The 576,716-nt window shown below is 43.7% G+C and overlaps 1 protein-coding gene across 8 annotated transcripts; it reads left to right on the top strand.

Moving 5' to 3' along the window:
- Positions 1–103,985: 103,985 nt before the first annotated feature.
- Positions 103,986–571,477, top strand: PTPRT (protein tyrosine phosphatase receptor type T). Of its 8 annotated transcripts, none has more exons than XM_064674278.1 (35): positions 103,986–104,553; positions 233,471–233,596; positions 291,892–292,163; positions 298,007–298,088; positions 301,230–301,345; positions 304,111–304,285; positions 344,134–344,427; positions 415,462–415,758; positions 418,167–418,276; positions 451,267–451,468; positions 454,881–454,983; positions 473,056–473,329; positions 481,957–481,993; positions 486,551–486,604; positions 496,120–496,255; positions 501,349–501,378; positions 508,358–508,405; positions 510,604–510,752; positions 516,551–516,628; positions 516,829–516,864; positions 525,857–526,044; positions 531,972–532,059; positions 539,774–539,850; positions 540,716–540,752; positions 541,778–541,875; positions 543,525–543,641; positions 544,915–545,069; positions 547,309–547,444; positions 548,676–548,825; positions 552,431–552,604; positions 556,169–556,300; positions 559,946–560,071; positions 561,947–562,110; positions 562,931–563,066; positions 563,771–571,477. In XM_064674278.1, the coding sequence occupies exons 1-35, from the start codon at positions 104,481–104,483 to the stop codon at positions 563,822–563,824; spliced, it is 4,524 nt and encodes a 1,507-aa protein (XP_064530348.1). In that variant the 5' UTR covers positions 103,986–104,480; the 3' UTR covers positions 563,825–571,477. The 8 variants fall into 8 exon arrangements, with proteins under 8 accessions (XP_064530348.1, XP_064530347.1, XP_064530354.1 ...); XM_064674277.1 differs by having other exon boundaries at positions 486,548–486,604; XM_064674280.1 differs by lacking the exon at positions 486,551–486,604 and having other exon boundaries at positions 103,987–104,553.
- The last annotated feature ends 5,239 nt before the right edge of the window (positions 571,478–576,716 follow it).

Genomic DNA, 576,716 nt, shown 5'->3' with positions numbered 1-576,716 from the left:
CTAGAAAAGAGGAACACTCTCAGAAAGTCTCAACAACAAAGAAATGCTGAATTCTGAAGGTGTGTTTTTGAAGCTTTTTCCACTAATTTTTTTTTTATTATTATTTTACTCCTGGCTTTACGGTTGGAAATTCATTTCAAGAAGCTTTTGCATTTATATTAAGTTGCTTGTTTGCCTAATCTTTGACAAACAGCTCAGCAAACTTTCTTGTTTGGAAAGATACCTCCTAAAACACAGTTTTGAGGCTTAAAAGAGAGTGTGTCCACCATACACTTGGCCCCCATAATAAATTCCCCGTATTTGCAGAGTTTTTGTCATGTTTGCACAGTAAACATTTGTGAAATCGATTTAATGGTTTAATTTCTCCAGTACTTGCAAAGACAGGTACTTCAGAACATTGCTTAATACGCAGCCAAAACATAAAACCAGCCATTAAACAGTTTTATATAATTAAATTTCTACTTAATGGTGTTTATACTTCTGTTTTTAAGCCGGAAATGTGATATATGCCCACACTTCATACCAGGTGTGTTGTAGTGTTATTAGCAGGCAATGACGCTGATGCTTGGAGTTTCTCCCATTTTATTTGTGCATTATTAAAGAATCCTCTCCTCATTCTCACATAACAGACCCCAGAATTACCTTCACAGAGGTAAACACCACGATGCTGTGCCAGGAATAACTGCTGCCCTTTTGCATCAGCTCTGCCACAAAGCTCTTTGCCAGCCCCGGGTGCAGCAGCTCTCCAGCCTCACCCACAGCTCAGCCCGTGTTTAACAAGACCCAGGAGAGAACAGAGGAGGAGAAAAAGGGGTTCTGTGCTCATACCCATACCCAGGGTAAGCAAATAGCACAGCAACTTGCATTTCTCTGTCACTTTGCTGGAACAAAGGAAGGATTCACAGCTGAGGCTGAGGAAGAGTGTGGGTGAAGGGAGAGGAAGGCAGGAGCTTTAGTCCCTGTTAAAGTGAGGAGTTAATTGAAATTAGGAATACATTTCACTTGTTTACACTGGTTATTTTTTAATGTTAATACGTGGCACTCCAGAAATGAGATAAAGGGCTTACACTGAGCAGCCTCAAATATCAGATGTTGGCTTACACAGGTGCTGAGTCCTGGGGTCCTTGGAATCATAGAATCATCAAATAGTTTGGTGGGAAAAGCCCTCTAAGACCATTGAGTCCAACTGTTAACCCATAACTGCCAAGTTCACACCAAACCATGTCCTCAGGTGCCACATCTACACTTTTTTTGAACACTTCCTTGGCAGGCTCTTGTGTCTACACAGTCTCCTGAATGCTCATGGGCCTGTGTACATTAAAGTTTCCAAATGGAAAACAAAAATATGTGTCCTTCTATCACCGATGTTTATTTACAGTAAGCAGGGCTAATGGGAAATAGGATATTATTATGATGATTTAATGATGATTTAATGATATTATAATGATGATTTAAAAATGGATTTTATGGGAAACTGGAAAGATCTGGTAGCATTTGTGTCACGTGGTTAGAGAAGAAGATATTTATGTTGGAGTTGCTGTGAATGGGTTCGATGTACTCAACAAAAAAAGGTCCATATCATGATCTGTGCTATCCAGACATGAAAACAGAGCCAAAGTGAGCTACTTCTTTGGGGGTTAGACCATAAGCCAATGGCAAACACACAGCACAGTGTCAGGCCCATAGTGTGCCAGGTACATCATAGGTATGAATTTCTCATTAGGAAATACCTGGAAAGCAAAGAGAAACGAACCCCACTTTAATCAAATAAATGAGCTAAAAATACGGTAGTTATAAGATGCTGCTTTAATGTTATCTCATGGACAGAACTGCACTGTGCTGTAAAAAAAAATAATAATCGTTTCTCTCCAGTCTATTACACTTCTTTGTGTTCCTGCAGCAGAGCGGAGAAAGCAGGAGCTTTCAAAAATTTCCATCTGCAATGAGGTTTTAAATAGTCTCATACAAACATTTCTTGGGAGAATAACCAGCTGCACAGGCCTGGGCTCCATTATGAAGAGCATCACTAGTGTCAGACCAAGGGGAGTGGTGGGATGCTCCAGGACCAGCCCTACTGTGGGGCTAAAAAAAGGATTTAGATTGCTGAAAGCATCAGGAAAGCTATAAATCACTTCAGGAATCTCTTAAAGAGCTGGGTGGAGTGTATTTCAGGGAACAGCTTAGCTCAAGTAAGCATAAGGTGAAGCACAGTGAAAGGAAAAAGGAAACTATTTAAACTGCTCATCAGTGTTAAATTAAGTGTAGGTAGTCAGGAGAGGAACAAGACATCATTGCCAACAGGACATCTATTTAATGAGAAATAGTGGCCAGAAAAGCAAACAAAATGTTTGTTTGCATTAAGAAAAAGCTCCAGGAGAACACAGAATTATTATGTCTCTTTAATATGAAGTGACACCACACCACGGATACCCTGCTCAGCCTGGCTCTCAGTCTTACAGGAGGAGAGAGCAGAAATAAAAAGGTCTAGGGAAGGCAGTGAAAATGATTAAGGGAAGAGGAACCTGCAGTGTGTGGAGAGATTAAAAGATTAGAACTATATATCTTAGAGGAATAAGGGGTGATGATAGAGAGATATAAAGAAATAGCAAAGAGATGATAGAGAGATATAAAAAACCAGCAAAGTTTTTAAAGAAGGTAAGTCAAGAACTCCTATTCCTTGAGCAGGAGGCACATAAAATGAAATCAAAAAGTAACTAGTTTTGACCTTTTATATATACTTGGCAGCAGGGTAGCAATGCTCAGCAGAAGACTGGTACCTGTATAAGTGGTGTCCACGTGAACATCAGGAATAGTTGTAACCTGCAACAGGTTACTGAGCTCAGCCCAACCTCGAGTTCTTGAAGTCTGAATGATTATAAGGTGTCTTGGTTCATTAATGGATTTACTGCCTCTGCTCCTGAAGCAGCAGGAACAATGACTTTCAGAGAAAAACACAGTTTTATGTATCTCTGCACCGAGATAGAAATCGGGGGGGGGGGGGTGGTATTTTTTCCCCTCTTTATTTCTTTGGAATTAATGAAGTAGAAACTTCTCTGTGTGAAACCTACAGCGACAGGAATTATCCTCAGTGCGTGTGTCAGGAGATATCGGAGATAAGTTCAAGGCAGACACCACACCTTTGCCAGGAGACTGTTGTAAATGTTAAGAAGATGATGAAGAACAGCTTTCTAAAGCACTCCCAGACCTGGCCAGAGCAAAATCAAATGGTCCCTGAGCACCAGTTCACCCAGTGCTGGGAGGGGTGAGCTGTTGAGGGGAGTCAGGAGAAGGCTGGGCTTCACAGCACAGGGCAAGAAATCCTGTGCCCAGCCTCATCACCAGGGCCCTGGGCACCTCCTCGGACTTTTTTTCATGTCAAAAGAGAGATGGGAGACTGACAGGAGGCACTGCCATCAGCTCAGAGCTGAAATGTAAAGCTGGTCCTACCCTTTGGTGTTTATTAAAGTATAATTCACTGCCCTCTGGGATGGGCATTTCCAGGGAATTGTTACACTTCTCCAATAGTTACTCACTTGGCCTTTGGCCTCCTGCCTTCTAACTCTGTTTGACACGTCCTATAATCACTACTTGGAGAGTTTTATTGCTTAACTGTGCTACCAGCTTTGTGATTTCACATGCCATCAATCCCTCCCCACCAGCGCCCCCACATACCCCCTAAAACCTTCCCCTTTCAATCACACCTCCCTGCAAATTTCCACATAGCAAGGAACTGCCAAATCTGTGCTTTGATCAATAACTTGCAAAATTTTCTAACGTACAAAACCCTTGCCCCTTTTCTCTGCCTCTCCCACTCCTCCTCCTGAGGAGCCTTCCGAGCCCTTTGATTTCAGGCTGTGATAATCCGTGCAGTCACATTTACCAGTGCTGGCATAAAGCAGCCAAATCACCTCAATCCTTTTTACTGCACCTCCTAAAAACAAATTAAGGCTCCACCAGACAAGCTGTTGGCTCGTGTGAACATCTGCCCTGTGCTTCGTGGGCTGCTTGCAGAGCACTCCAACCCCCTGGACCGTGTCCTCCCACGGATTGATGGCCCAGCCCTTTCCACCCAGTGCACCTTTGCTCAAGCCATGAAACGTTCCAGCACACTTTAAGACCAGATTTACTGCTGTTGTGTCACTGGAGGAGGATGAGGAGAACAAGGCCATGCCATTTGGGAGAGTTTGGTTTTGGGGAAAAGGTCTCAGCCACCAACTGCTTACCCCGTGGTCCTTCCTTTAGGGGAGGTGTGAGGTTCTGCAGTGGTTCCTGAAGGCAAAAAAAAAAACACAGGGAAAAATAATTTTAAGCCAACTTGGTTGGCTTGGTCACCAATGCAAGGGTGCACTGATTTATGACAGCCTCCCAAAGCTGCCCACAGACTGTTTGACAGCCCAGACAGACACAGATTCTTAATAGTGTTCAGTGCAGCCCCGTCCCCTTCCACCTCCAACATCTCCCCTGCACCAGGACCAGAGCTCAACATAAATCTGCTGTGCCTGCGCCAGGGGAATTGTCTCCCAGCCTGCTGCAGCTTGTAAGGGCTGTTTCAGGAGATAGAATTAGTACCTTGATGCTCAGTATTGATCCCTGTTTGATTTATATTCCCTTGATCTGATTTTCTGCTCGGCGTCATGAGTATAAATCAAAAGTAATGCCCACAAGAGTCAGAAGTTACGTTGGGTTTAGAATTGTGTAAGTGAGATTGAGGTTCTTAACTCCAGGATTTTCTGGTGAAAAGGGAGAGCAGATTTTAAAGAGTTCAGCTGCCTGACTCAGGGGAGTACAAAATAGCCAGACATTGTAGGATGCAGCTTTCAGCCTTTGCCTTAAATTATTTCCTGAACCTGGATTTCAGGCGAATGAATTCCTGGATTCTCTCTCTCCTAGAGTTAGTTTTGAAACACCCTTGTCTGCAGTAGACAGCAATCCTCCCTTTTGGACCTCCACGTGGGGGCTGAATTAAATTTTCCTTGTGGGAAAGTTAGGAGGGACAAGAGAAGCACTTTTTACAGTGTGAGTTCCAGTGCATGACCATTCTGTGTTGAGTCACTTGGACAAAAGCCCACAAAGGCACCAAAACTCTGCAATCAGTTTTCATTTCCAAGACAGTCTTCGATGGCCATTCTTGGTCCTGTTCAAGGAATTGATACGGCCTGGAGATTCTCTTTACAAAATTTGGTGCATCTTTCTAAGACCTCTCTCCCCTTTCTCCTAAAATCTCCATTAATTTATCCCAAAACTCTCTCATGTGCTGAAGAGCTGCTGAGTAATGGAGAAAACAGAGGAAGGTGATCTGCAAGCACTGTAATTCTTCATCGTGGCAGATGCACTGAGGGTTGAGAAAGGTCTGGGGGGGATCAGGCTCCATCCTTACAAGAGTGAAAGTCCACTCCAGGCAACAGAACTGGTGTGAAAAATTTATAAAGGAGAAAGCTTCCAGGGGGTCCCCTGGCAGCAACCCGGAGGTTGTGATGTGACTGATGGAAAACATAAGTGTTTCTGAGCAAAGGCCACAGACCATGAAAGGCTTTGTAGGGGAAATGGACCCTCTTAATTAAGTTCTGTGGGTTTTTGCATTGCTGGGGGGGGAGAACTGCTGGACTGTCAGGAGAAGACATACAACCTGCTTCTCTTTATTCCTTCTTTGTGCCCAGGTGTACTTCAGCACCTCCCTGTCAGCACTCTCTGCCAAGGCACAGACTGAAATTTTAATAAAATCATTGCAAGATTTTTGAAATTTTATTTATTTTTAAATCAAACATTTTAAAAAGCAGGTACCTGTGGGCGTAGAGCCAATTATTCATATAGTATTAGTATTACCATAACTTGTTTAAATTTAATTTAAATATAAATGATCTGCATTTACAACACTTACTTGGGGAATAATTTCAGCCTTCTTTTAGTCCTTTACCTTTAAATTACTGACTGTCTGCTCAGCCCTCAAGTAAAGGAATAAGGCTGTTAAAGAAGTGCATTTGCATGCCAATGGTCTGAGACCACATCAAACCCAGCTCATTAGATTATTTCGAAGTTTTGTCTGATTTTATATTTGTTACACCAAGCTTTGAGGGAGCCCTGGGCTCCAGCATGTCCCGGAGGAAGACTCTCCACACTCCAAGACCGGCTTGGGGTCAGGTGGCAGCACGTGGAGGAGATCTTTGCAATATAATTCCTCAAAGTATCATCTCGTGGCCCTGGGGAAGGATGAGGGAATCAATGCGGGCAAAGCGGTGCCTTTTCAATCCCTTGTCAACACATTGTCAGCTCATTCTTGTGCTCGGTGTTTCCTGTTAATGACAAAGGGGAAGGGAGCTGGTGAGAGATTGGTTTCTCAGGTTTAAGCCTCGAGTGAGGTGAGTCACAGAAACGGGACCCTTCATTTCCACGATGCTTCATTTCTTAGGGTAAATAATCAGCACCGTTTGGTGAAATTCCAAAGAGGTCTCAGATTAGTTATAATCTCAGCTGGCAAACCAATTACTCTGAAGTCTGAATGCTCTTTCACATGGTGACACGTGCTAAATTGGGTTCAGAGAGCTCCGGGTGGACAAAGAGCCTCGTGGTTTTATTATTCTGTATCGGAGCGTTCGTGTGTGTGTCTCTGTGTGTGTGTGTGTGTGTGTGTGTGTTCAAACAAAGAGGGGAGGATAGAAAAAATACCCATTTCCCTCCAAACACCCTCCTCCACTTCCAAGTGACATCAGACGGCACAGAAAGAGATGCAGGGACAAGAAGAGATTTGAGATGAGTTCTGCTCATCGCTGCAGGGTACAGGATGGAAATCCGAACGGCTGCCTTTGATTAATGTATGCCCAAGGTCACCCGTGACTGTAACAGTCAATAGCAATCAGATTAGTGTAATGTATTATTCAGTGTTTATGATGGTGAATTTGTATAGTGCCCGTGAGGAAGCTTTGATCCCCTTGAAATGTTTCCTGAATGCCATTTGGGATTGCCAGGGAGCCCAGGCAGCTGTGCAGCATCCCCAGCTCACGTTCCTCCTGTCAGCAGTGCATAATTACCCACCTCTGCTGCTCCTGCCTGGACACACACTTGGATTTAATTGTTCTGCAATTGGTTACCAGCCTGGCTTTTCTTTCTTTTTTTTTTTTTTTTTTCTTTTTTTTTTTTTTTTTGCCCCCAGGTGTTGTAATGTGGAAAATAATAAAAAGTAATAGTTTTAATTGGAGGTCCTAAGTGCTTTACAAATACTGCTTCATTAGGCTTTGCTGTAAACTGGTGATAGCTTTATCTATATGCAGGCTTGGCCCAGGGATGAGCATGCAGTGCCCTGCAGGATGCAGGACATATCACACTCTGTGTGATAGGTAGATAACAGTGCATAATTTATACTTTATTTTACAATCTTGCTCTATAGAGCTTTAAAGTCATTTCCAGCTCCTTTCATAGTTTGAAAGGATTTTTCCAAACAATCTACAAATAATTCCTGGGTTGTTTTGTTCTGGTTTTTTTTCTCAGTTCTTTGCAGAAAGAGCAAGGGACTAAGGAGCATTTATTCACAGATAGGACAATTATTTGAAAATGAACAACACTACACAACAGAGAACTTTTGGACATAGTTCTGTACTGGAACTTTTAAATCTGGAAAAAAAAATCTTCTAAATGAGCATTTTGTTGGGGAGTGGGATGTAAGGTTCATTCTGTGTTTAGTTTCATTGCACACAGTCACATGACTGAACCAAATTCAGGTTAATGATCCCCAGTGGATAAGGGGGCCTGCACAAATCCCAGGGGACAGGAGGGATGTAAAAGGGAGAGTGGATGTTATTTCTTACTGAAAGGAACCTGCTGGGTGAGTTCCTTTATTAAATTTGGTGATGCAGACATGTCAAACTCCCCAAGTATTTGGTCACTTTGCACTACAGTAAATAATTTTATTGTGACTCACAAACCCTTACAGAAAACTATGTCACCCTAATTCCTTGGAGGCAAGTCATCCCCCATGGATTGAGCAGTATCTGGGAAGCTTTAGCTGTCCTCAGGGACTTCTATTCTGTCCAATCTGGCTCAGAATCACCATTAATGACCTGCAAAAGCAGGTAAAAATCACATTAATTAAATTCCCAGCTGATACCTAAACTGGAAGGCACAGCAAACAACAATGGGAAAACCATTCTGGAAAAAATATATATGGACCATGAGAGAGAAAAAATGAAGCAAGATACCAAGAGATGGAATCAAAGGATGGATGGGTTGGGAGGTGGTGTTGATTGGTGTTGGTAGGTGGGACACACCCAGCAGGGAGAGGCAACATGGAAAGACAGAAATACCTGATATTTTAGAATATATTTATGGCAGTGCAGCAGGGCTGCAAGTAAATAGTTAGATCTGAAAGAGCAGAGTCATAGGAGGGAGAAAGGATGTGAATATTGGCCATAAACCAGCAGCTGAGCACATGCAGAAAATTGCATTCAGTTATGACCACTTCAACACCAGGGAGAAGCTCACAAATGCAAAGCAATTAAGGAGTGGCAGAGAGTTATCTGATAAATAAAAGCTGTATTATGGCAGTTTTGCTGAGCTAAAATTTGAATGGAGGAGGGAGAACTATAGTGAGCATCAACAAGTATTTAAGATGTAGATAGAAGCATTAACATGTAGATAGAAAAAGAGGCAGGGATTCTTGGTGGCAGCAGGAAAGTGCTCACCAGGGAGGATGGGAAAATATTGGCTGAACATCAGCATCAGTTTCCTATTATCCGAGCAATTAGTCCTGTGGAATGAGCTCTCAAGAAAAGTGCTGAGTGGTTTTAAACTGGTGCAGGCTGAGAACTGGGAAACAAACCACACAGCAGAAAACCTCTCCTTCCACTGGCACGGGGATCCAAAAAATCCCTCTTTTCTGGAAGTTTTGTTTATAGCTCTTGACGGCCAAGTCATCCTGACATTCAATATTGTGACTGCTAGGAGGACTTTCTGTTTACCACTTCTATTTTTACACACAGGAGGCCAGCAGTTAATAAGGAAAAAGCCTCCCAGAGTGGATGAAGGACCTCTCTTATTTGTCCCTCGTAAAAAATGTGAGCAGAAGACGACTCCACCAACTTCCATCAAACTCTTTGAAGCTCTGAGCTGGGGGCAAACTTTCTGCAGCTCCCTGCTGTCCCTCTGCCCTCCTGTGTGGCTCAGGCACCCTTGTTTCTCGTGGAAAGCTGTAGGACAGAGCAAGACATATTTTCCCTGACTTTTGTTAGCCTTTGGTTGAAACGACATGAGAGTGGCACCTGCTTTCTATGCAGGGCAAAACTATGGCCTGAGATATTCCTTTGTGAACAGGGAGGAACCAGGCAAGTGGAGCCTTTGGGTTTCTCTCGCTCTCCTTTTTTTGTTCCTTCCCAGGAATTCTGAAGAACTGAGCACTTAAAGCAAACCCTGTGTGCCATTTCTGCAGGAGGAGACGTGGGGACTTCAAACAGTGATATATATTTGTGTGGAAAGAGTCAGCTATGAATGAATGCAACACCCACTTCTACAGCTGCAGGAGAGAAAAGGGTGGTTAGACATAGGAATGGCTTTCCTATAGTCTGGGACAGAACAGAGACAGATAATAAGCTCCTGAAGCTCATGCAAATTTTCTTCTATTTGAATTTAGGCTCCTTTGAAGCCAGCCCAGCTCTGAGCAGTGGGTTGGACCAGATAACCTCTAAAGGCTCTTCCAACCTGAATTATTCTGCTCCTGTGATCGTAATTCTGCACTTTTATTTTGCAAATACACGTGTGGTTGTCCAAGGAAGACCAGGACTGCTCCCAAACCATGTCCTGCTGACCGTCTGGTACTGAGGGAAAGGACCAAGCTGCTCCTGGGACTTCCAGACATTTTTAGGAAACTCATTATGCTGGATAAACCCACAGCATTTGGCTCTTGTCAGTGCAAACTGTTGGGGTTGGATCATAAGGAGTATTTGGCCTTCCAGAACTGCACCAAACTATGAGTTTTACTTGTGTTCTTCATGAGAGCATTGAAAAATGAGCGCTAAGGTCTGCCCTGCTGATGCAAGGACCAGACTTCCCAGCAGGAATCCTGACCCAACATGTGGATCAGGACGCTGAACCACAGCCTGGTGCCTTCAGCCACCCACAAACCACAGGACACAGGGAACTACCTTGCAGAGGGCAGGGTGTCCCACCAGCCTCTGCCCTTCCTCTCCTGCCCCACCATCCTCCACCCCACCTGCCACTCTGTGCCACGTTCTGTCACCATCCAGGGCTGCTCCCTCCCCCCTGGAGTGGACACACGGCCTCAGGCTGGTACTGGGCTCGGTGTCAGTGGGCAGGCAGGAGGTAGAAGTGCTCCTGCAATCATATTATTGCTTACACAATGATTGTACTGCACTGCAGGATAAAAAGGTTCTTTCATACACAGCACAGGAGCCAACCTCAATCCCTATTGTACCTTCTCGCTCACTTTATTAAGTTTACTTCATTTCTGCTCTGCCTCTGTACCTCTGTGCCCTCTGCTGTGTGTACCAAATCTTATTGACATTTTAATATTAAATTATTATGACAAGAAGATATTCCACTTGCTAAGTAATTTGTTTTATTCGGAGGAAAATTGGAAGCTGCAGAAAAACCATTATGAAAGATTAAGACAATGGAGTGGTACTGACTGATACAATATAAATTATTATTTTGTCGCAGCACACCCAAAACCTCCACTAAAATTTCAAGCAATAAAGCCAACAAGTTAGAAAATTAAATTTGGGGGATGAAAAGAATATTATGCACACAGGAAAAAAAAAATAACATCCGACAGACATTACAGAAAAACACATCCCAGAGAAATCTGCAGGAACCAAAGGGGAATCAGTAGATGAGCCCCTGGCCCCAACTGGGCTCGTTCAGGGCGGGTTTGATGACATTGTCATTGGCTTTGGGACACAATTAATTGTCATAAAAACTCGTTAATAAAGATGAAGAATTTCTTTGAGTGATTGTTGAGAGTTGTTTCCTTATTCTGCCATCTCATCTTCTCCTTCTGAAGGCCTGAGCATCAGCCCTCGTGGAGGAAGAGCAGTTCCTGTCCCTTACTTCCCTCTGCCATCTCCAAAAGCTCTTGGGATGTTCTGAGAGCTAAAACAAGCTTCTGCAACCTGCCTTGGGACAATGAAACCTCAAAACTGAAGAGGAGGTGACTTCAAAACTGGCCTGTCTGGGGAGTGCAGCACATGCCTTTGCTGTTCCTGTGGTCCCTCCTCAGCTGGCAGGGGTGATGCTCTGACTGGAAGCAAAGCTCCTGATTTTTGGAAATGCCTTCTTGCTTCTAGGGCAGACCCTGGGGAAAAAAAAGGAACTAATTTCCTATCTGGGAAACAAGGAGCCAGTGAACATGGCTGTTAAAGAGAGGATCATTCTCCTTGCAGCCTGTGGTTCTGGAGGGCCACAGCCAGTGTTGCAGCTGGGATGTCACTGAAGATGTGCCACCTCTTGGGTAAAGAGCAATTAGCCAAAATATTGCTCCCAACAGGCAATCAACCTAGGAAGCAGTAGAACCATCATTCAAAAAAATGTAACTCATTCTTTGGTATCACATTTTCAAGAGTGAGGTTGCTGTTGGCTCTCTGGACAGTGACAGGCATCAGTGTCACTCCTGATGTGAGGGCACTGTGGGTGCTCAGCTTCCTTTGTCCCAACAACCTCCATAACACACAGAAGGAACAGCTATTTAACACCACTGCATTAAAACAGTGTGCACTGCAGATGCACTCAGGAATGACATGCCAGGATTCTTCCCATCTGTCTGTGGTCTGAGTTGGATAAAACTAGAAAATGCCTCTGACTTTGCACAGAAGGCAAGGATCCACATCTTCCTGGTCCAACTCTGGTCAAGGAAGCTTAACTGCTGTAAGTTTTAAGTGGAGGAAGCTGGGGAGAGACAAACAATCCAGTCAGGCTTGTACTGGAAATCAGAATAAGCTGCAGAGCTCATCCCTGTGTGGATATCACTATCCCAGACAGGCTTGGGATGTTCACCTCCAGAGAAACCTGTGGGTTACCTGCACATACCTGCTCAAATAATGTCCTACAAAAAGCCTTCCCAGAAGGCACAAGTTAAGGCACATGCCTTTTTGTGAACCTAATAGCTCATGGGGAGCTCCAAATGCCCATGTGGATGCAGTCTGTTCAAGGAGGGTGGGTTGATGCAGGTGCCATGACCTGGCTCTTGACTGCAGGGGTTTATTTTTTGAGGTGGTTGCTGGAGGTATGTGACTACAGGTCAGGGTCTAAGCAGCTTTGTCCTCTCCTAACTGGAATTGTTCATAATCTCACTCTAGATTAGAAATGAGCCCTCAGGGCTAACACTCACTATCCACAGGGTTTGTTTATTTATTATTGTTTTATTTCCAGAACTTCTGGAAACACTCCCACTGCAAATCTAAGAAAGGTGGGGCTCTTCAGACTTTTTGGGAGCCTGGAATGTCACATTTCAGGGGTGAATAAGGATTTTACTTTTTGGGAAGGGAAGAATAACTGCTGTTAAGAAAGTAATCAAGTGTTTTGCTAGGAAACAGGAGCTGCTGCCAAACTGGGGTTGTGACCAGTGCCTTGTCCTTCCCAGTGAGGGTGGGGAGGTCCTGGCACAGGTTGCCCAGAGAAGCTGTGGCTGCCCCATCCCTGGAAGTGTCCAAGGCCAGGTTGGACGGGGCTTGGAGCAACCTGGGCCAGTGGAAGGTGTCCCTGCCCATGGCAGGGGGTGGAACAAGATGATTTTTAAGGCCCCTTTCAAAACATTCTATGATTTTATGATTCTTTAGGCAGCTCTTCACACTTTGTGGTGCAAGATTTTAACTTGAATTATGCTGAGAGCCCAAAAGGAGGCTGCAGAAGGAGGGCTCTCAATCCCTGGAGTGATCTCCATGCCTGAGAGCAGCAGTTGGTGTTGCCTTCCTCTGGGAAGAACTAGCCAACATCTGGAGTTGGCTCCTCTGCCTTTCAAGAACACCGTTGCACCAGGGTAACGTAACATTTTCACAATGAGTCAATTTATCATTTTGTCCTTCTTTTCTCTGGTCAGCCCAGCGTGTTCTCCCTCCCTTCACTCTTAAAGGCAGAAGGAGAAAAGGCAAATCTGTGATTTGTTGGGAAAAATAAATTACAGCAGCTGTAAAGCAGGGGAATAATCTGGTCCATGGGCACTTGCCTTTGCCTGTTGTGTGTGATCCCAGACACTGAGCATGTGAAGATTTGACTGACATTTAAAAAATATTCATTAACCAACAGGAAAGTTGCTATATTTCTTGAAGATCTTTACAAAATTCCTATTGTAAGGACATCTCTGCATTCTCCTGCGCTAGACAGGGATCCCAAGGCACTTAACAGATGGAATTAGATCACAGTCTCTTTTTAATCTCGGGATGATGACCTCAATTGCAAAGGTATTGCTTCTCATCTTGTCCTACCACTGATCTGGCTCCTCCCAGCACTTCACACTTGGTGCTCAACAGTACTGAATATAAGTTGAATAGAAAACAGACAATGAAAAGCCTTAGCTCCTTTTTTAAGGCTCCCAGGAACACCACCACTGCCTATAGGAGACAGCCAGGGAATTCTGGAGTCACTGTGTTCATAAAGCATTGTTATCATATTCAAGTTCTAACTTCAGTGGGTCTATGACGATCAAGTTTTGAAGATGAAAGATTGGCCTGTAGAATTTACATTATAGAACAGACATTAAATATTAATCTTTGGGTATCAGAGAGATTTCAGATTAAAATTTATGATCCAGAAGCATAATCCCCCCCCCTTCACATAAAAGCACCGATTTCCTCAGTAAATGCGACTGTGTTTGAGCAGAGGAAACAATCCAGGTGGAGAGGCAACAGCTTCGAGGGAAAACAGGGATTTTTAGGGAAGTATCAGAGCGAGTGTGGCCATGGCACGGCCACGGGAGGGCAGCAAGGAAACGCCATCATCATCATCATCATCTCCTGCTTGGCTCCTCACTGGGACTCCCGGCTCTCCAGACCCCCCGGTCCAGGGCTGGGACTGTCCCTGTGTGGGGACAGCAGGCTGGGGAGCAGGGAGGGACTCAGCGGAGCGGGCTCTGCTCTTTAGGTGCTCTGAGACGTTTAAAGGAGCAAAAAGGGCTGTATAAGCAGACGATTTCTTGGCTGAGTTTGCAAAGCGGAGCGGAATAATCATCTGGGGTGAAACTGTAATTAAAGGTGTGCTGATGTTCCCTGTGAATGAGAGTAGAGAAGAAAAAAAAAAAAACCACCACTTCGGGCTGAAAGATTAATTTAAGTGCCAAGTTTCCCTTCATATTTTGAAATAAAATTGAAATTAGTCTGGAGATTAAATGTCACTTTGAGTTCGCGTTAGAAAAGCGCTAAACTTGCCACTACTGGTGTCTAACCAAGCCAGCATTTTCAGACTGGTTTGCCTTCCAAATTCACGGAATGTTTCAAGGCATCTGTAAACTTTCCACGCATGAGGAGCACGGGAACACCCGTAAGCACCAACCAGCAGCCCAGCCCTTGCTGGGATCTCTCTCCAAGCCGTGCCCGGGTCAGTCCCTGCCCATGGCACGACTGTCCCCTGTCCCACGGGCTGTGGGTCCCCTCCTGCGGCAGACAACCCTATGGAAACCCTATTTCCATGTCCTGGGCAGTGTCAAACAGACTCCTCCAGTCAACGGCGCTGAGGAGAAATGGAACAGGATAAAAGGTTTCAAGAAGTGACGTGCTCTGGGCAGACAGCAATTAGGCACGAGGGCTGAGTGAGGAGCAGATGTTTCATAGGGCTCCAGTGTAACTGAAACCATGGGCTATATTAATCTTTTTTTTTCATTTTATATCGATCTCGAAAGCTTCCACCCAGCAAAAGAAAGAAAAAAAAAAATGACACTGCAGACCGAACAATACACTGAGCCTTATCTTAATTGAACATTAGGAGATGTTCCTGTGGCCAGCGCGGGGTTTTTGCTAGTTCAGCATTCAGGAGGGTATCTTCCAATTACTGCCATTAGCACTGTACTTAAGGGAAACGTTTTATCCTTTTCCAGGGAGCCCGAGCACCTGGAGGTGTCACTGTGGATGAGCCAGGGTGCAGACCTGCAATTTGCTACCTCCTCTCTTGTAAGTGCCGTTGTACCTGCTTTTAACCTCCCGTAAATGCGATGTAGCTCACCTTTTTTTTTTCATTTAATTGTTGAGAATGATGTCTGAAATCACTTCAGAGAAAAACACGGGATTAGAAATCCTTCCCTGAGAGGGTGGGGAGGCCCTGGCACAGGTTGCCCAGAGAAGCTGTGGCTGCCCCTGGATCCCTGGAAGTGTCCAAGGCCAGGTTGGACGGGGCTTGGAACAACCTGGAATAGTGGAAGGTGTCCCTGCCCATGGCAGGGGGTGGAACAGGATGAGCTTTAAGGTCCCTTCCAACCCAAATATTCTGTGATTCTGTGTGTGCAGGCAGACTCTTAAGTTACTACAGAGAAGACAGCAAGGGGTAAATTCATATCCTGGGGTAAATTCACATCCCATTGTAAACTGGAATAACTTCCCACCCCTAACCCTTCCCACCCCTCACCTCCAGTGCTGCAGACTGGGAGCTGCTGTGGTGACTGGACTACTGAGAACCAGCAGGCCCAGGAGTGATTTTTTTGTAGGCAATTTCTGCCTATTCACATGCAGGAGTTTTGCTGGTTTATTGATTTACCCATTTCTTCCAGCCAGATTTCATTCCAATACCAGAAATCCAGTTTGTCACATTATAATTTTCCCTTTGGAAATGATTTGAGACTGGAGCACTACAAAAGTATATATTGGCTGCTGTGTTATAAAATCATGGAATGATCTGGGTTTGAAGGGACCTTAAAGCTCATCTCCTTCCACCCCTTGCCATGGGCAGGGACACCTTCCACTAGACCAGGTTGCTCAATGCCTTGTTCAGCCTGGACTTGAACACTGCCATGGAAACCTCTATTTTAAAAGATGTGTTTTTTCACCATCCAAAGCTTAGGGAGATGATTTTTCATTCATCCACTCCCTTTCCTGCTGGGTGGAAGTGCTGTGATACTGGAGATATCTCACATTATGCGCAGACTTGAAGAAAGCAGATATTTTCCTGGTTAACTTCACTCCTTTTCAGGGTTTTGGGGATATTCCAGTGTATAGTAACTCTCCCCAGATTTGTTTTCAGAATGCAGGCTGCTCCAGATGAAGTTTGGAGCCTGCTGTATGGAATTCCTGCTGCCAGGTTACGCCTGCAGAGATTTTGTTTGTCGTGTGGTTCCTTTACCAAAATACCAAAGGCTGTGTTTTTCTCACTTCTCTCCTGAAGGCATCACAAAGTGAGAGATGATTGTCACTTTGCATAGCTGATTGCCATCCAGGGTGATTGCTCAAGCTTTCTGGAGAGCTTTGCCACTCATCACTGCCTGGGAAAAAGGGTGACACGTTTCGGATGAAGGTTGCACATGACAGGGGAGACGAGGCTCCCATGATCCTTCCAGGAAGGACAGGAGGATGTAGGAAGCAAAAATACTTTCTTTCTTTAGGTTTTGGGGGGAGGTTTTTGTAGGTTTCTACACCAAGCAGGAATGGGCAGTGCAGGCCTTGGCTGGCAGGAGAGATCACAGGGGAGGGAGCTCTTTTCTCTGTCAAATGTTCTAAGGACAGTTGCCAACCTGATGCTAATTATATAGTGTTCACCTACCACCAGGGCCAAAAGTGATCCAAGGAGACTTTTTATCCTGTTGTTCAGCTTTAATTGTCTGTGCCTGGCTGAAATTTGCTCTTGGAAGTCTCTCCATACTTCCAGTATCTTGGAAACGGAACCTTTTCAAGGGAGAAGCCTGATAATATATCTTTGTTTTCCCAGCCAGAACTTTGCTTAACAAACAGAAATTATTGAACTCCAAGTTCCAAGTAATTAAGATCAGTCAAGATGTGGAAGCTCTTCCAACACTAAGTTTTGTGTGTCTTTTTGCTTTTCTATAAATTCCCTCTGTTTTCTCTCCAGACTTAAAAAATTTAAACATTCAGGTTCCCTGTTTCCTCTTAATGCTCCATGTTTGACCCATCAATAAGTTTGAAGCAGGTTTTCCAAGGAAGTTTGTCCAAGAATATAAATATATATAATTTTATTAATTTAAAAAAAAATGGGCTGAGTTCTTTAAGGAAAAGGAATGGACACAACCAATCCTGTGTTTCCAACACAGTTTGACATGGCCCATGTTTATGGAGCATAAGTCAGGTCTTGAGTCCCTTTACAATATTTCTGGTTCTGCTTTTAGTTTTCTTTTACAGCTGAAAACACGTGGCAGGAAAAACCAGGAAACTCTTGCACTTGGAGTTTGCAAGGACCTGTTCCTGTCAGGAATGGATGTACTCTGCCTTCCCTTCCACTTACAGCATTCTTCACGCTTGCAAAGAGCTGCACAAATCCCTCCTAGTTCTCTTCCTTATTTTCAGATCATTTTCGCTCTGCTGGAACTTCTCTGCAGCTCCTGTTTTCCATCTGGGATGTTCTCTTTAATTTCTCCTCACACCTGGCAGTGTGCAGGATTCAATAACCTCTCAGGGTCCCAAACACTCCAAACTTACTGTCTGTATGCACTGTCACACTTGCAACTGCTTCTGTTTAAATGAGCATGAATTTCTTCCACGTCATGCTCCAAATCCCCATTTCTGAGAACCCTTTCTTAGTTACAGTTCCCAGTGCTGTAGTTATTGCCTCTAATAATTGTCTTTCTCCATTTTTATGCTGGTGAGCTCTTCTTAAGGGTCTCCTGGGGGAACAAAAAGCCATAAAATTCTTTAGTCTCAGGGTCATTTCAGCTCAGGTACAAATTTTGCAGGCACCAGCCTGGTGCCTTATCCCTCCATCCAGACAGGTTCACTGAGGCAATGGGAGCAGCTCAATCTATCCTGCATAAACCAGCTGAAGTGTGTGTGGCACTTCCAGGAGGAGCTGGGCAGAGGTTGTTGGCCATGGGGTGGCAAAGCTGCCGAAGCTCCCTTGCATTAATCCCCTTCTGGGCTGCCTTGGTGCAGGTGAGCTGCAGGTACAGCCTGAGCAGCTCCCCTGGGCTTGCTGTGATTCCCAGATGGCTGGAATACATAACAGGCAGTGGGAAGTGCTGGTCAACACCTGACTGCTCTGGATGAGGGCTCGGGGCACAGATCCTTTGTGACTTCTCCCTGCTGCAGCTTCCAGAGAGGAACAGCTTGGCTTTATTCCCTGCAGCCTCTCCCCAGAGCTGCATCACTCTGCAACAGCAAACACAGGGAACTGCTGGGAATGCAGCTGTGCCAGTCACAGGATCATGGAATGTGCTGAGTTGGGAGGGACACACAAGGATCGTTGAGGCCAAGCCTTAACCCTGCACAGGACCATCCCCAAGAGCCACCCTGAGAGCATCGTCCAAACCCTCCTGGAGCTCTGGCAGCCTTGGGGCTGTGCCCACTGCCCTGGGGAACCTGGTCAGTGCCAACCACCCTCTGGGGGAAGAACCTTTTCCTGAGATCCAACCTAAACCCTCCCTGACACAACTTCAGGCCGTTCCCTTGGGATCCTGTCACCACAGACAAGAGATCATTGATCAGATTTGAAATCCTGGGATGAAACCCAACTTACTCACACCACAACTTCCATAGCTGTGCACTGGGAGTGAGCAGCACACAGGGTTGGTGAATCCAGGCAGAGACCAGGAGGGAGCAGAGAGATTCACAGAATCACAGAATGGTTTGGGTTGGAAGGGACTTCAAAGATCATCTTGTTCCACCTCCTGCCATGGGCAGGGACACCTCCCACTAGCCCAGGTTGCTCCAAGCCCCGTCCAACCTGGCCTTGGACCCTTCCAGGGATGGAGACACACTGCTCATCCCATTCCAGCTGCCTTCTTTGTGCCTTAAAAAAGCTTCATCCCTGGCATTTGCTTCCTCCTCTGAATCCTCACAAAGCCCTGGTTCCACATGCTGTTTTATCCAGCAGAGCTGTAGAGCCAGACAGTTTCTTGCCTTGCTCTGCATGGGCTTGGGAGTAATAGAATGAGTCATCAGCCAGGAGCTTAAAATTACAATGTGTGCCACTGCTTCTGAAAACCTAAAGAGATTAATATTAAAAAAACACAGATCTAGTTGACTCGGTGGTGTAATGAAGAGGTATTACACACACCAGGCACCTGTGTGAAGGAATACCTGTAACAATCTATTACCATTTGAATGCAGGGAGATTAAATGCACACCAGAAACCAAGCACGGGGGAATTTATACCCTGTTTTCTTCAGGACTGCGCTGTGAGAGAAAAAAAGCAGCAAGGAGAAATGGTAAAAAAAAAAAAAACAAAAACAAAAATACTTAAAAGGATATTGCTGCCCTTAAAAGGATGTTTTGTGTCTCCTTGCTGCTCTCAACAATAGGTACTTTTGTAGAAAGACGAAATGCATATGCCAGTAGGACTTAAGTCCACTGTCTTCCTTGTATATGCAAGGACTGGTTCTAAAGAGTTTTAATGGAAATGCTCCCAAAAGAACTTCCAAAATCCTTATATGTGTCACTGACAGTCATGTTTTGTTAGAAGCAGCACTCAGAAGAGGGTATTTCTGTAATAAATGGCTGCCAAACTCCAAGAAACTAATATTTCACACGCAATGTCATCTTACCACACACTTTCAAGCAAGTACTTCCCTTGCATTTTCCAGGCCATCATTGCTGATAAATAAAATAACATTACTTTTATCTGGTGCCTCTGTGAAGTGCTGCACATGTTATTTGTGCAAGGAGAATGCCAATGACTCATTCTTTTTCCCTTTACTTACACAAGAATAAAGCCCAATTTCTCAGTAGAGGCAGCATCAGATCTCCAAAATCTACATGGGGAAAGCCAGATTATTTTTCTATATTTTTACTTGAAATCTAGCAGTGCTGAGTTCTGTAACACCAGAGCAACAAAGCTTTTGGAGTAAGGGATCACTGACCTAAAGAAGTGCTGCCAAGTCACCAGGTGCCCTGCAGATCCCACACAGTCCCAATACAACCTGATGTACTGATGGGTAACAAAACAGGTTTTATTGTTGGTCCTTGAGTGCTGTTTTTGTTGGTGACATGCCTGACCCAGCAGAAGGTTTTCCAAAGTAAGCTCTTGATATTTTCTTGTGTTTGGCCCATTTGATGCCCCTCTGAATGTCAAGTTTTGGATGGATGGTCTTTGGAGCAGAAAAACTAGATCATGTTGCCACATCCCTCTCTTTGCTTCTCTTAAAAACTATGGATGTCAATCCAAGCTGAACTCTGGCACTAGATGAGGCATAATCTTGGGATCAGAGCCATGTTCACATTTCTTTACCCCTTCTATACTTAGATTTTCTTTTATACCCCCTCTTGTCCTCAGTTCTCTCTGTACAGCAGAGTTTTATCAGGATATCCCCAAGCTATCCTGCAGAATTAGATTTGTTGCTTTATTTTCATTGAGAAAGATGGGTGGGTGAGGAGGGAGGATGTTGATTTTTTCTGCATTAAAGCCAGCAAAGAAGAGAAGAAAGGATCTGAAACCTAAGAAAATTGCACTACTAATCATATTTTCGTAAGCTGTCCTCTGTAGCATTACAGTCACAGAGTATATTTATAATTTGGTTTATATGAGCAACAGTTTAAGTTAAGGGAAATTGGTTTCCTTTTCAAAATGTCATGTTTCTCATTTCCTTGCAGAATCTTGAGCTGCTTCGAGCCCATATCAGACTTTAAATCATTCAAAACCACACTCCGTAATTAAAACGCTGTAAATCCTCATTAATCAATTTAGCGGGTTTGATTTGTTCTAAAACACATTAAAATAAAGCTGAAAGCTGACTGAAAATTCCAGGTGACACACGTGCAGGTGCAAAGCAAAGGGGAGATAAATCCACCCTGGGAAGGCTGCAGAGGGCTGGGCTGGGACTTGAGAAACACGATTTCTTCTGAGCGCAGAGTCCGTGGGTTTGGGCTCCCCAAACAGGAATGAGCCAACTTTCTGCTCAGGCACTTGTGCTCTGATGGCTTTTTAATTTGTTGCTGCTTTGTCTTTGGCTTCTGCTCCTGCAGCACAGTCATTTTTCTCCACTGAAGGCACAGTGGATCTATTTGCCTCCAGACCCTCCTTACCTGTGCCAGTGGAGTATCGGGGTCGTAAACTGTCCCCAGCTACTCACATTCTGCACTCACACAAAGGACATAAATTAGACATAAGTATCTCTGGGTTTCATATCTTGCTTCAGCAGCAGTTCCATTCCCTGGCTTGCATTTTTGTGTCCTCTGTCACTGACCAATCTGTGTCTTGGGCTAAAGGCTTCAATTTTCACCTCCGTGGGTTTTATTTTGCTTTGGAATTCACCTCCTCTTCCTGGAGTATTTAATGTTCTCTATAGCACCCACAGCATCCAAGCTCTCTCTTGGCTCCTCAAACTCCCCTCTGGACCATATTTTATCCCATATTCCAATCAAGATCTGTGTCTTTTTGGGTGAGGGCTCTAAGATGCCTTGTTGGGGTGGAAAGGGATTCAGTTCTGCCGCAGTTCACAGATGTGAAATAGATATTTGGGACATTTCTCACCACGAGGGTTAGAAACAAAATCACTGATTAACACAAGAACCTTGCACAGTCTTGTGGCATTTGGTCTGGGGTTTGGGCTTGTCCCGTTAGTAATTATAAGAATGTGATAAAACCACTGCATATGAAAAGACAGGGAGATAAAATCTGTTGATTCATGGATCAGAAATTCTGAGCTTCACAATGCAGTGTTGGTCAGCTGTGCCTTCCTTAAACCTGCTTTATGTAGCATGAAAATAGGTGGGTTTGTAGTGTTACAAAAGTCCATGATGGGGCTATATCCAGCTAGTGGTAATGGTATTTAGATTTATTCAACCTGAGTAGCTGCCTCCAGGTCCCCACAAGTCATAGAATAAGGGAAAAGAAATTAAAATTAAACCACAGAAAAATTACATTGAAAAGAACTGACCCCTGGGCCCCAAGAACACCTTTGCTCACTGCAATCCTGGTTGCAGAGGCAGGTACAGCAACAAACTGGTTGTACAAGAAACAGCAAATAAAGGTGCCAGCCTAGAGGAAACAACATTAATATTTCAAAAAGGATATCTCCAGAAAAAATTGTACAGGGCCTTTTTTTTTTTGTTCAGACTTTTCAAGCCTGTTGTTAGGTCAGGTAGAGCCAGAGCCAGTAATTACACCTTATGAAAAGATTTAATGGGTTTTTTTTTTAGAAATTTACCTTCAAGAAAACCTGGCAAGGGAAAAGCAGGCTGTTGAGGATAAGGACCATTAATGCAACACTTTATGAAAAAGAAAAATGGAGTTTCCTTGGAAAGGCAGGGAGATCAGGATCCTTATATGTTTCTATTAAATGGTGATAAAGCCCCGTTCTCCCAGGTTGTGGGACATTGGCAGACTCCCTGCATACAGATTTCTCTCTCCCTGCCAGCACCAGGCTGGATGAAAGCCCAGCAGTGCATTCCGTTAAGGAGCTTATTCATACAATTAAGTTTAATTGTCAGCAGTTTTGATACTTCAGACTAAAATGAAACCTGGCTCCGTTTCTGCAGCTTAGATTCACCTGCAGCCTGGGAGAATTCTGATGGCATTAAAATTAGAGCCTTGGATTGCTAAAATACCAGCCAGTTGCAAGGATAAATTCTGCATAAACAGGTTGTTTCCTCCCAGGTCTGGGGGACTGAGCAGCAGGTCCTCACTAGAGTCTATTTATTTTTCTCAAACAGTGGTTTCTGAAATGCTGGAGCAGTGATGCTCATGTTGGCTGTGAGGTCCTTGGTCCTTCCACAGCTCTGTGGGCTTCAGGACAGGTTTTTGAAAGAAAGATGTACCCACCATATTTCATATTTACATTAGGCTGAAGTATGTGGCATTTTGCAATTATCACCAGGCTCACACACGATGTGTTAATGAGTTTTAACCTTAGTGTTGCCCTCAGTGTTAGAACAGAAAATTTGGGGAGTACTCTACTTTTGCTGTTGCTTTCTCTTAACCTTCATGCTCTCTGACTTGAGAATTCCTGTGCTTTGCTTCTCTTTTATCCCTGGAAGTGTCCAAGGTCAGGCTGGACAGCCCTTGGAGCACCCTGGTCTAGTGGAAGGGGTCCCTGCCCATGGCAGGGGCTGGAACAAGATGATTTTTAAGGTCCCTTCCAACCTAAACCATTCTAGGATTTTGTGTTTCTGAGATTCACTTGAAATCAGGATCACAACAAATCAACATCTGCAGTCCTCCAATATCAGTTTTTGTTTTAGGAATCTTAGTGCACAATCTCAGCTGCCTGGAATGAGGATTTTACATGGTTAAGAACAGTCCTGGCTCCCACTCCACAAAAGGTGGGTCTGGAAACATCATCTGAGCTTTCCTTTTGTGCCAGCATCAGGGTGGGCACCTGGGAATTCATCATCTGTCTTGGTCTGTGTCTTATCATGAGGTTATGGCCGTGACTGGACTCTTTGGCCTGGAGGATAAGAGCTGAGAGAGATGTTCTTTGGATGAAAAGGACACAAATTCTTAATTTATTGTTTTGGCTGTGTACATGAGTGCCCAGCCCCGGGCTGGAGACATGGATGGCAAGAGGCACAGAACTGTGGCAGAAGGTTTGCCAGTCCCATGAGGTACTCTCATAAAAACCAGGAGTATTTTGGTCCAATTTCCACCCTGAGTCTGTGAAACAGAGGGTTTGAACGTGAATTTCCATAATATTGGATGAGCCCTTTAACACCTATTATATGAGACCAGAAGAGTTGCATCCTGTTTCCTCTACTGCCCTGTAAATGGTGGCAAAGTCCTTTTCTAGGTCCACCACTTCACTTTTTAAAGTACCCAAAATTGAAGCAACGTGTTTTGTTTGATTTAAACCACGGTTTCACATATTCATAGATTTTGCTTTCAATGCTGTTTCCAGGTGACCTTAATGGACTGTTCCTTTTTTTTTCCCCCAGCTCTCTCATTACAGTCACCTATCACATCACTTGTACTTCACTCAACTTCAACAGAAGTACTTTCAGGAGCAAGAGTTTATTGCACAGCCCAGCTCACGTTCCTGTGACATGAGCAGTGATTTGCAGAGCAGGACAGCCACAACTAATCACGTTTTGTAAATCATGGAAATTGTGACATTACCTAATCAGGGTGCTGCTGTAAACACCAAAACCTTTGTCCTCCTTTAGGAACCAAATTACATGAAAAGACAATTTACCTGTCCATTAAAGTATTGCTGCCTCATTAAGTAGAGTAATTAAACATCAAGCAGAAATAATTATTATAATTATAGGACATTTGAGATTTCATTTCCCTTCATGACATATGAGTTACATAAACTAATTCCTTTTGTAAGGTCCACTCATAATAGCAAGGAATGTCAAAACAGTTATGCTCTTTGCCTACTTATTCTGGCAGTTATTGGACCAGCCATTAAACACTCAAAAATTAGCAACTATTATGATACCAGGATATCCAAATAGCCTCTATGCAGTTAGAAAATAGGAAATTACCAGAGTAATAGTGTTTGTTCTTTCTGTTCCTGCTTCCAGAGTGAAAAGCTATGGGAATAGTTCAGTATTTTCTCCACCACGCTGATTACTATGGAACATGTGCAGCTCCTGATGGCAAAAGCCATTGCTTTTATTTTATATTGTATTTTATTATTTGTTCACAGCTAAATTTTGGTGCTGTGGTTCCTTCTTCAGGGTGCTGAGCTAATTCAGCATCCAAGTCCTGCAGCATCCTCTCCTCTGCCTCCCCAGGAGCCCTTTGCTTGGGTCTGTCCCCGAGCTGTGTTCACCTGGGGGTCTTTGCCAGCTCGACTGAGGCAATCCAAAGCCATCCAACACCAGCAGAATGCAGCACCACCGAAATATTTCACAGTGAATGTCATGGTTTGAGATAGTCCCGAAATCCAATTCCCTAGCTCCATTCCCCCCTCCCACATCTCAACCTAATGTGAGATGGGTTTTTCCAGACAAAACACACCAGACTCAAAGTGGGGGAAAGGGAATATATTACAATGACTGTACAAATAAATACCATATCACATTATACACACGATTGCAACTATCTCTACCATGACACATAGTATTTACAATGGACCAGGTCTCCTCTCCCCTCCAAATAAAAGTCCAGGAGGGAAAGAAGGACAGATCCCTTCCAGTCCTTAAGCAGCAGCTCCTCTTCTGTCCTCCATGCAGCAGTAACTGGGTTGTTGTAGCTGGATCTCTGTTCAACATACACAAGGGGGTCTCCAAGCCCCTCGGCTCTCCTTCGGTCCAAGCGAAGGCCTCACCTGTGGGCTGCCAGCAGGGACAAGACTCGCATCACCACAGGCATATCACGAAATGCAGGGGCATCTTCGTGAAAGTCCCTTCCTCAGGGGATTCAAATCCCCGTTTGCAGAGCTCCGTGCTCTGTCTCCAGGCAGCGGGGGGGGCGAAGCCCTCCTCCACATTCCTTTGGCTGTCCTGGTCCAGCTTCAGGACGCCTTTGAGCTTCTCAGCTCCTCTCTGTAAGTGCTGTAGCACTCCAAGGCTCTTCCAAGTAAGAGTCCATCATCTTCCTCCTTCCAGGAGGTCTCAAAGGAGTTTTGGGGGGTCTGGTACAGCTTTACCCCAAACTCTGTCTCTCTGCTGCTCTCTTCTTCTCCTCCCTTTCCAGGAGTCTTCTCTCCGGTGCTGCATGTTGTTTCTGCTGCTTCTTCAGTTCAGGTCTTATCTCCTGGCTCTCTGCCACCGTTTCTCTGGTCAGTGCCTGCTGCTGTTCTGTGCCCATGGAGAAAAAACATCTCCCGGCATAACTACAGGCACCTAGCCCAGCTTATGCTGTTCCAGGTCCCTGCAGCCCCCAGCCGGGGCTGGGAGGGGGCCAGAGGCCCCAAGAGGCACAGAGCCCCTACCTCGTGGCTCTACAACATGGCCACCTCTTCTCAACCATCAAAACTACAACTCATCTCTTCCGGTCTGGTTGTGATATGTTTACATTTCTGCAGGAGCGTCCATTGGGCAGAACTTCAAAACTTCCAAGGGTTCCACCCCTTGGGGTCTACCACTTCTCTTAGCCTCTGGGGGAAAACAAGATTCAAACCACGACAGTGAAATACCCTTTCCTCGTGAATTTGTTAAGAGAGGAGAGCTGTACCACCATGAAATGCAGAGCAGGTTCCCAAGGGACACTAACGAGCGTGTTCTTTTTCAGCTAATCGTGACACATGTATAGAAAAAATACAGATTTTGCTAAAAGAGTGCTTAGGTTTGGACACTCAGACTTATGCACCTTACTTGCCTCTATATTCACCTCCCAGAGCAGATGACAATGTGCTGTACAAAGTATCTCATTCACATTGCACCAGGAAGGCACTGCTCATGCAATGGCAAAGGGTGTGTGTAGTAAGAAAAAGGGAAAGAAATAATATGGATATCAAAACCATCATTATAATATTATCTTATAATTTAATTTCTCCAAACAAAGGAAGGTGTCAGGCTAGTGGGCACCCAAGGCAACACACAGGAAAGAAGTGAAACCAGAGAGATTGTACTTATATAAAAAAATAGTGGCTGTGGCTTGGCTATACAAAGGATGTAGATCTACGTTCAGAGCACCTGTAAATAGATATTGCTGCCATTGCTTTTAAGCAGCCCTGGATCATTTGTGATTGGAAAAATGCTTTACCTGCAGGGTACAGGGAGAAGGACACGGACTAGAAAATATGTCTGGAAGGTGCCACCAGCAACAGGGCAAAGTGACTTCATATGGTTTAATTTCTACAGAGACATCACAGGCAGCTGTCCCTAAACTCAGCAGGATTTGCTTCCTAATCCTGAAGCAGCAAAGCAGAGCTCCAGGGCAGTGGGAAAAGCTTTTCCCTGTGACTTGTGGTGAACTGGGCAGGGCTGGGTGGTGACAGCGGGCACAGCCCAGGAGAGAGGGGTTCTCTCTTCACCCTCCCTCCCGATTCCGGGGCCTGGATACCTGGAATGCACTTTTAGCTCGACGCAAACCCTCCTTCCTCTTTGCTTTCCGCCCTTTCAGGATCGCAGCTCAAATCAGCCACAAATCCACCCTACAGAGCAGCCCCAGCCCTGGTTTGCACCAGCTGCCCTTTCAAATGGAAATAAGCACAGACCGGCCCCTGAATAGGGACTTCTTGAAAGGTTTCCAGGATTACATTAAAGCGCCATTTGGGCACAGAAGATCAAAAAGAAAGTCACAGCCGAAGTTTACCCAGGTTTCCAGGGAGCAACCTAATAAAGGAGCGTGAATAAAACCCGACGAGAGGCTACGACTCCTATTAATTCGTTTGTTTACTCGGCTCGGGGAGAAGCTCCTGCCACATCATCCTGCAAAGGAGGCTCAGGTGGCTTTTTATTTGCTTATTTAAACGCCTTCCCCACCTTGTGCCGAGTCCCGGTGGGTTTTTGAATATGTCAGGCTGATTCTGCTACTGTTATTCCCTTGAATGCCTGAGTTTATTCAGTTCTCCACGGGGTTATCAGGCAAGGAGGACGATAACAAAGAGATCCATTGTCTACAGGTAGGAGAATAAACACATTTCAAATGAGTGCAGCATCTCCCCAAAATTATTTAGCTCTGGTTAAATGTATTCCTTCCCCCCACATAACGAAAGAGGAATTAGAAATAATAATTGAGAAACCAAATTAATGCAACAAGTCACTGTTAATGGGTGAGCTCAGCGACTTTATTTTAAAAAGTTTTCTCCTCTTCAATTTTAAATGTTCATAATTAATTATTGCATCTTAATCTCTGGTCTGGACCAGCACTTGATGGTGTCAAAGCTCATGTCAACCTAAGACATAAAAAAAATACGGGTTCTAGGCCTCTTTGGTATAGCTAGACAAGTAATTAGGCCATAATTGGAAAGAAATTGGTTGATATAAGTTATTAGCATCCCCATCGATTAAGTATAATCAAAATCAGTGTCTCCACGAGCTATTGATTGCCACTTGCTTTTGTAAGTGTAATTGTAGCATGAATTGTCTGTGCTCGGCTGGGCCTTTTATTGTTGTAAATATCCAACTGAAGCAAGAGATTAAATTCTGCACAAGCTCTGAAGTGCCTGGAATAAGTGTGAAGCCCTTGCTTTCGTTTATTGCCGTGAAGATTTAAACAGGCTATGAAGGAATATTTTTTGGTTCCCTCGACTGGATTACGGTCCTTGTCATATTTGTGTGAGGATAACAACCTCTGGGCTGTGAGGTAGCTTTAGAATTAGACCCAAATGGGGTGTGCAGTCCCTCAGGTGGTACCTGGCAGTGCCCACCAGCCTGCTCTGGCACAGAAGAAGCCAGTTCTGCAAGACAGATGGGCAACTGCACATGCACAATTTAACTTCTTGCATAAATTCTCTAACTTGACCACAGGATTTATCCAATACCTAACACGGTAGGGTTTCAGTCCTGGTTATTTTGGAAGTGCTCCAAGTGCAAAATCACTGTGTTTGATTGTTGCCTATGGCACGTTTTGGCAGCTGTGATCAGCAACTGAGCATTTTCAGTCACCTTACTTGAAAATCTGACTCTGTGTCTCATCTGGGGTATTTATGCCTTAAAAAAGAGAAAGACCTGATTGTGCTGATTCACCCTCTTCCAAGAATTACAATATAAACAGAAAAATACAGTAGGTGATCAGGATGGTTGATTAGAAAAGTTTCCTGATTACACTTCTGTTTTTAAACTTGTTATTCAAAATCTGCTTCTGCTTTGCACACAATGTGGGGCCTTGCTTTACTTTCCTTTTGCAAGCAGTGGGAAGAGGCAGGGCCTGGAAGCCTTGGGAGATCAGTATCAGACAATAATCTGGAGTTCTCACAGTGTTGCTGCAGTTGGACCAAAGTCTCCACAATTCCATGGCTGAGCCACTTCCCTTCATCCAACTGCTGAGTCACGTTCTGCAGTGGGAAAATTAGGACCAAATATCAGTACTCAAGACAGCTAATATCACCCCCAGGTGGCTTATTAGCCACACAAGAAGATAATTTTGGAGCCTTTTAGCTTCAATATTGTTTTTCAAACCACAGATGAAGCGCAGTGGGGAGGCAAGGAGAGGAAATCTGCCCAGCTCCTGTGGGTGCTGCCTGCTCTGCACATGGGACATGTCACTCTCCAGCTCCACCACTGCTCAATCCTTCTGCTTAGTTTCAACTAAACAAAATATTTATTTCCCTTGCTGATAGTGCTGTTACTCACAGCTAATATCAGAGATGCAATCAGTTAAGCTGGAATGGGGTGGACACTTGCTCTTCCCTTATTTAGGGCTCTGGATCCTGTCAGTCCCAGCTGGACTGAACTCCACATACAAAGAACAAATGTAGGTTGTCTGGGAAGGGTTTCCAAAGCTGTTTCTTCACCCTCATCAGCAAATTTAGAAAGAAATTTGAACCGAATGTGCTCAGCTCTGGGAGTTGCCATGGTTGCAACACAGACGATCTAAATGTGGGAGATTATATAATCAGACAGAATGACTATTTATACAAAGAGTTTAATTTAAACAAAAAAGGGAGAGAAAAGCAAATGTGCCACACAATACCTGACTTTGTCCCTTTCCACTCCTGCATGGCAGAGCTGCTGTAGCACTGATGGTTTTAAATCTCAGTGCTCACCCCCCCCTTTCTTTGTATGGTATTTAAAACGTGCACTAAATCTAAAATAAAAATAAAAAAGCATTAAGTAGAAAGTAGTGTAGATTATGAAGATCCATCCAGGCAAGAAAGAGGCTGTTTATTACACCTGGATCAGCAGCAGTATCTTCTTTAGGGAAGATACACCAGCTTTTCTATAATTTTTGTTGTTCTACAATCCTGTAGAATTTTAAAAGGCAGTAGTGTGGATCTCTTTCTTGGGAAGGATCATCCTGTGTAATACTATCACAGGAGCTAATTTGTCTTCCCCTGAAGTGATTAAACATAGGGGAGCAGATTCTGTGGCCCATAAGATGTTACCTATACATGGTAATTTCCTTCTTTCTGGTCCAGCAAAGCCAGCCAGCTCTAACTCTGCTCCCTCAAGGCTGGTTTCCCTGCATCCCCCCCTCCTGCTCATCCTGAGTCTATCCACAGCATGAGAGTCTGCTGGAGTGGGATTTCTCCCCTACAGATTTCCCCTCAAATAGGCAATGGGGGTCCATAAAAGTGCCAGAGCTCAGGAGGGATTTCCCCACAATGTGCTGGGTGGAAGGAGCAACGTGACAATAAACATTAACTTCAGGCACTGCAGGCAAACAGATGTGGCCCAGATGTGAGGAGGGCTGTTTTCCTGGAGCTTGGCCTCACCTTTGGTGGTTACAGGTTAGACAGGTGTGAACAGATTGCTTTCATATTTTAACACAATATGACCAGTGCTACCCAGAGAATCCCTAAATGCCCACAGATGGGAAGTTGGAAGGAGGGTGTATTTATTAACCAACTTTTTGGAGTGGGAGAACTTTCTGCCCAGTGGCAGCAAACACTGAAGCAAGCAGTGCTGCACCCTGGCATCAATCACCTGAGCCATTAGCTTGAACAGTGGGTGTTTCTCCTCCTTGCCTTTTGCTTTCTGTGATGACAAACTTTCCATGGAAGTATGGTTCTGCTCAAATGACAATGAGAAATGGGCTGGAGGCTGCAGGGAGCAAGGACAGAAGAAAATCTCTGTTGCAGACACAGAAATGTTAAGGTTGCACAGGTAAATCCAGTCAGAGGAGAAAGACACACAGCAGATCCCTCTGTCCATCAGACCATGGAGGAAAGTGTGTGCCTGGTTTCACCCTGTACTGATTCTCCAGGATTTTTAATTACCTCGTAGCACAGTGTGGACACATCAAGCTGTGGTGTGGGTACAAATGAGCTCTTTCTTTCAAGAGGAGCTTGGCCCAAGAGCTGGTGTTTGGCACCCCACCCCTGAGCCAGTGCTGGGGCTGCCCACGGTGGGGATGTGAGCCAGTGCTGAGCCCTGGTTTGCAAAGGGAGGGTTGAGCTCCCCAGGAGTGCAGGGAACACCAGACCTGCTGTCCCTGCAGGGCTGTCTGGGGATGTGGCTCTGAGGGGAACAGTCAAGGAAACACTGCAAGGAAAACAGTCACCATAAAGCAGTTTTCTCTCATGGCTTGGACTGTTGTGGAAGTCGGATCCTGTCTCACTGCTGAGAGAGAGATCCTGGATGGTTGCAGACTGCAGAACACACACAGTTCCTTTGGTAGGACACCCTGATTTTTTTTTTCTTCACTTCAAATCCTTTAACGTCTCTGACCAAGCCAGGGGTCACTTCCAGAGTGAAAAAAGACTTGCAAATGTTGTCTCTCCTCTGTGAAGTTCATTCTCATTTTAAGGGAGTACAGAGAGAAAGCTTATGTTTATAATTCAAGCAGGAAAGGCAGATTCTGCTCTGTGATTCAAAAGCAGAAGCACTGTGTGAGAGAGGCCTTGCAGCAGCCCAGAGCAGGTTCCTGCTCTGCCATAAATCTCAGCAAACAGGGAAGTGCAGCCACAGCTCTGGTTTTGCACAGACTGTTGTCACTAAAACATAAGAGGATTTTTTTAAAAGTGATTAATGTTGCTCTCCCACACCCAGAGCAGCCACACACTCGCTGCCTGCAGGGCTTGTTTCAAAGGAAGAGCAGGAGAAGGTCCCCAAGGCAGCAGGGCATGGAGCATCTTCCTGGGTCAGAGGGCTGGAGATGTGCAGAGCCTGTGTTTGAGTTAAATATCTCATGGTTTCTTCTCCTGCTGGGACTATCAGCTGAGAGCTTTTAATGCTGCTGCTGCTGCAGGAGCAGTGCTCTGTCTGCCCTTCTGCCACATCCTTCTGGGAAGGTAGTGATCAGTCCCAATAAATATGAGAAGTGATCCTTCAGAGAGGTTACTGGATGTGGGAAGTGTTTCCCACACACTTGTGGCCTGTTGGGCTTCCTTAACTGCCAGTCTGGACACACTCAAAGAAAATGGTCCTATCTGCACATGTCTCTCTAATCAAGTCTAAATGGAGCCAGTTTTCTGCTGTTACATCTGCTGCACATCCTGGAGCACATCTCAGACAGCCCCTGCTTCCTCCAAACCCTGTTCTACAGGAGGATGACTTGGGTTTGGCTCCTCTGTCCTCCCAGGCTCCTTTCAGCAACAGTTATGGATCTAGAAAGATGAAAACTAAAGTCCAGGTGAGACAGCTTTAAAACCCAGAGAGGCTTCTTAAATCTCTCCCACCTCATGTTCAGCCTCCCATGAACTAGTCCTTGGCAATAGTGGGATGGTCATTTGAGGAGGATTTAGTGGGACAGTCACTCTGAGCTTTAGAGGACCATGGTGGAGGCTGGACTGAGTGACCCTTGGCTCAGTAGAGGGGTGGCTGCTTTTGCTGGGTGATTCATTTCTCTGTTGTGTTAACAGAGTGAGAAACTCACCCTAAAAATACTTATTTATTTCCCTAGACTTTAAGGTCAGTCCCTGAAGTCAAGACATTTACTTGTAGGCAGAGTCCTAACCTTGGTAAACCAACAGATCCCTGAGTGTGCTCTCTTGAGTGTCAGAAATTTATGTGGTGAAATCACAGTTTCAGTTATTTGAAGGTGTTTTGGTGTGTTTTGCATTGAGCTCTGAGGCAGACTTTCCTTTTCATTGGGAATCTTCCCTACAAGCTGTCATGTTTATTTTACCATCCCCCAGATCCTATTCACTTATACATGCTTCCTTAATGGCATTTCTGGGATGACATGGGATTGTGCTGAGGTCCTTTTTCATCTAGCCTTTTATCTTTCTAAAGCTTCATGTTATCTGAGAAGTATTTCAAACTGAATCTCACTGTCCTCTCATGTCTTCTAAGTAAAAAGTATGAAATAAGCTTAGTCCAAATCTCTGGAGGAATTTTTCCTGATTGACAAGTCCTTGCAAATATGTCCTGGGACCCGTCTGTTCTGCCTAATAAATCATCATTAGCTCTCAGCAGATGAAGAGAGATTCTCTTCATCTGACAGGGTATCAATTCACTTGCCTTAATGTACATAAGGCTTTAGGTCTCTCCACCAGTGCTCTCCAAGAGAGGCTTTCTGTCAAGTGAAAAAATGGGATTCAGGCAGCAGAACTCAGCTGCCAGGTTTGCCAGTGATGGACGATGCAGGTGGGATTGCAGCTCCTTCCTCCTCTGCTTTATTGATCCTGTGGCTCTGACCAGTGTAGCAATGTTTCTATATCAGGAAAACCAAGTAGAAAGGAATAAGGGAGAGGCGATGGCTGAAATTCGGGGTCAAAGCCTGACTGCTCTCAGGGAGGGTTTTTGGGAGGTCAGCAGCCAGGACAGCTCTGACCTGGGGCAGTGCTTGTCCTCATAAGGCAGTTTAATAATAATAATAATAATAATAATAATAATAATAATAATAATAATAATAATAATAATAATAATTATTATTATTATTATTATTATTATTATTATTATTAATCATCATCATCATCATTATAATTATTATTATTGTTGTTATTATTTCATTATATTGTTATATTTATTATTCAATATTATAATGTTATTAGTACTATTACTACTACTACTAAACAACAATAACAACAACAATAATAGTAATAATAATTTGTTAGTAAGAAATTCTGGACGATGTTACTATTGTGGGGTTTATTGTTGTATAAGGTGCTTTATTTTAACAGCATATTTTTGGGATTACTTCCAATGTATTGGCATGTAGGAAAGTCTCCTTCAGAGTCATGGCCTACACAGAGGAGGACGATGTGGTGGGTTGGGGTTTTGTTTGTTCGTTTTTGAGACTTTGAGCTTTGCTTTGTTTTTGAGAAGTGAGGAATTCCAGGACAGAAGGACAGACAACACCAAGCACCAGAGCAAAGTTTGGCACCAACTCACCTATGGCCAACTAAGTGGGAGGTAGTTTTTAATTTTCTTCATCATAGTCTTATTTAGGCACACCAACAAAGAGCTCATCATAAGCAAATCAAGAAACCAATATATGACAGGCAAGCCACGGTTTCAGTGTTCACTGTTGGCCAGAACCAGCCCATGCTGGAAATGAGAGATTTGCTCTGGTGCTTCACGTCCTTCTGTTCTAGAGTTCTCACTTCTGTTGTCCAAAGTTTCAAAAAGAAACAAACCCCAAAGCCACCAATCGTCCTCCTCTGCCTAGGCCAGGTTTTAGAAGGAAACTTTCCCACGTGCCAATAAATTAGAAGTAATCCCCAAAATGTGCTGTTAAAATAAAGCACTTTATAAAATATTAAACCCCACAACAGTAACTAAGTTCACAAATTCTCACTAACATTAAATTTAATCCAGATATTTCACTAATGCTTTAGTTTTCATTTATGATCTTTCTCTTTCTTAAGCTTTCTAAAAATGTATCTGTAGATTAAAAAATACTGCTATGTGTAACTGCAATTTATATCCTTTTGCATTTTCCCCCCTAAACACCAAGACTAAAAAAAAAAAGGATTTAAGGATTTTTTTTTTTTAATTAATCCTTTCCCTGCAAGAGCTGAGCTATGAAGAAATGCACCAGAAGGAAGTGTTTTAATGCACTCACAGAAATGGCAACGCTGAAATCTCTGCAGTATTTTAGTCACTGAGTTCAAGTATCAGGATCCAGCTTAGAAAAACACATGAGTTGATAACCAAAGTAGTTTATTGTCTATTTGTTTGCTCAGTTGCCATGGCAGAGAGTTCAATGTGAGTGACTCTGTGGGGAGGCAAATGCCTCCTTATATTTGGAACTGGGCTGTAGGGGAACACAACAGAATTTGTGTCCAGCAGAGGAGATGTGCAGGGAACAGACTGAGAAAGTGTGGCCTCGGAAGAGTTATCTCCTTACAGCTGTACTGGAGATAAACCAGGTCCTTTTCAACGTGTCTACACAACTTGCTTTTCAGCCCTCCTTGAATGCTAACCCTGTTCCACAGGAAAGCTGAACTTTTGAGTCTGTTCTCCTTTGCAGCCTTGACTCGGTAAAAAAAAATAAAGATTATTTCTATTGTGTGATCCAATTCTTCAAGCTTTCGACAAGGCTTTTGAAAGAAGCTACTTGAAATCCGTGTTAACACAGAAAATAATAACAAAACACCTACATTTCTCAGGACTTTGCCCAGTACTTAGGCTGTGAGAGCATAACCATGCAGTCAGGATGTAAAGGTGGCATTCAGGGAACAAGGCTGTTGCTTGCAGTGCCTCTAGGGATTGAAGGAAAAGCAGGAGTTGGGGCATGGAGCAAAAGACCAAAGAGATGTGTAGAAGATGGTCACCAACCAGCAGAAGAAAAGATGAAGGAAGGAAAGAAAATTCAGCTACTCATGTGGTTGAGGGTGTGCTATAAACAGTCTTGGTGCCCAGATAAAGGTGCCAGCTACTGGAAAGGGAAAATAAGTAGTTAGATTAAGGTCATCAGCAAAGTATCAGTGTCAAGAGCCACCAAACAAACAGCAGAGTCCCCCCATTCTTTCTTATGTCTGGCAAATGAAGGAGCTGTTGGCTTATGACAAAAAGGAAATTTCCTGGAGTGCCTCTCAGCACTCAGCCCCAAACCACTCCATGCTGGCACTTCTGCAGAGGCTCTCATGTGGACAAACACTGAGTGAGACACCTCAAAACACTTCTGTGCCACAAGGTCAGTCACATCACCCTGAGCATCACCAACTAGGATGGACTCCGAGCTGCTGCAGTGCCAGGGGACTGGGGCTTACCCAATTTTTCAATCAGACAAAGCAGAAAGGAACAACCCTGTGGGATAGGAAGTCATGAGTTGAGCTCCTTTTTTATCGTGGACTGTGTCATAAATTCACAAAGGGTTCCCAACAGCACCGGTGCTGTCAGGCTGGTTACAGCATCACCACTTGTTTGTGGCTTGGGTAACTGCAACAGTCTGCCAAAGCTGAGTGGAATTCACAGCAGACACTAACATTAGTTACTTGGTAAATATCAGTTTATCATGACCACTGTTAGGCCTCTTTCTGTAGCTAAATATTAATATTTTGTAATTTTCAGCGTTCTGAAAGAGGTTAAACAAGTGTTGGTGTCACTATATGAGGGGGCTGTGTTTTCTCATGGCCTGTTACTGAAATGCTGCATCTGTTACCTTTCTGTTGATAGCAGCTTCAGAAATCCTGGCCAGCTTCCAGAGCAGCACCTTTTTTTCATCACTGTCAGCTTTTGTCAGTTCATCTCTCAGTCATAAAAATTTCAAAACAAAGTCTACTGTCTGTTGTCTAATATTCCTTCCATTAGCCATGCCCTGCACTTTCATTGCAGGCATCTGACATTAACTTCTGGCACAGATAGTGGTTTACAAATCTAAAATACCTCGCTGACACTAGCTGACCCTCCCTTCACACTTAGGAAATTGCCATAAGTACCTCTATTTTACAGAAAAGCTTGAGAGGAGGCTCAGGCAGAAGTGATATTCCAATTTTCATCCAAGGTTGGTAATTCAGGTGTCTTGTTAGTTGTGCTCTCAGCACTTCAGCCTGAATTTCACTGCTGTTAAATAATCAACTCTAACAGGATGTGTGTGTGTGCTTTATTCTCCTGGAAACCGGGCACTGGGAGCGGGATGCCCCAAAAGGATGTGCCAACAACAGCAATTTTAGCCCATTTCAAAACTGAAGCTTCTCTCTTGAACAATAGACAAGGAATTAAGGGGCTTTGCAGATGCTCTGGAGGAATTTCAATGTGCTTACAACTTTTTTATTATCTGGACTTCCTATTTTTATTTTTTTTTTTTTGCCCTTATCTGTGCTGTTTTCCTGCAGTAATTTCCCAATCTTCAGCTGAGATCTGCTGTGTCCCAGCTAGTGCAGGTCTTATTTTCCTTGGTATTGACTGTGGTATATTATTGGAAACCTGTGGTTCAGTTTATAACCCATCATATTTTCCCTGGCTCTCTCTAGAGGAATAGTGCTTCTGATTAATTTTATTAGTGGGTTTATTTCAGTTCAAAATGAGGCGTGGGTTTCCAAGTGACAGAAAATAGTCCTTTTCTTAGAGTATAACAATGTAGTTCAGAGATGTATTATCCAGAGAAAATGAGAAGATTTTAAAGGTTCTTTTTTTAAAGGAAGAAAATTTCAGGCTTGATTAAAAACAGAACTAAAGGGGGAAAAAAAAGGGTTCAGCAGTAATTCCAAAACAGGAGTTGCAAAGATTGCTTCCATGGGTGACTGCTGGAGTCTGTCCCCCTCACAGCAAAACAGTGTGAACACTGGGTGGTAAAGATTTCTTTATCCTAGGAGCTAGTGCACAGAATTTAGAAATTTCCAGAGAGAAGAGAGGGGAGGGACTGGGAACTGTCAGGAACTAAACCTTAGTACAAGAAGAAAAGGAAGGAACCACAAATTCTGTGCCAGCCTCTGGATCCAAGGGCACCGAATGGAGTGGTTTTCATCACCCTGCCTTGAGTAAAATTATTCCTCTTCATTTCTTCCCCTTGCCTTGAAAATATCTGATGTAATTGGATGTCTAGTAACCAGTACTGGAATCCTCTCTTGTTCTCCCAAAACAGGCAGTGTTCTTTCTACATGTTCCTTGTGAAACGTTGGCTCATTCTTATTCCAGCTTCCCACCTTTACAGCTGAGCTCCTTTCTCATCTGTGAATCATCTGGAATCATCTGCCTTGCCTCTTGATACCAGAAGTGATGTGACTACTATATTTTGCCTAAATTCACTGATCTTCTTTTCCAGCCCATCTCTTTTTAAAGCATTCATCAAGCAAATTACGGAGTCTCGAGAGTGTGAACTCTTCCTGTTCAGCCATTTGCAGCAGTTTGAAGTTGTGAAGACAGAGAGCAGAACTGAATGGAACTTTTGTCTCTGCCTTGGATCCAGAAGGGTCTTAAAACCGAGCATTCCCTCTCATCAAAAGCTTTCTCCAGGGCGGTGCTCCCTCGCTCAGAGCCCGTGTGCATCCATCTTCCTCAACCCCTCATTAATCACACAGGGGAGGTCTGTTGTGCAGGATCCTCGCTGAAATTCGGCCTGTTCTCTTCTTTGGTTTAAACTGGGAGCTAATGGTTTGGTTCCTTTGTAGAACAAGCCCCTTTGGAGCAGGGAGAGCTCTGGGAGTGCTGGAAGGACCGGGAGCTCAGCTCAGCTCTCGGCTGTTGACTCTACTCCCCCCTTCACCCTGGGACTCTCCATTTCAGTTTTGCAGTGTTATGAAGTTCAGCACTGCTTGATTCTAATATCCTTTCCTGTGCCCACAGAAGTGACTTACTTTTCCACAGCTGACATTTATGGTACTTCTCTAAATGAACGGTCACATTGTTTGGTTCCTGGTTATGCAGTTGTTGACAGCTACATGTATTTAACTTCACTTTCATGAGTTATTTACAAGGGCACAGTTAATTACAACTGTTTGCTACCTAGTTTGCATACAGGGTACACACACAGCTCTTCGGAAATATTTCAGATATCTGTGATTTTTTTTCTGAAGTTGCAAAGGCTGAACGACTGCAGAAAATTAAAACCAAACAAGTAACCCCTTCCCCCAAGAGCTCTAATTTAAAATAAGTTTCCAGCTCAACAGTTACAAATCAAATCAAGATTTATAGTGACAGTATTTTGCACTTCTAGGGGCCTATATATTCCTGGTATGCACATCTCCCACGTATAAGAAATTCAAATTGTCATCCTTTACATAAAGGCAATTTCATTTCACACCACTTGTGGCAGCACAGAGTAGATCCACACAGGTAGATTGTTTTTAGCGTGAGTGAAGTGCAGCTGAACTGCAAGACTGAGTTTATCTATCATCTGATAGCTTATCAAATTTAATTAAGTCTCCTCAGTTGATCATTGGTGAATCCAGTATCATAAAATCATGGAATGCTTTGGGTTGGAAGGGACCTTAAAGTCCATCTCATCCCACCCCCTGCCATGGGCAGGGACACCTTCCACTAGCCCAGGTTGCTCCAACCTGGCCTGGGACACTTCCAGGGATCCAGGGGCAGCCACAGCTTCTCTGGGCAACCTGTGCCAGGGCCTCCCCACCCTGACAAGGAAGAATTTCTTCCTAACATCTAATCTGAACCAACTTTCTTTCAGTTTGAAGCCATTCCCAACATATCAATGCATAACTTGAAAAAGCAGAACTCATTCTAGGAAGGAAAGGTCATGGAATTCCAGACATGGCACAAACACAGTCCTTGCTCCACCTTCCCCCACTACCCATGGAAAGGAATAATGTCAATTTTCAGTGTTGAAAAGTTACTTTGAATCAGACCCCAAATGAGCAGAAGTCTGATGGCATCATGAGACATTCTGTATTCTTATTTCTTCTTGATTTTAATTTTTTTAGGATTCAGCCATTTTGACACAGAAATTTTACTTGGTAACCTCAGCTTAAGTTTAACTGTGAGTCATCAGGAGTAGCTCAGTTATTTTCCTTGAAAACAGGGCTGAAATAAGGATATCAGAACAACCCTGCTAGTGTTGCACACTAACTACTTAAACAAACTGTTGAGAGTTGAATTAAGAGACTCCAGGCTGCTTAATCCCATGGCAACAATCAGCCTTAAAGATCTTTTTAACCTGTCATTAGAGATATAGGAAAAAGAAAAAAAAAATAGTTAAAGAATTGAAGATGTTAGGTATTAAGGAAGTGTTTCATTCTAACAATATCCCTTAATCCTTTTTCCTTTAGCTATTGAGAGAGGTTTTTCTAAGGACAGCTCAGGTTTGGACACTTTCAGGTGGTGCAGACAAAAAATATTTGGGAGAAAAGAGCAGTTAGTAGAGACAGTGGAGCTGATGCTAGTGCTGCTGCTATTGTTCCTGGTGAAATCTAATTCTGATGCCCGGGAGGGACGAAAAAGAAGAAAGAAAAAAAAAAACCAAGAAAAAATGGGAGGGTGAAGAGATTAGCAAAGAAAAGATGCATCCTCTGTCTTCTGCAGGACGGAGTTTTCCTGGCAGTCACACGGGTGGAGAAGCAGAGAGAGCCTGTGATCTGATCAGCACTGATGTGGGGAGACTGAAACTTTGCTTTTAGCTTCGCTTTCAGAAGCAAACACAGCAGAGCTGCAAAGAGATAGTGAAGTCTTGCCTGGCTGACCCTGTCTTTTTGGTTCTAATAGAAGAAGATAAAAGAAGAGAATAGGAAATACAGGTAGATCTGTGAGGAGTAAAAATTACTGAAGCCTCATTTTCTGGGGATGTGTGTCCAGTGTTTGACTGAATATCCTTCCTGAGAAGATTACAGTGCAGATTCTTGCATGTTTAAGACCCTTATCTTGGGACTCTCAGCAGCCTGGTCTAGTGGAAAGTATCCCTGCCTGTGGCAGGGGGGGTGGAACCAGATGGTCTTTAAGGTTCTTTCTAGCCCAAACTGTTCTGTGATCTTACAGCAGCTGCCTTGTGCCCAGTATCACTAACCCATATACCACCCTTCACCCCATGCTGGGCACTTACAGGGGGCATTAATGTGTTCCTACTCCTCCTTCCCCTTCTCCCAGCTGCCCATCCTCACACCACTGGTGAGGATCCAGTTGTCTTTCTGCTGTTCTGTCAAATTTGATCAAGACAGACCTCCAGGCTGAGGAGTTGTGTGTGAGGTGAAAGGATTGAGAAAGACAGTGGGATCACATGAGCTTTGTTTCCATAGTAAACGAGGCTGAGAAGGTGGAGGAAGAAGGAGGAGACATATGGCAAGTGGTGATAGCAGGAACCAGAGCTCTCTTCTGAGGGTGGCTTCAGGCTTGACTCATGTGTTGGAGCCAGAGAAGTAATTTCTCTGAATCAGCCAAGATGCTTTACAGGATCATATGAAGTTGCAAGAGCATCAGGGATCCAGGAAATTATAAGATTTGCTGTTATGGTACACACAGTTTTTCCTCTTCATATCTTTCTATCCAATGTCACAACACTTGATCACCTTCCCTTTAGTTTATTTATTTATTTTATTTTAAAAGATCCCCAAATGCTGACTGCTTCTATAGTTTCTTTGAGACAATTTTTCCTCCCCCTTTTTTTTTCTTTTCAACACACTAAATATCGACAAATGGTTTTTGACCTTTTCATGCAGTTGTATTGAAGTTGGTTCAGCTGGAGAAGAGGAGACTGTGAGGAGACCTCATAGCACTCCACATCTTCCTCAAGAGAGATAAAGGAAGGGCAGGCACCAATTTTTTGCTCTCTGTGAGCAGTGACAGAACCCAATGGAACGGCTGGAGCTGTGCCAGGGCAGGGTCAGGTTGGATCTCAGGGAAAGGTTCTTCCCCCAGAGGGTGGTTGGGCACTGCCCAGGCTCCCCAGGGCAGTGGGCACGGCCCCAAGGCTGCCAGAGCTCCAGGAGGGTTTGGACAATGCTCTGAGGGACAGGGTGGGATTGTTGGGGTGTCTGTGCAGGGCCAGGGGTTGGACTGGATGATCCTTGTGTGTCCCTCCCACCTCAGGATATTCCATGATTTTATGCAGAGTAAATAGCATTTATTGTCCCTAGATCATAGACCTTTTTTAAAGAATTGTGACCAAATATCAAGACTTCATGCTGTTAAGGGAATGTCCAGGGTGTTTGTGCCTGCAGTTCTTGTAGAAGAAACCTAATAGGTTTACTACTTGCTGTTTCCTACTAATAATCTCTTTTATAATGTGTTCTTAATTATCTTAATTAAAAAGAGCTCAGAAAAAAAAATCATGTTTACAGCAACAATGTATTTATTTCCAAAAAAACAAAGTGTTTTCCGTGCATGCTCAGGAGAAAACAGGTTTTGATACACAGCTAAATGATTTGGATCACACACTGGAAGCAGCTGGAAAGGGATAAATGCTGTAAAGAACACAGGAATTTTCAATCCTGCTAATGCAGAAGAGGCAACTGCTCATCTTGACACGCACAAGAGAAGGTGTGTGCAGTTAGAGAAGGGTTGTTTTAGTCACAGCCTCCTGTCAAGGTGACATCAACAATTTGATGCACCCTGGAGGGTTGGGTTTATCACAGAATCACAGAATGACCTGGGTTGGAAGGAACCTTAAAGCTCATCTCATTCCACCCCCTTCCAAACCTTCCCCTAGCCCAGGTTTCTTCCCCCCAGACTGGCAGGAGCCTCTGTTGGGGGGCTGAGCCCCCCAGTGCCTCTCCCAGACCCCCCCACATCTCTTGGAGGAGGCAGTTTTCATCTCATCTGTATTTCCTGACTCTACATCCAACCCCAGCATCAGGTCAGCATGTGGGGCACAGGCAGGTGGTGCCCAGCAATGGCACAGGAGGAACGGGCAGGAACTGATGCCCAGGAAGCTCCACCTGGACGTGAGGAAGAAACTCTTTGCTGGGCAGTGACTGAGCTCTGAACAGAGACCAGAGAGGGTGTGGGGTCTCCTCACTGGAGATATTCCAGAACTGTATGGACACAATCCTGTGCCATTTGCTTTGGGATAACCCTGTTGGAGCAGGGAGGTGGGACCAGATGCCCCAGTGTGGTCCCTTCCAACCTGACCCATTCTGTGATTCTGTGATTCTCTGACTACAGAACCACAGAATGTACTGAGTTGGAAAGGGCCCACAAAGATCATCAAGTCCAACCCTTAGCCCTGCACAGGACCATCCCCAAAAGTCACACCATGTGCTTGAGAGTTCTTGAGCTCTGTCAGCCTTGGTGCCGTGCCCACTGCCCTGGGGAGTCCTGGGGTGGAAGAATTAAAAGGCAGATGTCATACATCTTCCCCACATGCCTGGAAGAGGATCAGCTCAGGGGATGTGTTCTTGACAGGGCAGGCAACACCATCAGCAGTGATGAGGGTCCCTCAAAGCGGGTGCACGTGATCCTTGTGCCGGGAATGGTGCCACCGGATCTGGAGCGTTGATTGAACACAACTGGCTTGACTCTGCCTGTCTCCTCTCCTCGTGCTTTGAATGATTCATTGTCAGGGGAAAGATAAAAGAGAGCAGAGGATAAAGGTACCTTTATCTGCCAGCCCTGCTCTCGCTGGATCGTGGCACGGAGAGACCCAGCTCCGCGCTCCGGCCGCGCGTGGAGGGTGGGAATGCTGCCCTGGGCAGGGGCTGGGAACTGAGGGCACTCGTGCCCCTTGTGCCACCTCAGATCAAAGCTGACCTCGTCCCCAGGGCAGCGAGAGGGAGGGCGAGGCTGCCTTTTGCCGAGTGGCAAAAAGAGTGAATTAACACAGCGGGTAAAATTTCCCTGCTTTTAAGTGATTGTCAAACACAATGGCACTTACCTGCCTGTTTTCTTGGGGGATTTGTACTGAACAAGGGGAAGAGCTGCTAACAGGATCCCAGGGCTGAGGAGAGATTTGAGAGGAAGGATCAGAAGAATTAAATATGTGACATGTAGCGAGGCAAGATGATAATGAATGGGTATATCTGCCTGTGCTGCTCAGTGCCAGCCACTTGAATGAATTTATTTAGGGAACAGAAGCAAAATAGCTGAGCTGCCATGATCCTCCATCCAGAAAATTCCCTTTTTTTTTGTCAAAGATATCAGTTAGCTTAAGGGAAACCTTCTTTCCAGTCCCATGGGGCTGAATTGTTTCCATAGGCACACTTTTGGGATGATCTAATAGTCACTCAAATCAGTGGAAACACTTTCTTGGACCAAGATATTAAATCCAGCTCTTTGAGGAGGAAGGGATATGATAGAGCTCTGTATATTTTGGAGGCTGGAAATGTTAAGGTGAGAGGAAGGGGTTATTTCATGTAGTACAAAGAGATCTATTTAAGCACAGTTGCACTAAAATAGGAATTTTTATATGAGCCATAAGAGTGTCAGATGGCTCAGATAATAATAATATCACATAAAATAGAGTAATTGTATTGTATAAAGGTTGTCAGTTTATTTGCAACACATCTAGTCATAAAGCTGATCATTTTCTGTTAAATTAAAGTTGCACAACTTGCCTCTGAGCAAGAAATAAAGGGCCTGGTGCTTTTTGTTCTGTATTTGTAATTTGGCTTGCTCTGTTTATTGGATTTTTTAAGTCATTAAGTGAAAGACAAGAGGGCCAGACATCCACTCACTCAAAACCAGTCCGTTTCAAATGAAAAAGTGAAGTCAGCCTTAGAATATTGCTTTTAAAAGAAGCACTTGGGTGATGGGAGAGGGCCTCAAGGAAGGCAGAACGAGCAGCAGGACTCGTTGTGGTTGGACAAGGCAGCAGGAGAGTGCTGGGTTGAGAGCACTCAAGGGCCTGGGCTGGAACCTAATGGGGCTCTTAGGGAGCCTGGGAACCACTCGTAGCAGAGAACTCTCTGTTGCAGAAAAGAGCACAGGGTAGCAAAAATTAGGTTGGAAACTCTGATTTTCATGATGAGTGCCAAAGTGCTTCCAGTTCTGTATTCTCAGCAGCGAGCCTTGTACATCTTCCATCACAGGTCATCAGTTTGGTGGCCTGCATTAAGTGGCACAGCAAATAGGCACTCATATTTTATTTACTCCCTGGAATGGGACATATATATAATTGTCAAAACTCATCATAAAATACTTTTTTTCTTTTTTTTTTTTGTCCTTGATAAACGAGTTTAAGACTTCAACCCTTCAGATCAGTGAGTAAGTAAGATGAAGTAGTAAAGCAGAGAAGATACTTATTGCCAAATGGATTAGGAATTTGAGAACTCCCTCTATATAGGCTATAAGTCCCAAATCAGATTTGATAAATCAAGTGATATTAGAAGAGATCTGCAGGGCTCAGTAGACTTAAATATTGCAAGGAACTATTACTCTCATATCCATCTCCACACACAACAATGTGCTGTATATTAAATGGTCATGGATCAGTCTCCCTGAGCCTCCTACATATTTGAAAGACAATAGATAAGTAACTTAATAATAAAAAAGAAAAGCAGTCCAACTGGAACTGCATGGAGGGTGATTTTAGCTATTAATTTATGTGCACACTACTTCTGTGTACAAAATGTGCTTCCCCTCCGTGGGTGCAATGCAGCCACAGCTGGGTATCCCAGAACAGGGCTGAAACATGGTTTGGATCTCTGGGACCTGCATGCAACTTTCCAGATTTTATTTAAATTATTCCAGCTAGGAATGAAAGCAGGATTAGGGAGTGGTCTCCACCTGTGTTTGGACAGCACAGTCAGGGAATCTGCAGTAGACCTTTAATCCCTTCTGCTCCAAAACCACGGGCCGGTTCTGTAGAGTTACAGTGAACATCTTGCTGGAAGTCAAACTCTTTTGGTTTGTGGAAACTTGCTTCAGGTTCAGGTCAGTTCATGCAGTGGCACAGAGGATGGGTGAGGAACCTCTGTGTGTGTGACTAAAAGGACAAACCACGGGAAAAGGACTCAGTTAAGATGCAAAGCTGCAGCTTCGGCATCTCCGGCGTTTACAACACGCGGTGTCGGGAGTTTAACACGCTCCAGTAAAGCCTCTGGAGCAGCAGGGAAGGCATCTTTGTTCTTACCTGGGTTCTGTGTCTGGTACTTCATTAAAATAAAATAGGTGGCATAAATCTGCCGTGCTGTGTGTCAGCCTGTCACCTCCACCGCTGCGCGGGGATGGAGGCGGCGGCGCTCCAGCCTCAGGGAAACAAAATGTACCTCCCTCTGATGCCACCCCTGGGCACAACAAACATATCCGTGTCTTTGCATTTCTCCACGTGCCCCGATTCCCGGTGATCTGGAGGGTAAAGAGATGTCATTCAGCTGCTGGGTTAGAGAGCAGCTGCAGAGGTGTCGGGGACTGTGCAGGGAGAGCTGGGGCTGAGCACCTGCAACATGCAACAGGTTCCTCTTCCATGGAAGGACTTACAGAGGGTTGATGTTCCTTTCCAGTCACCAGATTCCTTCCCAGAAAACTTTAAACCAAATGCAAAAATTATTTCGACCGAGTGAGCTGGGTAATTTGGAGGGCATTCACGCCTCTTTGGGTTTCTAATGTAGCTACTCTGAACAGTTCTCTGCAGGTCTCTGTAGTTCTTGGCAGACAATTTTATCTTCTGGATGCAGGTGCTCTAAATTTCAACTTGGGTACCTGTAGTGCACTGAAGTAGAGGCCACTAACACTGTTCAAACTGGCTGTGCCTTCACAGCCAGTTCAGTTTTTACTTTAACAGGGGTCTGACAGCTCCAGTCCTGTTACCTCCTGTACAGATATCAAAATAACAGCACTTATCCCTGATAAACCAAGGGTTATTTCACATCCACTGTTGCTTTTTTTTTTCAACTTCCAGCCTCCCATGAAGTGTAAAAGTAGCTCTGCTCAGAAAAGAAAGGTAAAAGTACTTTCATCGACTTAGTCTATAACCTACCTTAAAAGGCTGGGTTGAATTCCACAGACAGAATATTTCTCCCTGGTAAGTATGATCCTTTTTCATTATATCACAACCAGGATCAGTTTAACTGAAGATATTCTCTTCAGTAATTTCTTTTTCTGCCATTTGCCAGTGCATGTGCATTGCCAGCACTTATTTCTGCGTGTCCAGGTTATGGAATGAAAAGCAGAGATTGGCCAGGTGCAAAGTATGTGTGTGTGCAAATAAGTGAATTACTCAGTTTTGGAAGTGAACCCCCTATAAAACCAGGGAAATGGTGATGTGGTGTCCAATATAATTGAGCAGCAGGTCTGAAAGGGCTTGTTAAAGGACTCCAATGAGGCTCCAGAGGAAGGGAATGCTGCCCAATTGGACAGGCACACTTGGCTCTGAAAATCAGGCCCTGGACACGGACAAATGTGTAGATATGATGAGCCTATTTAAAGGGAAACTAATTAGAAGTATAGACAATCCACCTTTCTTAAATGGAATTATTGCAGTCTCTGATCCATAAATCTGACATTTATGCATATTTATACGCTATTGCTTAATGAATATCTGATTAAGGAACACAGCTGCCAAGAGAATAAATTTGTTGTTAATCAAATGATACTATAAAGACAGATCATCAGACCTATTAGAACATATTCATTCAGCAGATAAATCTGCTCACTGCAGCCTGTTAGTGCAATGTGTAATGCAAATCAAATTATTCTTTAGAGCTAAACCTCCAGCTTTGCCAGAATAAAAAAGACTTTGCATGGAGGCAGATGAGATGAAATCCTACATTTTTTGCAGGGGGTGCATTATGTCTTATATTGAAAGTAAATTTCACCCTAATTGAACACTAAAGACAGGAATGCTTAAGTCTGTACACTGAAGATTTGACTGTGGTATGTAATTGCCTCTCTCTTTTGTTGCTGTATCTAATTCAGCACTATAAATTACCAGCTTAATTTTTTTCTTATTGTGCGATGCACTAATGCTATTATTTTGTACTACCAGGAATTAGCAAGTGGCATTTACATTCATAGATCCTTTCATCCAGGGAAAATCTAATAACAACATCGGTCTAAATATTACATTAAAGGGGGCTGGAGCATGTTGGAGATGAAAAGATAGCCTGAGGTAACTGTGAAATGGCCACAGTGTTTACAGGGATCTGTCAAAACACTACAGCGACTCTCATGAGCTTTGAAATGCTGGTGCATTTTTGAATGTAGATTTGAAGTGCTCTTTGCAGGATTGTATTTCATGCCAAGTGTATTTCGTGGAAAGAGTATTTATGCTTCAGATATTAATGAAGAGCAGACACAGGGCTTCTGACACGGCCTGTGATGAGAACAGCCCACCCCTCTCCATCAGGCACCGACTGTCCAGCACCAGCTTGAGGAGCTCAAGTTTGTAAATCCCCCTGCTGAAGAACCTGCCTGTGCCTTTCCTCCAGTCCCTTGCCAAGTCTGGGCAATATTTTAAAGGGAGATGCTGCATCTGCCCATAGCTGAAGTGTTCAGGGCACTTTTACACCCAGCACAACCTTTTTTTTTCTCTCATCATGTCCCACACATGCAAAACTCCTGGTTACTTTGCATAAAATATAAAATCAGGCAGATGGTCCGTGTTTCCACCTCCAGCCTACTTTTACTCCCCCACTCAATTTTGCTCCTCAGCCTACTTTTCACCTGATGAGTATTTGCTGATGGTAGTAAATATAATAATCCTGCTTTAGGTCATGTTCAGTTGAAATTATTCCTGCTGGGTTGATTAGTATCCACGAAGGAAAAAAAAGGACCTGAGGAAAAAGTCCAAGAAGGGGAAAGCTTTTGAGAGGTTCAGGTTTGGGACAACTTGCTCCAGACTGTGGATGGGAAGAACAGGTATTGTTTTGCTTTCTCTAGCTGTGGAGAACTTGGCTGGAAGGTGGAAAAGGCTTGGAGAAGAGCAGGAGTAGGCTGGATTATAGTTTCCTTTGGAGCCACTGCCAAGGGAGCTGGGCTGGGGTAAGAGGTGACAGTATGTCCAGGGAAAGGCTGTCCTAATCCTGGAGATGACTCCAGAGGCAAAGTAAAGGAAAGCATCACGAGTGCCCCTGGTTTGCTGGACTGCTCCTGGCACAGAAGAGCAGTTTCCCACTTTATCCACTGTCCAGGATTGAATGTCAAAATCTAATCTAGTGCTTTATTAATTGCATTTATCATGTACTTTGACCATCCCACATGAAATTTACCCGTTAATTTGTCTCTGATGGCCTGACTTGCTCTTAAGAAACCTTTGGAGCTGATTCAGAAAATGGTTTTCGAGCCAGACATTCTGGGTAATTTCTCCTTAAAAGCCAATTAAATCTTCTCAGTCTATTCCATGCATTGCCCATAGAACTGTGGGGCCAAGAGCATGGAATTCAGGTCAATGTGATTGTTAGTGCTGGGAATGTTCCCTTTGGCATTGACCATCCAGGGGCAAACAGCAGCACTCAGCAATTTAGTGCTTGAGACAAATAATCCAATAAACACAATGGAGAAAATTAATACTCAAATGGTTCAGGAACTTCTTTGTCTTCCAGTGACCCTTGGCATTCTTATCTGTGTGTGCAGATGTGTGCAGATGTGTGCAGGTGTGCAGGTGTGCAGGTGCACACACACTGCAGTGCTTTGAGATGGTCCTGGTGGTTTCCCAGTTTTGGGTGGGGAACAAGTTGCCCAGAGAAGCTGTGGCTGCCCCATCCCTGGAAGTGTCCAGGCCAGGTTGGATGGGGTTGGAGCCCCCTGGTCCAGTGGAAGGTGTCCCTGCCCATGGCAGGGGGTGGAACAAGATCATCTTTAAGGTCCCTTCCAACCCAAACCATTCCATGATTCCATGATCTGTTATTCTGCTCCCAAGCAAACTCCATATCCATAACCAAGCAGCTTTCCAGCACGATTAATGGGCTAGATGAAGGCTTTAGATATTCCCTTTTTCCCTAATATATAGTACATTATTCCTTCCTCTAGCCTGAGTTCAGAAAGGGCCTTGATAGTTTTTATTGCAGAATTTGCACAGAAGCTTTTCTTCACTGTGAGAAGTTTCAGCTGAGGTTCATTTTTGCACCCATCAGCATTTCTCAGGTTTGCCTTGAATAACTGAAATGTTGCTGAGAACAACAAATATTAGTTTTGACAGAGTCCTGGAAGTTTTGCACACAGTGGAGTCTACCCTGGCGTCTCAGTCGTGTCAAAAGGTCATTTATGATTTATTTTTTCTTTTATTGACAGAAACTGAGCAGCACTATTTTGCTTGAGAACACAGAGGCTCAGCTGTAAGAAATTTTCAAACCCATATTCAGAAGCATCAAATGTGTATAAACTTGGAAAAAAACAAGGATTCTCCCGAAAGCAGTGAGAGACAATGGGAGCAGAGGACAAGTGAGGTTTGTTTTTTTTTTCTTTTCTATTTTGGAAGTTGCATATCAAGAGGGTGAAATTAGCTAAAAATACTTATAAAATTCAGAACAGACAGAAGAGGGAGGATTAAGCAGTGATTATAAGCACGCTGTCTAAGAATCAGGTCGTGCATATGCTTCAGTTGTGCACAGCTCTGTGATCTCACGTCACTCCCATCCATCTCCCTTCCTGTTTGTTCCATTCCTTTGTGTCATCCACAGCTAAATGGCAGGAAATCTGTGAAAAGGCCTGTCTGCTGCTTTGCCTTTATATATGTCATCCAGTGCAGAGGGTTTCAATACCACCAGGAGTTTCTCAGTACTGCTGTAATACAAGTGCAACCCTCCTTTTCCATGTACCAGACTCAATATGCATATAGATTAGGGCTGAGTTTTGCACTAAAGGACAGGCAATTTGAGGGGTTTAATACTTTCAGTATTTCCATTTGGAGTTCCATTTCAGCCCTTCTCAGGGGTCCCACTGTGCTGAGTGGGCACGGATTTCTCACAGCTCTGGCACATCAGGGTGGAGCAGAGCAGGTGCCCTGTTCCACTCAGCTGAGATCCTCACCCCCATCAGTCCCACCTGAAGGTCACAGGGAATGTTCTCCCTTGCTGTGGAGAAAAAAGATGCTTGGAAAGGCCTAGGAAATGCACCAGTAGCAAGTTTGAGTAACTGATTGAATCCACAGTGATGATAATCATAGATGTGGCAAAGTGACTGGAATTAATGCACCATCTGAACAGTTCTGTGAGGTTTGCCTTGATGTTCCTCATTTAAAATGAGTCTCTCTAGACCTGAAGGCTGTTTGGAAACAGCTGATGGGGCCCATAATGAGGATTCCAATCTTCAAGTCTCCAAACTAAAATTAGACATATGTCCTGACATGTTGACATTAATTTGAGCTGTTAGAGCTGTAGTGGGTTTATTTGGCTGGCATTTTTAATGGAATTTCAAGGGAGACAGGCTTTGCTCCAGGAGTCAAGTTGGGGAAAGGCCGTGAGTGGCCGTAATTTCAAAGGTTAATTTAAAAACACTTTTCTCAACAGGACTTTTCTGAATTGCAAGGCTACTTGAAGATGTGGTATTATAATAGTTAATCCTAGAGCTGGAAAAAGCAAGCTGGGGAATAGTCAGTGGGATTTTCCAGGTTTCAGTAGGCAATTCTATCTTGACTCCAGGTAAAATGCAATAATAAATAAATGCAAAAAGTAAAAGTGATACATTCATTCTACTCCCTCTATACAATGCATAGACCAAAAGCCCAGCTCCAAACCAATTTTCTACTCCAGATTCCTACTAAAAAGACTTCTAAGCACTAACTAGAATGAACTGGCTGAGTGTTTTGACTCCACATAGGGTGGGTTCAGTGCCTGCTTTATGTGATTTTTAAACCCACTAAGTAGTTGGGTGGAGCTCTGAGCAACTTGCTCTGGTGGGAGGTGTCCCTGCCCATGGCAAAGGGTTGGAAATAGGTGATTTTTAAGGTCACTTCCAACCCAAACCAGCCTATGATTCTGTGATTCTTATGGAGGTGATTGGTGGTGGTGAGGCCGTGGGGAACCTTGTTGGTGGCTGAGTCAGTGCTGATGGTGGGGGGCAGCCAAGGGCACAGGGAAGGGCAGTGCTGTACCCCTGGGGTGGTCCTGCAGCCTCCTCAGCAACACAGCTCCATCACAAGCCCCTTCAGCTTCCCCAGGGCAATGACTTCCAGACCTCAGCTGTTTATGCCAAAACTGCAAATGAGAAGCAGAATCAGATGCGAGCGTGGCTGAGTTAAAATTCTCTGTTTGCATCGAGGTGAATTTGAATTTTCGGGACTGCAGTGCTCTGGGGCTGGCAGATAATTGGTCACTTGAGACATGGTGTTTTAGTAATTTACTGGGTAGCATCAGGGGAGTAAAAAAAGACCCTCAAGGGAGAGAGAGAGAGAACCCTTGTCCTGACAGTTTCCTTAGAGCAGAACCCAACCAGTTCCTCCAAAAAACCCTCTCCCACTCCAGGGACCACCCACAGTGATGGTGAGCCTGTCTGCTGCCCCACGCCCCATGGAATGTCCCCAAATGAGCCACAGTTAAGGCAGAACTATTTGGTTTATTATGTATCATTGAAATCCCACAGTCTTTCAAGGGACACTGTGAGGGGATGTCTGCCACCACTGGAAGAAACTCAATTTAGGAGAACGTTGGTTCTGAAGGGTAAAATGTCACTGATGGCAGATTTTTAACCCAGTGCAATTTAGCAGATATTCAATACTTTTATTTCCTTCTGCTGACTTTATACAGTGGAACAGGAGGCGATTTGCAGAGATTAAACAATATTCTGCCCACAAATTAAAATCAATAACTTATTTATAGGGCTGCTGATGCTCCCAGAACAAAACAGTCCTGCCAAGTAGCTGTAAAAGTCCTGAATCAAATGTCATGTATCTGCAGCCCATTTGGCTGTCTGTGACTGCAGATAGAACACAATCCATCCAGTCATTCTATCACTTGATAATCGCAGTACATAAATAAATATGATTCCTGAACCAAGCAGTGCTGGTGGCTGGTTTCAGATCTGTGCACTACCTGGTTGTTTCCCCCATATATCATTGTTAAACTTAATATTATTCAATGGGATTTTTCAGGAATCCATTTCTTTTCATGAAAGGGGGGTTGGCCAGATGCTACACTGTGTTTTAACCTTCTGTAGATGCTCAAAAGAGCAAATCACTCGGGGGCAGTGGGAGCAGGACAGAAGATCGAAGCCCTGTGATTATTTTATTCCTATTCCTTTTGACAAACCACATTCATGTGGCTAGAAAATCCCTTGGTTCACTTCTTTTGTGCATCCTTCTGGCCACCATTCCTCTTCCTTGGGGTGCTTTGGCTCAGAGTGACCTTTGCTGGGTCACTGGTGCCTCCTGGAGTCTTCGCTGCAAATCCTGGCTTGCAGCATTTCCACCTGGAGCTCTGGGTTCTGAAGACAAGCCATTACATCAGAATGGTTTGGAAAGTTTTGTCTCTGAGTTGTGAGATGAACATCTTGGATAAGGGAGATGCGTTTTCAGAGTAGCTGTTTAAAATAAGAATCATATATTAAGATGATGCTTTTGGTGACCTTGATGAGGTTTTTATACCTGGGGCTGCATTCACACGTATTTTCTAAAGACCACTCTGGGATTTGTCCTGAAGAACCAGTAAGTGCTTGAGTGTCCAGGCCATGGTGGTGGTGGGACAGAAAAGTCCCAGATTTTAGGCTCTCTCTATTTTTTCAGGCTGGGACCACTGTACCAACACTTTCCTTGAGTTGGAGCTGAAGCAGATACATCTTCAGCTTCTTGTGCATCAGGGTTTTGTCTTTCATTCCCTTTATCTCTGAATATATGTGATCTTTAGGTTTACATATCTGCTCGGAGACTGGGAAAACAGAATAACTTTCCCATCCTGTTTTCTTCAGAGCCCTCCAGCTTCCTGCCCTTTCCTTCTCTTCCCCCTGTGTGAGTGCACTGGGCAGCCTCAGCTCCTGCTTCAGCAGCAGCTCCCAGCAGCAGGGCAGGGATGGAGAAATCTCCCTATTCCTGCTGAGAAAACCAAGGGAATGGGAATGGGAGGAGAGATGAAAACAGATGCAACATGAATTGTCATTTTGCAAAATGACTTTTTACCCGAGCACCCCTCTGAATACACTGTGACACAGTACAGATGATTCTTGGCCTGTTAAATAACAGTTTTCCCCATATTTATTGCTCTCGAGCTGTGCCTGACAGCTTTATTGCATGCAGGCTGGCACATTATGAAAAGAAAAGTAAATAGGGCTGTGGAATCATGGCCACAGCATTCCTGTTTAAGGGGAAAACAACTCTTTGGTTTTACCACATGTTTGAAAAGAGGAGACAGTTCTCCCTCGGTGTTTTATGGCAGTTCCCCCTCCCACCTCCCCCTTCCACCTTAAACAGTCTGGATTTGTTTTGCTCGTATAATTAGGCAATAGCAGCTGATCAGATTGGAATCAGCAGCATTATATCATCCCAAAAGCTGCCTGGATTGATGGACAAGAGGCAACAGTCTGTTTATTTGCCAAAGCCACGAGCGGGCCTGCCTGTGCCATGCACTCAGAAAAGTACATTACCCTCAGTTTTTTATAATTCTTTGAGAGTAGATATACTGCTAAGGCACTTGAACTCTATTATGATGTCAAGCTTCTGCTATTTTCTATTATCCTTGGGAAGAAAGCAAAAGAAATCCCGTATATGGTTTCATGAAAGAGAATCTATTCTTTGAAAATAATTGTGCCCACAGCCCTTAATGCGCCGTCGAACCCACACAAATTAAAAGAACCATTATCAAAGCCAGAACGGTATTTATTTAGGCTCAAGCATCTCTTTGCTAAATAATTGCAATAATGGTGCACAGCAGCAGTGCTGAAAATGTGTTTTACTGACTTATTTCCTTCCTCAAAAATCCTGGAAGATACAGATATCTTCTTCTATCAGCCAAGATTTGGATTTAATGACTTGGCCTCTCTCCTCCCAGCCCTTTCTGTCTGAGAGAGAACTGCAACTGCTTTTTTTCCATATATACTACCCTGTTTTTGCCCTCAATTGCTCACTATTATCTCCTGCTGGGAACATCTTCTGCATAACATCCCCTGGTACAGCTGTGGGTGTGAGATACCCCAAGGATGGGGGTGTGTGAGGATGCTAAAATACCCAAGGAGGTGATATCCCACAAAGCCAGGAGTTTTTCCCTGATTTAATAGAGACTTAGAGACTTCCCTGGTTGGGTATAAAGCTGTGCTTTCTAGTTCAGCCACATCCCTTCCAGCAAAGTAGTTTAAATTGTCTGCAGGAACTCCTATGGAATTGGAGTTGAATTACTTCATGAGGGCTGATTTACTTCATGAGGGTTTAATTTAGATTAGAAATTAGGAAGGGATTCTTCCCTGTGAGGGTGGGGAGGCCCTGGCACAGGTTGCCCAGAGAAGCTGTGGCTGCCCCTGGATCCCTGGAAGTGTCCAAGGCCAGGTTGGACGGGGCTTGGAGCAACCTGGGCTAGGGGAAGGTGTCCCTGCCCATGGCAGGGGGTGGAATAAGATGAAGTATAAGGTCCTTTCCAACCCAAACCAGTCTGGGATTATATGACTCTGTGATATAGACATAGAGCTGATGTGTGCAGGGACCTGTTATTTGTTCACAACCTGATTAATTTACCATCTGAATTATTATCAGTACTTGAAAATATTTGTTTGGTTTTGCAGCTGAAAAGCAAAATGGGTTTTTCTTGGTGCCTAACCACTCACACAGGTGTTTCAGGGTCCCTTCAGTCTCCAGTCCCTGTGTGGACAAGTGGATTTATGAGCAGTGGAATGAAGGCAGCCTGACCTCCTGCCAGCTTTGGTGGCTCAGAAGGACAGGCTCAGACTCTCCTGGTTTGGATTTCTTGCTGCCTGATAGGAATTGAACTCAAGATGCTTCAGCCTCAGCATAGCTGCTGGTGGGATGCATTTCCTAACCCTGCCTCCCTATTTTAATGTATGATTTAGGAACTAATATCTTGGAAGCTTGTCACATTAGGTGAAATGGTCCAAGGTCTTGAAAGATTGGGTGTAGGGAAAGACTCAGTGTTGGACAAAAGGATCACAGGAGCTTGTTTGCTTAAGAAACACAGCTGAAAACAAGATTTTCTCCCTTTTATTCCCATCACTCTTCTATCTATAACACAGCTATAGTATCCTCAGAGCTAAAAGGAGTAGAAAGAATGAAAGAAAGACATTTTCTTCTAAAGAAAATTTCTGTAGCCACAGCAGTGCCAGGGGTCATCGTGGTTCTCTGCTGTCTCCACATCCCAGCTCCAGCTGCTGCTCTTTCCCTATTAAAAAGCAGTTTATTTGTCTCTCACAAGATACTTAAACATTGAATGAGGCAGCAGAGTGGGGAAGGGGCTGCAGGGCTTTGCTGGAGCAGGGACACCAGCAGAGAGAGATGTGCAGGAAGATTAAATTTCCCTGGGAGAAGCTGTGCCTGGCCTGGCTGGGGCTCTGGGGCTCATTTTCATAAATACCAGATTTACTGTGACATTACAGGGAGTATTTTTCTCTTGCCTGAGATGAGGGAGAACGAGCCAAACCTCAGCTTTCAACTAAACAGGTTCTTTCCATTCAGCTGTGTAAAAGGTACCTGATACACTTGTAAATATGAGAGAGAAAATGGTGTCATCAGCCTGTAATAAACTGTTCCAGCCTCAGATTGCCATCTGTCAATGATATTTTAGCTCATTTTCTTTCAGCAGAGAAAGTGAGCTTATTTTCTTTAATCTCCTGATAAATTACTCCAGTTATTTACAGCATTGGATTTTCTTTAAAAAAAAAAAAAAAATTGTGCTGTAGCCAAGGGAATTATTTGACCAAATAGGGCCTTTTTTTGCCTTTGTTTCACTGCATTAGCTTATTTTTAAAGAGGAAAAAAAAACTTAGCTGGTGCTTTGTGGAGGCTGCTACGAGGTTTTTTACTTGCCAGTTCTTCTGTCTCGGCAAAAAAAAAAAATCCCATGATACAGAATTATCAACCTCACACCCTTTAGAAGTTATAAAACCCAGACAACCCAAGTGACTTATAAAAAAGTTAATTTTTACACCGTATTTTCAGGCTTTTATTTGCTCCCTGTTTTGAGCCTCAGCTCATTGAAAATTCTCTATCATTTGGATGCTGTCAGGATAGAAACTTTCTGAGGGAAAGCAGGGCTTTGCTGTCACCTCCAAGAACAGAGGCTCCAAATAAAATGCCCCAAACCCCCGAGCTGGCAGCACTGAGGGGCACCAGGTACAGTCCTAGTTTTGGGGCAGATGCACAGCAGCAGAAATGGAGAAAGAAAAAGAGGTTGTGGCGAAGGACAGTGGCCCTGTTTGCCTTCTGCTGGTCGGGGATGTCTCCCCAAGTGACAAGAGGGGTGTGAGTAAATAAAACCACACAGCCTGGGCATATTCCCACACTCCCATTATTCCCAAATCCTTCTCCGGGAGTGTGTTCCTCACTGCACACACACAGCCTGCACTGAGCCAGCCCAGGCACGAGCAGGAATTCAGAATTTTAATGACACTCCAGGGACTCTGGTGAGATCAAATCCCATATCCTGATGGAAGCAGGCAGGGAATACACCTGGAGGCAGCCTCGTGCAGCTACTGATGTGCAGATCTGAAAACAGGGAAACATTTCCCAGCGGAATTACTCCTTCCTAAATATTGCAACTTCCACTTACTGAAGCGGCTGATGTTGGAAGGAATCTAAAGAATCAGCTCTAAAGCCCATTATTCTTTTCACTGCAAGCTAATGAATTTTCCCTCTGCCCTTCTACATTAGTTTTCTTTCGGCAAGAGAGTTTTTTTCATATTCCTTTCAGCTATCTGTGGTGTTGGGGCTTTGATATCTCGTTGGTACAATCTGTAAATACGGCTCTGCAGACACTGCTCAAGGGCAGGCTTTGACCCCGAGCGCTCCGGCAGCTCCTCCTTTGGAAATCACATCTACAAAGGGCTGCTCAAAGGCAGGGGCTTCAGCAAAGAGTTAATGTGAGGAGTGGAATGTGATGGTGGCCAAGCTTATCCCTGTCACACACGGTTGTTTTGGCTTTAAAATGCTCTATTATGACAAAGTGTTGCCAACTCTCACGGTTTTAACACGGTTCGCACGTTATATTTGTTTGGGCTTTTTCCCTTCCTGGAGTTCTGCCAGGGTGAGAAATTCAGCTTTTCCCCCCCCGCCCCTAGAAGTAAGTTTCTACTTCGTGGTTAAGAACAAAGGCTTGAAAAATACGATTTAAATTCGTTTTAAAGGCTCAGAAAAGCAGAAGATAAATAACTCCACACATTATTTTTCTGAACAATAATACCTCATGTTTTTGTGAGGGCTGACTCGTGACTTCGAAATGCTCGTGGTTGGCAGCAGTTGTTATAATTTGTGACTAAGCTTGATTTTTTTTTTTTGTTTTTGTTGTTGTTATCAGTCATATCTACATCTATATGTTATATACATTCCAAAATAAATGCCTGTAACTCACATTGAGGAACTGGTTCTGTTTACCTGAGTGGAGAGTTACGTAGACCATGGGGTCATTAAGATTGGAAAAGACCCCCAAGACCATCACATCCAGCCCTTGACTGAGTAGCACCATGTCCACTAAACCATATCCTAAATTGCCACATCTACTCATTTTTTGAACACTTGCAGGTGACTCCACCACTTCCCAGGGCAGCCTGTTCCAATGCCTGACCACTTTTTCAGTGAAGAAATTTTTCATAATATCCAATTTAAACCTCCCCTGATGCAACTTGAGGCCGTTTCCTCTTGTCCTGTTGCTTGTTACTTGAGAGCAGAGCCCAACTCCCACCTGGCTACAACTTCTAGGGAGTTGTAGAGAGCCAGAAGGTCTCCCCTGAGCCTCCTTTTCTCCAGGCTGAGCCCCCCCAGCTCCCTCAGCTGCTCCTCACAGGCCATATCATAGAATCACAGAATCACAGAATCAACCAGGTTGGAGAAGATCTCTGAGATCATCCAGTCCAACCCTTGATCCAACCCCGCCGTGGTTCCCAGCCCATGGCACTGATGCCTCATCCACTGTCACCTTCAACACCTTCAGGGATGGGGAATCCACCCCTCCCTGGGCAGCCCATTCCAATGGCTGAGCACTCCCTCTGGAAAAAACTTCTTCCTAAAATCCACCCTCCCTATGCTCCATAATACCCTGTACATACATATATACCCAGGTATCCAGTCCAGACACAGTGTTAGTTTAAGGAAAGGGGAGAAGCAGCAGGCCAGAATTACAGTTTAAATTTGAACATGGTATCTCTGGGTAGGTGTGTAAAAAAGATGGGGAACTTCGACCCAGCAAACATCTTCCTCCTCCCCACATACAGCTTATCTGTTTCAAGCTTGCTCAGGAGGACTTGTTGGCCTCTTCACACTGATTTAAATATTGCTTTACCTCGTTTGAAGCTGGAGATGTGCTGGTGCAGAGTGGATGCCATCTCAGGCAGGACATCAAGGGCAGCTCTGGAAAAAGCAGGCAGAGCTCCTCACTCCCAACATCTGCCCCCAGGACTGGGTGTTTTTACACTTTGTTTTAATGAGTTGACTTTGTAAAGGCTGGTTTTATGCTGAATGAAGTGCTAACCATCATAAAACATAAATCTTGACATCCTTCAAGGCCAGGTTGGATGGGGCTCTGACCAACCTGGTCTGGTGGAAGGTGTCCCTGCCTGTGGCAGGTGTTGGACCAAGATGGTCTTTAAGATCCCCTCCAACCCATTCTGTGATTCTGTGATTACAGGGCTCAAACTGCCTCAACTCACTCAACCCACTACCAGCCATTCCAGAGGGATGATGGTCCAGCAGTGGCTGATTTGGCAAACCCTCCCTGCTCGAGGGCTGGGGGAGTTGTCAGGTTCTGCTCCTGGTGCCATCCTGGCAAAAGGGCACCCAAAGGAAAGCGCTGGGAGAAGGGAAACAGGATTCAGTGTTTGCTTTCCTTTCCTTTTCACAGCTCCTCCTTCCTTCAGCTCCGGAAACTTCCGTCCTCCCCATAAAAAACCCAAACAAACCAGGACCACACATGTCACAAACACCTGTATTTATTGATGCTACTGAAAAGCAGAATATTTCAGTATAAGGCATATTTCAGAAAACTGCAGCACTCTGAGCAGGGTGTTTAACACAGAACCCCTTCCATGCTGAAAATGCAGGATTTCCAGCGTGAGGGAATCTCTCAGTACCACACCTAGTGAGGGGGTTTATAACAGCAAAGCTTTGGCAGTGCAGCAGTGAGCAAAATCTGTTCAGGAAGCACATGGAAATGTGCAGAAATAGTAACAAGGAACCAACAATCATAATCCCAAATAATCTGAACAATCAGGGCAAAGCAGCACTTACTCCACTGAGAACTTCTTGTGAGTGCCCACAGGGAGAATAAAATGGATCTGGAGATATGGAAAGTTCTGAGGCACAGCTCTGGCACTCACGTGGCCCAGGATATTCAGCTTTGCCCGGTGTCAGATGGGATGGGGCTGGGAAATGCCCTCAGAGCTTGTCTTGCTTTTGCAAGTGGCTTTTGCAATTAGCCACTTGTTTTATTTTCTAATCACACAGCTTACAGTCACATCTTCCAGTTTCAGGACTTTCTGAAGCCCAACTTCAATATTTGCCTGGCTTCCAAGTCTCCCAGGAGTCCCCTTTCTGATCCTTGTGGCACAAGATCCATCAGTTCTCCACGTGCTCCTTGAACCAGCAAACTGGTCCACTGCTAATAAACACTCTGCAAGAGCCAAGAGAGTCTGTCTGGAGCCTGCAGAAATAATATTGGAAATTTGATTTACAGTTTTCAGAGCCTCCTAAGGATTACATCTCAAAATTAAGAAGGGAGAACTTATTTTTAACAACTTGGAGGATGAATAGAAACCACTGAGTGTTTGCTTTTCTTGCTTAACTTACACCTTTGCTCCTCTCTGTCTAAACATGGTCTTGGTACTTCATTATTTCAGCCTGGAAAATTCCTGAAGGTTGACTAGCTGGAAAAAAAACAATTAGTTTAAGTTTTTAGACTGAAAATTATTAGAACTCATTTCATCCTACAAAATTAACCCACTTGTCACCAATGCTCTTGGTTTTGGTAAAATTCCACGAATTTAATCTGCCTGTCTGTAAAATTTTGGATCAATAAAGAACTATTTCAACTAAAAAATTTCTTCATTTTTCTGTGTTTTTTTCTTGAAGTAGGAAATTTTTTTCTAGTTTTCTACCAGTCTGGCAGCAGCACCTTTTCCAAATCATCCTGCACTAACAGAAGCAAGTCTGCCACCATGGTTTTGCAGGATTTCACAGCATCACAGAATCCCAAAACGGTTTGGGCTGGAAGGGACCTTAAAGATCATCCAGTTCCAACCCCCTGCCGTGGGCAGGGACACCTTCCACTAGCCCAGGGTGCTCAGACAGAAATATTATCTTGTGTTTTAGTCCCGAAGACCCCACTGCATGGACACACAATACCAAGAGTTGGTTCCCTACACATCAAACACCCAGCTGGCAACAAGGAGCTGGAAAATCAATGCACAGCCTGAATAATATAAATACTTGCACTTTAGGTGTTTTGTGTGTTTTCATAAAGAAATGTTAAAATTTTGAAGGACTGTTGGCCTCCAGATGTTGGTTATTCTGTAATAATCTAAAAACGAGACTCGGGCCTTTTATTTATCTGATAGGATTTCTAATACATGTGTGAATACTGAAGGTAAGTAACTGTGTCCAGCTCCATTTGGAGAGAAATTCACTGCTGCAGCAAAGGGTTTCCATCATATTGCTGTGATTTGATAATTTCAGTGCTGCTGCTCAGGGACTCTACAGCAAAAGCTCAGAGAGTTATCAGCTAATAGCTCCTGAAGGCCTGCAGCTGATATTAAAGTTGAACTTTTATGAAACCAGATTTTCTACTACAAAGCAGCAAAAAAAAAAAAAAAAAGCATATTGAATCTGTGCTAAACGAGAAAACAGTTTTCCTGTTTGCATGGGAAGCAGGTTATTCACTGCTTCAACACTTGCCCTGCCAGATCTTGGCTAGCAACTGGCAATATTTGGCCAGTCTTGTTTGCAGGGCTGGTGCTGCCACGGCTGGAAAAATGTCCTTGGCTTCTTGACTGCATGGATGCAACCAGAGAATCCCAGAATGGTTTGGGTTGGAAGGGACCTTAAAAACCATCCAGTTCCACCCCCTGCCATGGGCAGGGACACCTTCCACCAGCCCAGGTTGCTCCAAGCCCCATCCAACCTGGCCTTGGACACTCCCAGGAATGGGGAATCCACAGCTTCTCTTAGAGTTATGACAGGGCAACTGAATATAAAAGCTTCTGGAAAAAAAAGTGACAGCTACAAGTGGCGTGACCAAGAGTTGAAATAAGTAATGGTGTACCCACGATGGCTGAGGGGCCAAGAAATTCTTGCTACACAGAACCTTGGTTCAAGGTTTGTGGCTGTGAATGAGAGAGGCTTATCACTTCTTTCAGTAGGCTCGAGGGCAGAACTTGTAATAATGAACAATTTAATAAAGGAACCATAATTGGACAAGCCTGAAGAAATAAAAGGAAATAATCAAGAACTAAAAAGCTGATGGTTTATAACTTGCACTGCCATGTTCTTGCACTGGGCTCATGCACTGAGGAGGCAGTGGAGACAGAGTTAGATACTCCAGTCACTGTCTTGTTGGATACAGAGAATCCCAGAATGGTTGGGGGTGGAAGAGGACTTTAAAGACTCTTTCCAACCCCCTGCCATGGGCAGGGACACCTCCCACTAGCCCAGGTTGTTCCAAGCCCCGTCCAACCTGGCCTTGGACACTCCCAGGGATCCAGGGCAGCCACAGCTTCTCTGGGCAACCTGTGCCAGGGCCTCCCCACCCTCACAGGGAGGAATTTATTCTGCATATCTAACCTAAATTTCCCCTCTTTCAGCTTGAACCCCTTACTCGTTGTTCTGTCACTCCAGTTCCTGATGGAGTGTCCCTCCCTGTCTTCCCTGCAAGCCCCTTCACACACACTGGAAGGTGCTATGAGGTCTCCACACAACCTTTTCTTCTCCAGGCTTGATACTGAGACAAAGAAAAAGGTGACATTCTCACTGGCTGATAGACAAACAGGAAAATAATGCTGAATTTCTGCCTAAGAAACCCCCCAAAACCAGGTGAGAAAGGCCTTTGAGAGAAGATTGGATATTTTGACTGACCTTCTCTTTTAATATATCTGTGGTATATGGAAAGTTGCTTCATAAAAGCATCACACTGCAAAATCAATTCCTCCAGTGCCACAGTGTGTCCACTGGCATTTGTGAGCTGCTTTTGTGACTGGCATGAAGAGAATAAATCACACACCACACGATATTTTAATCACTCCCATTTTCTAGAAGAGCTCTCAGCAAGGTAAATGAAGCATGGTGAATAGCCTTTTAGCTAACTATTAATACCTAAATTCTCTGTCTGGGGGAAGTTGCTCAGTCTGCAGGGAGGTGTTTGAGCAAGAGAATTTTAGTGCAGCACCTGCATCTCACCTTGTCTCAGCAAGGGGAGACTCCAGGTCCTGGCAATGGGAAACGACCCTGAGCCTGCAGGTATCCTGATGGCTCCACGGAATAAATTTAGACTCCAAGGTATGGGGATTCTGGTGGCTATGATCATTCCCCTTTTTTATAAATGATAAAGTGTTTGTCCAGTCTGTTCACAATGCAATTAGAAGTACAGTCAGGGAAGCCCCACAGTGGCACAAAGATGAGCAGGGAGGCATCCGAGGACTGGGAGACACCCGGTTTGTCCAGAGCAGGGAAAGGAGAAGAAAACCTCAGAGTCTTGCCAGCTTCTGAAAGGTCTGTCTGCATTGCAGGGACAAGCTGAGAGTGAGGGCAAAGCTTTGTAGACAGAAGTAATGGCCTCTATTATCTATTTATTTACCAATTAATACAGTGTAAAAAATTAATAGTGTAAAAAAGCCTGGTGAGATGTTAATCAAGTACAGAGGGGTTTAGGGTGAGGTGTTGTTCCAGGGTGCAATTGGGAGAACACTTTCACAGGGTGTCCTTTATCCCATGAGCATTTTGAATGTTTCCTCTCAGTGTCAGAAGTCTGAGTTAACCAAAGCAGTTTGATGAAGGTCTGGCTGCAGCAATCTCGTGGTTTACATTTTATCTGCTGATTGCTCCCAGTCAGAGCAGAGAATTTCATTTGTGGTTATAAAAAAATCAGATCATACAAAGGACAAAATCTGCTCGTACTTTTTTAAAGTTTTTTTCTAAGTTCCTCTGATCACTGTGAAAAGTAAAATCTTCATCTTTCTTTCTTGCCCGTGTTGTTTAACACAGTGCCCAGGTGGGATATTGGAAGCAGCTGTGCAGGGTTGAGGGTGGCAGTTTGGAGGGTACAAAGGTGTCTTAGTTTAATGAGATTACAACTTGGAAATTGAGAAACTTCAGGTGGAAGCGTGGAAAAGGAAAAGAAACAGCTTTTTTTATTAACAAAAATCTGAATAAACAACAAATGGTGCAACCGAAAAACTTTCAGAAGAAACGAAACAAAAGTCCCAAATCCCCAGGTGGGGGGAAGGAACCTGAGGCAACCTGGAGTGGGAAGGGGGGGGGCAGAATTGAACCCAGGTGAGAGCAGGGGAGCCAGGTGTTTGTAATAATAGAAAGTATAAATTCCCAGTGACCTGGGGGAGTTGTGCTCACTCTGCTGTGGTGCAGGAGGACCCTGAGAGCTGGAGTTTTTGGAGGGGGACTCATCTGGACATCTAAAGGTAGGCTGGCAGAGAGATACTTAACATTTTTAAAGTTTCTGTTTCCTCTTTGGTGTTTTGTGCTTTTGCTACTGTAGAAAAATTAATTAGCCCAACTTCCATTCTGCTAAAATCCTACTCTTTCAGCTCAAAAACTGGTTTAGTCTTTTGTGGTGTCCTGCATTAAGGGAAAGGTTGAGGCAAGTTTGCCTTGAAGCCATGAGAATTCCTGATCCTGTGTAGCCCTTCCTACCTTTGATGCAGCTTATGGGCTGGTACCCAGTGGTATTTGCCCTTATGTGCATTTAATTTTTCAATAGGAGAAAGTGCTGAAAGGAAATTAAGTCTAAGTCTAACTTATTCCAGGTCAGCTTGCTTAATTAAAGAGAAAATCTAGCCTGCAGCAAAGTCCAGTAGGGTCTGAAGCACAAAGAACCAGTAAAGATAAAACTATATTTAAAATGAACATGCTTTTGATCATCAGAATTCCCATCCTTTAAGTAAAATCCCTCCAACACCCCAAACAAATCCTGCAAACCTGTGTGGGAGTTGGGGCATTTGAAGCCTCCTCTGAGTGCCTTGTTTTGGGGGGCTTGGAGGGAGGGTGCCTGTGGGTTGTTTTTAAGGAAGAGGAAAACTTTTGGATAAAGGGAGGTGATGTTTGCACAGGGAGGTGGCAGAGGAGGCTCCAGGCTGGGGGGACCAGGGCAAAGGGTGGCCCAAGGAATGTGGCTGCTGGAGGCTCAGAAAAGGTTTCCCCAAGAGATGTGGGGGCTGTGAAGATTTGGCTGCAACACAGAAATTTGTTAATTTGGATTTTCCCTGATTGTGGCAGTGGGGTTGGAAATGGAGGATCTTTAATGTCCCTTCCAACCCAAACCATCCTGAGATCCTCTGATAAAAACAAAGCTGAGAAGTCCTTGTGTGGGGGGAAACAGTGGCAGGAAAGAGGCTTCCTTCAAAAACCCCTCACAGTTCTGCTGTGTTTGTTTGCTCTTTTACAGCTGTATCCATTTAGTGTCTGTTCAAAGAAAAAGTGGTTGGTTTTTTTTTAATGTCAGTGTTCTCAGGAGATCTGGATGCATCTACCTGAAGGCTGTAGCTCACCATGAATCTTGTGTCTGTTTAGTTGGGAAGGTGATTCTGTGCCTTATTAGCCATGATAAAATGGAGAGTTAGTAAAAAAAAATAAATAAATAAAAATACAAAAACAGGGAACTTATTCTTTGAACTCATGTTTTGACTTGAGGGATTTCATCTTGCTTCTAAGCCTGCTTGGTGTTTTTTTTTCTTTTTTTCTGATGATCTTTCTAGTAATGAGAATACAAGTTGTTCAAAAGGGTTTATAAAGGTTGACAGTGAATTATTATTGGTCTATTGGGTGTTTAAATTGCAAATATTATACTCAAACTCATGCTTTAGAAGCAAGATCCTCTTGAAAGATTTATGGCTACAGTTACATAGACTGTAATAAATTTAACAGGGAATACAAAGCTGTATCAGTCATGGCTTTCCTTACTGGATTTACTCCTTGCATTGGTTGTGAGAGCTTCTACCTGTTCTTGAGTCTTCAGCAAGTGTGTGAATGCATGACACTGGCAGGACAAGCCTTTGGAAAACTCTGGAAATCACCACTTAACACACAAGGAGTGAAAAATGATGTGTTTGTGTTTGTCTGGGGCTCTGCTGGTGGCAGCAGGTCTGCTCTGTGCCCACACAAAGGGGAAGAAGAAGAGGGTCAGAAGTGAGTTCCAGCCTTTAGAATTAATAAAATCATTATGGCTGGAAAAGACAACCAAGATCATAAAGACCAACCTTCAAATTATGCCCTTTACACATAGTCTTCCAGATACAATTATGGTAGCAAAAACAGGGGCAGAACTAAAAACATTTCTAATGAAAGATCCACTATCAGCTGTGTGGGAGACAATTTACTTTTATTATAGGCTGGCTGTGCTTTTTGGGTGTTTCCTTTAGAAGTTGGTTGAATTAATATTCAGCACCTGGAGTTCCCCTGCTGGTTGCAGTTCTCCTGGAAGTGTGGTGGCAGTGGCTGATGAGCTGCAGCAGGAAGCACATCCCCATCCAAGTGATTCCCTGAACCACTGCATGAGCAGTGACCCTAAAATCCCATCCACTCTCAATGGAGTGGGGCTGGAAAGGGGCTCAGCATCTCTTTTTATTGTTAAATTTAAATAACTGTTCAGGAAGGAACAGAACTTGCATAGGGGAAATCTCATTTATCACTGGCACTGCTTCTAAACTTGGACTTCTAAGACAGATGTGAAGAGGATGAACAAGACTCCAGGGAGGTTGGAATGTATTTTCTTAGGGATAATGGCAAGACTTCCTAGAGAACTGTCTTGTTTCTGTAGTGTTGCTTGGTGGAGGTGTCTCCTGCCTTTCCATATTCACACATACCAAAAGTAATCAAAGTTGCCTTTCTGTTCATCTTGATTTGTGCATTTTGAGGTGTGACTTACAGCACATCTCGGGTGCTCTGCTCCATTCTGAAATAATTAGGAGATTATTTTGGTCAATAGGACTGAATGATGATTTAATGCTTTCCAATGGTGAGCTGTGTTGGTGACTCTTTAAGGATTAGAAGCTTAATGAAATGCACACATCAGGGTGGGGATTTAATCTTTTTCTCATAAAAAAAAATCTTCACAACAAGATAATAAACCATAGGAGTAAAAATCATTTTGACAAACCTGTCTAGCTTTCAGGCTGTGCAAAGTCTGAGTTAATTACCTGTGGGCCCTTTCTGTTATACAGGGGATTATTGAAAGGGCAACTTCCAGGAAGGGTGGAAAGTTCCCATGTAGGCAGTTGCAGTTTTAAGGCTGGGAATGAAGGGCAAGAAATATCCCTTCCTTGCATGCCAAGAGATGTATCCTCAAATGTAGCAATGTGTGTGTGTTTGCCAATAAGCAATTTTAAATTTTCTGGCATTTATGTTTAACAGAAATTCTCCAGTGTCATACTGGAAGGAATTACTCTGATGAATCAACTGGGTTTCAACCAGTTTTCAAAATTTAATAGCTACTCATTAGCAACTTGACTAGTCTGGCAACTTCTTGACTAGTCTGGCAGCTCCTTTGTCTTTTGAAATAGTGTTGTTTCATTCCTGTTCTCCTCGGATTATCAAGCCAAGCTTCTCCAAGGCTGACAGAGCAGTGGAAGGTTTAATTTGGCAGCTGTCCCATGGCCTGTGTGAAAAGTTTCTGGTGTCTCAGCCCAGTTTGCAGCAGACAGACAGGTTTTGTGTCCTGGGCACGTGTTGTGTTCTTCTTTATGCCTGTACTGGGAGCTCTTTCCCCCCCTGACTGGGGGACACAGGGAGCTGGTGGAGAACATCCCTCCTGTAACCAGTCCTTGTCTGATCAACCTGTTAAACCCATGGCACTTCTTGGCAGTAACTGAATTCTGAATGGAATAGAAACATAAGGTGGCTGAATTTGTTTTTCTCACTGAAGTGTTCTGGGCTTTTCATGTTGTCTCTTTTTTTTTCCTTTGAGAGCTTTCTGAGACTCAATGGAATTGCTTTGCAAATGGTTATAAAATAGAAATGTTCCCTTTAATGGTGGGGTTTTGCCAGAATTAATATGGACCAAGTATTTAGGCTAGCTTTTATAATTTAATATCTTTTGTCTGTCTCTTGTTCTGTTCCCCCCCCCACACATCTCTAAAACATTTGGAAAGCTGGGGCTGGAAGGGGGCTCAGCATCTTTTTTTTTTGTTAAATTTAAATAACTGTTCTGGGAGGAACAGAACTTGCATAGGGGAAATCTCATTTATTACTGGCACTGCTTCTAAACTTGGACTTCTAAGACAGATGTGAAGAGGATGAACAAGACTCCAGGGAGGTTGAAATGTATTTTCTTAGGGATAATGGCAAGACTTCCTAGAGAACTCTCTTGTTTCTGTAGACTGGATGCCCTTAAGCTGCTATCCTGACACCTCTTTCTGTATTTCTGCCCTCCTGGTAATCAAAGCTGAAATGATTCTCAGAATTACTACATTTAAATGAACTGCTTGCTGGTACTGTGATTCAGTGATGATTTTTTAAATAGTAATTTTGAGCTTGAAGTCTGTTCTGAGCTTGAGAGTAATACAGAGCAGTCTGCTGGTTATCCAAGTAAATTCTTGTTCATTATTTGAACATTTATTTGACTTTGTGGTACTGTGGTTAAAACTAAGATTATCAGGTTTTGAAATCTGATTTAGAAAAGGCAAATATTTTTTTTGTATCATTTGAAAGACAGGACATGAATAGATCCCTTTTATCAGGGATCTGTGCCAAAGCAAAAAAAAAAACCTCAGGAGCTGTTTTTTGCCTCTGCTGCCATAAAATGCAAATGCCACTGTTTGTTTAATCTTTCCTTACTAATGAACCCAAATGTTGTGACCTGGGTCTGTGAATGTGCTTGATTTACAGTCAACTTGGTCTGACAAGCTGGTACTGCTGCTACCCTTTTTTTGTTGCTTATTTTTGAAGGGATGTGGTGCTTGAAAATAGTTCTTTTCATCTCTGAGATACTCCCAGCCACTGCATGTGCTCTGCTAACAAGATTATGCAGCCACACTGCCCCTGCCTTTATGTTTGCTCACTGGCAGTCCTGCCAGTTTGATGTACAGAATAAAGCAGCGAATTCCAAGCAGTGTTTTGAGGCCAAACTCTTGGTTTGGGTGGGAATTAAAGGGTTGCACGGACAAGATCTGATGAATTGGCAGCATGGTACAGGATGCTGAAGTGATGCCACATGGTTTGGAAAGGGTAGGAGGAGAGGAAAGGGGAATGTCATCTTGGTCACCTTTGTAGTATAATAAACTGCTGGTAAGGAGGGAAAACACATCTGTGGGAAAATCAGGAGCTTGGTGTATCCACTGAGTGGGATGGTTGGCAGGAGCAGGTAACAAGCTGGTTCTCAAGTTCTTGAGAAGGAAATAAGGACAAACAGAAATCAATTTTTCTTCGGTGCGTCTGGCAACAAAAGCTCTTCCCTCTTCAGAAGTGTAACAACCCCAGAAATCAGGGGTTGAAAGTACAGACCTGTGAGGAATCTTGAGAGAGTCCCACCTGGCACAGACAGGCTGCACTGGGCTGGTTTCAAGTGTAGTTACAGGTGAGGAGGGGAGTTTATTTAAAGGGAGTAGCAGCACAAAGCTCCTCAGGGCGTGTGCTGCAGGATAAACCCGTCTGGGGCACTAATAATGAACATTCAGAGGGGATTGCTGGCAGAAAGCAACCTTGTGTGCTGCCAGAACTGTAGAAATTCATAGCAGCAGAAGCCAAAAAACTCGTGCAAGGCTCATGCATAGACATCAAGGAGAGGCTTAATGTTCCTAAGGGGGGTTTACAGTGTCATAAGGTTTTAATTTGCATCTTCCAGCCACCTGTTGAAGTTTTAAGTGGCCCAGTCCTATAAATACCTCAAAATTGGACACTTATAACAGCCAAAACTCTTTTCAGGCTCATGCAAATAACCTGGAAGTGAGAAGAAACAAGGCAATTTGCCTTGAAATAAGGTGGATGCCTGTGAAGCAAGGGGGAGAGTTAGTCATAAAGTGTTGGTAGCTGGACTTCCCCTGTTGAAATAAAGTAATACTTTCCAGGGCTGCAGAGCAGAACTAAACATCCTGGTGAATGTAGAGCTGGCTGTGTGTGCTAACAGAGGATAAGCCATGAGACAGTCCCTGTGGAGAGGATTTTGGAGTGACAAAAGAAACAAATTGCTGAGTCTAATGATCCCGAGCCAAAGACTTCAGAAACTAAAATTACATGCGAGGAAAACTTTTTACAAATGGGTTGTATCCAAATGCCAGAGCTCCAGGAAGCCTTGACTTCCAGCCAGACTTTTATAAACGGGGCTGGCTCTACTTAGCAACAACTTCATGGTTGAGATACAGATCCATGAGGAGGGTTCAAGCTAAAATACCACAAAGTAGAACTACTCTTGATCTTCAGAGACCAAGAAAATTGAACATGTCTGAAAAGGAGAGCAGTGTCTCAGCAGAGGCATTTTCTGAATGGATCAGCACAGATGATGGGTAGATATGACTTAACACGTCGAGATTGTAAAATGGTGAATGAATTCCTCATTTTAGGTGGCTCCTCAGTTCTGTACAGACAGGACTGGCTGTTTGTGCTGGGCAGCAGTGTCTGTGTGGCTGGAGGAAGGAGACTGAGATTTGGACAGGGGATAATCAAGGTTAAGTGCTACAAGTAAGGTGGCTTATCCCAGGGGAAGCCTGGAGTTTTCTGAGATGAGGAAAAACTTGTTTCCAGACACACTTTGGTGTGAGGATTGACAGGATTTCCCTGCTGAAGGAAAGGGACCTGAACATTTCAGTGTCAGTGTTGGAAAAGGAGCTTCAACGATGACAACAAACGTGTTTTTGCTCCCTCTTTTTCTGCTGGAGCTGGATGTGGAATGTCTGAGATGGGGAAGGATAGACTTGTAAGAGAGAATGGTGTTTAGCAGGTATGTTATCCTACAGGTTTGTTGGACAAAGCTGAGCTGTTATTGCAGCTTTCTGCTCCATTTTTAACATGTTCATCACCCTTTGCCTGCTGGGAGGGGCCATGTGTGTTGAACAAAGGGAGGATTTGCCCAAAGTCTGAAATTCTTGAGGTCCATGGAGCTGTTCTTGTTCTTTTTTTTTGGCATCAAAATGGTGCCAACCAAGATCTCAGGTGGAGCAGCTGCCTTTTTCTCCCAGAAAGTAAAAGTTGTCAGCAAACAGTCAACTTACTGCACATCCATTAAGGTTGGCACCTACAGAGGAACAAGGTTTCTCCTAGCTCTAAAAAAGAACTTTTTTGTTTCTTTTAATTTATATGTCAGTAATACTTGCCTAGAAAGCTTTTTATTATTCTGTCAGAAAATACTCAGGTAAAGAACAGCTTCAACAATTTTGTTTTTTGAAGGTTAAAATATGTGAAAAATAAAATTATTTTATTTTAAAAAAAACCCCCAAACACCACGATGGAAAAACCAAATGATCTGTGAAATTAAATAAATGAGATTACAACACCTAAGCAATGCAAAGGGTCTTGAAATTTTAAGACAGCAGCTGTAACTTTCCCAATGAGCACAAGGCTATCATTGGACCTGTAATGAGGACTTTCCAGCATGGCTTGAGTAATGGGAGAAAGTTTGGGAAGAGAAGGTGACTGGCCCAAGAGCATAACCATGGGTAGCACACCTCAATATTTTTAATGTGCTTGGTACAGTTCCCACAGAAGTGACTTGCACGAGGGGTCACTCAGGTCCTTCTGTCACTCCACTGCTTGAGATGAGGGGTGTTCTGGAAGTTGTGTTGGAGTTTTGAAGGGCATTAACCCTCCACACACTGCATTTGCTGTGTGCCCATTGTGGCACAACACTCAGCCTGATCCTGGGAAGGCTTTTTCCTGTGGTTTTTCCCTTCCTTCAGCGCAATGATTGAAAAAGCTTTGTGCGTTGATTGATGTCTCTGCTCTGAGCTATTGATTTGGTTTGTTGAAAATGGTCAAATAAAATAAAGTAGCTTTGGTTTGGTGCAAGCTTGGGAAAAAAAATCCCCATCTTTTCCAGGCTCTTGGTGATTAGATCACACTGGGCATTTTTCTTTGCACACCCTGCTCAGCCTGGCACTAAAAGCCCTTGTGATGACTTGGCTGCAGGATCACAGTAAATAACTCAGTTGTGCTCCTGAGGTTCTTTAAAACAAACAAAAAACATCTCCCTGTTCAACAACTAAGGACCATCCCACTCGTAAGAGGTGTGATTGTCTTTTTTTTTTTTTTTTTTTTTAGGCAAAAAACTTCCTCTCTTCCAGATGTTAATGGTTGTGAGCTTATTTTTTGCCTTCTACCAAAAAAACCCAAACCCAACCAACAACAAAAAAAATCCTCACACCCCTGAAACAAACAAAAAAACCTCCTAAAAACCAAAACAAACAAACTCAAACAAAACAAACACAAAACCAAAACCACCACAAAAAAACCCCAGACTCCTGACATTTTGCTTTTAGCTGTGAAACTCATTACTATGATGACTGGAGACTAGAACTTTATAATGAATTGCTGAGCAGTCAGATGAATGATATTAACACCATTCAATTTATTAAATTCAGTGTGGTAACTTGAAAGAACTCCCCAAAACCTGGAGAAGTTAAACTGAAACCCAAACTGTTCAGACTGAAAGAGGGGAAATTTAGGTTAGATATTAGGAAGAAATCCTTCCCTGGGAGGATGGGGAGGCCCTGGCACAGGTTGCCCAGAGAAGCTGTGGCTGCCCCTGGATCCCTGGAAGTGTCCAAGGCCAGGTTGGACGGGGCTTGGAGCAACCTGGGCTGGTGGAAGGTGTCCCTGCCCAGGGCAGGGGGTGGGACTGGAGCTTTAAGGTCCCTTCCAACCCAAACTATTTTGGAATTTTAAGTCTGTCTCTGATGGGTACAGGCATTTTAAACTCAGGCATGGCAAAATTGCTTCTTGCCCAGCCCAGTGAGCAGGACTATGAACACACAACCCCTCGTGACAAGGAGATATACAAAGAGTCAGCCTTTTTGCACCCAAATTCTGGGGTCTGTAACCCCGAAGAGAAGCTGGGCAGCACACACACACTGAGGGGAGAAGCAGCTCAGGGTGAGGCACTTGGGGTTTATTTGCAGAAAATCAAGCTAAGGTTGAAGCAGCACTTGGTTCCTAAAGGGAGGAGAAGTGAGGAATAATGTCTTTATCCTGTAGGGAGTTGCACAGGGGTCAGAGCTCTGTGAGGAACTGGAGCTCACACTGGGAGGATACTTTGACCCCTGAAGAGTGAGGAGTAGGTTCAAACAACTTTGTTGATAGCAGCACAGTATGAGCTGTGCCTTCTGTGCTGGTGGCACTTGCCCCCAGCAGAACATCCCTGAGCCCTTGAACCCTGGTCTTCAGCACTTAAAGGCTCTGGGTTGTGCATGATCCACCTTTATGTGGTAACACAGGAGCCTTCCACAGCAAATGCTCTTAACCTGGTGTCACCTGATAGTTGCAGGTGGTTCTCCTGCCACTACAATTCCATTTATTTCAAGCCTTTCTGTTTGGAGCAAGAAGTTACAGTCATTGTGTCAGACACAAATGGTTGTTCTCCTGCACTGTCAGTCTTGATCTGAGTTGCTTTCCTGCTTCAATGTACTGCTCTAGTACTAGAACACTTTTAGTGGATTAAAGATTTATCATAAAACCAGTTGATTTGGCTTTCACTGTAACATTAAATGCTCTTATTCTGTTTGCTGTGAAATAATTTGTTTCCTTTTGTTGTCTCTGCAAAAAGTATTTCAACAACTTAGCAGAAGAATAAACAGACACAGCTTTGAAATAAATAACTCAAAATAGCAAGATTTTTTTTTTAAAATGAAAAGAGGGAAAAAAGGGGGGGTGTTTATTATTTAGCACTTTACTGCGATGATAAATTACCTGGTTCCAATGTTTTTGTAGCTCCGTTAATGTGACATCAGTTTATTTTTTTTTTTAAGTCAGCAGATGAAATTAAAATCAGGGCTTCTTGCAACTCCTGTTGTAACCTCTGCTTCACATATTTTCTTAAAGGAACTTTGGTTAATGCATTAGCATAGGAAAAACTAATAGATTTAAAGCAAGGATATGTTTGATTTGGATGTTTCTGAACAGGCTGAGTACTTGCCTGTAAAACAGCTACTTCTCAGTTGTAAGCACAAATGTCAGTGCTCTGTTGTGTGGGTTTGCAGCACATCGTGCAGCCTCCACCCTGTTTTTCAGAACACAACCCCTTTATTCAGCAGCGTTGTGTGAATGCTCGAGCTCTGTGGGTAAGAGGTGGGGGGATGTCGATGTAACAAAGATCAAGAGCTTTTTTGTTAAGCACCGTTGTTTGGCTTTGTCCTGGTGACAGGAGAACTGGTGATGTCGCTGTCCTTGGTGCTTCCATCACTCTTAAGGTTCAAGAAGCTCGTGGAAAAAAGAGAAAAAGGAGTTATTACATCAGACAGAAAAATACATCAGAAAAACACTGAGGCTGGTGAGAAACCCCCAGTGAGCTGTTGGGCTGGATGGGATGGAAAAGAGTTGTGTGTTCCCCTCTTATGCTCCATCAAGGCACAAAGGAGCACGGGAATAACAGTGTTCAACTGGTTATTCCCCTCTCCCAGCTTCAGACATCCCCTTGTTGAAACGCTGATCTGAACACCTGTAAATGTTCCCTGGGTACTCAGCTGGGGGCTTGCTCCCTGCAGTCACCCTTTGATCTGCTCCTGGGTGAGATGTGGTGTGTTAGGAGGCATCTCCCAGTTCAGAGTTTTAAATGTTACAGTTCTGTGGTTTGGTGTTTTTTTTTTGTTGGTTTTTTTAAAGTCTGTGCCTGCAGGAGCAGGACGATGCTATTGTCGCAGCAGCTCGTGGCTGAACTAAATCCCATTTGCAGAGTGTGCTTAGGGTGACTTTTTTTCAACCTCATTATTTTTTTAGAAATTATTTATTAGCCCAGCTTTCATAAGACAGAATGCAAGGTGCATGAGGTACTTCCTGTGTGGGTTGAGGTACTTTGGGTGGCTTGGCTGGAACTCCTCCCTGTGTTTTGGCATCTGCTGCTTCTTTGCATTTCTGATGTGTGTTGGTGGTGCACAAGGAACTCCTGTGGCACATGCAGTTATGTGCTCTGGAGTGCCTTACGACTTTATACTATCAGATAATCCATTTTCTCCTGAGTCATTCGCTCCATTCCAGATTGTGCAACCAAATGGATTGGTGGGTGCCAACAGACTGATCTGCATGTGCTGTCTATACCTGTGCTAAAAAAAAAAAAAGGCAGAAAAGGAGTGTATCTTCTGAAAATTTAGGTGGGAGAGCACTAAACAAACAATTTGAGTGCTTGTGATAGCCAGGACCTTGAAAGGGATAAAACTGTACTTTGTGCAAGTGCCTTGTATTTTCTCCTTGTAGGGCTCTTCTAAGCACTGCTAAAGTGCTGCTCCTCTGCCATAAATTCCTAGAGTTAAAACCAGAGGAACAGGCAGAGCCACCTCTCTAAGAGACCTTGTAATTACATTTTTGACGACTCAAGGCTGGTGTTTGTCTTTTTGTTTGATGCTGGCAGGTAACTTGTAGCAAAAAAGGCTTTTGAAGTTAATGCCTAATTAAGATGGATGGGGAAGGTCACAGCCCTGGTGGTGCTGTTGGTTCAGGCTGCCTTCTGCCTCAGGAAGGCATTGGTGGGAAGATTTACAGGGAACTGTTCTGTGCATCCAGGATGGGAAATGTCATTTAAAAATCAATGGGTAAACAAAAGTCCTGAGTTCTGCACAGGGAGAGAGCCATTTGCCAGAGGTGAGAGCCAAGGTGTACTTAGGGTATTTTCTTATCAGAATATCCTTGTCTATGTTGTCTCCTCTCATTAAACACAATATGAGGGGTTTGATTCACACAGGGGAACTGGGAGGTTGCTGCTGCCTTCACAGGTGTGTCCTGTAAATGCACCCACAGTTTGATTATCAGGAGGTGATGCACCCAACTCCTCAGCTCTGTGATCTGTGCTACAACAGCTGGATTGCTGCTGGTCCCCATGGCAGTACAACACTGGATCTAAATGTAGGATGTGAACAGCAAGACAAGGATCAGGACATGTTCCTGAGCTGATGCTGGTCTTTTATTGTGTGCTGTGTGTGAGCATACATTGAAAAACTAAGTGAAACCCACAGAGAAAGGCAATCCCAGACCACAAGGCACAGGAGAAAGGGAAGCACAAAGCAAAGTTTTGGATGACACTAAACTAGTGAACACTTCAGAGCTCGTTGTGCAGTGTCAGTGACAGTGGAGACACTGAGGAAGATACTGAGAGGTCAAACAATCTTGAAGTACTTTTTGACTCCTCATAAAGTCTTTGAAATATATAGAAAGTGATATCTTCTCACTAGCAGAACCAGTATCATGGCTGGGCTTCGCGAACGAAGATTTGGGAAGGCTCTATCCACATTTGCTACAGGCGCGCTGGTGGCTTATGAGGCCAATCCGTGACAGACAAATCCGATTGCAAAAGGCACAGCAGAAAGACTCCTTAGATGGTGTATTCTGCAATACACGGTTCTTTCTGCGTTGCCTTTTTTCCTCGAGGGTGATCCTGCGTGCTTTCTCAAAGGCATCAGCTGCGTTATAGATGGTGTGTCTCCAGGCCTCCCGATTTGAGGCCAGAGTAGACCAGTTATGGTGATCAATATGGCCAAGGCTGAGATGTTGTTTCAGGGAGTCCTTGTATCTTTTCTTCGGGGCTCCTCTCATGCGGCAGCCAGTGGCAAGTTCACCGTAAAGCAAGATCTTAGGGAGGCGGTGGTCCTTCATCCTGGAGACATGACCTGCCCAACGCAGCTGTGTTCTCATCAGCATGGCCTCAATACTTGTGATAGCTGCTTGCTCTAGAACAGATGTGTTGGTGACATAGTCTGACCAGTGGATGTTTAGAATTGTACGGAGGCAGCGTTGATGGAAGCGTTCTAAGAGACGCAGGTGGTGGCGGTAGATGCACAGCTAGGGAAAAATCACAGCTTTAGCATAGCAGAGTTTCTACTGAAATTAGTGTTAGTATTGAAATTAGAAGTATATACCACCACCTTGGGGGGGGAAAAAAACCCCAAAACTTTAATGCTAACACTTTGACTTGCAGTAAACAAATTCAAACTAGTTATAGCATCAAGTGGACAAGACAGGCAGAAGATTTCTTAAAGGGATGATGTGTTTTGTGTGACTAAAGCAGGCATGGACTAATGAGCTGTCGGAATTCCCACTGCTGTTGGATTGGATGTAGAAAACCAAACTAAAATACATCACCTGCTTCAGTCTGCTGTGTGCACCTGTGAGTTTCTGGAGAGCAAAATCTAAGCAGTTGTCTTTCTGAAGAAAGTCCCTGCTTGGTTATGTTTGCAGCCTCGCTGCTCTTTGTTTGCTGCCTCTGCTGAAAGCTTCCCAAGCCTTTAAGATGAGGTGTTACTGCTAAACTACAGAAATCTGGCCTCGAGGTGGGGAGCCAGAGGAAGGTGATGCTGTAATTTAGTTCACTCACACAGGCACCAGCAAGTGTTTTGCATCACTTAAATTCAAGGTATCTAGTGAGGAAAACACTGCTGGGTAACGACAATACAAAACCTGGTTTCATCCTGGATAATTCCTCCCAGCTGGAAAGGAGGTCTTGGTGCTTTCTGAAGAATAAAAGCCCTTTTCTGAGGAGAACTGGTAACCCAGACCCAAGGCTCCTTTGCATGGGGATGGCTTGGTCATGCCAGAGGGATACAAGGCGTATCTAGGTCTGGTGGTGGGTAGGATGGTGTGTTAGATGAGAGAACCCCCCCAGCTTCCCCCCAGAGCTCCATTTGTGCAAAACTACAACCTTGTTTCTTGGTGTCAGTTTGTTATTGCTGCCTCCTACACGTTCCTTAGCACGTTGGCCCTGCCATGGTCCCTCCTGCTGCTTCAGAGCTAGAAAAATACACACTTGTGCCTGCAGGAAGAGTACATGGTTAAACAGGGAAACTTTGGAGGTGTATTAATGAAGCTGTGGAAAGACAGGATGGCTGGTTTAGCTGTTAGCTCTTGTGTGAAGGTGTTGTGGGTATTATAATTGGGTTTTATACTGGCTCAGCTAGTTCAGAATGGGTGTATTCTGTGGCTAATTTCCATTAAATTAAGTTCTTGTGCTGTCTGTGAAAACAGTTACTGCAGCAAAAAGCCAAAATTTGTTTATTATACATATTTCTCTTTAAAAGCTAGTCAAGACATCCTTCAGTACTGTTATAATAAAAAAGAAAAAAAAAACAGGAGAAAAGCAGTAATATAGGTTCAATAATGTTTTAAGTATGCTATTACTGATTTTGGAGGAATTTCAACTAGGATTAAATGAGTCCCTTTGTTTTACTTAGTCCAGCAGCACCTTGGATTAATTACAGGGAGAGAAATTGCAATTTTGCTCTGCCAGAAGAGACTGCTAAATATCTAGATCAGTAGACCACCAGAGCAGAGATAAAAGTGGGGAATTAAAATCTGTGCCTTTGGAAGTCCATTAGTTATGCACCTTTCTTCAGTTTTTTGAGGCTCTATCCAGCAATGGGAACTCAGCCCTGAAAAACATGGACAAAAAATTCTTGGTTTAAAGCCATATCAATGGTTTGGTCTAAAAGTGTGTGGCAGAGGGCAGTGGCACTTGGTAAGCAGACCTTGTAGGATATTTACAGTAGATCTGAGGATTTCCTCCTGTTTCCAGACCTGGGAAGGAGTGATGAGGGTTTGTGTGTGTGCATGACTGGTTTTTACTGAGCAGACCTTTGTTTGCATCAATATTGCAGCTGAGTGGGAGAGAGGATACATGTAGGGACTTTGTGGAGTGTATTTGCCCTGGGTGTTCAGAATGGGGAAGCTGCCAGGAGGATGGAGAGGGAGGAGGAGGACCTTTGGGATCATCACCCAGGGAATATGTTGGTTTTCTGATAGCTGTTTTGGGGGATGGATCATTGTTCCCTCCATCTGCTACACTGAATGCTCAGCTATTGCCCTATACTTTTTTTTTTTCCTTCCTTTACCCTGAGTGCTGCTGATTCATTTGAAAGAAGGGGGAGCACCAAATACAGGAGCATTTGGAAAAAGCAGGAGTGCTTGTGGTGAGACTTACATTGGACATTGAGCCTTCCAGGTGAAGCTGCTTGCAGAAGAGTGAGAGCATCTCCTCTGGCCTCCTTCCTGCTCCTCCTTTTCCATCCTTCACCTCTATATTCACCCAGTGCAGTTCTTAGGCCCCTGAATTAACTGCTCTGACCCTCCTGTGTTCATTCCTGCTGGAAATTAATCTCAGGAATGGTGGTTGTTGGAGGTGGATATTAAATATTTGGGATAAACCCTGGAGTAACTGCAGAGGAGTGATGTCTGCCAGGGTGTTGCTGCACTGGGGACTTTGCAGGATGTAAATGTGAGTGAATACTGAGGTGGGGAGATTTGTTTATTTATTCTGAGATGGGTCAGGCCACCAGAGGAATGTCTGGGAGTGACTGAAAATAGGTAGAGGTAAAATAGGCTGTGAAGAAGGAACTGAATAAAAGGAGCAGACTTTTAAGGGCTAAAGAACAGGAGAATTTGAGAGAAGACAGAATGGGAGTTTAAAAGTGTGTGAGGAAGAAGAGTGGAGAAAGTGGAAGAAGGTGTGTTTTGGAGGAAAAAATAAAGTCTAACATTGATAAAGAATTAAAATTTAGGTGGAATGACTAAAGGAGTTGCTATGAAACAAAGCAGTTGTGAGACTGAGGAAAGCAGTTACTACAGAGACAGGTAAGGAGGGCTTAGGATCTGGAAGCAAGACTTTTTATTTAGCAAGAATTTTCCTAAAATTTATCACGTGTGCAGTATTTCCCGTGGGAGTGATGAAATCTGTGTGTTCCCAGGCTGATGTGTCTCCTGGGGACTTAAAAAAGTTGCATTCCCTGGTGAGGGATAAGGCAAAGCTGTGCCACAGCTGCCAAGGGTCTCGCTCTGTCAGAGCTCCCCGGGGAAGCCCAGCTCTGGGGACCCTGGGTTTGGGGGCAGGAGGGGCCATATGGGTGAGACTGAGGTCTCTTCCTGCTGTCATGGACTTTGGGGTGGCTGCAGGAGAAGTCCTGAAGTTTCCAGACTGCTTTAAGAAAAAATGTGCTGTTTTTCAGCTGTTCCAGAGTAATTGTCCAATGGTCTTGTGCCAAGCAATGGGACAGAATGGGTTTGGATGGATCTGAAGACTAACCCTGGTCTTTAGATCTCTTCCTCTGGTTGTTCAATCCTGTTTTTAAACTGCTGTAAATAATCAGGTTATTCCTTGGGAGGAGATGATATTTGCCACCTCCGTGTAGTCTTTTGCTTTGCAGTTATTTTATGGTTTAAGCAAAAAATGTTGCTCCTGCAATTGGCCAGAGGATTCCACGTTGTCACAGCCTCTTTCTAACACCCCTGCAACCAGGCACAAACGAGATCTCCATTGCTAATATTTATCAGTGTGCTACACTACAAAGTACTTTATAGCCTCTCTGTCATGTGCTTCAAATGATTCTACTCCAGCCAAGCAAATTGTCCAGGCTTAATTTCCAAGACATCGTTGTCAAAATCGCTGGAGCAGTTTAATTCTAAAGCACATATTTATACTGAGCTGCACAAATCACAGGGCCAAGCGAGATTACAAATGGGAGAGAGAAGTTTAATCAGAAATGAGATTAAATTTGAAAACACGGTGTTAGTGATGGCTGCTGAGGCTCAGACAGGGTGTAAAGTCATAGATTTTTCTCAGCAGGGCTCAGAATAGCTCACTTGTGGAAGCTGAGGAGCACATATGCCCTCGTGCTGACAGCAGGAGAGTGTGGTGGTGGCCTGAAAACAGGGAGGCTGTTATTTGTAGCAGGTTTGCTGCAATGTCGTGTTGTGGAACGAAGTGAAAGCAGGAGGAAGAAAAGAATTCAAAAGGCTTGTCCGGGTGCCAAGTGGAGATGGGGGACAGGAAAGGAATGAATTGGTTGGAGCTGATGCTCTGGGGGTGACTCCAACACCCCTGAGGGGACTGATGAGGGTGATTTGGTTTGTCTGGAGGTTTTGGGCAACCTCTGTGTTTGAGTAGAGGGACTTGGTGTCATTTCTTCATGCAATGGAGACACTGCTCTTGTCTCTGCCACACTCTGGTAATCAAATAATGACACAGTGCTTACTGATACTGGAGATCAATTTTAAAGCTGCCCACCCACAGTCTGGTTCTAGAACAGCCTCTTTGTGTCATCCTTTGTGCCATCACAGTTGGATGGAGTGTCCTTGTTCTGAACTGTTAATAAACACTTGTATAAGTGTTATGTTTCTATCCACAGAGCTGGTGTCCTGCACATCCAAGCACCTGGTTACTCCCTAAGAAGGAGCACTGGTGGGATGCCTTGGAGGAGAGCAGCTTTCTGAATGTATTTTTTTTAAGCAAAATGTGCACTTGGCAGAACTTCACTCTTTCTGTATCACAGGATATGGCTGTTGATCACTTCACTTGTAGGAGGAATTGTGAACCTCAATATGGGATGTTTTGCCTTGGGGCGAAACTTTTAAAATCAAACACTTTTTGTTGTTTGTTTTTTGGGTTTTTTTTCCAAGTCATCTCTTGAACACTCCTAAACAGGAAAGAAGAATTGGCATAAACCTGCTGTCATTGCCAGGTTCCCTAAGCTTCACAATGCACTACAGAAAGCTGCAAAATATCCCCTAATTGAGAACTGAGCAGATCTCTGCCCCCAGCACTTACAAAGATTATGAGCTGGTTTATAATCACTACAGGGAGAAGCAAGACATAGCAGCAGCTTCTTTTATTACAGATGAGCCAGGATGTGCTCAGTAATGTCCCAGCCCTGTATTAAATCTGGGAGACCTGTCCTGGAACTGCAGGTTGATGAGCAGTGCAGAACTGTGTTACCATCAGTCTGTGTAACACAGGTCACAGCAGCTGCTTCTAAACTGCTCCTGTTGGCTGCACTCTGAAATGCACCTCTTCTGGCCACCAAGGGGGGCCTGATTGTCCTTATTTATTTTTTATTAACATCAGTGAGGTAATTTAAGTCTTGCACTTCCATGACCAGTTATTTCTCAGCTCTGTTGCTGCTACCTCCTGTTTTCTCTTGCAGCTCTCTGCTTTTGCCTTTCCTCCTAGAAGCTGTTCATCAGGGAGTTCTTTTTTTTTGCTGATGGGTATTTTCAGTGTGTAAATTAGAGGTGGTTTCTGGGTTTAAAAGGTCGTGACCCTCATTTAAGGGATCTCCCAAGTAGCACCAAGGCACTGCTGATTCCCTCTGTGGTACATTCTTGCTGTGAGGGGAGAGTGGAAAGATGGAGGGATCTATTCCTTGGTGGACAACATCCTCATGGAAAACTAGGACACAGAAATAGCATAATCCATAGAAGAGGCACTGCTCACTTACCTGGATTAACACATCTGGTGATGACAAATGCTGGGCATTAAATAACCCTGAATTAGGCAGTGATACTGAATAATCCAGTCTAAGAAGAACCACCCCCTACCTTGCTTAAATTTTGGCATTCAAAGTTGTGCTGCTTTTGAATGACCTGTAAATCTGACTGAAAATACACTGAATGAAGTTATTTGTCCTGGGAATGGGGTGGAATATCCTAGGAACTGGGAAAAGTGCTTTAGTCCCTTTTCATACCTGTGCTTGGTATCTTGTGGTACATGGTGTTCTTGGTAATGGTCCTGGATTTGTAGCTATAGGTGGGATTTCATGTTCAGTTACTGGGGCTGTGTTTAAAGAACTGGAAAACTGTGGAGCCTGGAAACCAGGCTCTCAGCAGGTCTGGCTGCTTGTCCTGCAGTGGTGCCTGTCAGAGTGCTTAATTGGTTAAGGAAAGTTCAGAACTGTGGTGGCACACCAGAAACTCAAATTTTGTGTACAGGTACCACTGGAATGTCTCTTTTATAAGTAGAGACTAAGCTGATATTCATAATTTCAAAAAAATGATGAAGCAAAAGGCCCACAAAACTTGTTGACATGCAAACACCTGACTGACCAACTCCATATTCTGATTTTATTTGAGTACAATGCCAGTAGCCACAAACTAGATTGTATAGCTGCTGTTAAGAGCAAGTATTGTTTTGTCCTTAAAACACTGGACAAGGTTTAGAAAACCTTTATTGACTTTCATTATAGTCGTGGTAAAGTCGTCCAAGGATTACATTGTCACTTCTACCTAATATAGAATTATTAAAGCACATAAAGAGAGGAGCAGAGCTGAAGGCCAATGCATCATGAGATAGACTTTGTGTCAGGCTGCTGAGGGAACGATGCTCATGGAGGGTAGGGCAGAAGAGTGAACAAATTGGACAGAGTGGCAGAAAACTGGGCAGGCACTAAAGAGTGGCCTCCAGTGAGGGCAGAGAAATGGGGATTCTGAAAAAAAGGGGAGTCTGGCAGCCACAGCACAGCACAAGCCATGGGAAGGGAGGACTGTGCTGATGAAATAAAAACTTAGTGCTGTGGAGAAATCCATAAGCATCCCAGAGGGACCCATTAGACAGTAAACACTGGATGTGGTCCTGCACTGGAATGGTTGTGGGAAGTGGGGGCTGGATAACACAGGGGGTATTAAGTTGCTTGATAGTATGCCCTTAAGTACAATGATTGCTGCAGTGCTAAAGTGCCACCCATAAAATAGGCTCTGATGTACCCAATATATTTTCTCTGTAGCTCTGAAGAGGTGGCTTTGTCTGTGTATAACAAGAAAACGAAAATGTCAGGAAAAATTTGAAGTGCTATTGCTTCTTAGGAAAATTATGAGCTTTGCATTGACTGAAAGGAGAGTTCCTCACCTGGGTGAGCTCAACCCTCTCCTTGGTGTTTATGTGATGGCTTCCAGAAGCTGCAGTGTAGGAAGGTACAAATTAGCCTGTAACCTGAATCTGAGCTCTTACACCAGCAGTGAGCCTGACTCGTGCTTGTGCAGTGCCAGTACAAACTGGATGGGTTTGAATGAGCTGGGTTAATAGAGATATTAAAACACGGCTTTTTGCTGTGCTGCAAGCTCCTATGAAGGATGCTTATTCAATTATTTTCTTTTCCCTTGCTCTCCATAGGAGCAGAGATACAAAAGGAGACAAAGACTGAAGAGTGAGACTGTAATTTTGTGGCATTACAAGGGCTCTTACTTTGTTCGGTTCTTTGCTTCTTTCTCCTCAGCATGGTTTCATGTTTACTTTTATTTCAAATCAGGGCTTTAGCTCCTTGCAGAGGACACCCCTGAACTGGTGATCTGTGTGAGCTGTTTGTAGTGTGAGATAAAGGTGGCAATCAGCACAGCAAATTATGTGCAAAGGAGATGGAAAAACTTTGGCTATGGACACCAAGTTTATGAAATGTCTTTACAAGAACAAAATAACACTTAAATCTGAAGAGACTTATCAGACACTGAAGAAATTTTCCTTATTCCATGTGTTGGGGAGCTGGTGGCAGAGACAACAGCAGTCTGACAGCTGTAGGGAAGGCTGTGTGTGACCCATCCAATCTAGTCCTGTAGGCAGGAAACCAAATATGGGGGGACTTATTCAAAGACCCCCAGAAGAACTCTGTTTAAAATTTTAGGCTATAAAGCAGTATGACAGCTATTCTGCCTTTAAATGAAATGGTACCAAGTAGATCCTGTGGAGTTTTGAACTCATAGCTCCACCAAGGCTGTTCTTTAAAAACGAGCCCACCTGACCCAGCAGCCAACCTGATGTGAGTTACCACCAGCACCCTGGGAAGGGATGTGTTTTTGGGATGGAAGAGTCTTACTGTCAGCCAGCCAGAAATGGGTTATTCTGGAGGAACAAGAGACCCTTTTGTCATCTGCAGAGCTGTTTTCCTCTGCTTGGCAGCCAGCACACGCTGTGCTGCTGTCCTGTCCCCCAGCTGGGGCTCCTCAGACAAATTAACAGCAGTGATGATGGAGGAAAAAGGTGGCAGCAGCACTAGAAGATGCTCCTCAGATTCACATTTGCTTAGTGAACCAGAAGACCCTGCAGAGTCTTGTGAGGATGGAAGTGGCAGTGCTTGGCTCTGCTGTGACATGAGATACATTCCCCCCCTTTTCTGTTATGACTAAAGTGGGAACTGGGCTGTGTTCCAGACCTGCAGCCTGTGGCATCAGGCTGAAGAGATAAGAATTCACAGAAATGTGGAGCACCACAAAGTGTACAAGAAAAATTGAAATGACAAAGTTCTTGCAGTAGAACTTCCATAATTGGAAGCATTTCAAACTGTTTTGTCCTTTCAGATAAATGCAGTCAGCTTTCATGCTCCTCTCTTATCTTCTCCTGCCATGTAGGCAATTATCAAAGATGTTTGTTTGAAAACTTCCCTTGCTTGGGTTTTCTGTTCTGCAAGAAATCCCTAGAGCCAAAATGAATGTACACATGGGTGCTGTCTCCCAGAGGTCTGAGCATCTTGCTGATGTCTTCTGTCTCCATATCTCAAAAACCTGAGATGTGTGGAGCCAAGACATGGTGTTTACAGGCACCCACAGTCCAGGTCATTGATGGTCCGTGTGTATGCACAAACCCCATATCTTACAGATACCTTGTAAACCAAGATACTGCTTGTTGCAAATGGCTGCTGCAGAACTGTGCAGATGTGAACTGTTTTGTAGGCACATGATGCTGCTAAAGAACAGCTTGGGTGCTGAAATACAGCTACTACTTCACTGCTGTGGTGTTCTGATATATGAGGGAAACTAAGGATGAGCTGGGAAAAGATCTTTAAATTTGTGATTCTCCCCCTGTGTTTGCTTTTCCTGATGTTCTACCTCGTAATAAGTTGACAGTTTTGGGAAGTGGCACTTGGCACAGAGCAGCCCTTAATCCTTCAGTAGAGCCTTTGTGACTTGAGCAGGGATGAAGATTTTGCTGCTCCTCAGTCTGAGAGAAGGGGGTGTTTTGCTGTCCCAGGTATGTAGTACTGTGGTACTCACAGTGGCCAAACCTGTAGACTTTTACTCTTTTAAACTCATTAGTTGCTTTCCTTTACCAACGGGTAAATTATTTGAATTTTTTCTTTTTTTTTGTGCCATTAAAAATAGTCTTAGTGTAACTTATCTTTGTTTCAAAGTGGCATTGCTAACAGGTCGTTCCCTCATAACAAACCTGGCCAAATAGCAGGAGGGAGGAGTAGGCAAAGCATGATCTTGGCCCCATCATGATGTATCATAATTCTTTTTCCTTTCCCCTTCTTAGAAAGTGGCATTGTTGTCCAAGATCAGAATTTGGGGATGCCTGAGTGGAACGTGCTCAAGTTTCTATTGGAATCCTTTCACTCTTGTTTTCCTTGCTCTTGATCCTGTGGTCTTGGGTGGGATCACTTGGAGAGGAGTTCAGGAATAAGAGTGTGCATGTATGGTCTCCATCCCTAGTGAGGTTCCTTTGCTGGCAGAAGAAAAGGATAATGTATGGATTTGCTAGACCAGGCTGATGTGATGAATGTCTTCAGGCTGACAGAGCTCTTTATGACAATTCAATAGCTGGAATAGATTCAGTAAATTTTCCAAGCCCTGTAACTCCAAATACATTCCACTCTCCCCTCTGGCTGGACTCAGGCATTGTATCCACTGACAGCTGTGTGAAGAGACCTGTGCAGCTCCAGTGTCACTCCATGGTGGTGTGATTTACATCACCAGGTGTAAGTGGTGCTATCTGTCAGAAATACAATGGGATTTTTTGCTTTCACACCATAACAGGAATGAGTCTAACCTGTTACACATGCCCTCTTTCATATAATATATGCATGCACGTGTGTGCTTTTCTGTTGCACTGCAGGATGCTGCAGGACTCTGCCTTACTTAAATCTCCAGCAGCAGAAAAATCACACAACCAGGTTTACTAGGCAAGGCCACATATTTTTTGGGGGGTGAGGGAGGGTAAAGAAGATGAGGAGCAATGGGATGGTGAACAACACTGACATTTAGGAGTGAATAGATGGTAATAACTGAATGTTGAACCAAGAGACACAGTGATGCTTTTCTCCCCTTAGTGACATTCAGTGATGCTTTGAAGACAGCAGGAAGATTTGCTTTGAATCCTGAGCATATCAAAATTAGATAATTTAAATTTATTTATTTTTTTGCCTCAAATATACCTTTTCCTCAAGCAGTTTTTATTAAGGATGCTAATTGCCCAGACCCTGACTAATGCAGGCTGCACTGTGCTGCTGGATTATTCTCCTTTACATCTTGTGAAGTCAGGCAAGGCAAAAAAAATTAAGACAGGAGATGTAAATACTCTTTTTAGTGCTTTAATATTGCAAATGCCATTGCAAGTGTAATTTAACCTGAAGCCATGGCACCAATGGACAGCTCTTGGAGCTGCATTCCCTGTTAGCACATCTGAATCAACAGTGTGCTGGACATCATTTCTTGCATATCAAGGAGCTGGCTACAAGTTTTTGTTCTATATGTTTAACATATGTGAACACTGAATTATGTAGATATATAGCTTGTGTGGCTGAATATCTGAATTGAGTCACAATTTTCGGGTATCACTTGATATATCAGCTTTCCTAATGATATAATTAAACTGTGCAGTATGACCACTCTGAATTTGTTGTCTGTGTATTCATGTCCTTCAAATGTGCACGGGATGATGTCTCCATCCACATCCCAGAGCCAGCAGCTGCTTGGCTGTGTTACTGAGTGTGTCTTGGATAAAAGGGACTCAAAAGCATAAGTGACAGCCTGCTGCATGCTTCCTTCTTTGTTGCTTTAAGGCAGCCTTCAGTTTTTCCTTTTAATTGTCCTGCATAAATCTAATGTCTTAAAATATCAACACTTTCTGTTTGTTTTTTTTCCTCAAACCAAGCCTTATTTCCCTATAACCTTTTAAAAAATCCTCACACTTCTCAGATTTATCTGTTTAAACTATTTTGGTGCCTCTTTCAGTAAATTGTTCGACTTTTTTTTTATATATTTCCTTCATTGGTGAGGAAAGAAACTATAGATTTTTTGGGAGCAAAAGTAGTCTGTAGGGCAGCACTGTTTATGCTGGATAAGAGCCTGGGAATCTTAACTGCTTTCTTCACAGACTGTAAGCACAACTAACTTAATGGCTCTTTATGGATTGCATTGAATTGTAGCTCTTCAGTGTTCCTGATGCTTATTTAGATGATTTTTTTTTTTAAGGATGCAGAATGATTCCATAGCATGCACTGTATATTTTCATTGTCCTTATAATTTATATTTCAATGTACTTTTGCTTTTATAAGCTCTGCCAGTTTAACTGGTGACTGATCTTGCTGCTTTTTATACGGAGAAAATAATTAAAGATCCAGCAGCAATCCAGTTGTGCAGCTGACAATACACAGCAGCTCTGGGCACCCACAGAGCCTTGCCTGGATTCCACAGGCAGTTTTCTCTCCCTGCTCCCTGGATTCTCTCCAGCATTGCCACTTTGCACCCCTCAAAGGCACAAATCTTGTGTTGCTGAATGTTTCTTTGTTGGCATTGGGTGACTTGGAGGTAGCAAATTGTGTGCAGTGCCCATCACTGGGTTTTCCAGAAGGGACAATTTGATCTGGAAGGGACCCTGTTTGCCCTCCTCAGTAGGACTGTGTGAATCCATCACTGCAGAGTCCATCAGATTAGTCCCACCTCAGGGAGATGTTCAGGAAGTCAGCAAAAGTGGCTGTGGTTTATCCAAGAAGAATTGCCTGTGTTACCCTTATCTAATTCAATAGTTTATAGAGCATTTTTCAAGCTTCAGGACAGGATGAGCTGTTTTAAAGAAGTGTCCCTCACTTTGCTGACCTGGGGTATAAGAAGGTTTGAAGTTGGTGCTTTCATTGGAGCAGCTTTGCCCTGGGTGCAGGGAGTGATGTGCCTTGAAATGCAAATTTTCAGAAGAACTGGGATCAGTCAAGTACCGACCAAGGTGTAGGTTTGCTTCCTGAAGCCATTGGAAATGTAAATTGGCTTTTCTAAGCCAATTACTGTTAATTTGGGTGGCTCAAATGGCTAATGGCAAGCAGCACTTGTACCCCTGGTGAGGTGAGCAGCTATTGAGAGAGTAGTACATTTTTATGGGGACCTAAAAAGAATTCAGAAATACTCTTTTTTTTTTGTTTGTTTTAGTTTCTTGACTGTCCACTGAAGTGTATCATATTCAAGTCTAAGTGGCTGAGCTGCCACAGGGACACTTCTCATATTTGTCACTAATTTGACATTTATTCCTGTAACCTCTTGCAGTAGCAGTGCCTGTGATAACAGCCATGTTAAATTGTGGCTTAGAGATGCTTTAGGAATACTCTCAGGATACAGGCAGCTCTACAAACCACCAGTTGGAAACCCCTGCATGCAACACCCTGTGGATTGTGCTCCTCACTGGCGGATTCCAGCTCCAATGAAAGCAGGAGCTACAGGCTCAGGTGGTTTTACTCTGTGCTTTGGGTGTCTTTAGGAATGAGAAGTCTTTGCAGGTCACTTCTGGCATGCTGGGAACTTTTTTTTTCAGCAATATAAGCAGCAGGATCTTACATCAACATGAATGATGGGATTATGCCCGGAACTTGGTTTGTGCAACATCCCAGTTGAAGGCTGAGATAGAGAGGAAGGAATGATTGGTCAAGATGGAATTCTGGGGGCAGAACCTTGTATTCTACCCAAATGTGTTCCTAAAATTGCAACCTCTCCCATCAGTCCTACTTGAAGTTCAGGGAATTTAGAGAATTTGGGAGGTACATGAATGTACATCTCTGGATGTGTTTATTCAATTTACCTTGAGCTTTTCAGGTGAAAGATGCTACAAGACAGTCAAAATAGCATATAAAGTACAACAAGACCTGCATGGAAGATATAAGAAGATAAACATCTGGTCTGTGTGCTTAGTTGAAACCTTCAGGACAGATCCTCAGCTCACAGAGAGCTGACTTGGCTGGAGCTTTAGGGCTCTGGGCAAGGGGGAAGCAGAGCTCTGCAGGAGCTGTGCAGTGAGTGTGGGTGAGTGTTGAGCAGTGAGCTTTTATGTTCTGATTGCTCTTTATTATTTGTCATTTCTGGTGAGTCTTCCCACTGGGTTGGTATTAGCTGTATAAAATATGTCTTCATGGAAGTGTAGAAATGTGTCATAGGCTCTTTTTTTGTTGTGCTTCTGAGAAAGCTGCATGCTGGGCAAAGGAAGACAAAGTAGTGTGTGTTTATAAACTGCAGCAGAGAACACAATAACAGGATCTTTTATTCTGTATATGGGCTTAGCTGCTTAAGAGAAGCTTATCTAGAAACCAGTTTTGTTCATCAAGATGATACCATGCTGTCACTTTTGTGGCAGTGTTTCAGCAGACCCAAGATTACAACAGAAACAGGTACCTATAAATTTAACAATATGCCATGTTTAAGAGTTAAGCCATGTGAGTTTGGCCTTCAGCTACTAACTCAGCGTCCCCAATGACCATTTCACACTGCTTCATGTGGTATAACTTTTTTATTAAGGACAGTGGTGGTAGAAATAATGTTGCTGAGGTTTTGTGGCCTTGCTTTGGTGGTTTTTTTTTTCTCATTGTGGTTGGGAAGAGGAAAAAACGTGCCAAGTTTTTAAACTTGCCTGATTTGGCCTTGCAGACAGAGCTTCTTGTTATGTTGTTCTCTATTACATTAAGAAGCTCTTTAGAAGCTGGTATCTTATCCCCAAGGACACACTTGTAGTCAAGTCCCTTTCAATCCTTTTGATAAAATAACCAGAATGATCTCACTCTCCATTGTGAGACACTTTCTGGCCTTAAAACAAATATTCTGATGCTTCCCACAGCATCTTGACTTCTTTTTATATTAGGGGTTGTTTTTTTTCCACACTGTCTGTGAATATGAACCTGGGTTTTAACCATTCCAGTAACACTGTTCTGTCTCATCCACTGGTGGGAATAACTGCAGTTCCTGTTTCATAGATCCTGGAAAGCTTTATTGCTTTAAAATTTCATAGGTAATTAGTGCTTTATTACTGTGTTTTTTACTGAGCAGTATGAACCATTAATCCCTCTTGACTTTTCTTTACCAGAATCTCCCATTCCATAGGTGTTCCCGCCCTTTCTAAAAACACCATTTAGCACAAAGCTGTACTAAAACATCTTTTGTGGGTGCTTGTGGAAGCCCTCCAGACTTCTGGATGTGACTGATATTCCTGATCAGCACTTACCAGTTCTCCAAACACTTGTAGTCACTGTGTTCATGTTTATCAATATCTGGGGTAACCATAATGTTATCTGATAAACTGAGCTGTTCCTTGCTGGAGAACTCCTGACAAAACAGCTCCTGACAACCACTGTGGAACAATCAACTCCCTATTGCTTCCTCTGTTAGCATTTCCTTACAGCTCATAGTATCTATTAGGGAATTAATGTGCATCATTAGCTCAAACAGCTTAAAACACTGAAAATATCCCCCATCCATCAAGGTCGACAAAGGGGAATCAACCCAACCCTCTATAAATTCCCATAATTCTCCCTCAGTTACTAGGGCCCATATTTTTTCCTTTTTGCCCAAGATTCAGCCCAGAGTGAAGCAGTTTTGGTGAAGCTGAGTCATTTCCCTTGCCTCACATGGATCTTGGGATGAAGTTATCAGTCTTCAGAGACGTATTAAAATTAGCACCAGCATGTCAACCATGTCCCAGGGTGCTTTCAGCGAGTTCCTGTTGTTATCCTTTGAGTTGCTCTTGATTGCAGCTGCAGTGTGAAGTACTTTGTCTTTCTCAAGTGATACAAGTGTATCTTCCTGTTTAGCTCAAAATGCGAATCAGAAATATTTATTGAACTTTTCTGTCATTATTAACAATTTTACCCTCTTTCTGCAGAAATGGGCCTATACCAATGATAAAAATCTCATTACACTTTAAAAGAGCAGCTCTTTATCATACTTAGCCCTTCTGCTGTTGATTTTCTCTCGTGTCTTTTGATTCTTCTGTCAGTTATTCTCTATTTTATAGTCTCATGTCTATTGACTGCCCTCTAATAGTTTGTAAATATTTGGTTTTATTCTGAACTGCTCTCTTTTTGGTTTTTAGCTGAAATGGGGTGGATTTTTAGTGTTTCCCATCTCTTGCTGTGGGGAATGTTGGTTCCACATTAACCATATCTGAGGTGATAATGATAAACGTGCTCAGGTGATAGACACCAACTGGGCACTGGTGCAAATTTGTGTTTGACCTATTGTGTGTGATAGCCACATGTGATCTAGACATTAAAATCTGATCCTTATTTTAAAGCAAATCAAGTTTTAAAAAACTTCTCTTTTAATGTCGCCTAAGGAAGTTAAAATTAACTTTCCTGGGATTTGTTAGAAGCTTAATGCTACCTTTGAGTCTCTTTAAACTCCCAGGCTAATTTCTTTCTTCTGAGTGTCATGAATATATGCTGAAGTGCTCTTGATTTTCTGTAAAAAACTGACTCTGGTATCACTTCAAAAAATGTAATAATCCAGTTCTGCAAATTGTTTTTGGGTGTTGAACAGCAATTTATATCTCCTAACCTGGAGCACACAATGTGTGCAAGACAGAACTGGATCATGCTCTAGGCTTCATGTTGTGTGCTTCTCGTTTTCAGGGGCACAGCTATTTAGGATTTGGGGGGAAGAGGAACTAGATATTGCAGATATTGCAGGTTGTACCAGCCTGTGATCATTGGGAGTGCTCAACCTGCTGTTATTGCTGAGTGAACTGGGTTTTTATAAACTTTGCTGTGGTTGTGCCCTCAAGTTCAGAGGAAATCTTGTCTTTCATCTGCAGAGGGAAGCAGAGCTGAAGACTTCTGCCCTATGTGAGCTGTTTTGTTGCTGTATAACATGGACAGTGAAATTTAATCTTTGGCTTGCTTAGCTTCAAGTAAAAAGTTCACCTGTCATGGAAGGGAAGCTTGAACAGCATTAACTAGTACTTGGGAAGGCTTGGAGATGATGTAATGAGGGGTGTCAAGTAGGTGCAGGTGGTGGATTAGATAACCTGCACTTTATTTTTTTCCCATTTCCCCATTGGCAGGTCTGTTTAGAGAACTAATGAAGGGGAAATCCATTTCTGCTGGGCTAAGCAGTAAGGGTGAGGTGAAACACTTCCTAACTGGAAGCCACTTGAACATGTGTTACAATTAGTAAAAGGTTCCCATGTAAGATTTCTCTGATTATATAGATTTGGGAAGTTGTGCTTTTACAATTTCACTTGTTAAGGTATTGCTTTCACTACAGGCTTAACAGGTTTATTTCTGGCTCCAGCAGAAAGCAATTACTGCAGCTACCAAAACTCTGAGTATTGAACTTGAGTGCTCAGCTTGAGAATTTCTGGACCAATTTTTTTTCTTCTGGTGAAGCAGAATTTGGTGGTGCTGTACCAAGGTGAATTTGATTTGTGGTAGTTGGTTTTAAAATAAAAAACGAGCATCCCCAAAATGCCCTAACCCTATAAAAATCCAAACCATGGTTTGAGGCTTAGTGCATATCAGGGTAGTTTTTGTTAGTTGAGAATGAGAGAAGTGGGGATTGTTCAGCCTGGAGAAGAGAAGGCTCCAGGGTGACCTAACTGAGGGCTTCCAGTACCTGAAGGAGTTGACAAGAAAGATGAGGACACACTATTTACAAGGTCCTGGAGTGACAGGACAAGGGGGAATGGCTCCACACTGACAGAGTAGGGTTAGATTGGATATTGGGAAGAAATCCTTCCCTGGGAGGGTGGGGAGGCCCTGGCACAGGTTGCCCAGAGAAGCTGTGGCTGCCCCTGGATCCCTGGAAGTGTCCAAAGCCAGGTTGGACAGGGCCTGGAGCAACCTGGGCTAGTGGAAGGTGTCCCTGCCCATGGCAGGGGGTGGAACAAGATCTTTAAGGTCCCTTCCAACCCAAACCAGTCTGGATTGTATGACTGATACTTGCACAAGAAGACATAGAGCTGATGTGTGCAGGGACCAAACCATTCCTGGATTCTGCAATTCCACACCAGATCCTTGGGGCTGAGGGGTCCATTCAGTGCTGGGGGCTGAGGAGCAGCTGCAGGGAAGCTCTGAACTGAGCTCTGTGGGTTTTAGCCCGAGGCAAAAGGCCATGAACTGCTGACCCTTTGCACAGCAGTGGGCACAGGGACCTGTGGCACAGCCAGGTGAGGGACACTTGGGGATGTGGCAGGATGAGGACTCAGGAGGAAAAGAGAGACTTGGGTGTGCTTAGACTGTGAGGGGATAACAGCCCAGGGTTTCCTCTGTTGGGTGCTCCTCCTTGGAGGCACCAGCTTGAGCTGTTCATGTCACTGTGCTGTGAATAAATTGCTTTATGGAACGAGACATCTGAGATTGTGCCAAGGGAAGCCTGGGGTCAAACCAGTAAGGAAACCTGGTCTGGCTGTGGATGAATGGGGGGGTGTGGAGTCAAGTGGGGTCTGGTTGTGTCACTGGAGCTGCTTCTGTGAAGGGACCTCAGTGCCAGCAGTGGGAGTGTGACTGTCAGTGCTCCTAAATGGTCAGACAGGGAAGCTTCCTTCACCTTGGAACAAGCTGCCCTTGGGAAGTGGTGGGACTGGTGCACGCACCCATCACTGTATCAAGTGAATCGAGCACGTGGGAAGTTGATCTGCAGCTGGTTTAAACAAATAGTCAAAACCTTTCCATGTATTTTTAATAAAAGCCAAGCTTTTGGAAGGAAGCTGTGATTACTCACTGTGTTTTCAGTCCATGGGTTTTGTTTGACTGCTGTGAGCCACAAGGATACTGATAACATGGTAATGCAGTTCCATGTTTTAATCCTAGTTCTGCTGTGTATCTCTTGTGTGTTGTGGGAGAACTTGACCTCTCTGTCTGTTTACTATCTGTAAAATGGAGATAATGAGGCTGCTCTGTTCAGCACAATTATAAGGGTTGGTGCTTGAACGTGTATTAGAAGATGTTAGCTGGAAAAGCAGGTTAAAAATTTAGATAGGCCTGCATGTCATGCACATAATCAGAAGAATTTGTGTTCATTGAAGAGTGGGACTGTGATAGTCACACGTTCTCGTGGCAGGAGGGCTGGAAATGAGGTTTGGTGCTTTTATAGAGGACTCTCTAAAATGCTCTTTTCTCTCAGGTGGTAAAGCTGATGGGTTTGGGTACAGAGATCCTCGCCAGGTTCCCGGTAGGGGACTGATTCTTCACACATCTCTTTGAGTGCACAGCCACTTAAGAACTTCCTAGGCTGAAATGTTTTCTCCCATCAAAAGCTTAGAGCTTTTGTGCTGCTGGTTATTTTGGGGGGGTTTTTTCCCCCTTTTTTTTTTTTTTTTAAGAGACACTGTGTAAGTGAGCTGGAAATATCACAGTAGCTGTGATTCAAGTGAAATTCCTGCTGCTAATTACACAGGCTTTTTGCTAAAGGTAGTAAATAGAAATCATTCATGGGTCCTCAGAGGCCTCAAAATCATTCAGTATTCAGGGTAAATATATCAGAGAGCTTCATAAGAGAATAATTTTAAAACAAAGCCTGGTCAGCTGTTTAATAATTTAGGGATAGTGATAGCAAGGAGAATATCTAATAACTAGCAAGATTGGCTTTCAAGTAGAAAATAAATTAGTGTTAGAGGAGTGTTTTTTCAAAGAATCATAATTACCATTAGAGAAACATTTGGTTATCATATCAGTTCTTGATTGCTTTACAAGCACTTACCAAGGCAAAGGCACTTTATTTGATTATTTAGGAAGCTGCAAAGACTGATTTATTCACAGGGCACTTACCTGAAATAGGGAGCTCTCAACAGTTTATGAAGTCCAGCCTTAAAATATTGCAACCAGTCCAATAAAAGATTTTTATATCTGATGACAGTCTGTGTTCACTGGTCTGCCACATGAAGGGATGCTCCTGGACTTCCAAAGATGATCCAAGGACTGGAACACCTCCTGTATGAGGACAGTCTGGGAGAGCTGGGGGTATCCAGCCTGGAGAAGAGAAGGCTCCAGGGAGATCTTAGAGCCCCTTCCAGTGCCTAAAGGGGCTCCAGGAGAGCTGGAGAGGGACTGGGGACAAGGGATGGAGTGACAGGACAAGGGGGAATGGCTTTAGGCTGGAAGAGACCAAGGTTAGGTGGGATACTGGGAAGGAATTCTTCCCTGTGAGGGTGGGGAGGCCCTGGCACAGGTTGCCCAGAGAAGCTGTGGCTGCCCCTGGATCCCTGGAAGTGCCCAAGGCCAGGTTGGACGGGGCTTGGAGCAACCTGGGCTAGTGGAAGGTGTCCCTGCCCATGGCAGGGGGTGGAATGAGATGATATTTAAGGTCCCCTCCAACCCAAACTATTGTGGGATTCCATGACTTTGGCCTGCTGTGTACAGCTATTGAGTTTTGTTCCTAAAAGCTCAATTTAGGATAACTACAGGAATTCATTGGAATCTACAGACTTGCAGGGGAAGGCAGGTCCTTGCTGTAGGGGATCTTGTGTCTGTTAATGGTTCTGACTATGGAAAACTCAGATTACAGCCTGCAGGAGAAGAGTAATGAGAAAAAATAAGGGAATATGGAAACAGGAACAGTCCTTTCCTGCACCCCTCAGGCCTTAGATCTGTTTTGGTCCAAGTGGCCACTTTGGTTCACTTGGTTTGTGATGAGTTTCAGGCTCTTGGATAGGGAAGATTAAGAACCATGATGTGGGAAATGTGGGGAGGTGGGGGCTTGCACCCTTGTGCTGGTCTTGAGGGTTCACCCACAATGGTTGGGTGTGTCCCTCTAAACATCCTTAGGTGCTTTTGCCACGGGGTGGGATCCTCAGACCACAAGGCAAAGTTGAATTAATTAGCGAAGGAAAGGGTGAGTGGGGTTTCAGAGTTTCCTACAGGTCCTTCCTCCCTGGCACCAGGTTGGCTTGAGGAAGAGATGGCTCCTTTGTTTCCCAAGCTGACAAAGCCCTGCTGTGTGACACTGTTCTGCCTCTTCTGCTAATGACACAGCACTGAGAGGAAAACAGGGCCTTAATGAGCCCTGATGAATACTTATCACTTAATTCCTTTTTAAGACATATTTTTTTGTTGGGGGGGGGGGCTAGGGGAATGTGAAGATACAGTAATTCTAATTACTTTTTTTTTTACGGTGCTCTATATTTTCCAAATACTTGATAAAGTTTATGCTTGGCTGTAATGCTGTAGTAAATTCCTAACAAAAAATATTTTCTATCATTACGTTGGCTTATAAATTTCTCTGTAGATTTTTATTAGATGAACTTCATGGGCAATCCATTAAAAATGGGAGGCCTAGAATTTGCAAGTCTTTCGTGTAGTTTACTGAAAACTTGTGTTCTCCTGAATGAGCGAATAATGGATGGGACTCTTTAGTCACAATTCATTGGCATATTGCTGGGGCTGGTGCTTTGCATGCTGTGCAGCAGGAAAGGTTTCCACCTCCTGCCAATGCTCAGCTGCTTTCTTTATGTGGGCACAAATCCCTCGGGTGCAACTCAGGAGAATAAGTGAACAATTTATGGTTAACTGGGAGCTAATGCACATTGTCGTAAATCTGAACGTAATTGGTTTACTTTGAAAATAATTTCTACATCTCCCTGATGTTCCTTCCAGGCCTCTCTCTCCTCCTTGAGAAATTCTAATCACAGAATCCCTAAGGTTGGAAAAGACTTTTAAATACCATAAAAAGTCCAACTCTCAACCCAGCACCATGTTCACCACTAAACCATGTCCTCAAGTGCCACATACACATGGGTTTTTTTTAAACACAGGGATGGTGATTCCACCACTTTCCTGGACAGCTCATTCCAAAGCCTGACAGCTTTTTCTGGGCAGAATTTTTCCCAAATTCTTCTTTACTTCTGGAATACATCCATGTAGGGACACAGATGTTGCTTTTACCTGCAAAAAGGAAGTGGAAAACTTACTGTAGGTTCATGTGTGTGAAGTGCTGAAGGTTTTTGGCTTTTCCTGACAAACAGCTTTCATAAGTTTGATAATTTGGTGTGGTTGAAAGAACTTTTTCACCTCCATTCTTTACTGATTGACTTAAATGGCCTTCATGATTTTTTTTTGTGTGTGTGTGTGTGTAATGTGCCTTATAGACTTTTAAGTTCCAAATTGGGATTCTGCAGTTTCTTAGAAAGAAGGCAGAGGGAGGCAGTGAAAGAAGTGGCTGTGATTTATCATACTGAGTTTGATGTACTGGGGAGAATATGGTAGTTAGAATTAAACTTGTCATAGTTGTTGATTCTTCTACTGCTAAAAACCAAGTGATTTCTAAAAATTTGTAGAATTTTTTTATTTATTCACTCATGCTACTGTTTTTCCCAGGAACTGGGCTTGGAGTAGTCTTTAACTGGAATGTAACTATTTGGCCTCCCTTCTTTATAGCTGACGGATTTGACAGTTGTTTCTGAATCCCAGTAGACTGAAAACTATAAAGATATCACTTTCAGATGTTCTTTCTGAGGCCTCCTATTGCAGTTGGAATCTGTGAGTGGTCTGAGGTAGATGGCAACAAATTTGTTCCCTCCCTACCTGGAGTTGTTCCCGTTTCTTGTGACTGACAAGGCACCTGCTTTCCTGTGTAATGGCAGCTTCCTCTGGGAAGCTGTGCAGAACACATGTTTGCAGAACACCTGCTTGATGATACATATTTAATCCATATCCCCATTTCATAGTGTTAATTCAAGATAATTTTATATGAAGCAAAACTTGCATGGAAGCTTCTCATGAGAACAAGTGAGCGGCGTCGAGTGCTACTGTCTGAAATGTATCATGGCACATAAAAGTGATGGAACCCAGGGAAAACATTAGTTTATACCTGCTCAGTGCTTTGGAAACAGCTGAAAATAATTAGTGGGGGAATATTTTATGCAGTGAAACCTGCTCGAGGTCCTCGTGAGTCAGAAGATGGCACTGCTGACACCAACACCCTTTGCCGTCGTGCTTTGCCCTGACAATAAGTTCCAGTGGCACCGTCAGAACTGCAGACTTTCTAAAACACTAAAAGCTCAGAGGGATCTGAAAAAATATTGAATACAAATAAAAGGTTGGCTAAGCAATCTCCCCGTGCCCACTCTGTTCCTCCAGAGTCAGCCTTGTCCTTTCATAGCTTCCTGCAAATGCTGCACCGCCTATTCTGGGAGCTTGGAAAAGCCTCTGTTCCCTCCGAGGCCTCCAAGTGTGTCTGCTCCTGCTCTGCTCTGCCTTCTCTGCAGCAGTGCTGCTGAGGTGGGCTCCCTCTTGGCTGGCACTGATTTTTCTGTCCCTGTCATCTCAACCTGCTTTCTCCACTGAGCACATTCAGATATTTTCCAAAGGGAACAACCCGTCTCCCAGGACAGGGCTCCATCCACCCTGAGTCAGCAGCCAGCACAAAGAGCCAGGTCCTCCCTCTTCTGCTGTTCAGCAACATAAAGTAGAGCCAGATAGACTAAATATTGTGCATTACAGCTGTCTCTGCAGTTTCATTAATTTTTATCTATAAGTTGAGCTGCAGCCATGAAAAATTGTGCCTTGTTTTAGAAAGACGCTCATCAGAGAACTCTGACCCTTATTCTATTATATATATTCTATTATATAGGAAGACAAACAGTTTAAGTTCAACATTTGCTGCTAATGGAGAAGGACTGTTGGGCTGTTTGACATTTCAGACTATTTGGATGTTGCCTCCTGGCTGTACCTTTCTACTTACTTGTGTCTGCCCGTGGTATTTAATACATTGCTTTTCCATGATCCAGCATTGCTGAGATAAAGTTAGACCCAGGCCTTTTTGGCATTTCCCAGAAGGTGTCATTGTGTTCGTGTCTAAAGGTGAACTTGTACTTCTGAATAATTGATGGCTGGTAGTTAATTCCTTTATCTTCAGAAAGGAAGAAACTTATTAATGAGGATAATGCATGAGGGATCAATGCCAATGTGTGTGACATCGATTAATGATTTCCATCTTGCAACCGGATTTAAAAAAGCAGCTGGTCTCTGTATTTGAGCACATAATTACCTGTAATTGTGCTGATAACTTGGTGGGAGTGGAAAAACAGCTAAGGTACCACTTAAAGGGTACAGGCAATGGGGCAGAGGTCTCCTTGATACTCCCTGAGCTGGGTTATTATCAACTCCTCAGTAGTGAAGGTGATGCACAGCTGTGGTATGGGTTTATTTTTTTTCTGTGGGAATGGCACGTTTATGTGCACATACATATTTATAAATATGGGTGAGTCCATACAGAGAAGAGAAGCTAATGCTGGAGAGACTGTTTTTATTTTTAATAATAAAAATTGTAATTGGGAAGGCAGATGGTGAAACTGCAAGTGATAGCAGGAGAATGGCACAAGGAGTGAAGTTTCCTTTCCTTAACACCCCCACCCACCCATGGCAACAAAAGCTCATCAGATCATGTTCTAGACCCAAACTTTCAGTGCACAATGTAAGGAAGTGGAAACTTTAATCTACCCTTTGAAATTTCCCTAAAACTTTTCCCTCATCAGTCCTGCTGCCTGGTTTTTAACAAGGATGCTGCATAATAGAGGCTCTGTAATGAAAGCTGCAAATTGGGTGTGTATTTACTTGTAAGTGTAATACTTACTGCTTGCCTTGGGGGAGAAAAACTAGTTTACCATATTGAACAGGCTGATCTCGATGTTGTACTGAACTTCTCAGAGCTGAGGTTCTCTTTAAGCACCTATTGGTGTGAGATGATGGAACCAAGTTTCTCCTGTATCTCTTGGAATCTGCCTATACCCAAAGAACTGAGTGATAGTCATGTTTTGGTGACTTTTGCACCACCAAAGAAGCCTTAAGAACTGCAAAAAGATGCTTTCCTATCCTTTAAGAGGGCCACATGGCTTGTGGAGTACTCATTTTTAGCAAGAGGAGCTGAGATGTCTGTAGTGAGCAGAGGCAGCCTGGTCTGTGAGTCAGCTTTCTGCTGGAGCTACGAGAGATGTCCACACTATAGGGGACTGCAGGAGTTCCTCCACCTTCCTTTCTAGCCTGGTTTGTATTTATGTTTATAAATATCTAGGTTTGGATATTTACAGACCAACTTGTTTGTTAAATACTTCAAAAAACACTGATTCAATTTCATGAGCTGATCTTGTTTAATACGTTTTCCTGATTAAAGGCATCTCGTGTCACAATGTGACAGTGCCTTCAGTTGTTTAGCACTTGGTTTTCCTCACCCACAAGTGGTACAGCTCGTCCCTGGAAAACAAAGAATTAAATCTCTTTCTCTCATCTGACACAGCGAGGGAACAGTTTTACGGAGTCAAGAGGCCTCGAGCGACAGGCTCAAGGAAACTTCAGAACTTATGTTAATGTTTTCTTTTTTTAAGCCACTCGAGAGTTATTAGTAACAGCAGAATAAGCTGTGATGTTCTACACCAGGATGCAATCAGCCTTCAGACTTTTTGCTCTTGCCATTTTTGGAAAATAATGTCGTATAGGACATATTAGCCCTGCAAGGCAGGGGGTCTAGCAAGGCTGTTCTGTAAGGATTTTAGTTCCCTGTGCAGGCTCAAAAACTACATATTCTTAGAGTCTCTATAATCATGTGTTATTGCTTGGTGAGCACCAGAGTTTTGGAGCACAGCTTGTCCCTGTCTGGCTTGATGGTTTATGTCTGAACCAACATTCTGGTCCTGTTTGAATTTCAGGAGTTCCCTTGGCTGTAGATGAGTTTTTATAGTGATTTTTTTTTTATCTGTTTATTTTCATATTACACATTCCTGATCTGCAGCATGTTGTTTCAGTGCCTTTCCTCAGTGATATAAAATTTTTTAATAGTTGGATTTCATCCCACTGCTGAACATCCAGTCCTCAAAGATGCTGTTGTTGTCTGGAAGATTATTTCAGTCCTCTTGAGTTACAAACACCCATTTGTTTGTTGTCAGTATATTCCATTATAAGCCAATCAGTGTATTAATGTAAAAAATTGAATTTTAACAAGGTGTTAAAGGTTACCTGACCATGAACTTCATGTCCCTGTGATCTCTGCTTGCAGCACAGTCTTGTTGCCTTTCTTTTAGGGCAGTTTCTTGCTATATATTTGTTCTCTGTAATGCCTTTTTCCTGTGTGCTGTTCAATTGGACATTCTGGTAAAACATTGATAAACATTACCTGATCTTATTTGTTTCATATATGAAATTACTTGTGTGTTACAGAGGCTTAATTTTGTTTGATTGTTGTTTGTTTTTTTAATTAAAGGGTTGGATCTGCCTAACTGACTATTTTGCATTTGAATATCCATGTTGTGTATTAAACTATTTTTTGTTTAGCTCTACAACCTTATTTTTTCCTGTTTTCTTCTACCAAAGGCCTTGTATGCTGTGAGGAGATCAGTGGCTCCAGGGTTGATACTGTTTGTTGTTCAGCAGTTAAATTACCATCAGCTTTGCATCATCAACTGAAATAATTTCAGACTTTGGGATTTTGGATTTATCCTGTCCTTCCTGCAGTCATCCTGAATCTTACTGTGTTCTTGATTTTCCTTTTTCACAAATCTTTGAGTTTGGACAGTCCTTTATAAGGTTTTAGCCTGATTTGAGTTCAGTTTGACTTTGCCCTATTTGATGTCTAAGACATAGTTGTCTCACGTCAGTCCTTTTCTCAGATTCTTGTAGATTATTTATTTCTAATCTTTCTGCTTGATCCAGCCAAGGAGAAGGATTTTTCCTCCCACTGTTTTTCACCTTGCTTATTATGCAATTTTCTCCTTGGGTTGACACTTCTCATTGGAAGAAGTATTAAACTTCTCTGCTTTCTACTACCTGAGCTCCTTGGACCCAATAAATCACATAGTTTATGAAACTTCTGTCATCTTGAACATGAATTCCACACTTGCTGTTGTTTCTTCCCTTTTACTTAGTTTATATGGAAACAACTGGTGATCTCTTGATTTACAGTTGGTTTTGTACAGCTTGTTCTTTGCTATTGTTCTACTCACTTCCTGCCAGCACCATCTCTGTGTTTCAAGATGTCCTGTTTTTATTGTCCAAGCAATTTGCACTGATACCAGAATTATTCCTGCAGTTTCTGACTGTGCCTACTGTGCTGGCTGGACCCTTTCTGCTGCCTGGCAGACTGACTGAGATTTTCTCCTTGTTCTGTTCTCTGCTTTCCCTTTATCTCCAGTTGTACTTGTTTGTGATTATCCTCCTGCTCAAAGAAAGATAGAGGCATGGCTTAATTTCTGAAGTGATGCTGGCCCCTGAAGAAAGGACCACAATTCATTGGTTGGAGGGTTTTTTAGCACCTGGGGGGGATTTGGTTTTGAATGAGATTTGGTTGCCCAGAGAAGCTGTTGCTGCCCCATTCCTGGAAGTGTCCAAGGCCAGGTTGGATGGGGCTTGGAGCAACCTGGGGCAGTGGAAGGTGTCCCTGGTGAGCTGGATGATCTGAAAGGTCCCTTCCTACTCAAACTATTCTGTGATGAAACACGTGGAGCTCTCAAACTCATCCCTGGGTATGGATCTTGAATACTGCTGAGGGGGGAGTATTGGCTGCAAATTGAGATTGTCTCCATTGAAAAGCAGGGTAGTGCTCTCACTTGACCAGACAAGGGTTGTAATGTGAAATTCTTTAGTAATGACTTCAGACTCGGAGTCATTTAGGTAGGAATGTAGCTTTCAAGATCATTGTGTCTTGTGCCAGCACTGCTAAACCCAACACTGAGCCATGTCCCCAGCTGCTGCATCCCCACGCCTTCTAAATCCCACCCAGGCAGCCTATTCCAGGGCTCGACAACCAGGCTGGGTCCTGAGGGCGCCCAGGACCCTAAGCCACTTCCATACTTCGGGAATTCTCAGTCTCCGGAGCACTTTAAGTGTTTAGCACGAAACGCAAAACGGGTCGTTTTAAACACAAACGGTGCGTTCGTGGCCCAAACCTTTCCCGGAGCAGCACAAAAGCGCGGCCGGGACCGACGGGGGTGCCCTGTACGGACCGATGGGTGCCGGTACGGACCGATGAGGTGCCGGCCGGGCCCGGGACCGACGGGGGTGCCCTGTACGGACCGATGGGTGCCGGTACAGACCGATGAGGTGCCGGCCGGGCCCCCCGCCCCTCCCGGAGCCGCTGCCGGTCCAACACCGACCCCTGCGGGCCGGAGCCGGGATCGGCCGGGGCGGGGAGGGGGGAGCGCGGATCGATCCCACCGGGAGCAGCGCTGGATTCGGTGAGGAAACTGCGTTCCGTGGCACCTAAAGCGCTGGGAGTACCGGCGTGCCCGGCCCCGCCGGGATCGCCGCTGGAATTGCGTGACTGCCCAAAGCCATCCCCGCCGCGCTGGTGGTCGCCCAAGTGCTCTGTCCCGGGGGTCGCAGCTCTCCTTTTCCTGTCCGACTTCCAGCTCAGATGGCTGATCCATACGGATCTGTTCCCTATTCAGTGCCTTTCCCCGTCATTCCCCCCCCCTTGTGAGGGTCATGCTTTTTGGGTCAGGAAGTTACCTCTGGAAAGCAGTTTTTTAGGGTAGCGCCCAGGATTGTCCCCCCGCCCGTGCCTAAGCCCGGCAGCGCCCAGTGCGCGGTGTGACTCGGTGTTTAGCACCGAACTCTCGAAAGTAAAGTGAACGATGATGGAAATGACTATTTTCGGCTGTAGGTGCCTGTGAGCTGTTCGTACCAGCCGCTCCATCAAAACCCCGCAGCGTCTCCCCCTTGGCTCCGGCAGAGGGTCGCTCCCTCCAACCCATCCCCAATCCCACCCCCAATCCCAGCCCTCCGCTTAACGCCATCCCCTGCACTGACTCTCCACCCGCGCTGGAAACAGGGCAAGGAAAACCTGCGGGCGATGCTGCGCTCCAGCCGCGCTGCCGCGACGCGTGTGCGCGCAGCGGGGCTCGAGTAAGGGCTCAAACCCCCCCCGAAGCTCTCCTCCCTCCCCCCAGCCGGGGGAGGGGACCGGGGCGGGGGTGCCCCGGCAGCGGGGCCGGCTCTGCGCGGGCGCGGCCGGCGCTGGGCTCGGGGGGCACCTCCCGCCCGCCCCCCGCCCCGCTCCGCTCCCCGCCCGCCGCCGCCACTCCGGCGGCTCCGCCGAGCAGCGCCCGCGGCTCCGGGGCCGCCGCGCTCGGCCACCAATGCGGGGCACAGCGGCGGGCAGGAGGCAGCGGCTCCGCGGCAGGTGAACTCTGGGGAAGGATGACCGGCGTGGCCGCGATCGTCTTTCTCCTGCAGCTCTTCTCGCCCAGGGCGGAGGGACAGGTCTTCCCAGGTGAGTGATGCCCGGGCTCGGCTCGGCTCGGCTCCCCCCCCGCCACCTCCACCGGGTTATCCCCCCGCTGCGGCTCCAACTCTTCGCTTCATCCCTTCCTCTCCGGCCTCGCGGGGAGCTCCCGGTGCGAGCCGGGGATGGAGGCGGCTCGGAAGGCTCTGGCCATGGAGCGAGAAGCCCTCGGTGGGAGAGAGAAGCCTCGGTGCCCGCGGGTGCCGGAGCCGCCGGGGGATGCGGGAGGCTCTGCCCTGTGCGGGGGGTCCCGGCGGGCTGAGGGCCGGGGCGGGCTCCTTCCTGCCAAAGTTGCGTGTGGCAAGAGGTGAAAGCATCGCTTTTATTCCGGGATTCACGATATTTGTTGAGGGGGGTTTTTTTTGGGCGGTAAGCAGCGTTTTACCACCAGTTGGCTCCTGCGGGATGAGCAGCGCGGAGGAGCCGATGCCTTTCCCACCCTTAGAGAAGGGGTCTGGGAAGTTCAGTGGCAGTTCTTTCTCCCCTTATATTTCACAGCTCCAGGAACTTTCTCGGGGGTTCAGCCACTCGCAGCGGCTCCTTCCCAGTTGTCACTGTTTCTGTCGCTCTGATGTTAAGGAGTACTTTGCTCCCTGGCATGTGTATAGTAATAGTAGCCGGCTATTTTCCCCCCTCCTACGAGTGCCTTTAGGCATAGTTTGAATTACTCGAGGAGGACAGGTGCTTACAGAGCTCGTTTCTTCCTCCTGTGGTATTTTCTAGGTAAACCAAAGATATACGGGTCTTGTTTTTCTCTTGGTAATACTACAGTTGTTTTCTCATTACAGTGTCTTTATGGTAAAGAAATAAACAATTATAACTTTCTTCTCTCCTGACTTCATTTTAAAATATTTTTTTTCTATCTGTATATTTAAGACAAGTAAAATTTCCCTGTGTAACTTTGCTTAGCATGGGGATAAATCTCGGTGCTTGTGACTTGGGCACGTTGGAGGTACAAAACTCAGCCGAGTTCATCTCAAATAGTGGAGGATCTGTGTTAGTTGAGAGCGAGAGCTCGAATTACTGTGTCTTGGTGCTTTGAGGCAGAACTGGCGGAGTGTCAGGGATGCCGAGGGCTGTGTGCACCTTCCACCGAGCCCCTGGACGGCTCAGAGACAAGGCTGGGTGTGAAGGGCCGGGCAGACCCTCGGTGGAGGAGATGTTGTCATCAATCCGGCTCACTTTGACACCACCGGGATCTTGTTTAGATTGCTAGGCAACTGCACAGAGTGAGATTTATTAGAGAGGCTGGGAAATCTAACCTAGTTAAATAGCTGCTGCCTTGACTAAGCAATATGTGGATGTTTTTCATCCCCCCCCCCCCCTTTTCTCTCTCTCTCTTCCAACTGTTTTTGTGTTCTCGACACTTGTCATCTCAATTGAGATTAGTTCCTGAGCTTTTGATGAATCATTTAGCCAGATGCTTGGAAAGAAGGGTGTTCTGTGAAAATAGCAAAGTTTTAAGGGGGCAGAAAACACTTTGTATTGGAGGGAGATAATGTAATATGAGCTAAACACATGCAAATTTAAGGATTAGCCAGATGTTTTCCATTATTTTTAGGAAAGCCATGAAATATTTCGTTTTAATTGTCAGTTCTGTGGAAATCGTGACTGTGGGGTTTTTTTTAATCATTAGTATCGCCTTCCTCCTTCTGTTTGAGTGCTTCTTACCGTTCAAAGTAAGAGGAGGTGATTTTAATAATAATGTTTTCTGAGCTGCTTTTAGTGCTGAAATTAAAAAAAAAAATTCTCCTCTCAAACTAAATATCTGGTGTGAAGTGTAGCAGTCTGGACTGTGTCCACAGAGCTGATATTTTTATGGTACAAAGCAGAGTTTTTCAGATGCGTTTGGTCTCTGAAATTTCAGTGAAGTTTGGAGCAGCTCCAGTTCGTGCCGTGGGTGCCTTTCCCCATCTTCCATCAGGTGGTGCTCTCTCCATAACTATTACGATGCAAATACCTCCCGTCTGATTATTTTTCAAAGCCTCTAATGCGTTTATTCAGAAGCCTTTTGTTAAACATCCCGAAAAATCACTGTGCAAGTTGTTGACTGGGCTTTATTTTTTTTTTTCCGGTTTATTTTTTTAAACGATCGCTGGGCTAAGAAGTGGGAAAGACAGAAATCAAGGCAAACGTATTCAGTTCCTACCCAATTTGCACAGCTGCTGCTGCTGCTTTGTATTATCCACAACGCAAAATTAGGAATAGTACAAGGAGACAGCAGAATGCTCGTGGCTTCTGGAATACCTCGTTTCATGTTGAGGGAGCTGGCTAACACTCCTTTATGTAATTTCTGTATTGCTCTCTATTTATAGCTCTTCTTCCCTGCACTTACTTCCAGTTCCTTGCAGCCCTTGTATTTATTTGTAACTCGGGGTATGCTTTTGAGGTTCTAAACTTCTCGTTAGCTTTAGGGTCAGCTGCTGATTTAAACCCTTTACTTTCCCGTGGGAGCGACAGAATTAAGACCAGATAATTCTAATAGTTCCCAATCCTTCCAGGATTTCAGAAATGAAGACACTTTGCTTACAGGGAAGTTTTTCCTCCTGAATCAAGCACGTGTGCAGTCTTTCTCCCGTCAGATATGTGGGGTATTCTTGCAGTTGCTGTGCACTTTGCTACTGTCTGCTCTGCGAGCATTTTTAGCACAACAGGGCGACAAAAAGAGAGATTCAAGTCATTTGCAGCTGTGAAAAAAAACATTTGGGGCAAAGCAGGACAGTGGGTTTACATTGGGGCTGTTGACCCGAACACCAGATTGTTTGACGCTTGTTTTAATTCTGATTTCAGTGTCTGCTTTAATTTTTTTTTGCCCCCCATACTTGTTGTCTCTCGGTGGCAGAGCTCCTGAACGCTGGGATGTGGAGCTGCTGTCAAAGGCTGCTACTACCCTGGAAAGTTATGGCAACTAAGAGTTCATTACAGCGGGTTCGTCCGGGGAGGACACATGATGGAAAGGGAGCAAAGAGGAAGGAAATTTGGGGGGGAAGCTTTAATTTAGTAGTAGTTCATTTACTGGGATTTTCCTGTCAGTAAATTGGCGATGAAAAACGGGTCTTTCTGAGCGAGCTGCTCTGTGTGGCAATTGTTAACAATGCAGCCATTTAACTCAATAATCACTTTTCTCTCCCTCTGGGGAGCTGTTAGCGCCACAATTCCACTTTATTTTTATCCCTCGCTGGCTCGATTTGTTTTCTAATACATAAACAATTAATACTAAGAAGGTGATGTTGTGGAACTGCCTGTTTCGACAGTGGCGACGAAAGGTCACTGTGTGTATAAAGGCGTTTGTGAATCTCTGAGGGATAATCCTTCTCTTTTACAGATGCAGAGCCCTTTTTTACCATCCACCCTCCTGGAAGTCCCTCAGCTCTGCTTTTCTTGTTTAATTGGACTTTTAAAGTCTGTTATGCTCTGTGTGCAGGCCCACGTGCTCTAGTTTTCATTAATATTATGGGGATGATTTGGGGCTCTTACTGTAGAATATTACAGTATGTTTTTTTAGAAGGCACCTTCGTTGTTACCATGGAAACCTGAATAGTGGTAAAGATGTAGGTCTGAGGCTCTGAACCTCGAAAGCCATGGACAAGGGTTGTTTCTTACAGGAACAATTACTTTTGTATATAAAATCCAGTTAAGTGGAGAGAAGAAAGGGAAATAAATTGATCTGTTCAGCATTGCACTGACAATCCTTTTGAATAACATTCAGCACAGAAGGATCAGTGTCTCTGATTCTCTCTCTGTATGTGTACAGTGGGGTTTTTTTAAGCTCCTTATTTATCATAATAGTTGTTTTATGCCACTGGTAATTTCCCTTGTAATTTTATAAGTGAGGTGAACGAATGTGTATTGGCAGGTATTGTTCTTTGCCTGAATGGGAAGAGCTGAATGTACAATGGAGAGGTGTGCAGTGGTAGCACTGGAGCTGAAATATTTTGGCAACGAGCAATTTTGAGACTGACTTTAATGTGGCCTTAATTACAAGAAAATAATAAAAATAGCAGATGTTGTCTGAAATCCACCTACTGAAATCTGATTGTAGATGTGGGTTTGTGCACGGATGTGAGCAATAATACTGTGTTTTGCCATAGCAGTCCTGCAGCCTGGCCAACATCCACACAAACTCTCATGGTGTTTGGGTGATGAGCAGCAGGATGTGTGTGTGCATTGCTATATAAAGCCCTGTGTCTTTTTAGAGAGATTCCTTAATTTTTTTATGGAGACTGCTTCAGTCTGTTTCCTCGGTGTCTTGTAATACACAAACTAAATATGTAACCAAGCCTCTAAAACATGCTTGTAGGTACATTAATAGATGAGGCTTTCCTTGCATGTGTTCTAAACAGCAGCATCCAGAGATCACCTGCTGCTCTAACAGACCCAAGTTGCAATCCAGGTTTCCCTTTGTGATGCAAGAAATCTGTGCCTGCCAGTGCCTCAGTGCCAGAGGGTCTCAATTCCACAAAGAATGGCTCATGGGTTGGTGTTTCTTGGCTCTGTGTTCATGTTCTTGATAAGAATATGGTATACTTGGCTCTTATGGTGTTCCTTGAGCATTTTCTGGAGCAGTATTACTTGGCTCATTGAAGCCAGTGTATTTGGCCTAGAGTCACTTTTTCTTGGTACTACTCACTTTTCCTAATTCTCTAATTTTTTTGTTTAGCTGATGCTCTCTGTGTCGGTGCTTGGATGTCATTTCATTTGGATGGTATCTGCTATTTTTTGAGAAATCCTTACCCACCTCTTAACCTACCACCTTCCTGGCCCTGTGTAGTCTCTTACTTTTGAATGCCACTTGCTTCCCACTGTCCTGCTCTTTCCAGGCAGGAAAAGAACACAAAGGTGGTGAGTGTTGTTGATGGCTTTGGTAAGGACTTCTTACAGCCTGGTCCTATCTTCTCCTGCACTTGTAATTACATAACAAGCAATCCCTTTTAGGGTTCGTTATTGCAGGCTCCAAAGATCATACATCTTCAGGGTAAAGGAGACAATTACTGTGTCTTAGTTGGACTATGCATCATTTAATCAGACCCTCTTGTTTTTTAATATCCAATAAATACATCCCATCTATCACTGTGGTTCAGAGGTGTCAGATACTTTCCAAACTGGATGACAGGGCACTGCACACTCCAGAAGAAAATGCTGAGAAGTCAGTTAAAGAAAACAAGGAAAAAGAAGACTAAGTGTTGTTTAATGCCACAGTTAAAGATGATGTAATTCTGGGCAGTGTATCCATGTGGTAAACAGGACAAGAAACCCCAGGAAGAAAAAACCTACTTAGTGCTTGGTCTCCTCTGGCTTTCTTGTTTTCTTTTAACTAGTGCTTGTAAATCAATTCAAGGCCAGCAGCTTGATTTTTTTTTTTTTTTTTCTTTTCTCCAGCAAGATCCCTCAGGGACTGTGGAATTGGGAATTCAGGCTCTCTTGGTGAATTCTGCTGCGGTTTGAAGCGGTGCAGCTCACGTAGTTAAAGAATGATTGAGCTGCTTATGAATTTGGGGAGGATGGGACCTGGCTCTTGTTCCTTGATATTTTTGAGTTCATCTCCCAGGAAGGCTGTGGGGTTTGACAGCTGATGATGTTGTGTGGGCACAGATGGGTGCTGCAGCCTGAGCAACCTGAGGTTCCCCAAACCTCTTTGTTCAGCCCCGCCGGCCCCTTTGTTCTGGGAGTGCTCTGCGCCCCATAGCTCGTGGTTTGCCTGCTGAAATGCCTTCAGATCTGACTTCAGAGAGGAAACAGAGTTTACCACGTTTTTTTTTTCACGTACATCCTTGTCAATCTCAGCTTCGTTCCTGCGTAGTGACTATGTGGAATCACTGGGAAGCAGCTCTTGGCTGTGAATTCAGCTGTATGTCAAGGAAAGTAGGGCTGCTCGCTCTTGTCCTCTGCAGTGCTGCAAAGAACAACAAAATCGAGAGTATTACAACTTAAGCCAGAATTGATCCATTTTTACACTGAGGATCAATCCTTCCCTCTTTGAATCTGAAAAAAAAATATCATTACCTGCATGAGTAGAAGTAGAGCTTCATGCTGTGCTGGGGATGTTATTGGAGTGTTATGCTTTTGACTTCAGTACTGCTGAATTTGTTGCTTTTACTGGAATTACCTTAATCTGCACATGTGTGGATCTTAATTCCTTTAGTACTGACTCAAAGGTCAGCCCTCAATAGTGTGGGGGGAAGGAATCCTAAATGGGCAAATACAATAACTTTGTGCAGTGGGCTTTCAGGTTTGGTGGGGTTTTTTTAATGTAAACTGTGGAGGCAGGATTGGTAATGGTGCCATGTGGGTTTATTTAAGAAGATGATGGTTTGAAGAAGTGTTGCTCTGTGGAGAGTGTGTGTGACTGTGACCACCTAGCAGAAGTAGGGCGTGAAGATGAGGCAGGGGAGGAAGGAGGGAATTAAAGCAGCCTGACTGCTGTATAGATGGGCCTGTCTTGCTTTAAAAATACTTACTGGAATTGCAGCAGCATTTGCTGGGTAAGCAGAAGAGCACGTTTGTCAGCAAGATGGGAAGCTGCTGTGCTTGATGGTTCATTTCTCCAGAATAGGGATTTGCTGTCAACGTGCACCCATTTGTGTGCAGGCAGCCCAAATCTTATTCTGCATTTCCAGGTGTGAATGCAGTGCTCTAATGGAAACAGTTGTTGCTGCAACCGTGGAGTGTAATGTATTTCTGCCACAGTCAGTTATTTCTCACGGAAATATTTCATGTTCTGATGCTTCTGCAGAGGTGTGTGTTTAAAAAAAAACCCAAACAGCGAAGCCAAGAGCCCTGTGTATGTGTAACTCCACATTTGGCTGCTTTGGGTTAATACCAGGAATTTTTACCACTTTGTTCTCTCTTTGTTCCTAAGAACAGAAAAACACTGAGGTAAAGATTAATGAGCTATTTCTTGTGTTTTCCATGCATGTCCACCTGTTTGCAAGAGGTGTATCTACCTGCATGTCTGTTCTAGCAGCTGGACCTGCTTTGTCTAGTCTTCAGCTTGGCTGAGCAGAAGTGCTTGTTACCTTCCTTCTCATCCTGGACTTGATAGGCAGTTCCCAGTTTGTAGTGGTACTAAGCCATCTCCTAATAAGCATCTTTATCAGAAAGTTCCTTTTTCCCTCTTTATTGTTTATCAGACTTAAAGAAATATACAATTTCATTGTATAATAACTTGGAAACATTTGAAGAGCCAACTGTGCTAAATGTTTCAGAGGCACAAAATTAGTCTTTTTTTTTTCTGTACCCTGAAGAATGTTCTCATCTTGCAGTTGTGCAAGAGAGAAAACAGCAGAAGAAATGGGAGCAGTGCCCCCAGAGGGTGGCAGCTGACAGGGTGCTGGTGTGTTTGGGTGGGTGTGATGACCCACCTTAAGGGGGAGGAAGCACCCAGAGAAGGAAAGGTTAATTATGGAGAAGGTGATGGCAAGGTCAGTGTGCTGAGATTGCAGCAGTAGGAAGGGACAGGTAGGAACAGAAATAGAAAAGGTAAGAGAAATCTGACAGAATAGAAACAGGGAGAAAGGAGACACGAAACAAAGCTCAGAAGTGAGCTGCTGTTGGATGCCTGCAGGCTGGGAGCATGTTTGGCACTGCCATCAGCTCCCTTTTTGTAAGCTAAATGTCCACCAGAGTTATTGTTGCTGCAGATTTTGGTCCTTAGGCCAAAAGCTGGGCTGAAGGGCCTAGTTCTTGTCCTTCCTTAATTTCTGTGATTGAGCAGCTCTTGACAAACCAAAGGGATATGAATATTTTGAATCTGCCATTCCAGGTTTGCTTAGAAAAGCATATATTTATCTATTATATTTGCCAGTTGCTAATATTTTAAGAGCCTTAAACATGCCAGAAGCAGTTCTCCCTGCTTTTTCGCCAGCTCAGCTGGTGTTTCCTAGCTCTGCTCATGTGTTCACACTACAGTTGCACACTGTTTATTTCAGTAATGAAGAAGAATGTGAAAGGAAGAGACTGATATATTTACCTTCTGAAAACCACTGCTCTCCCACTCTGTCTGTACCAGAGGAGCTCAGGAGCCAGAGCAGCTCTGTCTGGTACCTCAGTGTGTTGCTGGGCTTGGGTCTGAGCCTGTGCCAGGCAGCCCAGATGTGACTGTTTTGTGCAGCAGCCAAACCAAATTAAACATCCAGAATTCACTCAGCCCATCAGCCACCTGAAACAAGTTACTCCAGTTCTGTGCCCCTCAGTTTAGGAAGGATATTGAAGTGCTGGAACATGTCTAGAGAAGGGCAGCGAGGCTGGTGAAAAGTCTGGAGCACAAGTGCTGTGAGGGAGCTGGGAGTGTTGAGCCTGGAGAGGAGGAGGCTCGGGGGAGACCTCATCACTCTCTACAACTCCCTGACAGGAGGGGGCAGCCAGAGGGGGGTTGGTATCTTCTCCCAGGAACCAGCAGCAGGACAACCACAGCCTTGAGCTGTGCCAGGGGAGGTTTAGGTTGGACATTAGGAAAAATTTCTTTACAGAGTGCTCAGCCATTGGAATGGGCTGCCCAGAGAGGGGGTGGATTCCCCATCCCTGGAGGTGTTTAAGAACAGACTGGATGTGGCATCAGTGCCATGGGCTGGGTGACAAAGTGGTGTTGGGCCAAAGGTTGGACTGGATGATCTCAGAGGCCTTTTCCAGCCTGGCTCATTCTGTGATCTTTGCTCCTTCCCTTCGAAAACCTGGGTTTGAACTTCACTGTAGATTGAGGCAGAGAGCTTTTATTGCACTGTTGGCTCTGACTATCCAGCCCAGTAAACCTGATCAATCTGACTTTCAGGTGGGTGCCATCCAGCTCTCTGTGCCCCCGAGGTCTGGCTGCTTTTGCCAGGACTGACTCATTCCCTTTAGGGCCCGTGGCTCTCTCGGAGGTGCCCTGCAGTGCCCTGCTTGTGTCCTGCCTGGAAAGGCAGGTAAAGGGGCAGGGAGGGCTGCTCTGCTGCCAGCAATCCAGGGATTCTGAGCTACTCCTGGGTACAAACACATACATTTAGCTGTTGCCAGGGATGCCTCTGCCTGGTTTAATTGCACTCTCTGTTTAATTTTGGGATGCAGGAATTCCATTAAATCTAGGACCCAGCTGAGAAGTTTCCACAAATGATCTGAAAATTTGTAAGAAAAGAGCTGTTCTAAAACAAGCAGTTCCCTGCAGTTCTTGAGATGCAGATATTCCAGAATCAGGGAAAAGAAATCCATGTGATCTAGTGCAAAATAACACCTTTCAAAAAAACCCGTTGTGGTGTGGTTTTTAAAGGGATTTTTACTGTGCAAATGGTGGTCAAAACACTGCTTCAGCTTCCTGAATAAATTACTTCTGTTAGCGATGGGATTTCCTACACAAACAGTAAATATTTTTATGATCAAAACATGGGAGGTGGTTTATGTACTAACAGTTATCAGCACGTGGTAGGAATGATCAGAGAAGTGGAAAGCTTGGAAATAAACACACTGTCTCTGTTGGCACAGGGATAACCCTGGAGACTGCCAAGGCCAGAGCCTGCAAAAATAAGAAAGTATAATTAATTGTCCTTAAATGAACTTACCAAGCAAAAATAACCCTTTTCAAGTAAACACTCAACTTTGCATTTTTTATTTTTTTTTATTATAAAGCTCTTCTATGTGCTGAAGGTTTTAATGTTCTGTAATGTGCTTATTAATATTTCTGTGCATGTTTAGTGTAAATAAAAATTAACATAGTGTAGCTGCACTGGACATCTGTTTTACCCTGGCACTTCGTTGTTTTTTTTTTTCTAGTAATAATACAAAATTATTTCTCAAAATGGTTGGGAAGTAATAATTTAGAACATTACTTGGTGGTTTTTGAAGGTCAGTTGGCTGCTGTTTATATTATAATAAATCATTCCTGGTTTTGTTGGGTCTCCTTTAAAGAGGTTTTTCTTCCTTCCAGTGGTTCCTTGGCCTGTGTTGATGTGAAAGGCTTTCATGGCAAGAAAGCAGAGAAGTGTTGTTTCCCCAAAATCTCTGTGCTGATGAGCTGCTCTTGCCAACAAAATACTAAATAAATGTGTATTTCATTGAAAGAAATAGGAATTTTCCTTGTTTTCTCTAGTGTAATTCCCAGTGGTCACTGACTTCAGGGTGATCTGCAGCTATTTAAAACCTGAAGCAACAGCAGCATCATCAGTGCAAACACTCCAAACTTGTATTACCCTCCTTAGCAAGTGGAATTCATGTTAAAATTGCAGAAGGAAGTACAAAATGAGTGTTGGGATTATATAGTTGTATATAACAATTTATATTTATATATAACGTGTTTCCTCGTAATACAGGGGGTGGCGGGAATATCACTCATTGGATTCAGACTTCAGGTGCAATTCCCATTAAAGGTAAAGAAAAGTTAGAAGTAGTTCCTTTATAAGCTTTTCTTAGTGCTGATGAACTTTTTTTTGTTTTGTTTTTAAGAACTGAAAATTTCAAAAATACGATCAGAATTGAGAGTCTTGGGCAGAAATTGAGCCCAAATTTTGGGAAGTATTTCAATATGGATCAGAGTAAAGGTGTACAAAGTGATTTTGAGTGGATGAGAGAAATCTGGGAGTGATTAATGCTGAGATTTTTGAGAGGACTGACTGACAATTGATGGTGTATTTGCATAAAACCAAGTACACTGAGGGCAGAATGTGCCACCTGCTGTGTTTGTATCTTTAAAAAAAGTATGCCAGGGTGTTTTTTCTGTCTGGAATATTCCCCTCAACCCTGAACATCATCTTAGTTCTGAGAGTGACAAATTAACATACTGAGAATACCCACAAGTGGCAGCAGCTTCCCTTTTAAACAAAGATTTACAATATCTAAATATATTTAACTTCTGGACCTGTAACTGAGGATGGAGCTGGGAAGGGGAGAGCGCCTCAGAGGGAAAGAAGGGAGAATTATTTGATGTACACTGAAAGGAATAAAAAAAAGATTAAAACAAGAGAAGAATTATTTTTAGCATTAAGAAAATCTTAGAGTGGGTCCATGAGGCAGTGGAATTGTGTCCCAGAGGAAATGGTGGAAACTCTGTTGCCGGAGTCATTTTAATTTAGGACAAAATAATTGACTGTGTTTTGTAGAGAGGAAAAAAAATACTGTACTGGAATGGAATAATCCACTGCAAGTTTTTCTTTTGCCCGTGAGTTCCTAAGTTTCTTATAATGCTGCTGAAGAGGAAAAAGAGGAGGAGGTATAGCAATGAAAAAAAACCAGGGAAAAGGATGCTGTATTTAGCATATAATAAGTGTAAATAATAACACATACTAAAGCTTCTCCACTGTGTTTTAATTAATCTGATTATCTCTTGCATATCTGTTAAATACCAGCAGCTTTATGGTGAAGGCAAGATTGCCCCTCCAAATCCTTGTTCCTCCTCCTCATCCCCAAATCTGTGTTCAGACCCGATCTAACCCGGGGGCAAATAGAGAGTGTGGTACTAAAACAAAAAAACCAAACAACTCAGTGAAAAACACCCCACACAAACAAACTGCTGCAGTCTCAGACAAAAAAAAAAACAACAACAAAAAAGAACCAAACAGAAAAGCAGCCCAAACAAAACAACAAACCCCAATTATAAGTGCAATATGCGATTTGTAAGTGCTAAAAAAGCACATAATGTACCAGTCAGGGAGAGGGGGAGTGTGAAGCGTGTGATGTCTTATTTCTGCACGAGGTTCCTGGGTGGTTGTGGGTGAGCTGTTGAAGGGCTTGGGCAGGGGAACATCAGCTGTTAACCCAGTGGGGGCTGAGCTGGGGGCTGGATATAACACCCAAAAGGGCTTTATGTGTCTCATCTGCAGCTGAAGTCGGTGCTGCTGTTTCCTAAATGTAGGATTAATGCAGATTCCCGAGGGCTCTGAAAATCCCTGAGCTTCCAGTGGGGAATGTGGTGTTGACACGGGGCTCTTCCCTTAATCTCTGAGTCCCTCAAGTGAAAGGGTTGAACACGGAGCTGTGAGGTGGGTGGTGAGGGAACATTTCTGAAGGGCCAGAAATTCTATAGCTGTGGAGAAACCTGAGAGGAAATTAATAATTCTCTCTGTGGAGCTCAGTTTGCATAGTGTGCAGTAAATAATGCATGGGGCCACGGAGCTAACAATGAGAATAAACCAAAATACCCAAGAGCTGCTCCTTCAGTCAGGCCCATCCATCTTTTGCATAAACAACAAAGGGTCCTGTGGCAGAAAAGTGTGTGATCAGGAGATTTTATTTGTTTGTTTGCTTTTTTAAACTCAAATTTGCAAGAGGATTGACACAATTTTGTGGTCAGCCTTCTATTGGTGCAATTAGAGAGCTTGATTACTTATTGATGTTAATATTACTTTTTCCTTGAACTCCTTTTGTGAGAGGGAAGCCCATCACCAGAGCTGCTCAGTAATTTAGGGGCTTCTCTTTTTGACTGCATGAATGTTCTGTGGGGGCTTTTGCTGCTGCTTTGGAGTCATGAGCTGGTCTGGGTGTAACTCTGCAATACCCTGCCTTGTCTTTTTTTTTTATACAACATCACCCCAGAATTGATAAAGTAGGGATATGAGCAGAAGTTTGGCTATTTGGGCAGAGTAAAGTACTTTTCTAGCCTAAGTCATTCCATCATTCTATGTTGTGAAAGAAGCTTGTGACAGGTCACAAAAATTTGGGAGAAGTGTGGTGGAATTAATAGATTTGCTTTTTGCTGTCAAGAATTTAGATCCCATTGACATCTAATTCATGCAGCAAGGCAAGGCTGTCACCTCTGAGGTTCTCTCCATGCCAGAAAGGTGATTTAGTTCATTTTTCAGAACTAGATGGCACTTGGAATGTTTGTTTTATGGGAACTCAGGAGGAAACCAGAGCTCTGGAAACTTAAACTGTGGTTCATTGATAAGTGTCTGTAGAGCTGGACAGACAGCTTCTCCATAAGGTGATCATGGAGGGTTGCCAGGGACTGTATTTGTGGTTTAGACTTGACTTGCAAAGAGACAGACTGTAATTACTTAGGATCTGTGGTTTTATTATTGTTTACTACCTGAGGCTTTGTGGTACACTCCTTGTTTGACTCAAAATCAGCACCTTGTATGCAATTAAGATCACCATGTGCTTTGCTCACTTGAGCTGGAACAGTAGAAAGCTGGGTGGGGAAACCAGTGCTGTTGCAATTGTATTGAATAGTTTGAATCCCATTAAAGGAAAAAAGGAGGAGAGAAAATGCTGTTATTTATCAGTCAACTTGAGGGAATTCATGTCTTCTGAAAATTAGCTTCAATCTTATTCTTTTGCTATTGTTCTCAGCTTGTATATTATTGTAGATTTAAAGAGAACAAATTATAATGAGTTTCTTTAAATTTTTTTTTCCCCTCTTTCTTTATACCCTCAGGCTTCCAACCCTTTTTCCTTACTCTGCTCTTTGCTTTTGCAAGCCACATAGTGGCCACTCATTCCTGCTGTGTCCGTGTTCCTGCAGTGCCCATCAGTGTTTGGGGATGTTCTGGGAATTTATTGTGGCAGCAGGTGTGTGTGTCTGTGCTCACAACATGTGCCCAGTAAACCTGCAGATCCATTCCTGTTCTGAGGCTGTAAAGGTGCCTGGATTTATTTAGGAATCCTCTAAATCCCCCCTGTAGCAGCTCTGTTGAGAAGAGTTAAAAGGTTAAAAAAAAAACCCCAGTGATTAAAAACGTTTTAGCAGATCTTTTTCTAAGAGGATTTTTTTAGTCTTTGGTCTTAAAAGTTTAACTTCTTACATGTTTTCTGGAGGGAAGACAGAGCAGTGGTGGCTTTGCTGTTGGTACAAGGAGGAAGGTCTGTGTGGGGGGGATCATCCCATGTTGTTGGGCTGCCAGCAGCTCGTGGGCTTGGTTTTCCCAAGGCTGGTCCTTCAGCTCATCCCAACCAGCCACCAGTGCATCCCCACAGGCCTGCCAGGGGCTGCTGCTTGGTAAAGCATCTTCTGGTGAGAATGAACACCAGGGATCTTGAAATCTCTAAAATATCCAGCAGAGCAGGGCAGGGATTGTCCCCCTGTGCTGGGCACTGCTGAGGCCACATCTTGAATTATGAGTTCAGCTTTGGGCTCTTCCTGACAAGGAAGACACTGAGGGGCTGGAGTGTGTCCAGGGAAGGAAGGGGCTGAAGGACCAGGAGCAGCTGAGAGAGCTGGGGGGCTCAGCCTGGAGAAAAGGAGGCTCAGGGGGGACCCTCTGGCTCTGCAACTCCCTGACAGGAGGGGGGAGCTGGGGAGGGTCGGGCTCTGCTCCCAGGGAACAAGGGACAGGATGAGAGGGAACGGCCTCAAGCTGTGCTAGGGAAGGATTAGATTGGATATTGGGAAAATTTCTTCACTGAAAGGATTGTCCTGCACTGGCACAGCTGCTCAGGGCTGTGGTGGAGTCCCCATCCCTGGAGGGATTCAAAAGCTGTGTAGGTGTGGCCCTTGGGGACGTGGGTTAGAGGTGGCTTTGTCAGTGCTAGGTTAGTGGTGGGAGTCTGTCTCAGAGGTCTTTTCCAAACTAAGGGATTCTGTGATTTGATGTTGGGGAAGAAGCTTGTGACAAGTTGTAAAAATCTGGGAGAAGCATGGTGAGATGAATAAATTGGCTTTTTACTGTCATGGATTTAGATTCCACTGGCATCTTATTCACACAGGAAGACAAGGCTGTTGCTTTTTAGACTCCTGTCTGTGTTAGAATAGAAACTTAGTTCATTGTTCAGAATTAGATGGACCTTGGAATTTTTCTCTTATGAGAACTCTACAAAACAAGTCTGGAAACTTAAACTGCAGTTTACTGGTAGTACAAGTCTGTAAGATGTGGACAGTAATGAAATGGCACGAAGTAGTGGGAGCAGGAATCACATATTCAAGCTGAATATTTATGTATGAATTGACCTTGACTTTCTACTCCCTGACCTTTTAATGTTTTAAAAATAAACTAGATACCCATAAAATTATTTGTGGTACTGAATACTGTTCCCTTGGATACCTCTCTTCAGATAATAACTTTGATTCTGAAGATATTAAAGAGGAGGAGAATGTTTATGTTGCTGTTTTATAGCAAGGAGAATCAAGTACAGGAACACTGTAACATATGTAATTGCACAAGAAAATTATTTAAAGAAAATGTATTTGAAGATGAACATGGATCAAGGTCTTCCCCTCCCCCAGCCCTTTATAATACTTCACTGTTAATTAATTCCTTCAGAAGTAAGAATATTTCAGCCCTCTCTCTGCTGCTGGTTCTCCAGGACAGTCAAAGAGCTCTGACTCACCACACTTGCATTTTGTAGTCTCAGAGGTGAGAATGAAACCTCACCCTTTTTAGCAGCTTTAGCTTTCAGGTGACAAAGCAGCCTGTTGAATGTTTTGCTGAAACCCTGCAGGTTGTGAGAGCAGCTCCTTCCCTTCACAGCACTGCTCATGCTCACAGGGATTTCTGGATTGGGAGATACTCCATCAGGAGACAGATGAATCTTTGGTACTGTGCTTAGACTGGGGATTTTGGGGGCTCAGTCCTCTGTTGCAGGCTCTTATCCCCTCCCTGTTTCCCATGGGAAAAGTGAACTTTTCCCATGTCTCAGTTAAGTCTAATGTAACTGGCAGAGGTGTTTCTTTTCTATCTCACAGGAGCCTGGAAGAGCTTAATGAGCACTTGTGACATATTTCAAGATCTCTTGATGAAAGGTGATGAGTGCAGTGTGTTTTCAGGCTGACTCCCCTCTCCCAACAGCATCACGTGATACCTTCTCTAGAATTTTTGCTTAGACCTTGGCTGTCTCCCCTGAACATGTGTTGAATTACATCAGTAGAGCTGCTTATTTTTTACCTTCCAAGAGTTTCTTATCACTAAGCAGTGCCAGCTCTTTCTTGCAGGAAGAGATCCATAGAATCACAGAATGTTTGAGTTTAGAAGGGACCTTAAATATTTAATTCCACCCCCTGCCATGGGCAGGGACACCTTCCACTAGACCAGATTTTTCATAGCCTTGAGCACATCCAGGGATGGGGCAGCCACAGCTTCTCTGGGCAACCTGTGTCGGGGCCTCCCCACCCTCACAGGGAAGAATTTCTTCCCAATATCTAATTTAAACCTGCTCATGTGAAGCCATTCCCTCTTGTCCTGTCACTACATGCCCTTGTAAATACATTTTTTCTGGGCTCCTATCAGGTGTTACAAAGCTGCAGTGTGGTCACTCTGCTACCACTGCTCTACTAAGCAGCAGGAATGAGAGCTGGTGGTCCCACTGGTGGTGTCAGAACTTGTATACTGAGTCATCTTCCAGAACTTTAGAGTGTGAGAGCATTGTATCTTAAACTTGTGTGCCCTTGTTGCCTTTCCCAGCCAAAGCCTAGAGGTCAGGGTTAGAAATAAAACTGTGCTTTCATAGTGGAGACCTGTGTGTGAGACAGGCCAGATAAATAATGGTTTTACTGGGGGTTGCTGGGAGAAGGTGGTGTGATTCTTTGGGGAGCTCCTCTAGGCTGGGGCTGTGTGTAACCTTGTTAATAAAAGACATCAGAGAGCTTTACTGGAAGATGTGATGTGGGTGCCTTGCTCCCCAGAAATGAGTTTTGTGTTTCCTTGGGCAAAAGAAAACTTCCCTAAGCCCTTGACCCCAGTGCTTCTCTTCTTCCAGCTGGTTGGACTTGTGTTATAACCTGCCTTAATTATTAGACTGTGCCTGAATGAGCAGTGGAGCACATTTGTGTCATTTTAGCACAGTGGATGCCTGGGGATGTCTCCATCATAAATGGATTCTGGGACTTGCCTTTTTGGAAGGTGCTCTGTGTCAGGTGCCAGATGCATCAAGGCAGGGCAGCCAGTGATTTTTCACACAGCTGGCACATTTGCTTTTTAAGAAAGATGGTGTGAGAGCAGATATACAAATGCTGGCAAGAGCAAGAGGTTGGTGTTTTTGGTTTGTTGTTTGTTTTTTTTTTTTTCTTTTTCATTTTATGGATTGTGAAGAATTGATTTTTGAGGTGAAACCATCTTTTAATTTGTGATGGATTTATGTCTGTGGTGTGCTAGAGAAGAACTTTAATGCATTTCTTTTGCGCATTGAGGTCACTTTTATAATGGACCCAGGTCATTCTGGTTTGTCATACAGTGACAAGTTTGAGAGGTGAAGCACAAAGCTATTCAGGTGGGCTCTTGGTTTTCCTCCTGAGTGAAAACACAGCATTTAATGGGACTTCTGAACCTCTCTCCTCACCCTAAGTCAGCCAGAAGTTCCTATTATCTTTTTCAAGTGTGTCTGATATGAACAGTGAAAATGCCTGCAGTTTAAAATGGCCTAATGGTGCTTTTTACCTTCCTCATCTGTAGATGCTCAGGTACACGCAGAGAGCCGTGCAACTGTCACCTTAAATGGCATCATGGAATTGAACTGCAGAGTGGCTGAGGTGAGGCAGGACCTCTGGGGATGGTTTAGACCAACCCCCTGCCCTGTGCAGGGTCACCACCTCCAGTGGGTTGCTCAAAGCTGAGACCACGTGAGTTGGAATATATCTAAAGATGGAGACTCATGTTCCTTCTGGGCAACCTGTGCCATTGATGGACCCACCTTCACAGTGGAAAAGCTTTTAATTTTCATGTTTAAATGGAATTTACTGTGTTTCAATTCATTTGAAATGTTTTGCCTCCTGTCCTTTCACTGGATCCCAGTGAGAGGAGTCGGGTTCCATCTTTTTTCCTCCTTCCCATCAGGTGTTTATGGACACTGGTAAGACCACGTGACCCTTCCTGAGGCTGAGCTTTCCCAGCCTCTCCCTGTGTGTTGGGTGCTCCAGTCCCTTCATTGCCTCTTGCTGGATTTGCCCCAGGACATCCATGTCTGTCATGTCATATTTGTCTGTGCATGTGCACAAACACACGTTGCAATTCTCTCTGCACAGATCAACCCTGGTGCAAAACCCCTTTGTACTGTCACCTTTTTCTGTCTATCTTCAGACATAAATATATTCTAGGATTTTATTTGGAGATAGCTGATGCATAGGGCAGGATTTCCCAGGTGGCTCTTGCTTGATTAAATTTCAGTGTGTGCTTCATCAAATATTTGGCTTTGCTGAATAAATTGGTATATTATGTTCATCCTGATTTGCTGTCTCAGTCCTGTCCACTAAGTACAGAAAGATAATAATCAGCGTGTCAGGAGCTCTTATATTTTCATTTAAGGGAAAACATACTAATTCTTTCTTGAGAAAATGTAGAAGAGAATAGAGATATATATATTAATAAAACGCTGACTTATCTACAATGGCTTTCCTGTAATCTGAGACTTTTTTTTTTAAGATCTCTTGAATTACTTATTTGGCTCTTTTGGAGATCTGAAACTGCTTGTAGTACTTGGACCTCATTAAAGTCTGGAAGTATCCCTACTGTCTTTTTGGATATCAGGAGTAAACTTAGTTTAGAACTAAATTTAGAGTGTTTGAATTTTGTAAATGGAAAAATCAAATTCAGTGTTCTCTCTTATGGTTTGCTGAATGGGTTGGGGCTGTTTGTGGTGTAACTTAGTCGACCCTTTTATAGAGAGTGGTGCTACCATGTGCAGTGTTGTATATTTGACACCTCCAAAATCCTTTCTCTGCTAGCACTCTTTTAAAACTTATTTTTGCTTTTTTTTCACAGCTTAAAGTAGCAGTCTTTGTAGGAAAAGGAGAAGGGCTTTTTCAGTGGTGGAGCCAAACTTGGCTAGAGAAAGCTCCCAGTAGAAGTAGATTCCTGCCCCATGTTGAGGGTATGGGCTGTCTGCCCAAAGCATCTTGGTTTATTTATCCTGTATGTCTGTGTGTGGATCTGTTGGTGTCCCCAGTCCCCATTACAGATTTGACAGTGCTGCTGTTGCCCTGCTTGGCCCAATCTTGATAAATTTAACGATTTGCAGAATATTACTTTGCCTTCCTGCCTGCAGTGGTCTGCAGACTGCAAGAGCTGCAAGTAGAACTGGGAACAGGGAACATTTTAGATATGTGTGTTATACAGGGTAAGAGAGCTCCTCAGGGCAGGGCTGGACTCTGCTCTGAACTCCTGATGCTTTAATGAGGAAAGACATAACAATTTATCTGGACTTGGACGTGAGCTCAGTAGCATGACAAGTGTATCACAGAACCATAGAATCAGCTGGGTTGGAAAGGACCTCTGAGATCATCCAGTCCAACCCTTGGTGCAACCCCGCCGTGGTTCCCAGCCCATGGCACTGATGCCACATCCAGTCTCACCTTCAACGCCTCCAGGGACAGTGAATCCACCCCCTCCCTGGGCAGCCCATTCCAATGGCTGAGCACCCTCTCTGGAAAGAAATTCTTTCTGATCTCCAACCTAAACCTCCCCTGGTACAGCTTAAGACCCAGCCCTCTTGTCCTACTGCTGATTCCTGGGAGAAGAGCCCGACCCCCCCTGGCTCCCCCCTCCTGTCAGGGAGTTGCAGAGAGTGAGGAGGTCTCCCCTGAGCCTCCTCCTCTCCAGGCTGAGCCCCCCCAGGTCCCTCAGCCTCTCCTCACAGCACTTGTGCTCCAGTCCCTTCACCAGCCTCGCTGCTCTTCTCTGGACCTGCTCCAGCACCTCACCTTCCCTGAGTCTGAAGTCACTCCTGCTTCAGGATGATTCTGTTCTGGATCAGGTGATTCCTGAGGTTGTACAGGCTCCTCTCTGACTGTGGAGAGGCTTTGGTTCGTGTCAGTGTTCACAAGGGAACAGCCACAGCCAGATCAGGGTCAGCCTCAGTGTGTCAGTAACAGCCATGAGTCCTCTCGGATGGTGGGTGTTCCCCCATCATAGTGTCCCAACTCCTTTCTGAAGCTGGAGAACTTCACCTCACTAGAACCAACCCTGAGGACTTCCTACCACTCTGGGCAGAGAAGGGAAGAATTTCCCTGTGCCAGTGTAAGATGTGATTCTCCTCGTGCAAGAATCTGTCGGTGTCTGCATCTCATTCCTTCCTTATGGACTGGGGAGCAGGGAACCTGTTAGTGCAGGGCTGCTCATCAGGCACTGATGTCTTTGGGACCAGGGGCAGGACCTGAGGGAATGGCTGGAGCTGTGTCAGGTTGGATATTAGGAAAAGGTTCTTCCCCCAGAGGGTGGTTGGCACTGCCCAGGCTCCCCAAGGTTTGGTCACGGCCCCAAACCTGCCAGAGCTCCAGGAGGGTTTGGACAATGCTCTGAGGGACAGGGTGGGATTGTTGGGGTGTCTGTGCAGGGCCAGGAGTTGGACTGGATGATCCTGGTGTGAGTGCCTTCCAACTCAGAATATTCCATTACTCTGGTGTGGGCAGCAGGCTTTGTGCCTGATGCCTGGTTTGCTTTAGAGCTGAGATCTTTGCAGACCCACCCTGAGCCTGCCCGTGCCTGGAGCTGTGGGACAGGCTGGGCCACAGGACATCTGGCTGTGCTGCAGCACACTGAGCTCAGCACTGTCACAGCAGCTTCACGTTTGACTCGTGGGTGGAGCAAACTGTCTTTAGTTTGGGCTGTAGACTTGAATTTTTCTGTATAAGAACGCCTGCAAAAATGTGTGATCCTTGCATTAAATTAGCAATACTGGCCATTAGTCTTGTTTAGGAGTGATAAAAGGGAAGGAGAGTGGCAGAGAAGTTTTAAAGTGAAAGGGAACTTGAGGAGCTCAGAAGGAGGAAGGAGTGAGCAGTGAAAGAGAGCAGGCAGTGCTGAGTCAGGCATTGTACAAGTGGATGTAAAAATAGGTCATTTACCTCCTTTGCAGAGGTGGTGGAAAGCCAGGAAGAAAATGTGACAATTTTCACTATATTCTTGCAGCATTGCTTTCATATTTGGGGGGGAACTTTCAGGTTTTATATTACAGGATGTCGAAATTAAATTTTATTGTTGAGTAAATTCTTAATACTCAATAAACACCTGTTGAGGAGCTATCTTTAGCAGAAAGCACAGAGACTCGTCGTTTCAATTCAGAACAAAACATTACTTTGGACTGAACAATTAAAATCTATTGATTTTTAACTTGGAGGTATTAAAGTAAGGAAGCTTAATGTCAGCTGCTAAATTGCTTTCTGTTAGCACTGTTTTGTCATAGAGATAAAGCCTTGCATGTGGAGCCAACTGCTTTTTATTTTCCTAAGCACTTTTCTCCAGATCTCTTGCAATGTCTGTGCTGAGCTGTGGATTTCTGCAGGTGCAGAAATATTTCTGACTTGGATTGTTGGGGAAATGCTTTTGTGAAACCTCCCCTGGCTTTGGGAATCTGGAGAACTCGGAAAGAAGGTTTTGTCATGTTCTCCTGCTCCACGTGCATCCCATCCCTGCCCCGTGTATTTTGTACTGAGGGGAAAATATTGACTTGTGAATTTTATCCCAAATCAGAGGTTGAGTTGAATGATGCTCTCGAAGTTTCTCTTTGAATTCAAGGGTGTTAATTTGCAGAAAAACTCACCACATAAATTAATGATCCTGAGCAAAGCTGGGAATAACTCTCTGCTCCCACAAAGCCACGTGGCCTTCTGCAAATATTTTACCGCCTCAAAATAAGAAACTATATGAACAAATTTTGGGCCCTCCCTCCCCTATTTTAGGGTTTGTAACTTAAAATAATGTAGCTGCCTGTAATACCAGCAGTCTGCTCTGCACTCCTGTATTTTACTCTTCATGCTGCAGAGTTTTTGCATCTTTATTTTGCACCTACAAAGGTTCAAGAGTGTTTGTGTGTGTGTATAGATATAATCTAATGCAGAAGAGGGGACAGAGGCTTGGGGGGGGGTCTTGAAAAGAGTTTTGTTAATTCTAACAAAGCTGCAAAGTTGATTAGCAATCCCATAATTAAATGCTGTGACTTTTGATTTTGAGATCTCTGCTGTTAATCACTAAAGATAAATTGCTGTATTTAAAAAAAAGGTTTATGGAAAAATTATAGTTTGCATATGTGGGCCAGAGTCATTTCAGGTGTATGGTAATTTGCAGTAAAGCAAGAAGGATGCTTAAAAAAAAAGGCTTGAGGGGGTGATTAATTTTTAGATTGAAAAAAGAAAAAAAAAATCTGTTTTTCTGATGTATTTTGCTTTCATTGATGCTGCCCACAGATAAAACATAAGGAGCTGAAATTTGACTGTGGCTTCAGCTTCATGGAGGAGACACTAAGGTTCTTTGAATTGATTTATGTAGAGGTTTGTGCACTAACAGCTGAGCAGTTATGCTCAAGGGTTTGCTTCAAAGCCCACCAAAACATGTGGAAAAGCTCTGTTGGCTTGTTGGCTCTGACCCACAGCCATCCCCTGCTTGCAGCTTTGTTGAACCAGATGAGTCCCAGCAGTTTTTATCCACTTTTCTTCTCGTGATCTTCTCCCTTGAGCGTGGCATCTCTGTTTGCAGACCTTTGACAGGATTATTACCACCATTTCAGCTGCCAGACAGTTCACTTGGAGGGGGTGAAGGTGCTCAGCTCAAATCCCAGCAGGGACAGAGACCTTGTGCCACTTTGGTTGTGAATCCTCACACTCTGTCAATATTTGGTGGTTCCACTTCTCATCTGTTGGAATATTGCCCTTCTCAGAAGAGCAAACATTTGCTTTTCCCCTCGTTTCAGTATTGGGCTGGGGGAGAAAGGTGGTGATTACTCCTTCATACCAAGGGCCTTAAAGGCATCTGACTGCTTCTGGTTTGTTTTTCTTAAATGCCAACTTGTTTTTCTGCTTGGATTGCTGAAAATAGTGTGTGTGTGTGTGTAACTGCTCTGTAACATGTGCAGATGGAGGCCCTGACTAACTGTGAGGTTTTGGGAGTATCTTGGCCCTGAATTAAGAGGATTTTAATCGTATGTGGGAAGTTATGCCTGTGGTTCCACTTTTGCTAAATGTAAAGCTTCTCTGGCACCTCCAGTATCATATTTGGGCTGATGTCCAAAAATAAAAAATGGTCAATAACTATTGCCAGCTCCTCTGGCAAGGAACCAATTATTCCATTCTGTTTCCATCCCTCTGTGCACATGTCAATAAATAATCACTCACCCGTGATCCCCATCAACTCTCTGATTAAACATATGTGTCCTGAAAGCTTCTAAACTGTAACATCAAAATGCCTTTACTTGTTTGGATTTCTTTCCATCTGTTAAAATACCTATTGAGGCCTTAAACTGTTTGATTACATTTGAAGTTGACTATGGAAAATCAGTTACACATTGCATGGACCGATCCATATTGACACAAATACCCATGCACTGTATGAGCTGTGTAATAGCCCTGGGAAAGTGTCTCAGTGCTAAATAATGGGATTTCTGTCTGTTTTAGAGCTGTTCAACTTTGAAAGTTGTGCAAAGTGACTTTGTAGCTGTCCTTGTTTGTGAGATTTATAATAAGCTGCTCTGCGTGTCAATTATGCATCCTTGAGACTTTCTGATAAATCCAAGATTAAAATAATTATTTCATAAATATTCAATACAGATACAGAAGAGGTTGATAGAGATGATTTTGGAGACTGTTGTGGTTTTAGTGGTGGTTGTGTGCAGATAGCATGTTCCCAGCATTGCCTGTGGATTCTGCAGCCCAAAATAATGCTGACTTCAGCACTTTGGTCCATATGACTGCAGCAAAGAGCATCAAATTGGTTCCTGGGCTCTGGAAAAGAGATTCCTGGCTCTGTGACTTCCAGACAAAGGTGATATTTGTATCTCTCCAGGTCCATGCCCTGTAGTGCTGGAAAAAAGCAGTTGTAGGGAGAACTGTGGTGACAACAGTGTGGGTGTTTGCAGGGAGCCCTCGTTCACCCCCACTGCACATCCCATTGCAGGACATCAGGTATTGTGCTGTGCAGCTTGAATTTTGGTGACACATTGTCCTGTGAGCGTTGAGGAGCAGATGTCCTTTCAGTTGAGGAGTTCTCCTGTGGATGTTGGAGGAGCTGCTGGAGTAAGAGGCTGAGGTTTTGCGGGCAGAGCCTGAAGTTTGCCAGCAGCAGGGCTGAAGGCTCAGTGTAAATGCAGGGCTGCAGATGGCATCCTCGGGTTTCCAGCATGGCACTTCAAGCTGCTGCCGAGATGGGGTTGAATTATCTTCCAGCGTGGAAAAAAGCTGAAGCTGCACGAGTTGGACCTTGGGTTTGCCTTTGTTTGGAGGAGAACAGATTGCTCATTTTATGACTGACAGCATTTTGCGCTGCGAAAAGCCCAAGTTCTCACAAAGTTCCAGGTGCAGGGTGCCTGGGCTGCGACAGATTTGTCTTGTCTTACAGCTTTGTTTACCTGATTCCAACCTTGTTGTGTTTCATGCATCAGTAATCATTTAATTTGTAATGCTCTTGCACTTCCATGAACTTTCTGTGCTCGCTTTTCAACCAAACAGAATTTGCTTTTTAAAAGAAAGTTCTGCTTTCTATTGACTCTGTCAGAAGAAAGAAAGAAAAAAAAAAAAAAGAAATGCTAAACAGCAGCATCGTACCTGTTTGCATTTAGTTTTCTGTTGGGTGGTTGTTTTTTCTTTTTTTTTTTTTTTTTTTCAGTTCTTGTTCCAGATGGTTGCTGGGCAGCATTAGCTGCTGATTCCCCCTGACTTTTTAGTACAGTGTAACACCAGTAATTTTGTAAGCCTTTTATTGGGATGAATAAAAATGTTAAATATGAAATCTGTGACACTATAATTTAACAGTGTCATGAGTCTAATAACATTCTTTTTTGTTGCACCAGGAGCTTAGCTGGTGATGTTTATTTTGCTGTATGCTGGTGATGTTTATTTTGCTGTATTTCCTGGTGCTTATATAATCAAGGTAAGCTGATATCAATCAGTTTGAGATTCTGCAACGCAGAAGCTTCTGTGGCTTGAAAACAGTGGTGGCTTGGGGGGAAAAAAGGCTTTTATGGCAGACATTCCATCCTACCACCCTGGGATCTACATTGTGCTGCTATTTCAGATATCATTTCCTCCAATATATAGCTGTGCTTAGAGCCAGATCTCAGTTTTTAGGTGGTTTAGCTCTAAGTAAAATCAGCCTATTTGACTTGTGTAGGAGTGAGCGTGAAGATGGAAGTTCTGTGCTAAGAAAGTAACACTTACCAAATGGTTCACTCAGAGATCTTTGTGTGTACAGTGTTCCCTCTGATGCTCTGGTTTTGGGACTTAAGCAGTTTTTTCCTGCCTGTGGTAGAATTTGATGGTATTTAGGCATAATCCAGCTGTTTGCAGGGGCTCTGCAGACTGGTCTGACCAGCAGCTCTAACTGAGCTGCAAACCTTTTGATCATTTCTATATATTATATATGTCACAGCCCAGGTCATGACACACTTGCTCCCTCTTCTGTGAAGCTGCATAACATCAACTCTCATAGAACTTGCACTGCTGTGCTGAGGAGGTTTTGGAAGGGACCATATGCTGGATCTGTGTGAAGGAACCACATCCCAGCATCTTTGTGCAGCCAAGGCACAGCTGAATTCCAGCGAGGAAGAAGGAATGCATTTAAACTATATATTCCTCTAAAGAGTGATGCGTTTTCAGTGCCTGGAGCCTGAGAACTGATGTTCAAGTTAGACTTTGTCACAGTGCACAGTTGTTTCCCCTCTGGTAGGAGGGATGTGTAAGGGCACAGATGTCAGATGACAACTATTAATTCCTCAATGCACCAAGAACCCATTTAGTTACTGCTGTGTTGTTTCTTATAATAAAGAACTTCCATGTAACAGAACTTGAGAAAAAGAATTTGTAGGGATGATTTTCTTTTAATTGAAAAAGCTGGAGGGGCAGTTGGGTTTGTGGTTTTGTAGCTTAACTCCCTGAAAATAGTTCAGTAGTTCAACGGGAGTTATTTCGAAATTAAGGTTAAGCAAGGTGTGTAAATGGTTCTTAAAGCTTCATAAAAGCATAAAGCATCTTCATATATGGTCACTTGGATCCTGAATTTTGCAGTCCAGCTATTCTTTGGCTGCTGTGTTTGGGATTGGAGTTCACTGGCCATCCTGTGAGATTAGGGGAGTCTTCTCCACTTTAGCAATTGGCCCAGTTAGATGGCCCCCCACAAGTGATTTGTGTGTGTCCAGAGGGTTATGTACAAAATAGGCAAGAACTTAAACTTCTGTTACTTTGGGGCAAGTTAATTGCAGATGTCACTGCACTGAACATGGAAAATTGCATAATGTGAGCATACTTTGTGCCAAAGGAAACTTGATGGGGCTGTAGATGAGATGATCAATAGAAAACGAAATACGAGCAGATCGATAATTTCAGATGGCTCTTCTGATTCAGAGAGAGGCACAGCATTGATTTGCAAACTAAAAGTATGGATGCAGCAGTTAAAATACACTGTGTGTACATGCATTAGATAATAAAATAACGTGAAATGCCCTCAGCCTCAATCAAAGGCAGAGAGTAAATCATCAAACAGCAACACGTGTCCCTGTGAAGCCTGCAAATGAACAGCAGAGCCACGCTGAACAAACTGCCTGGGAGAGAGGGAAAATAACACCCAGAGAGGATGGTCATCAGTCAGGAAGGTGAGCAGTCCTTGCTCCACGTTGTGCTGTTGTCCTGCATGATGTGTGTGAATTCGAGGTGCTGGAGGATCACAGCCATGCAAAAAGCAGGGTCTGATGTGGTTTGCTGCTGTGGACATCCCAAAATCTTTAGCAGGAAAATTCATTCAGCTGTTTAGTGAATACTTCAATATATAAAATCAGAAAAATTCGACTTTTTTTCTGATGAATCCTATTTCTTGCCAACATAGATATACAGAGAGAAGAGCTGATTTTAACTGGATCTTGTTGATGCACCAGAATTTTTTTTTTATTAGCAAGTTCTTAGACTTGATTCTGTTTATGGCTTTAGTGGTGTGCCCTTTCCCAGCCTAAGGTCCCTAAATGGGTACCTGTGTTTTGGGGACAGGTGTTGCACATGAACTGCCTGTTAGGAGTGTATGAAGTAGGACAATCCAGCAAGGTTGCAGAAATAGGTAAGGTCCAAATGTCATGCCTTGAGGTGAAGAGCATCATGTTCCTTATCTGGATGGGAAAAAGATGTTGCCATTGACCAAAAGTTACTGTTAAAAGAGTTGTATTATTAAAAAAATGCACAATATGTTCTGTGGCACTTCAGTGCCCCTTGCTGACATCCTTTTACCACTGTGACTTTAACTCTTGCTGTGTTTCTAGATAAACAAACCACTTTTAACATGCCATAGGCTGTACTGCTTCAGGGCTGGGGATTGTTAAACTAAACTAGCTGGGGTTTGTGTGTGATGGGGTATGTGCAAAGGTGAGTTAAGAGCAGGATAAAGGTAGTTCATAACACGTGATATTGGATATCTGAGACCCATGGGATACAGCCCACCCTAAAATTGCTCAGAATTTGATATTGCAGTTTTCATTTCAGGCAGGCCGTTGCAATTAGTTATTAAGCACCATGCATGCAGTTGTGGTGTTTAATAATATCAAAGTTTCCTTCTTTCATTTCTGGAAATTGGGGGTTTGACATCCCAGATGCCCATCTGTGTGTTGAGCTGAGCGTGTTCTTCTCTTGACTTAGGGAGAACTTACTATGTTAGTGAGAATGAAAAGCTGCAGTTTGCTAGTTGTTGAATGCCTTTGCTGCAGTGGGGTGAGAGAATGGCTGTCCTTGAAGGATTTTGAAAATTCTTTATAGAAAGATAGAAAGCTTTTCTTTTCCAGCCATGTAAGACCAGCCCATATTCAGGCTTAGAAGTCACACAGTGTAAGTGCTGTCCTTATGGTTGTAACTAAATATAAGTGAGCAAGGAAAGCCCAACATGGGGCTGCTGAGTTGGGCTCCTTTGTGGAAGGCAGAGGTGACTTCCTAAGCCTTGGAAAAGGTGGCAAACAGCCTGTTGCTGGAGTCTTTGCAAGACAAATATTTGTGTGAAACATCTCTGAGACTTTCCCTGACGGAAACAGTCCTTGAGGCTTTGGAACCCTTTGGATGCCAATGTTGATATGACTGGGAAAGCCTAAAACAAAATAGCCCCTCCAAAACATCTTCCAAACAAGCAGTTGTAGTAATTCAGCCTTGCTGTGCTTCTAAATGATATGTTGTCGAAGACAATGTTGTAGAGAGATGTTGGAGTGTTATAAAAATGTTATTGAATTAAAATGCAAGCAAGATCCAGCCCAAGCCATTCTATAAATATCTTATTATGAAAGGCTCAGAGATGTTTCTCTTAGCAAATTTAAAATAATCATTAGAATCCTTCAGCAGATTGCTGTTAATTGGATTGAGAATTAAACAGCTTTGTATGAGTGCAAAGTTAATTAATAGCTCATTACTTTTTAATAAGGCAAATTCATTTGGAAATAAAAGAGATGCCATGGAGTTTACTGCAGATTCGAGAGGAGATTGGGAATATCAGCCATTCTCTTTGTGGGAGAAAAGATTTATAATTAAGTTGCCAAGGTTGGCTGGTGATGAGGGGAATGGAAAGGAGCAGAATTGATTTGTTTGAGAGCTGGAGGTCCCTCGGGGTGCCCTGTGCTGTGGTGGAGCAGCAGGTTCCATCTCCTGACACCTCACTGCTGGAGAGGTGAGACACTGGAGCCATAATGGGGATCTAAGATGCCCCAAAGCATTGTGGAGTTAAGTCAAATGTTTTTAAAAACTACCCTTTTTCAAAGGTGCCTCCTGCATATCAACGTTTGTGGCTTTTTCCCTTTCCTTGACAAATATTTACCTTTCCCAATCTCTTCACCAGAACTAGCCCTTGATTTTCTCTATTGCTCCCTCCTTTCTCACCTCCTCCATCCTCTGCCTGATTCCATCTGCAGACTGACTCTTCTTTCTCTCCCTTTTCCTGGTCCAGTAAATTCTCCACACACCTCACGACTCAAACGTGCTGGTTTAGCTTCCAGCAGCAAACTGGGGGATGAAGGAGCTGCACCTCAGCCTTTTGTCTCCAGCTCCTTCTGTTCATGCCTTGGAACCTGTACCAGGGGAATGCCTCGTGCTGGTGATCCAGGAGGAGGACTGGGAGCCATCAGGTGGCCCTGGTTGCTGAATTTTGGGGAGTGAGAGGATGTCTTCCCCGTGTAGGAGATGCCTTGTGGAAGTCTGAAGTGACTTTGTCAACACTCCCCTTACTGGTATTTCAGAAAGTTTTTGTGGAAGGTTTCCTGTTAGTCTGTCAAGGGCTAACAGTCAACATGGATTTATGGATGAATTGTATTAGTTCAATTCTTTATTAATTGATTTCTGTATCAGCCATTCAGTTGTTTTACCTGGGAGTGATGCCAAGCTGACAGCTCTGTAGTTGCTCAGGTCATCTGATTTGTCCTTTAAAAACATATAAATAAAAAACCTCCACTGACATCTCCTCTAAGCTAAATCATAGTGATTTCTTTTTTTTTTACTTAGTACAGAGAAGTAAATCACATAACTTCTTTAATTCTCTTTCTGCCCAAATGCACAAAAGATTTTGGAACTTCATATGTTCTGTTTCTCCCTTATTTCTCCATTTGTAGGGGTGGCAATACGTGGCAGGGATCTTCCCATGCAGGGAATGAATTTGAAAATGTCACTTTTCTGTGTGCATAAATCCAGAAATCCATTTCTTTTCACCTTCATTTTCTTCCTTGGTTACAATTAGGAAAGAGGTTTCCAGTCATGTTGAAATATGAGTAACATTTTGTATCACTTAATAAAACCTTCTTATTTTTAAAAATCAATTTTTTCCCTTTTTCTCTCCGAGGTGAAGTCAGGATATGATCATCTGCTCTCCTTCCTTCCACCTTTTACTCCCCTGTAAAATACAACTGATGTAAAAATTGGCCAAGGGAGAGTCTCTTATGTTGGCTATAAAGAAATTTTTATTGCTCCTTAATACCTTGGAGGGAAGGAGATGCTTTTGTGCACTCTGGGCTCCTGCTGAGCAGGATCTGGTCAGACCAAGCCCCTTGGTTAACAGGTTGCTTTTACAAGCAGTAACTGCAAAAGAATAAAGAGTGGAAGTTGATTATGGCTTCTTGAACTATGACTTGGGGGAAGAAGTAAGAGTTTTGACCTAGATTAAAAAACCAAAGATGGTATCGAGTCTGGGGTGGCCTCACCCAGAGTCTTTAGGGAGTGTTAAAGCTCCTGATAAAAGCTGAGCATTAACAGGAGATATTTTTAAGAATAAGAAAGTAAGGAAAGTAATTTAAATATTAAGAAGCAGTTTTGTTCCTGACTCAAATAAAGCTTCCCTAGAATCCCCCTGTGAGGTGGTGTGTCAGTTCAGGAGGTCTGCAAGCTGATAAATACCTGACTGTGTGTTTTTTGACTGCCTCCATCTTTTCAAATCCTCCGGATTTGCTGTGCCAAGGGGTGTCCCTGGCAGAGGGACCCATCTGTGCTCTGACCTCAGAGGTCTCCAAACAAGCAGTGGTTTGTCGTTTGAAACCTCTGCTTTAAAAAAACCAGGGAACACTTAAAGATACTCATCATCCCATTCCTCAGTTTACCTGTTAATCATATTTTGAGCAGCACTGTTGAAGTCACTGGGTTAGAAACGTAGCAGAGGATTTCCAGTATTACCTGGAGAGAAGGGAGGGGGGAAATACCCCAACTCCCTCTGGGCTCCTTTAGAGGTAATTAGGTCAGAACAAATGCCTGAACCACACAGCTGATTTTTCAACTGTTTCTAGGCTGTGTGGACTAATTTCCAGGCAGAGCACCCAGTTCCAAGGAGTTTTCTAAACTGATGTGGCGTGTACAAGTGAAAAAATAGTGTTGTATCAGTGGTCAAGTGTCCAAGGCCAGGTTGGATGGGGCTTGGGGCAACCTGGGCTAGTGGGAGGTGTCCCTGCCCATGGCAGGGGGTGGAAGTGGATGATTTTGAAGTTCCCTTCCAACCCAAACCATTCTGTGGCTGTGATCCCAGCCAAAACTTGGTGTTATTAAACGCTTTGAGTGGAGAACTTCCCCTGCTGGACCTGGATCCTTGTAGTCAGCCAAGCATCTTGACTTGGAAGGCAGCAGGACTGGGGGGTTTGCCTTAAATACTGGAATTTCACCAGTCTGTGCCTGATCTTAGTTTTAGAGTGAGAACAAGGGAAGTAATTTAAGGATTAAGAAGCAGTTTTGTTCCTGACTCAAAGAAAGCTTCACTAGAATCCCCCTGTGAACTGGTGTGTCAGTTAAGGACTCCTGCAAGCTGATAAATACCCGGCAAATGCCACATTCCTTTTCCATTTAGCACTTTCCATTCATCTTTGCCCACTTCCCAGCCGGGAGCAGTTACACAAAACCCCGAGGTGATAATCCACAGGTTGGCATTTGCCCTCTAAGGCAGTCACTTTTTTTTTGTTGTTGTTTTTTTGTTGTTTTGCTCCGGTGGGGGGAAGAGATGATAGTTCAAAGATCGAGGATGCACCTTCAGGTGTGATGGTCTAATTAGTGCACGAGAGAGTCCAGGAGTTGCATTTGGGGATTAAAGAAGCAAAAGCAACCCTGATTAGAGCTGCAGGCACTGAGAAGGTGCTTAATGCAGCTCTTACCACTTAATCAGGAAAAAAGACACTGTCTGGGCATCAGTCTCCCTTGTGAGCTCTCTGAGGTATCAAACCTGGGCTTTCTCTAAGCATTTTATTTTTCGATTTCAAGTTATTTTTAAAATAAGCTGAACTGCTGCTTTTGAATCAGGGGTTGCATTCCAAGCTTCAGTAAAAGAGTGGATTTAAAAGAGCTCGAAATAAGAATTGTGTTTATTCTTAGAGTATGGCAAAGAAAACCACTGGATCTCTAGGAGTACTGAAACGGGGGCTTTCAAGAGCCAGGAGATTTGCTAAATGGAAGAAAACTGTTTATTAAATAACAAACATGTTTTGAAATTAATAGTTTTCGTGGACTTTTTATTAGTTATTTCAGAGAAAAATCTTTTTTGAGTGCTAAGTCATTGCAGAGACACTTCCTTTGTGGTTTTGTGACTTGTGATGGACGTTAAAGTCATATAAAGTTGGGCTCACCTTTGTGCTTCTCAACCTCTGCACTGCAGTTCCTACAGATTATAGCAGGAACTTAATCCAGGCAAGCTCCCTGAGGAACTCCAATTGTAACTTTTATTGTAAATTAAAACATTGATCATCCTACAAGCAGACAAATGGAAATTGGAGTAACTGATTCTGGCAAGTCTTTGGAGGAAGATAAGCAAGAACCTTACTTTGATTTTGTTTTTTTAAAAGCTTCTGTATTTTTTGTTACATTTTTAATGCATGCACAATCCATGAGTTGGGCGTGCAAAATGTGTTTTGCATTGGTGTGCAGATAACAACACTGCTTTTATTAACTTAGGTTTTGGAAAATGCAACTCTTGAAATGTTTTTCCAGAAGAATCAGTGACAAATTTGTAACGTGTCTCTCTGCCCAAAGCAAGTGTCTTTTAAGGTGATGAATAGCTGGAAAGATGAACTTTGCCCCTTCTGCAGGCTGTTTTCTCTCACCTCCAGGCATGTATCAATCTTCCAATATTTTCCCATCCAGCACTGCTGTGAGATGACTCCAGTTTTTAGCTGGCATTTTCATTGTTTTCCAGGGATGTTGGAGAACCATTGTGTTTTATATTGGTGAATGTAGGCAGAAGATGGGCTTGGTCACTGCTTTCCTGCTCTGTATTTCTGATCTTTTCCATAAAATTCCAGGCATTTAAATCTGCATTTAGGAAAATCTGCTTTCATAGATCCATGGGTCACAAACTTCTGCCTTTATCATACATAGTCAGCCCTAAAGTGGTAATCCAGTTGCAAGACCCATTTATCTCTGGGGAGATGCAGGTGATGCTGGATGTCAGTTTGACTGTTCCATAGTTTTGGTGGGGTTTGTATCGTGCTTTTTTTTTTTCCTGCAGCTTTTTTTCCTTTTTCACCTTAAAGAAGGTAAAGAATAATCATTAGTAATGAGCAGTAATAGTAATAATTTGAAGTTTGGCACTTGATTAATTAGAAAATAGGAGGTCAGAGGCATAGGGATTGTGGAATATCTTACTTTGCAAGGTATAAGAGGCTTATCTGTGCTACAGGGGCCTGATGGTCAAAGGGAGCCCAAATCTGGGGACATAAAATGTTGTGTTCCCATTAGAGCTGAGAAGTGACCACAAATTCCATGGGATTGGCCTCCAGCTGAGAGACCCTCCTAAATCCACAAGGTGATGTGCAGGACAAGGCTGTGGAACAGTGCAGAGTCAGAAGTTAATACTTCAGGTCTGTCCTTACTTCCTGTCAAACCTCCTTTGCCAAGGAGGGAAATAAGATGAATGCCCCTTTCAGAGAGATGGATGGTCCTGGGGAAGAGATGTTTTGCCTCAAGGAGTTACATTTGAATAGGTGCTTGCTTAAACAACTGAATAACTTATTTTGAGAGTAAGGCATAATTTTGTGTGTTTCAAGGGTATAATTTTGCTCCTCTTCCTACTTACCTGAGTAGTCATATATTTGTGTTGTGTTGGTGTTTTTTTTTTTTTTTTTTTTTAAGGAATTAAAGGCAATGTTAAGTTTTTGTCTCTCAGGTAATGCAGTGCTAGCTGTCAAAAGGCTGAATTAATTTCTACTCTATATTTACTTCTACTCTGTATTTATTAGCTAAAATTGTTTTCACACATGGCCACTTAAGGAAGAAAACACAGCATATGTACCTCCATGCAGTATCAGGCTTCAATCCCTGATCTGACCATCTGGCCCAGCCAATGTGACCTTCCTGGCTGGAGTGGTGCTTTCTCCAGTCACATGTGTGCCCAAAAGTCTTCATGGAACTGTCCCCCAACAGCTGCCAGTAACTGCTGGGCTGCTTTTGTCTGCTTTTGAGGGGAAAAAACACTCTGTTTATGGCTGCTAATATTCTGACTGTAGCCTCAAAATTGCTTTTTTCTCCCCTGAGATACTTCTGTGTCAGTCACTTGTACCGTGTGAAATCTCGGTGAATTATTTTTGGAGGTTTTTTTAAGGATGTGATTTTAAATAAAATAATGGTTCTGTTGTATTTTCTTGTGTATTCTGAGTAGCAGAATGCAGGTCACTTGAAAGCTGCACCCAGAGTCAAGGAGAAGCAGAATCCAGACAAGTAGTCAGATTTAAAAATCACTGTTTCTTGAGATCTGGGATTTTGGGTCAGGCATGGTTGGTGCCTGTTAATTGCTTTTGTAGGACAGGGAAGATGTTTAAGTCCCAAGTTGAATACTTTGTGAACTAAATTTTGCACAGATAAGTGTCTTTTGTGCTGCTTGTAACTGCCAAGGGTGCATTTGAATTCCAGCAGGAAGAGAGACAGATTTGGGGGGACAGTTCTAGGTGTAAATGAACTTTACCTGTGTGCCTGTAGAGCTGCTCCTCTGCTGTGTATTCCCTTCTGGAATATTGAACCTTGCAGCAGCTGGGATACAGGGATGTTTCAGATCAAGCAGCTGTTATTTCTCTTTTTATTTTACTGGGAAAGGCAGATAATTGGCAATTCCTGGATCAGAAATGTTGCCCTAAAATTTTAAAGCAGAAATAACAGGAGTTGAGAGACTTAAGTTTTGCACCTTGATTTAATTGGGATGGTTTACAAGAGACTTGCATAACTAAGAAGTTAATTTTATAAAAGAAGGGTTTGAATTCAAAATGTCCAGGGACAAAGAAGGAACACTGTCCAAATTGTGAAGGAATGCCAGTCCCCTCCTGGCTGTGTTGCCCAAATATGTGCTGCCTGATTTCACAAATCCTTCCTTCTCTGTCTCACCCTCTACCTCTGTGTGGTGACTTTTTTTTTAAGATGCATTTGAGCATTCAAGGCTTAGAACAAAACAGCTGCTGAATTTATCCCATCTGGAAGGGGAGCTGCCTGCCTCCTCCTCCTCCCTGGCTGAGCTCCCCACAGTGCTGTCTCTGCCTCACTGAACATGTCCATTTATACCTATTTAGCACCACTGACGAGAGAGCCAACCTGCATTTGATGGATTTTTGGCACTCCCTGCTCCACAGCATCTTATTTCTTCTCCACTGAAGCCTTTGACTATTTAAAGGATTTCACCTACCCTTTCTTTCCATGCAGAGCAGCTTTATCTCAGCTCACTTCATGGGCACAGCTGATGCTCTCTGAGTTCTTGCAAGTGGGAACTCTGGTGCCAAATTAAACCAGGCAATGCAAGGCAGGGGTGACTGTGGTGGGTTGTGTTTGAGAGCAGCTTCTTGCAGAAACACTGGGCTGTAACAGCAGGTTTGAGCTCATGGCTCTTAAATGGGATGTCTGGGATGTTCTGCTGCTGGGAATCCTTTGTGTCAGCTTTGTGGCTGCTTTGGGGAGGGGAGGAGAATCCTGTAGTCCAGCACTGATCTTGCTCTGCAATCCCCTCAAATGCCTCGTGTGCTGTGTGCCAGAGCCCCCCAAGGGAAGAGCTGCTGGGCCCTTTCCAGTGGGTGAAGTGCAGGAGATGAGACCTGAGAGCTGAGCAGGACCCCCAGGAGGAGGGAGGAGAGCTCCCCCCAGGAGCTCTGCTGTTGGTGGGAGAACCAAAAGGATCAGCACAGACAGACTGAGCTGCTGCTTTCAGCTGCCTGGGGACAAGGATCCCCTTCCCCTCCAATCTTAGCCTGGAATTATTCCTGGGACCATAACAAAAACTGTGCCAAAAGAAACATCCCATCACCATTTGCTATGGATAATTCAGGAGGGGATACTCTGCTGAAAGGGCTTGTAATGTTCCTTCCCAAATGGCATTTACTGGTTTTGCTTGCACTTGGTTAAAAGAACCGTGAAAAGGTTTAACATAAGGCTTGCTGGTGTGTTTTGGGGGGAGTGGGGATTAAATTAATGATCCTGAATTTAAGGATGCTACTTATCTTTCTGCTTCTATTGCAGTCTTCAAATAAATGAAATTCATGAGGTTTATTGGCTCACAGTTATAAAGCATCAATAACGTTCCCCTTGGCAGGCTTTTATATGTGTGTGTGTGTGGTGAATAGAGAGAAATGTAATCTCCCAAGTTATCAAACTGTTTTACAGTGTTCTTCTGAACTGCAGAAACCCTTGGGAATATTTATGCCTCTCCTGGGTCTTATTACCACAAAAATTATATGTGTATTTTATGGGATAGGAAATACATTGTACTCCTTTCTGATAATAAACAAAACAGAAATATGAGCTCTTCCACAAAAAAAAAATGTTTTTGGGCTTGTTTTGGTTGTTACATCTCTCTGTGATGCTTTTCCCTTGGTTCTTGACACCCCTGGGATGGTTCCTGGGTTGATTTGCCTTTTTCCCCTTGGTTTGAGCTGGATGCTCCAGCTCCTCATCCCTCTCACAGCTGCTCCCCAGGCTGGGTGAGGACAGGCAGCTGCCCAGGACCCTCAAAGGAAACTCCTGTGTGAAGGGATAGACGAGACTCAATGCTGACTTTAAATTTTTTTCCCCAGCTAAATTGGTCCAGCCCCATGGGAGGAGGCTGCAGGTCCCCTGGACCTCCCTGGGCAGTGAACAGCTCACTGGAATGCAGGATCAAGCACTCCTGCCACGGAATTTTGCTCTCAAATTCCTGGAGTTGCATATATACTCTGCCTATGAAAGGATTGTTTAATAATGGGAGGTTGAACTGTGGACTGGGGTTCATGTGCCTCTTTTTCAGACTTGTTGCCTAATCTTGGATAACCAAGAGCTTAGAGCTGTTGGAAATGCCTCTGTGTTGAGGCACCTGCTTGTCTTGACAAATCTGAGCTGTGGCTCCTGTGATTTATATACAGGTGTACCCTCAGGATATAAGTTCTCTCGTGTCCAAGGATCCAGGCAAATTAATAAAAAGACTTGATGTGCCCAGATGCTGCAGTAATGGGTCTAAATAATTAATGTGGATGTACCATCCTGTTAATAAGTGGCTGTACCCCAGGGAATGTGTGTTTGCATCCCAGGCAGTATCCAGGCACAGAGGTGACTGAGGACTGGGGTTTGGGGGTTTCAGTGGTGCCATATCTTTGAATTTTACCCATGTGAGAGAGTTAAATCCAGTGTGAGGAGTAAGGGTGGTGTGGAAGAAACCTGCTCAAGTGGTTCCTCTTGATCTGCTAGAGGAATTAAGTGTGTGACCCTATGGAGCAATCCAATTGCTTCTTAAGTGACAAGTGTGAGCATGTGAAAGGAGCCTTCAAAAACAGTAGTCTTTTTTCCCCCCTGGTATTTGATCTAAAATCTGCCTATTCAGAAAGTTACAGAACTCTTTTCTGTTAGGATCATACTTATCACTTGCTTTCAAGACTGTCACACTCTCTTGAAGATTTGGAGGAAGAGGAAACATCCTCTGTTAGACTATTAATATTTGGGGGGACAGAGTTGGGAGTGTAGGAGATGTTCTGGCTGTAGGTGGGTGAGCATGACCTCTCTGGTTCTGCTTTTATGTGTAATGCCTGACTTATAGACTATAAAACTAAGAGCTCCATGTCCTTTGTTTAAAAATAAAAAGGTGCTGTGTTCCAGATCAGGGAATGGTGTGTTCATCTGCTGGATGTGCTGATGAGTAACTCTTACTGCTGCATCAAAGACTGTACTCACCTCCTTGGTGGTTTTTTTTTTATTCCAATTCTGTGTTTTTAAACTGTTTTTTATGACTACTGGAATCAAAAGGGGGGAAAAACCCATGCCAACAAAAAACAACAGCCCATGCTGTTATGTTTGCTGGAGTGATGCTGGTGAGGTTGGGACGAACCCTTGTAGGATGAGGGAAACTGACTTCAGATCTTTTATTATGGAGCTCACTTAGTTTTTGCTATAATACTGTGCCATGACCAGGCCTTAAAGGACTGTCAGGCAGTAAGGGCTGCTCTTTTTTTTTTTTTCCCCAGCTCAGTTTCTCTATAAATATTGCTCAAAGTCCTTTCTTCCCAAGAGATCCTAATTATTTTTAGAAATTGCTCAGTATTTTCTGTACTCCTTTTACTGTGGAAGTGCAGCTTCCCAGAGTGTGAAATACAGTTCTTGCTCTGTCAGTGTAGAGCTTCTCTGCTTCTGCACTTGTTCCCACTGGTTTTGGGCTCTCGAGCCAGCTCTGGGTTGTTCCTGATGCTGGAAGGTGCTGTGCCAGCAATCCTAATTAGGAGAGCCATGAACCACAGTTAAGAACAGCAGCTAACTAGGACAAACAAATGTGCCACAGTGTAATTGAAGTTGCAGGGGAGTGGAACAGGAATAGTTTGCAGATGTCAGTGAGAAATTCAGCAGGGGCACCAAGGGAAAGCTGTTACTCTCAGAATTTGCAGGAGGAGTTTTCTCAATCACCACAGGCAGGCAGGACCTGTGCTGAGCCTTCCATTCCTTCTTAATCAGCTGCTCCCTTCTGCTGGATCCTGCTGGATCCTGCCTCTTGCATCCTCTTCTCTCAGTCCTCATCTGTCCCAGCTGCTGTCCTGGCTGTCCTGCCCCTCTGCTGTCCCCAGATCCCCCCCTCTGCTCCTGCACAGTCCTGTGTGTGGTAGTTGATGCAGGTGAGCTGGATGCAAGTTTGGGAATTCAGTGCTAATTAAGTTCCTGGACATGAACTGCTTCACCAACTCCACTTAGAGGATTTGTCTAATTGACTGAGGAAATGGTTTGAAGTGGAAGAACATTTCTTTCCATTAATGTTCAAATGAACTGCAAATTGCAGGACTTTGAAGCTTCCATATTTCCTTAAGATAAAAGCTTTTTAAAAAACGGGAATTGAACTTTGTTTCAAATCAGAAACAGATGCATTTGTATGGGGAGGGGGGTGTTCTAAGTAATTTTCTGCATGAATAATTTGAAAGCTGCTGCTGACTAGAGAAGATGGGCTGTAACATTTCTCAGACTGGGGAATATATATGATTTTTTTACTTTTTATAGAATGAGGACTGATGAGAGAGAGCAAAGAAATTCCCTGGGCTTGGCAAATGTCTCAGCACCTGAGCTGGCTCTGGTGCAGTTATTCCCTTTATGTAGCTGCTGATATTAACTGGATATGAGATCTGCCTTGAGCAGAATTAAGGTGGGAATTGCAGAACATATCTGTGTTCTTTATGGGATGGAATACTGGAGATGGGGATATATGGAGGGGTGCTACTAAGCTCAAAAGGGGAAGGAAGGGGCTGCCAGGGAGTGTGTATTTCACATGAAAGAACAGAGGTGGGTGAGTGCTGTAGAATTAGTCATGGACTAATGCAAGAGGAGAACGGACTCACTTTGTGTTCCATGACCTTGTAGCATAGTGATGGGGTAACTCTTGAAGTCCCCAAAACTACTTTTTAATATATAATATAAATATGTAATACTATTCATATTCCCTTTTTCTTTTAATTCAGAATACACATGGAACATTTTAAAGGTGAACGTTGCTGTTCCGCCGTGAAGGATACTTGAGATGGATTCTGTGCAATCTTTAAATTTCCAGAATTTGCTCCCTCCCCTTGTGTAATTATGTAAAGAACAGAACTGTTCCACATAATATGGGTCTGTCCTAATAATATCCTTGTATTATTTCCCCCCATCTGTTCTGCAGCCATTATATTTCTGTGTGGTAGAGAGGGAACGGAGTCTTTTTACGTGCAGCTAATGTGGATACTCCCAGGGGATATAAATATCATGACACTTCCTCTGGAAAGGGGAACAGATGGCACCCAGCCACAGACACACTTGGATTTTCTGCAGGCTGTTTGGATGCTATCTCAGAGGGGAAGGAAAGAAAAAAAAAAATCTCTATTCAGCCATCCTTGCTCCTGTCAGCAGGCAGAAAGTTTGGGTGAGGTGACCCCTGGTGAGCAGTGTCAGTGTGGGGAGCAGAGGTGGTTTTGCACAGGCTTTTATCTTAGGGGAAGGAAGGAAGGTGCCCTCAGAGCTCTGGTCCTCGGGTGGAAAAGGCTGATGGGCTCTCACAACCACCTCAGCTCATCCCCGTCCTTAAAACAGAGATGAAAGGTGTTTCCCAGGGAGAACAATGATGCAATATTTACTCAGAAGATGGAGGAGCAGATAAAAGGAGCTGCTTTGTTCTTTCCCTACACTCTGTGATGCTGCTTTATCTTGGAGAATGTTAAAGGAAGCTGGCTGTTCAAAACAAAGCCTGGAGAAAAAAAAGATAACAGGGATTGACTTCCATGGGGTTCATTCAGCTTCACAGCTCTGCATCTCCTTTTATTATGGGGAAATAATCCCTGGTTTGTATTAAACTAATGTAGATGTGTACTTTGTTAGCTTAATTCTGATTTCTAGCACGTGTTTTATCCACCTTTCAAAGTGTTTCAGTCCTTGTGATGTTAGTTTAGGTTTATAACTTTTTAACCCTGGACCTGGCTGTGATCATCAATCTTTGACCCGGGAGTGTTGCTGGTGTGAGCTGTCACAGCTCCGGGGGAGTTGGGGCAGTGGAATAAATACCTGTGTGCCATCCCTCAGGGAGATTGTTGTGTTTCCAGAGCAATACAGGCTGGGAGGGTGCAGCAGAAACTGTATTGCACATATGGAAGAAATCCTGCACACACTAAAGAAATTCACTCTTTCAGAATATATTTGGAGTATTCTGAGCATCAGGTAATTCCAGGGAACTGCCATTAGTTAATTTTTTTTTTTCCAGTGTCCTTTTGACCATTTCCTACTACAGGCTCTGCCTTCGTGCTCAGCTTCTGTTCAGTTATGCAGCAGTTACAATTTTTGAAAGTCTTTGCTTGACTCTGTAATGAGAACCTGGGAGCTCAGAGCCAAGGGAGAAGACCATCATCACAACAGCACAGGCTTTATGTGGATATGGTGCTCAGCAGAGGTAGTTTTAGAGGCCTTCATCATTTGTCAAGGAAGAGTTAAGAAGAAAAACATCAAAATGAGTGGGTACTGTCAGAAATTTCTCTGGCTCTGTATAGTGAAGAGAATACATTCAGTATTTAAGCTTAACACTGTCTGGAATGTTTCTCCTCAGGCAAAAACAATCCCAGAATTATGTTGGGATCTGAGAGATGTGCTTGGCTGTGGTATGTGGGGGCTGAGCTGTGTAAGCATTTCCTTGTCAAACTGAGCTCCTGAACAGCCCCCAAATCTGGGATTTGTGGAGGGGATGCAGCAACTCTGGGCACTGGGGCAGGGCTTGAGTAGCTCCCTGTGCTCTGGCAGCTGAGCTGTGTGGGTCAGGTCAGTGTTTCCTGAATGCAAACCAGTCTCTAACTCTGCTGAAGGCTTTGAATTATGGTTTTTATTTAGGGTGTGGCTGAGGTGTTCTGCCAGTGCTGCTTCCCCAGTAAGAGAGTTACTGGGTGAAGAATGGGTGGACAAACTGGTGGGGTGAGCTGTGAATAAAAGCCATTGTATGGTGGGGTTTGCAGGGTCATCCCTGTGTGTCAGCAAGGGAGATGGGAAGGTCCAGGAGCCAGAACCAGCTTGAGGGGATCCTGCCTCTCTTCTCTGGGCTGGGGCAGAGCAGATGTACAGTGAGACCCTCAGAGGGTCAGACCTGGCCCTTGGCAGAGATGGAAAATATCCATTAACAGGGTGAGGTGTGGAAACTTCTCTTGAAAGCTTCTGGGCAGTTCCTGCAGCTCCAAAGGTTGCCCATCCAGCTGGAACATAATGTATAGGTAGCATCTTATAGAAAATTAGTTTTCTTCATGTCTAATGCCGTCAGTTCATTCAGCTGTTGAAAGGAAATGATTATAATAGCAGCTCTAAAGGCCTTTAAGAGAGTTTCTGTAGTTTCTGTGCAGTCACACACATCTCTCATTTTTCCCTCAAGGCTGCTAAGGAAAAGCCTAAATGATAAATCTGTGGAGACAACTAATGGGAAATTATATTGATTGTTCTTTCAGCGTAACTTTCTGTGCCAACTGTCTGTGTGTCAGCTGCTCATGTGCAGGTGGGGGGGGTTATTTTTTAAACAAGTTCTGCTGAGGGACCTTAGGGATGTTTTGCAGTGATGGCAGGTGGTGCAGGGAGTTGGTAGGAGATTGTTTTAATTGACTTTAAATGCTGTGTTTCTGCGGAACAACAGATGAGATGCAATTCCTGAGTGTCTCATTTCTGTCTATTAAGTATCCCCAGTGTAAGGGCTTTTTCCAGCCCTGTGAGGACACTCCTGATTTCAGCCTTTTTGTTGATGGAAGGAATGTCTTCTGAGGAACAGCTCCTGCACAGGCAGAGCTGTGATATCTGTCCAAACACTGCAACTGCAGTGTAGATTCTGTTGAAAAATGGCATCTTTTCTTCCTGTCACTGTGACTCTTGCATGACACTGACCACAGCAGGGTGGACCCAAGTCTCTCTGTGAAATTCAGCCTTTGTCAATAGGCCCCAGTCCTCGGTGTGCAGGCTTGGTTTCCAAAATACATGCAAAAGCTGGAAGTTGGGTTGTAACAACAGCAGATTTTTAGCTTGCATGTTTGCTAAGGAATGAAAATGAAAGCATATTATAACTTAATAAACCCACTTAAACTCTCCTTAGGATTTTCCAGCTGTCACAGCCAGTTTACATTGGCATCTCCAGCAACTCTCATGAGCTGTGGGGTGTGTTGCTGACGACAGCAAGCAGATGAGTTTGACCTCAAGCCTGGTTTGTGTTGGTATCAATAACTGCAGATGCAGTGCTCTTACATTGTCCTCACAGCTTCCCCTGGGTGTCTCTAAACCAGCTGAGTACTGCCTTCTCCTAACTTCATGTTCAGCAGCCTTGATCTACTTTGGATACAACCACAACATGAATAGTAAACGACCCTCTGCTGTATTTTTGTTGCTTCTGATGCACCAGAAAAATCCCTGATTTTCCTCAGCCCTTTATCAGAGAGTTTTCTAAACTGCTCAGGAAGCTAATTGTACAATAGCATAATGTTGTGAATACATATAGATCTTCTGGAATATAAATCCTACATCTACTTTCAGTGGAATAAAAATGATTAAGTTTGTTTGTCATGGGTTGCCCGATAAGAATAAATCTCTTACCAGGACTCCTGAGAAGAGATTGTGTAGCACTTTTTTGTCTCCTTGAAGTGTCATCTCTAAAAAATCCCATCCCATAACTCCAGATGATGTGTTGTGTAGCCACTAACACTGAAAAGTTGGTGCTTTTTGCAATCTCAGATGTTTATCTTGAGCATACGTTGTGAGAAAGGAAGAAAAGCCATTGCAGGCAAGAAACAGTCCAGGCTGTTTTGGGTGGGCTGAAAATGTCATCTTGGTTTCACATTTGAAAATGTCTGAAGCTTTGCCTGAGTGTGGGAGAAATCACAATATTTGGTACAGGGGTTTGAGGTGTTTGTTTTACCCTCCTTGAAATCTTTACTCTTCACAACGTGTCTTTGTGAAAGTGGCAACTGATGTTATTACACTTGGCATCCCCAGCCCTGAAGTCTCAAAAAAAAAGAGATTTGAAGTGTACATTTGTTTTCTCTTCAATAAAGCAGAGGTTTTGATGTTGTAAGATCTCCAGGGCAGGTTCAGCTGTGTTTGCACACTCTGCCTGGTACAGGCAGTACTGCAGCCTTTTCTCAGCCACCAGCAGAGTCTTTTGAAGGGGAGGGGGGGAACCCAAAAGAAAATCAGTCCAATCTCATGGCTTCTGATGCATTTGACCTCTGCAGCAGCAGTTTAATTCCTGATTTCACATTTTTCCTATGCTCTGAGATGTGGTCTCATTGAGAGTTTGTTCTGCCACACACAGCAGTCAGGGTGAGGGCTCAGGGTTTACATTCACAGCAGCCCTGGGGTTGTGGGCCCCTGTTCTCTTGGCTCCTGCAGGAGACATTCCCTTTGTGCTGGGTGTAGCACTTGGAGGAGGGAGTTGTGAGGGGTGGGAAAATGAAATGTGGTGAAGGGTGTGGAGGGGGGAAGCTTTGTGAGGAGCAGCTGAGGTGACTTGGTCTGTGCAGCTGGAGGAGACTGAGGTCAGACATGAGCAGGGTCTGCAGGTTCCTCCCAAGGAGAGCTCTGAGCTCTGCTCCCTGTGAGCAGGGACAGGACCCAGGGAAGGGCTGGAGCTGTGTCAGGGCAGGGTCAGGTTGGATCTCAGGGAAAGGTTCTTCCCCCAGAGGGTGGTTGGCACTGACCAGGCTCCCCAGGGCAGTGGGCACAGCCCCAAGGCTGCCAGAGCTCCAGGAGGGTTTGGATGATACTCTCAGGGACAGGATGGGATTGTTGTGTCTGTGCACGGCCAGCAGTTGGACTGGATGATCCTTGTGAGTCCCTTCTAGCTCAGGATATCCTGTGATTCCAGGATGCTGTAGATATCCATAACCTGTACAATTTATGTGTATCTGTCTCTGCTTGTTCACAGCGAAAGCTCCTCTGTAAAGGCAGAATAAGTTTCACAGTAACAGATGGGCGAATGTTGAACATTTAAAAGAAAAAAGGTAAATAAAAAAAAAAATTAAAAAATCTAATTGCCTTAAAAACCAGTGAACCCAGGAAATTAAAAGTGAAGGTGCCCTCAGAGAACTGCAGCAGGCAGATGTTGTAGTCTGCACTTGTCTGGCTCGGAGCTGGGTGTTGCATCCCTATGAAGTGGGATGTGAGGGAGCGTGAGAGCCCCAGTGTTCCTCCCTGCACTGCCTGGACAGGGGGGCTGTGTTTGCAGCTCCAGCCAGTGAATGCCAGGATTGTTGTGGAGGAGCAGTGGCAGTGGCAGAGATCCACGGGAATCCTTCCTGGGGCTGCCAGAGGCACTGGGGGGGCTCCTGTCAGCCCCCAGCTGGGGGTTACTGGGGGCTTCATGCTGTGCCCCGGGGGTCGTGTGTGCACTTTCCCTGTGCTGTTGTGTCTTTGGGATAAGTGTTCCCATCCTGATGAGATGCAGTGCTTGTATTACCAAGGTTTAACAGTACCTTGTGTTTGCTTTTGGCCGTTTGGCAGGGATTTGTTTCCTTTCCTCCCGCCTTGAAATCTCGTAACTTTGCTTTCTGTGTTATGCAGAATCAAAAGCTCTCATTTAAAACTATAAACATAATAAAGCAATTATAATCTGTTTTATCCCCTTATAGATTTGTGAGTGTTATGGTAATGGTGTAGAGTGTACTTTTAATCTCTTGCTTAAAGTTTGAGTTAATCTTTTATTTATATATGTGGAGTCTCAAAAACCCTAAGCTACTTCAACATCCCTCTCTCTGTAGCAAGCACTGTTGAATTTCTTTTTGTTTGCGGGGTGTGTAGCCACAGATCTGTGTGATCATCACTGCAAAGCAGCTAAATTACTTAAAGGAGATTTTCTACTTCAGAAACATGGGTTTACCTTGTGTGCTAACAAAGAGAGTGACTGCCAACCCCTTCAGTTTTTTATGCCTTGTTGTTGTGGATTAATCTCACCTAAAAACCAAACACAATGAGGATGCTCACTCGCCAGTGGGATGGGGAGAGAATCAGAAGGGTAAAAGTGAGAAAACTTGTGTGTTGAGGCAAAAATAGTTTAATGGTGAAAGCAAAAGCCACCAAGGAATTCATTCCCACTTGCCATGGTTGGGCAGGTGTTCAGCCATCCCCAGGAGAGCAGCACCCCAGCACACTCAGAGGTGACTTGGGAAGACAAACACCCATCATCCTGAATGTCCCCTCCTTTCTCCTTCTTCCTCCACTTTATACACTGAGCATGATGTCACTTGGGGTCACCTGTCCTGGCTGTGTCTCCTCACAGCCTCCCACACCCCCCCAGCTCTCCCCAGCGTGGCTGTACAGGGGGTGGAAAAGGCCTTGGCTCTGGGTAAACCCTGCCCAGCAATAACAGAAACATCTGTATTATCAACCCTGTGTCCAGCACAAACCCAAAACACAGCCCCATAGCAGCCACTGGGAGGAATCACAGAATATCCTGAGCTGGAAGGGACCCACAGAGATCGAGTCCAACTCTTAGTCTTGCACAGGAACATCCCCAAGAGTCACACCATGAGCTTAAGAGCATTATCCAAACCCTCCTGGAGCTCTGGCAGCTTTGGGGCTGTGCCCACTGCCCTGGGGAGCCTGGTCAGTGCCAACCACCCTCTGGGGGAAGAACCTTTCCCTGAGATCCAACCTGACCCTGCCCTGACACAGCTCCAGCCCTTCCCTGGGTTCCTGTCCCTGGTCCCCTCAGAGCAGAGCTCAGTAATAACTCTATCCCAGCCAAACCCAGCAGACCTCAGTATATAACTGTGGTCACTGAATGTGAGATGGTGTTGAACAGTGTAAAAATTTGTTCTTTAATTGGTGCTTCTCTGTCTGTAAAGACTGAGATGGTGTGAGCTGTGCCTCTGGGTGAGGGGAGCATTCAGTACTTTGGGCTCTGGGGTGCTGTTCTACCCCCTGCTTGTAGGATCACTGTGTCACTGCTCTTTAGTTGATTTGTAGTGGCAGCTGTGAGATGAGAATGGGAAAAGACACTGAGAATAGGCTGGGGAGAGGGAGAGACGAGGAGGGAAGCTTTGAAACCAAGGAGGGAAATGTCCAAAAGATTTTCTCTGTTGCCTTGGCAGTTAGAGGAATGTGCAGTTGTGCTGCTGTGTGTCTGCTGTGCTTCTCAGCCAGGCTGAAGAAGAATTAACAAGCAGGGAAGCTGCAGGTGATATTTTTTTTAGCTGGCTTGTGCAGTCACTGCTTTTATACCTGTGGAAATTTTGGAACCATGAGAGAGGAGTTCATAGCAGAGACTTGTAGCCCGTGAATGGTTAATCTCCTATCCCTTTAAACTTGAACTTTAAAATTGAAACAGACCATAATAATGCTGAGACTGGGCTCTGTGCTGGGTTTATAGCCAAAGTAAGTTAATGATGTTAGTCCTTTTCTGCCTCCTCATTCCCAGAACACTCCAAGTGCCTGTTTTGATTTTCTTTCAAAATCGAAGACATCCATACTGGGAGGCACTATGAAGTCTCCATAATAAACAACCACTAAGGGATGACATAAAGTCATTTTCTTTAGTAAGAAAAGTCAAGGTCTATAGTAACCTCGTGACAGAAGCAAATCTAGCATCAGCTATTCAATTTAGCATCAGCCAGCAAATTGGAAATGTGTAACAAAAAGGTGAGTGACTCTGCCAAGGAGGGTGGGAGCAGAGGAGTAAGTGGCAAATGTTAGGAGTTGCTGTATTGACAGGTAAGGGATGACCCTCATGTCCCTGGGGTTTGCTGGTGGCTTTGTCCTTGGGTTACTTTGGAAGTGATGTTTTCCCAGACTGTGGCCAGGATTCCTTCCTGGGGCATCACCAAGTTAGAGGAGGGAGGAGATGGGCATTCTGTAGTTACCCAACAGAGAGGACCACGAGGATCAAGTTTTCCCCCAGTTACACTGAGATACCTCCTGGTTGAAATGGTTGGAGGGGAAGTAAACATTTCTGAACAAGCAAATCTTGCTGTCTGAGGGGAATTTGTACCGAGCTTTCTGCGCTGTAATCGGGTTAATGTTCAGTGGATCCTGACACATCAAAGGCACTCGTGTGTCTGAACGCAGAGCAAAGCTATTCTGAGGGAAACTCAACGGGGAAGTTCTTCAAAAGGGGGAACATAAGCCCAGGTCAGCCTGTCACAAAGCAGGAGAGGGTGTTACAGCTTTGCCACTTGAGTCTTGGGCTCGGATTTTAAGACTCGCACTCCTGCTCTGGTTCAATCCCTGTCAGTGCTGTCACCAGAGGATAAGTCTGCAATATTAATGATCTCTCCTTAAAACGTGGTTGCTCTTTTGCCTTTCTATTTTCCCTTTCCCTTTACTGGAGTGATTGGGGTGGCCCGTGTGGGATTGTGCCAGGAGCTGGTGGGAGCTGAACTGGGTTGGTCTGGAGCCCACCTATTGCAGGGACTTCCAGAAGGTGTTTTGGAAGCCTTGGGTGGGAAACCTTCATGAGAAGGTCTAATTAGTCAAGGGTGGGCGGACAAATGATCTTTTTCCAGAAGCAGCTTCTTGGCCAGTTCCCTGGGAAACTCAGGAATTTGGGCCCCTGGGCCATCCTCTAGGGGGAATTGGTGGGAATGTCTCACTTTAAGAGGGGCTTTATGGTGTTAAGGATGGAAAAGCTTGGCCTTGTGTGCTGGAGTGGGTTTTTCACTTGTGTTTTATTAACAGATGCCATTTCAAGGAGAATGGTTAATTTAAGCTTTATTTTCAAAGCCAGAGAAATCTCATGTCTCTTGCAGAACAAGAGCAAGGAGGATGGACAGAAAGATTTGGAAAAGCTTTCACAGTATTAACGTCTGATACATCTATTTATTATGCTTATTACCCGATTTTTGTCAAATGGCAAAGACAGTAAAAGTTCTTTATCAGGCATTTCCAGCACACCATTAACTTCTTTAGACCTTGGGAGTGTTGTGCAGCACTTACAGCAGAGACACTCTGTAAATCAACATAAAAAGAATACCAGTTGTGGAGATGGATCATCATGATTATTTAAATAGGAAATGATTTTGGTCAAATAGCATGCTAACTTTTTTTCTTTTGAGAAATGCATTCTCTAGAGAATATTCTGTCTCCTGTATAAATTTAGCCCAGAAGATTATTGTTGAGTTGCCTCTGCTTCATACTCAAGTATGCAAAGCTGCTAAAGATTTTTTTTGCCTTATACAATCCTGGGCTTTTTTGTCCTAATTTATTCTGTACTTATAATTAAGCTGTAGTTGTCAAAAGAAAGGAAAAAGTTACATATTTTTCCTTTTTCTTTTTTTTTTTTCTTTTCTGAAAAATAAATTCATCTTTCAGTTGAATAAATCCCCAGTGGAAGCCTCCTGCAGCCTTTATTAAGACAAAATTACAACAGTTTTTCTGGAAGATCAACTCCAGAGTGAGAAATACAGGGTGGTCCCTGCAGAAGTCAAAAACAAACACTTGATGTAATTATTATAGGATTCTTCAGCTGAAAATTCAAATGTGGAACACTTAAGAAGGGTTTATATTGTAAGCAAATAGTCTGTTTAGGCTTTATTTAACATTTTGGGGGTAATTTCACTGCAGTTAAGCAGCAATGGATCCTGGTATGGAATCACTGCAACCCTTGGGGACAGGATGTAGGTTTTTCCTCTTGTCAGAAATGACCAAAGGACAATGCCCAGGAACTTTGAGGAGAGACTGAAGGGCTGTTTTTGGACAGAGGGACAGTACTGGCCCTCAGGTGTGAGGCAGCATTTCAAGATCTCAGTTAATTTGTTGGGTTTTCCCTCAACCTGCCATTTGTGTCACGACTGCGGGAGCTGAAAAATCACCTTTGAAATGTCTTTATTTCCCATCTCTAGGGCTGCAGTGGTGAATGCAGGAGTTAATTATGGATCCATCCAGCTGAGGAGAACCTTGTGTTGTTCAGGGTTGAGCTGCCTGGGATGTGGCAGAGGGGGAAGGCTTAAGCTGTGTTTAGTTTAAACTGAGTGGTTTTTCCAATACCAGGTTAATGGTGTGTTCATGTTCCCCTCCAGGTAAAGAGCTTTGTTGGTTCCCAGTTATGGGTATTTCCCAGAAACCTGTAGGTTTGGATACATAGCTAGGAATGGTGAAGCCAAGCAAATCTCTTGCAAGAAAGTAGGAAAATGGCTCTTTTTTTTTTAAGGCCAGTTGTGAGTTGGGTATGTGCTGCCTGGGGTGGGAGAAGGTGAGATTAAAAAACTCTTGGATTCCAGGACTGTGCCACAGGATGTTTCCTCAAGGTGGGACTTGCTCTGCTCTGTCCCAAGCCCTGTGTAGCCTTGGCACAAGGTGCATTTTTCTTGGTGTGAGCTCCCCTACGTGTGTGACTGCAGGGAGCACAGACACCAGAGCATTCCAAGGTAACCAGAATTTCCCTGGGATTACTGAGCACTCCAGTTTTTAGGCTCTCAGGCTGGGACTTTTGAGCCTTGTGGCTGCAGTGAGGATTTACATGGAATAAAGCCATTGGAAAACCTGTGCTGCAGCTTCAGGTGTCAACACTCAGGCTTTTTTTCCTGAAGCCTAATTCAGAGACATATAACAAAGACATTGAATTTCTGTGTTCATGCAACTCTTTAATGCTGTTTTAAGTGTGACAGTGGATATATTTTTTAAATATAGGTAGAAAACACCTTGTGATTCACTTGTTATCAAACATCTGTATGCAGAGGAAAATTAATTACTGCACACAGCCCTCCCAGGCGAAGGCAGGGCACTTTCTGGATAATTACAGTATCACTGCAGAGTAAATATATCGGTCTTCAGCTGACAATATAATTAATAACATCTATTGAGCAGTTTGAGAGCTGTACTTAGTTACTGTGAGCAGAACAATTTCCTCAGTGGTGCTGAGCAGCTGTAGATCCTCGTAGCTGGAACTCAGAGAGCCCCTGGAAATCACACCAGCAATACCTCCAGTTTGTGTGTTCTCTTTGATTGATGAGCTGTTGAATTATGAGAGTTGGGAATAAAGCAAATCTGCCCCTTTTTTTTTTTTTTCTTTCTGAATTTTTATTTTTAAAACCCCCTGTTGAACTGAGAGAGAAAAGAAAGAGAACTCCAGAAATAGAAATCCCCAGTGTGAACTTCTGGTGCCGGATTTTTTGACAGTTTAGTCGTGAAAGTCGTAGATTGGGACATTCTGGTAAAACCTCTGCTGAGGACACACAGTTTTAGCCTTTCTGTTCTGACAGCATGTACTGTGAGGATTAAATATTGAATGTGCAGCTGAAGGAACAAAATCTCTCTCTCTGTTTTGGACTTCCACTGTTTTCTGGCTGATGCAACGTCCAGTTTTGCAGCTCCTGAAGCTTTTACCCCTCTGTCCTGTGGTGATCATCTGCCTTTGGCCACCAAAGTGAAATCAAGAGGTGGGTTGGTGATTGCTTCTTTGATTGGAACACAAGAAAGGAGGGAGGCAGAAAAAGTTCCAAACAAATGGGACCTTACTGTTGCCTTTCCAGTGGCTCCTGTGTCTCTGGATTGATGCCTTCACTGACCAAAGCATGAGACAAAGTGCCACAGTTCATAATGATGATGCTTGGGGGAGTTACTTTGGTTTTAATTTAATTTTCTGCTTTTATAGCCTTCACTTTTCTGCTCCTGTTAGTCAGGGCCATTACTTACACAACAGAAATGACTCCAACCAACCAACGAACCAAAAAAATCCCCCACAAACCACACTTCACAGGCTTTGTTGGTCAGATCTGTGAAACTTTAAAGTCAGGGCCGTATTAATTAATGCCATTAAGATTATATTGTCTCATCATGTTTAATGTTAAGCCTCAGGTAATGGTTAATGGTGCTGCAAAGTGTATTAATAAAGTTACTTGTAGTAATTAAGGAAGAACTGAGGAGTATGAGAGGAGTTTGGAGTGTTAGGTGGGAAAGAAATGGGAACACTCAGCCCAAGGGGCTTCTGGCTGCTTGTCTCCAACCTCACAGTGTGCGTGGCTCATCCTGGGTGGACACTTGGCTTCTGGAGCTGTGTGAGAGCATCCTCCACCCCTCACTCCCTGTGACAGGGGACTGGAGTTCACACAGAGGCAGCTGAACGACGGATTGACCTGTGTGTGTTGAGTAAGAAGGGAGAGATTTAATTCTCTCTTCATTTACTCAGCAGAATTAGTCAGGGATCATTTGCAGTGTTTCTGCTGCTGCAGAGAAGCAATGTAAGGACCTGAAGATTGATTTTTCTCTGCTGCCTTGCAGGAAGCATCTCAAGTAGTTGTGTTGTCCAAGTCCCCTCCAGCTCTGGCCAGTGACTGAATTGTGTTATCCAGAGCTTGTGGCATCTCAAGTAACACGTGTCTGAACTGAGGCACGAGAGCAAATGAGACTTAGATTTTGAGCAAGGCTGGCTGTCACTGGTCTGTCTTTGTGTCCTTCTTTTTTCTGTGTGTGTAACTGGGTGCTGGTTTACAGCTAATCATGAAAATCACAGGAGTTCTCATGACCACTGAAAGATTGCCCACCTTGGCAGTCTGTTTGTCTGTTTTCTAGTAGGTTGGTTGTAATTTATTTGATCAGTGTGAATGAAGCTTGGGCTTTTGCCAAGTGGAGAGAGGTCAAAAGACACATCTATCCCACTCTGCTTCCTCTTGGTAAAGCCCAAAATGTTCATTCCCAGCCCCGTGATCATCTCTGTCCTTACAAACCTCCCTGCACCTGACCATCCTGCAGCTCACCTGCTTTAACTGATGTAAAGAAGAAAAGGTAATATCTGTATTGTGCTTTTCTTTCCCTGGCTTCAAACTGTGGCACTGCCCAGATTCCTTCAATTAACTGTTAATAGAAAAAGTAAAATATTGTCTTCAGATCTCTCTTTGGAGGAGAATTGAAGGGTAATTAATGGCTTGAGGTGCTGCGTGGCCTCTTTGCAATCCCGTGCTGTACATTGCACTGTGTTAAACACCAAAACCTCCCCAACTGCAGTGTTTTACATTCATTTTGGAAGCTTCCTCTCTGTATTTAAATGAATTCGATCTTTGCTCTTGATACAACAGGAACAGTGAATAAAAGCAGGTCTCCCAGACAGTACATTAATATCTGTGCTTGATGAATTTCCAAACTGTGGTTCTCTGTTCTGGCACTGCTTGTTGGTATTTGTAGCTGCCTCAGATGTTTTTGCTGGCTGCTTCAGAACAGACAGAAAAGACAAAAAAAAAAGGCAATTGGAAGATTAATGACAACTGGAATTAATTGCAGGGGATGCTTGTGGCCCATCAACCAGTACTCAGCCTTAAAGAAGTGTTGTGGGGGAAAAGAAGCTGCAATGAACAGCTCAAACATGAATTCATTTACAGCTTTAAATAGAAACTGTTTGGGGATTATTAATCATAATTATTTTATGGTAGAAAGTGTGCTATCTTCAAAGTCAGTTTGTCTGTGGAAGTGTTAAGCCGAGAGTCTTGAAGACAAGCAAACAACACTTCCCTCTTCCACTTGAAAGAAAACAGAGGATGCTTTTTTAGTGGTCCATAAAAAAATATTTGTACTTGGACTGAAGTGTCTGAACTGTGTTCCAGCATTTTCCTTCTGAATTGGAGAAATTGTAGCTTTATTTTGCTCTGAACTCCTCCCTGCCTTGGACTTGTGAAGCTGCTGAGAGCTCAGCTTAGAGATAAAAGCCTCGAGCTTTGTCTCCTGCAGTAACATTCCCGACTTCTGATGGATCCACAGAGCTGGAATGGGGCCTCCACAAAGAGCTGGTCCTGCCAGCCTTTAGGAGATGTGAGCTATGCTTACAGTGCAAAAAACATTGTTTAATATCAGGCTGACTTGAAGCTTTGAGAACTCATAGAAGTGATTCTGAAATATCAAAATGTGTCACTTTGATTATAAAGACTTATCAAAACAGTCTGACAAGTCCTATTTTAGAGGTTAAAAGCAATTCAACACTTTCCTCTGGTTTGAGATGCAGAGAAATATTTTCATGTTTGAATTTTTTTCTGACCGAGAAATTTTGAATTTAATTCACCTTCTGTTACAGCCTGGCAAAAACCTCCAGTGTCTGATTCTTCTGTTCACTACAGAGAAACGTTAAATTAAGATGAGAATGGTTTTTGGTTTGTCCAAATGAGAAATTCTTCATCAAATTTGGGTCTCAGAGCAAACGATCAGTGTGAGGGGGTTCCAGTGTCGATCCATTAACTCTTGGAAAATGCAGGAAGGCCAAAAACCATAATGCAGATTGTGTTGTCCCTCCACTGGCAGTAGCCTGAGAGTGTTGCTGTTTAGCAGAGAGAGGAGCAGCAGATGGAGAGGCTGGGGGCTGTGTGTTCAGTTGAGTCCTTGTCTGTCTCGTGGCTTTGGGGCAAATAATTCACTTCTGCTTTCTTCATTTACAAAGTGCAAGTAACAGTACTTAACTCTCCAGAGTGCCTGATCTCTCTGCAGACATTTGCATCTATCATAGGAACAAAAAAAGATTGTGATGTGCAAAGTCAGATTTCATCTTGTTTTCCTTGAGCTTGTCAGTTTAGGGTGGAATTTAAAAACTACTTGATGTGGTCTTAGTTTTTATCCCCCTATAGGAGCCTGCAGCAGTGCTTGTGCCAGCTTCCTCCCCACTGGAGCTGAACTTTGCTGCTTAGAAATCTCACACTCTTAATTTTCTTCAGTTACGTGAGGAAAAAGTAGTACTGAACAAGTGAAAAGCAGAAATTAATTTTTCTTTCAATATTTCTAGTAGTATTTTGTAATAATAGATTTTAAAAATAATTATTTCTCTGATTTTTGGGGCTGACTGGGAGAGTGACAGAGGAAGGTCTGTGTGTCAGGGTATTGCTGTGTGGGCATTTCAGCAGCTGATACAATATTCATGGCACTGGTAGCAACATTCATTGTACTTCCTGCAGTTAATGCAGTTAAAGCTGACCCAGGCAGAGCTTCCTTGGAGCCCCTGAATTAACAGGCATTTGTCTGAGATCAGCAGAGAGATGGAAAAATGACAGAGTGAATATGGGGATGCTCACTCGCTCTCTGCTCTGACACACCTTGTGATGCTGCTCTTGCTGGTAGAACAAAGTTTGGGAGGAGGCTTTTACTAGGAAGGGTAGAAAAGTGCTAATTCACCATGTCTTTCCAAAGTGACTGCTATGGATCATAAAGAATGGAAATGAAAAGCATTCTGCTCCTGTTCCTGCTGGCCCAGCTGCTCCACGTGCAGCAGCGCTCTGGATGGAGGAAGGGCTTTTGCTTTTAGAATTCCAGGTTGCTGTTTTGATCCTGGGTAACCTCTGAAAGGCCCTGCCATCTGACAGCTGTCTCGTTGGCCTGTGTGGAAATGATTTATTGGCTCCTATATTCTGATTTAAAAGCACACACACCTGTTTAGTGCAGTGCTGTTCTGGCCTGCGCTCAGTTCAGCACTGACCTGTGATTTTCACCTCTCTAGATGGGTTTTTTTTGCTACTTCAAGTACGTGTTCCACCTTAATTTCCTCTTGTTCCCGCTCCTACAGATGGATAGCTGTGCTCAGTCACAGGCACATTATGCTTTTGTAACCTCATGGAAGTCTGTGCCTGGGGGTTCCTGCAGTGCCTGCCACGCAGCAGGTGAAAGTCTATTAAAGCTCTGGCCAGGGAGTTGCAGATGAGTTTTTGTTGCTGCCTTTCCTTCAGGTGAAACAAAAGCCAGCTCAAGCAGTGAGAAAGGCATTTTTCCTTGTGCACAGGAGTCTAATGCAAGCAAGTGGCTGTGTTGTAACAGGGAGCAGGAATCATCAGTCTCGGGGAGGAGGGGGGGGCTGAGTGAACCCTGGAGCCTGAGCTGAGCTGGACGTGGAGCTTGGATGTGTGTGAGGTTGAAATATGTCTGCAGTGAACCACAGGAGCTTGCTGCAATTTTAATTTCGTAATTTTTTTTTTTTTATGGATTATTTGGAAAAGGTTGAGGTGACTCACTGCTCTCTGCAGCAACTTCTGAGCTCTGAGTTCCACTTGGGAAGGGAAGAGCCCAAAGCAGCCTTGTGCTTCCTTGGGAACACTTAATGTGCTGATTGGGAATTCATTCTGTTATGAAAATCAAAAGTTTCAGACACAGGACATCTCTACTCTCTATTCTACTTGCACTTCCAAGAACTTCCTTCTTTTAATGGCCAACTTGGGCATTATGAGATCCATATGCTTATGTAGACTGTCCAGAAGTTTTTAGAATTGTCAGGAGGCACTACTGAGCTAAATTTGGAGCCATTAAACCACAGGTCTTCTCCTGAGAGAAATTTTCCTCAAATAAAAACGGGATTTGATAAATATGTTCATGTTTGCATTGCAGCTTTCATTCTCTGGAGGGTTATTTCATTAACATGTGACATTCACTGTGGATTTGGGAAGGTGATACTGGAAGTGGAGGTAAAGGGAAGATGAAGTTGGGCAGATGATACACTCCTGTATTGAATGGGGAGGAACTGGGAATTAAAAGGGTGGGGTCCTAAAAGATGGAGAGGAGCTTGGGTTAGAGTGAGAGAAATTTGTGTTTGGAGCCTCCTGTACCTTGGAGGAATCTCGAGTCCTTTGGCCCCATTTTGAGAGATGGAGTTGGGAGGAGCTGGTTCCTGAGGGGTCCAGGGTCCTCCCAGCTCCTTCCCAGATGGCAGTGAATAACAGAATTGCTGAGGGAAGAAGGTGTCTGTAGAGATCCTGAATTCTTCCCTCCATCCTCAGAGCAGGGTCAGATGGAGCAGGTTGTTCTGGGCCTTGTCTTGTTTTAAACATCTCCAAAGATGGAAACTCTAAAGGTTTTATGGGCCATCTGTTTCAGTGTTTAATCACAGAATCTGCAGAGTTGGAAGGGACCCACAAAGATCATCAAGTTCAACTCCTGGCCCTGCACAGGCCCTTCCCATAGAGCCCCACCCTGTGTCCCAGAGGACCATCCAAACCCTCCTGGAGCTCTGGCAGCCTTGGTGCTGTGCCCACTGCCCTGGGGAACCTGTTCAGTGCCAACCACCCTCTGGGGGAAGAACCTTTGCCTGAGATCCAACCTGAGCCTGCCCTGACACAGCTCCAGCCCTTCCCTGGGTGCTGTCCCTGGTCCCCAGAGCAGAGCTCAGTCCCTGCCCCTCCTCTGCCCCTCCCCAGCAAGCTGTACCTGCAGTGAGGTCACCCCTCAGTCTCCTCCAGGCTGAACAGAACAAGTGACGAGGTTATGATAAAAAAAATAATGTTTAAAGAGGATTTAATGTATTTTACCTTGTTCCCCTCTTGTCCTTCACTGGACACCTGAGAGGAGAGTCTGCTTCCATCATCTTTGTTCCCTCCTGCACAAGAGTCAGCTGGAGCAGCTGGACCTGTAACACAGCCCTGCTGCTGCTGCTTCTCACAGCAGTCCCTTGAGCAGAACTTCACAGTGCCTCAATCCTTCTTGCTGTTTTGCCTAAATATGGCTTTTTTTCCTGCTTACCTGTTGTCATATTCACAGATCTCTGTCTTTCTCCCGCCACCAGCCCGTCTTTGATTTCTTTTACCCTGCTGTTGGCACAGGGCTGCAATGAGACTCCTTATCTCCATCATGTACATTTGCTTTGTTCCTTTGCTCTCAGCTGTCCAAAAACCCTCTGGGAGATGCAGGCCCTCTGATCCCTGTAAACTGCCCTGATCCCTTGTCCCTGGGTCAGTGCAGTCACCTCATACACTGAATTCTGCTGAGTCCTTGCAGCTCATTCCTAGTGAAGGCTCTCTTGCTCTTTGCCTCTGTTTTCTGTCTTGCAGAAGTGCTGTGTGGGCAGGAATTCTTGTCCAAATTGGTGGTCAAATCTGAAAACAGGTTTAAGTAAATCTGACACAGTTGGCATGCAAACAAATCAAAGTGTGGGTGGAGTCAGTCACACCTAGATGAAAATCTGGAGCCAATTTATGATGGGAGTCAAAGGCTATTTAAATGTTATAACAGCAACCAGAGTGATTATGATCCTAAAGCTCATCCTTCAGGGAGGTAGGAGAAAGTTCCCACAGAAGAATTTCTCCTTTATCTTCTTTACCCTTCCCCTAATAATGATTTCTTTATTAGCATCTATATAAACTTATATTTTAAATAATCAAAATTCAAATCTTTGCCTCCTTGAAAGGAACTGTTTAAATAAACCTGGGTATTTTGGAGCTGTGACATTACTTGAGAGCTTTGGGTACGTTATCTTGGTAACCTTTGTGAGCTGTTATTAGCAGAGCTGCAGAGATTCCCAAAGCAGCATTTGCAGTTCAGGAGGGGAGGGATGGGATGAGGACACGAAATCCAACCCACCTGAACAAATCACAGAGCTTCAACCCCCGAGTCAAAATAGGTGGAGATATTCAAAGAGGAACTGGTAAATAAAATAACTAATCAGAACACCCTTATTTTTACTACAAGGTACAAAATAAGTGTTTTCTTGCATGTCACAGCACATCCAAAGCATCTGAGAGTTACTAACCCTTGCTGTCCCTGGAAGGTCAGAAGGTTTAGGAGTGTTTTCTGCAGCTGCCAAAGGCAGGTTCACAGCCCTGACCTGCCAGATTGCACCTGAGAAAACATCCCCAAATGCCAGAAGTGCTGCATATCTGTACATCCCTTCCTGTGTTGTGCAGCTTCTTCCTTCAAAATCTGCCCCTGGTCTTCTGTCCTTCTCTAGGATAATAAGTTGGTGGTAGAGTAATTTTTTTTTGGCCAGATGTGCCCAAACAGCTGGAGCTGCTCACTGCTGCTCTCTCCATGTTTTTCCCAGTGATTTTTTGTTTTTTTTTCCTTTAATATTTCATTATGGTATATTTTAGCTTAATTAGTGTCAGTGCTAATCTGCCCTTTTTTTTTCATGTCTTGGCATTTGGAGGCTGCAGGACAGACACTGGCAGGTGATGGGTCTCTTACCAGCTACAGGACAGTTGGCAACACTGATTTAATCCAAAATCATGCCCTTTGCTTCTCAGGGCAGGCCTTTTCCCATTTCCCAAGTGTTGTCTCAGTTGTATGTAGCCAGTGCATTCTGGAGTCAGGAACAGCAAAGTCAGCAGAGTCTAGCTTTGCTAAAATAAACCTAAATCAAAGATTTCTATTTTCCATCATGATTTCTGGCAGTTATCTGTCATCTTTAGTGCCTTAATTTCTGGCTTCGTCCACACTTAACCCTTAAGAGAAAGGCAGTGCTTTTCCCAACAACAAGGTAACCCTGATAAAATAAATCCTGTCATGATCTTGCTTCCTCCAAGTGCAAATCTGAGTGTGACTCTCTATTTTCTTGTCTATATTCTATGAAAAAAAATTACATTTATTCCATCCTGCTTTGTCGCAGTGTTGGATGCAGCCAGTTATTTCAGCTGATGGATGCACTTAGTCTCTAGGAGCTGGAGCTCTTTGATATATCTAGTGAAAGTATTTGCCACTTGCAGTACTTTACATCTTCAAAGCACTGTATAAACACTTAATTTAATACAAACCCAACTGGGGATGGTAAATAAATGAAGAATGCACAAACTTCCACTTACAGGACTTAAAGGCCTTTCAGGGAGTTGATGGGAAGTTACTCTCCCTTTACACAGTGTTATTTATGTCAGTGCTGACTGGTACCTGTGTATTGCCTGCAAGGGTCATATTCCCTGGTCAGATGGGTGTAGATTAAAACTTCTTCCTCCCTCTCTCACCTTCTTTGCAACCATTCTTTTTATCCATGGAAAATACCAAACTTGTTCCCTTGTCAGAGTGGATGTTCTAGGAAGGATGTTTGTTGGTCCATAACCTTCCAGCTAAACCAAGCAAAGCAGTTGGATTTGATGTTTTTAAAGGCTTTTTCCAACCTAAATGATTTTATGATTCTATAAAAAGCCAGAGTTTCATGTTTTAAAGTTTCACTGCAGATCTCAAACCCTGTTTCAGTGTCCTGAGTGACTTTTACCTGATTTTTTTGCCAGTACCAAGGAGTGTGGTTCACAGTGTTTTGTTACTGTGCTGAATAAAAGGTCTTAAGGACCCCGTGACTTAATTCCAGTGGATTTCCAGGGTAGAACAAATACTTTTTCAGGGGCTCAGATGTGAGAGCAAGTCCAGGCCCCTGGAACAAGAGTTGCTTCTCTCCTGTGCCTGTTTGCCTCTCCTCTGCCTTCAGTGTCAGCCTTTCTCTGTCTCATCCACCCACAAAAGTGTGTTTATTTATTTAATTACCGTTACCAAATGAATTGCAAAGCGTAAAATGAAGGGTGATAAGTGAGTTCAATATGTTCCAATTAAAACTGCTGATTCCCAGCTGTTATGGGGATTCCAAGTGTTAAACTCACTTTGAGAAGTCATACCATTGACCAACTGGCAAAAAGTTTATCTTAATCCAGCCAGAAACATGATACACAGTATTATATACTTTTTGCTTTATGATGTTTGATGCTCAGAGGTGCTTCCATCCTCCTGCAAATGTTAGGTTTGATGTGATCTGGTCATTAATGCCCCAAGCAGCTGTTTTCCTTGCCTCGTGCTCTGAATTCCTCGTGGGCTTGTAGTAAAAAATCTAACACAAATTACCTTACTAATCTATCTTCTGTAAATTACCACTGCAAAAGCAAACTTCATATTCATGCATCCTTTCATTATTATGGTAATTAATTTCAATTTATAGCTGATTAATGCTGTTCTACGTCTCACCTGCCCCTGTTAGCAAGTGGGAATCAGTGAGTGTATGAATTGCAGATCTGGTCTGTGCAGTGACAGAAAAACCACCTGGCCCAGCCCCTTTGCAGGGACTGATCCTGCCAGGAGCTGCCCTCTTCCCTCCTGTCACACTTCCCACTGCTCCAAGCCATGGGCTGGGCTTCTGTCGCTGTGATGTGTGAGGGGCAAGGTGAGAAGTGGGAATGCCTTGTAATTAAAGTAATAATTTAGCTGACAGAGTGATCAGAAATACAAACCTGCCTGGTGGAGCAGAGGGAGGGGAGGAGGAGCTGGAGTGGTGCTGTGCACGGGCACTGTTTGATCTCAGCTGGGACTCGGAGCATCCCAGTCCTGCTGCAGGTGCCATTAGATAAGAGGGTGGATTCCCTGGGCAGATTTTGCTGGCACTCTGAAGCAATTAGCTTTTGCTTGTTTGTAAAGTGAACATAGCCAGGTACTTCCCCCTCTTCCCCCCCAGAAAAGTGTGGTTGAGACATCCCCGTCTCCAAATGGATTAATTATGGCTTCATCTCCCTCCTGGATCAATTACACAACTCTGTGCTACCGGGTTTGCTACAGGGGTTTCTTGTTCCCTTTCTCTGTTTTTTTTGCTTTCCTCCCCTGAAAGGTGCTCTTGTGCCAAAATTCCTCTTAGTGGGTGTAAAGCTTAAAGTTCAGAAGCCCTGGAACATTAAAGTGAGACCAGATAATTTTAGTTCAAGGGCCAGAAAGTTCCTCTCTGGCGTGTGTTGAGTGGGGTGAGATGCTGCAGGAGAGGGGACCTGCTCTTGTTCAGGGCAGAGATGCTGCACACCCTGCTCAGTGGTGCACCATTATTTTCCAGACTCTTTGTTATGGAATACAAATCTGAGTGGCTGCTTTTCTGCTTTGTCCTGACTGGGTGCTAAATGACCCCTGCAAGGAATAAGGCTGTGCATGAGGAGCTGCAGCTGGGCCCCCACGGCAGCAGGAGCAGGAGGCTGCTCTGGCTCTGGAGAGCAGGAGAGGCAGGTGTGACACTGCTCAGGAGGGTAAACCTACAACCCTGTGCTAAAGCCTCACCTTAGAAGGTATTTTCTTGCTTGTGGTCTGAAGGCTGGACTGAACACACAGCCTGGAGGCAGAGGAGAGCTGCCAGTCAGGAGGAGAGGGGTGCTTCCCTCTCAGGGATCAGCTCTTAGGGCTGGAGGCAGACTCCTGCTGCAGCTTATAAAATGCACATTTTAAATAAACCTCCTTTTTCTGTGAAGGAATCCGTAGGTAAAGAGATGCAATAGTCAGGCTGCTCTCTCACCTGGTCCCTATTTTGTTCATTTTTCAAGGCAGATCCAAGGACCCTTGTGTAGCATCCTAAGGAAGCATCGAGGCTGCATTTTGAGCCCTGGTTTACCGAAGTTCTTACCTCCAGCAATTAGTTTACCAAATCAGCTTTCTCAAGACCCTCAGCCATTTGCTGCCTCACAGAGTAATTATGTGTGACTGCTCCTCATTAGGCAGCAATATTTACCCCAGGGAACGGGGATTTCAGCCTGGGATGAATCAAACTTTGGCAAATGTCACTGCTTTAGTCAGGACTGAAATAAATGAGCTGGCTGTGAGCATGTGAGACTTTCAGCACCTGGGTATTGTGTCACTGGTGTTAGTGGGGGAGGCAGCAAAGCTTTGACAAAGCTGATGTTTGGAAACCCCATTCCTTTCCGGGGAGCAGGAACAGAGAACGTGAGCAACGCTGAGAGTGTTTTATTGTGCACAGTTGGGCTGCACTGGGGACCAATTGGCAGGGAAGCCTTATTCATATCAGCTCTGCACAGGCTGCCAAACTTGTTAGCAGTTGTGTTTTAGGATATGCACATCTGTGATCTTGACTTGGATCCAAACTATCAGCCTATTTGTGCAGGAAGGGCAAGAGGCCAATTCCAGCTTTAAGCCTGAAGGTCATGGTTCTCCTTAGGTTCACCTCTGCAGGGGAACGTGGGAACTCCCCGTTGTTTAGGGTTTTAAAGAAGGGGGGGTGGAAAGCCCTGCTTTGCTCACTTCATTATGTATTATTTTATCATTTTATTTATCTTTTGTTGCCTTTATACAAATCTGTTCCAGACAGTGGATTTTTATCTCCAGGGTCCAAGCACAAGAAGTTAATGAACCGTTTGAACTCCAGTAACCACTGATCTCTGTAAGCTGAATAACTCAGGCTGCAGCTGCCTGAGCTCCTGTGAGAGCTGCACAGGGATGGGGAGGGGCTGGGAGAGAGGAATAGGTGAGTTCACAGCAGCAAACTGGCCTGAGATGATTTTTTTCTACTTATTTTACCAGTAATTCATACTTTAGGGTTGCTGCCCTCCATTGAAGCAGGAAGAAGGAAAGGCAGAAGGACTCAGTGTCCTTTGCCCTTACAAATGTAATTTGTTTTCTGTGGGCTTGGGGGGCATTTAAAGATGTTAGAATATAGCTGAGGCTGCCTAGGGACCGCTTGAATTTTTCTCTGAACTCTGGATGTGCTTCATGGATGGGCAAAGGGATCTGAGTTCCCGTGCTCCCTGTACCTCAGGAGCTTGTGTGCTCCAAGGATGCCTGAGATGTGTGAGGCAAACAACCAGCATCTTCTAATGCCCTTCCTTTTTTCAGAGGTTAGTGCAATTCTGTGCTGTGTTACACTTATTGATATTAAACAGTAAATGGATGTTACCCTATGGACTGTAGATTTCCAAAAATGGAAAACAGCAGGCAGGTGTTTGCTGGGCTAGCCAGTGATTCAGCCTGTTCTCCTCAGTGGTGGTACTCAGGTCAATGAAAAACTTGCTCTGCTGTGGTTATGAACTAAAAAAACTAAACAAAACCCACCAAAAAAAGGCAAGAACCAAATGACAAACCAAAAAGCACTGAAAAGACTGTTTACAAGTGCATGGCTTCAATCTGATGAGTAGGTTTAGATTGGATATTAGGAGAAATTCTTCCCTGGGAGGGTGGGGAGGCCCTGGCACAGGTTGCCCAGAGAAGCTGTGGCTACCCCTGGATCCCTGGAAGTGTCCAAGGCCAGGTTGGATGGGGCTTGGAGCAACCTGGGCTGGTGGAAGGTGTCCCTGCCCATGGCAGGGGGTGGGATGAGATGAGCTTTAAGTCCTGTCTATCCCAAACCATTCTGCTTGGATGGCCAAACAAAGGGAGTGTAGTCATGGAAGGAAATGGCCTGTTCTGAGAATTGAGCTGGCACTCTCAAAATTTTGGCCCAATTTCAGTGGTTGGATGTGGTTTGTTGTGAACCATGAAGAGTGAGATCCATCTCACTGGGAGGTGTCTGTGTTGGGGGACACTGCACTGGAGAGAGTCCTCAGCTCCCTTCAGAGCTGCTGGAGAGGAAGAGCTGATTCTCCAGGGCAGTTCATCTCACCTGGACATCGCCATGAGGATGGGGTGACATTTGCAATAGAAGTACCAGTTTCTTTTCCCTGACTGTGGGGATGATATGGGTGTCTGTTAGAAATATCTGAGATGTGGATAAATCCCCCCTGACACGTTCTCTGTTCCTCACTGGAGTTGGTAGGATTTCAAAACATTCAGTTTGATGCAGGGGATGTTCAGTGTTCCCAAAATCAAGTCTGAACTGTCTGTGGAACAGATTTCACATCTCACACAATTGTCCTAAACTTCTGTGGATAATGAATGCATTGCTTTTACATGTCAGGTGGATAAATCATTGTTGTTGAGTATATGACAGTAAGGGAAAAAAAAGTGTTCTTTTGATCTCTGCAATAAAATGTAATGTGGAGATTTGGAATGAGCCACTGTCCAGTGACGTTTGAGCACAGCTCAGTGTATCAGCTTAAAAGCTGAATAGATCTAGATATTCAGAATTTCCCAAGATCTTACTTTGTTATGCTTATTTTAATGCTTTTCTAGGGCAGCAGAGTTCACTCTCTTCCTCGGTTTCACATGCAAAGCATCCAGTTTAAATACAAATTAGTCTGAAAACAATCCTCTTTTTACTTACAAGTTTTAAAGCTTGGATTTAGCTTTTAGGCTCATTAATATTCACAAACACTGCTTAGTTAAGCTTGCTTTAATTTCTCTGTGTGCTTTGTTAACAGGGATTATAGTGATGTTTGCATTTGCATGCGAGACTTTTAGTATTGTGCAAATTTTCATCGTTATTATGGAAAAAAAGAGATGGAAAAAATGTTGAAAATCTACCTCAGTCCCTCCTGTACTTTTCTGTAACTCTTGTGCTTCTTGATAGCTTTGTGAGAGCGTTCCTTTCCATATTTATTAGGTGGATTTTGCATCTCTCTTTGAAAGGTGTTGGAGAGCCTCAGAACCCCGGAGGAGAAGGCAGGCTTTGGTCTCCAGGTGTGCCTTTGGCACTTGGCATCAACGAGGGAACGTAGCCCTTCAAATTCAGAGAGCAAAGGCAGCCTGGGAAGAGTCCCCCAAGTGCAAAGTCTGTCACTCAGCCCAGGCAGTTGTCGGTGTTGGTTCCCAGCCTCCCCTGCCGGGGCCAAAGGAGCTGGAAGGCACAGCAGCGTTTTCCTGATGAGGATGCTGAGCCAGGGGCTGCTCCCAGCTGAACACCTGTATGAGCAGGCAGTGCCCGGCTGGGGAGGCTCTGCAGTGTTTGCAGAGGGATAATCCTTGGCTGCTTTTTTCCCTGCCTAATTCTAAACGCGTTCAGTGTTCTTGAAAAGGGGCAGAGTGATAATTCCAGAAGCTCCAGTGCTGTCCTGGGAGGGTGTTCAGCCTGAGCAGTGCTGTCTGATCCCGTGCCTGACCCAGCGCTGTATCCTGCTGAAAAGTCAGATTATTTAATTTGATTTCCTTATCTTTCTCTTTTTCCTGAGTCACAGCTTTAATGTAGAAACTGTAGGGGATTTTTTGTTTGTTTAAGTACATCAGCATTTCCAAACACTCATTCCAGTGCCACCCTAATGCTTATTTTTAAAGTTTGTTTCAGCTCCTTAAGCTGAGTCTTCCCTTTTGCTCGGTGCCACTGGCACCTTGATCCTTTACTCTTGATGGGAAACAGCTCGAAATGGCTGTTTTTTCATAGGGACTGGGTGACAGAAGAGTCTGCAACTCAGGCAGAACCTTGAAACTTCTCATTCACTGAGCACGTGTCACACCTGCCCAGGCTGCTGGATGTGACAGCCCCTTAACCTGGGAGAACTCACCACTTGGCTGTTAAAATTGTGTCCTTTAGCGTGTCAGTCAGTGAGAGAGAACAGATGTTACACAGAGTAATAAATAGATTTGATCTTAAAGGTATAAACCTGCTCTTCTGAATCTTACAGGGGTTTTTTTGGTGTCTGTTCTTGCATCGTAGCCCAGTTTATTTTCTCCCCCCTGTCCTGTCAGTCTGACTCACAGCAGGGCTGGAACGTGCCTTTCATGAGAACTTCCAGCCTGGATCTTGTCAAGAGGCAGTTTTTGGCAGCAGGTGTCCACAGAGACCTCTCCCTCATGTTTAATGACATAGACAGCTCCTTCAGGCTTTGGAGGACCTCAGCTATGGCTTTTTTGTCACGTGTTTGCTGGCAGGAATATCTGGGAGTGTGACTAACATTCCATGGGCTGCCTCTGTTTTAAGCCATAGAGGAGAATCAGGGCCTGTGCAGAGGCTGTGTTGGAGCACCAGGACAAAGCTTGAACTCTAGTAAATATTTACTTGAGTAAATATTCTCTGCCTCTCTCTGGGATTTTTATCTTGGATTTGGTGCACATGGCTTTTGGAAAGAGGGAAAGGGGAAAAAAGAGAGAATAAGTGGCTGTGTCATATGGGCAACCTCCCCTGATCAAGAGGAGCAGGATACAGATGCTTAGGGTGATCAAGGGGAGCAGTTCTTCAGTGTGTGTAATTTAGGATTAAGTTCCTGCTCCCTGCTGAGGCACACCAGGAGATAATTGTGCTTCAGAAGTTACTGATGCTTGTCTGAACCCCACGTTCAGGGCAGGGGCTCAGAGCGAATACTTCCTTTCTTCTCCTTCTCTCCCTCCCTGAAATCTCCCAACTCACAAATCAGCAGCCAAAGGAAATTTGTACATCTAGGAATTTGCCTTGCAAAGAGAGCTGCTCTATCCCTGTTTTGGATGCATCCCATATATTGCACCTTCCTTTGGCACCTCTGGCAGTGTGTTCCCTGTAGTGGGTAATTCCTGCATCCCTGTAATTTATCACTCACCCAGTTTTGGCTTGTGCAGCAGAATCTGTAAATCAGATAAAACATTCCTGTGCTTGCATAGTGAGTACCACCTATAGGTATTTCATGTTATGTCTTCAACAGCTCTTAGGTGTTTTTTGGGGAGGGGGAACATTAAAGGGAATAAAAACGCCGTGTAATTCTCAGGGAGACCTTTTGCATTTGGACTTGGCAGGAAATAACTCACTAAGAACCAACAATCTGCCCATTCCCACTTGTACTGGGAATGTCAATTGTGGGGAGCATCACAGGGGTGTGGGATAAACACCAGAGGCAAGTGCTGGTGGAACTCTTGGATATGTTGCCTTTCCCACTTCATCTGGAAAGGTGCAGAGAGTTAATGTACTTTAGGATTTGTTTATTTATTTATTTATTTGAGTTCAATCTGATTGATGACATCAATAATAGGAGTACCAGGGTAATTAAAAAAGATTTTAAGGCTCTGACCCGATCACTTCATGGGACAGGAGCACAGGTAGTAATTGGCTCAGTTCCTGTGCTAGCTGGGATGAATGAAGAGATAAATGAGGAGAGGTTTAGGAAAGCACAGCTTACCAATAGGTGGCTTAGAGGATGGTGCTATCGTCAAAATTTTGGGTTTTTTGATCATGGGGCAAACTCCATGTTGCCTAGTCTCGTCAAACCAGATGGGCTTCATCTATCTGGGAAGGGCAAAAGAACTGTAGCCCGTAAGTTGGCAGGGTTAGTTAGGAGGGCTTTAAACTAGGTTTGAAGGGGGAAGGGGCGGCAACTGGGCTCTCCAGAAAAAAGCCTAAGGGTGTAGAGCCCGAGTTGAGAATAAAATCAATGGCCCAGCTGAAGTGCATGTACACCAATGCACGCAGTATGGGAAACAAACAAGAGGAGCTGGAAGCCATAGTGCAGCAGCAAAACTATGACATAGTTGCTGTCACAGAAACGTGGTGGGATGACGCACACGACTGGAGTGCTGCTATGGGGGGCTACAAGCTCTTCAGAAAGGACAGGCAGGGAAGAAGAGGTGGAGGGGTGGCTTTATATGTTAGAGAATCTCTTGACTCTGTTGAAGTTGAGGTCAGCAGTGACAAGGTTGAGTGCCTGTGGACCAGAATCAGGGGGAAGGCCAACAAGGCTGACATCCTTGTGGGTGTCTGTTACAGACCGCCCAACCAGGATGATGAAGGAGATGAATTATTCTACAAGCAGCTGGCAGATGTCTCAAAAGCTCCAGCCCTTGTGCTTGTGGGTGACTTTAACCTGCCGGATATTTGCTGGGAGCTTCATACTGCAGAGAAGAGGCAGTCAAGGAGGTTCCTGGAGTGTATAGAGGATAATTTCCTTCATCAACTGGTAAATGAGCCTACCAGGGGTAAGGCCCCACTAGACCTACTGTTTACAAACAGAGAGGGGCTGGTGGATGATGTAGTGGTTGGAGGCCGCCTGGGGCATAGTGACCACAAAATAATTGAATTTTCAATCCTCAGGGATGTAAGGAGAGCCATCATTAAAACCTCTACTCTGGACTTCCGGAGGGCAGATTTTGGCCTATTCAAAAAACTAATTCAAGGCATACCCTGGGAAACAACCCTTAAAGGCAGGGGGGTCCAGGAGGGATGGACATGCTTCAAGCAGGCAATTTTGAGCACACAGGAACAGGCTATACCAGTGTGCCGAAAGGCCAGCCGGAGGGGAAGACGGCCGGCTTGGTTAAATAGGGAGGTTCTAAAAGAAATCAGGGATAAAAAGAAAGTTTACAGACTGTGGAAAAAAGGGCTGGTTACTTATGAAGAATTTACGAAGAGAGCCAGGTCATGCAGGAAAAAAATTAGGGAAAGAAAAGTGGAATTTGAAGTTAATTTGGCTAATTCAGTTAGGGATAACAAAAAGTCCTTTTATAAATACATTAATAGCAAAAGGAGAGGCAAGGAAAACCTCAGTTCTCTGTTGGACTTTGAGGGAAATATAGTTAACAAAGATGAGGAGAAGGCTGAGGTACTTAACACCTACTTTGCCTCAGTTTTTAGCAGTAAGACAGGTGGCCCTCAGGACAACTGGCCTCTAGAGCAGATAGACAGAGACAGAGACCTGAATAGCCCTCCTGTATTCCAGGAGGATGTAGTTAGTGACTTACTGAGCCAGCTGGATCCCAACAAGTCTATGGGACCAGACGGGATCCATCCCAGGGTGATGAGAGAGCTGGCAGAAGAGCTTGCCAAACCGCTCTCCATCATCTTCCAACAGTCCTGGCTCTCTGGGAAGGTCCCAAATGATTGGAGGTTGGCGAATGTCACTCCAATCCACAAAAAAGGCTGCAAGCAGGACCCTGGCAACTATAGGCCTGTCAGCCTGACCTCGGTGCCTGGCAGGGTTATGGAACAGATCATCCTGAGTGCAATCACACAGCACCTTCAGGATGGACAAGGGATTAGACCCAGCCAGCATGGGTTTAGGAGGGGCAGGTCCTGTCTGACCAACCTGATCTCTTTTTACGATCAGGTGACCCACCTGGTGGATGAGGGGAAGGCTGTAGATGTGGTCTATCTAGACTTCAGCAAGGCCTTTGACACTGTCTCCCATAATATACTCCTGGAAAAGCTGGTAGCCCATGGCTTGGACAAGTATACCCTCTCCTGGATTAGGAACTGGCTGGAGGGTCGGGCCCAGAGAGTGCTGGTGAATGGAGCTGCATCCAGCTGGCGGCCGGTCACCAGTGGTGTTCCCCAGGGATCAGTGTTGGGCCCAGTCCTGTTTAACATCTTTATTGATGACTTAGATGAGGGGATTGAGTGTATCATCAGCAAATTTGCTGATGACACTAAATTGGGAGGGAGTGTCGACCTGCTGGAAGGCAGGAGGGCTCTGCAGAGGGATCTGGATAGACTTGAGAGATGGGCTGACTCCAATGGGATGAAGTTCAATAAAGCCAAGTGCCGGGTCCTGCACTTTGGCCACAACAACCCCATGCAGTGCTACAGGCTGGGCAAAGAGTGGCTGAAGAGCAGCCAGGCAGAAAGGGACCTGGGGGTACTAATTGACAGGAAGCTCAACATGAGCCAACAGTGTGCCCAGGTGGCCAAGAAGGCCAATGGGATCTTGTCCTGTATCAAAAATAGCGTGGCCAGCAGGAGCAGGGAAGTGATCCTTCCCCTGTACTCTGCGTTGGTGAGGCCACACCTTGAGTATTGTGTTCAGCTCTGGGCCCCTCAGTTCAGAAAGGATATTGAGGTGCTGGAGCGGGTCCAGAGAAGAGCGACAAGGCTGGTGAAGGGACTGGAGCATAAGTCCTATGGGGAGAGGCTGAGGGAGCTGGGGTTGTTTAGCCTGGAGAAGAGGAGGCTCAGAGGTGACCTCATCACCGTCTATAACTACCTGAAGGGAAGTTCTAGCCAGGTGGGGGTTGGTCTCTTCTCTCAGGCACTCAGCAATAGGACAAGGGGGCACGGGCTTAAGCTCCGCCAGGGGAAATTTAAGTTGGATATCAGGAGAAAATTCTTTACAGAGAGAGTGATCAGGCATTGGAATGGGCTGCCCAGAGAGGTGGTGGATTCACCATCCCTGGAGATTTTTAAACGCAGATTGGACGTGGCACTGAGTGCCATGATCTAGTAAATGGACTGGATTTGGACCAAGGGTTGGACTCGATGATCTCGGAGGTCTTTTCCAACCCAATCGATTCTATGATTCTATGATTCTATGATTCTATTTAGGCTTCTCCATTATCCATGTCAGTGTCTAATCCTTTGTTGAATCAGGAGCAGGATGCAGTCTTTGTTTGCTCCAATTTAATAAATCATGAGAAAGGTTGGGAGGGGGGTGATAGTTTCTGGATCTTTTTGCATCACGAAGTGCTTCATCCAAAGCCTCATTAAACTAATCTGTCCTGCTCAGAGGTGAGAGCCTGAAGGTAAATGAAAAAAATCTAAGACGGAAAACAAACAATCCCTTTGTTTAATGCAAGTACCAATTAAAACTTAGGTGTGTGATAGTTCCCTTTGTAGTTTTGGGCATTTTTCTGCCTTTGTGAGGAGGTGGGTGTGTTTTTCTTGCTCTGTTTTATTCATTTGCATTATAAAGTCAAGTTGTGACATCACTCTGGAGAGCCTTGTTAATTTGTGTGATATCTATTTATTTAAGTGAAGGTTTTAAACTTGGGAGGTGTAGCTTGAAAGAAACATTATCAATTGTTCTCTGTTAAATTTCTTCCTGAGGTTTCACTTTTCTACTTTTATTCCATATTTGTCACTTTTTCACTGCAGTTCCTGGGCAGCCACAGCTTCTCTGGACACCCTGTGCCAGGGCCTCACCACCTGCACAGGGAAGAATTTCCTCCTCACACCTGATCTGAATTTTTCCTCTTTTAGTTTCAAGTCATTCCCCCTTATCCTGTCACTGTCTGTCCCTGTAAAAAGTCACTCTCCACCTTTTTTATAAGCTCCCTTTAAGTACTGCCAGGCCTCAGTGAGGTCTCCCTGGAGCCTTGTCTTCTCTGCCTGTGTCACACGGTGGATTTTGGATTGGGATTTGTGCATTCAAGTGAATAAACAGATGCAAAACTTGGTTTTCTTCTTGTAGTTCAAACTGTCAGAGCTTCTGGGGACAGTATTGCACAAAAAATCACTGTTGGCTTTGGTGTTGGAGTTTCTGCCTTTCGGGTGCTGATTCATTTTGGGGTTTTTGTTTAATTCTGTTGTTTGAGGAGCTCCAGCAGAGCAGTGGTTAGAGATCAGTGCTGTAAAATGCAAAACACTTTATCCTGTCAAACACACACGTGTGTTGCTTGAGTCCTGCTGATCCAGAGCAGAGTGCTTTATATTACAGAAAGGAACATCAATATAATTGAAAAGATTTGAATGAAAACGGGAAATCTGTCACTCCAGAGTAAAGTAAAACTGCCAGTAAATGACGATATTTTGAAATTTAGCTTTAAAGTTTAGGAAAATGAGGTTGTTGGGACTGACTGCAAAATCATACAGCACCACCAACATGGAAATAAGGGAAGAGGCAGAATCATTACATCTTCCTGCCTTGCTGGATCGAACTGAAATGAAGGATGTCCAAGGAAAGGGCTCCTGAGGCTATAAAAAGACCTTCCTCAGATGTGCTTCCTTCTCTTTTTGCTGTGCACTTATAAAAGATGTTCTTGTATCTTACCTAAATAGAAATTAATCATTAAACAACTGACAGAAATTCTAACTACCATTTATTTAAGACCAGCTAGTCTGTGTGTGCTTTTTGTTGTAGGATTATGGAGTGAAAAAAACACCTATATGGTCTCAATATAAGGAATTAATTACCTGCAACTTTGCTGCTACAAAGATTTTCTTTGTTTTGATTTAAGTTGTATCAAAGCTTCAAGGTGTATTATTTGCATCCAGAACATCTGAACACAGGAATGACTTTGAGCCTGAGGCTTAAGGGATGTTTGTGCTTCTCTGTGAAGCTTAATGTAGTATCAAGGTTTAAGAATTGTTGTGTATGTGACATGTTCATTTATTTTTGTGAAAGGAAAGAAGGAATGTAGGAAAAGGGGAATAAAGATGCTGAAAACATCCAGTTGCACAGATCTGTAAACTGTAAAGCTTAGCACTGGTAAAGATGGGATTATTGTTTCTGAAAACATGCTGCAGTAATGAACTCTGCTTTGGAGACCGTGATAAGTCCCTTCATACACTTCTCATTTTGAGATGAAAACTGCTAAGCAACAGAAGAGTTTAGCTGTGTACTACTGGCAAGATTTTTTTCTGATTATTTAGGAAGGCAATTGTAAAATCACTGTTGTTGTTTTTTTTAAGAAACAACAGTAAAACACGATTCCCAAGCAAAATCACCATTTTCTAGACTTGACAAAGTTCTGAAATATTTGTTGAAATAAACATGAAGTATTTGTTGAAATAAACATGAAGTATTTCCATCTAGCTGAATCTTTTCGTTTGTGTATTTTATATCTTCAAATTGAACTTATTGTAACTCAAGGAGGGGAGATTTGGATTGAATACTGGGAAGAAATCCTTCCCTGTGAGGGTGGGGAGGCCCTGGCACAGGTTGCCCAGAGAAGCTGTGGCTGCCCCATCCCTGGAAGTGTCCAAGGCCAGGTTGGATGGGGCTTGGAGCAACCTGGGGTAGTGGAAGGTGTCCCTGCCCATGGCAGGGGGTGGAATGAGATGATCTTTAATGTCCTTTTCCAACCCAAACCATTGTGTGTGTCAGCTTTGAGCTGGTTTTCCCAAGGCAGCTGGGAAAGCTGGCTGGGTTGGAAATATCCACCTTCAAGCCTGGCTGAACTGGAAATGAGACTCTTGTCTGGATGGTGGTGAAATCAGGAGTTGTGGGATTGAAATCTTTTTCCTCACCTTTCATTTGAGTGAAGTTCTTCCAGCTCAGGACACTTGAACTGTTGTAGAGGAGACAGAAAAGATTAACCTGTTTCTTGAACCCTCTTTGCTTTTACACTCAAGCCATAGCAGTTGCTCTTACTTGAAACAAAGCAATAGTTCAAACTCTGCATTATAACACTGTCATAAGAAAATGCTTGTTAAGAATGAAAGAATTATGTTATCTAAAATAAGACCATTTTCTGTGGCACTGCAGGATTGAAATCTCAAGTTATTGCTGTAAAATTCCCTCGTGTAAAATCCATAAGCTCACTGAAAAAAAAAAGGGTTCTTGTTTCAGTTCTCCCAGAAGTGGATGATCTGGTCCACTTCAGTGTGTCCCCATCCTAAGGGAAACCTTGTGAGGTGTATTATGGGATGTCACATCTCTGGGACCTCGCATTTCTAAGGGGAAGAATTTTTTGCAAAATTGTATGATAGAATAGTCCTTAAAACTCAGAGAATCACAGGAATTAAACACAGGAGGGGCCATCCTGTAGTGCTGCATCTTCTTGTAGTCTGCTGCTCATTTTCACTTCTTTTCTCTCACTCAGAGCCCAGAAATGCACTGCAGCTCTCACCAAATCTAACGTGTCTGTTGGAAACTTTTGCTCTCAAATATCAAGATATGGCAGCTCCACTCCTTCCCTTTGCAATTTGCACCAGTGGTTAATCACCCATGTACTGTAAAAAATGTGTCCCTTCCTTCTAATCTGAAATTGTCTGAGGCTCCACAGAACAGCAGCTGTGAATCTGACAGAGCAGTGTTTCATGAGCTTTCCCTGAAGTGATCTAATAATATTTAACATCTGTGGACCGCTCAGATTGCCAAGATTTTACAAGCCTGCAGCGAGAGAGTTTGCATTAGAAAGGACACCCCACTTTTAACTGCTTTCATACATGCAAATTTGATGATTTTTTAAGAAATCAGCTGACATCTGGGTGCGCAGGAAGGTGTACTGCAGATTTATTGTGCTCTGGAGTATTAGTGTAAATGTGCATTTGCTGTGTATCTTCACCTTCCACCCCTGGGTCCATCCTGACTCTGCATTTTTTGCGCTGTATCTTGGACAGAAATAATAACTAGGTTTGGACAAATGTTTCAAGTGTTTGACAGTCTTAGAAAACTAGAAATTAAAATCTGGAGTGTACACTGGGGTGTGCTTGAGTTAAAGACTGGTTTACAGAAACCCAAACAGATGAACATAAAATAGTGGCTTTTACTGTGATCGAAGATTTGCTTCAGCTGTGTTTGCTCTGCTTCGTTTTGCTTTTCACAAGTGAGAGTTTTGGTGGTACTGGAAATAAGAGCTGGTTGTTTACTGAGGAGCATGCATTTGGAGGCAGGGTGGAGGAGTTGTGCCTCAAGGTTACACGGTGTCTCTTGCTGGGTCTGTGAGATGCCCTGGAGAGCCTGGGAGGCAGGATGGTGCCAGGAGAGGGGCTGGGTGGCTTTGGGGTGAACAGCGAGATATGAGCAGTGTCTGAGCTCATCAGGATGAAAACCCTGGGAGCCCCAGAGGTCTGTCAGCCCTGTGACTGCTCAGAAAACAAACCTGGAGGAGAGAGCAGGGGGTGTGAGGGGGTGAGGGCTGGGTACCTGTGCCTGCTGCAGAGGCAGATGGAGCTGCTCATGTGCAGGATGAGTCAACCACTGTGGGGCTTAGTTCTGCTTTTGCAGAACTATTTGCTATTTTGTTAGATATCAAGGGGTTTGAGGGGTTTTTTTTGGGTCATATCACAGACTGCTCCAGAATACCTAAGAACTAAAAGGACAGTGGTGCAGTCACTGGAAGCTGCTTAGGGTGAGCACTGTGCTCTCCACTTGCCTGTTAAGCCTGTTCTCAGGTCCCAGGGGTGCTGTTGTGGTCACCTGGGTCTGTTGTACCAAGTGTAGGAACACACTGAGAAATGCAAATGAGAGAAGGGTCCTGATCCTGGTATTTTATTACTTGAGAAATACAGTACATTTGCTGCTCTTAGGATTCCTACCTTCAAATTAATTTCTCCTTAAGCTGACCTCCACAGGCTTAACTTCTCTAGAGCTTCTGGGTTGGCACCATAGTGGGCTTGGAACTGGGTGATCTTTTAAGGTCCCTTTCAACCCAAACCATCCTGTGATTTCATGAAGTGTACTGAGATACTATTTTTGTGCCAAGTTGTTGAGTGATCCTTGTCCAGCTGGATGTCAGTGCTCCAACTCATCTCTGACCTTCTCCAGGTGTGCTGGGAGAAGAACAACCAGCCTGGTGACAGGCAGAGAAGAGCCTGGCTGTTGTGTGTCTGGATTCAGCTCTTTGCTGTCCTCCAGAGGTTTTGGGCGAATTTGATAAAATTTTCCAAGTTGTTATGGCCACGGGAGGTATCGAGGAGCTTAATACCGGTTTTAAAAAGGTGTTTAGTGATTAGTTCCCACTGGTTTTCTGTAGGAGTTTTATGTCTGGCTGCTGCTTTAAACCCTGCCAATTACCCTCTTACAGCTTTAGGTACATTGCTGCACATCAAAGTGTGTCCTGAGGTGTTTATGTGACAGTTTTTCACTCATACAATGGGGACAATGTTTCTCCGTTTCACGATAATGAGGAGGGAGAGCATATGAAAAACTGTTAGGTTCCTGAATTCTGTGGAATCACTGGGCTAAACATTTAAACTACCTCTTTCAACAGCACTTGATCATTAGCAGTTCACTGCTCATAACCTCAGTGGCTTGGTTTTCTCAGCAACGACTGAAAGATTTTTGTCTTGCATTTGAAAACTGAATTTTGTATGAAAAAAAAAAAAAGCAAAGTTTTGTTTTTAATTTGCCTCTGGAGCAGCGGGCTATGAGCAGAAAACACCGGGGCAGAGGAATTTCAGAGAACTACAGTTGACACAGAGATACTGAGAGGGGAAGGGGTGCTCGAATTAATTCCATCTCGTTATGGAATACAGAACAGTCCCTGTTGTGCATTGCTGCAATCTCACTGGACTCCCAGTGGCTTTGGAAAGGATGGGATTAGAGGAACAGTGATTAAGATTATCCTTCCCTTTTAATGCCTGTGTTATGTCTGTATTGGAATAGTCACTGTGATTATCCCTGTACCCTGAGATTGGTTTCTTGTCCTCAGATGATGGAGCAGGAGTGTGGCTTTTATGCAAACATATTGTGAGTGTTGGACAAACTCAGTATTGGACCTGAGCTGAGAGGATCTTTCTTTAGGCAATGGTGGGAGATGCAATCTTGTATTTTCCTTTGACATGAAGGATCTGCCTCTGGCCTTCTAAGGAAGTATTTTGGTCCATTCCTGCTCTTGGTCTCCTGCAATGTTTGTTGAAGTGGAATTAGTTTTTTTCAGATTTGAAGAGTTCTTTTGTTGGATACCAGTCTGTAATGCGTTTAACTTTATATTATGTTATATTAAAGTTCAGTGAAGCTGAATCTCTGTTTTTATTTCTCTGCCAGTCAAATCAATATCCTTCATCTATTTGCCAATGGGAGGCAGAAAGAAAAAAAGAACAGTTTATGTGGGTGGCAGTGCCTTGATTGGCACCCGAGAGGAACAAACAAGAGCAGATAAATTGTTTTCTTTTTTTCACGTTCCTTTGTTTTCCAAGTTTTTCAGTGGGGTCTGAAGCAGTTATGGAAGTGCCACAGTTTCAGCTGCTGAGGAACACATGCTCTGTCAGTGTGTAATTTGTTGTCAGCTCCAACAGAAGGCTCTTCCCTGGTGGAATCATTTAGGACCAGTTGCTGCTGCAGGTGTCCGTCTTCATGTCGACACAGTCGATTTCCCTGAGACACCTGGATACACACTGGGAAGATAAGCCTGCTTGGAAAGTGAAGCACGGGTACAGCTAGCTGCTTAAACCTCCTCCTGCCAAGGAGAAATGCTAAGAAAGCCTCTCCAGTTCTTAAAATGATAGTTGTGGCATTTTACTCTCGCTCTTTTTTCAGTCAGCTAAAGCTGAGATGGCCCTTCAGCAGGCTGTGGAGCAGAGAGGAGGGGAGAGCTGGGACACAAGAGGTGGCTGCAGCCACAGCCCCCCGTGGGAGCATTAGCAGAGGTTAAGGACTTCAGGAATATGCTCACAGTGCCCTAATTCTGCCTCTGTCAAGGTCGCCGATGAAAGGCTCCCTGGCATCATTTAGAGCAAATGGGAGCTAATGAAGAACACTCTGACAACTCCACGCTGGGAGAGCTGGCCACGGGAAAGCTGCTGGCTGCTCTTTAACCCTGGCACCTCTGAAGTGCTCAGCCGGCTCTGGAGTGGCTTGATCTTTACATTTCAATTTAACATTTCGGTTCCTAATGATGGTTTGAACCTAGCAAGCAGGATGTAGTCTAGATTTCCTTTTCTACCTGGTTATTGTCCCGGGTAAGATTCTCAGTGGGTGATAAATCCATTTAAAGCTTAATGGAGGTTATATTCTTAGAGATGACTTTCTCAGTGCTGAGACTTCAGCGTAGCTATAAGCACTTACTTAAGGAGGTTTACAGGTTCATGTGGATAGGGATTCTTGGTTTTCAGTATGTTTCTGTGGGTGAATTGTTTTTATTTCCATTAGATTTGGTCGTTACTTTTGATTTGCATGTATTTGAATTGACATTGGGGGGAAATGGTGTTTTGAGGTAATTAGATACATAAAGTAGTTTAAACATGCTGTCTGCGGGAGGAGAAGATAAGTTTATAAGTTTTTTTATGTTAGAATTGATTTATTAAAGTAAGTTGGAAGATATAAAGTTGAAACAGATGTAATATGAGCCACGTAGAAACTTCCATTTACTTGCCTTGAGTGTGGCTTAGAAGAAAGGGGAGTGTTTGTGGCTCTGTGGTTTTGCAGTGTGAGTGGGAAGAGGTCAAGGCAGGATGAGCAGGGTCCTGAGGAGCCCTGTGCTGGTGACATTCCTGCCCTGCCTGTTGCAGGTCATTCCTCGGGATTCAGGAGCTCCAGGAGAGCTGTCTGAGATCAAGGGCTGTTTTCCTTTCAAATTCCTTCTGAAGTTAGTAAGCTTTTTCCCAGCAAACTGTAATACCTTGCTAGTCTTCTTGAAAGTGTTCTTTCGGATGAATCCACACTCCAGATTTTTACTTAATTCCCACGTTTTCACTCTGCCGGCCTCCTGATCACCGCAAATCCTCTTTATCCCGGTGAATTGTGAATATGGAAAACTTCTTTGAAATAATGCTCCGTAGGAGCACGAGATAATTATGTTTATCTATTTCGTGCAAACCCAGCTTTCACAGCACATTAAGTCTGGGAAGTCAAGCATTTAGAAAAAGCAGCATTACAGCTGAGCAGCAAATCTAGGGGCTCTTATCACCCTTCAGAAGGCTGCTCCTGCCAGCCCTCCCTCTTCCTTTGCTTCTCCCTGGGATCTTGGTCAGCTGAACTCCAAAGGGCTGGCCTGGAAGGCAATATTTCTTCTACTGTTTCTTCCACTTTTCCCATTTCCAGTGCTGGAGAGGGACTTTTTCAGTGGAGGCAGCAATGAAACCTCTGCAGTGGGTCATTGTGGAGCAAATGGAAACAGGCTGAGGGAGGGAGGGAGGATGGTTTCCACAGCTTGGAGTCTGCACTTGGGAAGGGTGGGATGAAAACTGGAGACCTGCTTGGCCAGCAGGAGAAAAATTGGCTTCTTTTACTACTTTTACCCTTCACATCAGTGTTTGGTTTGGGGCTTTTTAGGAACTGAGGATTGGGGCTTGCTACCACTTCACTTCCCAAGCCCATTACTTCTGTCTGACTTTGTGGAAGTTAGTTTTTCTCTCATGTTGGGTAAGTGTAGAGATTCATCAGGCTTTCAGATAAAACAAAAGATACCTATTTGTGGGTTTGGCTACTGCTGAGGAACAAAATTTGTGTGCTTTTTTTATTAACACACAGACTTAAGATTGCAGCTGCCATCCCATCAATTCTGAGTAAGGCTGCTGGAGTGGATTATGTTATACTCAGTGAAACAGCATAGAATGCAAGTGCTTAACAAGATTGGACCCTGTAGACACATCAGACAGCAGCTTTACAAAGCTGCTGTGCAGACACCAAAGCAAAAATTAACATGTGAAGGCCAGACATGCTTTTGAGACAGATAAAACCAGTATTGATTCACAACCAGGGCTACCTTCAAGTTTTGAGATGAGCACCTGGCATGGGTGTAGCTCTGCCTGAGGAAGAGCAGAGGAGTTTTGCCCTTCTGTTGATAAATATGTAGTGAATCACTTAGGCTCGTTTCTGCTCCAGAAATCAATCCTAAAGCTTTTATTCAGCCCTTTTGGTCACTTCCTACTCCTTAATGAGCGAGAGAGCCAGGATTATAACTCTGGATGAGCATCCCCCTGTAACAGTGGTTGGTTCCCACCTGCTCCACGTGGTGGTGATTCAGCAAAGTAAATTTTGCTGTGTGTAATAATAACAGAGGCAAGAGGATCTGTGCCCCTTAAGGTGAGAGCATGTGGATACAGATGATGTGCAGAAGGATATCACATGGAGATATCTGTGTTACCTGGGAGGGAGGAATGTGAGGGCACAGCCACTGTGTGGCCATCACAGGTCAAGTATCTCCTGTTGTCAGTGCAGATATAAAATCACTGCTTGAAAAAAAAATAAATGAAGACATCTAGATTTGTGCTGCTGTGACAAAGCAGGACGTTGTCCTCTGGGTATAGTTTCTGTGCACTGAAGAGATAGAGGCTCAAAACTTTTAAATATTGAAATTTCATTTTTTTTAAAAGGCACTCATTTGCCAAAAATTAACCAGGAAAACATGGGAGGTGGTCACTGCCTTTTCATGTGTCTCCAATGGGGGAGAATCCATCCTGGAGCAAGGAGAGCACTCAAGAGCATCACTGGAGATTTAGGAGCTCTAATGTCCCTTCCCAAGGACTGTGTCACCCAGCTGTGGGAAAAGACTTCCTCTGGACTGGCAGCATTTTTGTACCTCATGCTCTTGAAGTCCAGGGTCTGGGGACTGAGAGCTGTTGGTATTTCTGAAACGTGAAACCTTGCCTCGTGTTTTGGTTTGATCTGATGCACTTCTCTTGTCACATACATTTCATTATTAACAAGTAAAGCAGAGTTTGCATTGTGTTCTTTGTCTGCTGCTGGGTTTACTGGAATCCATAATCTAAATTGTGCATTAAAAATAATGGTAAATGTTGACACAGCACCTCCCTTTTTTAATTTCCTGCCTTTTCCCAGGACCTCAGCATCAAACAGTTCTCTTTTCAACCCCTGCCACAGCAGCCTTGACCTGAAGACCATTCCAAATGATGTTCCCTCTGTTCTGCCAAGTCAATATTTTCTGTCTGCTGTTCTGTACATACCTCACATTATTAAGTCCCTTTCCTTTATTACATCTCCCTGTGGCCTATCTCCTGTGATAGGACAAATATTTGCCTCCCTGGAAATGCAGTGAGACTCAAATACAAGAAGCACCTCCTAAATGATTTTTTTCTTTGTGCCTAATTAAGGTGGCTATTTTTAGGTGTTTTTTTAAAGCAGCCTAATTAGCCCTACCATCCTCCACAGCACCAGTCTGTCTCTGTTTGATGGTGTGGCTCATTCCTGAGCTGTTGTAAAGGTGTCCTGATTGTCAGGGTGTTCCTTCTGGGTCTGCTCAGTGATGAGCATTTCTTGGTCATGTCTGAGTATTTGAGATGTATGGCAGCTCTAGAGAGAGCACTTTGTCTCAGTTTTGTGATATTTCTGGGCTGTATTCATGTCTTAAAGATGCTCCTTTTGAGCATCAGCCCCATTCTAGGTGGTCTTTTATTTACTGGAAACAGGAGACACCAGGAGAACAGTGAAGATGTGGCTGGGCAGTCATAATGCAGTGAAATTATTCTCCCTGTGTCCCTGCTCTGCAGTCTCACCTCTGCTTCCCAACATAAAATAATTATTTTCCTTCTAATTATTTTATCTCTTTATGATTTTAATGCTACTGAAATCACATTTCTAAGGTGAGAGGAGACTTCAGTGAGAGGAGACTTAAAATGACTTCTATCATTTTAAGTGGTTTGTTACCAGGGGGCTGAGAACAAATTTCATCTTCTCGAGATGCTGTTAGCAAGTGATTGGATCAGACACATCTTTTATGATGTGACCTCCCTCATCATCTCAGAGATCATTCACAGTTAACCATTGTGTGTCCTGGGCATGTGAGAGATTTCTGTGCTACTCTCCCAAAATACAGGTGTCCTCTTGGAAATGTGTTACATGTTTGCCTTGATCACAGAGTCTTTTAATTAAGGAAGTCAGAGATGGTCATTGCCTTTCTCTGCCTTTCTTTAATTATTTTCTGTGTGTCTGTGTGTAAGAAATGAAAGGCCATTGTAATATGAAGTGATGGACTTGTCATTTTAGTCTTGATTTGTCACCTGTAACAAAGGGCCCTTTGTTGGGAAATGCAGGAGCTCAGAGTTTTGAGTAAAACCAAAGCCTCTCTGTGCTGCTGAGATACCTACTGGCTTTAAACTTTAGACATCAATTAAATCACTGTCCTGATTTGGGAAGGATGTGGAAAACTGTTTTATGGATGATGATGTCAGTTTAGTTTTCTACAATAGTTAGTCTGTAAATAATGTAAATTCATAGGGTGTGTGTTGTTCCAGGAAATGCAGGAGACTTTTATGCCTTTTTAAGAATTTGGAACATCAAATCTCTGTGAACCAACTTCATGGGATACAGTGTGTAGGATTTCAGTAAACTTCCTTCACTGGCTGCTGAACTATATTTGGAGGAAGATTACTGACTTCAGCCACTGTATTTGTTTGGGTTTTTTTTTCATTCTTTGCCCAACCAAAGAACTGAGATTTTTTTCAGTTTATTTTGCCTAAAGCAGGAAATCTACTAAATGATTCTGTTTGCAAATAGAAGCTTGAATAACAATATAAGCATTTAGAAGTACTTTAAAACTTTAACTGCTTTTGCAGCTCAGGATAAAATGGAAAAAATAAAATCTAATCTTTTTGTAATGGGAATTTTAATTATCTCTTTGTTTTTGGGGCAGTGCTGAGGTGATTTTCTTGCTGGGTCATCCATGAGAGTGTGGGGGGGGATTGTTTTGAGTGAATATTTCCTCCCCTTCAGTATTGCTCTACAAATCCATCTGAGAATTCTTTTAAGTGGACTGTCCTAGAGTGAAGTATTTGCACTACTCTGAACACCCTTCAGAAGGGACACTTCCACATTAATATCTAAATACCTCTCTTTTTTAATGTTGGCACTCTAATGACAGAACAAGCAAGGAAAAAACTTAATTTATGAACTTTGCAACAGACTTTGGCACAACATTTAAAGTTAAAGCTGCGATATTTGATGAGGAGGAGTAAATATTGAGTGGCACCTTCTTGCAGAGTAGATTTGCTGTTGAAGGTGTGTGTTGGGCAGTGAGTTGCTTGGCTCCCTGATTTCAGTGCACAGAGAAGGGTATTGAAGTTGAAAACGAACTTATGGCTATCCTTTAAAACTTGGTGTGTGTAAAATAGGTTCAAAAGGAATTATTAATGTCTGCGTGGAGTGGGAGGACTGATCTTTTTTCCTTTTTTTTTTTTTTTAAAAAACATAATTCCTATTACCCCTTTTGGAAACCTCAGTATAACTTGGAGAGGTCAAGCTCAAAACTGCAGCTGCAGAAAACTTCCAGTGCAGAAAAACAAAGTATTTCCTATGGGTAGGCACTAAAACTCTGCTGCTGGTGTTGGCTGGAGCTGCCAGCTGCTCAGAGTGGAGGAGGCTGCAGTCATTAAATAAATGCTTTATGTCATTTGATGTGTGGAGCATCAGCTGAGAGGTGTTTGTACCTGACTGAAGTTGTTATATTCCATGTGTAGCTTGGGAGTTTGCAGCTCTTGGGCTGTGTTTTTGATGGTGTTTCTCAGCCCACTTTTGTTTCTTGGTGAGTTTGGTTCAATTAAGTTTGTTTGCTTTGAAACACTTGGGGTTGCAAGTGTGAGAAGCAGAGTCTCCAGATAAAATAACTTTTCCAAATTAGAATTTGTTATATAGTAGAAGCAAAGCAGTGCTGGGTGGACAGACAGAATCTGGTTCCTAAATCTGCCACACTGATACAGTGCATGAGTCTGATATTTATTTCAAACATCTCATACATATTCATTATAGCACATGCATATACATTTTACATCACTGTTCCAGGTATTTGACATATGTTTATTCTCACAGCTGAGACTAATTTGTTATCTCCACGTCAAGTTATAAATTCATATGCTCTTTGATAAGAGGTGCCAACAAGCTTTTTGACCTGACCCAGTCTGGACATAATTCCTGGCTAGGAGGGCAGGGAAGGGTTGGTCTGTTTTATGTCTTTATGGGGGTGCAATTAAGTTTTACAATCTGTTTGTTTTCTTCTTCCCTGGGATGACATTAACCCATTTGACAGGAATTATCTCCTGTGTTTATCACACAAGTGTGAACCTTGTGGCAGGATCCTGCAGCTGATGTGTAATCAAAGCTAGAGAGGATTTCTCTGCGTGTGCTGACACAGAGCTGGGGTCCCACAATGGCTGAGAAAGAGAAAAATGAGTTTTCACTGCCTGTTAGCCCTTAAGGTTTCCTTTAGATGATTTTTTTTTCCAGACAGGGCACCCAGGACAAAACAGCTCCACTCAGGAGGTGCTGGAGAGGGGAGAGAGGCAGAGTGTGCTCCTGTGGCATTGGGTCAGTGCAGAGAGAAAAGAACTGCAGGGAGCTCTGCTGTGCCTTTGTGTTCCAGGAATGAGAGTCTGGCAGAGGGCAGGGGGATGTGGAGAAACATTAATGAGTAAAATGTCACCTGTGAAAGTCATCATTGTCTTCCTCCACTCCGTACCAAAGAGCTCACAGGAGTGTTGGGTGGATAGCAACTCTCCTGGTAAGTGGAGGAGGGGAATAGAGGGTTTGTCCTGGACTTTTAGTTACACACAGGACACAAAAAAGTTGTTTTATTACCACCAGCTAGAGAAGAACTTGCTTTTTTTTACCCTCCTTGTTCTTTCTCAAGTGAGATGGGACTTGTATGCTATTTTTCATACCTTTTGCATTTGACTTATGGTTCTCTCTTTCCTGGACCTGTTCTTGCAGGAACAATTCGTTACAAATTGCTTGAATTAGATATTTAGTGAGTTTAAAACTCAGAGGATGAGGTGGATTTCTCTGACATGGCCATCCTATCTACAGTCACCATCACTCTCACTGTTTTTCCCTTGCTGGGGTGGGGCTTTAGCTGCAGATTTAAACCCCAGCAGCAGCCCTTTTCCATCCTGAGCCACTGTGGAGGCTGTTCTTGGTCAGCTCCTCAATGCTGAATTTTAATGAACTCTAGCAGCAGGACTTTTTACTTTACTTCACTTTTACTGCTCTCACACTAAAACATATATTGTTCACCTTCTTTAGCTCTCTGGCTCTTTCCTGATACTTAGATAAAAGCAAAACCCGGTGCTGGGTCATCACACACTCCAAGAAGATGAAAAAACAAAGCTCAGGTGACAGATGTTACTCCTGACAGTTAATGCTCCTCTGAAAACACAACACTGAGAGCTGGGTGAGAGCCCACAACTGCTGATTGTCCTCTTTGCATTCAGGGTGTGCGAGGTAATTAATGCTCTGCTCTGATTTACACTGATGTTACCGAGCTAAAAAACATGCCCTTAATCAAATTTGAAGTCTGGCAAGCTGGAAACTTTTCTTCTCACAGATTGCAGCTGCAATGTTTAATCAAATCAGGAATCTCTCCTGCCCCTGCTGCTCTTACTGCCCTGTCCTTTCAGGTTTCCAAGGACCTGAGGGGGCCCCTTTCATCTCCTAATTGAGGTAAAGGGGGATACTTTTTCTGCTGAATTTTGGTTTTACTTGCTTGAAAGCTCTTCCTTCAGGCAGAAGTCTGAGCAACAATCCACTGGTGCCAGTTGGCAGGGCTTTTCCTCCCCCCTCACTTGGGAGAAATCACAGAAAAAAAGGAAATTAGCAACTTCTGGAAAACTCTGGAAGTGGATGATAACTTTTCCATTTTCATTAAAGCTCAGTATGCATGTAGGAATTTCAGAAAAGTTGGTGTTTCCTCTCTGAGTTAGAGTAGGAAACACAGGATAAAGTAGAAATTGAGTTAAACTAGGCTTTAAAATGTTAGTGGGGTGCAGTTCTGGCTTTGCTTTAAGTTCCTTTGCCAATCTTCCCTTTAACCTTTGGGATTTTCACAAAATGCACTTAATGGGTTCTTCTGGTTTCACTGTTTTCCTTTAAAATCCTTGATGTTCAGCGAAAGGATGTACTGTGAAATTTCTACATGTTTATATGAAATATGCTTTGTGTCTCAGTTTGTGACCCATGGCCATCAACAACTTGGGAAGAACTTCTCCAAAAACTCCTCCTGCACTTTTCAGGCAGATGGATCATCAAGTCTGAGCCTTGCAGTGTGTTGTCAGTCCGGGAAGAGCCAAGGACAGGGAATTCTGGAGCTGGCAGACATCCCATGGATGGATTGTGTTGTGCCCCCACATGTACATCCCCTCTCTGCTGCTGTGTCTCAGGGTGTCAGCAGAGAAACTAAGCAATTTCAGCTTTTCCCAGGAGATAACTCTGGTTTTGCTCTTAGCAGGCAAAATGCTTTGTTTTTCCTAAAAACCCTGGAGCGCTGCAGAGTTCAATTTGCAGAAACTAGTTTTCTAAATTAAAATTCGTTTAAATCCATGGGTTTTGTACAGGTTGGGCAAGTCATAATGCACAAATAAAACAACAGCTCTGAGTTGAAAGAGGTTGAATGGCAGGACCAGGGAGCAAGTTTTCTACAAAATTGTTTGGGGCTGGTCTTTGTTGAATGGAATAATTTAGCAGCACAGGGCACATTCACATTTCAAGTGCCTTGCACATATCCCAGGTAATTCCCTGACAGCCCCCTTTTTATTGCTTCAGAAAAATGTGGAGAAATCCTTCCAGTGATGGGGGAATGGGGTTGCAGAGTGATTTGTTTAAAGCTGTAAGAACAGATTTACAAGTGCTTGAAAATTTGAGTGTCTGAAAATTCGCTGAGCTTTGCTTAGATTTCCAGAAACCAGGTCCAGTCCAAAGGGATGTTGGGCATCCTGTCTTGAATTTTGTTGCAAGTGCTGTTGTTGAGGTCAATGACTTTTGCATCGGGTCCAAATGATTGTGTGATATAATACATTGAATTTTCATTGGTTTGGTTTTTTAAAATGTATTTCTGGGCATGCACAGGTGATTTGTGGCTGTCTAGAAAGGAATTTTTATGTGTAATATCTTCTTGGAAGTGATCTCAGGTAAGGTTTGTATTAGGAAACAGCTTGGCTTTGCAGTGTTGGGTTTTGAAAGCTCTCTGTGCATTTTCCAGCAATTTTAAGTGCCTTGAAAACCTATCAATCCTCTTTATAAAGGCACGGGAGACAGAAATGTTGTGTATGCCAAGTCTGAAGGGGTAATCAAAAAATGTAGCTCTGAAATGTCACTTTTCTGGGTTTGTGCTGTAACAGTGATTTGTAAATGTAAAGGAGTGCCCCTGTCTAATTTATAACCTTTTACTCTCTAATTAAAAGTAAACCCATTCATGCCAGGTGTATAATGGGAATGCTCTGCTGTTCTTTGTTGCAGTGGCACCATAGGGGGGACCACCCTGTTATTTTATGCTCAAAAAGAATGAATATATTGAAAATAAAAACAGTGGAGTGGTTTGCAAGTACAGAATTTCTGAAATCTCAGTATTTGTTTAATTCTGGCCAGACCATGAAGTTCTCTGCAGCAGCAGAGAAGGCCCTTGGGTTTTACAAGAAAGGGCACTTTGCCAAGGATGCTTCTTTTAGTCCCCCTCTGAATTCTTGCTGTCAGTGAGATACAGGAGCTTTATTTCTAGTTTTTGGGAATGTCTCCCTTTGTTGGTCTTTCACAGCTGAAGTTCTGGCCAGTCCTTAATTTTTTTACTTTTTTTTTCTGATAAACCTTAATCAAACCTGCCTCTTCATGTTTTACACATTAATTTTGAGACAACTTCATTGAAGAAGTGAACTTAACCCTGAGATAACGGTCTGCTATGTTGGATGTCTTTCCATTCCCTGTATATGTTATAATTTCCTGTAAAATGAGCACAGGGCAGGAGTGGGAGATGACTCCTCTTGTGATGTGCATGTTGTTTTTAATGATTTAGTAGCCAGGGATGTGCTTTTCTATTTTCTGGTTTCAGCTTAAGCAAATGAAAAGTATATAAACACAATTAAGAAACTTAAAAAGGGGGCAGGTCACTGACTGTGGCTGGGGTGGAAGAGCAGAAAGGTTGGGTCTGTGTGGAGATATTTGTCAGTAATTTGCACTGATCAGGCCTCGGACAGTCATTGTAACTTGGCTGTTTGCTGATCCCTAAATGTGAGCAAAAAAGCCAAGGATTTTTTTTTAATATATGATAGTGGGGTTTTTCAAACTCCTGACAATAACAATATCTTAGCAATAACAGCATCTCCTGACAATAACTCTGATCCCTTCTTGTAACAGTGGTGTCATAACCAAACTGGAGATTTCCACTCCTGTGCTGCAGACTCTTATATTTGTATTCATTTACCTTTACTGCTTGTTCATTATCTTTGGATCCTCTTCCTGGTCTCAGTATAGAACTTTTTCTGAGTGTCATTTTATGATCTGTAAGTGTCCTGCCCCATTCACTTCTCTTCCTTCACACTGGTCTCTCTGCCTCCCTCCCCAAGCATCCTCTCTGCCCTAGTTCCCCTTTCCAAGCTCATTTCTTCTGTGCTTTTTTCACTTATGCATTCCATTGATTAAATAATCCAGAACGAAAATAAAAGGCAGTAATGTTTAACTTTTGTGTCTTATAATGCACAAAAATCCATCAAAGGGAATGCAACATCTGTGCAGTTCTTCGTTAGCAGCCATTTGCTGCTCTTGTAATGTGGGAACAAAGGGGCAGCCAAGAAATTTGGAAGGCAATGTATTTAAAACTGAATTAAAAAAGAGCACACGTTTTGCTTGTGCCATTCTGTCTTGAGGCAATTCAGGAAAATAACTTTGCAGGCTTGGCAGAAGATTAGACATTTGCTCGAAAATCCACAGTTAAATTATGTAGGATGAAGTTCTAGAGGAGATACAAAGCTGCCTGCATTAAGACATCAGCCAACCACTCATTGCCCCAGGTCAGGCACTGCCTTTCCTCCCCAGGAGCCTTTTTATTCCATATAATGATCCTTTTGCTGGTTGCTCCCACCTTCCTCCTCAGCCAGATCCTGTCGGAGCCCGAGCACTGGACAAGCTGCTGTTTCAATCCAATCTGTTCCTCTTGCTTTGCTTTACCTAAGTACACCAATTAATTGCTCGTGAAGTTGCTCAGGCTTTCCACTGATAGGCAACAGGAGTGATTTCCAACCCTTGGGAATGATGTCCCAGGGATGGACTGAGGGGTTGGCTCTGACACCGCTGGAATAGCAAAGAGCTCAGTGCAGCCATTGGTATTCAAGGAGCCTCACCCAAAGGGAATTTAAACAAAATAATTGTGGTGGTTTATCCTTTTCTTCTCCTCTTCTTCCCTGAGCACTTTGCCTGCGTGGTGGTTTTGAGGGAGATGTGCCCTGCACGGGCTCCCTCCCCCTCTCCATGCACTTGGGCTGATTGTTCCAGCAGAGAAGGGAAGGGAGGCTGTTGCTGTGAAATGCTGGGAAAAGGAGGAAGCTTGCTGGATCAGAGCCCTCATAAATCCCACATGAAACCAGCAGGAAGGAATTTAGGTTGGGAGTAAATGACACAAAGCCCTGTGTTGGTTTTACACGTGCGAGGGGAGACCTAAACAATCAGTCTCTCTGTGCTGACAATTGAATATTTCTTCCCTTTGCTTTACTGTGGTATTCCTGTTTCTATGGCAACCAGGGGTTTTTTGGAGGCTGGCAAACTATCCCACAGCAAATCCAAGGAAATGGGTGTTGGCCAAGGCTTTTAGTTTTGCCAGGGATGCCTCAGCCATCATCTCCAGAGGAGGATCTGGCCCCAGGGCTGTGGGATGCTCCTTGCCAGGGATGCTCTGCCACTGCATCCCGCAGGTCAGTGCAGCCTGTGGTTGCTGTGTTGTCTGTTTTGAGGCTGAAAACTGAAATGGTGTTACCAGGACTCCAGTTTTAGGGTGTAAGATAAACATACAGAAGGGCTCAGAGCCTTCCAGCCTTCCCAGACCAACTTGTCCCCTGGCTTGACTCTGCTTTTAATGAGAGATTTGTAAGGTCCTCTACACTTACTTAGGAAAGTGCTTCCAGATGTTTTCAAAGCTTTCAGCATTGTGCCAGGCCACAGTTTGTTGTAAGTGTCTGATATTTCATTAGGAATTTCCAATTCATTGTTGGGGAATGACTGAATTTACAAAATCTTCAAAAAGGGGCATCTCCAAAATCAACAGGTTTCAGAAACAGGATGTAGATGGGACAGTGACAAAAGCCTCACTGGAGTTGAGTTATGTGTGTCTGCTGTTATTCCTTTATCCAACAGTCTGTTCATGGCTCATGGATGCTCTGCCACTGCATCCCTCGGGTCAGTACAGCCTGTGGTGGGTGTGTTGTCTGGTTTTAGGCTGAAAATTGAAATGATGTTATCAGTTTTACAGCATAAAGTAAACGTACAGGAGGGCTCAGAAAGCCACGACTTGTCTTTCATTCATAAAACCTTGTGGTGATGTGGTATTTTAAGAGGCTGTTGTTTCTCTTTCACATTAAATGTGATCACTGTGGTTGCAAGCACAGTTACCTGTCACCTTTTGGCCTCCAGATTGTTTCATTGATCCCCATTGTTTCTGAGAAGCTGCAGTTATACCCAGCACACATTATCTTTGGCTGCTAAGGAGGGTAAAAAGTTGCTTTAATAATTCAGAGCCAGGAACTGCCACTGGATAAACAGTCTGGGCAAGTAAAGTCAGAACTGTGCCATTCTCTTTTTATATGTTCTCTGTTAAGGAAGGAAAAGAAGTGCAAGGTTCTCTTAACTCTTTTTCTGTAGGCAGCCAGTGAGACATCTCTCTGATGGTTGTGGGAGAGGGAAAGCTTTCCATGGGCATGACTTTGTCAGCTCCTGGATGGGTCCCAGCAGCTCTGGGCTGGCACACTGGGTGCTCTCAGGTTAAATTGATGTTCTCAGCATTCACAGTCACGTCCTGACAGTTGCTTTTGCCATGATGCTGGACAAAAAGGAATGTGGTTTTTTCCAACTGTAAAAATCAGGCCTGTGAACTTGTATCCCAAAAGGACTTTGGGGTTTCTTTATCCCTGTGTTTAGAAGGGCTTCCACATTGCTGCAGCTCACTATTTGCATATCAGTAAGGAATTATATTACATTTATCCTAGGGTTATAGCATTCTACTCTCCACATAATTTCCCTACTGCTGGATGTGCTGCTGAATGAGGGGAACTGGGTGAAAAAGGGTTCTTTTACTTAGTGTGTCTCTGTTTTATTGGCAGCAAGAAACGAGGTGTTAAACAGTCACTAAAGAAGAAGTTGCTTTGGCACGAAACAATATACTCTGTTCTCTTACTGAGGGGAAAAAAGGCAGGATTAGAACAACTAGAGATTGAAAATGGTTTGTTTTCCTCCCAGCACAACATTCAGCAGCATGAAGGTGTGAGCTGTAAAGCATGAACATGTTTGTAATATTGAGGAAAAGCTGATTATTGAGGCAGCATGGACTTGCCTCTTCCCATGTGCTGCCCTGTGGAATGTGGTTTTGGAAGAGGCAGGTGAAATTAAGAAATATTGATTTTTTTCAGCAAAGTGCTTGAATTGTTGATGTTAATAAAATCTCTGCAGGCTTAGTCTGGAAGTGTCACTGGCTATCAGGCTGCTGTGGCAGGATTGAAAATGCTCTGAACAACCCTAATTGGTGAATTTGGATGTATCTATTTCTGCTCCTAGGTAGGTTCTGGAGGCAGAGGCCAAGATTTGTAGGAAACAAAAGAAAGAAATGGAAGCTTTAAGGTGCTTGGGAGCAGCTTCAATGTCAGTGCTCTGTGCTCATGTCTCTTGGAAAGAAGCAACCAAATCTTAGAGTCTCAAACTACCCAAATATAAATGTGCTTTAGAAGCAAATTTAATTGGGGTGTTTATTGAGCCTCTTGTTGAAAACTTTCATCTCTTGGCACAGCTGTAATTTTGAATAGTTTGTGTGTTCTGTGGGTCATCCTCAGGGATGACATCCCCAAGCTGTTCTGTTCTGTGGTGTCCAAGCAGGATTTATTTATTTCTGCTGGACCTGGGGGCTGCTCTGGGGGAGGTGGCAGGGTGGGGTCCACAGCGCTGGGAGCTGGGCTCTGTCAGGCAGAGGTGATTTGATGATGATCCTTCTGGAAATTCTCACTCTGAGACAAGGATGAGAGTGAGGGCTGGACGTGGTCTGAACCAAGCTTTCAGCTGAGTCTGGGTGCTGGGTGAGTGAGGCCTGTGATTTTTCTCTACTGAGTAGAGAAGAGATCGATGCAGGTTCTGTGCTGGCCACTTACACTCCCCTTGAAGTAAAAAACATCAAGAAATGTTCTTTTCTCCCTGTACCCTGCAGAGATTAGGGTCCAGAAATTAACCCTCTCTAAGCACTTAGAGCTGCAGGAGGATCCAGTGCTTGGTTTCGCTGACAAAACCTTGAACCAATGTAATTATGGAATTGTCAAGGCTGGAAAAAAAAGACCTCTGAGGTCATCGAGGCCAACCATTAGCTCAGCATGCCCAGCCCATCACTTATCTCATCTAGAATCTGCATGGGGACGTACTAGGGATGTTACTAACACTTACAAGGCATTTTGAAGTGATTTAGTGGAAAACTAAAGCTGGAAGTTCAGCCTGGCAATTACCTGTCCCTCTGGCAGAGAGGAGTCCAGTGCTGGAGATCCAGGAGCCTTCCAGCCTTCCCAGCCCTACTCGTCCCATGGCTTGACTCTGCTTTTAAATGAGAGATCTGTAAACATCTCTTCTCTGCTGTGTTGCTCCACACTTAGTTGGGAAAGTTGTTCCAGGTGATTCCAAAGCTTTCAGTGTTGTGCTAGGCCACAGTTTGTTGTAAGTGTCTGATATTTCATTAGGAATTTCTCATTAATTGTTGGGGAACGATTATTTACAAAATCTTTAAAAAAAGACGCATCTCCAAACTTGAACAAGTTTCAGAAGCAAGATTTAAAGTCTTATCAAAAACTTCACTGGAATCTAGATGTCTCACTTCTGTTATTCTTTTATCCAACAGTCTGTTCATGACTATAGAGAGATATTAGATTGATCCTTGACAATTTTGTTGGCTGCTACTCATTTCCTTCTCATCCAAATAGGTAGAAGTGCTTTGTCTACAAATATGTTCTATTGCTCTTAGGAGGAATTTTAAATTAAGCCAAACTGGTCTATAATTAGCTTCCTTTTTTTTTTTTTTTGACAGGTATGTTCAATTATTTTCCCCTGTTTTATGGGCTGTCCTAACAGTGCTTTCTTACTGGCTTCTGTGGTATTACCTCTTTACTGCACCAGGATTTTCTAGACAGCTTTTATAGCATTTTTTTTAGTTATTTCTCTGCCTCTGGCCTGACCTTCATCCTGCCCCTGCTTCGTTTTTGAGCTCACTAAAGGAATATGGTCCAGTTTCACCTTCTTTAGGTGGCACATGAAGCCAATGAAAAATTTGTGATTCAGTTCTTTCGGTCTCTCACTGCTGCCCATTCTCTGTGCCATCAAAGTTTGCTTTCAAGAACTGCAAGAATTCCTCGTCTTTCCATGGCTGTTAAAGTTGCCCAGAATGTGGAATATTTTTTGCTAAGCATCTGGATGAGGGTTGATGGATCATTAAGCAGTGAGTGTTGGGGGAACTTTGCTCCTGCAGGTGAAATCCTGTAGCCACAAATCTCCAAAAGCACTGGGATGTGGAGCTGGTTCTGATGGTGTGGTGTGTCCACCTGTGAGTTAAAATAGGAAGGTAATTTAGCTCTGAGGAGCTGTAGGAGAGGTTGGAATGACTGATGGGCTTTGCTCACTATTATCCAGAGTCAGATTTCCAAAATGGAACAAAGGGGACCAACAAGATACAAATGAGAGGTAATGCCTTGCAAATAGTGGGGGATTGGAAACATCTCTCCTGCTTCAGCACTAACACAGGTTTCATGAATAAACATTTCTCTCTTACTGATTGCAGCTTAATTTTCTTGGGTCCCTTCCAAAATGAGCTTGTGCCTTCTGATTCTGGCTCTCTCCACCTCATCCTCACAGGAGAGGGAGCACCTAATTAAATTTCATGTTCCAGCCTAGGAACAACCCCTGCTTTTGGCTGGCACTTCACAAAACCACAGCGAGAAGGTGAGGGGGAGATGAGAGGAAACAGGGATTCAGGCAGACCTTACAACTTCACAAAGAGGAGGGAAGAAATGGGAACGCTGCATCCTCCTCTAATTATTGCAGCAGTGCTTAATCTCTCCCTTTTCTGGGGGGCATACAGCAGGCTCTGGAGTGCTTGGGGCTTTGATTTCGGGTTAAAGATGAACATCCCTATTCTCAGGAGTGCAGAGCTCTCCCTGCCTTCTCAAGGCATAGAGGGGATGGATGCAGGAAATGTGGAGTTAAAGGTAGAACACTTCACATGCTCCTGGAGGAGATGGTGGGCATTCAGCTCTGCTTTCACCTTTTCCTTCAAATAATGTTCCTGGTGTGCTCTTTGATCCTCTGGCAGCTGGGAAGTGCAGCCACTGCTGCCTGTTAAAAGTGACATGTTGGTGGAATTACAGGAACTTCCTTTCAGTTCTTGGCTGAGAAATAACGAACAGAGAGTTCAGGGAAAACCTGAGTTAATAAGAGACCTTAAGCAATGTGGGTTTTTAAAGCTGTGTTATGTACCTTTAATCTTTCTGAAGATTATAGGGTGACAGAATTTTCTAGAAATGGGCAGGCTTGTTAAACCAGTGTGTGGAGATCAGCTGTGAAATGACTACTTTTATCATAACCCCTCAAAGAGATCTCTCTTCGTGCAGTCGGGAGATAAGCGTAGGTTGTACCTGGGAAGTTACAATAAATGCTAATTGTGTTTGAGAACTACTTCTAAAGCTGCTGCTTTTTCTATTTCACGGGAGGGAAGAAGGGGAAGAGGGGTAGGATGGTGACTCCTTTGAATGGTGACTGAGCTAATTGACAAATCATGTTATTAGACTCTGTGTGTAAAAATATTTTTCTGGTGCTTTGTAACAGATTCCTCTGGTTTACAGAAATGTGCTTTGTTTGGGAGCAGCTATGGTTACAGGAGGACTTGCTTCACCCACCCACGGGCTTGAAAACACAAATATATTAATAGTTCTTAATTTCTAGCTGCTTTCATAATATCTGCTGAGGCAGATGTTTTCTTTGCTTGCAGCAGATACCAAAAAACAAGTGTGTATCCTGGTGCCACCCACCATGCACAGATTTTCCTGGGTCTGTGGTGAGTGGCACTGCTCTGGCAGTGGGTTTGGATATTTCCTGACATCTGACAGCACAGATTTCTGGATTTCTCATGGTGGAATCTCATAATTTTCTTTTTAATCTGGGTCTTGGGAAACAAATGTGACTGCTCTGGCTGCTCAGTGGAGGTTTGGTGCCTGTGTAGGTTCATCCTCTCTGCAGGTGTGATGGATGGGATATGTAAGATATTCAGGCAGCCTTTTAGAAAAGGCACTATAAAGAATAAAAGGTTGGGTCACCTTGTGGCATAGGAGATCAGGGATTAAAAAAAGGGTTGTCCACTAGTTCTGCTGTAGGGTTTAGAGGACAGTAACCTGGCAGCCTGACCTAACTGAGCTGCTTTGTCTCAGCCTGATGTCTTGAACTAGACTTGCCTTGAACAATCCTTTGCTCTCCAGAGAAATGTTTGCACATCCTCATTCCCTAGAAGCAAGGCAGAGAGACAGTATTTTTTTGGAGTATTTTTCTTGGAGACACAGTATTTTTTTGCTGTCTTTTGCTTCCTTTACCTTGTAATTAATTCTGATGATGAGATACCCAGTTCTACAACAGCGTATTCAAAATGTAGATCAGCATTAAGCTGTTGGGAAACTGGTCCCCCTTCTCTCTGTTTTTTCCAGTTTGGATGGATGTGACTGCCAGGAACTCTGTGCAAACTCTTCCCTTTGGGTTGTGTGGCTGTCCCAGGAGCAGGTTTTGCTCCTGTCTGTGCTCTCCCATCCTGGGCAGAGGGAAGGGAACCGAAGCCTACTTTTGATGAAAGGAGCAGTGTCTACTACAGCTAAATGTTCCCTGGGCGCCTCTACAACTGTCAGGGAGAAAACAGTGTGTTTTCTCATGAAAATTCCACTTCAAGCATGTGCAGCATAAGCAGTGCTCCTGCTCCTGTCCCTCCCTTGTGCCACTGTGCCACCTGAGGAGCTTAATGAGCTCAAGTAAGCGGGAGGCTGAGCCGTGGCTGTTGGTGTCCCCACGGATTGGAGCAAGCTCTGCTGCCAGCATTGCCTATTTAATTATCTATTTGAGGTTTTGTAGGCACATACACTGGGATCAGTATTTTTTTTTAACAGTGCAAGTTGTCCATAACACCTTTATTAAACGCTGTGTAAGTGCTGTGATCCCTCTGTGGGTCTCAGTGTCTCCAGGAGCAGTGCTGCCTGCACAAGGTGAGAGCTGGTGCCTGCCTTTGACCTACTTGTGAAACTCCTGTTCAGAAATCCATCCCATAGTACTCATCCCCCTGGAGCAGACTGCGAGTAGAACGTCACTACACATAAAGCAGCTCCCAGGGAAGGGAGGAAATAGGGACTAGCTGATGTTAATGCATGATGCAAAGCGCCATGTGCCACAGAAATTAAAGTGTTCCGTGGGGGAGGATGGATTCTGAGCTTCCCCAGGCACAGCTGCAGCACCTGGAACTGGGCTTGGAGGAGCTGGGTTAATGTTTTAAGGAATAATACATGCCAGCCTAGGCTGGAAACTAAAATGAAAAACTGAGGTCACAGGCTCCTGCTAGTTTAGGAGAGCTTGAATTATGTTTTGTGGGAATGAAGCGGGAATTTCTCAACCTGACAACGCCACTGACTGAAAACCTGCAAGGGGGAAAAGTTGAAAGTGTTTGTCACTTTGGGAGGGGTGAGGTGTTCAGACTGTAGGCTGTCTTCAAATTGTACCTTCTGAACTTGTGTCAGACAACAGAGAGAGAGAGAAGCCAAAATCCTGCACCAATAAATGTGACTTTTTTGTTAGTTTGCGTGCAGGAATGTTGTTTGGGGTCCTTCTTCAGGCATTACACCTGCTGAATGTCAGCAGTGCCATCAGTTAATTGTTACAGTGCTATCACAAGCTTTTATACTTTAAAAGCCATGAAAATACTATTAAGCAGTGTCCCTTGTAACTTGCAAGTCCTTTGATACAGAAAGATTAACCCTTCATGATCGTTTTGGTGTTTCTATTTTCTATACTGAACTCTCTATGAAAAAGAAAAACAAACAAACAAACAGGAGAAAATTGCAGTTGAAACAACCACATTTAAATGTGTTTTCCAGTGCAAACAGCCAAAAGAAAAAAGAGGTGGTTTGCAAGGTGTAATAATAAACACTTTTTATTGATGCACTTGGCTTAGAGTTTGTTTGAGCTTTTTCATGTGAATACAGTAGAAATCCTGAGCAGCCAAGACTCTCCAAGAGGAACCTACTCATTACTTACAGGAATGTAGAAATATAGCAGGTAATTTCTCTCAGTTCTTGAGAGAGATGTAGAGTGGCTTGCAGGGATCGAGAGGGAAGTCCAGTTTTCCTGTTTTTCTCTCCTCCCTGATCACGTGAAGAAAATAACAGGGCAAAATTCTTCAGCTGTAATTGTAGGTGACGAGTCTGCTCTGCTGTAGAGGGGCCAGTGGCATCTCTGGGGACCAGAAACGTGGTGCTCTGAAGCTTAGAACCCCTCCAAGAGGAAAAGCAAATCCAACCCCTCTGCATGCTTGTGGTTTGGATGCAAGATGCAGAAATAATTTGCAATTCCACACTTCAAAATCCCATCCGTTTCAAATCTCAGGACAACAAGAACTATGCCTGTGTTTTGTGTTTATGCACTCTCACCTGTGTTTGCTGTGCCCACTCCCAGGCAGGACAGGCAGGGAGCCCTGCATTGCTCTGTGGTGCCTTTTCAGCTTTTAGAGAACTTAAAGCAGCTCCACAGACATTTTTAGCTGGTCAAATCAGTCATCTGTGACCTACTTCTGCTCAGGTAAGAGCAGGTTCTTATCTACCCAGGTAATAGCCTGTGATCTGCACTCAGGTTTGCAGTGCAGCAGCTGCTGAAGGAGAGCTGACAGTAATAACATGAAGCATTTTTAGCCTGAGATTGCTAAACTGCACTTCCATGGCAAGTTATCTGTTCTCTGCCCCTTTTCCCTGATCATTTTTGAAGCAAATAACCAACTTCAGCCAGATTCCAAATAGGACTTAGGTAAAATTGAGCAGGGGTGTGAGGGGTAAGTGGGTAGGGAGTAGCACCAAATTTTGGTGGTGGGTCCCAAATTAGTGGTGCTCAGCTGTGTTTGGTTCTGCTCTGTCTGGCTCAGGTCACTGAGCTGCTGTTGGAGGAGGAGGTAGGGAGGTGCTGCACTGAAGTTGTGGGAATGTGACGAGATTAAAAAACCAACACTTCAGAAAGTTTATTTCTGCTGAATGTCACACCACGGTTTGAGAGGCTGGTCGTTGCTGGGTTTGGCAGCTTTAAATGATGCCATTCAATCCTATTAATTAACCTTGCCTCACAAAACTTTATTATTTTATTATTTCTAACAGCCCTTTTACTGGGACCCTTTTTTGGAAGCAATTCTCTGATTCCCCAGCCATGGATGTGTGTTTTTCCTTTTCTGTTGCTGTCCATGTACCATGCTGAAGACTGGGATGGTATTTGGCCTGGCCTGGTTTGCAGTCTTACATGGCAAATGCTTTTTTTTGCCAAACTCCAAAAGTTTAAGTCTAGCTCTAAAACTTTTACATCTCCTTTCAAATGAGCTCTGTATTTAAGCACTAAGTTGTAGCACATGAAAAATTCAGATATTTGACTTCACCTGTGCAGAGGGTTGGAGCAGAGCACACTCACCCTCACAAGGGCTTCTGCACAACCTCATCAAAAGTTCACTTTGGCTCCACACTTGAGGCTGAAATGGCTGGTTGGGAGTGTGTGGAACCAGTAATTTCTAACTCAGGGGCTTTTGAATCTCGCCAGCCTGGAGACCTCCAGCTTGGCTCTGGCTTCCTGATGAAGTAATGCTTGTCTTGAGCTGTGATTCCTTATTTGAGGGCAGCAAAGCTGATGCTGTGCCCAAATCTTTCATAGCTGCTGTTTTTCTCTGAGGTGCACTTGACCCACCTCATTATTTGGCCTCAACCAAACAGAGGGAAGAAGGCAGGGAAGTCACTGGGGGTTTCTGCTCTGGATGATGCTGTGCTGGTCAACTCTCACCTTCAGCCTGCTGAGGTCTGTTTGAAGTTGGTATTTTTTCAATGGCTTCAGTGAACTATTGCAAAGGGCTTTTTATTTTCTCTCTCTCTTTCTCATCTGAGTGGAACGGGTTTTATCTGCTCTTTAAATATTTTTGTGTTTGTATCTCTTTGTTAGACTGCAGGACTGCTAATGCTGCTTTGATTCTGAGCTGTGGCTTGACGAGCCTCCTGTCTGTGTAAGCTTTTAATAACGTTTTATGTTTTAAAAAGCCAAAACACAAAAGAAATCAAACATCTTAGACTTTCCTCCTATCTCCTTTCCACAGAAGAACCCAAACAAAAAACCCCCGAACAAGACAGACAAACAAAACCAACCCCCAAACAAACAGAAACCTTAAAAAACCCAAAACCAAACACCAAAAAAAACCAACCTAAAAAAAAAAAAATCAACCTCAAAGCACTAGTTCCAGGTTGAGTTGAGTGTTGTTTGAGTATCATTAGGCTTTTACCCCTGTATTTTTGTGTGTGTGTGCTTAGAGACATCTAAAGAGGAGAGGAGAGCTCTGCTTTGACAGCCTCATGCTTTGGAAGAAAATCTACTTATTACTTTGACCTTTTTAGCTGCAGTTGTCTCTACAGTATTTTTGCTTCAGAATATATATATATATATGTGTGTGTGTGTGTTTCAAATCTTGTTCTTATTTGCAGCCCTAGATTTGTAAACAGCTGCTTTACTTCCTACCTGGATGAGAATCATCCCAGGCAGTATTACAGCTGCAGTTTTTATTGCAAGACAGCGTGCACCTGTAAGCATATTTTCAGGGAATATTTGTACACAGAGTTTAATGTTTTCTTTTTGCAGAGTGAGAGCCAGAAATTACTGTATTTAAGAATTATACTCCCGGTATTGGTGTGATTAGAAGTGAGACTTCTCCCCAGTTTTAGGAGTTTTTGCTGTTTGCTGATTTGTTGTCATGGTGGCATTAATTTAGTTTCTGTAAATTTAGACTGTGCCTTATTTGCTAAGGCTCCATCAGTAATAAATTGACTGCTTAGAGTAGAGGTTGGTTAAATTCTCATTGTTTAAACAGGAAAGTCCATAGAATTGTACACTGATAAATGTTCAAGTGGTTTACCAGAAAACTGCTAAAGCTTTATCCCCCAGACCCAGGAGTTTGAAGTTTTTGCTTTCAATTTGTATTATTTTCCTATTCAGTTGGTTTTTTTTTCTTCAGACAAGTGAGGGTGATGACTTAGGGTCCTGTCATCATCTGAAGAGAATCACCTGTCTGCGGTGTGTGTTCTTTTTTGGGCAAGCTGTAGGTGTTAAAGTAAGAAAGGAAATGTTCTCTCCATCCTTTCTGTCCTCGTGATTTCAGGAGCTGCATCATTTGACTGAAAGGGGGCCTGTACTTCATGGAGGTAAATCACCTTCTGGTTTGAGCTGTTACAGAGGAGGTGTTGGGGCAAAAGAGAAGTTTTGGGTGAGTTGAACAGTGTGGGATCTGAGCAGAGTGGAGCAAACCTGCCCTCTGAGGATGTGTTTAGCAACTGGATTAGAATTAAGAATTTTAAATGTGGTTTGAGGAATGGAGGAGTTTGGCTTTGGCTAAAAACTCCAAATGATCATTTCTGCATCATTTTTGGTGTGCTAATGACAGCAGGGCTTTGGCTCCCTTCAGTTAATCTGGAAATCAAGGTTACCTGGGTCAGTCAACTCCGTTCTCTGCAGCCCTGGAAGGATGTTTCTCCTGCCTCCTGGCTGTGCCTCAGGGTCAGCTCAGGTCTTCAGAGCTGGAGAGCTTGGCTTGATTTGGTGTTTGCAAAACAGATCAGAAAAACAGCTGATGACACTGATCTGTGGTTGTTGACTGACATGTTTGATGAGTCCCAGCCTCCTGTGGAGGATGTCTGAGAGCTGCAGTTCACATGAAAGAGAATAAATGTTCTTTGCTCAACTGCAGTTGTTCCTTCTCCTGTGTACCTTCCTCCATGTAGATAAACCTGAGGAGAAAATAAAAGGATGCAAAGTAACAGTTTAGGATTTTTTTGGCTGCCAGAAGTACCTGGTGCTTCCAGTAAGAACACTTTGCTAATGCCAAGGCTTGCAGCACCCATTTTATAAGTGGGAAAGGAAGGGGCAGAAACCCCAGATGTCCCAAGCATCCACATGCTCTTTGATTCCAGGAGTTAATCTTTGCCAGTACATGTGGTTTGCCTTGTGAATTAAGACAAACTTTAGGTTTCTCAAACTTCAGATTTCTCACTTGACTGTTATATTTTCATTGTTACTTCCTTTCAGCATCTAAACCAGCTGATCTTGATTCCCTCAGTTTGGTTTCCCAATAACTTGCAGCTGCAGGAGGTTTGAATGATGGTTTTTGTGAATATTGACAAATTCTGTAAGTGTTTTGGGGTAGAGAAACAATAGATTTCGTGACTCCTGGGTTTAACAAAGCTTTACTGGCTTAGAGGCTTTGGAAAAAATCATTAAGAACTGGGATTTGATCTGCACTTCCATTTGCAGGGTCACAGCTACGAGTACAAAATGGTCAAAGTTCAGTGTGTAAAAGGCTCAGAGCATCAGCAGTTATTTACTGATTGATGATTGTTTCTCTCTTGCACTGTTGCTGCTTCTGGTGTAGTAACATCATCTCAAGTTGTGCCAGGGGAGGTTTAGGAAAAGTTTCTTCCCAGAAGGGGTTGAGCCATGTGGTTGAGCAGCACCCAGGGCAGGGGTGGAGTCCCCATCCCTGGAGGGATTTAAGAGGTGTGTGGATGTGGCACTTGGGGACTTGGCAGTGCTGGGTTAATGGTTGGACTCAATGGTCTTAGAGGTCTTTTCCAACCTGAGTGATTCTGTGGTTTTTAGAGATGGGGCATAACTTGGCATTTCAAAACGACCCCACTTTGGTTTGTGGGAATCATTAGAAAAATGGAGAGTTTTTCCATTTCTGCACTACTTGTGGAACTTCTCTGTTCATCCCAGAAACCAGTGGCCACAGCAATCACTTGCTGTGATGTAAAGCAGGCACAAATTTAACTCAGCCTCAGGGGGCAACTGATGCTGTTTAATTTGAAAGACAGTTTAAAGTCACTTGTATTCCTCCAGAATAATCAAACACTCTCTGGGGAATTCTTGAATTACAAGATCACATCCTTACTTGAATGCACTGGGCATGAGGATATTCCTTGGGAAGCAAAAGCTACTTTATTCCTTTATTGTGTGAATGCAGAAGAATTCCTGGCTCTCCTAATTGCAGCTCAGAAAAGAGGGAAAGGTGATCCATGTTCCTGATGGCCACAGCTTTTCCATGCATGGAGTGACAGGGGGAATAGCTGTGGTTGTTTTCCCACATAGCTTTCTTTTCCAGAGGATGCTCAGAGCTGCAGGTGGTGGTGGCATGTGGGAAGCTGCTCTGGAAGCTGCAGCAAACCAAATGAATTTTGCTGTCATGCTGCTTCTCTTCCTTCCCAGTATCCTGTGCTGCTCTGTCTCCAGAGTGCTGCTTGTGAACAGCAGCTGCTGGCTGAAATTTTTTTATCAGGCCTTTGGTATTTTAAATACAAGAATCTTCAGTTATTTAAGATCTGTTTATTAAAAAAAAAAAAAAAAGAAGGAGTACCAGATGCTCAGTGCAGGGTGGGACATGGAAGAAAGAGCAGAGGAATTTTAAGTAAGCAAATGCTGTGTATTTAACAAAGAATCACACAAGGATTTGGTTTGGAAGGGACCTTAAAAATCATCTTGTTCTACCCCCTGCCGTGGGCAGGGACACCTTCCACCAGCCCAGGTTGCTCCAAGCCCCATCCAACCTGGCCTTGGACACTCCCAGGGATGGGGCAGCCACAGCTTCTCTGGGCAACCTGTGCCAGGGCCTCCCCACCCTCCCAGGGAAGAAATTCTTCCTAATATCTAATATATCATCTCCTCTGGAGACAGCAGTATGAGACATCTTCTGTAAATTAATGTTTCTGTATATTCTGATCCCCTGTAGCCCCAAAAGTTTCCAGTCAGTCTTATAATGCACAGCAGAGAGGCCTTTGTGCAGTAACTGTGTTCTGGTGGCAGCTTTGTATTTAAGTTACTCCTCAGCAGGGTCGGTGTAAACTTTGCTGGGCAGGTGCACAAGGAAAAGCTTTCCACTGTGTTCAGATTTTTTTGCACTTAATTCAAATGGCAGAACTCATTTGTGTTGGTGGCAGAGGGTGTTGCTGCTCCTCTGTGAGCTGGGATCCTGGCAGGGATGAAAACCCCGGCAGATTGTGTAACGCCGGCAGAACGGGAGGGAATCGAGTTTGGCACTTCTGGGTTCTCTTCCATGCAGCTGGCAGCTGCCTGATGGCTTACTTGGAATGCTGCAAAGCTCTTCCTACTTAGCAATCTTTTTTAAGGCAATTTACCAGGGGATTAAGTGACATTTCTGCTCGTGGAACTGCATTAAAGCCGGGCACTCGCAGGGGCTCTGGTGCAGTGCCACGACAGGTTCCAGTCCCTGCATCTCATCCACTCTGCTGCACAGCAGGAACTGGAACCAGGGGGCATTTTCTTACACAGACAGGAAAAAATGGCTCTTTATTTTGTTTTGGTTTCCCCTCCTCTATGTCTTTGCAATTTGTCAGGAAGATCAGAGTTTTGGCCTTGGAAGGAGAAGGGAAGGATCCACGTAAGAAAGAGCAGCATGTTAGATTTTGGATGCATGGACAAACCCACAGGAACACTTGACTGGATCAGCAGTGTTGGTGGGGAGGGGTGATAAAGCTTGTGAGAGCTCTGGGATGCTTTGATAAGAGTAGGTAGGAAGGGGAGGAAGAAGGGAAGCTCACACTGTAGTGTGTATTTTGCTTTTTAAATACCAGTTGTCCTTTCTGCAGCCCTAGAAGATTTATCAAATTAACTCTCCCTGCTCCTCATGCTTAATTTTAATTGTGGTCCACTTGTACCACAGAAAAAATGCAATTAAACTGCTTTTACTCAAGCATCTGTACAGTGAGAACATTTGTTCGTTCACAGCAGTGGCAAGGCCATGAGCTGCACACTTAGTCTGATTTTTCTCCATTCCTGATTCTGCAGTTGAGTTTTTAACTGAAATTTTCAACTCCATTAATTAAATATAAGCAGTGATTTTATTTTTTTTTCCCCACCTAGGACGATCAGTTAAAAGGGGAAGTGAGGGGGGAAAGCACAAACATGACTTTCTGCTCCTGTATCTTGATTTGAAATCTGTGTGAGGCTGTTAGTACCAGATAAAAACATGTAGAGGTGTGGAAAGGGAAACCTGGAGCTGTCCCTGCTGGTGGCAGGTGAAGGAGGGGAGGTGACACAGGTTGTGGTCAGTTTAGTGTAACAAAAGGGAAAGAAGAGACTATACAGTTGTTTCTGTGGCAGACAGTCCCTCCAAGCAGGGTTAATTCACCTCAGCATTTTAGAAAGCTGTATTATACTCTTCAGAAAATCCACTTGCAGAGGCCACTTCTGAAGCTACATCACATTTCCTAATACACTGAGCAGTTGACAAAGAAGGTCTTCAAAAAAATCTTGTTTCCATGTTTGTCCTGCTCCGAATGTTCTACTTTTATTGACTTGCCTAGCTAACTCTTCCTGGTGTGTAACATCAGGGAGGGCTGCAAACAACCCCAGATTAAAACTCTCAGTATTTAAGTATTTAAGTTCACTGTTATGTGAAAAGCACTGCTTTTATTGCAACATCATCTGAATGCCAGAAAAATCTAAAAAGGTGCATAAAGTAACACTTAAAGACTTTTTCACATAAACTGATGGCAAGTACTGACCAGAAGACATTGTCTTTCCATGAATACTGCTTGTTTGTGTGAGAGAAATATGATTATTTGTCCACACTTCTCCATGATAGAATTTGAAAGGGAGATGGCTGACTTGCTAATGGATAGATCTCATCCATTATTTTAATGGAGCCACCTAAGGATCCATTTGTATTGTCTGGTGCCATGTCTGTCCTGCAGTTCCACGCTATGAAAGTGTTTGCAGCATTGTTTGCCTTTCAGGGAATTGTAAACCTAAATTATATGTGAAAGCTTTACAGTCCCAGGCACTGAGGGTTTGCTCACTCGTGCCTGGGAACGTGGCAGGGGTGGTGTGTGTGTGGGAATTGCAGGCTGGGATCAGGAATGAGCTGCCACGTGCTGCTCCTGTTCCCTGGGTGTTCAGTGGGAGCAGGGCTGGGTGTTCTATGAACCAGGGGGGTGTTGTGTGTGGAGAAAGAGGAGCTGTGGAGGAATCCCTTCAGTGCAGCTTGCTCAGGCTGAGCTCTGGGTGGGAGCTCCAGGCAAGAAGCTGCTGAGCCTTTGTACAAGAAAGGGCACATGGACCTGTGTCACAGCCAGGGGAGAGACACTTGGGGACAGAAAAGGAGCTGAGGACCCCCACATTGGATGCCCTCAGACTGTGAGGGGATAAAACCCAGTTCTGGGCCCCTCAGCTCAGGAAGGATATTGAGGTCCTGAAGCAGGTCCAGAGAAGAGCAGCGAGGCTGGTGAAGGGACTGGAGCACAAGTGCTGTGAGGAGAGGCTGAGGGAGCTGGGGCTGTTGATTCTGGAGAAGAGGAGGCTCAGGGGAGACCTCCTCACTCTCTGCAACTCCCTGACAGGAGGGGGGAGCCGGGGAGGGTCGGGCTCTTCTCCCAGGAACCATCAGCAAGACAAGAGGGCTGGGTCTTCAGCTGTGCCAGGGGAGGGTTAGGTTGGATATCAGGAAGAATTTCTTTACAGAGAGGCTGGTCAGCCATTGGAATGGGCTGCCCAGGGAGGGGGTGGATTCTCCATCCCTGGAGGTGTTTAAGGACAGACTGGATGTGGCATCAGTGCCATGGGCTGGGAACCACGGCGGGGTTGGATCAAGGGTTGGACTGGATGATCTTGGAGGTCCCTTCCAACCCAGCTGATTCTATGATTTCTCTGTTTGGGGTCCCTGCTTGGAGGTACCAGCTCAAATATGTTGTTCTTGCATGATGGAGATGTCTGACACTCTGCTGTGGGAAACCTGGGGTTGAGCTGGTGAATAAACCTGGTCTGACTGTGTGATGGGGGTGCAGGGAGTTGAGCAGGAGCCTGCTGGGTCACTGGAGCTGCTGCTGTGAGGGGACATCAATCCCAGCTCAGGTGGGGTGGGTGTGGCTGCCAGAGCAGTCCTGGGTGGTCAGACCTGGATGGTGGGACAGGAAAGTTTCCTTTAACAGGAGCACCAAACAGGTTTGGAGTTGGGCTTTGATGACCCCAGTGGGTCTGTTCCAACTCAGAATATTCTGTGGTGCACCATATCCTGGGCTGCAGAACCAAAAACAAAAGCAGCAGGAGCAAAAGGGAGAGGGACAGGATCCTGCCCCTCTGCTCTGCTCTGGTGAGACCCCCCTGAAGAGCTGCTTCCAGCTCTGGGGTCCCCAGCACAGGAGGACCATGGACCCGTTGGAGCGAGTCCAGAGGAGACCACAAAGTTCATCACAGGGCTGGAACACCTCTCTTCTTGCAGACAGGCTGGAAGAGCTGGGGGTGTTCAGCCTGGAGAAGAGAAGGCTCCAGGGAGACCTTAGAGCCCCTTCCAGTGCTGGAGAGAGACTTTGGACGAGGGATGGAGGCACAGGACAGGGAGGAATGGCCTCAAACTGAAAAGAGAGTAGGTTTAGATTGGATATTAGGAAGAAATCCTTCCCTGTGAGGGTGGGGAGGCCCTGGCTCAGGTTGCCCAGAGAAGCTGTGGCTGCCCCATCCCTGGAAGTGTCCAAGGCCAGGTTGGACGGGGCTTGGAGCAACCTGGGCTGGTGGAAGGTGTCCCTGCCCATGGCAGGGGGTGGAACGAGGTGTTCTTCCAACCCAAGCCATTCCATGGTTCTGTGATAAGCTGCCAGGGAGCTTTGGAGTTTGCAAAAAGCCACAAGTGGACAGGGGAACACTCACAGACTGTGCTCCCTTTTCTAGTGCAAACAAACCTGTCTGAAATAAAAGTAAATGAGGGATACAGGATCAGAGCATTTGATTTATTTGAATGAAGTGTTTCATACCTTAGGGGGGGAAAAAAACAACACTAACACTTTCCTCAAAAAGCAGTATTTGTCTTAAAAAATCGTGTTTGCTGTTTATGTTGAAGATTTGAGGTCTCAGAGGAAGCTGGTGATCCATGCCTTTGTAGTTTTGCAGTAATAGCAGCACAGAGTAGGTCGCTCCCGCGGTTCTCGCGCGGCCGCGGGGTCGCTCCCGCGGTTCTCGCGCGGCCGCGGGGTCGCTCCCGCGGTTCTCGCGCGGCCGCGGGGTCGCTCCCGCGGTTCTCGCGCGGCCGCGGGGTCGCTCCCGCGGTTCTCGCGCGGCCGCGGGGTCGCTCCCGCGGTTCTCGCGCGGCCGCGGGGTCGCTCCCGCGGTTCTCGCGCGGCCGCGGGGTCGCTCCCGCGGTTCTCGCGCGGCCGCGGGGTCGCTCCCGCGGTTCTCGCGCGGCCGCGGGGTCGCTCCCGCGGTTCTCGCGCGGCCGCGGGGTCGCTCCCGCGGTTCTCGCGCGGCCGCGGGGTCGCTCCCGCGGTTCTCGCGCGGCCGCGGGGTCGCTCCCGCGGTTCTCGCGCGGCCGCGGGGTCGCTCCCGCGGTTCTCGCGCGGCCGCGGGGTCGCTCCCGCGGTTCTCGCGCGGCCGCGGGGTCGCTCCCGCGGTTCTCGCGCGGCCGCGGGGTCGCTCCCGCGGTTCTCGCGCGGCCGCGGGGTCGCTCCCGCGGTTCTCGCGCGGCCGCGGGGTCGCTCCCGCGGTTCTCGCGCGGCCGCGGGGTCGCTCCCGCGGTTCTCGCGCGGCCGCGGGGTCGCTCCCGCGGTTCTCGCGCGGCCGCGGGGTCGCTCCCGCGGTTCTCGCGCGGCCGCGGGGTCGCTCCCGCGGTTCTCGCGCGGCCGCGGGGTCGCTCCCGCGGTTCTCGCGCGGCCGCGGGGTCGCTCCCGCGGTTCTCGCGCGGCCGCGGGGTCGCTCCCGCGGTTCTCGCGCGGCCGCGGGGTCGCTCCCGCGGTTCTCGCGCGGCCGCGGGGTCGCTCCCGCGGTTCTCGCGCGGCCGCGGGGTCGCTCCCGCGGTTCTCGCGCGGCCGCGGGGCCGCCCCGGGGTCCCGCGCGGGGCCGCCCCGGGGTCCCGCGCGGGGCCGCCCCGGGGTCCCGCGCGGGGCCGCCCCGGGGTCCCGCGCGGGGCCGCCCCGGGGTCCCGCGCGGGGCCGCCCCGGGGTCCCGCGCGGGGCCGCCCCGGGGTCCCGCGCGGGGCCGCCCCGGGGTCCCGCGCGGGGCCGCCCCGGGGTCCCGCGCGGGGCCGCCCCGGGGTCCCGCGCGGGGCCGCCCCGGGGTCCCGCGCGGGGCCGCCCCGGGGTCCCGCGCGGGGCCGCCCCGGGGTCCCGCGCGGGGCCGCCCCGGGGTCCCGCGCGGGGCCGCACCCGGTCCCCTCCCCCCCCAGCGGGAAAGGAGAGAGGGAGCTTCGCCGGCGTGACCTTGTGCCCTCGTGCGAAAGGAGAGAAAGGAGAATTGAAGCCTCGGAATACACAGAGGTTTGCCGGTCTGGTTTGGGGAGGGGGGGGTAACAAGGAGGCTGTGGGGGTCCTCGGACTGGAGGGTGGTCAGGTAAGTAGTGCGTGGGAAGATATGAGGAAACACGGTGGGGGGAGGACAAGTTCAGAGTGGATAATAGTTTCCTCTGGGGCTTGGAGATCTTGGTCGGGCTGGGGCCTAGAGAGGGCCTCGAGCCCTAGATGGGTACGGTGGCCAGAACAGTTTCGCTCGTTTGTTTGTTTTTGGCTCACCCGTGGCTACTGCCCAGGTTTGGTATGTCCTGGATTTATCTGTTACATCCTGTAAGGTTGGTCAGGACAAAGGACTGATCCCGGGTGCTTCCCTGGGATTGAATATAGACAGATGGCAGAAAACTAGGTAGTGTAAGACTTGGCCTAATCGTTTTTAATAGTAAGAATGCAACCTGTATACCCCTATGTGGTTGCGAGCTACGCTGGCGATGGTACATGCCTTTGGTAGGGTCGCCCATGCCAGACAGGTCAAAACTATAGGGTCAGATACAATAAATCTGTGGGTAGGATGAGCTCATTAGCCTTCTGGCAGTCATCCTAGGAGAAGGACAACTCTAATCCCAAACCCGGGCAGATGGAGCTCGCTTAGCCCTGTAAGGCCATCCATCTAAGAGAAGGTCACTCTAATCAAACCTACATCCTGAGGACCTCACTGCCACCGTCCAAGCTCGCTCGGCCCTGGCAGATGAACCTCAGGACTAAAGGGTGGGTTCAGTTCCGCGCATACTGCATCTCACCTAAAAAATCCATTGCGCAGGCTTGAAGGCTTTACCCACATGCAAAAAGTCCTGTAGCGACGGGCGAGGGTCAAAACGGCAGGTGAAAGATGCACTGGGAGCCGCAGACTCAACCCTGCATGCAGGCGGTTCAGGATATTGGTCATTTGAGACTGACCGGAGATGACAGTCTCTTGAGGCAGCACCCTGAACGACCAAGCAGCCTTTCCAAGGACAGCACTGCTTGCTCCACTCGGAGAGGGGCCTAGAAAAGGTGGCCTAAACAAAGCTCATCTCCACTTTCACCCGGTTGGTTAACCGCAGACCAACGGGCATCTTCCTCCAATGCGGTCGCACAAAGAAAAGTCAAAGGCACGCACCTGCCTCCAAAGGTGTACCTAAATTAACTGTAGCATGTTGGAACATCAGAACCATGCTCGATTCTGCAGATAGCGGACGTCCTGAGCGTCGGTCTGCCCTAATTGCCCATGAGCTGGCTCGTCTCAACATCGACATTGCCGCTCTCAGTGAAGTTCGCCTTCATGAAGAAGGCAGCCTCAGAGAACATGGTGCCGGTTACACACTCTTTTGGTCAGGCAAGCCCAGAACCGAAAAACACCTCTCAGGAGTCGGCTTCATGATCAAAAACTCTATTGTTCCTAAACTCGAAAATCTGCCGACAGGTCACTCTGACCGCATTATCTCCCTACGCCTTCCACTAAACAACAAGCAACATGTTGTCATCTTTAGTATATACGCCCCAACTCTCCAAGCTGACCCTGCTGAAAAAGATAAATTTTACACTGACCTGCGCCTCCTTACCCAAAAGGTCCCTGCAGACGATAAGATCATTATCCTTGGTGATTTCAACGCCAGAGTAGGCAAGAATTTTGAAGCTTGGAAAGGTGTATTAGGCAAGCATGGTGTTGGAAACTGCAATGATAATGGTCGACTTCTGCTAGAATTCTGTGCAGAGCAACAACTCACCATCACTAATACTATCTTTCAGCAGAAAGATAGTCTGAAGACAACCTGGATGCACCCCCGTTCTAAGCACTGGCACCTCATCGATTATGTCCTGGTGCGACGGAGAGATGTCCGCGATGTCCACCATACCCGCGTGATGCCCAGCGCAGAATGCCAAACAGACCATCGGCTGGTGCGCTGTAAACTCAATTTCAAGATCAAAATCAAACCAAAAAGGGGCAGCATCCCAAGGAGAAAACTCCAAGTTAACAATCTCCAATCAGCCACAGTAAGAGACAGTTTCCAGGCAAACCTTCAAACTAAGCTCGATAACATTCCCAAAAATTCTGCAGATTCCTCTCCTGAAACAATCTGGCATCATATTAAAAACAGCATCCTGCAATCCTCCGAAGAATCCTTAGGGTTCTCCCTCAAGAAGAACAAGGATTGGTTTGACGAAAACAACCAAGAAATCCAAGACTTGTTGAGGAAGAAGAGAACCGCCCACCAAGCACACCTTGCACTGCCATCCTGTCACGCAAGAAAAGCAGCCTTTCGTCTCGCATGCAGCAAGCTCCAACAGAAACTCCGTGACATCCAGAACAAATGGTGGATTGACCTAGCTGAAAAAACTCAATTATGCGCAGATACAGGTGATCACAAAGGCTTCTATGAGGCCTTGAAAACAGCATACGGGCCTACATACCAGGTACAAAGCCCTCTACTCAGCGCTGATGGTCAAACACTTCTGACAGATAAAACCTCCATTCTGAATCGATGGTCTGAACACTTTCAGTCTCTTTTCAGTGCCAACCGCACAGTCCAAGACTCAGCAATTCAGTCCATCACACAACAACCAGTAAAGTATGAATTGGATACTGCCCCCACTTTAGGAGAAACCCTCAAGGCCATACAGCAGGTGAAAATTGGCAAGGCAGCTGGGATTGATGGAATTCCACCTGAAATCTGGAAACATGGGGGCCCTGCACTCCACACCAAATTCCATGAGTTCGTGGTGCGCTGTTGGGAACTCGGCGAACTACCATCTGACCTTCGTGATGCAGTCATCATCACCTTGTATAAGAAGAAAGGAATTAAATCTGACTGCTCAAACTATCGTGGTATTACTCTGCTCTCCATTGCTGGCAAAATCCTGGCAAGAATACTCTTGAACAGACTAATACCCACTATAGCAGAAGGTATCCTTCCTGAAAGTCAGTGTGGTTTCAGAGCCAACAGGAGCACCACAGACATGGTATTTGTCCTCAGACAACTGCAAGAGAAGTGTAGGGAACAGAACAAAGGTCTTTATGTAACCTTTGTCGACCTCACTAAGGCTTTTGACACTGTGAGCAGAAAAGGTCTGTGGCAGATTTTGGAACGTTTAGGTTGTCCCCCTAAATTCCTCAAAATGATCATCTCACTCCATGAGGATCAGCATGGCCAAGTCAGATATGGCAACACACTTTCTGAGCCCTTTTTAATTAAGAATGGTGTGAAACAAGGCTGCGTTCTCGCTCCTACCCTATTCACCGTCTTCTTTAGCATGATGCTCCAAAGGGCCACAGCAGACCTCAATGATCAGGACGGTATCTACATTCGATACCGTACTGATGGAAGTCTTTTCAATCTAAGGCGACTGAAGGCCCACACTAAGACCTTAAACCATCTTGTCCGGGAGCTGCTTTATGCTGATGACGCCGCCCTTGTTGCCCACACAGAAGCAGCTCTGCAGCGTTTAACATCCTGCTTTGCAGATGCTGCTGAGCTCTTTGGGCTGGAAGTCAGCTTAAAGAAGACAGAGGTCCTCCATCAGCCTGCACCTCAGGATGTCCCCCATCATCCCCACATCACCATTGGTCAATCAGAGCTCAAATCAGTCCAACAGTTTAATTACCTCGGTAGCCTCATCTCCTCAGACGGTAAGATTGACGGAGAGATAGACAACAGATTAGCAAAGGCATATAGTGCTTTTGGAAAACTCCATAAAAGAGTATGGCGTAATAAACACTTGAAGAAAAGCACCAAGATCAGTGTTTACAAAGCCATAGTGTTGTCTACTCTCTTATATGGATCTGAATCATGGGTCATCTACCGCCACCACCTGCGTCTCTTAGAACGCTTCCATCAACGCTGCCTCCGTACAATTCTAAACATCCACTGGTCAGACTATGTCACCAACACATCTGTTCTAGAGCAAGCAGCTATCACAAGTATTGAGGCCATGCTGATGAGAACACAGCTGCGTTGGGCAGGTCATGTCTCCAGGATGAAGGACCACCGCCTCCCTAAGATCTTGCTTTACGGTGAACTTGCCACTGGCTGCCGCATGAGAGGAGCCCCGAAGAAAAGATACAAGGACTCCCTGAAACAACATCTCAGCCTTGGCCATATTGATCACCATAACTGGTCTACTCTGGCCTCAAATCGGGAGGCCTGGAGACACACCATCTATAACGCAGCTGATGCCTTTGAGAACACACGCAGGATCACCCTCGAGGAAAAAAGGCAACGCAGAAAGAACCGTGTATTGCAGAATACACCATCTAAGGAGTCTTTCTGCTGTGCCTTTTGCAATCGGATTTGTCTGTCACGGATTGGCCTCATAAGCCACCAGCGCGCCTGTAGCAAATGTGGATAGAGCCTTCCCAAATCTTCGTTCGCGAAGCCCAGCCATGATGATGATGATGAGCACAGAGTAGAACATCACTCCTGTAACCTGTTCCTGTCTGTAGATGGCAGGGTGAAGGTGGTGGTGGTGGTTCAGACTTTGTCAGTCGAGTTTTTACTAAGGTTTTGAATCCTTCAGGCAGAGCAAGTGTTTAACTTGGGTGAGAACAACACCATGAGGAGTAATTAAAACACTTTATGACCTGAATTAGGTCAAGCCTAGTCCTCTGTGGGGAAAGGAGGTGGACCAGTCTTCAGACTTGAAATTACTTTTCCTTTTTCCTAATCTGGAGTTGTCAGTGCCCACAGTCTGCCTCCCTGTGCCATGAAATAATCAAGTCAGAAGGAATCAAAGCAAACAGTTTGGGCCTTTTATTTAAAAGACTGTGACACCTTCCTGAGTGAGACTGGGGGGCAGGCAAATCAAAGCTGGGTGAATCAATGGCAGCTGCTTTATTTGTCTAGAGAATAAGTGGGTATAAACTTGGTGGGTCAGAATTCTTCGAAGGTACCAGCTTTGCTGTTAGAAGGACAGGATACATCACCCTTCTGAGTGTGTTCCACCAGCCCAGGTACACACTGGGATTACACAGTGGGGTGTAACTGCAGAGATAATCCTCTGGCACCTGCACATAATGCCTGACTGGTTCCCAGAGGTCTCTTTTCCCTCGGCTGCTGCCTGGATCACCAGGACAGGATTTCCCTAAAAGGGCAATCACAATTGTTCAGGTGACTTGGGCATCGTTATTGGCCAGTGCAGCTGCTAAACCACGTTTTAGAAAACAAATTATAGCAAAAGCAAGATCTGTAATTCCTCAGATTTCCCCTCCAATGTGTCTCCTTCTCACAGGGATTTCTGTAAGTGCCCCCCTCTGCTCAGACACAGGAAAGCAAAGTTTTAACAGATAAATTAGTGTTATACAAGCAGAAATCTTACACCAGTGTTTGGACTCCTTGCATTAATCTTGGCTTCCCATCTCATCCATCCAGGGAATCCATTATTGAGTCTCACTGTGGACTTGATAGTGTAGAGTGTAATACAAATTCCAAAGAAATGAAGGGATTTAGCTCAATAAATGCATTTGTTCAGATTCTGGCCATCATTTAGGTCTCTGGGGTGCTATGATAATACAAGTAAATGGGAAGTTGCATATTCAGCTGGGTATATAGTTTTCATCTCTGGCATAAATAAAAAGGATGAATATCCATTCCAGGAGACATTTTTGGAAAAGATCTGTGATTGATATCTTAGCAAAAAGATTTAAGACTCTTAGGAAACACTTTATACTTGCCTAAAAATGCTGGTGCTGAATGGCAGCAATTTTAATAATTTAAAGATTAAAATAAGAATATTATAATTTAATGATGTCTATTTCCATGCCTGTGGTGCGTGGGATTTCAAGCAGATCATGCTTTTTAAAAAGTCACATAGAAAGGGAACATAATTTAAAAACTTAATAATAAAAAAAAAAAGATAAAAAAAAGGGTTGTTCAGTAAACTGTCTCATATATCTTCTGGCAACCTCTTCAATATATCCTATGTTAAACATTGTACAGAGTAACTTAGGAGTACACGAAGGCCACAGAGCTCATTAAAAACAGGCAAAGGCTTTTGGGGCTGTTCTAGAAAAACCACGTGTTAAGGAGGGAATTGTGACCTTTGTAGGAGTCTAGAAATTTTCTAAGCTCGCTGAGAAATCATAAAATATATTAAATAAACTAAATCCCTTGGTACACAGAGTTATCTGTCCAGAGAAGCTGTGGCTGCCCCATCCCTGGAAGTGTCCCAGGCCAGGTTGGACGGGGCTTGGAGCAACCTGGGCTGGTGGAAGGTGTCCCTGCCCATGGCAGGGGGGTGGAACAAGATGATTCTTAAGGTCCCTTCCAACCCAAACCATTCTGTGATTTCCCTGTGTGCAAATCTCTTCTTTTTGAGAGGATCATAAATGACTAATGGTAGTGCCAGATGACGTGGGGTTGGTGGTTTGTTTTTTTTTTTTTTGTCTGAGGAGTCTTACAGGAGGTTTTAGTTTGCATTCCCCCCGATATAAATGCACTGTGCACCAGCAGAGGGAAACAGGCGCCATGCAGGATTTATGCTCCTCTTGCCACATCACTGTTCAATTAGTAATAATTTTCTGATAGTGTGGTCCACTGGGATATGTAGCAAAATAACCTTAAAAAGGACTTGGGTGTTTTTTCTGTGCTTTACCAGTTCTGTCGTAGCACGTCCCAAAGATTTTATAGCACCACTTTATTCTGTAAAACCAGGGATATAACTAATGTTTTCACCAAATTTCCATGGTTTGCTTCCTAACTGAGCCTTACCTAGTGTCCTCAGTGAGTTACCTGTTGCATGGAAAACACAGCACTGACTGCTGTTTGTACAACGTTTTTTCACACTGTGAAGGAAAAGCAACAGCTGCTACCAGGTGTAATGTGGATCAACTCCCTGAATTTTACACTTAGAAGGAAGAGGATCTCTTTTTCTCGCTGTTTATATGAATATACTTATTTTTATATGTATATAAAAAAGTCAACTTGCAGAACCAGCAAGCTTTCTACAGAGTGTGCACCAGCAATATTATGAAATTATTCCAAGATTCAAAATCTAAGCTTACAGTAACTAGTAAAGGTACTTATGAGTTACTAACTCTGGATTATTGATGCTTCATGTCAAAACAGTAGCTTCAAGTTTGAGAAATTCAAATGGAAGCTTGTTAAATGAAGGGTTTTAAAGGGAGTGTGCTTGTTCTTCTGTTTCTCATCATTGCTTCCTTATCTGTGAAACACTCTCAGTTTGACAGGACTGAAAATCAGGTTCTATTTGATAATTGCCCAGTTTAATCAGTACCAGCATGTTGGTCCACTGACTTTATCTAAGATATTAAATCATACTGTCAACACTTTATAATATTAAAAGTGTGGAACTGGATAGAAGATTGATTCAATTTGGCATAATTTTTTTCATTTACTACTGAATCTTTTAATGTTGATTGCCAAAGCTAGACAGGTTTAATTTAAAGTCTAGTTTTTTGGAAATACAGATCCTAAAAGATGGACCTTACAAGGCAATCAGTGCATGGATATACTGTTGACCTGGATGCCACTGAAAACTTATTTATGTGTTTGAAATGCAGTGCCAAGGGATGGGTGACACAGTCTAGTGGAACGTTCCCTGCCCATGGCAGGTGGTTGGAACTGGATGATCCTTAAGGTCCTTCCAACCCAAACTATTCCATGATGCTGTGACTGATTTGGAAAAGCAAGTGTAGTAGATCTGACTCAAATTTTACAACATTACTACAGACAAATGAGTTAAATGTGTGAGTCTAATACTATAATGAGCATTATTAACTTTTTTTTTATGCCTTTCTTCTGTGCCAGACTAGAGGCTTGTAAAGTTAAAGGATAATTCTTGAAATCTAAGTTTATTTCACAACATAAAAACAAGGAATGTGCTAATATGGGTAGTCCCTCACACACAGTTGGAGGAGGATAAAATTATCAGACTGGAGGAATTAAGATTTTGAAATGTGATGAAATAATAAAAAAATAGGATGTAATTTAGCATTACAGAATGCAAGGTCATGCATCTCAGGGCTAATTAGTTTTTTTGGTTTAAGATTTGAAATCATTTGGAAGTGACAAGAAGCTGTTGGAGCATTTAATCCCAGGAGATTGAGATGAGGCTGAGATGTGCTTGTGAAAAGAGGAGGCAGGGTGGTGAAACAGGAGTGTATTATACAGATCAAAAGTTCTTTCCTCTGGACTATTGTGGACAGCACAGGCACTCCAGGAGAAAGATTAATCCAGCACATCACAGAGGCAAAGAAGGGCCATAAGGATTATTGGCAGAATTGAGAATATTCCCTGTGAGGAGTGTGTAGCTTTCTTAATCCAGCAAACAGAGGCCAGAAGGTGCTCTGTAAAAAATTACAGAGAGATAAATGAAGGAGAGCATGCTCCAGCCAGTCTAGGGTAGAAAAAGAAGGAATTGGCCAGTCCTCCACTGGCTCTGAAGATCCAGAAATGCCATCACAAAGTACTTCTGGTGTTCGAAGAACTGATAACAGAGAGGAGCTCAGGAAGGAGAGTCAGAGGTTTTCCTGTCTTGGCACTGTCCCCTGGCTGAGTCAATTCAGTGTTTTGCCTTTTGTCATTGTGTAGGTGTGTGAAACTTCATTCTTCATCCCCAGCTCTCACATTCAGCAGAAAAAAACCAGGTTTATGGGCACCATCCTCAAACTATCCTCGCTCTAGGATGGTCCAACTTTTGATGACGTGAAACTGTGGTTTCACAAACCCCTGGTGCACAGAACTAGTGCCCCAACTCCTCCAGAGTCGAATTATTTTCTTTTCCTAACCTGCAATAAACAGTGTTTCAGTTTTACTCTGTTCTGTCCTGGCTGTGGTGTCTTTCAGCTGTCCCAAGGAAGCTCTGGTGAGATGATATCTGGTGACACTGGCAAAGAAGATGGCACCATACCAAGGGATGCCATGTCCTTGGTCACAGTTCTCTGAAATACACCTATTTCCTTCATGATTTAATGTAGGTTGAAAACAAATCAGATCATTTAGCTGAGGATCTGCTAATAAATGCTGTAATTTGTACTTGAGGCATCCAACCCGTGCTGTCACCACGAGTACACTGCTCCCAGGGGCTGCTGCCAGCTCTGAGCAAGGAGGTCACTTTTTAATAGCTCATGTTTTTATTTTCTTGTTTTCAGAGCTGAGTGTAATCAAACCCCATGTCTGTGGTGGTTACTCTGTCACAGAAGTGTCGTGGCAATGAGCTCTGGGCAGGTGAGGGATCTCCCAGGGAAGGTGCCACTGAGCCCTGCTGGCTGTGTGAGCAGGGGGGCACAGGTGGAGCTGCTGGAAAAGGTAGTGGGGTAACAAAGTCAGGTCGAGAGTGTTCAGTCAGTCAGTGTTCACACTTGTCCTACACTGAATGCAGATGGTCTGTGGTTGTATAATCTGTGGGGGAAGGGGAAAGATGACATTAAAACAAAACCTGACGTGTGCAACTGTGGTATTTGTTATCTACCCACTTTGTAGCCCATTAGAGCATTTATGGCATCAGACCATCTTTTTTTACCTCAGAGTCCTTTCAAAGTCCCCTGACCACAGCCATTTACTTGGATTTTTTTCAGTCTTTATGCTAATAAAATTATAACTACTGGTTAAGTAATGCTTTTTTTTTTTTAAGTCCATATTAATTCTAGTCTCTGTCCTGGGAAATTCTATTAGTTTTCTCCACAGATGAGTGTTTTCAGATAAACAACATCTTCATTCCAGCTGGGACCTCGTCATCAAGTTTATATTAATTATCTAATCTTAAAATAGTCTTAAACTGCTAGAAATGCTACAATACAGTCAAGTATCACAATTATTTCCTCCCTGTGAGACAGTGTCTTAGAATTAAAAAAAAACCCAACCAAACGAACAACAATCCAAAGCAGATATTGATAGCCTGGTGAGAAATGTGTCTTGTCTGAAGTGCAGAATGTGGTGTAAGGCAGTTAATGGTTAATGCCTCCTGGGTGCAGCCTGCCAGGCACAGTCACTTCCATGGGAAAATATCCTGCAGTCCCTTTCTCATCCCTGGAGTGTGGGTCCAGCCCGTGGCAGATGCTCTCTCTGCAGACACAGTGCCACTGTCCCAGCGTGTGACATGGGGACAGAAACACCCGGCCCCTCTGTTTGCATCTGTCCCCAGGGAGGTGACAGCCAGAAGCTGTCAGGGGGTGGCAGAGGTGTCACCATCACTGGAGTTTGCAGATTGCAGAAGTGCACGTGGATTCTGAAAATGGCTGGGCAGAACAAAAAGCAGCTGGTATCAGAGAGGTTTGTTCACAGGATCAGGGAATGGAATCATTGATTATCTTGAGTTGGCAGGGACCCACAGGGACCATCCATCCAGCTCCTGGCCCTGCACAGACACCCCAACAATCCCACCCTGTCCCTGAGAGCGTTGTCCAAACCCTCCTGGAGCTCTGGCAGCCCTGGGGAGCCTGTTCAGTGCCCGACCACCTGGAAGGGTGTTTGAGACTGGGAATGTGTTTTGAGGAAGATTCAGGTTGTACCTGTCCTGCTCTTGAGTGTTCTGCAGTCACATCTCGCAGGCTCTGCCCTGCCCCAGCCACCCTGCTGGCTCTGTCAGCTGCTGAGATGCTCCCTTGTCTTTCCCTTTGCCAGTCACATATGCTGGATAGGGGACTGGGAGAGGACTCTGGGGTAAAAACTGATCATCTGATGCCATCATTGTTCTAACAGCCTGCAAAGTGCATAGGTAACAAATGGGAGGGCCTGATTAGCTAATTAGGGAAGTTTTTGCCTTACTTTATACAGTGTGCTAGGGCTTTAACTCTGAAGGGTTAAAGATTAAGACAGGGACTGTGGGGCAAACATGAAGTCATACAATCCCAAAGTGGGATTGGAAGGGACTTTTAAAGGTCACCTGGTTCCATCCCCCTGCCATGGGCAGGGACACCTTCCACCAGCCCAGGTTGCTCCAAGCCCTGTCCAACCTGGCCTTGGACACTTCCAGGGATGGGGCAGCCACAGCTTCTCTGGGCAACCTGTGCCAGGGCCTCTGACCATCTGAGTAAAGAACTTCCTCGTTAATTCTAATTTAAATCTCTCCTCTTTTAGTTTAAAAATGTGCTTTCAAATGTTCTTTCACTCAATCTCTCTTACACTGCAGTGACTAATGTGTCGTTAGCTCAAGTATCAGCATAATTGCAGTATGGTTCTAATTGGATAAGTATATTTAATACCAATTCAGTTGATCAGAAACTGAATCTAATTTCTGAATGACTTAATGTCACGATCATAATCTTTTGAAGCATCGTATATTTAATGAATCAGATTCTCACACAGGCATCTTAAAGTGAGAATGGCTGGTATAAAAACGGACAGTAAATTGATTTGAAGCTTTATACTTAGTTAAACTGCAGAGCTGAAGTCTTGAGGGGGACACTTTTTAAAAATCTTTGCTTCCAACTACCTATCTGCACTTTCACCTGGGGCTCTGGAAATGCATCACATTTTAATGGAGTTTCCTGTGCTCTTAAGTAGTGTATGCAGCTATACTCACAAATACTGTTTCATCTGCCAAAATCAAGGGAAGGGGTACTTTGTAAGGCATGAAGAGTATATGGATAAAGCAATATCCTGCAGAGTACTTGTCTGATTTATGAAGATATTGTCTTTCAATTTATAGTGCAAAGAGAAATCTTTTAAGCAAAGACAATTATCTCCTTAAACTGCTGGTAAGGCCTTATTTCCAGAAGTAAACATCCAGTAAATGTGGGTTTTTTTGCATCTGAATTGCACTTATAAGCTCAGACTATTTCAGCGTAAGAACAGCAATAAAAGTTTGTCTACATTGCTGTCAAAGTGTTGGGTTTTACATGTGTAGAAGGTGTTAACACAATCCTCCAAGATTACTAAAAGGCAATATCGATGTACTGTCAGTTAAACTGCACTGAAGTGTGTTACAGATTTAGGTTTTTAGAATCTTCCCTTCGCTGGCCCATTTCCACTGCATGTCCTTTTGAACTGCTGCACCAAGTGCAGCTGAGCTTGGAATAAAAAGCCCAGAGTATCTGGTTCAAACGTCTCGACTAACCCAGGATTAAATTGTGACTGAAACCATGGTTTGTATGACAGAAAGGGGCTTCTTAATACAGTCTGGTTATTGAGTATTCTGAAAAGTGATTGCCTTTACATTCCTTTGCCTTGTGCCTTTCAAGTCTTAGGAAGAAGTGCTTTCAGTATTTAATGCTTCCTGGCAGAGTTCAGGCTCGATGCTGCTTGAAAAGGATAAGAACTGGGGAGTTCAGAAAAGCTTTCTTGAAAAATATTATCTGTTGGATATATGATGTTCTGAGTGTCAGACTTAAACTGGAGGTTGTCTATCCCAGAGACAGGAAAAAGGCCATGGATGATGGATTAGGAACAGTTTTCCTTGTGTTTGTTACCCAGCAAGTTTTGTACGGGAAGTCTTGTACAACTGTTTCAAACTGAAGTGCAGAGTGAACACAACACGTTGAAAATTAGTCCATTTTACAGTTTGGAATTCCTCTAAAATCAAGAACCTCGGCAGATACTGAGCTGTTCACAAACTGTTTGTAGGAAATCATTCCCCCAGCAGTGGATGGAGACGCTCCTGGGAGTGCCTGTGGGGCTGCCTCACTGACACGTGGCTGATGGGCATTTTTGGAGCTTCCCTGTGACTTGTCACCGCCTGCAGGTGGCCAGGGATGTTCCAGGATAACACCCTGTGCTGTGGTGGCCTCTTCTTAACCAAACCTGAGCTGTCTGTGGTAATAACTCTGTTTGTGTTCAAGTTACTCTCAGTTTTCCCTCCGTTCCCGTGCTGTCTGTCGTTAATCCTGAGCTTAGAATGCTGCAGCTCTGCTTAAATGCATGTTCTGGGTCAGAGATGTAAGTGGAAGATTCATGGCTGTAATTAGAGAGGCACTTTGCACATATGCTTATGTACCGTGGTAGGAAATGTGGTTAAACAGGAAAGAGGCTCCATATATTTTCAGGAACTCACATTAGGCTGAGATCTGTTCATTCCTGGCACATATTTAATGCTGTGTTTTGCTCTTTAGGCAGAGAATTTACACAGAGGAGTCTGGAGGCTAAAAGCAAGCAGATCTTGCCCTTGTTGCCATGTTTACAATGTGCTGCAGAGGACAGGGGGAATTCCAGGGCTTGGTGTTCTCCCCTCTGCACTGGGATGCTGGACAGCACCCTGGATATTGAATGCAGGTCAGAGGAGAAAATGGGTGTTGAAAATGCAGAGATAGAATAAATGAACTGAAAAAAAAATTAAAAATCAGGTAACATTATTAAAATTCGGATCTGTGGGTGACTGTCAGTGCCTCAACCATCATTCCCCTGATCAGCCTTTACAAGAGCTTTTGCCTAGTCCAGTATTTTCCCTCCTGTTCCCAGTCTGACTGCAGGGCACCTGGGAGTAGAGCAGCTGGTGAGCCACTGTCATTTCTGGGGCTGACTTGCTCCTGACACATTGAATGAAGATCATGGTTTAACTGAAAACCATTTAAAATACGTGTCTCCAAATATCCTTGACACTGCACTTTACGTGTAATTTGGAACAGTAACTGTCAGTGACAAGTAAAAGGGTATTTGTAAGAGATAACCTCGACCTGAGAAATGTATGAACTTGGAGCTGTAAGAATTGTTAGACCTCAATAAAAGTTATTTATACAGCCACTCTTTGGGAGTAGCTTCCAATAGCCACTTTATTAAATTTAGCAGGATATACCAATTGCAACACTCATTGCAAGTTATTACCACTGTATCAGCCAATTAGATTCTCTTTGTTGGTGCTCAGTGACAGATGATAGCTATCCTTGTAGAGAAGTCTGATACTTAACCAGTGTGTAGTTGAGCTGGGACATATAAATTGTGACAGCTCAGATAGCAAGGAGTTTTTGGAGTCCTGCACAGTGCTGGGGCTTTAATTGCACGTGCTCAGCATCAATTAAATAAATATCAGTATTGTTCAGCAAGAATCAACCCTTCTTATTTGAGTCTTCTCCAAGAAAACATTTAAACCATTGGTTTTCTTTTTGGAACTGCTTGGAGTGGGGTGGGATGTGTGTGTGGATACACATGTACCTTTTTGATGCTTGTGCACAGTGTGGGTGGTTTCTGTGGGCCAAGGGAAGATGGAGTCATTAAATCACTCCGGGGTTTTTGGGGGGTGGCTTTGCTGATGTGGTGGTGGAGCCTCAGGGAATGCCAAGTGCAAACAGGCATTTCCAGAGTCAACAGGAACTTCCAAACAGAAAGGGACTTCCTAAAGTTGAGCATTGATTTAATTTACTTCCACTGGCATCATTAGGGACAACTGTTCAGTTAATGGAATGGTCACGAAAATGCCAACCCACTATTCCCTTGATTTCTTCTCTAAAAATGATGTCTGTGTTTAATTTTGTCCCGTGTTCAGTGGTGTGGCAAGAAAACAGACTTCATGCTGCCCTTATTTAAGCTGGTCTTTGTGTTCTCTGACCATGAACTTCCAAGGAAACAGCTGCACAGGAGATCTTCCTCCAGAACAGGGGTCTGAGCAGCAGTACAGGGAAAAGAGAAAGATTAGAAGACTTGTGGATGGTATTGGAATTCCTGAAATGTGCTGTCTGTTGAGACAATATTTTATTCATCAGCAAAGCTAACATGAGTCAGTCAGCAGCTGCTTCTTGCTTAAAGTTCAAACACATTAATTTGGAGTTTGTATAAAAGCCTATTGAGAAAGAGAGGCTTGCTAATGGAATATAAAATAAGTGAGAAACAGCTACATCCAGACAGGTTTTTTTCTGCCTTGGTGGATGGTAAAAGTAAAATAAGGATGTAATTTAAATGACTGTGCAGCTTCAGTAGGTATCTGTGTGACATTAAAATGCTGAAATGAAGTAAGTCAATAGAGAGCTGTGACTGATGGGGACTCCAGTGCACCAGCTGATGTGGAATTTGGGGAAAATGCACCGTAAATACAATGTTAGACAGCCCTGTTAAGATACTCTTTATAATTAAACCCAAGAATTTTCTTTGCTGGAAGGAAAGAAAAGCAATGATACCTTTTTTACAGGAAAAAATGAGTACCCACAAGGGGTTTTTACTGACAGATATAATTAATCACATCTTCTCTGAACATGGATAATCATTTAAGGTGGATATTTGGAATACAGGTCAGGATAATTTCCTATAACTTACGAAACAAACTGAAGCAAAGTAAGGCTTATTTTATATTTAGACTACAAACATAACAGCAAGTAAGGGCTACAAATTTGTGGGTTTTTTAAAAAAACCTTCATTCCATCATACTGTGAATAAAGCAGGACCTGCTTCAAGGGTGGAAAGTCACTGAAGTCATAAATTGAAAAGATTATTTGCTAGAATCATGAGAAAAGATGATGGAGAGTGTCTGTGTAAGAATATTTTATGATTTGGGTAACTTGTTTTAATTCTACAAGCTTTGTTATATTGGGATAGGCAAATGTGAAAACTCAACATTAATCTGGGTGTGTTGTAGCAGAATGGAACTGAACTGAACCTGCAAAGTTGGAGTTCTTTGAAAAGGTGCAGTGTATTAACTGACTCTGTACCCTAACTTGAAAAAATAACTCAGTGAGATTATAGATATGGATATACTTATGCTTAAATAAAGCAATAAAATGTTAATATTGAGCTATTGAAACAATGACAGCTCAGCTGTCAGTGGCAAAGAGATATTTCTGGTATTAAATAAAGGATGTCCATTCTGGGAAGGGAAGTGAGATGAGTCACCCTAGATTTGGGCATCTAAACTGAAACAAATGCCATTTAGTGTTAGTTTTACTCCTGGGATACTTCAAAGCCTTTTCACTGATCCCTGGTGGATTATGAGGTACAGAATTAGCAATGAACGTGTGAGCTGGTCTAGGGCTCAAATTATGAGACATGCAGGCAAGATTTTGCAAAGAGAACCTCATAATAATGAATTTAAGAGAGAAAACGCAGTTTAAACTGACAAGTTCTGGAAGTAGAGCTTAAATACTTGTTCCACATATGCAGGGATCCCAGGCACAGTGCTTGCTTTGCAGCTGAGTGCTTCCATGGGATTAGGAGGAGAACTGACAAATTCTGCCAGGCCCTGGTGCACATTTGGGACCAGTATTTTCTGCAGAGAAGTGCTGGAAGAAAAACTTGTTGTTCCTGGGAGGACACTGCAGGTGTTTCACCAGAATAAGCTGCACCCACTTGATCTGTCCCTTCCACAACATCAGATTATTGGTGATGTTCATGGTGGGGACCACAGGTGATCCCTCACTCAGGGGCAGCACCACTGTGATTATGACAAGGTTCCTGTGCAGGGAACATTGGTTGTACCTCTGCATTTGGACCATGTGTGCATGGAAACTGTGCTCATGAGCTGCTTCAAAGTATGTGGAAACAGATGTGGGACACCGAAACTGCGAAGAAAGCAGTGTGACAGGGCACAGAATTTGAAAAAGGCTTAAAAATATATATATACTGACAGTATGAGTGTCTTCCTTAACAGGTTGATAGCACTTGAAGTCACTGTGGTACAGAAAGTTCCAATGTTGAGCCCACTTTGGGACCATGAAGAGCTTTTCTAAGCTGCATTCAGTATTCTAAAGGATTACACTGATTTAGCTTTCTTGTTCAGCTTAACATTTTGGGTTGTCTGTATGTCTGATGTCTTCTGTCTTAACCTTTCTGGAGGGACTGCAAAGTGTGTAAAGCACTAATTACTCTTCCCAGGTGAGTGTTTGGACAACACTCTCAGGGACAGGGTGGGGTTGTTGGGATGTCTGGGCAGGGCCAGGAGCTGCACTGGATGGTCCTGGTGGGTCCCTTTCACTCAGAATACTCCACAATTCTCTGATAGAATAAGATTTTTCAGGAATTTGCAGTATGAACTCTACAGTCTGAAAAATAACTTGCAAATGGATTTTTCTGCAATAAATCCCACACTAGGAGTTGCCTTAATGAGCCAAATGCATCTCTCACAGCCCTTGTAAACAAGAATGTCTGGGGAAGGGATGAGAATGAGGGATCAGAAGCAGTGGGGGGTTAATTTGTGGAATTTTGTAGTTCATAAGTACTGCCTCATCCTAACAGCATTTGTTTCTTCCTTCACTTGCTTCATATTTTGTGGGGCTTAGCTCTAAATTGATGGACTAACTCTCAGCTCTCATGAAAGTTTCACAAGGGATGTTCACAGAAAAGTGCTGTGTGCTTTTTTTAATTTCTGCCCTTTTGGTTGTTGTTGGGTTTTGTCTCTTTTTTTTTTTTTTTTTTTAAATAAATAACAGAGAAAGCCAACTGCTTCTGTCCCCAAAAAAAAAACCTGGAGTGGGATAATGAGATTGATGTTCTCCTTGTGGCCATCCCCTCCTCACCTTGGGATTGCTGTAAATGCTTGATCAAATTATATCTGATTCTGTTTCCAGTGTGTGTTTAGAGCCACAGGATAATGATGAGGCTTCTCACAGCAGCACTTCTTTATCTTTTTATAGAAGTATTTTGGTTTTTATCTGGTGAGTCCGTGAGAGTTTGACATTGGATGACTTTATAAAACATTCAACTAATTGGATTTGTTAAAATAAATAAATCAGACACTAATTGGAATGTGCCCTGCCATTATTTTTGCTTACTGAATTAGATATTACGGCGTGAAGTTCTTTTTATCGTATTTGTGCACTTATTTAAACACCCCCCTGGCACACACTTCTGCAAATTCAATTAGATATTCAAAGGAGCCATTCAATTTATGCAAGGCTGGTTTACATTTAATCCAGGGGCAAGTCTCAGGAACTGATGATAGGTCTGCTCAAGATTAATTAGCATCACTCAGATGAGCAGTGGCATTGTTACCAGCCTGCAGTGGAAAGCAAGGGATGTTTTATCCTTCCTACACGAGCCATTATTTCCTTCAATATGACCCTTTTAAGCTTTTCATTTTGTGCAAAGGGGTCAGCACCACCCATGTTATCTAATGCCATCAAAGGCATCTCCATTTCCTTTTTGCCCCACTTTTGTCACTGTTTAATTTCCAGCCAAGCAGGGGAAAGGCTCCAAGATCCCAATTTGTTTTCCAAAAACCCCTTATTCCCGTTAACAATTTATGAAGACCCAGAATCCCATTTTGGTGGCTGTGTAAATGTTTCCATTTTCCTCAAGCAACTCTGTGATATGTGGCTGAGATGAAAACATGCAAACCCACCATCTAAATTCATGGAGTGGTATCTTTTTCCTTCAATTCGAGGGTTATTTTTTTTTTTTAATCTTAATGAATAGCCCTGTTCTGCCTCCAGACAGATTCCAGCAATGGATGATTTTCTGTTAGGATGGATCTGACCTTTTTTCCCATCTTTATGTTCCAGCATATTTAGGTGTAGCTTATAGTTAAGCATTAACAGAGATAAGGTGTCTTAGGAAATGTTGAATATTAAGCTCACGCTGACATCAGTGAAAGGAACACATCTGCTCCTTACTGTTCCTGCTTAAGTGAAATCTTAAAATCTCCTAGTTTTTTGAACCTGGCTGCCTTTAGGTGAAGATGTTATGTCACATCTCCCAAGTTCTGCAGAAAAGACAGAGCTAAGGCCACCTGTGATTAGGCAGAATATGAACACAGGTCACTGGGACCGAGTGGCTTTACCAGGGATTGGATATAGGGAAGAAATTTTTACAGTGAGAGTTGGGAGGCCCTGGCACAGGTTGCCCACAGAAGCTGTGGCTGCCCCTGGATCCCTGGAAGTGTCCAAGGCCAGGTTGGACGGGGCTTGGAGCAACCTGGGCTAGTGGGAGGTGTCCCTGCCCATGGCAGGGGGGTGGGAATGAGATGATCTTGAAGTCCCTTCCACCCCAAACCCTTCTGTGATCTCATTTCTATGAGAGTGACCCCAAAACCTGTGATATTCTGGATGTTGTGATGTTTTCCTTCCACTTTCTGAAGTTTCTTTCCTGTTCCACAACACAACACACACCTTAATAGTGGGAAGAGAGGAGTTGTTGACTTTTCAGCTCACAAGTCACCATGGCCCTGGGTCCCAGCTGAGTCTTTGCTTCCCTTTTAATCCTGCTCCCAGTTGACACACCAGAGCAAGAAGCAGATGGAAAGTGCCCCCCTCTTGGTCCCCAGGACCCACACAGCCAGCCTGCTTGTCTGAGCCCCTACAATTGACTCCAGCTTGTCCTCCTTGTCCTCATTGCCTGCAAATTCACCTCCAAATTCCAATTCTGCTGCTCCTAGTAAATGAATCCTCCTGCCTTATTGCTCTGTCACTCTGTGTTTGGAGGTTTCTCCACTAACCTTTCTTTTCTTTAAAATGTAGATATCTTGTTGCTACTTTTAAGGCTCTCCATGGTTTATCCTTCCCTTTTATTCAGCTGTAGTACAAGGTTAGCTTTGACTTTTACACAAGGCACTTTAAAGCTTCCTCAGGTGTTGTCTCTTATCAGTGGAAACTCCCAATTAATTTCCAGAAGTTCTGGCTGTATCCCTTTTTCAGCTCCTCTGACTTCACCTTCCTCAGCATGGATAAAACAACCTATTTAGCTGATTATGGCAAGACAATGACAATGACATTCCCTGTGAAATGAGGATTGCTACCCCACATTTTGCTGCTCTTGCTTGTTTTGTTTCAGGGACTCTGTAGCAGCTCCTGTGCAATTTTCTCTGTGTGCAGGAGACCACGTGTGCAAATGTTGGGCTCCATCAGAGAATTTGTTTACAAATCCTTCAAAGTAACAGCTCCCAGACATCCCTGATCCTGCGAGGGGGTGTGGGGATGGTTTGTGTCTGAAGTTGTGCCGACAAAGTGAGTCTCTCACAGTTAGAATGCCCCGTGTGGAGGCTGAGAGCAGAGTATTTGATATTGTCTCTCATAATAAAGGTGACTTTCAGATGCAGTGCTCACTCCCACACCAGCCAGAATTCCTGTGTTCTCTCTTAGATTTTTTTTTTTTTTTATGAGTGTGTTTGGTATTTTTATTTTGAACCTTTTCACTGAAATTAATTTTTTTTAAAAAAATTATGGGAAGCTGAAGCGTAATCCTGCTTGTTTTGACAGCTGGGGGAGCTTCACAAGTGCAGTAAATTTAAGGCAAGAACTATTAAAATATCGTAAAATCACGAAAGCTCGGAAATATTTGGTGAAACTCTAGTGAAACAGGCAAGCTGGCAAGGGTGATAAAATCAACTATAATCAGTTCTATTTATAATGAAAATATACAATATATAAAATTGTTATTTTTTTAGGATGAGCTTGACCTCTTTAAACTTCAGCAACAGAGTATTTTGGGGTGTCAGGTACTCTAGGCAACAAATCCCTCTAGTATATACTTACATAGAAATGCTTGGTTTTGTAGAAGCTTTGTAGAAGCACTTAGAAAACCAGTTGCATTTGGAGTGCACATAAAATCCTTTAACAGGCTAAGGAATTAATAAATATTGATATTTGTGTTTGTAATTTACGAGAGTTCCACGGGAGATGAGACAAGTTTGGGGTTTCTTGGGAACTAGAGCACATGGGTGCAAACTAAGGAAGGCTTTAATGTCCCCAGTGTTGGATAATCTTTATTGTGAAGGGGTCACAGGGTGTAGGAGCTGTTTGTTGTGTGTGCAGGCAGTGCAGCCTGTGGGAAGGAGTGAGGAGTCAGGAATATCTGTCCATGGAACTCTGATTGGTGTCAGGAGCAATTGGCAGCTTGGCTGGCAGAGCAAGTGCGTGTTTCCTTGAGCACTGCTCAGTCCTCCCAGCTCTGCAATGCTGGATGTGTCCAGTTGACTTTGGAGGACTCGTGTCTGCAGAGAAAAATGATCCTTGCTCCCCTGAGAGAAAACTAAAGCACTGCAGAGACACTCCTGCCATGATTCAGGTCTCTAAACTCATGGACCCAGCCTGCATTTATGGATCCAGCAGTGAAATGTGTTTGGCAGACTGGGTTGGATGGATGAGAAGAGGAATGAGCAGGAGGCAGTGTAAGGGACACCAGTGTAGGAATATCTTAGGCAATAAAGCAGCTTGATTTGACACAAGTTTCAAAGATCTGCATTGGAATACAAACTTCCATTCCACTGTCCCTGGATTTCCCTTGATTCACAAGTGTCCAGGCAGCTGCCAAAGTTATTTAAGAGAGTTAACTTCTTCCAAGTGTTTCAGGAATTGCAGTAAAGATCTCTTAGTCAGCAGTCTGGAAGGTGTGGATGCCGGTTACCATCTGCTGCTTCTTATTCTCTTGTCGTCGAGAAATTCTGTACTCAGAAATATTGACTGGGAAGGCCTTGAGGAAAACTGTGTGGTTTGTGGGTTTATGTTGTGTGTAAGAGATGGTTAAAGCCAGATTAAGATGATCAAGGCTTAAAGGCAAAAAGAAGTGAGGGGTCACCGCAGCAATAGTGATGCTGTGCTTGTTTGCCATTTGCATTCCTCCTTTTTCTTCCTTTTTTTTTTAAAATATCTTGGAGGTTTATGTAAATATTGCTGCCTATAGGTACCATGTACAGGTGTCCCTGAAAATAACAGTTTGAAATAAAGGGAGGGAGAAAAACAAGGGCTTCCAATGGATATGAAGTGTGGAAAGAAAAAAAAAATGTTTTCCGGACATCACCTTTGCTGCTGCCTGAAAAATGATGTTCAGGAAATTGGTTTTATTTATTTCTATTTCCTGTTTAAGCTTGGGTACAAAATAAGTAAATGACCTGCCATAAAGAGACAGAAATAATTAACTCAGTGATGTTTTTCTTGGTTTTAGGTGGTTGTTCATTTGATGAGCATTACAGTAACTGTGGTTATAGCGTCGCCTTGGGAACCAATGGATTTACCTGGGAGCAGATCAATACCTGGGAAAAGCCAACAATGGATCCTGCTGTCCCAACTGGTGAGTGAGATGTCCCAGCAGCAGCAGGGAGATGCAGTTCTTGGAGAGAATCAGCTGTTATTCCTTTATGGGTGTGTGCTGGGTCTGGGTACCCTCAACAGGGCAGCAGGATTTTATTCAGTGATGAAAAGATGGCTTTTGTGTTCAAAGTAATCCGACAGCTGAGATGACTTTTTACAATATTTGCTATTTGATATCATTCCTGAATTGTTTTCCATTCCTTATTCCTCTTTTATTTCTCATTTAACAGAGAGGAAATGTTTTGGATTTAATACTCCAAGGTTCCTTCAACTTTTTAGGTGTTTCAGGATCACTGAGCTGTTTTATGTGGGGAGGTGCATGTTGGAGAGGCCAGGAAAAGTGAAGCTTTGAAATGTCTGGAAGTATTGGACCTTCCAGTTACCATTTAGCTCTTAACTGATTGCTTTAAATTCTAATTCTGAGAAAGACAAGAAAATGTCTAGAGAATAAGTTGTTGTAGCTTGTGCTTCATTGGGCTGGGATTTCAGACAGGGGAATTTTCATATGCAAGAAAAGCATTTCCAGCAGAGAGTTATCAGAATTCATAATTTGCTAATATATATTAAGAATATCATGTCTTCCATGTGATATTTGAAATATTCTTTGAAGAGCTGATGATAATTTCCAGGTTTTGTTACTCATTGGGAGTTACCATTATGTTGTACATGGGAATGAATTCTCCAGCTTTAACAAAAGTGCTCTGGAACGCTTTGTTCACATTGAGAAAGAATTTGGTTTAAGAAAACACACTAAAGTTTTCTCAAAAGCTTAGTTTGTCTCTGTTGGTTGCCACCTAAAATAGCAGCCCAAGCCTTTTTGAGGCCCCCAGTGCCAAACAGACCTCACCAGCCAGTTAAGGCTTTGATTTCACTCCTAAAAAAGAAATATTTGTTCCGGTTGGTGCATTCCACAGCGAGAGCATGAGCTACATGGCAGAGCTGGAATATAATGTTGCTCCAGAGGTATTCTTATGCCTGTAATTATTGGGATAAGAGACTTGTAATTGCTGGCTGCCTGGCAAGGACACAGTGCTGAGCTGATGTGACAATAGCTCCCTGGAAGCACTGACAGACAGCCCAGTCTCCAGCCCTGGGTGCTGCTTGGCAGGAAAAAACAAGCACACAAGGGACACCGGCCGAGCTGGGCTTTCTCCAGCACTGAAAGGTTGTTTAAGTTCTGTGGTTTTTAAATTATTTTATTACTGGAACTTATCCAGAACAGGAGGCTTCAAAGTGTGTGACACCTGGTACCACTTGATCTGGCTGTGGCATTCCCAAAGGAGTTCATTAGGAAAGTTGCAGGTTTTAGTCTTGTCTGTGAGGATTTCTTTTGTGATTCTGGATGTTGTGTTTTTAAGGATGGCGGTTTTATCTCTGTGGTTCCTCAACTTCCACCCCGTTGTGTCCTGTTCCTTGTCCCTGCTAAAGACCAAACTACAGGTCTGGGAATTAACTGATTCCAGAGTGATCTGAAGGAATAGGAACATAGACAGTTTTGATGCAATTGGGAATCTGGAATAAATGGGAAGGTCTATATGGCTTGGTCTGGATGAGTTCAATATTTGGTCACTCTAAATGTTAAGATAAACCCTTCCTTTCCTCCATGTGAAGGTGTATTGTCATCTGAAGTGCACTGGAACTATGGAGAGATCAACAGACTCATAGAGGTTGCAATCTAAACAACGATAGACAAAAACCAGACTGGAATGACATGATGGAAAAAAAACCCCAAACAACAAGCCAACCTCAAAAAAACAACCCAGATACACACAAGAAAAAAAAATCCAACATAAAGCTAACCCCAAAACACTAACATGTAATTTTTTTTAACACGACTTTCAGAATTATTTCTCCAAAACTAAATAAATAGATGGTTTTGTGTTTCCCCCCTGTCCATGATATCTGACGTCACTAATAAATATCTAAAGATGTTAGAGCAGCTGCAATTTTAATAAAGGTTAGACATCAAATAAAAAAGCCAGAAAGCTCTACTGAAGGAAGATGCAAAGGTAAAACAGCCATCAAATTGGAATGTGCTGATAAGGAGATGTTATCTAAAGATACTTTAAGGAGCGGGAGGGGAAGTGAGTCGGTTCCTCCTGTTACTGATTGATGTCTCAGGACTATTCACAGAGAACAAAAGGCAAAATCAGTAGGTGTGAAAAGATTGGCCGTGGCAATGGGTACAGAAGGGTCTGGTAACAAAAAAACATGTTTTCAGGAGCTGTCCAAATGCTGCCAACCTCGAAGTAAATTATAGTGGTCAATTAGACTCCCTGAAGCTTGTGGAGACGTTCAGAGCTATTATTGAGAGTGTTGCTGGACAGACCCCTAATGCACATTGTTTGTGTTGGTTACTCTTTGAAAACCTGTTTGCTGAGAATAAAAGTTGTTTACTTTGAAATTCATCCAGGGGCAAAGCCAGGTGAATAAACTGATGAACAGCACGTTCTGCTCTTACAGGCAGGGAAATCTTTAAAGCCAGAGGGCTGGAAGATGTGATGATGGACTTTCCATGGCATTTAATTTCTCCACAGCAGCTGGGAGCAGCAGGGTTTGAGGTGATATCAAAGAAGGGTTCATGGAACAAGCCTTGGTGGGCAGCCATAGGCAGGGAAGCTCCCTGGCACTGAGAGGGGTGGCAGGAGTGCCAACAGGGTTCTGAGGAAAACTGGGAGGAGCTGTTGGCTCCGTGGAGGACAGGGAGGACCTGCAGAGAGACCTCAGCAAGTGAGAGCACTGGGCAACCCCCAGCCATGGGAAACTCAACCAGGGGAAGTGCTGGATTCCACCCCTGGGATGGGGTGACCCCAGATGTACAGACAGATTGGGAATGAGATGGTGGAAAACACGGCTAGGAAAGGGCCCTGAGGGTCCTGGTCCATGGCCAGTTGGCCACGAGCCAGCAGTGCCCTGGCAGCCAGGAGGGACACTCCTGTCCTGGGGGCATCAGGGAGGGCATTGTCCCGCTCTGCTCTGCCCTGGGGTGGCTCTCCTGCAATATTGGGGCAGTTTGGTCTCTGCAGGAGAAGAAGAAGGTAGATATCAAGCTCTTAGTACCCAAAGGAGGGCAGTGAAGATGGGGAAGGGCCTTGAGGGAAGCTGTGTGAGGACACTGAGGGCACTTGGTGTGTTCAGCTGGAGGAGACTGAAGGGAGACCTCACTGCAGTTCCACCTTCCTGGGCAGGGGCAGAGGAGGGGCAGGGACTGAGCTCTGCTCTCTGTGACCAGGGACAGCACCCAGGGAATGGCTGGAGCTGTTCAGGACAGGGTCAGGTTGGATATTACAAAGAGGTTCTTCCCCCACAGGGTGGTTGGGCACTGACCAGGCTCCCCAGGGCAGTGGGCACAGCCCCAAGAGCTCCAGGAGGGTTTGGATGATGCTGTGACTCTTGGGGATGGTCCTGTGCAGGGCTGAGGGTTGGGCTCAGTGATCCCTGTGGGTCCCTTCCAGCTCAGCACATTCCGTGGTTCTGTGGGGACACAGACAGTCGTGTAGATATTCTTTGTTGGGATGGTATTTTAAATACTGCCTTATTTTTGTAGCTGGAAATAGATTAAAATACTACCTCGTGGAAATGGTAAAACCAAAAGAATGAGCAGGCATTAAGCTGGTTCAGTGATACTAAGTCAGTCTGCTGGGAGACATCAAAAAGCAAAGCCAGCCCCTACCCTGGTCAGCTCTTCCCTCTGGAAAAACATTTTGGCTTTCCAAAGTACCAGGAGATCCCTTTAAATTCAACCAAGCCACAGAACTGTGTCCTCCTGAATACTAATGATGCCATCTAGCACTTTTTACTGTGCTTTTCATCACTGGATCTCTGAGTGCTCTTCAAAGGAGGTCAGTGCTGTGAGTGAGAGCCCGAGTCCCCAGAGCTGTGTGATTCTCTGCTGACACGCTGCTGCAAAGGTCTCTGCCCAGGGATGTCTTTCTAGTCTTTATTTTTTTAATTGAAATGTCAAAAAAAAAAAAAAAGAGGCAATTAAACTGCTCCATTAGCAATGTAGAAGTTTGTAGGCAATTTGTTTTACTCCCTTGCCAGCAAATAAACTGTTTCCCATGAATTCTATGATTAATTCCTTAGGGCTGGAAACGCTGTTAATTGAGGGATTAAGAACCAGATGTTTGTTGTTCTGAATAAATGTTTCAAAACGTGAAAGACAGGAATTGTAGGTATCCAACCCCCAGACTTCGGTGGGACTCTGGTTCCACCTCCTTGCACAATAGCAGCAGTGATTGTAACAAAATATTCTTTAACAGATGGGTGTTTACTTAAGCCTGAATACCCTCAGTGATGAGTATTCTACAGCTTTGGGCTGCTTGTTCCACTCTTTGAATTATAAACGTTCTCAGTCCTTCATTTTCCTTTCTATGGCTTCATCTCATCATTTTTTTCTCCCATTTTTGGCCAGGGAGAACCATCAGTTGTTGCTCTCTTAGAACCTCCCTTATGTAGTTCTGTGCAGTTAAATCTTTATTTTGCAGGACTAAATGTGACCCAGTCCTTTTAGCCTTTCTTCATTCAGCATCCTGTTTCCTTCCCTATGCCTTCAATCATTACTTTATCTTTTTTTGGAGTATTTACCTGAAATTGTGTTCCAAGGGCAAGGCACAAGACTAATTCTGTTCTAGAAGTTCAAAGCACAGCAAGTGCATTTCTCCTGCACACCTTTATTTTCATCTTGCCATTCTCATTCCCCTTTTCCTGTAAATGTTCAGTCTTTACGTGCTGCTGTTAGATGGTGTGAGATGGATGTGGCCCTTTGGTTTGTGTGGGATCACAGAAATTATTTCCTTGGTGGTAAAACTCTTCCCTGGGAGGGTGGGGAGGCCCTGGCACAGGTTGCCCAGAGGAGCTGTGGCTGCCCCATCCCTGCAAGTGTCCAAGGCCAGGTTGGACGGGGCTTGGAGCAACCTGGGCTGGTGGAAGGTGTCCCTGCCCATGGCAGGGGGTGGAATGAGGTGATTTTAAGGTCCTTTCCAACCCAAACCATTCTGTGATTCTGTAAAAGCAGGACTTGAGCTCTTCTGTGGGTTTTTTGGGGAGGCAGATTCTGGGTTGGTACAAGGAAATGTGTTGTGTGTAAACCAGCCAGGCCAAAGCACTGGTCTTATTTTGCATGTTACCACAGCATTCCCAAGAACCTGGACCTGGCTGCTCTTGCATCAGTTGCAAGAATAATATTAATAATGAAAGTGTTTAACATTAAATGTTCAACGTATTGTACCATCATTTGCTAATTAACTGCAATGGAGATTTAGCTGGGGCTGACTAGGCTGAAGCAATTACTTTAATTGTATTAAATATAATTCTATCTGGATACAAAGGCATTGTGTCTCGTGCATTTGCACAGCTGCATTTTTTGCTGTTAGACTTATTGTTAATCCCAAATTTACTTTTGTGAAGTTTCCCAGTTCCAAGTGAGGAGGTAAACAATCAGCACAGAGGCTGAAGGTCTGGCCCCATCTGCCTGATGGGTCCCTTCCTTTCATGTATGGAAATTGGCACTGCATGTGCTGCTTTTCCTTCAGAGAAATACACAATATTTCTTACAATAGAATTGTGTGTGTGTGTATATGTAGATCTCCATATCACTTCTGTTTCTTGCTGAATTGCTCTCTAAGTAGACACTGTCTAGAAAACAGAAGTGTAGCTATTAAGAATTTAGGGATAAGCAAAATGTTTGGAACAAGTTAAGGTGTTCAGGATGCCAACGCTTGTATTGTTATTTAGCAAGTGCAAAGTGCCTTGCTTTGCATCCTTATTCCAGAAATTTTCTGCAAAGAGCAACCAAATCTGTTATTGATGAAAGGTGGTTTTGTGATAGAAATTGATACATTTTTGTCATTCATAGAATCAGTAAAATTGGAAAAGAACTCAAAGATCGAGTCCAGTCATTAACCCAGCCCTGCCAAGCCCACCACTAACCCATGTCCCCACGTGCCACATCCACACAACTTTCAAACACTTCCAGGGATGATGATTCCACTCTACCCTGGGCAACCTGTTCCAATGCCAGACCACCCTTCCAGTGAAGAAATTTTTCCTAATATCCAGTGTAACCCCTCACCTGCCTGGTGGATGTTTTGAGATGACAGTTGGCAGGTTCCAGGCACAGCTGTGTCCCAAGTGCTGCCTTGTGGGGTCTGCATCCCATATCCCAGTGAAGTGAACTCAGCCCAGGAGCTTTCAGTGTGTGCTCCTCATCACTCCCCTTGAAGGAATCACTTCCTTCCACCTCACTGAGAAATTTGGAGCAGTTATTTTCTTTCCTCTTGCAGCAGAGATAAGGGATGGGGGCTCTTCCCACATCTAAGCTGATGTGTTCCTTTGTCCCAGTAACTGGAGGAATCTCTGAGCTTCTCACTGGAAGAACAGAAGGATCATCATCATTAGTGGTGCTCATTTAGCAGGCAAACATCCCGGGCAGGATGTATCTGTGAACTCCAGATGGCTAAATCCTACTTGGGCTCCACTGAACTGAGGGAAGTTTTATGTGAGTCTAATGGGCCAAATGCTTTGCTGTGTCACCTTCCCCTTTTTGTGAGTGGCACCGTGGAGTTACAGCAGGAATGACTGATTATCCAGCAGCTTTCCTTCAGGAAGGTAATAACTGTCCATCAGTGCCCACGCTGGATGGGCAGGATCCTTTCCTTCTCTTCTGGAGCTGTGGAGTTAGTGTTGACCCCTGCAAAGGCCAGAGACCCTCTGTGCATGGGACAGACACTTGGCTTTGTTCCTGCTGCTGGGTGAGTGCCAACAGGAGTTAGACTCAACATTTGTAAATCTGGAAGGCGATGCCATAAAATTACCATTTCCCCGTGTCTGAGTGTATTAATTCTCGCTCGCAAGAAAATACACAAAGAAACTTGTTAAAGGAATACATTAAAATTCATCTGTGTATATGATGAATCACCATCCAATTTTGTCTGAGAGGGAGAAAGAGTTTTGGCTCAGCTGTCTGTATTTTTTTTTTTTTTCACTCCAAAAAATATTTTATGCAGGGGAAATTACTAAGAATGAGTCAAATATGTTTCTCTCCACTCTTTTCACTTCCATACAAGTAAATAGATTAGTCTGGGGCTTGTTAATGAGCTCCAAGTCACTTCTCAGATGTGAAGGTCTAAACAGAAAGGGCTCTCTGGAAAGTTTCCCCGATGTGTTTTTATTCTGCTATTTACTCTGCAGCTTCATGTCTGTGTTCCAGGATTCTTTCTTCGAGCTGTAAATAATTCTTCTCCATTTCCAGAATTTCATCCCTATTTTATGCTAACCTGAGTTTTTTGGGGGAGGTTGATTGCTTAGTTGTTGGATTTCTTTTAGTGGATGTACGTGCCAATGTTTAGATTTCCAGGAAAGTGTGCTGGTTTGACCTATTTATGAATATAGCTTCGGGAGGAATGTAACCTTGCAAGCAACTAGAGGGAACTTTTTCTGCACTACAGCTTTGAATTGCTCTGTTTTGCTGTATCCAGACCCTAAGCCATTCCTATAAATCATTCTGTAAAGCCCAGCACAAGGTTTAACTGTCCCTCAGAGAATGTGTTGTCACCCAGATTTTTTGCCTGTCTCATGTCAGGTCTGGGCTGTCAGTAACTAAATCCTACCTACACATGTGGACAATTTTACTTTTTTAGCCAGGGAAAGTCATCAGTGAAGACCATGAGCAGTTGCATCTTTTTCACAGAATTGATTTCAGGAAGGTAACAACTTAATTTTAGGAGCAGTTCTTACCAAATACTTACTCTGTTGTGTTTCTGTGTTCTAACACCAAGTAAAGCCTTTCTTTTGGGATTGGATGCACTAGTTTTGGGTGGAAGAGAAACAGTGAGGGACTGTTTGACCTGAGCACATGGAAAATTGCAGACCTGTAAATTAAGTATCTCACACTTAGCTAACTACTTAGCTTTTATTCCGTGACTGAAGATGCAAGAGTTGATTTAATTAAGAACATTTCCCTCTCTGGAGGCCTTGTGCTGAAAGGAAATTACATCTCAGGTTTTAATACTGTGTCATTCACACTGTAAAGGTGAGAGAGAATTTCTCCTCGTGTGCTGACTGTGAGAAGTCATCAGGAGCATCCTTCCACTTGGGTGTAGGTGGTGTTTGGGTCCTGAAATCGAGCTTAGCAAGGAGGTGCAGCCTTTTCTGAGCTCACAGGGTACAAAGACAGGGCATCAAAGGGATCTGATGGAATGACTTGTAGGCAGTGTGGTAGTGACCCTGAAGGGATGTGTAGTTCCTGCACCTTGATGTGTTAAATGGTACATCTGAAGTGTTGTCAGTGTGTCCCTGACCCCTTTTCTGTGAGAGCTGCCAGAAATGGAGCTGTTTGTGGCTGTCAGGACCTTCCCATTATCACCACTAGTGAGGCCATGGCATTTTAAAGCTCTGCTGTAACGTCCCTCAGCACCACACAGGGAGGAAGGACAAGGGACCTGCTGCTGTACTTGGTTTTCCTCCATGATTTCAGTGCTGAAACATTAATTTTTTTCAGCATCTCTTGGCTCCAGCAGTAGCTGATGCCTCTCAGCATCTTACACACAACCTTTATTTTTCATATTGTGTTATTTGGAGCTCTGTTAGGACATGCTGTCCAGATGCCAAGTGTGTTAAACCTGGTTTTTGTTTGAGGGCCAAGTTAGGGAATTGTTCAGCCACAGCAGTGGAAAAAGCTTCATGAGCTGGGAAACAGAAGGAAGAGAGACTTCTTCCAAGCAGATGAATTTTAATTTAAATTCTGTTGAAATAAATATGGTTGCAGGAGTAAACAAGGTGCATAGGTAGAACGAGGGATGGGGAACATCCTTCTAGCAAAGATGGAATACTAAAATTGATAAATGTGAAGTTAGTGGATATTAAGAAATAGAGGAAAAGCAGTGACTAAAGTAGGAACAAAAGATTCAGAAGGAACAGATAAATTCGGATTCAAGTGATGTTGAAGGAATTGACAGGATTAGGGAATATTGCAGGTCTAGCGAGAGCTCAGACATTTGTCACAACTTTTCAGAAGTGAATTTTGAAGTATATAGAATTCTGGTTTTTGTTGTTTTTTTTTTTTTTTTTCTGGACTGTGGCCCTCCTCTCCATTGGGTATTTTTTCTTTATCCTGGAGGGTTGCTTAGCAGGGTAGAGATGGACAAGCCCAGCAGGAAAGAAGTTCCAAGAGAAGAATGACCCGTGAACCTGCATGGGGCAGGTGGCCAAATTTAGGACAGGCCAGGTTTGAAAAAGGGAGGGAAAAGGTCATGAATGAACAGTCAAATGCTGACAGAGAAGGATTTACAGAAGGAAATATTGGGTAAATCATAGACAAAATTGCTCCTCAGAATTGATCCAAGAAAGCAACCAAGGCATTAAATAAGGATTCAAAGCAGAGGGTGGGCAGGATGCAGGAAAGGCAATAAGTGGGGTTGAGGTTGTTGCTCAGCCCTTGTGAGCTTTAATAGCAGGGCCTTGGTAACTCTGTCCATGTGAATTTTCAGCGTTTTTGAGGTTGTTTGACATGGAGTTTGACATGTTTGACATGGAATTCTCCTGAAATCCCTTAAATTCAGTGGGAACTAGATGTAATCTCTTAGAGGGACTGTGTGCTGCAGTGCATTGTCTGGTTAATGCATTCCTTTTTCTTTTTACATTTGTCTTCTTTTTCCCAATAAGGTCTCATCTTTCTTACTTTTTTCCTTTTTTTTTTTTTTAAAACTCCTGTCACAAACCATCACACCACTTAACAAACTTCCAGCATCTGAATACAAAGCTGTGGTTGAGCATCTTAAGATTCCAGTGCTAAGAATTATTTAACTACTGCAGTTCCTTTACCACAGGCCCTATTGAGTGCATAGTGAAATAACTGGAAATCTTTCCACCAGCTTCAAAATAAACAGGATGCAGACTCACAATAAGCAGATTTTCAGATGCTTTGCTATTTAATTAGAAGGATACAGATTGTTTGGTGGAATGGTAATAACAGCCTCTGATCACTGGTTCCAGTGAGAACTGTGGCTTTTGAGAATTTGTGGGGAAAAGAGAGTCCATTTTTCATGCTAGGGAAATATTAGCATTTGTTATTGCCTGCACTAGATATTTAGTGCATGGAATTTGGCACATGAAAAATGCTGGCGTTGAGGTCTGTTTTCCAAAAGTCATTTATACACGTACAAAGGGAAGTTGATAGCAACGATATTAATATATTCCCATGGGGAAAAATATTGTTAAGCATCTCCTGCACAGGCAATCCAACCTCCTCCGTGTCATTCACCTCTTTTAGAAGGGAGTGGGAACTGTTGTGCTTATATTCCTTTGAGATGTAAAGTTGTAATATTACAAATTACCACTTGTTTTCTGTATTGACTAGAAAAATAAATGCAATTATGCTTATGAATGTTGAAAATTAAGCGAGAGAAAGCAATTGTATGTGTTTGAGGATCTTTTCAAATGAAAAGCTGTATTCACTGAATTCTCATGGGCTCTTTTTTTCTCCCTGTCATGTTTCGTGACGTGAACTCTCAATTGAGGGAACAGCTGCAGGAAAAATGGCACCAGCCAAGTCACAGGGAATTCACAGGAAATTGAGACGTTTCAGGCCATAACACAAGCACTTTTCACCTTGAGAAATGCTTGACTTTTTATTAGCAAAATGCCTATAAATACAGAGAGGTGTCAAGCCCTTACTGGCAGCACTCACCCTGGGTACTTTGGGTAAGCCTGGCACAGATGGACCAAGATCCTTCACTGTCACCATAGAGAGGGTTTATCTTTCTAATGGTGCAAACTTTTCTCTCCTGGTCTTCTGCTTTGGATTTACCTACAGTGCAAACACGAAGGAAATGTCCTTGTTGATCAGAAGGGTGCAGTAAGGGAAGCAGAAAAGGAGACCTCCATCATGGGTGTCTTCTTGGTTCATTTAATTCTTTTGAGACAAAATGATCCTTAACACTCACGATGTGACCACATCCCTGTGATCTTTGAAAATACCATCTATTTATGGATGGTTGGCAGAGTCAGGATGTTTTACCCAGCCCTGGCACACACAGCAGCAGGAGGGGAAGAACTAACTTGGAGGCAGTGAGTGCCCTGCTGTCCTCAGAGCCATCAAACTGCAGGGCTGTTTCTGATTAATTTTAAGATGCTTTAGAGCAAATGTTTTATTTACTGAAAGTTTATGCAGCACTTCCAATTTTTAATTTACTTCTATAACACATCTCTAAAATCCAAGTTAGTAAAGCTTTAAGCGACGTGTTTGTCATTGTCACTGGATAACTGTTAGTGAAGCCTCCTCAGGACTCAGTTTGCTCCATAAACTCATTATTCAGATACCACATGAAAACATAACACTCCAAAAGCTTCCTTTCGCTCCATCCCTCTTGTTTTCCATGTATATGAGACTTTTTTTGTATTTCTTTACCATCTTCATCTTATAATCTGGTCGTGAAGATCAAGCTGTGGAGAAATTTGGCAATAAAACCCAAATCACCTCCTCCATCACCTCCAGCCTAATAGGATATCATCAAGGTATTAAAAAACCAAACAAACTATAAGCTAAATTAACTTCTTGCTAATTTTGATGCAGTCTGGGGTGACTGAGTGAAGATGTACCAGGGATATTGCTGTGCTTTCTCATGGCCAGTTTTACTACTCCATCTGTCCGCAGCAGACGAATGTGTTTCCCCCTTTCAGTTTTATAGGTTTAAGTTGCTTCCAGTATAGTTATGGGAATATTCAAAGGAGGAATCATAACCAGAAAAAAAGTGGTTTAGCTTAGTTCTCATTAGCTGTTCATCTAGAACAGATTGCATGGGATGGTTTTCTGGAGTGTGTCTGATTGCTGCAGCATGGTAACTTAATGAGGACACGTTTTTATCAGCTTAAGTGTGCCTGTGCCAACTGACCTCACAGCTTGGTGTGCAGTGAATCAGCTTTAGAAACTACAGTTGAAATCTAGGATCTCATTTGCATGGCCCCCTTTGAACTTAGTTCACTGTTGTGTACTTGTTTGATTTTTCTGTGGCATCTGGCATCCCTGATCTGAACTAAAACTCTTCATCCTCCATCCATAAACATTTGTTGTTTTTCAGTCCAGCTTTCAGGTCTGAAAAATCCTTGTCCCTATATTTTTTCTTCTGTTCTCTTATGCTCTGAGCTTTTCTTTTCATGCAACATTCATGTTCCTAATCTCACTGAGTTAGGAACTAAGTTTTTCTCTTACTCCACAGTGTTTTTACATAGCAACAAACCAAGAAGCTTTCAAATCTCACTACTATGACTCTTATCACACCTTCAAGGCCAGGTTGGAAAGGGATTGGAGCAACTTGGGCTAGTGGAAGGTGTCTCTGCCCATGGCAGGGGGTGGAACGAGGTGGTCTTTAATGCCCCCTCCAACCCAAACCCTTCTGTGAGCCTGTGATTTCTGCGTGGCTTTTGTCACAACTGTGTGTTCATTTCTTTTCTGTTTTGTTCCCTTTTTTAGCACCATCCCTCAGGATCTGTCAGTCACAGCATCAAGCCCAGGGAGAACCAGATCTGTAAAACTTTTCCCTTCAGCTTGCCAAGAAAACAGCCCAGGCACCCCCTTAGAGCTCAGCTGACTTGGGTACAGAAAGCATTTCTCAGCCTCGCAGCCTTTAAGTGAGAAACAGGATTGCAAAAGCTAATTTGCTTGTTTTCATAGCACGATCTTAATTCTACAAGGGAGAGAGGATGATCTAATCTAATTTAATTTTGCTCTTTGAGAAGGAGGGAGATCACTTGGCCAGCTGCTGCTCTGAGCAAACCCGGAGCGTGCAGGCTACAAGATAAGCTTTCAACTTTATCAAGTCTCTTGGCAGGATATGCTAATGTGTGCTGTTGGGAGAGTTCTGAAACTTTGCCTCTGATTGTATTAATTAGTGTGCTGCTCCAAATGAGCCATAACTCACTGGAAAATAAGGAGCTGTTCCACACAGGGCTTTTTGTGTCCCTGGTGCTTTAGTGTTTGGGCAGGGTGGACTGTGATTTCACAAATCAGGCCAAACCCACGGCCTCCCAGTACTGCTGCTGTTTGGATTTCTTTTTGAAACTTCAGGCATAATGCATTCAAGCAGTTTATTTATTAGGAGAGGGAGAAGTGCGTGCTCCAGTCTTGTGTTTGAAGAGAAAGCCTTTTTCTCCCCAAGTATTTGCACCTCTAACAGACAAGGTGTGGAAGCACCTCAGAGCTTCAGTGGTCATACAGAATATTCCTCTAGACAGTGACAAACTCCCTCAAAACCCAAATCCACTGTCATTTAGGGCTCTTAAATTAATCCTCTGAGGTGGGCTTGTATTGTTAAAAGTGTAGTTTCTAGGTGGAGTAGGTTTGCCAGCAGGTTGATGGGCTGTGCTTTCATGTCTGAGGCAATGCCTCAGACCCCCCAAACCTTCCCAAACTGGAGCTGCCATCTCTGCCTCCATCCCTGCTGGGCACCCCCAGCGTGAGGTCTGGCTCCCCATAAATCTGTAGGGTTGTGTTACAAGGTAGTGAGTTTTAGTCATGTACAATAATTTAAAAGTCATACATACTTTGGAAAAAAATGGGAGTTTTGTTGTGATTATCAGCTTAGCTTTTCATGCTGATGAGCTCATCAAGCTAATTAGCAGACTGCCCTGTCTCTTTACATGCCTTGATCATCTTCCATGCAGTGTTGTCCCAGGCTGACACGCTCCTGTCTTCAGGAAAATAAAACCCAAATAACTGAAGGTGGTAACTTTAGTCTCGCTCCCTGCATTCCAGAGGTTCTGTCTGCACGCTGATTTTTTTGCAGATTTGCTCTCTGATAGGACAAAAGGCTTACTTTTCTCTTTAAGATGATATAATGGCTTCATGCATGTGGTTTAAATCAAATAACTGACTTTCTCATCACTTGTGAGCAAGCACAGGCCCTGCCTACAGCTTCACTGCTGGTCTGGCCTGGCTAAACTTGATACCCCACGTGCCTGCAGGGTCTAGGTTGGACTTAGCCCCCCCCCCTCAGGCATCTCTCTAAGGAAGAGAGATCTGAACATTTGGCTAAAATCTCAGTATTGGCTCAAAGACAAGTATGAACTCTCTAGAAATTCTCATTTAGATCCAGGCACTGCTCTGAGAGCCTTTCCAAGACAGGTAATGTGAGTATTTTGGCTTTCTTATTCTATCAGCTTTCTCTTTAGATTTCTTTTTCCATTTGTCTGAGAAACATTTAAGAAGTAGATGAATCACCAGCATCCTTCCTGTGAAATAAAGAGTTCATACCCTCCATATTAAAAATCAAGCTTTGTACCAACTCCTTTATAAAGACTCCACTCAGTCTCCCTATTTTGTGGAAAAAGAGAAGACACTGACACTTCTATCTCAAATTTACTCCTTGCTCTAATTGCAGGCAGCCTAATGATTCTCCATTACTACTGTTAATTAAAAGAATGTGACCAACAGTAGGGTTTTTTTAGTCACCCTACAGCCCTATGCTTCCCTTTATATTTCTTTTTTTAGCTCATGAGGTATCAGGCTTAATCTTCCCACCTGCTTTTCCTGAAGACTTTTTCATTATTCCAAGAGCTAAGGCAATAAGCATTATCTCACTTTATGATAATTATATTTAAAGCCTTCTTAAGCTGAAGTCAGACAGGAAATCTGAGAATTGTGCACCAGGGTTGTAAGGTGCACTGCAACAGCCTGTGCAGAATTTGGTGTACTGTTCTATGTATTTTCTGTGTGTATTCTGCTTGAATTTAGAAAAAGTGATAAAACCTATCAAAATTAAGGTTGGACAAGGCTTGGAGCAACCTGACCTAGTGGAAGGTGTCCTTGGCCATGGCAGGGAGTTGGAACAAGATGATCTTTAAGGTCCCTTCCAACCCAAACCATTCTGTGATCCACTGAACCTTAGAGTCCATTCCATATTTAATAAGTAGGTTTGGGGCAGTAACTTCAGTGTTTTCATTCAGTTTTCATGCACTTATTCCTGGAAGCTGGTTGACTGTGTAGATGTCTCCTTGTAGTCTGAGGGTTCTTGGACCCCAGCTGAGCCTCTTGTGCCCCCTGGTCCAGGTGTCCTTGTGCAGCAGGATGCTCATGAGCCTGTTGAACATGTGCCCAATTTGCCATGAAATGTGTTTTCCTGTCACTACCTCACCTTCCAACCTGTGATCCAACCACCAATCTGCTTTTTTTCCCCTTGCTTATTTACATCCCTGTAGCTAATAATGCTTTCACAGCCCAATTATGCCTTCCCCAAACACGTGCATAATCACTGCCTTCGTTTATTGTCTCTAATTGAAAGTTTGCTACAGAAACTCTGTTCTCCAGGCCAGAATAACAATTTCTGTTGGGTTTGTTGTTTTCAGCTGGTGTTGTTGAGGCAGCACAACAGTGCTGTGCTGCCCTCTGATAAACCAGTATCGAGGTGAAATCAAGAAATCCCTGTACACAAATAATAAGCTCTGCAACCCTCTCATGCCAGCAGAGCCATGGCTGTGCTAACAGAGGGCAAGTGTTCAGGTGAAGGCTGTAGGTTTGGATAACATCTTCACTAATCATGTAAGATAATTCAGCTAATTTTTGTTTAGTTAAAAGTAAGCAGAGATATTAGTGCAGAAAGGAAGGAAATGATTTCAGCTTCAGGTAACACACAGTTAACACACATTTTCCAGTCTTTTCACTTTTCTTTTTTTCAGAATATTAACAGTTTAAAGTACTTGGCTATAAAAAAATCTCGTAATGAACATCAAAATTATTATTTTTTTTTTCAGGATACTGGCCTAACTGCAGCAGCAGCAGTTCAATCAGCCTTTACAGTAGTGCAGTCTTATTGAATTTCTGCCAGGAATGTAAATGAGAAGCCATTCTGCTTTAAAAGCTTCGGCTAATATAATTAATTGCATTCATTTTCAAGGTGATGTCTTGCTTGTTTGGGCGAGTGAGCAGTAGGGGATTTAAAAAAAAAATGGAAATTTCATCAGTGATTACAAAAGAGATAGTGATTTACTAATTGCCTTTCACCGTTCCCTGACAGTTTGTATCTCTTACCAATCTGCCTCCAGTCACTGGAAACATTTGTGTACTGAGAGATGAGGATAAATACACCACGAGGAATTCTTCAGTGGTGAATTTGTTTTTCTTTCACGGAGAACTAGATTTGTCTCCTGTGTTTTGTGGCGAGTGCAACCATTTACCCTTTGACCCCTGTGCTTTAGATTAAAAGGTGTTCTAAAGGCTTTCAGTGTTCAGCAGAGAGGAATGTAGTCGAGAGCAGTCCTGTCCTGGGGGGTGCTGTGGACCAGAGCCCTGCTGGCACCTGTGCTCTCATGTTTTCAGCTCCAGGAAACATAAACCAACAGTGATTTACAGCAGTTCACAAAGGGACTGTGGGATGCTGCAGGTTCTGCCTGTTTCCTCATGTTGCTGCCTTGTCCAGCTCAGTCCCTCACAAATTAAATGAGAAAAACCAGACTTCATAATCAGTTTTGACTGCTGGATCTCTAGTAGGGCAGCAGCTCCCCTGCTGGGATGATCCTGGTTCCTTTATTTCTTTGCTGCCACGGTGTTTCAGTGTGCAGGGATCTGTGCTAGAGGCAACAGAGGATCTGCTCACAGGTGTGTGGGCTCAGAGTGTGAGGAAACAGATGTTCACCTCGAAATCCAGGATTATAGAGCGATGTGCATTTGAGGGAACACTCCCTTTATATGACTGTAAATGCAGCTGGATGTCTCCAGTTAAAAAACTTGCCTTAAGTTTTAGCAGAGAACTTTTAAAAAGGAAAAGCTGCAGAGTCAGAGAACAGGCATGATAGGATATGCAGGAAAATTTTTAAAGCTATTTGAGCTTTGATGCAAAGTGTATTTATACTTCTGACAGCTATACTTCTTACTCTTACATTTAAATGTCACACATCTCGTATCTACAGAAAACTATCTGTGATGTGGCTCAGTACTTGCAGTGTATCCAGTCTGTGTGTTCTTCTGAAGTGGAGGGATATTTCATGCATTTTTTGTGCTAGTTTTGAGAGACATTCTGCTTATTAGCTTGTCTAGATGCTTGTTGTTTATATGTCAAATCTTTCTTTACCCACACAGGTAAAGAGCACGAGAGTTTCATTTTAATCCCACCTGTATTTCCAAGGGACACCACACGCAGGCTTTGCCCCGTGCAGGAGGTTCAGAGCCTCTGTGTTTCCTAGTTCTAGACATCAAGATGAGAGTGGGCACTCCCACATAGGAAAACAGAGCAAAAGAAAACCATGGGATGCTCCAACAATCCTCTGCTGTTAGAGCAGAACTGGGGAAACCTTGAGTAAAAGTCCAGAGCCTCCAGGTGAGCTCAAATCCATCTGTCTCTTAGCAGAAACACAGTTTCTCTAAGTAATTACCAATATTTTTAGTTATCCTCCTCTGCCCTTATTCTGCAGTAGCAATTTAAAAAGATTGAGAATTATCAATTAGAAAGGTTTTTTTTTTCCCCTACTCTTTTTGCTATTATTTATTTGGTTTAGGTTTTAAGTCTAAAAGCAGGATTAGAATTTGTTCCAGCTCAGAGGCTGGGACAATAAATGATTTGGGAGTTCTAGATAAATGGGATTTAATCCGTTAGGTGACTGAAATCGGTGCCATGTGCTGAATCAGGGCAATGGTTTCTGCAATCTCCCTTCCCTGCTCTCTGATACATCCTCACTGGCAGCCTGGAGATAACTTGTTAAATCAATCTCTGGAATGAGATCTGTTTGACTCGGTTTAATTTTGTAGAAAAACGTGTTGAATGTAGATGGGAATCATGAGAGTGAAGGCACAGACAAATGTCTGGCGTGTGTGGGTTCCTTGAGGCATTTCTGAGTTTCACTTACAAATAGAAAAAGTGTCGACTTTGTGACTCGAGTGAATTGGCAGATTCGGCTCCATGAGCCTGTGGAATCAGTGAGGGAAAGACCCTGCTGATTCCAGCAGTAACCCAGTTCCAGGCTGTTTAACAAACCGCAGCAGGAGCCTCTAAAAAATAGCAGTAGATAAGCAGAAAGTATCAGGAGCTGAATAAACACGAAAGGGTTGGACAGCGCAGTGAGAAAGATCACAAACAATGTTTGCCGGTTCACTGAGGCTTAAATCATTTCCCTGTAGCCAATTCTGTTGAGGAATGAATAAGTAAATACTTTGTACTGCAGGAGCGGTTGCTTCTCTAGGAAAAACAACTTGACAGTTGGTTTTGGGTTTTTTCCTAAAATGCTTTTTTTTTTTCCCCTGGGTAAAATCAATGCAGACAAACCGAGAAGTAACAAGGTGTTAAATGAAGTTGCCCTTGATGACTGTGCCAGGTCTGCCTTTCCCGCTGTTGTAACTGCAGCACGATTCTATGACATTCCTGTGATGACTCTGTATTTATCCTGCAGTACTTTGCAACCTGGCTCTGGTGTAAATTTGCTTTATTTTCCCGTGGCTCATCTGCTGTTGTCGTTGAGGGTAAAGTGTGGCAGGAAGGAGTGAAATGGAATATTCTTGCTGCTCGTGGAGGATCCCTCTCCCTGCAGTTACAGGCTTGTGCTGTTACCCTGTCTTAAGTGATGGCAGAAATCTTAAAACACTTAAGGCACCCATTAAACCCTGATTTCAGCGCTTACTCTTTTTCATCCCAGCAGTTGTTACTGGCATTTAAAGCCCCTGAGCCCAGTTGAGTTTAAAAGTGGTGACTATCACCCCGTTGTTCTCCTTCCCTGCCTAAATGAGATGTCTCCCCTGAAAATAGCAGGAGTCTGGGATGCAGGTGGCACAGCTTTCAAATGTTAAACCAGACGGCAATTATCCTGAGTTAGGCTCTCATTTGCCATATTCTGAGGTTTTGGAGTTGGATTTTTATTTTATTTTATTTTTTTTTTAAGCAGCTGTGGTTACTGTTTGACATTTAAACACTTGTTTGCTTTTAGCTGTTTGCTGAAGTCATGTGTTAATTCTCCTGTGGTTGGAAAGGCAATGGAATGCTCCTGGGACCTGGCTGGCTTCTCACCCCTGGAGCTTTAATGGTCCAGGAGGCTCTGACCTTCCCAGTTAGACAATGGACATGATTTCCCTTTAAAAGCTGTATTTGCCACACACCGTATTTCTCTGAGTTTGGAGCTTTTTAAAAAAATATTGCCTTTAAAGCTATTACCAGTGTACAGATCAAGGCAGGAGACTCTCTACAAGTTGATTTAACTTCAAGTTAGGAAGCCTGAAGATGGGTTATGTGGTTTCTAAGCTCTGGAAATGCCCGTCAGAAAGCTCTGATTTCTCCCTCCTTCAGGAGATACAGTTCTTTAGGAGGTTTGAAGACGCAGAACAACTTTATTTTCATTTTCTAGTGTTTTAAAAGAAAACTGTTTCTTGATCAATGAGAAGAGTAATGCAGAATTTTAAAATGTGAATTCTGATTTCTGAAATTTAAAAATCAGGTGATATTGTATAATTTCTCCTGAACAAAGGAAGTGAGCTCACCTGGATCAGGAAAATATGGAAGAACTTTGCTACCTTTGTAGAATCATTTTGCTTTCTGTGGCTGCTCTCTGATCAGTGTGGGGTTTGGACTGCAAAGTGAAAAAGAAGTGATCAGGATTGTTTTATTTCAATGCCTTCAGGATGATTTTTTTCCAGTTGGTAAAGCACACAGATACCATTATGGACCTGCTGGTTTGTAAACTCATTTTACACTTCATGTCCTAGCACGACCCCTAAGAAGTTAGTTGGATTGAGTAGGCACTAGAAATAAAAAGTGGATTATTTCTTGTGTAGAAATGATAAAAGAATAATGAGCATAATCCAAAGTAGGGGAAGGAATTGCATCATCCTCTGGAATTAAGGATGATGTTTGTATACATTAAATTAAGTAGAAATATTTGTGGTGGCAGAAACCATTGAAGATCTGAAATCTGTATGTATTTTACTCCTTTGCTATTTAGTAAATTGTCAAAATGGTAACTCCTAGAATTGGCTTGTGGAATTTCTTACAGGGCTATGACTGGGAAAGTCTGCAGCAAGATGTCGAAAATACAGACTTTAGGACTTGTATAAAGGTTATTTATCATCAAAGGAATCAAAGATATTAGATTAGGTCAATGTATGGTTTGGGAGTTGTAGAGAAACGTAAAGCAATGAAGCTGTAAAAGCTGAAAAGAGGGAGAATATAAGTAACCATACAGCTAAAAAAAAGGTGGTGATAGAAACAATGGTTGTAAAAGATAAAGTTGCTGCCTTTAATGCATAGCTCAGCAGCATTAAAAGTACAATAAAAAGCAGAAAAGTCCTGGAATGAATGAGCAGAGTGAGTGAAAATTGTGGTGTCTCCTCAGGGCTGCAGTAAATGGAAAGGCTGTTGGAAAAGAGATAAAGGTACAGCAGAAGTAAGACTGGAGTGGTCTGGGGTTCTGAGAATCTAAAAATATTAAGGGACACTGGAAAAATATGTGTTTAAGAGCCTTGGAGAATGACTGATTGATTGATAGATGTTCTGCTGGGAATGAAATGGGCACATACTACAGGAATATCTGAACTGGTGAAACATTTAAGAAGGAGACACCATGAACTGCATGGGAGAGAGGGCAATGCACATTAATAATAATTCTTTGGAATGAAGGGAAATACAGCAAATAGAGACTTTGGAGGACAAGAGTAGGGTAAATGCTTTAAGTAGACCCCTGGTAAACCATAACTCAGTGTGGGGAGGAAAAGGGAAGCAGCTTTCCAGCAGACTTTGTTTGCCAGCAGTGTTTTATACCTCTGAACTCTTCTCACTTTGTTGCAATAGTGTTGGAGGGTGGTGGGTTTAAGGTTCATGTGGCTGCTGGGATACTTGCTGAAAATCCAGGCTGGAGAGTGGAAGAAGGGGGGAAAGAAGGGCTCTGAAGTTACACTGAAAACTGAGCACTGCTGTGATGTTGCTTTAAACTGGACTTTCCCCCAAAAGTCTGGTAGTTCTAGAAGGTGTAGCATTCCTGTATGAATTTATTTCAGTATATATGGCACCATCTGTGGTGCTATTGTGCTTTTCTGTTCTCTGTTACCTTTTGAATTGACTGCTTTAATTATACATTAGTCATCCATTTAGACTTCAGTCATAGTCAAAACAACGTGTTTGCACATCCTGTGTATCCCAAAGGTGACATTTGGTCAGTCTGTGTGTTCTTCTGAAGTGGGGGAGTAATTTCTGGATTTTTGGTGCTAGTTTTAAGAGACATTCTGCTTATTAGCTTGCCTAGATGCTTATTGTTTATATGTCAAATTTTTCAACACTTCACTTGCACTGATGATGTTTTTCTGGCTGTGAAGACGTTGCTTTGTCCTGAAGGAATGATTGTTGTTTGTCTTGGTGGATACGAGTTAACATAAGTATCTTCATAAACAGTAAATAGAACAAAGCCATAAATAATGACTCTTGTATTAAAAAAAAAAGGCAACTTTGTTTTTTTAGCCGTGTTTCCAGACTAATTCTTGCAGGCAAAAAGTAAACATTTAAGCATTATTTTTGTTCATGAAACTGTCAGTTTTCCCAGAATGTTGGCTTCAGATTCCCGGGTTGATTTTGACATCTGTACACAAGAATACAATTGCTGCACCATAAAATTGTCTGGTAATATTTGAGAGCAGAGAAAAACCAGCCCTATCTATGACCCCATTCTTTGGACACTGGGATGGAAGTGTCTTTCCTTTTCCATCTGTTTGTCCTCGCTCATCCAGGTATGTTTGGATATTTTTGCAATCCCATGAAATGTCTCCAGTGGCAAATACTCCGTTGTTTCTCACAGGTGACTCTTCGACAGAGTAAGTTGACTGTGCTTTGAGAAAACATTGTTGAGGTTGGAAAACATCCAACTTCAGTGTTTCTGTGATTAGTTGAATCCTCTTTTGAGGATTGTTCTACTGTAGAAAAAAAAAATTAAATTTCCTCTATCAGGTGATTTTTTTTTTTCCTTATTGCTATTGATGTGGGGAATGGCTGCCATTACCTGGAGCTTTTGGTGAAATCCAGGATGAACATGTGATTCCTCAGGATGAACATGTGATTCCTGGTGAAATCCAGGATGAACAAGGAAGAGATGGGTTGTTCACTGTCATAGGACAGTCTGGTCACCAACTTTGCCATGTCTCTGCCATTTGAGGTTTCCCCCTTACACTGAGATCTCAAATCCCATTAACAAGAGGGAAATTGCACTTAAGAAACATCAAATATCTGTTCTTACTGTGTGATCTTTGCAAATACAAAGTCAACATTGTTTCCTTATGCTAAATGGCTGTTAAATAGCCCTTTGTGGGTTTTTCTGGTTGTTGTTTTATAGGGATTTTGGTTTGGTTTTCTCCTTCTCCTATTGTGGTTTCAATGTATATCTTTTCTCTCTCAGCTTTCTTGGAGCCTGGCCAGTTTGCAACAGTTGAGGATTGAATTTTTTCTTGTCTCTATCAACTGCAGTTGTTTTCCCAAGGAAAAAAAAAAATATATGTAATTTTCCCCATTCTGAGACCTGTCTTTCTTATTCATGGTCATAATATCTTAGCACGATCTTTCAAAGGTCATAATATCTTAGCACGTTCTAAATGTCACAGAGGATTTGAATAACTTCTACTTCAACATATGGTGTGTGTCAGCAGTGAACTGCACTACAAACACTGAGCTCAAAGCAAACTGAGTGAGGGAGTCAGGGCAGAAAGTAAATTAGGAGGGGAAAAATTAAAAATGTGGGATTAGTGGAACAATGAGATGAATCAATACACCCATTTTGACTAGTTGGATAAAATAATATGCTCGAAATTCTCAGGAGAAATTTCTGGCTTTTTGTGTCCATGCCCAACATTTATTTGAAGTCTTCTGTCTGCTTGTAATGTACTTTGCAAAAAATAATTATCTGTGCACATTCGATGTAATTTGAAGTATTGACAAAAATGGAGACTTGAAATTTAAAAGTAATTGTCTTTAATTAACATCCAGAAGACAAGCCAGGTTAAACATGTTTGTGTTCAGACAAGGAAGGAGCAATTCTTTTCATGTCCCCCAAAAACCATGTTTAAAACACAAATTATTTATCAAAGTCACAAAGGTTAGAGAGTGACTGGGTATTTAATGATGTTTTGTGGAAAATTTTTCTTTTTCTTGTGGTTATGTCCAATTGATGAAGTACTCTACTATGCATCAGTATACCATGATTTTTCATATATATATAAATATATATTTATATATACAAACACATGTGCAATTTTTCCTCAGGAGGGATGGAACAGGCAGGGCTATATGAGGTCTTGATGAATTTCCATGTAGTTTGTTCTGAATTCCAGTTTGCCTGTTGACTCTTTCTGTTGGGAATGTGTGATTCTTGCCTCCCTTGACTGAACTGGGGTAATTGGATAACCAGAACTTCCAGTGGCACTCTGAGGGATGCAGTTGTGCTCCCTCAGTCCTCTTGGCACATGGCTGAATGCCTTTCCAGAGTTGGCAAGGAAATGGTTTTGAAAACTTGTCCATACCCCAGAAATAGAAAAAAGCACCTGAAGTGCCCTGGAATGGTGTTGAGACCTCTTCTAGGAGGTCAGTCCGTCTCCAGTTCTTACTCTTTCTTAGAATTATAGAATGGTTTGGGTTGGAAGGGACCTTAAAGATAAACAAGTTCTATCCCCCTGCCATGGGCAGGGACACATTCCACCATCCCAGGTTGCTCCAAACCCCGTCCAGCCTGGCCTTGGACACTTGCAGGGATGGGGCAGCCACAGCTTCTGTGGGCAACCTGTGCCAGGGCCTCCCCACCCTCACAGGGAAGAAATTCTTCCTAATACCAATCTAAACATAGTTCTTGTCATTTTGAGACCATTGCCCCTTGTCCTGCCACTCAAGGCCCTTGTAAATAGTCTCTTTGCATCTTGTCAGATCCTTGAGGTACTCGAAGGCCTCAATTAGGTCACCTCAAAACTTTTTCTTTCCCAGGGTGAAAAATCCCGATTCTCTCAGTCTTTCCTCATAGCAGAGGTGCTCCATCCTTCTACCCATCTTGGTGGCCTGGTCTGGCCTTGCTGCAGCAGTTCCCTGGCCTTGTTGTGTCGGGGACCCCAGAGCTGGAGGCCGCACTGCAGGTGGGGTCTGCTGAGAGCGCAGCAGAGCGGCAGAACCCCCCCTGCCCTGCTGCCCCCAGGGCTGGGGATGAGCCCAGGACACGGGGGGGTCTGGGCTGAGAGGGCACATTCTAAGGGCCCATGGAACAACAATAATCTTTGACATGTATTTACAGAAGGTCAATAAACCCACAACATATCAGAGATGTCTACAGAATTTATTGACTTTTTCCAAATTTTTTTTAAAAATCCAGCATTCTTCTTTAGAGAAGCAAGAGTCTTCTTGATGGCAACAGTCTTAATATCAACAACCATCTTCTTGATAAAAACAATTATCTTCTTGAAAAAACAACTATCTTCGTAATAAAAATATCTTCTTAATAAAAACAACTATCTTCTAAATAAAAATATCTACTTAATAAAAAACTATCTTCTTAAAAAGGAACCTTATCTTCTTAAAAACTATCTTCTTAAATAAAAGTCTATCTTCTTTGAAAGAAAACTTATCTTCTTAAAAAAACTATTGTCTTATCAAAAAACTATCTTCTTCTTAAAAATCTATCTTCTTAAACTATCTTCTCTATCCAAACTACAGTCTTCTTAAAAAGTGAAAAATGCAAAACATATTTACAGAAAAAAATGAAAAACCTATGTACATGTGGCCGATTGCATGGCCGGCAGGTCCGTCAGTCCTGGAAGAAAAGCAAGGGCACGGTCAGTGCAGTCGGGCCCTGCTGGGTGTTCCCTGTGCCCCCAGCCTGGCACACCCAGCAGGTGACCCCGGGGCAGGGCATGGCCTGTACGTGCCTGTCGTGCTGCTGGGGGACTGTCCTCATCCCAGCACCATGTCCTCCTCCTCATCTTACTGGTCGATATCCATCTCTTCGATCTCCTCCACCACATCGACCTCCATCTCTTCATCAAACTCTTGGACGTCCACCTCCATCCTCTCCTCGGTGTCCACCACAACGTCGACGTCCATCTCTTCCTCTGTATCTCCAGCAGTCTGTGTAAGGGAGCACAACCTCAGAGAGGGGTCCCTGTCCCACACCAGCCCCACCGAGCTCCAGCCTTCCTTGGAAGTCAGGGGTTTCCCACCTGCATGAATTGGCACTGTACCTTCACTGGGAGGAGGTTGCCCATCCTGCTGGGATGGCTGCTGAGCTTCAGACAACAGGGAGAGTCCAGGACTTACAAGTCTTGTCGATATCACCTGACGAGCTTTCCCTTGGAGCTGCTCACAGATCGCTGTCAGCAGGGGAATGGCTGCGTTGTGCTCGTCGCCGGGCCCTGGCAGTTCCACATGGAACACGGGCACAAATCTGGCAGCTGTGATGTCACAGGAGTTGTGGGGCCACTCGGCAGTGGGGATGGGGATCATGGAATGATGGAGTCCTTGAATGGTTTGACTTGGGAGGGACCTTAAAAATCATCTTATTCCAACCTGACCAGGTTGCTCAGGGTCCTGTCCAAGTGGTCCTTGAATGTTGCCAGGGATGGGGCATCCACAGCCTCTCTGCACAGCCCCTGGCAGGGCCTCACCACCCTCACAGGAAACAATATTTTCCTAAAATCAAATCTGACCCTCCCCTCTGTCACTTTGAGCCCATTCTCCCTTGTCTTGTCACTACAGTTGCTGACCAAGAGTCACCCTCCGGCTTCCTTGGAGGCCCCTTCCCACACGGGAAGGTTTCTCCCAGGTCTCCACACAAGCTTCTCTTCTCCAGGCTGAAGAGCCCCAACTTTGCCAGCCTGTGTGCAGAGGGGAGGTGCTCGAGTGCCCTGAGCCCCTTGGTGGCCTGGTCTGGCCTTGCTGCAGCAGTTCCCTGGCCTTGTTGTGTCGGGGACCCCAGAGCTGGAGGCCGCACTGCAGGTGGGGTCTGCTGAGAGCGCAGCAGAGCGGCAGAACCCCCCCTGCCCTGCTGCCCCCAGGGCTGGGGATGAGCCCAGCACACGGGGGGGGCTGGGCCGAGAGGGCACATTCTAAGGGCCCATGGAACAACAATAATCTTTGACATGTATTTACAGAAGGACAATAAACCAACAACATATCAGAGACGTCTACAGAATTTATTGACTTTTTCGGAATTTTTTTTAAAAATCCAGTATTCTTCTTTACAGAAGCAAGAGTCTTCTTGATGGCAACAGTCTTAATATCAACAACCATCTTCTTAATAAAAAGAACAATCTTCTTAATAAAAATATCTTCTTAATAAAAACAACTATCTTCTAAATAAAAATATCTACTTAATAAAAAACTATCTTCTTAAAAAGGAACCTTATCTTCTTAAAAAACTATCTTCTTAATAAAAACTATCTTCTTAAATAAAAGTCTGTCTTCTTTAAAAGAAAACTTATCTTCTTAAAAAAGCTATTGTCTTATGAAATAACTATCTTCCTATTAAAAATCTATCTTCTTAAACTATCTTCTCTATCCAAACTACAATCTTCTTAAAAAGTGAATAATATAAAACATATTTACAGAAAAAAGTGAAAAACATATGTATAGCATGTCCGATGGCATGGCCGGCAGGTCCATCAGTCCTGGAAGAAAAGCAAGGGCACGGTCAGTGCAGTCGGGCCCTGCTGGTGTTCCCTGTGCCCCCAGCCTGGCACACCCAGCAGGTGACCCCGGGGCAGGGCATGGCCAGTACGTGCCTGTCGTGCTGCTGGGGGACTGTCCTCATCCCAGCACCATGTCCTCCTCCTCATCTTACTGGTCGATATCCATCTCTTCGATCTCCTCCACCACATCGACCTCCATCTCTTCATCAAACTCTTGGACGTCCACCTCCATCATCTCCTCGGTGTCCACCACAACGTCCACGTCCATCTCTTCCTCTGTATCTCCGGCAGTCTGTGTAAGGGAGCACAACCTCAGAGAGGGGTCCCTGTCCCACACCAGCCCCACTGAGCTCCAGCCTTCCTTGGAAGTCAGGGGTTTCCCACCTGCATGGATTGGCACTGTACCTTCACTGGGAGGAGGTTGCCCATCCTGCTGGGATGGCTGCTGAGCTCCAGAGAGTAGTTTGAGTCCAGGACTCACGGGTCTCTCGGGGATCACCTGTCGATGGTGCGCTGGGAGCTGCTCACAGATCGCTGTCAGCAGGGGAATGGCTGCGTTGTGCTCGTCGCCGGGCCCTGGCAGTTCCACATGGAACACGGGCACAGCTCTGGCAGCTCTGATGTCACAGGAGTTGTGGGGCCGCTCGACAGTGCAGGGATCATGGAATGATGGAATCCTTGAATGGTTTGACTTGGGAGGGACCTTAAAAATCATCTTATTCCAACCAGACCAGGTTGCTCAGGGTCCTGTCCAAGTGGACCTTGAATGTTACCAGGGATGGGGCATCCACAGCCTCTCTGCACAGCCCCTGCCAGGGCCTCATCACCCTCACAGGAAACAATATTTTCCTAAAATCAAATCTAACCCTCCCCTCTGTCATTTTGAGCCCATTCCCCCTTGTCTTGTCACTACAGTTGCTGACCAAGAGTCACCCTCCGGCTTCCTTGGAGGCCCCTTCCCACACGGGAAGGTTTCTCCCAGGTCTCCACACAAGCTTCTCTTCTCCAGGCTGAAGAGCCCCAGCTTTGCCAGCCTGTGTGCAGAGAGGAGGTGCTCGAGTGCCCTGAGCCTTTGGTGGCCTGGTCTGGCCTTGCTGCAGCAGTTCCCTGGCCTTGTTGTGTCGGGGACCCCAGAGCTGGAGGCCGCACTGCAGGTGGGGTCTGCTGAGAGCGCAGCAGAGCGGCAGAACCCCCCCTGCCCTGCTGCCCCCAGGGCTGGGGATGAGCCCAGGACACGGGGGGGGCTGGGCTGAGAGGGCACATACTAAGGGCTCATGGAACAATAATAATCTTTGACACGTACTTACAGAAGGACAATAAACCAACAACATATCAGAGACGTCTACAGAATTTATTGACTTTTTCGGAATTTTTTTTAAAAATCCAGCATTCTTCGTTACAGAAGCAAGAGTCTTCTTGATGGCAACAGTCTTAATATCAACAACCATCTTCTTAATAAAAACAATTGTCTTCTTAATAAAAATATCTTCTTAATAAAAACAACTATCTTCTAAATAAAAAAAAATCTTATATAAAAAACTATCTTCTTAAAAAGGAACCTTATCTTCTTAAAAACACTATCATCTTAATAAAAAACTATCTTCTTAAAAAGGAACCTTATCTTCTTAAAAAACTAACATCTTAATAAAAAACTATCTTCTTATTAGAAATCTATCTTCTTAAACTATCTTCTCTATCCAAACTACAGTCTTCTTAAAAAGTGAATAATATAAAACATATTTACAGAAAAAAGTGAAAAACATATGTACAGCATGGCCGATGCCATGGCCGGCAGGTCCATCAGTCCTGGAAGAAAAGCAAGGGCACGGTCAGTGCAGTCGGGCCCTGCTGGGTGTTCCCTGTGCCCCCAGCCTGGCACACCCAGCAGGTGACCCCGGGGCAGGGCATGGCCTGTACGTGCCTGTCGTGCTGCTGGGGGACTGTCCACATCCCAGCACCATGTCCTCCTCCTCATCTTACTGGTCGACATCCATCTCTTCGATCTCCTCCACCACATCGACCTCCATCTCTTCATCAAACTCTTGGACGTCCACCTCCATCCTCTCCTCGGTGTCCACCACAACGTCGACGTCCATCTCTTCCTCTGTATCTCCAGCAGTCTGTGTAAGGGAGCACAACCTCAGAGAGGGGTCCCTGTCCCACACCAGCCCCACCGAGCTCCAGCCTTCCTTGGAAGTCAGGGGTTTCCCACCTGCATGGCTTGGCACTGTACCTTCACTGGGAGGAGGTTGCCCATCCTGCTGGGATGGCTGCTGAGCTTCAGACAACAGGGAGAGTCCAGGACTTACAAGTCTCGTAGATATCACCTGACGAGCTTTCCCTTGGAGCTGCTCACAGATCGCTGTCAGCAGGGGAATGGCTGCGTTGTGCTCGTCGCCGGGCCCTGGCAGTTCCACATGGAACACGGGCACAGCTCTGGCAGCTGTGATGTCACAGGAGTTGTAGGGTCACTCAGCAGTGGGGATGGGGATCATGGAATGATGGAATCCTTGAATGGTTTGGCTTGGGAGGGACCTTAAAAATCATCTTATTCCAACCTGACCAGGTTGCTCAGGGCCCCATCCAAGTGGTCCTTGAATGTTGCCAGGGATGGGGCATCCACAGCCTCTCTGCACAGCCCCTGCCAGGGCCTCACCACCCTCACAGGAAACAATATTTTCCTAACATCAAATCTAACCCTCCCCTCTGTCATTTTGAACCCCTTGTCCTGTCACTACAGTTGCTGACCAAGAGTCACCCTCCGGCTTCCTTGGAGGCCCCTTCCCACACGGGAAGGTTTCTCCCAGGTCTCCACACAACCTTCTCTTCTCCAGGCTGAAGACCCCAACTTTGCCAGCCTGTCTGCAGAGTGCCCTGAGCCCCTTGGTGGCCTGGTCTGGCCTTGCTGCAGCAGTTCCCTGGCCTTGTTGTGTCGGGGACCCCAGAGCTGGAGGCCGCACTGCAGGTGGGGTCTGCTGAGAGCGCAGCAGAGCGGCAGAACCCCCCCTGCCCTGCTGCCCCCAGGGCTGGGGATGAGCCCAGGACACGGGGGGGGCTGGGCTGAGAGGGCACATTCTAAGGGCCCATGGAACAACAATAATCTTTGACACGTACTTACAGAAGGACAATAAACCAACAACATATCAGAGATGTCTACAGAATTTATTGACTTTTTCGGAATTTTTTTTAAAAATCCAGCATTCTTCGTTACAGAAGCAAGAGTCTTCTTGATGGCAACAGTCTTAATATCAACAACCATCTTCTTAATAAAAACAATTGTCTTCTTAATAAAAATATCTTCTTAATAAAAACAACTATCTTCTAAATAAAAAAAATCTTCCTATATAAAAAACTATCTTCTTAAAAAGGAACCTTATCTTCTTAAAAAATCTAACATCTTAATAAAAAACTATCTTCCTATTGAAAAATCTATTTTCTTAAACTATCTTCTTCAAAAAACCAACAAACTTCTTAAAAAGTGAGTAGTGCAAAACATATTTACAGAAAAAAGTGAAAAACATATGTACAGCATGGCCGATGCCATGACCGGCAGGTCCGTCAGTCCTGGAAGAAAAGCAAGGGCACGGTCAGTGCAGTCGGGCCCTGCTGGGTGTTCCCTGTGCCCCCAGCCTGGCACACCCAGCAGGTGACCCCGGGGCAGGGCATGGCCAGGACGTGCCTGTCGTGCTGCTGGGGGACTGTCCTCATCCCAGCACCATGTCCTCCTCCTCATCTTACTGGTCGATATCCATCTCTTCGATCTCCTCCACCACATCGACCTCCATCTCTTCTACTAACTCTTGGACGTCCACCTCCATCCTCTCCTCGGTATCCACCACAACGTCCACGTCCATCTCTTCCTCTGTATCTCCAGCAGTCTGTGTAAGGGAGCACAACCTCAGAGAGGGGTCCCTGTCCCACACCAGCCCCACCGAGCTCCAGCCTTCCTTGGAAGTCAGGGGTTTCCCACCTGCATGGCTTGGCACTGTACCTTCACTGGGAGGAGGTTGCCCATCCTGCTGGGATGGCTGCTGAGCTCCAGAGAATAGTTTGAGTCCAGGACTCACGGGTCTCTCGGGGATCACCTGACGAGCTTTCCCTTGGAGCTGCTCACAGATCGCTGGCAGCAGGGGAATGGCTGCGTTGTGCTCGTCGCCGGGCCCTGGCAGTTCCACATGGAACACGGGCACAGCTCTGGCAGCTGTGATGTCACAGGAGTTGTAGGGTCACTCTGCAGTGGGGATGGGGATCATGGAATGATGGAATCCTTGAATGGTTTGACTTGGGAGGGACCTTAAAAATCATCTTATTCCAACCTGACCAGGTTACTCAGGGTCCTGTCCAAGTGGTCCTTGAATGTTGCCAGGGATGGGGCATCCACAGTCTCTCTGCACAGTCCCTGCCAGGGCCTCACCACCCTCACAGGAAACAATATTTTCCTAAAATCAAATCTAACCCTCCCCTCTGTCATTTTGAGCCCATTCTCCCTTGTCTTGTCACTACAGTTGCTGACCAAGAGTCACCCTCCGGCTTCCTTGGAGGCCCCTTCCCAGACGGGAAGGTTTCTCCCAGGTCTCCACACAAGCTTCTCTTCTCCAGGCTGAAGAGCCCCAACTTTGCCAGCCTGTGTGCAGACGGGAGGTGCTCGAGTGCCCTGAGCCCCTTGGTGGCCTGGTCTGGCCTTGCTGCAGCAGTTCCCTGGCCTTGTTGTGTCGGGGACCCCAGAGCTGGAGGCCGCACTGCAGGTGGGGTCTGCTGAGAGCGCAGCAGAGCGGCAGAACCCCCCCTGCCCTGCTGCCCCCAGGGCTGGGGATGAGCCCAGGACACGGGGGGGTCTGGGCTGAGAGGGCACATTCTAAGGGCCCATGGAACAACAATAATCTTTGACACGTACTTACAGAAGGACAATAAACCAACAACATATCAGAGACGTCTACAGAATTTATTGACTTTTTCGGAATTTTTTTTAAAAATCCAGCATTCTTCTTTACAGAAGCAAGAGTCTTCTTGATGGCAACAGTTTTAATATCAACAACCATCTTCTTGATGAAAATATTATCTTCTTGAAAAAACAACTATCTTCTTAATAAAAATATCTTCTTAATAAAAACAACTATCTTCTAAATCAAAATATCTACTTAATAAAAAATTATCTTCTTAAAAAGGAACCTTATCTTCTTAAAAAACTATCTTCTTAATAAAAACTATCTTCTTAAATAAAAGTCTATCTTCTTTAAAAGAAAACTTATCTTCTTAAAAAAGCTATTGTCTTATGAAAAAACTATCTTCCTATTAAAAATCTATCTTTTTAAACTATCTTCACTATCCAAACTACAATCTTCTTAAAAAGTGAGTAGTGCAAAACATATTTACAGAAAAAAGTGAAAAACATATGTACAAGTGGCCGATGCCATGGCCGGCAGGTCCGTCAGTCCTGGAAGAAAAGCAAGGGCACGGTCAGTGCAGTCGGGCCCTGCTGGGTGTTCCCTGTGCCCCCAGCCTGGCACACCCAGCAGGTGACCCCGGGGCAGGGCATGGCCTGTACGTGCCTGTCGTGCTGCTGGGGGACTGTCCTCATCCCAGCACCATGTCCTCCTCCTCATCTTACTGGTCGATATCCATATCCTCCATCTCCTCCACCACATCGACCTCCATCTCTTCATCAAATTCTTGGACGTCCACCTCCATCATCTCCTCGGTGTCCACCACAACGTCGACGTCCATCTCTTCCTCTGTATCTCCAGCAGTCTGTGTAAGGGAGCACAACCTCAGAGAGGGGTCCCTGTCCCACACCAGCCCCACTGAGCTCCAGCCTTCCTTGGAAGTCAGGGGTTTCCCACCTGCATGGCTTGGCACTGTACCTTCACTGGGAGGAGGTTGCCCATCCTGCTGGGATGGCTGCTGAGCTTCAGACAACAGGGAGAGTCCAGGACTAAGAAGTCTTGTAGATATCACCTGACGAGCTTTCCCTTGGAGCTGCTCACAGATCGCTGTCAGCAGGGGAATGGCTGCGTTGTGCTCGTCGCCGGGCCCTGGCAGTTCCACATGGAACACGGGCACAGCTCTGGCAGCTGTGATGTCACAGGAGTTGTGGGGCCACTCGGCAGTGCAGGGATCATGGAATGATGGAATCCTTGAATGGTTTGACTTGGGAGGGACCTTAAAAATCATCTTATTCCAACCTGACCAGGTTGCTCAGGGCCCTGTCCAAGTGGTCCTTGAATGTTGCCAGGGATGGGGCATCCACAGCCTCTCTGCACAGCCCCTGCCAGGGCCTCACCACCCTCACAGGAAACAATATTTTCCTAAAATCAAATCTTACCCTCCCCTCTGTCACTTTGAGCCCATTCTTCCTTGTCTTGTCACTACAGTTGCTGACCAAGAGTCACCCTCTGGCTTCCTTGGAGGCCCCTTCCCACACGGGAAGGTTTCTCCCAGGTCTCCACACAAGCTTCTCTTCTCCAGGCTGAAGAGCCCCAACTTTGCCAGCCTGTGTGCAGAGGGGAGGTGCTCGAGTGCCCTGAGCCCCTTGGTGGCCTGGTCTGGCCTTGCTGCAGCAGTTCCCTGGCCTTGTTGTGTCGGGGACCCCAGAGCTGGAGGCCGCACTGCAGGTGGGGTCTGCTGAGAGCGCAGCAGAGCGGCAGAACCCCCCCTGCCCTGCTGCCCCCAGGGCTGGGGATGAGCCCAGGACACGGGGGGGGCTGGGCTGAGAGGGCACATTCTAAGGGCCCATGGAACAACAATAATCTTTGACATGTATTTACAGAAGGTCAATAAACCCACAACATATCAGAGATGTCTACAGAATTTATTGACTTTTTCGGAATTTTTTTTAAAAATCCAGCATTCTTCTTTAGAGAAGCAAGAGTCTTCTTGATGGCAACAGTCTTAATATCAACAACCATCTTCTTGATAAAAACAATTATCTTCTTGAAAAAACAACTATCTTCTTAATAAAAATATCTTCTTAATAAAAACAACTATCTTCTAAATAAAAAAATCTTCTTATATAAAAAACTATCTTCTTAAAAAGGAACCTTATCTTCTTAAAAAAACTATCATCTTAATAAAAAACTATCTTCTTAAAAAGGAGCCTTATCTTCTTAAAAAATCTAACATCTTAATAAAAAACTATCTTCCTATTGAAAAATCTATTTTCTTAAACTATCTTCTTCAAAAAACCAAAAAACTTCTTAAAAAGTGAGTAGTGCAAAACATATTTACAGAAAAAAGTGAAAAACATATGTACATGTGGCCGATGCCATGGCCGGCAGGTCCGTCAGTCCTGGAAGAAAATCAAGGGCACGGTCAGTGCAGTCGGGCCCTGCTGGGTGTTCCCTGTGCCCCCAGCCTGGCACACCCAGCAGGTGACCCCGGGGCAGGGCATGGCCAGTACGTGCCTGTCGTGCTGCTGGGGGACTGTCCTCATCCCAGCACCATGTCCTCCTCCTCATCTTACTGGTCGATATCCATCTCTTCGATCTCCTCCACCACATCGACCTCCATCTCTTCATCAAACTCTTGGATGTCCACCTCCATCCTCTCCTCGGTGTCCACCACAATGTCGACGTCCATCTCTTCCTCTGTATCTCCAGCAGTCTGTGTAAGGGAGCACAACCTCAGAGAGGGGTCCCTGTCCCACACCAGCCCCACCGAGCTCCAGCCTTCCTTGGAAGTCAGGGGTTTCCCACCTGCATGGCTTGGCACTGTACCTTCACTGGGAGGAGGTTGCCCATCCTGCTGGGATGGCTGCTGAGCTCCAGAGAGTAGGTTGAGTCCAGGACTCACGGGTCTCTCGGGGATCACCTGTCGAGGGTGCGCTGGGAGCTGCTCACAGATCGCTGTCAGCAGGGGAATGGCTGCGTTGTGCTCGTCGCCGGGCCCTGGCAGTTCCACATGGAACACGGGCACAGCTCTGGCAGCTGTGATGTCACAGGAGTTGTGGGGCCACTGCGCAGGGAGGGATGGGAATCATGGGATGATGGAATCCTTGAATGGTTTGACTTGGGAGGGACCTTAAAATTCATCTTATTCCAACCTGACCAGGTTGCTCAGGGCCCTGTCCAAGTGGTCCTTGAATGTTGCCAGGGATGGGGCATCCACAGCCTCTCTGCACAGCCCCTGCCAAGGCCTTGTCACCCTCACAGGAAACAATATTTTCCTAAAATCAAATCTAACCCTCCCCTCTGTCACTTTGAGCCCATTCTCCCTTGTCCTGTCACTACAGTTGCTGACCAAGAGTCACCCTCCGGCTTCCTTGGAGGCCCCTTCCCAGACGGGAAGGTTTCTCCCAGGTCTCCACACAAGCTTCTCTTCTCCAGGCTGAAGAGCCCCAACTTTGCCAGCCTGTGTGCAGAGGGGAGGTGCTCGAGGTCCCTGAGCCCCTTGGTGGCCTGGTCTGGCCTTGCTGCAGCAGTTCCCTGGCCTTGTTGTGTCGGGGACCCCAGAGCTGGAGGCCGCACTGCAGGTGGGGTCTGCTGAGAGCGCAGCAGAGCGGCAGAACCCCCCCTGCCCTGCTGCCCCCAGGGCTGGGGATGAGCCCAGGACATGGTTTCTTCTTTCTAACATTTCTTCCTTTCTTTCAACTTATTCTGCCTGTATCTAGCTGAGACATAAAGGTTTTTTGATCACCTGGCCCCTATTCCTTTATGTGTTTGGTGGAAAACCACTGCCTTGCTGCGGACTTTTTTATCTTTTTTTTTGGTTCACCAGATCATGGAGAAAAGATAGTTATTCATTGAAATTGTTCATTCCAGTGAAACTGCTTTCATTCAACTTGTGCCTTTTCCTTTTAATTTGGTCTTAGCAATAGTTACTTTTTCCGTTCGGGACAAGAGGTAAAAATACTGTGGGTAATTTGTCTTTATCACCTCAGTCTTTGACTTCAGCCTGTTTAAGGAGACCCTCAGAGACTGAGTTTCTCTTACAGCAGCAGGCATTGGGAGTCCTTAGAGTCACATGCATGTGCAATCCATCTTATTTTACTCAAACTGTGCTTTTGTAACTGAAATGTGGTTGTGTTGGTATAGTTTGCTACTGGTGGCTCTCACTTTATTGGTTATCCAAAACTGAATTGTTAAGAAGCAAAATTAAACCTGAGTGAAAAACTGCAGAAAAAAGGAAGTTTTATAGGCGGTAGAAATCACTCTGTTTTACAGAAATAGGGCTTTGGTTAGAGTCACTTGTTTGTGATGAAGCATAGACAGGATGTTTGGTGTTTTAGGAATAAATCCCCTTGGATGAGTGACATGTAACTCTAAAAGCCTCGTCTTTTTACCAGTCCTCAGCTGTGTTCTCTGTGGAGGCACAGGCTGCACCACAGTCCTTAAGAATTGAACAGCTATTTAGAAATGTGTTAGGATTTAAAAAAAAAAAAAAAAGCAGCCAACAACAAACTCGAGATACATGTGTTTTGAAAGAGCATCTGCAATATACACTGGCACTTATTTCCAAATAGCTATTACAGCAAACTTTGTGTTTCCGTGCTTGGCTGCTCATCTGCGAGCTGACAACAGAAATGTTTTCCATGTCTCTGTGAGCTGGTGATGGTGGAGACACTGGCAGTGCAGACACACTGCTGTCCCAGATCCCCAGGGACAGTGAGGCACAGCTCCTGTGATTGTCCCCGTTAGAAATACAGGCACACGGGTTGATGGCTTACAAGTGTGTTTGTGCACTGAATGCACTGATGCCAGCTGGAGTTATGAGCTTTCTGTGTTGTTGCAATGAGATTGGGCAAGTTTCTGTTCGTATTCCAGTCCAAAAACCTGTCTTTTTAGGGGAAAAAAAGTTACAGAGAGTCATAGGAGTCATAACACTTGTGCAGCTTTGAGTGATGACATGGGCTGCCTTGGTGCAAAAGGGCCAGAAAAGAAAGAAAAGTTAAAGGAGTTCCTGCAAGGAGCACTGGACTCAAAACTGTGCTTGAGGCCCCACCTAAACCATTCCTTAAAATAAATTTGGCGTTGAGCATTAAATTATACATTTGGTATCAGTATCATAGAATCACAAAATGGTTGGGATTGGAGGGACCTTCAAGACTCTCTAGTTCCCTACCCTTCCCTGGGCAGGGACACCTTCCACTAGCCCAGGTTGCTCCAAGCCCCGTCCAACCTGGCCTTGAACACTTCCAGGGATCCAGGGGCAGCCACAGCTTCCCTGGCAACCTGTGCCAGACTTTTCCTTTCATTTTTTCATTTTTTTTTTTTTTTGTATTTCAGACCCCAAATCCAGTAAAAGAGAAAGACTTTTAAGGTGATTGATACTGTATCTTCCAAATGCAAAACCTTAAAAAGCAAAATAAAACATCCAATTTTTTTTAAAAATTAAAACTCTTGCAAGGCTTTGCTGTTCTCTTACTATGTTGGGAATATGTTGTTTGCTGTGTCTTTTTTCCTTGTGCATCAGTGGTTATATGTTTTTTGCCAGATTAGTTGTATCACTGACACTGGGTTGGTGTTTCTTTCTGCCACTAAAGGGAAAGGCTGGTTCAGCAGTTGAAAAAAAACAGGTCTTGTCTGCAAATACTGCCCCAGCTCCCAAAGCTGCTGCAGTCCATTCAAAATCTGCTGGTGTGCTCCCTCTGACACCCCTGTCTGACCCTGCCAAGCCTGATGATTCTCATGCATTTCTAAGGATGTTCATCTTATTCTCTTGACCAAGGCCAAATAAAAACCAAATTGGAGGGAGCAAGAGAAAATCAGTCACAGTGTGAGTAGGTTTGGGGTTTTAGGGGGGGAAGTTTAGAAACTTGGGCAAATGGCTATTACTGAGAATTTCAATCTGCCTGAGAAGAAATGTGTCTGCTATTTGCTATTTGTTGTGGAAGCAGTTGTTCCTCTCTTGTGAAAGGCTCAGTGATCCAGTCCAGGAATAGAAGCAGTGCTTTTGTTGCTTAGAGGCACATGTTGTGATGAGCAGAAATGAACAGTGAGTAACCCATCAGCTGAAAAAAAATGCCACATACAGGATTTAGGCTGTTAGAGAGCCCAGACAATTCCATAGGTGTCAAGCTGGATTGGGGAATAATTCCTAAATGAGACAAGTGTCCATGGAACTGGGTAAAGAGCTGGTATGAGGTTTTGCTCAGCCCCTCCTCACGGTGGTGACGTACACGCTTGTATAATTCCCCCCACACCCCACAGCAACCTTTTTTTGTTTCATTAAATGAGTAGCTGGGTCAGGAATTTAACTGGCATCCATACCCTTGTGCTAGAATTTCACAAGGATCTGAGGCATGGACCTCCATGAACTTTCTTCAACAGGTGGCCTGATGGGCTAAATGAGTGTAGTTCATGGTAGAATGGCCATTTATGTTACTTCCCCAAGATCCTGCTTCCATGTGAGCAGAAAAAGAGTAATGCAAAGCATGTGCTGTCACATTCCTTGCTGGGGTTGGTAGAGCAGCATGGCATGGAAAGCTGCATGGAATGGTGGGTGTTTGTAATGCTTTCACATTTTTCCGTGGATTTTTTCCTCTCTGAGTGATACTTCATACCAGGAAAGCATGAGAATATCCATGATTTATTCCTTTTGCCAAGCACAACGTCACCCTCGCTGAGATTAAATCTTCCAGGGAGTTACAGCTTCGTGTTTGTTTGGGTTTTGATGTTGTGGCAATAAGCAGGAAAACTCTGGCCTGAAGGGGCAAGGAAGGCAGCTGGCACATGACTGGCAGAAGCAGCTGAGCTGCTGGGATGTCTGAATAAAATTCCTAATGTATTATCACCTCCTTTTTCATTACTGCATCAGAGTTATTGAAAAGACTTGGTTCTTTGAACTGGTTGACAGAGTGTTCTCTGATACATTTTGCCCAGCTCCCACAGCTGGTTTACATGTTAATAATGAAGCTCAAAGTCTGCCCCTTGGATGTGAAATCCTCTGGTAGCATGTCAGGACTGGGGAATATGTTTGTAATTGGGTTTTGAACAGATAAGTGTGTTTTAAGTCCTCCTTGAACTCTGAGTAGAAAAGCAAGTAAACATAGGATTTTGGAGCATAGTGATCACTCTGTATCCCCTAATTTCTGAAGGAATCTCTGGGATACTCTTCCATCAAACAGCTGCTGTAAATAATACTGGTGGGCAGTTCAAATGAAGATTCGAGTGGGACATTGAAAATTCAAGTGAGACATAAAGATATTCTGATTTTTTTTACATTTCTGTTTCATTGTTCACCATAGAAAATCAATGGGTGTGTGTTTGCTGCATACATTAACAAGCACCTGGATGCTCTGTGGAGGTAAAAGCCCCAAAGAAAATAAAAAATAAAACTTTTGAGTTAATATGTTGAGATGAGACAATACCAGCCTTGAAAAGCTTCTCTGTGAGCGGGGTAGGGCTTGGCTGTTGTTCTCCTAATGACTTACTCATTAAATGGAAGGAAATCTACATGGACAGAACAAGATAAATCCATGTTTCTTCACAAACATATGCACCAGCACACACTCCAACAAGCACTACAGAAGTGTATACTCTTCCCTAAGCCTGTCTTAAGGGACTAAATTATGCTGCTACACTCTGTGGTGGGGTAATAGATTTGAGCAATTATGACTTTAGAACACTAAGGACATGTTTGTCCATTAATTAGGGTGCACATTCTGTGGTGTTTGCCTTTAATCAGGGAAGCTGCACTGGCTGGACGCTTTGGGGAGGAAGGACAACTTGTTTTCCTTTCACACTTCTTGCATCTGCTTTCAATTTTGCAACATCTTCAGGGCAGAAAGGGGCAAATCCCCAACGAAGTTGAGGTATCAGGACAACAAAACATGAGGAAAGTGTCTCTACTGAGTCATGAAAGAAACGAAATTCTGAATTTTGTGGTGTTGGAGGTGACCTTCAGATCCTTGGCCTATTTAAAACTTGCCTTAGCAACAAATTCTCTGGTAGCATAACTTCAAGCAGTAGCAAATTTGCTGTGATTCTCAGTAGCTGAATCGAATTTCTCTTTCTTGTGATTTTTTTTTTCCATGTATAATAAACCTAAAACATCTTCAGTTGGAAGGTTTCAAGGTTGCTAACTAATTACCCAGCCTTAGAAGGGTCTCTTTGAAAGGTGTTATTCTGCAACTGTTTGGAAGTAGATTTCTTGTACTATTGTATTTGAAAGCATTGCAGGCTAGCTGAATCTAAAGAGAAAATACCAGGCTAATTAGTCTCTTATCAAGTGGGGACTGTCAGTTTTTATATTCCTTATCTGAAGTAAAAAAAACCCCACAATCTCACACTGATGAAATAAAAACCAATAGGACTAATTTCAGGTCGACCTTAATGTTCACTCTGTCTGTGCTTTGAAGGAGGAACTGTTCTCTCAATATTTACATTTATTAGGGAAGTGTTGGTTTTTAAGGAGCTGCTGGGAGGTTTGCAGGAGGAGGCAGCAACAGAACTCATTCCATGGCTTCACTCCTGCATTAGCCATTGGAGCCACTCCTGAGGCAAAACCAGATTGTGGTTTCACCTGTGGCCACCTTGGTGAGCGAAGTTCAGTGTCACATCACCCCTTCTCCCTGGCTCTGATGGATAAATGTGAGGAATGAGTCCCAGGAATCCTCCCTTGCCACTGTCTCCACCTTGGCACAGGGAGCCTTGGCTCTGCTTTCCCTGTGGGCTTTAGCAAGGGCAGGGGCTGAGCTGGAACAGCTGAGAAATTCAGTGCAGGAGCTGGATAGAATTTATTTTTCCTGTGATTTGTCCCTGGGTAACAAGCCTAAGACTTCTTCTTCAGTTGCACTTTGTTGTCAGTGTGGTTACTTTTCAGTAATGCCACAGTGGTGGTCAGAATATATGGAATTCAATATAAAATGTGTGGTTTAAATGCTTGTGAAGACCTGGGATTTTGGGGGGTGTTTGGTGTGGGAAAGGTGAGTGAGCAGGTGTTCATTAACTGCCCAGCAGCTCCTGGGCCTGGGTGTCCTTGGATAGCCCTGGATATTCCCATGGCATTCTGCACATAACACTTGGAAGCATCATGCTGAGGAGAGGAACCCAAAGATTGTGGCTTGACTTACCTGTAGAACATCTTAGACATCAAAATACCAATAACAACACCTCTGAGAGCTTGTTATTAAATTAATATTTTTTTCGAAGTTGCAGATAAGTAGCACTTCACCTTTTAAGCATCTTTGTCTGTAAAACTGTGTAGCTGAGTACATGAAATCATAGAATCATAGGAAGGCTTGGTTTGGAAGGGACCTTAAAGATCATTTGGTTTTAATCCCCCTGCCATGGGCTGGGATGGCACCCAAACCCAGGCACACAGTGCTCCAAAATGCAGGAATGGACAAGCAACAGGCACTTGAAAATTGTACTTGTAATACAAAGTGTAATTTAAAGGTGCCTAGAGCTGTAGGAGGGAGTGGATGCTCTCCTGAAAAAGCATCAGTGTTTTACTTCCATTGCTGTTGCTGCAGTTCATGCTCAGTGTCTTTAATTTCCAGTATTGTCACAGTGTTGGTCAAAATCCTCGGTGCATGTGCTGCTGTTAATGTGTCAGTTTAGCTGTCCAGACTTTAGTTTTACATTTCTTAAAAAAAACCCCAAAATACTTCAGAACTTGGTGCTGTGGGGAATTTTAGATGCTTCTTACTGCTTCATTTCCAGCATCATTGTGGATGAAGTAGGTTTGTTCAGTAGTTTCCTAAATAGCAAGTGGTTAAAACAGTCTTCTACACTGACATGTAATATAAATATATTAAGGAAAAATAGGTATGTTAATGATCCAGAGAATTCCAAGAGGGTTAAGGATATATTCTTTAGAAACACAGCTCTTAGAGAACTGATAGGGAAACAGTTCCATGCTGAGTCTGACTGATTCTATGAACAGGAAGAAATTACACTCTGCTGTTCTTCCAAATTAGTGCCCTTGACAGAGGCTGTGTGAGTAGAAAATAGAAACTGAGCCAAATGGGGCAAATTATCTTAATTCTTGTTAATTCACTTATGCATTGTCACAATACACTGACTGAAGAAATCTTGAACTGTTGAAAACAGTGTGATAACAGAAGTGATATTTTAGAGAAAAATAGGGTAAGATTCTTAAAGATGAATTTTTTTTAAAGAAGTGTTCCATTTAACATGTGGCATCTACAGCACTATGAAATCAAAATATCATAAAGATACCTGTGTTACAAATGTAAACCTGGGGCACGTTACCAGTTTGTGGTGGAATAGGCTGAGCCTGTGCCTTACAAGGGTCAAACATGATTGTGTGTCCTCAAAGCAGGAGCTGCAAGTGGTGTGTGTGCCCAAAACGGGAAGTTGGGTTTTAAATGGACTGCCTGGAGCTTTGGAAATTGGGTTCTTCCTTCCAGCACAAGCAGGCAAATCTGCAGAGGAAATTGTGAGGTGGGAGGGCTGCTCACACTGGGCTCCTCTGCCTCCCATGGTGGGGATCTGTACCAAAGGGAGGGAACACTAAACAAGGGGAAAAAACACTAAAAAAAGGGAAAAGAGCTTTGTGATTTCACAGGTAGTTTTTGCATTTGTATCCCAATCAGCAGGGTCCATCTGGGGTACTTTTCTTACTCAGCCACTGAAAATGGTGTGTTGATAGGGCTGTTTTGAGCAGAGTGTTTAGAGGGACTGTGCCTTAAGTTATTGGCATTTTTTACAGTTATTTGAGACAAAGTGTTTGTTTTAATGTAGCATATTATAGGGTTGGGAAGGGAATAGTTTTGTGTGTGGAACAGCACTGAGCTCTTTGTGTGTGTTCACAACATTTCTGTCCTCTCAGTTGTCACAGGTCACTGACACCATTAAGATGCCAAACTTGAAGGATTAGTGACACACACACGGAGTGTTCAGGTTCTGTGTTCCAGTGCATCTGTGCTTCATCAAATAACAAGAGGAGACAGACTAAATGCCCCTGTATTTATATTTTTTTTGAGAAATTTTGGTAGACTGAGAAATACTCAAGTTGTCCAGCATGTGATATTGTTGGTGATAAATTGAGTATCCTGGCAATACATTTGGCTACCTGTGCATGCACTGTCATTTAAAGGATAATATGTTGTGTTCCATGAGATTACTCATCACAATGAGTTTAGTAGGGCAGTGGTTTGTGGGAATGATGAAGTCATGAGAAAATTCTGCAGGTTGCTCTGATTATGTGTCAGTAAAACCTCCTAAGTAAAAACTGCTGGTGCCTGTCATGGCAGGGGGGTTGGAACGAGATGATCTTTTAAGGTCCCTCTTCCAACACAAACCATTCTGTGATTCCATGATAAGCAAGGAGATTGTTGTTTTTTCAGGGGTATAAACTTTCTAATTTGATCTTTATTAGGTGTTCACCTGTGACTGGAGTGTCATTTAGTACCCGTGGATGGAGTATGTGTGCTGACCCTGCTGCCCTTCCCGTGGGATTGACTCTGGTAGCAGCCAAGCAAAGAGGAAGGGAACTCTAGAAGGGGAGAAGTGTTAAACATCCACCCAAAGTTTCTACTGTTAACACCCCTACATTTCTATCTGCCTATTTTTTGGACTGTGTTGCAAGCTTAAGTAATATTAATAAATAAGATTTTGCAATGATCTGTTGTATGTAGTAGTAAACTGCTGGGTGAAGTAATCTTATTCAGTTATGCATTTGAGGGCATTTTATTATTTCTCCTGTGATTTGGTCTCCAAAGCTATCTGGGTGAGTACAATCTGGAAAGCAGCAGTGGCACTCAGTTTTCCTTCTGAGTTGCCTTCTTGAGCCAAGGTGCTTTAGGTTAAAGTATCCTGCTGATTCTTGTGCTGCCTGTGTTCTGCAGAGATCAGTAAAGAATCCTGAACACTTATTTGACAAATATTTTGAAGATTTGAGGGATGCATCTGCAAAAGATGAAGTTATCAGGGTAGTTTTCTTGCATGAAGAGATCTGAGAGCTTTAATCACTTCAGGGAAATATCAGCAGCTTGTAGCTGCCTGACGTGCAGATACACACACGTGTTTTTCAACTCATGTATTTTCTTACAAGCAAGACATGCCTTTAGTGCTTAGTTTGGTGTTGTGGAGGCAGCTGAAGGAGTAGGGAATAAATGACACCAAGCAGCATTTCCAGTGGCAGTACAAGTACAGTGAATACCTGTCACACAGCAATTGATTTTGGTAAATCTAATGCACATCCAGAATTACAATATTATTGTCAGTGGATTAAAGAGTCTCGTGTCCAGAGGCTGACAGGAACCTGGGGGGTGCATTTCTGTGTATGTGGAGGATGGGATCCCAATTCTCTTCCTTCAACTCTTAGTTGGAACTTACAAGTGAAAAGTTGGATGAAAATCATGCTGGTTTGCTGGAAACTCCCCTGGCTGTTTAAATTGCCTTCTAAAAACGAACAGGGTGAGGATGTCAGGAAAAACTCTATCCCAAAATCCATGTCAGAACAATGCTGGCTCCTGGAGCTATCTGGAACACAAATAACTCTTCAGTAAGAGTAGGATTCAATAGATTAAACTGGGAGGAGTGGGAGTATGATCCTGGACTGGGTTTGTGTAGTGGAGATTAATGGGAAAACTGAAAGCTTAATTGCATCCAGAAGGTCAGGCTGGTTGCAGGAATTTGTGAAAATTCTAGTTAACTCAGTGTAAATCCCACATAAATGGCTTGTTTGTTTGCAGGGCCATGAGGAGTAATTATTTTTCAGAGACAGATAATCCTACTGAGAAAATGCTTGTTGATAATTTGGCACTGATGCTGATCATGCAGAGTTCGGGGGGAGGTTCATTTGTCTGGGTCATTTAGGGCAGGATCAGAACCCTGGAGAACTGCTCAAGTATATTTTAATTTGAGTTCCTTCTATTCAAAGTGTTTACAACCTGTTTCAGCTGCAAAGTCTCGAAATTGTAGGATAAGCCTTGCCTGTGGAAAAAATCTCTGTTCCCTTTTGAACTTGTGCCAGTTCTGAAGCTGCATTCAGGTTCTGAGAACATGACTGAAGTTTTCACTTTACCTCTTGGCCATCTTAAATGCTCTGCTGTAATTGCCTAACATCCAATCAGGTCTCAATGTTTTATTTTACACCAAGATATTTAATTCAGAATTTTAGTTTTTATTTCTGTTTATGCCAGGAACCTTTCCTACTGTTTTTGTCTGTTAATGACTAAAATGTGTAATCCCCCAAAATGTTTTATACCTGCTTAAACTACAACAATTTTGATAAATAGAATTAGTGAATTGAGAGTGTGTTGGAGAGCTGCTCTTTTTGTGAAGTACATGAAGAGCTTGCCATTGCTTTCAGTGGAAGAATTAAGCTGAGGTTTTTATGCAGGAATCTACTGCCAGTTGCAGCTTGGATCAGAAGTGTCAAACACAGAATTATAGAATGGTTTGGGTTGGAAGGAACCTTAAAATCACCTTATTCCACCCCCCTACTGTGGGCAGGGACACCTTCCACCAGCCCAGGTTGCTCCAAGCCCCATCCAACCTGGCCTTGGACACTTCCAGGGATCCAGAGGCAGCCACAGCTTCTCTGGGCAACCTGTGCCAGGGCCTCCCCACCCTCACAGTGGAGAATTCCTCCTGAATATCCCATCTAACCCTGCCCCCTGGCAGTTTGAAGCCATTCCTCCTTGTCCTGTCACTCCAAGCCTTTGTCCAAAGTTCCTCTTCAGCTCCCCTGGAGCCCCTTTAGTCCCTGGAAGGAGCTGTGAGGTCTCCCAAGAACCTTCTCCTCTCCAGAGTGAGCAGCCCCAGTTCTCTCAGCCTTTCACATAAATGTAAACTTTGAGGATAAAAATGCTATTCTGCTTTAAAAAATGAAACAGAGCCTGCTAAGAATAATTTCAAACTGTAGTGTGGACACTTGAAGTTGGGGTGAAGAGAGAACTTCAGAATAAGTTAAGAGGTTTATTTAAATCTCTTAGTTGCAGGAAAGGAGAACTGGTGAGTCAGTGAGAACATCAGTAATTAGCTGCTTCACTTGGAGAAAAATGTACACTTGAGAGGGTCCAAATGATTACTTTGCACTAGTCTTGATTCTAGAAATTACCATGTCTTTTTATGGACCTTTCTCTGGGATGTCAGACCAAGGCACTGTTGTGCAAAGGACCGGTTTTGGTGAGGAACAACAAGACTGAGGAAATTTTTAAGTGAAGTGTCTGTCCTGGTAATGTGGTTTTTTTCATAGCTGTTTAATTGACAGTACAAAGAAGGGCAGTGAGATTTTTTTTTTTTTTTTTTCAAGAAAAGAAACTGGGATGATCCTAGAAAGCTTGGAGGGAAAATTATTGAAACAATAACAAATAGATGAATCCACTTAGGCCGAGTCCAGCATGGCAGACTAACCAGCAGAGACAAACTATGACTTTCTGTTGTGCAGAAATCACTGTGCCAGTGTAATAATGGATTAAAACTGGATTTACCAGAGATTTTGAAGTTTTTGAAACATCTCCTCGGAGTTTACTATATAAAGTGATCCTCAGGGGGAAACAAAATTCTCTGGGGGGTTTGAACTAGTGGAGACAGCAAACAGTCAAATGTGGCAGAGGGTTCACAACTGGTTTGTCATGTGGTTGTCTTTACCTGTTACTCAAATGAAATCCTCTTAGTTCAGTGTGTTTATGACCATATAAATAAGTCATTTTGCTGTGGCAGGTACCACGTGGGGAAAAAGGTGGGTTTAGATGGATCAAGGAGCTTGGCAGTTACAGTATTTGAAGTTTTCATCCAAGCAGTGGTATCAAGTCAATCTGCCATCCCCTGCAGAGCTCAGAATGGCTCTTGTAGTCCCCTGCCCTGGTGGCTTTCAGCAGGAAAATCTGGACCAGAAAATGTGATTCAGTAGATGCCATTAATTTCTAATAAAAATTTAACAACATGCATAAAACACTGTTCGGTTCTAAATGAACTGCAGTCCACAGGAAATAAATCTCTCTGTACTTTTGGGCCATTTAGTAAAAAATATTTACACAGGCAAACAGCTCGAAAAAGCACATGGGAGGAACAGCCTTTGTAGATAGTGGTAATCCTGTTACTGAATAATATCAAAAAGAAGTGAATGATGATAAAATATTGCAAATTATGTGTCCTTTCAGTGTCCTGAGCCTATTTGATTAAAACAGGGGCACATACACAGTGGCTCAAAGGCAGCATATTTCAAGCTACTCAAAGAAATGCCTTGTACTGAACAAAACTCAAGTTATTTAAGCAGAAATGTTTGTGGAGTTTCAGTAACTATCAGATGTTTCCTTAAATAATAATTAGACTTTTGTGTAATGATGGATCTAGTTTAATAATCTTGAATTGCAAGTGTACGTTTTGTGGGTCTTTGGAGCACAGCTTCTGTCTTGTGGTGTGAACCAGTCACCAAATTGATAACTTGATGGAGAAATATTTTCTGTTTGATTTAAATCAGTGTTTTATCGTGGAGACCTTCTCTGAATGCCAGGATTGTTGGCAACTGAGCTACTCCCAGGTGGCATTTCCTTTCCTCTCCTTGCGATGCCAGTCAGTGACATCCAGCTAGAAAATGTGCCCCTGAACAGAGGGCACCCCTGAGAAAGAGGGTGCTGCCAGTAACCCCCTGCTCAGGTTGCTGCAGTTATAACAGGAGTTAGGACAGGCAAACAAACATTGGGTTCAAAAGAAAAGCCTGCTCTCCTTTAGTTGCCGTGGGAATGAGCAGATGAGAGGGATCAGAGCTGGTGAAGCCGTGGGTTGGGATGACTGAGGCCAACACGCCCCCAGCGGGGTCTGCACCAGCCTCTGCTTTGGCACTTCAGAGCTGCTCCTTTTGAGAAGTGGTTGTGCTGCCACGCTCCGGGGTGGCTCGTGAGATGGCCTGGATTATTTTGGGATTCTCTGCGCCACATTCCATCCCCGGCTATTCCGCAGCACCCCCGGAATAGCAGCACCCGGCGCCTGGAAACCGAGCTCAGCCAAGCTGGAAGTGGGATGCAAAAATAGCACATAACCTGTCCCACAGTCTGGGTTTGGAGCTGTGGTGTTGGTTCCTCGAACGTGCACAGAAGTGACCATATGGCTGGAACACAGTTATGTAAAAACAAACTGTTGAAGAGACAATTCCTCCTCAGACGTCGTTTGCTGGAGTTGCCTCTTGGCATTATGTTTAATCTGGGTTTTCCTGCCACAAATCTAAAAGGGAATAATCCCCCTCCAGTCTCCTAGAAAATGTTACATATACAAAACATATGGAAGCGTTACAGGAGTTGCAGAGATCATAAATGTTGGCTGGCAATGTGGCTGTGTGCCTACTAATGAGACATTTAATTCTGCCTGACATGTAAACCAGTTCTGGTACTCCAGAATTATGTAATAAAATATATTTAGCTATTTGTCCTTAATGATTAAGCAAAGAAGGAGGCTGATGTATTGAAAATAAGTATGTGCTTGAACTCTGGAGTTCAGTTCTTCCCAGGAAAGCCACGTTTTCACCAAAATACTTCTGGCAGCTGCCTTGAAGATGCCAAAGGCACTTCTAGAGTGGCTTCCACAAAGTCCTTGTTGGTTCAACCTTTAGGGTCCAGCTGGCCCAGTGATTTAGATTTTATGTCAGTTTTAATTAAACACAGCAGCAAGAAGATAATCACAGTTTATTAACTTAGTAAGAGCTGTCTTGGCTGATGGTCTCTCAAGGCACTGGAGACACAGCAGGCCTTTTTTAGACCCAGTAGGCCAGTGCTGAGAACCCTGAACAACACCAGGGCAACCACCTGATAGGGTGGCTTTAGAGTAGCCAAATTAAACCAAAATAAAAATAAAAGTAAACCAAAATATTATGAACCTGGAGCCATCCATCCACACAGCCACAGGAGGCTGCACGGAACAGCCACCTGCTGCATCCTTGGGAAGGGAGAAGAAGGCAGAATGCAGTTTGTGGCCTGTGTCCTTCAGCTTTTAAAATGTTGCTAGAGGGGAGAGTTAGGTGAAAATAAAAAGATGCGTTCAAAGAAGAAGCAGAGTTGGAAAATAAGGTCACCACAAAATAGAAGTGGAGGACAAAGGCTGCCCTGGCAAAGGAGTGTTGTTGAGTTTGTAATGGCTTAATTGATCAGCCATTGTGTGTGGGTAATGCAGAACAGTCTGTGAGGATAATCATGGCTTATTAGGGGGGGTTTTTTTCGTGTCTTTTGACCGTTACAGGTATCAGACATTAGTGGGAAAGAGAGCATTTGAAAACGGAGGTTTTAATCCTTGTTTTGTGCATGTCATGTACATTTAGGCATCTGAAATCGTGTTTCTGCTGACAGGTTTTATGCTGAGGAACAACAGACTTTTTTTGACTTAGTCTTGCTGCCCCCTCTGAGGAGCTTATGTTGCAGTGGCTGAGATGCACTGATTTAATTATTGAGTTGCTTGTATTCACCAATCTAAAACACATTTTCTTTGAATCTGTATCTACCTACTTGAAGAGATTTGTATTTTTAACCATTGTGTTTTAAAAGGATGCAGAATTTAATTTTTAAAATAAGTACCATCTTTGGATACAAAGCTGAGGAATGCAGAATAAGTAGCAATTACTGTTTTGAGGAAGTCTTTACTAATCGCTGTCTCTGAGCTCCTTTATTGTTGTTATTTCATCCTAAGAGAGTTATTCAGCATCTTATTATAAATGATGCTCATTACTGGCACAGGTTGCCCAGAGAAGCTGTGGCTGCCCCATCCCTGGAAGTGTCCAAGGCCAGGTTGGACAGGGCTTGGAGCAACCTGGGCTGGTGGAAGGTGTCCCTGCCCATGGCAGAGGGTGGAACGAGATGATCTTTGGAGTTCCTTCCAACTCCGACCATTTTACAGTTCTGCATCTTGAACTTCAATTTTCGATGCAGATTTTTCGGAGGGCATTTATTGAGACTTCCTGAAATGCTGCCATTTCCACGAGAGAAAGGTGCATTTGGCAGCACATTATACCACAGGTTAAATCAGGTGAGGTCAGATTTGTTGTTCAGCTGAATCCTGAGCCTTCTGGAACAGCCTTTGTGTGAGAGGCTCTGAGCAGAGGCCGACTCGTGTCCCTACAACTCATTTCCGTGGGCCTTCACTTCCAAGGCTCAGCTGTAATAAAGCTCTTGGGTGCTAACAACAAGATTTGTGATGTCTATAAACCAAGATATTATGTTGAATTATGGCCATTCCCCCCCCTTTTTTTTTTTAATTTGCCCATTTAATAACCTAAACATTATTAAGTGCTTAAATCAGTTGCCTGTGTTTTACCAGAGTGGTAAGATAGTGATTGGTAGGATAAGTAGTTGTCAGGCTGCTGGAATTAAAAAGCAAATAAACAGTTTCCAGGGTTTAGTTTACATTTTCATCAGTTTTGAAAAATGATGTAACAAAGATAATTAAATTTGCAGAGAATTCTTGTCTATTGTTTACAGAGAATTGTATGTTTATTATTATAAGATGCCTTTACTTGATAGACTGTTGTGGCTCCAGTGCTAATGGACCTTTTGCTTTTTAGAATAGCACAGCCAAACAATTCATACCATGTTTATAAATAATGGAATAAGGACACTGGTGAGGGATACTCCTGCAGTGACCTTAGCAACTCTGGATGCTGGCAGTGAATCTATTAAAAAGTTTTTCACTGTTGAGATTTATAGAATTGTTTCTGATTCTACAGCACACACAATTTTTTGCTTCTCAGTGAACCCAGGCTTTCAGTAATTGGACTTTTGTTAATGAAAAGTTTATGAAATGTGGGAAGAAAACTCTGGAAATAACAGTGGAGCCTAGAGATAAGGATGAGATACATGTCATGTAAGGATATCCCATGTAAGGATATCCCATCCCTGGAAGTGTCCAAGGCCAGGTTGGACGGGGCTTGGAGCAACCTGGGCTAGTGGAAGGTGTCCCTGCCCATGGCAGGAGGTGGAACTTTTAAGGTCCCTTCCAAGCCAAACCATTGTGTGATTGTGTGATTGTGTGATTGTGTTCTTTGCAGAACAGTTGCCACACGACTGTAACTGCAGAGCAGTGGTGCTCTCCTGAGTTCTCATGAACAATGATTTGAGTTGTAAATAAAAATTTGAGCTTGCTGGTAAGAGGAAAACGTGGTTTGAGTGCTGATGCTGCTGTAGCAAACAGCAGCTCTTTGTGTTGATTTTTCAGGAGGGAAGGACTGTGCCCTGGAGGTGCAGGTGGGACAGCAGTGCTGGATCATCTTGCACCCTGAAGTGAGAAATTTTGTCACGAGTCTTTGTGATAAACAGTGCAGTTCTTGTGATAGACTAGAAATGTTAGATGTCAGTGCCTTCAGGAACTGTCTGACCCAACACCTGTCTTTAAAACAAGCTTTTCTGGCATCTTGAAGCATAGTGAAGTCTCTCTGCTGTGTTTGTGTCCATACAGGTGAGAATGAACCTTTTTGTGCTGATCTTCCCCACTGGATCTGGTGGGGTTGCCATGCTGAGCGTGAAATACTGAAATCCACTCTGGCCTGTAACTGAGGCCAGAAACCAGCAATGGGGAGAAGCTGTGATTTTTCATTGCCTTGTCATTTCTGTGGTGCTACAGTCAGTTTTCTTGCAATTCTGGATCATGCCTGTGTGACAAATTGAGACAACCAGAAGCCCCTCCTCTGCTCAGAAGTTTCCCCTTGTCTCCACCGTGTTGGATTCTCTCGTGCTCCCAAGTGCTTCTTCTCCTTGCTCTTTTTTATGAGAGTTCTGCCTTCACGTTTCAGTTTCGTTTTCTTGGGGGCAATAAAAAAAAAATCCCCATTTGTCACTGAGGAAAGGAGGAAATCAGAACCTGAATGCTGCTTGTTATCTTTGTGCTGCAAACATGCCAGTGTCTCTCATTGCCTGTCCTTGGAAAGGCCACAGGACGATGTGACCAAGAGTTGGCCGTGATGTTACATGATAAGAAGAGTGCTTTTTAACAGCAGCAGGGAAGGAGCTGTTTTCAGGGGGTGATTTAAATACTCTTGCAAGGTTAAAAGAGCATCCCATTAACAAATAGGCTCCTTCCCAGCTCCCTGCTTCACAGCCTCCTGCAGCAATCCCATTATTCTCCTTAAAGCCCTCTGCTAATTAGGCACTTGTTGGTTTATCAGTCATTTGATCACTTCCCATCTGGATTTCATAGTTGAAGAGGGTTTGGTGACTCTTGATCCACCAGCAAGCCACTAAAATGTGATTTTTTTTTTCTGTGTAATCAATTATATTTTTTGTCTTGTTTCTTCTCTCAGGGGTTTAATATTTCCCATCTGAGTTGCAGATGATGCAGTAGAAGTTTTTTGCTTCAGCATTTACATCAGGGGTGGATAAAGGGCAGTTGTTACTTGGCTGGAGGCCATTCCTGGTTTGGGATCATCTTTCAATGTCTGTGGGTCACCAGTATTCAGATTTTGGAAAAGACTTGTAGAAGGAGTGCAGTTTGATAACAAACTACATGTATTTTACGGGCAGCAGTGTCTGGATGCCACTGGAATGCAGTGGAATCAATGCAAAAGTCTGCAGCTGGCAATTATGAACCTGTGGGAAACTTGGTTTTCCTGGTTCTGAGTCTTGTTCTGTAATTATTTGGTTTTATACATAAAGCAAGGGAGTTGCAAACTTGTCCCCTCCCAAGGATATTTTGGAAATGAGCAAACCAGGCTGCTTTTGTCACACACCCCATCTCCCAGGGAGCATTGGTGAAGTGTTTATGCCACAGTCTTCACTTTCTATAAATAATGAAAGCAAATATTTGCAGTGACTGCAGTAATGTGGCATCAGTCCTTTTCTGAGAAGATTTTTCATACAAAAAATCCCCCCACAATTCTTTTCATGACATTAATTTCCAGAAGAAAAGCTCTTTACAAATAGTAGACTGTCTCTTTAAAAAATACTTCCCTGTTATCCAACAATTTCCCAGGTGAATGAATTGTGCTCATGAATGATACTGAACTCAACTTGCCATTTATATTCATATTTATCTATGAATCAAACTCTTTTTATTTCACTAGTAGATTAATTCAGTATGACTCACATTTGAGAAATAAAACCCATGGGTCTGATTTTGTCCTCATACTTGGAAAAGGGATATGGTTATGAGAGACACCTTGTTTAATTCTGAGTTTGTACAAATGTCGATGTCTGTAGTACATCAGTCAGGGAAAGAGATTTCTGAGCCTTGTTCCCTTGTTATACATGAACAGGGATATAAAAATGTGGGAAGTGTGGAGCAGGTAGGCAATCATAAATTTTCATAAAAAAAGAACTGCAGATTAAGTGACAGTAGCTTAAAGCAAGTGCATAGAAATATTAACTTATTTTATCCAGCACAATGTATAATTAAACTCTAGAGCTTGTTGACAGAGTCTTATTCCAGACTGACTCAAGAAAGATGTTGGGAAGAAGATCAATGTGTAGCTAATCAATGACAGGGATAGATGGAGCTTTGACCTTAAAAATCTTGATATTGCTGACTGTCAGAAACTTGAAATGGTAAATTCTGCTTCACAGTGCCCAGATTCTTGTGTTCTGCTTAAAGTGGCCACTTGGTCACTGCTGGAAAGCAAGTGTTGAGGTAGATGGACTTTTTCTTATATTGTCCTTAAACATATTTTTTTCATAGTTAGCACAGATAGTTCTCAACATCTGTTCTGTGACATCCAGATTGACTTGACAGTATTATAAATATGTGCTTTACCAAAAGTTGTGCAAAAACAAACTGTGGAAACTTTACCAGGAAAGGTTACCTGGCTGGCAGAGGGGGCTGTGCTTTGACCTGTCCTTCTGTAGTAATATTTGTGATTCAGGGCTCCCAGGTCAGTGTCCAGGACAGTGAACTGGCTCTGACCCTAATCCTAGTCTGTTGGGGATGAAATACTGAGAAAGAGTCAAAGCACCCCTGCAAAGGGAAATCCCACCTCCCAAATCCATAGCTACCTACAAGGAGATGATCAGGAATATTCACCTTGGAATCTTTACTGCAGTGGGTGCCTGGAGGATGAGAGGCAAAGGAAAACTGGAATGAGAGATTTTGGACTGATTATAAAGAAAAACTCTGAGGGCAGTCAAGCAATGGAGCAGGTTTTCCAGAGAGGATGGGCAGTCTCCTTGGGAGCTTTGGAAGAATTTACCATCAGTGGTAAGCTCACAGCTGACCCTGCTTTGAGCAGGGGCTTGACCTGAGGCCCCTCCAACGCAGATTAGTCCACGTTGCTTTGTTCTACCTTAACAAGGACAGGTGTCAGACTTATTTTCTTGGAGATAGGGTTGTTCTTTGGCAACGAGCAAAACTGTGTCTAAAAACATGCTCGTGCACCTGATGGAAAACCCATTTCTTTAGTTGGGAGGGGGAGTTTGCTCTTTAAAAAAACCATTGTGTGCCTGGGTCTGGTTCTGAAGGTTTTGCAGTTGAGCATTTTGACAGCCTTCTTTTCAAGTTTACATTCAGCCCTTGCTGGTTGCTGTAATTTCACTTTTCAAACAGCAGCGAAGCAGCCCCAGCCGAGGTCTGCTGGGCGATGACGTTCCTTCAGCTGTCGTTTGTCAGAACACACTCATGTAATGTTAATGAACAATGTGCAAAGCCATTAAAAACTCAATTACAGCTTTCTTCTTTACTGCAGACGTGAGGGAACGCAATCATAAAGTGCTGATGTGTAAACACAATGGCCACCATCTGCTGCAGAGCAGCGCTTCGGCTCCAGAAAGACGGGATGTGTTGCAGATGCACCAATAATAGGACGCTTATCAAGGCATCATTATGCACCAAGCAGGGGAAAAATTGAAATTTATGGCCAGCTAGAGAGCACTTCATGGTTTAATCCCCCAGTTTTCGGTGGTATGTTTAATAACTAGGAGAGAGTGGCATTTTGTGTTGCTGCCGCTGGAGCGGGTTTTTGAAAATGAATTTATTTACCGTCCTCCCGTCCTCCTTCCTTCTGACTGAGCTGGGCATAACACTTTCATTTTTAGTTATTCAGGGTAAAACCAGCAAGATATTAATTAATCTGACTTGTTGATCCGGGAGCACCAAGTTTAATTGACCCGATATTCAATTTGTTTTAATGAGCTTATGCTTCTGTATCCAATAAACATAGAAAATAACTCTTACACAGCGTAGAGAAGCTTTCCCCCCCCCCCCCCCCAAACTAATTTTTTTCAGTTCAGTGTTGACTTTGACATTTGAACTTTTCTGGATGGAAGTAAACAAAACAGTGAGGCTAAATGATATTTTTGTTTCTTCCGTTACTATTTTTCCCAACTGGACATGCAAAGCTCTTAAATAAGAGTTTCTCCAAGATACCTTTTATTTTATTCAGCTTCTTGCCTGGAGACATTTAGGAGGCTTTCAGTCATCTGTTGATCAATAATTTCCCTTTGTGACATATTAATTCATTCCCCAGTTCTTTGTATAAGTGGAGAATGTGAAAAGTGATTTGTTGGTGCCAGGCCAGATTGTATCTCCTTTATTTGCACATACAGGCCTATAAATTGGGAATAAGTCCCATCAGCTTCAATTCTGTGCTCAGCCTAAAGAAGGTTGTCAGGCTCTGAATCACAATATGTCAATTTTTATTAGGGAATAAGGAAATTATAAGGAAAACCTCATTTGTCTTTAAAAGGCCAGTTTAATTTGGTTTTGGTTTATTTTTTTCCTGTTGGGAACTGTTTTTATGATCTCTCACCTGCCCCTAAGTGGTGGATCCTGCCCAGACAAGCTCCACTGGACATGGATGCTTTTAATAGGATAGTAGATCTTGGAGCATGTAGAGCAACTTTGTGAAGGTCCCAGAGGACAGGATACCTGCTCAGGTTCACTCTGTGACAAGAAAAATGAAAATGTGTGTATTTGGAGGCCGATTTCCAGGGTATAATTTATTCACAGCTGAATTTTCTAGGTCTTCATATCCTTGCACCCAACAGCAATGACTGTCCTGATGGAACTCTGAGTTTTCTTCCCCAGCATGGCCAGGCTGGAGGTGGCTCTGTGAGATCCTCTGGTGTGGGCCATGCCTGGACCAGCCATGGGAAGGGTTTGTGGTGGGAGCTGCCACACCAATCCCTGCAGAAACAAGGCCTGTGGTACAGTCAGTAGATGACAAACTCATTTAAATCCAAAGTGAGTACTTTCCTGTGACAGACATGGTACTGTAAGTGGAAATTTTTCATCTTTTCCACTGTCATATAAAATCATGCCTCTTATCAGGACTTTCCTTGAGACAGTTATGTTTCTTATACTGTTTCCTCCTGTGTCTCTAGAAGTGTTGCATTAAAAAAATCATATGCTATAAATAGGAAGCTGTGAATAATTTGCCCGTGACAATTGTTTGTAAGGCTATTTTTTAGTAACTAATTATTTTACTAAGTGCTTTTTGGTGCATGGGTGCTTTACTTGCTGGTGTTGTCAGTGCTGGATTCAGGCTCCCCACTCTCCCCAGAATTGTCAGCAGCTGCACAAAAGGCTGTTGTCACTGCTAAGAGATTGTGATTCATTTTTTGTGGGTGGCAAAAAAATAAAATTGTAATTATTGCTTGGAACTTCTTATAAAAGCTGATTTTTTTTTTTTCTCCCGGAGGAAAGCTCGTTATTTTTATATATGAACCTGTAAAAGTGAAACACTCCCTAACTTTTCCTCTCATTGAAACACTTCCCTCCCCCTTTGCTGCTCAGGACTGTATTATGTTAGACACAGTGCAGGTTCTGAGTAGCTCTTTAGGAAGTGTCACAATCAGCCTTTTACCAAACCTAATTGTTCCAGGTTTCCACCCTGTTGCCTCTCCAAGCCCGTTGGCAGTTGTGCTTTCTGATAATTTATTGTCTCAGGTCATAGAAACAGAACTCAAATTTCAGTGTCTCAAAGGTTTAGTTTATTTGGGTAGATTTTTAGGAATAGTCTGGATGTGGTATGTGCTGAAGAAGAGGATTTTGTGGTTAACTGGTAGCAGAATTACACCAGCCTTGGACATTTGTCAGGATCCTGATTATTAGAGAGAAACTCTAATTGAAAAGTTTGGATTCAGCTCTTACATTTCTCAAAAAAATGTGAACCTGGAACTTCTTGATTTGGGTCCATTTTGGTTTTCAGCATATCAAAATGAAGGACAGGATTGCCAGAGACCATCTTGCCTATAAATTTTCCTGTTTCTTGTAGAGCCTCTTCCCCAGCTGTGCTTATTGTACTCGAATTTTCCAAGGTCTTTAGAGTGTAGGATTTTTTCTTCTTCTTTTTCTTTTTTTTTTAAAGATTGACTTCCTTCTGCGTCCGTGCTTGTCAGTCCTTTACAAAATGCATATATATCATATAAACACGGGGGAAAAATACATTTTTTTGTGAGAGAAAGTTGCTCATTCTATTCTAAATTTCAAACATGTGACTGTTCACTGCACAGAATTGATCCAAATGGTTGTGTGGTCACCCTGCTAGGATGGGGAACAGGGGAAGTCAGAAGGTCAGAAGTGAGACAGGACTTTTCAAGCTCAGTCTTCTGAGCACTGTACATTTGTAGCATTGCCTTGGCAGCAGCATCAGAGCTGAGAGTGTCAAGAGGGCTGTGCTTGATGAAAAACTTTCATTCCTGGCTGCTGACACGCAGAATTCCCCCCCTGCCCCTGTGTCTCAGTGTTTTCTCCATCTTTTTCTGAGTGTGAGTGTCTGTGCCCACATAAAGGAGATCCTTTAAACAGAATTGAATCAAATAACTCTGATAATGTTCTGCCTTATTGCCAACATTTGTCACCTTGATGCATCTGTGAGGAGATGAGTCGAGGCACGATGTGCTATAAAATAACTGCCTGATGAATCAGAATGTGAGTTCAACATCGAGTGCCGTGGTTAATATGATGCAAGATTCCAGGTGAACAAACTCATAAATTGCCTTACTATATATTCCCCTCCCTAAATTCAGCCTGCCTTCCCTCCTACAAGAATAATTGGCCTGTTGCATTATTACAAGTGGAGATTTTGCTCTTCTGCCAACAAGCCTCGTTCGTCTGGGCTCTCAAAATTGGGCTTTTCTCAGCACAGCCTTCAGAACTTTCAAGAGCCAGGGTTCACAGGCGTAGATTGGCATGAAGTGGGCAGGGGCACGTGGGCAAATATCAGCTGAGAATTTTGTCTGTTGTCGTAGTTTTAGTATTAAATCACAGAATTGTTAAATCTGGAAAAGACTTTTAAAGATCATCAAGTCCCAGTAACCACCTCCATGTTCACCACTAAACCATGTGCTCGAGTGTCATATCTGCACATTTTTTGAACACTTCCAGAGGTGGGACTCCACCACTTCCTTGGACAGTCCATTCCAGTGCTTTACAACCCTTTCCATGAAGAAATTTTATCTAATATCCAATCTAAATCTCCTCTGGTACAACTTGAGGCCATTTCCTCTTATCCTGTCACTTGTTACCTTGTATTAAATATGCCTTTCAGGGGCTGTATGCAGTAGGAGAACCTTGTTGCTGCTTGAAGTGGGAATGGGCTTTTCTTTGGAGTGACTTTTATCACAAGGTGCTAAAATAACACAAGCTAAAACGGTACTTTGATTTTGATTTTTAAGTTACCCAACTAAAGTGATTCTAGTTGGCCCCGAATCCACCAGTGTACATACCCTGCAATTTTAATATCCTTTCATTCTGCTACCTAACAACGTGCATCAAATAGCTGGTTTGAGTTCTTCGGATGAATGCTGTGGTTTGTGGCTTCTGAGGGAATCGCCGAGTGTAAAACCGGAGCTGTTCACACTGAAAAAGCCAAGCAAACCCACTTTCTCTCCTCTTTTGGCTCTCCCCCCGTAGGCTCCTTCATGATGGTGAACAGCTCTGGGCGAGCATCAGGGCAGAAAGCCCACCTGCTGCTGCCCACCCTGAAGGAGAACGACACCCACTGCATCGACTTCCACTATTACCTGTCCAGCAGGGACCGGTCCAGCCCCGGCTCCCTCAACGTCTACGTGAAGGTGAACGGGGGCCCCCAGGGCAATCCCATCTGGAACGTCTCGGGAGTCGTGACGGAGGGGTGGGTGAAGGCAGAGCTGGCCATCAGCACCTTCTGGCCACATTTTTATCAGGTATGTGTCTGTGGTGGTTTTCTCTCCCTTTGCTTTGTTGTTAGCAAGAGGTGTTTTGTAAATCGACTCTCGGCTTCTTCCCATCCAGATAAATTCATGTGTGGTGGTTATATCTTGACATGTTTCTTCCCACTTCACCCTTTCTCTTTAGTTGTTTTCAGGTCACAGAGGTGATGGATGAGAGTCAGATTATTAACAAGTTAAAAGCCCCTTGTTCATGATAGAATGGGCACATAAACCAACTTGTACTGGCACTTTCCATGGCCCTGTGTAATTGTAAATACAACTGAGTTTCTAGATGTGTAACTGTACTTTGCATAAATTTGCCTGAACTATTTTTGGCCCTTGGTTGGTTCCATAAGAAGTAATATTTCTTCACTCAGCTTTACATCTGGACTTTTCCTGTGTCCATATGAGGGGGTAGCATAATAAGCTACTAATAAAATCTTGTACCGTGGTATCAACATAAGTATGTTCTTCACCAGATCCTCAGTTCCTCTTCTTTTTAGCATTTCTTGTAACCTAGTTTTATTTATTCTGTTAAAATTTTATTTTTGAACCAAGCATGAAGTAGAGGAATGCAATGAATAAATTGGTTTTCTGGTTATATTAATTTTACATCTGCTTGTTAGTTGCCCACTTCTAACTTCATGTGGCAACTTTGCAGCCATTGTTTTAATTTTAGTTAGATAAATTTGGACACAGTGGACTCACATATTTCTTGTTAAGTGTTAAAGGAGTATTTTTGTGTTGTTTTATGTTCAAGACACACAAAAGAAAAAAACCCTGGCAGGTAATTGCATCCTAAACCTTGCAGGAAATTTGATGTACATACGATACTAATAAAAGGCATGAGTGAGGTGGGAATTAAGACAGAACAAACTATGAAAAGGCAGCAAATAGTCTGTGGGTAGAAAGCAGCAGGTAGAAAAGCCTCTTTTTTTTTTTTTGCTTCTAATAACTGGGTAGGAGGTCTGTAAAATCTGAGCTGAAGCAGAAGGGCTTTAATGTTCTGAAAGAGTTGTGGATATGGGCAGGATCCATGGGAGGAAGGGATGAAGAGATGCAGATGTGTGCAGAGTGGTGTTTTAAGGGCAGGGCACAGCTTGTCCCCTTTCTGAAGGCTCACCCTGAAGTGCTTCTGCTCCAGCTGAATTAACAGGAACCTGCTCCTGCACCAGGATTTGCTTCCTCGGAGCTGCTCCCCAGAGATGACAGGAATGATCTTTCACCCGTGTAATCAGTGCTTGAAAAACCTGGAAAAGCCAGTCTGATCTGGCACTGAGAGGCATCCTGCTCTCAGATATATCAATAGTGGGCTTCCTGAGCCTCACTTAGGTCTTTTACAAGTCCTTTTGCAGGTCAAGTTTGCTTTTCCTGGGTTAAAAAAAATCCTTTAAATCAAACAAGAATTTTCCACTGCAGCACGAAAATGAACAGTTTGGAAGGCAGCAGTAACTGCCCAGGAGTAGCTCCTTCCTGGAAAATACAAGGGGCTTCTTTTTTACTTTTTGGTGAGTCAGAGCGATGTTTCCTTCTATTTATACTTATATTATTATTCCTTAAGAGTGGCTTTTACAATGTGAGATCTGTCCCACTATTCTGGGGGTCTAGGAGACTGATCTGTCTTCAGTCCCTGATTTTATAAACTGTCTTGTTGATGGTCTGCAGTCCTGTGAGCTTCTACGTTTAATCAAGGTTTAAAAAAATATAAAAATAAAGAAAAAAGAGAACTTTAAGCTTGCAAAAACAAAGAGGAAAAATTATCCGTATTTGGCAGCCTGAAGTAACAGTTCTTGCTAAAGGAGTCCAGAGGTGGCAGGACAACAAAAGCTTGGCTGTGTTGCTGCCTGAGGAGTGTTTCATTTCACTCTCAGGGTCTGGGATGTGCCAGTGGAGTGTTATTTAATAAAATCCCAGGATGGTTTGCGTTGGAAGGGACCTCAAAGCTCATCCCATTCCACCCCCTGCCAGGGCAGGGACACCTTCCACTGTCCCAGGTTGCTCAGAGCCCCATCCAACCTGGCCTTGGACACTTCCAGGGATGGGGCAGCCACAGCTTCTCTGGGCAACCTGTGCCAGGGCCCCCCCCCCCCCCCCCTCACATTTGCCATTTATCTGTCAGCCTCAAATGAAAATTGCAGTCCTGGAGAACTCTTTGTCTGCAAGAGGCCTGAGAGCATGTTCTGTGTTTTGAAAGCACTGGCTAACGTGGGAAAAACCAGCATTTATCCTGAATATTGAAGTGTGCCTCAGGCAAAATGTGGATTATACTCTTAATGCACAGAAACCTCACCATCCTGAATTGTGAGAAAAAAACAAACCTGGAGCTCTCTGCCCTGGCTCTGGGGCTTCCATGAGTACTTGGAGCCTTGGAGATGTGACTGATGGAAAACTTATCCAAGCCATTTGCCAGAGGTCACGTTGTAGGTCTGGCAGTTCTTTGCAAGGGTCACAGGAGTCATCTGGCTGCAAGAAGCACTCTGCTGAGACAGAAATGTAGGGCTGGTGGAGATTTATCATGCCTGCCCTAGAGTTACTTGCACTTGGATTCCCAGCCTGCAAATGGTTTTAGTGGAACGAAAAAAAGCCGTTAATAGTTCGTGGAGAAAGGTAATACTTGTAATCTTGAATTACTGCTCACCACGAGGATGAACTCAGTCCCAGAATGCACCAAGGGCAGCACTAGAGCCTGGCAGGAAGGTGTTTTTGTGATGTATAGCAAGGAGTGTTATTGATCCAGGCCTGGAGAAAACTGTTGTACCACACCAGATGAGCTGCTAACACAGACATTGTGGGTAAATCACTGCCCTGAAATGTGGGGCTGTTTATTGGTGAGGAAACATGAAATGGGTTTGTATTTGCAGTTCTCAGGAGCATTTAAGGATGTTTTTTTAAGAGTGAAGCTTGGTATTTTGTCATCTTTATTAATTTCTGAGAAGTTCCTTAAGTGCAAGGCGTTGTTGAACGTCTTTCTCAACCATTCTGCTGCATTTCCAACTGAATTTAAAAGGACATGAGCGATACTCAGTGTGAGATTTGCAGAAATGGGCCCCCTAAGCATTTATTCCTGCCTTTTCCTCATGCTGGGTCTCAGTTCCCTGTTTTTAGGAATGCCTGGATGCTTCCAGCCTTCTCACTTTGATAGAGATGCTGCAAAACATAGAAAAAAACAAGAGTGTGGAAGTTTGAACTGGGAAATAAAAAGAATATCTGAGTGTGACACAGAACAGAGAATAAAACAGTCACCCAATATTGGTTGAGTTCAGAGCAATCCTCTCCTCAGTGGATTTTGCACCAGTGTACATGGATTTTTTTAGAGGCTGACTGTTGTTACTGGATTAAATTACATTGTGCTGTATTAAAGACCCTGTACATATTTGGAATTAACCAAAGACAATTCTCTGTGTATCAGTGCCTACTCTTGCCACACACTGATAGCTGATGCCAATGCCTTGGAGTAGTTTTCTTCCCAAGTTCTTGCAGGAAGTTGAAAATCAGTTTATTGTGGCTTTTGGCTTCTCACAAATGCAAAACTAGAATAAGATTTTGTAGCTCTAATGTTGCCCTTTAATTCAAGCCTGAAGGGATTTGCAGCAGTGCCTTGTGTGACCTTCCCAGTGAGTGTAATTTTTATCAGGAATGACATTTAATTTCTAAAGTAATTATGATTCCCATACTAAGGGCTCCTGTTTCACACTGTTATTTTATATGGTCCCTAAAAAGCCTATCAAGGACCTTGATAACACAAAACACTTGTTGATAGATTATATCTTCCAGAGACTTGCTGCTTCCCAGCACTCCTTGGACAACCAGTCTCCTTGTTGTCCAGTCTCCTCTGGAGCAGAACTTTGTTTCTACAGCTTGTTAACACTTGAACTTTTCTTGCTTTGTAGCTTTGCCAGTTCATTTTTGTGTTCTACCTGTTTTTATCATGTTCTGGTTTTTTGTTGGTTTTTTTTTAACATGAATGTATTTGAGGAGATCTCACATCTGGCTGTGTTTTGAATCAGGGGAGCAGATCTTAGTCATGAAAACACGAGTAGGAATTATGCTCTGGAAATTAGTAACAGCAGTTCTGCACTTAGGAAGGACATAGTGGTCTAAATTCAGAGCCAGGGCTTGCAGTGAGCAGCATTTCAGCAGCTGAACCTCTTACTGTATTAAATCTTCTGATTAAGGAGATGAAGAAGCAGCTGAACAGTGACAGGCTGGAAATGCCATCTTTTATTTAAAATTAAAATAAGTGTTGAAAACTGGTTTTAAATAGATAACTTTGTGTTCTGGTAGTGAATTTTGGAAGTTACAAATTACTGAAATCCTTTCTCCTCTGGAACAAGGAGCTGCACTAGAACACTGCTGTAATGGCAGTAGCTGTGCCAGCTGAATGTGTTAATTAACTCTGCCCTTGAAAACCTTATACTAGTGCAAAAATGAGCAGTTCAGTACAGTGTGAACATTGCTTCAGTAGGATGGAATGAAACTGGGGATATCCCTTTCAAATGCAGGGACAGAACCCATTACATCTCCACCCATTCAGGTTTTTAACATAGTAGAGGAGAGCACTTCATTCCTTGGGGAAGAGAATCACTAATTTGAGTGATAATCAGCCTGCAATTTTCTTTTTTCTGTTGCAGTTTGACATTTCTAAGCTTCCCATTCCTTGCAGAGTCATAGCATGATTCAAATTGGAAGGGATCCATAAGGACCATGGAGCCCAACTCCCTGCTCCTTGCAGGGCTACCAAAAACCCAACCTGAGAGTGTCCTTCAGATGCTCCATGAGCTCTGACAGGCTTGGTGTCGTGACCACTTCCCTGGGGAGCCTGTTCCAGGGTCAGACCTCCCTCCCAGAGCTCTTTTCCTGATGTCCAGCCTGACCTTGCCCTGACTCAGCTTTGTTCCATTTCCCTGTGTCCTGTCACTGGTCACCAGAGTGAGATCAGCACCTTCCCCTCCACTGCCTCCCTGGAGGAGGTCAGCAGTTAAATTAGTTTTAATGATCTCTTTATCAGTTTTTTAGCTTGGTTGTTTTGTTGTCTTTTCCCCTGCACTCCTGTATATTTTTAGTAACAGGATACTTCAGGGCAGCTTTCCAGGTAAAAATCACAAACCCATAGGGCGGAATGATATTTTTGTTCATCTGTGATTGAATATCTGTCTTTTCAGACCCAAATTAGTGGAATGCCTTCATTATCCAGATATGTAAATAGTAAAAAAAATGCTAGTTAGTGTACCATTAATGTAGTGAAATGCTACATTAATGTGGTTTTTAAGAATATTCCTTCTCAGATCATGATATTCAATCCAGGGAAAGGCAGAAACAACTTATCTGGGAGAATCTTATTTCAGTCCAGTAACTGGAATCCAGTGTCATCCTTTGCTCATAATTTGCTTTCTAATCCTGCAAGGGCCTGCATGTCCAATCAGGATTTTCCCCCAGAGAATCCAGGCACAGTTACTGATTCAGTAAGAGAATTCTATTCATGTACAGCTTTCTCCAATTTTCCAAGAGCAAGATGTCAAGTGATTATTCACTAATGTTCTTGGACCGGTGCTTAAAGTGAATATAGGTGTGTGTATACACAGGGTACCTTTTGCTTTTCCAAATCAGAGACACACACAGTTATCTCTAATCCTAATGAGTGTTGCTCTAAATTTTTGTTTCCCACACCAAACAGATTTGCATTGTATGTACAGACTGAACTGCCCTGGTATTATCCCTTTGTTATTAGTGATTAAATGCCTTCAATGACTCAGACACTGGAATAAGAGCAGAATGTGGTGAAATGACTAATGTAGGTGTTCTTTTTAAGAACTTTTTTCCTTTCTTTTGTGTTTCAGGTGATCTTTGAGTCGGTGTCTCTGAAGGGACACCCCGGGTACATTGCAGTGGATGAAGTCAGAGTTCTCGCCCATCCATGCAGTGAGCACTCCTTGTTTTTCTGACTCTATTGATGTGTTATATGCCAGGCTTTGCAGTCTGAAGGAGTGATTTACTCCACTGGGTCAGCACTAAAATGTCTTATGTCCCCTCCAAGAGCCCTAAAGACACTCAGACTTGCATAATTACCCCACTATGCCAGCTGTGCAAAAGTCTCTCAGTCTCCAGCTAGAGCCAGGACTTCTGTGGAATTCTCTCTTCCTGTCTTGTTATGAACACATAAAACTGGTGGTTTTATTATTTTTGAATCACATTGCTGTAGAAAACAATCTGAAAAAAAAGGTTCTCATAATGACCTGTGTGGTTGACTTAAGAAAAGAACCACCAGGCTGTTTCAGTGTTTCCTTGGCAGTGTTTCCTGTCCCAAAGGTCAGTCTCTCTCAACAAATGTTAAACCCACTCAGCACCCCCTGTAAAGATATTAAAATAAATCTTATTCAGAGAGGGGACTTGCACAGGAGTAGAAACTAATGCAGGTTCATTAAGTTGTTCATAAATGTTGGTGCTGTGTTTTTTCTATTGCAGCTTCAACAATAACTTTAAATTTATTTAGTTATTTGTTACATTCAAAGAAGTCTTGAGCCCCTGTCTTTGACTCTGAACTTGTTTGGTTTCTTTATGCACCTACAGTGTGGCTTGAGGACTTTGCCTATATTATGTATATAATATGCAGTTCATTGTAAAGATGTTTTATTTACAGCCCCTCTCTGGCTCATGGTTTCAGTAAACCAGTGACAGCTGCTCAGAAAAAAAAAACCATGTTGATGGAGTGAAATCACTGGTTTTCCTGCAATCAGAATGTCAAAGAACAGCTGCCATTCAATGTGACAAACATGGTTCTGCTCAAGTTTAACAGGACATTTCTGATAACTGCAGGGTGGTTAATTGCTGTTTAAGTAAATTATATTTGTATTTACCATGTGCTCGCTGCTCAGGCTTTTGGGTGCATTTACTTCATTAAGAAATACTTACAGTCTGTATTAACCAGATGTTGCTGATAACTGGCAGCATCCAGGCAAATCCCCAAATGGTCTGTGTGCCTTCACAGCCTGCTGGGTGATGGCTGGTCCCTTTGCTGGGAGAGAGGCACTGAACAAACCATGGGGCAAAGCCTCAACAAGAAAATGAGGGGATTTTAAAAAGTTAGGCAGGATGCTGTGTTACACTTCATTAAGTAAACTGATTTTGAATAATCCATTTCTCCAAGTATATTCAGGTCCTTCTTCAAAAATAAGGGCTTTTTTTGCAGAGTCAACACCAAAATTATTCAAACAGGGTTGTTTTGTTTGTTTTTTTTATTTGATTTGCAGCCTGCAGCACACAGAGGTCATTACAAGCTGCAAGTTCTCTGCAGTCCCTGTAAATGCTTCTCCTGTTGTATTCCCAGTGTTGCTTTAGTTGTTCAGCAGTGACAGTCACCAGGGTAAATGTCACCCATTCCCTTGTACAGGCTTTGCCCCTCAGGCTCGTTTTACAGTTGTTATAAAACCAAACACGGGGACCACGAAGCTCCCTGTGACCCTGGAGGTTACTGAAATCATTGCTCTTATTTCTTCATCTCTGCTTTACCTTCCCAGGTGACAGTACAGCCCCCAAACCAAGGTATCAGCAAAAACAGGGAAATGCCCCTAATGACACAGTAATGGGCAAAAATAAATATATTGCTGTTGCCTTCCCCCCCATTTGTCCTGTGAAGGGGTGCACTGGAGTATCCATTGTCACTACACTAAAAGCTCGTTGGCTCTGTGCATGAGCCCCTGCCATCACAGGATATGCTCCAGAGGCTGGGCAGACCTCAGGACCAGGATTTTGGGATTGGTGTGACTGCACCCTTGTATTTAGAGCTGCCTTAGAGCTGCCCACTGCAGACTGCAGGCAGAAATTCCTAAATTTGGCCTGAGAACACCCTGTAGAACACTCTGACTGTCACTCAGAGGTAGTTTCCCAGTAAACCTTGATGCATATTCCTGATGCTGAGCAAGCAGGATGGTAGAGAGTCACTGTCCTTCAGGAGCTGTCAGCAAACTGAGTGTGTGGTGAAGGGGACACAGAGGTAGATAAAAATATTTGACATGATGTATAGATGTGTGTTCTCTGTTCATGTGTCTGCAGTACACAAACATTTGTATGTCAAGCCTCATGCACAGCCACAGATGGCCACATTTTTTTTCAAGCTCTTTGACTGCAGCAGAAGGAGACAGGTTGGAATATCCTCTGAAATCATGGATTTCATCAGTGTCTAATCATACTAAAAAATGTAAAGATGAAGTTGAAAGCCTCTGACCTTTATAGGCTTGCAAGGCTATTCAGTGTGTCCTACTGAAAGTTTTCCAGTGGTGCACAAACCTTCTGAAGCCTGGCAAGAACTATGGTCGCTTAAAGGTGTCAGACTCACTGCTGTAATCTTGTTTATGATTTTGTAATTTCAATTAGAGATGTAACTGAGTCTGGTATTTAGTCAAAAAGATAATCCTCTGATCTAGGTCCTTTGTGAACAAATTGCATGTCTGCATTTTAATACCACTGGTTTAATTTTGAACTAATGCTGAATTTAGTAACGGCAAAACACTGATATCAGTGATCTTCAGCTAAACCAGTGACACAGTGCTGTCAGTTATATGAATATTTCATTTCATATCTGATTTGATATTAATGATGCATTATTCTAAAGGTCTAGGACGTATTTGATAGTCAATAAAATAAAAAGGATGAAAGACCCCTGTGAAAATGCGGTTTGGGTCAGTCACGCTTGACAAGCACCGAAGCATTTGATTTTTCTTTGACCTTTTTAGAAACACAGCTTTCTGAAGAAAAGAAATGACTCAATCACTCTTTATAGCAAGCAATAAGAAATCGTGCCAATGACCATGAACTTGTGATTTGATCCAAATCTGTGTTTTTTAGATGTGCCAGGGCTCTCTTAAGATCCCTCAGGCCATCCTCCCTCAGATCCATCACCCACCTCTCTCTGCAGGGAGTAGTTAAACACTGAAGGACAGATTGATTTTGCAAAAACACCTTGTCAAGGACAGCCCTGATGCCTTGCTGAGTGTTTCCCTCTGGGGTGGTGTAACACAGTCACTGCCTTGCTCTACCCTTGCAATACTTTGCCTCTTTTGTCAGGAAAAGCCCCTCATTTCCTGCGGCTCCAGAACGTGGAGGTGAACGTGGGACAGAACGCGACGTTCCAGTGCATTGCTGGGGGGAAATGGTCCCAGCACGACAAGCTCTGGCTCCAGGTAAAGTAATGACCTCTTTTGGAGTGTTTTTTCCTCTTTGGTTTGGTTTGATTTGATTGTTTTTTGCAAGTAAAATGAATAGGTAGAGGAAGACTGGGGTGCGGGGCAACATCTTTCCATTGAGACCCTTTGAGAACTGCCTTAAATAATTTCTAGGTGAGAGTTTAAGGTGACAAAGTGCAGAGTCATGATACAGAAAATGGAAAAAATGGCCAGGACAGCAAAATTCTGGTTTCAAACAAATGCCCATGTACCTGTAAACACTCAGTCATAAAGCAGAGGAGACAGAACAAGTCGAAGAGCTCTTCCCTTCTTGTTATGCAATCAGCTTTCCTCTCACCCTGCAGAAAGGTTCTTAGCCTGGAGTCAGTGACAATATGGTAAGAGGAAAACCTGCTTTAAGGTCTGGGATGACTTACCTGCATAGTGAAAACAGGCAAACCGAGTTTGTACCCACTGTGTTTCTTGCTCCCAGTTTCCCTTGGCTGTGTTAACAGCAGATTATTTTAGTTACTCACTAAGAGACCAAAACATTCCCCCTCTGGGTGTCTTATTTTCAACCTACTGGTTGGACTTGGGAGTCTGGGTTCTGCTCTTCATGTGGGTGCAGTAACACCCTTGAGAATCCATTTTCAGAATTAGAGATGGAACAGACACCAACCTGAACATCCATCAGCACGGGGAGTGTGTGTTACCCAGTGAAGGACAAAATTGTTTCCCCTGCCCTTGGAAGTGCTCTGATATGGGGACTCCCAGCATTACCATTCCAGAAGTTTATAAAATAGTTGAATTCTTAAATGCTTCATATGGCAAACAAGTCAAGAGGATTCTCTGGCTGTGTGTTGGGCCAACAGAAACTTTCAGAACACTTAAGCCAGTTAACAGGTTTTATTCTCAGCTTGGGCAGATGTGACTGAGGGTCTGATCACTCCCTGTTTGTAACATCTGAGGCAGAGAGGAAGGGCCTTTGCAGTTAAATAATTAACAGATTTTGTCAAAACTTATAATTGACTTCAGACATTTTAATAAATTTTAAAAATAGCATTTTCAAATTTAGTTTAAATAGAGGAATTGGTTTACCTAATCACAAAAATTAAAATCAGTACAGGGGAAAAGGCTTAGGTTGGTGGGAAATGTAGTTGGCATTATGAAAAAATGATATTACAGTCAGTAACTGTGCTCTCATCACAGATGTTCTACTAAAAATCACATTTTTAGCTGAAATTTCTTTACCTGTTGTGTACTTCTAGCATTCATGGAGTCACATTTTTGGCTTATTCTTCATCTTTTTTTATTTTTTTTTTTTAGTTCTTTCAGTGAAATCTTTCCTCAGTTATGATTAGATGTGTGTAAAAACAGTTCTGACCTGGAAGAGTATAAATCTTTCCCTTTGAGAAGCAGAGTTTTGGAAAGAAATCGTTATTGTTGTTAATGGAAACCTGTTTTCCATTCTCGAAAACTGAAACATTTAATGAAAATAACCTTGGAAACATCCCCAAAACCTCATTACTGGAAACCAGCAGAACAGCAGTGTGCTTTCCTTTGAAATTCCCAATAAACTAGACCAATGAGCAAGTTGACATATTTATGCTGTGGGGAACTATTCCTAGCTAATTCTTCATCTGTCCCTTTTCCAGTTGGAAAAGTGTAGTCTGGCATTGGTAGAGAGGTTTATTGAGGAATATTGGACATATGAGGGTGTCTGCTCATCCAACCAATTTATTTAAATTGGTCCAGAATCAAAGTTTTACATCTGAAAATGCCAAGTTTGTAGAATCTGTTCATTTGTAGCGTTTTCCCAGGTGTACACAAAGCCTTCAGTTGTTGTGTTTTCATATCCAAGCTGGGCCTCTAATTACACTGTGTGGAATTGCACAGTCAGAGCTGTCACTCTCCAGCCTTTGGAGTCATTAATCACAGAGTCACAGAATATCCTGAGCTGGAAGACACCCACAAGGATCATCCAGTGCAGCTCCTGGCCCTGCACAGACACCCCAACAATCCCACCCTGTCCCTCAGAGTGTTGTCCAAACCCTCCTGGAGCTCTGGCAGCCTTGGGGCCGTGCCCACTGCCCTGGGGAGCCTGGTCAGTGCCCAACCACCCTCTGGGGGAAGAACCTTTCCCTGAGATCCAACCTAAACCTTCCCTGGCACAGCTCCAGCCATTCCCTGGGTGCTGTCACTGCTCACAGGGAGCAGAGATGGGAGCTGTCCTTGGGAGGAAGCTGCAGACCCTGATGAGGTCTGACCTCAGTCTCCTCTGACTGTGGTTTTCCCTCTAGACCCTTCACCATCTTCATATCCCTGGAACACATCAAATGCCCAAAAATGTTTCAAAAATTAAACAGAAGTGAAAACTTAAATATATCATAGAATCATAGAATGGTCTGGGTTTGGAAGAGGTCTTAGAGATCATCCCAAATGGCAGGGACACCTTCCACCAGCCCAGGTTGCTCCAAGCCCCATCCAGCCTGGCCTTGGACACTCCCAGGGATGGGGCAGCCACAGCTTCTCTGGGCAACCTGTGCCAGGGCCTCCCCACCCTCATATGTGTGAGAACATTCAGGACCCTGTGCATTTCTCCAGGGTGTTGGTGTCAGCCTTCTCCTGAAAAACTGTGCCTGCATAAAATCCCTCCTCTCAGCGCGAACACGAAGGTCTGCGCGACATCAAGCACGGCAGAGACCGAATGAAACACGGACGCATAAATAAATGCATCATCTGCCTGTCTTCCTAACCTGAGTCATTTCTCTCTGCCCTTGCAGCAGTGGAATGGGAGGGACACAGCCCTGATGGTCACTCGAGTGGTCAACCACCGGCGTTTCTCGGCCACGGTGAGCGTGGCCGACACCTCCCAGCGCAGCATCAGCAAGTACCGCTGTGTCATCCGCTCCGACGGCGGCTCCGGAGTGTCCAACTATGCAGAGCTCATAGTGAAAGGTAGGTGGCTTTCAAGCAGCCACTTCATGCAAGAGGAGTGTTTTCCTCTATATAAAAATTGACATCCTGTCAGACCTTCTTGTTTCGTTCTCGTTAAAAGAAGAAAAAAAAAGGGTCGAAGGGACGTGGATTTAAATCGCTGACTTAAAACGGGTATTTGAGTCTAAACTTTGGACACAGGCCCTCTTTGTAAGCTTTTGTAGTAATGTGTGGTGGCTGTGGAGACTCCCTGTAGCCAGCTAGAGTTTGGCTGTCAGTCAGCTTCATTTGCTTTACTTTACAATATTTTATTAGGCATTAATAACCTTGTGATGGAGCATTGCATGTCAGGAGAGACTGCTTGGGACTGCTGGGAATAAATACTGGGACTGATTCTGCTGACATCCTGAAATATGGAGTAGAGGCATCAGTAGTTCTTGAGGGATGCTTGGATTTTAGCCCTGTTAATTACTGTGATTCAAGAGCTCAACTTGTGCCTAACACGTGCAAAGTGTGTCTTAATCTCACCTTCATGAGGCCTGTGCTGAAGTGCTGTTCACTATTCTGCTTTTTTATTTATTTTTAAACTTACCTGAGTTGCAGCCCAGGGATGCTGCATCACTGACTCTTAGTGGGGAAATCAGAAAGTGGCTGAGTACTTCCTGAGGTGCTTCATGTTTGGGATGGGGGTGATGTGAGGGTCTCCTCACAGAGTATAATTTTATTGCTCTAAATGTTTCACCTTTTTGGAAATGGAGGAAGCTGTAGCAATGAGATCAAGTTGTCCACTGTGCTGCTTTCTGCCAACTGCCTGTGTCATTTGATGATCAGTGTGCTGATGCCTTTATAATGCCTTGGAGTGTGGTGTGGTGCAGATGTTCAGACTCCACAGATCATGAAGAAAATGCTCCTTTTGGATGCCAAGTGCTTTTAATTCCCACTTGGTGATCTCACATCTTGTTCAAATCTGGAGGAATTAATTCATGACTAAAATGGGATGGAGTTGCCAGGAGTGGCAGAGCTAGGATGGGATCATAGCTAAAGAGAGGGAAGGCAGTTTTCCAGAGCAACCAGGTAGCAGAATATTGCAAGTTCACAGAATATTCTGAGTTGGAAGGGACCCACAAGGATCATGGAGTCCAACTCTTCAGTGAATGGCCCTCAGGGGATCAAACCCACAGCTGTGGTGCTGTGAGCACCAGACTTTAACCAGCTGAGCTGAGCTCAGGGTCTGGAGGAGGTGTCTGGCACTTCCATGTTTGTTGTTATAAGCAGGGAAAAAACAACAGAATAAGTCAGACCCACCAGGAGAGATGTTGGTAGATTCATTGCTGGATTGCTCAGGCACATCCAGGAAACCTCAGGAGAATCCTATTGTTCTGGAAAGGTGCACTCCTGCTCCTCATTCCTGGTTAGGAGGCAGGGAAGGTGCAGTGGCTCATTGGAGGTCAGTGTGGTGCAGCCCTCTGACACTCTGGGTGCTTCCAGCCAGGCTGGCTCATTTTAATGGGAATAACAGGGAATTTGTAATGCGGGTGCACAGGCTGAAATGAAAGCAAATTGGAATTGTTTAATTCTGAAGAGGTGTTTATTGAATTGCAATAATGTACTTGAGCATACATTAAATTAGTCTGTAATTGAAGTTTTGCTCAATTAATAGTCTTGCTCCTAAACCTGCTAAATCCAAGCTAATGCTCTGCTTCCCTCGATCAGATGAACATAAAATCATAGAGGATTTCTTCAACAAAGGTTAAGATCTAGAAGTGTATCTGTATGTCTTTATAATGTAAAACTTTGCTTGCTTCCCTGTGCACAAGGTATTTTATTGGAGTATTGAAAATGAAAAGTAATTTACAGTTCTCAATATTGAATGTTAACATTTGGTAGACACTGAAATAGAGATTTTGCTTTGAAATGCACGTCCTTCTACACCCTAAATTGGGCAATAAATACCTGTTTCAGCAAATGAAATGATCAATGAAATTAAACACACACCACCTTGCTTGTCTGTGGGCATCTTCACTAAGAACAAAGCAATTACTGGAAATCTTATACAAAAGAACATTAGTTTCAATTTATTGCAGTATATGTAGTGGCAGGAGTACATCTGTAGTCCTGTGAAAATGCAGGCAGCTCTTTGCTCTATGTGCTAATGCTTGTCTGTCTCCTGACTGTTGTATAAATGACAATACATTTATTCTTCTCTTGGCACTCTCAAATCATAATAGCCAGGCCAGAGAAACCTATAATTTCCATCTGTCCACTTTACCATCCTTTGGTGCTCCAGTGGAAATAGCTCTTCTCTGTTTCTCATCTCTCACGGTTGCATACATAGTAATTTAATACAATTTTGCACAGGGCAGTTAAAAAAAAAAACCCAAACCCAGAGATTCTGTGTCTTGCTGCGCTGCTCTCACCTGAACGGGATGTTTCTTGTCTGGAGTTGTCTTTTAAGTAAAAGCTGTGTGGCAGTTATTGTTTTCTGAGCTAAATGGGGGTTGTGCTTCTGTAAAGGTTGTTTAAAACACTGGAAATTGGCTCAAATCTTATCATTTAAGGTCTGTGCTAATGCCAGTGTCCTTCCAGGACACTTGTCACATTATGAAGGTTGTGGATAACATCCTAAACTCTCTGTGTGTGTGTATGGAGGATTGTTTGCTGTTGCTCTTTTCCCCCCTGATCCCTTTCAGATACTCTGGATGCTTAAATTAACTCCTAAATATATGATGGGAATGAGTGAAGAGCTGATAAACAGGGAATATACTACAGTGTCTGTCTATAATGTATTTTTTGTGAGCTGACTTTTCTGAGACTTCCATTTTTCAGGAAGTCCCTCAAATTTATTTTGGTGCTACCTGATGCAAATACTTTTAAGGCTCCTGGTGTTTTCCAAGGATCTGATCTGCTACTCCAGGGGTGGGAGTGCTCAACAGAGCCCCTCTGCAGACCCCCAAGGGGCTGTTCTACTTCTCTTCAGTTTTGTCTTAGTTGATTTTCGAAGTGCTTGGTTGAAAAGTAATCTTGTCTCTTGTCTGAGTGGCTTTCTGTCAGCCCTGTGATGTTTGGGACAGCTCATCTTTTATCAGGCTTTTCTCAGTCACACGAGGAGCCTTGAGTGGCACCAGAGGGAGAGGTGGGTTCTTTGTCAGAGTTGTTTACAGTTGTTTACTGTTCTTTCTCTGGGTCTTTTCTGGTGTGATGCTTGTCACTGTAATTGCACCATCTGTTTATTAACTCACCAGGTACACAGTGAAAACTGCTCTGGTGAGCTGAGTCTGTTCCTAAAAGCAGACACTGGAATAAACAATAAAAACCCAAACCACCAAACAACGTAAAACAACATATACACAGGCACCAAATAAACCTAAACAAAACCCCACGTCAAGTTACTGGAGCTGAGATGCTCGAGTGTGAAAAATATGATAAATAATTATATGTTTAAATAAATCTTTAAGCTTCTCCAGTGTTAAATACGCCGTGAAAATTCCAGATTTACAGTTCTAAGGCAGACTCATCAAGGAAAAGCTTTACAGGTATTTTGCCTATCTCAATATTTATTACTGGAGCTGATTCCAGAATGGTTTCAGTTAATTATTAAACAGGAAGTCCTATTAGGGGAAAGAACTTACTGGTCTTAGAAGTAATAAGAAAGAAACATATCTCTATTTTACAGCTGGGCCTGATCTTGGGCTGGAGTTGGTCCTAGAAATGCCACATTGGGCTCTCCATTGGTTTCCTTGAGTAAAAGAAATGCAGTGTAGGTATGAAAGTATGTTCCACATGTGCTCTAGAGTGTGTTCTTAGAATGAGATGATTGTCTTCAGTGTAGTTATTTGGGATGGTCACCAGCTCCTAAGTTTTTCACTTCATATAAAGACATTATGAAGAGAGGTCGTGGATATGAAAAATGTTCTTTAAAGTTCTCGTTTGTTGGTTTGTTCATTTAAAAAAAATACATTTTCGTGCCTGATACACAGATAGTTCTGTGCCATGAGATATTCATGCCAAATGTACCAATTAAAACTGACATCATATCCTTGCCATCCTTGGGTAATATAACTCCTGTTTCCATGGTGGTGCTCAAGTCCCCACATTTCACTGAGGAGTTTGGAGGTGTTGATATGAAAAGCAGATGTTGTACTGCAGCTATCCTCCACTGCCATCAGGGTGGCTGGAAAACTGAGTCCCCTCCCTCCCTTGGAACCACTGAGGAGATAAGCTCAGCTGTGGGATATGTGCAGTTTGGATTTTACTGCTACAAAGTTTTTTTCCAGGATGCATTAATAGGTAGCTGGAAGGCACGAAAGTTCCTGTCTGAATTGATCAGGCTCGTGCTGATCTGGGAACATTTGACTCCCTCTGCCTGAGTTCTGCACATTGATCAAGGTCCTAAAGTTACCACTTCAGGGCAGGGTCAGTCCCTGGCTGCTGCTCCCCCAGTGTCAGCAGTGCTGTGACAGTGAGGGTTCCCTGGAGCTGCCTGTTCTCTCTTTCCCTGTTTTTTCCCACTTTACACGAGTACCTTCATTGTTCAGACCCTCCATGTGCAGCACTGGGAGAAGTTCAGCACAGATTTGATAAAACACGTAGTGATGTTGCTGCTTTGAGCTCTCCACCAGCACAGAACAGGAGGGGTGTGTGCACTCAAACTGCTTTAGGAGGGTTTTGCTGCCTCTGAGATTTCAGAGGGAGGGAGAATGGCTTTGTGATTGTAGGGTGTCCGAAAAAGCCACTTCCTCCTTCCTTTCTCTGCAGTCCCAGTGGTGCAGGGAATGAAACACTCCTTTCCTTGGGGTTGGTTGGGAATTACCTGAGCTCGTTGCTGTTCTCTTTAATTCTCTAGTTCAGTCCAGTCCAGCAGCAGGGGCTTTAACTCAGCTTTAGTCATTGGGTGGGTGTGTGGTGAGGAAAGGGGAGGCAAAGAGATTACAAACACTCACTCTCACCAGGAGCTTTAACTCTCCTTTCTCTTCTTTCCATCCAGTTTAGGATCTCTGAGGCAAATGAGGGAGATTGAAGACAAAGCCATTGTGTCAGAGACACTGGCAGTGTGTGAAACCCAAGAGTTCTCTCAAAAGGAAATATTTCCCTCTCCTTCTGCTTAATTTCCAAAATAGACTGGAAAATTAAGCCACTTCCCCAAGAACTGATTAGTGTGTACTTTATATAGGGGATCCAGTTCTCAGCATTGCATCCAGTGCCACACAGACTTCCAGCAGGTGCTTTCCTTGTTTCCCACGTTTATATTGGTCAACAGGGTGTAAATAAACATATCCAGGAAGAATACAGGGCTACAGCTGGGATACGAGACAAGTTCATAAACTAATGGTGCATTCACAATCTGTATTTTTCTCAACTTTTTATATCTCTTTTAAGTAACCTTCTGGCTCCTGTGTAAGATGAGCAGCGAGTACTGTTTTAAACTTTGCCTTGTTTGTAACCACCTGGGAAATCATAATGTCTTTCCAGTCACACTGCTGAGCTGAGCTTTAGGAATTTCTTCAAAGACTGGTGGTGCATTGTTTTTTAGGGTTTTTTTAATTGTGTAGGGGTTTTTTAATTGTTTTTCTTCCCAATGCAAAAGTAAACTGCAAGAGTTTTTGTTTTGTTCTGACCTGAATTTCATTTAGGACTGGCAGAGAGATTGGCATGAGATGAATTTGCTTGGACTTGTTTTTAATGAATAAATATCTAAGTATGAGGTTGCTGCTGATGCATAAAGATCTCGACTAAATACCTGATATACATGCAAGTCTTTTCAGTTTCTAGTTAGAATTATTATGAAGGTTTAAGGCAACTGCACAGAAATTAATTTAGGACTGTTGATGCTCAGAAAAGAACATCAAATTCTCAGAACCTTTGCTAACTGGAAGTGTTCTTGCAGTGGGTGACCACCAGAAGTGTGACATTAGAAAGCAAACCTGGCAGCTTTTCATTCTTCTTTGTTCCTTTTTAATGTACAAATTTCCATGCAGGTTGCTTGCTGGTGATGCTCATGTGACATTACAATTCAAAATTACACTTTTTTTTTTTTTTTCTTTTTTGCTTGTGCCTGAGCTTAACGTCTTAGCAGGAAAAGATGAGTCACGTTCATTGTTAACTCTCTTCTGTTCATCTTTCTCGTGCCTGCTTAATTGTAGGGAAGTTATTAATGGGCTTCTCCCAGAAAACAGAATCTAAAGCTGTTCTTAATTTATCCACCCTGTGGTTGCAATGCTGTTAAATGCTTTTCATTCAAGAAAAGTCTGGTGAAGTATCATCTGTCACCATTCTTGGATGTTGGTGAAGATCCTGGTGTGCTTTAGGCATAGTTGGACACTTGGGAGATAAAATTGAGTATCAGCTGTTGCCTCAGCAGGAAAGAGATATAATGCCTTTCACATCAAAATACTAATTCTTTTGCAGCAGAAAAAAGCCCCACTATAAAAGCAGTGTTTTACTTCATGTGAAATGCAGGCTAAGATGCACCAGATTTCTTGGTATGAAAGGTTGATCATTAGTGTGAAAGTCTTTAAGAATAAACCAGCAAAGAAAGGATGTGTTTGCCATACAGGGAGACCTCTAGATCCCATCTGTGTAGGAGAAACAAATAAATTTCCAGAGAAAGGAGAAAACTCTTTCTGTAGATGCAAATGCCTCAAGCAAATGTGATTATTGGAACTTCTAAAAATTTTGCAGCACCAAGACTAAAGAATCCCAGTTACTGACCTCTTCCAGAAGTGCAGTACTTACTGCAGCTTAACAGGCCTTCTGCGAAGGTCTTGTGTTTGTTGGAGGACACCGAACTAAGAGGTTGAAAATCACCTGTGGAAGGAACAATTTCTGCCCTGAGCATGGTGCTGATGAATTCCCCAGCCATCTCTGCCTTGATTTGAGCTTTCTCTTTGCTGGCAGCAATGTGGTGAACCTGTTTCGTGTGTGATGTGTGAATTTACTTCTTATCGTTTAAAAAATAAAAATAAAAGGCAAAGCAAGATATAGAACAGTTAAAAACTATTTGTTGGTTCTTTACTTTACCCTGATTTATCCTACTTAGCTTTCTTTTGCTTTGTACATCTTGAACCACCTTGAGATCTAACCCTTTCTTAAACAATGGACATTTAGCCATCAGAGACTTCCAGCTCTGTGTCATACACACCCTCCTACCTCCCTTTAGAACCTCACCACGGGCACTGCAAATGGTTTGATCTGTGGCTTGTTAAACTCCTCTGCTGGGTTTGCAGCTGGGCATTCACAAGCTGAAACTCTAATCCTAAAGTAAAGAAGGTTGAAAGTTCGGGAGGTAAAAATGCTGGAGCTCTTGACTGATGGAGTTCACAGCTAAGGGATTATTATGGCAGCTCCAGAATCTTCTGAGCTGCCAAGCCAGGAGCTGGCAAAAGTCTTTTAGTGCTGCTGAATGGGGAGCATTCAGCAAGTTCTTAGGAGTTCAGGTGAATGGGGTTTTGAAAGTTTGCATAGCATTTAGCTCTGAATGGTGGAGCTGAACTGCTTTGCTTTCAGAGCCAGTGTAGCTGAACTCCAGGGAGAAGCTGATGTTGATTATGTTTGCATTTGTCCCGTCTGAATGAAGAGATTAAAGAGCCCGTTTCTGTGTTAAGGAAAGAATGATCACTCTGAAGTTAGTTCACCATTCAATGCTGAGATTATTTGAGGCAAGAAAATAGCCAAAATTGCAGTTTTGAGCAGAGTCTTTGCAGCCCTCCTTTCCCATCTCTACCCGATAGAATAATGCTTCATTTTTCAAACCCAGTAATTTCCCAGCATCCATTCCAGCTGTCAGATGAGGGAATACTCTTCTCATACAACCACCACCCTAAAACCTGTTGTGCTGCTTTTTAGCTCTGCTCTGATGTGTTAATCTTCTGCCATGGTAAATGCCACCGTGTGCTCCCCACTTTTACTGGTGCTGGGACACTGGTTCAGGTCACACCCTCCCTGTTACCAGTGCCCAGCTGAGACTTCTAAAGATGCTTTAGATCTGAGACCTGGAACCTGCTGAGCAATAATTAAACAGGGTGATGATTGTAGCAAGCCCTGCAATTATTGTAATTACTGGCATAGGAGTTATAGAAGAAAAACACATAATATGATGTTTCCCAGCTCCCTGCAGTCCATCCTGCCTGCTGAACACCCTCAGGGTGAACAGGAATTGTTTTACACTAAAAGAGGAGAGATTTAGATGGGATATTGGGAAGAAATTCTTTACTCAGAGGGTGGGGAGGCCCTGGCACAGGTTACTCAGAGAAGCTGTGGCTGCCCCATCCCTGGAAGTGTCCAAGGTCAGGTTGAAGCAGCCTGGGCTAGTGGAAGGTGTCCCTGCCCATGGCAGGGGGTGGATTGAGATGATCTTCAAGGTTCCCTTCCAACCCAAACAATTCTGTGGGTTTCTGTGATTATGCTCTGATAGCCAGATATGCCAAACCCCCTCTCTAAAGAAGTTATTCCAGTTCTCTTTCTTCTTTTTTTTTTTTTAACCAGGTTTCTCTCCAGTGCATCTCTTGCCTCTCTCTTCTTTCTCAGCAGGAAACTTTCCATCAGTGCTTGTTTGCATGTGAAGAAGATGCAAATAGCTGCAAGACTTGGGCTCTCTCTCCTTGGATCCTATAAATCAGACTTTGCATATGTTTTACTGTCCTGTTTATTACCCTGCAGCTAATACTGACTTACATGACAGACTACAACTCACAAACTGTTCCCTCAGCAGGGTACAGACACAAATTAAAATGGAAGAGGTTTGGGTTTCTTGCTTCTATAATTTTCACTTTGCTTTCCTTCCTATTACAGCAAATCCTTCTTTTGTTGCTGCTGCTGCTTATGACTTTTTGACTGGCCCTTGTGAACAGTGCTGACCATATCAGACTGCCTTTTAATCAGCAGTGTGGTCTTATTCAGCCTTCTGTCCCAGACTGCTCATCAAATAGTGATTTGCCAGTACTTTGCATGATTTTGAGGTTGAAATTCTAAATACAGATTTTTTTTTGTGCTTATTCTTACATTGTTTTCTGCCACCACCCTTCTACTTAACCTTACCTGTGCTTCATACCTTTGGGGAGCCTTGCAGATCATTTACTTTTTGCCTTGTGTCAAGAATATGGTTCTTCAGGGATGACCAAGGATTTGGGAACGTTGGTTTTGTTGCCTTGTGGTGAGGCCGTTCAGAGCACGCAGCAATAGCTCAGCTTGTGGAAAGTTTTATGATTACTGTTGTTCTCAGATTCTCTTGAGGACTGACATCTTGTTGTAAACAAGCATTTCATATAAAATTATTTACATAACCACCAGGAGTCCTGCAGGGTAATGCTGTTTCATTAATTTCTCGTTCAGGATTTCAAAGGGGGTGTTCATTTGGTGCCAATATTAAATTATGTGTTCAGGGCCCTGAGAGCCTCAGTCTTGATTGTGTAAATGGCTTCTGACCATTAAATTCTCTGTTTATTTTCTACTGCCTGCCATGAAAGGACAGGTTGCCCAGAGAAGCTGTGGCTGCCCCATCCCTGGAAGTGTCCAAGGCCAGGTTGGACGGGGCTTGGAGCAACCTGGGCTGGTGGAAGGTGTCCCTGCCCATGGCAGGGGGTGGGACAAGATGATCTTTAAAGTCCCTTCCAACCCAAACCATTCTGGGGTTCTATGACAGAAATACTTCAAAAGCTGTAGGGATCAGGTGACACATGTTGAAGGCAGACAAGGCTTAACTCTGATGTCTCAAATTGAATTGCACACCAACAGCAATTAGGAAAAACACATTCTTTATCTCCAAGCTACAATTTTTTCACCATGTGCATGGTCCTCTCCAAAGCTCAGCCAGTGGGATATAATCTCACATTACTTAATACTGCATTTAGTCAAGGAGACTAAGGAAAACCCTTCTGTTACAGAATTATCCTCAAATTCACCATCATGTCTTTTTATGTCTTTTTATCTTCATGGAACCACAGTGCTGGTATAGTCTTTGGAGTGGGATTACTGGTATCTCCTGAGCAAAAGGGAATTTTAATTGTCTTCATTAAAGCTGTGATGGTTTCAATAGGGACCAGTCTGTTCTCTCTTCCAAGATTTACTCTCAACATATAGAGTGAGAATTTTCTCCAGGCCTCAGCCCCAGGTGTAGCAGTTTTACACTCATAAGGAAGTTTTATTGTTTTTCATATATCTCATCTCACAGCTGTCATGGCAGAAAGAAAAAAAGGTTTAATTTAATTTGACCTTTTGCAATATGCAAGCCATAGAATTTACAAGTCATTCTTGCATCAGGAGCAATACAGTATGAATAAAGAAGAATAGTTTTCAAAAGAGATTGATTGATCATGATTGAGAGTTTTGAATTATAGAAAACCTCCCCAGCCCTATGTAAGCTCTTTAAATACTTAATTATCTTCACTGTGTAGTGTCTGTACATTATTCCAGTCAGATATTTCCAGCTTTGCATTTAATAGTCAGATCTTAAGTCTTTGTGCTAAATATAATCAATCTTGAAGTATTGAATGTGAACTTGTATTGACCATGATCTTGGCTTTGTTTGGTTAACTTATGTGTCTTAAATATCTTTACAAGGTGACTTGTTCTGTTGAAGAACTGATGTTGGTCCTGGGGAAAATACATCCAGCTGGAATTTCATTTATATTTGTGAAACATTCTCTCTTGTTTCCACAATGAATACTTTTGCTTGCTAGGTTTGTTCTCCTCCTTGCTGTGGAATGGGGGAACTTTTAAGCAGATGGATGCTTATTAATATTTTTTTCCCCAATTCTAACACCAACCTCTTCAGCAGAGACAAGGAAAGGCACTGCATGATGAAGGAAAAGCTCTTGTTCCACACAGAATGTTTCATGTGACAGGAGATGGGCATGGTGGTGAACTTCTGCACCCAAATCAGTAACCAAAAATACATGTATTCATGGGAGAGTGTCCTCAAGGAAAGGCTTGTGGAGACTTGATGGAAGCTGTTGGTTTTTCAGTTCAGGTGTGGCACAGTTTAGCATCATTTTTTTTCATCAGACAGCCTCTTGGTGCCAGTCACAAAATGAAAAAAGGAGATGTCTTGACCCCCCCAGCAAAGGGATTTCTGTGCCATGGAGAAGTTTCATAACTGGGACAGATTTTTAACACTTCCTGTGCACCATGAAGGCTGAACTTGTTCCACAGTACCAAAATGTGCTCCCTGGCATGTTAGATTTTGGGTATTTTGAGGGAATATGGGAACTCCTGCATTCCTTTGGATCTGTCCATGAGTGCCTGGGGAATCATGGGCTGTTTTATCAACGTTGAACTGGCCAGCAAAAGGATAAATGAAGTGATACTGTGTGTGACCTCCTTGCTCTGACAGCTGTGAGCTCCACCCCTGTCACCTTTGTTTCTCAGTTCCATGGAGTGTGCTGTGGAGTTCAGGAATCCTCCCAGGAGGTAAATTGTCCAGATTTATAGCTGGATTGTAGCATAAGTTTTTCAGGTTTCCTTTTGTTTCTCTCCATGTTTATTTGCTTTAACTCTGACTGGAATAAAGCACAGAAAGGTATTTTGTGAGCACTGGCAACCAGTCTGTCACCAGCAACTGGGTGGGCTGGGAGTTTGGCCATGATGGAAAATGAAATGCTTCTGGAGTAAATGAGGCTCAGATTTTGTTTGGTGTTGTCTCTCCCACCCTTTCCCCTTTTTTTGCAGGTGTATTGTGTGGTAGTTTCAGTCCTCCCCAATTTCTCCCAGGCTCTGGGATGCTTTTTTGTGGAAATACCAAACCCCATCCCCCATCATTACAGCTCTGTGCAGCATACTGGAATTTCTAGCATTTATTACTGCCTCAGAATGCACTTTGTGAGAAAAGGGAGAAAGAATTGATCTTTTGGTGTAATACTGTGGAGTCTCTCCGAGGGAACAGCCTAAATCAAGAACTATGTTTCAAAGCTGAGCTTTAAACTGGAAATAAGCAGACAGACAGCCCAGGAGAGGTGGGAGCTGGAAGGAGTGTTGGGATCTGCAGGGTATTCTGAAATTCTCTGTATCATAAAAACCTGAAATAAAAGAGGTAAGTATTGAGTGGTGAAGAAAGATTCAGCTGGTTTTCACAGGACTTCAGTGGTTAGCAGGCACTTTGGGGTGTCTGCCTGTTAAATCCAGTACATTAGGCTGTTGGGGTGGTGACACTACTATTTGGGAGCTGTGGGGGGGGGTTTGGCACAAATCCTGATATGTGCTTCAGCCAGTGTTTGGGGGTGTTGTAGGTGGGCAGGGAGAGGCAGGTTCCCAGAGCCTGGTTATCCCAGACATTGGGAAAGGAGGTGTGTGTTGGCTGAGTGCTCAGGCTGAGGCAGCAGAGGTTGTGTGATAATGTTCACCAGCACAAACCAGTAGTTCCTGGACTTCTGGTCAGTGAGGGGTTGACTGGAGCAGAGACATGTAGGAAAATCTTAATTAAGCTTCACAGTAAGTTTAGAAGGATTCAGTTGTTCCCTGCTTAGGGCAACACTCTGATATGTAGGATAGAGTCTAGCCTTGGGTTAGTCTTGGAAAACTTAGGGTTTATATGATGTATAAATGTTGGGTTTAAACTTTAAATGCTGTTTGCTGACTATAAAGGTTAATGTCTAGGGTTTTGTTTGTTTCTTCAGGTTTTGTGTGGTTTTGTTTTGTTGGGGGTTTTGTTTGTTTGGTTTTGTTTGGATTTTGTGTGGTTATGTTTTCTTGGGATTTTGTTTGGTTTTGTTTGAGTTTTTCGTGGTTTTGTTTTGTTGGAGGGGGTTGGTTTGTTTTCATTTGGGTTTTGTGTGGTTTTGTTGGGGTTTTTTGTTTGTTTGGTTTGGTTTTTTACATCTGGAACTTCCTGGTGCTTAGTAAAGGCTCTGTTTTTATAATCTAAGTTTTGCTTTTGCTGTTCAGATCTCAGTAGGTTGCCAGCCTTAGCTGTGGTGTGCTTTTTTTTTTTCTTTCATGTTTGACTTGAACATTTCAGATAAGTGGACCTGCAACCTGACCTTTAAATATGATGGGTTTTTGATGGTGGGTGCTACTTGATGGTGGTTGAGAAAGAACCTCCCTGGTTTTTACAGCTAGGAAATAGTCAAGTGGAGTGAAACTGGGGGGGGAGGGAAGGACTGAGAAGATATATTTACTTGGAAAATACAATTTAGTGCTCCCTGTCCAAGCTGGAATGGGCAGATGTACAATGTGGAGTGTCTGTGACCTCTAAAAGAGTGCAAAACACTCCAAAATATTTTGATACAAATATACTCATATAGTTTTCTTAACTCCCTAGAGTCTAACCAGCCTTAGTAATTTTTCTCCTCAGTGACAGCTGAACTCACTTAGGAACCTGAATCTCCCTGCTGGGCTTTTGGGGATGGGGGATGCTCCTGAGGTTTGCTCCAAGAGCACTGCTGACTGGCAGTGATGGATCAGGTTTATCTGAGGTGTCAGCAGGACAAAAGGAATGATGGAGACGTAGGGACATCAGCAGTGGATTTGCTGCTTACCTGAGTGTGGGCTTTCATAATGATGCTGTCAGGAACTACAGGGAAATAAACTCCCTGACACGAAGATCATGTGAGAACATGAAAAAAAAACCAGCCTTCTGAAGCTTATACTGTGCTGCCAGCGAGGTGCTCTAGATGGAAATTATTTCAGGTGGCTTGTGCACAGTAAATCAGCAGCCTCCAATATTTACTGTACTTAACTGGTGTGTACTGTCCTACCTGTTGGAAAGGCTGAAAAAGGGAGGTTTCTGTCCTGGGTAAAACCATTTGTGTCAGTTCTTGGATTTTTAAATGCACCTGTCCCTCCCCTTTGTCATTAGCTGCTCTCCAGGGCAGCCCTTGCAGTGCCAGGCCAGGCCATTGCCCACTCTGCCCAGGGAAACACCTCCTGCTGCAGGGGAGGTGATAATTTTCCTTGCATCAATCAGGCTTTTGTCAGTGAGATCAGACAAATGGCCCTCTGGTTCCTGCAGCTTGTATTTATCCTGTTTCCAGTTTGAACAGAGGAAAACAGAGTAGGTTACTCTGGTGGAAGGAGAAGGAGGAAATGACTGATAATTGGCCAGTTAGACACTTGAGTTGCAGGGGTTATTCCGAAGAAGTAGAGGTTTATTTACAAATGCAACAGAGTAGTCCCTTGTATAGGGACTGAACTATTGATACGTTCACTTTATGTGTTTTTCTGGAAAGCAAAAGAGGAAAAACAGTTTATTTCAAAATGAATGTGAATATTGTAGACAAAATGTGGGTTTTTTTTAATTTTTGTTTCTCCATTAAATCAGAATTGCTTGGGCATTTGGTGTCAGGTGTGTACAGGTTACAGTCTCTGACGTGTTCTTTCTCCTGCCATTTGAGTCTGTTGACCAAACTAATGTTCCAGGCAGTCATAGCACAAACTGAGGGTAAAAAGGTGGATATTGTGAGATACTGTGTTTATGTCCTTGGGGAGAAATGAGTCAACTTTTATGATCAAATTATGATTCAGAAGTGCTTTGCAACAAAACGTATTTGAGTAACAAACAGCAGCAAACCCCAGCACTGTGTCAGTACAAAGCACAGAAGCAGCAGCACAGCCCAACTGTGATTATATCTGGATTTTCTTCTTGTCCCATTGGCCACTGCAGGCAAGACCATGTTTTGCTTATCTTAGCAGTTGATTTTAGGGGGAAAAGTCATCTCTACCTGCCAAACCTGGACTGTGTGGGGTAGGGATTGGCCATAGGAGCTCTATGCTGGTAAAGAACAGAACACTGAGTTCTTCCCTTGTGTGGTAGTACCTGGTGGTTATTTAAAAAAGGCACATAATACTTAAAGATCTGTGTAGCTGTTAGTTTTTAACTGTATTGTTTTCCATCTTGGCATCCCTGTGTGGCCTGAGTGGCAGCTCTGACTGCAGACACTGCTGCACAACTACCCCAGTGTCACAGCAGAGTGTGCAGCACACACCAGAACCCCCTGGGCTTTAAGGCTCCTTGCTGGAAAAAGTCGTTGTGAGTGCACAGTGGAGAATCAAATTGGGTATTTGCTAGACCTTTGTAAATAGATGGAGACAGGAGACAAACTAAAAGGCAGTAATTGTGGTGGTGGTGGTAATTCTCTGTAGCTTTCAAACAGGGATTTGCTTGTTAGTTGACAATGTGAGACATCCAATGTGCCAGAGCTGAGCAGCCAGACAGCAGAGCAGATCTTCCTCTGCAGAACTTCAAAGGCACCTGCTTTACTCAGTCACCTGTAGGAGCAACTGAGGCCACTGAGTGCTCAGAACAGCTGTGCTCAATATCACTTCATGTGCTGATTAGTTGTGATTATTTCTGAAGTGGCTGTAGCTGTGGGCCAGGGTGAGCTTTAATCAGCCCGTGCAGGGCAGTGGATGTCACAGACACAGAGCCTGCTCTGCTGTGCCCTGCATCAAACTGGTAAGACCAACAATTTACTCTAAGCCTGTATTTGTTAACTTTTGTGAAAAACTGAACCCGGGGGGACTTAATGTGTTATTTAATTAAACCAAGGCCCCAAGGCTAATGGCACAAAATGTGCCAGTGCATTAGGGTCACTTACCTGCAATAATGCCTCAAGCAGTTGATCTGTTAAATGAGTTGTCACATACCTTGGTAGGGTCTGCAGCCTGCTTTCCATTGGAGGTGTTGTTATATTCCTGTTTGGAACCATGACTTGGGAGAGAAAAAAAGAAAAGCATTCAGGAAAATACTGCTGGGTTCCACTGTCAGGAAAATGAACAAGCGCAAATTCAGAGTAATAAAATTGTGAAGGATGGGCCGTGGTAAATATTGCCTGAAATCAACTTCCAGGAAGAAAAGGAAGCCAAAATTTTGTAGGGATGTGCATTTGTACCCTGACAGGTGTGCTGGTCACATCTCTGCACGTTGCTCTGTGATCCCAGGAGCTCATCCAGTGCAGCAGGTTTGCTTGGATAAACTTAGGCTTATATGCTCTATGCTCACATGTTCCATGCTGAGGCACTCCCTGCCCACTGTGATAAAAGAAAATTCATTTTTTTGTTTAATTTTATGTGGCTCATTTGCACTGAGGATTGTTTGGGGATGAGACCTTGATGGATATCAGAGGACTTGGTTGGAGCTTCTCAGATTTAGTTGTCAGTGGTCAACTTCCACCATCTGTAGGAGTGTTGGTCATCCATCCCCAGCTCTGTGCAGGGCTATATATGCAGTTAAATCCACCCCTTCTTGCTTTCTATTGCATGTCCACCAGAACCAGAGCTTTCTGCATTACTTGTTCTCCTCCTGTTATCTCTCCCCTCTTGCTCAGTTCTTCCTGCTCCCCTCTGCTTTGGTCCTGTTCCTCTATCCTGACCAGGAAACAGGTTTCTAAATGTGCATTCTGGAATAAAAGGGTGAGACTTGCAGTTCTCCAGCCCTCCCAAGTGAAGGACAGGATGACCATTAGCACAGTGCCTGGGGTGTCTGAAGTTCCCATCAGTTAGAGCCGATTAGTGTTTTACTTATCAGTTTTAAAGAAAGGATTTCTAATGTAATTAGTCAACAAAAGCCTTTTATGTTCTTTAAAGACAGCCCCAGGGAGTGCTGATTTTAGACAGCTTAAAGCCAGTTCGTTTTTGGTGTGGTCAGTTGGAATGTTGTAACGAGGTTTATTTTGGTGCAAGATGCTTTGCTGGGAAGGCTTGAAAAGAAACTTCTTGAAAACAGCTTTTTCTCTGTGTGGATTTCTGGTGGAAAAGTGCCTCCAGTAAACACCTCTGCCATCTGTTTCAAATATTTTTGGGCTATGAATGTCCTTGTAGAAGCTGAAAAGCATGGACAGATTTTTTTAGTAGCTAGAAATATGTACTTTCAGAATTTTTGTTTAACTTTTCGTTGATTGAATTGCACTGAACCAGATGTTGGGGTTTTTTTTTTGTGAAAAGCCTTCACCAGATCCAAGTGTGATGTGATGCTGAGAGAAAATCCATGGCTGGCAAATGCTGAGAGCATGAAGTGGAGATGGGAAGATGCAGGGCCTCACATTTCTGAACACTCAAGTGTGGGAATTGCTCCAAACCTGCTGTGCCACCTATGAGCTGATTTGTCCAAACACATTTTCTGTGCATCCCACATACTTTTGCATCTGTCCACTCCCTCCCCTGGTGTACTCACTAGGAAAGTAGAAGAATTTTGATTCCAGGTCTTACTTTTTCCCCAGGGTTTGGTCATGGCCCCAAACCTGCCAGAGCTCCAGGAGGGTTTGGACAATGCTCTGAGGGACAGGGTGGGATTATTGGGGTGTCTGTGCAGGGCCAGGAGTTGGACTTGATCCTTGTGGGTCCCTCCAACTCAGAATATTCCATGATTCCATAATGATTTTACTCAGTGTTCATCAGTCTGATGTGCCACGAGAATGGAGCAAAAACTGTGTAAAAATGATAAGAACAAGCAAAACTTCTTCAGGGGTTGGAAACTGCAGAGAGAATAAGGAATGCTTTTTTGTATCTGGAAACAGTGTGTTCCTCTAAAAGCTTGCTGATTTTATTTTTACAAGGGAACATAAATATCTGACTCATTCTCTCATAGGTCTGCTGTTCCTCTGTAGAAAATGCCTTTGCTAACAATACTTACACGGCACTTGACTCTTTAATAACTAAATAAGGATTTCTGTATAAGAACCATTAAACAAATTAGTGCAGAGCATAAACATCTATTGTATTATTCCTGATAAAATATCCTGTAATTCCAGTCTCGCATTCAACCCTTTGTTTTATTGATAAGGGTCTTCTGAGGAGTCTGTGCTGGAGATCTGCTTGACCTCTCTAATCTTCTGTGCCAGACTGACATGTCACACTCCTCTGGGAAAGGATTTGGGTTCTTATTCTGTGTAGTGGATTAAATAAGCATCACTGAGTTTCTGAGTACCTTCCAGGAATTTCCCCTGAGTGAACTTAAAGTATTCTGTGTGTCTCTCAAGAACTGCAGTTCCTCTCAGGTGCTGTAGTTGCTGGATTTAGACTCCAGTTCTCCCAGTTGGAGCCTACCAGTAGCAGTGGTCAGCACTGGGGACTGAGCTCCCATTTATGCTCATGGTGCATCTCCAGGCATCATTCCCCTGAGCAGAACCTCTTGGATCTCCCAAAGCCTTGGCCAAGTGTTCTGCACTGTTCCCTCTGCAGTTCATCTGATTCAGCTCCCTGATTTCATTCCTTTATTTCTTTCTTGTTGCCAGTTGCCTCCTAAAATCTGTTTTTCTTGAGCCTCCTCCCCCTTGTAAATGGGTAGAACTCCTTTGTGGGTGGTCCTGAGTTCCCAATGGCTTTACTTGGAATTTAATATTAATTTATACTAACTCTGACTTTATATATATGTACATAAAACCACCTTTTTTTTTAATTAAAGCTATACATGCCATTATTTAATGTGTATGGAATAATGAAATGTTGGGTAGTGCCTTGCTGTTACATAATTTACTCAGCATTGTTTTCTGACTGTGCTACTATGGAATGCACCTGGATATGGAATAGTTTTCCTGTCTTATCCCAGTGGCAGAGCAATTAGTGCATCTCTGCTGGCCCATGGCTTTGAATCATGTGTGGTTGTATTCACCAGCTGTCACTATTACTCTCTAATCTATCCAGTTCACAGGCAAATAAAGGATGCCATCTCTCAAGATTGCGTTACAGAATGGAAATAAAAGAAAAAAGATTAGTAAAAAAAAAAAGTAATGCCTAAACAGTAGCCTTATTCCTCAGGGAGAAAATAAAATACCTGCTGACAGCTCTTACCTTAATGATGTTCTTGCTTCTGTCAAAACAACAGGCACCCCATCATTTTCATTGGCATTTGCAAGACTTTGAAGAGATGCAGAGGAAAGCAGAGTGTTTTGATGGATGCTTTTTTCACTTGGAATCCCTTTCCATAGCCACTCTTTTCCTTGAAAAGAATCTTTCTTTTTTTCCCATCTGTCCCCCCTCAGGTTGATTTGAGAAGGGTTTGGGAGCAAGAGGAAGTGAAGGGTGGATAAGATGTAAAATTTACCCAAGTTACAAGTTTCTCTTCCTTTAATTTAATTTACCCAAGTTACAAGTTTCTCTTCCTTTAATTTAATTAATCAGTGGGAATTGCTGCTGCACAATATCATTGTAATGGTTATAAAAAGAGATGTTTGTAATGTGGATGAGCTGGGATAATCTGCCCAAATCAGCCATTCTGGTGTCTTTCTGTGTGTTTATAAGAGACTGAAATTCCTCCTGTGCTGAGGGGCAAGGTCTTCAGAGAAAACCTTGGAAAAGAAACTTCAGAGAAGTTTCCCTCTCTTCTTCTACAGAAGTATAATTTAAATAAGAGGTGTGCTTAGGCCTTTGAGAGAGCCAGCAGCTGGGCAGGATACCCCACTGGATACACTGCTGATCCATGAGAACTGGGAATCCATACTGAGTGCCTGGTGCTGGTGGAAAGGATGGCAGACTCAAATACAGTGTATTAAGCAGATTCAAGTTTTACTTCGTGTTTTCCTTAGCAAACACTCCAGGAGAGTGATTTTTCTGTTTTGTCCACAAGACAGAGAGAGGATGAAACCCTGGAAAAACCAGAACCACGGAGCCTGGGCAGTGATTCCCTGTGCAGTTCCCCCTTGCTGGCAGGCCCTGGGCTGTGTCTTGCTGCCTGGCAGGGAGCTGTGGGTGGGATAAGAAGGGACCCACTGCAGGAGGAACAGCATTTTCTTTTTTGCAATGCATGTTCAGCAATAAGTTTGCTTCTCCCCAAGTCGAATCAGCCTGTTCTTTACCTCAGGTGTTCTGGTATTGATCTCATCTCTTGCTGTCCCTTCCTGTTCTCATGACAGAGTTCAGGAATCAGGAACATTTAAAATTGATGGGCCATCAAAAGTGGATATATTCCAGCTGACACAGAGAGGATTCTAACTCTGATTTTGATTCATGCCGTGGCTTGTGCTGCTTCCCACAGGTAGTATTGCTTTTTTAATTATCTGCCTCTTAGGACCTTCCTGAGTCTATTTTGCAAAAGTTCAGACTCTACTGCCTCTGAAAATTACGATGCCCTCAGTGTTCACATTTCATGGAAAGACAAGCTCTTAATGTAAAAATTACCTGATTCTCTGTTCCTGGGCAAGTTCTCTGTGTTGGAGGGTCCATGCAGGGGTGTGGGGAACAAATAGTTTGTGACATCTCACTGGTGAGACAGGATGCAGTGCCAGACATAAGACTTGTGATTCACTGGAAGTTTTCACTTCAATTACAGCTTTAGGTAAAGTGGTTTTTCTCCTTTAATTGTTTTTTTACTTTCTTCCTGTATCTTCTTCTGGAGTAGAATTCAAATACAGGCCACTCTACCTTCATTCTAAGGGGGCTTTTAAAGGAAATAACAGATCATGAGAGATTATATTCTTCCTCCTCTCTGCTCTTCAGAGCAGACTCAGATTGGCTCATTACAAGTCCTATTTTCTTTACTTTGAGAAATCCCTTCAAAGCTTTGTTTTCCCTTTTATACCTCTACAGAGTGGAAGTTCCCCTTCTGCTGTGTGGCTTTTTTGCATGTTTTCAACGAGAGTTATTAGGGCTGATATTTTAGAATGCACAGACTGTGGAAATGCATTTGGGAGCTGCTCTAAGTGTAGGAGGTTGTCTAAAACATAAGCCTTTCTAATACTTTTTCCTTCTCATCGTTGCCATGGAATAAATTTTCAACAGCTGCCCATTTACTGCAAATTCTGCCAGATTTTGCAACACACCTTAAAGGCCAAAGACCTTGATCCTTCAGGCCAGTGCCTGTGAAAATATTTATGAAAAAAAACCCCTGTCTTTATGTAAAGTCTTCAACAGCAGAACCTGTTGCCCTGGAAAGAAAGGAAGAAGCCGTGTTCTTGTGATGGCCTTGTGATGGTTCTTTCGGGATGCATTCCAGCAGCTCTTGGAAGTCTCTTGTGTGGTGAACACACTTAGCAGAATATATGATGGGTGTATGGCTGGTTATGGGATGAGAAATGCCTGAACTGTGACCATGATGTACTTGTCCCCAGCTGGGAAGTGACTGGGATCCCTTGGGAAGAGGGGGCAGAACAGTTCCTATGGCCCCAAGAATGAATCCCTGTCCATTTTGAGAACCTTGTAGGCAAAAGAGAATGGGATCCCATGTTCAGTAGAGGTGGGATGGATTACTCAGCAAGACTGGATCCACTTGACTGTAAACTGGACACACTGACATGGATTAATGAGAAAGTGTCAGGGCCAGGAAAGTAGGGATGGCAGAACACAGATCTTACCTGTTGTGTCTCTTTTGGCTGAAACATCCCAGAATTTACCACTGGCAGTGAGTTTCTGGGCATTACAATGTATCACCCACCCCTGGTGGTGGGAAAAGAAGGGATTTTAGGTGTGTTGCACATTGAATTTGCAATTCCTACCTGTTCCACCTGTCATTTGAACAATCAGAAATGATCCGTGATCACATTTTCCGCTGCTATTTCCAACAAATGAAGCAATAGCAGTGCACCCTGTAAATCCTGTAATGCAGATAATCTTGGGATAGAGGTAATGAGAAGATATTTTTCCCCAGTGTGAACCATACTGCAGTTCTTTAGTGCTTTTTATGTGTCAAATTACACCTGTGGCATATTGGGATGACTATGACTCTGTTCAGCTGCTGTACATTGTTCATGGACATTCTCAATCTTCTAGAGAGAGGACTTGTTAAGTTTGCCATGAAATTGGCTCTGCATAGGAGAGCCAAGTGCTACTCTGAGCCATTGCATTTACCTTCTGTATTACTCTAGGCTGTAGTTAATCCTACTGAATAAGTTGCAGTGACATTCTGAAAGATGTTTTTTAACAAGGAACACAAGAATCCCACAACTGCAAATTGACTTCTCATCCTGTGCAGGTACTAAGCATTTTTTTCTTGTTTACAAATAAGAATATGATGCCTTTAGATTTATTTCACAACTGCTTGTGAGATGCATATGCTATTATTATCCACATAAATTACTTTTCATTGGGAAATCTTGTCTGTGAACACGACTGAGTTCAACATCCAGGCACCTTAACTGAGCCATGAAGAATGAAGGATTTTGCTGAAGCTGATGTCACACTGGGACATCCTTTCTTTCTCCCCCTTTCTTTCTCCCCCTTTCTTTCTCCCCCTTTCTTTCTCCCCCTTTCTTTCTCCCCCTTTCTTTCTCCCCCTTTCTTTCTCCCCCTTTCTTTCTCCCCCTTTCTTTCTCCCCCTTTCTTTCTCCCCCTTTCTTTCTCCCCCTTTCTTTCTCCCCCTTTCTTTCTCCCCCTTTCTTTCTCCCCCTTTCTTTCTCCCCCTTTCTTTCTCCCCCTTTCTTTCTCCCCCTTTCTTTCTCCCCCTTTCTTTCTCCCCCTTTCTTTCTCCCCCTTTCTTTCTCCCCCTTTCTTTCTCCCCCTTTCTTTCTCCCCCTTTCTTTCTCCCCCTTTCTTTCTCCCCCTTTCTTTCTCCCCCTTTCTTTCTCCCCCTTTCTTTCTCCCCCTTTCTTTCTCCCCCTTTCTTTCTCCCCCTTTCTTTCTCCCCCTTTCTTTCTCCCCCTTTCTTTCTCCCCCTTTCTTTCTCCCCCTTTCTTTCTCCCCCTTTCTTTCTCCCCCTTTCTTTCTCCCCCTTTCTTTCTCCCCCTTTCTTTCTCCCCCTTTCTTTCTCCCCCTTTCTTTCTCCCCCTTTCTTTCTCCCCCTTTCTTTCTCCCCCTTTCTTTCTCCCCCTTTCTTTCTCCCCCTTTCTTTCTCCCCCTTTCTTTCTCCCCCTTTCTTTCTCCCCCTTTCTTTTCTGCCTTAGCTCAACTGCAGGAGCTTGTTGTCCCGAGAAGGTAAAAGATGTCTGGAATTTCAGCACTGGGTCTTTTGATCAGGAAACGTTGATTCACAGGCTTAGAATCTAAATCTGTGCCGTGATTTCCGAGGATAAGAACTGGGTGTGATTCAGTGGTAAATTAACCCAGCTGAGTAATTAATTGTATGAGATGAAATGTTTAAAATCTCCTCTTTCATGTGCCTGTGCTCCTTTCGTGTGGTTACCTTGGGTCTCTTGAGGGATTCTGCTGATTGAAGAGGCAGATACTGCTGTTACTGAACTTAATGAATCAAAGAAATGAAGGGGTTTGTAACACATAATTCAAGTAAAAGGCACTTCAAAGATACTTGAAAAGGCCATGTGGGTCAAAGTTAGCTAATTATGGATACCAGCTTGTGGATTTTAGTCTGGCCACACAGTACAGGCACAGCTTGGGATACCTGTGGGACTGTGCCATGGGAGCCCTGTGTGTGCTGCTTTCTCCATGATCTGTTACTTTGCCTGCTGTCTTCACACACTTAAAGCTTAATGAAAGCCTTTGCATCTCTTATGCTGGTAGGACAAACCATACCGTGATCTACTTTTAATTCTTCAGAATATTTTTGCTTCCTTGTGTGGAATAATGCAAAGAAATTGGTTGGTTTGTTTGGGTTTTTATCTTTTTTTTTTTTATATATATTTTCAAGAAGCTAGAGACCTGCTCTTAGTTTTTGTGAGTTCCTTTTAGCAGGTATTACAGGCCCATCTTTAAAAGTCCAGATCTTTAAAAATCAAAACCTTGTTTATGCCTGCAGTGAGAACAGGCTTAAACATAAAAGTGTAAATTATAGCAGTAATTGTGAGGAACGTGCACACAAAGCCATTGGGGAAGAAATATTGGCTTTCTGATGAAGAAAAGTATTCTGCAAGCACAAAATTGTCAGTCTGCCTGTGGAACTGTCAGCAACTCACTGGACCTGATTTGACCCCTCTGGCTTCACTAGGTACAGTGTTTTGCCCAGTCCTGAGTGTTTCAGGCTGCTGGGGTGTACATCTCCTTGAACTTTGGAATTGTGTGTGTCACTGGGAGCTGGGTGTGCTCTGCACAACCCTGGAACCAGTTCCACCAATTCCTGGTTGTCCGTGGTAATCACTGAAGGAGCAACTTGCCAGTTCATGCTGGGCTTTGACAAGGTGCTCATTGGAAATGAGCCAGTTCTCCTGGACCCATGGGATTCTGCCAGGCAGAACCTTGAACAGGCCAAACTCTTCCTTCCTGATACTTGTGGTTATGATCCCACTCAGTTATTGTTCCTGCCTCTCAGGACCATGAACTGCTGGAGGGTGTCCAGCTGCTCCTGCAGCTCTTACAGGTGCATTGTGCTGGATTTCCCAGCAAAAGTCCTTCCCCCTGCAGCAGGGGTGGCAGGAGACATTGCCTGCTGACCTTCCAGTTGTTCCTGTTCACCCTCTGGAATAGGAGGCTTTACCAAGGAATAAGATGGGACAGGCAGCAGTGTTCCCTTTTTTGTCTGCTCCTGCCTGCTGTGGTAATGTCTCATAAAGAAGGACTTTAAACTCATGATTAAACTTAATAACTATCTGTAAAAGTCATTTTGGTATTGAAACCCACTGCTGTGGAACAGAGCTCATTTGTAGCCTCCAGTTTGTTCATGTTTCCATTATAAAACCTTGGGATATGTTGTACTGTGAGCCCCCCTTATTTGGGAGGTGGGCTGAAATGTTAATACAGTGCTTTCCACAGGATAACAAGACCATCTGAATGTCAGGACTGGAATCCAGAGCTGGTGCCATAGGCAGTCAGGAGCTGCAAGTTAAAATTGCAAGGGATGGTGTGATGGATTGGCAGCTAAGGCAGCACTTGAAATTCATTTGGCATTTCCATGCACAGTAAATTCCAAACGAGCTCCCGAGAACACTATAAAAAGCAAAAAGGGTGCGTGTATGTGAATCACTTGTTCCTCCCTGGAACATACATCCTCTTAATTCTAACTTACAACTCGCCTTTGTATCATTGAGAAGTTTTTGAATTCGTACAGAGAGGTGATTTACATTCTTAGATATAAGTTGAGGCATTTACAGTGATATCAGGATAAGTGGACCACTGTTTTCTTTGCACTGGAGCTCGTAGGTTCTGTGTGAATTCATCTCAGTTTTCCTGTCCATGTTTCAGGGCAGCTTGCTTTTATCCAGTGAACATTGGTAGATCCCAGGGAAGTACAGCCCTGGGTTTTACCACCAATGAATTGAGTGCCTGGCAGTTGTGTGCTGCTCTCATTCAGACTGGCAGCCGGTGGCAGATGTGGATGTAACGGCTCTAAATCACTTTGCAGATTCTCTGTATTCCGTATTTTACTCAAATTCCAATAAGAGCTACACAAATTAAAGTGCAGCTGTCAAGATCAGCGGCAGAGTTGAAGGTGTACATATAATATAAAGTATTCAAGAGCTGGCACCTTCTCCAGGAGAACGTTTCAAATAGATTTTTGTTAGATGAAAGCAGCAGATTTATTTCCACCGCTTTCCTCGTCTCACATTTAATAATCAAGAACACTTGTAATAAAGTTTCAGATTTCAGAGGGTTTTGTTACAGCTTTGGGGCTGGTTCTGTATCTGTTCCATTACTCCCAGTGTGCCCTTTTCTGGTTATTCCATCACTTTAACTCTGCTGGAAATGAAATCCTGCAATGTTTTGCTTAGGGAGTAGGATACCTGTGCATGAACCAACCATAGCTGCTCAGGAGGTCCAGATGGGTTTAGCTCAGCTCTTTCCTTTTATGAAATTATTGCACACTTCTCAAAATCAGGGGTTTGTGTAATCTTATCACAAACCACTATCAGACAACTCTATTTAAAACCCTATTATTGTACCTCTGGGCCCCAGAGAGGCAGCTCTGGGTATCATCAGCATGGGCCTGTCAGTCTGACAAGCTCCCTAACAATTTTTTTTTTTTCTCCAGTTGCTTTTTATCCAGTTGGCACTGCCTGTTTTGACTGTGAGCTGCTGGCTTTGCTCTCCCCTGGATTTGTTAGGGATCCCAGCCAGACCCTGGGAGGCAGGCTCACTCTGCAGCAACTGTGTTCACTGAGCAGTGTCCTTTCCTGACTGACTCCTTCCTCATCTCCCATTTCCCAACACCCCAGGACCTGATTAAATATTTGTGTTGTGGAAGGTACTCTTTCCTTTGCTCCCCCTTTTTGCTCCTGGTATTTGCAGAGTTTTTGGCAGCCATCAATTAATGGAATTGGGATGCTTGAAATGTATCTGTGCTCAGGTCCAGAGAACCTGTTGTTGTTTAAACAGTTCTAGAAAGCATCAAGTATTTCAAGCTGGCATATAGTGTTCTTCCCCCCAGACTGCTACAGCCACCTGTTCAATAGACTAAGTTCATCAAGTCATTTTTAATTGTGTTCGTTGGACTGTGGAGCTGTGCCAGGGTCCTCCTAAGCAACAAATGGGTTCAGAGCAGGCACAGTGCAGATTCTGCTAGAAAATAGTTCCCTCGGGTGCTGGTTCCTCTCAGCTTGCCTGGGAAGGATAAGGAATCATCATTTCAGATTACTGAGGAACAAAGGAGCAGAAACTTGGCTTATTTGCATCACAGTGGTATCTCCATTTATTTTGGACTTGCACCAGCATAAACTAGAGAAGAATTGGGCCCAGAGCCAAATAAACTTTGTATTTCTTAAATAATTAAGCAAATCTACAAGGAGCTAAGCTGATGAATGGTTAACAAAGCTATTCACCAAAGCCAAGCACTGCACCACAATCTGTACCTGCCTGCTCTCAACTCAGGAGATGTTCTACTGTTTTTAAGGATACCTTGGAGTCAAGCAACAAGAATTTGCTTTGGAGCAAAAGAATTTGGGTTAAATAGCCTTACCAAGCAGTAGACTTGCCTTGTGCAAGTATTTTGGGTAAGATTTGACCTATAATATTTTTCATCTGGGTGATTATGTCCAACAATTCACTTCCAGGGTTTTGTGTTTGGGCTCCAAGCCAATGTAAATTTACAAGTTTGAGCAATAAATGTTATTTTGTGGCACTGAAGAAAGATCTCATCATGTATTTAATGGACTTTATTTGGACAGTGTAGGTTTCTGCCTGTAAAGACAGGAAAGAAATGGAAGAGAACTGGAAGAGCTGAATTCTTTGCTGTGCTCACTCAGGTCAGGTCCTTCCAGAGAGTTGAACAAGACTGTTCTAGAGGTTTGTGTTGCTGTTCTTCCCACAGTTGCTTTGTTCCAATGAAACACTGCAGTCCTGTTTCATGTTGAGATGTGTAGGAATTGGATGTTTCCCCAGGTACCTGACAGGGATTAGTGACAGTGTGAAGGGGGAATTTTGACCCCAATTTGATAATTATGTAGCGATAAAATCACTAACAGACGTTCCTAATGATTTATGTGACAGCTCATACAGTGACTCCTCTGCTTAAAATTTTGCTTTGATCTGCATCAGCAGGAATTCCACATGTACTAAATAATGGGGAAAAAAAGCCTTTATGTGCTCCAACTCCATTTTATGTACACAGCAAATGCATAATCAACCTTTGATATTTCACTTCAACATGAAAGATGCAGCTCTAGAGCTCAAAACTTAGATTTCCAAACTCTGTGGCACTTCCTTGCTGATCTTGTTTATCCATCAGCACTTCAAATCCCAGAATAATGAAATTGCATTCTCTGCTGAGTGAAGTACAGTCCTCGTGTGGAGCAATAAACATTCCTTACAAAGGCGAAAAACAATTTTCCAAATCACGATTCGAAGCTGTGACGTCGGAAGAAAACTTTTCCTGCCGACTCCTGTGCTGGTCACTTTGCATTTCTGTTGCTGATTCTTCAGTTTTGCAGGATGACAAGTTGTTCAGGCTGCTGCTAATTATGTGCTCGCTGTTATGGTAATTGGCATCTCTCAATTTTGTTGTTATGACTACAGAGTACTGGGTAACAGGCTGAGAAGGCACAGACTGCAGGGCTGACACTCCTCACTGCTGCTCCCAGTTCTGGCTGTCCAGGTGTGCTGAGTACAAACTGATGGGGGTTAGAGGCTCTTTCTGGAGTGCTGATCACCCTGGTGCTGGAGATATCCCAGCAGTACAAATGCTGCAGGTATGGACAGATATCAACACGTGGAATCCACTTCTCTCCCTCGGCAGTGACTGTAGGAAAAATCCTTGCTCTCACTTTATGAAATGGCAAAAAAATACCTGCAGGTCAAGGAAAATTGCAGCAAGAAATTCTTTATTGCAGCACTGGGTGCAACCCCAAGTCACATGGCCTGGAAAAAGCACCCCCCGTTTGAAAAACACACTCTTTTTGTGCCCCCTTGGTTACCTAAGCTGTTAAATATTCAACAGGTGACAGGTATTTTACCTTAAAAGGTAATTTTCGAACTCAGGAGGGGGTGTTACCCTCCCTCCTGATTGATTGATGACTTACCCCTCTGTTCATGTACTGAGGGTCTCTCTGCACACAATGTCTGGCCATGTGGCCAGGGGATATTTTTTTATTTTTTCCCTATCCTGACCACAATGTTTCCCTGGCACCAGGCCCAGATGGGTCTTTCACCTTACAGCCTCCACGAGGCACCTAAAAAAACCCTTGGAATTAAATGAAAGCAAATTCCACCACTCTCTGTTTTCCACTAAATTCATTTTGCTTATAATAAAACCAGGTTATTTATTTCTCACAGTGACCTGCAGTCCCACTCTGCTGCAGTGAAGTGCTTCATCAGGTCTGTTCTCGTGCTCAGGTAGCCTGGTGTCCTTGTTTCAGCCAGGAAACTTGAGTGTGTTGCTGTTTCTTGATGGTCCTTGACCTGTTGGGAGCTGTACTTAGGGAATACAGGGATTAGAAACCAGCAGATCAAAGCTTGGGTACCAGTGTGCATCATCCTGAGAGGATCCATCGGTATGAGCTTTGTACTGTTGTTAATGATGTTTAAAAAAGAGCTTCCCTCATGTCCTGGTAGATTTACCATCTTCTTCCCTCCTGTTTTTAGCTTTTGCAGCACATGCAGAATCTCAGCAGCTTAGTCAATGTGTGCCTGTAGGGGAGCAGGCTGTGTAAGGGACTCTCAGCTGATTAAATCAGTAAATCCAAATTGAATCTGCACCTTCTCAGGAAAGCCCAGGTTCAATTTGCATTGATTGGGGGAGGGGGTTGATAATGTACTGTGAGCAGAAAACTCTGGACAGAAATGTTTGCTTCAGTGAGGAAACTACCAGCACTCTGCTTGGTCACACGTGCAGGTATTGCCTGGACATCTGCAAGGTTGTGTCTTAGGAAATTTGTAGCACAGGGAATATCTGTCTTCCACCTCCCTTATAAAACCTTTCAACCTACCGTTTCTCCCACTGGAACATATGTTTTATAGCAGGGTTTTTCTTTCAGGGAAGCTGACTTGAGGTCTTGGTGGGTGGGAAATAACCCCAAATGCAGGTGGATCCTGGCTGTGCAGGACCCAAGTTGGATTAACACTGGTTTTCAGATACAGGACTCATTAAAAATCCCTTCAGCCCTGTAATCTAAACTCCATAAGCCATGGTGCAGCTCTTGAAAAGCCTAAACAAGTCACAAGATTTATCTGGTAGTAGATCTTGGGTTTTTTTAACTGACTCAGGGACAACACAGCAGTGAGTAAGGATGTAACAAAAAGAATTCCTTGACTAATTGCAGACATCCTTGGGAATATTGGGAGACTTATGAATAGGCAGTAAAACTATAATATCCTGGACCTCTGATGGCCTTCAGGTTTTTAGGGTTAATGGGATTGCTTATCACATATTCTTGCAAGTACATTCAGAAGTAGGAAGGTTGTTCCTTTTCTCAGGAAAAAACAGTCAAAACACAGAAGTATTAATGCAGACAGTGAGTGCTGGGGGTACATCTCTGTGTGTCAGGCAGACTTTCTTCCCTTGGGCATATTTTACATTAGATAGAGAGACTGGCTTATGACTTAGAGGTGGAAGAGACACCTTTGTGTTCTGGAAACTGCCATGGAACTTGTTCTTCCTGGTGCTGAGCTTGCTGGACACTGATTTTTTTGTTTTGCCACCACAAGTGAAGGCTCCCCATACGGATTTTGTAATAAATTATTAAGTTGCTCGTAAGCTGTATAAGCAGCATGGCCTTAGTGACAGCAGAACAGTTATTGGCAGCAACTTGGCTCTTTCTCACACTTTGTGGTTAATAAGAGTGGAAGGATGATTAATCCTTGTGTTGGGTTTCTGGGATGAAATGTGCTACTTCAGGTGTAAAACCATAGGACGATTTCTGCGGGTGTTATTGCTGTGAATGTTTTGGAATCTGCATGAGGAGTATTTAAATATCATTGATATCCAGTTATTCAAGTAGTTTCTTCAGGTTTCCCAGGGTGTACATCTGTGCTTACCCCAGGGAAAGAAGAAAAGGGAGGAAACTTTGAAATCTGAATGAAGTCTGTAATTTCAGTCCCTTAAGACAGAAAGAATGACTTCCCAAAATGAACATTCCACAAAGTTCCTTTGGAAATTAGTCATTTCTGCTTCATCCACGTTTCATATGAATGCTGAGATCAGATTCTTGCTCAGATTACTGTCAAGCAAACCTGCTCTCAGGTGACCACCCACTCTGAGACTTGGTTGCCCAGATGGTTTGTTAGGTGCTGTTTCAGGTGACAGAGGTACATTGGTTGAAAGTTCCTTGGGGGTTGTCTCCCCAAGATCCCTGTTGGCACATTTGCAATCTACTGTTACAGCATCAGCTCCTTTTTAAGTCAGATTTGACTTGCCTCCTCATGGTCAGCTGTGATCAGTGTTTTTCATGAATCTGTCAAGGGAAAATAAATGATTAAACGAGAACATTTTTCTTTTTATGGACTGAAAAGCCCTAAATTTGTGTGTCAAGCCTGGCATACAATTCTTTGCAGGAGGTCATAAAGCCTGTAGGCTGGAACACAAGTCTACATCCAGTCTCTGGCCCTCCAGCCCTCCATTAATCATTACTTCCAGTTATAAAACAACATACTCAGACTTCCTTCACCAGAATATTCTGAGGATGAGCTGGGGGCAGTTCCTTGAGCTGCCCTGCACGTGCATACACCAGTGTCCTCACTCCTTAAGCTCTGGGGTACAGATGTTTGAGAGATCAGTACCAGTGGGATTGGACATGGTTGGGTCTGTAAATCACAGCCATGGTGCTGTCTCAAGTTTAAACTCCAGCCTGGCTGTTCTCAGTTCTCCTCACTGCTCCTCATCTGTTCTGCACGTCCCCAGGTGCTGGACAGGGAGGGAAAGGGCAGGGAGGATGTTTGCTTCCCTGCTTTTCCTTTAAATGAAACAAAGAATCCTGCCTCAGGCTCTTCCTGCAAACCTGGCGGGTTGCTATGGATTAAGGCACTTAATCAATCCAGACAAACCATTCCATGCTGCCTCCTGGTAGTCAATACCTCCAGTCACTTGCCATTTCAGCAGCTTAGAGACCAGCAATCCTTCATCCTGCACACAGAGATGTGCCAGAGAGCATAAGTTGCTAAATAGCCACTAGAGATGAAGCTGTAAAATCCTTTTGCCTCTGTCTTTATCCCACCACCATCACTGGTAGCATAGCAACTGAGGAAGCTGCTTGAACTTGAGTTGACCCGAAATTACATGTTTCATGCTTTATGTGTTTATTCCCTGCCTTTCTCCTTTTTTTTTTTTTTTTTTTTTGGTGCTTATTGAGGTTACATTTTCAGTCCCTGTGGGACATTAGCAGCTTGTTCATGCAGAAAGCTGAAACAGATTTAATAACATGTGATGTATGAGCTCAAGTAGTCCATGGAGTCAGAAACATGAGAGAGAGCTAAAGCTGCCCTTGGGCACTGCCTGGTGGAGAGGCCCTTTGTGTTGGTGGGGTGTGGATGAAGTTTTCCATGTCTTTGGTGGAGCCACAAGGAAGAGCAACCTCCCACAGACTGATTTTTCATATTGTAGTGTGAGAGGACTGGCTGCTAAAGGAAGAAGCGTGGATTGGAAATATGAAAAGATTGTAGTAACCCTGGGATTTGTCACCTGGGGGAAAGAGAACTCAGACACAGGTTCAGAAGTAACCTGCAACTTTAAAGGCAGTTGGTGAATGTGCAGTTGCAGTAATTTCTAGTGGAGAAATCGCTGGTTTGACCTGAGTTTCTTGAAAGCTCCTGTATTTTCATATCCCTTAGTTCTCATACTGTGTGCAGATATATTCACATGTTAAACACAAACTTGTTCTTCTTCGTAGGTCATTTCAAGATGACTATAAAATGTTGTACTCCACACATACCTGGTGTGCCTGTCAAGCCCAAGAAATGAGGGAAGTGGCAAAAATTCAAAATTACTAATTGTTTTGGGAGGAAAATGTATCAAGGCTGGGTTTGGAGAACAGGACTTGGTTAAGCACCCTGGATGTGATCCTGGTGGATCAAAATGGAGCAGTCAGATGCTGGATAGAGAAAGTCATGGTCTTTTTATTTTTGCTGGTGTTTTGGTCAAGTGAAACCTGAACCTTTTTTCTGTGTGTGGCACAGTCTCAACAGGTGGGACCAAGATGCCCCAGCCTCAGAACAGTCCTAGTAAGAGAATGAAATTCTTTCTTTGACAAGCACTTTAAGCACTGAATTATTAAATCAAAGGGCATCACTGTCACCAGTGCATGCTCTGGCTGAACAGATGAAAGGAAAGTGAGTTGTGCTCGTCTTTTCCAGAGAAAAGAATCATCATTTATCTTCATGTGCTTTTAGGCTGCAGCACCTGAGTTCTGCTGCCCTGGGTGAGGACATTCAGAGAGAATTCAAGGGCCTTGCAGGTGCTCAGTATTATTTCTTGGCTTCCCCCTTAATAGATTGACTGATCCATTACCTGACTGAATTTCACACTAAAGGCCAAGTGCTGAGAACATAAGAGCAAAGGAGGTTAAATGCATCTCACTTGTATTTTAATAGCAGTCAAAAGATGGAGGGATTAATTTTATCTTACATAACTTAGAATGAGCCCATTTCTCTCCTTTGACTACAAAAGGGAACCTGAGATAATTGGTACAGGTTAGAACACACAAAACCTACAAAGCACAAGTCAGGTTGTTTTTAATCTGCTCATGGATGCACAAAAGTTTTTGTGTTGGGCCTCTTGTAGTCCATGAAAGGTCCCTTTCTGACATTTCATAAGCAACAAGAAGCATGTTCTCCTCTTATTCCTGATGTGTTTTTGTAGCTGTTTTGCAGTTGAAAAACTCAGAAAATTACATGCACTTTAAAACTGTGAGTTAATTGTCCATGATTCCAGCCCTGGGGAGCTTGGAGATTACCTACAGAGCCTGCCTGAGCACTGAGGAGGGCAGTGCTCCTATCCACGTGGGAAAGGTTGCCTTTGGCACTCTGCATGCACAAGGCTTAGGAATGTGTTTTGCTGCAACACAGGAGATTCCTACACATCAGTGCTGAGCCCTGGGAGAGTCTACAGTCACCTTTTTTAACTGTGTTACAGTACAAATGATGGCTCAAAGAGAAGCATTCAGTTCTAATCTATGTGAGTTCTTGTAATAAGCTTTACAATTAGAGCACAGACTCTTCCATCTAATTCACTTAATTTACACTGGGAAATGAGATACTGTTCAACTAATCCGATGCTATTTTCCTCTTTATTAGGGAATGAAAGCGTCCTCTGAGGCTCTGGTGGGATTCAGGCTAAGCTTCTGAGGCACAAATAGTGTGAAATGCTAATGAAACAGTGCTGTGCTGTAATTCCCACTTGGTGTCTGGTGCCCCTCTCCTTCAGCCTGTGACACCACTGGAAGGGTTGGCAGGAGGCAGTGGAGCTGTGCCAGCTCTTTGTGGGCTTTGGGAATGTTTGTTTGATGAGGTGACACTGGTACAGGTGAACTTCCTTCAGCCAGGGTTTGTTCCAGCTGCCTTGCATGGTTGGACTCGATGATCTCAGAGATCTTTTCCAACCTAGTTGATCCTGTGATTCTGTGACTGCAGTGCCTTTAGGAAATGGTTAAAAGGTTTTCTCCTGTGAGCATTGCTGTGTTCTTCTCTTTAAACCCAGTTGCTTAATTGAGAACATACGTGTTCAACTCACCAAGGAGCATTTCCACTGCTTCCTAAGGGGATAATACACAGAGAATATGTGTTCTTCATTTTCAGCAGGCTGCAGCAACTTCTCCCTTCCTGTATAAAGACTGCACCTATGCTGCTGTGAGCTGTGAAGGGAATAGTCTGTTTGAATTTGAGGCTTTGGGGATGTTAGAAGACGAGTATCCTGCCAAACACTGAGTCTCTTGCTCCGTTTCCTTTCTTTGGTGCTATCGATTGCTGTCCCCTGGGATCTGCTCACCTCGTTTTTTCACTGCTGTTGTGCTGATTCTTTGACCACTTTGTTCAATTCTTTCACATCTTTCTGGCTCGTTTTTGTTTTCTCTCTCACTCCTTGTACATGAAACGTGTGGTGAGTCCCCTGCAGGCAGAAGCACCAGCTCTTAGGGGAAAAGCAGAAGGAAAAAAGCACATCACATGTTGTGGCACACAAGGGTTCTGTTTCAGAGAGGACTGAAGTTACTGATCACTGTTAATAAATTTGTGTTGGGAAGAAGCATCAGTTGGAGAGTGCTGACATTAAATGTGATAATCCATAGCACAGTACAACAGTGTCTAAAGCAGCCCCTGCTTGCTGCTCTGATGTCCCAGCTCTTCAGGTGGGTACCCAGCCTGCCATGAGCTAAAAGGGTACATGGATTGCTGAGCACATAAACATTCCATGGCTGATGGTTCAGGAGGGTGGACGTGGTGTTGGTCTCAACAGGGGCAGGAAGAGACCTGTGTGGGAATGCTCATGGAGGATTTAGAGGTGTGTCAGGGTGGAGTTTTCCTGCTGGAACTGCTCTGTTTCATAATGGGATGCAAAGCCCAACAGGGAAAACTTTTGCACCTCTAAAATACAGAAACCTGTGAAACCACAGCCCTCATTCTACAGGCTGCAGAAATCCTCAGTCTTCCTCTTCTCTCGCTTTTCTGGATTTTGGCTTTAATTAAATATTCAGGATTGTTCACATCAGAATTGGTGCTGGGCACTTTTCTTTGGGCACAGGCCACACCATTCACTGGTGCAATTCACCTGTCCAGGTGAATTAATGAATGATTTTACTGATGCTCTGGCAGAGTCTTTCAATCCTGTTGGCACATGCCACTGCTGTCAGGCTGTCACATCACTGTGAGACACATCTGAGTCTCTCCCCTTTAGACAAAAACTATTAGTGCTGTGCCAGCACAGTGAAATCATCTCGTTAAATACTGTAAAATCCACGTGATTTTTTGTTTTTTTTGTGCAATAAGTGGAAGTTTGGACAATCACTGGAAAACAAAATTCACCTGCTGCATTTGTGGTGGTGGTAAAAATGTGCTGATAAACACTGCCTGTATAAATACCCACATTCAGAGCTCAGGCTGCTCATTGCTGTGGTGTAAAACTGGAAGGGGTGCCCAAGGATGCTGCTCAGACAGTCTTGCCTTTTTTACAAAACTCTATAAATGCATTTTGTTCTGTATTTTTTTTTTTTTTTTTGCTTAAAAAGAGTTTTGAGAAGCTTGAAGTTTGGTTTCCTTGCCTTCCAGTGCCATCCTTATCCATTTGGCAGACACAGTCCCCAGCTGCTCGTTTGGGATGTGGTGAGAAAAGCTTACAATTCCCATTAGTAGGGGAATAAGCAGTATCATGTTTGAAAACACAGACCCTGCTTGTCAGGCAAATGCCTTTTGAGAGCAGCTCCCATCCCACCTCTCCTTTCCCCAAAGGATAAGGAAAAAAATTGTGTCTCTTCTGATGTTATTTTTAGACCTGTGCTGTGTGTTGTGTGCATGTGAGAAAACAAACCAGTAACGAAAGGAGGGAGCCCAGGGTGGCACTTCACAAACAGAATTGTTGAACTTGGTCCTGTACCAGAGTTCTGTAGCACTGGGGGCTCTTTTTGTCTAAAACCATCCCCAGCCCATCCCATGCAAATGAGAGTTCATGATCACCTTGGCTGTATAGATTATCAGGTGGGTTTGTTACGAACAAGGAAGTAATTAAAAAAAATTGAATGTTATTAATATAAAATCCATAGCTTAAGAGGTTTCTGCAGCTGCTTTAAGATTACATTTTCTGTACTATTTTTTTTTTTTATGAGTTATTTTGCAGGAGGCAGTGACAAGGATTTTTCTCTAGTTTTTCAGTCTTCCCAGTTGCATCTCCAGGATTCATGGAACCCATTTTTCTTCCATCATCTGAAAATTGCTTAGAAAGTCAAACAGAGAAATATTCCAGTGGTAGAGTAGAAACACTCAGAAACTGTTGCCCAAGAGTAAAGTACGTGTGTTTTCCACAATAGTTGGGAAGTAGAGTGTTGGTGGCTTTGCAGAGTTCAGGAAGTGTCTGGATGATGCTCTTAGTCATGGAGAATTGTGGGATGGTTTGGGTTGGAAGGGACATTAAAGCTCAGGGACACCTCCCACTGGCCCAGGTTGCTCCAAGCCCTGTCCAACCTGGCCTTGGACACTTCCAGGGATCCAGGGGCAGCCACAGCTTCTCTGGGCAACCTGTGCCAGGGCCTCCCCACCCTCCCAGGGAAGGATTTCCTCCCAGTATCCCATCCAACCCTGCCCTCTGGCAGTTTAAAGCCATCACCCCTTGTCCTGTCACGATGTGCTGTTGAGTTTTAGGTGGTTCTGTGAGGAGCAGGGAGTTGGATTTGATGATCCTCATGGGTTCCTTCCAGCTCAAGACACTCTGTGATTCTGTGTGGTTTTTGCTTTGTGCCTCCTGGTAGTTTTGTTTTCTCACGCTCTGTATTGCTAAAATTCATGTCATTGTACAGCTCTAACAGTGTTCAGCCTTCTGAGCTGTATTTCCTTGTCTAGTGGGAGGAGAAAGGCACATCCCAAATTCCCTTTGTGTCTGCACAACTGCACCTGCTTTGCACATAGAATAAAATCTACTCGTGGTCAATAACCTCCTTTTTTTGAGCCTGTACTACTTTTGTTTCCTTAAAAGAGAGCTCCCATGTTTTTTTCTGTGTCCTTCCCAAGTCTGGAATTCAGGATGGATATTCCAGCTGCTGCAATCCAGTTTGTTTGTTCCTGGGGTACCAGTGGCTTCCTCCTCCCTGTCTGGAGGGGAGTGGGACAATGACTGAAAAGGAGCAACAGGCAGGACAAAGCCTGTAATCCAAAATAGTGTTGGCATGAAATGGGGCTTAAAATACTGTTGTTCACACTTCCATGTGTAAAAGGCCAATCTGTCACCATGTTTATTTAATCAAGGTCCCATAGAGATTTTAATTAAAACAGTGAGCTCATAACATCAGGCTGGTCATCTGTGACTGACAGGTGGGGTTTGGAACAGAGGGCAAAAAAATGGGCCTTTTTTCTGTGCCAGTTTTGGTAAATAATGGATAACTTGTTTAGATCACTTGTAGTCATTTGGCACAGTGATATTAAAAAAAAGCTTCTTCTCCAGTTGGTGCCAGTAGGAAAGAATCCATTATTTTCAGTGAGGTGGGATTGAGCCCTGAATAACTGTTGTAATGGCTGCTCATCTTAGGTTCTTAAATTCAGAAAATGGGAGCAACAGTTTAAATTCCTAGTTTTATAATATTTTACAGCACCTGTTTTTCAAATGGTACAGAAAGGGGAAAATTAATGGGGGCGAGGGGAAGGGAGAAACCCACCCTTACAGTTCTTTTTGGTGAGGAAGGTTTAGATTTGGACTAAAATAGAGAAGATGGTAATGCTGCGTGACATCTTAATTTAAATCAGTTTGGCAATTGTAGTTTCTAAACTTGTTAGATGAGATTTTCATGTCTGTTCAGCAGGATAAACTGCTCTATTAATTAAGCTCAGTCCCATAAATCTCTTCTAACTTGCCATCAAATCCCAAAGAAACCTGGATCACGTTGCTATTGAAATGTGCAGCCCAGGAGAATGGAGTTTAATATTTCATTTGTCTTGTGATGTGACTTGTAAGATGTCATTTCTGCATTGGGAATAAAAATCACCAAGTCTGTCTTTTAATTGTCTTGCACCAGGAAACAAGTAATAAGCTGCTTGTGATTTATAATAATTTGATTTTTAATGAAAACGTATCTGCATGCGTTTCTTGAAAACAGTTTTCTTGGAGAAATAACCTCAGTAAGTCAAAACGTAATCAGCTCGGCATTTCATAGCAGAAAGAGATTCTGGCAGGAGTTAGGGGAAGAGGACAGAATAAAAACAAAAATAAACATTCCACAGAAAACATAGCTGGTGTCACTGTTTTTGTAAATGTTGGATTCCTGCTGCAATTACAATTCAGATTGCCTTTTTTTTTTTTGCAGAGGTACAATGTACAACTCCTGCAGTCAATCCCTAGGAGGTAGCAGGGCTCCTTGTAATTAGTGTTAGCCAGAGGAAATGAAATTAAGTAGCGTTTCAGTTGATCATTTTGTGTAATAAAGGTTTCTGTGCATTTGTTTCTCTTCATTGAGCAGATGTTAACCTGCAAGAACCTTCTTCCTGTGGTGGGGTGCTCAGACTTTTTCCTTCCACATTTTTGTGGGTCCTGCATTGTTTCAGTTTTCCGAGTTCTTTGAGGGGTCACCTTTAAAAGAGGAATTTAGAGTAACTCTCACAGCACTTTAAATTATTGATATGCTGGTACATTTATAGGTTTCTTTTTCTGAGATGGGGATCACAGGATGGTTTAGGTTGGGAGGGATCTTAAAGCTCATCTCATCCCACCCCCTGCCATGGGCAGGGACACCTTCCACTAGCCCAGGTTGCTCCAAGCCCCATCCAACCTGGCCTTGGACACTTCCAGGGATGGGGCAGCCACAGCTTCTCTGGGCAACCTGTGCCAATGTTTCAACACCCTCATGATAAAAACCTTCTTTTTTGTCACCTTAGCTTCATAAGAGAATAGAGTTTGTGTCCTCTGGGCTGAGGGCAAACCACATCAGAGTGGGGCAGAGGGAAGACTTGATGAGATCCAGGAAATTGCTGATAATCCTGCCCAGTTCAGCTCAGGTTTTCCAAACCACAAAGCGTTGGCTGTTCATGTGGTTTCCAGTATGCAAGTGTTATTTATACACTGACAGAGAGGAGAAAAGGAATCATAAAAATCAGGCAGGCAGCCAGAGCTCTGTAGATTGTGTTTTTTTATTTTGTAGCTCCCATCAAAGGGAGCTGCTGAGATGTCTTTTATCAGCTTGCTTTGCTTTTTCTCACAGAGGTGATGCTCAGCAGCTGAGTTCTGCCTCCTCGTGCTGCTTCTCAGACATCCAGACCCTCTTCAAGTCTCATGCAGACTTTCTTGAGTACCTTTGCTTGTGAAGTTAAGGAAACTTTGCAATCAAACATGACAGGAGGTGTCGATTCACTGTTGCCTTCGAGTTTTCCTTAGTTCTCAGTTTTCCAGGAGCCCCGGTTTAAGCCAGTTCTGGTATCACTGGTCATGGGAAGATCCCTAGTGCTTAAATTTGCTAGGATTGTCTCAGACACACAACCAGTGCATTGCTTAGAAATTACATCCCGTCTTTAACCTGGATTTTGCCTGTTGAAATCAGAAAAAGAGCAAGTGATCTGAGTGTTCCGCTCGCTGCTAATTGTGCCATGTTAAGCATGAGAATTTGGCTGAACCACAGATCAGTGATTGGGAGATTCTGCTGTGTCAGGTCACAGGGCAGAGAAAGGGCTGTACTGGAGCCTTTTCATTCATGGGATATGTTAAATGCACTCATTTGCCTTAATTTAAGACTTCCTTCTTCCCCCTCACCCTCCAGTATTATATTGAGTGCTGTTGCTTAAAAGAGGGAGCAAGTATAAACCTTGTGATCTTTTAGAAGTGACTTTTGTGTTTTATTTTAAACAGAGGTTGCTTTGTGGTTACTGCAGGTGTTTCTGAATTGGTAATACTACCCCCAGGAAAAGGGGCTGAATTTTTAGCACCAAAAAAGTGCAACTCTTTTCAGGAACAGATTAAATTCTTATAAGAGGTTTGGTAAATTGTGCCTGTGTTACGAGAGGTTTTGGGGACAGCCTTGCTCCACGGATATATAGGGGAAAAAGGATCTTTCTGATGGAATTCCTTGATTTCTTTTTGTCTGCAGAGCCCCCCACTCCCATCGCCCCTCCGGAGCTCCTGGCGGTGGGAGCCACGTACCTGTGGATCAAACCCAACGCCAACTCCATCATCGGGGACGGGCCCATCATCCTCAAGGAGGTGGAGTATCGGACAACCACGGGCAACTGGGCAGAGACTCACATCGTGGACTCCCCCAACTACAAACTGTGGCACCTGGACCCCGACGTGGAGTACGAGATCCGGGTGCTGCTCACGCGCCCCGGGGAAGGAGGAACAGGCCCCCCTGGGCCCCCCCTCACCACCAGGACCAAGTGTGCAGGTAGGATTGCTGCTGCTTTGGGACACTTGGGTTCCCTTCCTCACTGTAGGTGTGCCATCTGAATTGACATTATGAATTTAGATGCGTCCTGGAATAGTTTATGTTTTATTCCCTAGGCAGGTGTTGGTTTTATGTATGTGGTGTATTTGACTAAGTTTTGCCTCAGTGTGTGGCTGCTTTTTGTTGAAATGGGCAGAGAGGAGAGTGTTCTGACCAAAATTGTTCTTAAGGCTAGTCTATGATTTAATACTCACCTCTAAGTGCATAACAAAATTTGGCATAACAAGTTCTTGGGTAATGAATCAGGAGTGTTTATTAACACCTTGACACTGATACCAATTTAAGGGCAGTGTGGTGAAAGAGGAGGCATTTAGTTTTTAAAATGCATTTTTGTGTTCCATTTGATGGAGATGATTCTTCTCCTCACTTCTGACAGAGAAACCCGTTCAAACACTGTGCACCATCCTCCTTTCCTCTTTCATATTGGAGTGGATCAATTTTGATCGAGGGACAGAAGGAGTCTATCTTCTTTCTAAGCCTTCCCAGGAAAATCTAAAGGATCATGTTCCTCATGTTTCAGATATATTGGCTGTGCACTCTGTTGTCATACATTAATCATTAGCCATTAAGGGAAATCAAGCTCTGCCTGGCAAGGGGATGAGCAAAGCACTTTTCTGCCTCCCAGTTTTTTTCCAGCACACAAGTGTCTTCTCAAAGTTTGCATTTTTGTAATTTTTTCCAAGGTCCTTACTGTGGAGGGAACAAAGGACAGTGACTAAAAGGTTGCTCTGCCCTTTTCCATGACCTTTTTTCCCTCCCCACAAATGAGTGGTTTACAGCAAGCGGATTTGAGCAGTGGAAACCTTACACAAAACCCTCTTGGTTCCAGTTACTTTTTCTGACAAAATATCAAGACTGAAGTGTGAGGAAGGCATCCAGAGCAGCCAAATGCCATCCTGGGATGGGATCAAGCAGGGAAATGTCCGTGTTCCTCACCCACTGTCCACAGCAGGAGCACCCCCAGCAGCACCCCCTTCCTCTACCAAGGGAGGAAGCCTGGCAGGTTGATTGTGTGGTTGGGTGTGAGTGGGGCACATCCTTTATTATACAGGTTATAAATCAGTGAATATTTAGTGTCTGTTTGAGGAGATTTGGTTCCAAATAAATAAATCTGAGCATGAGGCCCTGGCACACAGAGGTGTTTGCCCTGTCCATCAGATGTCCATTGGTAGAAGACAGATGTTTAGAGGCTTTGTGCTGCAGCTTTGTGGAAAGCGTGAAGTGACATGGAAGATGTCCTGGCCTGTTTAGGAAAGTTGGCACATGCTCTGCTGCTCATCTTTTGGCTTTCTTCTCCTTCACTAGTGTGGTCAAATTCTCTGACCATTATCAGAACTAACTGCAGGCCTGGCCTGGGACTGTGCATTTGCAAATGGAGATGTGACGTGCTGAGATTTGCTCTGTAGCTCATCGTGTTGCCCCTTTGCAGGCACATTCTCTGCATCACCTGTAGAGGATGCTGGCTTTGGTTTAATTCAGGGGTTAAAATAACAGCATGTTGCCTTTGTGCTTAATGATGTCTGGTCCTGGGTCCCAAAGTGCTGAGTTTCCTTGCTGGGCTCAGGTATCGACTGACATCGAGAGGGATGACGTGGGTAATTTGTTCAAATTGGCTGAGCCACTTTCTGTTTTCCATCCTATTTTCCTAATGAAAATCTAACTGGAGAAGGTCATTCTGTTAATGTTAGCTGTCATGCAGAGCTTGTTGAGATTGATGGCGATGGCATTTATGTTTTCTTTAGGGCACCGGGTGGGAGAAATCAGAATGATCTTGGTCTAAGCGTGGACTTGGAGGGAAAGATTTAACAGCTAAAGATGTGCAACTTGCACCAAATGCCAACTGAAATGATAGACAAGAAAATGCAATTCATTATTCCAATTTCCCTGTGTCGTGGAACTCCTTCAAAATACCCCATTTTGAGGATAATTACACAAAACTTTCACGGTAGAGATTTAAAAAAAAGAAATGTGCTGAACTGAGAAAACAGCTCTGCTGCCTTGATTTTCCTGGGAGCACCTGATGAACGCCATCAAGGAAAACTGAGGGGTTTTTAAATAGTTGAGGGATGAGTGATGCTGCTTTTTTCAAGTGAATTTTCTTGGTTGTTTTATTTGTCATTACTTTGCCTTAGCAAGAGAGGGAAGTACCAAACTCCTCCGCATTTGTAGGCAATCAGTAGAGCACTGGAGCAGCCCTGTTTTACTGCACTGTTTAGTGTTGTGCTGTGTTTATTAAGCCTACAAATAAAGATAACAAAATTGACTGCAGAAGTAATAGTAGAGAATATCACCTGTGCTGGGGGAAGTATTTACTTATTTAAATTGCAAGAAATCAGTGTAACAATAAACAGAACATGTCTGACACGTTCCAAAATTGAGAAGTCAATGTCCCTTGTACTAAATACTCTTTTCACATAGAGTATTTGTGTTCTGGGAAGGCTGAATAAGTGCTGGCATAGCCTTCAATTTAGCCTTCAGTGTTGCAGTGAGATTCTTATTTAGATATGAAAATAGAAATTAGAAAAGGATTGGGAAAGACTATGTTTTTCTTCCACTTAAAATCAAGCAACAGGAGCTCATTTACAAAGTTCATTTGTTTTCTGACTGCCAGCCTTGAATCAGAGCAAAAGTATGGCCAGGATGGGTCAGGATGAGCTTAAAGTCATTACACCATGATGCAGCTCTTACCAAAATCATCCATGAGTTTCAGATTTTTGATCAGACTGAATGGAAGTTGTTTACATGGAGTTGAAAAAATTTTTCATTAGATAAAACCCCTAAAAACTAATTCTGAGAGGTCCTGCTTTAAATGAGCACAATGAAGTTTTATTAAACTGGATAATATCTTATGCAGATTTCTATAAGCAGTATGTGCCCAGGCATCTGTTACCCACTGGTGATCCTTTTGGTTTTCCCCAGGACAGCATTACAAGACTTGCTTAATATTTGATCTTTAGAAATGATACTGGAAATTAAGTCCCAGCTTGCCTCCTTCCAGGAAAAGCCAAATGCCAGAAAATATGGCAAAGCCTGCATGAATGATTTTTTTTTATTATTATTATTATTTTTATTTTTTTTTGCTTGTTTTGGGTTTGAGGTTATTTGTTTTTTCAGAGACTGGGATGGGTCGTGACTTAGGACGGGAAAAGCTTAAATGACCTTGAGGCACAAACCAGTGAACTGCCAGTCAGAGGGAAGAGATGCTCAGCAGGGAATGGGGAAAAGAGAGAGAATGCTTAAGGTTAAGACCAGACACGGGGTTGAAGGTTGGTTGAAGGAAAGACAGATATAAAACGTTAGTTTTTACCCCCAGAATAACAGGTTGAGGAGATAACAGGATTAGAATGGTGTGTTTGAATACAGTTCCCAGTAGTGCCTGTATTCAGCACTGCAGTGAGGGGGTTTTTCAGCCCTCCTCTGTAGATAAACAGAGCTCTTTAAAATCCTTGTTTCATGGGCTTTGTTCACCAGAGTGTGCTTTGGGAAGCTTGAGACTTATTTTCTTCTCTCTGCTTATTGACTGTTCCCCTGCTTTTTTTTTTTTTTCTTTTCTTTTCTTTCTTTAGTTTTCCACAGAAAAACAGAATAATGGAAAAGACCTTTTTGGCTCTGGTGGATGGGGGAAAAGGGCAGAGCTTGCAATTGAGGTCATCATCTTGGGGGGATCATCATCTGAAAAGTGTTTGCCTTCTGGTGGGACCAACTCGGGCGAAAAGCAAGGCCAGAGAGTAACATTTAGATGAATATTAATAAAGGGACAGAGAAAAGACTTTCTTTACAATTAATATTTAGTCCTGATTAAAATACTGGCTGGAAAGCTGCCTTGAACATTAACTTCCCATTCACTCCATCAGAATACTGGCTGCTTCTTCATCAGTTGTTCAGACTGAAGAAAAGGAGGCTCAGGGGGACCTTGTTCCTCTCTACGACTCCCTCAAAGGAGGGTGCAGCCAGGTGAGGGTCAGGCTCTGCTCCCAGGGAACAAGTGGAAATGGCCTCAAGTTGTGTCAGGGAAGGTTTAGATGAAAAATTCTTCACTGAGAGGGTTGTCAAGCCCTGGAATGGGCCACCCACCCCTGGAAGTGTTCAAAAGGTGCGTGGATGTGACCCTTGGGGAGATGGTTTAGTGGTGGACGTGGTGGTGCTGGCTTCGTGGTTGGACTTGATGGTCTTAGAGGGCTTTTCCAGCCCTAAAGATCCTATAATTCTCTGCCTTTTTGGATGGTGGCAGCAGGTGACTTGTAAAATGAGGAAGGTTTTGTGACCTTGTGGTTTGGAAGCAGGGAACTCCCCAGTCTGACAGCAAGATTGTTTGGGAAGGAATGGGAGGGGAGGAAAAGTCCTGAGAAACCCCATGATTGCCCCCCAGAAATGTGTGGCAGTGATTCTTCATAGAACAGGCTTATGGTAATAGAAGGTTTGTCCTCATATGAAAACATTCCAATGGTTCTCATGCAGCCGATCCCTTAAAATAAGCTGCTGGAGCCTGGGTTAATCAGCAGAGGATGTGATTTAGCTCCTGGAAAAAAGGAGCAGTTGTCAAGATCAATACTCAATTTTTTGTGTTGGCCTAGGGAAATAAAAGTTAGTCTTGAATTATGGAGCTGGATTCAATACTGCTTTTAAAAATGCCCCAGATAAAGCAGCTGATACAAATGCAAATAATCAGAGCATTCAGAGTGTGATATGGTGTAACAAAGTAGTTGGAAACCCTTTTCCTCTGGCTGTTATTGACAGGCACTTTGTTGCCATGAAGTCTTGGGAAGTTTAGCAGTAGTAAGCAGCTTTTGCCCCTTTTTTTTTGTCGTTTTGAAACTATATTTTCAAATTTTTAGAAGTATTTTTGTCTTTTGCTCTGTTACAAATGTTAGAAAAAGGAGCTGTTTGTGTGCTGTTATGAAGTGCATGAACTGAACAGCCACAAGTACGTGCACTGAGTTAGTGTGAGCTCAGAAATAATTCCTTCTGGTTGAATTTTAAGGTGATATCTCCCATTGAATAGGAAATGTTCACATCTTAATGTTGAAAAACTGCTGCCTTCATTTTCTTTTTCAAGCTTATAGTAAAAAAAAACCTAATTAAAGCTCAGGTCTGTGAGTCAAAGCCCTGCACAAATGGCATATCAAGTGATTTGAAAGAGTGTTCTGTACAACCAGTGTGTCAGTGTTACTGAAATCACTGATTCACAGACTAATTTAACTTGGAGCTACTCTAAGCCTTGTGCTCAGACACACATTCATTTCCCTATTAATATTAAATCTGAACTCTTAGCTCCAGTCTCCTGTGACTTTAAATGGAGACAGTGGGGAAAACAGATGCTTTTTTAGCAAGTGAAGGAAAACCTTGTGATGGAGTCATAGGATTCTACAATATCCTGAGCTGGAAGGGACCCTCAAGGATCATCCAGTCCAACTCCTGGCCCTGCATCCAATCCCACCCTGTCCCTCAGAGTGTTGTCCAAACCCTCCTGGAGCTCTGGCAGCCTTGGGGCCGTGCCCACTGCCCTGGGGAGCCTGGGCAGTGCCAACCACCCTCTGGGGGAAGAACCTTTGCCTGAGATCCAAGCTTCCCTACCCTGGCACAGCTCCATGCTGAAACCTTACCTGGGTTTCTGTGCTGGGAAGGGCTGGGGGCGACTTTGCTTCCCCAGCTGTGTAAGATGAGTCTGCAGTGCCTGTTCCACCCGTGCTGGGGTTTGCTCTCACTAAATTCCCTGAACCAAGGGCTCGTGTAGCCCAGTGAAATGCAGGTGTTGTTCCCTCAATGGCATCATTCCCAAGAGCTGCAGGTGAGATGCTGGGAATGACACAACCTCAGCTCTGAGATTCCATCTGTGCATCCCCCAAAGCCTGTGAGACCAGTACCCATTCCAGGGACATTCCTTACATTCATGATGGAAACTCTGCTTTTATTTCACCTCCATAGCCTTTGGCATGTCAGCTAGAGAGAGAAGAGTTACAATATTCCTTCATTTTGGTCCTTGATCCCCAGTTTGTGCTTGGAAACAGCCTGGTAGCATTGCTGAAAGACAGGGGCTTCATCTGTGTCACATCCTAACAGCTGAAGTCCCTCTGCGTGCAAGATGATGATTTTTCCCTCCCAAATGGATTAAATAGATAATAAGGTTATCTTTATTTCTGCTTTATTCTTTCCCCCTCCTCACTTAATGTTTATCAGAGTAGAAAGGCAGCAACTACTCTTAAAATAAGAGCTGAGAGAAAAGGTGAAGTGTTGGTTGATGACACACATTTTGGGGCTGTGAGCAAGTCCTCTTTGAGGAACCATCAGTATTGAGTTATTGGTGTATTGGCTGCAGAAATGTGGTTGCCCTGGAAAGACACCTTTCAGGAATAGAGGATAGGTTGGTTCTATGAATTATTTACTGGAAAGGAGTTGAAAAAAAAGGAGCAGCTCTCTTGTCTGAGGTATAACAACAGTGGCAACCTACATGGAACAGGAGGAATTTGGGAGGAGGGGGGGGAGGTGGTTAAATGGTGACAGGGAAGCAGAGGGGTTTGGTACCCTTTGGGTGACTGAGTGAACACAGGAGTCCTGAAAAGCCAGATTGTTGGAGCTGGCAAGATCCATCCAAAGTTCAGGCACTAAACTGGGTGTGTTGGAAAGCAACATCCAGAGGAGGGGCTGGGATTTACTGCTGGAGCACATCTGATGGAAATCTGATATTTGTTTCAAGCAGTGACCAATCCCTGAACATTCCTGAGTCTCACAAAGCATGTCCCCTATTGCCTTTAACCATGGGACATATGGTGAGGAATTTTCTTTATCCTGATCCCTGCAGAAGATCAGCTTTTTGTCCTGAGGCCTGGGGATTGATTGCCCTTATCTTAGTCTGCATAAATACAGTTCTGAATATAAAGCCAGTCATAATAGTGCTTTGGTCTGAGTATTTTTTTTCCGGAGGGATTTTGCTCGTGATGGATTTAAATTCTAGGGATTTACTTTTTTTATCTGCAAAGGCAGTTTGTTATCCAGAAACATATTATTTTTATTTATTAGGATGAAGTCTAGTTATTAATTTCCAACATCACACTGTTTCTACCTGGTGGTATTGATGTTTAATTTAATGGCTTCCCCAAATGTGATTTGAATATAGCATTATTTCTGGAGTGGGCAGGCTGGGCAGGAAGGTGACAAGTTCCATAAAGGCATGAGGCTCTCACGCCAAAACCAGTTCTCACTAATGATGGGAGCTCACAATTTCTTCCAGAAGAAGTGAACCTTCCCAGCACTTGGTTTCACACCAGCTGGATTTAGGACACTGTTCTTTTTGATGTTTCTTGTCTCCTGAGTTCTGTCCAGGCTTCCTCCCAAACAGCCATTCCTAATCTGAAGAGGCAGAAATGGAAAGAGAGAGGAAAAAAACAGAACAAAACAAAAAGCCCAAAACAACAACAAACCCCTGTTCTGTTTTGTTGGACTCAGAGAAATCCCTGAGTGCTGTTTGACTTAGTGGTATTATGGATGTGAGGCAGCTGAACATCTGTTGTGTGAACACTGCTCTTCTAAGCAAAAAGTGGGTTTGAATGAAATTTGGAGTGAAAACAAACCAGTTGGATTTGTTGCAGTTTTTCAAGGCTGTGTTTCTACAGCTTGAGGGACTGGAGTGTGTCCGGAGAAGGGAAGGGAGCTGGGGAAGGGGCTGGAGCAGCAGGAGGGGCTGAGGGAGCTGGGGGAGCTCAGCCTGGAGAAAAGGAGGCTCAGGGGGGACCTTCTGGCTCTGCAACCCCCTGACAGGAGGGGGGAGCTGGGGGGGTCGGGCTCTGCTCCCAGGGAACAAGGGACAGGAGGAGAGGGAATGGCCTCCAGCTGTGCCAGGGGAGGCTCAGGTTGGACATCAGGAGGAATTTCCTCATGGAAAGGGTGGTCAGGCATTGGAAGGGGCTGCCCAGGGAGATGGTGGAGTCCCCATCCCTGGAGGTGTCCAAGGAACAGCTGGACATGGCCCTCAATGCTCTGGTGTGGTTGAGAAGGTGGTGACGGGTCACACATTGGACTTGATGACCTTGGAAGTCTTTTCCATTCTGAAGGATTCCTGTGATTCCATGTGAAATATGCTGGGCACACACATGAAGGCTCAGTACAAGAAGGTCACTGACCTGACAGACCCACATGGATGTTTTCAGATGTTCAGGGCTGGAGCCTGGACACAAGTGGTGCTCAGAGCAACCAACCCAGCATTCCAGCAGCTCCTGTGGTCCCAGGCCACCATGGGTTCAGCAGAGAACTGGGCTCTTGTCTTTGTGCACAGCACAGTGTTGTTTGAACCTTGTGGTGTGCATTCAGATAATTGTGTGGCTGCTCTTTTCAGCTCTCTTAACAAAACTGTGCAGGGGGGGAAGCAACACGAGCAGGTATTTGATGTGTTAATAACTTCTCTCCTACTTGCTTATGCAGCTTCACTTCAATGTTCTCAGTTTAAGGGTTTCTCCACTGTGGTCCTAAAAATGTGACTGCACAGGACTGTATCCTTGGCTGTGCAAACCTGGCACTGATTTACCCGAGTCAGCCTTTTACACCCACTCAAAATCTGCCCCACAATTTGCGAAAATGGGCCAGGCATTTTTTTTCCTTGATTTCACTTGATGGTCCCCTGCTAAAAACCAGTTATTTAAATTTCATGGTGTCTTTTAGTCTTCAGTTAAGAGGCATCTTCCATAAAATTTCATCCCTTATTACCATGTTATTATGGCTTCTGTTGGTTTTTGGAGGGTGAGATGAGATGATCGTTTCCAGATGTCGCTTTATCCGAGTGTGAAAAGCCCAGTTAGTGGGAGGAAACTGGGAAGGAGGATGCTGTGTGTGTGTTCTTGCAGTGCATGTGTTATGCATTGAACTCCCACTGAGGAGTCCCTGTGCCTCCTCTGTGTAACATAAACCATAACTCATCCTGGGAGTGAATGACAGGCCCAGCCTTGCAAAGCTTTTATTAAGGATTTGCATAGTCATGATCCCATCTTTGTCCTGGGACAAACACTGTTTGCTGCTTCCTGCTCGTGTTTCTCTTGTTACTCTTCCAAAGGCAGCTTGAAACATAAATGCTTTTCATGTTTTAAATGTATTTTTAATATACACAAGTCAGCAATAAAAAGCACTCAAATAATAAGAGATGCTGAGAGTTTATGCGCTGAAAGTGCCCAATTTTAAACGTTTCAAAGAATAAAATGCACGTTAATTGGCTTTCCTGGATGCTTTACTGTATAATACAAAAGCCAGGCAGAGGCGAAATGGAAGAGAGCACTACATTTTTACCATGTTAAGGCTTTTAACCCTGAGGCATTTGCAAGGCATTTAGGAGCAGTTCTGTTCCTTACATGTTCAGCTGTTTTACATTTTGTTGTAAACATTTTACCCTTTTATTTTTCCCCCGTGGACTCTGAAATATTGAGATGAACATGACTTCTTGTTTAACACTTGACAATTTATCCAGATGAGCAGGGACGTTGCACAGCTGGGGGAAAAGAAAGAAAAAAAAAAAAAGGCATGTCGATGTCTTAAATCCTGCTGCAGAGCCAGCAGATGGAGCATGAGAGTGCAAAACCTGCTTTGCAACGGTGTGTCTGTCTGTCTGTCCGTCTGTCTGCAGGAGTAAGGTGTATTTTCACACTGGTTGAGCTTGAAAACGGACTTTTAAAATTCTTTTTTTGCCACTTATTCTGTTCATGGGCATTTCTGTGCCCTGTTACTTGCACGTGCCAAAGCCAGGAGTGAAGCAGAGCTCTCCTTCCCCTTTGGGGGGTGCAGGGATCCCTTGGTATCCCAGTTCACATTACACAAGGTGGAGGAGCAAAGACCCCCAATCTCCTCAGGCTTTGGATGGTGATTCCAGCTGATTGCCATGGCCATGGGATGAGTTTATACACTTAGCCACCCTTTTAATTATTTGTTATTCAACCGAGCACAGTGAGGAAAAGGAAATGCTTTCAACTCCTTTTAACTTAGTTTTGCTTTTTAGTTTTAAAAGCTTAAAAGCTTTGCCTTTGTATTTTTTTCTTTTTCTTTTTCTTTTTTTTAATATTTATCTGGGGTTTTTGCAAATATGAAGCAGTGGAATATGACTTCAGAAATAGTGCTGAAGTACAGACCATAGCTGTGACTGCATCAAAGCACTCAAATATTGCTGGAGAGGCTTAGAGGCCTGAGCATCCAAATCAGCCTGACAGTTGTTATTACAATGTATTTCACTCAGGATCCACAAATCCTCATTTCGGCTGCCAATAATCCTTCAAATTATTAAACTGAAATCTTGGTGCAGAGACCATCAGAAGGGGTTTAAAGCGAGACCACAGCTCACAAGATAACAACATCTGAAAGCCTGAACGTCATCATTTCCTCCCTGTGGCACTTGGAAGGGTTTTCTAGCATTTACTAGAGAAGGGGGAAAAAAAAAAGAAGGAGGGAAGTAGGTCTTGCAAATTAGATCCAAACCTCCAGAAATTGATTTGTCAATTAATGAAGTTTGACAAAAACCTTTGGTGAGCTTGAAAGATTAGATTATATATCAAGGAGAACTCCACCACTTTGAAGATAAAGCCTTCAACTGATACATTTATATAATGATGGTTTTAATGGGAAGATAAACTGTTGGCATGAAGTTGGCTGGTTTAACAGAGCAGGGAGTGGGATGCCAAATTTGAGCAAGGAATACTGCACCAAAGGCCATGTTATGTATGAACTGCTGTGTGTACTTGTGTAGAAACAGTTATTCCCAATTGGTTTTAGCCTCTTCAGATGGATTATTTTTTGACTTACTCTAGGAATAAATCTTTCCACCTGCTGTTCTCTAGGTCACTTTGCTGTAGTGTTTATGTTTTCATTCATAACACATTCCCCTGTAAAAAGATCCACATTGTTCTTTTTCCTGGACAGAAAGAATCCCATGTCACTGAAGAAACTGTGCCAGTCTACAACTGAGATGGTTTTTCCTTTCCCATAAAATTAACCCCGTCCTATGGCAGTTCAGACTAAACAGGTATCCTTGTTGCTGTAAGAGTGCCCAGATGTCTTTTGGGTTGTTGTCTGATAGATTAAAATCTTGCTGTCAAGTGTTGTGTGTTGCATCCTGTAATTTGCTTTGTGGTGATGGAAGGGGGTTTGGGTGATAAGGATTAAGTTTCTTGTAAATACTGATTCCCATCACATCCCAGCATGAATATTATCTTTTTCTTCAAAATCAGCTGTCAGTGCACTCCTACAAGTTTCAGTTATAGGGCTTCCCTTTGCTTTGTGAAAACTCAGCTTTCCTGGTTGTGGTTTCTTTCTTGCTCCTCTCAATAAATCAGGAACTGCAGAGTTAAAAGATGAACTTTGCAGTACCCGACATAAAATCTGCAGAGCGAAAATGAGTTTTTTCTATCTACTTCTGGTGCTCCCATTTATGTTCTGAAGCTGTTTTCAATAGTTGTTGCTTTCAATTAGTGTTGTGCATGTGAACTCCAGATAGGCACCTTCTGCCAGCCTTCCACTGCCTGGGAAAGGCAAGTCAGAGCTTCCCCCTGGTCCAGCTGGCACAGCAGAGCAAATATTTACTTATTTTCACACAGAGGCAAATATCTCAGTGTAAAAGAGTTGAGATCAGGCTCTGCAAACAGGTGCTTCATATTGGTATGTTATGCTGCAACCCATCAGGCATTTCTATTGAATTTTCCAAGCCTTTCAGTGCTGGCACTGGTGGGACTGAGGCTCACAGGTTGGTGTCAGTGCTCCCGGGGTTTCAGACTTGGTTAATTAATGTGAGTGATAGTTTGTCTGTCCCTATTTGTCTCTGCTTGTCCCAGTGTAAAAGATGCTCTTGCTTTTAACAAGAAATAATCTCCAACCCTAACAATGGCTAAAAGTGATATTACCTTGTTAAAATACTCTTTAGGCTGTAGAAATGTGTGCTCAGGGCATAATCATAATCTGCTTGTTTTTCCAGCCTTTTCTCTGCCACAGGGGTGTCCCTTGGCATGAAAACACTGAAATATTTTAAAAATCAGTGCTGGTTATTGATAGAGGGGAAGGCAGAGCATTGTCTGTGGTGCAGGTGTGTTAAGCAAAGGTAACTTTGTGAAAGGTACAGTGTCAGAACCTAAAAAGAAAGGAGTGGTGGGGTGTTTTTACTCTAAAATACTCTTAAAATACTTTTCCAACAGCATGGTGTTTGCTGGAGTGTGTGTTTTCTGTTCTAAATTGCTTTAGAGCTATTGAGTTTCTTTGTTCAGGAAAATAGGTGTGTTTTTTTCTTTTTCTGGTTTGAGCAATTTGGGCTAAACTATTTGCACAGCATCACCTTAATTTGGACCATTCCTTGTAAGAACAATAAATAAAAATGAAGGAACATTTGTTCCTATATTAGTTCTTAAACCATAATGTTCCAGTAGCAATCAGGTCCTGTGACCACCTCCTATTGTTTACAACACAGGGCTCTGAAATCTCCATCCCTTGCCTTATTTATCACCAAAAGTTCTTTCCCGTGAGGTCAGCACTGGATGAGGTTGGTGGGAAAGAGATGAATCTTCATTTAAATACCCTCCCGAGTACTTAGCCTTCAGAAACAGCAATATTTTAAAGAATGGGCAGTGAGGTTTGCTTTTTTCCAATACATTTCCCTCATTCATAGTACGAAAAAGCACCTTGCAGATGATTCAGCCTGTGTTTGTGAGTGCTGTGGTGTGGCCGGGATTACCCAATCTCAGGTCTGGCAGTGTTGGTCTCTCCAGAAGGATTTATGAAATCCCAGTTTAAATTAGTGAAATAGAAGGGATTATGAGGTTCCATGCTATTCATCTCACCGGAATATTAGCATTTTCTCTTGTATGAGTACCAGGAAGGATATTGTCAGAAGAATATGATGCTCTACATTAGGGAGGAGTCATCAGAGTCATCAGAGTTTTCTGCAGTTGCCCCCCGAGCTCCAGAATTGTGTTTTAGTTTTTCAAGCCAGGGGAACAGCCCTGCCCTTCCCCTGCTCCAGGGAAGCAGGTCCAGCAGCCATGGGGCAGGTTCTGTGTTCCTGCTGCAAGAAATAGGATCGAGGAGGTCACTAAGATGATGAGAGGGATGGAGCAGCTCTGCTGTGAGGAAAGGCTGAGAGAGCTGGGATTGTTCATTCTGGAAAAGAGAAGCTTTGAGGTGACTTAATTGTGGCCTTTCTGTACCTGAAGGAGCTACAAGAGGGATGGAGAGAGACTATTTACAAGGGCCTGGAGTGGCAGGACAAGGGGGAATGGGCTCACACTGACAGAGAGTAGGTTTAGATTGGATATCAGGAAGAAATTCTTCCCTGTGAGGGTGGGGAGGCCCTGGCACAGGTTGCCCAGAGAAACTGTGGCTGCTCCATCCCTGGCAGTGTCCAAGGCCAGGTTGGACAGGACTTGGAGCAACCTGGGCTAGTGGAAGGTGTCCCTGCCCATGGCAGGGGGTGGAACAAGAATGATCTTTAAGGTCCCTCCCAACCCAAACCATTCCATGATTCTATGACTAAGCTCCCAGAACTTTGGTCCCTGTAAAACAGCTTTTCCTCCCTCAGGGATGTATTTCCCTGTTGGAGCAGCACCTGTCCCACACTGACCATCCCACTTGGTGCAATCAGTTTTATCCCTTCCACCCCTTTCAGTTGGATTGCTTGGACCTTTTCAGTTGTCAGCAAATCTTAACAGCTGCTCTCTTAGCCCAGACATTCCCACCTGGACATCTGTGTTTGCCTGACCATGTATTCCCCACTGCAGGTAAATAACTCTAAAAGGAGGTTATCCTCCAGAGGTTAGACGAGAAAAGAAGGATGAGATTAAATTGCTGCCTGAGTTACAGACTTCATAAACATGATGCAGAAATCCCCTGTCTTCACCACAGGAGGACAAAACCTTCCCACACTGTGCAGAGATTTAAACAGGGATCACAAAATGGCATTGCCTCTGATCCTGTGCTTGAAGGTGTTGACAGATAGGAATGCTTTTAAACTCAGATGCCTTGAAGACTTTATGAAACAAATTCTACCTCGGGTTGTCCCCAGGGTTAAGGACCAGGGTACTAATGGTGTGTCACCTTCAGCATTTCCTTCAAATTTGTCTTCCTTAAAGCAGTCAGGCTGAAGTAGCAAATTGTAGCCTGCAGCATTCCATCTGTTCCCTGCTGAGAGCACGAGGACAGTGTGGGATGCTCTGGGCCCCCTTCACACCACTGCAGGTCACCTTGTTGTGTGTTCAGAGCACAGAGACAACAATAATGTGGTCACGTTCTGGGCAGCAAAGCTGAGTGATACCAGACTGTGTTGACCAGTATATCCTTAGAAACCCTTCCTGCTTTGCTTTAGTGATATTTGTAAGAGTACTGCTCGTCCAAAGAACTCAAAAATACTGAGTCAGAAGCCATCTCTCTCTTTCCCCACTCTGTACATCATAGACTCTCACTAAATGTTGTCTGGTTTTCTTCTGTTTTTTTAAACCTTCCTTTTGCTTTTCCTTTCATGGGGAGGTGTCAGTCACAAATCAGTCATTGCAGAACTGCAGGCACTGACCCCCCTGCTTCCAGGCTGCCATCCGTGTTCCTCCTGTCTGTACTGCTCCACCTCAGCGTGGAAAACCTTTCTGTGGTGACAAAACCTTCTCCTTTCCTTGTGAGGAAAGAGGAAAACAGGAGTTCATTTTAGTTATGTGGTGAGTGCATGTCTAGTTTGGCCAACAAGCAGATTAAGGTGGGGGCAGTTTGCTAAAAAACTCTGTTGGATCTGCTGCCTTTTGCCCTCATGTCCAGTCCCAAGGGGGTCAATGGATGGTGGAACGTGTGGAGCCAGGGCCTTGTGCTTGGCTGTGAACCCAGCTGGAAGTGCTTTCTCCAGCCTCAAAAAGCTGCTGAGAAAGAAGTTTCCCTCACTGCCTGCACCTGCTCTTTTTGCTGTGGTGGAGGGGAGATGGAAGATGATGTGTTGTCTCTCAGGAGCGCCTTTGCTGCCGCAGGAGACCCGCGGCGCCGCGGCCTGCTCTGATCACACCGAGCTCAAACACTCCCCGTGGGCTTCCCGGGTTCTTACAAAGGTACCCACCAAATTACAGAGCTTGCAATAATTTTAGCTTCGCTTACGACTCAAATACCATCCCAGACTGTCTGGGGAGCCTGGCTGTGTGCGGTGTGTCGTGTGTGCTGGAAGGGAAGTGTGGGAGCCTCTGGATCCCCGTCGGGCTGTGGGATCCGCAGAGCTCTGCGTGTCCCACGCTGCTCAGGAGGCACACGGGAGGAAGATGCTCCATCCTAGACACGTTTACGAGGGGAAGATTTGACACTGTGCTGGTTTAAAGGTAAACCAGCAGGGGAAATGAACCCAACTCAAAAGAGAGATTGTAAGTCAGAATAACAATTTAATAAAATAATACAATAAGTACTATTATACAGACAAACAGTTGGTTTTAACCCACAAAACCCAAATGTATAGCCCAGCACTCTGGGGAATGAACAGAGTGGTGTTCTTTGGCCCCCCTGAGTCCAAAGGAAAAGGAGAGGGGAAAAACCTATTGGTGAGAGTGCTGGTGCAGTCTGGTCAAGAGTGGTGGTTGCAGTCTGGTTGAGAGCGGTGATCTGCAGTCTTCCTCTGGATCCCACGAGTGGTTAAAAAAGTCCCAAGACTCCAAGCTTATATATCCTCCAGTTCAGGCAGGAATGCCCAGTACCTCCCTCAGGGTGGGGAGTTCCACAGTGGGTGTGAGGACAGGAGCATCCTCTTATCTGCAGGCCTCTTAACACCCAGTTTATAGCCTGAGGAGTCAGGCTCTATGTGCAGAGGGTGTAAATGGTTCATTGATAACAGTTTCTGGGCAATGGCATGGAAGGCTGTAGAATACACAGTTTTGGGTTACACCCATCCAGTGATGAACTGGTCCCAGCTGTTTTAACTAGGACAGACACGAACCTTCAGAAAGCTTTGTGTGTTGTACCGGGTTTTTGTATACAGTGGTTTTGGGGGTTTATTAATATTAAATTAAGAGGGGAGGAGCAGTGGATGTCAGGAATGCTGTGGAGCTCGCTGTGGATATAGCAGTGCTGCTCAGCTTTTACATTATCATCCCTCACTTGTGTTTCCTTTATTTTCTTTTAACTTTTATTATCTCTCATCTAGCGAAAGAGAAGTATTTGAATTACAGAGCCGAGCTGTTGCTTTGTCCTGTGGGAATAAGAGCTCGGCTTCTCCTCCCCTCCAAGCACAGTCTCAGATCTCTGTTTCCTTTAAGTGCTGTCCCAGCTTTCAGCTGTTGAGTGCTGTTTGCTTTGACTGGTGTGTTAATGGGTAGTGAGCCCTGCTGCCTTCAGGTTTCAGGGATTGTCCTAGGAGGATGAGGCATTATGGAGTAGGGGTTTTTTTCATCCTACAAATTGTGTTGTCTGTGTAAGACCTTTGGGTTATAATTAGTGTTCTTAGGAACTTCATGGCATGGTATACAAAGCATTTTCAAATAATAACTCAGCCATTATGTCATTCCTTAGATACAGCTTCATAGCTGGGGAACAACTTGCCTGAAGATCTAAAGTTAAAAAGTTGTGTGTTTGTAGGGAGAGGGAAGTAACCTCTGAGTAAAATGTCTGGTAATTATAAATCTAAGTCATATCCCTTGCTTAGAAGCAGCTTTGGGGAAGATCTCATTATTTGATACCATATAATGTATTTTTCATAAGAACATAAGTTGGGGACATTTTGTTTCTGCAGAACATTGTATAAAGAAATCAGTTCCTGCCCTGTGTGTGTGTCTGAACATATCTGTGTGAGTGCTCCACACAATCTGCCACCTTCTGTGTTTGTGCTGGGGGAACCTGATCCGTGTCAGGGCTCAAACCCTGACACAGCTCTGATCAATTGATGTGAGTACAGACTAGGGAATAAATCATGGAGAGCAGCCCTGGGAGAGCTGGTGTAGCACTGGAACAGGTTTCCCAGAGAAGCTGTGGCTGCCCCATCCCTGGGAGTGTCCAAGGCCAGGTGGGATGGGGCTTGAAGCAACCTGGGCTAGTGGGAGGTGTCCCTGCCCATGGCAGGGGGGTGGAACTGGATGATTTTTAAGGTCCCTTCCAACCCAAACCATTGTCTGATTCTATAATTCTAAATACAGAAAGAGGCATGAAATGTGTTAAGATCATTGTTATGCCATTGCATTAAGATTTGGAGAAGAGGCTCCAACCTCCAGATATTGCAGTTCACTTCAGTGGCATTTCTCCTCCCTGATTCCTCAGATAATCACTATTAAATTTATTTAGGCCGTATATAAATATTTATTTATTTATTTATACTCTGTTAAAACTGAAAAAGAAATGTGAAGATTGTTACTGTTTTCAGTGTGGCTGAAGCTGAAGTAGCAGATGAAAAAGAAGGAATCCACCTAATTATTGCCTAATTCTAAGCGTTGGTGTTCATGTGTGAAGTGTTAGTGATGTAATTAAAGTGGAGGAGAAGCAATGGAATTTTCCTGCTGTCAAAATGTTCAGCTTAACATATCACAGGGAAAACAGAGAAACTTTGTTAAGCTTTCCATGTTAATCAGTACTGAAGAGCTATTTTCCTTCTAATACCATCTGCAAGCCTCCATCAATAGTGTGCAAGTGTTGATTGGATGTTACAATACTTCATTTTAATTAGACTCCATAGGACACAGTTAAAAGGTTGATGGGGGAAGATGTTGTAGCAGTAAATATTATGGCACATTTGGAAAGGGAGAGGGTGAGAACTTCTGTGTCGGATATAACTAACACTCCGTGCTCTGGGACGCACTTGTCACTGCTGGTGACTGCAGAAACCCGGTGATAAATTGCATTTCAGCCTGCTGGATCTTCCTCTGGGGACTGGTTTGTCACTGGGATGCCCTGGTGAGGCAGAGGCAGCAGCCTGGGCTGTGTTGGTGGTTGCTGGGTCTCTCTGGCAGGTGAGTGATGGCCACGTGGGTGCTGGGTCCACACCCAGGGGACACCAGTGGGGTCAGGGCTCAGCCCTTCTCAACGTGCTCTGGCTCAGGAGGTTCCTTCCATAAGGACTTGATGACACAAGGAGCAGCTTGAGAGGCAGGAGGAGACCAAGGAGTGGAAAGATGCACTCAAATGACTGTCCCAGTCCTTTAGTCCCAGGATCTGGCAGTGGTGCTTTTATGGGCATCTTGATTTTATTTGTTGATAATTTTCTTTACAGCCCGTAGCCTGTTCAGAGAATCTTTAGCCCTTTGCCTTGTGCTTCATTGAACTCAAGAGTTCTTTTTCTGGCTGTTTGGCTGTAACTCACTGCAGGGTCAGCAGGTTGTGGCATTTATTCACACTAAATACTGAACAGGCACTAAAACCTAATTAGAAAACAGAGCAGCTTCCTTCCTAACTCTGCACGGGGTAGGGAAAGTAGTTCCAGTGAAATTAAGTAACCTGGTCTAGCTTCTAAAAATAAAGACATAAATAAAACCTGTGGCAAATGTGGTTTTCAGTCCTGGCCCGAGCAGTAACTCTCACATTTAAAATGCAGTGCAGGTTCTCACCTGGGTTCTCAGTTACTGGTTCTACCATCCCAAGATGAGACAAAATGAGGTTTCGTCTTGTGTAGTAGGTGGCAGTTTGAAGCATTAACTGCTGTGGAAGAAGATTTGAAAGGCAATTTCCCATCTCAATTTTCTCTTCAGTCATTAAAATTCATCTTCAGTTCTTGAAACATCCAAATTTCTGCTCTGCTTAGGAATCTGGATTGGAGATCTTACAATTGTTCATTGCGCTGAACATCCCTTAAATTTATGGCAGAGTGTTCAACACAGTTTTACAAGCCATCCATGAGTCCCCAGATTTATCTTTAGAAGTTTGATTTTTTTTCCCTGCCAAATTGATGCTAATCTCTCTGTGAACCAAGTTTAAAACTACTTCAGCCTGAAGTTCTTTACTTTTTACTTATTAGACTTTCTCCCTGCTCAAACACTTTGTTACGTGTCTGTCTTCAGGTAGGACATGCTCTCACTTCTTAGTCCCTCAGTTTTTTAATGTATTTTTTAAATGGATTGCCCTGTGGTACTAATCACTCTGGCATAGTCAGGTGAGTGGTGTGAGGAGCTGGAGTGTGCTGTGCTCCATCATGCATTTAAAACACATATTTGAGAAGTGAGGAGATTCAAAGTTTGTCCTTAAAGTGCAAAAGAGGATAAAAATAACTTAATAACTGTGCCACTTTATTTGAATTTAAAATAGCCCTCTTTTTAATTCATAAAAAAAGAGTTGTCAGGCTTTGGGTGACAGAGGGTGATGAATTTGTGTGGGAGTGTGGACTTCCTGTGCCTCCTTTCTTTAGGAAGCTTGTGGAAGGGGAATAACCTTTTGTCATACTCATGTCACATTTTATTTTGGCTTAAGACTGATGAGAGAAGAGAGAAATCTGGCTGTCAAGAACAGCCTGTCTCCTCTTGCCTGCCTTTTTTGTTCCTCTGATCCTCAGCTTCTGCTGTTCCTTGGAGTACAGGAGAGGCAAAGCTCCAGTTAATCCCAGCAGAAGCATCTTGGGGGGCTTTTTGTCTGGCCTCTGATGCCAATTCTCCCTGAATTTTGACCACTGCAGTGTTGTACACTTATCTCTCCTTAATTCTAACTCCACAACACACTTTATTTTGCTAATTATGTTTAACTCTATGACTAGTTTGAGTGTGAGCACTCAGTGATGTGTTAATTACCCTGGGATATGGGAGCTGTGCCTTTTTTATGTCCAGACAATAAACCTAATAAATGATAATTTCAAAGATTTAAGGTTAATCACAACACTCTTTTCAAGGTGCTGTGATGAAATTACTGGGAAGGGAAACATGGACACAGACAGGATTTATTTCTGTCCTTACCATGACACTTGTCTCTCCTGGAACACACATGAGGGTATGAGGTGGTTCGTGTTCTTCTCTGAAGTTGTTTTGTGTTTAAAGGCAGACACCAAAAAAAAGGTTAAATGGCTGGTGAGAACTTCTTCTTTTCTTCCTTAATTTTTTTCTTTGATTGTGCCCATCATTGTGTGCTGCTTATTAAGTAGCCAAAGGCCTTTTGAAAAGTCCTTTCATTTGAGAAAGATGCCAGACAGAGCTGCTCGTGAAATAATTACAGAAAATGAGTGTTGATGCATGTTTTGACTCTGCTGCAGAAGCAATTCTGTCTTCTCTAGTTGAAGTAATTACATTTGTTTCTAAATAGAGGAAGAGAAATGGTAATTGTCAAAAAAATGCATAGATCTCACTTCTAGGTTTGTGTAGTGGCAGATAGATGGGTAGCAAAAAACTAATTATGATATTAGTGTAGTCATTATTGTGTGTTATTCATTGAAGTGAGGGACCATTATTGAGCACATTGAGTCATGAAGGATTTGTGGGATTTATAGACTCCTTTACCTGGTGGTTACTTTCTTTAGCACTGAGGAGTATAACCATTTTTATAGTATGTTATGTTAATAATTAATATAATGGAGAAATCTGCAGGGACTCTCTAGCTATTAATTACTTTTTTTCCTCCAGAGAAAGAAGGTTTTCAGTCACTGTGAACCAGAATCCTCACACTGGGGAGAGCAGAGCTTGTATTTCTGTGCATGTGAAGTTTTTTCTCACTTCAGATGGCTGGGGAGGGGGACATTGTGCCAGCAGCTGTGATGATGCATTTGCTGGTTTTGGAGGGGGATAGAACTGCTGTGTTTATGTGGGTCAGGAAACAGTTGTGAGGCAGCAGCACTGCTGCTGTCCCAGGCCTGGAAGCGCTGTCAGTCAGCTCCCATTTCACTCTCAGAGCTTAAAAATTGTAAGGAATACAGGGGCTCACCCAGAGATGAACATCCCTGCGGATTTGTTGTGGTGTCAGATGATGTGAGAGCTTCCTGCCTTCAGTGAGGACAAGGGTTAAGTGTATATTAGGGAGAAGTATTTCCAAGCATTGTCTGGGAAAGTCTAGGTTGCAAGCTGACTGCTCAGGCTTGCTGCTGATGGATGCTGTTGGCTTTTTGGCTTTGTGTTCCTGGCCTGCAAGGTAAACTAGAATTCCTGGAAATATAGATGAACCTGCAGCGGGCAAAAGAAACTCCTGCTAGACAATCCTGCTCCTTCCACCTGAAAACAGTAATTCTGTGCCTACCAGCATCCAGCAGGCAAGGCAAACGAGTCATGCATGGCACAGGTACCACGTCCCAGCTCCTGGGAGAGCCACAGGTCCTTGCAACAACCAGCTGGACAGGCAATTAATTACCTGGGAGTAGATGAGACCTGTAGGGCAGGAGTTGGCTTTCCTAAATGTCACAGTGCTGCTGCTGAGCACAGAGCTCTCCCAGGGCCTGGTGAGCTCAGAGAGGTCATGGTTCAATGTGCTGGACACGGAATTGTCCTCCAGGCCGTGCTGTGACACTTGTTCTTCTTGCTGTCACCTTCAGTCCTTCCCAGTGTGGGGATGTGGGGCAGAAATCTGTTTTTCTGGCCCCTGGATTCAGGGGACTGAAGTTACCCAAGGTGAAGGGTGAGTGGAGGGATCAAACATGTTGTCACTCCCCTGTGACCATGGGCAATACTCTGACCTGCTGGGACGTGGCTCTGGCACAACTGGAAGCCACACAGACAACTTAGAGAAAAGTTTTAGGGAAGTCCCTTAACATCCCAACAATAATCTCACTTCCAAAGTCTCCATGCCCTTTGTGTAATAATGGGAATTTTTCCCTGATTGTAGGTCAGGAAGGGCAAGTTTTTGCTGAAGGCAAATTTGGCTGTGTTGATAAAAGTGGACTTTGTGAGATCAGCTGTGCCAATTGCCCCTAAAAAAAAGAGCTGCAAATATTCCTACTTGCCCCTGGGGCTGGTTTGTGTGGATGAGCTCCTTCCATGAGTTGGTGTTTAGCATGTGGCTTTCACACCTCCAGATGGGAGGTAACCTGGGGGGAGGGTGTTCAGATATGTGCTGCTCTGTGTGGTAACTCCAGCTCTGTGTGTCCAGGTGTAGTTGCTGAGCTTCCATTTCAGCTTGACCCTCTGTAAGAATTTTGTAGTTACTTTTGGAGAAACCTTCCCACAAAAGTAAATTTACCGAGGAGTGCAGTGTTTACTTCACTTTCTGGTGCTCTTGCCATGCAGAAGATGAGCTGGTTAGTCAAAAATAATTCTCTCCAGTTTCTCCACAGTCATCCATTCCCACTGAGGGAATGGATGCCTTTTGTGTTTCTTCCCTGGAAAATCAACTCTTGTGCTATGCTGAAAAGGTGACCTTGCCTGGAAACTCAACCTTCACTGAAAATTTGGATTAAACTTTTTGGAATAAACACTGGAAAAGTTTTGGCCCAGTGTACTAAAGTCTTACTGATACCTATCTGAAAGCAGAATTAGGCATCTGGAATATATACTGTATGCTTATGTGACTTGTTTAGTGATAGACTTTTAATTGTTGAGTGTATTGTTAAATACAGAAGTTAAAGTGAAAGGAATTAAGTGGAACGATGCTTTAAGTTCTTGATGAGATGCCTGATCCCTGTTTAATATCAGTTAATTTCCTTATTTCCTGGAGAGCCTTCTTATCTCTCTGTCTTTCTAATGCTTTCACTCATCTGGCAAGATTCATTTGCATTTCCAGGACTTGCTATTTAATAGATTTACCTTGATTTCAAACTGAAAGAGGGGAGATTTAGGTTAGAAATTGTTCCCTGGGAGGGTGGGGAGGCCCTGGCACAGGTTGCCCAGAGAAGTTGTGGCTGCCCCATCCCTGGAAGTGTCCAAGGCCAGGTTGGACGGGACTTGGAGCAACCTGGGCTGGTGGAAGGTGTCCCTGCCCATGGAATGAGATGATCATTAAGGTCCCTTCCAACCCAAACCATTCTGTGATTCTGCCTCAGTGTGGTGTCATGGACTCATTGGTCATAGATTTGACCTGGCACTTCTGTATTTCTGAGCTCTGTGTTGATTGGGAACATCCTAAATCACCCAGTTGGTTCCTGAGCAAGGAAAACCTGTCTGTAAAATCACTCCCAGTGCTCCAGGATTAGTGCTGTGAGCTTGCTTTGTGCTTCACAGTGTCTCCAGAAAGGACAGTGCTCCAGCAAACTGCCCTTTGCCTGGAGAGTGGAGCAGCACAGGAGACAGCAAAGCTTCTCTGTTCCAAAAAACACACAGATTAGATTTTAAACAAAAATCTCTCTTAATTTCAGTGGTATTTTATCATCCTCCAGAGTTGAATTCTATTTGCAAGGCAATTATTTCAATTTCTAAGGGGGAGCTGTCAAAAGCAAGGCAAGAACCCTCCCTACTTTTTGGAGAGCAGAAGGTCAGAGTCCTGAGAGTTTTCTTTTGGGTAAAATTCTGATGAGTTAACCAAACCACTGTGCAGACTTGCATACAAATTGCTCCTGAATGAGTCACAAAATAATACTCTGTTTTCATTTTTGTTACTTTTTTTCTTGCTTGTGCTGGAAAGCTTTGGGAAGACACACGATGCTGTCAAGGCTGTCAAAACTTCATGTGGATAATTTCAGCTCTAAAAAGAAAAAAATATATTAAAAAATAAAGATACAACTGGTGTGAGTGGGAACCTGGCAAACTCTCTGACATCAAGGAATGAGGAGGGTGTTGAGAGATTCCCCCTCTCCAAAATCATGAACAGCACATGTTCAACTTGGATTTTCTTGTTTCTTGGGGATTAAAGCAAAAAGGCCAGTCTTTTCCCCGCCCCCAAATCTCTGTGCTTGTGAAAGGAAGCAGTAAATGCTGAATGTTTGTGTTGGCAAAGCTTTAATGGGGAGGAAGGGAGCAGTTTGGGCTCTGAGGGTTGGTGGCAGCTCTGGCTGCTGTGGCCATGAGATGATGGTACTTCCTGAGGGAAGGGAGGTGGGTGATGGTTGTGATAAAGAGGATGGAGCCAAATAATCTTGGAGATGTGTGGTGAGAGGACCAGAAGAAATGGATCTGCTTGAATTTCAGAACTGAATGTAACTTTGAAGTGAGCTGTGCTTTGGGTGGGGAGTTGAGTCAGATGCCTTGCAAGTGTCTCCTCCAACCTGAATTATTCAGTGAATGATTTTATTCCTTATTTGTCACGGCCTTTAGTGGGGTATATCACAGGCTATTGTCTTCTTGTATAAAAGAATCTTAAATTTCATGTCCCTCTTACTCAAAAAATCTCATTTTTCTGACCGGGAATCCATGTTCCTTCATCCTTTATTTTTAATGTTGCAATATCAGCTGTTAGTGTGGGTTGGAGGGCTAGTGATGATGGAAGAAACAGCAAACTAAGTCAAGGACCTGAGGATTTTTAGTCAGGGGTTGAGGAGAACTGAGATAAGAACAGGACTTTCTGGTCACCCTGTTAGGGGATTGTTGTTCCTACTCCAGCCAGACCTGAGCCAGCTGCTCTCCCAGAGGTGTTAGGAGTGAGGAGGGCCATCCTGCTCAGAGAACTGCTGCAGAGACATTCATGCAAATATTTTTCTCTACACTGTTCTTCGTGAACCTTCCCTGTGCAGTTTTAACTCTGAGGGAATGGCATTTTGTGTTAACCCTGTTGTGCAGCCTTTATAAATTGCCTGAGCTCCCAGATGGATCAGAGACTGCCAGAGAGCAGCTGGATGAGGAGTGCAGTCATTTTACTCAATGGGGAGTTGCAAACACTGGACTTTGAAAGACTCCATTTAAGGGGAAGAAAAGGGATCTTCAAAGCTGGCATTTTTCAAGTAAATAACTCTTTAGCTTTGATATTCTTGCTTCATGCTGCCTTGTCAGGGGAGAGGGAAGATGTACCTTAAATCAAAGTGGACAACTGAGAATGAAAGCAAATAAAAAGATTACAATAAAAGAAAGGAATCCCCATCATAAAAAAAAAAAAAATACAGGACACGGGTTTGTTTCCATTTCAGCGGGAATTCATAGGGATGAGTAGTTAAGGTACAGCCTGGGCTCAGAACCTTTTGGTGAAGTTTTATCAGGTACCTCAAGCTCTGAAGGGGTGATGGGAAAAATAATACTGGGGGGAGAAATAGCCCCAACCCCTCAGTTTTTCAGTCACCTTGCAGAATTTCCTCATCTTACCGTTGGGAAGGAAAAATCTCTAAGGAGCTAATATTAGTTTTGCTGAGCAGGCAGGTGCACAGTGTGTAAGCACCTGGACCAGGATTCATTAGCCACATGTTTTATAACTGAAATCATCATTTAGGAGGCCAGTAGCCCGCTGACCCTGAGCAGTCCTGGGGAGGACACTCATCCCTGCAGTCCAGGCATGCAGGAGGCGACAGTGCCTTGTTATAATCCAGAACATTTATCACTTTTAAGGAAGTTTAAGCTCCTGGACTTGAGTGAGCTTTTCAAATGAGCAACCACTGCTGAAAATAGGAGAAGCCTGTTGGGAGTTTACTTCTTTTTCTGCAAGTAGCTGCTGGTTTGGGGAAGGTGGGTGTTTCTGACTTCAAGACATGTCCCCATCTAGCTCAGCAGTGGAGCACAAGGTGTGTGCACATACACTGATTTAACCCTGAGGAGAAACTACCCTGTTTAGTGTGTGTGGCTCAGTGCTGGGGCTCCCCGTGGCCCTCAGACTTGGTTTTGCTAAAGCCTCAATGGGGAGAGCAGAGGGGATTGTCAGGATCTGTTTTTTCAAGTACATGGGACAAAAGTGGAGAAAGGAATCTGCCCTTGTTGTAAGAACAGAGGTGGTGAGGTACAAGAATAGGATGAACACAAGTCTGTCTACACCTGCACTGAGGGCACTTCAACCTGACCTGTCCTGGGACCACTGCCACCTGCTATTTCTAACTCATAGAATAGAAAAAGGGGCAGAAGGGTTCTCATCTGCATGAATTTGTTTCTTCTGAGTTCTGAATGGTTTGTGGAGGACTGAGTTGTTGAGAGGCCTGGGAGGACCAGTTTGCACTGGAGAGCTCCAGTCAGCCTGCAGGAAAGGAGGCTCAGGGGGGACCTTCTCACTCTCTGCAACTCTCTGACAGGAGGGGGGAGCCAGGGTGGGGGGTCGGGCTCTGCTCCCAGGGAACAAGGGACAGGATGAGAGGGAACAGTTCAAGTTGTACCAGGGGTTTAGATTGGATATTAGGAAAAATTTCTTCACTGAAAAGGCAGTCAGGCACTGGCAAGGCTGCCCAGGGCAGCAGTGGAGTCCCCATCCCTGGAGGTGTTCAGGAGGTGTGTGGATGTGGCACCTGGGGACATGGGTTAGTGGTGGCCTTGGCAGTGCTGAGTTAATGGAGTCGATCTCAGAGGTCTTTTCCAATGTAAATGATTTTGTGCTTCCCTGAAGTGATGGTGAATATAGTTAATTGCCTCATTTTCCCCCTGTATAGAAGGAGGTTTAGGAGCACTTCTGCTTTGCCTGGTGAGAATTGATGTGCAAAGGGTTTGTGTGTTTGTTTTAGCCGGTGCAGGGGCTGTGCCACAACTGGACCACTTTGCCATCCTGTTGTCTTTGACCCAGTAAACAGCAACTGCTGCTCCCACAGATGTGGGACCATTCAGCATTTCCACTGTTCTTCCAGTAGGTGCTTGTCCCCTTCCTAATTTGTGTGATATTGTTGCACAGAGAATGCCAGGACAGGTTTACATACAAAAAGATTTGGCAGCATCTGTTGTTGATGGCAATGAAATTTATTGTGGGAGGGGGATCTGGATGACCAAAACCTCAAAGAAAGCAAAAAGAGAGAGAAAAAGGAAAGAGAAAGGAAAATCTGAGTGACCAGCTGGGAAGAGAAGTGATGAAGTTCTCCCTCCAATACCTCTGCAGTGAAGTTCTATAACTTTGCTATAAAGAACTATGAACTTTTCATCAGGACCTTCTCAAACTCCTGCTTGGGTGCAGCTGCTGGATTCAAGTTCCTCACTGGGGCTGGTGACAGGCACCTTGTAATTGTGGGTTTCTTTCCTCCCTCCACTTTGCTTGCCAGGAATTCTGTAGGAGAAGGTGCTAGTATGGTGAAGTCTCATAAATAACTGTGCTATTCTTCAAGATAAACACCTTTATGACTTGACAGGTGGAATTAGATGCTGCAGTTCTGAAGCTGAGCAACACATAGTACCGTGATGGGCAGGTTTTTGGCTGGCTCTCAAACTACTGTTGGTAGTTCTGTCTTTTATAGGGAAGAATTGCAACAAGTTTTACTTCTTTAGGCAAGAGCCCTGCAACAAAGGGAGACTCTGAAAAAGCAATAAAGCAGTAGTATCAGCACATCTCTCTCCCACTAGAATCCTGCTGTTATACACATCCTAAAAAACCATTCTCAGTGTGGAAAACTGTCAAAGATTTCCAGGGTACTTCATGCTGAACTGCACCAGAACTGAGCTGCAGTCCTCTGAATGTCATAACTCTTTTGTTTTGATAGTCAATGCAAATGAATTAGTAATGGTTTACCACCTACTATAAATAATGCCCTATTTCCTCCCTGTATCTGTGCAGATCCTGCAGAAGGTGATGGTTTTGACTGAGGCCCAACAGAGCTGTTCCTCTGGAGGCACTTGGGATGGGTGGAAATGATTTGTGCACAGTTTTAGGCATTGCATATCTGGGAGCAGCTGGGTTTGACTTCTTGTTCTTCCGTGGTCTATCCTGCTCCATTAAAAAAAACCCTAAAACAACAGTTAAGTGAGCAAACTCCATTTGACAGAGGCTCAGATCCGGAAAAATGAAAGAGAGGAATTTCACCAGGAAATTTATATCAAATAGAGGCTGAGATCTGAGCAACCTGGTCTAGTGGGAGGTGTCCTGCCTGTGGCAGGGGTTTGGAACAAGGTGATATTTAAGGACCATTCCAACCCAAAGCATTCCAGGATTCTGTGATTCACTGGGTGCTAAAAGAAGGGTGAGGAGTGGTACAAGGGAGGAGTAGCAACCAATGCAATATGTTATATGGGGAATATGTTATTTCCTATAAAGTATTGCTGTTGCTCTGTGGGTCAGTCCTGTGATAGATTTGCATGAGCATAAACTTGGTGTGAGCTGGGTTCTGTCTAAACCAGTGGAGTTTTGTTTGAGTCAGGTTTATGGGATCAGATCTCATTGAAGTTTGAGCTGAAAAGCTGCAAGGATGACACTTAGCAAATTCTGGACATTGCATAAGGAATTTCAAGACACAGAATATATTATAGGTGATGCACCTCTCCTACAAAGACAGGCTGAGAGAGTTGGGGTTGTTCTGCATGGAGATGAGGAGGCTCTGGGGAGACCTTAGAGCCACTTTGGGTACCTAAAGGGAGTTTATAAAAAGATGGAGAGCAACTTTTACCTGGGCAGATAATTTTAGGACAAGGGGGAAAGGATTTAAACTGCCAAAGGGCAGGGTTAGATTAGGTATTAGATATTCTTTACTCAGAGGGTGGGGAGGCCCTGGCACAGGTTGCCCAGAGAAGCTGTGGCTGCCCCTGGATCCCTGGAAGTGTCCAAGGCCAGGTTGGACAGGGCTTGGAGCAACCTAGGCTAGTGGAAGGTGTCCCTGCCTGTGGCAGGGGATTGGAATGAGATGAGCTTTAATGTCCCTGCCAATTCTGTGATTCTTTGCTTGCTGAGATGCTGCAAAGCAGCATAAGAGACTGAGACTACCCTGTATAAAATGTCTCAGGAAATAAACTCAGTCCCTGTTGTCCCTCACCAATCATACCTGGCTTGCTAAAGCAGTCAGGGGAAAAAACTGTTCTGTACTAATAGGCTGTGCTTAGAGGAACTGCCTGGCTGAGGAATGGAGGCAGCAGCAACACTAGTTAAAGGTGCTTTCATCAGGAGAGATTCACAGGCCCCTGTGTTCTCCTTTGAGAGCAATGAATCACTTGTAATGTCCTCTGTTCATTGGGAATCTCATGGGATAACTTGTCCCTGAAACTGCCTTAAGCACTCCCTGGTGCTTTAACCTGGATTTGCAGTGCATAAAGGCTTATTTTGAGAGGGCTGAATTCAGGTGTGTGGCATGAGCTGGTGTTTTAAAATCTGCTGTTCTTACCTTGTAATGGTCTTAATCCAGAGTGTGTTCAGACTGTGCACAGGGATATCCTGTGGAATGCGTAGGCTGGGGAAGTGTTTGTAAATGTTTTACTGTAATTTTAGGAAAAAAAAAAGCGTGTGGCAGAGAAGAGATAAATAAGGAAAGAGAGGTTGAAGCAGCTACAACAGTCTTTAATAGAGAACTGACAAATTTAAATGTCAAGGCCATGATAGCAATTAATTCAAAATGCTTAATTATCGTTTTATTGCCAGATTTGCTCTTCGTGCCACGAAGCCAAATATAAATTAAATTGCCTCCTGCTGAAATATGGCCACTAAGAGACTAAGACATAGTAGGCATTTTACTTGAGGAACAATATATAACTACCCATAATTTTGGTTAAAATGAGGTGGAAACACCTCTTAAGACTCTATTTTAGCACGCAAAAAGACAACATCTTGGATTATCTCACACAACTGTGTTTTTTATCAGCCAGAAGGGCTCAAGACTTACCTCAGAATGCTGGATGTCACACTGGGGATGAATTTTTGTGCTTAGCTCCGTTTCCAGAGGCGTACAAACACCTCCCTGCCCTGGGCTTTATGGTGTGTGCTTTGAGTAAGAGAGTTTGTCAGCAAACAATGCAGGGTATTCCAGGAGAGCCCGGGAAGCAATTATCTTCCCTGGCACCCTCGGATCCAAACCCAGCAACGTGGTGGGGCAGGGAGCTAATTGCTCCATCTGTTGCTTTGGGCCTCTCAGAGGGACAAGAGCTGTGTCTGCCACGTGTCCTGGTGCCTGACACACCAACCACGAAGGGTAATCTGTCCCCAAAGCCTGGGATTCGGGGGCAGGCGGCAGCAGGCTCTGCTTGGAAGTTTAAAGTGCAATTTTGCTGTTATTGCATCGGCTTTATTACACCCTTAATGATTTCCAGTCCATCACTGCAGTACCCAGCGTTGTGTGTGTGTTATCTGTCAGCCTGGGATCGTTGGGGTTCCTTGTTTTCTATCACAGCTTGGGTTGGGTACATTTTTCTGCCTGTTGGTTCAATGTGAGCTCCAACAAAGTAAAGCTTTGTGTGAGTGCAAACTGCTGGGCAGAAACGCATTTTGGTGCCTGCACAAATTGCTCTGGCCCAATATTACATCTGCATTTGCAAAGAAGCCCAGAGCGTGCTGGGTTTGAATTGATGGGCTCTTTTACTTTGTGTAAAAAATGTGCCTTGGCTTTTCCATCTTCAGACTTGTCCCACAGTGTCTTTATGTCCTTATCCATATGTATGATGCTCTGATATGTATTAGCATTGCTTTGTAATCTCACTCTTCTGAGCTGCTTGGGGATTCTGGAATGGCACTTGCAGGATATTTGTGAATTAAAATTACGAACTGGGCTGTTTACTGGTTTATGCTTTTTGTTGCTGTTCACATTGCAGCTCAAAAGATAGAAAGGCCTTAATGCACCTTTCGTGGCAGGGCCTGGAGCTTCAGCTTTCAGCCAGTAAATCAGTGCTCCATACCAGGCTTCCTGGCATCTTGTATTGTGGGTTTAGGAGCTTAAAATTAATAGGAGCAAAATTCAAGCCTTGACAAGGAGACTTTCTGATTATTCAGAGTTTGTGTCAATGTCAGCTGGTAATTTTTACTGGTCAGCACCTTCCATTGTTGAAAATGTGTGTGAGCATAGAATCATAGAGTTAGTAAGGTTGGAAAGGATCATCAGGTCCAACCCTAAGCCATGTCTCTGAGCACATCTACGTGGTTTCTGAACACTTGCAGAGATGGTGATTTCACCACTTCCTCGGGTAACCTGTTCCAATGCCTGACAACCTTTTCAGTGAAGAAATATTTCCTGATATCCTGCTGTACATTCCACAGTGTCTCAGTGCCTGATAAGTGATGAAAGAGCTGGATTTGTATCATCTGATGCAAACAGCTCCCCATTGCATTCATATTTCTTTCTGGGAGCTTCTTAATTTAAGATAAATTGTAAAAGCAGTCATTTGCAGAATAGACAGAGGAGGAAAAGGAGGAATTTCTTAATATTCAACTATAATTTGCTGTCTGGATGACTGTGAGTGTGAGCTGTGTCACACATCTCTGGGTGTGTGACCTGCTCAGGTTCAGCTGGAGATGTGGTGGGATGGCAGTGGGGTTTCCTTCCCAAAACAAGAATGCCCAGTTGTGGCTCCTTATCTAAATATTTACATGGTTAGAGTAATTTTGTTAGGGAGTGTGGTTGGAAGGGAGATCTCCCAAGCCTTATGAACATGCCCAAGGGATGTGGGAGACATTATTCATTATATCAGACTCGAGTTCATTATGCTGTCTCTCATATGAGGAAAAACAGCTCCTGAAGGCTGAAATAGCAGTTAGTTATTACAGGTACAGTGGTCTGGAAACAGCCAGAGATGGCAGAGGCCTGGCAGGATTGCACTGCTGCTGACAGTGCTGTCTGGCTTTGTGTAGGAAAACTCTGCTTTTCTGTTGTGCCCAGTCAGGTTTTAGATTAATAAAATGGTGAGGTGGTCACAAGGTGCTTGTACAGTTAGAGATTTTAGTTGCCTTTTGCTTTTGTTTCTTGCATTATGCAGACCCCTGAAACTTGAGTCAGCTCTGCTGATTAGCTCATCAAACAGATGAACTCCCAGCACCAAACTTTGATCTTTGCTGTGTTAGAGATTTAAATGATAAAGCGAGTCTGTGATTTTTCTGTTGAGGAGTCAGAAATAAAAAAAAGTACAAATTTAAAGAACCCAGGAGGTTTCTTAGTAGTCTTAACGTTCTATTTATGGTACTTTATTTTGCAATATGCTCCACTTAAATCTCTAAATACTACCCCTGAGCCTCGCAGGCAGAGACAGAGTGATGTGCTTTGTTTGCTCACACTCGGGCTGGGGGGGTGGTATCCAGAGAAAGCAAAACTGAAGCACCACCTTGAGGCTTTCTTCCCATCATGACTGGCACAGGAGATCCCAGGGAGCAGCTTCCTGCCTTCCCAGCTAGTTAAGGGATGACAGGAATGCCTGCACTGGTTGCTGCTCCCACTGCTGTTGTTTGCTGCTCTGCTGTGTTAGAGATTGGGAAGAAATCCTTCCCTGGGAGGGTGGGGAGGCCCTGGCACAGGTTGCCCAGAGAAGCTGTGGCTGCTCCATCCCTGGAAGTGTCCAAGGCCAGGTTGGATGGGGCTTGGAGCAACCTGGGCTGGTGGAAGGTGTCCCTGCCCATGGCAGGGGGTTAGAACTGGGTGATCTTTAAGGTCCCTTCCAACCCAAACCATTCTGTGACACTTCTCAGCCCCTTTGTGGTGGGAGCAACAGCAAATCAAAGAGTGAAGGTTTCACGTCTCTGACTTAAAAATACCATTTTCAGAGGTAAAAGGCACCTTAACACAAGGAGCTGTGGCCACCAGGTCCCATTTGTTGCAGCCTTGTGTGCAGCACATCCTGCTGTCCCTGGGAGAGGGGGAAGATGCCTCGTCCCAAGACTGAACCATTTCCCTGAGCCACGTTCAGTGCACAGACTGTGAATCAGGCCATGGTCAAACAGTGAATTTTACTTTACTGACTCCTTGAATTGTTATGGTTTGAGGCTGAGAAAAGGATGAATTACCTTCCTTATTTGTGAGGTGAATTTTTAGAATTTACGGTTTATATGAGGGTGCTTTTAGATGGGCACTGCTAATTTCAACTGAAACTTAAAAACACAAAGATCAACAACTCAGAGGTAGTTTTCAGTTCGAAGTTAAAGGTAATTGAACTGGCTACAGGGCAAAAACAAACCAGGTTTGAATTGAAGGCTGATTTTTGAATGACTGTAGGCTGTAGTAAGTAATATTAATTTAGTTTTGGAGGAGCTACAGTTCAGGAAGAACACATTTTATCCAGTGGCTGATGCTGGAATTACACAAGAAAAACTATCAGAGGGACTTTTCCCCCCCCTCCTATTTTCAGTACCCAGGTACATAAATTAGACTAATCTGTCCAACTAAGTGACGGGGCTCTAATGTCTTCTTGGCATCTACAATAGCAAAGGCAGGATATTCTTTTTAAAAGTTTCAAACCAACATGTTCCCGAGATGTGGGAATTCTTCCAGGTCAGGAAATTGGCTTTGTTTGCAATGCAGAAAATATCTACTGCTTGTGTTACTAAATAGCCTGTAAGAAAATGTATTTAAACTAAAAACCAAAGCAAAACAAATGTTCCAAAGTGTTAAAACATAAAAACCCCAAACAAACAGGAAAACGAGAACAAACAAAAAAACCAACCAACCAAAAACCAAACTAAACAAACAAAAAATCAAACCAGAACAAAAAAAAACCCAAACAAAACAACCCAGTGCTGAAAAAATCGCCTCCCACACAAAACGAGTTTCATTACCTTGCTACTGTTTTTGTCTGAAGAGGGCAGAGGAGGATTTTTGCCTGAGGTTGCTCCTGTGCTTGCTTCTTTGACACCATTTTCCACCAGAGTCAGAACTGAATCCTCTCATGTCAGCTCCACAGATCAGAAGGAAGTAAAATGTGAGGCAATAACAATCCTCGGTTTGAATTTCGTGGCTTAGCATAGAACAAACATGACAGGGACAAGCTTCCTGTCTTATTTTTTTTAAACTTAGTTGCTCAGGTGTTCTCCAAAGGTTTGTTTCATGTGGAATAAAACATACAACCTGAGCAAGTCAGGCTGCTTGTAGAGCCTGGATCCACCAGAGAGAGAAACCAGGCACACACACACAAAGACACTCACGTGGGCTTTAGTAGTTGGTTTTATAGACAAGAAAGTCAATGACATGTAGTAAATGTGACCTGACACACTTTAAATAACTTTGTGAGTTGGTGTTTTTCCGTGTTTTGAAACATGAAAGATTTTGGAATATGGGTGATCTTGGCAGAGCAAACCCTGAGTGTTTGATTGGCTCCAGTATTGTCACTGAAGTGAGAAGAGGAATTGCATAAAGATGAAGCTTCAGTTCCTGGAAGAGGCTTGGGTGATATAAAGGTGCAGATAATTTGACATTTATCTGGTTTGGATTTTGATTCTTTTCTGTGGTTGTAGGTGCTGTGTTGATGGCACTGTGTGTGTGTATTCTGCATATCAGCCTGTAGGGAGGAATTCATTAATTTCCAAAGCTTTCAGGGAAACTGGAGCATCAGGAGAACAGGATTAGTGCTCAGCCAGGCAGCTCTGGTGGTGAGGAATTGGGCTCTTGGCTCTTCTTCCCCCCACACCATGCCTGTCTGCATGGACCTGCAGAGACAGACCCTTTCCCTCTGTTTTTTAGCACTTGTGCTCATAATTCCAGGAACAGCACTTTGCCCTTTTTAAGTCCCCATATGCACACAGCTTAAAGAATTAGGCCATATTTGCATCTCAGGCCACAGAGGATGCAGAGCAGAATATAAAAATCCTTTTAACAGCAATATTTAACAACAAAACAGCATCTGTTTTGTCATAACCAGACACAGAATAGTAGCTAATTATCTTTTCTTAAAAAGAAAATCCTGAATGATCCTGGATCAGTGACCCTGAATCCATGGATGTTCCTTGAGTTTCAGGAGGGGGATTTAAATGGGAAACAAATCCAGTGCTGGATGATATGTAGGTGGGTGAAAGAGGAAGGAAAAAAAATGGCAGAAGGGATAAATTGAATGTGTCAGTACAAGCAAATGTACAACACTGCAGCATTAATATAGCACAGGGATGGGGCTGATGGTAATGGGAATCCATGGAAAAACAAGTCTGGGAAACAGCAGAGGTCTTTTTCACTATTAAGCCCATGAACCTTTAGGCTACTCTCTATTAAGGGCCCTCAATAAAACATTCTCAGGTGTTTCCAGACTACATTTTATGGCAGTGACCACAACAATATAGTGAAAGCATTGGCTGCATTTTATGGAGGCTTCTGCAAGCCTGAAATACTTGAGAAATACACTGGAGAAGTGCTTGAGAGCACTTTGGGTCTGCCCTCAGGCCACTGCTCTGATGCTGGGCTGCTCCATTCTCTCTTGTGTTGGTAACCTCTCCTTCTGTGTGCTGGGTTCCAGTCCTGCAGCACAGAAAATCAAACTGTCCTCCCTGACAGAGATGTTGGAGGAGTGTGTCCCTGCTGGATGGAGCTGGGGGGATGTCTGTCCTCTCAGCATCCTCTCCCCATCCCTTCTCTGGAACCGAAATAAAATTTAGCAATAGGTTTGCCTCGTTTTTGAGGGTGGCTGAAGTTGAATGTATTTTGATGAAGCAGTCCAAGAGAACTGCACTGCCTCGTTCTTTAAAAATCCTTCATTAAGCAGTTATTTCATTGCCCTGCAGGTCAGGGTTACAGACTGGTGGGTTTTTTCCCATCCATCCCTAGAAGTGATTGCTGAGTTTTAAGCAAGGTTTCTCTTTCCCTCTAGTGTTTTATATTAAATTATGCGAGCAATTGTGGTCTCTTTCCGTATCATCACTTACGTTTCTCTAGCAGTTGCTTTTCAAACTGTATTTAACTGAAAGGGGCACATGGATTACTTTCAAACAAACTGCAGTTGGATGGGAAAAGGATTTGATGCAAATCCATTGTCTGACAGTTTCAGCCCTTCCTTGCTGTCCTTGTGGTCCCTCAAAAAAGGCTGTCAGTAGTTGATTTTTTTTTTGGCTGAAGGGTCTTCTTATTCTGCTTCCTAAACGTTGAGTGAGTGCTTTGTATGTTTTTTGAATGTTTGGGAATCCCAGTGATTGGATTTGGAAGGAAATTTTGAGTGCTGCACTGTGTTCCATTCTAAACTAAACACTTGTTTTCCTTTGCCCACAATAATCCCGCTTTAAAACCTTTGATTGTCACGAAATGTGAGAGCAAGTCCCTTGTGATCATACTATCCATGAAGTGCAAGATGAAGGATGACAAACACAGTTTCTTAGAGGACCCACGTTGTACACAGGAATTACTGAACTGTTCCTGAGCATGTGGTAAAATAACTGGCACAAAGAGATTATTGAATCACAGGAGGGTTTGGATGGGAAGGGACCTTACAGATAATCTTGATCAACCCCCTGACATGGGCAGGGACACCTTCCATTGTCCCAGGTTGCTCCAAGCCTTGTCCAGCCTGGCCCTGGACACTTCCAGGGATGGGGCAGCCACAGCTTCTCTGGGGCAACCTGTGCCAGGGCCTGGTTGGTGTTTTTTTTTGAGTCTGTGTATTCAGCCCTTATTGATTAGAAGGAGCATTTCCAGTCTGGGGGTGGAGAGATAACGTTTGTTCTGAAATGAACAGCTCATTTCACATATTTTCCTAGTGGGTAGAGAAGCTGGTGCTTAATATCAGTGTTGGTTCCTACCTGTACATAGAGAAATAATTTGAGTAGCTCAACTCAAATTATCCCACCTCAAATTGAAACACACTAAAAATCCTGTGCTCTGTATCATCTGCACGTGCTCAGTGAACTCCTGTGAACTGTATCTGAAGAATTTATTAAGAATGGAAGCAGAGAGGTCCTGCAGGGATTACTTTAAAAACCAGTAGAAATTAATAAAGAATTATGTCTACTCCTAAGGATTTTTAAGACCTCCCTATAAAATTCTATGGCAGGAATAAAATTAAGTGTTAGGTTCTATACAATGATATGAAAACACTACATACAGAATGTAATAGAGAATTAGATATTTTCTAGGGTACTCTCTCATAAGGGATAACTAAACAGTCTGCCTGGACCTTTAATCAATAGGAAATTCAATTTGAGAAGGGAATAAAAGTGGCGACAACTTACCTGCAAAGAGAAAATCACAATGTATCACAGTCCCGGGAACATAAGCAGTTCTGAAGTAGAGCAGAAGTGTTTCAGCAGCAGAAAATGACAGGGGGAAATGTCCTCTGAATGGTATTTGCACACCAGGGAAGAGCTGCTGTCAGAGTGCTCCAGAGTTTCATGGGGGAGTGAAGTCATCTCTGATACAGAATGTGAAATGAGGGAAGGGCAGGCTCCAGGCTCTGGAGAGTCAAATAGAGGTGACTTTTTTTTTTTTTTTTTTTAAATAACCTCAATAATTTTACCTGTGTTCTTCATTCAGTGGTAGAGCAGTGACTGCCTTTCCACATGACTGCACCCGGGCAGAGCTGGGGAGAGACAATAATTCAAATGGCAGCAAACACAGTGAGTGCAGAGGTGTCAGAGCCTGTTCCAAATACACCCCTGTTCTGTGGGGGGAGTCAAAGAAAGGCTTGGGTTGGAAAGGAACTTTAAAGAGCAACTCATTCCAGCCCCTGCCATGGGCAGGGACACCTTCCATGAGCCCAGGTTGCTCCCAGCCCCGTCCAACCTGGCCTTGGACACTTGCAGGGATGGGGCAGCCACAGCTTCTCTGGGCAACCTGTGCCAGGGCCTCCCCACCCTCACAGGGAAGGATTTCTTCCTAACATCTAATCTAAAGCTACTCCCTGTCAGTTTGAACCCATTCCCCCTTTGTTCTGCCACTCCAGGCCCTTGTAAATAGACCTTCTCCATCTTTCCTGTCGGCTCCTTCACGTACAGGAAGGTCACAGCCAGGTCACCCCAAAGCTTCTCCTTCCCAGGCTGAACAATCCCAGTTCTCTCAGTCTTTCCTCACAGCAGAGCTGCTCCATCCCTCTCATCCCCCCCTCCCCTGCTGCCCCCAGGGCTGGGGATGAGCCCAGGACACACAGGGGGGTTCTGGGTTCCAGCACACAAGGCTGGGGCATGTCCAGTCTCTCACCCTCCAGCACCCCCAAGAACACTGCTTGCTTATTTTTTGAGGGCTCCTGGGCACAAACTGTCTTTGTTTGGGTTCTCATCTCTGCCTTTGAGGTTTTATTCTATCTGTAATTGCATAAATCCCAGATAGTGTGTTAAAAACAACATCCAAGTTCACGGTCTGTGCTGTGCTGAGGGAGTTCCATTTTCAGTGATTCTTATTTTGAAGATGAAGCTCTCAAATATTTGCCAGCAGTTGAGTTTGGTTTCTTCATCTGCTTTGTGAAATGACCAAAGTTGTCCTCCTTCTCCTGTTTTTGAAAGGTTTAACCATTGTTAGAGAATTAGTCCTAAAAGCATTTTTTTTCAGCTAGCTGACCTTTTCCAATTCTCTTTACTGTAAATGCAAGTAATGTTCAAGTTTCTTTAGAGCTACAGTAGTTTCTTTAGAGCTACAATATAAAGAAATGTCAATGGCATCTTGCAGCTGATTTGATGCTTTAAAGGAGAGATATAAGAAAGCAAGAAATAAAGGGAAGAAAACAGGCAATTTCATGGGAAAGTGGGTACTTGGAGAGGTGCCTCTTATCTGTGCATGTCATTGTAGCACAGTCATACTGGTATTTTTTGATGTTGTGCTTTGTTTGTGCTTCATCCTGAATGTGGTGGATGAGATGTGTTTTAGTCCAGGATAATTCAAACCCCTTTGATCGTATTTTAAAAACTAATGGTTAAAGCTGGTGCACTGAAATATGACAAAGGTGTTCTAGAAGAAAGGCTCTCAAATGTCCTTGTGCCATTGACAGTATCTTAATAATATCCCACATCACATTAAAGTCATATAAATCATTTCCCCCTCCACCCTGTCCCTCTCCCACATCAGAAATGAGGTTGCTGCATACCTTTAAAATGTTGGGTTTTTTCCTGGAAAATGAAAGCAGAATCTTCAGTAGGCTGTGTTTCAGATGGAGCCAGTGGCATGGTTTCAGTAGTTCTTCTAGATTTAAAATAACTTCTGAACAAAATCCACAGGTTTTCAACATTTAGGCCAGCACTGTGAAGTAGAAAAGGGCAAAAGAAAAATAAAATACTCTTTTATTCTTTGGGCTGTGTTTTTAGCTGTAAATATTTTATAAAACTCTGGCCAGCCAACAAGTAAATTTCCAGTTTGCCCATTGTGACTAATTAGGGGATGTCTGAGCTTTCTGCTGGCACAAATGGCCAGGAGCACAGCAAAGAGACATTCCTTATTGACTTGTGCCACTTTATGTTTTTACCTTTCTGCTGTGCTGCTGCAGACAACATTAGATGTCTGTCTGCTCCCACCAAAATCTAATTGAGCTTCCTGGTCTGGTGCTAATAATGTTACAATAGATGGGCTCTGACTCTGCTTCCACTCCCTGTGTGTTTAAAACTGAACAAACAATGAGAAGCGAGCAGGATATCTGTATTTTATAGCTGTAGCCATTGGCAAGAGCAGTGTGTGTGAGTCTGTAAATTCTGTTTGATGTTGTTGGGTCTCTTCTGTGGCAGCAAGGTTGAAATGAAGGAGTTTTGCTGCAGAGAATCCAAGCAGGAATTACACACCAGCCCAGTGGTGCTGAGATATGGGAAGATGGCCACAGCTTTGAAACCAAGATGATCTCTTTTTTTTTTTCCTTTCTCCTTCCTTGAAGACTGGGGAAAATATTTGAATCTAACTTGGTTAGATTCCATCTTCATTGTCTTTTTTTTCACTGTACAAATAACTTGCTAGGGGAAAACGTGGCTGGAGAAGATGGGGGTTTTTTATGTGCCTTTGAAGATGTAAAAACAGCAAATGGAGCCTGCAGTGGCATAAACATCAAAGATCAGGCCAAGGAAAATCAAAGCATTTCTTTGAGCATATCAGCTTGCCCATAAATTGAAATGTGTATCCTCAACACTGGGCACCTTACTATTGTTTGTGCTGCCACCTAAAGATAAAAGGACGTGCAGTACTTAAAAACTGCTTTTACTACGGAATTCTACATCTCCATTCTAAACCAGCAGTTTTGCCTAACTATGCCAAACTTTTTTTCCTTCAATATCCTGTTTTTAAAAGTTTGGGAGCACAGCCAGCAACCTTCTTGCTGAAAACTATGAAGAAACCAGTCACCATCATCCCAAAACTGGTAGTGAGTGTTGGTAGCAATCAGTTTGGCTGGTTGAATTATTATTATTATTGATCTTGGTACCACAATATTTTGTTATCAGATATTAAATGTCACTATACTTACATGTAATTAAATAGTTCAGTATTAAAGGCATAGTTGTACTACTTTTGCTGAGTCTTCTGGGCTTCTGTTTTCTGTTAATGTGCAGGGGGAGATGTGGGCATGGCTTTGCTGAGGGGGGAGGAGGAAAGAGGAATATCCCACCAGGAGCTGGCCATGGATGTCATGGGCAGTAGAGATTGTCAGTGGTAACACAGCAACCCCCCCCCAGCTCCTGCAGCCCAGCCTTTTCCTTGTCTCCCAGACTTACTCCCGTGTCAGGGCACTCAAGGATTAATATTAATGTCAGTGGGACATGCACATTATGTTTTTTTATTATGGTTATGAACATTTTCCTCTTTATGGCTTTTCTGAGAAGCAGGTGGACCTCTGTGAGTTTGACCTTCTATTGGCCACTCCATTCAGTGTGTCTCAAACTGAATCTCCCTGTTTTGAGGGCAATGATCTTGTAGGGGCAAGAGAAAGATCCTTCTCCTTACAATGCTGAGAGTGAACTCCTGGGTATTGAACCTGAGGTGCTAATAGGGCAGCTGTTGGTTTCTTGAAGGAAGAGCAAAATGCTGTTTTTACACAATTTTATGTGATGATTATCTCTGGATGTTCTAAACTACTGGGTATTAACAGTGCTTTTTGGTTGGTTGTTGTTTTGGTTTTTGAGGTTTGGGGGGCTTTTTAAAAACAATTTTGTGAGTTAAGTGTATTTTATACAATACCACCTACTGCTATTTATTGCTTATAACACTAGTTTTATTTTGATATGATTGTGTTTCTGCTGAAATCTCGTTTCTTCAATAATTTTCAAATTGCTTTACTCTCTGTGGCTATTGCTCAAGTTTCTGTGCCTCCAGAAATATTCCCCCAGTGCCAGGGGAAATTGCTGATGTTGAACTGATAAGAATGAAAAGAAGAAAAGGAACAACTTGGACACTCTGACAGTACAGTACCAGTTTGAGAGCTGTGCCCTGTTAGATCTGTGCTGCTGGCTCTGGAGTGGTGTCTCTGCCAGCCTGGCCTGCAGAACCAAAGCTCAGTGTGATCCACTAGTTTTATTTTTTATATAAATGAGAACATTCCTCTTATGTTCCCTCACACACACCTTGCCCAAACGCAGCACAACCCATTTAATGCCTCTCCTTTGGCTTTGCTGGAGTTAGGAAGGTGTGATAAATGGAGAGTGATGTTTGTTTCTTTGCTGCTCTTGCAATCACCCAGGGTTGGCCCATGGTCCTGCTTTTCGTGGTTGGGCGTCCATGCAGATGCTGAAAGCTCATTAGGTGCTTGATCCAGTCACCATTTGCACTGCCTGAATTGAACACCTTATTTTGTTTTCCCTGACTCACCTCAAAAGCTTTTCTCTTGTCCCCTGAGGATTTTACAGCTGTCAAAGGCTGCACAGTAATACTCTTGACCACAAGGTCAGAGTTTTTGGACTGGGAGAAAGAGGAAAGACTGCATGAGATTGGATCCTTCTGCCAGGCCAGATGAGTTGGAGATGTCTTTCCAAATGAGCTGGTCCACACTGGAGCATTGCTGCATGTCCTGCAGCTGCCCAGGGCTGCACTTTACCTGTTGAACAAGTTTTCTGGTGCGTTTCTGAGAGTTAATGAAATGTGTTTTCCTGTCAGCTGACGCTCATCAAGCAGGTTCTTCATCACATTCAGAAGAAGCTCCTGCCGGTTTGAAGCTTTTCTGTTGCCTGTGGGTCAGGGCACAACACCAACCCAAAGGGTGCTGTCTGCAGAGAGAGCCCTCCAAATGGCTGCAGTGACAGAGAGGATCCTTATTGCTTCCATCCAAGGATTTCTGTAATCCTGCTGCCGTGGGGGGCAGGAATTCCCTCTCATCAAACTTCACACAGGGTTCACAACTCGCTTTGGTTCCTGTGGATGTCACCCTTTGTGTGCAGCACGTCCCTTCTGTTAGGTTTTTCTTCTGATCTGTTGTTCTAAACGTGCTTTGATACGGAATTTGTCTCACCAAAACCAGAGAGAAAGGAATGTGATGTCACTTAGACACACCTTCTGTTTCTGAGGGACAAGGTGCTGTCCACTGCTCTTCTCATGTGTTGTGTTATTCCTTAGAAGAACTGTAACTATGTAACAAAGCTATTTCTGACAGTACAACAAACTTGATTTTCCAAGTTGTTTATTAAAAACACAATTGTGAAACCACCAGCACTATTCAGAGTGCACACGGAGATGTAGCCTAATTCCAAGTAGATTATTATGTTGCTGAACCAGTGTTTTGTGTCATTTTTTTGTCACTTCCAATGAAATAGAAAAGCTAATACAATTATCTAGGTGTATGAACTGGAGAAAAATCACTTCTTCCTTATACCATGCTTTGCTAGAAAAAAAATGTGTTCTTTTCCTAAGAAATAAGCCATGGAAGTGAGAGGTCTCAAAGCAAGAGAGCCTTGAACCAGGGTGCTGGACTTGCACATAGATGCAAAGCAGCACTGAACTAAAATCTGCCTCCACACCTCCCAGGGTCTGTAGTGAAGGATTCAGGGGGTTTAGTAAGTTAATGTTGTTTTATGAAGATTTTTCTGGTTTTGTCCAGAGTCTCCAAGTCTCGTGGTCGATCAAAACTTTTCCACAGCTTCACGTGCAAGGAAATATCTGCATTTCTGTGCCTGGGGATGGGAAAAGTTGGTGTCAGATTCCATCATTGTTAAGCTACAATTAAAAAACTTCCAGACTCTAAATTTTGTGCCTCGTGGGCTTGACAAGTTTGGAGAAGACATGTTCATTTAAGGAAAAGAGAATTAAAAACCAAATTTTATTTGCCTGTTGTTTGTGAGATAGTCGTCAGTCTCTGTACAGGGGAGGTCTGGGCTGCTTTTGAACTGGGCAAACTACAGCAGGATCCAGTAAAATCTTCCTTTTTTTTTTCTTTCTTTTTTTTTTTAAATTCGTGCATTTTGTCTCTGACCTGGAGGAGTTCGTTTGTTGCCAAGTTCCTCTTTTTATTCTCCTCTTAACTGACCCAGAATGTGCATTTACAAATGAAACATTATTATCTATCTAGAAATTACTCTCCCTCTCAGTGCTGACAACAGCTCTGATTCGGGTGCTTCTTGGGGAAAATGCACAGTTCATTCAGGTCCTGTTTCAAAGAATGCCCACTGGGTCAGAAAAAAAGGATCAGACATCCTAAAGCAATGCAGGGATTACAGGTATGATTGCTGGGAGATCAGACTCACTGTCCTGTATGGCAAAGTAAATCATCTGAGCAGTTCAGAGTTCCTTTTTCATCCCCTGTGCTGACTGCAGGGCTTTGATCAAAAATCTCTTTTGAGAAGTGTTTCCCAAGATTACTTTTTTTTCACTGTTATGTGTTTAAAAAAAAAAAAGGTGTGTTGTGTGTTTTGGGAAGAGTTAGAATTAGGTAGGGTGTTGCTATTTTAAATGCAAAACTCACATTATATGAAATTCAGAGTTAAACCTCATGTCTCAGAGACCTTGAGCTCTATGCCTGCATCACTGGAAAATGTTTAGAAACTCAAGTGTTTGAGAGAATCCAGGGCTGGCAGAGTTCACTGAAGTTCAGTGGTGTTTTCCTGCAGTGCCTTCACACTGTAATCTGCTTTTGCCATTAATCTGCAGTATCAGTGTTCAGAAATACATGTGGTGCTGCTTCTTCAGGCAGAGGCAATACATTTGGTTTTAGGGACTATTTCTTATGTAAGTTCAGAGGGTTATTTAATGCAAAATCCTGGTGGTTACACAGTTAATACAACAGTACTGTTTTTCTTGCCAACACAATTGTGAATGCTCTTGATGCAACTGGCAAAAAAAACCCCAAAACCCCAACCTAAACCACACACAAACAGTAAAGGTGTCACAGCACATGTTTGGAGGTGAAAGTTGTAGCTTCCAAAGTGACAGCCTCATTTGCAGCTCTGTAGTTCAACTTGCCATCAACTTGGAAGAAGAAATGACTTTTGCCTCTGGAGTAAGAAGTGTGGGCTCTGAAAAACTGGGGGAAGGGAAGAAAAGGGCTAAAATGCTGTTTTATGCTTTAGGCAGTTCAGTGTAAATTTAGGAGTTTGAAGTGTGAATGGGGGAGATGGTTCTTTCTGTTGGGTGGGGATTGCAGCAGGTTACAAAACCCATGGAACTGCCCCATTTTGGTTTGCTTCAGTAGGGAAGGGGTGACTTCAACAGGAAGATTATTTTCTGGTGTAACCTGTAGCTGTGGAATTTACAGGGACATGGAAGGAGACAAAGGGGCAGTAGAGAACAACTGTAATATTGTTGAGGTGAATCAATAACATCCTTCAGTGATGAGGTGAACCCACCTTGATTTATTTCCTCTCACCTGAAAGTGCTCCTGCTTGGTCTACATGTGAAAAAATGCTTGCAGTTGTTACTCTCATGCAGTGCTATAGGATATTGGTTTTGTTTTCCTTCCAAATCTGTCACCTTACCATATTTTTGAGCAATAAAACACTTCTGTTTCTCCTTCAGTTGCAAAGTCCTTGCTCCTTTTGCACTGAATATATAATGAATCCTGCAAATATGCTGGAGTGGATCCTGAGTTTTGAGCCATCACAAACTGTGAGGACTGAGGCTCTACTCTTCCTGCTGCTTTCCTCATATTCTGCACAAACAACAGTCCCTTCTGACTCACTCAGAGTTGTGGGACTGCCTTGCTGTGTCTTTGGTTACTTATGTTAATGAGCATTAACTAAATGCAAATCTTGTTTCTGCGCTGTGTTACCTGGACAGCCCCGTCCTTGGAATGTGTCTGAAATGACCAAAGTGAACTCTCCTTCAGGACAGTGAGCTGTTAAGCAGGAAGGAAGGAAAAGGCAAAATGAAAAGCCCCAAAAGAAGTCCCCACCCAGTGGGCACATTTCTGTCTGTGTGTGTATTTAAGGGCAGGTTCTAACAAGAAACCCTTTGAGCCCCTCCAGCAGATCTCCTCTGTCCTGCCTCGATCCATGACTTGTGTAATGGTTGAACTGGGTCCTGAGGAGGTGACATTACACACTGTAGACCAGTCTTTGAAGTGCATTGTGAAAACCTGGCCAGCAGGTGTTTTGGGAACAACACAAAATGATAAAAAATGGGCTAAATATCGCCCCAAGGCTTTCTCCTTGTCACTGTTGCTGTCAGCTCTTGCTCCAAGGCAAACCTGAGATGCTGTAATCACTGTTTAAGAGACTCTCTGAGTCTCACTACAATGTGCCTTGAGTTGAATGAGTTTGGAATGTGCTGAGAGACTGTCTCTTTATGACCCTTTTTACCCCATAAAAAGTGTTGCCTGTTGTCCTGGAGATACCTGTGTGTCCTCTGACAAGGATTTCTGAATAATTTCTGGTTTTCTTTGTGACGTGAAGCTCTTGAGCAGAGTTTCTCTTAACACAGTTATCTCTTGACTGTCATAAGACTTTAATAATGTTTGAACTGAGGAACCCAATCCAGTTTTGGACACTGCAGAGTTACATGTGGAGAGCAACAGAAAGAGCCCAAAGGAAAACAGTCAGAGCAAGCTGGAAGGCAAGGTTTAATCATTAGAACAGTTTTGTTGGGATGACAGCACATAAAGAACATAATATTCCTCAAGAACGTAAAAGGAAAGAAGAGAATAATCTCTTCCATGTGTCTGCAGTGGACAGGAATAGAAGTAAATCAGGTTAAACAGCAGCAAGAAAGATTCAATTTAGGCTTTAAGAAAAAGTTTTTAACATGAGGGCTACTGAAGCACTTGACTGGATTGTGTGAGGAGGTTGTGTCACATCACTGAAGAAACATTTAGCCAACCATCTGTCAGGGGTGACACAGCTGAAGATGATTATGGGGTGTATAATGTAGGAAGGCTCTTTCCCATCTGGTTTTTCTGTGTCTCTTCTCACTCTGTGCCTCACAGGTAATTGGAGCTCGTTGATTAATGAAATGACAGTGCTTTTGCAAAGTGGGTGGTTTTATAGATGCTGATAAAGACCAGGAGGGGAGGGCTTGGGAGGCACATCTCACCTGCTTGGAGCTGATTTACAGCCCCACATCTGCCCTGCACAGGTCACACCTTGATCAGTGACTGCCTTCAGCATAACCAAGCTCAGTGCAGAGCTTTAGAGGCTTTAGGGATTTCCTTCCTGCACCCAAAGAAATTCGGATTTAAACCACCAAGAGGGTTCTGATAACCTTCCTTTGGGTATGAGTTGACTTCACAGAAAAGCTGGTGGAGGAGAGCCCTGCAATTTAACCTGAAATTAATACATGAAAGCTTTGATTGTATAATCTTGATCTGTAACTTCTGCTTCAAGATCCATTTGGCAAAATTAGAACTGTGCTCTGAAATGTAATTTACTGCCGTGCAAGAATTAAAGGACATCAACAAAATAAGATAAATTATATTCTTTACCTAGGGAAATTTTTAGGTAGTAGTGCTTGGAGATGTGTGTACTTATAATTAAATGCCCAATTTAATCTGAGCTTCTCACCTGGATAATTAAGCAATAAAGACACATCAGACAGTGCATTTCTGGGTGCTTATAACTTGAGTTGGGTGGTACTATAAGGCAAGAGGCCAAAGGTTAAGTGGCTTAAACCAGCTGAGAAATGAATTAATACCTAAAAATTTGCTGCCTAGAGTGGTTTGTTGCCACTGAGAACTGGACTTGTACATGGAACTAGGGAAAATGGGTCATTTTATTGGGAATTTCACACAATGTGGCTGACAGCTTTAGGATTCCTCAACACTATGTGCATCAAGTGCCATCAGAGGATCATTTCAGGCTTCAGTGTATTAATTTAGGATGACAATCTAAAGGGACAGTGCTGGTTTTAAGGGTCTCAGATGGCGGTAGAATAAAACATGAGAATGCAATAATATTTCTCCCCTTCATCTTCTTCCTGTTGTTCCCTTTTTGTGCTTCCCTTCACATTTTTTTTTCAGAACCCAAAGAGTTACTTACATATTCCACTGATAACATGCCCCTTATACCTATAACAATATAGTGAATGTATGTGCATCTTGCTTGCAGTTTTTATCTCTACATCTGTAAGACTTCTCTTAATAAATCCCAAGTTACTGGGTAGCCCTGTGACTTCACTGAGCTCTGCACACGTTGTGTTCACCTTCCCTGGGTTCTCTGGGTACCACTGGGAGAGAAACACTGCGCAGTAAAAAGCATCCTGTGCTTGGTGTTAAGTAGAAAACAGTGCTGAGTGTTTAACAGCTTTGTGGTTCTGTGTGTTCACTTCCTAAAACAACCAACAGCAGAGTCTTTTCTCTTGTGTCCAGCTTTCCACCAGAGCTCTCGTGGTAATGGAGTTAATCTGGATTTACAGCCACGTAGGAAAATCTGAAAAAAAACCCTGAGCCATTATGGTGTATTTTGACAAATGAAACCATTGAACTTTTTCGTGGGTTATTTTCCCTTTTGATTCATTCAAAACTTATGTTCTTCATTTCCCTCTGTTCCCATGCACATCCCCAGAATGCATCTCTAAATTTTTGTTTTCTGACTAGCACAGATACCCACGTGCAGCTTCATGTCAGTGGGGACTTGATGAGAGCTGCAGAGATGATAGTTTTAGCTGTCACCAAAGCTGTGATACCTGTCTGTTTATTTTTGGTTGGATGAAATATAATTGCTCTTCTGGCTGACATTAATAAATGGTGTTGACTGGAATGTGTTCTTCTGATTGCTGCAATGAGTGACACGTATCAGGTGCTGATTTTTGACTGTGAAACAAGTATCAGGAGAAAGTAATTATTAGTCTCTTGCAATGATGTGAGAATTAGACCCTATAAAATGGGAGTAAAGAAGGGTCTCATGCTCTTTAGTGTTTAGTGAGGATGAAGAAAGATTAACAGCAAACAAATTAAATTCCTGCTCCCACCATAGGATGTGTGCTTATTTTTTAATGCTAGATATCATTAGAAAACATGAAACTGAGATGATGTGTACAATAACACAAGAACTTTTGAATTAAATCAGATTTATTCAGAATCCTCTGTTTCACTGTTCCTTAATGCAAAACTGCCATAGCACAGATGTGATGGAGCTGAGATTTGGGAGGCACTGAATGTCTTTGGTTACGTTTTGGCCCAAGTTCTGCTTCATTTGAATAAGCAACCTTTGGAAGGGCTTTTGAGGAAGTGATTGAAAGGGAGAGATTAGAATTTCCTTGCCATTTCCAAAAAGAAATGTATTCCAAGCTCTCCCTCTTTCTGCCTGCAGTGTCTGAACGTGTCACCCTTTCTCTTGAGGCTCTGCAAATGTTCTGCCCAGCACTCAACTCATCCTCCTCTGTGTTTGACTTCTAAATTTACTTCCTAATGATTTATTTGTGACATTTTTCTGTGCTTACTCATGTTCCTATAATAATGCCTAAATTTGTGAACCAAAATACATCCTCAAGTACTTTTTTTTTAAAGGAATCTTGAGGTACTGAGTTCAAAATGGGAGCAAAAAGAGGCTTGCAAATGCCTGTTTCCCAGCATGAATGGAGTACCTGATAGCTTCCTTTGGATTTTCCAGAAATCTTCCTCACACACACCTCTCCTGTGTGCAAGACTTCCCTGTTTAATAACTATTGAGTTTTCCATTGCTCACTTAATCTCAAATTAATTTATAACTTAGTAAGACAATTTTATTTGTTTCATTTGTTGCACTTCACAGTCACCACTTTGGGAATGCTGCAGATCCAACTAAATGTTGGTAATCAGGAACAGTGGATTTTTTTGCCAGCTGTCTTTTTTTTTCTTGTGTTGCTTTTATACTATTTTTTCACATTTACTCACATAATATTCCAAATATGACTTCTGGACCTACCAATCTTATGAGTTAGGAGGCTTATCTAATGCTCTAGTTCAAAGCATGGAGAGGGGAGAAATGTTTCTGGACATATAATAATAATAATAATAATAATCAGTCATTATCTTCAAGGTGATGGAAAACTGGAAGGCTTTGAAATAATAGCACTCAAAATGCTCAGGGAAATCAAAGGAGATGTTGTGGGCTTAAAGAGGTAATTAGACATGTTGTGCCTCTAGTGGGCAACATCTGGGCAGAAAGTAGAAAAAATCATATATAATGTAGGCATTTGTAAACACTTAAGGGGAAGAATGTAGGCTGATACCAAGAGTATAACTATGAATAGCTGAATGGAAATTAAGAAAGGAAAAAAGCAAACTAATTCCATTAAACCTCAGTCTTGGGAAATGGATTAGAATTAGTAGCCTCTTTGCCTCGGGCATTTAAGCTTAGCATGGAAATTGTGGTGCCAGATCATTTCCTGCACTGTGCTTTCCAAGGCAGAGGAGATTATCCTAATGATCTGTGGGCCCCAGGCATCTCCAAGTTAAACTTCTTGGTTCACATAAACAGAATGCTTTGGAAAAGATGAATATTTATGTTTTCCTGTCACCTTTGCTGCTGTTTGTTGATGTCCGAGACTCCAGTATTTGTGCTGGAACATAAGGATATCTCATGAAAACTTGTTTTAGGAATAGGGATTCTGCTTCTGAACCTGAAATGTACTGGCTGGGACCTGTAATTTGAGGGTTGTGTGATGACACGTGTCTTTGCTCATGGAGTAGCTGTACACACACTTGGGTTTTTTCAGAGCAGTTTTTGAGTTAAAAGTCTTTGAGTAGCAGGTGGCCAAGAAAAAGTCTCAGGAGAAGCTGTATTTAAAGGTACATGTGTTGTAACACGTGGTTTGAGGACTTGCAGGCTTGATGTGATTGATCTCATTGGTACCTCTTCCAGGAATTTCCATCTCTGGTCTCATCCCTTCTGGTACCATCCCTGCTATTGATCTCACAGGGAGGGTCAATCACAGATCAGGAGCTGCTAATTTCCAAACCTCCTTTCAGTCTCCAGAACTCCTGAAACCCCTAATGAGAAATCCGAGTGTCATTAGTGACTGAACACAGAAATAGCCAAGGCATTGTCCAGGGACCATCAGAAACCAGCCCTGTCAGTGCCAGCAAACCTTCCTGATGTCACTGCTTGCAAGGACTTTTTAAGGCTGCTTTGAGGAAATGATTTTGGATGTGTTGCTTCCTCACCCTGAGATTTTTGTTCTTTGGTCCCATTTCTCATGCAATGATCTTGGTACTGTCTGCATAATGCACATTTGGGATACAGTTTTCTAATACTTTGGGAGAAAAGTGAGGACTTTAGACCTATTTTTTGTTTTAGTTTCTCTAGATATGCTTCTTGTTTAGTTTGTAGCATAATGTTATACACAAGTTCCTATAACCTGAATGCAAAGGAAGCTGTGAAAGTAGATTGAAATAAATATCTTCAGTTTGCATTCAAATGCAGGAGGAAACTATTCAAGACAAATGCCATACTGCAGATTGCATCCCAGCAATCCAGTGCATTCCTGATTAGCAAGGGAGATTCCAGAGCTTTTGTGCCTCCCACAGCAGGGCAATTACACAGCAGCCACCCACCCCTGAGCCCAAGCATGGAATTGAAAAGCCACAAGTACATTGAAGAGCCACCTGTTTCCTTTTAGGATTACAGAAGGATGTAAATATCTCACTTCAGGAAAATGTTAAGAGCACACCAAATATTTGCTGATTCAGGAGCAATTTATCTCCCGGGTTACCTGCCCTGTGCAGCAGGAGGAGTAAAACACAGCCTGAAATATTTTGTGAGCAGTGTGGAAACCTCAGAAAGCTGGCAGGGGCTCTCCCTTGGGAGCACATCCTGTGCTCCATCTCACACACAGGCATGTCCTTCCTCAGGATTCCCTGCCCTGCTCGTTGCATATGAAAATTGATAAATATTGGAGACACTTTAAGGGCACATTCAGATCTGGAGAGGTGGAGACAGTCAACTCTGATTTCTTCTTGAGCTGGCTGGAACAGAAGGATTGTCCTCTGAACTAGGGGCAAAGTGTGTTTTCAGTGTCAGCTGTTGAAAACTTGGGGAGCAGCAATTTTGGAAGGAGTTTGTCTCAAGGCAGCTTTATGTCCTAAGGCTGTGCTGAAGGGCAGACTTGCATTTTTGACAAATGGGCCCATCGTGCTTTTTGAGTAATGCTTCTGAAAAGTGCCTTTTAAAGAGCTTCCCATTCTATTAGAACCATTTGAGATTTAAAATAGATCAGTATAAATACACCAACATCTGTGATTATCAGCTGACAAAAGATTTGCCTGCTTTGGACAAAATAACATCTGAATACGAAGTTCAGGCCTTCCTATTAAAAATGATGGAAGCAAAATAACCAAAAAGCAGTATGGAAGTGCTAAATGGTAAGACTGCTGTTTTAATAATATTTTGGCTTGTCTTAATCTCAGAATTCAATGGCAAATACAGAAATTTCCAGGGATTTGCAGGAGAGGCCTCCACAGGGTGGACAAGCCCGGAGCCAAGGGAGAGGCAGGGAAGGATCAGACAGTGCCCTTGCTGGAAAGGCAGAGTCCCACAGCACCTGGACAAGCCAAGCCCAATGTGCCTGGTCATGGGAATCAGGGTCAGGAGGCAGCTGGAAGTGCCACCGAGTCCATGGCACTGAGCCAGGGCTGAGGGCAAAGCCAGAAAGTTCAGTCGGGTTCAGGCGAGTGAGGTGCAGGCGGAGCTGCCACCAGGGGAAAAAGGGATGAACTTGGATGCTGATCCAAGGGCACAGGTGCCACCTGCTGAGGGTGGCCCTGGGCAGCAGAACTCCTGCAAAGCACTGGCAGGGATTAAGCTGCAACTTGGCTTCCTAGGCAGGTTCCATTCATAAAAACCCCCCTCCGAGGGCTGGCACAGCACAGAGAGGAGCTCCAAATACCAACGTCTGTTAATGTTTGTGGTTCTTGTCTACACAGAGGGCTTCTGCTGCCTTTCATCAGCGTGACATGCTCATCAAAGAGAGCTGCTTTTATTCCCATTTGATTACTATTGCAGTTTTGGACTAGGAAAAGCAAGTTTAGAGATAAAAGCAGACTGTCGGCAGTGACAGAGTTGTTTCCCTCTGTCTTTCGTTAGCTGGAGACAGATCTCTGAGCATTGATGCTCAAGTGACAAATTCAACACATGGGCCAGGCTTGTTCTGTCATTTCATGCTCCTGAACGCAGCTTTTTGGGGCATAAGTTCTTTCTGGGTGGTGAGTCCTGTACAAGGAGCCACTTCATTCCTGCAGTTTTAGTAACATCCATGAGCTGCCCCAGAGCTTTTGTTAAAATTGGAGTTACTCCATTCACTGAGGCAGAAACCCCAGCTCTGTCATGGTTCAGGGCCTGGGAGGGGAGCAGATCCCTCAGATAACCAGTGTATATTCCTACTGCTTCTGATTCAGCAGCGGGATTTTCCCAAACTGTCTGACCTTTTACAGGAATTTTAGATGAAAGTTGGAAGCTTCCAAGCATGAAGCAGAATGACTGTCTTCTAATGCAATGATGACAATGTTTATAGTTTCAAAGGGCCAACCCTTTTTTCCTGCTCAACCTGGGGAATACTTTTTGCTACTGGATACGGGTAGAAATTGAAATTTGGGGCCATTTTAGCCTGTCATGCTCACTTAGGGCTATTGATGGATAGCAGGCTTAAGATTTAAGTATTTTCTAGGTAAAAAGTTTAAAAGTTCTAGGTGGAAAAAGAAACCAACAAACCCTAGCAAGAAACAGGAAGAGTATTTTTACCTTACTCTCTATTCTAAGAATGAAATTTGTCCTTCAGAGCATCACTCTCTGAGCATGCAGCCTCCATCTCTTATGTCTTTACATACAGCTCTCTACAGCTAATTTGGTGTGTTCTTTTTTATTCTTTTGAAGCATTAGACACAAAACAAGAGGGGGAAAAAAGGCAGTTACAGACTTCTATCAAACGTGTTAGTTTTGTACCTCTATTCAAAGCACAGACATCAAGTTTCTTAGTTCCTTTTGCAACAGGCTCAGTGTATTGTAGGCAAAAATATCATTATAATTGCAGCCCTTATCTTCCCAGGGACACTTTTATCATATTTACATGTTGAAGTAGTTTTGATCTGTTTTCTGTCTGAATCCTGTGGATCTTTATGCATATGTAATGCTTACTTGCATAAGAAAATCCATGCTGGAATCAAGTCTCAGCTGCTGAGCGATGCATTTGATCTGCTGCACCATCAAGTTACTCATTACTGATGTATTTGGTTTTGGGACTGGCATCTCAGTTGCTTTCAGACATAATCCAGGATACAGAAAGACAGCATGGGTTTGGGCTGGAAGGGAATGTAAAGATCATTTCATTCCACCCCCTGCCATGGGCAGGGACACCTTCCACTAGCCCAGGTTGCTCCAAGCCCCGTCCAACCTGGCCTTGGACACTTCCAGGGATCCAGGGGCAGCCACAGCTGCTCTGGGCAACCTGTGCCAGGGCCTCCCCACCCTCACAGGGAAGAATTTCTTCCCAATATCCCATCTATCCCTGCCCTCAGGCAGTGGGAAGCCATTCCCCCTTGTTCTGTCACTCCATCCCTTGTCCCCAGTCCCTCTCCAGCTCTCCTGGAGCCCCTTTAGGCCCTGGAAGGGGCTCTCAGGTCTCCCTGGAGCCTTCTCTTCTCCAGGTGAACCCCAGCTCTCCCAGCCTGGCTCCAGAGCTGAAGGTCTTCATCCCTCTGATCATCTTTGTGGCCTCCTCTGGACTCACTCCAACATGTCCATGTCCATCCTGTGCTGGGGCCCCAGAGCTGGAGGCAGTGCTCACATACTGCTCCTTCTTCCCAGATTCTGAGCTGGCCATGGCCATGGCCACATGGAGCAGATCCACCTCCCAGTGTGCTGCTGGTGCAGACACTGAGCAGTCAGGTGCAAGCTCTGCTCTCAGCTTCCCACCCTGCCTGATGAGCAGTCCAGGATTAAGTGACAAGTCTGGCTTTTTATCACAGGGAAGTGTAAGATTGGAAATGCCAAAAATGTATTCTTATGCAAAGGCTGGTATTTCAGCTGATGAGCTAAAGAAGACTGATTTAGGGTTATTTCTACCTGGGTATTAATTTCTGCTTATAATAGAAGCACCAGACATGTGCTGGCCAGTGCAGCTGAATGCAGCTTTATTTCACGTCTCAGAGCCATCCCCTGGCAAGTTGGATTTGTCACATTTTGGATAGGAGGATTATCTTCACAAGAGTATTACCCCTGTAGCTGAAAATTTCTGGTTCTTAATTTCTGGTTCCTCTTTCTTCTGGCTGATGGACTGTATGATCACAGTACAGTGTGTGTTTTTTAGCTCTTTGATAGCATTGCCTACTGTTAGTAGAGACATGCTCAAGTTAGCTTTAAACTGCCTGTTGGAAGCACATCCCAGAAGAGAATGGGATTCAACAGGAGAAAACAGGCCTGTATTTAATGAATTTATGCAGTGACATTTGCAGTGTTATGGAGTTTCAGTGGCTGCACTCCTAGGGATGAACAATCCCTGCATTTTAAAGCTGAGTTGATATGAGTAAGTGAATAAACATGTGGCAAGCATGTTCCTTTGCACCCTCATTGCTGGACATTAAATCTTCCTTTAGAAAGGAACAGAAAGGAAGGAAGCCCTTTTAGTAAGTGATGAGGTGTGTGTGTGCTTTGACAGTGTGGTAGGTGATGTGAGGAAACTCTTCATTGCTTTGTACTTCTCCCAAATTATCCCCAAAGACCTTTGTAGTATCAGTGGTTCCTTTGCTTTGCTTTGCTTCAGATATAAATGGATTAAGCCTTAACACTAATTGATATGTTTTATGCATGGCCATGTAAAAAAGGATTTCACACATTCTGACTCTAAACTACAGGGGTCTCAGGCCACCTAAAGTTTGGAATTTTGAGCGAACCAGAGCTCAGATGTGGCACTGGGGGACGTGGGTTAGTGGTGGGCTTGGCTGGGCTGAGTTACTGGTTGGACTTGGTGATTTTAGAGGGCTTTTCCAACCCTCACAAATCTGTTCTCTGGTACCTCATGTGGCACAGTGACCTCTTTGTTTGCAGGGTGGAAGGTTTATCTGTAGGCACTGGGAGATCCTAGTTCAGTGAAGTTGAGGCCTGTAGCCCCTGGTGTTGATGCCTTTAAGGAACTTGATGAGATGGGAGACCCTGCCCAGTGCAGGGGTTGTTGTTTTGTGTTCTGTTCCCAAGCTGACACCCCGGGAATGGGGGCTGGACATGCTCCTCCAGTGAAGCAGCCTGTGTTATTCCAGCTGATGAATTCATTCCAGCCAACTGCCAGACCTGTTGCAGTAATACCTTTGACAAAAATTGGAGTTAAACCGCTGTGAGTTGGTAGAGAAATCTCCTTATGCTGCTCCTTGTGTAATAACATTAACTTCTCTCTTGGTGTCCTTGTGCAGCAGTTGCTATGGAAGTGTTTGAAGAGATGAGCACAGTGTGGGTAATCTGTAACTTAGAGCTGTTCTCAGGGCTTTTTGGTCTCCTTCATTAACCCTTCTGTGACCAGTTGGCTTCCTGTTAAAGACACATTCCTGGGATCATCTTTACCACACCCAGGAGTTGGCACAAAGTGTGATAATCACACCTTGATATTCCCATAATACAGTGGGAGAAAGTAGCAACTTTTTTATGTCCCAGGTGGCTGATGCCTGGCACAGTTATTTCACAGAACCCTGCCCCTGTCTCTCCTGTGTCAGTGTAATGGCAAAGGTCATCTTCTGAGCAAAATGTATAAATTTGGGTTCTCATTGGAAAGGGGTGTCTTGGGTGCCATCACTTCCTCACTGGTATTTATGGGGATGGGAGCCTCTGTGTTTTATTTCCGTGTTATGCAGTGGTTTTCACCCAGTAACATCACAAATCACTGCAACCATTAAAAAATGGAGAGTTCTAATGTGGAAAAAGAAGTCACAAAAAAATTAATCAGAACTTAGTTCAGTCAGAGAGTCTGAGCTGTGTCTGGTGCATCTGCTATGAACTGTAACTTTTACTTCAAGGTCTTTTCTCAGGTCTTTTTAACATTTTCACTTCAATTCATGTAACTGTAAACTGTCTTTGACACCATCAAGTCTCATTGTCTCATATTGCTACCCATTATTATGTAAAATCTTTTTTCATACAATTACTGAGGTCGACTTTGAAAACTAAATAGATTTATTTCTTTTTTAGCTACACTTAAATCAGAAGGTTATTTCTCCTGGCATTTGGAAACACAAGAGTGTATTTTTAATGCTTTAGTGGTTGTTACTTGTCCTTCATTTTCCAATGGAAATAAGAAATTAAAGGTAGATGGTTCTTTCCCCATCCACAAGCCATCTTCCCTCAGGATCAGATCACTGGATTATATTTTCTCTAATTTTGGACAAGTTGCTTCCCCAGCACTGGCTGATCTGGGTTCATTTCCTGTCACAGCAGCTAAAATTGGGAAACATTGGGGAAAGAAATTAAGTTTATGATTCTTAGTCCTGACTGATCTTATCTACTGCCTGTCTTTTACAAAGAAGGTCCCCCCACTACTCTGTGGCTCCAGGAAAAAATCTTTCCTGTCTGGAAGTGCTGGAGGTAAAACAAACAGAGGATAGGAACACCAGTGCCATCCCAGAGATGAAGGGCACTGGGATTTATTGGAGATACTTTGCTGAGTTCATTCTTTATCTGAAAGCCACCAGTGCCACACATCTTGTGACTGTGTTAAATACTCTTCTTTTGGGATAATGGGATGTTATCCAGGACAGAAAGGATTCCAAGGCTCTAATTTTCTTCAGTGCTTAGGGCAGAGTATGCCATGCCGTTTATGTGAGCTAAACTGGTATAGAAGGATGCTCCAGAGCAGGATTTCTAACTGAAATAACTAAGTTTGGGCTGTTTTCCATATGGAATCATGAAGATACTGGAAAACTGAGCTGAGAAAGAGCAGAATGTCACAAACAGAGCTGCAGGCTGAGCCTGTAGACAGACTGCAGGTGGCACATGCCTGGGATGGGATGGGTACCCAGCCAGTGAGCTGTGCTCAGGCACCTGGTGCTGCCTGGAAATACCCCAGGCACTATTTGTGGGACAGATCACAAATTAACATCCCAAACCTTGTTCTGCTACAGGGAGAAAAAAATCCCCAGTGTGTTCTGCAATTCATCATCCTGTGAAGCAGCTACACCTCCTGTGTTGCTTCTCATTCCACCAAGAAGGCCATTTAGTTGCTTAAGTTACAGCATAAAGTTATTCTACACTTTTACTGCTTTTTGCTACTTTCTCTTCACATAATTTCTGAGTGAAACAATTCCATTTGGCTGATTGATTCAGGAATTTGACTGTCACATTCGAGGCATGACATTTGAAAACTCACACTAATGGACTTGAAATGTTTTGCTGGAAGTTTTAAAGTGGGTTTTTTGTGATGTTGAGGTGGAGCACTAATATCCCTTTGGGTAAAATCTATTGCCCCTAGAAACAATATTTTAAAGTTCACTAATATTCATGACTACCTTCCCCTTGTAATTGCATCACTAAAAGAAAACCAGTGTGCTTTACAGGGTGGTTGGAAACAGCTTTTCAAAGACTTGATTTTTATAACAATCTGTGGCAAAGATAAAAGTAGTTTCAGAGCAGATGAATAGTAAAAATGCACTGCAATAAGCTGGAACTCCAGTGCTCCATCTCTGCAGAGGGTTTTTCTGGTCCCATCTCTGGCTAAGCCTGATGCTGCTGGGAATCCAAAGCTCAGTCTGGCTCACATCTGTAGGCAAGGCTGAGGAAACAGCTATTAGTCCAAAATGCAAATTGGAAGTGCAAGCATTTATTTAAATTCATCATTTTAGTTCCTATAACTTTAACCAAGCTCATGTTGTCATGCTGTCAGTCGATATGTGGCTGCCAGTAAAGTTGTCTCTTTGCTGAGATTTTAAACTGAGCTGTGATCACTGAGGGCACCTTTTGCAAGTTGAACTATGGTCGTCGTGTCCTGCCACATAAAACACAAGGACCATTATCCCAGCGCACTGTTCGTTATAAAATCATCCTGCTGGAGATTTGAGAGTGTGGATTTTCCTCTTGGAGGGCCTGAAGTTTTGCCTGATGACTGTGCAGCAAATAAATGGGGAGGAGCACCAGTCAGCTCCTGATTCCATCTGCCTCTCGAGCCAGCAAGGTCCTGGTTCCAGATGCTGCACTGGCTGTGATGTGTGTGGCAAAATCAAAATCATGTGAGTCCACGTCAGGCTGAAAACAGAGGGTTGGCAGTTAAAAATATCTAGGTTTGTTTTCTTGCCAGCAGGCCATGAAAAGCTTTTAGTGGAGAATGAAACCGGCAAAATGACACTTTCATGGTTTCTCGACCACCACATTTTAAGCTCTTCAACAGTGCTACAGGTTAGCAGGGGAAATTCTACGCTGTGTTTGTGTTTGTTAGTGGTGATAAATCACTAATCACATCAGCAGTTAGCAGGCAGCTCACCTGATAAAAAGGAGGCGAAGTCAGAAAGCTGCTGCAGACTGTCACTGCTCAAGGACAAATAATGTGCTTTATAGGGAATACACTTCAGCCAGGATAATTAGGGAAAACACAGACAAGAGCTGTATGTCTGCTGGAGTTACCCTCTGCTGCTGCTCTCAGAGGGCTCTCTCTCAAATCGGATCTGTAATGGATGTTATGCAGATTTGAAAGAAAATTCGAAACACGGGACTTTTTATCTGCTTTTGATGTTCCATTCAACCGCTTTCATCTCCGAGGATAAAAGTAATTGAACAATAATCCCAGGGAGAGTCAAATACACAAATCAATAAACTGCTCTCACAGGAGAATTTATTTTGATGAGCACACTGGTACCTCTCCCTGGGCTTCCAGGAGGTGCCTTGTTCTCTCTGTGCAGGCAGCGGGGCCTGGGCTGGGACACAGACAGTGAAGGAGGAAGATGTTCTTGCTCAGTGGCACCAGGCAAGAACAGCTTTTGGCCTCCTTTGAGTGACATCCTAAATCTTAACTGAGCATTGAAAGCCTGTCACTGTCTTTTTATTTTTGTGTTCTTTTGGGAAGTGTAATGAAAGCAAAGGGCCAGTGCTTCCATTAGATATAGGAAGAGTGCAGCCTGTTTTTAGGCTTCTCCTGTTGGGTGGTTTCCTGCCTTGTGTGGGATGTGTGGAGGAATTTTTCATCCTTTGTGTTCCTTTCTCTGCAGTGTTTGCTTTCCAGTGATCTTGGATTTATTTTTTTTTAATCTGTTATGATTTATTTTTCTTAACTATTCCAGCAGCATTCTTTAATAAATCACAGAATCACAGGATGGTTGGAGGGGGCCACAGAGAGTCACCTGGTCCCACCTCCCTGCTCCAGCAGGGTCATCCCAGAGCACATGGCACAGGACTGTGTCCAGATGGGTCTGGAATATCTCCAGTGAGGGAGACTCCACACCTCCTCTGGTCTCTGTTCAGAGCTCAGTCACTGCTCAACAAAGAACTTCTACCTCATGTTCAGGTGGAGCTTCAACTGGACCCAACTCTCAATTGCTTCACTTCAGAGCTGTGAAGCTCTTGGATTTTGAGTTTCAGAGGAGATTTTCCGAAGATGAAGGAAGAGAAAGTGGCTGTATCTGTAAATATTGAGAGAGTAGAGCTGAATGGATCCCATTTGGAGATCATGGGTGTTTCTAATCTGCTCCCCAAGATAAATTAGGCAGCAAATGCTCACACATCTCCTGTAGGAATACTGTTATTTTAATAGCCAAGCAGTAACTGGTTTTTCTCTGCCCTTCTTTCTTGTCCTTTACTCTGAACAGGAGGAAATCATTAACAGCTAGAGAACAACCAACCATCAAACTGACTTTTCCAGCACTTGTTCTAGGTAGGAATATTAGAGGAAAATGAGATTAGGAACACAGAATGTTCTTTGTATAAATTCAGTGGTATATTAAGTGAACAAAAAGTGTCTGACCATAAATGCTGTTAAAACTTGCAGAGCTGTGGTGCCAAGCTGTGGCAGTAGTTATTGGAACGTTTCAGTAACCTATTAACAGACCTTTTCTTAGAAACTCTTAGCTTTCCCTACTACGCTTTCAGCAAATGGATTTCCAATAAGCATCCACCTCCTTTCTCCTCTCTCCATTTCCAAATGAACTCTTTCAGGGCACAGTGGAGCGTTTGTGTGGAAGTGGCTTTGCAGAGGAATTGAAAGGCAGGATCTGGATCAGTTCCCTGCTGGAGCTTTGCAATACCCCTGCAAAGTGTCCTGATCTGTATTTGGTGCCCAGAGCGTTGCTTGAGCTGCTGAGGGGAAAACTAATCTCTTGGGCTTTCACTGGCAGCACTGTCTCATGGACTGATCCTAATGGGGTGGAAATGAGCTCAGCTGCCTAATTCTGTTAAAAACATAGGCTTTTTTTTCACACATGAATGCCCATCTACTTCCTTCTAGCCTTGCTGTTGAAGCCATGGCAGCAAAGAATCAAGTCATAGTTGCTGAAAACAGAACACACTGCTTTTTTTCCACTTCAGTTCTTTATTTATTTATTTGCACACAGCCAGTGGAAGAGACTCAATTCACCCAGAAAAAACCCAACATTCTAAACTATAAAGATACTGATGTGGACAAATGAGCTTTCCCCTAACTTTTAGGGCATGACTAACTTGCTCATTAGCATTGTAATTCTAAGTAGTGCTGTAAACCTTGTTTTACCCTCTCTGTTTCAGAAGCCACAGAGGAGGGCTGTGCTCCCTCAGAACCAGAGGTGGCTCTTGGCAATCCAGCCTCATCCAGCTGTGATCCATGTGCATGCAGACAGTGCATTCCAGGATCTTTCACGGGCTACTGTGGTTTTGTGTTGGAGTTGGGGGTTGTAGTAACACTCAGCTCTTTGACCATGGTGAATACCATCCACTTTCCCAGCTAGGGGATGACCAATTCTTTGGTTTTGCCTATGGGACATGAAAGAAGGAAGCAGAGCTGTAAATCAGCCTCTGCATTTCCATCTGCCTGTAAATGAGCAGTCAAGGTGCTCTGGGATGTGGTTTAGTGGGCTTGGTGGTGTTTGGTCAAAGGTTGGGGCTGATGATCTTGGAGGTCTTCTCCAAACTTAATGATTTTATGACCATTTTCTGTTTTATGAGCAGCCCAGAGCTCTGCTTGTACCTTTAGGTTCACTGGGGTTGACCTTCCTGTCTGTGCTCATTAAAAGCAGGGCTCAATTTGTACAGCCTGGAGAAGAAGAGTCTGAGGGAAGACCTCACCATGGCCTTACAGCTTTCTCATGAGGGCAAGCAGAGGGGCTGGCGCTGATCTCTCCTCTCTGTGACCAGTGACAGGACCTAAGGGGACGGTTGGAGTTTTGTCAGGGGGAGTTTCAGTTGGATTTTAGGAGAAAGTTCTTCCCCCAGAGGGTGGCCAGGCACTGGAAGAGGCTCCCCAGGGCAGTGCTCACGGCCCCAGTGCTGTCAGAGTTGAAGGAGCACATGGTGGGATCCTTGGGGATGTTTTCTGCAGGGCCAGGAGTTGGACTCGATGACCCTTGTGGGTCCCGTTCAGCTCAGGATATTCTACAATTCCATGAATTTTTTTTTTGGTTCCCAGATAAATGTACCCAGAGGATACATAGGAATATATAGGAAACCTTATAAACTGAACATCAGCACGTGGATACTGGTCTTTTTTGCATCCTCCCTAATTTTTCCTTCCGGAGGCTGCACAAAGTTTGCTCCTGGCAGGCTCTGGTCTCATGCCCTGAGGGAGCTGTGGATGTTCCTCTGGCAGAACCGGCTGGGTGGGGGGAGGACTTGTGCCTGTGAGGGCGAGCACACGAGTTCAGGCTGTCAGGTCCCTTGTAAGAGACTTCCACGACTTAATTAAATGCTGCTAATACTCTTGTAAAACTGGAGCTGCTCACTAATCGCTTGCTTTGCTATGCAAATGAGCTGAGAAGTGGTTTAAAGGATGTGTCCAGGCCTCCACAGCAAATAGGGATTAGGGAATGGGAAGTTACAGCTTTCTTTTAGGAGGCAGTGTTTGGGAAAAGAGCACAGAAATATTTTGATATTCTTTGGTGAACAATTCTAATTCTTGGGGGTCTGTTTGTGAGTTTGGGGGGCTTTTTGGTTTGTTTGTTTAAAAAAACAAACAAACAAAAAACCAGAAGTTCCTCAGAGTTGATGAGGTTAAGTGATCTGAAGTTCTCCTGGGGGATTTTCATGGATAAAATCCACTCTGCTGTGGGGCTGCTGGAATGTTCACCAGCTCCTCAACCTTCCTGTTGGAGCAGCGCCTTGGCCCTTGGAGACTCCTCCCTCCTGCACTGTGGAGCATTAACCAGCAAACAAACCCCATGGGAATTGTCTGAAACTATAAGAGTAAAGGTTTAAATTGGATATTAGGAAGAAATTCTCCCCTGTGAGGGTGGGGAGGCCCTGGCACAGGTTGCCCAGAGAAGCTGTGGCTGCCCCTGGATCCCTGGAAGTGTCCAAGGCCAGGTTGGACAGGACTTGGAGCACCCTGGGCTAGTGGAAGGTGTCCCTGCCCATGGCAGGGGGTGGAATGAGATGGTCTTTAAGGTCCCTTCCAACCCAAACCATTCCCTGGTTCTGTATCTGATAATAGAAACCCATAGATGTGCAGTGGGGCCATGTGGCAGCAGGGACATTACAGGTATTAGGAACAATTGGGAATCGTTTGGAATTGAGTCATTTTCTGAGCAGGCAGTTAATCCAGCTGCATTTAAAAACTAAACAAAAAGGCTGCTGAGTTTTAAGAGTTATGCTTGGACTAAGAGAATGGCTTGGATTTCAATGAGACTTAAATACATGTCTGTTGGGGGTATTAACAAGACTGCTGTAATCCTGACACTGCTGTATATTCAGATTACACTGAGAGCCCTGGCTGGGTTAGGAGATAGATTTATTTTTTTTTTTATAGGCTTGACAGTGTTTCTGAGGAACTGGTTTTATCTGTGTTTTCTTGTACATAATGCCTGTATTGAAATCCTTTCAGGGTATTTTCTTAGTGTCATGCTGATCAGATATAAATGTGTTAAAGAAGTGCTGGTCCTGCCCCTCACACTCTGCTCTCCTCTCACTTCCCTCGGGCATAAAGTGGCTCTGCTTTATTTTTGTTTGTGCTGAAATGCAAACACAGCCTGGGAAAAGGACGATTATTGGGCTAAATGCAGTGCATTGATTTTGTTCAGAGCAAACTCTTATCTGTCCTCCACTGCCCAAAGAGTGTCTCCAGCACTAGGAAATGCATATTTGTTCCAATTTGTACATTCCCATAAGAGTTAACCATCCATGGCCTTAATGGGCTCGCACTGCTGACTCCAACACCCCGGTGCAAGGAGGACATGAGCATGCAATTAGAGTTAAACAGCTGCTCAGAAATTGGATCTAGACCCTTTATAAACGTGTTTTTGGAATACATTGCAACCAGGGCTCAGCTGCAGGAATTTCAGCATCTCTTAGTCTAGTTAATGAAATAACTGGGGGAAAAAAAAAAACCAGTTGACATGGGGTTATATGTGTGTTCTCTTTTCCACTGGCTCAACCTCCAACCACATGCTCCTGAGGAATCCCTATTTGCCAAACGTTACTATGGCTGTGGCACGTTCTGTGTTGCTTTAAGTAATTACCCAATCTCGGCAGTCTTAGAAATTGAAAATTTTGGGACTGTTTTACTGGGTTTTCATCATTCTTCATGTTATTATGATAATTATTGGTATTGTTTTCTGCCAATAAGGCAGCCTGTGGAGAGCAAATCCCTCCAGATGTCATCAAGGCCAGGGAATCAGCTAGTCCCCATCACACAGAGATTCCTCGTGTCTGACTACCCTCAGCTGGTGAGCAAGGGAGTCACTGCTGCTCCTACATCTTGAGGAAAATGGACAAGAATCCCAGAATGGGTCAGGCTGGAAGGGACCACCTCCCTTCTCCAGCAGGGTCATCCCAGAGCACATGGATTATGTCCAGGTGGCTCTGGAATGTCTCCAGTGAGGAGACTCCACACCCTCTCTGGTCTCTGTTCAGAGCTCAGTCACTGCCCAGCAAAGAGGTTCTTCCTCATGTCCAGGTGGAGCTTCCTGGGCATCAGTTCCTGCCCGTTCCTCCTGTGCCATTGCTGGGCCCCCCCAGCAGAGCCTGGTCCATCCTCTGCCCCCTCCTGCAGCCCCTGACACACCCTGGGGAGGGCCCCTCTCAGTGTCTGCTCTGGAGGCTGAACAGCCCCAGCTCCCTCAGCCTTTCCTGCTCAGAGAGGTCATGGAATCACACAATCTGCCGAGTTGGAAGGGATCCCCAGGGATCACTGAAGTCCAACTCCTGATGCTCCAGTCCCTTCATCATCTCTGGAGCCTCTGCTGGACCCGCTCCAAGAGCTCCATGTCCCTCTTGTCCTGAGGATCCCAGAGCTGGACACAGCACCCAGCTGTGCCTCACAGGGCCTCACAGGGGCAGGATCCCCTCCCTGACCTGCTGTCGAGGCCTCAAGAGGTTTAGGACAATTTGGATATTTCAGTAGTGCTCACAAAGCCCAGGTTTCATCATCCAGCAGCTCCTTCTGCTACTAAATTTTCCTAAAAGAGAAAATATTTTTTTTTTTTTTTTAAAATTTAGGATTCTGAAAGAACATTGAGAATTTCTCTTGCAGGTTGCACAGACAGAAAAAGAAGCCACAGTAACAAATGAGAGAAAACCTATTGGCAAGAGCAGTGCTTTTTCTCTGCTGCTCAGAATACTTGAACAGCCTCCTGACTGTGTGGAGGAAGCTTCTCTTTTCCCTACTATTTTGATTTCCTTATTTATTTTTATGGAGATAATTTATGTTTTGTCAGGAACTGGCTTTTTGTTATTCTCAATCTCCTCCACTTAGTCCATTTGAAGGTAACAGCAAAGTACACAGAGGAAGAGGTAATACAAATAAATGCATGTACATGTTAGTAAAGCAAATAGTTAAAATAAATACTTTATTTATGCATAATGAAATAAATCTGTAAAAGCAGATGTTTTACTTTTGTTTGACAAAAACCAAGTGGTTTTAGCTGCTTTTTAATCTCACTTTCATTAGCATATTTAATAATGCTATTGTATTTAATCATCAGAATGCTCAGCAATGTACATTGTGTTCCCAGCCATGGAATTCCACTGCTATGTGTATCCATGATAGATGTTTTTAATAAAATCAGTAATTATCCTTTATTGTTGTTTTAAATTGTTATTTTTAAGTTTGTCGGAGCACAACAGTTTTTAGGTGTAAGAGAAAGAAAGCTTTCATTTTGCCATTTCATAATTTAGTGAAAAAAAATTCCCTTTTAAACAGATGCTAATAAACCTTTTTTTTAAAAAGCAGTGCTTAATTATCTTGAAGTTGTTTACAAGTGGAGATTTGGCAGCTCAGCTCTGGCTGGAGCAGTGCTGGGGCAGGTGTTGGGAAGGCTGTGCTGGTGGCTCAGGTCTTGTTCTCCACAGCCTTTGCTTTCCTGGGACCTTGGGGATTTGATCTGTGAGCGTGAAAAGCACGTTTTGTAACAAATGGAAAGATCCAGATAGGTCTGGGCTCTGTTTAATGACATTGGGATTGGTTTTCACTTGTTTCATTTGGTTGTTTAACAAGGTTGAAGTCTGAGATCAGAGGATGTTTTATGGGATTTGTAATATGTCAAATATTTTCCTTTCTGAATTTTCAAATCTTTGGTTTCTTTCGGTGCAGAATTCCAAGTAAAATTTGCAACAGAAACAAACCCAGAACAATCAAAAAATGAAGGTGAAGTGCTGTGAACAAAACTAAAACCGTGGTGTTAACTGTTGAGAGAGCTCAGTTCCTGGCTTATCTCAGCACACAGTCCATTATCTAACTTAATTCACATTTCTTTTATAATAGATTCATCTGTGTGGCAGCACTCCTCCTTCTCCAGTGCTCAGAGAATGCCCTAAAATAGACTGGGTTAGTTCACCAGCTCTAAGGACACCTTTTCCTTTGTACCTGGCTTGGGCTTTGGTTGATTGTAGGCATCTCACAAACAGGGTTGGTTGTCCTGTGGTGATTTTATTGTATCAGTCTCACTCCTTTTTTCTCTTGTCTCTGTTGCAAGTCTTCTCTCAGAACATCCCTTTCTGTATAATTGCCTGCTTTCAGCTCTGTCTGCACAGTTTTTTGGACCAGTGATAATATCTGAAGTGGTTTAAAAGAAACCAAAAATTAGACCCAAATATTAGGGAGATGCTCTTTCTGCAGAGAAGGGCAAAGCTGAAACACTTTCCCAGTATTGAAAGACTAGTGAACTCTGTTCAATCAGTGTTTTTATCTGCCATGTCTGAAAAGGTATTTATAGTATTTATGCCACATTTGGGCTCAGGGGCATTGAAGTATGATGGGCAGCAGCTGTGACACTCAGCAGAGAAGCTGTCACACAAAGCCACGTTGTACTTCAGGGATGGACAGAGTTGTCCATCATTCAGAAGTGTCCATGCATAGGACATGGATACAGGAGGTGTTTATGGGACAATGCATCTGTCAGGATCTCTTGGCAGAGATGAACAGCACAGGCTGTAGAGTCGCTTGGTTTCCCCTCAACCATCACACTTAATTTTGCATTTAAGGCAAACCACTTAAATGGTTTTGCTCGGTATGTCTTGCTATATTTTTTGATAGTAGATGTGTTTCCCTAGGCTTGTTTCGTCCTGTGGAAATTTAAGGAAGAAGAGGGAGTGAGTAAAGGGGAGAAGGGGAATGCTTCAACTTTTATCTAGTGTAAAATCATCGTTGGACACATTTCTGTTGGTTTTTCACCTGTAGAAGAAGAACAGTGTCTTTGAAAAACACAAAGGAAACCTCCTAACTGTTGATTCAAGGCCAGGTTGGACAGGGCTTGGAGCAAGCTGGTGTGGTGGAAGGTGTCCCTGCCCATGGCAGGGGGAGGAACAAGCTGAGCTTTAAGGTCCCTGCCAATCCGAGCTGGGACCTTTCAGTGATTCTGTGATAAAAGTTTTGTTGCTGTTGCTTGAAAAGTGGCCACTGCTTAAATTTATTGTGGGAGTGAAATATTCTGTGCAGTTCTCCACCATTCTGTGATCCTGCTAGATTTATATTTTGTAAGTGGAAATGAATTTAAATATTTTTCTGAGCTACAGAGAGAGGCTGTACCATGCTGGTAGTTGGGAGAGCACAAGATTTGGTGGCTTTACTAACCACCAATGCACCCAGTTTTCCACTGATATCCTCCCAATGTGGCTGGAGGAGGGGCTGGGGACGTCACTGGGGTGCCCAGGTGTTGGTTGGCCTGAACTGGCTGGTGAGCTCTGGTGTGGGTGTGCTGGGGGAAGGCACAAATCATGCTTACACCTCTTTTCTTTCTGTATCAGAAAACATCAGCTCAGGATTCACATGCAGCTGCTTCTCATGTCACGCTCATTTTTCTTCCCTTTGTGCATTCTCAGCCCCTATAACCTGCTGCTGGGAAACAGAATTTAATCAGTGGACACCTGCGCTGCTAATAAACTCTGCCTCCTGCTCTCCAGAGGGTCAGGAGACACGGGCACAGGGCCCCAGATGAGTACAGACACCTTCCACTCCTGTCATGTCCTTAGTGACAGCAGCAATCTCTTGCAATTAGGCTCCTGCAGCAGGTATTTAACCCGGGGGCAGCAGCTGATGGTCTGTATTTAAGTTCCCTCCTCTTGAGCTCGGTGTTCAAACCCCAGTGTGTCACCGCGGCTTCCTTTGCTCTCTGTTCTCCTGGTGGAGGGGTACAAAGCCATGACAATTGGTATTGATAATCTGAATCAACCTTTTCTTTTCTACACCTCACCTGGAGCACGAGGACACCAGTGAACAGAATGAGCTCTGTGACACTCAGTAAGGAAAGAGCACAACCAGCCCTAAAAGTCAACTTTTCTGTGAAATTTGGATGGCAGAATAAGCAGTGTCTGAACAGTGCACGTCACTGTTGGGCCAACAGTGTCTCCTTACCTGGACTGAGGACACAGGGTACCACTGAAGGATCACTGGGAGGGTTTGCTTCATTCAGGCCACTTGGAATCACTGAATCATTTAGGTTGGACAAGGCCTCTAAGATCATCAAGTCCAAACTCATCACTAAACCAATGTCCCCAAATGCCACATCTGCACATCTTCTAAATGCCTCCAGGGATGGTGACTCCACCACTTCCCTGACCACCCTTTCCCTGAAGAAACGTTCCCAGTATCCCATCTGAACCTCCCCTGGTGCACCTTGAGGCTGTTTCCTCTTGTCCTGTCCCTTGTTTCCTGGGAGCAGAGCCTGACCCCTTCCAGCTCCCCCCTCCTGTCAGGATGTTGCAGAGCCAGAAGGTCCCCCCTGAGGCTCCTTTTCTCCAGGTTGAGCCCCCCCAGCTCCCTCAGCTGCTCCTCAGCAGCCTCGTGCTCCAGACCCCTCGGGACTTTCCCATCCCAAGTTCTCACAAAGGTTCCTGGCTGCTGAGTGTTCACAGCAGCCCACCAGGGTAATGACAGGTAGCAAAGCATCAGTGGGTGATGTGGAATGGAAAAATAACTGTTCAGTCCTGGACTTTGATGTGAACTTTCAAAATGTAATTAGTGGTTCAGCTGGGCTGAAATAAAAATGTGCATTTGCACGGTGAAATCCCAGAGGCTGCAATTTTCCTTGCGTGGGTTCAAGACTCGTTGCAGCAGGTTGGTGGCAGCTCTCTCCTTGCTCTGGCCTCTTAAGAATTCCCTCTGGATTTTTTCCCCAAGGTCTCAGGGCAGTTAAAAAATTTTACTTCAGTTTATACAGGTTACATTAATGTCTTTTTATATCTGATCTCTTAAGTACTCAAATTGGGCCAGTCTGTTTCTGTCCTGCTTTGATGGGTAGCTTTGTGTAGTTGAAGCTGAGATCCATATTGGCAGCTTTTATGCCACCAGCCAAGTACAAAGTTATTAATTTTCAGGCATTTTCTTGGATTATTTGGAAGCTATGATTCCAAGAATACAGAAGTGGAGACGTTTGTCCAGTTTCAAATATTCACCAGTACCAGAGGATTGTAGACAAATTATAAACACTTTTTCTGGGAAAACAAGTCATTAACAGATTATGAAAAATGGATGTTGTTAGACAGTCAAACCCCAGGGATAGGTACTACAGACCTTTTGAGACTGAATACTTACAAAGCTGACGTGGAGAAGGAATTCAATGGAGAGGACAGTAGGACCACTGTCCTTTAAAAACAGCAGTACAAAATCTCAGCTTTGAAAATGAGGTTTCAATGGTTTCTGCTACAGAGAAAATCACTGTAGCAACAGGAAAACATTTTCAAAATTATATAGTCTCAGTTTTCAGGAAAAAAAGGAGATTGAAACTGAGAGAAGGGAACTGAAGAGAATGTAAAGCTTTTCTGGGCCAGCTTCTGTTTGTTGATCTAATTCCAGTTTGGTTTCTTTCTCTCTAACCTAAAATTTAAGTTGTTTTTACTCATGAACTTATTTTTTTTTTAGGGGGGTTTTTTTTCCATCTGATGCATTTTGCAGTGTCTTGGACTTACCTTTACTGTTTCAGAGGCTGTTGATTGATCTGTGAAAGATTTCACAGAACCATTCTTTTGGTCACCTCATTTATCTCCACAGTTCATCTGCAGGAATGTGCCTTCCATGGATTTATAGTAAATGGCTGCTCAGCACCTGATGCTAGGTATATGTGTGTGTATTTATGCATAGGAACTTCCTAATCTCTAAATGACATTTTTTTTGACACACAGAGTAGTAAATACTCTTATTTAGGAGGTATTTTCTCGATGCTACAGGATTGACATGATTTATGTGGAAACCTAAACCACTTGCTAACTTTAGACCCCTGGTCTTTTAATATCCATCCTATTTCCAAAGTGTCTGCATGTGTGTGTGCCTATATAAAGATGCAGAATGTTTTCCACTTGCCAGTCTTTATGGGATTTTTAGCAGTAATTCAGAATATGTAGGTAGTTACAGTGTATTTTCTGCTCTTGCATGAGTAGATTGAAGTCAGTATGGCTGGTGCTTTACTTTCAGGAATTACTAGAAGGCTTTTTTTTCTACTTGAATTATCTTTCAAATAAGTGTGACTAGTAGTCAGGAGTTCTTCCAACTTTTTTGTTCCCATGAAAATGTTCCTTTCATAGGTCAAAGTCGTGAGAGAACACGAGAAGTGGGCAGAACCCTGAATTGTGCCATAAATCAAGAAACTTTACGTGAAATTACGTATTTTCTAATTACCTTGCTTAGATATATATTGAGCAAAAAAGCAAATACAAGTTGAGCTGTTCAAGTTGAAAAACTGTCAGATAAACAAACTGTGACATCTGTAGTATTATCACCATCTGACTTATCTCAAACACTGATTTTACTCACTCATCTTTCATTCTTTATATCCACATGTCTAGCAGTACATGCATTTATATTTTATATAAAGGGCAGAGTGTAGTCAGAGCATCTGAGTTATGCTGTTAAAAATAAATTAAGGAACAGCAGGTGAAAATGATTCCTACCCATGAATATTCAAAGTGTACCTCAGCCAGACACTGCAGAAAGAATAATAAAGAGCAGAGAAACTTTGGTGGGACCAAGGCGTGGAGATGATCTGAGATGAAAGTTTTATTGGCACAAGGTTGAGATGGCTCAGAAAACTTAGTCCAGGAGTGGCAGGATCTGCTTGAACACCCCACTGCCAGAACATTCAAGTGTCTGACAGATGAGGGGACAGCAGCACTGGGATGTTGGAAGCCCAACAGTCAGGTTTTTAGTCTTAATTCTTGCGCTTTTGGGCTTCAGTCTCTGAGCAGAACGAGTTCAAGGGCAGCAGGAGGGTGTAGGGACTACAGAGCTGAATTGGAAGCTGAAAGACTTGAGTGCATTCCTTCTCCAGGGACCATTTCCTGTGTGTTTGCATCACTTAGGGTTGGACTCACCACACTCCTTGGGCACTGTCAAGTGGACCCTCAACTACTATTATTTTTGCTTTTTTTTTTTTTTTTGAAGAATGAAGAACGTGTAACTTTCCCACCCCTTACCTGATGGGATCACGTTGCCATTGTCAGATTCAGTGAGGTTTCACAGCAATCAGGAGCATGACCACTGTTCAGGGCCTTGTGAGAGGAGATTTTCAGGGAAAACTCCGGAGCCAGAATGCATTTGTAGATCTGAAATCCATCTCCTATCACTCATACACTGCACAGACAAGAGCATTCCCAACCATGGAGTGCTGGGATACTCTGGACGTACAGAATGAAGCACACTAATGGATGACTGACTCGTTTTAATATCAAGGTGTGTTTCTTTTGTCTTTTCCTGCCCGGCAGATCCCGTGCACGGCCCCCAGAACGTGGAGGTGGTGGACATTCGGTCGCGGCAGCTGACGCTGCAGTGGGAGCCCTTCGGCTACGCCGTGACCCGCTGCCACAGCTACAACCTGACCGTGCAGTACCAGTACGTCTTCAACCAGCAGAAGTTCGAGGCAGAGGAGCTCATCCAGACCTCCTCCCACTACACCCTGCGGGGTCTGCGGCCCTTCATGACCATCAGGCTGAGGTTGGCTCTGTCCAACCCCGAGGGCAAGATGGAGAGCGAGGAGCTGGTGGTGCAGACCGAGGAGGATGGTGAGTCAGCGAGGTGGTTTGAAGCTGGCTCCCTGCCACAGCTCCAAACCTCACCACAAGAGCTTCCCCCCCCCCAAAACCAAGGGAAAAGAGAAAAAAACCCAAGAGAACCGAAACGAGAGAGAGGCAGCTAAAGCAATATATCTAAATATATTTACACTTATATTACATTTATATACAATTGAAATATATGTACAACTTCAAAAGGAAAAGGGAAGGGGGAAGGAAAAAAGGGAACAAAAGCAAAATAAAATATACACGATCAATAGCCCAAAATCTAGCAACTAAAAGAATTAGCAAAAGAATATCTTACTACTCTGCTTGGGACAACAGAAAGTCTCTCTGGAACAACCGCAAGCAACCTCCGCCTCCCCAAGGTTGACAAGGCCTCACCAGGCCTCACCAGGCCTCACCAGGCCTCACCAGGCCTCACCAGGCCTCACTAGGCCTCACCAGGCCTCACTCCCCAACACGACAGACTCAACAGCAGGGAAACCCTCATCTCCAAAGCCGCTGGAAGGGAAGAGGGACAAAGGCCTTTCCTTCTTTCTTCTTATACCCCGGCTTACATAAAAATCGTAGGGAATTCCGGGTAAATCTGAGCGCTTCCTTGGTTACAAACTGGTCACCAGGGAAGGCCCAGACTAAACTACCACAGTCAGGCTGGGTTTGTTTGCTTGATTCCTGGGGAGGACTCATGTTTACAGGTTGTCAATAACAACATGCGGGAAAAAATCACTCTTTTAATTTTAGAAAGATGGCATAAACACAGGGAACAAAGAAGAATTTATTCGGTGCGCCGGGTCCTTCCCCCACCAATTTTTCAGGGAGAAGGACCCTTACATCTCATTCATTTTTTTGTTTTACAAAATCCCACCCTTTTTCAGATAAGTTTAATATATTCTTTTTTACCTAAAAAAGTTTCTTTTCTCTCAGAAGGGGCTTTCCTTTTACTCTGATTGGCTACAAGGCATCCCCTGTCAAGGATGATGGATGTTCCTTTGTTCTTAGCCCAAAGAGAGAGAACTCCTTTTGTACAAAAATGGCCCCAAAAGATTTTAAGAACTCTTGCACTTCCCTTAGCTGGCTGAAAAAGACCCTGACGCTCAACTCCAGTATTTTTGAAGTTGGATATCTTACAACTTCGCAATACGCCTATAAAAATTGTATTTTTATTTCTCATAAACATAACCCTCTGTCCCATGAGATTATAAATGTCTTCTCTGGACAGCGTGTGTCTCACGCAAGCAAAACTTGTAGGGGTGAATAATTTCTATTTCACAGCCATGTTCTTGAAAAGACAAGGATCCTTGAAGTGCTTGAGTGTGATAAACATCAACCTGAGCAGTTACCAAAGGTTTAATTCTCCGTGTTCTGAACTACCCAACAACTACCCAGCAGCTTCCTTTGTCATATGGGCAAATGTAATCCTGGCATTTGTTGATTTTTTTTTTTTCTTGTGCCTTCACAAGAAGAAGATGTCCCCAAAGGAGTATAATGCCTTCCTTTCCGGAGCGTAGCTTTTCTTAGTATTGATCTTCCGGACATCATATTTTATATAGATCTCAGAAGCAAAATTAATTGAGTGTGAACTCTTGTGTTCTGGATAGAAAAGTTTTCTGGAAGAACTGACGTGATGGAGTGTTTCAGTGTTATTATCCCATCTGAGCTGTTTCAGACTCTCATGCACTACAAGCCTCCCTCCTGTCCAACATGTAAAATACAAGTTTTTCCTCAGCCTGAGCTGTAAGAAGTTGCTGTCCTAAGTTTCTCTCAGCTGAAAGTGGCTCTTCCAGCCCAATATATCATGGGGGGGACATGAAAGGATGGCAGATATTTCAGAAAAATGAGCAGGGTTTTATCAGACAGGCTTGGGAGTGCATTTAGTTAGTTGTCTTCCACAGCATTAAAATTTTGCTTGAGTAGGTGGATTTTTTTAGCTGGCCTTGTAGCCGTAATGAAATATAAATCTTCCATTGTTACTTTGCTAAGCAAATCAGTCTCTCACATTGATAAAGGTGTGCAGCCCAGCAGCATCCCTATGCCAAGGTGCAGACTGGCTGTTTAGGTGGAGAGAGCTTTGGGCAGAGAAGGACAAATTAAATTCCCTGCTGCTGCTCTGCTGTACTGAAATAAAACCATACTGAAATTAGCTCCATATTTTCGTGGATTCTAATTTTATTTATCACTTAGTGGTTACATTGGAGTATCCTTGTTTGAACCAATAGTGCAGAAATAAGGCTTTGATAGTACTAGTGCTTTGACAGATTTTAATTTTTAATTTTATTTATTTATTTTTAACTCTGAGCTTCCTGTCTGGTGGCCTTTTGGTGTCTTCTCATGTGTGTGCAGCTGGAGCTGGGGGTAGTTTTTAAGACGGTTTGTTGGGCTTTTTTCCCCCCCTGCAGTTCCTGGACCTGTTCCCTTGGAATCCATCCAGGGAGGACCTTTTGAAGAGAAGATCTATGTGCAGTGGAAGCCTCCAAATGAGACAAATGGCATCATTACACTCTATGAGGTGAGGAGAACAGATTGTTGTCAAGGAATATGTGCCACGGGGCCCTCTTCATATGTGTTTAAGCCAATCCTGAGCTCTCAGAGATTTCAGCAGGTGCTAAAAGAAGCCTGATTAAAATAGATAAGAATCTTCCAGATAGTCTGCTGCTACCACTGAAAAAGTTTTCCAGTTTAAGAGAGAGAGAAAAGATTTCTTTCCAATATTTGTGGCAGAATGAGAGCCACACATCCCCCATGTCTCAGGTGTTCAGTTCCTGCCCTTTTTCCTTCTGCAGTAGCTCCAAGGTGTGTTTTCTTTCCTTTTCTTCATTTCTTGTGGTAAAACACAGTTAGGTTTTGTATCTGAATACTGTAACTAATCCCTCTTTGCCTTTCCAGTAGTCATAACACTTCCTGGCAATCTCAGCAGAATATAACCATAAGTCTTATCTCACAGTGTTCTTACTGAACCTTTCAATGATACATTTGTCCAGCCCAACCATTTCCCTGATGCCAAACAAAGTGCACAGCAGGTTATGGGATGATCACTGACCATCCTGTGCTGGATGAGAAGAAAAAAAAAACAATTCCATGTGATTCTAGAGTGGGTCAGAGGGGATGTTGCTTGTTAAGGTAAGGAGGTGTTCCTGCTGTCCTGTGGTTCTGGTGATACAGTGCCTCATGTGGGGTAAAACCAAATATGTGGAAAAGGAGGGACTGCTTTGGAGGGTCATGTGAAATGAGAGACAGTCCTATAAGAGAAGGTAAAGGCACTTTGATTAAGTAGCAGAAAGTGTTGCAGCAGTGCTGGCTGAGCCTGTGTCACTTCATGGGCTCAGCATTTACCACTGTAAGATCAGAAGAAGCGAAACAAAATTTTGCTTTTACAGTGATGTAAAAACCCTCACTGTGGGCTCATGCAGCATTTTCTGACACAGAGGGGCAAAAACTCCCTTGTTTTTTTTGGCTTCCTCTCTTATGGTGGGTTTGTGTACAGACTTTATTTTGCAAAAAAGCACAGCTGCACGAAGCAACTCTGCCCTCACTAGGGAGGTTCTGCTCCTTCCCTTTTCCTGTCCAGCTTCTCAGTTCAGAACAACATGTCTTGTAACATGTCCCTCCTAGATGTCCTTGCTAACACTGTCTCTGTCAGAGGGGTGGAAAAATGGAAAAAATCAAGCAGGTTTAACATCAACGAGCTCTTCCACTGCTGAATGAACAAGAGAAAGCAACTTTCTCCTGGGCTTAATTGGAACTGCATTTTCAGGTCATGTCTCTAGCTGGCTCACAAAGGGTAACTGGGTTTGATATGGCAACACTAAATAGATGAATCCAAGCTCATCCTCCTAATTTTGGGTCATCTCAGCCAGGCTGGAATCCATGACTAAGTACAGAGTCATTTTTTGTTGGTCACTGTTGAGACATTCCTGGAAATGTGTGCAGGTTGCATGTCACCTGTTAGTACTAAAATGGAACTAACCCTTGTAATTTCATGGGTTTTGAAGGTGTCTGTGCAAGGAATTAGGCAATAAAGCTGTCAGTATTTTAAGGGAATTAATCTGAATGGAACCAGTTGCGAGTTTTTTTCTGGCAACACAGGTGACCTATCATAGAACACATTGAAAATAACCCAAGTCAAATGATGCAAATGATGTAAAAATAACTCCTTTTAATTTTTAAAGAAGCAGTTTCTTACTAAAATATCGCCTTGGGCTCAGCTCATTGAAAAGACTTGAGCAATCTGAGTAGCTTTTCTGGCTGAGCAGCTGCACAGAGACACTTTAATGCCTCCAGGGTTGTGATGCATCATGACAGTGCCTGTGCCCCTCAAGTCATATCATTGCTCAAGTCTCAGCAGAGGCACAAACAAATCTCTCTTTTCTGATAATGACTCTGTGCATATTTGGCAGCTGGAGACAAAGAGAAGTCAAGGTGAATTCAAACTCTTCCTCGTTTTCCTCTTCTGCCTCATGTCCAAAAGGATAAAAATCCAAGTGTCAGAAACACCAGGGAGCACAGATTCTGAAGCCAGCACTGGCACTGCTGCTCTGTCCCAGGAGACTCAGGGATGTGCTGATGAATTTGCAGCTCTCTGGAAGCTCTGAAATTGTGTCACTGTTATTAGAAAGAGACAAACCCAAAAGCCTATCAACATTTATTAGAGAAAAATTCCCTGCAAAGTACTTATTAAGTAATATCACTTTATGAATTTGAGGTAACCTGGGAGTAGCTGTCTAGAGTCACATGTAGGTCTCATGCAAGTGATGGTCTCTCAAACTACCCTGGGCATAAACCCTCCTAATAGAAACAAATAAAAACCCATCTCCTCTTCTCCTAAATAGTAGTTCCCTCCTCACCATCAAGGTCTGATTTGGTTTATCTGGATATTGTATTTTCTCTCTAGTCCTGTTAAAAAAATGAGTTGTAAGCTTCTAAAATACTTCCATATAATCACACTGTCTATACTTAAATCCCACTGGTTTTTTTTTGGGACCAGTTTTGTTCTCAGGTCCCTAATCATTCCTGCAGCTCCTTGCCAGAGAGATGTCCACATCACCCAAATTGCCACTGCAGTTTACATTCCCACTGCTCATGTGCCAGCTGGGCTGGGGTTCAGCACTGCAACCTTCAGCAGGTTGTTTACCATCCAGAAGCACTAATTTTGCACAAACTGAATACTTCTAAAGAGCCTGAACCAAATGGAAGGACCTTAATGAACCTTTTTGACTTCTGCAAGTCTCTTCTGATTGATACTTATCCTTCAAAAAGCCTTTTTATAGAGAAACAGCATTGTACTTAAAACTGGTTTAGCCCCTCCCTGAGTTCAGCTGGAGAATTCATTGTTTCAGTGGGTACAGTCACAGCTGGAGTGTTAAACAAAGGAACCTTCTAGATCCCCAAATCAGTATATAATTACAGTCTGTTTCCAGGGAGCAGAAACCTCCTGTTCAAGGCAACTTGGAAAACTCCAGGAATTGCAAGTCAGTTAATCACTATGTTGGAAAGGTTAGGATATGAGCTGTGATGTACAAATTGCTCTGGGGTGGTGGGGAACCCAGAAAAGGTGTTAATAACACAAGTGTGTGGTGAGTTAGGAGGTGTCAGTTGGGCTGTCCTGTCAGGAAAACCAGTGGGGAGATGCCCAGGCTGCTGGTGGAAATGAGCTGTGCAACAGAGGTAGAGCTTTTAAGCTTTCCTGAAGTCCCCAGGTAGCCTCAGGGTGTGTAGGTACTTACATGAGACAGGTCAATCAGTCTGCTCCCAAACACAGCTGAACAGCAGAGAGGGGCTTTGCTGGCACCTTGGGTTGGGGAAAATGCTCCCCAGAGGTGGTTGTGCACGTGATGATGATGAAAGAGGCACTGTTACAGCTGTCTCTGGCTGTGAGTGGCACAGTCTGATAATGTTGTAGGAATCCTGTCCCACAGTCATCTCCTGGCAGACTGAAAGCGTCGCAACTTGTTGCATTTTTTATTTAATTTTTTTTTTTAACCAGTTCTAAAAAGCTGCTCTGCTTTAAAATCCCTCATAACCAAGTGCTGCTCGTTGTGCTCACACTGTGTGGGAGTTCAGCTTCAAAGCCTTTGTGCACAAGGAAATGCAGAGAAGACTTTTTCCCCCCCTAATTGTTTGTAAAGTCAAACCATTATCGAGCAGCAGAAAGACTGATGCTGCCATTGGGCTGCAAGAGCAAGCAATCTAAGGTCATGGGCCATCTTTGGCACTTAAATTCTGCTTTTAGATTAAATGTCTCAAATGTTTGTTCCATAATGCAAATTGAAGTGCTTCAGATATTTCTGTGGGCCTAGATTTTTTGTGCTAACTTGCACTTGAAAATGTAAGTAATGAAAACTTACTTATATCTGCATTTTGCTGTTCCTTTGGGCAGCTGAAAGCTTAGAGGTGCACTCAGTAATGTTGGCTTTTGCCTTTGTAAATACATTTTTTTTTGGAGTGTAATCTATTTTTTGGAATTGTCCATTTCTAGAATATTTTACCATTAAACAGGAAGAAGAAAAATAAAACCCACCTAACACTCCTGTCTGAAATATTTGTCACATCACTTGTGGAAGGCATTGTTACAGGTATTGCAATCATAACAGCATTTAATCCCTAATATTCAGCTCCTTGGCTGGAAAAATGACTCTCAGACTGTTGAGTCCTTTCAGTGAGCCCTGTTAAAGGCAATGGTGAAACAAGGAGCTGTCTTTTTAAACGTGGTAAGGTGCAGTCTTGTAATCACTTATGCCCTCCTCTTTAGGGTTGTTAAATCCCAGGTGGGTTGCACATGGGTGTTGGGAAAAATAAGGATGCATTTGCAGCTTGTAACGAGCTGGTTCTCTCAGTCACTATTTCTGAAATGCTGTAAATCCCTATTTAGATGCCAGGAATAATAATACAAGGGACTTTCATACACAATTTTAGCTCTTTAATGGGATGCTTGGAGCCTACTACCTCTAATCCCAGTGGATTTGAGTTTAAATTGCACTTCAGAGGCTACAGATCCTCTTAGTTACCATGTAAAATTGCAGCCTGCCCTTCTTCATCTCTGCAGTTGCCAATATGCCATTTCTTCTCCATCACCTCCCTCACTTTCTCCCTGCAGGAGAGGTTGTTACATGCAAACTGCCTCTTTAGAGGGTCCTGCCTAAGGTCAATATTTGTGGGATGCACTGCCTGCATTTACAAGAGGGTGGAAACAAATTTCTTCCACCTTTGACCCCTGGAAATACATAGTTATTCTAACACAAAGCAGGATTATCTGGTGTGATAGCTCCTTGCTGCATGGATATGTGTGCATTTCTATTCATAGCTATTCAGCAAACCTGATGTTTCTAGGATAAGATCTTTCCTGCTAAAAGGTTTTGCAAAAAAAAAAGGTTTCCCGGAAGAAAGCTGAAAGGGTTGGGAGCTCAACTTGGCTTAGTCATTTGTTTGTTTATTTAAAAGCAGCTCTTAGGTTGTTTTTTTTTTTTGGTTACCAAGAGTGAAAAATGGCTCCCACAAGAAGCAAAGCAACGACGAGGAAATCTTGTGACCAATTTATTTATATAAAGCCCCAGAGTGGAAATAGTGGAAAGATGACAATTCTCAGAAATTGCCTTCGGTGAGAAGTGGCTTTGAATGTTCCCATGAAAATCAATCATGTTCCAGCTTCTCAATTGCATTCTGTGGATCAGGATCCTCCTGGGATGGAGCTCTCTCACTTCAGCTCGGTGTGTGTGCTGAAGGACGGCCCTGCCACACACAGCTGGCTGAAGGAGATGCTGCTTAGTGCTCAAACCCCAGGAAACAATCAATTAAAGCTGGTCTGTTGGGTCATAGCTCCATCACTCATCTCTAGGGGCATTTGCCAGTGCAGTCTGATGCCACTGGAAATGATTCACCTGCAGCACTAACGCTGTTTTCCTCTGACACTGGATTTATACAGTGCCTGCTGCTGCACTATTTTGTTTGTCCACAGTCCATGAAAGTCAATTATGTGAAGAATAAGGGTTTTACTGATCTGGACTATATTGAATTAGAGTTCTTTAATAATCTACACTAGCAATGAAAGTGTAGGGCCACGTATCATCTGTTTAAGTTTGAAGCTCTGTCAGCTCTGCAGTGGGCTGTGTCACCCTTTCAGTGACGTGTGAGGGAAGCTGTGCACAGACCCCCAGCTAAATTAGTCCTGCACTTAATGGCTCTTAGCACAGAATTGCCCTGGAAGAGAACTGGGCTGGCTGAGGAGAAATGGTTTGTTATATGCTTGCTGACTGGAGTATTTACTGAGCACTTGGTGAGCAGGTTGGTTGATGCTGCCAGTGTTCTGGGCTCCACTTAATCAGGATTCGGGCCAGAATGTGGGAGATGAACGTGCTGATTGCACTGATTTATTATCATTTCTTGGCAATTGAGGAGGACAATAAATCTGAGCATTGCTGAGCGGGTTGGGATGTCGTGTCAGCCACAGGTCCTGCTCTGATTCTGAGCCGAGGCACGGCTTGGTGAGACAGCTTTCCCGTGGAAGTTGAGGATCCCAGGGTCACAGGAAATACGTTTTTATTTTATTTTTTTTTTTTTTCTAACCAGCAGCATCCCATGGAGAGCTCTTTCCCCACCCTGTTTTACAAAGTAATATGGTTTATAAGCTCCCTGTCAGCACTAGAATTCAAGTATGAGTTTGAGTGACCCCCCTGGCACACACAGGGCGTTCATTTGAGGTGCCTCCTGTGAGGCTGCAAGAAAAACCTGACTTGTGTGCAATAATACAGAAGGCAACAAATGCAGCTGTTATTCTGGTGGAACAGGATGACTTTCCTTCCCTGTCACGTTTGAAAACACAAAATGCCTGAGCAGGACAGAAGCCAGTTGAAGGTTCAGCTTTCAGGCTGTTGTGGGGAGGTGACAGGAATCAGGCTGTGCTCTGCCTGGGGGGATGGCTCAGCTCCTGCTCCTCCAGCTGAGCAGGGCAGCAGCAAGGAGGATGCTCCAGGGGCAGGGTCCTCCTTACTCAGGTGTTACACCCTGTTGGAAAGGGTTGGGAACACCTTGTTGCTGTTGTTCTCTCCATCCTGTTACTCTAACTCTCTTTCCCAGTTACTCTAACACAGCCTTAAACTCAGGAAATGTTTAAATGCTTTCCTAATTAGGGATGCTTTTCAGAATCAACACCTCAAAGAGCTTTTGAACAAACTTCTTAAATTATACAGGATTCTTAATTGTGTGTTGCTCACTGGCTGTTACTTGCAAGATATACTTAACTTGGGAGCAGTTGGTAATGATGCTCTTTTAAATCCTATGGTTTCCAGTAACAGCTTGGGGAGAAAATTAGAGGGTTTTTTGAGAAACTCAGGTGTCAGGGTTTTTAAAATGTATGAACAACTTCCAGGTAAGTAGATACTTGTGTTATAAATAGAATGAATCCACTGTTTAAAAAAAAAATTGCTCGATCAAGCTTTTCAGAAATAAAAGCATAATACGGTCCCTTGAGCACAACAATTTCTTTGATTACCTTTTTATTGTTCTTTTGAAGCCAATAGACTTGCAGTGATATAAATCCCTTGCAAATGAGAAGATTTTGGCTACAACAACAGTTTTTTTTCTTTAAGGAAGGAACTGAATTATTTTAGCGTGCATGTGTTCTTTCTGTGCTAAACTAAATTATAAGAACTGGGGAAAAAAAACCCCAACTTATTCTTTCTTGTAATGAAGTTCAAATTTAAAACATGCTTTTGTAGATGCATCAGCATCTTGTCTTTCTGCTTTCTGATGTTTTCTTTTCTTTTGCAGAAAAAAAAAAACCAATTTTGGTCTATCTTTCTTTCTTCTCCAAGACATGCTGTTTCTCTGTATTGCTCATTCTTAATCCCATTTCTTCAATTTAATCTTTTCATGTGCTGTTGTACCTGTGCAGTTACAATAATATGAAGCTTTTAAACAGCCCTATATTTAGATCTTACAGTATTTTGCTTACCAAAATGTAGTTGTTTGCTAAGTTGAAAGCAAATTGCAGATACATGTTTGCACTTCTTTCCTAGATTATTTTTTGGGGGGTCTGTTTTATCTTCAGTATCATTTAATTTAGCAAATATATAAGATTGAATTATTATAAATATATATATATATATGAGCAAACATATAAGATGTGGTGGTGGCTCTGTCTTTTGGGTAGAGGTGTAACTGAGGAGGGGAAAAGCCAGTCAAGGTGATCTTTGCATTGCCTTTAAAAGGGTTATAAAAAGGGCATCCATAAACCAAATAAATAAATGCCCTTCTAAAGTAAGGGTAAATAAATAAATAACCTTATAAAAGGGTATAGATACATACAATATGTATGGCTCCTTTTGGGATATTAAGCTCATTGCTGCCCTTTGTGTGTGTGTGTTAGAGCCAGTCTCTGTGATCCTGCCATCCAGTGGCAGGATGGTTTTGGGTTTAGTTTCCTGATTTACCAATTTCTGTCACTTGGAGTCCCTTGCCCCCCTTTTCCTTCTCCTTTTGCCCTCCCTGTTCATTGCTGGTTTTCCTGATCTCTGCTCTCCACGGGGTGTCCCTGGCAGTGAGGGTGGGAAGGCTTTCAGAAGGCTCCTGGCAGCTGATGAGCTTCAGCACAGGGAGAACAACTTGCTTTGGTTTTTGATTCACCTGCTTTTGTCTGAAATTTTGCAAAGTGACTTAGGGTGAGCTTGGACAGGGCTTGGAGCAACCTGGTCTAGTGGAAAGTGTCCCTGCCCATGGCAGGGGGTTGAAACAACATGATCTTTAAGGTCTATTCCAACCAAAACCACTCTGTGAAGCAGAGAGCTGATTTATAGAAGACACAAATGGATATCTTAAGTGACTAAAAATACAGCATCTTACAGTTCTCAGCTACAATAACAGCTAAGACTGATATGTGAGCTATAAATGTGGCAAAACCGTTTTATACCTACCTGGGCCTTGCTTCTCTTCCTTTGTGGTGGCAAACACAGCAGGTTCTCTGGGATGGGGTTCCTGCTCCATTGTCTTGGTTCAGGGGGTTGTTCCTGCCCACACTTTCCCTGCACCCAGTGTAGTGTGGCAGATCAGCAGTGAGGTGCATCAGGCAGTGCTTCCAGCACCAACAAATAGCTGAGGAACAAGGATGGAGATTGAATAACCCCCTCAATGCTGCAGTCCTATCAAAGCAATTCCTAGAGTTGTCATTTGCCGCTATTAAACTGAACAATGAGCCTCTCCAATAAAATCATATGAAATAACAGCTCATTAAAAGCTCTTCTTAATATATAGCATGCTAATTAATGTCAGTGGGGTGCAAGCTTGAATGGCAGAATAGACTATAATGTTTAGAAAGTAGGTAAAATAAAAGAAGATATTTTATCATTAATGACCTTTTAGTAAACCTAATGAAATCCTTAATGGCCTGAATACATTACTGAGGCTCTCCCAATTGCTTTGTTACCTACTCCACTCTTCCTCCTTTTCTCATAGACATTAAACTTGGGTTTATTTATAGAAAACAACAAGCAATAACATCCCAAGGAAATATGAGCAGGAAGAAAGAATCTGAGCAAGGAGGAGAGCAGATGAGACTTCTCAGCCCTGCTGGGCCTGGTCAAGACTGATTGCAGGACCATGTTCTGTCCTGCCTTGGATAGGAGTTGTCTGTGTTTGTATTCAGGTTTAATTGCATCCCTCTTTAGGAGGCTCTCGGGAAACAGAGTAGGGAGCAAATGGGCCTCTTTTATTCCCGGGGTCTCCCCGGGTTAACTTCCATATTCATTCCTAATGAATAGCTGTGCTCTGGCTTTTTATGCTGTTACCAGCCATGCTGGGCTTGTGCTGTGACTAAATTAAAGGACTTTATTCTTCAGGGCTTTTAGTCTTTTCACGTGTTGCCAGCCTTAAATATAACTTGCAAAAATGCTGATTAACTCTCCCTTAACCTTTTTCCCCAAAGAGGTAGTGCAGGAATGGAAAAATGAAAGGCCTTTGCTACCACCCATTTCCTGGATGAAATTTAGTGGGCTGGGGAAGGATGTAAGTGCAATAATTGCCTGGCTTAAACCGAGTTTTAAGATGGAAAATGTCCCCATTCATCTGGTCATAAAACACATTCTTTAGTTCTTTAGTTTTCCAGCACTGGAGGAGGATGGTTCACTAACCTGTTCACCAGCTCTTTCCTGTCATTAGGAGATAACTTCTTTCAAATTACTCCTTTTGTGTAACACTTGGTGCAATTAACTCCAGTCTTGTGCCCCAGGTGTCTGAAACTCCCCGATAAGATTGAAAGCAAGGTCCATCCCAGCTGCAGTCCCAGTCACCTGCAGTAGGAATTGTTCCTGAGAGGCACAGGCAGTCGGTGAATCTCAGAAAAAAGGAGCCCCTGGCTTGCTGTGTAATCATGTTTCAATCAGCTTTATGGGACCATGGGGTGGATTGTCCCTCCTCACCTTCCCTGCACTTGGGAGCAGATGCTGCTGGGCAAGTGAATTCCTTATTTGGCTCCAGGCACACAAACGAGGAGAGCTTCTGGCTTCCCCTCCCACTCCTGCAAACCAAGCAGGAAGGGAGCACAAATCACCTTGAAATGGGAATTTGAGAGCGTAGCAGCATCAGCCAGCCCTGTTTTGTTTCCTAATCATCCAGTGGAGAACCAGTGGTGCTTTAGGAGAAAGATGCCCAGGCTGTTGACTGCAAGGGAGCTTGGATGAGTGACAGAACCAGCAGTGGTGATGACCAGGTGATCAAAGAGCTTTAGGAATTGTGCAAATCTGAGAGGAAGGAGGAGTGAGCAACTCTCTTGTTAATGTGGTGCCCCCTTCAATACTGGAGTCAGCTGCTCTCTTCTGGAGCTGGAAAAAAGGAGATGCTGTGAAGATACAGTCTTGAGGCAATGAGAGAGATTTCAGGTACCTGGTCACGTCTTCACAGAATTTAATTCCTGTTTAAAACTCTCTGATTTCAGGAATATTTTGGTCTTTCAACATAAGTGAAACTTCATTCAAAACAAATCCAAAATCAACTCTCCGGTAAAAATTCTAAGGAACTCTTTCTTATACCTGAGTGTTGTCCCTGGAAGATTTAACATCTCTGACATTTTTGTATTTTGTGTTAAAATGTTCCCAGTTCAGGGTCACTCTGAATTTCAGGCCTGAAACACTTGTGCTGCTGGAAGGGGTTCATTAGTCCTTGGGCTTTCTTGGGCTAAATGTGAAGTTCACAGGAAGGAATCAAGAACAGCAAGACTGTTGCTGTCATCTTTAAAATGCTTCTACAAGGCCCATATCTTGGGTGGAAACTCTGAGGGAGGACAGAAGCCGGAGGGCAAGCTCAGGCTCTTTCTCCTCCATAAGCTCCTGCCCCAGGACAGCTCCCATGGGAGTGATGGTTGCTCCAACCTGCTCTTCCCATGGCTGGGTGATGGAATGTGGTGGGGTTTTTTTTTTGTTTATTTTCTTTTGCACAGAGCACAAGGGCCCTGTAGCTGCCCAATAATTGTTTGTTTATTGGAGAAGGCAAATACAAACACAGGTCATGCACACAGAACTCCTGCATGTTACTGTCTAGGGCATTTTTCCTTTTAGTGCTTCATAAGTTCCTTTTTCCACTGAGCCAAAAGATTTCTCTGAGCTGTTTAACTTTATTTGTCTCTGTGACAGTGTTGAACTTGCATTAAATTTAGAAGAGAAAAAAAAATGCATATACAGCATTATTAACTTGCCATTTTCTTATTTAGGCCACAGACAAATTAGAAATTATTCAGGTTATCCAGACAAAAGCTACATCCTCACCAACCCATCATGCTTATTAAGGTGAACTTTGCTAACCCATCCATGCTGCAGCTGAGCAAACAGTGCTGCTTGGGAGATGTAACTTAATCCTTCCCCTCAATAATCTTTCTCTCTCCTTATATTTTATAAAATCTGTCTTGTAATGCCCCTCGTGCCAGAAATGTTCTCTCTTCTTTCCAAACTTCTCTCTCAGGTTTCCAGCTAAATAAACCCGTGGCTCCAGTTTTCAGAGCAGTGCCAGCAAGAGACAAGTCTGTTGCTCAAGTGAGGCTGAAGTTGGAACAACCTTGGCTTGGGCAGGAGTAATGAGACACAGCCCTGGGCTATAAATTGCATTGGCTTGGGAAGGGGGGGAATTCAGTCTGCTTTGCCTGAGGCAAAGGTCTGCTGTGCTGTCAGCTGAGTTCCTTAGACTCTCCTTTCCTCCTCTGTCATGGTAATAAGTACCAAGAAAGCTGCTTATGAAAGAGTTTTGAGGAAATCTCTTGTTAGCTGCTACTAGTTTAACTTGTGTAATCTCAACTGCTGCAGCAGAGGGACATCTATTTCCAGCTGCTTTAGTGACAGGTTTAAATGAAGGCCCTGGACTTTGTGGGCCTTTGGATCAGCCTTTCTGGACCATGAGAAATTCTCTGCAGCTACAGTGGTTTGCTGGGAGTTGTCAAGGGAAGAACTGGCACTGATGAGCTGCAGTCTCATCTGCTGCATGGAGATTTTGGTGTTTTCCTTTGTTACTCTGAGCTCCTTGGTGGCACGAGAAGAAAATGATGTCAGTGTGTTTGACATTTCTAATAGGGAAGCACAATAGCAATGGCTCTGTTTTTTTCCCAACAAATCTGATAAAGAGGAAGCCCTAGTGAAGCTCTCATGCCCAGGAAGAATCAAGATGTGCAGTTTACCCACTGCTTTTTCATGTCATTACATAATTGCTTTAGCAGCTTTACTCCTGACGGGCTCCACACACATCTCTGTGACCAAATTATTTGCTGGGATTTAACACAGGGCTCTCTAAACAGAGTATCTGTGAACATAATCCTTAATGATGTGCTGCGGGCACACACTGCTTGTGGAAGTCTTGCCTGTGATTAATCAATTAAGAATGAGATAAACTCAACAGTGGTTCCTCTGTTTTGGTAGACGATTCGAAACCTGCCGAGGTTGAACGTGCATCTGTATTTGTTTGCTGTTCCACGAAGGAGTTTCAGTGTTGTCTCACATTAGATAGGCATAGAAATAAAATACTCTCCAGGTGTTGCTGTGCACAGCGTGTCCTTTAAGAATGACAGCACCTGTTTTTTTGGAGAAAGCTGCCTTTTTGTACCAATAGTAATATTTACTGGACAGGGAGGACAGCAGTGATTTTACACTCCTCCCAAACAGTCTGTGTGTAGGTGGCTAAGAGGTTGTGTTTTGTGTTTGCTGATCTCTCTGTGTTATTGTGCTGTTGGCAGGATGAGTCCTGGATAAAGGGTGGTGGAATTGCCATGTGCTCAGGAGATCTCAGGGTTTTTACAAGTCTGAATTCACGTGCTGTGTGAGTGTAGATGAGAAAACAGAATGAAGTGTGCTGTTGGACAATATTGATCCCATTAAGAGACCTGCTTGTTGTGTGTCCTCACAGCAAAATGCAGACGTGCTGTCCCTGAGCACTCAAGGGTTGGCATCATGTGCAGTTCATGTCTCTCCCCCACTCCCCAAATAAGCAGAGTGAAATGAAATAATAGCAAAAACACTGACAGCTTTTAATTAATTTTCGTGTTCCATATTAACTGTTGGAAGAGAAAGGTGGCATTTTTGAAGATAGAGATGCATTTTATTTTTGATGTAGTTACCTTCAGGAAATGTGGGAGCTCCTGCTGATAATGTTTCTGGGAGTTCATACTGAAAAAGGACAACTGTTAATTTATGGGACAACCACTATCCTCTTCTCACCTAAAGGGATGCAGGATTTGGGCAAAGTACTCTGTGACATGGTTAGGATTGCCTTTAGCAACATGACAATCTCTAAATGTACTGTTTATAAATATTTCTGCATATAAATTAGTGATTATAAATATTGCCAGCAGCCAGAAACAGACTGGTACAACCCATTCAGCCTTGTCTGCCCCTCAGAGAGCCATTGTTTGTTGAGGACGGTAACAGATGAGGTGACAGAGCTCTTCTCTGAGGTGTTTTCTCTACTTGCCATTGCAAGCAGACATGTCCCTGGATTTAAATGTAGAGGAAGATATGTTGCCTTCTGTTCAACAGCTTTTCCTTTTCACACTCGAGTCCCTGGAGAGGAATATGCTTCAGTGGACTGGGAATTTTGCTAGGTATAAATGCAGCCCTCTACTATTAAATTAAGTTTAACATCACTGCCAAGAACCTGCTGCATTCAGGGGCCAATGTCAGATGTCAGAGATGACCAAAGAAGAGCTGATGGGTTCCTGCCTCCTTTTCAAAATTTGGAACCTCAGTTGATGGCTACAAGAACCCGAATCTCTTTGCAGATATCAATGTGAAAATCTAAGTTTGACTTGAGTCTGACTTCTAGAGAGATTTCTGGGGTCATCACATTCATCCAGGACACATACACTGCAAGAGCAGCCTGGGCTATTGAATTCCTGGGGACATCTGCACTCAAGTTCTGAATATTATGATGATAAACTTACAACAGCAGACTTAAAGTTTGCTAATTAGTTTTCCTTGGCTTTAAACTAAAACTGGCTTTTCTTCCCTTTTTTCTTGGTGTGTAGCTGTGCTCCCTGGCCAGTACCATCCCCTGGAAATGTTTCCATTTCTTTAGCCTCTTTTGGGTGTTGCACACACTGCAGAGGGAGAATCTGTGTGTGGGACCTCGTGTTGTATCCAAGTGTCTCTAACATAAGTGTTTCTAGCAGCCCTGTTCTCAGTTCATTGATTTTTGTCAATGTGATAGTAAAACTAAAAGTAACTGTGTTAGAGAGCGAAAAGGGGGTGAACAAAAAGCCCACGAACCTCCCAGTGTCTGAAACTAAGCACGTCCTTGTTGCTGTGAGAGTGGGAAGAGTCCTCTGTCTGCAGATGAGTTCTGTGAGCAGCAGGTCATGCAGACATCAAGGACTATGAAATAATGGCTCTGTGTCAGAGTGTGGCTCGTGCTCTTGTACTTCCATTACTCCTCTTCCCACTCAGAGCGCTCATTGTACCGTACTCCTAACACGATAAACATATCTGGAATGAAAATGCCTAGCTGTACCCTAATTATAGGAGATCCTAATTATGGGAGGTACCCTGAGGTTCTGCTGACGTGCTGCATGAATGCAAAGTGGTCCTTCCCAGAAGAGCTTCTGCAGGGTAATTCTGGCTTGTCCTGCGTCTGTTCCCGTTGGCATTTCGGGGTCAAGCTGCTTCCATGATGGGGATGATTTCACAGGGCATCTTGACCTCTGTGATGCTGTGGTTAGATCTGGCTCTTTTCTAACAGTCACCTGAATATCACAGAATGCAGGTTATTAATAGTGGTTCTCTCTGGATCTCCTACTGGTGATGGCTCACAGACTGTACGTAGTAGGTGGACGTCATCTGGGAAGGCAGATGGACCAGTGAGAAATACCTTTGTAAATTAATACTTCTGGAGGGAGTTGGCCTGCCTTGTTCAGGGACGTGTCAGCTGCATGTTCTGAGTAGTAAAAACTTGTCAGTGAAAAGTTGTTGTCAGCCTTGCACAAGCAGTGCTTCTCCACAGCATCCCGTGCTTCCCTGGCCCTTCGTCACGTGCTGCTCACGTTGGGTTTGTGTGACTCAGTTCAGAGAAACAGGGTAAAAAAGACTTAACAGGTCACATTTGGCCTGTTAGGAGACAGGAGATGAGTTGGATGCAGCCTGGCACTTGGAGAAGGAGCAGGTTTATGAGGCTGTTTGTGCAGAGGTTGGGTGTTCTGCACACAGAGCAGCTCCCACGAACACCCCGACATCAGCAAGGTTTCCCCTTTGCAGCAGCTGAGAATTTTCAGTGTTTTCTTTGCCAACTTCAGTGCAACTTATTGTTAAATTCAAGCCATTAAGAGTGGAAGTCTGCAATACACGTGTGATTTTTAAAAATTGCTTAAAAATAAGATGGTAATTAGATCAGCGGGAGGCAATTTTTAAAAAAATTTATTGCACCGTGAAAACTAATAGAACCTTGATGCAATATTCAGAGTGCCTGGGCCTGGTTTAAGTTATGCTGGTCTTCTCCTGAAATGGCCCATAAAAATTTATATTATTTTAGAGTTTTAATTAGTTGAGCGTGTAAACTAAAATAAATAAGGGTTTTGGAGACATTCGGAGGGGGGGAAGAAAAGACAGTATAAATGTTCATTCTAATTCTTATTTATAGGAAGAGTAATTATTCCCTTTGATGTTAAATCACCTTTTCTTCTTCTCACTCAGTCCCTGAATTTTCTCTCCGTTAACAGAACCTTGGGATTTTATTCCCAACGCTTTGGCCCTGTCATTCTGCTTTATTAAACTGGCAGTTTGTTTGAACACTTCAGTTACTCATTAAATTTTGCATTTTCTCTCGCTGTATTAATCACTGCTTTTTACGAACTGGGAATGTAAATGATCCCTTTGCCATCTACGCCGTGGGATAATTTGCCTTTGTAAGAGGCTCCTCAGCACTTCATGCAGTTTTCCTAGTCTTGTAATAAGCAGAGGGGTTTTTTTTTTTCCCCCTTCACTGTAAGATTTACTTTGGATCCTGCTTTTTTTACTATTGTTTTCCACAGAGCAATTCCCCCAAAAGCCAGATTTTCATAAAACTAACAGTCCTGTTTACGTGCTGCTCTGGTATTAAACTGTGAGTACGCAAATGGCAAAATGTGGGAGTGTGTTAAACGAGCCACTCTGTGGCTCGGGGAGAGCAATTGCTGCCATCAAATCCCCCAGCATTCCAAGCATGTGCAGGCAGATGGAAACTGGCTTAAGTCCCCTGTGAAAATGTAGCTCCCAGAGCTCAATAATGTGTGTGTGTGCCTCACACGAGGCACAAAAAGCCTGTTTGTTCCATGGCTGGTAAGGAGGCCAGTGCTGTGACACAGTGTCAGCAGCCAGGTGATGTGGGGAAGGCACATCACCTCTCTCTGGGTGTGTTACACTTGGGTGTTCACAGATTTTCTCGTGAATGTGCTGTAGTGGTGAGCTCCAGAGGAAAGGGGCTTCTTGCATCAAGAGCTGGGGAAGGGAATGCAGTGCTCCAGGGGAGTTGGCGGGGTTGGGATCACGTGGGATTCTCATTCCTTGCCACAGCCGAGGAGCATGAGGAAAGAATCATAGAATGTCCTCGGTTGGAAGGGACACACAGGATCACAGAGTGCAACTCCTGGCCCTGCACGGACACCCCAACAATCCCACCCTGTCCCTGAGAGCATTGTCCAAACTCTCCTGGAGTTCTGGCAGGTCTGGGGCCGTGCCCACTGCCCTGGGGAGCCTGTTCAGTGCCCCACCACCATTTCTTGGAGAAATACTGTTATTTATCACCAGTGCTGTGCCCACCTGGTCCCACTGGTACTCCAGCTGAATTCTGGAATTAGCAGCCCACTGTAACTCCAGCTGTAGCGAATCTGGCACTGATGGAAATTAAGTATTTAGTTTAGGAAATGTTGGTGTATGCACATGGGTGCCCCAGAGATGCTCCCAGACTGTTGTAATTTCTGTAGCATCACAATTTGTCTGGGTTTATCACTTTATCAGAAGATTCAGTCTAGGTTTGAGAAGCACCAAACCTGGAAGACTTGAAGCAACAGGCTTCCCTTGGCAAATGGTTGGAATGTAGAAAACACCCATGTTTTTTAGGACTGAGACCTACACTCAAAATGTTCTCTGTGGTAACCTGACCTCCATGGAATAGTTCAGGTTTGCTCTCTGTTTCCCAGGGCTCAGAGCTGTGCACCAAAGGCACCACATGTTTCCTGTGAGGACAAAACCCACTGACTGGGGGTCCCAGGAGCCAGAGGACAATTAGGTTTCATTGCTTAGGAGGGACAGAGGGGATAAGAGTGACCAGAACTGTGATAGATTAAAAGAGGGAAGAGGCTTCTCTTGAAGTGCCAGAAGATTGAGTTGTGTCAGAGCAAAGGTTCATGAGCAACTGGTTTTCTCTTGCTAAAGGAGTGACTGGAGAGCAGCACTGGGAGCTGCCTCCTCTGCCCCCACCAGGCTCTGTGTGTGTGTGTGTGTGAGTAAAACAGATCAAAACACACTTAGGCTGCTGCGTCTTTCAGCAACATCTTTCATGCAAATTGTGGCTTTTTTGCAATAAATTACCCTTAATTTGAATCAATAAAAAAATCTGCCTTTCCATTACTGTATGATGACTCTCTCTGGCTCCCCAGTGAATTCATAAATCTGTTTCATGTTCAAGCCTCCAAATTACTTTGATAAGAAACAAGGCAAAGCAGTATAAACTAAGTTTTCTGCGTGACTTTTCAGGGCCAGGTGTCTGCACTCTAATTTGCCACATTTTGATGCTCCCCTGCTTGTGCTTTAGATGTGGGAGCCTAAGCTGAGTCTCATTCAAATTCATGTTCTTGTTATTGCTATTCAGAGCCTGAATACTTGTTGGTGAAAAGCTCCAATGCTACAGTAAGTCCAGGAGCAGCTGCTAAGTCTATTTAAATTATACTTTGTAGCAAGCTCAAAATGTCAATAAAGGATCTTTTTTTCCTCTTATAAAATGCCCTGATATTTTTTCAGGGGCTAAGTTTAGGCAGCAGCCACCTGAAGGTATTTTATTTACCTTTTAGGTCTGGGTAAACAGAATATTTCTACACTTCTCGTTTGAAACCTATTGCCATCTTCAACTGATTTACCAGATTTGGAGAACTCATATCAGGGGTCTGTAAAATTTGAAGTCAGGCTAGAAGAGCCTGGCACAAAATACTTTATTCACAGCTTTGATATGTCCAATAACAAGCAATTATTTTCATGTTCTTTGAGGCTGAACTGCCCTAGGCTTTGAGGTTGAAACCATAAATCACTTGAGACAATCAGAAAATACAGGCTTGCACTGATCAAGGGCTTTTTTTGTTGAAATTACAGCTCAAGCCTGACCACAAATAGACATCCCTTTTTTAATGCTGGCTTTTAGACTTTTGAAGTCTGTGTCATGGCTCCTGCAGGAATGGGTACATCCTCTACCCATTCTGGTTCGTGGAAACCCCTGCACTACTTCCTTCCCCTGGAATGTTTGTTATGCAGGTGCAAAGCACTGCATAGCAAGTTTAACTATCCCGGCTGCCTTGTTTTTCTTAGTCACCTTTAAAAGTGCCTGCAGAGTGTCAGACATCCAGAGGGGGAAAAAATAAAATAAATAAATGGTGTTAAGGTTTGGAAAGTGTGCTCTGGATAGATGAAGGGGAATGTGGCATTACAATGATTTGCTGCATGAATCACTGTGACTAAATGTCCTTTATGTACTTGCCTGGGGTTGCAAAAGTCCTGATTCAGAGCCTGAGGGGGCTCTTCTGCCTTTTGCTGCCACTGCCCTGCTGCAGTCTCTGCAGTGTGGTAGGCAGGATCAGGGTTACAGTGATTGGAGAGATGGGACAGTGTGGGAGAGAGTGCTGAAAGAAGTGCCATAAAGAGGGAGGAAATATTTTCTTCCTCATCAGAGAATGTGTCCAGGGTTTCTTGTTCTGTGGCCCTCTAACTGTGCTTTATAATTGAAACCTAATGAAGTACATTTTGGACAGTGCCCGAGCCTTTCAGGCTTGGTTTTATTCTGTGATTCCCAGCATGCAGAGCCTAAGTCTACATCTGCAGCAATTAACCTCGTTCACCCCCTCACTATGGCACCTTAAAAGCTCTGGGCTCGCTCTGGTTGCTCATCGAGGCGCTGCTGCTCTGCCTCTGCCACCCACCCCAGCCCCCTGCCCAGAGCTGGCAGGGATGTGCTGTTGGCACCATGGCTTTCCCTGTCACTGTGTGACAGGAGAAAACCTGTTTTCTTCTACTTGTGCCCCCTCAAAACACTTCAGGAGTTGTGGGGGAGGGAGGGAATGGAGGGGGTTGCACCAAAAAGGGCAGACTTGGTGCACGTTCCACGTGGTGCTCGTGGACACCAGGAAGGATCCTCACCAAGGTGGAGGGCTCAAATGGGTTATGGTACAACTCAAAAGAGTTGAGGTATGGTTTTTACAGATATTCAGCCCCTTATCTATAAAGCAGAGGTGGAGTCAGTCAGACCAGTCTGACAGCTCAGTGCTTGATTTTACAGCTCATTAGCGAAAGGGAAGAAGAAGCAGAGCAAGATTATCCTAAAAGGGGAGTTGGAATAATAAATTGGACTATTTTAAGCTTTGTCTTTTGAGACTCTTAACTCTAATGCCTTTTAATGCCATTTAAAGCAATTCAGAGTATCTTTGGAGCATCACAAGGAATTTGGAGAGCAGTGGAATGAAGTCTCCTTGGAATATTGCTGCTGGTGTGGGCAGCAAAGAAAAGGAGGTTGAACCAATGTAGTGGATTATCCAATGAACACAATTTATGGTTGACTATATTCCTGCAGATGAAGTAACAGGAAAATCCAATAGACTATTAAAAAAGAGAACAGACAAGTATCTTTTTTTTACTCCTGTGTGAGACAGAAGGGCATGGAAATGCAGTGAAGTACAGCAAGTGCATAATGCCACGAGTTTTGCAAAGCATTTTTTAAGGTGCAGTTGATATGTTTTCATGTAGATTGGAAGTTGATTACGGGACCATAAAGCCAGAATTGGAGTTGAGAGGTATCTAAAGATCTTAACAGTTCACTTTTCATTCATGAGGTCTCCACACTGTGCCTTCAGAAAACAAAATAATACAACCAGAAAAAAAAAACATTGCAATGTAAAGTGGACCAGAATGCACATAATACAGTTATTTTTGTGCTAGTCAGTCTTTGAGTGAATGCCTGTATTTTCTCAAATTGAATCAAACCCAGAAATCAATGTAGCATGGGGAGAAAGGTCTGAAGCTGGGTTTAGTTTGTCCTTGTGTGAACACAATGAATCAGCCCCTGCTCTGCGTGCTGTGTGAGACCTTTGCTGATGTGGGTCTCTGAGTTGCCCATTTGGAAGTGTATCCCACTTATTTGACCACTAGTTATATTTAAAGACAGATGGATCTCAGTGTTTGTGAAATCAAGCTGCTTTTGCATTTGTTCTGCTCAAGTTTCTCACTGGAGGCACCACTTTGTGCAACTTCCAACATTCCCAGGCCATGCCCTGGGTCAGAAACTCGGAGTGGGTGAGTGAGGTAACAGCACTCAGGACAGCCAGGATGTGATGTGTGGGATGGGAAGAGAAGGATTTGGACACTGTATGATGGTTTTTCTGTTCCCAGACTGGTGGGATGCAGAAACACAAAGAGTAGAAGCATTTCTGCCCAGAGAAAGCAGCTACAAGCAGAACATCACACAAGGTGCTGGGTCATGGTGTATTTTTTCTCCTCCAGTCTTTTTTTTAGAGGCCAAGAGGCTCATGGGCACTGGGTTTTTATGCTTTGTCCTCTGAACAACTTGTCTGGCCACTTCTTTCCAGCATCCTGTGCCCAGGCTGAGTGAGGTGCCTCCACTGATCCTGCAAAACTGGAATGTTGCTTCAGCTTCTGACTTTTGAACACATGTTCTGCACTCAGGTTCCTGTGTGTTTTCTCCCTCTACAAAGAGTGTTTAGTTGTTCAATGAGGTGTAGTTCACTTTGAGCTAATGGATAGCTCAGAGACACCTTTGTGTGGGAAATCACTTTAAAAAAAAAAAAAAGGGAACATTCTTTGGTTGGAATTTTTAACTTGCTTTATGCACTGTGGATTTTACAGCCTCTGGCTTCTGTGAAAATATAGTTGAGGTGAATAAACCAGAAAACTTACTGTGGCAAACCTGATTGGAGATGACCTCCTCTACAATAGTAATGGGATTTTATTCATGTAGCACCTAATGTGTCTGCAAAATTCTCTCCCAGGTATTTACTCTAAAGCAGTTATGTCCTGAGGAACAAAGGATGTTGTTTTTTCAAGGTAATGGAAGATTTTCAGGTGTTTTCTGACTTTGGATTCTCCCCAGGACACTGGAAAATCAGGTGCAGGATTTATTCAAGAGGAAACCATCAGCAGTGCCTTTATTCAGCAGAAGTTGTAGCCAGTGCACAAAGGAAAGGCCTCTGGGTGTGAGCACTGGGAAATCTTTTAAAGGCTTTGTTATATCAGGCACAAGATTCATTCTTGCTGATGGAATATTTTGATGAGAGGGAAAAGCACATGCCACGTGCCCCTGAGTGAGGGAGGGAGCAGGAACTTTCCAGCAAGGGCGGGAAGAAGGAGGATGTTCTGTGAGGATTAGGAGTTGATGGGTTTAGGGGAATTAAATGGCTTTTTCCTATGAAAACACAGAATAAATCCTTTAGGTTTTAGGTGATGTAAAATGTATCTAGTTGAGATGTAGAAGAGAAAGATTCAGGTAGATTTTTGGGCCTGGGGCAGTGGCTGTTCACCCCTCAGACTTGGCTTCTGTGCTGCTCAGAGATGGGGTTTGGGGTTCTCTACCTGTGCCTGTCCTCCCCTTCTCCATGTGCTCAGATCCACCCCCATGGAAGGGCCTGGATCCTTCCCCTTTATCCCACTGTTCCAGCAGGAACAGTGAACTCTGCCAATCCCAGCTGAGCAATATTCATGAGGAGTTCAACCTTGTCTACCTTTGCAGAGCTACTCAGGAAAATATGTTCCATCTTGCTATAAATAATAATACTCAAGACAGCATCTTAATCACTAAATTCCAAGCGAATATTTTGCATATAAACATTTATTTTCTTCACTCTGTTGCCTGGCTCAAAGCTGACCATTTTTCTGTGAGAATGTTGCAGGAGCAACTTGGCTTTTTTGCTGGCTGAAGCAGTTCAGGTGGATTTATTTGCTATTACTTAGAGCATTAAAACAAGGTTTTGTACATTGGCTTCAGGAGGAATTTCTTGCCCTCTTATTTATGGCAGGAGTGCATTAGTGGGGGGGCTGGGTTGGTTTTCCTTCTGGTTTTTAAGGTTGAGTTAGACTTGCAGCAGTTTTCAAAATCTTTGTAACTGGACAACCTGTATTTTTGGGAATTATGCTGGAAGAAAGGCTGAAGGTATTAATTTCAAAAAATAGGAAAATGGGTTTGAAAATTGCACAGCCTGTTTTCATCCTTCCCTTACTCCATAGAGCTGTTTTTTTTATCTTCCTGGTGAGAAAAATCCAAAGTTGGGACAACTTGGTGGTGTAACTTGAGAGACAGCTGTGAAACTGCTCTCAGAGTCATTGTTTTGACACACAAAGCCAAAAAAACATACTCTCAAATGTTATTCAGGGGTATTTGGGGTTTGAGATGTTTTCAGTTCTGCCCTAAATCTGAAAATTGGAAGATCCTGGCCAAAAAGAAAGGACCAAAAAATCAAAATAGAAAAGTGAAGTCTGATTTAGGGATGTTTGTGTGAAAGAGGAAAGACAGGCCAAACATTGTATCAAAAGGATGTACAAGTGAGTTCTCCTCCTCAGTCCTCTGCAATTCCTTCACTGAAAAAGAATTTTAAATTTTTTGTGTGAGTGTTCATAGGTTGATCTTGGGATAAGAAAGGGGCTCAGAGCTTGATTCAGTCATCCTCTGCTTTTGAGATGAGAATGTAGAAATGCACTTAAGATTCCCTTGGCAGGAAAGGAAGTAAATGTGTGTGAGAGGTTTGCTGGGCTCAGAATATTGGCTTGGGTGCTTCCAGCTGGTGTTCCTGTACAAAGTGTTCCTCCTGCTGTCAGTCCCTTGCTGGTGTGTATTCAGGTGTGCAGCCAAGCTTCTTATGGAATCTTTGTGGATTAAGAGTATGAAGACCTTTGTAAGACTGGTTTGGGGGTTAAGTTCTGATCTGACCAGTCTGTGCTGGTTTTGCTTCTGTGTTGGTCCCCTTCAGTCTGTGGCAGGGTTGATCACTTTGACAGAACCACAGAATGGTTTGGGTTGGAAGGGAATGTGAAGATCATCTGATTCCACCCCCTGCCATGGGCAGGGACACCTTCCACCAGCCCAGGTTGCTCCAAGCCCTGTCCAACCTGGCCTTGGACACTTCCAGGGATGGGGCAGCCACAGCTTCTCTGGGCAACCTGTGCCAGGGCCTCACCACCCTCACAGGGAGGAATTTTTTCTAACATCTAAATCTATGCTCCTTCAGCTTAAAACCATTCCCCCTTGTCCTGTCATTGTAAAAAAAGGTATTTTGTGGGAGCTGGGAATGTGTGCCTTGAATCTGCTCATCCGACACCTTTTCTCTCCACCCTCTACGTGATAACCTGTTTCAGTAGGTTGCATAAAAAAGTGCATGCTTTGGTTTGCCTTTTCCACTGGTTGTTGTTTCTAACTGGTGAAGCCAGGGTGTTTCCCAGCATCCCTGGGTGGTTCAGGGGTTGATTCCCACGTGCCTCTGTTTCCATCGTATCCTGCAGGCAGGGCAGGTGGGATGTTTGCTAAGAACTGCACTCCTGCCTTTGGGAGCCTGCACCCAGGGAGGTTTGTTTTGTAATGCCTGTAGGTATCAGGTTGATTTGACCATATTGGAAGAGGTCACCTCAAGCAATCAGGGGTCAGCCTGGAGAAGAGAAGGCTCCAGGGAGAACTTAGAGCACTTTCCAGTGCCCAAAGTGGCTCCAAGAGAGCTGGAGAGGGACTGTGGACAAGGACCTGGAGTGACAGGACAAGGGGGAATGGCTTTAAACTGCCAGAGAGCAGGTTTAGATTGGATGTTATGAAGAAATCCTTCCCTGTGAGGGTGGGGAGGCCCTGGCACAGGTTGCCCAGAGAAGCTGTGGCTGCCCCATCCCTGCAAGTGTCCAAGGCCGGGTTGGATGGGGCTTGGAGCAACCAGGGATGGTGGAAGGTGTCCCTGCCCATGGTAGGGGGTGGGACTGGATGAGCTTTAAAGTCCCCTTCAACCCAAACCATTCTGGGATTCTTTGAATGCAGTCACTGATATTGCCCTCCTTCAAAATCCCATTGAACAACAGCCAAGAGGGATCGTGCCTCTCTCCTGTTCTCTTCAAGAAAACAAGAAGCTCTGATAATATATGTGAAAAAGATGGGATTCCTTATGTTCTTCACGTCTTATCTTTCACACCCAAGTGAGACTGGTGCTGGAATGTGAAGATGGAGGTGAGCTAGACAAAATATTTGCATGCTTTGATGCAAAAACACAGATCGGAGTCCTCCACCTCCGACACTCTTGGCTTTGAACTTGAAATCAAATGTATAACCCACATCCCAGCCCCTGGTTGTTTATGATTTGCACTCTGTTTGCTACCAGGAACTGGAAGTGGCAAGTGTTACCACGCAGTCATGCTGTAAACAGGAGTGGGGACAGTGCCAGTCTCCATGTGGCTGGGAACCTGGAGTGGCATCTTTATTGCAGGAGGAGAATCTCTGAGAATCTGCTTACAATTGTACAAAACAACAGTTATGTTTCACCTTTGGAAAGCAAACGGAAAGATCTTTGGTTGTCTGCTGGGACTGTGGTTTGCCAAGATTAAATGTAGAATTAATGGCAGAAAGTAAAGATTTCTGCAGGAAAGGCAGCATAACAAAAGCCTAGGCTCTGTCTCATAGACCTGTACCCGATTTTTGCTGTTGGGTTCAGCTGACAGTGACTTTGTAATTCACTCCCTGTATTGCATCAGCTTCTTAAAGCATCAGTAGCTGTCCATGCAGTGGTGTTTTACTGTGGAAGTGTCATTCTGAGAGAGATCTCAAGCAAGAGGCTGTGGGGAAGAGCTGGTTTTCATTCTTCAGTAAGGTTCAGGCTGGGAAAGGTTTTGGCTTGTCAGGTTTGAATTCAGAAGTGTTAATTGTCCTTATCCAGCTAAAGGCCTGGTGCTAAGAGATGGCACTGAAGAGGAGGGGGCATTAAACCTTCCTCCTCAGCCTGGTGAGCAGTGACTGGGGAGAAGCCACATCACACTCACTGGTGATGCTGGGCCGATTTGTGTAAGGAATGTGTTTATAATTTTAAAAAAAATCTTGTGAATCCTTTTGTTCTCAGGTTCAGCTAGAAGGCAGGAAGGGAAAGATGTGGTTGGGAATAGCTCTTTACAGAATCCAGAATGACCTCTGGAGATCATCCAGGCCAAGGCAGGGTCACCTACATCAGGTTACACATGAATGCATCCAGGTGGGTTTGGAATGTCTTCAGAGAGGAAGGCTCCACAACCTGCCTTGGCAGCTGTTCCAGTGCTCTGCCACCCTCCATGGAAAGAAGTTCTTCCTCATACTGAGTTGCAGCTTCATGTGTTTTAGTTTATGGCCATAACTCCTTGTCTTGTCCTTGGGCACCTCTGAAAAGAGTCTGGCACCATCCTTTCGGCACCCACCTCTGAGATACTTGTGTGTGTTGAGGAGATCCCCTCTCAGTTTTCTCAGTCTTCTCTTCCTTGCTGTGTTCTTTACATTGAAATCTGAAGCTGCTTTTGTTGTTAGGTACCTTATGAACAATATACACTGCAATTCAGAAAGATGTGTTTTGGAAACTCACTGTTCACTATGTGACAATAAATCCATATGTAGTAAGGACTAAGGAGAAGCCTTGCAAAATTTCTGGAGGGTCAGTGGTGCCTGAAATGGTAGCAAGTGAGATGTTCAGTAGAAAACCTTCACCTTGTACACCCTCTGGACATGCTGAATTCTAAATAAAACATTTCCAGCAGACACCACGAGCCACAGCTGGTTTTATTCCATCATAAAAACCTGGTCTAGTGGAAGGTGTCCCTGCCCATGGCAGGGGTTGGAATGAGATGATGTTTAAGGTCCCTTCCTACCCAAAGCATTGTGTGATTCTATGATAAAAGTAATTTTCCTGGTTAACTCACATTGCATTTGGCATCTTAACACCTGGCTGGAGGAACACTGCTTCCCTGAGGCAGCAACCAGGGAAATGAATGGAATATGTTTGGATAAGTTTGAGTTCAAGGATATTTCTGTCAGACTTGAACGCGTCAGTTGATGTGTGTTTATTTTTGGGATGCGGGGGGAAAATGAAGTTTTCCTGTAGGCTTTATTAAAGCATGGAGTGGAATATGTCAGGCAAGATTTAAAACGAAATAGCCTATTGTTTCCCGAGGTGTTTTCAATCAGGAAGCCTTGCAGTTGGCTTCCCCTCCCCTCCATCTGCAGTGCTGAAGCCTGTGAAACACATCCAGTGCTCTCTGTGATACCTGACTCCCTTATCTCTGCACTCCTCTGAATTGCATAATGTTTTCCAGCCCTGGAAAATCACGCTTTGCCCGTGACAAAATTATTTCCTGTCTGTGAAGTTCTGTGCCAGCCCTGTTTATGAATTTGAAGTGAGTGGTGTAGGAAAGCACAGGGGGGAAGTACCTGTTTGCCTGCAGGTGCTGGGCAGGCAGGACCCCAGCCTGGCTCTCACAGGGATGCTCTGCTCTGCAGTCGGGTGTGAGTGCACTGGTGTGAGCTCCAGGCACCTCAATACAGAGCTTTTCTAAAGCTGTACTAGGGAGGGTTTAAACACCACTAAGTCAGGCTCATAAGCAACTGAGTCTGCCTGGCTATCTTCTGGTTAAATAGGAGTAACTCTGATTCCAGAGAGGATTATGCAGTTGAGAAGTAGCAATGTCTCTCTAGTGAAGTGGTTTTCAAAATGAGAGTCGTAGAATCACAGAAGGGTTTGGGTTGGAAGGGACCTTAAAGCCCATCTCATTCCACCCCCTGCCACGGGCAGGGACACCTTCCACCAGCCCAGGTTGCTCCAAGCCCTGTCCAACCTGGCCTTGGACACTTCTAGGGGTGGGGCAGCCACAGCTTCTCTGGGCAACCTGTGCCAGGGCCTCATTATAGTAAAGAATTTCTTCATAATGTCTGGTCTAAGTCATTCCCCCTTGTCATAGCACTCCCTGCCTTTGTGAAAAGTGCCTCTCCAGGGGATGCCACTTTAAAAAAGAAAGGAATTAAAGCTGGGAATGGTCTGCAGTTTTCATTTTCTGGGGTGTCAATGACTTTATTTTGTTATTTCAGTGGGTTTGGTACCAGCCCTTTCTGTCAGCTGAGTCAGGGGACATGGTGACAGGACACAGTCCCCTGGGACAGGGGAGGCTGAGCCCAGCCCTGGTGTGGGAGTGACTCCAGCTCGTGGGCTGTTCTGGTCACACAGGGTGGTGCCTCCTCCTCCTCTCCTGCTCACTGAGCAGCCCTGGAGGAGCTGACATCTGTGACAGTCCCCTGGGATCCTTATTCCCGGTGCACCCACCTCCCTGTGCCCCTCTGTGCAGCAGGATATGACAAGAACCAACAGACAAAAAAGGTCTTGCTTCACAAGACAGGAATGAGTTCAAAAAGCAGCAAGAAGTCAGGAGAAGCTGCCTTTTCTTCTGGCTCAGTAAAGGGAGAGACAGTAGTCAGGGTGTCCTGCAGCCCCCACTCCTGACCTTGGCAGAGTCCTGCAAACAGTGTGTCATGGTTTGAGACAGTGGCTGTGTCATGTTCCTCCTTCTGGCTCCTCTCTTGTCCATAGCAAGAGATTTTTTTTCAGTCTTGAGTCACTACTAAGTGAAAAAGGGGGGAAAATACCATTTTAGATAGATAGATAGATGGATGGATAGATAGATAGATAGATGGATGGATGGATGGATGGATGGATGGATGTGGCAGCTACTTGTCATCTACAAAGCGTCCCCAAGTATTAGGGGTTGTGTGAGGGTGTGGAGAGGCAGGATGGGCTGTTTTATAAAGACAGGAACATAAAATGTCAGTGGAAATGTAGGGGAATAATGTAATGGATTTATAGGTTTCAAATGCCTTCCCCAAACTGCTGTGCAGGCTGTCACTAAAATGGAAAATAGATATAAGGTTGTATAATGTATCCACAAAGTAGTGTGTGATTTAACAGCAGCTCTTACCATTTGCATGGGAACAGGCTGCAATTGCTAAAATCAGGAGGGAAGCTTAAAGTCCTGATGGTTGATGGTGGATATGGTTGTAAAGAGCAAAATTCTGCTCGCTGGGGTTGATTAATTCTATATGACAAAAGATATAAGATGAAGTGCTCTGCATACTGGGATCAACTGCTGTGGGAAGAAATATAGGAGCTTTTTTTTTTTTTTTTTTTTTGCCTTGACTGGCAAGCTCTCAGTCCTGAGACACTTGAGTTTGCTGCCCTCAGTTTTAGGGTTCTGAACACACAAAATCCTGACAGCTCTGTTCCCCCTCAGTGGGAAAGCTCACTGGAATGTATCGAATGTGTGGGAAGGCTGAATGGATGTGTCAGCTGTGCTTTGAGTGGAATATTCTGTCCTGTTAATTTATTTATTTAAGAGGATTAAAGAGAATCTGAACAGCCATCCAGGGGTCCCAAAGGATTTTAGTAGTGGAGGGCAAGGGCCATTTCAATGAAGTCATGAGATCTTTATCTCGGTTTGTTCTTGTATTAAGCTTGTGGCCTTGTGATTGTGCCATAATATGTCCTTCCAGAGGAACTCCTAAAACCAAAGTGTAATTTATCACATTGCTTGATGGTCCATTTCACTGTTTAATTACCACATTTTTAACAATATGAACCCTCTTTTTGTACAGGGATCTTTTTAACCTCTAATTTTCAACCACACCTGCTGATAATTTTATTTCAAAAAGCACAGGACAAAGCCCTTTCTTCTCCCACTGTGCAAAGGAGTAAAATTCACCAAACTTGTCTGGTTGCAAGAAATCCTCTGGGCTTTTGGAAAAATCCAAGTGGGTTAAGGGGGGATTATTTTTGTTATTTTTTTTAATTATGTGTTTTCTTCTGAAGAAACATTTGCGGTGGAAAATAACCTTGTGCTTCCTAGTTTAGTTAATTCCTCTGCTGTGGTCTCTCCCTTCCCTGTTAAAGTTTTATAAGCCCCTGTAAGAGAAGTTTTGCAGACAATGACAGTTAGCAAAGCATTCCCATCTCCCTGGAAAATTGTGTTAAATTGGGCTCTGTGAAGGAGAGAAGAGCTGTGCTTAAGCTCTCAATATTATATATCTACATCCCTGGGGTGGTTCACACAGCTCGGTGATTTCAAGGAGTTAATATTCCAAGGTTTAAAATGGGTGAAAAACAGAAAGAAGGATGGAATAAGAGGGGATGCCTCTGGTTAGTGGGGCACTGGCATAGTTTGGATGCTGTATCACATATTTATATAGATTATAAAGGATATAAATAATTAAGATCCAGCAGTGAACTCACTAACAATCCCATTTCTTACAGTGATCTGTTCTTATTTGATTCCCCACAGTCTATCACAGCAATTATATATCACTGAACACCTGGAAATTAAACATGTAAAGCCTTTTTTGATAACTTCCTGTAGACTTGAACTTGTGCTGTTGACTTGGTTTACACTTTACACAGAGTTTGGACTCATGTAGCCAAATTTTGCAGAGGATTTGAATCCTCTGTGCTCCTCCTGAGTGTGTGATTCCTGTCCAGCTGGGAGGCTCCTGGGCTCAGTGTTCTGTCCCTCCTGTGCTGGTGGGAATGTGCCTGTCCTTTATCCTTCCGAGTTCCTTCACCATCTGACTTGCTGATTTCTCCAGATTTGCTTCTCTCATTGCTTCAGTTTGAGAAGTGTTTCATTAACTCCATGAAGGAGATTCCAAGGAGGATTTAGCATTTATTAATGTGTATTTCTTTGCCTGTTTTTGCTGTGTTTGGAACCATTGCAGTGTTGGCCACTAAAAGCTTTCCTTGGGATCATCAAGTTCTGCTGGAGCCAATATGTAAACTCTCCATTCCATATGTAAACATGGGACAGACATTCCAGTTTGCAGAGGAAAGGCAACTTTCCACTTAAGGCAGCACCTGGTGTGCAGGAGATAACAGGAGGGTGGTTAAAAAACATAGAGTTTCAGTCCTGTGAGAAATTTCCTCATCTTTGTATTTGCATTTATTCTACATCAGAGTGCAAATAAATATTTTCAATATTTCCAGTCAGAATTATATTCTCAAATATATTTCTGAGTATTTTCCTGTTTGTTTTCTTTGTAGGTTTTTAAACATTTAAATTATTAATATTGTTTCTTTTTCTTTTTTCCCCAGAAAGCACAAGTATTAGATGACATGGCTTGTCTTTAAAATAGATTTTTTTATTATAATTTAGAACAGCTGCTTTCTAGCGATTGAGTCATCTCATTTTTTTAGATTAGAATCTCTTGTTTGTTTTGTAATGAAATGCTTTGACACTTGGAACAAGAAATTAAGATAAATACTCAGCATAGGAACCACAAGAGCAGGTGGTTTTTTTCCAGCATCCTTCTTGTTCCAGGAAAGTATTTCTTCTCCAGACATGTTTTTGTGCTTTTATAAATGACTCCAAAGTTTGAAATTTCCGTGGTTTCTTCTTGAAAATTTTTCACTCTCTAGTTCCCCGCAGTTTCCCTTGCTTCAGAAAATTTAGTTTAAATCAGTTAAGAGGAGTGGCAATTTCTTAGGTCTTCCTTTCAGCTGGTTATAGTTTGGTGCAGGATACACTTACATGTGAAAAAGAACATGTAAGTGATGTATTGCAGCCTCTTTATTTCTGCAGGAGAACTCTGATGCAGGGACGTGGATTCACACAGATCCACACAGTGCAGCTCAGATACTCCAGTGAGGAAGTCCCACTGACTGGAGGTGATGGTGGCACACTGGGAGGAGTGTTGCAGGGATGGATGGGGAGCCTGAGGCTGGCAGAGCATGGATTGTGCCAGGGCAGGAGGGAGCAGCCACCCCCCACTGCAGGAGATGCTGCTGGCAAGGGCAGCTGGGATGCAGCTGAAGTGGCAGCTGCTGCAGCTCAGCTGGGAGGTCCGTGGAGGGATAGACTGAGGCAGAGCTCTCAGATGTTAATCCACACTCAGGGTAGCATTAATAGCCAAGAAACAGCAGGTATCTCACTTGGCAGAGAGAAATGATGGTGATTTTCCCTGAGCTGGGAGAGGGTTTGCCTCCTTTTTCAAGTGGAGGGCTCTGTGTTCAGGGCTGCTTCAACTGCTTCACCAGGGGCTTTGCTGCTCGACCATCAGCACTCAGCAACCACAGAAATCCAGAGCCCCTCAACCACAGAAATGTGTCACAAATGGCAGTGTGGAGACTCCCAGCTCATGGTGGTCATGACAAGGGTCATCACAGAGGTGGGCCATGGGCTCTCCTGCAAGTGTCTGTACACTTTCCTCCCCACTTCAGCCCCTCTTGAGGGAGGCAGAGAAGAGCTCGAGGCTGACTCTGCTGAGAGCAAGAACTGGTCACTGTATTTCTTACAGTGATCTGTTCTTATTTAATTCCCCATGGTCTGTCACAGCAATTATATATCACTGAACATCTGGAAGTTAAACATATAAAGCCTTTTTTGATCGCTTCCTGTAGACTTGAACTTGTGCTGTTGACTTGGTTTACATTTTACACAGAATTTGGACTCATGTAGCCAAATTTTGAGATTTGAATCATCCTCCTAAGTATGTAATGTCTGTCCAGCTGAAGGCTCCTGGGCTCAGTGTTCTGTCCCTCCTGTGCTGGTGGGAATGTGCCTGTCCTTTATCCTTCCGAGTTCCTTCACCATCTGACTGTGTTGGCACCATCAGTCTCTTATTTATCCTGTTACTATTAAAACCTCCCTTTTTTAAACATTGGGTATTTATTTTTCCTGAAAATGCAACATTTTCCTCCTGTCACGAGACAAGCGACTTAAAAATTTTCAAAGGCTCTTTCAAGCAAAGCTGGGAATTAGATTCTTGTGGAGACCTTCATAAAAAATTGAAGACTTCGTGTATTAACATACATTGATTTATTCATAGTGTTTCATTACAAATAAGTGAGGATCCCATAATATCAGGAAAGGTTAGGAGAGCAGCAGAGCACAGTGTATTATATTGACAGCTCTACTGAAACTGAGCTGCCTTTGGATTGAATTTGGGAGGCAGGCAAGGAATTGGCTGGTAAATAAGTCATGAGTTTTGCTTGCAAGTGTCTGTATATCCAGAGGGTTTCCTTGGGTGGGATGATGCAGCTGGAGCAGGATTTCAAAGGCGTGTTTGCAGTGTGGATTCCTCTCCAGGTGTGCTGGCACCAGCTACAGGTGTATTCCTGACACTTCTCCAGGTCCAGAACCCTCCTGGCTTATTCTCTCAGGTGTAAACCACATGTAAATCTGCACTCCGAGGCTCAGAGTGAGGGGAGGGAAAGGATGTTAGTGGCTGGCTTACAAAGGAGAAGGGCTTTTATCTAAAGACTTGGTGATATTTATTTCATTTAAATGTACAGTTTCATTTCAGCGTGTTCTCTCAGCACAGGAAAAGACTTACAAAGCCTTTGTTGCTGCCATTGTTTTCAGCTGCCTTATGAGAAGATGATTTGCCAAAAGAAAATGTGCTACAGATGATTTTCCAAAGGAAAATGTATCCATGTTTGCACCGAGGGTTTTCAGATGCTGTGGGGGATTGTGTGGGAAATTCTCCTGGTAATTGTGCTGGTCGTGCTGTGTGCTCTGATTTGACTACAGAAGTTCTGAGATTTGGAACAAAAAAAGCAGTTCATTGCATCTTTTGTTGTAGATCAGCCCATGCTGAGGTTTGAGTGGAGAGAAAAGATTAGTTTTTCCCTAAGTGAAATTGCCCCGTTGGGATGCAAATATAGAGCCACTCACCAGAGATACTGAAATTATCCCTGTCCTTGTGTTTTCAATGTCTGATTTCAAGAGATGGCAAACAGGAGAGCAAAAACAGGCCCCTTATCACCTTCCTTTCCTTGTTCTTCATTTGCAGATTACATACAAGGCCGTTGGGTCCCTGGATCCCAGTGCTGACCTGTCCAGCCAAAGGGGGAAAGTCTTCAAGCTGAGGAATGAGACCCACCACCTGTTTGTAGGGTTATACCCAGGGACCACATATTCCTTCACCATCAAAGCCAGCACAGTCAAGGGCTTTGGGCCACCCATCACCACTCGGATTGCAACTAAAATTTCAGGTACTGCTTTGAAGAAATAAAAAATAAACCACTTTCCAGTGCTTTGTTCTTTAGATCTAAAGCTGGTGCATAAAACAATTAAGAATATTCAGCTCAGTGTCTCTCCCAATTTCATAGGGCAGATTTTTAAACCTGTGTTTGATCTGGTAACAAATGCAGTGGTTAATTTGTGGGTATCTTAAATAGCCATGAATGTTTTTGTGGAGTGTTTTAAATGAGAATCATCATTAGTTGTACAAATGAACTACCTCTATAATAATTATTGTCAGCATTATCTGCCTGGATGGGGAAGCTCCTTCAGTAATGTGGTTTTTATTTTCAGAATGCACCAAGATGGATGTAATGAAGTAATGGAATTAATAGTGCAGAGAGACTAAAAATAAAGGAGGAAAGCTGTTTTCATTGGGGTTTTTATGAGTAAGAGCAGAGGGAGGGCTCGAGGTAGGCAGACAAGAATATGAAAGGCACTAAAATAAGGAGGCATTGCAAAGAGAACATGTGAAAAAACAAAGAGGAGACTTAAGCTAGTTATCAGAAAAGGGATGGTAGAGGTGATATTGGGCAGATATATGTTGATTTTAATTTTAACATTTAGTTGATTGCACTAAAATAGCTTTTCTAACAGAGAGAAGCGCTGACATTTTTTTGAACTACCTTGTTTTTTTTTCAGTAAAGCCAAAATAAACATTTGGGACATTCAGGACATTTGGAATGCTTAAAATTAGGGCTGAGTGCTGTAGGAAAGAGGGCACAACAGCGTGTGTTTTCCACTGCCCTTTTTCAAAATTGGTTAATAAAAGCAGATTGTGAGCAATAAGTGACAGGGTAAACTAGAAGGAAGTAAAATGCATCCCCTTCTTCTGCTGGCCATCTGAAGGGTTTGAACCCTTAACATTTAGTCCAAAAGCCCTAAATTACTTGAAGTAAAGCCATTAAGTGTCCAAAGAGCTGCATGGACTGTTGGGGTTTGTGCAGCCCTGCTGTGAAGGGACAGCACTGTGTGCACTCTATTCCTTTGTGACCAGGGAAGTAAAATAGCTCAACAATGGTAGTGCTTTTCCCCTCTGATTCTCTTCCTTTGAATTTTATTATTCCATCATAAGTGCTCAAGTTGTGTTGGAAGCCTGCATGACTACTACCTGTATGCACACTTGGTTTATTGTCCTTTTTTCCTGCCACCTTTGGAATACCTGGGTCACAATAGCTGGGTGCAAACTCCATGCAAGCATTAGGATAGTCTCTGACATTGGATTATCTCATTGCATGGTCAAGTTTGTGACATTTGCATTTTCCAAGTGATTTGGAAATGACTGTTAAAGTTGCTCTAAAAGGCAGTCTCAAGGTTATTTGGGAGGAGAAAGATTTTTGCACTGACTGGAATGTCCTTGTAAGTCTGTACGTGTTTGAAAACAAAAAGACGTCTGTGCTGTAGCAATGTGTGAGCATATTTGTTTATATGGGTGGACACATTTGTTTGCATCTCAATCCCAACTGGATAGCAGAATTCCTCAGGACTTTTCTTGGGGCAGGAAAACAGGCATTCATTCATCTGATGAGCAGGGCTTGCTATTTTAGGGACATCTCTGCCAATTGTGGGTTGAGTGAGGTGCCACACACCTGTTCTGTGTGGAGCACACAAGAAAACTACTGTATCTTATTCTGCTGTCCTGTGACTAGCACAGACCAGGATCACTGGTTATTTATACTCCATACCCTTAGCTGGGCCTGGCAAGACCTATTTCTTCCATTTACTTTTCAGCTATATAGTGTCTGACAGTAAGATTATTGTTGTCTGTGGCAGGTGCAGTGATCACACAGTGGGTGACTGAACAGGTCTGAGAGGTGTCCAAGGTAGCCAACAGCTAATCCAGAAACAATTCAGTGGCACCAGTGCAGTGCTGCACTTGGGGCAGAAGCTTCAGAGCAGAATGGTGGAGGCTGCAAAGGCAGAGCCCAGCCTTGTTGTGGTGTCCAAACTGGCCTTGCCACCTCCAGGCAGTGGCTGCCCCATCCCTGGGAGTGTCCCAGGCCAGGTTGGACGGGGCTTGGAGCAACCTGGGATGGTGGAAGGTGTCCCTGCCCATGGCAGGGGGTTGGAACAAAAGGATCTTTGAGTTCCCTTCCAACCCAAATCAGTCTGTGATCTCCAGCATCTGTGGTGATCTCTAGTGCAGAAGACCATTGGTGATATGTGTCCTCTTTAAATGTCTCACTGCTTCTCCTTGATGCAGAGCACCTTATTTCAGAGAAATCCTCCTGAAGGAGTTGGCATTCATTCTTCCCTGGCTTATTGACAGGGAAGTCAGTAGCTGAGCTGATAATAGCAGCCCCATTCTTGACAGTTTTCAGGCATTTAGATAAAAATCCTGATTGTAAACAGGATTAAAGTGGAAATCACCATGAGAGGATTAAATATGGGATTCCCCACAGTGCAGCCTGCCCTTGTGAGTTACAGGTGAACTATTTGTGTGAATTCTTCTGTTTGCTTTGTACTTTAAAGATACTTGAGCCAAACTTGCATCTTTGGAACAGACTTGATACTGCTCTGACCTCGTGATCTCTTCAGTTCTTACACAGTAAAATTTGTCCCAAATAGATGAATTTGTCCCAAAGAGGAAGGAAAAAGTAATAAGTAAAATATGTTTCCTAAGGAAAACTTCTACTTTCATGGAATGATCCTAAGAGAAGGTAACAAAGCAGGAGTAGAAACTAAAGTTTGGCTGAGTGTGAATATTCCTTGGGTTTCTGTATTGCTTTGGAAAACATGTCAGGGAAGGGATGGGGATGCCATGGCTGGGAACTGCCTGAGGGCAGCCCTGGAATCTGTGCAGCTGCCTGTTGAGTCAGCATCACTAAAGCACTGGGGTAAAATGTCACGGGTTTGGGTGCAAAAATAACCTGGCTAATTTCTGCTGCTCTCTTTTCATCTTTTGTGCTCCATAACACACCCTCCAGCTAATCAAGGGGGCCCAGCTTAAGTCTCTGTATTAAGAACTCTTAAAATGGGAGAAGGCTAATCCACTGACCAGAAGAGATTCAGGATTCCTGGGTTCTTTCCTCAGCTCTGCCACTGACTCACTCCTCTTGAGTGGGTTTTTTTTTATCATGTCCATTTTTCTTTCTTCCCCTATAAAATGGAAGGAATGATCCCACCTCAAAGCATTACTAAGTCTTAAAAATTCAAAGCCACCTTGAAGATTTTCAAAGCCAACTTGAAGATCCAGGGGGGACCAATTCCCATTTAATTTGAAGAGAAAAAGAGCGTCCAAATATTTAAGCAGTTTTGATAACTCTGGTCGTAACACCGGGGAGTGTTTTGATATTTCATTTGAGAAGTGTGAAATGGTCTCCAGGAAGTGTTAACCTGAGTGAGTGAGTGGTGTGTTCCTAACGTGTCCCTGCTCTGCTGCAGCGCCGTCGATGCCGGAGTACGACACGGACTCGCCCCTGAACGAGACCGACACCACCATCACCGTGATGCTGAAGCCTGCTCAGTCCCGGGGAGCACCTGTCAGGTGGGTGTTTGGTCTTCTCTCTTCACAGCTCCCCCCCATCTCCTTCCTCCCCAGGCTTCCCTCACGCCTCTCTGGTTCTCCTCTGATAATGGAGCTGCTGAAAGCCAGCGCTGACTAAAAGGCCAGCTCGGCTGTTGATTCTGCCTTTCACAGTCTCCTTTTATAAACGCCTCAGCCTCCTTGCCTCCTGCTGTTAACCTCCAGGAAGGATTGCTGCTGGCACTGTGCAGGGTTATTACCCTCTCAGCAGCACTTCAGATGCCTCTGCAGGGCTGGAGCACAGCAGGACGTGGGGCTGGGTACTGAGTGGTGCTGTGGGAAGGTGGAGGAGGCTCCAGGTCTTCATCCTGCCCTCTCTTCCATGGTGAACAAGGCCTGTCTGTAACTACTGTAGGAATGCCTGAACTGTCTTCAATGCTTGCAGATGCATTTGTGCAGTTTCTGGGTCTGACCTCACTTCTCACACACATAATCCAGCTGTTGCTGCTGGGCTGGTGGTACAGTGAAGGAATGAATCTGGTACAGAGAGAGGAGTTCTGATTTAGTGAGGCTTTGCTAGTGTAGGCAAGCAGGTCCTGCTGACAGAGCAGGGGATTTACAGAATTACACAACCACAGAATCATTTAAGTTGGGAAAGCTTTGACCCTTCACCACCTTGTAGACTAGACCAGAGCAGTGAGTGCCACGTCCAGTCGTTCCTTGGACTCCTTCAGGGATGGGGACTCCACAGCCTCCCTGGGCAACCTGTTCCAGTGCTTGACAACCCTTTCCATGAAGAAATTCTTCCTGATGTCCAACTTGAGCCTCCCCTGGTGCAGCTTGAGACCATTTCCTCTTGTCTATGCCTGTGTCCTGGGAGCAGAGCATGACCACCATCTGGCTCCCCTCTCCTGTCAGGGAGTTGCAGAGAGTGAGAAGGTCCCCCCTGAGCCTCCTTTTCTCCAGGGTGAGCCCCCCCAGCTCCCTCAGCAGCTTCTGGTGCTCCAGCCCCTTCCCCAGCTCCGTTCCCTTCTCTGGACTCTCTCCAGCCCCTCAATGTCTTTCTCATAGTGAGGGGCCCAGAACTGGACACAGCACTCAAGGTCCAGCCTCAGCAGTGCCCAGTACAGGGGTGCAGTCACTTCCCTGGTCATCTGGGGGCAGGGAGCTGCCCAGGAACCTGTGGAACAGAAAAAACATTTCTGGCTGACTCTGAGCTGGGTCCTGCTCTTAATGATGAGATGCTGGACTGGGACACTCCCTGACTGTGGAACATGGCTTAGAGGTCTGTGCTTCATCACTCTCTTCCATTGGGGTGGATTTGTACATGGAGAAAGGCACCAGCACAGATGAGCAAAGTTCCCTTCTGAGCTGGCACTGCCTTATCTGTCACTGGCAGAAGTGCCAGTTGGCCATTCATCCTTCCCCTCATCCTGCCACTCCTCCTGCCAGGCTCCTCAGCTGAGAGCAGCTACTGGAATCACTTAGACAAGCAGTGGGTCCTGCTTTGCAGTGGTATCCAGCAGGTATCCATTACCTCCCTGTGGGATCTTCAGGCTTTTACCTCCAGTTTTCACAAGAGACCTTGGAAGCTTTTTCCATGCCTGGTATTTTAAAAAACCTCTAGTTCCTTCTTTCCAAGTGACCTGGGCTTCTGTGCCTCACTGACAGGTTCTTAGTGCTTTTGAAGGATGTATTCAGGAGCAGATTGCTCAGAGGTAAACTGCTGGATTTAATGAAATATCCTACATGGCTTGGTGGTCCAGCCTGTGTCACAGCTTTCCCCCAGATTGCATTGACAGGCTCAGGAAAAAAGTCTGCTCTTTAAGACTTGCACCATCCATTCTCTAGCTTTTCTGAGGAATGTATTTCAAAGTTTCCCTTTCAATCTCTGCTACTCCATATGAGCAAATTTAGGAGCCTATTTTCTGAGTCCTTTAGGGATGTTTTTCTGCTGGAAAAGAGCAGTAAAATCACACAGCTCTGTTTTGTTTTATTTCTTTATATGGGGGAACATTCCTGTATCTCGTTTTACCACCTGCTGTCTTAACAGTGTTGCTATTTTGTCTTTTTATTGAAAAGTCTTGTGATTTTTCTCAAAGTCGATTTACTGCAGTTTAACTGCATTCAGTGAATAATGCCTTTGCCAGCAAATGCATCTGTATATAAAATTGGTAGAGATTTTTTATAAATTTTCACTCAGGTTTCTTTAATTGCATCGTAGCCCATTATACACGTTTGCAGAGAGGGCAATATTTACATGCCACATCTAAGTGATAAAATTATTTCCTATTATGAGTCCATTTTATTGACTTACAGATGTGTGAATGGAAACCAGGACAGGCAGGAGGAGTAAAGGGGAGGGGGAATTTCAGCTTTTTATTAAATATGACAGCCTGAGAATGCTGGAGTACCTTCCTCTGTGTAACCATCCAGACTGTTCCTAGTCTGGCCTTGACAAATCCAGTTATTCCAACCTTTATTTTCCCAATCTGTTCCCTTTTCTTCCAGTCTGTTCTGCACACTCCCATTTGTGAGATTCTCTCAAAATACCTGTGCAGAAGCAGGTAACATTCCCTCAGAGTAGGGAATGTCAACAGCACCCAGCACATTACAGGAATAACACATGAATAACATATTGTGAACTGCTTGGGACACTCTTAATTACACAAGAGTGAGGTGGTGGTTTTTCCTCTTCAATGTTTTTAATTGTATTCAAGCTGAGCTCAAATACATCTTCTTCAATTTTGTCTGGTCAATTGTTCTGCCTTTTGGTTGTACATGGTTTATTTCTCTTTCACAAGTGTGGTATTTTCCAGTCATGTCTATTAAATGTGATAAAAAAAATGTGCTTTAAAAGTCTGCCACAAACTTAAGTGGCTTAGAGCCCCTCAAGGATGTGATGCCATCCTGTGCTCAGGTACTGAAGGCATTAAGACAAGCAGAGATTTAGGGCAATGTCTGAGCAGTCTCTGTTGTGGGGCTGGTGAGTTGGAGTGATGTAGGGGGGTGACTCCAAGGTAGTATCCATCTATAAGATAGTTAAGTAACTTTTTCTTGAGTTATTTCCTTCTGCTGTAGCACAGAGATGGAGCATGGTCTGCAAGAACGTTTTTGGAGTAATACTGTAGGATATTTAAAATAAGATTCGTTGTTTTTTTCATTCATTTGAAAAGCAGACACACCAACTCCAAAGTCACTTTGAGCATTAAGACATTTCTGATGTTCCCCAGTGCTCGTGATAAATAATTTAAATGTGGTTGTTTGTAAAAGTAACGACCATGAACTGGGCATTGTTAATGATCTGTGGGTAACAGTGAAGACACTTTCATATGAACTAATAGCATTAATATAAGCTTAGATAATCTTTGATCTATTTTGTCCTATTGCCAAAAGAGAGGTGAAGCCTCAGCAAGCAGAAATGTTCTCCCTTGTGGCACAGGCATTGCATTGGTGCCTTTACTTTTCATGGTATAACCTGCAGAGCTTGACTCCACATTGCCCTTTAAAAATAACTTTTAGGTGTTCTTATATCAATCTAAACCCTGTGAATGGTGCTGTGATTGATATGCTGAGGGCTGACATTCATCTATAATGCATTCACAAGAGCAAGGAAGAATGCAAGTGTTCTCAATCTTCACTCCTCAGCTCTTCCCTGAAAATCTCCAGTGTGATTTTGAGGATATTTCTGCCTTTGAATGTGTTATTATCAGGAGGGCTGAGTCAGTCCTGCATAGATTATTCACATATGACATCTTTAGACCTCTGTTTGAGGCTTTATATCCCACTGACTGCTTGGAAATACCACTGTGAGGGGTTTTATCCACACGACTTGTCCACTGGGCTGGTTTTTGGGTGTTGGATATTTGAAAGTCCATCTGGTTTATTAACACACCGTTGCTTCTATCAGTCTACCTATACTGTATTATGGAGAAAATCAAATTTCCAGAGCAGGTATTAGTTTAGAGGATTTCAGAGTTGGCATAAATGCTGCCCACAGGTGTGATTGCCATGCCCATACCCTGCTCTGAGTGTTGGAGCTGTAGGACACTGTAGGAGGATGTTAGAGAACAGCCTGCAATTATGTTTTGGGGGGGTTCAGACAGCAGAGAACTTTTTTGTTGGAAGAAGATGGATTTAATCTCTTTATCTTCCTGCAGTTCTCAGAGATGTGTCAGTAAATAATCTGTGGTGTTCTTTTGTGTGCTGCCAGCACCCAGGTACAGGACAGTCTTTAGGCACCTGATCCCTGCACTGTGTAATATAATTGGAATTATATTACAGTACAATTGTATATTATATATACTGTATATATTATTATATACAGTATAATTATAAAACAGTATAATTGGAACAATCTTGTTTGACCTTTGCTCTTGCCTTTTTGCAGATATATTTTTTGGGGTGGGGTAGAATATATATATTTGATATTTATATATTTATATATATATTTGCAGTGTAAGTATCATGTGTAAGTGATCCTGGAGAAATATATTCAGGTAGGATCATTTATTGTGAATGCATGCAATGGTCAGATACTTGCAATCATTTTTGTGAGGAAGGATGGCTTATTTTATTAATGTACATCTGAAAGGAATGAAGTAAATCCAAATAAGAGAATGGAGATTGAAGATTTAAAATATATTTAGAAGTACTGGGCAAAGGTCAAATAAATATTTTCATATCAACACTCAGCCAGGAGGAGAAATTAATTTATATGGACTGAGCCTCATGTACTCATAAGTATCAACATCTGAGTCTTGGTCTTCTAATCATGAAATAAAGGTAATTTTTGGTGTCCATGATGTTGAACATATCAAGAGAAAACATCTGTAGTGTTATTTAACAGAACACAGAAGAACAATGTTTTTTTCTGGTTTTATGCCCAAGCTATTCTCCCAGGAAACAATCTTGTAGGATGTGTTCCTACCTAAGTATTCCTACATTCGGTAACAAATGAAGATTTCCTGTGATGGAGGGCAGTGGTTTTGCTTCCATTTTATGTTGGAGAACTGAGATTTTGACTAGCTAACACTTACCTTTCATTTCCATGGGCAACAAAGCAGGAATTGAGAGCATGTGGAGCCACAGGCTATAAATTTAATCTCCAGATAACTCCTTCTTTCTTTCTTTCTTTTTTTTTTTTGTGATTTTGGGCATCATCTTTTCATCCTCAGTCACTTCTCCTGCATCCCTCTCACTGGCATCCTTAGTCTGATTTTGCTTTTCCTGCCCAGTAGTTCTTTCCATCCTTACAAAAGAGTGGTTTGCAGGCCCAGTGACCTCGATTCCGTGGGGAAAAACTCTAAATTCACAATATTTACTGAGGTTTTTGTTCTGTTTTGGAGCTGGTGGCTTTGGTGTATAGATCTCCATCACTGTACAGGGAGCAGTGCTGTTCAGCTCACTGCTTTGCAGCCTCTCAGTGGACTCACATGAGCTTGCCTCAGGCATTTGTGCTGATAATTAATTCATTAATGCCACGAAAAGGGTGGCAATTGCTTGTTCCTAAAACTCCCACGCAGCATACCTTGTGTTCCAAAATAAAGACTGGAGTCAAGGAGCAAGCAAAACAATAAAAAGGGGTTTAATGCTGAAATTATCTTGCCTGATTCTGAAAGTTGGATTGCCTTGATAGGCATCTTCTTAGTACCTGGCAAATCAAATTTCTGGCCTGCCTTTTCTGAGCTCACATTCAGATGTCTGCATCACATGAGTGGGTTGATTGAATACAGGGCAAAACAGTCGTCACATTAGATCTTTTAATTTTGTTGTATTTAATGAGGAATGAGATTATCAATCTAGGCTTCTGATATTATAAGCCTAATTATCTGTATTAATTAACATCTCCCATGATATACCTCAGGGATATTGTTCTGAAATCATTCAAGCTGGGTTTCTCTTGCCTGGCATTCTGCCTTCAATTTAGCTCAGGGTTTGAAGGTAAAGGAGAGAGTTTCTTTCTTCTTAGAGATAAACCAGATCTGCTTTTTCTTTAACCGTGTGCAAATGTGAGAGAACAAAAATGAGAATGAGAAAGAATGAAAATAAGAATTTGGGTGGAATAATGGCAGCTGTGAGGACCAGCATGATGTTTGTTACACCAAAAACAGAACAGAATAGAGTTGCACAGAAGCACTCACAGGTTTGACCTCACTGATGTGCCCAAACTCTGATTAGGTTGTCCAGAGCCCTGCAGTCCTGAGCCTGCACTTCCATTTCAGCTGGAGCTGTCAAGTCATGGTATTAAATGCAGTCCTAGAATGGTTTGGGTTGGAAGGGACCTTAAACACCATCTCATTTCAACCCCCTGCCAGTGGCAGGGACACCTTCCACCATCCCAAGTTGCTCCAAGCCCCATCCAACCTGGCCTTGGACACTTCCAGGGATCATCCATAATGGCTTCAGTAGGACTTGAAATTATTCTGAATATTAGAAGTGCTTTGCCTGTTGTGTCAGGAGATACAGGGATGCATCAGGATGCAGATTGACAACCAGAAGTTTCAGGAAGGAATATTTGTAGTCTTTCATGTACCACAGCATCATTTATGGAATGGGGGTTCCAAGGTTTCCTTAGTTCCCCCAAAGAGCCAGGTGTTAGTCCTAAAAAGTGAGGATAAAGGGCATTTGGGGTCAATTGTTTCATCTAGTACAGGAAATGCATTTTCTTACTGGAACAGAAAACTGTTCATCTGAGAACTGTGTCCCTTAAAAAGTCACAGAACTGCCTTTGGCCATTTATCAGCCATCAGAAGCACAGCTGATGTGGGAGCCTGGGTGACCTGCTGTGTCTGTGACCATTCCACAGAGAACTTTGGCAGTGGACAGAAATGGGAGAGGAAAGCCATAAAATTTGAGTATGTTTTCATGATAATACTTTAACAATCAAATTACACATGCAGCCAATTCTTTTGTGTCAAGCAGCATTTTATTAGTACTACAGTGAGGCTTTTTGCTAACACTTTTTATGTGTGGCTGGAGGATACTTGAGTGGGGGAAGGAATATTTTTGCATAAATCTTTTGTGCTGACCATGTTAACTGTCAGATTTAATTCCAGCAATCAAAAGGTTAATGAAGTCTGAACTTTAAGCTGAGACTCACAAATTGATGGCCATTTCCTCACATCAAGCTGTCAACCAGTAAGATGAGGGAGCAGGAGACAATACCCACAGTTGCCTGTTTGAGGGTTTTTTCCCCAAGACATTTCTTCACAGCTCCCAGAGCCAGTATGCCCCTTCCTTGCTGTCACTGAATGGAAAGATAATAACAAACAATGTAAAAGATTCCAAAAATGAGAAACTCTTAACCCTTGGATGAGACCCTTCAGTGGGACAGGCTGAGCCTGGCCAGAGCTGCTCAGGGTTGGAGCAGCCCCCAGGAAGCACCTTGGCTCTTCTGGTGAAGCAGCAAAGGTGATTGACCTAATTGAAGCAGCTCCTTAAGGGACTTAAAATGAGATGGGATGAGTCTGAGCACAAGTCCCTGGCAAAAGGCCACCCCCCAGCCAGCAGTCCCTCCACCAGGAGTGAGGACGATGAGTTCAGAGGACAAGTGGGCTCCTCTCTTCTGCATGTGGTGATGTTTACACTCCCAGGTGCCCTTTGGTGTGTCTGTAATAACACAAAAAGTCAATAAAAGGGAAGATGACTAAGCTCTGCTTTGTTGTTGCAGACTAAGGCATTTCAGGATTTAATTATACCACAGGTATATAAATTCCGGAAGCATGTTAATGCTCCCGTGATTAAAATTATAGAGGGGCTAATTGAAAAAGCATAAACTGAATTGAAGAATTCCTAATTATAGTTTGCTTTGAGGTGTTAATTTCCTCCATAATGAATGCATAATTTCTTGGAACTAGAAAAGGAGGTTGTTGCACCAGGGCGTGGGCTGTAGATGGAATGAAGGGATTATCATAAATGCAGCCAGGCAATCCTCAGGAATGAACCATTTCCGAGCTCTCTCTGGTGTCAGAAGCACTTTCTGAGAAGGAAAAAGTGTCCAGAAAAGGTGGAAAGAAGCTGGTGGATACACTCCTGCAGCTTCAGGTGCTGCAGGTCTGTGTTACCCTTCCCCAGGAGAGCTCATCATCACTGCACATCCATGACAGACTGTGAGGAGTTGCCTGACTGTATGGGCCTTGTGTGGTAATGAAGTTTATCTGAAGGTTGGAAGCAGAGCAGGTTCCCTCTTTCTTTCTTGTGTTTTTCTTAGCTTTTTAATTTAAAAAAAAAAATCAGATGTGACACCAACAAAAAGATTTTTGAAGTGTTCTCTTTTAAGAAAGACATCACATTCTTCTGTGTGGGTTTTCCCTGCACAGTCTTGTAGCTGTGGTTGTGGAAAAGGCAGAGGAAGCTTTGAATTCCCAACTAGATTATCTCTGCATCCAAATGGACCTAATTTCATGGAAGCCATTGGAAATACCCAAATTAATTCAGACTGAGAATATATGCAAATGCACCCATCCTCCTGTCCAAGCCACGGCTTTTATGAAGGACGTGGCAGAAAGTGCTGGGCAGTCCCAGAAAGGGTCTGTCCTTCTCGTCCTGCAGGTTGTTCAAGAACCACTTTGGCTCTTCTTGTCCTTGAAACATCCTCCTGGTGCTAAACCAGCACTTGCTGAGGATGAGACAAGGCCTCAGTCAGCGATGCCTGTTTAATGTGAAGCGACATCAACAAAAAAGAGGTTGGGTCGTTTTTTTTCTTGTAGATTAAACAGATGGCAGGTGGCTCAGGAGGGAAAAAACACCTCCAAAGCCACTAACATTAGCTGCTGTTGCAGGGAAAGCTGTATCTGTCTGCACTCATTATCTTTAATCTGCCAGCACGAGATAGCATTGAACTGGAGAGACAGAGACTGGGCCAGTTCCACTGGGGAGCAGCTATTATGTCTAATCTGGGTTGCAAGCCAGGTCAGGCTTATGGAGATGGTTGAGATAATGGAACACAGAGCTTTCAAATGCCCTCTGGTTCTTTATATTATTTTTTTCTAATTTTTATTTCCCAGAAGATTAAATAGAGAATTTAAAGCATTTAAGAGAATGATGCACATCTGATACGAGTAAACAGATGCAGCAGCAGTTTGGTGGTGGTGTGGGATGGAGAGGAGGTAATTTTGTATGGACAGCATCTTTTATTAGGCCAAATGATACAGCTGGGAAAAATGGCCATTTAAGTACACAAATTCTTCTTTATGTTCAGTGACTACTGACTGAACACAGTTGTCTTTTTGACAACTGCTTAGGTTTTGTGTGTGTGTTACCACATTTCTGTTGGCTGTGGACAGGTGCTGTGGTGATGGTCTAGATGGTCTGTGGGAATATTTACATTTGTAGTTATCTTTCCCTAGCTGTCCTTCCTTGGAAAGACGTGGCCTCTTCACTCAGAGCAGAGTCATGTTGGGTGGAACATTATGAGGTTGGAAGCACTGATTTTAGTAGGTGTATTTATGTGTAGGTACACATACAGATGTTTAGATGTGCACTTATAGAATCACAGAATGGTTTGGGTTGGAAGAGACCTTAAAGTTCATCTCATTCCAACCCCCTTCCATGGGCAGGGACACCTTCCACTAGCCCAGGTTGCTCAGAGCTCCATTATTTAAACTATAATTATACCTCCTTACTGGCACAGCGTTGTTACTGGCTCATGGGAGTTTGACAGTCTTGCATCTTTTGTGTGGTGCAATTTTATGCCAGAGAGAGTCTCCAGAGCTCCTCTTTCCCAGCACTGTCTGCTCCTCCCTCATCCCTGCAGGTCACATCTCAAGTGACACCCAGGAGTAACATTTTTCTCTTATTTTTCTCTTTTTGAAAGACTTTGCAGGAGTCACATGTGCTCAGACTGGGTACTCCAGACTGCACTAGACAGGACATATTGGCTGGTGGGTGGATGTAGGAACAGTGGACAAGAAAGTGGAGATTTGTTTGCATATAAGTGATATTGTGATACCAGGCAAGTCACTCATTGCACGTTCTCCATGCAGTGTTTATATATCTGGAATAGTGGGATAATGATGTATTGGACCTCAGGGGTCTGTCAGGATAAAAGTCTGTCCACCCAGGGTCTGAGGCCATGGGACATTACATTTGACACTATGTTGTCACTTCTTTTACCAAAAAAAAAAAAATAATCATCCAACCACCACCACCAGAAAAACCCCAAAACTAAACCAAACCCCCAAACAATCCACAAACAAACAAAAAAAAACCCCACTACCTTCTAACAGAGTTCTCATTTCTTAGCCAGTGGTGGGAATTGTATGGGGATGCTGCATTAAGACTGCAAAGAAATTTCAGACAAAGTATTCTGGCCAAAGAGAGCATTTGATATAGTGACACTGGCAGGATGCTTTGCTGCAAAAACAAATATTTTGTTTGGGTTTGCTGTTTGTTTTTTTTTAAGCTTGAAGGTGCACAGCACCTTCAGTAGATGCCACTGCCTGTCCCACAGGGAGCTCATCACAGTCACTGCTCCTGGCTGGGGAGGACAAGGGACCATCTCCCTCTTCCCTAAGGGAGCACACAGCCATTAAACTACCTTACTTTTTCTGGGGCCCATTTCAATCACTAGAGAAATTTAACAAAGCTCAAAATTTTAGTGACACAAGAATGCCCCTGTGAGAACTCTGACTCCAAACAGTGCTGCCCAAGTGTGAAATCGAGACCTTTTGTTTCTTGGATTTACTTGGAAGTAAATCTGGAGTTATTGAGCTGAACGTGAGAGTGGAAGAAAATGTGAAGAGACTCTTCTTGATTATTAAATGGATTTCATTATTATTGGCTCTATCTCAGCAGCTTTTTTTCATAGCAATGGCAGTAATTACCATCTCTTCTTTCTCTGCCATTTTTTACAAATTTGGCTGAGTATTTTTTTGGTATTCTTCAACTTCAGTGAATGCAGTGTAAGAGTTGTTTAATTTAAATGAATGTTATAAGAACACACAAAAATAACTGCAAAATGAAGGCTCTGGTGTGAATAACTTTGCAATATGAAAGACTATTTCCTCAAGTAGCATCACTATTAGAGGCTTTATTTTTGTGAATGCTTTGCAGATGTGAGCAAGCTGATTGATAACACTGCAGCCCAGTATTCATAATGGACAAGTTTTTGAGTCTTTGAAGTAGCCAAGCATATTCTAGAAGATGACATCATAGAACAATCTCCTTTTTTGCCTCTTCTCAGCATAAAACTGTTCATTGAAAGCAAACCTTCACTTCAGCATGTTGTGTTCTGCATGAAGCTGTTCCAGAGTGAAATGAAAATAGGAGCAATCTTTAGTTGCTTTTAATGGGTTTGGAATCAGTTCTTAAATAGACAGAGAACAACAGTGCACTGGGTCCTGTCTGTACATCCTGGGGGGCTGTGAAATGCAGCTCATTATGGTTTGTAGATTAGTTTTCAGAGCTTCTGATTAAAGGTGCTCTTGGAGGTTCTAAGGGTGACATTTTGAACATGTGAAGTCAGTAGCTCAGTTCTCAGGAACATACTGGCACCTGTTTGAACCCAGAAAACTTTATGAACTTGGAAACTGCCTGTGGAGTTGATTCTTGGATGCCTGAATGTTTGATTATGGGATTACAGGAGGTGCCTGGCCAGGAAATACTGACCCTTAGAGCCAAAGGAAAGCAGTGCTGCAGTGTGTGCTCAGAGCAGTGAGTCTCAACATCAGGGTTTATGGCAGTTACCCTTTTAGTTCTTGTAAATTCTAGTAGAATTTATATTACGTAAAACTTTCTTAGACTTTAGTGGGTTTTGGTTGAATTTTTTCCAAAATCCTCTGTGTGCAGGTTCATAGGAGGGCTGGAGGCACATTGTGAGAAGGATCTAACTTACAATTTAATTTACAATTTTTTAGGGTAAGCTATATGGAGTACTTTTCTTCAAATTTCCCATTATTTTATTTCTTATTTTCTGTGTAGTAGAATTCAGGCTTTTATTTTGATATCTCTAAGGAAGAGCAAATAAAGATGCTGCTCTCCTGTCTCAGTTTGCATCACTGAAACCAGCTTGGCTATAAAACAAGCATATGCACATTCAACAGCTAATGTGAATTCTAAATGTGGGTGTCAGGCAATCCATCAAACCTCCTCCCATTGCAGTATCCTGGGAGAGGGCTCTGTACTGTGGGGATAAACGTGATGAACCTTCATGGACATAGACAAACGTTGGCTCAAACAAATTTAACAGGATCATAAGTTAAAAGGAAAACCAAATGAAAAAAAACCCGTGGTGTTAAGGATCTGTAGCCTGGATTCTGTGGCTTAACTGTTAAATTAAAAAAAGTGGCTTTTAAAAAAATAAACAGAGTGGATGGTATCAGGGCTGTTGTGTTGAGACCTCACCTCGGTGTCTGGGGCTTCTGTGTGACCCTTGTGAGGGTCTGAAACACTGTGCTGGCAATGCACAGAGCATTCTTCTTAAAAATATTTGTGTTGTTAATAAGGGAGAAGAAGCTGAATTGATTGTTGGGCCCTCTCCTTGTTGTACCTTTGCTCTTGCTCATATGCACCTGATGCCTTTTCTTCATCTCAGGGCAACAGTGACGCTTGTGGGTTGATCAGGCAGGATTTGGGGTTGATTCATGATTTTGGATAGCCTTTTTGGACATGGTGGATCTGTTACCTCCAAAGAATAGGTGCAAAAGTGGCAATTCAATGCCTTGCTCCACATCAGCTGCTCCATCCCACGTGCCTTCAGTCTGAGATGGCACAGCTATGGAGGGGTGCAACCCTTTTCTACCCTTACTTCATTTGCTCCTTTTTGTCCTTCATTCTCTGAATTAAAGTAGCTATTAACAAGAAAAACACTACCCTTTGGTACTGTGTTATTTCCTGTAGCCTGTCAGCCAGTTATTCTGACAGTGATGTGTTCATTTGAACTGGAAGTGAGAAGTTCCAGTTCTCTGTAGGATGAACAACAGAACCTGCTCACAGTGGTCTGCAGAAAAATGCACTGCAAGATCAAGCTGTACTGATTGCCATTGCTCTGTGTTCCCTGGGAGAAAATATTATTGGAAATAATAAATGGCTGATAATAAATTTATGTGTTAAATGAAAATACATTAAATCTTTATATGATATGGAAGTTTAGTAACAGGATTGGTCCAGAGGGACTACTAAGCTGCTGAAACATTGTTTCTTTTAATCTTTAATAATTCAGATGAGTGGATCACTGTGAGGTTACAAAGAAATCATATTCCTTTTCATACCCCCCCCCCCCCAATTACTGGGGTATAGTGAAGGTTTCACCTTGTTGATAACATGGCAGGACACCAGAGTGCACCAGCCAGATGGTGGATGCTTTATGGAGAGCTCTGACTCAGCTTTCCCTCCCCACATTCATGCACATCCTAATCCAGAACTTGAGACTGGATTAAATACTTGTCTGGATTTGTGGACAAGTGCTGCCCCAGTCCATCCTCAAAAGGAAACCAAGAGCAGGGGCAGGAGAAGCCCGAGGCAAACAGAGAGATCTCCATCCCAGAAACGGGCTGTCACTTGAAATGTTGATTTTCCAGGCTGAATAGAGAACTCATAATTTAAAAGATTACCTTGCAGATGGTGATAAGGGCACCTTTTCTTCCTCTGCAGACAACACTTCTGCTGTGGCCCGTTATGGTGGGTGCTTTTATCAGTGATTTACAACAGAGCTGTCAAAAACTTTAAAAAGCTTCTATTAAATTGATGTGGATTTATCTATCTAAGACCTTTGAAATTTATAGAGGAACCGACTTTTGGCCTCCTTTTCTAATCAGAGTGTGCAGCTGCACACGGGGCAGGCAGCTCCCCAGCCTTCTAGGAAGGCAGGCATTTGATTTGTGGCCCAGATTTGAGAATCCCTGGAGAGCTGTCTGGAGAGCAGAGCTTGTGGATGTTTGGAAACCAGTCCCCTCATGTCATTTACGGGGTAGCCTGGAACTGGGAGCACAAGCCCCCTGCTTCTGCTGCCCTGCAGCACTTACATGTGTGGATTTGATTCCAAATGTGACCAAATATTTAAAACTGAAATGTAGTAAAAACTGTGCCATCTTTCATTTCATTGGCACTGAAGTTGTTATCTGCTGTGGGAGTTTTAATGCTTTGCTTTTGTTGTCTCTTAATATAATTTCTATGTATGAAACTGAAACTTTTTGGAATCCAGCTGGGTATTTGCAGCTGATGTATTGATTCCTGCCAGGAAAGCCATGTTAGCTGAAATGAGCTGGAAGCAGCAGCTTTGAAGCTTGAGATGGGGAGAGCCCCAGGAGATCTGTGTTACTGCCTACCAGGTAGCCAGAATAAAAGCCATTAAAATAGTTTGGACATTTCCTCCCTATTTCCATTGCCCACTTGTTTTTTTATCCTTCCCTTTAGCACCACTTTTTGGATAACTGCTCCTCCTTTCCCTTGGCTGTAATCACATTGCTGTGGTACAAAATTGTCAGTTGTAGCAAAGTTGCAAATGGTTGACCCTGCTCAGCCCTGACCCAGAGATGGGATTGCAGCTGAGATGCTCTTTCAGGGCAAAAGGGCAGATCCTGCTCACTGAGTTTATTCTTAGTGCTCAACCACAATCTTAGGAGTTGTGATGTATCACAGCAAGTTCCTTCTTCTGAGCAAAGTTGAATTAGTTTTACTCTTTTGAGGATTGTTGTAGTAATGCAGATGGTTTGGGTAAATTTTAGGGTGGGTAATTGGACATTTGCTGCTCAGAATTCCCACAGCAATTCCATTTGGATGTAGGATTGGTGGTTTTTTTCTCTGGTGAAAAGGCAAACAGTTACAAGAGCAGCTCAATGCAGGAGTGGAAGCACTTGCTGTGCTTTGCAGCACTTCATTGGTTAAAGCAGAGAAGTTGATGTCTGAAAATGCCCTAAAGGCAGGCAGGGAAATTCTGCTCATAGGTAGAAACCAAACTTGAGACAAAGAGCATAACCTGCAAAACAAAGCCAGAAAAAAGAACACGGGTCTGTCCCAGTCTGTGTGCCAGCTGGGGGAACTGGGAATGCTGCCCTTCTGGAGCACCTAGACAGGTCAAAATACTGGCATGAGAACATCAGAAAGTGAGACCAGAGCAATCATTTGCTAAAGGAAGGAGTGCTCAGGGTGATAATCTTCAGTCCAAAGTAATCTTTGAACCCAGGCAGACTCTTGGCTACTTGGCCACTTCCTTTGAGAGTGGACTCTTGACCAGTTCCAGACTCAGCAAAGAGTGAGGCTGAAGGGTGATGGTCCCCAAGCCAGGCAGGTGAAGCACACAGAGATAAATGTGCTGTGTCAGTCAGTGTGAGCTGGGGCATCAAAGAGAAAAATTGTACAAAAGCAGTCAGTTACCCATCCTAAGTGTCACCAGAGTAGGTTTTTCAACCAGAGGGAGCAATGGCAGCAGTGCTCAGATACTGCTTCCAGAGAAAAGGAGGCAGTATTTGAGCAGGAGATGAATGAGGTTTTAGCTTCAACACACACGGGACAACTGTTACATCTCAGCTGAATGCTCCTGAATGTTACTGTTGTGCTTCCAGAGGCACCTGGATTCATTTCAAAAGAATAAACATTAAAAGTAAAATTTCAGGTCACTGCAAGAGCAGGTTATCCCTGTGAAAGGAAGAAGGGTGTTAATGGCTAAGTGGGAAAGAGAAAATGTGGAAGAATAGAGGCAAAAGAGTATCTGTGACTAGGTTCAGTTTGAAAAGTATCTGAGTAGGCTCTGTGTCAAAACTCTTGCTCATGATAAAAAAAGTGCCTGTACTGGTGGAACATGTACTGGAATTGTCAAAGGGGAAACTGAGAATATCTTCAGTGGTGTAAGTGCCCTGTTGATTAGGGAAGGAGTTCAGTACCTGGCAGTTCATGTCCCTGGGAGCTTCCCCTTCTCCAAAGGCATGGCTTGCAAGTGAGATAACCAAGAGAATGAATGTGACCCTTAGGGAACCCAAGGGAACTGTTGCCCTCCAAAAGGAGGTTAATATATGTTTATACATATATATTTATGTATATGCCTAAAGGAAACATCTTCTATAATCAGAAAATACAAGTGTTTAGGATTGGATAAAAAGAAACCAAGTGGGTTTAGGTTAGAAGGCGTGTGGCAAGTGCCCATAAAAATGTCAGCTACAATTTTGCCCATTGCTGAGAAACAAAATTACAAACTTTCCCAGTAGTGTAGATTATTACTGCCAGAGAGAAGGGTCACAATAAGAACATGCACTGTTAGTAAACAGTGTCCAAACCAGCAAGCCAGGAGTTGCTATTGGTAAAGCTGAGGAGAGGGTTTGTGTTAAACAGGCTTGTGCTTACAACTCCCACTGCACCCTCAGTGATAATACTTGAAGTGTTGCTTGGAAAACTGCTTATTTATTTTAAAATAAATATCAGAGAAGGTCGAAAATACTTTATTAAAGGCTCTGATGAACTGTAGGATGCGGAAAGTTTTCCAGAGCGCTGCCAGGACATCATTAAGCCTGCAGTCCATGCAGCTGCTGCTCCTGCTACGTCAGTAAATGCCAAGAGCAGCCGTGTAAGGGCAGTTCAGTACTGAGTAATTCATAAATCGGTTGTACTTGTGCAGATTAGTTGGTTTTGTGTCTAGCAGTGGGAGCCAAATGGTTTCCAAGAGCTTCCCTGAGCGCCTGGCTGGCGGCAGAGCGTGTGCCAGGTCCCTGCAGGCACCAGGGGCTGGTGAGTCAAAAGCAAAGCTGGGGGTTGTTCCACTCCTGCTCGTTGGAGGTGCCAGAACTTTGCTTCCCACAGGAGCACTGATGAGCTATTGCTATGCTAGAAATTTTCCAGACCAGTCTTCCTGCAACAAGGAGCCTGAGAATGATCCACTGTGGGCTGTTCCCAATCTTTTAATCGATCTCCCCTGTCTGAGTGAACAAAGGCCCAGCCTGACACAGACAGGTGAGGGCAGCACATCTGAATAGCCTGACACAAAGTAAAATGACTGCAGCCCTATCTCTCTTTGTCAAATGGGTGAGTGGTGTTAAACAGGCAGTAAACCTGCCTGGGCTGTGGCAGCATTGAACTCCAGGGCTTTGTGAGCTGCCTGAGGAGGAAAAAAAAATTAAAAAAATAAAAGCAGATGCATTTGAATGCCTTGCAGGCTCTTTGAGCCTGAAATAGTAAGCTAGAAATAACAAGATTGCTATTATATATCATAATGGGCAAAAGCCTAGCAGGAATCGAAAAGGATTAACATTTCAGAGAGTTGGAATGAATATGAAGAGTTGTTGTTGTTTCTTAAAACAAAAGTGGATTGAGAGAGCTATAAAGCCACTTCCTCAGTGTATAAACCAGCCTTCTAGGGGGAAAAGGGTAGGAGGAGACTTGCCATTGGGAAGGGAACTCTATATCCCAGGATATCCCAAAAATAAATCATAGAATGGGTTAGGTTGGAAGGGACCTTAAAGACCATCTCATTTCACCCCCTGCCATGGGCAGGGACACCTTCCACTAGCCCAGGTTGCTCCAAGCCCCATCCAATCTGGCCTGGAACCCTTCCAGGGATGGGGCAGCCACAGCTTCTCTGGGCAACCTGTGCCAGGGCCTCCCCACCCAGATGTGGGGGAGGGCCCATATGTGGACATGGAGATATGAGGGAGGGCTAAAAAAGGGGATGTTCTTAGAAGATGTGAGAGTGTTTTTGATCTAAACTGGTTCTCACACCCTGAAACTGTTTCCAAAGGGATCTGACACCATGAATGCTCTCCTCTACTTCAGTCACCCAAGCAAACAGTTCATGGTTCAGCTTGGTGGCTGAAGGAGAAAGTATCTGCTTTCCAGTACTCAGCACACTAAAAACTCATTCTAGACTGGATATTTTATAAGTTACTCCTTTTCCTAAAGAGTGACATGACTGAAATCCACTCTGACTTTCACCAGGGTGTATCTTGATTAACTCTACTGAACCAGCAGAGCACGTGGGCAGCACTTTGCCCACACAGTGACTTCCAGTGGGCACTGTTGCTGGAGTGCCAAGAGAGTTGTGTTTGCTGAGATGCCTTAGCTGTGTGTTTCTTACTTGGCTTTACTCTTTTTCCTTTTATTGTTGGAAACATTCTCAATATTTAAGGCTCTTGGGGCTCTAATCTCACCCTCCTCTCTCCCCTCTAGTGTTTATCAGCTTGTTGTCAAGGAGGAGAAGCTGCAGAAAGCACGGAGAGCTGCAGACATCATCGAGTGCTTCTCTGTCCCAGTGAGCTACAAGAATGCCTCCAGCCTGGACTCCCCACACTACTTTGCAGCTGAGCTGAAGCCCATCAACCTTCCTGTCACACAGCCCTTCACCGTGGGCGACAACAAGACCTACAATGGCTACTGGAACGCTCCACTTTCTCCCCTGAAAAGCTACAGCATATACTTCCAGGCACTTAGCAAGGCCAATGGAGTAAGTGCAGAGAAAACTGAGCTGGGTTTGTACATGTGACCACCTCTGTCTGTCCTGCTCATCATTGTCCTTCCTTCTCGATCGGATGGCAATTTAACTTTTCCTTCTTACTACCTTCTTACAGAAATCTGATGAAAATCAAGCAGGCCATTACTTGTCCTTCACTCAGTAACCCTCTCTGATGCTTAGATCCAGTGAGAAATCTGCTGAGGAGCCTGACTCTGTAAAAATTGCCACGTGATTTACTAAATGAGTTGCTTAGAATTTGGATCCTATTTTTATCTTTCCATAAGCACGAATGTCAGAGTAGGGGCCATTGTGCTTTTAAAAGACATAACTGCAATATTTTGACAGTCTCCAGTTCACAGTGCTTGTGATTTTGGAGGAGATGTTATGAATTTGTTACTTTTTAGCTTGCACCTATGATATGAATCATAATGCAACTTGTGGTTGGGAGTTTCAGCTCCATTGACTCGTGCAGTGGGGACCATGTGCATGTCTGTCTGACTCCTCCTGAATACCCTGGGCTATATTTCTGCCTATACTTACCCTGTGATACTTGGTTTAAAATGGAGACTGCCCAGGAAATGTCTGTCCTACTCTCAGACTCAAATGACATGCTCATAATGCCACAACAGATCACATTTCCACCACAGGAAGAGGAGAGGCTTCTTTTTGCTCTTCCAGTCAAGGATAGGAACCCTCTAACCTTCCAACCCTCCTTTTTCAGGTCAGTTCAGCTACCAGTGTTCAGGCCAGATGCAGCCTAAGCAGTCATCCACCTTCCTCCCCTTTGATCCCTGAATTGTTTTTCATCATCACATAACACGATACAATTTGCCACTCTGGCCTCGGGAAAAGTCTTGGAGCATTATCATGGCATCATCAATTTGGGTGGCAGAGTGTGTTATTAGCATGTTTTCCAATGCTTTCAGGAGCCTTACTTTAGCACAGATAAATTCTCTAAGACACCACCTCTGAAAGAGCAACATTAGAAAAATAGTCAAAGGTGAATAGGGCAGGCTTTGGTCTCCACTTGGGGCAGTGTCTTTGACACCCAAAACACAGAGGACTGTGCATGGATGACAGCTGGCAGTGCCAGGAGTGTTCACAGCACATCTTTGTGCTTCACTACCTTCCTTTCTCACCATTCTCCAGCCCAGCTTCAGCTGTGTGCCTGACAGGTACAAAATCTCTTCAGCACTGTGCTGATTTGCACCTTGGTTTCCTTTGTAGTCAATACAAGTTTCCTTCCAGCACTCCTCAATTAATTCAATTTTGGATTTGCCTTTCTAAAGGAAATGGTGAAATATGTGTATGTGTCTGTTCCTGATTAGTTCCCCCATGTGTGATAGTTAATTGCCAGGGAATGGATCCCCAGGGAAGAAGAAACTTTTATTTGCTTAAGTACAATGTAATATTCCATACATGGTTGTATGAATGGAAACATGGGCTTCCCTTGGCATTTTGGATTAAGGCAGCACTAATGGGGGGTTCCTGCTTTTCCTGCATCTCTGTAGCTGGCAGGTTGCAGCCCACCCTACATCTCAGGTGCTAAGGACTCCAAAAAGGATGATAATAGGAACAGGACTGTAAAGGGCTTTTTAAGCATAAGTTAATCAAGAGTCTTTATGTAACAACACACAGTTTGTGACAGGATAAGAGGTATCCTGCCAAACACAGTAAATTCCTATTTGAGAAAGGCAATTTCCTCCTCTATTAATAATTTATATTTCTACAGTATGTGCTTATATATCCTCAAAGTGCAGTGCTATGGCTAAAAGTATAGGGGTATTTGCAAGACTGGAATGTGGATCTTCAGAGGAGCAGCTGTGATCCTTTTTGTTTCTTGGTAGAATCATGAAACCCCACATTTCAGACATTAGGGTCAATTTGCATCCAGACTTTTGCAGCTGTAAAATAGTAAGTTTTGTTTCACTCCCAGAATTTTTTACCTGTGTCATTTGTGTTTAAGAGTTCTGGGTTTTCACTTACATCTATAACCTGAGCAGGTTATAAGACCAGTGGTCTTCAAAAAGCCTCCTGAGAATTATGGCTGCAACGTGGCATTTCCATCCCTGGAAGTGTTCAAGAGAAGGTTGGATGGGGCTTGGAGCAACCTGGTCTCGTGGAAGGTGTCCCTGTCTATGGCAGGGGGTTGGAACGAGATGGGATTTAAGGTCCCTTCCAACCTAAACCATTCTGTGATTTTTGATAATGCACATCTGCAAAAAATCTGAAACAATAGCAGTTCAGCACAGTTAAAACAGAGCCTTATGTTCCCTTACAGATGAAAAACTTAGCAGAACGTTGCCACTCCTTTTTTTAATTAGGATATTCCATAGTTTCATTAATCACTGGCAGTTGTGGAACGATGACATTTCTTTCCACCCCTGGAACCTGCAATGAGAAGCCTTCGTGCAGTGAACCAGAACATCTTCCTTTGGAATTGTGGGACTCTGGGGAGAGCTTAATTTGAAGAAACAGTATGTATTTGGTCAAAAAGCTTGATTGGGAGAAGGTTAGGAGTGTTACAGGAGTTCTGCATTGTTCCAGCTCCTCTGTACGTGGAGGGCTGTGCTCGTTTGGTGTTCCCGTCTGCTCTGCAGCCATTAGCTGGGATTGTTACACTGAAAGGAACGTAATTAACAGCTGGATGCAAAACAAGTGTGGCAAATTGCTGCAGAAGCAGATCACGAGCTTTTCTGCCTCCTCTTGCGCAATGTTTTGCTTGTTTGAGAGTTTGAACGAGATGGCTGTGGCTGGTGGGGAGTTGGGTGCAGTTTGGTCAATGTGGTGCTGCCTCCAGACAGGGGAACTGAGCAGAACATGTGTGAGGCAGAATGGTTGTCAGCTTTGTTAGGCAAACCACTTCCAAATTGCGTGAACTTCCCTCCTAGGGGCTGTTGAAAGCCAGATGCTGAGCTGAAATGTGTCAGAGTTAGAAGTAAAAGCAGGGGAAAAAGAGAAAAGGGCCACAGAAAGTGCAGGCTGTGAAGCTGTGGGGGTGAGAGGCACCGTTAGTTACTGCTCAGTTGTTGCGAGTGAGCACAAGGGGTGGCACAAGGCTGGGCTCTGCTCTGGCAGGATCCCCACACACGCTGGGTGCCATCCAGGTAGTTATCTGCTGTTTTTGCTGGTTGTCCTGGTGCCACAGACAGCTGCCTGACAGAGCACGAAGGTTTCCTCGTCTGAAAAGCCTCCCTGAGCTCAGCCCCTTCGAAACACCAGCCCTGCCAGTGTTTATCCCTCTGAAAGGTGAGGCCAGGTTGGCAACACTGTGTTACTCCTTATCCTTTCTTATCCTTATACTGCCCTAATAATCCAAGTGAGACGTTGCAGGTTTTACTGTCCCCAGGTTCTTTATCTGGGTCACTGCAGGTGACAGTCTCTGGCTACTGATCCAGCAACATGCTCAGATGGGGGGAATTTTTGGCTGCTTTGTGAAGCCTGCCTGAATTTTTGAGCGGCTCAGAAACCAGAGCTCCCTAAAAATCCTTCCTGGAGTTGCATTTCAGCTCCCTGAGTTAAAATGGAATCTGTGAGAGCCCAGTTGCAATCAATAACTCTTGGCTGTTTCTCCTGTAACTGGGAGCTGAGCAGGAGCCTGTGGAACACAGCTGGGATGATGTGGGAGGTGCTGCCAGCTGCTGCTCCAGCCTGGTGGTCCAACAGGTGACTGATGTTTCAGCCCAGAACTGCGAAAAGTAGCACTGCAGGAATCAATGAGAATATTATTTTTTGAGGGAATGATGGACTCCACAGAGATCCTGATTGATTTTTTGCCTCTCTAATGACTTGTACTACATGCACAGCCGGGCGGCTCATTATTATCAGGGGACTTCAGGCTGGATTTCTGGATGCTGACAGGTCTACTCACAGTACACAACATTCTTCTTCTGGGACATTTTGGAGGTGTGGATAGAGCTGCCAGCAGAGAGGTGGCATTTATCCCTGTGGAGATGGCCAGGGAAAAAACAGGGAGGTAGTTCAGTTCAGCAGAAGCCCTGCTCTGGAAAATGAAATGGCACCAAGGCTGCCTGCATTGCTTCTGTGAGCTGTTAACCAGCTCTGGGGAGCTCTGTGTTCACTAGATTTTGGGAGTATAGTTTGTCCACTTACCTTTCCTCCTTTTCAATCTTGTGTTGGAGCTGCTGGGGCAGAAATAAAGCAGCTGTGGAAACACTTTAGTCCCTGTAAGCCCCTGTTTCCACGTCTGGTTGACCAGAGTATGTGGACCTGAGTGTTTTCTGGATGCAAATAAAATCCTCCAACCCTACCTCACATTTGAGAAGTTGAAAAGAGTGGGATATTCAAGATCATCTATAGATCATGGAAATAACTTCCTACTGGAAATAATGAAAGCCCTAAGCACTTTGTTAAACCTCCCTTCTCCAAATGATAGAGATAATAAAAATAGCTGATAATTGAAACTAGGTTTTGCTTTGACTCTGGGAGGAACTTGCAGTTTCCTAGAGCTGGCAATAGGAATTACAGGGGAGTCCATTGACCCTGCACAGACTTATGCACATGATTTATTTCAAGGCAGGAAACCACTGGATTCAATGGGATAAAACAGAAACACACAATCTAGAGCTCCCCGATTTGCTGAGGACCTCAAAACCGATTCTTCAAGATGTCCATTGGACAAAACCATGGTTTCTATCCTGTGGGAATCATGTTACCAGCAAGGATGGTCCATGTATAGCTCTGGGATGAAAATAAGGCACTTAAAATGCCTGTGCCCAGTTTGAGTTGCCTGATGAAGCTGTGCCTGTTGCAGGGCAGCCCCAGTGGTGCTTCTGGGGGCAGCACTGGTCCCACTGGTGCTGGCAGGTGGCTCTTCACTGTTTAACTGCTGTAAAGTCATAATAATAGTAAAGGAAAGGGAAAATGGTGGGTGTGAAAACAGATGGGTGAAAAGGCTTTGCTGCTTCTATTGTTGTTGGTAGTCTGTAAACAGCAAGCTGTCAGTTTAAAAGAGAAGGGGGAAAAAAAATTCCTGTGCCCTTTTAGGTTGTGAAGACTCAGCTGTCACATAAACATATGTCCTGCTGCCCTCAGAGCCCTTTCCTGCAGAAAATTGTTCCCATCCAAACACTGAAGAGACAGAGGCAGAACTTGTCTTGTTACCATCCCTTTCCCTTCAGTGAAATGTGCATTTAGGAACCTCAGTAACTGGTGGACAGCAGCAGCTCCTTTGCTTCTAAAAAGGAAGAAACAAGCTATATTAAAAGAAGGTTTAAAAAAGCCCTGAAAATCCAGGGGGATGCTAAAACAGGCTCATGGTGTGCAGCTTCAAGGCTGTGTTGGCAGAGAGGGCTTGCCCAGCTCCCCAGCACAGCCTGGGTTCTCTCCAGAGGGTTCCCAGGTCATGCTGATGGCAGGTCCAGGTCTTCCCTCCAGGAACAGGCTCAAAAACACAGACTCCAAAACACAGACCTCATATTGTGTGGACTTAAAAATATAGCCAGGGTTCAGCCTTGAGTGAGGGTTGACCATAACCATCTTTTATTCATGTGGGAGGAAGTTCCAGAAAACAAATTGACACAAGTATGTTCCAGTAAACAAGTGGATGGGCTTATTACACACTAAAGCTTTCTGGATATGGAGCATGTTGGAAAATGAAGGTTGGATCAAGAGCTGTAGGATGTATTCATGAAGTGTTTTCCTATTCCAGGATCTCAGTTAAAATATGCCTGCATTGTTCTATTGCTGTTTGGATATAAAATCTCTGCCTTAACCTGGCAGAGATATAGAGCCAAAGTAGTAGTGCTACTGGCATCTTAATTTAAATTATTCCTGTGACTTCAGCCATAATATGAAGTGGATAAGCTGAATATGCAGGATCTCAGGTCATCTCTAATATTGTTATAGACTTACAAGGCCTTGTAAAACTTCTGTGATATCATAAAATGGGAATTAAGTGTCACAGCATTTGAAAGAATGTTCAGAAGCAACACAGAGACTGAAATTTTTGGGGAAATTGGTTTTGTTTTTCTAAAACTTCTATTATTAGCCCTTTATTTAATTATTTTTCTGGTCATTGCTTTAAGCAGTCTGGATGGATTATTGAGAATTACCTGCATTGTTTATTCCTGTTTTGCTAGTGGCTAAAGAAAAGCATCTTACTTTACTGTGTGCAGGAAAGCACCTTGTCTGAAGCAAAAGTAATATTTTTCAGAAAACAAACATGATTGTGGGATGGTGGTTTTGCTGGGTTTATTTGGGGGAAAAAAGTGTATTTATTTATTCTTTTTCCTGGCAGAAAAGTTCATGCAAACTTACAATTCTCAGCTCCAAGCAAAGAAAAATAGAGTAAATTTAAAGAGGTTTTATTTTTATGAGACACCAAAGAGATGAGCAGTGGAGTGATCACTGAAAGGATTAATGGCAATCAATGGAATAATCAGCCCTAGTCTGGAATGTGGACTAAGTTAAGTCTTTAACCTTTAGCACCCCAGGAGCTGAGTGCCTGGTGTCTGTCTATTTTCCTTCCCAGAAGATGCAATTTGAAATGAAGCCCTGAAATCCAGATGTCTGGTTCCTCCAGGGAGTGCTTGCCCTTGCTTTTGGCAGTGCCAGGTCATGGTCTCCTGAGAGCTGTGCTTGTCTGTGCTAAATGCAGCCAGGGGTGGATGCAGCTGCAGCAGGAACACACACATTCTCAAACCACATCAGTTCCAGCACCACTAACAAGACCTTGGTTTTTTAGTTTTCTCCACTCTTCTTTTCTCAGCATTGACTAACTTCTCCACCTTTCTGTTCCACTTTGAAGCCAGCAGAAAGCAACAAATACACAAGAAAATTTTCCTCAACAAAACATGAGCAAGTGGCCACCTACTTGTATGCTGCAAAAATGCTGTCTGGATATTTTGTATTTTGCTTTTCATCACTGATTTTCCAGGTCACCTTGTTGTAGATCAGAAGCTACCTCAGGATCTCTGTGTCCTACAATTCCCAGCATTATGTGTGGAGGGTGTGCTCTGAAAACAAAGCTGTGCTTTTCCTGCTTCACAGATCACCACTTGCAGTAAAGACTTTGAATTTCCAGAATAAATGGCCATTCAAACTGATTCTACAGGAGGCAGAGAGGAATGGGAGCTCTGTGTAAAGCTCTGGTGACTTTGCAGGGCCAATGGTTGTGTAGGGAAGTTGATTTTTGAGGGAGAGAGGGCTCAGTGCACCAAAGAGAGATGTGTCTGGTTTACTGGGATAACAGTGGTTGAGTCCCACTCTGGACCCAGCTGTATGGCTGGGAAAGGATGTCCTTAGTAGACAAGGATTGTCCTTGGGGATCCAGGAATTCCTGAAGAGAGTTTGAGGGCAAGATCAAGGGAAGACTTTGTTATTCTGGATATCTTGTTGTTTCTAGACTACACACAGCTTATATCCAGATAGTGTGGCTGGCTGGTATCTTGAGGCATCATAGAAAGGGATCAGAGGGAATTGCTCTTGTGATTCCCACTGTTTCCCAGCATGGATCCTGCAATCCCCTTCCTCTGTGCAATGTAAGTGGGAGGAGAAAGGCACGATGGGGCTGTGTGTGTCTGCTCTGGCCAGGGTCAGTCTGTCACAGATGGAACAGATTTTCTCCAAGAGCCAATTCAGACTTTCCCAGGGTTTGTGCAGTTGTTTGAGGATGGAAGGAGGTGCTCAGCAGTGCATTGCTGGGCTGTTGTTTCCAGAGCACACACAGCATCCATATGAATGCAGCTTTGTTACCCACAGTAATTTATGCAGCCTTCATTACACCTGAGACTTGTACAAGAGCGTGTCCAGGCAGCAAGTGCTCCAAAACCCCTGCAACTGCCAGGTCTTTAACCAAAGCAACACATTCCCATTTGGATGCAAACTGTGTGTTGGACAACAGCAACCCCTGCCAAGAAGGGCTGTGGAATGAGGAGCTGGGGATACCAGGAAGGATGTGTTTGCAGTGGAGGTGACCTGTTTGAACTGGCAGTGAAGCCAAACACAACATCACTGCTCCCGTCCAAACTCCTGTTCCTGCGGCCCTGCAGAGTCCAAGGTGGACTGAACACAAAGGGTTGGGTTTTATCCCAGCTCTGCAAGGAAGAGCTGCAGTGGAGAGGGTTGTCAGAGCAGCTCCTTTGGCAGAGGCAGCTGTACAGCAGTGCTGGGCTTCACATCCACGGAGCTGGAATATTCAAATGACTGCCTCAGTGTCTGTTTGCCATGTGTTTAAATAAATACCCAATTTGCTAAATTTGCAGTAATGGTGCATGAAAATTAGATGTACAGTTGCATGTACTTTTGACCCAGAGCTTGTCAGTCTATTACAGAGCAGGCCATTTAACTGGTAGATTCTATTAGCTAATCAGGCAGTTACGTGGGACCCATCACTCACACCCTGAGCGTGGAGAAATGTGTTGTCACTCTCAGCTTCCCAACATTTAGAACACTCTCAGCTGTAGGCAAGTCCAATAGTGTGGAGTGTTTTCTGCAATCAAAACTTGGTGTTTTTTTTTTCAAAGATGAAGTGTAAGAAAAAAATGCATTTTTTTTTTTAGTACCTTTTTAAAGGAATGTGTGTTTATTGTAGATGGGCAAATTACACACCTTGATGTTTTCCTATATGTGTTTTTTTTTCTGCTTTTATTTTTCAGGAAACAAAAATCAACTGTGTCCGCCTGGCAACAAAAGGTATGTTGGGTCTCTCTTTCCTGCAAAGCACAATGCCAGTAATGTTAAAACTGCAGTGGTGGCACAACTTGATTACAGTTACTATCCAAAGAACCAGCCTCTTTATTTCTTCTTTTATTTTTTTTTTCTTTTAAGGAAGATTACAGAGGCAGAACAACAATTTCCAGAACCACTCCACTGTATTTGTGACCTCTGTTACTTTTTTAACCCACGGTATCTTTTTCTGTGGTTCCTCCTTTCCCTTGTTCTGTCAGCAGCTTTTCTGTCCTCAGGACTGTTCTTGCTGTTGGCAGAACATCACTGGAAAAGTGACATTAAGTTCCTATTAAATTTGTTCTCTCTGCAACTGTACAAAGCAGATAAGAGGAGATCTCCCATAAGCCTCACCTTGAACACACCAGGCCACAATTCTTACATCACACCATTTTCATGGTATAATTCAACAGACTGGTAGAGTGCATTGCTTATTTTCATTGTGGTTGGCTCAGAATAGCCCAAACTGGCCCAAACTGAGCAAACCCAAGACAAATAGCCCCAGGCTGGTTCACAAGGTGTAGCTCTTGAGGGAGCAACAATGACAATGTCTGAGTTCCTTCTAGGAGCTCACAGTTGCTTTTAACAACTCCTGTGAAGATTCCAGAATCACCCCAGGGGCTACTTTGCCAGAAAATATGTCAGAAACCAATTTACTTGTAACACAGAGGAATAGCTGTAAAAAGATCTCCCCCAACACATGTTGTAGTCTCAAAAGGAGCTGTAAGGAAATGCTGGAGTAATTGCCATGGGCTCTGCTACAAGTGACTCTCCAGTTCCAAAATATAGGGTTGCCAGCTTGTGCTCTTGCTGCCTTGCTGGAATGTCAAACACCTGCATTGCTGCCTGTGGAGGCTTTTGACAGTTCACCAAAATTGGCAGGCACCCAGAAATCCTTTGAGGCACCATCCCATTTTTTCCACTCCTTTCACTCCTTGTGGCAGAGGTTGATGACTCCAAGGCGCTTTCTGCCAATCCCTTCTGCACCTGCACTTGCAGAGGAGTTGGGAGGGCTCAAAGAAGCCCCATCTATCATTTTGTTGGATAGCAGAAAAGGGCTTTTTCCATCTTCCTGTGGAGACATGCCAGGCTGTCCCAGAAAGCTGTGCCCTGGGATGGCAGGGGCAGCTGTTTGCCCTGCTGAGACCCGATACCCAAACTGGTGGGGCTGTAAGAAGTTGTGTCACCACTGAAACACAAGGAGGATGAGCCATTTCTCCCCTTTCTCCTTCTCATCTGTGGCTCTGGTGCTCCCCATATCCTCTTGCTCCTTTCCTTTTTAAAAGTTCCCTGTAAAATCTTTATTTAATTCATTCTCTGGGTTACAAACATTCTATGTGTCTCAGTCTGTGTGTCTCCTTCCTCTCAGTTTTTCCAGCTGGTAGTGATGTGACCATTTCAAATACCTGATTTTGGCTTTCTGGTGGTAGAAAGGGCAAGAGCAGGACTGAGTAAGACAAGAATGGGTGAAATGTGGCTCCACAAGGTTTTGCAAAAGCATGACTAGAAGCCTCCTCATGAGATCAGAGATACTGGATTAATTAATTTTTGGAAACCTGTAGTTTTTCCTACTTCAGTCATTTATTTTTCTGGAGCTGGTGGAAGAATGGTGTCATGCTGTCAGGAAAGATATTTGCTCTGTGACTATTCAAAGGGAAATAAAAACTTACATAGCTTGGAAAATCCCATTCTGGGTTTTTAGTTTGCACTGTCTGATTTGGGTACCTCAGAAAAGTGTCACAAAGGTGTTTGACCTTCCATTGACTTCTGCAAACTGGTTTAATTTTCATTAACCTGTTAGGTCACCAGGAAGAGTCAATAAGCCACCCTCCTTCTGTTGTTTCTGAATGCTGTATCTTTTTTTAAAAATGATCTCTTGCTAATATTAATTTAATAAGAGATACAAAAGAGATGTGTAGAGCCTGAGGATGTCTAGAGCCACTGCTTTTTGGTGATATTATTCTTGAGGATTTTTCTTTGTTGACATGAATGGAAAAGGACAAGAAATGATGGTAGTTCTAGTGTTCATTGTCGCTGTCTCAATTCATATCACTTTTGATTTATGGGCAGATATCTTATTCCTGTACATGGAGTGCAGAAATCTCTGTGGAAATTCCTTTTCTTTTCCTCTTGTCCTCGCTCCGAATTGCAATGCTGTGATTCTCAGAGCCTGACCATTAGCATGGACACTGGAATATCCAGCTGGGGCTGATTTTATGCAGTTTGAGCTCTTCAGGGGTGCAGTGCTGGTTGCAGCGTCACAAGTGAATTTGTGGTGTTGGTAACACAGCAGTCCCTGCCATTGCTGGCACCTGGGCAGTGTCAGCAGCTGAGCAATAGCTGAACAATGTGGTTCAGAGCTTTCCCATAGTTTCAGATTTCCCTGTGTCCTGAGGCTGAATTCCCACCATACATTAACTCCAGATGAACAGAAGGACTCAGGCACTGCCCGTCCCGGCCCCTGAAAGAGGAGGGTTGTATCTGCCCTCTCTCTGCTGTGTGGCAATGCACAGAGACACCCTCAAAACAGTAATTACCTCGTGTCCTGATCAAAGTCTGATATCTGGGATGTTCTAGATGCCCTACTGTGTCTGTGCTGTCTTCTGGCTGCTCATTATATTGATTATCCTTAATGGCATTGCCCTGTATTCACCTTTATTTGCATTGCTGTCTCGCTGAGGATACAATGAGCAAACCTGTACTCTGCCTTGAACAAAACCAATAGAGCTGCTAGTGAGGATACCACTGTGGTCTCTCTGTAGAAATCTGAAAAAAAAAACCAAAAAACAACCTTTTTTGGAATCAGGATTAATCATGGCATTGACAGCTCTTAAAAGCTCTGCTTTGAGTTGGTACCAGAGAAAAAAAGCATATTTTGTTTTGATGCAAGAAAATAAATACATACTGCTGGTGCCAGACTAAATGTTCATTTGGGATCTAGGCCTAATTTTTCCATTCCTAGACTCTTGACACTGCAGCAGCTCCATTAACACTAGTGAAATGAGTCCTGATTTACACCAGTGACAGGAAGATTAGGATCGAGACATGTTTAAGCAAGGCAAGTATTCTCTTGAAGTGCTGGATTAACAAGGGCACTAAACGTGAGTGTGGGAGTAATTAGGCAGTGAAATGTGTTAGGCATGTGTTACTGGGGGATTATAACACATCTTGGGTGTTGCTGCAAGGCACCTGTTCAGAAGCTGAGTCGCTTTAATTACTGGAGAGACCCACGAGGCTGTTCCGCTGCCGCTCCTCCAGCAGCCTGGGAGCCAATTTGCTTTGTGTGTCCCATTGCCTCAACACCAAGGAAATGAAAGCAGAGAACTCTTTTTAAAGAGTTTTAGTCCATTACAGAAAGTTTTGGAGGTTTCCCAGTTTTCTTTTCTCTTTTAGCAAGAAATAGGCTGTTCAGATCGACCCCTGTCCAGTTCAGCCCAGCTCCACACAGGAGCTGCTTCCCAGCTCTCTGAGGCTTCACCCTTTGCATGGTTCCCTGTGTGCTGCTGCTGGTTAGATGAATGTGGTTCTTGTGGTAGCAAGAAAAAGCTCTCAGATCTTTCTGTTTGGGGTTATGAAATGTCAGGAGGTGGGGGCAGTGTCAGCCTTTCAGAGCACCAGGTCATGGCATCCTTCAAAGCAGAGCTGGTAGATCCTCGACGGGGTCAGCACGTGTTTAATAGACATGGGGCAGCACATCTGTGAGCTCATTTCCTTCCATCCAGTGCTCCCATGTAGGAGCTGGCTGATGCCTGTGGGAAGGGCTGGTGGCAGGGGCTCCCTGCCAGCCTTTGCTCTGGTGCCAGTTGACGATCCATCAGAAAGCTCCCTGCGTTTGTCCAGTCTGTGCAGCCCATCCCACGTTTTGCCAGCATGTTTGAAATCCACAAACATTATTAACCTTTTGTATCTACGTGTGTATTTATTTTCAGATTCATTGCTCTCAGATTTCTTGCCACTTCCCTCCTCACGTGGGCTACTCCTCTTTTTTTTAAATTACTGGAGTAATGTCATCTTTCACAGCATTAGTCACTTGGATGCATCTCATTAGCATAAAGCACTCTTTAAAAATAAGTTTCTAATTAAACCCCAATTTACCAGCTCTCTGCCATACAGTTTTCATTCAGACAGTTTATTTATTGGTTTTGCCATTTGGTTTCCTTGATAGCATTTGTTTTAATATGTCCCATTCTTTCTGAATTAACTGACTTGTTCTCCCCGTTTTAAAGCAACATATTTATATTGACACTTTATTAGAGAAAATTGTAACCTCTTACCAAGAGAGAGTGATTACCTCTTGTATTCTTAAAGTGCATTAAATTAATTTCACAGTGTAATTGAAACCAAGGCAGAGGGCTCATTAATGGTTCCTTATCTCCTGATACTCATTTCTTCTTTCTTTAAAATGTGAGTTCTTACAAATGAAAGAATGGAACTATAATAACCATTATGAGGTACATTTTTATTTTTTTCCTTTTTTTTTTTCTGTGCATGCTGCCTGGGAACCATTTTGCTTGTTTTTAGCAGTAATAGGTAGACAAGAGGTGACCACGCGAAACCCGCCCAGCCTCTTGAGCACAGGTGATTATCAGTTCAGGAGAAGGAAAACTGGTCAACCTTCCAGAGGTCTGAGCAGCTTCATGACTTCTTGTTTCATATTTGTCTTGCATGGGAAAATACTTTAATAATTACTCCAATACAGTGTAAAAGGGGACAGTCCTCATAGTCACTCCTTCAGCTCTGAGGGGGATGTTGGCTTGTGCTGAGGGTCAGCTGGGGGGGCTCAAACCACTTAAATCTTCACAGGAGCACTTGAGTGTGGTGGAAGAGCCCCACAGATGCCCCTCTGCAGAGGCTGAATATCTCCCTGGGCGTGCATGGAGCTGAGCTGCATCTTCACTTAAAGCAGCTCCAGAATTTGCTGGGGCTGATCTCACTTATTCTTTGACAGCTGAGTGCTGCTGTTGAAGAAATATGGCAGGAAAATGAAAGCTTGGTTCTGGAAGCCCTCTGTGTAGAAACTGCTGCTGGAGTCAGAGAAGCTGCAGGACTGAGCCTCAGCAGTAAAGTTGCTCACAGATCACAAGTGGGGATGTTTGGAGCTTCTCAAGGGTTTTGTGGTTTCATCAGGTTGAACCTGGAGGTCTGTGTGTCACCAGCTTGCCCCATCACGTGTAACACTGGGACCAGTACCATTAAATTTGAATGTGTAGAGAAAATTTAAATATAGAGAGGAAATCCCATCAGCTTTGTGGAAGTAGTTTTTTCTCCTTTGGCCTGATGTGTATGGAATGACTGACTGGGGTGTGACAGCATTACATGTGATTAATGGGAAAGGAGGGGAAAGGAGGGGATGGTTTTTCAGTTTTGAGATGGGTTACATTTCTGTAGGAATGTTTCTGTTCTTCTCCCAGTGCTTCATGATTATTCCTGTCCACTTATGGCTTCCTCACCCAACAGTTTTTTCAACTACACATCAGGACAGCTGTGATGATACAGGGGCAGAAAAGTGCTGGGATCACTATGAAGTTCAAATGGTTTTAAGATGGAAGAAAAGGTCCTGATTTTTGGTAGCACTGGAAGAAGGAAACTTCCTGAGATAGTCTTGAGACCTCATTTAAGAATTTGGGTCTAAGATGTCCAGGAAAATCTTGGGGCAGGGAGGAGACTGCAAGAAATCAGTGGAAAATGAGGAGGAAAAGTGTTCCTACTGTTCACACATGGTTTTGCTGCATATGAGAACTGTTCTTTTAATAGCTCCTGGTCCCTCAAATTCATTGAAGAGGCTTCTTTTGTTTTCTGAAATACAGTCTGGGTTTGTAGACAGATAATGTATTTTTTAAACGGATCTAATCCCACTTCAAATCTGTTTGTTATTGCATTTTGTCTTCTAATACACTGGAATGTTATTCCTTTGACAGGTTTATTCTGTTTTGTGCTATTTATTTCAGAGGGGTTTATCACACTTTTTGAGTTGAATGCATGAAAATGTTCAGTTGTTTTTTTCCCCTGAACGAATCTCTGCCTTCTAAAAGTTATTTTTTAGCACTAGTTTTGTGTATCACCATACACAACTGTTAATGAAAGACACACTTATGTTGCTCTTACTGAAAAATACACTTCACTGGGAGATAAATCAAACTTCCTGGCACGTGGATACCAAATTAACCCAGTGAGCATCTTTATTTTCACCAAATTTGGTGGCAAGACTTACTTAGAGGGATTTAAAATGTCACCTTTAGGGGCTTCCTTTTCCCAGGGAGATTTAAATTAGTGCAGAACCTGCTCTAGAGCTGGATGAGGCCACAGTGAACTGAATTTGGTATCTCCAGCCCAGTTTCTAGAGAACATTTTCTACCCCAGAGCTCTGCTGCACTGCCAGACCCTAACCTTGGTCTCCTCAATTAAAATAAGCAGCTGGAGAGAAGGGCAGAAGAGGCAGAGTGTTTAAGGTAAAATTTGGGATAGTTTAGCAACAGGAGACTGTGCAAACATCAGCTCTGTAATTCAGAGCATCCACTCCCGGGACACACTGGATTTCTTCAGAAAAAGAGGGATTTTTTGAAAAAGCAGAATCAAATGTATTATTGCTGTGTGAGCCAAGTCCTCCAGGAGTCAAAGCAGGCAAGGATTTACTTGGAGATTCTTGTCCCACTTCAGCACTCACCTGGTGGGAAAGGATGTTGTTGGCTCTACATGGCTGAGGCTGGTTGGCTCTACACTTATTTTTGCTTCCAAATAAACTGGTAGCCAGGCAAAGAGGGGGAAATGAAAAAAAAAAATATGGTAGTTGGACATTAAAGCCACAAGTGAAGGTAAATCAGAAAGGATTTGGGGTTTGTTTATTTAGTTTTAATGCAGGGAGCAATAGATGTTTATTCACCTGTGAAATTTAGGGGCATTTTTTCATCTCTCCTGCTTGAAGGTTTGCAGAAAGAATTGGCTGAATGTGCCCTGAAGCCTCTTCTGCACAAGGGCTGAGATGGGGCAGGGGAGGGGGAAGCAGGAGGAGGGCTGTCACATTTTGGACAGCAGTGTTGCATGTTCCTGACCTTCACACACACCATCTGAGTGATCAATATTTGGTCTCCATTTCCTGATATCTGGAGATCCTTTCTAAGGTGTGTCAGCCACTGGTCAGGTACTATGGATCACTCAAAATGGTTTTCATAAACAGATTATCATTGTCAGTGTCCCTTAACAGCACTTCCAAAGGCATCACAAACCCAAGGCTATTACAAATACATTATACCTCTGTTTCCTTAAATAGATTTCCAAACAAGCCAGTGTTCAGAAACAGGGTTAATATTAATGCATGAGTTTCTGAGCTTTTCCAGGAGCTGGACATTTAAAAACTACATGGTAATATTAGTATCTGTGATAATATCACTAGAGAGGCAGGTGTGACAGAGACTGCTTTGTAGTATTGTTGTAGAGGAAAAGAAAAAAAATCTTCATTCCAGGCATGCCTGAAAGTGCTGCTTCCACTTGGCAGAGTGCAGGAGGTTCCAGTGTTTCATGCAGCACACGTAGAGCGTGTGTACAGACTCCCTGCCACACTGCCCAGCTGACTCCTGCTTGCTGGGAGAGGCTCAGAGCCCTCCTTTGCATGCTGCTCACTCAGCCCGGGGGTGAAGCCTCACCAGGCATGGGGTTTGTAGGTTTTTGTAGGTTTTGTAGGTTTTTGTAGGCCACTGTGGTTCTTGGAACACCTTTGACCAGTCAGGCTCAAAAGGTGATTTTATTTCAGTATTCATTTCCTACCCACCCCTCGACTTTGCTCACTGGTTTTGCAGCTTCTGCAGCTGGTGTGGGTGTGGATTTTGAATGATAATCGTGATGAGATCAGGGTAACTTCTTGGAGGGGACTGACTGATGCAAAGGTTAATTATTTTTTGTTGACAGGGTGTGATGAGTGTGTTATATGCCCACAACATTGTGCACTGTGAAGTTTTCACGTGTATCAGTCAAAAGATTGATCCCCCCGTGTCTGTTTTGGACCACACAAAAATTAAGTCACATCTGTCAGTTTGAACTTGTGATAACGGGAATTTTGCTTGCTTTCCATTTTTATAATATTGAGCTGGTTTCTAAATAACTCTGCAAAACTGGGGAGTTAAAATGGGAACCTGCTCTCACCCCCGAACCATCCCATCACTTGTTGTCATCACAGCAGCTGCTCTTTAGCTGAGCTCTTCTTTCAAGCAAATGTAATAACCTTTCTCATTCTTGGGGACCATATATCTGCCTTTAGCACAAATTAAGTGCTTCTGTAGGAGGAGAAAAGAAAAGCCTTTGTGGTGGATTTGCCTGGAATCTCCAGAATCAATTATTCTCTTAGTGCTATTTTTTAATTCTCATCCAGTTTAGTATAATGCTGATCTTGATTCCTCTCTGTGTATTTACCTTCATCCTCCCACAGATTCAACCTGTAAGCTTGAAAATCCCTCATACAAATTCTGGTTTGTCTTTCTCTCCTGGTCTGCTTTGTTTTGCTGCTCTCTCTGCTTAGAATATGGTTGAAAGCTTTTGCCTCTCATCATTCTTTCCCTTCTTTTTGACCTTTGTTGAAGAAATGAGTATGTCTCATTGTAGGCTTAAGCCTGTGCTGTTTGCAGTCTTCAATAACTGGAGGAGGCAAATTGGTGTAATGATGTTACATACTCTTTGTGGTGTTAATTTTTTTTAATGAACTACAACAAAGAAAAAAACCAAAGTGGAACGTGGCTTTCAGATTTGATGAGCTGTTTCTTTGTTGGCTTATGATGTACAGAAGCATTGGCTTTGTGCACAGTTTTTTAGCCCCAGCACAATGCTGGAAGTTTTACACTGGTCAGCTGATGCCCAGGGCTGGTGCTTGGTATTCTAGAATAGGGTATAAAATGGTGTTTCCCACCTTTATCTCAGTGTTAATCATTCTTGGAGGTCTGGCCTCGTGTCTGCATGTCAGACTGTGCTCCACAGGTATAGATATTATCAGGCTCTGAGAACATTTCTATGTGCAGAGATGCTTGAATCATTTGTAGGCCACTCACATAGAGAGCACCATAAAAAAATAAATAAAGGAAATCATGTTTACAAGTGATTTGAGAATAGCTGTCTTTTGAATATAAGCCTCTAGGTCTATTAGGAGATTTTGCATTCAGTCTGCAGCCTGGCCATTATGTGCTGCAAAGAAATCATTCTGATTGAACAGCTCATTTTAATGACTGTGAACCCAATATTTTTCATTAATTTTTCCGGGTTAAATAATGCTTTGAAGTGATTTTTTCTGATTGGTTTCTGTTCCACGAGTGGATTTCTGTCTGAAGAGGCTGTGTTCTTAGGTGTCACAAATTTGAAACCAAACCTCATCTGTGCCAGACTTGTCCCCTTGTAGGGTCTTTCCTGGACCTGGAGGCTGAACCAATGCTTGTGTTGCTTCTCTCACTTTGTCCCTCCCTCCTTTACACTTGCACTGCCCTTTTCTTGACCCTGCTGTCCTTAGAGCCATTTTATTTGCTTTCCCTCCTCCTGTTATGCTTTGGGATGCTCCTCTCTCCTACACAGGGACCCAGCTACCACTGACTGTGGTACCACTTCCATTGAAGGACTTTGTTCCTCACCACCTGGAAATCATGCACAAATACCTGACTTTTCCTCCTGCTTATGGCTCTTTTGAATCCTTTTTCCTGACAGTTACATTTTTCTAAATGCAATTTTGTAATTGCTGCTTAAAGGACGTTTCAAATTGCAGTTTGTGAAATAGGTTTTATAGAAGAAACCTGTATTATCAGTCCTGCTTAGCTCCATGCACTCAATAATCATTCTTTCCTGGGTGTTTTTCAGAGTGCCACCTCCACAGAGAAGGTTGCTTTATATCTGGTGGCTTATTTTCAAATAATATATCCATGCATAAATTGCTGGGAGAAAGATTGCTATGGTGCCTTTCCCTCAGCTGTTCTTCCCCCAGAGGGTGGTTGGCACTGACCAGGCTCCCCAGGGCAGTGGGCACAGCTCCAAGGCTGCCAGAGCTCCAGGAGGGTTTGGACAATGCCCTCAGGCACATGAGGGCATTCTTGGGGTGTCCTGTGCAAGACCAGTAGTTGGACTTGATGATCCTGATGGGTCCCTTCCATCTCAGCATATTTTATGATTCTGTGATTCCACAGCAGCAAGGCCAGATTAGAGCTTAATCAAAACCTTAATTAAACCATCAGTGCTTGATGATCCATAAACCTGACTTCTCCTGGGCTAATGAGCTGGATGACTCTGGGAAATAAACCATTTTCCCTGCTCTGCCCTCTTTGCTTCTCTGCAGCATCACCAGAACAGCATCTCCCATAAATGTGCTTCTTGTCTCACTGCAAGATGCTGGATCTGGGAACTTTGAAGAGGCAAAGTAAATTGGGTTGCTAGGAAAGGGCTGAAGTGTTGAAATAGCTCTGAATGACAAATGGAGAGCTGGGTGGACGCTGATGCCTGGGAAAGTCAGATTGGTGCTGCTGGCCAGGCTTCTGGGCTGGTGCATTTTGTACAGCACAGAAATGTGTATCTCTGGAAGTAGTAGCCTGGTGTGGTAGATAAGCACAGATAGGGAGTCAGGGGACCTACAGTCTTTACTTCTCTGGCACTGTCTTCTATCATTTGCCTTCCTTATTAAGAAATCAAGCTTAGGGCAGAAAATTGTCCTGCTTCATGTTGGTGCAGTGTAATGGGGTCCTGACCTGAGCAGGGGCTCTGGGTGCCCCTGGAATACACACACTAATAACAGTGCTGACCTGTTCTGTATCCTATTATTCCAGTATCCAGCTTCTGTTACTAGGGCCAATTTATTCCAGGAGATGTGGTGGGAGTAACAACTAGAAAATATGGTTATTGTTTATTTTCCTTGTTTTAATGTCGGCAGAATATAAACATTGTTTTTCATAAAGGAGAGGGTGGCCCCTCAAGTACAGCAGTGCAGAGCTTTCCAAGTGTATTTAAAGGTATTTGTATGAAATGGCCATCTGAGCAGTTTCTATGGGCTGCTGTGCTCAGAGGATTTCAGATCCTGCGTCCCTATAAAGGAGAGAAAGAAAACAGAATTCTAAAGCAGCATTTCTGTCAGGAGCAGCAGAAGTCACCTCCTGCAAGGACAGGGACAGCTCACAGATGTCCTCCTACCAGGATAAAAATGTTCCTACCTACAGCTGGTGGTGGGAGCACGAGCAACCAGAGGAGATTGAGGCATCTGCAAGGAAAATATCCCGGAATGGCAGGAAAACAAGGGACTTCTGCAGTAGTTTCATTGCAAGGCTTTCAGGATCCCAGAGCCAGCAATTTGCTGACACTGTCATATCTTCAATTCCTAGGCATTATTAGCTGAGACAACTTACAAATGGTTGGACTAGTAGCCTAAAGGAATTGTTGGCCTTTGCCAAGACAGATAGAAAGAGTTGCACAGAAGATTCGAGTGAATCAGTCACTGCAGTGTGGAGGTGTCAGGACGGATAATGAGCCTTTATCCTCCTTCCAGGACTGCAGGAGCCTGCAATGGGATGAGAAATACCAGATAAAAATACACTGACCACACATTGCCTGTAGTAACAAGCAGCAGCCTGGCAAAATCCAACCATTCGAGTGGATTAGAGGATGGAGTTGACAGCCCATTCTTGGTTTTTGTTTAACCTGACTCACACTTCACGAGGGCATTCAGATGGTACAAAAATGAGGGGGGTCTGACTGCTCTTTGTGGTAGAAAACCATTCTCCAACACCTGTTATTTAGGGTCACAGGAGTAACTGCAGCTCAAGTGAAGGACAATTTGGAGTGCTTCTGACTTTCACTTCAAATGAATAGAGTTTTAGCCATTTTCAGGGAGAAATTGTACCTTTATCATTGACTTTGTTGTGTGATGGTGTCAGGATTGCCTGTGTGATGGTATACCTCGAGGATAGATGTGCTCCAGGCCTGTAAGAGATGTTGTCAAATAAAGATGGTAATATGCAACTGAGAGGTTATTTTATTTCCCTGCTCAGGAGTCCCATTAAGGCATTTCAGACATGTGAGCACAGAAGTTACCAGTGAACTCTTAACTAAGGGGGCAAATTGGTGAAGGCAGCAGAGCAGTAGAGTTGTCAGGGACAAAAAGCTGAAAATTATATGTGTGTTTCCAAGAGCCAGCATTTTTTTGCTTGGTAAATATTGGGTTTTGCTCTGGCAGAACAGATTACCAGCTTAGCTGTAGGAGGAAGGGAATCATTCTTCTATTGCTGCATGTGGTGAGTTTTCTTAATTTTGCATTTCTGGTGTCAGTGGGCTGTGTGTGCTCTTCAGGATACTGTGGGAGGAGAATATAACAGTTTGTTGAAGATAAGATCCTCATCCCTGGAAGTCCATCAGCTAAAGCCCTATTCAGAACATAGCAGAAAGCCCTATATTGGTATTTTATTATTCTGTATCATATCCTATATCTATATCATCTATATCATTCTGTATCATAGAATCATGGAATGATTTGGGGTGGAAGGGACCTTAAAGACCATCTCATTCCAACCCCCATGATTTGATCATAGTGACCCTTGGGATTCATCCTTGCAAATAAAGATCTTTTAAAGCCTGTGCAGCTTAATGTGTGCCAAACAGGCAGCAGAATAACCCAGTGAGGCTTTGTGCTATCTCACCAACACATGAGCTTGGTTGAATACTATCTCCCCAAACAACTTCAGGAACAGAAGGGATTCAGATTTTCCTGAAGGTCACCAACACAGAATTATTAAAAGAGCAAAACATTATGGTCTTCTGATGTCAGCCCTCTGTTTTCACCTTTGATGCCCTTTCCCTACTGCATTTAAGCTGTGGAGGAAGACTTGGCTGACTCCCCCAGCAAAGGTGAAGCCCAAGATAAGAGTGTGATCTCCTGTAACATGAATTCATTTAACTTCCTTAACTGCCATGGTGATATTTTTAGGAGTAGTTAAGTATATCAGGAATATAATGAAGATAGGCTTATTTAGTCTTTAGAGTAGCCATGACTCAAATCTTGTGGGGCTTTCTAAATCAAGCTCAGTGGCTCAAGCTATATCTGGAAAAATTCTGTGCAGCAAGTAGTGAAGTCAGCAGAGCCAATAATGAGCCCTATGGAAGCAGCAGCAGGGGAGAGGGCAACATTCTGTGAGGTGCTGTCAGTGCAGGGAGAAAAGACTCTCAAAATCAGATCACAGCAAGGAAGGAAAAGCGGAAATGCTGCGCAGATAACGTTCCTAAATATGTTTTGGTTTTAGGTGTGCAGGCTTCACTCTTAAAAAAAACCCAGAAAAATTCAAATAGAAATTATGTTGTCTTGCCTGGGCTGCAGGAGAAGTCACACCTGGAGAAGATGTGTGAGGGTGGGGAGGCCCTGGCACAGGTTGCCCAGAGAAGCTGTGGCTGCCCCTGGATCCCTGGAAGTGTCCAAGGGCAGGTTGGATGGAGCTCTGAACAACCTGGGCTGGTGGAAAGTGTCCCTGCCCATGGCAGGAGGGTTGGAATGAGATGATCTTTAAGGTCCCTTCCAACCCAAACCGTTCTAGAATTCTGTGTTTATTCTAGGGTGCTCTGTGTGTGGGGATTAATCTTTGTTACATGTAGAATTGTAATTTTTATGTTCACCAAAATATGGGCCTCCATATTTGCAGTGAGATATAGAGGTGTGTGCTGATTTTAGAGGGGAAAAAAGTTTCTACAAGTATTGTTATTGTATGTTACTGCAAACTTTTGCATTCATTATCTTGATGAGTAAGGATTGCACCTCCACTCAAGATATTTGAGATTAAAATTACAGCTGCTACTCTCTTGTTTCTGGGGGTATGCTGAGTGCTTCAGGAGAGTAAATTCCCCATTATGGTATCATATAGTAAAATATTAGAATCATTTGCATTACACTGGGATTTTACACCCGATTACTGCTCTGAATTATCTGTCATTAGCTCTCATTAAAGGCAGATTTGATTAGATGGACAATTGCCTATTGCAATTTGATTGCAAATACGTTGTTAGGCTTTCAAATGAATATTTAAAGTGGATCATTGCACAATTTCCCTACAAACCTTTTTTTTTTTTTTAATCTTCTCCTTCCTCTCCCTCCATCTTTTAAGGAGCTTCCACCCAGAATTCCAATGCAGTGGAACCAGAAAAACAAGTTGACAGCACAGTAAAAATGGCTGGAGTTATAGCTGGTCTCCTGATGTTTGTGATTATCCTCTTGGGAGCAATGCTTACCATCAAGAGAAGGTAAGTTTCTGCTTTGCTTCCATCTCGGACCTATTGGTTACAGTGTTGTTGTTTCAAAAAGAAGAATAAATAAAGGGAGATCAAACATTCCCTTTGTGTTACAGAGGGCAGCAGTTAATACTTATTTATGCAACATTAACACTTAAGAGGTTGTAGTCCCAGAGGAAATGCTTGTTCTGGGAGATATTACATGAGTAACAGAGGAATGGTTATTACTGCAAAGAGTTAATGATCATTAATTGATAAATAATGTGAAGGGATAACTCATGAAGTAGCATGTTCAAGTACAAAGTGATAAATGGAGCACCTCTCCTAATATGAAAGATTGAGAGAACTGGGATTGTTGAGCCTGGAGAAGAGAAAGCTTTGGGGTGATCTGATTGTGGCCTTCTAGTACCCAAAGGGAGCTACAAGAAAGATGAAAGAAGACTATTTACAAGGGCCTGGAGTGACAGGACAAGGGGGAATGGCTTCAAACTGACAGAGAGAAAGTTTAGGTTGGATATTAGGAAGAAATTCTTCCCTTTGAGGGTGGGGAGGCCCTGGCACAGGTTGCCCAGAGAAGCTGTGGATGCCTCACTCCACCCAGTTTTCCAACACTTGATTCTCCTCATGTTTTGGCTGTCATGACTGTTACAACACAAGTTATCTCACAGATAACAGAGACAAAGCCAGAACCAAAAATACTCACAATGCAGAGCGAGTTCTAGAGGTTGGAGACTGAGGACCCACTTGCTCTATATAAAAATTCCCAAACTTGTGCTGTCCTGAGACAGTGCACATGTTTTTCTGGGGAACTGGCCTGGTCCCTGAAGCAGCAATATTTGGTAGATTTGGGTGTGATGTCCCACAGACAGAACTTTGCCACAGGCTCTGTAAACTTAGGCACCTTTCTTCAATATTAAAAGAAAGGAGGTGAGTGGGTGTATTAGAAATCTAAATTCTCCATTTTTGATTTCTAGAGCTGAAAAATCATATTTTCCTGTGTCGTTTCCACCCCCCAGTGCAAACAGGCAAAATCCCTGCAGCCTGTATCTCTCTTTGCCAGTTTGCTGTCTGGAACCCACACTAAGAAATAAACTGGCTCACTGACTTTAAAATCTTTTCCCATTTAGAAGCTCTACCAGTGCAGGAGGAGGTTTTGGAGGCTGTCTCACACCTCCAGCACCATTCCCAGACCTGCTGAGCCCACAGGTTCTGGGGCTCCCCTGGATGGGCAGCAGCAGTCACGTCCAGTTGAGGCTTGGAGCTGCATATGGACAAGTGTTCCCTGAAGATGAACTTAAGCCTGTCAGGCTCATTTAATTTGAAAACTAATGTGGATTGGGACCAGCTTTTATAAAAGGAGAAGCTGATTTGGACCACAAATTGATTGGAACTTTTAGAGGTGCAGAGCTGAAAGTTTGTGCTCTTCTGAGAGAAGAGTTTAACAACAAAGTTCTCTTTCTGTTTTGCAGACAGAAGCACTGGGAGCTTAAGCTCTTGCATTCCACTTTTGCATTAACCTCACTTCTAAAAGAGTTCCCTTCTCAGTGCACTGAGACCAATTCCTCACTGTACAAGCTGTGTAGTCTTACAAGGCAGCAATGCAGAAAAATAATTTAATTAGATGAACTCGGGATGTTGTCTTCAAATGGAGCTGGAAAATATCACAGTGACATTTGTTCACAATCCAGGGCTCTGCAGTTCACTGGGAATGGGCACAGGGGTGGATTCTCTCAGTGAAGCATTTTGTCAACCACTGCAAACAAAAAAGGAGGCAGAAGCACTAAGAGAAGGAAGACACTGGTTTGAGATGAGCATTGGGATTGTCAGAAGCTTCATTTTGTTCTTGTGAGACACCAAATCAGCAGCTCACTGGTTTGAACCTTTCAGATGCCAGGCATGAGCAAGTCCAATTGCTCATAGTTTCAGCAGACCATATTGCAAAAATTCCTGCAACTCACAAATTTCTTGGGGGATGACAAAGTTTTATAGGGTTTAGACAGATATGTGAAGTTATTTAAACCAGTCAGAATGTTTATGCAGTGGAAAATTTGGGTTTGACTTTATGTTTATTATCTAAAAGTTTCAGTTGAAACCTGGGATCACTTAAAGTCTGCTGCAGATTCTGTATGAGTATGTGTAAAACTTGTGTGTGTGTGTATAGATATATATATATATGTTTTAAATATGACTGTCTTACAGTATCTAAAATCAGAATCAATTACAAAATCTGTTTTCTTGGTTTTGGGAACCCAGTAGCTCTGTGAGTTACATCACAGTATCATCATCACGTGTATGACACACAAATTGCTGCCACATAATGGAGAGAAACTTTACAAGGACATGTCATGACAGGACAAGGGGGAACGGCTTCAAACTAAAAGAAAGTGGGTTTAGGTTGGATATTAAGAAGAAATTCTTCCCTGTGGGGGTGGTGAGGCCCTGGCACAGGTTGCCCAGAGAAGCTGTGGCTGCCCCATCCCTGGAAGTGTCCAAGGCCAGGTTGGACGGGGCTTGGAGCAACCTGGGATAGTGGAAGGTGTCCCTGCCCATGGCAGGGGGTGGAATGAGATGATCTTTAAGGTCCCTTCCAACCCAAACCATTCAGTGATTCTATGATAATTTAGCCTGTTAATTTATAGGTGATCAGTGCCCACTTGAGTGTGTTTGCCCATAGAAGGCAGTACTGTTTTCTTTCATTAATAGATACATATCTTGAAATACCTCATTTTTATTGTATCAAAACAATTCCAGTTCTCTAAGGAGATTGTTTCTTTGTCCTTAATATTAGTTAAATATATTTGTGTACCAGAGAATACAGGATTGGTTAGTAAAAGCAAACTGAAACAAGACATTTGTAAACTTCTATTTAGGAGAAAATACCCTTTGACTTTGCCCCCCCAAAGGATTTGATTTTGGTCAGTTGTGATTTCATCTGGACAGTTTTAATTCCGGTGTAATCGTGACTTGCATTTCCCTGGAGTGAAGAATGTGACACTTCTCAGGCTTGTGTGTTTGAGCAGACAAAGCCTCCACTGACCCCTTAAATATAAGGCTGAATAAATAGGATCAGACAACCTGTCATGGGTGTACTGTAAATAAGTTCTTTAAACTGCTGTCAGTAGCAAAAAAGGAGATTTGGGGCTATGTATGGTCTAGGATTATTTCCTTCTATGAAAATTCAGCTCCTTATTCTGGATTAGGATTTAGGTTGTTACCTTAAACTAATTAAATAAAACCCCAAAGCCTCTTGGGCAGAGCATACCCAAGCTGTAGGATAGAATCAGCAAAAGGGATATTTGCACATTTGTTGCCCCATGTCCCTCCTGTGTCCATATTTAAGGTGGGACACAGCCAGGGGTTTTTGGGTTGTTTCATACATTCTAGGACCAGGTCATGTTTTTACTGAACCATAACTCTGACCAGTTTTCACAGTAAGATTTGAAATATTCCTTAGGAAGTCCTTATTTTAGGCTGCATATTTCAGGAGAATTTGAGCCAAAATGGACTGTCCAATTCCTAAACGTAACCCTCCTTTGGCTTGCCTTTATTTTCTGTCCTTATGGAGCAGATCTTTCTGAGCTTTCCTCTGCAGCCTGGAGGGATGTGCAGCTTTTAATGAGAGCTGAGAGTCTGGTGTGATCACAGATGTCTCCTGGTGAGACAGGAGAGCAGCAGAAAGAACAGCAAGATGCTGAAGGGAACAATTGCAGTGGATAGTCCTGTGTGAAACCTGGCCTGGCCTCAGGGGGGGTTGGTTTAATGGAATGATTTTGGGGGTGTAGGAGGTTCAGCTTTGTGAGCTCTCATTTTACACATTCTGGTTGTTTTTCCCTTTGTTCAGAAGTTATTGGGAACTTGGAATTCCACAGTGAAACTCAGTGGCAGTCACTGCACCTTTCTGGTGCATTCTATGGCACATGGGATTTCTGGGTTTCATGAGATAAGAGAATTATGTTAAAATACCTTCAGGTGTACCTTGGAATCCATGCCATTCCAATAGCTTGGAAAATAACAGGAATCTGGCCAGAATTTCAGGTTTATAGCAAGAGCCACCTCCAGGAAAACCAAGTCATTTCCATTTAATCCTCATGAACTGTCCTTAGCCCCGTGTGTGCACAGAGTGACTGTGCTGAGTCTGGTTCCCACGTGTGCTTATGGAATTTGTGTTCAGAGCAACCATGAAAGTGACCACTTGAACCCTGCAATTGCATTTCTAAGCAATTCCTAGTGTTTGGGGAGTCTTCAAGGATTGGATTTTAAAGTTGTGCAGCAGACTGAAGTTTGTGTTTCCCTGTTTTTCCCTGTCTTGACCGTTGCTGCTGCTTTTGAGACTCCTCGTGCCTGGCGGGAGATCTGTAACACCCTGGGCCACATCTGCTGTGAACCAGCTTTTCAGAGGAGCCCTTTTCCAGTTATGAAAGGGAAAACATCACCTCTTAAGTTCTAACTGACTGCCAGGGCTTGGTTTGTGGCACTGCTCAAACACGTATCAAAATGTTCCGGAGAGAATTGTTGAAAAACTGTGGTAGAAAACGCTTGCTCACAGTGACGCAGAAAGCTCATGCATACCCCCAGTGCTCAGCTCTAAATATGGAGTGATGCTTGAATTGGTAATGAACTATTTGCATTTCAGAGTTTGATGAAGCGTGATTTATCATTAGACAATTTGCTCATTGTCTAAATATTCCAAAATTGTGGCGTTCTCGCATTGGCGCTTCCCCTGTTTATTGTTATTTGTATTAATAGCTCTGACATCTTTCTTTCCATTTCAAAAATGTCAAGGCACTTAACAGGCAAAAGTAAGTCTCATTACCCATGTTACTGCCGTGGCAAAGTGAGGGAAGAAAGAGGTGAGGGGATTTATACATGGTGACACCAGTCAGTAGTAAAGTGAAACACAACCCGTCTCCAGCTCACTATTTATCACTCACCACCCTATACAGCTCCTGGAAAAAGTGTAAGAAAATGGTAGCTCAGTACAAAAACCAGCACAAATACTTTGTATATTGAAAAAGAATCCTAGAGTTCTTATAAATCTAATTATGTGCTTTTCTTTTTTTCTCCTTTTGGATATTTTGTTCATCTGATTGGCCGTCGATATTTAGAAGAAATGCCTATTCCTACTCCTATTACTTGTAAGTACTTGGCTGGGGATGATGTTTGTTGAGCATGGTCACCCTGTGGTAGTTCTGTGCTTTGTGGTATTCTTTTCTTTTATCACTTTATTTTTACCATTCCATTTATCCTTGTCTTTCCAGCAGCTCGTGTTTAGTTTTCTCAGTTGCACACTGTTGTGTTTTCCCTGTTCTCCCATTGCACCTGTAATTGTGCCTGCAAACACATTAATGTCCATATATCAGTGATGGTTTATAGCTCTTCAAATTGAATATTCTTCTTAGGTTGGATAGTAGGAACAATTTCTTCTCCAAAAGGGCTGTCCAGCACTGGCAAAGGCTGCCCAGGGCAGTGGTGGAGTCACCATCCTGGAGGCATTTAAAACACATGTAGATGTGGCACTTGGGGACATGGTTTAGTGATGGACCTGCCAGTGCTGGGCTAACAGTTGGACTCGATGATCTTTGAGGTCTTTTCCAACAGAAATGATTCCATGATTCTATAAATGCTAATGGGACAGATCCGGAGTGTCCCAAGTGCACCTTTTTAACATTCCATTGTATGTAGCCAGACTTCAGGAAAATTCACACCTGAAAGATATTGTTGGGAAGCCATGGGTATAAGCTTTTTAAAAATTCCAAGATTTCTGGCAACTACAACTTGACAGGATCTCAGCAAACGTCCCTGTTGCTGGAGTTGCCAGGTTCCCAGGGTTGGTTTAGATGGCTGGGTTATGAAGTGGTTCAGATATTCAGATCTAAATCACCTGTCCAGTCCTAACGACGAGGCTGCATAATTAAGGCAATTTTTAAGGCACATGAAAATGCTTCACACATCGGTGTTTCCAGAGCCATCTGTTGTCTAAAGACTGAGGGGCTGGAAAGTAATCGGGGCCAAGCTGTTTCTGCTGGGATAATAGTTGTCTGAGGATCAGGAGGAGGAGAGGACTAGATCAATGATCTGAGGAAAGAGTCCCGGAGAACTGAGTTGGATGCTTTGCTGCCCTCAGAGGGTTGGGAGGGGTGGAAAGGCAGCTGTTACTGCTGAGAGGAACAGCTCTGCCCTCTCCATCTCTCAGAAGCAGCAGCCGTGTCACTGCCTTCCCCCTTTTCCCGGGAGCACAACCTGCCACACTTGTCAGGGCTCTGAAATCCAGAGAGTTGTCAAAAGGGCCCTGCCAGTTCCTCCTGCTCTGCTGCTCCAGCAACCACATCCTTTGCCTGTTCCTACAGTTCCTCTTGGTCTCGGGACTTTGTCCTGGAGACACAGCAGGAGGGTGCTGAGCAGGTCAGCAAAAGGAGCATGTTAATGTGCTGCCATTTGAGTTCTTCTCCACTTGAGTTGCTTCACATCCAAAGAACGGGGACAGGAGTTAAATCTGAGGATCCCTACGGGGAGGGATCTTACTTTTCAATGACCTATCAGAAAATTATTGAAAGAGGCACCTTCCCCACTCCCTGGAGCACCTGAGGAGCATTAGGACACCATCACGAGCCTTGACTTTGCCCAGTGATGTCACTGTAAATGCAGAGTAACTCCAGTTCCTCTAGACCTCACTCTGCTTCTCTAAGAATGGAATTTGACCCTAAGAAGTCAGATTAAAGAGAAGTTTAACTAACTAGGGGATGCTTTTAACACATGGGTGCTGCTAGCTGTTTGAATTTCCTGGTACAACCTTTCCTCTTCTGCACACTTCTCATATTTTACTGTTCTGGTTTCTTACAACCAGTAGCACCATTGCCTGAAAAATTCAGTCCCAGGTTTTGCATTATAATTTTGTCTTCTTCCAGCAGACACCATGTGGTCAGAACATTCCCTGCTCCCCTATATTTTGAGATTTATATATTTAAAAAGATGAATCAACCTCTGAGCCCTCTGTGACCCATTTTACAGCAGCACCACATTGTTTTAAGCAGTCAGCTGAGGATTGCTCTGCTGGAGCAACCACAGGGATCCTTAAGGGGTCTCTTTGCTCTCTTGTAATGGCTTCTGGGGATCAATTTGCTAGAACTCTTTTTTTCTCAGGGAACAGTACAGTGACTCAGGAAAAGTGAAGAGAGGAACCTGAACAACAGTCAAGGAATATTCCAGTAGCGAGGGAAGAAATCAGGAGAATCCATGAAGGAGCAAACAGTGAAGTTTTACTGAGTTTCATGTTTCAAGGTTCACATGAAATAGGGTGTTGCATTGTGATTGCAGATGAAAATCTGAAGTTGCTAAGGACTGTGCAATTCTTAGCAAAGCTGATAGAAATTGCTACAGCCTCCCATAAGCTGAGAGGTTTGATTCAAGTTTATTTGAAATGTTGTGAAAATAAGAGCAGTAATATGTATATATATTTTTTAAATAGAATTGGTTTCCATGCTATGACTTTGTATGAATGTTTTAGTTCTGAGGCAAAATTCTGTTGAATGAGTTACCAGCACTGAAAAGCAGGTTCTCAAATAGATCTGCTGGCAGACCTTTAAATGTGACCATATGGACTACATGACTTTATTTTTGGTTTCAGTTTCTGGACTTCAAAGTTGTGTTTCTCAGAGCAGTTCTTGTCTACTTTCAGATAATTCCTCTCAACGCTTTGTCATCTGCTATACTGGCATTTCTTCTTGTTAGGAACCAAAATCTTCTTGTTAGGAAGGTCAAAATCCCCAACCCTAACTCTTCTAAACAGTTCTTAGTGATAACTCTATTAAAGCCACAGAGAGTTATGTCATAAGTAACTGGTTTTTACAGAGACAGGCCACAGCACTGTGGTAATTGGAGTTCTGCCTTCAGCCAGTCTTGTGTTCTGCTGCAATCCAGGGCTTAAAATCTGATTCTGTAAGATGGCTGAGCACCCTCAGCTCTGGTGAAACCAGTCACAAATATTCATTTATAAGAGCAGCTCTTTTGGTTATTTTTGGTATACGTAGTTATGGGATTTTTGTATAGCAACACTTGATTGAAAACTTGCTACAACATGTAGGAACAGGTGAAAGAGAAGGCCATAAAGGTCTTTTATAATATGCTTTAAGTGGAAATACAAACCCAGGAGGCCTCAATTCCTAACTTGTAACTCATCATATAGTGTCCTTCAATTTACCCACCATCAAAAGCTGGTTCCTTATGATTTGAGATCCTGGGACAGAACTTGTGTTTGTCCTGGGAAAGGGGAGCTGTGGAATTAGGAGTTCCTGTCCTGGTGCACTCCTTTCACCCCTGTCCCCAGGGTGATGCCTGAGCCTTTTCAGAGGAGTTACTCTGTATTTACACCAATACAAACGGTGTCTAAGGTTGGTACAGAATTGCTGGCTGTCTCTTTGCACTTTAATTTAATGGGCAGTGCAAGATATCAACCCATCCATGTCTGAAAGCTTTTGGTTTTTTTTTCCTGGCTGAAGCTGTAAAACACGGGCAGCAATTCATCCATTTTACAGGAGGGTTTGCCTTTAATGACAGGCACCTCGTTTGCAACAGTATTTTCAACTGCAGCAACTCCTATCATGATTTTATTGTTTCCTCACCAGAAAAAGGAATGGAAATGTTTTCTCTGTGTGGGTTGTTTGTTTTGCTTTGTTTCTTTCTCCTGGGCTCGGTAATGGCTGCAGAATGAAATTTAATCAGGAGAGATATCAGACCAGGGAAGTGTTTCTGGAAATACAGAGATTCATGTGTGTGTTACAAGCACTCAGTTTATTGTTATTTATAAGAGAAGGGCACTCAATGGCCAAGATGATGTTTTACTTTTCCCCTGAACTGGCCAGAACTCCTTGGACATTATTACAACATAGGAAGCCCCTTCAACTCCCATTGCAATTTCTTACCAGTTTTAATTGTTGGATGGTTTCAGCTGGGAGGAATTGTCAAAGGTTATTAAGCTAAATTTATACTTACTTTTTTTTTTTTTTAATAACAGGGTTTGTGCTGAATTTATTTCCACTGTCTGTGGGACATTTGAAAAGAAAAAAAAATCTCATTATTTTATTTATAGGCATACCTCTGTATAACCACATTAATACAGAAATATCTCCATATATTTCCATGGATGGTGGGATCTGCCTGCACAGGTCAGCTTGCTAAATCAGGATTTTAAGAAGAAACACTCCTGTAAGATGCTTTTCTCATTAAATGCTGGAAAAACAGAGTTGTTAATCAGTGGCTATGCCAGTCTAATGAAGGCAAATTAAAAAAAAATAATGAAAATGCAGAAAGTAGGTGAGATATTACTTAGAACGTGTCTGTGTGGTGATTGCAAGCCTAAACTTTGCAGGGGGCAGAGTTTGTGGCTGTCAGTACCAACACAGGCTTATATATATTGGATGGCTCTGACCTGTGTAAAGTTTCTAGGGTTGTAAGTAAATGTCCCCACAAAAAGTGGTTAAAAATTTGATCTAGTGAAGCTTGGATCATATTTCTCAAGACCCTCTGTTTGTGTGCACTCAGTATGAAATACTCAGAGCATATTTTGACTTCCCTCTGCATTACTTCACTTTCTCTTTTCAAGTGATGTTTGCTCTGTAAGTAACAATGCTCCTTGCTCTTCACTCCACCTGTACTCCCTGTGTTCCTGAGGCCAGGAATGCTCCTCAGCCCTGCTGAGGCTGCAGTCAGTGCAGGGGGAGCAGGTGAGGAGGTGCAGATTGAAGGAGGACCATCAGAGCAGGGAGGAGATTCCCCAAGCATCGGAGCGATGGAAGGCTCTGAACTCTCGCTCCACTTGCTCTGTTTACAGATCTTTAGTGACCAAGACTTCACAGCCTGTCTGCCCTGTCAGTTTGAGAGACAGGCAGCTTTTCCTGCATGGAGTTGTCCCCGAGTTTCAAATGAACTGCCCTTCCCATAGCTGAGCCCTATTAGTTACTCCCTCGCCCCTGCAGACAGTGAGAGCAGCTCCCCTGTGGTGTCTTTTCATATGTTTGAAGACCTCTTGACCCTATTTGATTTCCTTTTCTCTAGATTAAAGACCCATATTTCCTTTGGCCTTTCCTTGTAGATCATGTTTTCCAGCTTTACCTTCCTTGTCCTCCTCTGTGTGTGTCCCTTTGGCACGTGTCTTACTTGAAGTGCAGTGTTACAGCAGAGCCCTCTCTGATCCTCAGTCACACCAAAAGGATCACCCAGGCCTTGCAGATTGTAGTGCCATGTATAATCCCTCCCTTATTTTTCACACCAGCTTGAAACTGTTCTTCTAAACTGAATTTGTGATCTACCACAGGTTTAGGGGATGGAGATCCTGTTCAGTAGATCTTCTGTTTAACCAGTGCTCCCTTTTATTTGTATGGCTCATCACAGCCTGCCTTAAATTGCTGCAGATTTCCTCATAAATAATGTGTGTGCTCCCAGCAGTTTACTATGCACAGTTCTGCAAAAGGAGTTTTATTTTGTGGCTTTTTGAAACTGCTTATTGAAAACGAGGGCAATGTGCAATTCGTGTCTGTGGGAGGAAATTTCACGTTTAACTTGGGTGATCTATACCTAATGTCTAAATTACCTGTGCATGCAAATCTACATTACAGTGTATATAACCCATCCCTGGGAAACATCTAAAATTAAATCTGTCAACGTAAACGTATGAGAGTTCTGGAGGAGTGGCAGTTACAGCTTTAACATTCATGTAGAATTGATAGAAAAAGTTAAAGAAGAGTTTGAAGCTGTTTTTAAAAAATAATCCCTGACACTTATCCAAACCTCTGCAAAACGGGGATCTGATCCTGCAGATACATCCAACAGAAAATATTGCTTGAGCTCTCTGATTAATGCCCGTGGCATTAAGTGGTTTGTGCTCAATACCAGGTTTGCATTCCTGGAGTGTTTAAGTGGAACTCCAGCAATTTTAATGTAGTGCTTCAGATTTTACATCTAGTTTCTGATAGGAGTAGAAGTTTCAAAAATAACTGAATCAAATCTCCATCTTTTTTTTTCCAAAACCCACACTCAGTTGAGGTTCACTGCCAATAGTTTTATCCTTGCTTTAGTGGGGTCACCATCAACTGCCTGATGATACAGCTGATTTCATTTTTTTTTTTTTAATGTCGAGCATCTTTCTATCTCATCCCTCCTGTGTGTGTGTAGTGCTTCTAAACACCATCTCTCCATTTACAAGCCCTGCAAGGGGCAACCCACTAAACTCCATCCACAGACTCCTGTTTTCTTCTTCACACATTCCCCTTAAATGTAACCCGGCCATTAATATCACCTTATTCCCGTGCTGACATTTCAGTCTCTTCACCCTGTGTTGATTGTAGCACTCTTCTTCCCAATATCTGCCTGGGCCTTTATTTCCTCCCCTTTTCAGCTGCATAATGCATGAGTGGGGAGGTGTCTGCTCGGTGCCTGGTGTCAGGCTGTGCTGGGCACACTCTGGGCACCCGTGATTGACACTAATGCTCCTGGAGCAGCTTCATCGGGGTGTTGCAGGGCTGTGTTCAGGGGAGGCTGGTCAGTGGGGAGAGCAGGAACCCTGTCACTGATGTGGCTTGTCAGTGATCCGCAGAGATCTCTATTTTTGGAAGCAGCACTTCTAGATGAATGCTTTCCCAATTCCTAAGGCATTTTTGACACGCTGGGAAATAAACCTCTACCTAGCTGCGGGTTTAAGTCACATCCTTAACATTCTGGAAAGTGCTAGTCATTTGATTTTATAATCCTTTCTATGAATTATAATGATGGCAAGGACCAAATAGGCTTAGTCCTGTGCTGCCACTCTCTCCAGACACGGAACGGTGGCAGAAAAGGCACGTTCAGAAACCGAGAGCCCCTTGATGTGTCTGGCGAGCTTAGCTCTGAAATCCTCAAAAGGGATCTGTCTTCCTTTTCCCTCTAAATTTAGGTGGAGAAGTTTTACGTTCTTGGAATAGAGAGGGAGAAAGGTGGAAAGTGATAAAGAAAACTGTAGCATTTTTCAGGTGCAGAAGCGTTTTGTGTTCCCTGGTCCCCCTGTGAGCTCCTGCGCAGGGGCGGCCGGTTTGTGTGGGCGAGTTAGGTTGGGACCTTTAAACTCATGTCACCTTTTCTTTTTAGGCATTCAAGCCAATGTTTTAGGGGCCTCTCTGTCTTCTACAGGACCAGGTAGAACTCCTTTGCATAGGGCTGTTGTAAGCAGGCCTTTGGGGACTAATGGGCTTGGGTTTGGGGTTATTTTTTTTTTCCTGCCTAGGACATGCAGAAATGTTGTTGCTCAAAGAGAAAACAAGTTTGCCAATTCCAGCTCTTTGTAGCCTGTTGGCATTTCGGAAAAAAATACCAGGCCGTGGGGACTTACAGATAATAATTGCCACAAATAATTGCATTTGAATTTAAAAAGGAAGTCGCCCTTCTTGACTCACCATTTTTAAACCTCAGCAGTGGTCGTCTGTAGGGGCTCACCCCAGCAGTCCAGAGTGCTTGTTATTAAAGACTTCTGCATTTTGGATTAGTGTTTCCCACTGAGAGATTTTAATTCCTGTTGCCAAAAGAATTCACACAGGCATGTGCTATTAGCAAATTTGAAGGATTATGGAACCACATAGCAGAGTTAATACACTTCAAGACTATTGTAGTTACCACAGGTACCACAGCACAAAAAATACGGGCTCCCACGTCTGCAGCTCTGTGCTAACGTTGCCCAACACTGGAAGCAAAGCTTTTAACATCATTAAACACCAGCTTTTTGCTTCATCACTCAAGGACTGTTCCCCTTTGTATCTTCATCTGCAGGAGTGGGTGCACCATGGGGGTGTGGGGAGATCTAAATGTGCCCCCTGTGGTTTTGTACCCAATTTGAACAGCTCTGGGTTTGGATTGGAACCACTAATTGTAAAAGGCTGAACCCCAGCTGGAGGAGCAGATGAAACATGTGTTTGTTCTAAAGTTTGCAGCAAACATTCGAGTTTTCTCCATAAATCTGTGCTCTCCTGATCTGGATTATCCACTTGCTTTAAAAAAATCTTTTTCCCACAGACACAGGCAAAGGTTTTAGCTGTCTTTGACCCTTCGTTGCAAACGAGTGTGACTGGCCAAGCTGCCCATCTCCTGAAGGCTGGGGCTCAGCTGTGTGCTTGAACTTGCTTGGAAATGCCACTCTGACATGTTCTGTGGATAAATAAAGCCCGTTAGGCTATGCTGCAAGGAGTATCTTTTTTAAGAATCTAATGAAGTTTAAAAGACAGGTAGCACTTACCATAAGCCTGTAGTCTTAGAGAAGAAAAACCTCTTTGCACAATGATTTAGTCATTAGGATTTTTTTTTTTTCTTCTTTGAGTCGGAGGAAAGAGAGAAATCTAAAGCTCCTGCTTACAGTAATCTGTTTTTCTCCCTTTTATTTTGTTTTATTTTCTTATCTAGGGAAGTCGTGTAAGCAAAGTTCTTTGCTGGCGCCAGGGATTTGTGTGATATTTTTTCAAGGTGTGGATTGTAGAATGTCACACATTCATTTTTAAAGGGTTTTGCTCTCTGATACAAGTGAAGCACAGGGCAGTCAAATGTCAGTGGAAGCTTAGCAGCTCACTTTTCCTGCTTCTCTCCATTTTCTTATTATTAACTGTGTTTGCAAAAGAGGAGCCTCTTATGCTCTCAGCTCTGGGAGTGTTTTCAGAGCAGGCAGCGTTTCTGCTTTGGCCAAAGTTTTTGCTGTCTCCTCAAAATAAGAAAATACCTTTTTTTTCCTGGAGCACAGGCATATGTGGAGATTTCTAAAACAGTTTCAGCCTTTAATTTGCCCCTCCCCTCACTGGCTATGGATCCTCAGTGCAGTTTGGGTGTGTATCAGAATTCAGGAGGCCGCTGCCCTCATTGCTGTGATGGGGACAGGACAAAACTCTGCTCCAGCTCTCAGGTCGCACAGAGACAGGTCCCTGGAGCACTCTGAGAAAACCCCTGGTGCAGACACCCCATGGGATGGATGCAGATGTCCCATCACCTCCGAGTGAGTGGTGCTGATCACTGCCCCCATCCCGAGCCCTCTGCTCTTCCTGGAGTGGTTTCCACCCCCTCCAGGGGCTGTACCTATGCCACCCTCTCCAAGGATGAGGTAGCACTCCCACTGCTGGGGTGATGCAGGTTTGTGCAACAGAAGTGTCTGGGAGGGTCAGCTGAGCTCAAAGATGTTTGTTGTGCTCCACAACAGTTACATTCAGAAGTTGTGGGCTCTGCTCTCGTGCAGTTTGTCAAACGCCCTGCATGTCTGACCGAGTGGGGTAACTGTGGTTTGTCAAAATATTTTGTCATTGCTTCGTTTTTAATGAGGGAAAACTGACCTTGGTTTCTCCCCTCTCCAAACTGCCCCAAAGGAAGCTGGCCAAGAAGCAGAAGGAGACTCAGACCAGCACACAGAGGGAGATGGGTCCCGTGGCTACTTCTGACAAGACCTCCACCAAACTCAGTGCTGTGCACAATGAAGATGCTTTTTCTTCCAGCTGCCAAGATGTTAATGGATTCAGTAAGTTTAACTTGCTTGCAATGGATATGACCCCCTTGGAGAGCTCTGGGTTCCTAAAAGGACCTCTTCCTATGGGCACAATGTTGAGGAGTTAGGAATGGCAGTGATAGAGATCATTGCAAAATCTCCACAGAAATCTGGAATGTCTCTGACACTGCCCCTGTTTTAACTGTTAGACAGGTGGAGAACATTCCTGCTGGCTCTAAATCTACTGAGAATAATTCATAGTCTGTTCTAATAACTCCATCAGACAGTTAAAGAGGCACATGTTTATTTGTTCCTTAGAAATATCTTTTCCTTTGTGAGTAGGAGAGTCAAATCAAATCACTTAGCTGACTTGTAGGATGAAATAACATTTTCTGTATGAAATGGTTATGAAAGAAGGCATGGTCTCCTGGCTAGAGAACTGGAATGGAAAGACAGCATTTCTTCTTTTTGTCTGTGTCTTTGCTTTATTCTTCACCCAGGTTCAGTAAAACTGATCTTAGTTAACACTTGTAAACCACTCAGACCTCTGTAGCTCAAAGAGTTTTGTGGGTAAAGCAGCACAAAGTCATCCTTTAGCCTCTCTAGATGCAGGCTGAGTGCATGGTGGATTGCATGGTGGATTTGTAAACTTTTTTTCGTATTAAATAAATATAAACTTAGACACTCTGGGCATGTCACTCCTTCTTTTGACACTGAGCCTGCTAGTTTGGACAGGGAACAGCTCTAAAACTCAAGTGTGTACTAAAACTCTTGTCTTTAGTGAACTGGTTTTTTCCCCTAATTACTAACATGGATGTACTCATGGTACAAAATGTGTTTTATCACTGCCACTGATTTCTTGTAATCTCAGATTGAGTGGGACAGTCTGAGTGAATTCTTCCTTTCCCTCTATCTGTAGGTCATGTCAAATTCCATCTGCACATGTTGGTGCTGCCACTCTGGGTAACTCACCCTGAGATGGATAAATAGGTGTTTGGGACCGTCAGGGCCAGCAGTGAACACTTTCCTCTGATATTAAATTGACTTCAGTCAAGATCTAATTTTCTCAGGCTCTGAGTAGCTCTATCTGCTGAGGAGGCAGCAGGAGTTGTCTGGGGTTCATATATTTGAGAGGCAGGAGAGCAGCAGACACTGCTGGAGCAGCCACCCCGGAGCAGCCAGGGCAGCTTGGCTGAAAGGTCTGGGGAAAATGAAGTGTTTAACACTTCCTTCAGAATCTGGATTTTCAAAAGTCTGGGGGTTCTTTTTCCAACCAGAGACAAGCTTGAAATGTGACCTCATTTCTTTGCCTTGGTATTTTGACAGACTAATTAAAACAGCTGAGTCATTTGCTTGAAATGGCAACTATAGAATATATGCTGTATCAAATTTGGTGAGAAAGCATCCCTCCAGGTTTTCTCTTCTTTAAATCAGTTAGACCTTTGCTTCTCTGACATCACTGCAGATTTTACCAGTCTCCCCCTGTAACACAACCTGAGTCAATCATGGGTTGACTCTTTTTGGATTTTTCTCTCTTTATGTCCATGAGAAAGAATTATTAATGAGCCTTCATGATTTCTCCAAATTTTTATCTGCCAAGTCCAGGATGCTGAGGTGTTGGAGGTAAGTTCTGTGCAGTAATGTGCACGTGCTGATACAGGAATTTTATGGGTAAAAACCTTCCTTAAAAGAAAAATAAAATTGCATAATAAAGTTTAATACTTGAGGGTTTCTATGCAGGCCTGCTTTGGAATAACATAATAAGATTAATTCTTAACCTTCCTGCTAACTAATAGAGTTTTACTGGGGGTTATCCATCCTAACTGGTGAAATCAACTGTCTTAAGCAGCAGTCAAAGTCATTCTGAAATTGTCTCTTTGCCCCCAGTGGTAAATAGAATTTGCAGGTATCTCCTGATGGGAGATACCCCATGATCTCCTCTCCATGCTGCCCCTCAGCTCTGGGAGCCTGACTTGGCTGCAGCAGTGACATGGAAATACCCCCCTCCTTCTTGAAGAAAAGTCCACCAAGAGAAGCAAAGTGTTCTCAGTCCCAGGATCACCTTGGGAGCTCACAAAAGCAATTAAATAGAACATGCCAACTTGCTAAGTAGGATCCCTCTCAGTTATTGAGTGACTTGCAGACAGGTTTATCTCCAGAATACATGTCCTTGCAGGGTTTGTGCCCTTCCCTCCAGTTTTTGCTTTCTGTCCCAATAATTTTGATAATTTTGCAGGCAGAAGAAATTCAGTGAGTCCCTGTAGAAGCTTTTCTGTTCCCATGGTCCCTCCAGCTTGGCCAGGGCTCTGCTCCCATGGCAGGGGGACTTTTGCTCTCCCTGGATGAGCCCTGCCCACCCTCCTGCTGTAGCTTCCCTGTCACACTGCCCTGTCACCTCCAGCAGCTCTCAGAGGTGCTGCCTGGTGCTCTCCATCATGAATGAGATCAAAAATGAACAGCTGCCCTTCTGCTTCTCAGCCCCTCCTTCTCTGAGGAGGCACCAAGACCTCAGGTCTTGCTGGAAGTGGTAGAAAATTGGGCATTTATCTTTCCTGGCCTGAAGCAAAGCCCCTCATCCCTCCTTCCATTCTGCAGTGTTAGTTGTTATCCAGGCAGGATTCTTATTGATGCATACAGGGGTCTAAATTAAAGAGATTTTTTTGGACTCAGCCTCTGTCTCTGACACCATATGGAATCAGAGAAGGTGTTTGCTGCAACATAAATTATTCCATGGCTGTTCCAGCTTCTCTGGTTTTACTCAGGGATTATGTGGAGGTGAAGCAGGCTCATTGTAGTTGTTCGTTTCCTCCAGTATCATGCTTTTTAAAAAATAAAAATACATCCTAAATCCCTTAGAGGTAGATGAAGGTCCTTGGGTGTTGGAGTGTGCTCTTTGGTGTGCAGGAACATCTGGAAAGCAGCACAGTCACACGCAGACGTTGGTCTGTGCAGGGTTATTATGCACCAAGATGGCAAATTGGAGGCAAGATGGGCCTAAATTGTCCCCCAGTGACCAGGAGGGTGTGCAGGGGGGTGTCACCCCCCAGAAATCTCGTGCAGTTGGGCAGGGATGGGAGAAGCAGCAGTACAGGAGCTCAGCAGTGATGCACTGCTGATGTGTTCTGCTCTTCTGGCTGTGCTGTGCTAAAATGCCACGGAGCAGGCTTGGCCAGGAGAATTCCATGGCCCCAGCAGAGCCATCCTGACATCCTGGCAGGGGTTCTGGCAGGAACTGTTTGAGTCTGAGGATTTAATGCCTTAAAATGCAGCCAGTTTTGCTAGAAAGTGCCTTATGAAGGTGTGCTTAGCTTCTGTAACATCTCACTTTGGGAGGAGACCCCTTTCCAGCCACCCTTCAGGGGTGAGGCTGATAGAGATGAGGTCTGTGGCTTTAGTGTTCCAGCATTTTTGAAGTGGGGGAGCTGAGTTTTGCAGTAGTAGACACTACTACACAGTTACCAAGTTACTCTGCTTTTATTTAGGAGAACAAGATGAGAGGAAGATGTAGGCAAGTGGCACTCAGGATGTTAAGGATCCCTTTGAACCAAGAAACATATAAACTCACACCTTTCCATATCCTGAGTGTTTTTGTGATCAGTGACACGCAAAGGTCTTTAGGTTTACTCTGACTCATAAAAGACAAATACAGCAAGATCTGGTTCTTACTCCTACCCCATAGACAATTTTCACTCATAATCTGGTCACCTGCTAAGTGCAGTCCAAGGACTTGTAGTGTCATGAATATGAGGTGTTTTCTTTAGTACAAAAATTATTAAAAATAAAAAATAAACCCACATTTCATCAAAGGCGTAAAAGGAAAATATACTAAATTCCCTTTTACTGGTTTGCCTGGGATTTTTGTGGGGGTTTCTAGCACAAAAGAAATCTTATAAAAATGAAAAAAGAATAATTTTCAGACTAGGAAGAAACCTCCACCACTCTGCATGACTAGAGGGGTCTGCCATGTGGCCTCACGTGCCACTCCAGGGAATACAAAGAGAATTTTTAATGAAGTCTTAATCTCTACCCCGATATGAAATCCTCTCTGGACGTGTTCCCTTTGATTACAGAGCTGAGTGCTTGTAAGAACCTCTGGTTAGGAAGCAGCACTGTGTACACATTTCATTATACAAGCCACCACTTGATTGATTTGGGGAGGAAGTTCTCCAAAGTATTGGGAAACGTTGTTGCTGTTGTTTTGTTTTCTTTGTGATTTGTTTTGGGGGGGGGGGTATTTGTTTGTTTTAGGGTTTGTTTGCTTGTTTTTGGGGTTTTTGTTCATTTCATAAACCTCATGTGGTAACATTTTTAATCAAACTCACTGAAGGGAGGGGTTTATCTTCAGCTGCCTCAGTAATTTATCCTTAGCAGTTCTGGAGAGGCAATAAGACCCTGTGAGTTCTTTACACTCCCAAATTCCAGAAAACCTTCGGTCCTGCTCCAAGCCCTGAGCACTGACTTGCTCTGTGGTGCTGGGCAAACCAATTCCTCTGTTTAGATCTTATTTTATGTATCTACCAAAGTGACCAAGTTGTGAGTGTGGTAAGAGAAGGGTCTGATTTAGGCTGACAAACACAGAGCAAGAGGCCCCAGAGGAGAGAAGCTTTCTAGCTCTGGGCAGCTGGGGCAGAGCTCCAGCAGACTAAACTATGAAAAATTCAATTGTTTTAATGTGTTTTCAAGTGGTGTAAGTCTGAAAATATGCTGGGAGAACTCAGAGTGAGAGCAAGTTCATTTACTAGATGATTCTAAACTGCTCAGGAGGTAATTCTGACTTTATGGAACTCCCTAGACCAGCGACTTCTTTGGTTTTCCCCATAGAGTAACTCGAAGTTTTTAAGCGGTGTTTGCTCTAGAGATACAAAAATTGCTTCTGAAATTACTTTGATGTACACTGAGTTTTATCTACTTCCACTGGGCTGTGGAATAGTTTTTCCTGTGTTATCTGCTGTCATCTTTCTGATGTACTGAGATTTGTATTAGCTTGTTTCCCAACATTCTGAGGAGGAGATAAATAAATGCCTGTAACTCCAAGAGTGAATGCAGAGTGATAACAAAAGGATATGCCTTCAAAAATGATGGATTACCATAAGAATGTACATGTTTGCTATTGTAGGTATAAACCAACCTCATAAATTTACTATCAAGACAAAAATCTATCGTGAAGATGTTGAGCCTTTTCAAAATTGTTTGATTAATATGGAAATACTTGATTTTATTAATATGGAAATTTGTGGATTCTTGTCCTGAGAAATCTGTTGCTTTAATGGGAAAAGGCAGGGATGCTTGTCCTGCTGAAAGAACCCAACTCACAGGGGAAAGGATTATAGAGTTTGCTGTGAACAGCCCTGGCTCGAAGAACAAGTCCCTTTTAATCTTGTGCTGTTTTAGCCAAAAAATTGCTCCCCTGCCTGTGTATTTTTGTGGTTTATTTTACTGTTAATACTGACTTTCTGCAGTTTGTATTTTGGGGGTCATTTTTAAGAATATTTCTCCTAGAGATAAAACCATAAGTTTGCTTCTTTGGTTAAAAAAATTGATATTTAGACTAGAGACCTGTGAATGTAGCTGTATGTGTATCCCTTGTAGGAACATATTGATTTACAGTAACTATAATACTATATTTGGGGTGTGGAGTGCTTATATTAAAGAAAATCCATCATGATGACAATGTAATAAATGTAATATGCATGTCGAGATGAAAAATATAATTCATTTTGATAAGCCTTATATATCCCATATTACTGTGTTCTTTGAGGAACATTCTCCCTGTTCTCTTTCTCTCTCTTAATATATGTCTAAAGTCTTTTCCTTATGTCTTTCCTACCTAGCATCACCCTCTCCTTGTTCATTTTCTGTCCAAAGCAAAACCCTTCAGAGCAAATCTATGTTGAATTCCTACTACTCAGGTACTAGTGCCAGACTTTTCTTTCATTTCTAAATTTCCTTTGCTTTTTTATGTTTCCCAATATGACCTATAAGACTGAGGCTCCTGAGTGTGACCCACAGCTAACCTTGTTTTCGTTTTCTGTGACTTTTTTTCCCGTTGACCTTCTGTTGGTTTCCATTGATCCGTGTCGTGTGGGTGACCGGGATTCCATCTCAAAAGTATCATCAGACACTGTCCCATCGACCACGCTGTTAGGTAAGAAGACAGGTATGGTGTGTGGCACTGGAGAGCAAACACACTCATTGTATCCTGAAAATAACTTGGAGAGAGAGCACTGCTAAGTGTTTGGGTTCCAAAATCGCGATTAATCCTGGGGTCGTGTGTTAATTGGAAAGCTTTTGTTTCATTCCTGTTTTATTATTGTTATTAATTGGGTGTTGGGTTTTTTTAAAGGAAAGAACAGTTAAAAAATGAAGGTTTAGGAGTTCTAACAAGTATTTGGTGTTTCTTTTTGTGAATGAGGTTTGGGTTTTGGGCCAAATTTCCCCACACACAGCCTTGCCTGTGGCTTAGTTTTGACTCATGGAGATGGTTGTGCCTGTGCAGCCAGCACAGAATCACAGAACTGTTTGGTTTGGAAGGGATCTTTTTCATGGAGACAGGCTGGAAGAGCTGGAGGTGTTCAGAGAAGGCTTCATGGAGACCTTAAAGCCCCTTTCAGCACCTAAAGGGGTTCCAAGAGAGCTGGAGAGGGACTTGTGACAAGGGCCTGCCTGGAGTCACAGGACAAGGGGGAATGGCTTTAAACTGAAAGAGAGCAGGTTTAGATTGGACATTAAAAAAGAAATTGTTCCCTGTGAGGGTGGGGAGGCCCTGGCACAGGTTGCCCAGAGAAGCTGTGGCTGCCCCTGGATCCCTGGAAGTGTCCAAGGCCAGGGTGGACAGGGCTTGGAGCAACCTGGGTTAGTGGAAGGGGATTGGGACTTAGATGGTCTTTAGGTTCCCTCCTATCCCAAACCATTCTGATTCTCTGATTTATGAGTTCCTCTGCTATGAAGCAGAAAGATGATTTGTGGTTGATCAGAAGCAGGAAGATGATTTGTGGTTGATCAGAATCTCACCAGTGGTGTTTATCAGACCTGTCATTTTGGATTATCTGCAGTAAATGCTCCCTCCCAGACCCAGTAATGTGCAGTGACCGCCTTGAACATCACTCAGAACACGCTGAAGGGCCATCCTAGACCAGGATGGAATTACAACCAGTGGCTGTTCTTTGGCTTCCAGCCTGACAGCCTGGGCACAGAGGCTTGGAGGGGCTGCCACAACACACACATTCATCCTGTTGTCTGTCAAAAGCTGACAGCAATGGATGAGGCCTCTTGGGATGAGGTGGGCAGGGAAAGGAGTCCATTTTCCAGAAGGTTTGTTCTCATTTCCCAGAGACTCAATAGAAAAGTCCAAAGCCAGGTTTCTCTTTTGGCTGTGCCTCAAGAACAGGGCCCTGACCTGCAGTTTGCTGGAAGATGTGAAACTTCTCTGTCTTGCACTCAGCATCTGGGAAAACCTGATCATCGTTTGGGGGAGCTGTTTTCCCTCTCTGTCATGACAGAATTATGGTGTGAACTGCACATTTTATCTCCTGAAGCTCAAGGAGCAATGAACAGGTTCAATCTGTACTTCTCATGGCAAAGCAAAAGCCAAAAAAGCCCCCAAAACTCTAAAAATCCCAAATTTTAGAGAGGAAAAAGAAGAAATAGGAATTTAACTTAGGTATTCAAAACTCTTTTAAACTTTTACTAACCACTATATCTGAGTAAGAATTGATTTCCCTGCTTTACACATGGGATGCGAAGTTTAGAGCACTTTTAAGACCTGAATTACACTGACTGGTCACCACCCCAGTTCCACCTGAATTTAACAGGCTGTGAAATATTTCTTGGCACTGGAGAAATTTCTGTCTTGTGACTCGAAGACAAATTAAAACCTTGGTGTTCTGGCTTCTCAGAAAGATTCATCAGACCTTGGATGTTGCTGTATGAGCAAAATAAGTTTAATTTTTGATGTTCCTTAATATTCATTCCCAGGAAAGAGAAAGATATCTTAAAAGGGACATCAGTCATCCCACTACCAATATCCATCTCTGGGCTCTGCCTGCAGTTCAGCACTGTTTGTTCCCAGCTGTTGTACATTCTGCTAATAAATGTTCTGTATCTGCAGTAGTAGATGACTCCCTAGGCTTGACTGGGACAAGATTTGTTGATAGTAAGATCCAGGGGATTTTGGTTTTGCCTCTACCCTATGCCATGCTTGATTAATCCTTTCTTATGTAATGCATGTTTTTAGTAAGGTCATTTTCTCTTCCAGTCCTGGACAACTCTGGATTTTAAATGTTTCTCACAAAGACCTTCACTAGAGAACTGAATATCTGACACTGAGAAATAAAAGAGGTGGATGTTCACCTGAAGAGGAGGGAGCACAAGCTGAGAGGTTGTTTTTGGGAGAAAATGTTCATGGCCAGGACCTCTTGAGGATGTTCAGGAGATCTGATCAGTGCAGTCTCTCCCAGGGAACCAGCATGTCTTTCCTTTGCATCCACTGTCATCTCCCAGCAGTATGTGAGGACATTTAGCCTTTTTCTCATTTCAGGATCCTCACAACAGGAGCTGCTGCCCTCCAGAGAGGATGGGGACTGCAGTGCCTTGTAGCTGCTTGCAGATGGGCAGAACAAGCAGGGAGAGCCTCCTTGTCATGAAACTGGCTTGGCCTTAGAAAGACAGAGAAATTTTCCCTGGATTTCACTCTTATGTAGCTTGGATGGGCTTTGCCCATTCTTAACCAGTCTGCTGTGGGTGTATCCACAACCTGGTTTGAAGGACTCAGAGATGTTCAGAAGCCAATATTGCTGCTGTAGCAGCATTACTGGTTCTTTTAATTGTGGGATGAGTTATTTTTATGCAATGGAAGCTCAAAAATCAATGGCTTGACCTGTCCAGTTGTATCTGCAGCCTCCCAGGCCATGGCAGCCCCTGACAAGGAGCTGTGGGAGAGGCTTTCCCATCATTTCCCTGTGCTCAGGTTGGCAGCAGAAGGAGCAATGGAGGGGCAGACCCTTGTAGGGATCCTTGAGCTGAACTTCTCTTACATTTCTTTCTGCCTGCAGAACATCAGGTGGCTTGGAAAACTCTCTTTTCCAGCCATTAATGGCTTCTAGTTTCCTGTGGTGTTTTGAAGGTGCCAGTGGTTTTTCAGCTGTAACTAATGAATTGCTCTGAGAGGTGGGTAGGTCTGGCACCTTCTCCTCACCGAGGAGGCAAAGAGAGATTTGACTTGGCAAGGTCCACACAGCTGAAGAGCTGCAGTTATATTTGTCCCCAAATCTTTGCCCACCTCACCAAAGGAACTTTGTGCCTTTAACAGGATTTTTTTTCTAAGCTAACTGATGAAGAAAATGTGTGGAATGGTTTTTATACTATTAGATGCTCTTGCATAAGGTGTTTACCAAGCAAGTCTTAAAAATCTCTAGAACCTGGAGAAAATTACTTACTTTTTAAAAAAAATTATGGATATGTGGCTTCTTCACAGCCTTTGAAATGGAAGGTGTATCTTCTGTTCTCTGTCAAGCCTGCTATCAGAAGGCTTTTTGTTAAGGCTTTTCATAGCTCAGTTGATATCATTTGATAAGGGATGTTTTGACTCTGCTTTGCCATAGCACTGTTGGTGTTGTAGATAGTACATTATAGCTGGATATTTATCATATAACAAAACCTTGATGCACACAAAAAAGCAAATTATTTTTTCCAACTTGCACCATATCCCTGGTGTAAGGGCAGGAGGTATCAGCCATGCTGGAGTCATCCTCAGGAGATGTCAAGATGACAACCCTTACTCTGGTGTAGAGAGACTGGCTCTGTGTGTAATGAAATCCATCACAAACACCACTCAAAGCATAATTTATTTTGTGCAAAGGATGTCTTACCACATCTTATCGCTTGCCAAGGCTAAGAGAATAAAAATATAAGCAGAGATGATAGGCCTGTCGTTTCAGACACAGAAGGAATTTGTGGTTATTAAAGCAAAAGTTTTGAAAGAAACTTCTCCATGTACAGAAGATGACACGTTCAGCTTTGCTTTTAGTTGTCTGAGGCTTAAGTTGGTTTTCTGGTCAGGAGGCAACATCATACTCTGTGTCCAGATATCCATTTCTCTAACTGTGTTTACAAAACAAGATGATATCTATAAAAGCATCTAAAGCTTTAATCCCCAGAGGTGCCTGGAGGAGCAGGTCCCCTCCCAGCAGCCGTACTGGGATGTTGCACTGATCATACAGAGTCACTTTGAGACTGGGAATCTAATTCCTCAGCTGCTCTTCATCTTTATCTGTGACATCTGTGGAGAAGTTTATCAGTTTTTCTGTGGAGGGAAACATATTTATTTCCCTTGTCTGGGTAGCACAAAAGTATATAATACAAGATGGTGTAACAGCAATAGGCAGGCAATAGTATCTCACCCTCAGGGTTACTCATCAAATGGGGGAAGATTCCACCTCACTGGCCTCTGCTCCAGCTCCCCTCTGCCTGCTGGGCTCTGTTCTGTTTCTTTTGGCAAAATAAGACCTCAGAATTGAGTTCAACAAGTTCATGATTGTTTTCTCCAGCAAAGAGAGTCACAAAAAGCACCATTTCATAAGCAGGGAGAGTTTACAAATATGTGAAGTCAACGTTGTTAAATTTGATCCTCTGCAGTTACACACTAAACACGCAAGCTGAGATGCCTGAAATGTCTCCCAATCAGACTAGTTATGTGAGAGCCAGTGAATCATTAATTTAATGTCTTCTGCAAAAATTCAGGGTGTTCTGTGAACTCTTAGGCTGATCATAGAACGGTTTGGGCTGGAAGGAACCTTAGAGACCATCTCATTCCACCCCCTGCCATGGGCAGGGACACCTTCCACTAGAGCAGGTTGCTCCAAATCCCATCCAGCCTGGCCTTGGACACTTCCAGGGATGGGGAATCATGAATGTGCCAGCATCTGTGTTGGCAAAGGGCATATCTTAGTGTGGGAGTAAAAGTATTGCACTAGAAAGGGTTAACAAACAAGGGTAACAGACCTTGCTGTCACAAGCTGCTAATATTAGAAATTATCCTCTCATTACGAGTGTGTTTCCAGCAACAGGCAGAACACCTGTCTTATTTACAGCTGCACAAAAAAGAACTGTGGAAAACTGGAAATGGTTCTGGGAAGGAACCAGGACCCTGAGCAGCCTGCCCTAATGAGACTTCAGAAGCTCTCAATTGATTTGCTTTATCAAAGAGGATCTGAAGAAGTGATTTGATCAGTGCCTACATGGGTCAGGATTTCAAATGCTCAGAGGGCTCTTTAATCTAACAGGAGGTATAATAAGATTCAGTGCCTGCAATCGAAGCTAAGCAAAATCAAATTGCAATTAGGAAATGTTTAGACAGCGAGGGTAATTAACCATTGCCACAACTTTTGGGGTCAGAATGGAATCACCACATCTTGAGATGTTTTAATTTGGATTATTTTTTGGAACTGTACTCCCATCTTTGGTATGCAATGAAATATGATGGGGTGTGTTCCTGTCACAAATATGAGGACATATGACTAGGAATAAGATGTGCATATGAAGTATAATCCAGAAAACCCCAATGCATGATTCTGTATGTTTGGTAGTTTCTGAGCATTAGAGTGAATTATTTCGTGCAACTTTCCTACAAAAAAAAAAAAAAAAAAGATATTTTCTTGCTTTTCTTTTCTGACCAAAAACTCGTGGAAGGCACACGTGCTTTAGAGGCACTGCCAAAAATTTAGTGAAAAGTCTTGGTCAGTTTGTCCTGCAAAGTCATCCTCTTCTGCAGGGGACTGGGGACATGTTTGTGAGAAGCTGACAGAGAAAAGGGACTGTGGAAAATTGCTTCGACTTGCCTTTAGTGCAACAATTAAAGTACAGGCTTGACTTTGTTGGTATCTATTGTTGTCTTTTCCAGTAATAATTGTGCCAAAAGGAATGAGATGTGGGTCGTAGCTGCAACCTGCAGGAAAAGCAAAGCCCGTTTGCCAGCCCTCTAAAGACTCTCTGGGTTGACTGTCCTGGTGAGAGATCACTTTGCTGCTCCCTCCCCTCTTACCTGCACTGTGAATTGTTCACAGGATTGCTGTAAACAGCACATCTTGGAGAGGGTGCTGTGCCTTTCTGAGCAGCTCATTAACCACACTGAGCTCCACACTCATGGGCTGATGAGGTGGAGGAGGAACAATGTGTTACTTGCATCAGGCTTTAGTAGCACAACGTGTAAACTCCAGGCTCGCCTCTTATGTGGCAGTTTGTCTCCCTAAAAGCACCTCTACATTTTCCTTGGCCCAGATAAAATGCTGGTGGCAACAACAGACAGTCTGGAGCTGGTGCAGTTGTTGGGATCGGGTTTTCTTGCAGGTGGCACAGAGGATGTTCAGGATGTGTTTGTCATGGAGGTCTGGAGGAGGTGATGATCTTGTTTCAGCTGTGTGTCACAGGGCTGAGAGTAGGATGACCCAGGTTGTGTGATACTTTTCTTTAAGCAGAAGCACGTGGCTGGGTGAGGGGCACACAAAAGGTGTGATGCCATGGACCACACTTGACGTTGTTCCCTGTGTGGGTGGGGAGGCCCTGGCATAGGTTGTTCAGAGAAGCTGTGGCTGCCCCATCCCTGGAAGTGTCCAAGGATGGAGCTTGGAGCAACCTGGTCTAGTGGAGGTATCCCTGCCCATAGAAGGGGGGATGGAACAAGATGATCTTTAAGGTCCCTTCCAACTCAGACCATTCTGTGACTCTGTGACAACGCTGCAAGAGTTGTTCCTACAATCAATGGGGTTTCTACCAATTTTTATCTCACTGACCAAATAGACCAGTTGTCACTATAGACTCAAAGGCCAGAGACAGACCCCTCTTTGCTTCTGAGCACCTTCTTCCTGTTCCAGACCCGTAACACGAGCACCTACTTTGAGAGAAATTATTCTGGAAGGGAGGGGGCATCGCTGTTCTGGCTCTCACGTCTCCCTGTGACACATCTCTTTGAGAAGAGAGCCAAGTACAGCAGAATTAAAGGAACTGATGAGGAGAGAAATCAGTAATTGCTTGCAAAGGAGTTGGCTGATCTGAGCTGCATTTTACAGGTGGCCTGTGCTCTGCTGTGCCCTCCCTGTATTAACTCCAGAACCACACATTAGTTTTAAGGCTCCCTCTCGAATAGGGATCTCATAATGTTTTTTAATTGGGGCTGATAAAATTGTGGCATTACTTGCAGGTTCCTGAGAGAAGCCAATTGTGAGATTGGGTTTGTATTAAACCTAATGATGGAAAATTAAGCATAGTACGTCTGTCGGAAATGGTCCGCGATAAAAATCTTCTCCTTCCCATTACGGGAGCTTAATAGGGAATGGGGGGGGAAAGATGCATTGGGAAAGCCAATCCAACTAGGGGAATTAATAGGCCTTGAAATTCCCTCTGCTCAGAGTTCTCACACTGTCATTAGTCAGAGCATTAGGGATGATTATACAAGTGCTTTGGATGTTACTCTTCCTTAAATCCCAAATTTATTCACATTTTGTGTGTGAGGGTTGCTTCGTTTGAGCCATAGCCCTGTAAATCTCCGAGTGTCCTGGGAATGTGACTGTGTTGATGAGAACCTGGCACCTAGAAATCCTTAAATTCAGGAGTCTCATCTTCAGAGCAGTGTGCTAATTTATTTCAGAAGAGCAGGATGTGATAATTCACCCACCAGATGATTTTATCTCACTGGTGATCAAGCAGCAGTGTCCACTGCTGGCATTCCTGTCTCCTCCTCACAGTCCTCCAGCTTCCAAACACAGCATATCCCTGTCTTCATATCTTCCCCTTAATCTAACAGTAAACCAGCTAAGGTGTTATTTGTCATGTTTTGTCATGTCACTGGTTCACCAGCTGCCAAGGAGGCAGAGGGATCCCTCACCTCTCTGCTCCTGCCCACCTTCACAGGAGGGCCACGGGGAGCCCTGACTGCCTCTGATCCAGCCCCACAGTGCTTTCTCAAGCAATATTTACAGTAGCATTCTGACCATATTTCTGCCTCACAAAGCCCACCCTGAAATTGCAATTTGATTTGTTTATTCTTTATCCCCTCAAAGACACGGCTGCAGTGTTGCTGACGAGGGGGTGTTTCAGCTCTTTGTCAGTGAACAAGCCCCGTGTGTGCCAGCTTAAGGGGGGTTTATCAACAGTCTGAGGGAGGGAGGTTTTTTGTTTGCTAAAGCTTGGCTTTGGGTAAGATCAGAAAGAACTGTGTGTGTGGAAGGACCTGAGCATCTCAGATCCCTGTAATCTCAGGAAAAACCAATGGTATATTTGGCCAACTATTTAAATTTGGTCAACTCTGGTAGATAAGAAACTGAATTTTTCATTTAATCTGAGTTCCTGTTATTAAAAGTTGTTACAGCCAGTTGTTTGGTAATTGAAGTTATTATTTAAATTCTTTTCTATTAGTTCACCAGTAATATCTTGTTGGGTACACAGTTTTGCTGGAGATAGGAGGTTGCAGTTCCATCTGCATAGTGATAGATTTCTTTCAATCCATTTCTTCCAAAAAAACACCCTTTTCCTATTAAGTTTACACATCTGAAATTTAAATTTCTGCATGCAGGAAAACTGCATTTTTACACTGCTTTATTATTTCTGATGATATTCCATCTTTGTAATTGACATATAAAATTTTAGGCCAGAACTAGCGGAGCAGTTTAATTTACCTCCGGTGTCCCATGTGGCTTATTTGAAATGCTAATAATTTGTTTGCTGTTCACTTGGGCCCCTTTCAGTTATCTCGTGCTGTACACCCCAATTGCTGCTTGAATCTCTTGCTCATCTGTGTTCTTTGCAGGTTTGTGAAGACAGGTATGTAATTTTGTTGGAGTTCTGGGGAGCTCACCCCTATGCTGTGTCCTCAGCAGCCTGGCTGGCTGTTCGTTCTGTTCCCATCTCTTTGTGTTTGTGTCCTTGACACAAGGAATTACTCCAGTGTGATTTAGTTTCCAGGCAGCTGAAGGCTGTTTGTTTCTTACTTATTTATATACTTATGTAGTGTGTGTTTCTGACTTACTTCTTTGCTTCCTTTCGCCCGCCCCAACCTACGGGGTGGTGGAGAAACAGGTAAAACAGAGAATGAGCCTGGAAATAGCAGAGTGGTGAAAGCTTGCTTTGCCTCCCTGTCTTTCCAACAGACAGCAGCCATGGAGAGATGCCCCAGCCCACGCTGACCATCCAGACCCACCCGTACCGCAGCTGCGAGCCCGTGGAGATGTCCTACCCCCGGGGGCAGTTCCAGCCTGCCATCCGAGTGGCAGACCTGCTGCAGCACATCACCCAGATGAAGAGGGGACAGGGCTATGGCTTCAAAGAGGAGTATGAGGTAAGAGGAACCTTCACTCACTTGTAGTAGAGGAGTGTAAGGGCAGAAGACCCTTCCGAATGATTTATCGTGAGATCAGGGCTTATTTTGCTCAGAGAGATTTTCCTGCCTGGAAGAGGCATCTGTCCTAAAGACAATTTTGGATGTTTTCTCCTCCTGCATTCCAGAGAAACTTTCCCTGGTATGAGAAAAAGGTAAATCCTTGCAGAGATGTTTGAAGGTCCCCACAGAGGGGGGCTAGGGATGATAAAAGCCCTGAGAAGAACAGGGGGTGTGTCTTTCCCCAGGCCCCGTGTTTGACAAGCCATGAAGGTGAATGTTCTTTTAAGTCCAATGTTCTTGACCTTGGAAATAAATTTTCCTACAGTCCTTCCACTGCCTGGCATTTTGGGGATACCTGTGCATTGTCTTTCTTCACCAGAAGTTGTACTCATGAGGGATAGAACCTTGGAAGGGAGGATAACTGTGTTTTAAGAGCTTCTTTTCCTTAATTCACCCTCTTAATCCTTTCCTTTCTTATTTTGGTTTATGAGGGCAGGATTTTACAGCACTGTCAGCCTTTGGTGGCCCTCAGGTACCAAGAGAAGGTGTTTATTATAGCAATAAGTCAGTGACATTTTGCTCATCCCATAGTATGTGCCCTCTCTCCCATAAAGAGCAGACAGTAAATATTTAACAGGTGCTGAACTCAATGCAGGACGTGGAGTCCCACAGTCCCTTCCTTACTGATCTGCTTTCCTTGGATAGTGTAAACCAAGTGTAAGAAAAGGAAGGGGTTTTGCTTGAGCTTTTGGGGGAGCTCCAAATACTCCCACACCATTGATCAAATTTAATCACAGCGCCATGACCTGAATGCAGAGTTGTAAAGTCAAAGGCAGGAATTTGTGCAGCTTAAATGAAGGTGGAATTTTCCAGTACGCTCAAACCTCTGGCACTTCCAAATTTGTGTGAGGAGAGGAGTAAAAGGTAAGCTGGAAAAATGAAAACAGCCCTCTTCCCCTCCACATCTTCACCCCAAAGCTAGAATGACCAGGAACATAATGACCAAATGACCAGAAAAACACAACACTGGGGAGGAGCTGGAAAAGGAATATACATTTCAAGCAGAGCCAACAGAGGAGGGAAATAGCATCAAACATATGTGAGGCTCAGCTCTAGCAAGGGATAATTATAATGAATGTAGTAAGCTTGTGGGAAGGCAATAAGCAATTAATATGCACAGTGGCATTAAAACTACTTAAAAATAACGTAACAGCTGTGAAAAATAAGTTACTTAATGAAAACAGCTCACTTTTGCACCCTGCAAGTGAGAGTCCATGGGGTTTGTCCCCCCTCAGTGCTGGGCTTTGCTCTAATTGAGAGGGACTCTTTTCCTGGTTGTCACCAGGAGCATTTTTTTTTAATCAGACGGAATCAAAGACTGTTTCATAGCACATGTTTCTGGAAACTGTATGTTAACCAGGTCTACTCACTCTTGCCCCATAATCAAGTGTGCTAATTAAACTATCAATATAAAGAGCTGTGTTTAATATTGAGAAAGGGTAATAATTCCCTTAGGAGATTTGCTGAGCCCCCCCTCGGCCTCCATTTCCATGAGCAGTACCCAAACCTGCATTCAGCCCAATTACAGATGCCCTGAGCTCTAGCTCTTGATGCTCAAGAAGAAAACAGGTGCTGGCATATATGTAATTTTCTGGCACTGGCACGGGTAATTATCAAAATAGCACATTAGCATGAAAAATGTCAATGCAACTTTCAGCTCCACAAGTTTGTGCCTTTCCCAGAAAGTGCCATCTACAGACGTGTGTAATGACGGTGACATTCCAGGGATTTGCATAATTCCTTTCTTTAGGAGGAGTAGCCTGGAGGCTGCCACGAGCTCACAGATCCCCTGGGCTGTTCCACCCTTCAGTCGGCGCTAATTGCCCGCCGTAAGGGGCGCTTTTCCAGGCTGGAATTCGGGCTTTGGAGCATGGGATGCAAGCAGCACTTCGGCTCCAAATAGCAGCGCCACAAAAGCAGGGAGGATGTCAGGAATCTCCTGGAGGATGGGAGGTTGGAGCCCGGCTGAGAGTGGGGATCTGCAGGAGCACAAAGCTGCAAAACCGGCTCTGCAAAACGCTTTGCAGAACAGTCGGTAAAGTCTTAAAAAAGAATTTGATGTCTCTTTTTAAAACGTGTTTTCAGACGCTAATATCAGTGTCACCTCCAAATATGTTCTTTTTTTTTCTTCCAAGGAGCTGATTTTCTACTTACTTTGCAAATTGATAGCATAAATTGCAGCCTGTTTAGTGACATGTTACCAAATAATTTTACTCTCATGAAAAATCGCTTTGAAGGGAGCATATCAGTCACACATGACAATCTCTTATCTCTGTATATTCCCATCTCTGCTCGGTAACCTGGAAATTGCATTCCATGTTTGTTTAAAGGCTGCCTGCCACCTCCATGTTGGGGCACAGGCAGCGCGTTTTACTGAGGGCATCCAGAAAAAACCCATTTCTGGTGGCTCCAGGCTGAGCTGAGAAGCAGGATGTGATTGTGTAAGAGGTGTCAGTGCTGGTGTGAAGTGGATGATAACTGAGTGTGAATGTGGGAATCTGTCAGCACTCCCCGTGGGGGGGTTATTTTGGGCCTTCCTGTGCACCTGAGGGCAAGGTGTGACTTGGACCTTTTTTGGCTGCTGCTTCTGTTCAGCAACGAAACAGGCAGAACAGAAGGGAAAAAAATCTTATCTGTGGCTCTGGGTGTAGATGGCACTATTTGGGATTAGGAATAGCCATAAACATTTAAACAGGACTCATTTAAATGTCTCCAGTTCCTTTTCCAGAACATATCAGCCCTGATTTGTTGTGAGCTGTGGGACTAGTCCCGTAGACTTACTGCAAGCACCAATTACTGGCTGAGGAGATAATAAGCTTAATTACCCAAACTCATTTTCCATTATGATTTAGGATGTCACTAAAGCACATTCTCCTGCTGCATTACTGAGATGGTTTAACTATTTTGGATTTTGTGGCTCCTTCCTCAAGCATCATAGTATTGAAATTCTTCAGCTTATGGAAGTCACCTCTGGGTTTTAACCCTTTAATTTCTGCCTACACATCTTCCTGTGGTCGAAAGAACAGATCCAGTGGTCCAGGTTATGACATAGCACTGCAAAATGAATGGCTGAAATACTTCTTTTCAGGTTATTTTTTTTTTGGCCAAAACATTTTTTAATTCTGGCTCTCAGCAGAGTTGTGGGAACAGTTTTTCCACCACCGTTGAGGAGAGAGTGACTGCAGGGAGAGGGCCAGGGCTCCATGGCACAATTTGGGATGAACAGGGAGGCTTTTAACTGATGTTGTTGCCTTTGGCAGCAATACTGCAGCATTGAGGTAGATCAGTGCAGATGAAGGATTCAAATTTTCGTATTTAAATTAAAAACAAACAGCAGACTAACTAAATGCATCCATTGGAAATTTAAATTGGCTTGCAGTAAGCCTCAATTTAATGGGAACACTTCAGTCATGTTTGGGCCGTGGTGCTTAGGAAGCTTGATTGAGATGAATCTGACTTTGAGAGATCTATCCTTGTAATTTCAGCTAAAATTTAGATCAGTTTATAGTTTAAAAAGCTTCACTGTAACCTAAATTTCACTGGTGGGAAGATATTTCAGTATAAATTTCCCAAAACTTCTCTAAAAGGAGTTTAGAAAGTTTTAGAAGTAGAAAAAGCCTAAAAATCAAGTATAGTTTATTGAACACTGAAATTCTGCTGTTACCAAGTCAAAGGAAGAAGGGGGAGCGTTTCCTGTGAAATATGAATTAACTACCAGTGCCTGAGTGATCTGTCCTGATTTAACACTGCTGATAATGCAGATAGAAACAAAATTAGTAACTTTTTTGCAGTTATGGAGGTAGTTATTGTACCAACTAAACCTGAAGGAGCAGAACATTAGATGTGCTCCTCTTTTTGTGGATGCAACCTCATTATAATTGATATTTTTGTCTTTATTTTTAATGCAGTTTCAATTCTTGGTGCTGCATTTTTAGTGATCACACAGGAAAATTCTTTGGGCTGTACAACCATTGTACATGGAGTTACCCCAATTTGTTCATCTGATGTTTATAAAAGGTTTATAAGGTGCTCCCCTGCAGTTTGTGTTGCTCACACAGCTCCCTCCCTTTGGGGCTGGGCAGTTCTGTGGGAAGCAGAGATTTCTGTGGGATTGAATGAGATGAAAATTCCTGGACTCTTAAATCTTTGGAGGCTCTATCAGCAAATATAAAACCATCAATTTCAGCAGAGAATTTCATGTTCAAATCTCATGAAAGGATATTGTTCATTGAAAAGAGATTTATTGGGCCTGAATGTGTTTTCTCTGGACAAGACAGCTCAGTCCACATGGAAGTCATGAGAAAGGGTTTGCTTTTATTTCTTTTATTTGTTTTCCTTTTCAGATCAGGCTCTAATTAGGTGCCTCATGCCTGCTGCCATTCTCTGGTCAACCTGCTGTAATTTGATATTAGTGGAAAAATAAGGCACCTTTTTCCTCAGTCTTCAAAGATGAAAATGAGCCTTTCTCACCTCTTTTCTTTTACTGGGGGATTTTTTTGTTGTGTGTGGGTTTGTTGGTCGGGTGTTTTTCCTCAGGAGCTGCTATTTGGAAACAACTGTCTGCAAAGGAAATCTATGTGTGATCAAAGGCCTGCCCAATTACAGAGTTATTACTCTTTCTCCTGGGTTTTTGAATGGGAACTGGCTGTCCCTGTTTTTGTCAGCAGTGCTCCTGGCAGTGCTGCAGTGCCTGACATTTGCTGTCCTGGATCCCTTTGGGGGACATTCACAGCGATCTGCTCTGCCAGGGGTTTGCTCATATTAAGTTTAATTGTAATGTCAGTGTTGTAGATCCTAATTGTGTCTCTCTGCTATTGCATTCAGGCACATAATAGACCTGGATGGCTTGTGAAGATGAATATAAATTCATTTCCTAGCACAGCTGCTAGCTGAGGCAGATAGGATTTTAAGATGATTGGGGTATAAAACCCCCGTAATTCCCCGGGGAGCAGAAATAATACAATTCATAATGTTGGTTTTGGTGATGTAGAATCATGTTAGGGAGTACATCTTGGAGGAGGCAGAACTATTGAGGCAGTTCAGGGGGAGCTGTTCTTCTCACGCAGGACCATCTTCCAACCACCATCCCGTGCCAACTGCTGCTTTCCAGGCTCTGCCTTAAGTTCCTCCCTGGACATGTCTCAAGGGGGAAATGGCTCATTCCAGTGTGTTCAGAGCAGTTGTAGGGCCAAGCTGTAGGTAGGGTAGCACTGAGTGCTGCCAGTCTCCCCTACCCATCCTTCTTCAGCTGAAAGAGCAGATTTTAGGGAAATGACTGTTTATTTTCATACTTCACGGGCGTGTTTTACCTCGTTTTGCCCCTCTTCCTTACACTGACCTAAAACCCCGAGCTGCTTTATTTTTCCTCAGAGCAAACCAGCCAGTGGATTGTATTGCATCACCCATTATTAACACAGAAATTGGTGAAACCACTGTATCTATTTTCAACTCCAGTACGAAGGGCCGAGCGCTGCGTTTCAGCCCTCTGGGTTCTCTCAGAGGTGTACTTACCTGACATCTCCACCAGTCTTGTTCTGCAGGGGAAAAGGAGGTTACCCTGTGGCTGTGCAGCCAGGAACAAATTCCCCTGATCCTTTTAGATGAGAAATAGCAGGAGGAAAACTGTTCTTGGCTGGCAGAAGCCAAGAGATGCAAACGGTCTGCACATTTCGCATTAGTGGAGACACCCTTTCCTCAAAGAGCCTTTTGCTTGGTCAGCTGCTGAATTATTCAGCGCCTTTATTTTTGTCCTGCTCAGGCCTCTTCACCCACCTGAAGGCACTGGGCAGCTCTTTATAAACAGCCCACTGTTGTTTGTTTTGCAGGCACTCCCCGAGGGCCAGACGGCGTCCTGGGACACGGCCAAGGAGGATGAAAACCGCAATAAGAACAGATACGGGAACATAATCTCCTGTAGGTGTAAATTCACATTAAACTGAGCTTCCTGGGAGATTTTATGTGCATGCTGTGGGAAAGAGTGTGTTTGAGGAGCTCACTGCAGTCTGGTTTACAGTGCTGAGCGTTCAGGAGCTCAGTGCATTTGTTGCAGGCTAACATGTTCGGGTTTGTTTTATGGGGGGGTTTATAATTATTTTACAGAACATCATTGCATGGATTTGTGGGGGTTTTACCCATCTTATATCAGCCTTGCTTTGTGCTTCATGTTTCTAATTTAAGGGCTAAATACTTCTGTGAGATTCTCACAGTATGCGACGATGCCCATTTTCTGTCCATTTTCACTTCATATCCCAGAGCTTTCACAAGGGAGCACAAAAGGAGCTGCAGGTAGATCAGGTTTTTAAATGTGTCTCAGAGATCAGATTTTCTCCTTCCTTGTGGTCAGGAACCAGTGGAGCAGTCGCTGCTTGTCCCCAGAGAGCTGGTTTGATGGGTGGGACAAGCTCAACTTCTGCCTCAGAATCACAATAAGGCTGCTGAAAATGCACTGGAACCTCTCAGTTTACTTCTTTCAGTGATCAGTTATCGTTGATGTTATTGGAATATTGATACATTGCAGAAACACAGGCAGAAACTCCATAAAGCCACTTGGGTCAGCTTTATTCTCCAAGGCGGGATTAGATTCATCTCTCTTATTTTTATCAGATATTTTTCTGAAGCCTCTTCCAAAGTTGATCTCCAAGGCTGAGCTTTCCACAGGCTCCCCAGGCAGCTCATCCCAGTGTTTCATTATTCCTTATGACTGCAGGGAGGAGGTGTGAAAAGTAATTCTTTTCAGGGGCTGCTGAGCAGCATCAAGTTGGAGAAGCCAAGCTTGAGACCATCAGAACAAGAAATAAGAATATAAGTGAATGTACTATAGATTTTCATGACTGGATAAATCTATAGAATACTATAAAAGCAAAATTAAGTCATGCTGAGGGATATATTTTGCACTGCAATTTTTTTCTTGGGTTAAATATATATTTCCTGTAGAACAAATAGACTTTACCAAAGAATTTTAAAAAAAAAAGCAACCAAACAAAAAACCAAGCTAAACCTAGATTGCAGAGAAACATCATCTCCTCTCTTTTAAGACTTGGAAGAAATTATTCATGTGGCACTTTGGGGGGGACTGGCATAGAACAGCTCAGTTCAGAGCCCCTGTGGCAAAGATGAAGACATCTGGAAACGAAGATCAGAAGTTTATGAGCCCTGATCTGATCCCACTTCTGCTGTTGGCTTTGCACTGGTTGTGAGCAGGTCACCCAGGCCATCAGTCTTTTTGTCTCCGTGTGGAAAATGGAAGTGACAGCACTGGAGCATTACAATTAGCATGAAAATTGTCTCCCTTAACTTCAGTTGCCTGAAAGCTCTACCTTGCTGGGAGCTTCCTGTGGCAAAGAGAGACACCTCCAGCCAGAGGCTCAATTTACCTGTCTGTACAATTAACTGAGATTAAATGAGTCTAAGGCAGATGAATCATCCAGCTGCAAACACTGGGTTGAAGGTGGAAGTGCCATCGTGTGATATAAGGAAGGAAATGTGAAAAACTTTGTTTCTCTGTGTGATTCTGAGGAAGCACTTGGCACAGTTTAAAAGTGGAGGTGAAAAGAGGCCAGACCCTGTGCAACAGCCACCATCCCACTTAGGTTGAAGGTGGTCACAAAGAAAACGTTGCACTCCCAAGTGAAAAGTGAGAAGTTAGGAAGCAAAATCCAGGAAGATAAACGGGCTGTTGTCTAAAGGGAAGGTGCTCACAGAGACGAATTGTTGTCTAACGAAGAGTGATGTGAGCCTTTTAGCTATAAATATAAATACAGGAGCAGAGCAGATAGGAGGTGATGAACCTGAATAGGGGAATGCAAAATGTAATCAGAGCTAAGGAGGAAGTGTCTGCACAGGATAAAATGTCAGAAAAGAAGCTCGAGTGGGAAGGGCTGTTGGGAAAGATTTCAGAATGGGGTTTAGAGGGTGGAAAGGCACAGATAAGGAAAGCAAAGTGAAAGAGGAAGGATGCAGACAAGCTGAAGGTGAATAACAAAGCTGAGTGGGTTTTCTTCACTTCAGATATCTGAACAAAGAGTTTGAGGAGGAGACAACAGCTCTTCTAAAAGACAGCAAGGAGAATTTAGTAATGTGCAACAGTGATAAAATGGAGTGAAGTCCTTGCTTCTATTGAGGAGACCTGGGAGAATGAAGGGAGGATGCCTAAGGAAGGAGCATAACATCCATCATTTTGTAAAACCATTGGGAAATTCCAGCAGTGTCACTGGCTGAGCCAGACCCTGCTGATGGGCAACACGGGGCAATTTCCCTGAGTAAAGGCAGTGACAGGATCCAGAGCAAAGGATCAAGAGCAGAGCTCAGAGTAGCAGGAAAGGGGTTCCCTCTAGGCATGTCCTGCAAATGAATTGTGCTCTGGTGGGTACAAACTGTGCCAAAGCCTGAGCAGAGGAGGGGGAACGTGGTGACACCCTGAGCTGCTTAGTTGTACTGGAATTGTAATGGCTGGGGAAACTCAGAGCAGGCACTGGTTGCTCCTGCCAGTTGATTTGGTAAAAGGCTGCAGGTAGCAATTAACATTATTTATTTAACCACCAGTGCTGTTTTATCACTCCTGGAACAAGGTATCCCCTGCCTTCTGGGGAGTGAACTGAAAAGCCAGGTTTTGATCTAACTTCTGTAACTGCTTCAGAGACTTGTGTTAAAATGGGGGTTTGTAAGCCCTTGCAATAAGTAGCAGTGCTCAGTGAATCACAGCAGATTAGATCTTGTCTTTCTGGCCTTCTGGGTAATAGCACAGTTACAGGACTGTTTTACTCGGCTCACTGCTCTCCCAGGGCTGGGTTAACATCCTGCCTCTCTCTGAAAACCCACATTGTGCTGTCAGCCCCAACACCTGCTCTTCTTCATTTGCAAACCAATCTCAGAGCTAATCTGCTCATGGAGAGGAGAGGCAAGAGAACTCTAAACTCCACCGTGCTTTAAATCCCACATTTTCGGGGTTCCCTTCCACAGCAGCAGTATGTTTTTGGAAAAGTAGAAAAGCTGAGCAGTGGATCTGGGGTCTGTATGACCACAGAAATCCACTGTGGATGGTGGGAAGATGCACTGCAATGGCCCAGACTTCCCATGCTGGAGGAAGCTGCCCTGCTCAAACCTTTTATTATATCAACTGAGTCCACGAGCTTTGCTCCTGCACTGGGAGTAAAAAGGCTGTAAAACAAAGACAACTGTGGAGATGCAAAGTTTGTCTTTAGGGGGCAAGGATAGGCTGTGGATCCATCTATGTGCTGAAGCAAAATGATTTAAATCTCTAGGCTCTAAGGCCTGGATATTGAGGCCTTCAAAGAGCATCAGAAAGTGGTTGTTAGTGGAGGGATGTTGAGCTTTTGTGGGTTGAGCTGAATCTATTCCATAGAAGAGAAAATACTCAGAAGCTAAATGGGACCTTTGGTTCTATTTTATTTCTCCCCATCTTGTTCAGATTTAGAGCCATTACATTATAGGGGAGTAAAAAACTCTCAGATGAGAGCTGAGGATGCAAAGACATAGGACTGTGTTTTGCTTCAATTCATAGGAGAACACTTCCTGTCCCTTTCTTTTCCCCACTGAGCCACCCTGGGTTTAAAGTCTTGTGATGTTCCAAAAACTATTGAGTTGATGACAAAAGACAGTAGAGAAATTTGCTGTATTTCCTTCATGCTCTGACTGCCATATACTTTGGGCTGGAAGACTGTGAATGACTCAGAGTATTTTGTGGTGGAAGAGATGAACAAGAGAGAGATTAAAGGAGCTTTCAGCAGGCATGCAGGTGCAGTGCCACTAAAACCCTACATAGAATCACAGCATGGTTTGGGTTGGGAGGGAACTTAAAAGTTCATCTCATTCCACCCCCTGCCATGTGCAGGGACACCTTCCACTAGCCCAGGTTGCTCCAAGCCCCATCCAGCCTGGCCTTGGACACTTCCAGGGATGGGGCAGCCACAGCTTCTCTGGGCAACCTGTGCCAGGGCCTCCCATGTCAGCACTGGATTTAGAACAGAAATCCTTCATCTTCCAAGCATTTTTATTGCATGGTTTCTCCTGTAGTGCCTAAACTCTTGTGTGTCTGTGCAATGCCCATGGTTTATGACCCTGAGAGGATGGGATTTGTCCCACCTGGCTGTTACCCAGCTCTCCAGGCACAGTCTGGGATCAGTGGGAGGAAAAAGGGGAGGACAGAGTGTCCTTGAGAGGGCAAATCATCCTTTTGTACCAGAACTGGGTTGAGTCATTTCAAAAGATGTCTGGAGTTCTCCCTTGACTGTGGGGAACCTTGACAGCCAATTTAGACGAGCTGAGTAATATTTAGATGGCGAAAGTTGTGTGAGATTAATCCAGTGCTGGTGTCAAAATGAGATGGGGAGAAATTGCCATGATATTTCAAACCATCACTAATGGGAATTTTGACAGAAGTTTAAAATGGTGACAATTTTGTGCTAAAATGGGATCACAGTGCTTTTCACTGAAATTCTTGTCATTTTTGAAATCTGTTTTAAGACCAATTTTCAGTCAAAGTACTCTTCATATAAATTTAGAGTTCTGCTAACTTGCATACTGACTATAGTAAACAGGGAGAAATAAAATTATTTATATGTTTGTTAAAGCCTATTTCTATTTTTTGTGGTTTCTGAATGCAGGGGTTTTTTTCCTGTTTCTCCCTCCATTTTTAAAGTTTCTTAGAGTCCATTTGTAGCACTTGGGGATATGATGTCTGATAAATTTAATGAAGAGTTGAGTGAACCTTTCATTTCAGTGTGACAAATACATGGTCACCTTGTCTAGGGTAGTCCAGTGAATAAAGTGCAGAATCAGAAATCAGTTTTAACCATTGGGAGAAGATATAATGAAGACATTTGTTGTTCTTTAAAAAGGCCTTTAAAGTCTGTAGGCAAAAACCCCTAAGATTTTTACTGCTAAGAGCATGATAATTTGCCTTAAAAAAAAAAAAAAAGAAAAAAAGAAGCCAAGTTCCAAAGTTTTTTGTGGAAAGAAGAGATTTACAAGGTAAGTTATTTTATGAAGTTTTATCCAGACTCTGCTCCTAAACTTCTGAACAAGGTTAAAGACACCATTAAGACATCATTAATATTTTGTGTGCTTAGCATATACACAGATTTTTTTTTTTTTGCTGCACTGTTCTCACTTGTAAGAGCAATAAATCTCCCTCAGGAACTAATCTCATTTTTGTAAAATATGCAATGAAATATTTTGAATTCTGTCCTCCCAAAGCAAAGTATTTCTCATTTGGTCCCAGAATGTGATTCGACCTGGATGTCTCCTTTTTTTTTTTTTTTTTTTATAAATAGCATTAATTTTCAATGATCATTTCTTCACCCTTTGTGGGTTTTCCATTATTTGGCTTAAAAAAAAACCCCAAACCAACAACACTTTTTTTGCACCTGTGGAGCTTCTTTCCTTTATCCATAATTATCTGTGATTGTCTGAAGTGCCTAAAGCTTCTCACTCTGCTTCTCAGGTCTTCCCCACTCAGTTCCCTCCAGAGATATTCATCCTGCCTGGTTTAAGTTTCTGTCTAAAGAGTGGCTCAAAGAGCTGAAACTTAATTTTGGAGTTTGTCTGTGTTAAATGAAGAGAGGCAGGTCCTTCCTCGAGGGTTGTTCAGAGCACTTGAGCTGCACCCTGTGCAGAGACATTGTCTTGGTCCCACTTTAAAAAATCAACCTGGGATTCTTTCCACTTGTCACGAGGGGCATTTTTGGTCTCACTTTTAGTTGCAGTAAGCTGACACTTCCATAACGCTGTTCTCCTGTGGCATGGAGTCAGTAAATGTTTCCCCTCCCCGCCATCACCTCCAGGGTTTGTTTTCCTTTGCTGTTGTTCCCTGGGACTCTCAACAAGCTCCGTTTGCTGCCCTGAATTGCAAGTGGGAAATTGGCTGCGGGAGTTTTTTCTGTATTTCATCCAGATGTCCAGTTTAATCAGCTCTTTGTCTGTCTTTGTGAATTGCTCTAAGTATAAATTCTTTTGTTGTCTGTCTGAGCACATGATTTACTGCAGCTCCCCGTGCAGTTGCCTTGAGCGCAGGTAATTGGGGACATCAGCGCTCTGAGAAATGTATCCACTTCCCTGTGTCTACAAAGGTGATATTTATTAATACAAATATAACAGAGCTTCTGATGGATTCACCTGCATAACCTTCTCCGAATGCAAATGTGGGATTTCATAAACACAGCAACGAGGTGTGTAAATCTCACCCAAAGAATGAACAGAGTAGGACCATTCCTTCACACAACCGAATGAATATTTAATATATATCCAAGCCTTGGGTTTCAGAGCTGCCCAAACATCTGTCTTCACAATTATTATCTGATTCTACATTTAATTAAGTCATGACAAAAACCCTTTTTGACTGAGTTGCTGCAGAATTGCGCCTCGTATTTTTATGTTCCATTGCTATGGTTCCTTTTAATTGAATGTAAATCATACCCGGGCCTGTATTTTGCAAAGTGCTGGTGAACATTAAAGCTTTGCTGTCAGAGCTACGGTCTATATAGCTGGTAGGGAGGAAATAAACTTAATGGACTCGATATTATACTTCTTTTAAAAAATCATTTAGAGATGAGCACAGCATGGCCAGCAGTGACCCCTGTAACCCAGGAGCCTTTGCCAAGCAACTGGCCCTTAGATAGCAGTTCTGCAATTAATTCCATGCCAGTGCTGGGATTGCCAGAGCAAATCACATCAGCAGCCTGGCTCAGGAGTATCTCCTGTGACAGAGCCCAGCACCAGCTGTTCCAGAGAAAGATCAAACTATTCCCTTGGTGGCAAATCATGACATAATCTGCCCGCTGGGGTAGTTCCTTCCTGCGTCTGAACTGTGGAGCGTGCTGGGGGATGAAAAGATTGATCTCTGCTGTTTTATTGCCTTATCTAAAGTAACTTTGAACCTCCTCGAAGAGATGAGCATTTCTAATTTTGTTGTTTTTTTCAGCACTGCCTTGATGCCATTTTGCCGCTGTGAGTTCTGGGGGTTGCACAAAGGAACGTTGCTCTGATTTCCTTTCATATTTCCCTTCAGGTTTCTGGGTTGCCCCATTTCTTGTTTGCAGGGTTTCATTTGCCATTTTACCCTCCTTAATTTTCTATACCTCTGTTGTGACCTATTTATTTTTATCCTGGTCCCGTCAGTTTTAGCTCTTGCCTCAGTTTCCATAGATCAGGTGAAGCCAGGGAGGTTGTAACTTCCTAGTGGGAAAATGGCTTTTGTAATGGAGATACACCCTGCAAAGATCTGTCCCAAGACTCCCAAACCAGGCAGCATTTGGGACCTGTCTCAAACCTCCATAAGGACTATGGTGACAGCAGCAAATTTGATGAACACAGAGCATGACTGACTTAAGGATGCAAACACTACGTCTTAAACACAGAATAAAGGGCTTTTAGGAACAGGGATACATGTGATGGTTTTTATTATTGTAAATATTGAATTACCCAATTGTCAGGCACATGGTGGGATTCTTGGGGGTGTGCTGTGCAGGGCCAGGAGCTGGACTTTGATGATCCTTCCAGCTTAGGACATTGTGTGTTTCTGTGATCCCCATTTGCAGGAACCAGCACACGAACCGCTCAGAAACTCCCGTTTATCGTTACTGTCACTTTTTTTTCCTTTTCCTTCTTTCAGATGATCACTCAAGAGTGAGATTGCAGCTGCTGGATGGGGACCCTCACTCTGACTACATCAATGCCAATTACATCGATGTAAGGCTCCTGGACATCCCCAGTGTGACAAACATTCCTGTGACAACTCTGCTCAGGAGTTTGGTGCCTCTGACACAGGGACAGACTGTTGATCTGCTCTGAGTGACAGCTGAACGTTACACAGACATCATGTTGTGACAGGGAGAAGGTTCTCAGTCTCCAGTTTATTTTGTCTGACCAATCTGGGCAGATGGAGATTTCCTGTGTTTGACAGATCCACCAACATAAGTGGAATGTGGGCTAAATGATGGATGCAGGAATCAGTGTCAGCCCCTCACAGTAGCATTAGTGGGTATCTGAGATTTGCCAACTACTTACAAAGTTGTAGTGCAGAAGGCATGTAAATAGACTGGCTTTTTTTTAGTGTTATAAAATAGCATTTGAAAACCAGCCTCCCTCTCACACCCAGTGATCAAATGAACGTGCACTTCTTGTATGCAGCTCCTAAACGTGAAATGTTTCAAATAGTTTCTTTAAGGGATAAAAAACACACTTAGGCAGCACTTTCACACAGAGGCAAATTCATACCTTTATTCTTTTTCAAATGAGAAGATGCAGTGTTTTGCCTGTCAGCTTTCAGAGTTACCCACAGGTTAATCACAGGACTTGCATTTCTTTGAGGAAGTGCTTAAAAAATTCCCATTCCAATTTTCTCTTTGGCATAATGAAATCTTATTATTCAGCCTGAGCAAGATACCCTCACTTAAAATCTCACAGGGAAACCTGGTTGCCCCCTTTTATTCATTCAGTAACCAGTTATACACTGTCAGAGTGCAGCAGTTGGTACCTGGAGAGTATCAACTCCATGCAGTGCTTTCCCTGAGCTGTGATCTCACAGGAATTTATGTATTTTCTTTTTTTCCAGGGGTACCACCGGCCTCGCCATTACATTGCAACTCAAGGCAAGTTCACTCTTGTATGTCTAAATAATTGTAAACCCACTGCTGTTTTAAATAGTTTTAAATAGTTTGAGGAGCTATTTATAGGGTGACATCACCTGTTTTGGGGAACTTAGGACTATCCATGTTAGATTACAAACCTCCCTACTCCTGATCTTTACAGTAGGGGGCTGTTTTCCTGCATCACTGGCCCAACTCTTATGCCATGACCACTTCCTCTACCATTATTTGTCCTCATTTTTGTGCATTCTTAACCCAAAGGATTTCCACAGAAATCCTATTATTCCTAATTTCTGCTTTATGGGTTCATTGCTGGCTTGTCCCTATTGAAAGAGTAAAGAAAGATATTAGAATAAACCTGGTGTTTGAGGATGTATGGGGATAGGGAATGCAGGAAGGCAGAGAGTGTGGAGGATGGAGTATGAGCTGAGTGTGTGAATTGAGTCAGTAGAAGGATTTCACCTCCAGTGTAGAAAAGAGAAAGGAAAGAAGGTCAGAGAGAGGCTCTAGTCTGATAAACCTCTTGTCAGCACTGGCTATTTGGCTGTTGGAACCTGAAATTTTTCAGGGGAAACTTCAGAAAAGGGCTAATTTCTGCATGTTTCCTTCCTCCTTCATAATTAACCAATATAAAGTGTGAAATGGAAGAATTTTAGAGGTGCATCAGGTGCAAATTTCTATCCAGCCTCACTTACAGGTTCACTATAGGGTGCATCCCTGTCCCATCACTTACACACAATTACTGGAGCCATCTCCACTCTCTACAATCCCACCATCACCTCTGTTGCCACAATGCTGGAACCTGAAATACCCACTTAAATACCCTTAAATACCACTGTGAGAAAGGGTCTGAGCTCTTAGAGAGCTCCAGGCCATTGCTGTCTGTAACCCTGAATCACAGAGGGATGCTCTGAAAGGGAGAGCAGGATCCTGTGGGAACAGGACAATGGCCAGAGAACATCTGGAAAGGGCTGTTGGCATTCACTGCACTGCCTTGAGATGTCCTTTTGTCTTCTCTCCTGCCCCAGGGCCGATGCAAGAGACAGTGAAGGATTTCTGGAGGATGATTTGGCAAGAAAACTCTGCAAGTGTTGTCATGGTCACCAACCTGGTGGAAGTGGGCAGGGTAAGGTGCCACTTTCCCAGTGTGTAAAGCCAGACCTGCACTGCCTTTAACATGATGCTGCTGCTCAGTCAAGCTCAGCAACAAAATGCCTTTTGCTTCCTGTAGTAAGGAAATTAATTCAGCCACTCTGAGTTTTCCCTAAAACTCTGGAGTTTCTAATACTTAACTGCTTCCCTTCTAGACTAGTAAGGATCATGTTCCTGCTGTAAGTCTGGGCTTGGCAGAGTTACACAAATTTATGCAGGCTCAGAAGCTCTCTCCTTTTTCAGTACAGGAGGAAAAATGTACTTCTGTAATAATTACTCTTTTTTTAATGATTTCAATACTTCTCTAAAAATCTGGATGAGTGAGGACGTGAGGCTGGTGCTCAAACTGTCAAAGGACTTCTTTAAATGACAGTCCAAATCCTAAACCCCCACCAGTTCTCTCTCAGGTGGACCAGAAGTCCTTGTGTCAGCACAAGGCAATTTCCAAAGCCCACAAAGGGAGCAAACATGGATAACTCAAAAGGTGGAGGCTTGACTTTAGGAGATAAGAAGGCAGTATGTCTGGGGTGGCTTTCCCCAAAATATTCTTGCCTCTTTGGTTTAGAGACTTTCTCAGCCAGAAACTGGAGTTCTTAAAATTTTTGTCCTGATGTTTGACCCTTTCCATTGCTTTGGTACTAAGAAAAAAAAATTAAATTATAGTTTACTCACAGCCATTAGTAATTCAAATATGCTTTCCCTTAGATCTCATGGTTGAATGCCAGCTGCTTCTGTTCATTTATTGTTATTTATTATATTTTACCTTTTACTGACAGTTCAGTTTGAAATAAATGCCTCTGTGTAAAAAAAAACCAAAACAAAACCCCACAACAAGCCTACATTAATCATATTTAATATTTATAAACCCCTTTCAATTATGACTGGAACTGGAACATGAAACCTGCTTTGCAACAGCTAATTGCTTCAGCTTTTAGGTGCTGTTCCACTCTTTCATGCTAGAGCATTTAATAACCTGATAGTCTTTGTTAGCCTAAATATCCCTTCTGGAGCTTCCCAGCCTTGGCTTTTATTTCTAGTGTGTTAGTTTTGCACATGGCTTTCAGAACTGGCTAAGCTGGGATATGTTTACCTGCTCAGGAGATTTCCTTCTTGAGCCTTAGCTGAGGCCTGTCACAGCTGGTAAAATGCCAAGTTTGTGTCCACATCTTATAGAAAAAGCTCAGAGCCAAACAAATTTAGTGTATCTACAAGTATCCCACAATCCCCATGAACTGAAATTCTTTGGCTAAACAGAGAGTTCAGAATTACAGAGCAGGGGCACAGACTTTTCTCAGAGGGGGCAGTGGCAGTGACTGCCAGGTACATCTGATCTATGGGCAGGATATGTATGGAAATTCAAGGCAGACTATCTAAAAAAGGAGCTAAATGCATCCTTTGCATTTTTATTGACAACAGAGCACATTTTAAAAGAAATCCTCCCTGTGGCTTCTATATCTGGTAAAGGAATTTTGATCTGATTTATACAGTTAATTTTGACAAGGTCTGTGCATCAGAAGAAAGCTCGATTTGCGTTGGCTTCAGCTTGAAAGTGGAGGAAAATGTAGGTCAGCTGTGACTCAAGCTGAGCTCGTTCCTCTCAATATTGTCTTTTTTTCCCCCCAGGTGAAGTGTGTCCGATACTGGCCAGATGACACAGAGGTCTATGGAGATATTAAAGTCACATTAATTGAGACAGAACCCTTGGCAGAGTATGTCATACGGACATTCACGGTCCAAAAGGTAAGGGAGTCTTCAGGCAGCTGAAATTTTGATGCAACACACTTCATTTGTGTTCAGAAATGGGAACTCTGGGAAACGTATCCAGAATGCTCCTGGAGATGGGAGCTGTGACTATTTGGACAGGTTTCACTTCAGAAAACTAAATTTTTTGACAGAGATTCCATTTTTGGACAAATGATTTTACAGGAACATCTTGATGGAGCCACAGAAGTAGAATCCACAGTGCATGAAGTTTAAATGCATCCAAAAGCCAGCAGACAGCTGATGATATGCCAGGAATAATAACTGTCTTGTTTCACAGTGGCAAATGGCAGATGAAAAAAGGTACCAGTTAAACTGGGTGCCAGGTAGAGTCCCCTTTGAACAGAAATGAGAATGTAATAAAAGCAAGAGTATAAAAACTATCCCCAAATTGGCATGATTTGGGAGATTTTGTTACTTGTAATTAAAAATTGGAAGCCTGAGTGTCAGAGTATTCCAGGTCTGTCCAAATTACTTTCCAAACACTCAGTAAGTGGTTTTAAACCTTTTCCAAAACTCCTGCTAAATGAACTTCAGCCACGCTGGGAATATTGTTTCAGTTTTCTGATACATCAGCTCCATATTTCATTAAGTCACTGAAGAAGTTGGTGAGAAGTGCTGATGCCAAAATCTGACAGGGTAGAGGACCTGCTGCTGGATTCCACCCACATTTCCTGTATAAGACATCACAGCTGACCAACACTTTGGGGTTACCCTTAGCAGGGCATATACCAGAGGTGCCAATTGTCACCTACCAAGAACTTCATCTCACCAGAAAAGCCAAGTGATGGGTGTGGGTACCAGTTTCTGCCCTTTTCCTTGCCAGTGGTATCTCCAACTGAGAATTTGTTGCAGAAAATCTACCATGTCTTAGGAACATGGGGGTTCATTCCTGAGGCTGTTGCTTCAATGCCTCAAATAGGATTCAAGGGTGACTTCTGGGTGGTTTATAATGACACCGAGGAAGGTGGATAAACACAGCCACGGTGTGCTGGGGCTGAGGTCACCCCTGGACATGCCTAATGAGCTGGGTTTGAACTGGGAGCTGGTATCCACCTTCCCAGTGCTCACTTCGCTGGCGATTGGAGTCCAGCTCAAAACTTTTGGGAGCGAAAGGCAGGATCGGACACGTCCCTGTGTGCAGTGAGAGCTCAGTGTTTGTTATCCCTCTGTTTGAGGGAAGGGAGCAGGGGTCAGAGTGTGCCGATTGCAGCCTGATGGAAGAAAAATAGAGGCTGTGTTGTCTCCTCAGAAAGGCTACCATGAGATCCGAGAGATTCGGCAGTTCCACTTCACCAGCTGGCCGGACCACGGCGTGCCCTGCTACGCCACGGGCCTGCTGGGCTTCGTGCGCCAGGTGAAGTTCCTCAACCCCCCCGAGGCAGGACCCATCGTGGTGCACTGCAGGTATGCCAGCCCTCCACCTGAGCCTCTCCTCCCGCAGCTCTTTCCATCTCTTTTCTTCCTGTCTGCCCATAACCAACTGCCCCTCCTTTGTTTGAGAGTATGAATTGTGGGTCTCGCCAGCAAACAAAGGGAAACGAGTTTTCCTTTCCTGAAGTGGCAGCTCTGGAGCCAAGCTGGCTGAGTTGGAGATGATGGAAGTAGGGCAGAGAGGGCCTTTTAAATGTAGAAGACCCCCTGGTGTCCTGTACTCTGTTAAGTGCTCATAGCAAAGCTGGGAAAGTGGTAAATATCTGGGACAGCCATTCCAGGCTCAACAAACCTCGTGTGGCAGAAGGGACAATGCCGACAAAAAGGGAATTTTAAAGCAGCTTTGCTTCTCTGTACCCACATGTGCTGCAGCTCAGCTTTGTACCAGCATCAAAGGTCTTCTCTGGTCTGGTAAAAGGTGTCCCTACCCGCAGCAGGGGAGCTGGAACAACATGATCTTTAAGGTCCCTTCCAACACAAGCCATTCGATGATTTTGTGATCTGAAATATTAGTCTGGCTGCCAGCCCGTGGGCATCTTGGCTTTCTGAAAGCCCAGGAAGCTGGAATGGGAATGTCAGGCTAAAAACCTGCCCAGTGCCTTTCAGCTGGTAAATGAGAGGAGTTAAGTGACTTCAAATGCAAGGGAAGACATTCCTATGAAACCAGAGTTTGGGTTTGTAGCAGCAGTTACGTCTGCAGAGCACAGGGCATGTGTGATCTAGAGAAGACATGGCTGGAGTACAAACCTGAAGAGCAGGGCTGGCTATCCCAAAATCTCACCCCTAATCAATCCACAGGGAATTACCACTAATTCCCACACTGTGTCTTGAGAGAGCACATCCCACGACTATTTTAAAAAGGAAAATCAATTAAATCTTATCTTTTTAAAACAGTTTTGGTTTGGGTGGGTGTTTTATTTGGTTGGAGTGGTTTTTTTAGCAAGCAGTTAATCAGTTTTATAATCAAATAGAGCTAAGCCTGAGGAACTGGCAGAAGGGACTCATTTAGAGCTCAGGGTCTGAGTTTGCTACCCTGGTGCCATGACATGCCTTGGAAGGTGTCTCAACCTGATTCATTGTCACCAAGAAAGCAAGGAGAGATTTTTCACCCTTCCCATTTTAATGAAATAAAAGCCATTTCCTCTGTGTTATTTATCTGCTTTTGAATTTTAATGACTTGCTTTAAGTGGTAATTACCAAATTCTCCCCACCGATGCCTGACCGGATAATATCACTGTTCGATATTTATGAAGTGCCAGGATCCTCTAAATATAGAAATGTTATAACTATTTGTTAAATTTCTGAAAAGCTGAGAGATAAAGGGAGAGGAAATGCCACTTATTCATTAAAATTCTGCAAATGAAAAATATCGTCTCTCTATTCAGCCGTTGATTAATCTGGTCCATTAATTTATGGTCATTCATATCTCCTTGCTTTTGGCTCTGCTGGAGTTTTCAGGCAGCTGAAGTTTCCCTGATTTGAGCAGAGTTTTCCTCCTTCCTTGGGAGCAATGTGAAGAGGCGTTCTCCTCTCTCTATCCTTCACACCTAAGCAGCTTGGATGATTTCCCGGGAGGGAAGGAGGACACGATGACAACACGGTTTTGCAGGAGATGGCCCAGTTCTCACGAGCAGCAGGGAGCTCTGAACTGGAGGGTTTGAGTAGCCTTGAGCTCCTTTCTCTGTCATTTTACAGTCTGTGACTTGAGATCACCCTCCTCAGGACCCAAACTCCTCCAGATTAAAAAGAGAAAGGGAGTGTTTGAGGTGGAATAGTGAGCCCCTTTCATCATGCCCACTGGAGTAAAGGTGTGCATGCCTTTTAAGGAGTCCCATAGAAGAAAATCTCTGGGATTGTGTCTCTTTGCAACCCGGAGGCTGCTCTCCCACATCCTGTGTGGTGAGAGGGGTGCAAGTGAACAGACCTGTGAAATCGTAATGATTATTTACACAATTTTTTGTTGCTGTTGAATAACACAAAGCTTTTCTTTCTGCTACCTAGGTCCATTTCCCTTTCAACAAACTTTATTTCACCTCATTCTCTTGAATCCCAAGCTGATTTAGCTACACAGAAAAATGAACCCAACAGGGAGCGGGAGCAGCTCCCAGGAGAAGACAGCAGTGTGTGTGCTGCTGTTATTTTCTCCTCCCCAGAGTCCTGCCTCTCCATGCTCCCTGGGTCACCCAGAGCCTCCTGGTTTTCTCTTTTCCAGTGCTGGGGCAGGGAGAACAGGCTGTTTTATTGCCATTGACATCATGCTCGACATGGCAGAGAACGAGGGCGTGGTGGACATTTTTAACTGCGTGCGGGAGCTGCGGTCCCAGAGGGTCAACTTGGTGCAGACAGAGGTGGGTGCCAGCAGCTCTCCCTTTCCAAGGTGCTGCTTTTCTGTCGGCTTCTCCGCTCAACAGCAACCCAGCAATTCATTAAGTCAGCACTTGCTGTGTGCTGTGATTATGCAGAGCTTTCAGAGGCTGAACATGCCCCCAGATGTGCATCGAATCACGTCCACTGGCAGCTACTCGGGGCCTCCCAGACAGGAGGGCAAACCTTCAAAGTTTAGGTCTGTGCATTGCTGATTAATTTTATTCTCATGGTAGGAAAAAAGAGCTCCTGAATCCTCTCATGACTCATTCATAGGCACACTGCAGGCTCCAGTAGTACCTCGTGTACATCAGTTGGAGCTAAACAAAGAAAACATCCTTGATTCCAGCTCTGGGTGCTGATTAAGCAAGCTCTGCTCCATCGTGTGTAGTGTCTGGCAGCTGCACAGATCCTGTGGAACTGTGCTCCTGCTGCACAAGTTTTATGTGTGTCCTTTAATACCTTCCCCTCCTGAGGGACAGGACAATAGCCTGGAATGGAGAGGGGCTGTTAACTTGGTTGGAATTTCTGTATTTACTTCAGGGCAAGAGCTTTACCCAGAATACCAAGAGTCCAGGATTCTGAAGACATGAATGGAGGTGACTTGTTAGGACAGTTGGTTTTGTACTGTTGTGCCAGGGGAGGTTTAGATGGAAAATTAGGGAAAATTGCTTCACCAAAGGATTGTCAAGCCCTGGAACAGGCTGTCCAGGGACAGATGTGGTGGAGTCCCCATCCCTGGAGGGCTTTAACAGACATGTTGATGTGGCACTTGGGGACATGATTTAGTGGTGGGCTTGGCAGTGCTGGGTGATGGTTGGACTTGATGACCTTAGAGGTCTTTTCCAACCTAAACAATTCTGTGATTCTCTGATGTTATCAGAAGCCCATTCCTGACTATTGCCTCACAATTATGAACAGAAAGGCTTTACACCCTGATTTCCTCCTCAGCCCACTCCCATTTTGTCCTGACGTTCCTGAGAGTGGCAACTTCCCATTTTACTTGTAAATTTGAAGTGAATACATGAGACCTCACATCCAGTGATGGATGAAATATGCTCACAAAGCTGTCACATAGCACACTGTGTAATTTGTCTCCACGTGAAACAGAGCCAAATATGCATATTGGGCATGATTTAAGGGGGGAAAAAAGTGTGATGTTTCATGATCCATATTCTAAATATGATTTTAACGTCTCATCCCTCTCCTGTGCAGGAGCAGTATGTGTTTGTCCATGATGCCATTTTGGAGGCATGTCTCTGTGGCAACACGGCCATTCCAGTTTGTGAGTTCAGATCCATCTATTACAACATCAGCAGGCTGGATCCACAGACCAATTCCAGCCAGATAAAAGATGAGTTTCAGGTAATTTGATATATCACTGCAGTTGGTGTATAGAAGGTGTTTAATCAGTTTCTGTGTGTTATTTTACAATTTCCAGCAGAGCAGAGGAGAGGGACACTGAGCCAAGGTCTGATTTCAGATGATTTTTGTTATTACTCCTGGATCAGGCAGAGGTTTGCTTTTGAGCATAGATTTTTCAGCCTTTGGCAAGGAAAAAAATTTCCCTGTTACTTCAGCAGAGCAAGGGTACTGATTCTCACACGTACTGTTGTACTTCTCATTTCAGCAAATACTCTGTTGTTCATTTTCTTCCATAATTTATGCAGAAACATTTATGCCTCAAGGTAGCTTATTATCCATTCTTTTGGCTCATACACTGCTCCCAAGTCTTGACAATCAACTTGTTGACAACCTTCCACACAGAGGAGAGAGGGAGCTCAGTGAGCATTATTTTGGCTATTATTAGTTCTCAATGAACTGAATCTCTCAGTTCACTGCAGGTGTTTTGCCAAGTAGCTGGTGATGAGACCCAAAGTGATGTACAGGAAAACTCACAAGTGCTGAATTAGTGGGGGCAAGCAAGGAAATGGGGACCCCTCCACCATTTGCTGTCACTGTTGCTTATCCCACCCTGATAAATTGAGACACTCAAGCCATGAGCCCTGTGCAGTTGTACCTCTCACACAGTGGGGAACTGACCCTGCAGAACACTGAATTAAGTTTTCCAGTCTTTTTCCCCATCCCTGTTAGGGTGGTGAGGCCCTGGCATAGGTTGAACCAAGAAGTTGTGGCTGCTCCATCCCTGGAAGTGTTTAAGGTCAGACTGGATGGGGCTTGGAGCAACCTGGGATAGTGGAAAGTGTCCCTGCTCATGACTTTAAGATGATCCAATCCAAACCATTCTGAGATTCTATGATTTTCTGCAAACACCAATATATGGAAAAAAAAATTGTGGGAAATATTTATGGGAAATTTTTGGGCAAAATTTGTGAGAAAGATTGTGGGAAATTTGGGTCAAAGTGAATTTGACGGTAAGGAGAGAGACCTCTACTGTTTGTTAAAGCCACTTGTAGTCAGCCATAAAAAGATGAAGATTTCTTTCATTGTAGTAAATTCCCACCCCCTTTCCCAGGAAAGTATCTTTTCTAGCAAGAGAATGTCTTCTGGGAGCCCCAAAGTGAGTCAGAGGCCTCTTTTCCTCCCTCTCTACGCAGAGGGAGAATATGTGTTTTTTATCTGAAGCCTTGCAGGGAATCATCAGGGTTGGTGTAGTGAGATAAAGAAAGCGGATCCCAACTGATGACAGTTCAATTAAAAAAAGGTCTGGTTTTATCAAGGCACAGCAGATCTATAAAAGTGTTTCTGGTTCTGAATGCTTGGCATGAAGGAGCCGAAGCCGAACTTCATCAAAAGCTGTTACGCCACTGGAAAAAAAACTAGTCCTCACTTGCTGGGTGTATTTTGTCATGATATGAGACAAGATTTGTCACCTCTGCGCTTGTTCTTTTGAGCTGCCAGGGACTGGCAGCTCCTGTGGGAAGGAAATGCTCTTTGCAAATGTACTTTGCATAAGAGGTTCGGTGTCTGTCTGGTTGTAGGATCTATTTTTACAGGATTTTGGCTCAGAGCATGCTTCAGCCCTAATTGTCTGGGTTTAATGCAGAAGCTGGGTATCTTTGCTGCAATCTCTGTGAACCAGCTGATCTAACTGCAGGTCTGGGGATGCAGTTTGTATTGTTTAGGTCCCACTGGCCCTCAGGTAAGGCAGGATGTGTTTCTCATGCACTACATGTTGTCCAAACACACAAAAGCTTGTTCTGGAGAGTTTTTGTAATCTGAGTCAGTACAGAAACAAGGGAGAGAGGGGAAGGGTGTAAAATAGACACTCTAACAAGTCCACCTGCCTGATTATCTGCATTGTCAGAGATCTGAGATTTCATGTTTTTTCCCCATCCAACCTGCCTTCCACCTCCAGACAAGGGCCTTTCTGTAGAACCTGCAGAATTTATAGCACCTAGATAATTTCAAATCTTACCCTTCGACACGTTTTTTATCTCGGATTGTTTGTCCCTCCTCTTTTCTCCACCCATAACCTCTCTGTAGCAGAAGTCAAGCAAACCTTTCTAAGGTTTTTTTTGGCCCCTAAATATTTTGTGTTCCTCTGGTTGCAAAGAGTTCACTGTATTACTCCATGGGCTTTGCTCAGTAAGAGAACACATAACAAAAAAAAGTAGAATGACATCAGATAGCCACTGATCTACCACCACTTATGTGCTGGTGTTAAGATGTGTTTGCTTTGATTTGCTGTTTTTGATCCCTGCTGACCAACCTGGACTGGTTTGTCAGGAGGCCTCCACAACAGAAAACACAAAAGAAAAATATATTTAAAGAAATACAGTTTGTCAAGCTGTGGAAAAGACAGATAACAGAAAAAGACTTGACAGCAAGACCCCAGAGATTAGGTATGACTATGTAAGTGAAGCATCCTCTGTGTCACTCCAAAAGGAAAGTAGCAATCTAAATAATGTATGAAACAAATAGGCTTTCCTGTTAAAAAGAAGGAAAAATATATTTTCTCTTAGATTTTTGTGTGCATTGCTAAGATAAATCAGTAGTTTGACTGAGGAGTCACGGGAGGATTTGAACCCAGTCTGACCTGCTGGGTGAGTCAATACTCAGGGTACACCTGCACAGGACCCTCTTGCAGAGGGAGAAGGATGAGAGCTTCCAGCCTAGGGATGGGAGAAACAGGAGGAGTGAGGAGCTCAGAGCTGCAGCTTGCCCCTGTGACAGCTATTTCCAGCTTCTAGGAAAGAAAAGGAATATTGTCTGACTGCTCTGGGGTTTTAGAGCTGGAAATGGTTGGGAGGTGTGTGATTCAAATGTGCAAAAGCAACAACCTCCTCGGCGCTCCTTCGTTTTCCTTCTCTGGGATCCCAAAATCTGTGAGTGAAAGTGCATTTAAAATAATCATATTTTGCATGAGGCATTGTTGCCTAAAAGACCGTGGAGAAAAAGACTCCAGGCCAATTTAGTGTAGGAGATAAGATAAAGAGAGCAGGTCCTTTAATGAGTTCATAGGCCTAAAGGAATACACACCATGCACCCGCTCAGACAGTGGTTCTATGATTTTATAATAAGGTCCATCCAATCCCAATTTGTCCACCCCCCCGTTCTGCCCTGTTCTGACCCCCAGCCCCTCCAGGAATTGAGTCTGGGGGCATTTGAGACCCCTTCTTCCTCATATTCATCTTCTTTACAGCACATACAGTCTTTGGAGTTCCTCCAAAGTTCTGGACTTGAAGGTCGCCGTGTCTGTGTGATATCTTCTGGTCCAGGCCTTAAGGTGTTTTTCTGCAATTCTACCTTGAAAAGAAGACTAAACACGCTAAGGGAATTCTGAGGGATTGATATGAGATGGGGTAGTAGGGTTGGGTATTTGTAACCATTATGCTCCAGGGTAAGGGATATAATACAGCTACATAAAAACCTACTTCTAAAATCTGTAAAAACGAAAAACCAAAAAAGCTCTGAGGCACCACATCCTTCTTGGGAGCAAATGCCAAGGCACTCAGCCTGTTTCTGTCTCTCTCCCTGTCCCCCCTCTCCCCCGGGCCCTGGCACAGACCCTGAACATCGTGACGCCGCGGGTGCGGCCGGAGGATTGCAGCATCGGGCTCCTGCCCCGCAACCACGACAAGAACCGCTGCATGGACGTGCTGCCCCTGGACCGCTGCCTGCCCTTCCTCATCTCCGTGGATGGAGAGTCCAGCAACTACATCAATGCTGCCCTCATGGATGTGAGAACCGCCCCGGCCCCGCCGCGCTCGGCCTTTTGTTGCTTCTCGGGATGATTTTCTGGGGGAAAGGGATGGGAAGCAAAAAAAACTTATTTGCCTCTGATTTCTGGTCTTGCCTGCAGGAGCTGAGGAAAGAAAGCTCCAGAGCAGTTTAATTGAGGATGAGATAAGAAAAGGGTTTAATTTGTGCCTAGGCACAAAGATTACATGATGTGCCCTGGCCGTGTACAGGTGTTACAGTTTATAATATTGTCTGTCCAATCCCAAGTGTTTCCACCCTGTAACTTTTGCCCTGGGCTACCCCCGTCCCACCCCCTTGGAGCTGGGGCTGGGGGCTTTTCAAGACCACTTCATCATCATCTTCTTCAGAGCACAAAGGGTACACGGTCACCCAGTTTCTTGACTGTACTTTTGCAGTTCAGGCCAAGGCACAAGTGTTCTTAAACAAAAGGGCCTGCTCTTAAAGAGAGACTAAACATTTTCTACTGGAATTCAGGGGATGTTGATATGGGAGCATGGAATGGGTTATGTAGGGGTTGAGGAATGTGTAAACTACCGTGCTAAAGGGTAAAGGAATAAGCCCTGCTGCTTCTAAAATCTACTTCTACTATATAACTACTTATAAAGCTTATAAAAGTTAGAAAAACCAAAAAACTAGAAGAATCTTAAGGCATCACTGGGTCTCCAAACATGAATTTCCTCTTCTTCCCAGAAATGGAAGTAGTTAGGAAGAGGCTGGATGTGGTGCCATGGTCTAGTAGACGAGGTGGTGTTGGGTCAAAGGTTGGACTCAGTGATCTCAGAGGTCTTCTCCAACCTGGTTCATTCTGTGGTTCTGTATAATCTAGACTGTGATTATCACACACACTCATTCTGCATCACACTGGTAGAAATTTTTTTGCAAAGGAGCTCCTGAGCTTGCAGTCTGAGGTTGGATCATAGAGAGACACAAAGAAGTGGTGGCACAGCTCTTCCCATACACTGGGTTTTGCAGACATTGGGAAGGGAAATGTTTGCCAGCTCAGCTCTTTGGAAAGAATAATTTGCAGTGTGGAGCAAGTGATTGATTAGAGCTTGTGCAGTTAAGAACGTGGGACTGCAGGGATCAGATGTGGAAAATATTTTCAGGCTGAAGGACATGAGTTGAGCTGATGTGACTCTGTCTGAAGGCATTTTCCCTTGCTTTGTTTATGGGCTCAAATCTCCCAGCACAGGTCAGCTGTGGAGGGTGAATTATGTTGATGGTTTCTTTTTGCTGTGGTGCCTTTGGACAGAGATGTCTTTAAAGCCACTAATTATTGCAGTTGGAGTATGGGTAAATATGATCCAGGGTGAAATGTCATCATTTTTTCCTCAGCAACGTCAGGATCAGTCTTTTTTAATTTTGTCTGGTCTTCAGTCTTTGGGAAACAGTGATGCTACTGCATTTAAGAGGTTCAGTCAAATGGTCACAGAATTTATTTTAGATTTTTTCAGAAAGACTGTGATATTTTCATTACAAACATGCCTAAGGAAACTTTTTTTTTTAAAGTGTGTTTTATGCTTTTGCAACTCTGAAGAAACACAATCTATTCTTCTCTGGTTTCTTAGGGACTGGGAATGTTTGCACATTTCAGCCCTCATTACTTCCAATCACTTTGCTAATATTTGTATCCTTCCCCACAAAATTTGTATGAATTTTTTTTTTTTTTTAGTACAAAGGAATTTTTCACCTGTCATAGAAATTCAGCCACTGTGATCTTCTCTGTCTCTCCTTTATCCTTCCAAAGAGGAATCAGCAAATTTTTGGGAAAATAATAATCAGAGGGGAACAGCCCAAATCCCACATTTTCATAGCTGTCCCTGTTGAGGACAGACCTTGCAAATTCTTTTTTTTCCCAGTAGCTTCATGTCTGAAGGTTTACACTGAGCATGAACTCTTAGAGGAGACCGTCCATCCCATATTGCCTCGAAGCATTGTCAGTTCTGTCATTGTGTGAGGACAGGCACGTGCTGGGGAACTCCTGACAGCACAGTCCCAGTGCTGATTATTTTATTTACAGATTTCTCTTGTTCATTTCTGGTTTTAAACTTCTCCCCAAATCTTGTTCGACTTGCTTGGTGTATTACGTGAAAGCTGTGATGGAAGAAGTGGTGGAGCAGGAAGGGGAATGGTATACCTGGGATGGGTTACAGCCCGTGTTTGGAGGCATGAATGTCTCAGGAAGGCCATCTGTCAACCAAAATTAACCTTAGGCACAGAGAGCCATTTGAACCTTCCCTCAGGGTGTGAAGCCCTGGGCTCATGCTACAACTGAGCTGGGACTGTCTCAGGCAGAGTATTCAAAACCAGCCTCTTCTGCCTTGAGTTAGCTTTTGGGAACACAGCCAAAGGGCTCCTGCTGCCCACAGAGGGCAGGAATTCTGCCCCAGCAGATTTAGAGACTCCTCACCTTTCCTCTTCATGTCCTCTGTCCCTTTCCAGTGAACAGACCTTAGGATCTTTCCTGTGAGAATCACTGGAAAGCCAGGTTTGCATCTGCAAAATGGTTTGTTAAGAAGAAAGGAGAAATACTGTCCCTCACCTTCCCCTAAAACAAGCTGGGGCAAAGTGTGCACTGCACCTTCTCCCCCTCCCAGAACGGTCTGCTCAGCACTTCCACCCACATCTGACTCACATGGAGGAGGAAAGGCAACCCCCCCACAATGGCCAGCTTAATACTTCAGGATTTTACTTGTTTCTTTGCTATAAGTCCAAAATTTTTTGTTCTGTGGGCTTTTTGTTTTGGTTTTTTTTTTTCCTTTTTCTGCAGAATTAGTGCTCCTTTTGATTGAACTCTGCTTCACAGATGTACAGCACCAAGGCCTGGGCAGTTTCTGGGCTCATTTACACATTGCCTGCCATGGTTGGAAGGCAATAAAGTTTTCAGCTTGTTCTTTTTCATCTCAGGGAGCCTCACAAACATTCATTATCACGGCCCCACAGAGGTCAGGAGCACAGTCCCACCCCTCTGTGCTTAGGGAGACTGAGGTCAGGGGACCCTTTTGAGGGGAAAGAATAGCATCAGAAATGAAATGCCATTGTCACAGGCTCTGAATATTGTCCCACAAGCTCACAAAGGATGGCTGGGATCCAAATGTGCCACCTCTGTCACACTCCATCCCCAGGCAGCAATAACAGACAGGGCTAATCCCTTCTGGAGTTCCTCAAGGCCATCGCAGCAGAAAGGGAGAGCATTTGCTTCCAGCTGTTTTCTTTCCAATTATTAATATTACTGATAGTAGTAGTAGTAGTAATAGTAGAATTAATATTATTTGCTGAGTCTCAAAATATAAATAATTGATTTGGGTAATCTCTGCTCTTATGACACTTCTTTAATGAAATGTCTTCATTGGGAGCAAAAGAATCCCATTATGAGCCGCTCATTCATTGCAGTGAGATAACAAGGAGAGGGATATGTGATTTGTATAATCTGGTTAAATGGCTCAGATTGCCTTGCCAGAGCCTCCTGGGCATAATATTCCTTTGAATAAAAGTTGATTGAATTTTTTATTTTTTTTTAACTAATCTTGTTCTTTTGTTAGAGCCACAAGCAACCTGCTGCCTTTATTGTAACCCAACACCCTCTGCCCAACACCATCGCAGACTTCTGGAGGCTGGTGTTTGATTACAACTGCTCCTCTGTGGTGATGCTGAATGAGATGGATGCAGCACAGGTGGGTGATTCTTCATCATGTCTGTCATGTAACTCCCTTCTCAAATCCAGGTGGTTTTCAGAGAGTTTCTGCTGCCATTTTCTTGTGCCCTGTCTCCCCACCCCAATAAAGGAGGGGGAGCTGGAAAGTAATAGGTGATGTTTTGGGGTGTAATGAAGAGTAAGTCCACATGCCTGGCTCCTTCTAAGGCAGCTGATTGTTACTGCTTTTAACAAGGATCATAGAATCATAGAAGGGTTTGGGTTGGAAGGGACCTTAAAGACCATCTTGTTCCACCCCCTGCCATGGGCAGGGACACCTTCCACCAGCCCAGGTTGCTCCAAGCCCCGTCCAACCTGGCCTTGGACACTTCCAGGGATCCAGGGGCAGCCACAGCTTCTCTGGGCAACCTGTGCCAGGGCCTGCCCACCCTCACAGGGAAGGATTTCTTCCTAATATCTAACCTAAACCTACTCTTTATCAGCTTGAAGCCATTCCTCCTTGTCCTGTCACTCCATACCCTTCTGAAAAGTCTCTCTCCAGCGTTCTTGTAAGCTCCTTTTGCATACTGAAAGGCTGCTATAAGGTCTCCCTAAAGCCTTGTCTTCTCCAAACTCTAAGATATATAAATATATATTAGATAAACACTTTCATGTACATGTATAAAAAGTTTCATATATATAAAAGTATATTAAAAATTTATATATTTAAAAGTATAAGAAAGTTTTATGTTAGTATTTTATATATTACATAAATACTTTGTGGGTTTGGGCTGAAATTTTCCTCACTTTCTTGTTCCCTTTCATATTTTTGTCTGTCTTTGGTTCAGAAAAATGTTCCCTGCCACATTCCCAACGTGCTTCATGCTTGCCCATTCCCATGGAATTTCCAGGAGAATTAACCCAAGGGAGCTGAAATAATTTGAAGGATCCTTCCCCTGAGATTTCCAGTGCAATTCTGTAATACTGAGAAGTGTGTTTTGCACAGGTTCTCCAGAAGATCACAGTGCTTTGTATTTTTATTTTTTATTTTAATTCCACGTGTAAGTTGGTTTTTGGCTGCTAAGCACACCATCATTTTCAGAACTGGAGCCTGCTGGGGAGGAGCTGCTGCCATTCCTCCTGTGCTGGTGTCTCCAGCCACCTTGCCAGTGAGTGGCAGAAGATAACAGCTTTCAGAAAGGCATAATCATGCAATTTGTGTGAAGAGTACATTTGGCATGGCTAATTCACCCATTACAGCACTTGTTACGGGAGAGGAGAGGAACCCTCAAGTAGCTGGCACTTCATGGATTAATTTTTGATTTGTCTCTTCTCTGTCTTACCACACTTGAAGGCAGCAAAATTATTGGTCTCTTTTTTTGATGGTGGTGGAGGAACCATTCCCCCCATTCCTGGAGGGGATCTCCCATCGGAGTGGGTGCTGTGGGATTCCATTCCCAGCCACGGGGAGAGCTCTGCTCAGCAGTGGGTTCTCTTGGTGACCTCCAGAGTCCTACCACCCTGTGATCTACCACCTTGAGATCCTCTGCATTTGCTGCCTCCTCTCCAGTCTACCCTCCTTGATTCTGCATCTTGGCATTGAATCCAGAGGCAAATTTCATCTTTTTCTTTTTTTTTTTTTTCCCCTGACACTTCAAAGGAAAACACAGCTTTTTCTGGAAATGACACGCTTTCTCAGACTGGGTTCTTGGAAAACACAAACCTATCAGCCTCAGCCAGTGCTGTTCTTGTGACTATCTTTCTGCACAAGGCTTTTTCTTGCTTTGTTTTTTGCTAGCAAAGTTTTGTTTTTCTGATGTACCCTGTAGGCACAGAAAGGGGGATTTGGCAGGGCAGAAAAGTCACTTTGACAGTTCCTGTAGCACAGGGTCACCAGCTGGAGACTGCAGCCAGTGCTGGAACACCCAGGTGGCACTGGTGGGAGTTAAGGATGACTTTAAAGTTTGTATTTTATGAGCTATCAGGGCAAGGTGTGACAGTTTGATGTCATGGAATCATTTAAGGTGGAAAAGACCTCTGAGACCATTGAGTCCAACTGTTCCCCCAACACTGCCAAGGCCACCACTAAACCATGTCCCCAAGGGCCACATCTACACAGCTTTTAAATCTCTCCAGGGATGGGGACTCCACCACTGCCCTGGGCAGCCTGTTCAATGTTTAAACACCCTTTCTGTGAAGAAATGTTCCCAATATCCAATCTAAACCTCCCCTGGCACAGCTTGAGGCCGTTCCCTCTCCTCCTGTCCCTTGTTCCCTGGGAGCAGAGCCTGACCCCTCCAGCTCCCCCCTCCTGTCCGGGAATTGCAGAACCAGAAGGTCCCCCCTGAGCCTCCTTTTCTCCAGGCTGAGCCCCCCCAGCTCCCTCAGCTGCTCCTACTGCTCCAGACCCTTCCCCAGCTCCATTCCCTTCCCTGGACACTCTCCAGCCCCTCAATGTCTTTCATGAAGTGTGGCCATTCACAGACCTGCTCTAGGAAAAGCAGATTTTTAATATTAAGGAAATGTTTAATCTTTTTCTGCTTTCTGCTGCACCTTGAGGTTGTTTCCTGGAGCTCCTGCTCAGCTCACATCTCCTGCCTATTGGGCAGATGCTTTGAGAGGAGATCACTAAGCAGCTTGAAAGTCTGAATGAAGAGTAAAGACACCCTTCAAAGGACTTGCTTGTGTGGTCTTGGTTGGCTTGCTTAATCTTGAAAAACTAACAAGGGCAAAGATGCCTAAGATTGTGTGAATATCCCACCCAATTTCAATCCTGTATGATCAAAGGAGTGCAGAATTAATGCAGTAGCATTCACACACTTGACGTTGTTTCTGGCAGTGATTGAACTTGAAAAAGCTCGAGATCAAGTTCAAATGAGCATCTGGGGGTTTCAAAACTTCTGAAAAATTACACTTAAAAATAGGAAGAAAGAAAAACAGAAAGAAACACAATCTCAGCAGAAACTGCTAATGAGATCTCATGCAAAATATTTTTTCCCCATAATCTATTTCCAGATGGATTTTGAATACTTACATTGTAATTTGTGTGCATAGGATCTTTTTTGTCCTTTCAGTTCTGTAATATCAGCGCAAGGAAAAGACTTCCAACCTGCTTCACAAACTTCAGAGATTCACCCTGAAACCAGAGCTGCTCTTCTTGCTCTCAGGACAAACTAATTCTCCCTGCCCTGCTCACTGGTAGAGTCACAAAGCTAAAAAGTTCATCTCACAGAAAAAAGAAACTCCAGTTTGTTTGAATTAAGATTAATTTTCATGGTGCCTGTACTGTTTCCTCATTAACACCAAACCTCTGTGGTTCTTATTAAATTTATCTACAGACACTAATCTTTTAGTGTTCATTTCAAATCTCTACCCCTACAGAAGCTTCATTTGTCAGCCACCTTTTCTTCACCTTTAGACTCCAGAATTCGATCAGTTCCAAATTGTGTTCATACAAAAATAAAGGGGAAAAAAGTCAAGGTTCTAAAATACACTTTTTTTTTTCATATTCATGGTATAAAACATTTTTACAGCTAGAATGAGGTCTCCTGTGAACAAAGACATGTAATACAAGATTGGCGCTGGATTTTGAGCTGGTTATAAATCAAAAAAAAAAAAAAGACTGAATGTGCATTTCCTTGTTAATAATTAAGATGCTTTCTGTTTCTTGTCATGTTTTCTGCAGCTCTGCATGCAGTACTGGCCAGAGAAGACATCCTGTTGTTATGGCCCCATTCAGGTGGAGTTTGTCTCAGCAGATATTGATGAAGACATCATCAACCGGATATTCCGGATCTGCAACATGGCCAGGGTAAGATCCCTGAAACACCACATTCCCCAGTTATTCTCAAAAATGTATTTTGGCAGGAGGAAGAGGCAGAGCCAAGACCTGTGGTTTTAGAGGTGCTGAATCTCTCACCTAGGAACGAAATTCCACTGCAGCTGCTTCCTTTAATTAACATTTAATCAGTCTGTATTGCTAAAAGACTCTTGGCTGAAAGTAGAAAGTGGATGATATGAGCTGAAAATCTGTATTTAAATGGTGAGCATTTTTCTGTGTGTATTTGAGAACAATTCATCACTTAGCAGCCAATATAGAAGCATCAGTATTGTAGGAAATAAAGTGAGGTAGTGTCAGCAGCTCTCCATCTGTCAGCCACTCAGCAGCGGCTCTGAAGACAGATGCAATGTTTACTGGCTAGACTGGGATTCCCAATTGCCACTGTCTTCCCTATAAATAAGCAACTGCCATTTCTGTGAGCAACTCTTTGTCTGGATCCCTCAGCCCCAGGACTGCTGAAATGATAGAAACAAAGTTTATCTGTGTACTGGGCCCTGGCAATCCAACTTCAGGGCTGCAGTGCAGGATTTTTCTCTCATTAGTTGTTTTCCCAGATTGATTATGTTTCCTTTGTTGTTCCTTTTTCATTTTTTTCTAGTCAGAAATGGAAGCAGGCTCCACAAATTACATTTCCAAGCAGTTTAACACAGTGGTGTCTGTGTGTTCAGAGCTTGTGCAGCAGTTCAACAGTGGCACTGAAGAGGGAATCTCGTGTCCAGCTACACAAATTGATTAATCAGTTAGCTCTTAGACATTGTCCTGTATCCCAAGCCAATTCCATCTGAACCAGGGAGAGCCTTTGAGTCATAAAGGTGGTCAGACTGAGGCTCTGTGACTCTCAGGATGGAGCTGGTCCATGCCATGGCTGGCAGGGTGGGTGCTGTGAACTCACAGCCCTCTGCACCCATCTGTGTTCAGCACCACTGGCCACTGGCAACATCTCTGTGAGGATCCTTTCCCTCCACAGTGCCCAGAGAATTTCTGAGGGCTGCCTTTGCTTCTTATGACACAACTTATTTCCAGCACAGGAGAGAGACATTTGGTCTATTTAATCTGTTCTTACAGTCTGATGAAACTTTATTCTGGAAACCAAACAAGGGATCCTAGATCCTGCCTGGCTCTGTAATATCTGAAGTCATATTTTTTATCCAGAGAATGGAAAAGTCCTTGTTTCCACACTGTATCAGGTACCCAGGTGGAGGATGTTAACAGTGGTGATAGGAGCTCCAGAGGGGAAGATGACAGAAGCACAGAAACATAGAATTTACTAGGCTGGAAAAGACCTCAGAGATCATCGAGACAACCTTTGACCCAACACCACTTTGTCACCCAGACCATGGCACTGATGCCTCATCCAGTCTGTTCTTAAACACCTCCAGGGATGGTGACCCCATCACCTCACTGGGCAGCCCATTCCAGTGTCTGATCACTCCCTCTGTAAAGAATTTCTTCCTAATGTCCAGCCTAAACCTCCCCTGGTGCAGCTCAAGGCTGTGCCCTCTTGTCCTACTGCTGGTTCCTGGAAGAAGAGACTGACCCCCACCTGGATACACCCTCCAGTCAGGGAGTTGTAGAGAGTGAGGAGGTCTCCCCTGAGCTTCCTCTTCTCCAGACTGAACAACTCCAGCTCCCTCAGCCTCTCCTCACACCACTTGTGCTCCAGTCCCTTCCCCACCCTTGCTGCCTTTCTCTGGACACACTCCAGCCCCTCAACATCCTTCCTAAACTGAGGGGCCCAGACCTGGACACAGCACTGGAGGCCATGTAACCAGTGCTCCCTGTGTTACCCTGTCCCTCCTGCCCTGCTGCCCTGAGTGTGTTCCCCTCCCGTGCCCTCTGTTGCAGCCCCAGGACGGCTATCGCATCGTGCAGCACCTGCAGTACATCGGCTGGCCGGCCTACAGGGACACCCCTCCCTCCAAACGCTCCCTGCTCAAGGTGGTCCGGAGGCTGGAGAAGTGGCAGGAGCAGTACGATGGCAGGGATGGCCGGACTGTTGTCCACTGCCTGTAAGTAGGACTGGGAAGTGTCTGTAACCTTCACCCGGTGCTCTCTGAAGAGCGCCGATCGTGGGGCTGGAGTTTTGGTGGTTTGCCAGGCCTCAGCTCGGGAAAGCGAAGTGGAATTACGTTTGTAATGCACTTCAGGTTGAATATTGTGCTGCTGGTTGTGGTGAGGAGTAGCTCAGAAAGCTCTGCTAGGTCCTGTTGTGTGGGTGGGTCTCTGACTGGAGCCCAGGCAGACCCGAAGCAGCACTGCCGTGTGCCCAGCTCTGCCCACAGAGCTGCTCTGAGCACTGGGGAGCAGCACTGCAGTCCCTGGGCTTCCCTGCCCACCACTGCCAGCAATCCTTTAGCCCTTCCATCCCTGTCTCCTGCCCTGAAGGTCTCCACTTTCATAGAATCATGGAATGGTTTGGGTTGGAAAGCACTGCAAAGACCACATCACTCCATCCCCTGCCATGGGCAGGGACACCTTCCACTAGCCCAGGTTGCTCCAAGCCCCGTCCAACCTGGCCTTGGACACTTCCAGGGATCCAGGGGCAGCCACAGCTTCTCTGGGCAACCTGTGCCAGGGCCTGCCCACCCTCACAGGGAAGAATTCCTTTCCCAATATGCCCTCTGGCAGTGGGAAGCCATTCCCCCTTGTCCTGTCACTTCATGCCCTTGTCCAAAGTCCCTCTCCAGCTCTCTTGGAGCCCCTTTAGGTACACAAAACCCCTTGAATGTCCATGACCAGTTACAGACTTCCTTAGTGTCCCTGGGGGAGTTGTTCTCTCTGTCCCTCAGCCCTACCAGCTTCCCCTTCCCCTCTCTTCTGTGCCCCCAGGAACGGAGGGGGACGCAGCGGCACCTTCTGTGCCATCTGCAGCGTGTGTGAGATGATCCAGCAGCAGAACATCATTGATGTGTTCCACATAGTGAAAACACTACGGAATAACAAATCCAACATGGTGGAGTCACTGGTAAGCTTTTTTTTTTTCCTGTGTGTTTCCCCTCCCAACATGTTCCAGGGCCTTTAGGATAGGTAGAAAATTGTCGTGGCTTCGTTCAGGGTGAATCAAAGTGAATGAGAACATGAAGCCATCAGAATTATAATGGCTTCTGTTTTAGCATGTGCAATGAGTCCTCCTGCTTCTCTCTTTGAGCAGAAAGGGTGCCCTGGCAAAATGATGAACACTGCCTCCCGTGCCCAGCTGGCTCCAGGAGGTCAGACCCCAAGGAGCTGGCACCGTGGCTGTGGGAAGGAGTGGGATCTGTCCTCCTGTCCATGCACACAGCCTGTGGTGCTGAATGCTGTGACATGCCTTGAAAGCAGGGAGGGAGAGCAGCCCAAACCCCAGGCCTTGCTCCCTGCAGCCCAGGAGATTAAACTGTCCTGAATTCAATCATCTCCATCGATCACGCTGAGTTCGTGCCTCAAAAGCAACGTGTGGAGGTGAATAATGAATAGTCCATACTGGGGCTGTCTCTTTGAGTGCTTCTCTCTTCCATTGATGATACCATCTCCTAGCAGTGCCTGTTCAGGATCACATAAAAAGGCAATCAATGTTTGCCTGGTCCTGCCAAAGGGAATAAGAAAGGGAGAGGAGGTATTTTTGCTTGTAGAACAAGGCTCTGAAGAATTCACCCATATCCTAATGCCATTTCTTTCTGTTCTCTCTTGCAGGAACAGTATAAATTTGTATATGAGGTTGCACTGGAATACTTGAGTTCCTTTTAGCCCAGAGGAGGGAGGGGACCCTCGGATGTGCCAGACCCCAATCTCTGGCAGGCGCTTCTCCCCTCTCCCACACTGGAAGGCAGTAACAAGTGTGGGAAGGAAAACCTCTCCTTCCTGGAGCAAGAGACTGAGGTTGCACAGACCTCGCTGGAAGGAGGAGATGATGCCTGTGTGTGCTGCTGCCTGCTTTCTATTGGAACATCTACTGCTTCTTAAATAACCTACTGCAAAAATTAGCAAAATGGGAGACAGGCTGAAAGACTGGACTTTCTAATCCCCTCTGACTTCTTCTCTCCTCTTTTGGATTGTATTTTTGCTCTGCTTGCTGCAGAGTGGGGAAGGAATGAAACCCTTAGGAAATTCTCTTTTAAATGTCTCCTTTTTAATTTATAATTTTGTTCTCGAATCCCAGTCTTTTCATTTTTTAATTTTGTGCAGCAGTCATTTGGGAAAAATGAGATAGCCATAGGGGATACACGAAATATTTCATTACGGTTTGTCTACCTTATCTCCTTCCTTTTTTATTTGTTTTTCCAAATGAAAAGGCCAACAGAGAAGAAAAACAACGCTGGAATTCTCTTCCCACACGTAGTCCCTTTAAGCATGAGAATAGATGGTGGAGATGAGCAGCTGCTCGTGGATTCACTGCCTCCACACAAATGTTTCCTCCCAGTTTCTGCTCCACTCCCAGGGCTGTGCATGAACCGGTTCCACCTCTCTGCTCTGTGTTCCTTTGGGTGCTGGTGAAGCAATGCCACTGATGAGTTTCCCAGCCACCTTAACCTTAAGGTTAAATATTTGCATCAAACAGATTGCAGTTTGTCTTGCAACTTCGGTAACTTTGTTACCACATTTTTCGAGTATTCGCCGGGGTGCAGTGTGTCTTTGAAAAAAAAACAAAAAACAAACAGGGTATAAAGTAGGTATTATTGCTCATATACTATGTATTACTGTTTTTTATTTATTATTTGTATTGCTGTAGAACTTAGGACCCCTAGTCACAACAGGACCCTGCTGAACTAGGCACTGTGCAAACAGAGAGCAAAGAAGGTTCCTGCTCAAGAGTTTAAAAGCTGAAGGTTCTTAAAATTGGGTTTTGGCAAGATTTCCTCGCTATTTCCAGGCCCTACAAGCTTTAAAATGGGAACCCATTGGAGCTGTAGGAAAGGTGATGTACATACACAGAAACCTGTTCTGACACATGTAAGGAGAAGTGTTAGCCCAGCACAGCAACTTCTCTTCTTAAGCAAAACAGCTTTTGTTTCATCCTGCAAAAAATGCCTGTGCAACTCTCCTGCTCCCAAACAAACACCAGATGTGTTTTGCCATGACTCTGGGTCTCGCTCTGATTTCGTAGCAGCTAAGAAATTGCTTTACTGAAAGAGTGTGTTTAAGTAGTTAATCACTAAGGTCTGCAGGGTAATCTTGGAGAAAAAAAATAATTGAAAGAACAAGGCCTTACTATAATTAGTATTTGAATTTAGCCATTTATTTATCTGGAGGGTGCTGGATATGAGGTTGCTCTCTGTGTAAATTAGATTCTGGGATGTAGGTTTCTTTAAATTCAGACTTTTTAAAAGATAGGTTGAAGGGAAGAGTTTAAGGAAACTCCACTTTCTTACCACCCTGTATTTTCCACCCTCAGGTAAATTCTCAGAGGCTGTGCTGGGAGCTCTGTGCTCTCAATGTGTGACAAGTTCAACACATTTTGCTATTTCTGTCTGTAAGTTCAAAAGGTTTCACTTCATGATCATTGTTTCTTCAATAGACAAACTGCCTTGGCAGTGAGGGATGAAAATGAGAGCTGACCAAAGCAGCTCTCAGCTCACACAGGTACCTCACCACAGTTTCCATCCACCAGGAGCTGCACCAGTCCAGGGAAGGGTGCTTGGAACTGCAATAATCCTCTTCCTGATAAGCAGATGAAGGGGTTCACGGGATGCTGAACCTCCTAGCCTGGATTCTTTCTAAGGAGCTTTGGATTCTTGGCTTTAATGTCATGAACCACATCCTCCCTGATGTGCTGTGAAGTGTTGGTGAGAACTCCCTCACAGGAGCCTCTGCTCTGCTTCTAGTTGGTCCTTTCTGTTGCCTGCAGGAAATCATGAAATCCCCTTTGGTTCCAAATGGGGCTGGAGGTGGGTGTCTGGCATCTCCTGGGACAGGCTACTAGTTTGAATTGTTGGGTTTTTTTCCTTATGCAACTAAGCAACACAAACAATTCTGCAGGGAAAAAAGAATAGAAGGCAAAGCAAAGCTATGAGATAAAAATGGCCTTATATTGGTGTTTTCATTACAGGTGGCTGGATGGAACAGTGTAGGTCAGGAGCTGGGAGCTATTAGTAAAGATGAGGGAATTCTGATCCCAGAATGGGATTTTTGAGCAAATGCCCACGTAGGAAGAAGCTACAAGTCAGCAAAGTGTTCGTGACTGCTGACTCCAGAAAGCCAGAGGGAATCAGTCCCTGTGGATACTATGGAAATATTAATTAGCATTTAGCATTCTGTTAATTTTACATGGAAAGTAGCACAGAGTAAGATCTCCTTCATGATATAGGAGGGGGAAAGACTGGTGGAAGCACTGAGAGTGACAGCCAGGATAAAAGGAACAGAATGGTAAAGAAATAGGATGAGATGTGAAGTATAGGAGCTAATTCAGGCTTAACAGTAGCAGGAAGGAAAGTGGATTAAAAAAAGGGAATTAAGCCTGCAGGAGGGATGTGTGCATGGAGAGAAGGAGCTGTGGGATGAGCAGAGCAGAACAGCACTTGCAGTGGAGTTGTTTAAGGTCCTGAGGTAGGATTGACTGTGTTTTATGGTATGGAAAATGCTGCTAAAGGATCAGAAGTCCCTGTATCAGGCTGGTCCACGGCAAGTCAGGCGCGCTTTTGACCCTCTGCAAACACCAGGTGATGTTGGCATGAAGTGCAGGGGAAGATGTTAAAGCTAAATTTTACATTTTGTAGGAGTTAAACGCAAGTGTTGGTTGCCACAGCCCAGCTGTTAATCACAGCTTGTTCTGTGGCCACTCAGCTGCGTGTGTGAACCCTCCTGTCCACGTGTGGGAGGGTGCTCAGCAGACACTGAAGGTTTTGTTGCCAAACTGATAAAAATTCCTGCAGTTATGGTGCTTTTGGGGGACCAACCCAGCTCCAGTGTGTGTTGTCTCTGGGATATTCCTGCTGTTCCTTGCTGCACACAGTGCATATATGCTGAGTGTGAATTAATGATGAAGGGAATTGTGTGGAAAGAGAGGACGAGCTGGCTTTAAATAACTTTATTACCTTGAAGTTGTTTAAACCCTAGAGAGCAGCCCATGGCAGAGCAGGTAATGTGTTTGAAGCATGATTATGGGTGATGGGTTTGTTTTTGTGGGGAAGGAGAGAAATTATGAAATGAGATGAGATGAGATAAAGGAGGTTTTCTCACTCCTGGAAAGATTAATAGTCAGGGTGAGCTTTCCAGCCTAAGCATCCCCTGCTGTGGATGGAAAGCGATAATGTGCAGTAGAAAAGGTGAATTCCTTCAAGTGATTGAATTTTAAGCTGGAAAAATATCATATTGCCCATTCAAATATCCACATTTGAATGGACATAATGAACATAAACTTATTCAGTCATCCTTCAGGGGTGAGGGAGCAGTTTATGATAGCACAGGACTGGTGTAAGGTTTGGTCTGAAGTACAAGGTACTAGAAATAGGGAAAGAAGTGTGGGTCAGGTGTGACTATGTCATACAGAGAGTAACTAACATCTGAAATTAGTATGGGATGTGACTGAAACAGTGAATTCCAGAGCTATCTAAGCTGGCTGCTGGAGAAGAAAGAGTTTTCTAGATGGGAGATAGACCAAAACCCCTAAAAGATACAGTAGACCTTAAGAATCTTTTCTTTTTTTGGTTTTATGTTTGCTTGGTGGTGGGGTTTGGGTCTGTATCTTTTTTTAAATTAAGATCTGTGCAGGACTGATGTCCTGTGCTGGCTCTTTTGGTTTGGTTTGTTTTTTTTTTCTTCTTTGAAGGTAAGGTAAAAAGTGTTTGAACTACTGTAAATAGACTTGAGGTACTTGTTTATCAGAATATCCTGAATCAGGACCTCTGATAGCAAGCAGGCAGATGGGGATGTGGTGGGTTGTGTATGTTTGCAGGTTGGAATAACCTGTGTTCTCTGAGCAGGGAAGTTCCTTTCCTGGGCTATGATTAGTAGGAAGCCCTTTAATTTGGTATTCTTCAGCAAGGTTGCACAGAGTTATGTCTGCTTTTGCCATGCAACAGTGGGTCCCTCTTGATTTATTCACATTTTAGCCATTTTTGTGAGCTAGAGTTGTCCAGTTTGGTCCAGCAGCAGCAGGCAGTTGACTAACACTGAAAGGTTTTCACATGCACTGAAAAGGTGTGACTTTGTGTGGCCTTTACCCCCAAGATAACCTGCAGTTTCTGTCCCCTTGTCTTGTCCACCTGCACACACATCTGAAGAATGTCCAGAGAACTCCTGAAAGGCAGACAGATATTTTGGGAGATGCCTCAAATCATTCTGGTCCATGTAACTCCACAGAGCAGAGGAGGGAACCCCAAAGAACAGCTGTTCCCTGCAGCAGCCTGTATTTGTGTGTCAGTAGTTTCCAACCTTTTATGGGAAAAAAAGTCCAGTGGCAACATAGACCCCACAGTTGTAGATTTGAGCCTCTAGATGCTAGACTGGCTTTTCCATTTACTTTTCACAGGCCCTTTAGCAACAGTTTGTGGGATTTCCTTTGGGAATCTCAAGGCAGAGATTGCTGGTTACTGCTCTTGTGCTGTAGAGTCAGAGAAGGAGAGAGGCTCCTGCAGCAGGTGGTTCAGAAGACACTTAAACCAGTTGCCATCTCGGAGAGGAGGAAAGGAGGAGAAATATCCTTTGGGAGAAACCCAACTTTGGAGGAGAAGGCAGATTAAATGGATCCTGAAACTGGGAGGAATTTGCACCTTGCTCTCTCTCTCTCACTCTTGCACAGCTGCTCTTTATCTTTCTTACACTTCCAAGTTCCTGCCAAGATCATAAAAAACAGGTAATGCCACATTCCGTGCTGTGGAGATGGAGCACCCAGAGTGTGACAGAGAGAATAAATCCTGAGGGACAGAGATAAAAGGAGATTCACTTGAGAGAGGAATCTTCAAATACGAGGTGCCTCTGCCTGTCACACCTGCAGAATTTGTAGTGAGTCGTCACAGAGCAGTGCACGGTCCTGGCACGGTCCTGGGTGTGCAATGTGGTGGCAAAGTTCCACTTGGAGAACTTCATTGTCCTGTAATAAATGTGAGCAGCCAACTCCATTACATTGGTAGCACAGTTAATTTTTGTGATCCCTCCAGCCGGTGCAAGGGGCGTCTCAAGAACTTTGGTGTGAAACTGCTGTGTTTTCATTTGAGAGTCTTTCATTTGTCTTAAGTGTAAAAAGAGTCAGTCAGCCCCAGATTTTTAAGAAAATAAAGGGGGGCCATGTGGTTAAAGTGGCAAAAGTTATTCAGCATAACCACGGCCTTTGGGTCAAAAATTCCATATACCTGCTGTGTGAGGGTAGAACAAACCACCCCAACTCCCCTGCCCAGACACTGGAGCAGAAACTGGGAAAGCCAGGGAATTAAAGTCAGAGAGACAGACATGGGTAATAAGGATTCTGTTAACCCTCCTGTGCTCCTGTTTATTTAGATTGCAGTCTTCTATAGCCATGCATACATAATATACAATTTAAATGCAAGTGCTCTTTCTTTCCCTGTTCCCAAAAATACCTACAGCTCTTCTTTCCTCCAGGGTGAGCCAACAGCATAGCAAGCAAAGCCCAATTTCTGCAGTTTTTGGCAAGGGCCACTAGGAAAATCCATCATGTATTATCTGCTCATTGACTTGGAAAAGGTATCAGTCATCTCCCTCATATACATACTTGAAGAATGTACAATTTGCTCAAACTGTCAAGCAGAATCATATGTTTTCATACACCGAGACCAAATCCTGGTGGTACAGGGTGTGATGGAAAGAAAAAAAATTACAAAAACTTGCTGACTTCCAGTGACCTCTAGTCTATAATCTCTATTTACTGTGTTAAACTATTTTAAAAGTTTCCCTTGTAAAAAATAACCTCAGACTATCCTACAGGTTGATGTTGGATTAGCAGAATTGTGAAAACCTGGCAGCTTTTTCAGTTTGTAAAAACGTGAGAGGTCTAAATTAGTCTTTTCCATCCTCGCCCCAGTGCATGCAGCAGATTTTTCACCACTATTGTGTTTTCAACCTGAGCCTTAAAAAACAAACTAATGCAGCAGACTGAATGCCAGATGCTGGTATTCCCATAGTGTTTCCTGGGGAGCAAAAAAATTAAAAAATAATAATAATAAAAAAAAAAAGAATGAAATGGGAAAAGAACAAACTAAAATGTTGTTTTCTTGGAACTCAATTCAGCCTGAGCTGTTCCTAAGCAGTATAAATGTGAGCAAGTCCATGTCACTCTGTCTGGAGGAAGGATGTGCTTGTTACAAGGTGAAGGTTTGCTCTTGATGTCCCTTTGGGACTGCTCCTGATACTTCATATGTAGGTATCCAGCAGTGTGGTGGTTACTTCAGGGAGGGCACTTTGTCCCAGCAGGAGTGTTTCAGTGGAGATCTGTTCCCCTGAAATGTTACTGTTGGCGAGACTGTGTGAGACACCTCGGGAGTGTTGCACTGTGGAGACTGATTTCCTTGTGTGAGTACATCATCTTTCAACAGGGACCTCCAGGAAATCTTATTTGTGCAAAGTTATGGAAAGAAGGGCGTTTTGGGGGGCTGGAAGTGGGAGTGGGGCCAGCACTTCACAAGCTTTCCTGAATTTAGGTGCTCTGACAAGACTCCCCGGGACAAAGGCTGGTCAGGTTTTCACGTTGCTGACAGTTGAACCAGAATTCATGTGCTGGACTTCCATGTACCTGGAGCAGAACTGGAATTACCCTCTCATCACCCCCCCAGCCCTTTCTTGCATTGCCAGCACTTAAACACTGTACTTCTATGCCAAAAGTTTGAGCTGCATCCTTAACACATCCTTTAACCCCCCCTGACTAACCACGGGGACAGAATTCACTCCCCTGCTGATTTAACCTCCTCCCTCCCCACGCCAACACTGTGCAAATCAAAATGTCCCAGCATTTTGTTGCCAGACTTGTCACCACGTCACACAGCCGTGCTGTGGCTGCCCCTGGCTCAGCAGTGTCCCATCCCAGGCCCCTGGATGTGTTCTCCAGCAGGGAGGAGTGCTGCATGAGAGCCAGTCTCTGCTGTTGCGATGCCGCCCCATCTTCCCCCCCTTTGGCCTTTCTGGATTCCTGGGTAAACTCACTTGTACAGTTTGGATGTTTGATAGATAAAGCACGTATGAAAAAAAAAAAAGGAAAAAAATATAAATACAAAACTCTCAACACTGTGCATTCAGTGTCTTTCTAGCTTAAAAGAAGGAAGGTAAATAATGTCAAGTCAATGAATATCAGATATATTTTTTGACTGTACATTACAGTGAAGTGTAATCTTTTTTTTACAACTGCGAGTCCATCTTATTTATTCTTGTAAATGTTCCCAGACAATGTTTGTAATATGGGCTGTGTTGCAAATCCATAAAATAAATCTGTGATCTGAGATTAATGTTTTACTAAGAGACTCTTGTACTTGTGCCTTTTCTTTGCAGTCAGAGGAGACAGTGCTGCCAGAAATGATGGGGTGATTGAATGACAAAAAGTAAGACCAGCATCTTGTCACAGTGATGGGCTTTGCGTCGTGGTTGTCATTCAGGAGGAGGCAAAGAGAATTCACCAGGCACTTCAGTCTGGCTGCAGCTTTTGGGTCAGTCCCCTCAGAAAGGCTGTGGATGGGAGCTGAGCAGGTTGGAAAATTACAGTCTTAGCAGCATGGGTTAGAGCAAAGCATATTCTTTTGCAACTTTTTTCTTTCTAACAGGTATCCCTGTATTGGTATTTCCTTGGTGTCCAGTGCTGAATGATGATCACTAATATGGGACTGAGACTTTTCCAGTGTTTTCTATAGATGGACTGTGCTGGTTCAGCAGGGGTAGAGTTAATTTACTTCCCAGTGGCTGGTATGGGATTTTTACCATGTTTTGGGTGTGTGCTGGACACAGGGTTGATAATACAGATGTTTTTGTTATTGCTGGGCAGGGCTTACCCAGAGCCAAGGCCTTTTCTGCTCCTTGTACAGCCACCCTGGGGAGGGCTGGGGGGGTGTGGGAGGCTGTGAGGAGACACAGCCAGGACAGGTGACCCAAAGGGACGTTCCAGACCATGGCATCATACTCAGTGTGTAAAGTGGGGGAAGAAGGAGAAAGGAGGGGACATTCAGGATGATGGGTGTTTGTCTTCCCAAGTCCCTCTTATATGTGCTGGGGTGCTGCTCTCCCGGGGATGGCTGAACACCTGCCCAACCATGGCAAGTGGGAATGAATTCCTTGGTTTGCTTTGCTTGTGGGCACAACTTTTGCTTTCCTATTAAACTGTCCTTATCTCAGCCCACACTTATCTCGGCTTTCACCCTTCTGATTCTCCCAGATCCCGCTGGGAGGAGGGAGTGGCTGTGAGGGGCTGGATTGGTGTGGTGAAACCAAAACATGGGCACAGAGAGGGTTTTGTGCAGATGTTGCTTGATTCCAAACCTGAACAGAGGGTAGGAGTGTCAGTACCAAGTGTTTTCACACCCTGCCCAGCAGACTCCCACTTCTGGTCTTCCACACTTGTCCATTGACCCAAGGCAGGGTTTGACACCTTCAGTCAGTGCAGAGCAGCAAGACTGTAGGAGGCAAGAAAGTAGATGAGGCTGCCATGCTCTGGAGACCACTTTGTTCCCAGAATACAGGCAGGAGAAGCATCAATATTCACACCTTAGTGAGCCAAAACAAAGAGAGACCAGTCACACTCCACTTGTACAACCCAACTAGGGTAAGAACTGCTCTTTTAGGCATTGTTCATTAGCCTTACTAAAAACAAATAAAATAAAAATAAGGTATCTTATCAAGGATGACATAGCTCCTGTTTTTCTAAAAGGAGTTGGACTCAGTGGTCCTTGTGGGTCCCTTCCAACTCAGGATATTCCATGATTAAAACAAAGAAAATCTACCTTGGAAACATAATTTACTAATCCTTTCTGTATGTATTCATTATTTTCTTTTGAAAATACTTTTAGTTCTTCCTTGCTATGAACAAAACTGCCCTGGGTGTCAGTGTTTGGCTCAGATACAGGTGGGGTTTTTTTTTATTCTCCTGATAAAGCAAATTCTGCATCTCAGTTGTGGTGAACATTCAGATATAACAACTGTTTATTCAAAGGGTTCATTATAATGAGGTTGCCCTGTATGAAACACCCTTCAGTTGCAGAGCTGTTGTTATGCCAGGGAGAGAGTTTGAAGAATTTGATACCAAAAAAAGCTCCTCACTGTGGTGTCAGATTGAGAGGAAATTTTACCCGTGGAGTCCCAACTGTGTAACAGAGACAGTTGTATGTTCATAGTGATTAATTACAGTTCAGCTTGGCACATTATCCAGAGTTATCCAAAATATTTTGCTGACACTTGATATTAACAACAGGTTGCATTTAGGGAAGGTAAACAGCAGAGACAGCTCTGCCATATTCCAGATGGTCTTACAAAGATCCCCGTTGAAATGCCAGCACTGAGGAACAGCCACAAATTCACCTTTCTGTCCTCTCATCTGCCCAGCACAGGGCAGGGGTGGGATAAAGCTGCTGGGGGAAGACAGATGGAGAAGCCTGAAACCCACTGGGGTTCAAAGTGTTCACCCCCTGTTCCTGTTGCTGTGACTGACACGTGCTGAGGTGTGAATCCAGCAGGCATTTTATCCAGGTCAGTCATTGCCTCTAATATCAGCAGCTGCTTTTCCATCCATCCCCAGGATAACCAGTATCATCTTCCTGATAGTGCTGCAAGGTCTGTCAGGTTTGACAAACACTCTTTGCCTGAGCTGAAGCTCTTTGTCTCGCAGGTTGAACCTTTAAATATCAGATCCCACACCGAGCTGACAGTGCAGCTGTTGTTTTACAGCAGACTTCAAAACTGGCACTTACTCAGGCTTGGCTGTCTACCTGATAATTAGAATTATAGAATTGTTTAGATTGGAAAAGACCTTTAAGATCCTTTGAGTGCAACCATTCCCCCAGCACTGCCAAGGTTACCACTGAGCCGTGTCCCCAAGTGCCACATCTACACATCTTTTAAATCCCTCCCAGGATGGGGACCCTGTCCTGCCCTGGGAAACCTGTTCCAGGGTTTGACAACTCTTTCCATGAAAACGTTTTTCCTAATTTCCCATACAAACCTCCCCTGGCATAACCTGGAGCCATTTCCTCTTGCCCTATCACTTGTTACCAGGGGGAAGAGACTGAGCTGTTCAGCTCTACAGAGGGAACACAGATAATGATCCTGATGGTGAAATCCTCACTCCAGAGGGTGAGTCAGTCTTGGATAAGGTTCTCTGAGGCAGATGGGTTGGATTGTCCTTTGAGAGTGTCTGTTTAGCTCCACTGATTCACTTATGTAGGTGACCAACACTGACTTGGGCAACTAATTTTGAGATGGCTGCAGTTACATGAGATGTGAGGAGATACCTGCAAGCAAACAACCTGTGTCATAAATGAAATGGGATAAAGAGAGAAGGAATCAATTTAATCCTTCTTGCTTATGCTCGGAAATTCTTCTGAGCCATCTAGCTTGGTTCTTTCAAGATCTCTCCTTTTGTCAAGCCCCACATCTAAAAAACAGTTGAAGAATATATATATTTTATAAACGTACTGTTCTGTGTTAACTTTACTACTGTACACTGAGGTATAACTTTAATTTACAGAGCCTAAACCAAATAAAAAGATTTGTACTCTTTTCTTGAAATCACCTTGTTTTCTCATGAGTTATTTCTGTGTCTATATGTAATATTTCTTAGTGAGAGTGTTTTTATAAATGGCTTGTAAAGGTTTATCCATAAAGTTTTTATATACTGTGAATCAGTAGCTGCAGAGCATTTATATTACAGGTCAATGGGGTTACTTAAAAGTCTGTAACGTTTACTGATGTGTTTATAAACACCAATAATGTACTCTTTATGCCAAAACCAATAGAATATTTAGTATGCCTTTATCAGTACATTGTAAATGATAGTCTGTTAAGATAAACTATAACCTGATGGAATTTTCAGCAATGTGGTGAAATAGCTTTTTTATTGCATATATAAATGGTTCTCTCTAAAACAACTGTGAGAGACAGCCTGGCTTGCACAGAAAAATCAGTGAAACATGCAGAACCTGATTCTGGAGATGGATAAACCCAGAATTTTCCAGCAGTAATCCTCTCAGCAGGCTCAAATACAGGATGAATGTGAGCCTTGCTCCATGCTGGATCAAGAGACCAGATATCCTTTTATTTAAAATTTCCAGAGGTGTTCCTGGGATCATCCTTTCACTTATGTTTCATGACTGACTGTGCTGTGAAAGGAGGAGAAGCCACCAGTTATTTATTGCCTGAGCCTGTTGTGTAGGAACCTGAGCTCAGCTCTGAGCTCCACTGTGGACTTACCATTGGTTTTTAGGAAAGTTGTGTTGTTGGTACTTAAGTGGTGAGTTTGGAATGGCCTTTCCTGGTCCAGTGCCTGAGTGTGGGATATCACAACTGCAAGACCCACCTAGATGGATCTTTCTTCCAAGGAATGTGCTGAATTCTGCTTGAACTGGCTCGGACTTTTTCCATCCATAGGGTCCATATAGAGCCTCTAACCCCACAGCAGGGCATGGCAAGGGCACAGACAGCAGGAGTCTCCATTCAGGATGGAGACAGCCTGGTTCTGTGCATTAATCTTGCAGATGAACCTGTTTGACCAGCAAAGCAGGGAAGGAATTCTCTGTGTGTGTCTGTATGTGTGTGTGTGTGTGTGTGTGCACGTGCCTGTGTCTTCTGAGCAACCTGGCCTAGGGGAAGGTGTCCCTGCTCATTGCAGGGAGGTTGGATTAGATGACCTTTAAAGGTCACTTCCAACCCAAACTATTCTATGATTCTCTCACCTCCTCCTCAAAGCTGAGCACAAGCCCCTCTAAACCAAGCGCTGCTGGAGAGCTTCATTGGCAGTATTTATACAGCCCAGAGTGCTGACCATGGCTTGTCCAGGAGAGGGCTGGTGATGTGCAAAGACCCAAAATTATTGTTTATTCTGGTGCTGGAGGAACTACCTTGCAAAGAAAAGTAGGCTTTGGCAAAGGAGGCAGTGAGCAGCCCCAGTTCTCAGTGTGCATTGTTTGCACGTTCACCACTTGCAAGCAGCCAGTTCCCAGCTCGTTTTGGAATAAGAGGCATCACAACATGTGATCCTGGTTCCTGTGTCCGTTGGGATAGGAAGGATTAGCTGTGGTTTGAGCCAAAATTAGTATCAAAATCCCAAATAAACACGTTTTTTTTTTCATTTCTGCTCTGGATCCTTAATGAAATTGCTTGTTTTTTGTGTAGAAATTATGTCAGTCTTTACAGATTTGGTTTTTGCTTGTTTATTCTATACCAGTGGTAATGCTCTCCCCATTGCTGCAGACAGAAACATTGCTGAAGAAACATGCATGGTGCAGGAGAAAGGCTTGTTTGATGTCTGGGGAGGGATTTATTTCTTCCAGCCGTGCCAGTCCTCCACACGCCCTTTAACCCACCTTCTGCACAACACTGAGACCTTGTGTTGCCCAGAGCTGGTTTGTATCCAGGTGAAAAAAGAGTTAAGTGCCATTATTTTGTTTTAGTAACATTTTTACACCGAAGTCTAGAGCCTGCAAGTATTTTATAATGAATGGGACCTGTTGGGTGTGTTCGCTGCTTGCTGTGTTACTACTGTATGGCCCTTTTATTTGAA

This window comes from Pseudopipra pipra, chromosome 17, assembly GCF_036250125.1.
Source record: "Pseudopipra pipra isolate bDixPip1 chromosome 17, bDixPip1.hap1, whole genome shotgun sequence".
Lineage (NCBI taxonomy): Eukaryota > Metazoa > Chordata > Aves > Passeriformes > Pipridae > Pseudopipra > Pseudopipra pipra.
The sequence above is the reverse complement of the archived record's forward strand: the minus strand, read 5'-3'. Positions and strand labels throughout refer to the sequence as shown.

Excerpts from the sequence above, each read along its gene's own strand:
- PTPRT (XM_064674277.1), top strand. The coding sequence starts at position 104,481 with ATGACCGGCGTGGCCGCGATCGTCTTTCTCCTGCAGCTCTTCTCGCCC. Across the intron at positions 473,330-481,956 it reads CACTTAGCAAGGCCAATGGA|GAAACAAAAATCAACTGTGT; the intron begins GTAAGTGCAGAG and ends TTTATTTTTCAG. Across the intron at positions 543,642-544,914 it reads GGACATTCACGGTCCAAAAG|AAAGGCTACCATGAGATCCG; the intron begins GTAAGGGAGTCT and ends TTGTCTCCTCAG.